This window comes from Netta rufina (assembly GCF_964035555.1).
Source record: "Netta rufina genome assembly, chromosome: 3".
NCBI classification, from domain to species: Eukaryota; Metazoa; Chordata; class Aves; order Anseriformes; family Anatidae; genus Netta; species Netta rufina.
In genome coordinates, this window is record NC_140125.1 from 101,304,843 (window position 1) to 101,816,191 (window position 511,349).

At 37.3% G+C, this 511,349-nt stretch overlaps 1 protein-coding gene across 1 annotated transcript; it reads left to right on the forward strand.

Moving 5' to 3' along the window:
• Window positions 1-185,927: 185,927 nt before the first annotated feature.
• Window positions 185,928-481,976, forward strand: SNTG2 (syntrophin gamma 2; the record flags this gene model as incomplete). The annotated part of the gene is made up of 17 exons (XM_084284773.1): window positions 185,928-185,999; window positions 318,082-318,219; window positions 342,001-342,057; window positions 342,154-342,211; window positions 353,740-353,783; window positions 353,902-353,943; window positions 373,731-373,818; window positions 378,968-379,059; window positions 392,906-393,033; window positions 406,615-406,744; window positions 414,465-414,503; window positions 430,088-430,204; window positions 440,255-440,326; window positions 444,285-444,494; window positions 461,345-461,437; window positions 467,219-467,329; window positions 481,845-481,976. 17 exons carry the CDS (start codon window positions 185,928-185,930, stop codon window positions 481,974-481,976), a joined length of 1,623 nt encoding a protein of 540 aa, XP_084140899.1.
• Between the last annotated feature and the right edge of the window lie 29,373 nt (window positions 481,977-511,349).

Here is a 511,349-nt window from a genome sequence, read left to right on the forward strand (position 1 = left end):
ACACATTTGGATCATGGATGGATCCATTGAAACGGAAGGATCCATTTGTGGATCCTTCGAGTAGCTGTCATGGCCCCTCTGTCCTTCTAGCACACTTGCCTGTATCACAGGCCCCCTTGCCTCCTTCATGGGTCTCCTGCCCTCACCTCACTCAACACTGGTTCCTTTACCCCAGTAGCTATTTTGGGAACACTAAAGGCCCTCACCTGCATCATTAGCTGACACCACAGACTGAGGGTACCCACACCCCCCAGTCTGACTCCAGTAGCTGGCATTCAGTTCACTGACAGTGGTCCCCAGTAGCTGGCACTCCAGGCACAAAGTCTGTAGGACATTTGTAGATGAAGACAGCAATCCCTTCCCCTTCTCCCCCCAACTACTGATGCCAAGACCCCCACTTGCTCCAGTAACAGGCACCACGTCCCACAGGCCTACACCCCCAGACATGACCGCAGTTGCAGAGGACAATTTTGCTCATGCACACAGGTCTCGCCAGTAAGCAAGCATGTTGTCCTTGCCATGCACATACACACAGGAGAAAGTGCAAATAAAAGGAGGGAGAAGTAAGAAAAAGTTTAAGGAGGAAATGCAAGGACTGACTGCAGTGATCAGGAGCTGGGCTCAGCCAGTCGAGCATACTGACCAGTCCTGTTTTACACACAAACAGTCCTTTTCTACCATTTTCTACTTATTCTCCATTTTGTTCCTCCTGCTTCCCTTTCCCCCTGCACACCTGCAGCAGAGCTCTGCGTTTTCTTCAGCCTCCCAGTCCAGAAACCCCTGGTTCTTGATCTTATCAGCTATAAAGTCCATGTTGATCGTACTGAAAACAGTGCCTGTAGTTTCATAGCCCACAAATTAGCGAGACCAGGGGTCTGGTCGTTGTCTCTCATCTTAGAAGTCCTCAACCAGATAACCCTGCTGTAGTGGAAACTCCTACATTCTCACATGCACTCATAAATTATTGTGACTGACCAGACTCAGTTCACATCACTGCCTCCCGTGTGGCCTTGGAAAAGGTCCTGGACCTTATACCCTTAAAAGAGCATACACTCTCCTTTTACATACTGTTATATCAAATACAACATATCATTTATGATCATTTAGAAACATTGCCAAACAGAGGTGAAAAAATGTCACTGAAGGTGATCTCATTAAAATGCATTGTGGTTTTTTGAGTGGCTAATCCTGATTACAATGAAAAGGTATTCTTCCTTATTGCTCATCTTAATTTGTCTTATTTCTTTTTCCAGTGATTGGCTCTTACTGTAATTTTCCTTCTTCCACTTCTTAATATGTATTCTACATAGAGTTTTTTTGATAAATTTAATGAACTGTGCTCCAAGAATGTAGAGTCTGCTTTTCAACAAGTACATACATAGCTTTTCTCTAAAACCTTATTTGGATTACCTGGTAATCCAAATAAGATTTCAGTGCTCATGAGTCCTCAAACCAGATGCAATATTCCAGAATAAACAATTTTCTCTTTTTTTTTTTTTTTTTTTTTGAGTTTTGTATATCATAAGATACTTCACAGAATCCTTTATAGATGGAAAAGACATCTTTTTTTTTTTAGTAAAATTACCTGAATAAATATATTTGAAACAATTGTTTAATGGGAAAAAAAAAGACTGATTTCCAATCTTAGTATAAATCTTGTAGGCCTTTAGAAATTAAATTCTTAGAGAATATGGCAGATTCCTGATTTTATATTTTATGTTTATTTTATGAAGAACATTCCTTACAGAAGAAAGGAAACAATATAAAAAAATCACTTAATATAAAAAAGCATGAGAAAATGTGCTGATTTTTTCTACTATTTTTTTTTCTAAATCATGTTTGAGAAGAAAATCATGGAGCTACACACCCAGGAGAAGAAACAGCTTCGTAGATAAAGCATATTTCAGGAATGCCTAATTTCTTATCTTGAAGCATTTGACATAATTTTATTTGGTTTAATAAATAGAACTAATTTATTTCTTCCAAGAGTTTTCAGGTAAGAAGCAACATGTATGGTTCCCTCAAATTTATAAGCTCTTTATTGTAGAACCAACATGGAGAGATTTGGACGTTGATTATCACAGAACAAGATGTTTTAACCAAGTATTTGTTAGTACAATTGATACTGCAAAGCTTCATCCTCATCGCGAAGAGCAACCATTGCTCAATGTTTCTGGTCTGTCCAGGCCTCCAGGCTTTTAATGAGTGAACAGCTTGCACTGCAGTCCAATTTAGTTAAATTCTTGTGTCTCAGATATTTTCCGTTGGGGGAACTAAGAACTTGATTATATGCTCAAAATAATTAATACCAGAATCCTCATGAGTGTCATTTTCTTTTTATTTCCTTTCCTAAAGTTGAGGTGACCCAGCTTTTTTGCCTTACTTGCAGTATTTTCAAGCTAAATAGTACCTAGGCAGGGTATGTAGGACCTTGAGTTACTGCATATCTAGAATTTCTGCCATAGTGTCATGACTAAAAGCTGAGGAGGCAAGGTGAGCATTTGCCACTTCCCCCTCAAGTTCAAAGTTGGATCACTAGAAAAACTATAATTACTCCTTTGGGTTTTGGTTGGTTGGTTGGTTGGTTTTTAAGTTCAGTCTTATAGAACACTACAACTGTGCAACAAGAACAAACCAGTTCTACGCTTTAAAACTTCTTATTGCTAAAATCATATAAGCATGCTAGCAATACCAAGCTTACTTTTTACTCCTTTTTCTTACTCCTACTTTTAATCTTTTAATTCCTTCAGTACAGAAGGTAAATGGTGGATAACAGCTATCAGATTCAGGGACAACAGCCTTTTTCTTTTTTATCCCTTGGAAGCAGCCTTTCTTATTACTCATGACCTGTGTATATAGTTACATAACATATCTAGTATGCTGGAATACCTTACTTGGTTAGTCATATTTATATTGCTTCAGCATTAACAGATACATAGCAATAACCTAATGTGCAGTTTTCAGAGCCTAATCTGGCAAGCATCTTAAAATCTTTAGTGTTTACTCCATCATCTCATCTAATGTTCAGTTATTGATTGCATCTCAATCAGTAATCTATTGCAATCTTCCTGCTATCGGCAGCAGGAAGATGTAATTTCCAAAGCCTTACTTCTCATTCTGTGTGTTATAACTTCCAATTAATTAGGTCTTTCAAGAGGTTAGTTACTTCCTGCTTTTGTGAAAATTGCAATATAGGCAAAACAATCTAAAACAAAAAAGTTCCCAATTAAAATGTTATGAAATCTCCTGCACTACACATCAATATGAACAGCCATTAGTTGTTTTCCTGTTTGTTTTCAGTGATCTACAATACCCATTTTATCCACTCTTTTTTTTTTTTTTTTCAGCTTTGTATGGCACCAGTTCATCTAGAAGAACAATTTTAAACCATTTTAAACATTGCAGACCTTTTAAACAGTACTAGTTGCCATATACCAGGTTTCTAAACTGCTTCTCTCACAGACACTCCTCGCTTACCCTTCACCAGGCCCAGCTTAGCTCATATATTCAAAATGACTTTCCTAATCTATTTCTGCCTTTAATTTCTCTTTCCTTCAACAGAAAACCTAAGATCATTCTTTCTCAATCCTCATCTTTTCCCCAGCCTTTCAGAGATCCATACAGGGCCTGCTTTCCTATCGACTCTTTGCCATTGTGAAGCGAAAAAATACACGCCTTTTACCAAACGGTTGTTTGGTAAAAATGCTATTCTTTTGTTGTTTGTGGCAATTTTCATATTAGCTAGGAAGAATGAAGCTACGGTTGTAGTTTTAGTGAAAATACATTTGATTCAGCAAAACCTGCAAAAGAAAAAAACAAGCATTGACTTGAGAATTTGCAAGAACTGTAAAATTTAAAAATTAGAGTTGTAGGTGATGCTTAATTTGAAACTATTGTTTGAAAATGTTGAACTCTATTTCCAGTCATTTTTATTTTATTATTCCATTTGCTTTTTCCAACTCTCTGTTCATACTCCTGATCTTTTGGTTCTGATCATGTTCTTTGATTTTTCTGCTTTTACTGTCCTCCCACCATAGCATTATCTGGTTGCTTCTCTACAGAGAATCATTAGCTCAGCTAAAAGCTGCCAAATAGTTCAGGAAATTATTGTGGTTTTTTTTGTTTGTTTGTTTGTTTGTTTTTGTTTGTTTGTTTTGTTTCATTTTGTTTATTTCTTTGTTTGGTTTTGGTCATAGTTATTGAAGGATCTCATAGAGTATATAAAAAGTAAATTTTAGCCTTGATTATCTTAATAGCTCTACAAAGGTAGTTATTTATCTGAAGGTGGACCATAATGAATGACAACACTGATGTTTTCAAATGTAGTTTTTCCTTCAATATCACAAGCGAGTTTATGCTTTTTGTAGTATGAGCACTTTATGTGTGGATTATACAGTTAAAAGGAAAAGCGCTAAGCAGGAGGAAATTGGTAATGTACATCATTTTTATGCTTATTGTCATAGAAGCAAGTTAGAAACTAAACAGAATGAAAAACCTAAGGCAAGATACAGCAACATTTGACTCATCCTGGAAGCCTGTATCAAGAGTTTAAAACATATTTGTAGAGCAAGATCTAGTTTAATGTTCTGTTTTGTGTGAAAATATCTTAGATTGTTGGGTGAATATGATCACAAACAACAAAATAACATTTTTTTCAAAGAACCTTAGGCTGTTGACATTGCTGTTGTTTTGTTTTATTATTTTTTTCCCCCAGAATTGCAGCATGAGAACTAGGGTATCAGAATGATGCAAATAAAAGACTTACTGTAAAGGAACTATTCAAGCTTTCCAGGAAGATCAGTCACAAATAATATCTTTTGAACACATTAAATGATTAAAAAATGATCTCCAGCGCTGTGCCATAGTTCTTAGATACATAATCTGATATGACAACTTTTTTTTTTTTAATGCGAAAAAATGATCTAGTAGATCTAGAGGCTTTGATCATTTGGCACTACTTTACCATATTCCAAAGCCAGAGAGCTTTTTCAGCTGTTGCTAGTCAGTCTAGACAGTCAGATGACCACAGGTCAGTGCATGACATTGCTTTGTCATTGTGGATTCAAATGAAAGCAGGAATACAAGCTGAACCTCAGAAAGACTAATTGTGTCCTAAAAGCTCTTTTTTGTAGAAGGCTACATAGATTTCATATTTTGAGTATGGTGATTGGTCATAAGAATTACTTCAAATTTACATATCAGGATTAGGATTTAAAGTAAAAGCTATTTTCATCCAACTGAATCTCAGAATTGGCTATCAGCTCTGTATTTAAATGGAAGCATAATTCACAGCAAGAAGTTGTTTGCTGGTATGTATTGTAAAGCAGTAATTTTTCTTGTCATACCTTTTATTCCTGAGATAATAAAGCACTTATGAACGTATTCAATTTACTGATATGGAAGTTAGTCCGTTATAGAGTTGATTTTAATGAAAAATACATTCCTTTCTGATTGATAGTCTTCTCAGAGAGAAGACCTTGTTTCAAACCATTGATTTAATCGATGTGAATTGCCCTGTTGTGTGGCCTTTCTCTCTTCACTGACTACAGAGGGGGACTACCTAACGATGTTCCTCTAACTGAGGTGTTTCAGCTAGGCAGCTTAATTAGAGAAGTAAATCCACGTGAAAATGTTCTCCACAACAGCTCTCTGAAGATGATTAATGCTTGTTTTGATTAGCACTTCCAGGTTGACACAAAGATTCAATCTTCATTCCGTTAAATGAACATACCACTGGATAACTATATTTCAGGCCTTACTAGTGAGGAACACAAAGAGGTTAAGAAAAATAAATTGGAGGTTAATCCACATAAGGGGAGTTAATGAAATTCAAGTAAAGGATTCGAAGTGGCAGCCTTATTGCTTCCATTCAGCTGTCATTTAACTGTAGAGACACATATAAGCACTAGGTGCTCCATTTTTTTTATTTTTCTTTTCAAAATAAATGGACATGTTACTGTTTTGCTCCTAGATACACATGGAAACACGTCAAGCTTCTCATGAATAACCAATGCAGTGCTTGCTTGTCTATCTCATTTTAGCACTTCAGCCTGGTGGATGAACAAATGCAGGCTATTAAACTCAGCTCAAAAGGCAACAGTAATTAGTATGTGACTCCTTGTACAATTAAATACTGTACAAACCTAAAGTGGTAGGTGGTCTCGTCTGTACACTACATACGCTACACAAAGTGGACAGAAAATGGAAGAAACAAGTAAAGTGAAAGTAAATACAGTAAATATTGTGTGAATTAAATGCTTTTATTTCAGTGCAAAGTATCTATAAGATGCAGGATAATGTCCAGTCAGGATATAAATTGTCTGTGTTTTATTTTCCTTTATTTCTGAATAGCAATCTAAAAACAAAAAAAAAAAAACATCTGTTTTACTTGTCTCTTCTTTGTATCACATGTAATGCAATATTCATTACAGAAAATGCACTCTTGGGAAGAGTTTCGTTATGTTTATTTTACCATTTGGGTGATACAGCTTACCTACTGCAATATTCCCTTTGGGAGATCTCATGTTACTAGAGCAAAATCACATGATACTCTAGCTGTAGTATATCTCATGTCTATTTTAATAACAGATGACAAAAAAAAAAAAAAAGGAGAAAAAAGAGTAGACAGATACTCCTTTAATTTTTATGGATTTAGACAAATTATATTATGCGGGGTGGTATAAATCCTATTTCCTGATCATTTTACAAGATACCCATCAGAACTTCCGTAGAGATGTCTTCCTCTTTCCCATTCTGCTGGGTTTCAGAAACAGTAATGTCACTGTTAGACAATGAGTTGCAAGTCAGTTTATGAAAAAAATAAAAGATTGTGCATGTAAGATGGGAGAAATTAAAAGGTATTGAAAAAGAAAGAAGATCTAAGTATCATCTAAGGTTTATCCCATTACTATGGTGGGGAGAGTGAGGATAAGGTTTGGCTCTAAATCCATCAGAATCAACACAAACTTTTTATTCATTTAAACTCAACTTTCGAATAGACCTGAAATAGACCTCTGGACAGTCTACTCATTTCACAACGTCTGGACTTGTAAATCTGTAAAATAGGAAGGCTTTGGTAATTATTATATTAATGCCATTTAGAGGTGATCAAATTAACCCAAATACAGTAACTTCCTATATTGTCTAAACAGCTGAAAATCATAGTGAAATACTTGAAACCAAAATTAGAATAAAGGATTATTTTGGTCTGATATCTTGATTAAAAACACTTAGTAAACAAAGCATGTTTCAGTAGGTTAACATAAGACTACAGCAAACCTCAATTCAGAGAACCTGAAGAATAATCAAAGGTTACAAGAAGATCTCAAATTAAAAAGGAGTTGGAGGATTGTTTTTCTCTTTCCTCCACATACTCTAAATGAGCATGGATGTCAATTACAAAGTTATTGCTGTGATGTTTAAGGTTGAAAGGGTTTTTCTAATACATACTGCTCAAAGCATTATTCTCTAGAAAACAAATTCTTATGTACTCACTGTGTAAAACTCAATCAAGCGCTTCCTGACAAGGTGCAAAGAGACAGTGTTTTGATGTTTCTTCCCCTGAAATATAGTTTTAAAAGATTTTTTCCCTGTTTCTTGTTTCTGGCTTTCTTAGGTTTTATGCTTTATCCTTTCAGAAACGTTCCTGCCTTTCCAATTTCTTTTAAATCCTACAGTTATTCCGTAAGTTTGAAATATTTTCTTTTAATCCTTCTTTTATTGTCAATCATACCATGTGGCTTTGATGTCAAAAATACTCATAAGTCACTTAAAACATAGTCCAATTAGTATGTTTACTGGCCATGTTTTTGTTTATGTATGAGCCAGCTTTGGTTCCCTTAGATGTGTTCAGCCTTTCTTTCCAAATTTTTACTTTTCCTAATAGCGTTACAATTTCCCCTAACAATGACATTTTTTCTTCATTGCTGTGAAGTCTTTGTGACTATTTGTGAAATACATTTATCTGCCAAAATAACAGCAGACACCTGAATGCATCAAGGGATATATAATAGGATACATGGAACTTTCAACTTTTGGACATTGCCTAGGTCAGGACTGAACAATTTTTGTGACATCTTTTCATATCCTGAATTCATTTCTTAGGCCACATCTGAGACAGCATTGTGATACACGTAGTGGTAAGTTCAGCTGAAAAGAGTTGTGTCACCAGTGATATAAATAGGAAGTGTTGCTCACCAGTATTGTACAAAGCCACAGTGGCTTCATATCTGAATACTATGTCTGGTTTTGGACTCGTAACCTCAATACAAGTGTCTATGTGTGGTGTAAAAGTTCAGTACAGTAAAAAACTCTCTTGCAACTGAGTCAAAAACATTCTGTGCATAGATAAACCATTGAAAAGCAGACACAAAAGGTAAAGGTAAAAATCATGAGTATAAGACTGAACGCATACATTAGCTTATGCTTAACAGATAGTACAAATCATTTTTGTTCTGTGGAAGAGCGGGATTCTTCCCAGGAGGATTTATGGTTCATTTGAGTCCCTGTGCAAAGTACCCTAGAATGTTCATGAAGCCAAAGCCATAATGATTTAAATTTGAAAGCACAGAGAATCATTTTAATAAGATAACTAATAAGGAAATATCTACCTATTATGCCTGCGGGGTCAAAACAAAAAATCACTTGTCTTAACATGGTACCATGAGAATTCCTGGTATTTTAGTTTCTACTCTCTTTTTCTTCCGAAAAGTGAAGATTTACTTTGCTGGCTGTACACTAGTTTGCCGTATGACAGACTTTTCCTACTGAATGTATAATAGATAGAAATAACCTCAGCTACCCTTAGGTATTATTCAAAAGTGAAACATCTGAATCTCAGCTAGGCACCGTTGGATCCCTTTAAAGTCAATAGAAGAAATAAGCATTTCTGAAGCACAATTCGTGCTGCATAATCTAGACACATGTTAGGATGAGATGAATAACCCTATGAAGATGCCCATTTTTCTCTACTGACGACAAAGTCTTCAATGTCTAACTTTTAGATGTATAAATTAGAAAAGTTGAATTCCACCCTAACTCATTAGTGTTTGTTGTTTGTTGCCATTTTGATAGCTCATTAGTGGACTTTGCTTTGTGAAGCTTATTCTGCAGCTAAATAAATCAAAACAAATGATGATAAAACTGCATTGAATGTTGTAAGGTATCTGGTAATTGCCATTTTTTTTTTCTGTAGTTTACATAATTTTCTGTCCTCAGGTTACTTTGTCATCATGGGGAGAAAAAAAAATCTCCTAATATGATGGCAGTATTTAGATATGACAACCATTTAGCAAGCCATGAGAACAATACTGCTAAGAAAGGAACATAATTTACAGTAACTATCACTCATTCCTCCTTTCTCTTTCCCCCATTCTCCCTTCAGGGTTTCCATTTAAAGTGCCTTTTCATAAACATTTTTCAAAGTTTTCTTTATTCAAAGGAAAATTAATGTATTTTTTAAGTCTCAGAAACAACATACACTTGTTTTGGTGTACGTTCCCATTCTTCCTTCTTTCTATATTTGTTAATATTACAGTGTTCTCTGAAATGATTGCCTAACACTCCACTACAATAAACATTATGCATGAGGTAAAAAGTTATCTCTATGTTACAGTCCAAAACGAAATGAGATAAAATTATATCATTTTCTTTATCATATAATATTTAAAATGTACTTTGAAAGATTGTCATTTGCATTGTGAGGGACACAGGAGGCATGAAGCTTTTGAAATAAGTAGCTGGATTTTTCCTTCTATAAAATACTATGATTTGACTCATTTCTTACAGGGAAAGCAACTGCTTGAATTAGTTGTGTGCCTGGCAGACCCAGTAAATCTGCTACTGAACTGTTACTTTGCTTGCAAAGACAGTGTACCCTAATGTCAAAATTCAAAAGCTTCAGTATGACTTTTGCATAGAAGAATCTCCTGTTTACTCAAAATCTGAATTGAGGAGCCTGAGATCTCTGGCTTTTGGAAAATATTGAAGCTGCAAGGTCTCGTGTCCCCTTCTGGTCTCAGGAGTGTGGTGGTTTTACATTCAAAATTACCAGTCTCCTGACCGCTTCCAAAGCTCTGCAGATTTTCTTTAAAGTTCTCTCCGTACTTACTTGACATTTATGTTCTTTTCTGCCCATTTCTCAGCTATGAATAAAACCTTCTCATGTCCCGGACAAGACACTATACTATGATTTAAAACAAGCAGAAGGTTACTGTTTAGCTCATTGTCACCAATATAATTCTGGTGAAAACAGATATTATGAAGGCCATACTTCTGACTTCCGTAGGATGCGAAGTCTATATTGCAACAGTTTATACTTTACTGTTTATGTCTTACTATTTATTGACCTTTCTAAGTAGTAAACACACAGTGAAGGACTATATAGATGTTATTGTACACAGGGTTGAAATGCTATCTTTTCTAAAATATATCTTTTGTCAAACTGCAAATGATGCCTTTTCATTACTTTTTAAAAATGGTTATGTATAAACCTCTACTGATGTTTATGACTGCCTGACAACTTCACATATTCCCTCTCAATCGCTCTGTAATTTATACTTTCCTGCCATTTCCTATGTGTATTGTGTGACAGGTTATTTATAAACATCATGTTTATATTACCAGCCTTTTCTGATGAAATAAGACTCCCTGGAAGTGCACATGAGAGCTAGCTGCACGCTTCTGACACCATCACTGGAAGAGCTTGCAGTTTCTTCTGCAGGTAAGCAGAGCTGCAAATACCTTCAGCATTTCATTTTTATTCTCTTGCCCCCTCCTGCCTATTTATCACATGAACAGTATCAGGCTTTGTGCTACATCACCTACATCCAAACAAATGCATGAACTTTTATATGAAGGAATCATTTACTTAAAAGGGTATTTGTATAGAGGAAAGATGGACTCTGATAGTACAGTTTCACCTATATGTAGGAAACTTCTTTTAAAAAGTAATATCTGAATACAGTAGTGACTGTTCTGGCAGTAACTGCCCCAGGGCACCACCAGACTTGTGCAGCTGTGGCTCAGGGTCCCAGAGGCTCCTTAGCATCGTACCAGTAGAGATGCTGTGGGAAAGGAAGGACTGGCAAAGGCTTACGCTCACACACACCCTTCACTCACGCATGCTCACATACCATTTGTGCTTGTTCTCTTGCTGTCCTGTGCACCCAGTCTTTCTAGGAGCTAGTCTTCCTCTAGAGGTTAGAAATGGACTCTTGTTGGGGCAGGGGCCAGGAGTTTAAAATGTTTGGTTCGTTTTAACATCTGCAAGCAGAGTTTCTGATGTTGAGAAGTAACAAGTAGTTTTCTACTGACTGGAAGCAGCTTGTGGTGGGGTCTAGGGACCTTACGATTGAACTCATTGATCTCCAGGGGTTGCCTTTCCCCCTGGTCTAAACCACATATCCATGCAGTCTGTGTGTTGCTCTAGCGGTGGCAGTGTTTAATAGCTCCTGACTGATGGCAGAAGAAGCCATCTTCAGGGATGAAAAGCAGGTCACAAATGTCCTGATTTTCGGAGGAGAATAGTATTGCAGTGCCTACTGAATTCAAAGTAAGATTAATCTTCATGGGCAGCAGGTTGTTGTTATCGTGACATAATGGTAGCCTGTATGTAAGACCTGCGGACTGGTACTTTGGAGATCCAGAGTTCTTCCTCTGATTGTGCTTTTCACGGTTTTTCTTTTAGACATGCCTTTGCCAAAGAAAGATGGTAGAAGACTGCTGAGACTCCTGGCAAGAGAGACAGGCAGCAAAAGTTCAGACAAATCTGTTAGTTTTAAGTCATTTAATCTCTTTATTGTCAACTTGTTATGCATTACTGCACAACACACAGACTGTGAAGCTTGCGTCTTTTTTCTTCAGGTTGGAGTCTGTGGTTTTGAACCCTTGCACATTCTCTGCCAGAAAAGCAGCTCCTTCCTGGTTTGGATATCTTTGAGAATGTTTTTGATTCCTGTGGATTTCATTGATTGCTTTAATTCTGGAAGCCACAGAACTGATTTTCTTTTTGGGCTGTCTCAGTGGCTCCCTCATCTGCAGCTCCGTAGGCTTAGGGAGCATCTGAATAGATTTCACCTTTTTGATGCTTTGGATTTTCTCCTTCAAAGACATATGGAACTGGCAGCCCAGCAACTCCTTGGTGATGTGGCCGTCTTACATAATGTGCATGGTTCTTGATGATTGCATTAATGGCTCTAATTTTGGAAGCAGTAGACGGCATGGTGCTTTTGGCCTCGCGTAGTGCTTCCTTCCTCTGTGCCCTTGGAATTGTCTGGTCCGGATAGCACTCACCTTTTGGACACTTGTCTTCAGTTTCCCTCAAGTTGAGAGTTTCTGTGCATCTCTGAGAAACTGGTGACAGAAAATGTAGACTTTTAGAGACTGAAAACAAGGAAAGAAGAGGCTGCCTTCAGCAGAGAAGGAAAGGAAAAGAAGCAGCGTTTGAGTTCTACTTTCAGTCGTGTTTGTGACATAGTGGAATTACTTGTTGAATTTAGTACAGGCTGTACTAAATACTGCGTTGTGTACCCCTGATCGCTAAGGTCCGTATATTCCAACCACTTTCACAGGTTCCATTTTTAATCGCAACTACATAATAGAAATTCAGACTATATTGGATGGACTGATGTCTAATCTTACAGACTTCTGATTTACACAGGAAGATACCTTAAACTAAAAGCACAGACCTTGCCATCATTATATGTCACTGAGAAGAGCCTGGCTCCGTCACCCTCTACATTCACCCTTTACATATTTGTAAACATTAGTAAGGTCACCCCTCAGTCTCCTCTAACTAAAGAGACCTAGCTCCCTCAGCCTTTCCTTGAAAGGGAGATGCTCCACTCTCTTATTCATCCTCGTGGCTCTGCACTGGACTCTCTCAAGCAGTTCCCCCTTCTTGAACTGGGGGGCCAAGAACTGGATGCAGTATTGCAGATGTGGTCTTACTAGGGCAGAGTAGAGGGGGAGTAGAACCTCTCTCGACCACACCCCTGCTAATACACCCCCAGTTGCCATTGGCCTTCTTGGCCACAAGGGCACAATGCTGGCTCATGGTCATCTGGCTCTCCACCAGGACCACTATGTCACTTCCCCTTTGCTGCAGTCCAGCAGGGCAGTCCCCAACTTATCCTGGTGTATGGGGTCGTTCTTGCCCCGATGCAGGTCTCTACACTTGCCCTCGTTATATTTCATTAAATTTCACCCCACCCGATCGTCCAACCTGTCAAGGTCCGAGAGACGGGCAACAAAAGTTCAGACAAGTCTGTTAGTTTTGAGTCATTTCATCTCATTATTGTCAACTTGTTGAGCATTACTGCACAACACATAGACTGTGAAGCTGGCGTTTTCATTCACAGAATCACAGAATTTCTAGGTTGGAAGAGACCTCAAGATCATCGAGTCCAACCTCTGACCTAACACTAACAGTCCTCACTAAACCATATCCCTAAGCTCTACATCTAAACGTCTTTTGAAGACTTCCAGGGATGGTGACTCCACCACTTCCCTGGGCAGCCTGTTCCAATGTCTAACAAAATTCTTTAGGTTGGAGTCTGTGGTGTTGAACCCTTGCACATACTCTGCCAGAGAAGTAGCTCCTTCCTGGTTTGGACGCCTTTGAGAATGTTTTTGATTCCTGTGGATTTCATTGATAGCCTTAATTCTGGAAGCTGCACAAGTGCTTTTGCTTTTGGGCGCTCTCAGTGGCTCCCTCATCTGCGGCTCCTGAGGCTTACTGAGCCTCTCCTCTAAACAGATGTTGCCTCTTTGAACCTTTGGGTTTTCTTGTTCACACCTTGAACTGGCAGCCCAGCAGCTCCTTGGTGATGTGGTCATCTTACAGAATGTTCATGGCTCTTGATAATTTCGTTCATGGCTCTCATTCTGGCAGCAGAAGACAGCATGGCGCTTTTGGGCTGGCATAGTGCTTCCCTCGGCTGTACCAGTGGAATTGTCTGGTCTGGATAGCACTCACCTTTTGGACATTTGTCTTCAGTTTCCCTCAAGTTGAGAGTTTCTGTGCATCTGAGAATCTGGTGACAGAAAACATAGCCTTTTAGAGACTGAAAACAGTGAAAGAAGAGGCTGCCTTCAGCAGAGAAGGAAAGGAAAAGCAGCAGCGTTTGAGTTCTACTTTCAGTTGTGTTTGTCACATAGTAGAAGTACTCGCTGAATTACAGGCTATACTAAATACTACTTTGTGTGCCCCTGCTTGCTAAGGTCTGTATATTCCCACCACTTTCACAGGTTGCATTTTTAATTGCAACTACATCGTAAAAATAGAAATTCAGACTATATTAGACAAACCGATGTCTAATCTTACACACTTCAATAAAAGGCACAGACCTTGCCATCTTGTGCAGATGTTGCAGTCTCTCTGTTTTTGGGAACAGCATTTTCTTCTGTTGTCCTTTCCATCTGATGGTCACAGACCTCTATGGAAGTCTTTGGGACCTCCTCGTTCATAAATGCATCTATTACTGCAATCAAAAAAAAAAAAAAAAAGTGAATGAACAATGAACTACGTGAAGAGAAGAAATATGAAGGAAATGGATGGAAGAAGTGTTGAGAGACATATTTTCTATCACCTACTGTTTAACTGTACCTGAATTGCCTGAATGTCAGGGCTCACAGAGCACTGAGGTCTTTGTGTTAACCGAATGTGTGAATTCTAATGGCAGGACTAGACTGCAGAAGCAGCACCTCAACACCATGCTCATGGTCTCCAGGCCTGTTCAGCTTGGCTATAAATTGAGCCTTTATCATCCACAGTTTTGTCTATACAGGGGCAAGCATCTGTGTGTGTCTTCAGACAACTCTTAAAATGCCCTGCTCTTTCCAGCAGCTCAGCACATATTTGAAGGTACCTCCTTCTGCCAAACTCCTACCTGTGTGCCAACACGTAAACCCATTTCTTAGGTCCCGCTGAGACCAATGATTGTGCTTAGCTGAGGAACGAGGCACAGAACAACTTGGAACAATGGCCTGTATCTGTATTCTAAGAGCAGTCCCACATTTGTTCAAGACAGTTGCCAAGAATTTGGTCTGTCGTGGTCCTTTGTGAGCCTTTACTCTCAAGCCACTTCTTACCTGCTTCATCAGTATGCTGGGTCAGTGTAGAAACCCCATTTGTCTCTGGAGTCACTTGCTCCCTGAGAGAAACCTGTGCACAAAACCTTCACGTTACTGTGGGATTTAGTGCAACATGGAAGAATATTCCATATTTCTGTCACTGTCTTTGAAACATCACAGAGAAGTCTAAATGGGAAGCCCCATTCATTACCACATCCAAACAACCCTGTCGAGGACACCGTTCTAAAACCGTTGTTATGCCCTGCCAAAGGAGGGTGGCAATCAGCACAACATCAAGCTCTTGCTGTACCAAGTAGTGCTGGATGAAGACGCAAAGCAAATAAGGATCAGCATCTCGGTATAACTGCCGAATGATGTAATTGTTAATTGATAAAGTTACCTCTTGGCTTTGAAAGGCTTCCAGTGGGGCTTCTTTGGTGGCCGTTGCACTGCACTCAGCTTCCCTTGTGCTGCTTGATAGTGGGAGCTGAGTGGTACTCGAGGTCTCCTGAACACAAATACAAAGAATTGGAGAATTAACAGTAATACGGATTTTTGTTTCTGCCTGTGAAGGACTGTCACAAAACAGTTCTGCTGTAAGAAGTGTTAACCCCAAATGGTTCCTTTATGGCGGTGTACCTTGATGATTTAGGGGGTTACGAGCACCACAAGGAACACATGTGGCGAGAAGTTTGAACTGTCAAAGTTAGGTGAAGCTCAAGGAGGGCAAGTTGAAAAGAAAATGGGGTGCAAATTTTTCCATGTCTTCTCTGTTTAAGGAAGATCATGGAGGATTATAGAATCAACAAGGTTGGAAGAGACCTCCAAGATCATCTGGTCCAACCATCACCCTACCACCAATGTCACCTGCTAAACCATGTCACTAGGCACCATGTCCAACCTTTCCTTGAACACCCCCAGGAACAGTGAAACCCAGAATAAAGCAAATAATGGTATTTTTCCCTCGAGCTTTTAACAGAACAGACCTCATTTGTATTTGTATAGTATTCAAAATGCCATTGTTACCTCTGCAGATCTGTGCTAGTGCTGGGAGCGAGCAAATGTGGTCCTTGAAGGGATCATCTGCCCATTCTCAAAGTGTTTCCTCACTCCATCCAGGCCCCCAGGCACAGTGCAGGACTTGATTTCCTCTGAAGTCTAGAGTGATCAGATAAGGCCAGGTGTTTTGCATTGGTAGTAAGAACATACCGTCCATTTCAACAAGAAAGGACAAGGGGTTCTAGAGCCTAAAAGGAGCGGTTTCTATGTTCTCAACATGGTTCAGTTGGGTCAGGCTTCCTACAGTTCTTCCTTTTGGGGAGAGAGAGCTAACGGCACCATTGTTGGCAGTGTTGGGACAAGGGAATAGGAACTTTCTTGGCCCAAAGAACTGCAGGAATCTGCTCTGAATACACAAGGGCAATTCGTAAATCAAGAAGCCAGTAGGCAGGAATTACATGGTTTGAAACCACCTAGACTCTGAAGGTGAGTGTTGCTGGTGGCTGATTCCCCTGGGTGGCTTCTGGGCTACCTGAGCACCCACACCTGAGCTATTTTATAATGCGGTAATTTCAAATTCTTCAGTTTGAGCAGCAAGAGCTCTAAAGTCACAGCACTCCTGAATATGATTTTATTATTTGGCAATAGAGAATAGTTGTTGTGATAAAGAAACTGCCTTGTTTTTTCATCATGAGCAAATAGGATAACCATGTTGCTGATTTCTCTCATGCCGATGGTCCTCATACATGAAGTTAGGCAAAGGTGGACTAAAAGGAAGAGCACTTCCATGAAATAATGGGGATTGTCCAAAAGACCAAAGACATACAGCATGACAACTCTCATTTGGTAGAGACAGAGACTGATGGATGACTGTTTGCTATGTAGGTTTCCTAATTTGGGATTTAAATTTTGATCCACCCTGTGATCCATCTGATAGCTTGCTTGTAGAAATAAAGATGGTTGCAATCTGTCCCTGGGCAAAGCAGACGTAGAATTAAGAAGATAATGAGACATTGGTATCTTACATTGGCAAAGCGGTTGCTGCTCTCTGCCTTGGACACTGCAGCCTGATAGAGAGCCATTTTGTCTTTCAAGGAGACATTCTCCTGAAGTCCATCAGTGTGTTTCCAGTGTTGGGAGGGTTCTCTTCTGGAAGTCCGCCTACAAAGTCGTGCTTTGCAAGCACCCACTGCAATGACAAAGAGACGTCATAGTTGGGGAGAGGGAGATGGGTGCATGTGTTTCAAATCTTGAAAGAAAAGCAGTAAGCAAAACAAACTATTGCCAACATTTTACCAACTGTGTCTTAGTTTTTAGAGCACATCAAGTATGGAGCATTTGATTTGTGGAAACCAGAAAGCCACAAATAAAAGTTAACACGTTGTTACCAAAGCAACACGTTGCCAAATCCAAACTATCTTCACCAAATGAGAAAATGAAGATGTCACTTTTTCATAATTTATGAATGCTGCCCATATTTTTGATATCATACTTGTAATTTGGGCTGTCTTCATCAAAAGTTATCTTCTCAAAACATAAGACATCATTCTGTTGTATTTTGTTCAAAAAGTATTTAATGGGCATCAGGCACTCCTCCATAATACAAAAGACAAAATGGAGAAGGCTGGAAAGCTTGTTTTGCATTGAGAAAGAACACCAGGTTCTCTCACTGGGCAGCCTGGGGGCTGCCCTGATGAGGTGAGTGTGCTTGTCCCTTGTCATGTCAGAGATGGACTGCGTTGAACTAAAGGGAGAAATCAGATCAAAGTTGTAAGGCTAACCTTCAGCGTTGATGGTCTTTCCATTGCTTGAGGACATCTTCTCAAAGATTGCCCTCCCCTGTTCCACGCTGGACATTTCCATCAGAGAAATGTCTGTCTAGCTCCCAGGCTGAGTAGTCAGCGCTGGTGGCAGTGAGCTTCTGCCACTTTCCTGTTGGAAGACGTGGAGGGTGTGTGAGTTAGAAGCTACTGGTAGGAGCCAGGTAGGGTTTTCAGGGGGCAGAAAAGATATGGAAAGGCAGCAGATTGGAAGGGCGTGCTGTTCTGGCAGTAGGGTTTTCCAAGTCCTCAGTGAGAGTGCGGGAATCATTTTCAGCTGCAGAACCTGCATGCACTCACCTTCCTGCCACTGAGGCTCTCAAACTGGCTCTGCAGCTCCTTGACAGAGGTGGGGAAGGTCTCAGTCTGGCAAGGGCCGCCCAGGGGCTCTGCCTTGGTCACGTCTGCCCTCACGCTTTCCACCAAGACTTCCTCCATGGTGTTGCCACTGCTGGTTTTCTCTGGTGTCAGGAACCATGGGGCTGGCAGGCACTGGAAGGCCAGGCTGAGTGTCAGAGCGCTGGTGGACTCCCATCTCTTCATGAGGAGCTTCACAGAGCCCTTGTGCACGGGCAGCTCCATCACACCCTGCCAGTACAACAGGAACCTCATGACATAGCTTGTACTTCAGACTGAGCTTCCGTCTGCGTTGCTGACTTGTTAGGACTTGTTTATTTGCTTTATTTGTTTTGGGACAAATCTTTCATAAGGATTTGAGTGGTCTGCAGTATTTCATGGGGGAGGAAGAAGCACAGGAGAAGCGCTAGGTTTCTGCAACCCAAAGGTTCTCATGAAGGAAATTCCCGTGTGACGTGCACTTCTCAGCATAGACTTTGACTTCAGGTCTCAACCCGACGTTAAGCCACTTTCCCAACCTGCTCGCTTAATGGTCATTTAAATCACTACAGAATGCTGATGGCAATTCATTCTTAAGTCAAATACTTGGTGAAGACTTCACGTCTGACATTGTCAGGGACTTGAATTGTTTCCTGGGCTTCTAAGCCTTTGTGAAAGTGCAGGAAGAAAATCAGGGGTATAAGAAAACCCAAAGAGATTTGGAGTTGGGCTTTAATGGCCTTTAACATTTCATACTGCCTTTGCTGACTGTACTTCTTAACTTTGTCTGGCCACTTGTAAAGTTACCATGCTTAAATCGTGCCAGAGGAAGGCACAAACTAAGGGTTTGTCTGCTTTTTGTTTGGTTGTTCCCTGTTTCTGATGACTAATATTCACTGGCCACGTTACTAGAGGATCTCTTCTCCACTAAAGACTCCCTGAAAGTGCACGTGAGAACTAGCTGCACGCTTCTGACTGGAAAAGCTTGCAGTTTTTCTTCTGCAGTAAGCACAGCCACAAGTATCTGCAGCATTTCATTTTTTTCTTTTGCTCCCTGTTGCCTATTTATCACATGAACAGTACCAGGCTTTGCGCTAGGCCACCTATGTCCAAAAAATTGCATGAACTTGTGTATTCATAAGGAGCTAATCTTACCACTTGGCTCTTCTCAGTTGAATTTTCCTCTTGTGACACTGCTGCACACATTGCATGCCTGTTTAAAGGAAGGCAAATTTAAACATTCTCTTATTCAATGGTCTCATTTGACTAATGAACATGAAGCTAGATCGACAGTTCACAGTATGCATTGGAGAAAAGCCTCATCCTACTTCATCTGTCACAATCTCACTTCCAAGAAGTGATGACCGCAGGAAGAGGTGCCACCTTTTACCCTGCCTATCTGTATTGTGAGCACACGATCAGTCCACAGTGTCCAAGTTACTGCCTCTACGTGTGGGCATATGGAAACCAAGGCAACCAAGACAGCATCCTGGCTTTCCTTACCCAAGAAGACCGGCCAGAGACTCCCCAGGGCAGAATCTGTTGTTGGTGCACAACTTCTTTCAGAAAGAGCTTGGTGTTCTTAGGGACAAGTTCTTGGGTGGACCATTATGGTAGATAACAAAAACGCTGCAACAAAGAGAGCGTTGTTCTTTTTTTTTTCATTTTTATTCTCCACTACTCATCTAACTCCAAATTTTGTCTTAGAGCTAGCTGGCAGAAGTGTTTGACCAGCTCTGGCATGCCGTTCTTGGTTTTCTTTCACTTATGCATGTTGGTGGTTTTGTGTGTGTTTGTGTGAATGGTGCAGAATGTGAATGAATGTGCATGGTTCTTGATGATCACATTAATGGCTCTCACTTGGGAAGCAGCAGACAGCATTGTGCTTTGGGGCTGGCGTGCTTCCCTCATGTGTGCCAGTGGAATTGTCTGCTCCGGATAGCCCTCACCTTTTGGACACTTGTCTTCATTTCTCAAGCTGACAGTTTGGACAGTCTGGAAAATTTTTATCCAGAAATAGTCCATTTTATCACTCTTGGTGTAGATATGTTTACATTAATTCTAAAAACTTTAGAAAGGTCCCAATTATTGTATTATGAAGATGTGTGTTTTATCCTTTTCTTATCCTTTTTTTTTTTATTTTGAAAAATAATAATAACACATTACAATAAAAATAAATAAATAAAAAATCAATAAAACCCTGTATGAAATGTAATCCAAGTTGTCATTATTTTTATATTGTAGTACCCTATGTCATAAGAATCAATTATGATAAATGAGGTAAATATATATTAAAAACAAACAAAAAGAACAATACAACTAAACCTAAAGATCTTAAAATCTGAACAGCTGCATCTAGAGGTCCCTTCAGAAACAACTATTATTTTAATTGCTCAGAAACATAATCTAGGTACCAGCTTTAAAATATTTTGGTAACTGACTCTTTTTATTTCGTGCATCTACTGTAACCCAAGGTATAACTGGACCATTTCAGAAGAATTTTAAAAAATGCTGAGTGTTTGTATACATATATATATATATTTCTGTGTGCGTGTGAAGAAAAAGTTGCATGGAATAATACCCTGACTTTCAGGCAGCTATGCACAGTATTTCTGTGCTGGAAGATAAAAACATCTTTGTGAGATTTTCTACATTTACTTTCCCTGCAAATTGTAGTTATTTCATACAATTGAATGCAGGCATACAGATACTTCCAGTCTTAGGTGCATATTCCTTGTGTGAAAAGTTCAGAAAAGGGGTTACTTAGCCTTGAAGTAACACTTCAGTGATTCTTTTTATGGCTTTCAGAAGAAAAAGAAATCAGTGCGACCAGCTCATTATACTCACTCATTATTGAACATAGTAAATAAATAATTTAGGTGTTACATTTCTTCATATTCCATTTTCTTTCTTCTCAATATTCTATGCCATGCGTTATGCAGAAGATGAGAATTAACACTGGGAAAAGGATAACAGCGATTTCACTTGGTATTAGCATATTTACAACAATGTATTTCAGATGTAACTGTAATAGAATTTCAGATATAGATAATTTCATACCAAAAGAACACCAAATGCACGTGTTAAGAATTCTTTTTTTTCCTCGATCAAGTTAAAATCCTAATTATGTTAAAACTGTGAAGTTGTCTTAGTGTGCTATAAAAGGAAAACAATGTATCGTTATGTGGCTTTAGTTTCATGCACATTTGACAGTGAAAACAGTGGAATATCAGCAGGATTATTTTCCAGTAACAAATAAATGTTCTAGAATATGAAACAGATAAGACTAATAAGTGGAAGCCACAAAATTCAGTAAGATTTTGAATTTACATTTCCTTGAACATGACTACTTTTCACATATACATGCATAACTTTATTTTCTTTCAGAGGACTAGCAGTCTGACTGTCAGTCATCATGAGAAATCATCTAGATTTGAACTTCTACATAGCATTTTTTTAACATCTTTGAAAGTAAACTTAGAGACTTAGTCTTAAGTCAGCCTATTCTACAGTGAAGTCTTTTTAGATAGGAATATTAAGAAAATTTTATCACATATACTACTGTAACTTCCTGAAGTGTAGAAGTAACTGGCACTTTTCTTAACTGTTTGGTTCTTTATATAGTAATTCAGACACTGATTTTCTATTTCAGACTGTGCATTATTATTTTAAGTAAGTGAGTTTGACATACTTTAGTTGAAAGTGAAAATACCTATCCATCATATTAATATATTTATATATTATTTTATATATGTAATTGTATGTTTTCCTTCTGTGAAAGATAAACAACTTATAAGTAATGTGTTGCACACTCTGGCCATGAAGGCACAGAAGTAGATTGGGTGAAACATCAATAAATGCATACCAGCAAGGTGGCAACAAGACCGTGTTATCCAAAAAGCCAATACTTCAACAGAGAAACAATTTGATGTTATAGCAGCCTCGCCCCTTCCTCCTCTGCCCCCCCCCCAAAAAAATAAAAAATAAATAATAATAATAATAAAAAAGCTACATTAAGCTTGTCCATCTTTCTCACCATAACTGCTTAACTGTTATGCAAAAGTTTTTCTGGAGGTAAAACATGTTTTTACATTGCATCAGTGTAATATCATTTAATTTATTCCAATATGTAGCAACATATAGGTGGTACCTTTTAGGAGTATCAGTCCAATTGTACTCCACAAGAGCAGAACCAGGAAAAAATAAAATAAAATAAATAAAGCCATGCACTACTTTTCTCTTCTAGGTGAGCAGCATGTCTTACAGAAGCTTCTGGATTCAAATACAGACTCTTCTGGCCTTTAAAACAGTACAAAGCAGGAAGGTGAGATACACACGATCTCCCTTCAATCTATCTCAGTAGTGTACAAAAAGACCAGGCACAGCAAATTAGTGTTACAGTCAGCTAATGAAAGGAGTGTGACTTCTGAACCTCTCACTTCTCTTCCTTTAGGAACAGAAGGAATCTTCAACATCTGTAATTAACCACTAGCATCTGCCACTCAGCCTGCCTTTCAGAATACTAAAATTTCTAATGAAGCTTATCTGTAGGAATAATTCTTTCTGTGCCTTTTACAAAGTAAATAATTAGGGCCATTGGAGGTTTTTTTGTACAATCTCTGAGCAATTCAGTGTTCACAGTTCCACACTGCTTTTATTTTAAAGCATCTCAGACATTTTTAAGACTGGTAAGGCTTTTTGAAAAGATTCTTGAATTTTACTGATGAGAAGTAATGCTTACAAATGCAGTTTTTTTCAATAGATCAAACTGGTGAAAGAAAGCAGTTGTGCTCTAATGAAAACAATGAAGGAAATATATACCAGTGTTATGAAGGTCACTCTTAACACTGTGAGTCTTGTGATAGCAGCTGAAGTACTCAGTTCCTCTCTTCCAGGAGCAGAAATTGAAATCCCTCAAAGCTCTTTTAGTGTCTTTAGCATGGACAAGTTCAGCAGGTTCTAGAGATCTACTGTATTCTCCACATCACCGTGGGGCTGAGGGACTAAGCTGGCAAAAGAAAGAGAATTTACCTAATATGTAATTAAAATAGTAATTTAGGCTTATCTTTTGGATAATTTGTAATTTTCTCATTTGCAAATGTCTGTAGACGTTTTTAAATGTCATTTTATTATGTAAGGAACAGAAAAGCCTTTTCTTAGACTGAGTAAGTACCTTGTGCCTCTACAGCCAGAATGCAACTGTTATGCTTGCAGGTACAGTTCTTCCAGAAAGCGTGTCCTACATTGTTAATGGATGTATCCAAATCTTGCATACAAAAGTGCTTTTCCTCTGCTTTTATACTAAATTAAGAAGCAATTAAGTGATTTTTATTTAATCAGGGCTGGAACAATAGGATCCTCTTCCCAAGGAGCAGACCACTGTGGCAATGTCTGAATAGAAGCTCAGCCGTGTAGTCTGAAAGGTTTCCTCTGGGACTTTTTGCAATTGTTAAAGCTTTGGCATTGTTTTGATTACAGTTAACTATCTGAGTATACGTGGGAGGAACCAGAAAGCAAGCTAACAGTAAGATAAGCAGCGTGAGTTTGGTCTTGGGAGAAATAAGGTTCTTTTAAGCACAGGACTGTATGGAAAGAATTTTAATTTCTAAACAAGGAAACTTTGGCATTTTCTTTTTCCCTGTATAAAGTATGACTTATGATCTCCCTAGTCATGCTAAAAAGCTTTTCTGCTTATGCTTGCTATTAGAAGACACTTCTTCCTCCCAAAACACTCTGTCAATGGCTCTCTAGGCACATTATTTGGTTAAGTGGAAAGGCACAGATTTTCCCACTGGATGCCTTGAAAATTATGCATGTGGATCCTAGCCACTGGAAAAGTGCTCCAAAAGCTTGCTTAGAACAAGGTTATCGGTTGTATGAAATCCAGCCTGCTGGATGTTTGCCCACAGGTACATTGCACGTTTTTAGAAGTCAGGTTGAAATAAAACCAAATGAAAGCATTTATTCACAAAATATATAACAGGGATTAATTACAAGGATGTTGCGAAGCATGGACGAAAGCACGACAGACACCAGCAGAGTCAGATCATGCTTCACCCTTTTATTGCCCGAATAGCCCAACTTTTATAGTGAATTTTACAGGGGTGAACAGTGTTTCACACAAGATTATTGGTCAAAAGCACTCAGACAAACTGTTAAGAAAATAACACCACCTGCAAGAAAAGAACCCCCCTTTTGATTAGAAGTTAGGAAAACAACCCCCTTTGTGCTTAACGGCCACGTAGACCTAGTCCTTGAGGCCAGCTGCTGATAACAATATTATCTGAGTTCCTTAATTGGGTGATGTGGGAGTCATTGCAGTGGGAGCTTCTCACAGTTACTCTGGCAGCTTGGTTTGCTCAGCTACAGCAGGCCCTGAGATTTCTAAGGCCTACCCCTGGTTGCTTAAAGCAAGCTTAGACCGAACAATTATGCCAATTCCCAACACAAGGACATGAGTGACAAGGAAGAGTAACCATACTAAATTTACTTTATGCAAGATCAGTTCCAAAAGGCCTTCCCCTGCCCCCAATTTTCTGACAACTAGTAACAATATCCCATGCATTCAACAGCTCAGACCCTAGTTCATCTTCCACATGTGCACTGCAAAGAATCTTCAGCTAAAGAAGAACATTACCTTTTTGGTGATTTTCAAAAGCCACCTGGACATGGTTCTGGGCAACCTACTCTAGGTTTGCGTCCAGCAGGGCAGTTGTACCAGACAACCTCAAGAGGTCCCTTTCAACCTTAACCATTCTGTGATTCTGTGATCACCCCTCTTTTTTTCCTAAGGTTCATTAAAATTCAATTCATTCATTCAACTGGCAAATCATGAGCCATAAATAGTAAAATTGTGGAAGAGTAGAATGCCTATTCCAAGTCATTAAGATAAAGTGTAAATAATAATGTAAAATCTTCAACATAAAATTGTAAATTGAGAACTGTGATTTATGTAAGGCTACAGAGGGATGACTTCCTGTGACCTTTACGTTCATTTTGGAATGAGAATATACTTTGATTGATTGATGTAATCCCCAACTATACCTTAAGGTCTGTCACAACTATCAGGAAAAGAGAACTCTTCGAATCAATTCTATTTAAATAACTGTTGTTGAATCAAATAAATACTTGATTCTGCCAATAGATTCTTCTTCGATAGAAAATGATGTGGCAAGACCTTGTAAGAGTTAAGGGATAGAGTGCCCTGGATCTGCATCTGTGATTGATCCTCTGTATTTACAGAATAAAGAACATTAGTAAACATTAGTAAAGCAGTTAAAAATGTTTCTAATCAGCTGGTTGGGAAAAAAAAAAATAAGCCAGATTAAAAGTGAGTTTTAAAAGTGCCATTTTCTTTCACTTAGGCATTATCTCTGTGCCATTCTGCCCTACAACTGCTTTTCATCCAACTCACACATCCCAGTCACTGCCAAATCATCCTTTTATTTAAATAGCAGATTACTTAGAGATTTTAATTCTTAAGGAAGTGCTTTTAGATTTATAAGATACTTGGGTTTTATTTCAGAATTCTAAAGTGGCTGATCTATTTGCATAAGTGACATGATCTTTTAATTGTATTTTTCACTAAAAGAAAACAAAAGGCTCAGAATGATTTCTTCTGTCTCACAAGCAAACATCTGCTGCTTTAGGACAGGGATCTTGTTGCAATCATTTGTACCCAGATGGAAGACATGAAACAAAGAACTGTGAATCACTATGAATTACTGTAAGTATGCAGGGCTCAGCATAAGAAATTTCTGTAAGACCCTCTTTCTACATGCTGATTGCTTATGTATTATGTTGCACCAGAAACATCTGCTACTGTTTAATACCTATTGCTCGTGTATGCACCAGCGATGTGGTTCATATTTATAACATTAGCTCAGCTAATGGAAGGAGGCACTAATCGGGTTTGTAAATTTAAATAGGGAAGGTAGAACTTCAGGTTAGCTGTGACACTTGGTAAGAGGCATCAGGTTTGTGAAATTGCTTGGAATAAGGTAACTAACAATTTTTTTGTTTGGATTTAATGATTGACTCATTCACTTTTATATGTTTCGGTTGTCCATTTTCACTGTGAGGGCTTGAGATATTCATCACGTTCCAGGTGGAACTCATCTTCACTAATATTAGCTTTATAAAATATAAATGGGCGGTTGAAAATAATTGTTTAGGCCTCTGTTGTAAATAGAAGGAGACAGATGCCTTTAGAGGGTGATTTTGTCCACTCCAAGAACAAGTGTATCTTGGAATGGCGTGAAGTTTCCTCAGAATATGTCTCTGTCTCTCCATCAATTAGAAAGGTAGTGTGGTGCACCAACTTCATTGTCTAATGTGTAGATGGTACATCTGGATAAGATAAATACCAAATAAATGTTTGTCTACGACCAATAGTTGTGAAACACTCTTCCTGCTGATATAGATCATTTCTGATCAGTTATTGGGGTACAGGTGCAAGATAATGTTTCCTTTTTTTTTTTTTTTTCCTGCTTTTTCCTTCTGACACTTCTTGCTTTCATTCAGTGTATGATCCAAGCAGATGAAAATTTCTTCCAGGAAAATAACTTGACGTGTCTGGTTAAGAAGGCAAGGCTTATGTTTTGCCTCAGGATCTGCTATCAGCTCACGAATTGCTTCTCCTTCCTCATTGAATTTCATGTCTGTAGTTACAGGCTTATTTTAAATGTCATGCCTTAGAAACCATTAGTATACAAATATATAAATAAGAATCCAGATAAATAATTCAAAATACTTTGGATAAAATATTTTTTGTACAGTTTCCCAGGCTAATCTGCAGATTTCTATTGCCCTAGCCATCGTATGTCTCTCGGGTATTTGCTCTGATAGGAATAAGACACTTAGTATTTTGAAAGCAATCTGTATTCAAAAGAGTAGTTTAGTTAGAAGTTCACCAAAATAACATTTTGTTTTGTCATTTATGTTTTTTATATAATTATTATTTTCCATTTATACTTTTTTTTCCAAGGAAAACCATATATAAATATTTAAGAACTAGATCTTTAGTAGGAGAATAAATATCATGTTTCTTCTTAGTTGATAGGAACTTTTAAGCATGATATTGTATCCTGATTAATAATAAAATAATGAAATAAATCAAGAAGCTGTACATCCAAAGTATGCATTCTATTTCTAGATACATAGTTGAATCATAATTTGAGTATTTTCATAACTCTTGAGGGATTGATTGTTAACCTATCAATTTTTAATATAAAATTATAGTCGTAGAAACTTAATGTTTATTCCATGTAGTCTGCTAGAATAATGCATAGTTTATTAAATTATAGATATTTGTGAAAAGAATCATTTTTATCTAAGTTAGACTACTTACTGACTTTGCTATTAATTTAACAAGCAGTTCAGAAACTTTATATAAATGCATAATTAATTCTGATAATGCAATGTAGAGAATCTACTTTGGGGAATTTTACATGCTTAGCAGAAAAGGATGAATGTTAAGAATAGTTAACTGAAAAAATATTTTTATGCAGTATGGAATGAAATTACAAAAATCAAGTATGTTCAGTGTAATGATTGCAAATTTTTCAGCTTACGACTGGAGAAAAAAAAAGTTAAAGCTATTAGTGGATCTTTCTGGAAAAGAACAACTCTCTTTTGAAATAAACCTAGAACTGACATCTAGTCTTGTGTTGTTTTGAACTAATGGACTCCATAACCATGACATTTGGGTCATTGTCCAGCAATGAATACAAGAGTTTCATCTGGCAAGGTTGTTTCTAGAAGCATTTTGGAATGTTTAGCCAAAAGTTTGGAAACATGGAAATAAATCAGCTCTGCTGAGTGATCCTGGTCCTTTCTAAAAAGGACTAGGGGTTATGTCTTTGTCAACTTATACTGTCTAGGTTTGTGTGGCATTGTGTGACTTCTGTTCAGTGGCAGCAAACACATAAAGTGAAATGTATGTGTGGAAAGTCTCAGGAGTGTACTCAAGGACTTGACAGCATTAAATAGCTCCCATATGCCTTGCCTTCAAATAAATAGGCTGTATTTACAGAAACATATTTGGCTGTATTTACAGAAACATATTTGGAGAGAAATTTGGAATATTTCTCTTCCCATTCCCCATCTCTGTGAGTACTTGAACATGGGCTTTGCATTTTTCTGCTGTAGACAATTTGAGTAAAGGGAAAGAGAGAGACTACGTAAAGGACAGATGCTGTAAAAACAAGGGGAAAAATCATCATTTACAAAGCCACAAGCTGGAATCTAGAGGTAAATAGAGGCTTTTCCTTACCCCAGAATGTTAACAAAATCTGATGGGCTGCAGGAGAGATACTGCTGATTGGAAAAGTTACCAAAAATAAATTAAAAAATAAATTAAAAAAGTTTAAATTTAAAAATAAATTTTAAAAGTTACCAAAAATAAATTACAGCAAGGCCTAAAGGGCATTGCTTCAGGTACCTCAGTGGTAACCATATGACAACAAATATGCAGTTTGGTCCTTCCACTACTTCTGCTTCTTCTTGGAGCCATCTATATATAGATCTACATATAGATGGGTCCAAGAAAGTTGAAAAAAATTTACCTGAAAAGTACCTCTTGTACCACATAAGAGTGAGATTCCTTTTGGAAATGGGTGAGATGGCTTTACCTTTAAACTATGTATAAGAGCACAGACCAAAAGCCTTAGGTTCCTCATGTGGGATATGTTCATCAAAGATATGTTCATCACAAGAACCAAATGACAAGGAAGACTAGAATGGGATTCAGCCAATATTGTAGTAATATATGCACATACATATATATGATAGAAAATAGGTATATTAAAGGAAAACAGTGTTAGTTCTTTGCAAGAAGTTCACTTTTTAACTCTCTTTTTTTTTTTTTTTTTGAATCTGGTATCATAAGAAAAATAGTGAATAGCATAACTTTTGTTTGGAAAAGATGCTTGATAACCTGTCTCAGGGAATTAAAATACAAATATTGTCATTAAAATACAAATATGTCATTCAAGAGCTTTATATAAGTTTCTCATTATTACTTTTTCTTTTCACATTCAAAAATTTCACTATCAAAACTGCATGTTCATAACTGCTGATTTATAATATGTACAAAATCACAGTGTGTAGTTAGAGAACAGCTGCTTGAATTATAGGTTAAAATCTATTTATCTTGGATACTTTGTGTCAATATATTGCCTTCAAAAACATTTTCCCATTACATGAGATTCAGTAGTGTCTGTTCTCTGCCTAAATGTATTATATACATAAAATAAGGGGGGGGGGGGGGGAAGTGTTTATGACACTAACGCAACACATTCAAGAATATAAAGCAAATAGTGGCAAAAAGGATGGTTACTCAGAAGAATGTAAATCAGATGAAGATTGTACATAGAAAATAAGCAAACAGAAAACTGCAGATTGTGTGTTATTCTCATGTACTAATCCTTCCAGCTTTAATCACCCAGAGCAATTATAGGTGGCAGATGAAGGTGTAGTGTAGTGAAATTTATATATAGCTTTATATATAGTATAGTTTTCTCATTGATCCTGGTTGATATGGTATGTCTGTCCAGGATTTCTAAATGCCAAATAACCCATTTACAGTAGGAATAGTTTTGAATGTGCTACATGGCTCCCAGAAATCGTAGGCAAATGTTCATTGCATGTACAAGCTGATCTGCATATCTGCAGTATATTTGATCTGTTCCTCTTCCACCCACTGTGAATTCTCTACAAATTTATAGTAGACAATCTCTGCACACTATCTACCTGTGCAGTATTTATCAGTGAACTGGAAATATGCCTGTATTTTTGCCCAGGTTTTCCCAGACTGTGGTGGTTTTACTCGGGTGGGTGGCTGAGCTCCACCACAACTGCTCTCTCTCTCCCCCTCCTCAAAGAGAAACGGGGATAAAATACGAGGAAAAGGGCTCAAGGGTTGAGATAAGGATGAGGAGATCGTGCAGTAATTATCACGATGGGCAAAACAGACTCAGCGTAGGGAGATAGTAAGATTTATTGCCTATTACTAACAAGCTAGAGAAGTGAGAAACAAAGGAAAGAAACCAAAAGCACCTTCCCCCCCCCCATCAACCCTCTTCCACCTCCTCCCCCTGAGCAGCACAGGGGAACGGGGGAATGGGAGTTATGGTCAGCCTATAGCGCTTCTCTGCCTCTCCTTCTTGGTCACTCTCGTCCCCTGTGCTGTGGGGTCCCACCCACGGGATGCAGTCCTTGATGAACTGATCTGGCGTGGGCTTCCCACAGGCAGCAGCTCTTTCAGAACTGCTCCAGATATGGGTCCGTACCATGGGGTCCATCCCTCAGGAGAAAACTGCTCCAACCTGGGTCCCCCATGGGCAGCAGCTCCTGCCAGGTCACCTGCTCCTGCGTGGTCTCCTCTCCACGGGCTACAGGTCCGGCCCAGAATCTGCTCCAGCAGGGGTCTTCCACAGGCGGCAGCCTCCGTCGGTGCAGGGCCACCTGCTCCACCGTGGACTCCTCCACGGGCTGCAGCATGGAACCCTGCTCCACCGTGGTACTCCATGGGCTGCAGGGGGACATCCTGCTTCACCATGGTCCTCACCACAGGCTGCAGGGGACTTCTGCTCCGGCGCCTGAAGCACCTCTCCCCTCTCCTTCTTCACTGACCTTGGCGCCTGCAAGGCTGTTTCTCACTCTCACTCTCCCAGCTGTGTGGCACAGTGTTTTTTTTTTTTTTTTTTTTTTTTTTTTCCCTGTCTTAAATATACTCTCACAGAGGGGCAAAACAGCGTCAGTTATTGTCTCGGCTCTGGTCAGCAGTGGAGCCCTTACCAAACATGGGGCAGCTTCTAGATCCTTCTCACAGAAGCAACCCCTTTGGCCCCCTGATATCAAAACCTTGCCACTACTAAACCCACTACACAGACATACAGATAGACATCTTAAAACATTCTTCCATGCCATGTGCTCCAGTCTCTAGGTAAGGATCAAGGCACACGTGTTCTGCATAGCTAGTGCACCTACTTAACCGTAAGAATCAAGAGAATTTGTTTTGTTCAGACTTAAGAAGAGAAGAGGCTAGTTTATTGCTGTCTTCAACTACTTAATAGGAGGGAACAGAAAATGGATCTAGACTTTTCTCAAAGACAAACAGTAACAGGAGAAAAGGCAAAAACACAACTTGGAACATGGACAGTTCCTACCAGATATAAGAAAAGACTTCACCACGCAAATTATCAAGTATTTCAATGGTCAAATATTGGTTCAAGTTTCCAAGAGTGGTAGTGAAATTTCCATCACTGGAAATGCTCAAAATTCAGCTGCATGATGCCCTGGGCAGCATCACCCATTAAGCCTGCTTCCAGCAGGAGGCTGGATTAGGTAGCTTCCAGAGGTCCCTACATGATTCTGTAATTCTATAAACTGAAAAAGATTGAAATTGGACTCTGTTGCTAAAGGTCTGAAAGTCACACTGTATCACTTTGTCATTTATATGGCGTTGCTATTGTTTAGCATAAAGTAAATGTAAATGTAATAGAAAGCTTTTGTTGATTTCTGTCCCTTCCAACAAGACAGTAATTTATTCCAGAGACTCAATTTGTCCTGATAACTATCCCATGCTGTTTTCTGTTCTTTCTGTGGTTATTTCAAATAAAATAAATTTCCAGAAACCTTGTCAGATTCCCTTGTTAGATTTCAGGTTGATTATCTAAATAAATGTTTGGTATTAGAATTACTGTGATCTGCAGTTCTATTTTTTTCAATCAATTTGTGTTTAATTGATTTTTTATTTTTTTATTATTTTTTTTTTGCAAATTAACATTGAAATAATCAATTGAATCAGAAATTTTAGAAAAGCTTTTTTTGAAAAAAAAAAATAGTATCTGGAATTGCCTACCAGATTTTTTTTACCCAAATCTTCACTTCATCAAGCAATTATTAATACATATATATATATTAAGTACATGTTACTACTAGCAGAACTTAACTCATTTGTTTGCCTTCAGTGATAGAAGTTCTTCACCCTCTTTAAATTGTGTAGAATAATCTTGGACTCTCAAAACATAATTAAGCAGTAGGATTTAGATTCTAAGAACATTTTTAGGCATATAGCACCTAGTGAATTTCTATAGGAAATTAGACTTTTATGCTTCTGATTAAATGAACAGCAGCATTTAGAATCAGGATTTGGATGAAAAAACAGAGATCAGTTAATCTAAAATGTATTCTTTATGATTATTCCCCAATAAACTTTTTCTTTTCCATAACACAAGGATTCATTCAGTAAAGTGTTAGTGATAACTAAACATAGAAAATACCTCTTTTTGTACTCATGGAACTATTTTTCACATCTGTATGAAATTTCTGTGAGCAACAGTTGATGATGCTAACTTACATTCCTTTCCCAAGATATTCAGAATAGATTCAGATCTTTTGTTTCAGCTCCTGACATTTGGGAAATTAATCTTGTGTCAACATTGCTAGATTAAAAAGTATGTATGATGTATGTATATATGTATATATGTACTATGTATGTATATATGTACTACTTTCTTAATTATCTTTCCTCTCAGAAAATACACCACAGTAAAGAAAAGGAAAATGCCAGAAAGGACATGCTCTCTGTTCTCAGGGAATATTCTGCTGCTCTAGGACAGAAACAAATATAGTTAGGAGTCTACACCTGCACAGATAACAGCAGAGGACATTATTCACTATATGTGTGTGGTCCTCCAGGCATAAGTTGCTACATAATAATCACATCTCATCAGGTGCTTTTTTGAGAATCTTTGTCACATGTTCTTCACTGATGTATTTAAAAAGAAGACTTCAAAATTACAAATGACCACTAACATAGTCTGTAGTCAGTCTTACAAGTATAATCCTTTATTGGTGTATCTGTACTAACATCTGATTTGGGTAGTTATGAACTACCTAATTTGGTTCCTTTTACAAAACTCTGAGTCTGGATATTTTTGTTGGTGTTGTTAGCACTTCAATTACCAAGCAAGCTAGACTTTGCCAGAATATTAAGGCAAAAAAACTAACATTTGTTAGAGACGTATAAAACCTTTGTCAATGTTGTGCTATTATCTCATAGTTACAGTTGTGGTAGCCACAAATATCACACAGATATGAAATATCACACAGAATTTCTAGGTTGGAAGAGACCTCAAGATCATCGAGTCCAACCTCTGACCTAACGCTAGCAGTCCCCACTAAACCATATGCCTAAGCTCTACATCTAAATGCCTTTTGAAGACTTCCAGGGATGTGACTCCACCACTTCCCTGGGCAGCCTGTTCCAATGCCTAACAACCCTTTCGGTAAAGAAGTTCTTCCTAACACCTAACCTAAAACTCCCCTGGCTCAACTTAAGCCCATTCCCCCTCGTCCTGTCACCAGGCACGTGGGAGAACAGACCAACCCCCACCTCGCTACAGCCTCCCTTGAGGTACCTAAAAAGAGCGATAAGGTCGCCCCTGAGCCTCCTCTTCTCCAGGAAATATGTACAAGCAATAACTCCAAGTGCCAGAGGAAAACTCATTGAGAGAACTCAGTAGCCGTGCTTTTGCTTTCACTTTAATTTTGAGCTTATACTAAAATCTGGGTGGTTGTTTTTTTACATTTGGCTGTTTTTCTTTTGTTTGTTTGTTTGTTTTGTTTGGGGGCGGAAGCTGTGTACATATTAGCAGCTGCACTCTATCTGGTGCAAAGCCCACCTCAGGATGTGTCCATAGATATTCTAGGTTTGGAACTGAAGTACCTGGAAAAGTTCCAGCAGTAAATAATCAAGCTGGCCTCATGTCCATCAGATCTGGACCATAAGATCTTTCTGACCACGGCCTTCCTCCGCTGTGGCCTCATCCTGGGACAAGAACCCATTCTCAGCCCTGTGTGAAGTTTAACAGCTGCTGGGCCTGTGCAAATATGCCTGGGCGCATTCAGATATTTGGCCATAGACATTTGGCCATGACCACATGACAGGAAGAGCACATTATGTTTTTGTGTGTTCTCTGGAAAGGTGCCCTAACATTTTCTGTGCCAGACTTGGCACTGAAAAGCTCAGGCTTCAGCTGGTCATGTAGTTTAGCAGCACTGCTCTGCAACTAATTTATTTCTAGTTGAGGGGACTCAATGCCTACTAGAATCAGAAGCCTTGTGGAAGCACAAATGCTCAGTTCAATAGCTATTAAAATGCTTCTTGGATATCTTTTATATATATATATATATAAATACTTTATTATTAATAGAGAGCATGATGTGATTTATTCTGAATTTGTACAGCCAGAACACCTATGAACCAGGGCAGTGTTGCCAAGCCATGTTGTGTTAGTTCATATACAAAAGTCAGGGAAGACAAAAGAAAACAAACCAACAAAAAACACATGGGTTCTGCTCCAGCTACTTGCAATCTAAGGACAAGGACAGTTGCAATCTGAGGACAAAACAGAGTATAGAGAAACAGCAGAAAAGAGTACAAAGAAAAAGAAAAAATAAAAAAAAAAAAAAAAAAAAAAAAAAAAGCAAGGAGTTGATAAGACAGAAAAACAAAACAAAACAAAACAAAAACTCTGTGCATTTCTTAGATCCACTCAGGAATTCAGCATATCACATTCTATGTAAGAAACATGCCCAGCCTTTTAGAGCTTGTTCATTAGCAAAGTCCTGTACTTACTGGCTAAATATCCTAAGACTGCCTGACACACAGTCAGCTTTGAATCAGGAATTTACTTGTACTTCTTTATACTGTCCATAAAAGATATTTCTATTTAAAATGAGAGGCTGTAATCTCAGCAGGCCAGCAGCCTGATTATCTAAAAGCAGATCAGAACAGTACTTAAGCAAGATGACCAAGTAACTTTGCAGATATCTAGAAGAGTTTACAAAAATCAAACAAGCCTGTTTGGGGGAGGCTGGCATAAGATATTGGCTAAGGGCAGCAAATGACCATTTGGTACAAACTGGAGGGCTAATTTGCTGAGCAGCAAAAAGGATCAGGAAAACAAAGAAAAATAGTTCATCTCTGGAACACAAGGCAGCTGGCAGAGGCATGAATGGAGAGGGGATATATGGTCAAAGCAATAGGCTTTGCAGTATAGGTCAAAAGTGCAGAAAGTCAAGACAAGTGAAAAAAGTTGTTTCAGTAGCAGAGAGGGAAGATGTTAGGAGCTTGGCTGAAGATTTATAGATGAGCATCTCAACAGGAAGGATAATTTTTATTAGCCTGGCAGAAAACTCTTAGCTAGTTTCAACTATATAAATTCCCTAGTCTTACTGAGTTGCTGCCAAGACAGAACATTTAATCACTGCAGGGGGTTGCAAAGTCAGATGTAGTAGCTATCACAGTATTTTCAGATTTTCCTCTAACATATGTAGCCAGTTTGATGGTTTGACTGCCAAGGCTTGAGCCTCCATTTGCTATCTACTGGCTGCACATGCAAGAATTATCTCATCTGTTAGCATGTCCTCTGCCCTATGGCAGAGGCACTCGGGGATAAACTTGCTCGGCAAAACAATGGATGAAGTGGAGATTCATTTACACGCAACCAGGACAGTAGCACCAATTGCCTTGTCAGGCAAAGTTATTGGCAACATGCAAGGCAGAGGATGATTCAGTATGATTCCTAGTAGCAACACCGTCTCACTTCTGAGGAAAAATGGAAAACATTAAGAAAAAAAAAAAAAAAGAAATTTAAAAAAAAATCAACATCAGCCAAACAAAAGAACCCCTGCAAAACCCCAAACAATTTACCAGAGTTCTTGAATGGTAAAGGGGAAAAAAATGATTTCCTGACATTTTATTTGCCTTCCCGGGGCTACTTCTATATGATTGAGTGACTAATTCTGCAACCAGTATAAATAAATTATTTTTTAATATTTAAGTAAATATTAATGTAATGATGGGAGATGTGATATACAGAGTAATAATTCATGTCAAGAAGATGGTTGATGTTAATAAAGAAGGGGGAGATGTGGGAGTGTGGCTATGGGGATTGACAAGCCCCATGGTTGGCGGGATTGCTCGGCACCTGGCAAACAGTCTCTGAGGCCTTAAAAAGCCATGTGGGGCCACAGTCAGAAATGTGTGGTTTGCCAGATAGTGAGGGAGCTGCGGGCTCTGATCCTTCTGCTACACCATCGCCCTCCCCCGCTGCTACTGCTATCGCAGGCCTTTGTTGTTCTATTTGTTATATTTGCCAAATAACATAAAAAATATGTATTTGTTATATTTGTCCCCTGGTGACCTGAACATGCCTTTTGACCCAGGCTCTATTGGCCTTGAAAAGGAGCCAGATCTGTTACCTTTCAGTCCAGGAAGAATAGGATGTGTAAGGCCCAAAGGCCGAGTTGCTTAACAACTTAAAGCAAGGCATATTGTTCCCACAACTAGCCCTGGAATTCTCTGGTGTTTGTAATCAAGAAAAGGAATGGAAAATGGAGACTGTTATATGACCTGAGAAATATTAATGAAGTCATGGAATATATGGGAGCACTTCAACCAGGATTACCAACTCCAACTATGCTCCCCCAGTCATGGACATTAATAGTAAACACTTGCCAGAATTATTGTTTGTTAAACACTTGCCAGAATTTGGAAAACTTTGCTATGTATGTGTTTCAATTGATACTTTTTCTGATTGTACATATGTATAGGCGGGTTTTGTATGAATAATTAAAAACAATGTTCTGTACTTGTATATTTAGAAAGTTCGATGTTAGTGCATGCATGTTGGTAGAGTGTAGACTCCCCACGCACCCAGTGCTGTTTACTTGCCTTTTATAAATATTACTAAATTTAGATTGAGTTGTATCTTTATTTATAACAGAGAATTGAATATTTAGAGTTTACTTTGAGTGTCTTTTTGCTCATCTATTACATCTTCAAATTTCACCTTCAATCTTTACTTCCCTTTAATGTTAAATCAGGCAGTATAAGTGAGAGTTTATAGTCTCTACTACTGTTTTCTAGTCACAAATAAAACACATTCATAGCTTAAGCCAAATAACTTAAATACGTGAAAATTAATTAAAAAGCATTACTTCTTTCCAGAGTGTATAGCATAACAAACTTTGATGTGAAGTCTAGAAGTCTTGCTGTAATACAAATTAATATTAGCAAGCTGTAATGCTAGTAGTAGCAACAGCAACAATAATAATAATGGCACCCAACACTGGCATTAAAAAGCTGTAAGTGGTGAGGGTATTGAGAACAAAATATAGTATCCATAAAATGTATTGATAACATGACATATACTCTAGAAAATTCAACAAGCAGTTCTGTAGCTCAGAGACTCAAGTTTTCAGAAGAAATTTCTACTCCATTCCCTTGATACCATTTCCTGATAAGCCCTGTTATAAATGAAGTCTCAACTCAATCTGAATTTAGTAATATTTATAAAAGAATATTTATAAAAGGGATAAAAGGCAAGTAAACAGCGCTGGTTGTGCGGGGAGTCTATGCTCCACCAACAGTTCCATGACTTACTAACTCAAGTACGCCTATACATATGTACAATCAGAAAAGGTAACAAACAGTCCTTTAAGTTCCATGACTTAACAGTCTCCATTTTCCATTCCTTTTCTTAATTACAAACAAGTCTCCATTTTCCATTCCTTTTGAACAATATGTCTTGCTTTAAGTTGTCAAGCAACTCGGCGTTCGGGCCTTATGTATCCCGTTCTCCCCGGATCGAAGAAAAGCACATCCATCCCCTTTTCAAGGCCAATAGGGCCTGGGTCAAAAGGCATGTTCAGGTCGCCAGGGGGAGTAACAGCAAAAGCCTTCGATGGCAGTAGCGGTGGGGGGGCCGATGGCGTAGCAGTCGGATCAGTAAAGGAGCCCACAGCTCCCTCACTGTCTGGCAAACCACACGTTTCTGACTGTGGCCCCACATGGGTCTTTAAGGCCTCAGAGATTGCTTGCCAGGTGCCGAGCAATCCCACTGCAACCTTGTCATTTTCGGTTGCAGAGTCCCACACCTTGACCTCAATTTGGTCCCATGTTTCAGGATCATAAACTGTCTGATTGTTAATAAGGAGAATAAGCTGTAAGGTTACCAGGACAGTCTTTGTTTCTAAGGACTTATGATTCCCCGTAATGCACAGCTGCTTACCAGTGAGGGGCAGTTGTGTGCACAGGTCCCCTTCTCTCAGCTTGAGCTTCTTTCCAGCTCCAGTGCGCCTACTTCCAGCGACTTTCAGTACGAGCTTCTCTGAGCAGTTTGCTGAGTTTGGCCGAAGCTATCTTCATGAGTTGATCAATGTGCCTGTTCCCGTCCTGGTCTCCATTCTGCTAGCCTGTTCCTTTTCATTCCTTCTTTCTGCTTCTTTATTGATGACATAACTTCATTATATCGTGTTGCCTTTTTTTATCTTGAGGGCAGGCTCCCCTCTTACACCCTTCTCCCCACATCATTCTGTTCTTTTCAAAACAACTTTTCATTGGTCAAACAACTTTGCAAATAACAGCAACAGCAAACACCCAGAAACTTCCATGCCTTAACGGCTGGAGAACAAGCAACCCGGGACTGCATGGAGTCTCCTGAATCACCCTTCTTTGTTCCCTCTAAACTCCTTTACATTCCTGATGGCCTCATCGTTAAGAGTCTGATGTTACCATCAAGATGGGGCTTGCCGACCCTCATGGCCACACTCCCAAATCTCCCCCTTCTTTATTAATATCAACCATTTTCTCGACATGTATTACCACTCCATATGTAACAGCTCCATACCTGTGATTAAGGAGGTATTGGGGAGGCATTGGGGAGGCAAGGACAATCCCCAGACATGGACTGTATATCTCGAAACAAGACACTGGAACTCATGATAAGGAAGCGGCAGACGGACAGAGAAACAAACGTAAGGACTATAAATCTCAAAACTGGACATTGGAATTCATTATAAAGATACAACAAACGGAAGAATTAGCAACAACCAGCTCTTGCAATTAAGAAACCTGCCAATTCAGCAGATTCCTGACCAAAGGTGAAAAGTACACTGTGAGGAAGACTCGGGGTCTTCTTCCCAAAGACCCCTGCCCACGTCCCAAAGACCCCTGCCCACAATTCTTGGAAGGCTCTGCGCAGGCGCAAGGTGCCAAAAGGCTAATTAGCATGAGAAACGAGGGAAGGCGGGGATAGGTAATGCATATGTATAGGTGCTTGTAGAATATTGATAGATTGATTGTATAAATTCAAGACTGCTTTCCGCTTTGGGTATGCACGATAGGTGGAGAGATCCCCCGTGCATTCAGCGCTGCAATAAAGAATATACCACTTAAAGGAATTTCGGCTTCGATCTTTGAATCACCTGAGAGGTTCACACAGTTTAATTCCCTTAGTAAATTTACTCTGTATTTCAACTTAACTGCATAACAGCTAAGTAAAGACAATACATAAACTATTCTTTCTCCTTTTTTTTTTTTCTTTTTCATAACAACCTTTCAAATAGAGCATTATTGTGTGGGGATCTGTAATCGTTTAATCAACAGGCTATAAAAGAGACAGGTTTAAAAAAAAAAAAAGTAACAATTTTTTTCTAATCTCCTATTTGTGGTTCTATATTTGAAGAATCCTGTAGATATTTCCAAAATGCTCAATTGCAGAGAATTGTTTGGATGACAAACGTTATTCTCCTTTTACATGAGAAAAGTACAAAAGGTCTACACACCATTTAGCTCCCACTCCAGCTGAAGAAAACACACCATTAACATGACTTCAGTGATGCATAGACTTGTGCAAGTCCTCCACAGAGGGTGAATTTCACCCTGAGGGAAGGCTGGGTAGTACTTTGTGTAATGCTATGAATGGCCCTGTAGTTTGAAAATTCTCAGAATAGCAACACTACAGGGCACTCTGCTCAGGGACATGAAAATGTTTATCCAAGAACTGACTCTCTGATAATGAATACCTGCCAGATTTGCATTTTCTTATAATCACCAAGCCATTCCTCGGTGGTAAATGGAATACCAATTCTAGCCCTCTTTCAAAATCTGCTTCAAATAATGCATTTTATACACTAGTAGAATTTATACAGAATGGATAAACAGGATTACTTCAGTTTTGCAGTGAGGGATCCCAAACCTGTTGCCTGTGACTTCTTCAAGTTATATGTATAACTCCTTGTTTACATCGATACCTCTGTCTTGACTATTGGATACACTCCTGTAAGTGTATACAGTGTACAAAATAACAAAAATGGAAGTCTTAGCCTTTCTGATGCCAGGCCAGGATCTGTTTGCACGCTTATACTGCAACTATTATTTCAGCTGTTTCATTCCTTATATCAATCTGGCAACACAGAAGAAGGATACAGCATGAATCAGACAGAGAAAAATAAGTAGGAATACTTTGATGCATTCAACTGTTATTACTGTCCTTTTTATTCTTCTGCATTGTCTTCTGTGTGATTTTATTACTTGCACATGAAAATGAGAGTGCATCTAGCTTTGGTTGCTGTCTGTCCTCATCTGCATTTCATTGTCTTGATTGTGCACAAATACAACTTAAAGCAAGTTTCAGTATGAATTTGAAATAGATTCTGCTTCTCAGAAGTTCATAATGTGAATTTCATTCTTTCGGTGTCAAATATAATGTATTTTCCAGTGAAGAAAAAAAAAAAAAAGTTATATTTTACTGTTCTTCTTTTTTTTTCTTTCTCCAGACCAGAAAAAGAAAAAAAAAAAAAAAAAAACTTTCCCGTTTTCCCATTTTCTCATTCACAGTGTAGTGGGTTTACGTGGCAAGGTTTTGGTAGCAGGGAGCCATAGGGGTGGTTTCTGTGAGAAAGATCTAGAAGCTGCCCCATGTTTGGGAAGGGCCCCATTGTTTTCCAGATCTGAGCCAATAAGCGATGTTGTTTGCGCCTCTGTGAGAGCATATTTAAGACAGGGAAAAAAACGCTGCACCACACAGCAGCCGGGAGAGTCAAGGGAGTGAGAGAACAGCCTTGCAGGTGCCAAGGTCAGTGTAGAGGGAGGGGGAGAGGTGCTCCAGGCGCTGGAGCAGAAGTCCCCTGCGGCCTGTGGTGAGGACCATGGTGAAGCAGGATGTCCCCCTGCAGCCCATGGAGTACCACGGTGGAGCAGGGTTCCACGCTGCAGCCCGTGGAAGAGTCCACGGTGGAGCAGGTGGCCCTGCACCGACGGAGGCTGCCGCCTGTGGAAGACCCCTGCCGGAGCAGATTCCGGGCCGGACCTGTAGCCCGTGGAGAGGAGCCCACGCAGGAGCAGGTGACCCAGCAGGAGCTGCTGCCCGTAGGGGAGCCAGGTTGGAGCAGTTTTCTCCTGAGGGATGGACCCCGTGGTACGGACCCATATCTGGAGCAGTTCTGAAAGAGCTGCTGCCTGTGGGAAGCCCACGCTGGATCAGTTCATCAAGGACTGCATCCCGTGGGTGGGACCCCACAGCACAGGGGACAAGAGTGACCGAGAAGACGCGGCAGAGAAGAAGTGCTGTAGACTGACCATAACCCCCATTCCCCCGTTCCCCTGCGCTGCTCAGGGGGAGGAGGTGGAAGAGGGTGGATGGCGGGGAAGGTGCTTTTGTTTTTTTTTCCCTTTGTTTTCTCACTTCTCTCGCTTGTTAGTAATAGGCAATAAATCTTACTGTCTCCTTATGCCGAGTCTGTTTTGCCCATTACAATAATTATTGCGTGATTTTCTCGTCCTTATCTCAATCCTTGAGCCCTTTTCACATATTTTCTCCCCATTCCTCTTTGAGGAGGGGGAGTGAGAGAGCGGCTGTGGTGGAGCTCGGCTGCCCACTCGAGCGGAACCACGACACACAGGTAAATAGGAATGCTCTTTCATGGCAATCTTTGATTTCAAGAAACTACAATGATACTGACAAACTCATTTTCATGTGATGTCCTCAAACGGGAATCTCTCTCTCCTAAACTAATGAATGGTATTTCTGATTAAGAACAGGTGACTGTGAGCAGTAAAAAACTATTGTGATTGTCTACATTTTAGCTCTGAATTAAACATGGAGAGGGTGACCATTTAATCAATCATCTTGGGGAACAGATTCCTTAGTACTGTTGCACCTCTATGGGAGTATTTCAGCCTTTTCTATTACTTCCCCCTTCAGACCATGGAAGACAGTAATTAAATCCCTTTTTACCATAATCTTCTCAAGGTTAAATAAACCAAGTTCCCTCAGTCTCTTCTCATGTGTAATATGCTCCTCCTATGTAACATGCTCCAGCCTCCTAACAGTTTTGGTGGCACTTTGCTTCTTGCTCCACTCCACTTCATCATTATCTCTTCTACCGGATCAAAGCTATTCACAGAATCCCAAATGCAGCCTTACAAAAGCTGAAGAGAGGGTTAAAATCCCTTGCCTTAACCTGCTGGTTGTACTTATGAAATTTGACGGCAAGGAAGTTGTTCACAGACTGCATCAACATAGAGAGAGCTATTCTGTCCCAAGTCAAAGACTTCATATGTACATGTACCTTCACAAGTTTTTTCTTGGCAACTGTTCCTCCAGTTGTTTAGGTCATCTGAGTGGCAGTGCTGGCCTCCAGTGTACCAACCATTCCCTCCAGCTTGGAGCTATCCACAAACGCAACTTGGAAATGCTCTTGGATAGCATGCTTCTGAAATGTTTCTGAGCATGTTCAGGTACATGCATGTATTTAGGGATTTTTAGTATGGGTGGGCACCTGATTCCATATGAATCATTCTCATGCACGACCATTTAATTCTGCCTCATTCATAACCTAGCAGCTTTTGTGCTTAACCTCTCTGTGCCTCTCTTCCTTATAAGACGTGACAGAAATAATGGCTTGCAGTAAAGACAATTATCTTTGTTCTGCCAAATGATGTTTCCAAAACATCAAAATTATCATCAAATGAGAAATAACAATATCTGTCTTTGACAAGCTCTCATCTGAATGAGCAATTGAACTAAACTGGGCACCTGCCTTGTTCTAAAGGCATTGCAACAAAAAAAAAAAGACACATTGAATGTAGCAAAAAGTAGTGGACTAATTTGAGAAGGCATTTTATTACATAGGTAGCATGACAGACATTGCAAGGAATGTGATGAAATTCTGCAACAAACTCGGCTTTGCCTGGGAAAGCATTTATATTATTACCCGTTTGCTTTCTCCAGTAACATACAGAATCACAGAATTTCTAGGTTGGAAGAGACCTCAAGATCATCAAGTCCAACCTCTGACCTAACGCTAACAGTCCCCACTAAACCATATGCCTAAGCTCTACATCTAAACGTCTTTTGAAGACTTCCAGGGATGGTGACTCCACCACTTCCCTGGGCAGCCTGTTCCAATGCCTCACAACCCTTTCGGTAAAGAAGTTCTTCCTAACATCTAACCTAAAACTCCCCTGGCTCAACTTAAGCCCATTCCCCCTCGTCCTGTCACCAGGCACGTGGGAGAACAGGCCAACCCCCACCTCACTACAGCCTCCTTTAAGGTATCTGTAAAGAGCAATAAGGTCGCCCCTGAGCCTCCTCTTCTCCAGGCTGAACAAGCCCAGCTCCCTCAGCCGCTCCTCGTAGGACTCCAGGCCCCTCACCAGCTTCGTCACACTTCTCTGCACCCGCTCAAGCACCTCGATGTCCTTCTTGTAGCGAGGGGCCCAAAACTGAACACAGTACTCGAGGTGCGGCCTCACCAGAGCTGAGTACAGGGGGATGATCACCTCCCTAGCCCTGCTGGTCACACTGTTCCTGATACAAGCCAGGATGCCGTTGGCCTTCTTGGCCACCTGAGCACACTGCTGGCTCATATTCAGCCGACTATCCACCATCACTCCCAGGTCCTTCTCTGCCTGGCAGCTCTCCAACCATTCCTCTCCCAGCCTGTAGCTCTGCTTGGGGTTATTGCGCCCCAGGTGCAGGACCCGGCACTTGGCCTTGTTGAACTTCATGCAGTTGACCTCAGCCCATCGGTGCAGCCTATCCAGATCCTCCTGCAGAGCCTTCCTACCCTCAAGCAGATCGACACACGCACCTAACTTGGTGTCATCTGCAAACTTACTGAGGGTGCACTCAATGCCCTCGTCCAGATCATCGATGAAGTCAATGAATACACAGAATAAACAGAGAGGCCCAGCAGAGTAAGAGCAGCACTGACTGCTGGTATTCCTGGAGTGTGGCACTCCGGTGTGCTAGGTGGCACTCCAGGATCTCTGTGCTAGGCTTGTTGCTATTTCTCCTTCATCATATTCTCCATTCTTCATCTCCATTCATAAATATATACAAAATACAGCCCCTACACAACCACAAAACAAATCAAAGCAAAGAAAAACAATACAAAAACAACAACAAAAACAACTTTGACTTAATTATTTATCTCTAAAAGATAATAACCAACCTGGAAAATGTAGTTTCTGCTGACAAGTTGTGCATATACATAAAATAGCTTATACGTTAGCATGAAAGTAGAGCACAGCTGTTTTCTTTTTTCCATTTTGGCTGACATTTCTGTCTCTTCTGATGTTACAATTTCAATTATTTCAATTCTCCTGCAATAAGTCTTTTTAAATTGAAAATCTGCTTTGCTGATATGAATTAACATGGAAACTAAAGCTACAACATTACAAATGGTTGTGATTTCATTTATTAAACTGTATAATTTTAGAGCCAGGTGAATCATTCATATTAAAAAAAAATCAATTAACCTTCCCATTTTGGTTGTACTTGTATTGTCTACCCATCAATTAAAACCTTCTCTACATTTTACTTATTCAAAATTATTTTTCAGAATAAATTTAGTAATTAGTTCTTGGTTTTTGGATTATTCATAAGTAATTCAAACAGAATATTGTGTATTCATACAATGTTAAATATTGGTTAGTTCTGAATGAAAACTGTCAGCTCCAACAGTAATCTAAGAATTTAATGAAAACTTAAAAATTCCCTGATATAGCTAATTTAATAAAAATAAAACCTTCTGAGTGTTCATCTCTTTTTTTCCTAAGACCATTTAATACATGTGTGTCACTCACCTAGACGTTTCCTTTTCTGGAAATTAGCTGCACAATATTGGACAATTAAAAATATAAATTCTTATGCTCTTTCTATGACATGACTTCAGTGAAAGAAAAGAAAAACGTTCAGAGGTATGCTTGTATTTATAGGCTATGTGTTTTTGCTGTATGGTAAAAGAAAATCTGAGAGCAGTTTTGTTATTCACAACCACTGCTTCAAGCTATACCTAAAATGAGGAAATGACAGGGGATTTTAGGAAAAGATGAATTTAATGTAAGCTTGTTGCGTTCTTGCAAGAAAGTTTAATAAGAAAAGACACTTTTTATTTTATGTTAACCAATCTCAGGTTTTATCCAGCACAAGCATATAAACTTGCTGGTTTAGGAAATCTTTTCAGATTCCCTCTGCTGGTCTTGTAATATTTGCTAAATTGATAAAGGCCATTCAAGGAGCTTTTAATCAGTCTTGAAGTCTTCTAGCAGAATGTAAGTCTAGTAAGCTCAGACTTGCATCCTAAATCAAAATTTTCCTATACAGTTGCAAAATCTCTAAGGAAAGTTTTCAGCACAATCAGTTCTAAGTAAATTATGAGACACCTGGATGTCTAATGAGAAAATAAAAACATAAGATGAAAAATATGTAATTTTGCATGTATTAAAATGATAACATCAGTGTTGTAGGTTGCAGGAAGTAAAAATGTGCAATCCAGGAAGGTAATTATAAAGAGATTATTATATATATATTAATTTCAGGCTTATTATACTACTTAAACCACATAATTTTTACAGCACCTTTATGTATTACTTTTTTTTTTTTTAATTCCAGAGAAAATTTCTGACAAATTTTCAGAATTTTTCTGAAAATCTTTATTAATACTTATTTTTAGGGTTATTGTTCATATCCACTTGCCACTAACATCACTCAAAGAAAATTTGGTCTGTAAATATAAATATAATGAAACCTTAACAGGTTGGATATAATTTTTCAAGAGATGTACTTTAAATGGGCTGTGAACTTTCCAGAAAAAAAGTGTTAATTAGAACAGGGAACTATGCAGATGAGAGTGATGGATCTGATTGTGTAATTAAAGAAATGATCTCTGCACTTGGTTAAAGAAACATCCTAGATACTGTGAAAACACTGGATATTACTGCATATTCACTAAGATATTGACAGCAGAATAGGTAAGAGACTGGATATGTTTTTGTTTGTTTGTTTGTTTGTTTGTTTCTGCATTTTGGTAATTTCCATTAAAAAATAATAATAATAATGCTGGAACAGCTCAAAAATGTCAAATTTTATTCTAAAAAGCAAGGTTTATTGAAATTTAGTGTCAAGGTTGAAAATCCATTACTGGAGTTCTCTCCAAAACTTTATGGTCATATAATGTATTATGAAGACAGCAATAACCTTTGCTACAGATGCCTAGGAAAGTTCTCTGGTTTGCGGTGGTATTTGGAAATCTTATTTTTGAACTATCTCTCAATTAAGCCAAATTCTACAATCTCTTACTCCCCCACTCCCTCCCTGTTTTTTTTTAACCTTCTTCCCTCAGGTACAGAGATCATTTCCATCATTTCTTTTTTTTAACAGTCACATCCAACACTCCCTCTAAAATCCACAATATTTGGCTAATAACTTCAAAGACACAATCTCAGAAGCTGTTCTTAAAATGGAACTGAAAGCTTCACTCTCTGACTTTCTAGCAAGAAATCTGGCCTCCTCCAGATAGGCATAACCTACTGTATTGCCTACTAACTCAATAGTCCTCACCCCAAGAACAGGAAACTACAAGATAGACAGGAAAAAAAAATAGTTTTATTGCTTCCAGTGAAGCTTTTTCTGATATGAAAAGGTTCTGGACATCAATATAAATAGATAAATAATACATATTTAGATGATTTATTCGCTCCAGAATCACGTCTAATTTTCTACCACAGTCAGCCAAATATTGGAAGGAGTTTTATATTGACCTGAGTCTCATACTTAGGTTATAAGGGTGGAATTTTGTCTTTGGGTGTAAAGGGTGCTCAGGAAATTTGATATAACTATTAGATATTTTTGGATTACTTTCATTGTACTTTGAAATGGTAGCTTAAGTTTAGCTATAAAATTAATAAAGTGAGCAGGGGAGTTAACTTAATGAACCCCTGGGGTCCCTTTCAATCTGAAATAGTTTAGGATTTTGAGATTTTACAAAAGTGATGGATGGAAAGAAAAGAGATCATAGATCACATCTGTAAGGCTTATAAGTGATGCAGCTTGTCAAGTATGTGAATTTTGAATGTGAAAGCCATCTGCAGAGGTTTATGATACCACCAGTTCTTTATAGTTTGATGGTGAAGGGATTTTGAAACTAGACTTTGGAAAAGGTTTAGAGAACAAATCCAGAGTAACCTCTTGAGTGATGGCCTAATCTCTTTTTGTTCCTTGCTATTGATGGTACTTTAACAGTTCTTACTGTGGGCAAGACAATGCCATCAATTTTTAAGCACAAGTCCTCATTAATATAAATGTGTTTTTTTTCTACTTAGCAACAGATAAGATCCTGAGTCTTCACTCTCCCTTAGCACTCCCTTAGCACAAATTTTTCCTTTTTCTTCCTTAAAAAATAAAATAAAATAAAATAAAATAAAATAAAATAAAATAAAATAAAATAAAATAAAATAAAATAAAATAAAATAAAATAAAAATCCAAAATTCCCTAACTAGTTACTTGACTCATCTCAAATCTATGATCTTGATAGTTGTAACTGTCCTCCATGGAGCCAGATTATACTACAGTCTGTACTTCTCATGATTATTCTGTAAAAATCATCAGATAATTTGAATTCTGGTGGCATTCAACCACTGGCTGCAATGCTTATGTAAATAAAGATTGTTCAGATGCTTACAACTGGAGTAAATATTAACACATTTACACCAATGCAGATACCTCTGACATCCAGGCAAACACTTGTCAAAATGTCAAGTCCTGCTTCCAAAGCAGGGGAGCTGCTGTCTTCTCATTCAAAAGGTTGCAGAAGGGATTTTGGATTACACTTGCTCTAAAAACTTGCAGGACCTTGAGGAGCAATGCACATTTAGGGAGGAAGACCTCACAAATATAGCTCACTGGGTGACCTTGACTCTATTTTTTATCAATCCCATGTGTTGTGGGATAGGAAGGCTATGCGATCCCACACACTAACAATCTACCCTCAATGAGCAAGTGGGAATTACAGTGAGGGTTGTTCTTTAGCACTTCTAGAAGTGGTGAGATGAGACCATACTTTCATTTTCTAAGCAGAAATCTTCATTGATATAAATGGGCATTTCTGATTACTAATCAAAAGAAACATCTGGCCCTCAGTCTTCTCTGTGTTCTCACAATATTTAATTTTTGTTTCTATGGCAGATACAGACTTGTTTTCTAACCTGCCACTGTTATCCTGCTTTGACCACATCACCAGTTTCCTTCTACATCTAACTTTTCCCTCATTTGTCTTTATTTTTTAATCCTAAATTACCAGTTGGATATCCCTTGCTGAAGGATAATGTCAAATATACACACAAGCCTCTTAATTTCAACCACTAGGGTCCAGAACTGGCATAGTCAATGAGTACAGCTGTTTTACGGTGTTCTGTTTTTTTTTTGTGAACTTGTCTTAGTTTTCCCAGAACTAATTAAAAATCCGAGTTGAATAGATTGTAATTGAACATGTTCAGTTTAGCAAGTTACTTCCACAAATTTCGTTTCTTTTTTTTTTTTTTTTTGTAAAATATTTACTGTCGTCAAAGCTGTAATACAGTTTTTCCATCTTTTTTTTTTTTTTAATTTCACTTTTAATAACAAATTTATGCATAAACTGAACGTTTTTTCCATGATATGTTCATAAAGAGGAGATCAAAGCAAAAGTAAAATAAAATAATCCTTGGTGATGGCCTGATGCATTTTTTTGATTGCTAAACTGAAGAATAGAAGTATTAGTGAGTTCTGTCCTTTGGTTTTCTTGAAAATGGGATTGAGAATCACAGATTTTACTCAGTGCCTGGAACTCAGATCAGATCTGAAAATTGATTTATTGCATTTAGTGCAGCAGGATGTCTGGAGTTCCCAGAGAACAAGTGGAGTCATTACATCTGGCAGAGGATAGGGACAAACCCCTAGTTCTGTGCTTGGGCAATAACTATTCGAGAATGGCAAGAATCCTGATGAGCAACTTCCAGGTAAAAATGTGGACTATGTTTGTAACTTTTGGTTATTCAAGCCAATTAACATGGGTGGAATTTTATATTTGATCGTAGGACCCACCAAATAATTTCTCTACACACCAAATCTGCTTCTAAAATGTTGTTTCTTTCTTCCCTATTTGCTCTTGGGGATGGAGAGTCACTCAGCTAAAATCTGATTGGCATTACCAGAGTTCATATGGGTTACGACATTTTACCACATATCATTGATAAATACATAGCCATATTTTCATTTTTCTCTCACATTCGTTAAAAGATATAATATACATTGCTGACCAGCATGTAACAAAAATACTTTTTTTTTTTTTTAAGAGAAAACTCATTAAATAATTTAAAATATAAGAACAAGATTAAATGCACAGGGGTAGTGAGCATATAAATCAAGAATGATCTAGAATCCAAAGGTGATATCATACTCAGACTCCCATGCAGCTGATGAAAAAGTTAGTAGTATAAAAGCTGAAGAATGTGGTTGGACATATGCTCAAAGGAATAATAAAAATAAAAAACTAATAATAAACTAATAATAATAATAATAATAACAGTAATAATAATAGTTAACTTTATCTTAAAATAGTACTTCAGGGCAATAGGGATTGTCCAGCTGTAAAATATTAGTGCTTATAAAAGCAGATGATCAGTGTGACATACCAAATTCCAGTCTGATATCCAAATTGCTTCATAAAGTATTGATTGACAGAAGATGGCCAAGGTGTACTGAATGGTAAAGGTAATTGTTGAAAAGAAAACTGAAGAAGCAGGTCATGTCCAAAACTGATCTACTTGTAATTTTGTCTCAGTATTCATCCTATCTGAACTGGGAATCTAATTACCTAGTACACCCTATATCATGACTCCTAGGGAAAATTCAGCTTTTTCCTTTCCTTGAATCTAGGGAGAGCTGAAGCAAGTAACTTACCTTCTAACTTTGATGACTCAATGTCTTTAAAAAACCTGTCAGACGTAATTATATTCCATTTCTATTCGCTGTCTACAGTGATATCACAAATTACTCTTAACTCTGAATAGAACTGAACAGACAGTTTCCACCTGTCTTTCAATGGTCACAAGAGCTTGATAATGTATGTGATTTACATACTGATAAATCACAAAAGAATTTTTCATATATGTGTATTTTTTGTCAAGATGATGATTTTGGTGGAACTAATGTGAATAGTAAAAGAACATGATAGAAGTAGATTGCAGATAGTGTTAAAAATATACAGATTTTTCAACTGCCACAGTTTAATCTGGATCCCCAAACCAGTTTTTAATCAATAAAATATTATTTCTAGTACAATTTTTCAGCCTGCAACCAAATATCTTTTATACATTAAACAAACAAACAAACTACTACAACAAAGAAAGACATTTTTTTTCAAGAAATAATATATTTTACCAGCCACTGAGAAAATATCCAAGTAGAACTAGTCACTTTTTGTCACAACTATCTTATGACAGAGGGGTTTTGTTTTATTTTGTTTTTAAGATAGAGAAAATATCTATAGTTTGGGAAAAAAAATTAAAAAATCCTTTAATAAGGATAAAAACAAAATAAAACAATCCCTCTGTGCTTCTATCCTGTAGAATAATTCTCTTTTAAAGCATGACAACAGTCTGAGAATTAAGCCTTCAGTCACTAACAAGTACTATTCTAGCATAAGAATAAAAGGGAAGAGTACTCTGTACCATGAGTTGTCTTTGGCCATAAGACTAACCCTAAGAAGGGAAAGCATGCATGAGACATCAGTCTGAAGCTCTCAGAAATGCTTTGACAGTCTTTCAGATTTATTTTCTTTGTGTCAGAAGTATTTGTGCTCGTTACTTAATCAAATCATTGATTTCATCTGTAGCTCCACGACATCTCTGGGCAACCTGTGCCAGTGCTCTGTCACCCTCAGAGCAGTGCTTCCAGATGTTCAGATAGGCAGTTTGTGCAGGTTGACTCCTGCCCTGTCCCTGAGTCCCACTGAAATGAACCTGGCTCCATTTTCTTTTCACCCTTCCTTTAAAAATTTATATACATTGATGCGATCCCCCCAAGCCTTCTCTTCTCCTGGCTGAGCAGTCCCAGCAGGCAGAATTCATACAAGGAGATTGATGGTTCCTTGAGAGATGAGATGTGAGAAGTTTCTGGAGAGCTCCAGTGCAATACCTCCAGAGGGAACTTGTTGAGCAAGCTTCCCAACTGTGAAATGCTGCAGAAGGGCCAAGAGCCTATACAAAGTCAGTCCTTAAAGGAAAAATAACCACTGTTCTTACATACTTTGGCAGAGGTTTTGTAGATTCTGCTGAAAACAACAGCTACAACAAAAATATAAAAATCTGAATTGAAATTAGAAGAAGGGATTCTTCAAGGTTTTGTAGAATCAATAAAAGTCTCTCTATAAATTAATCTAAAATAGACTGAATAGATGTGAGTGTTTCAGAGGACTTTAATTTACCCGAACTGGTTCTTCATTCATTACTGTCAACAGACAATGCCTAAGAGCCTAGGTAAAGGATGTGGACACTCATCTGCCTTATTCTTTACTGTGCTGCATTTCTTCTCTTTTTCTCTTTTTAAGTTTTACATTTTTGTATGTTATGCCCATGATTCTTCCATGATTTTTTTTTCTGGTCAGATAAGTTAAAAGGAATCAATAATGGAAAAATTGAAAATAAAAAAAAAAAAAAAAAAGGCAAGGAAATTTTATATAAAATATAAAAAGTTGTATTTAAATATATAAAAAGCAAAGAGGTCTGTCAGGGATTACTTGAGCCATTAAGGGAAGAGTGGGAATTTAGTGACAGATACTGTAGGTGACAGCGTGAAAGAATTCTTTGCTTCATTATTCATACAAATAAACTGAGGGTCAAATCCCAGAGAGTAAGGAACAGTAAATTTTCCTGTGCAGTGAATTAAAAACGGTGGAACAGGAGAAGTTTAGAGGCTTTATGTCTGCACCAGAGCAGATAGTTCAAAATAGTCTAGTAAAGGTAGTAAAGGCATTGAGCCTATCTTATAGCTGTGAATGATGATGGAAATAGCAGGGGATCCAGGAAAGGTACCATACAGGCTTTGGGAAGTATTTAAACAGCTAGTGAAAGTAATATCACAGAATTGCCAATTGTCCCTGCGAAGAGCAGGATGAAGGGGAGAGCTGGGAATAGTGAAGAAAATTTTCTGTTCTTACTGGGAACTCTGAGAAGAGCTTAAAATATGTCCTATCACTCCCACTTGCTAGGGACCGAAACTGGGTTGTTGTAGAGCAAACAGAAATAGATTTGAAGGAAGTTAAATCCAGAATAGTGTCATCAGGGAAAGAGAAGCTCCCTGCACCATCCAGAGCACCCCTGCATCTGTGGTACCCAAAGGCCTGCCTGTATCTTTCTTTCTTCCCTCTTTAATTCAACCACTAGTGAAACCCCACTATTGCTATGAATTTCTGTGCTGACATAAAGGAAATTTCCAAGAGTTTTGTTTTGTCCGGTATTCTCTCCCTTTCAGCTCAACAGAGGACTAAAAATATAAATAAATAACTTGAAGAAAAAAAAAAGAAAAAAAAAAAGGATGAGAAGAGTGACTGACTCCCTGGTATGGACTAAAAGAGTATAGGAGGTGTGATGGAAAGTGCCTTTCATTTGTGCTCTGTAGTCCCATAGACCTTATTGGTTAGTGTGTAGCTCATTATACTGCTTTTTGCCTACCCATTTTTTTCAGCTATAGCAGCTCAAAAGGATAGCTGAAAAAATGGTCAGTAGTATCCAGTTCTACCAATGAACATGAGATATGGGTATGAAGTATGTAGAAACTACATTGTTCATTTCTGGTTATTTTTGTTTGTTTGTTTTGTTTGTTTGTTTGTTTGTTTGTTTTCCTACTTCATACTGTTTCTTTAGGCAAACAGTCTTTGAAATCACAGGAAACTGTATTTGAATGGAGCATTCCAAATTGAGTTATTTTCAATCCTTGCTGCAACTGAAACAATAAAAATAGGCTTTCTTTTTCATGTGATAGTCTTAGAGTAATGACTCAAGGCTCAAATGTTCTAATAATTGGGAAGTAATATTATTGTCTAAAGGTCTCTAGTTTAATATGCAACTTCTGAATAAAACATTGTCTCTTGTTAAAAATAACTGAAAACACATTGGGGACCTTTAAAAGGAATTGTCTTAATTAAGAAATTAGACATGACAGTGCATTTATGTTAATTTATTTTCCACTTCCTAGATTATAAAAGTCATTTCGTCTTCAGTTTGAGAATATTACACTGAACCTAAAACAAAAAGGCAGAATGCATAGTCAGTATTGATTGACTTATTAATGAAAATAGTTTCATCCCCTGAGAAGAAGTCTAGCTAGCCTTGTCTTTATTCCCATACTTTTCCTGGTCCCATCTTTATTCCTGGTCTCTGATGGTTTTAGATCAATAAACTGTTTCCACGTAACTTGCATTTTTAGACATTCTGTCTTCCTATCCTAAGTGAATAGAAAGAAAGTCATTTGAGGAATATATATTGACCAAAACTTTCAGCTAGAGCAAATAACTGATGTCAGATGTGCAATAACAATGATGTAATCCACTCCAGCTACTGTTCAGAAAGCACTAAAACTGGGGGAGGTGAGTAAACTCAAAATTCTTTCTGGGAAAATTGGAACAACTTTTCTTTCTGCTAACGGAACATGTCTCATTTCTCTTTCACTGGTGTCTAAAAAGCAAAGCAAAGCAATGATATATACATAAAATGGAACAGTTGCTCATAAAGGTACAGTATGAAAGAGCTGGTGAGTTATTTGCATCTGTTTGGCTGGGAGGAGGTAGATTTTTTTTCCTTCAATCAATACATTCTTTGGGGAAGACAGAGGTGCAAATTCTTATTAAACAGGAACATAAGCAATTATTTCTGAAGAGAAGGAGAAATTCTCTTACTGTGAGGGTGACTGAACATAAATTGTCCAGAGAGATTGTGGAGTCTCCATCCTTGGAATTATTTAAAAACCATCTGGACATGGTTCTGTGCAATTAGCTTGACCAGTGGTAGCCAGGAGGAAATGACTTCCAAAGGTTCCTTCCAACCTATTCTGTGTTTCTGTGAAATGTTTATGGCCTGAAACTTTAATAGTCTTTTATGTTCTGATTTATAATGGGTAATTTTAAAATTATTTGATTTATAATCCTATGTGGGTATGTATTTATTTATTTATTTTGTCCAAACTAAATTTGTATATGACATACCTTTCTTTAAAACAAAGTGAATTAAAATATCTTCCATATTAATTTTATTCGAAGTGAAGGAAGTCAATAATTGCTGTAAGTCCCTCTGAGTACTGTAAACTGGATTTTTTTTTATTTTTTTCCTCAGTAACTAGAGTCTGTGCAAGATTGCAAGCAGCAAATACTGGTCTGTTCAGCATAGCCTTCATTAGCAAATATGTTATTCAAAATCAGCAGTTCTCTGTGTATCCAAATATATATGTATATATAAACAAACTGTGAGTTCTGAAATGTCTTAAATGGGATGAAATTATTAATCAGTGTATAGCTGTTCTAATGACTTTGTCTGAGAAAACTGAAAATATTTCCTCTGTGTAGTTTACAGCTACGGGAATCTTCTTTTAGCTTTTTGTTAGACATTAAGAAGTTAGTAGCTGAAGAGCCATGAAGATAAATTTTTCATCACTCCCTGATGCTAGGAAAGGATGTGTAACTTGCTGGGAACTTCTGTTCTCAGTGGACTGAGAATGCTAGTTCCTCAAATCTGGCTAAGTGGTGCAAATTAGGTAAAGGACATCTTGTTCATTTTCAGATGAAAATGTCTTAAATATAAGTTAAACTAAAATTAATCTACATTTTAAAGACATTTAATGTGTCTCAGTACCATCAAAGGAGAAAATCCCCCTGCAATCTCAAAAGTTGCTCTTAGTAATGATGCTGTTAGGAAAATATATTTAAGAAAATATCCTGTTTTTTGGTGATCCTCCAGGACCACTCAGAATCAGTAGGAGCATCTGAGACTGATTATCATGCTTTGATTTTGTTACAATTATTCAAGGCAAGTAAAAGACAAAGCAAGACTTGAGTGGGGAGGAATGAGTAACAATGAAATGAAGAAAATAGGGAGAACTTATCATGCCAATTGCTTTAATTCATTCCACCACAACTGCAGTGGAGATTATTCATAGATGCCAGTTGGAATCCATTTATGAAGGCTTTTGAGTACTCCTCTAAATCATAAACAACTTAATACTTTACATATGGTTCATTGCTTAAAATCTAAATACTTTAAAAAATCCTGAATTCCTTTTTGTAAATCCCATATCTCCTTAAGTCTTAGTATGACACATACATATTAAATGTCATTCAAATGTTTTACATCAAACTTCATATTTAGGTATTAAAGTGCTTCCCAGAAATGATGGTAATTAATGTCACCAAAATAACAATCTTTTTAGTCATTCTCAGTAACAGGTACAAACATTATAGAATGTCTGAGGCTAATTGCTGACATAATTCAAAAACAATATAAAAGTTTTGTACAGGTAACATTTTCCAGAATTTTCAGGAACAGTGCATTCATATTTGGTTCTTTTGAAAAGACAGCTAAAAAAATCTGTAATGTATCCTTGCTTAAAAAGGATGTTGTTTATTCCAGAGATTATTCCTGCCTTATCAGAAGAAAGAAGGTGACAAATAAAGTTCTTTTATCATAAAATACCTTTATACTTCCCATCTACCTTTTAAAAGTAGTGAATTGAGATAAGGCAATAAAGTCAATCTGATAAAACACCAAGTTGTGATCCACTTGCTTCTGATACTGTCTTTCATGGCATATAGTTTTCAATATTCTATGCCCTCTGCAGCAATAAGACATTCAGAATTATGCATCAAACAAGGTTGTGCTCTGTCTCAGTGAATAGCTGTAAAATGTGCCAAGATTCAGTGTCATGTTTTGATGCTTATAAATCAGACTTTCTTCAGAGGTATCACCACAATACATCATACATATAGGGATCTATAGAACAAATTATGAAAGTCTGAAAAGTCTTTTCTTCATCACAACGACACTAAGACACATCCGTTCCTGTATTTAGCAGACTTTAAGAGTTTTGAATCAGCAGTTAATCTGAGTTCCATCTACTTAAAACGTGATGTGGTCACTTGCAAAAAAATATAAAAGATGCCTATCAGCCATAAACAGGCAAATAGTAAAACACTTTTGTATAAACAGGATAGTGACCAAAGAACAAGACTAAACTGCTGCTATGTGGACTGCTGGTTCTAATTTAGTAGGTTTTAACATGGAAGCTATCCTTTAATAGGAAAACTGACCATTGCATTTGACACAGAAAAGATTTTTCAATTTATTAATATAAGTCACATACTGGGATTCATCTCACTGTGATATGCCACGTGTTTATAGTCTATGAAACAACTTTGTTCTTAACAGAAAGAGCTAAAGAAGAAAATGTCATAGACACATGAAAAATACCACAAGCATAGTAGTATATCCAACAAATAATTCGTCTGTCATCAGCGATGATGAACTTCTGGTGGTTGAAAACTTCACTGTCTCTACAAATGTGGTAATTCAGTCACAACTGTTACAGTTACTTGCCCTTAATAGCAGAACACTTGAAAGTTCAGCAAGCCTTATTGGTATAGCATAAACAGTGAGAAGAGCTGAAAACATTCTCACAAATTCAACAATTAGCAAACCTGAAAATGTGTAGGCAGATAAAAGCAGTCTCAAATTGGTAGAATCTGTAGGTAATTCCACCCAATGCAATCAGCATCTTTTGTAACGCTTATAAATTGATTTCAGTGTTTAAAAATAAAATAATTAAAAAAAAATCAATACTTATGCAGATATCAAAATGCTTGTTTATGGTTTTCCTATTTGTGAATCTGTGGAGCTAATGTAATTATGTTTCATCAACAAGTATACAGTGCACACACCATGTGTAAAATCCACAATGTCATATGATGCTACAAAAGTGGCACTGTGGACTTTATTTAGATATTAGAAATACTCCTGACATGCATATGGATTTATATGTTCATTTTACATGAAAACACACAAACAAAAAAAACTTCGTGGTTGCAATTGAAATCGTATATGCAAGCACATACATTATTATAATAATTATTTTCTATGGAAGAAATCCTCAGACTTAGACGTATAATTGTATAATCAGAATGCCATTTTGTGTTATACTAAAAGGGTTATATTAAATCTAATAAGGCATGTGACTATGATATTTGAAGTTTCATAATTTTAACATCAAACCTATTTAATCCTGACATAAATCTTCAGTGCTTTGTGGAGCTGGAGGAATGTTCTCAAAATGTATTTACAAGATAACATGGAAATTAAAATTGATTTCATTTCAGTCCATCTACTGAGTAGGAAGAAGACTCCAAAAACAGATGTAAAATAAAATTAAATACTAATACTACTAATAATAATAATTTTGACTTCTGTTTTTGTCTTAGTTTTGTTTGTTTGTTTGTTTTTGATCTGGGGAGTAAATCCAGCGTTGCCAACTTTAAGACTTCAAAAATGAGTTCAAAAGGTATTCAAAACACCAATTATGTCTTAAGAAAATCACAAATTTTGTCTTGAATTTAGGATTACTTTATTTACCTCTAGCTCTCTCTTCCTGCTGCTATCATTTCTCTGTTTCTCTTCACCCTTTAACAAATAAACTGTCAAAGAGCAACCTTATTAAGAAGGGATATTTAATTTTTTACATATATATTTTGGTACAGGATGGGAAGTGAATATTTCACAGAAAGATATTGACATCATGAATTATATCCAAAAAAACGTTCTTGTATTTTCTTCCTAAAGGACTGATAACCATCTAAGCAGTGCACATAAAAATACCCAAGCAGGTCCCACACTGTGTGAAAAACATACATGCTACGTGTGTATTGAGAGTGAAGAATATTTATAATTTCACAATTTGATGTAAATAGAACATCCAAATTGCAACTTTTCTGTAGATATTTCACAATACGTTCTATCAAAACAGTAGGAGTAAATAGGTAGAAATAATCTAGGGAGAACAGGAGGACAGAAAAATGCTATGGAATAAAATGAAGTTAGCAGAATGGAAATTAGGAGTTGGAGACAGACTGTTGGTCTTCCCTTCACAGAAAAAAAAAAGCACTTCCAGTTGCTAATGAGCTGTGTCATCACTTTCTTGATGTAAAAGAATAGAAATGTCAGTAGTGTCAACTGTATGAGACACTGCCTTTTGTGTTTCACAGCCAGGTGGTCAGATGCTACTTGTACTTGGAAGGAGTCTGCCACTGTCCTAGACCTATAGCAAACAAACAAACAAACAAACACACCACTCTGAGAAGAAGCTAGTAGAAAAACAGCAAATAGACTTCTAGGGATCCTTCAATAAAATGTGACTCCCCACTCATTGATCATTGGCATACATTTCAATAAAGATAATTAAGATTATAGTACGAGTGGCACAAGGTAATTCAAGTGGCAGGCAATTCAGAGAAAGAAATGTGACTGGATCAGAGCTGCATCTTGGCTATAGCAATGAAAAGTCAGTTGCAGAAAGGGAGAAAGAATTAATCTAGTCTCTTTCATGGAGATCAGTCAGATGGATCATACAGCCACTTCTTTTCCTGCAGAGATGCATTCAGACTAGGAAGCAAAGCCTACCCCATAATTAATATATCATTGGTTTTGTTCAATTCAGTTACAAATTTTATTTTAAATATACAAACAAAACAAAACAAGCAAACAAAAACAAACAAAAAAACCAGTTTGGTCTCAATCTTTACAGTGCCTTTGTAGAATGCTAAATGAGTAAAAAAAATTTAATCAAACTAAAAACGTTATCTACAATATTTAGCAAGTAATTAATTATCCTTTACATAAGGATAATGTAAAAGGATATAATGTAAAGGATATAATGTAAAGGATAATGTTCTCTGCGGGTGCAGAGAAGGGCGACGAAGCTGGTGAGGGGCCTGGAGAACAAGTCCTACGAGGAGCGGCTGAGGGAGCTGGGCTTGTTCAGCCTGGAGAAGAGGAGGCTCAGGGGTGACCTTATCGCTCTCTATAGGTACCTCAAGGGAGGCTGTAGCGAGGTGGGGGTTGGCCTGTTCTCCCACGTGCCTGGTGACAGGACGAGGGGGAATGGGCTTAAGTTGAGCCAGGGGAGTTTTAGGTTAGATGTTAGGAAGAACTTCTTCACTGAAAGGGTTGTGAGGCACTGGAACAGGCTGCCCAGGGAAGTGGTGGAGTCACCATCCCTGGAAGTCTTCAAAAGACGTTTAGATGTAGAGCTTAGGGATATGGTTTAGTGGGGACTGTTAGCGTTAGGTTGGAGGTTGGACTCGATGACCTTGAGGTCTCTTCCAACCTAGAAAATTCTGTGTGATTCTGTGTGATTCTGTGTGATAAGACTGTTTATGCCCATTTCCATGCACAGTCTCTATCTTACAGAATGCTGTATTTGAATGCATATCAGAAATTCCATAAATTTACCTGGTCTCTCCTCTAATGTAATTCTATAATGTAATCTGTTACATTATAGAAGTTATATTCGCTATAACAAACACAAAATTCATCAATACCTTAATATCTCATTGAAATCTGAACACAATCCCAGTTTCTGAAGTACTTTGGGGCTTTTGACAACTCAGGTGTTCTTAAGTATCCCGTGAAAGTAATTAGCATTACCCACAGCCATTTGTTTGACAGTTTTATCTTGATTCCTGAAAAGAACACTTTGCATTCCTTCATAAAGAACATTTATAAAAATACTGGCGTACTGTTTGTATGAAGAAAAATTCCAGAATATTTTGGTCAATGGGGTTTAGACACAAAGTGAACGCTTTTGAAATACCTGTGCCTGCCACCACAAAACCCCTGCAGCAATACCACTTAAGTCATTGACTACTAAAAAGACTACAGCTATGGATTTAGAGCATGGCTTGACTACTATGTATCAAAAGCAATGCAAATAAGGAGGACATCTGTTCAGCTTCACATGGATCTCTTAAGATTTTTAGATTCTTGGAGCAGTTCTTAATAGTTATTATATCCCCTCCCCTCCCTTCCCCTCCCCTCCCCTCCCCTCTCCTCTCCTCCCCTCTCCTCTCCTCTTTTTTCCACCATGGACATTTCCAAGGCTGCCTTCAAATTCTTTTTCTCTTTTTACTTTCTCCTAGTCTGTTCAGAGCTGCCTTCTTTCTCCAGGAGGAATATATCCATGGATGTAATATTGAATTACTGCAGCTCTCACAATGATACCTGAGTAAACTCCACATGGGTGGAAATCTTCTGCCTAGAGCACCACTGACTTCATGGGAGTGAAACTGTTATATGCTAAGCAAAAGAGAAGCATTGCCAATGTGCAACATTTCCTTAGGCTTCCTGAAAAATGAGGACAAAACCTGGTGTCTGGGCATCATTTGTAGTATATGAGCTTTATTTACTGGGTCTGTCATAATGGTGGATAAGACACATAGAATCACCCCAGTATTTCTTTATGGCATGGCATTTCTAGCTCCTGGCAGCCATAATTTTATACAAGGTTGTATGAAATAGTTACTTTCAGTACTTTTAAGTTCTGAGAACCAAATAAAGTAAACTTCATGGTGGCTCAAAGACACCCAGATTCTTCAGAAGGTGTCACTGTATGGCATAGAATAACATTTTTAACTGTGCTATTTTTTTTTATCAAATGTGACAAGCTGTCTTACATTGTTTGATGTTTTTAAAGCAAACTTACTACCTTGCAAAAATGTACTATTACAATTAATTATTTCAGAATTAATTTGCAAAGCACCTACTAGTAGATATATTTGCGTTCTAGACATTCTTACACAGCTGTAATTATCAGTTGTCTATAGAGAGTACTATAACATGACTTTTTTCTTGCATTTTTTCGAGAATTGAATTTGATATTAAATCTCATACAAAGAAACACTAGATCTTAAATTAGTTTCTTAAAAGTTGGAAAGGGATATATGCAGTTATTTTCTAATGAATATGCAGAAGTCATAACAGGGCACATCACTAAGAAAATTACTATTTTTTCAAAAAAAAATTAAAAAAATATATTAAAAAAAAAATGATAGAATCACATTTTAGGCCACTTGCTGTGTTCCTGTGGTGTAGCACAAACTTTTCTATACAATGAAACCTCTAATAAAGAGCTTTAAATATCAGAAAAGGAAAGCTCCAATTGAAATAGAAAAATGGCTTAATAGCTTTCCTGGTTATAATTAAAAGGAGTTTTGTTCAACTCACTGTCCACAGTCTGTGTAATCATTACCTGAAACAACATTTCAATAGAGTTGAACTACATAATGAAGCCTCTTTTACCCTGGTAATTAACAAGGTTAAATGTCATTTCTGTAGCACAGAAAAAAAAAGTATTGTTTAAATACATCCCTAGTCTGATTGAATCAAGAGAAATAATCAGCAATAAAAGCATTTACTTTATATTTTTTGATTCCCATGTAAAGTGAAAAACTTCTAAATATCCCATAGGGATTTTTATAATCACATGCATCCAAAATAACAAAAACAAACAAGCAAATAAAAAAAATATTATAAGAAAAATGAAAACAAACCACATTTTTCAATAACAATTCTCCCTCTTAGTACTGCATTTAAGACTATACAAATTACTTTAGCATAAAAATGAAAAATTTTGATGCTATATATAGCAGATAAACTGTGATGTGTTTGCATTTCATCTTACAGTTTGAAGATGTGGTATTACATTATCAAAAAACTTTGTGTCATTCTTTTTAATTCTGATCTTGAAATTCTTTGATGACTCTTGTTAGAGTACTTTCAGACACTTCCATTTTGAGGGAGAACTATTTTCCAACAGTTAAAATTCTGTTTCTGTAACATGGATGCTTTCTCATTCCCATGTCCAAATATTAACTATTTATCTGTTTTTCAGAATCTGGGTCAAAGAGCATTTGTGATATTTCATGAGGGTTATCTTTAATTAGTTAAATATAAAAAAAAATTGTTAAATTATGTAACAATTTGGCAGACAAAAATAAGGTTGGATTTTGCTATCGTAGTATGATTCTATGTAGTGTTCAAAATACAGACAAATGAATAGTCACGTATATTTGACTGGCTTTATTTGTATAGGAGTAAGTATACCCATAGGATCTTAACCGGATCAAGGTCCTCAATACTACTTAATAGTTTACCAATTTAAATGCAAGTTTCTAGATCAAAGTTTTTAAAATGTAATATCTAAAACGTTAAATAAACTGCAGGACGCTAGGTATGTTTTCAGGCATTTTGGGATGTCTATTTATCAACTACAAACAGGGTTTTCCAAAATATTTTTGGATCAAATGCCTTATTTCCTGAATGTCTTCTATTTCAGTCAAGCCTTATAGTCAAACTTATGTATCATACACCTATGTATTGTAGCAGCAACTGGCCACCTTGAAAAGCAACTATAACAGAACTGATCTTTGAACTTTATTGTTAATGGAGATTGTTTTTCCCTTTCTCATACTGTCTGCAAACAAAATTTATATGGTACTGCTTCAAGTGTAATGTACTGAATTTCAGATCAGCACTGAAACACCTACATTTCTGAACTACTCCTGACCAGAAGAGAACTTACCAAAATATGAATAAAAAAAAAAATAATAAAAATAAATAATAAAAAGGCTAGCTAAAAAAGTAGATTATAAAATTGAAATCCTTAAATTTATGTATATGTAGTCTCTTCCTGTCATAGTATAAAAGAAAAATAATGAGATAAGGAGTTCAACAGTAGGGAGCAATAAAAGATACACTTTTTAGATGTTATGATTATTTCTTTACTCTTATTATCACATTCTTTTTCATATTCTTTACTCTCTTAGTCCACTTAAAATTGTATTCTTTATCTCAGATCCTAGTAGTTGGCAGATGGCAAGTGGACTACGCCTAGAGTTCAGAGCTGCTGAAGGCTGATTATAGCTGCACAGAGATGGTGAGTTACATGTCTGCCACGTGGTTCTGGTTATTTTTGCAAAGTTCAAATGTCACTCTGATTTTTAGCTGGTAAAGTGGAATTAGATTCCATTACTAAGATGAAAGTAATGATACTTTTCCAGAAAGTATTAATAAATATAAATTTTTAGTTTTTAAAAGATTTTAAATAATATTTTATCCTTTTGTCTGGGTATACCATATTCTATTTTCTTTAGTTCAGAGTTATAAAATTAAGTATATGTGTGATTGAACTGTAACTGGGGTTCAGGGATGCTATAAAATGTGGGGAAACATGAGAAGAACTGAAATATTCAGTCTGGAAGAAGAGAGACAGAAGAGAGGTAAATAACTACCTGCAAACAAAGAAAAGGGTGACACAGGGATTCTTTGACAATGTTCGGACACTTTTGACAATGAACTGCCAATAACATAACAGTGAGACAAAGCAATAAACAACTACATTTGGGTTACATATTATCAGGAAACAAAAATAAATATTAGTGTGTCAGGCAGGGAAAACAGGTGAAAAAAAAGATAATTTAGAAACAATTTCACGCACATGAAAGTGAGATCCAGTCACACATTTGACAGATGTGTTCCAAAACAAATCAAGTCCTTTCTTCAAGAGGAAGAACAAAGCACTTATCTCTGATCTCTGTTATTGTCTCCCAGATCCTGACTTCCTGTACTCTGCTGGCTTGCAGCGTGTGAGTACAGTTCCCTGCAGTTTTGGGCAGAAGTGCTAGAGAAGGAGAGCATGAAATACCTACTCAATAGTAGGAATACTTCTGATATGATTCCAAAGGCTTTTTTCCAAAGCCTAGATTGGAAGGCAAAGTCCTGAGTGAGTGTCTCTAATAGGAAACCTAAGATCCCAACCTAAATGAGTGAGCTGATCTAAGTCATTGTGTTACTGAAATTTTAGAAAGGACTCTTTCAGTATGTCAAATTATTGAAAAGTGAGGATTCCTCTATCCAGTCTACGTATCAACTCATCGAGGAGAGTGATAATAAAAATTGCCTTTTTGATTTGAAAAACTCCATGCTGGATGGGTGATCTTTTCAACAATGAAAAAGTGATCTAGCTCAAAACTGATGCCAGTATTGAAAAGATGCCAGCCTTTCTCTTGCTTTCTCTTCCATGAAGGCTATGAAAGTGACTCCAATCTTGATTTGCAGATATTTGAGATTCTGAGTTTACTCAGAACATAAAAACATAAAGCTCATCTGCCTTCCAGCAAAAGAAGAAAATGTCTGGCTGCTAGAGATATGGAAGAAAGTCATTTATCTTTAGAGCAGTTTAAATTGAAAGCCATTTTGCATTTGTGGAGGGAGAGATGGGCTTCCTGAAAAGTGGAAGCATATTTTTAGCAATTTCCATTTGTTAATAGCTGTCAAGGGGACACATAATAATACACAGGTATTCTTAGTCGTTATAATACTCTATCTACACTTAGGGTCCCAAGGAGAATAAAAAATATGTATATCCTTGAGTATGCAGAGTTCAATGCAACAATAAAATGGGAAACAGAATGGGAAACTCAGTGACAAAATAAGCACTATTTCTTCAAGTCAGCCAAAAAAAAAAAAAAGACTCTTCCTCTCCTTTTAGCTATGGAAGTAGTTGTCATTTTAGGGACTCAGCCTGCAAGGTGCTGTGTGTTATGAGCTTGGTGATTCTGCCTGGTCAGAGGCAGAAAAGTGAAGGAGTTGTGTACTCAGACTCCATCTTCTAGAGTGTGATTGTCAGAATTAATGAAAGCAAATAGCAGTATAGGAATGAATTGAGAAGTCAGAGCTTCTGCCTTCTGATAATTACAATAAGACTGTTAAAAAAGCATGTCTGTGTTTAAAACAATTCTCCTTACAATCTTTTCAAATTTAATTTGCAATACTAGGCAGGTAACCATGTAAATGTTATATATAATTGGAATGAAAATGGTAAATAATGCAAAATAAAATTTAGTAAGCTTGGGGAAAAGTCTATTTATTTCAGACGTCAATAACAGTCTGGTGTACTGTTTTATCAATATTCTCAGAAAAATGAAAAAAATGACATAATGTCTTTTGCATGTGTACTTTCATAAGGATAGTGGAAGCTGGGATTTATGAAGTGTGTATTACCATTTATAACAATAACAACAATTTACATATACTGTCTAACAACTATGTATACTAGACTAAAATAAGTTGTACCTTAGGTAATTTTAGAAAAGTTAAGGATTTTAATTTGACATCATATTTATCAAACTAATGCGAAAGTATTCTTTGTTAAAAAAAAAAAAAAAAGTATTCTTAATTGAAATCTACACATCTCTGTCTCACAGCAACCCATGTACCAGGCAACATTTGTGCTGTCAGGAAGTGCTCTGAAGAATTAAATAACAACATCAACATTATGAATAGAAAATGGGCTAAGCTTTACAAAAATGTGACTCCTTGTACTATTTGTTTATTTTTTTTTTAATAGAGAGTTTTACTAACAAAATCCGTGCCCCGTTTCATTCTCTAGGGGTATCTGTGGTATCTTTTTCTACTTTTTTTGCTAGATTTTTGACAAGAACAGAATCAAAATTGTCTCACATGTTGTTTTCTGTTTTGTTTTGTTTTGTTTTGTTGTTTGTGTGTGTGTGTTTTCTTTCAGCTTTGCTAGACTGAGCTGAACTAGCTCTGACTACTAACAAGAGTTTAAGCTATTTGTTGTTTATCACACACATTATTTATAAGGCACTCTATTGCATAGATACAGAAGCGGACATGTCTCACATCTTGTCAAAATGCTGCAATTGCTCTCAATTTCACGAGCACTCACACCTCTTGTGAAGAAGTGGATCAGATACCTGAAAATGGGACATCCTGATCCTGACAGTTCAGCTGGGAAACGTTTATATTCACTGAGTGTTGCTATCACACTGTCTGCTTTGAACACATGCACATACGCACACACAGATGAAGTTGTAAGACTAACCTACAGGCATGATCTTAGCCATGTGGTGACATGCCTGCTTCTAGAGCTAATGGCCTGATCTGAAATATCAATCAAAAAATACATGTATTTGTCTCATGTAGCTCATAAAAGGTCCTAAAAATGTTCTGTATCTTTAGTTTGTGTAATTGATCAGGCATTTACAGTTTTGGCAACACTGAGCATTTGAAAATCAGGAGTCACTCCTGAAAATATCAAATGTTTAGTTCATTTTAAACAAAACAGCCTTTTTGTCATATGACACTTCAGGATATCCTGAGCTCTTCAAGTTTCCCTTGTACAGCCACAAGGGAATGAGAAATTTGCTTTATCTAAATATTTTTAAGTGAGAGCTGAGATTATGGCATCATTATCTGATTCCAGGAGTGAGAGATTAAAATTAATTTTGAAATTCTGGGAAAAAAAATAATATTGAACAGCTATCAGAATGGAGAGACAGCCAAAAAGATGAATAAAGAAAATGATATATTTTCACTATTATTAGGACCAGTTGAGAAAATTAAACAGAGGATGAATCTTTCTGCTCTCTAATTGGAGGAAGAAGAAGAAGGTATGAATTCAAGCTAAGAGGGTAGTGCCAAGGAAAAGCTGAATACACTTGTTACAGATAAATCAGGATGTAATCCCTTTCATGCAAAATCCTGATGGAGAATCCTAATATAGGTGCTCAGGGGAACATTTTCCAGGGGAAAAAGGTAGCAGTAATGTCTCTCCCTGTGATAATGTTACTGAACAGAGCCACCCTGTATGTCAGGGGATGGATGGAAAAGCATTGTGGCAGAACACTGCTTTTCAGGCCCTTCACTGCCACCACCACATCATCATCCAGGCTTTCCAAAGCCATGCACACTGTCCCCAGCTAGCCATGGTTTCTTGGAAGACCTCACAGGCACATTCAAATAATTGACTGCCCAGCTATAAGTAATCTTTTGTGAACCTCTGTGTCCTTCAGAGGGTGACAAGTGGAGAGAGAGGCCGAAGAGTGCTTGTGACCTGTACAGGCACATACACAAGTATGCAAAGTTACCAGCCTCTGAGGTGCATTTGAGAAACAAATGCAGTGCACTTATAATTTATTATAAACAAAAGCACAAGTAAGAGGTTCCTATTAGCTAAAGTCTTTGGTCAACCAGCTAGCCTTGGAAAAAATAGGGAGCACTTGTAATTATGTCCTGATTTTAAGACCCTGTGTGAGAGCACATGTGGCAGTAACTTCCAGCCCAGATGCAGAAAGGACACCAGAATTTCACCCAGTCAGGCTTTCTCTGCTCAGTCCCATCAGTGATGACATTTGAGGTTGCTGAGGGGACCTGGCACAGACCCCACAGAAAGCAGCCTTACTGCTCAAGGGCTCACTGCAGGGGCCCAGGAGGCCACAGACCAGCCTTGGGCCAAGACTATCGTGTTGACTCTACTGGTGCACCCTCTGGGCTGCCATGGGGCAGGAAGGTTGTGTGAGGAACCACGGTGCTGACTCCTTTCCTGAAGTGGACGTCTCCCCAGAGTGGGACCTGGATGTTGAGTCCCACATCAACATTAAATCAGTGACTAAACATGCTTTAGTACCTATGCCCATCTAGTCCCCACACTGTCAACTCACTGTCAAACCATGACAGACACCAATGTCACAAGGGCTGGAATAGGCACTGTCATGGTGACGTCAGGATGCTTGCCATGCCAGGAGTGCCCTTTCTGCAGATAAGCACCCCATTTCCTATATATTCATTCTCTTTTTCATCACATTTGTACCTCCCTTTCACTGCATCAGACCCCTCCTAAAGTAACAATCTGCTCCCAAAATACCTTTTCTCTATTGGTACCATGTTTGCCAATTCTGTACAAAAAAAAAAAAAAATAATAATAATTAATATACCATCACACAAATATTCTTAGTTTTATATATATACATACATATAGCATTACTGTTACAATTATCTAAGTAGTACTATCCTCTTAAGGATACTGCTCTGAAGGTCCTCAGTACTCACCTTCGACCACCTGGGAAGTACACCTGTTTTTCCTATAATTCCCTTGGAACCACCTTTGAAATCCAGCTGTCCCTCATGGCACTGTCTTTAACTTCTGCCTGCCATTTGTATTGTTATCTGCCATGACTGGCAATTTCTCATTCCCTATCATCTCTTATGTCCTCTTCAGTTAGCTTAACCTTAGAATAAAGACAAGTGAGTCTCTTAGTCACCTTCCTGAAGCCCTAACAGGGCATATCACCCAGTTTTTGCATCAGAAAAGTAAACATGACATTGAATTACACTGGATGTTCAAGAAGACTCTAGACTATCAAGGTATGAATTTCTGTATGTAACATATATATATATAAATTCATATAACTTATGTATGTAAGTATATGTATAGTTGTATATTTCAATCTCAAAAAGTAAAATTAAGCAAATAATTATTTTGTCCACTGCACTTGACTGAATGTATGAAAATGATATTTATATGACAAATAGATAACGGAGTGCAGTTTTAGAAATTCATCTGTTTATTTAAGATGCATTCTCTCATACATAGATTCTGAATCTTGAGGTACAGGCAGAACTTTTCTTAATCTATACCATTAAAACTGCCTTTCTTTAATATTTTTAATGTTATTATTAAATATTCACTTTAATAGTCAAGTATAATTGTTGGCCTGCTGCTTTTTATAAAAGCACTTACCATGTATTGAACTTTCACTTTTATTTCTTCAGCGTGGGCAGACTGACAAAGGTGAGCTGTTCTCCATCAAAGATTTTTTTATACTGGGGCAAAATAGTCTTTCATTTTGATGTTGCATTTTCTGTATTTTTTCTTTATCAACAGTTTTTTTGCTTTGCCTGCCCTTCATTAATCTAACCCCCGATCACTCATCTGTTTGAATGTATATAATTCTGTGTTACATACAGTTGGGTATACTTTATTTCTTTATTTAAATGGATCAAATAATGGATGTTTTCTAAAGTAAATGTGTGGTGTTTTTTTTTTTTAAAGTGGTGAGTTAAAAAAAAATCTACAAAATTATTCTAAAGCCAATGTTTCCATACTAAAAAGAAATGTCAAAAAGAATGTGTACTATGTTTTTAAAACACTTCAGTTCATTGAATTGAGTGGGAAGGGATTTACTGACATGGATAGAAACTGGTAATTAGAGTAGAAACATGTTCTAGAAAAAAAAAAAGTGCCCAGTTTCTTAAAAGAATATGAGATTTTTTTTGTAAATGTACTGTGAGGTTCACATTGCCCTATAGGTAAATGGTCTATTTAAACATTAATTCAGACAAAACATTGAGCTATAGGGCCTTGGCAAGTTAGCACACTTATAAAATGAGTTACAGTGACTCTAAAGTCATCCAAGAGTCAATAATTGTGTGAGCACTCTTATCCTGTCCAATAGATATGATTGCCCTTCACCACAAAATTTGACTTGCTGACACATAAAGTTGATGACACTAGTACTTTCTCACAGCCTTTTTTATCAGAATTAAGACTCCACCAGGACTAATACTTTTGAATTAAAAAGTCACTCATGTTGTTATTAACTGTTTGCTGAGCAGAACTAGATGATAATGGAGAAAGCAGAAAGACCTTTCTAAGCTGATTTTGCAAATTCGTACAGAGGCTGGTCTGCCTCTGATCCTGAATAGTCCTAGGAGACTTTGCCTTCTGTTTATTTCCACTTTTTATAAAAATAAAATAAGAGTTTCCTTATTGATCTCACCAGGGAGTAGATTATGGGTCACAGGCTACCCAGAGGTGAGTAACAACTGGAATTCTTCAGGGGTCTACCCTGGGACCTGTCTTATTTAACGTCATTAGTGACATAACAATAACGTGGGCAATGGGCACTGCAGTGGGCTCTCAGGAGGGCAGATGACACCAAACTAAGGTATGCAATCAATATTCTTGAGAACAGGGCTGCCATCAAGCCAGACATGGAGAGGCTGGAGGTATGGGGCAACAGGAACTTTATGAAATTCACCAATGACAAACGCCAAGTCACAAACCTTAACAAGAAAAGCCTGGGGACTGGCTCTGCTGAAGAGGCCCTGGAGCTGGGGTGCTCAACTTGGTGGGCAGCAGGTTTAGCATGTGGCAGCAGAGCCCTGGCAGGCAGGATGGCCAACAACATCCTAAGTTGTGCTAGCAGTAGTTTGAGACCATGTCATTAATGGTACATCCAGTTTGGGCCCCCTAATACAAGAAAGATATTGATAAACTGAAGCGAGTTTGGTACAGGACCACCAGGTTGGTCAGATGCTGGAGCACTTTCCCTGTGAGAAGAGGCTGAGGGATCTGGGCTCATTCAGCCTGAAGAAGAGAGAGCTCTGGTCGGGACCAAACAGCAGCTCCCCAGTACCTGTAAAAAGGTCGCCAGGAAGACAGAGCCAGATTCTTCACAGTGGTGCATTGCCAGTGAACATAAATTGTTATAGGGGAGTTTCTGACAGGACATAAAAAGAAACATTTTCTCCATGATGACAGTCTGCAGTAGAGCAGATTGCTTAGAGAGGCTGTGCAATTTCTGTCCCTGGAGGTTTTCAAAATAAGACTGGATAAACCCAGTTTGATCTCATAGCTAGCCCTGCTTTGAGCAGGACTGCCTGAAATCCCTTTCGCCCTGAATTATTCTATGATTCTGTGAAAAGGTTTTCAATGAAACAAAATCCCTTAAAGTTGCCAAAAGTAAAAATTAAGATGGCACATACCTAGTATAAGTGCAGTTCTGTGTTAATCATATGCATCCCTTGGAGTATATTTTATTTTACTTATCCAGGTAGCATTCTTTCTGGATATCATCCTTGGTGGCTGCATTTGAAATACCCTAAAATCCCTAACTGGGAAAATATACCATTTATATTTAGGATTATATTATATATATATAAAATATATATATTTCTTGTTGCTTGTATGTTCCCCTGCTATTGTCTCGTGCTGAATACAGCACTTAGCCCAATTTTGACTTTGTGTAGCTCAGAGACCACCCACATAACCAGAGAACACCTCATTATGCCAATCTTGATGGTTGAAACAGACATGAAGGGCATCAGTCTGTTTCTACAACAAGAAATACTAAACTCAGTGAGACCAGTTCATCTTTCTGATTACTTTGCTACTTCCAATGAGCTGAATAAGGTTCAATAGTCTTAGCATTATGAAAAATAAAAATAAAGGGGGTTGGCGGGGGAGAGAGGAGGGTGTCATTAAGCAAAGGATACATCTACTTGCAGAGGTAGCCAAAACACCTGTTACACACAGATAGAAAAAAATACCTTTTGACCATACATTCCTTTAATACAAAAACACAAACTGTTTTGCTATATCCAGCGATTACCATACTCACAAAAAATGTACTACTTAAATATTATTAGTGCTTAAATATTATTCCTTTTTGGAAGAAGAAAGAAAGATATCCACTAATCCAAAATGCAATGTGTTGGAAAAACATGTCATTTTTCTAAGATTGCAAAATGAATCCTGAAAGGACTTATTCCACATGTGAATTATTGGACAGAGCAAGTCTTTTCTTCCTTAAATTTTCCTAGCGATTTTAAAAATTACATTTAAAAAGCACAGAATTTTAAAGTAAATTCTCCATAAATGTAGTGCAAAGCTCCATACAAGCACAGTCTTTGTGGGACTGAGATCTAAAGACATAGTAATTGCATCAAACTACAACCTGAAGAACTGAAGCATTGTGTATAAAGGTAAGGAAAAGAAAGGTACTTGCCAATGCATGCCAACCAGCTAATTCCGATTTGTATTTTTCCTGGGTATGGGACAATCATATTATGTCACTGTTCAAAAACAATACTCTTTCCTGGGTAATGACTGAAAAAATATTCTGTGCCACAAACTTCTCTTAGAGTCATAAGAGAGATATGGCAAAATGCAGGCATTGGTGCATTCTATATTGTGTAGGTAAGGGAACAGACCAACACCTCTTTTTTTAAATCTTTCCCGAATTTTAACAGCACAAATCTGCATGCTTTCTGCAAGGTATGAAATCTTAATGCTGCCCATTTTATTTTCATCATCCATAAAATCCCTTTTATAAAAACAAAATAAAATTAAAACAGATAAATTATTGCTTTGTATTTGTATTATGCCTTTTGTCTGTCAACAGACAGTAAATGCATCTCAAGAAAATTAAAGATGTAATTTTGCCTAGTGATATTGTTAATGCCAGAGGGAGTTTAAGCAACATAAAATTAATAGTGTATTTATTCAAGCAATACAAACATTATTTTTTTTCCTTCCCTCCCCAAAACAACGGTGTGTAACAACTCAAATTTTTCAGATTTAATAAAATGCATATTTAGGCTAACTATTTTTAAACATATATGTATAAAAAGTGAGTGTTCTTAATAAAATAAATATACACAGCTTTATTTTAGATTTATTTTCACCTTGCTTTCTTTTTTTTCTTTTGAATAATAGTTAGAAATTAACATCAGTTTCTCATAAAATAATTGCAGAAATTTTTGCAAGCAATATAATCTATATATTTTGCCAGGAAAAATAAAAGAATTTTTAAAAGACTATTAAGAAGACAAAAGCATTTTTGAAGTATTGAACTTTAGCGACACACGAAAGTACAAATCTGGAGACAGGAAATATGGCTAGGGGCTGAACTGAACAGTGAAGATTCCCTTGGAGATAAAGAGGTTAATTTAAAATTTCTGCATGTAAATAGATTTCCTATTAGATTTTTCAACATAAAACAAATGGAGTGGGGGTGGTGGGAAGAAAGAAAAGAAAGAAAAGAAAGAAAAGAAAGAAAAGAAAGAAAGAAAGAGAAAGAAAGAAAACAAAACTCTGTTATTTGGCACAAACTAAATAAACAGTATCTGTTGAAAAATTTTGCTGAGAATTAAAATGTCATATAATGTAAATAATAGCAAATGACTTTTTTTTAAGTATCTTGGACAGTCAGTAAAAGAATAATATCACAAATTGTATAGAAATCATGCTATTATGATCATCTGTTAACTGTTGTTAATGTATGCTAACCAGAAGGGCTTTTGAGCTTTTACCCTAAAGGTTAAATGTTTGTCCTTCTCCAGGATCTCTCAATTATCAATACCCTTTCAGTTTTTCAACGACAGTGTAAAAATGAAAAACATCGTATTGATTGCATTCATCTTTTTCTTCCTCTGTACACTTAAGTAAATACACTTAAGTAAATACAAGTAAATACAAGATCAGCAGTCATATGGAGATGGAAAACGTGTGTTCATATTTTGAGAGATCTCAGTTCAAGTGTTCATCCAATGCAAGAAGTAATCAGAAACAAAATGAGTTTTGGCAGGTAAACTCTTCAAAGTCCTGATTTTTTGTAGACATAGTGGGATTGAGCCATGTTTCTAGTTAAAACTACAGGAGTAGGATAAAGGAACACTGGCTTTAAAGTTTATATAAGCAAGAAAAAACAAAAGGTGAAGAAAGTCAATAAAGGAAATCAACATGTTCAATTGACTTTGTCTCTATTGCTCACAAACTTTTTCATTAATGATATGTCAGTATGTTAGCACTCTTTAGCTGGACTAAATTCATTTAGGTTTTCATCTATCTTCAAAAACTACTAGTACAGTTATTTATAAAGAAGAATATTCTCTTTTTCATCATAAATGTTTTTTTCTCTCATTTTACTCATAAATTGTAAAAGATAGGGCTTAAGATATGCATTGTTGGTTTCTTGTGTACAAAACTATTATCACTCAAAGATCTCTACAACAGCATGTCTTAAGCTTCCATATTAACAGTTAAAGTTTCTGGCATACTGCAGGCAGAACCATTCATATTGTATTTTATCCTCAGAGACAATCCTAGCAACTGCTAGGATACATATATACTATTTTAGATTAAATGAGCTGGGGTACTGGACTGCTGTGTTTTAATTTAAGAAATGCACACAGGAGTCACCAGCCAGAGCTTGTCCACTGGCATCTCTGTCTCCTCTCTTATCTCATGCAGTTGTGACAAATTAAAGAACACCATTGGCAGGAACAGCTATATGGTATTCAGGTTTTTAATACAAGTCTGACTTCATCTGGTTTCAAGTGTTTTAACTTTAAATCATTCTTAGACTAAACAGGTATAAAACACACAGTCCGTATCAGGAATGATGTACTTTAATTCATTCTTAAAACTTTCTTAAATGTTCTTAGATAAACTGAAGGAGACTTTGTTTTGTTTTGATTTGTTTTGTTTTTGTTTGTTTGTTTGTTAAAAGTGAAAATATTTACTTTTTCGAAGCACAGACTTACTAGCGGACTGAAAGACTAGGGGGAGGGTATGTTAAGGTGGCTTAGTCTCTTTTTTTTTAATCGTTGATGGTAACAGAGAATGATGAACTGAGACTGCTCATGCTACTCTACAGTCTTCACATTAATATCAAACATCTCCATTCTACACACAAGGATTTATGTTAAGTGTATTATGTAAAATGTTCCTAGTGGAGAGGTCTGAGAAGACGTTATCTCTGACATTCTGCCTTCCCCTGACATTTTTAAAACACTGTCATCCACCCCTTGACTTTTTCAGGAGGAAAGACACCATGCAGAATTCCCCACCGCAGGAAAGTGGCGGGTTCAGTCTCTTTCCTTTTTAAAGCAAATGGCTCCTGCATGGCAATTCCCAGTTTGTTCTGAATTCAGCAGGAGCTGTAAGAGCTCAGGGAGACAGTCAGAGAGTTCAAAACTCAGCAGGAGTCTTGGACTCTCACAGAGTCAAATAAACTCTTCAAAATGCAGCCCTTCCTGATTTCCAGCTCCTGCTGAGTGCTGTGAAAGCCCACCTCTTGCTAAGCTGGAAGCCATTACCCCATCTTTTTGTTATCTCTAGCTTCAGTACTTGCCTTCACTTTAGCCACAGCACATTTCTTATGGATACATTTCTTCATATAGGCACGGGAAGAAAACTAGCAAAATATTGCATTCCTTGCTCCTCGTACTCGTTTAAAAACAGCTTTCTAAATTATACAGCTCTAAAATTAGTAACTTACCCAAAGTATGAATTGTAATATAATTACACTTAAAATTGAGAGGGAAAAATGAAAATTTTTTAAAAGAAATTTAAAAAGAAATCTTAATGTGCACCTTTCATTCTCCTATTCTCAGCAGAATTTGTGTTTTACTGTTTATACCTCCCAATCATAGTCTTAATGCAACTGTGTACATGTTTTGGTGGTGGATCTAATGTAATATTCTAATCTCAACAGGAAATAAATTTAAGTAAAAGAACAGATCTCTGGGAATTTCAAAATTAGTTTTACTATTATGTCACCACTGTTGGGACAAATCATGTGGCACCACAGCAGTTGCTCCCAGCTATTTGTTAGCATGTGTGTAGCCTCAAAAATAAATGTTTATAGGAGTTGAAGGAAAAGGGTGTATTTTTATGTAATTTTGAAGTAACACATGGTAGGATGGCATCTCTTGTTCTAGACAGCTTAGAGATACTTTAAAATGTGCAACAATATCCTAGTCTTCTCATGAAAGGCATGCAAATTCACAAGGAAATTCACTCAGATGAATAATCCATTTCCTGCTGATGTCACTTTGACAGAATCAGTAAATAGTTTCACCAAACTGTATTGTATGTACTGTTCAAAGAGATCAGAGACATTGAAATGCTAAGTGTTATTTGTGAATCAAAACCAGATGGCATGATGGGATGATACAAATGTGTTTTTTCTATGCTGAAATTCTATAGTGCCTTCTACAATCCATTTGGCAAACAAGTGTTTGATAATTGAATTTGATGCCAGGTATTGAAGATCAGACCAAGCTCCAAGTTCTGTACATGGATCCATTTTATTCTTTCCAGGTCTCTGTGGAATTCCATTTCAATAGGTGGTTTATGGAGAAACACTGGAAATTATTGTCTATGCTATTCTTAAAGACATCCAGAAATATATCTATCACACTGATACTGTGCTGAAAGAGAATTAGGCTATAAACTGAGCACTAGGTAACCTGAGAGCCCTGAGAGCTCTCCAATTCTCATATCAAAGGTGCCTTCTTATACCAATAGAGAGTGATATAAGAGCAGAACCTCCAAATGTGATTTATAACAGCTGTGAAAAGTATTTTCTGCCAAGTAAAAGCAAGTCTTATGTATTAGATAGGGACATACAACCACCCTTTTTAGAGAACCTAATTCAAGATCATTGTTGAATTTTTATCCTACCCTGTCAAAACCTCTCTCCCAAGTTGTTTTTGTTTGTTTTTCTTTTTGTTTGTTTATTTGTTTGTTTTTCTCCCTTTCGAAGAGCTTATCTATTTTACTTTTTTCAATTATCAGAAGTTTATGGTTTCTGAGAACTCTGTACTTCCAATAACTGCAAGGTAAAAAACTGCTTGCTTCTACGTGTCATCAGTTGCTTTCATACAAGTCTTTCAGTTTCAGTGCACAATCCACATACACATTTGCTCAAAGGGATTCTAAAGTCCATAATTAATTCTGCATTAAGAAGTTGCAAATTGGGCCGTTCTTCTTGCAAGATTGTATTGGCATTAGAAACATAAACTTGTGTGTTAGTACCTAACAGATAAGGTTTCCAGATCATATCAGTAAGAACAGAGGACATTATGTCTTCTGAAACAAATGTGTAGGAAGATTATTAAAAATTTCCATACAAAACTTCAATCTAAACGTAGGCATAGGACAATCTAAAAAGTAGCACTGTACTGGGTTGGCTAATTTCACCATAAAATGACTTAATGTTACTCAAAGCTTTTCTTTCAGAACTTAAAATGTTTAATAATTCTGGGAAATTCAAATCATACTGGCAATAAAACACAAGTGTCTTGTTATAAGCTCCTTTTTGTTATGAGATTAAATTAAAGAGAAAATCCATTGCTCTGTGATTTAAAAAAAAAAAAAAAAAAAAAAAAAAAGTCTCTTCTTTCATTAATGCACTGAGGACTAACATATAATTCAAATGAAGAGAGATTTGGATAAATCCTTGTGTATCTACAGGAAGTCATTTCCTACAGCCTTGATCCTGCAAATAACTCAGCATAATTTTATTTCAGGTATGTGAAAAGTTTCACAGGCCATGATGCAAGATCAGGAACTATGTAACAAATAGACAAAGATAAATTCATGTTTGATTGCAACAACTAAAATGAATTATTAAAGTAAAATATTTTTCTGTCAAGTAAAATGTGTAGGAAAGACTAATTTCATCTCATTCTTATTTACTTACTATGAAATATAACTTGGTTGCCATCACGGAGACGTGGTGGGACCAGTCTCATGACTGGAGTACTGCAATGCCTGGCTATAAGCTCTTTAGAAGGGACAGGCAGCACAGAAGGGGTGGTGGTGTGGCTCTCTATATTAGAGAGTCTTTCGAGGTTGTAGAACTCGAGACTGGGAATGACAAGGTCGAGTCCCTTTGGGTTAGGATCGGCAGGGACAACAAGGCTAGTGTCCTGGTCGGGGTCTGCTATAGACCACCGAACCAGGATGAGGAGACGGATGAGGAACTCTACAGGCAGCTGACAGAAGTTGCAAAATCGTCAGCTCTTGTACTCGTGGGGGACTTCAACTTCCCTGACATATCCTGGAAGCACAACACAGCCCTGAGAAAGCAGTCTAGGAGGTTTCTGGAGAGCGTGGAAGATAGCTTCCTGACGCAGCTGGTTAGTGAACCTACCAGGGGTGGTGCCCCGCTAGACCTTCTCTTCACAAACAGAGAAGGACTGGTGGAGGACATGATTGTCGGGAGCTGTCTTGGGCAGAGTGACCACGAAATGGTGGAGTTCACTATTCTTGGCGAGGCCAGGAAGGGGACCAGTAAAACCGCTGTACTGGACTTTCGGAGGGCTGACTTTGAGCTGCTCAGGACACTGGTTGGTGGAGTCCCTTGGGAGGCGGTTCTGAAGGGCAGAGGGGTCCAGGAAGGCTGGGCGCTCTTCAAGAGGGAAGTCTTAATGGCGCAGGAACGGTCTGTCCCCACGTGCCCAAAGACGAGCTGGCGGGGAAGAAGACCGGCCTGGCTCAACAGAGAATTGTGGCTTGATCTTAGGAGGAAAAAGAGGGTTTATAAGCTTTGGAAAAGTGGGCAGGCCACTAGGGAGGACTTTAAGGATGTAGCGAGGCTGTGCAGGGACAAAATTAGGAAGGCCAAAGCTCATCTGGAGCTCAATCTGGCTACTGCCGTTACAGAAACAAAAAACGTTTCTATAAATACATCAACACAAAAAGGAGGACTAAGGAGAATCTCCATCCTTTACTGGATGCAGGGGGAAACTTAGTTACAAGAGATGAGGAAAAGGCGGAGGTGCTCAATGCCTTCTTTGCCTCAGTCTTTAGCGGCAATACCGGTTGTTCTCTGGATACTCAATACCCTGAGCTGGTGGAAGGGGATGGGGAGCAGGATGTGGCCCTCACTATCCATGAAGAACTGGTTGGTGACCTGCTACGGCACTTAGATGTGCACAAGTCGATGGGGCCGGATGGGATCCACCCAAGGGTACTGAGAGAACTGGCAGAGGAGCTGGCCAAGCCACTGTCCATCATTTATCAGCAGTCCTGGCGATCGGGGGAGGTCCCAGTTGACTGGCGGCTAGCAAATGTGACGCCCATCTACAAGAAGGGCCGGAGGGCAGACCCGGGAAACTACAGGCCTGTCAGTTTGACCTCAGTGCCAGGGAAGCTCATGGAGCAGATCCTCCTGAGAGTCATCACGCAGCACTTGCAGGGCAAGCAGGCGATCAGGCCCAGTCAGCATGGGTTTATGAAAGGCAGGTCCTGCTTGACAAACCTGATCTCCTTCTATGACAAAGTGACGCGCTGGGTGGATGAGGGAAAGGCTGTGGATGTGGTCTACCTTGACTTCAGCAAGGCTTTTGACACCGTCTCCCACAGCATTCTCCTCAAGAAACTGGCTGCTCTTGGCTTGGACTGGCGCACGCTTCGTTGGGTTAGAAACTGGCTGGATAGCCGGGCCCAAAGAGTCGTGGTGAATGGAGCCAAGTCCAGTTGGAGGCCAGTCACTAGTGGAGTCCCCCAGGGCTCGGTGCTGGGGCCAGTCCTCTTTAATATCTTCATCGATGATCTGGACGAGGGCATTGAGTGCACCCTCAGTAAGTTCACAGATGACACCAAGTTAGGTGCGTGTGTCGATCTGCTTGAGGGTAGGAAAGCTCTGCAGGAGGATCTGGATAGGCTGCACCGATGGGCTGAGGTCAACTGCATGAAGTTCAACAAGGCCAAGTGCCGGTCCTGCACCTGGGGCGCAATAACCCCAAGCAGAGCTACAGGCTGGGAGAGGAATGGTTGGAGAGCTGCCAGGCAGAGAAGGACCTGGGAGTGATGGCGGATAGTCAGCTGAATATGAGCCAGCAGTGTGCTCAGGTGGCCAAGAAGGCCAACAGCATCCTGGCTTGTATCAGGAACAATGTGACCAGCAGGGCTAGGGAGGTGATCGTCCCCCTGTACTCAGCTCTGGTGAGGCCGCACCTCGAGTACTGTGTTCAGTTTTGGGCCCCTTGCTACAAGAAGGACATCGAGGTGCTTGAGCGGGTGCAGAGAAGTGCGACAAAGCTGGTGAGGGGCCTGGAGAACAAGTCCTACGAGGGGCGGCTGAGGGAGCTGGATTTGTTCAGCCTGGAGAAGAGGAGGCTCAGGGGCGACCTTATCGCTCTCTATAGGTACCTCAAGGGAGGCTGTAGCGAGGTGGGGGTTGGTTTGTTCTCCCACGTGCCTGGTGACAGGACGAGGGGGAATGGGCTTAAGTTGAGCCAGGGGAGTTTTAGGTTAGATGTTAGGAAGAACTTCTTTACTGAAAGGGTTGTGAGGCATTGGAACAGGCTGCCCAGGGAAGTGGTGGAGTCACCATCCCTGGAAGTCTTTAAGAGACGTTTAGATGTAGAGCTCAGGGATATGGTTTAGTGGGGACTGTTAGCGTTAGGTCAGAAGTTGGACTCAGTGATCTTGAGGTCTATTCCAACCTAGAAATTCTGTGATTCTGTGATAAAACATCAAAGATCAGGGTTAAAATACAAGTTGAAATACCCATTATAAACATTATAAAGTATTCATTAAAGAGCACAGTAGCAGTAGCACAATAGCAATTAGATTACTTCATATTGAATTATTTTAGGAAACTATTTTAACGAAAGATCATTCTTAGCTCCGAGCTGTATTCTTTTAGTAGGCTAATCCCTAATTTCATACTTTAAACAGCCAGTGAGAAAACTTTACTTTTAAATGTTGATTTACATTAATGTTTATGGCATGTCTTTAATTAAATATTTTCTTTAATGTTTGAAAAATTTGTGCTACTATCTGGCTATATTTCTGAAGAAAAGAAAAAGCGTCTCTAAAAACAAAATATCAATAATCGGTTTGTATCTCACTGTGAATATAACTTCACTATTGCTTGAAAAGCAATAAAATGTTTCTGTATTTTGTAAAAGAACTACAAATAGACTAACACAAATCTACTTGAAAGATTGAATCCAACATGTTTTTTTGTATTGACTTATTTATATAAATCTTAGTGTCACTTGATTTTTATAATCAAAGTATCAATTCATAAAATTTAGTGGACATTAAACACTCTTTCCTGAAAATTTATTTCTACTTCAGGCTGGTAAAATATCTACCAAAATATATAAAGAACTGATGAATATTTGTCAAGTACACTCTACTCGCTTGCAGGGCAGCATGAAAATCCAAAAGTCCTTGATTCAGCATAAGCACTGCTCAGCAACACTAAAATATTGGTGTGATACGAATATTACTTCTATCTTAAATGCTAAACACAGCACCATACCATGTCAATAAAATTTGTACAAGTGCTGTGTAGTTTCTAATTTGTGAATGTGGTTTGCACTAAAAGATCTTGAAGACTTACAGAGGGTATATCATTGGTTATAGAAACATAGAATATCCTGAGTTGGAAGCGACCCACAAGGTTCACTGAGTCCAACTCCTGGCGCCACACAGAACCACTAAAAATCAGATCCCATGGCACTGTCTAGATACTTCCTGAACTCTGGGTGCTGTGAGTACTGCACTGAGCAGCCTGTCCCAGTGCCCTCTGGGTTCAGAACTTTTCCCTAACACCCAGCCTGACCCTTCCCTGTCCCAGCTCCATGCCGTCCCCTCGGGTCCTGTTGCTGTCCCCAGAGAGAAGAGCTCAGCACCTGCCCCTCTGCTCCCCTCGTGAGGGAGCTGCAGGCTGCCATGAAGCCTCCCCTCAGCCTGCTCTGCTCTGGGCTGGACAAACCAAGGGACCTTAGCTGTTCGTCCTAAGTCTTGCCCTCCAGACCCTTCGTATTATTGTCTGTTCAGTATAATTTTATGGTCCTATATGAGTTGAAGGCTTTCCTTTTAAATTTAATAATATTAAAATATAATATTTTCAGCTATGAATTTTAAAATCCAAAATTTCTATCTATTTTTAAAGTATCATAAACCAATGGTAAGGACAATTTTTTAATTTCGGGGGGGGGGGGAATAAATAAATAAATAAATAAATAAATAAATCACATTATTCTCATTCCCTCTAGCTAAAATGTAGGTAACATGTCTTATAAAACTTCACCAACTCTTCTGTTTCCTTCTAGAAGGAACACAGAGTCTGTGACATCTGGAACTATCTGCTGTCATGCCATGTGCTATACAACACCATGATACAGTAGAACATTCTCTAATGGCCTTATTGAGAAATACACATTACAAAACTCCATTGCCTACTAAGGAAAGCAGTGTCTGGATTTTAATTACTTCAATACACAGTATTCAATGTGGAAAATAAATCTTAAAGAATTGGCTTTTTAAGGACACAATTGTACTGACACTTACTAATGGAAATACTTACACATTTTAACAATCATCCATCTCATGAGATTAGTGCAGTGGCCTCTGGTTTTTGGAAAACTGAATAGCAATCACAGGTAAAAATAGGTTTGGTTCCATACATTTGCTAGTACTTTTACTTACTTAAGCAAGCCACTGTTGGACTGTATCCCGAGAGCACTATCACTTTTAATACCATTGACAGTACTGATTAGGGAGCGCCTATAGCTTTTGTTTGCAGATGACTGCTGATAAGGCAGTCTCAAGCACACATTCATCTGCTGCAATGGGGATGGTAAGGTAGGATTGTGTAGGATGGGATAGTGAAGGAGCAGCTCAGGCTTATGCACCTCTTGTATGGAACAAGCTGAGTGAGAGCTTGTGGGTCATATCAGAGAGACCAATGAGGGCGTTGTCCTGAAGGAGTGTATTACAGACCACCTGATCATTGTGGGAAAGTGGATTCAGTATTCTTTAAACAACTCAGCCTGGAGAAGAGAAGGTTTCAGGAGGTCTTTATAGCAGCCTCACAGTACCTACAAGTAGGTCATTAGTAAGACAAAGTCAAACTCTTCACAGAGACTGTTGTGTGTGCTGGAATGATGAGTGATAATGAACAAAAGTTGAAACAAGATGTTCAAACTGAATATAAGAAGAAACTTATTTCCTGGAAGAACAGACAACCAGTAGGGCAGGTTGCTCAGAGAGGTTGAGCTGCATCCATCTTGGAGGTTTTCAAGATCTGCCCTGAGCAATTTGCTCTGATCTGACAGCTGGCCTCACTTTGAGCAGGAGATTGGACTAGAAACCTCCTGAGGTTTCTTCCACCCTGAATAGCCCTTTAGTCCTTTGAAAATGGTCTGTTTATACAGCTCCATATACTTCACAATTATGAAAACCTTTTTAGTAATGCTCACTAGGAATATGACACATACAATACTTGTTGCCTACTGTATCATACTTGCTGACAGAGGAAACTAGGTAATAGAAAATAGAGCAGCTCCAAAGATAAAAATATTACAGATTTTATTACCCTGGAGGCCAGAATAGTCTTCTCAGAATACAGAAAATAAATATGAAAGATATACGGTGGTTCAGAGCTCCAGGGTTTGCAGTGTGTGCAAATGAACTGTTGTGGTCTTCTGTGATCCCAGTGAACCTGGAAGACCTTCACAAACAGGGAACTGAAAATGAGTGTGAAGTTCATCCAGAACCCAGAGGTACAGAGATTATACAGGCCAATATATTATAGTGAGGAAAGCCTTTGACCATTCATGCCAACAGCAGAAGTAGACTTTCAAATCTGATTCAAAGGTCACTGGTGTTAATTGGAGTCTGATATTCACAGCTGTTGTTAGTTGGAGTCTGATTTCCATAGACACAGATTCAATTCCAGCACTTTTACCCTTCTAAAGGAAGGCATAGGCGATGAAGTAACAAATTTTATATAAACTACCTAAAATTCAAAGTATTTTTAAATAGTGTCATTTTTCCATCTAACTAAAAATATGGTACAAGCACTTAAATATAGAAATAGAAAAAGACCAAAACCAAAACAAAACACAGTGGAATCCAGATCTGTTTGCAAGATCTCAGGAAACCGCTGCAACACAGAGGAAAAACAAGTTCATGTTTATGTACTTCAATATATAATACCTTTTAAAAATAAATACATGTGTGTGTTAGGCACTTAGGGCTATAATTTTAAATTGCATTTATATATAATAATAGAGTAGATGCTGTTCATTGACCCTAAACCAGAAAACTATACTGGAAAAGTAAAGAAGGAAAAGCATTCAAAGCACTAGGATACATGGCCAGGATTATCTTGGGAAATAATAACAAACGTGAAGACCTGTAGTTTTCTCAGGAACACCTCAGATATTTTTAATGTCTGAGATAGCAAGTGCCTGAACCTCCAGGCACTGGACCTCATCTGGACCTGGACCTCACCATGCTTCATGTTTTCCTTGGGCCCTTGCCATCCCAAAGAGCTTAGGTGATAAGAGAACATGGATGGAAGAGGTGTGACGGAGGAGTGGGAAAGGTCAATGCTGATTGTTACATGTGGTCCTTAACATGCTGATGTGATTTCTAAGAATTAGATTGTGTGATCTTTGTTTGCATACTGATTGCAAGATCTGGCCCTGAGTGGACTATTTTTTAAAGCCTATGCACCAAATGACTGGAAACATGAGTAAACATTGCACTTGTTGATAATCCTTTGGCATTTTTGCAAAACACTTTGAAAAAATGCTAGTCTTAATGCTGTGCAGTGTTATGCCTTGCCATAAGGTATCAATGTGTTTACTGAAAGGCACTCAACCCTTTTTATTGGAACAGAAAGATCAAAATCTTTTGTGGGAATGTAGAAACTGCAAAACAAATCAAAGTCATTGCTTTTTCTTTTTCCTTTTCTTTTTCCTTTTCTTTTTCTTTTTCTTTTTCTTTTTCTTTTTCTTTTTCTTTTTCTCTTTCTTTTTCTTTTTCTTTTTCTTTTTCTTTTTCTTTTTCTTTTTCTTTTTCTTTTTCTTTTTCTTTTTCTTTTTCTTTTTCTTTTTCTTTTTCTTTTTCTTTTTCTTTTTCTTTTTCTTTTTCTTCTTCTTCTTCTTTTTCTTTTTCTATTTCTTCTTCTTTTTCTTTTTCTTCTTCTTTTCCTTCTTTTTCTTTTCCTTTTCCTTTTCCTTTTTTTTTTTTTTTTTTTTTTTTACTTTCTCCACATTTACAATTTGTCTGCATGTGAAGAAAATGCAACTCAGAAGTATAAAAAAAAAAATCTTCTGTTCCCATAGAGAGTTTCAAAACAAAACTTGCTTTTAAAATGTAAATCAACCAGTGCATTGATATGAGGAGGAAAAAAAAAAAAAAAAAAAGTGGAAGGAGGCAAACACCTCCAAGAAGGAAAGGAAAGGAAAGGAAAGGAAAGGAAAGGAAAGGAAAGGAAAGGAAAGGAAAGGAAAGGAAAGGAAAGGAAAGGAAAGGAAAGGAAAGGAAAGGAAAGGAAAGGAAAGGAAAGGAAAGGAAAGGAAAGGAAAGGAAAGGAAAGGAAAGGAAAGGAAAAAGGAAATCTAAGACAAGAAATTTAAGAAATAGAAAATAATAATATAATAAAATAAAAATAAAATATAATAAAATAAATAAATAATAGACAATTTGCTAAGGTAGAATGCAAAGGAATCAGTAGATATGCAAATATACAGTATACAAATTCTCCAGCAGGCTCCGATCCTCTGGTGAATAGAAAAATATGTTTGGTATTTCTGAAAAGAGTATGAATAAATCAAATGTCTCAAGTTATGTAAAACTAATTTGTGAATCTGGTAACCTGTCAATTAATACACTAACAATATATGCAGTAAAATAATTCATTTATTATTTATGGCTGTAATTGGGGACAGAAACAGGGAAGAAATGTTTATTCAGACTACAACACAAAAGCAGTTCTGGGTAATGAACCCTAAAAGTACATATGGCTGTGATTTTCAGAACTGAATGAAATAGAGACATAACTACCATTAATTTTAATGAGTACTGACTGTGTTAATGATCCTAGACAGCTTTTAAGATCTTACGTATCTTTTTTTCCTGTCATCTCTGATGGTCCAAAACAAGGCCGTGGAGGTAATTTGAAGTGATTGCAAGTAAGAAAATATCTTCAGTGAAATTGTTTTCATATTTCCTTTCCTTCTCTAGTTTTTTATAGACATAAGTGATATGCGGTGCTTTAAGAATTTAGGAGATTCTCCTACTTAACAGTGTGAAAAGGATTGTGACAGGCAATGAGAATCTCTAAAAGGAAGTGAAGTCATGTTGACTGAGGCATCAACAGAAATCTTAAAAACTGTTTATTTATTGGCTAATACTAATTTGTCAGCATAGCTGTAAGTGCCTTCAAGTCCATGACCAGAACAAGCCTTGTTCTAATGTTGCAAATGATTAAGCAAAGCCTGTTTGAACACTTGGAGTGCCCACAGAAAACAGAATCACAGAATCACAGACCTAATATTCCCAGCACTCCACAGCCTAGACCCACAATCCATACAAATTATTACAACTCTACCAAATCCAAGAGATTTGCCCCAGTTTAGCCAGCAAAACGGCCTCGATACAAAAATGGGAGTTGGTAACCAGGAAGGCCATGTTATCCACAAGACCCACAACTAACCTGTGCTTGTAGCATAGGACACAAAGACATAGAATAGAGTCCACATAGGCTTTTAAACAATAATTGTGATGACTGTCATTCATCATCTAACCTTTGTGCCAAATGCCATTCTCTTTTTGTAGCTAGCAGAGAACAATATGCTTCTGTAGAAGGCCATTGAGATAGCATAAAAGATCTTCTGCCCAAAATTGAGCTCTGGATACACATCCTCCTCCTCTGAGTGGCTACCCAGAAATGTTCCTGTAAAAATCCTCTTGCCCTGAATTCTCATAGTTAGATCTTGTGACTCCCTGCCTTGCCTTGCCAGAGAGCAGAGATGTTGTAAAAGCAGGAAACAGTTGCCCAATACAGTTCCCCTAAACTTATCAGCTATTCACCCTAATCCTTCATAGCACTACTGCACAGTATTCGGCTGAGAAAATTCCACTGTCAGCAACATTCTTTTCTCCTTCCTCCCACAGATTTTAAGCCACATTAACAGGTCTTTCCTAGTTTTTTATATCATATAAAAAGCCAAAGCAGACTAAATTCACACAAAGTTTCTCAAATAAGGATGTGAGTTTTACATTTGAAATAACATTAAAAAAAAAAAAAAAAAAAAAAAGTTGAAGAAGAGTAAGTGGAAAGTATGTATGGGAGGGATAAAGAAGACGGAGAACTATTTAAAGGTTTAGAGAAATCTGAATGAGTATTTGAATCTATTGATGCTAATTCAAATAGAACTGCCTGAAGTTTGTCCCAGCACAGCTGGGACAGAATGTGGTCGGTGTCAGCAAATTCCCCATCAGAATGTTACAAACTACTTCAAATGACAAAGCAGAGAGAGGGGACAATAAGAAGATAATCCAAAATGTAGCATGGGTTAAAACATGCAGCTGAAAAGAGAATAAATGGCTAGTCACTTGAAATCTATGACATAAATGTTTTCCTTATTGCTGTCATTATTCAGCTGACAGATCTACTTATTTTTTTCCAAATATAAAAGATACTAATGTTTCAGAAGAATCACTATGTTCAGTGGTGTATATTGTAAATACTTGCCAGCTTGTTTATTAATTCCATGTGCAGCTAGAGGAACGTGCCAACTTATTTAAATTACAAGATTTTGGAGAATCAAAGAATCTTAGGGATACAAGGCAAATATACATACATATATATACATATATATATATATATATATATATATTTAAGTAGTGGCATTACTACAGTTCCCACTAAAATTATCATATTTTTGAAAACGACCCTCTCTCCCTAATTGTGCAGGCAAGACGCAAGTATTGCTTACAAAAATACCTCCAACCACTCATACTTTATATAATCAATTGATTTGCTAATGAGATATTTTTCCAACACCCACGCTTTTTTTTTCCAGATCCTTACACTTTTTTTTCCCTTTTGTTCTTGCTTCATATAAAGCAGAAGATTTTTATTTTTTTTTCCAAACAGCCAAAGACATAAACCCTAAATTTCCATTAAGTAAGTTGTAATTTATTCTCACATTCTGCAAATATGAACTACTTCTGAACACAATAAACAGCTGATCCCTGTGTCATTGCGGATATATTTATGTTAGTTTTCAGTTTAGATCATGAGAATTATGTTGTTATCTGTAGTTAAAGGAAATTCTTCATAGCAAGTCATCCAAGAAACACCACTCTCTTGTCCTTGATAAGTCTCAAGGTCAGTATGACCGAGTAGGTTTTCTATTAAACCATGCAATTAATTTCATATGAACAATTCTCATTGTTCCTGTATAAAAACAACTTTCATGCATAGCTAAAGATCTTTCGCTGCTTTGATGTATTATATCAAACATTCATACTCAGATTTTAGTAAGATATTGTCCCAGATTACTACAAAGCATGATTTGGCATACTTATTTATGCCAGGCTTCACTTCAGATATTGTCAGGGATATTCAAAGTCAGTCTCTATGGTATAGAAAAATTAACCTACTCACAATTCCTACCATCCACATTATGTATGATGCTCTGAGCTTAAAAAAACTCAATGACAGATTTCATGTAGGTTTTCTTGTACTTTTCATTACAGTAAGAACAATAGGAACACCAAAAGAAGGCCTTAATACTGCGAGTAGGTGTAGTTAGAGCAGGAAGGAAAGCAATAGGTTTCTGTAACAGAAATAAATAAATATACATAAATATATACATATCCTCTGTCAGGTTATGGAAAGGAACAGGACAAGGAAAAAAGACAAAATCTAGGTATATGGCTTCTTTGTAGGTGAAGTCTTTTCTGGGACCTTTACATTCAGAATTTCAATATTGTAATAGATCGTCATCAAAATGTCAGAATAGTCATCTAATTCTACCAAAAGAAGTGTCTGTCAGTGGACTCGGTAATCTTTGCTCAGGTATTTCAGTAATCATAGCCCCACAGATCCTTCCTAATCAATCAAAACAAAAGTGGCAATTCACATTTTTGGTAACATATGAATTCAGGCTTTATACCTAGTGTTGTTTACTGCCTGAGGCACTTATCAGGTGTTGGATTTCTCTTAAATTCCATCATGTCTTAGAATCTGTCAGAAGTCATTCTGTCTCTGAAGGCTAAGTAAATATTTTGTGTAAAATTAATTAAACAAATAACATTCTTTAGAATAATAATTACGAACATATATTTCCCTTTAAAAGACAAAAAATAAAAAGCATTATTTGAAACCTATGGGTCTTTTCCATTTTTGGCACTTTGGAGATAAGGAGAGCTTTCTATATAGAAAAGCTTTGGCTCTTTCTGTGCCAAAGTCCACCAAGCAGAGATATGAAGTGTATATTAATTTGTGAATATTAATTTTCACATGGCTGGTAAAGAAAATTTTTAGATTCTCTAGGACATTTCTGAAGTTCATTTCACTACCCTAATCTGAATATTTGTCAATATAACATCCCTGGTCTGATATATGCTGATATATTGCATGAATTTCATCCTGATTTCATTGACTGTCTCCTTACTTTCTTTTTTTTTTTTCATCTTTCTAGCCTGCAGGTTTTGAAGTGTCATTAATATACTGCTAACTGTGCAATAGTCTTAACTTAAGATAGCCACCCATAACAGACATTATAAGCTGCCACAGTAGATCAATGTTAACCTCGTAGACTGAAAGAGGGGCAACTTTGAAACTCATTTTTCTTGGATGGCAACATGATAATAACAGAAGCACTAAATGCCTTCCTCCTTTTCCTATAGTTTTTGATCATTTGTAAACAAAAAGAGACCACCTTTGTACATTATTTCTTTTTGCTTTACAGCTGACTGCCTCTGCATCTTCTGATGTTCTTAAAGAGAACAGTCTTTTATGAATTCTCAAAGATCTCATAAAACCATTGAGCTGTGTGGTTGCAAAGAAGCATTGTCAATTTTTCTAACTTTCTAGAAATAGATGCTTTTGCAAATGGAAGCGAAGTGCTGATAGCTTTTCTCTCACTGTTATCTTCATTTCCTTGGAGCACTTGAATGAACCCATCTCACCTGCAATATATGTTAGGTACTAAAAGTTTCACATATAGTCTAAACTAAGCTGTCTGGGGGTCTCTCAGCAACCAAGGCTTTTATTTTATTTTATTTTATTTTATTTTATTTTATTTGGTGCAATTAATTACCCACTGGAGCAACCTGTTTCTACAGCGAGCATAGGAAGTATGATTCAGTATGACTAGGTTAGGCAAGATGCTTAACTTTAGATGCTGAAGTTAATCTCACCATCATCCCAATAACAGAGTCAGAGAGTGTGTCCTGAATATTAAATATTGTCATTGGAGCATTATGTTCTATAGCACCTTGGAAACAGAATCAACTAATACAGATGTGTCTCAGAAGGAATTTCTAGAATCCAGACCCTGAGAAAGCATGACCACGACAGATATCTGTAGTGGTTCAGAAAACAGCACAAGTCACCAACTTGAATTTGACTAGAAACTCCGGAGTAAATGGGACCTTACAACAGTACAATACCTACTAAGCCAAGAAGCTACTGAAGCCTGCTGCCCTATAATGAGGCCAAAAAAAGCATGAGGTGAGGTACTATAACTACCTTGATGATACAGAAAATTAACTAGACTAAATTAGGAATCCTAGCAGAAAGGTTCATTTGTCCTCCACCCAAAGTGAATCTTTCTGCTGATATAGCTGCTGCAGAATGTTTAGGGAACTCCATTATCTTTTTTCTGGGAAATGAACCTGATTCTTTTCCATTTTAAATTACAAGGCTCAGGCTGAACTGTGATGAGAATTTCCAAAATGTTTTACTGTTTTGAGAATATTTTTCATTGTCATTTTTGGGGAATTCTGCATAAAATATGATGTACGTGTTTATATACAAGATTATAGATAATATTATTTAAATACAAGCATTTTCAAGGCTACATAGCCTGTGTAGTAGACAAACAAGTGCTTCATGACTGATAATGCTTGGTTATGACAATAGATGGCAAATGGGGATTTAAACGTGCAGCTTCTGCTGTTGTCACAGGGAACTATATATAAAATTCTAACACACTGTGCTGAAGGATAATCTCCAAGAATCAGATGTTCTCTCTCAAGATTAGTTTATAATAGAAATGACTTTCATACCTAGCTCAAATAAAAACAGACCAGTTGGCAACAGGAACAATTGCATAAAAATGATTAGCAGTGTCATTCGGGTTAATTAGATCATGTTTCTTATCCAACTTGTTTTCTAGTGGTCATTTTTGCTTTTCATTTCAATCCCTCCACTACACTTCCCAGTCTTCTGTTGTTTAAGTCTACAATGGATGTTTTTACCATCTATTTATGTGCAACAGGTAATATGTGAAAAATAATTGTTCTCCCTTAGCATCTGTCTGAAAAGTATGTATAGAAAAAGATTCAGAGAAAGTCAGGGAAAGCTCTTAGGAAGTCTAAGTAGCAGATCTGATAATGAATAATGAAAAAGAGGGAATGCAGACAAAAAAAAACCAAGAGTATTATCCACAAAAATTTGAAAGCATAAACAACCACATAATAGAAGAAACATTTAAGGTATTTGACGATGATGAACCACATTAGCTTCTGATAGGCAATAAATTCGATATCTTAAGTCTTTTTATTTATATCTTCTAAGTAATGAAAAGAGACAGCTGAGCCAATAGACTCAAAACACACTAGATGTTATTAGTGTAAATGTATAATCTTCTCTACTTTGAATTTCTTCAATATTAAAGCCCTATAATAGACTGCTAACACATTATTCACTACTACCACATTTCCTTAAAGAGGGATAATAAATACTTATCAGAAATTTTAGACCAGTTAGGACTACTTTTGCCATGTTCTGATCCTATTTTTGTCCTCAACATTGTGTAAATAATTTTTTTTGAATCCTACAACTTTTCTGTTTTTCTTATAGTAGACTCTCCTGTCTTTGAAGTCTATCCATCTATGAAATGTAGAGAAACATACTATTCATGGAAATATACTTTATTAATACTATATTTTAAATATAGTTGTTAGCTGCCAACTGAACCACTGTACCTCTGTTGCAACATTTCCGATTTGTATTTAATTCTTTGGTTTGACTTTAGCAAATTATGTTAGCAGTGCTAGACACTGCTGCATGTGGATGGAAGCTGGGGAGAGGAAGAACAGGAACAGTGCTTTGAGTCAGCTGGAATTGATAGTATGTAGAGCTATCAGGACTTTCCCAGTGTCTACAGATGTGCAGCAAACCAAATCACCAGGTAACAAAGCACTTTTTGTCAGCTGGTTTAGTTTATCTATCCTAGTGAATGTGTATGCAAACTCAAACTCAACAAGAAAAAAAAAAAAAAAAAAAAGACAAATCTGAAAGCAAAATGAGAAGATAAATTAATTTCATTAAGGTTATTAAAGCCAATTAAATTTAATTTGAGATAATTATAGGCAAAAACTTCTAGCATGCTGTAAAACTGATTCATCAGTTACAAGAAACATAAAACTGAGTTTAGACAAAAGGTTAGTGCAGTAAATTAACAAGGTGAATGTGAAGCAACAATGAGATATATGTATCAGGGCCCTCAGGGCACCACCAGCCCTGACTGTCCCTGCTCAGCCTCTCCGGGGCCTCTCACATAGCCCAGGACCCCACGTCATCCCCAGGACCATCATCCCCTTCTCCAGTGAGGACAGCATGGACAGTCTCTGGTTCTCCCCAGTCCTGCTCTGCCCAGACATGGGCTGTGCTGAGCCAGGCTTGCCCATGGGCCTACACCCTGGGCCAGCCTTGGCCCAGCCTGGTTCCCAAGGAAGTACACGATGGACGGGGCTGGAGCTGCCCCAGTGCTCCTGGCTGTCCTGCTCCTGCCTGGGGGTGATGGGATGGACATTGGTGCCAGCCCCTGACCCTGTGGAGATGCCGACCTTCAAAGCTCCCTGTAATATACACAGGGAGAAAACTGCAGCATAAAACTTTAGAACCAAATAAATAGTGTGGGAGCTTCATTGTCCTGCATTATAACTTTGTACAAACTTTATTGAGTCAACACCAAGGATTGATTAGGTGTCTGTACTCAAAGGTGATTATACTATTACAATGCCCAAACACTTTGTTTATTACAGCAGTACTTTTGTCAATACATTGCTTATGTTTAAAGTTAGAAACACTATCATGTGTTTCTAATCAGTCTTTTAAATATGTTTTAATACACCGAAGGACTTCTGCTGGTTGCTTGTCAAGACTGAACCAACTTCACTGAAAATCTCTTCACATTGGAAATAGTGATAAATAGCAACCTACTACAATCACTTATTCATGTGGGTGGACATTCAGGTGCTTTTCATCTAGCCTATCTTTAGCACTCTGCTGCAGAGATACCTACCTACCTGTGACCTTTCCCCCTTTATAATTAGTAGAAAGAAATAGATACTCTAGGACATGATTCATATGACCTACTTTAACATCTACTTCGGGATGAGATGAATTGCACCCTAGAGGTGTCAATCTCTCCTTTGATTATAAATAGAGTTTCAGATCACTAGCCACATGTATAAAGACATATCTAGATGTGGCCAGATGAATCTCACCCTCAGTGACATGACTGAATAGGGTTTCAGCCAGGCAAGCTTTCTCTGAACATAGCATAGAACTGGCAGCAATGGAACTGTAAACCATCAATGACCTTGAGAAATCCTGTTATTTTATTCCAGTGTAAAAGGAGAATTTTCATACCTTTGCAGTATTGACTACATTTTAAACTTTTTCTGTCAGGTTAAAAAATGTATATGAAATTTATTGCAGAGTATAATCCACCTTTTTTCTTTGATCATATTCTCAAGAGAGCTGCACTCATAAATCATATAGAAGTTGTATTATGTACTGGTTTAATATAGTAACTATTTTTATTCTTGTCAACTTACTTTTTTTTCTTTATAATGAGTGTTGTAAAGTTTTTTGATGTTGTTTATGGTGGCTTGAGGCTCTACATATCATTTCACAGATTACAAACTTTCCACTGCCTAATACTCTGTTGAATGCAAAACACATTTTATCCTGTACAATTGCAGTTTGTGCTGAATACATATTACAACCAATTATTCCTCATTACAGTGTAGCTGTCTACTTATGTCATACCTCATTATTGTGTCTTAGAGTCTGAATTCTGGTACACAGGAGTTTAAAATATTTGAATACAAAATAAGATGCATACAGATCAACAATCTTATGTTTATTTTTAGCAAGACATTTTTATCAGATTGACATTTTAAAAGACCTTGACTTTAGGACCTTGACTTCCTTGCTCTTGGATACCAGTGTCATGAAATAAAGTATCATGTTTACTTTACTCAGTTAGCTTTGTGTGTCAGGAAAATCATTTGTCAGATTAAGTCAAACGAAACTTCTATAGACTGTGGAAAAAGAATTGCACTAGTCCTGACCATATTAAAAATACTATTTAGTGTCTTAAACTTTTTATCTAAACTACAGTAAAAAGAAATTTCACTGAATTATTCCTGAAAGTATATTCACAGTGGGGATCCAAACAACATCTAGGTGCTCGTGTAACTAACAGGCCAGGGAACCAAGTATAAAAATGCTATCTTCAAAACTCCCTTTTAACCTAACAAAGGTTCTCAGAGGTTCCTGAGATCTCTCGGTGTCCCAGTTTTCAACATGTTTCCAAAATAACTCAAAGCCTGCTTCTGCCCCAAAAGTATCTCAGTCAGAGCTTGTACCCCAAACTACGTAATTAGTCAACTGGGGAAGGACCCAAGACATGAGTATCAGCAGTAACACTTAAGAGTGACTTTAGACACCACATAACATACCAACTTTTAGTTGACCTTCACATATCTTGATTGCAAGAGGGGTCATTTTAGTTTTAGGCACAACCCTGTGTTGATTAAATTAACATTGCTTTAAAAGCTTCCTTTTTCTTTTCAGCTATGGAGTTCATATGTCAGAAAGAATGCTAGTCACTGCTTTCTCTGCTGAAAATCAAACTGTAGTTTCAAAGCCTTCTTACTGAATACGCTACTTACACAAATGGAATTGCAATGTTTAACTTCTAAGTCTGATGAAACAAAGCAAAAACAAAAAAAATGGGCAATGATAATGGTTTTATTGTTCCTGAAATGCTGTGCTGTCATGGAAATTCAGTATGGATTGTGAGACCCCATGAAATTTTGTTGTTGATGGTGGTGGTGGTAGGGGGAGGAAGGGGTGAGGAAGGAGAGGAAAGAACTGTAATGCTAATGAATGATGAATGATCTTTCTTAACTTTTTTTAATTATTATTTTTTAACGGAATATGATTATTTTTGTCCTATCCGAGTTTATCATTTGAGAAAACAAAGGAGAAGAACAGAAATGTTAAGGTAACTATGGAACATAAGCAAATACTTTTACTCAAAGCAGATTTAGCCTCACTTCTAACTATCCAAGTATGACTTCCCACTGGGCTTTCTCATTGCTCCTGCTGTATACTTCAAAGGTCCATTTGAAAATTCAGCTCTTTTAACAAATTAAAGCATTCTGGCAATCCAGCCATGAGTCAAAGTTTTCTTACTCAAATCTTCTTTGAGTTGTTATACAAAACTGTTGCTGACAGATCTGTTTTGTTTAAATACAGGATGCATTTTTGCCAATGAATTCCATAAAAGAAACTTGAAGAAAAAATGTAGATATTTAATAACTCACTCCTTGATTATTCACAGTCATACCCAAGTGCCTTGAGCAGTCTAAACACGATCTGTTCCACTATTAATAGTAATCAAGATTATCTTCTATTTCACTTTTTTCTAATATAGAATGACTTTAATGTGCTCTTTCATTTTTACTTCTAACTTCTCTGTTCAGCTTTTGAGTTGTTGTTGTTAATATTTATAAAGAAAACAGGCAAAATAGTTTTCAATTTGAATATAATTGCCTAATAGATTAATTACTGTATCTATATGAATGTTTAATTATAGTTTACTGCTCTCTTCTGAATGCAAATGATAACTTTGTAAAATAATTGTTATAGATAAATAAGCACGAATTAATAAATAATCTCTTTTAATATAACACAACTATTAAGACATATATTAATTCTATTATTTGTTTCCTGTATGTCACTGAAAATAAGTATGAATTAGTATATTTATCATTTTCAGGACAACTCAGAGCAAAGATGCATAGTTATACTTTAGACCACTAGCTATCTAGATATATAGCACTACCAAACTTACTACAAAACAAAATTTATTTAAGCTTTCTGGATATTTTCTTTTTCACTTGAACTTGCAGTCATTGAAAAAGAAATAGCTTGCTTCAATTGCTTTTGGGGAGAGCATAAGGTCAAAAAGACAAAGCAAAACAAAGATGCCAAGACTTTGGCATATGCATTGAGCTAAAGCTACAAATATGTTTTGAAGGTTAAATATAGTAACCACTCATGCTTATGAGAATGTGTGTATACATGTATGTAGATGTATAAACACATGTATATATAATTAATATAAGTATTGCATACATAGAAATAAATTGAGGAAGAAATTCATGCCTGTGGAGATGTAAAATAAAGAATCTCAATGCAGTTGCTGTGCATTGATTAGCTTGCTATTGATTACTACATTTTGCCAGAGTGATCCTGGCCATGTTCCAGGAAAAAATGTTCCTCCACATTGTTCACTCGTGGAAGGGAGGAGATGTTTACTTCATTAACTACCCTGTGAAAACAAAACAAAACAAAACAAAACAAAACAAAACAAACAAACAAAAAACACTAATGTAAATATATTAGCTCTTTACATGTTTTTTCAACAAATTATTTGTTTAAAGGTCACAGTTTTAACACCTAAGATCATCAGCTCATGGTGCTGAAAGGTGAAAAATTCAGATTAAAAACAACAACAACAACAAAATAATACTCACAAGCTGCACAACAAGGACTTGTAACTTTCTGACCTTTGTTTGGAGTTCATGGGACAATGCTCCCTTCCCTCCTGTGCAGGGCAGGAGCTCTGTAGCTGTAGAGGTACCTCAGCAAAAGAGAAGCTAAGTGAAACAATAGCTACTCACCTCAAAATACTTGAAATAGTGTTTTTAAGTGTCAAAAGAAAAAGAAGCTGCAGACGAAGACAAGATACAAACACTGAACATATTGGTCACAGCATACAGTCAAGATTACATGTGTGTTCAGAGAACCACTTTGAATGGAAAGCAAGGATGTAATTGTATACTGCATTACTGTTACTGAGCTGGATGTCCTACATGTATTTACAGATATCCGTAACATACCTGATTTCTTCATGTCTGTGATGCCTTCCTTTCTCCCTTTATTTTTCCTTTTAAGTTTGTTCTTTCACAGTTGATTTAATTTTCACAATCTGTATTACATTTCTGATTCTATGTTCATCTGCAGATTTTTCCCGGTCTATCCTAGTTAATTTTTCAGATGTTCTGCATTCAGCTATCTTAGGAAAGAATGGAGAAGATGCATCTCCCATGAGCCAGTAAACAGAACACTAATAGCTGTCTCAGGCAAAACTGCATGTTCCATATTTTCACCCAGAATAACAATTTTACACTCACTGCTCCACTTACAGCTATATCACTGAGACAGATCTGACATCTCTCCAGCAAAAAAAGCCCAAATTTATAACAACAAGAAGACGCATAGCACAACTTTCCTTAATATTAATAAGTTTAGCATCCTAGGAGTGCACAAACCACCTGTCTCTGGGCATATGGTTACAGTGTACTGTTACCCTGGAGTGCAACGATGAGTGGGTAGGGAGGAAAGCCAGAGAAAGCTCTGGGCAAAAGACCTAGAATAAAGTATAAATAAAGACAGGGGGTGGGGAACTGTAAAAATGCTTGTTCTGTTAAACTCCTTGCTTCAGATTCAGGAAATAAATGAACACTTCAGTGGTGATGTGTTCATACAAACCTTGTGGAATCATTGCCCAAATAACTTGTTTCCCTTGTACTTAGTTCTGTCTCCTTTACTAAAAATGAGGATGTTACTTTGGGTGTGCCATTTTTGTAGGGCTACAAAAGAACTAAAAAAAAAAAAACAAAAAAAAAACACAAACAAACAACTGAAAACTATTGCTGATATATACTTACTTTCAGTAAAGCTTCTTTGTTTAATGGCTTCACATTTCAAAACCAAAAAGAAAAATGTTCTTCACTTAGCCATATAAATATTAATTCTGTCAGTTCAATATCTTGAAGAATTCAAAATATAAGCTGAAAATTCAAAATTTGAATCACTGTTAATATACTTGATATTTTTGATAAAATACAGGTAAAAACTTAAATCCTCATGCTTTTAAAATACTTGTAATATATATAGAATGATTCAACCAACTTGACCAAATTGATCTTGACCAAAATGATCAACCAAATGATCTTGACCAATTCAACCAAATGATCTTGAAGGCTCCTAATCAGGAAAAATAGAGCTATGGGTATAACTTTTCAACAATATAATAGAAATAGTATTCTAGAAAACCAGAAGCCATTTATTTTCAAGGCTGGATCATGCAAAGACCTTCAGTTTGCACAGAAATTGTTATCAACACAATTGATAATTTCCAGGGGCTCTTAACACAAGACAGGATGTTAACATATAAACTCTATATTAAGAAGTCGTAAACATGTTGGTTTATTTAGAACTTTTTACTTTGAAATAGCTCCAGATGAATTGAAAAATTATGTTTGAAAACAGTTTGGGAAACAAAAAGAATGTGAGAAGTGTTAAAGAATTATGACTTTCAATGTTGCAACAACCACAAAGACTCTTCTACTTCCACATATTTTAAAGAGATAATGTTGACATCATTTTGTATGGAAACTGAAGTTTCTGATGTTTCAGAGACATGTATAGTGCAGTCACATGCCTAGCTTAAAGAAAAGTCATCTTCATTCTCCACTGCAAGAGAAGCATATTTATCATGTCGTAGAGTAGCCTAACATGACAAGAAAGGTAAAAATAAATAAATGCATATAATGGCAATGGTCATCACAAATTATGCTAATCTGTCACAACAAAAAAATAGTACACTGAATTTATAATTTAGAATATTATATTTTGTAAAGCTTATCAGGTACTTGTAATTATAACAGACAATAAGAACAAAATCAATAACATTTTCATAGCACATTCACTGAGTGTAATGAATCTACCTTTGCAGTGAGACGTGATAAATACAAACTAAGTAAACCTCAGTGACTCTGCTTTTACAGTTTCCATGATACATCATAAAATGCTTCATGATATGTCAGAAAAATAGTCTCCAATCACTGTTTGAACAAAAAGTGAAATAATACTACAGTATGAGAAGTATAATCTTCCAGGGAACTTTGGTTAAAATAAATCTCTTAAAGAAACTATTTCAAATAAGATGACACTGTTCCAGCATTTAATTTTAAAGATCACGTGTATGCATTAAATTAGTATTACAGGTAGGATGGAAGGAAAATGAGCACAGATATTTCAAGGGAGCTATTTCTACAAATAACATATAAATAAGTATTCTCTAAAACTACCTTATGGAATAATGTATATATAGTTTTTATTCAAAACAGTCCATCTACTTAGTAAAGAATTCTAGGTGGTCTACTACCACTATTACTGTTGCTACTTGAGTTAACAATGTAGTGAGAAGAAATGAAGTTTAAGATAGTAAGGAGGATTGCTAGATGATATAAAGACACTATGATTAACTAAAATATGAGAAACCAAAGTGATCTTGTCAGGAACATTTGGGAAGATTTATGCAAGAACAGTTTGGAGAAGCACGTAAGTAGGCAACGAGTGAAATACTCAAGGCTCAGATTTAATTTCAGTAATGAAAAGAACAACCATATCCTAGAGACCTAACATTTATAAATTGAGCTATACCACAAAGCTAATCAAAGAAAATGCATAAACACAAAGCTAAATCAAGAATTTTGAATTTAAGGTCAGGACAGCATTATTTATGCTGACAGGATATATAATAGAATTTTTGAGGGAAAGAACAAGAATTCAGTAATAGTCGATACGAATTTCACTATGGACTTCACTAGATTAAACCCAGTTTATGCACAAATTACAAACTAATTACATTGTTTTACATTGAAATTTTATTTTCAAATGTTATTTTCTATTTTATAGCTTTTATTTTAATGTTATGGTTTGATCAAGTTCAGATCTTGTGGGTCTATTAAATACAAATAAACTCTTCTATATCACAAAAAATAAATCTGTTATAATTAAATTTTAATCTGAATATGATTAAATCTTAAATTTTAAATTTACAAAATGCAAAAGTCAGTTATTTTTTAAATTCTGGATATTAAAATGACTACAGAACTAAATAATTTTTAATATTTCCTAGCATATTCTCTAAGGGTCTATTTCATTCAAGTGAATATGGAGAGTGGTAAAACAAGCCCACACAAGTGCTCTAAATTTTCACTTGAAAATTTAAAAAGGGTTTATTTTCAAAGTTCATTTTATTTAATTTGCTTTCTTCATATGGAAGAGAATCCTAGTTTTGTCAGATTCATTTAAATCTGTGTAAAAGTTAGTTAGCTTTCAAATGAAAATATGTTTTGGTTGAAATAGACAAAGTTAAATTTCTGAAGATTTGATAAGGTTATAGAATTTGAAAAATCAGAAAAGTGAAAAATTAAAAAAAAAAAAAAAAAAAAAAAAGTGATGCTTTTGCTGTCTTTAGCACTTGTATTTCTCTCTACCTGTTGCAGGTTTCCCCAGATATAAACTAACAAGTTGCTGTTTGTTCAATAGCACTCTGACCTCATAGTGCTTGAGCATCCTTGACTCTAGAGCAGCTAAGGTTTGGGGAGCTTTTCCTTATCTTGTAACTACTACTTTCTCCAAGGGAGAATTCTTCCTATCTTCAATATTACCCTCTAGGTCTCTTTGTAATAGATTAATGTAGCTTCAATAACATAGAGCTCTTAACATTTATAACTGACAGTTCTTCCCTCCCTCATTCTTCATTCTTAGCTAGTGTGTCAGAAACTGATAATTTAGCAAATAGAACTCTCATCCTTCCTGTGGGCTTCTGAAGGTGTACTTTCCTGTTGTGTCCAGTAACTACTGCTTTCCTTTCAACTTTAATGAGCATGAGATTTGATCTCTGTGCATCTCTCTTTCCAAAATCATAGTTTTTGGCTTACTTTGAGACTTTTACAAAGACCACAAATTATATGTTAATAAGAAACTCATGCACTGCGTGTATTCTTTCCAATTCTACTTCCTACCTTTTGATAATTCTAGGAATTCCTGCTACCAGGCTTATCTACATAAAATGAATCAATGGATAACTCAAACTCCAGGCTTATCAGTTCTTGTTAGGCTAAGTGATATCGCTTAATGGATAAAAAAAAAAAAAATAAAAATAAAAATCTTGTTTTTTAGAATAAAAAATCTTTTCCTTTTTACACTTCAAAATATTTATAATATTAATACTGGTATTTATAATTAGAATTAATGAGAATTAGTAATAATAAATTTTAAAATGGGGTACATTTTAAATCATTTTTCGTTTATTCCACTATTTGACCTACAAAACCTTCCCTAACTTTCCAACTGAGACATTATGAAACTCAGAAAACTGAAGCAGGAACTAGAATAACTAGAAAAAAAGCTAAAAACAGGGTGAGGATTTTTTATTTCTGGCTGCTCTGTTGTTCCAGAGAGCAACAGTAGAAAATCACATACTATTACAATAAAACATTAGGTGGCTCTAATGAAGACTATAGATCTCTTTTTTTTTTTTTTTTTTTTTTTTTTTAATGAAGCGCTCATTAAAATTAAGAGGACAAAAGAGATATCCTTTGCACCCAAGCTCTTACATTTGTCCAAGAAGGTGCAGAACAAACAGCTCACCTTGATACAGAAGTGTCAGCAGAACAACATGCACTCTGCGAGAGCTCTTAGGCAAAGAAGCTGTAAAAGCAGGCTTGTTTCCAGGGGGCCCAGCATCAGTAATTTTAAAAATTCCCTTGAATGAAAAAGTTATTCTTTATATGCTAATTGATTCAGTTCAAAGAACAACTGAGTTGTTAAAAGTATGAACACAAAGGGAAAACTAGGGGGTAAGGGGGATCATAAGTGGCTTTGTGGAAGAAAGTAAAATTTAGCTGCCAAGAAGGAAAACGCCACCCAATTCTCATTAGAAAACTTCTGTCTCAGCTACTCTGGCTTGAGGGAGGGTATCCAATGGAAGAAAAGAAGATTAGTTTTTGTCACCTCACTGATCATGTCTGACAAACTAGTTTGTCAACTCAAAATGTGAAAAAGCAAACATTTTAAGGCTTATAAACAACATGTAAACAGCTGCTGCAAACAATCTTTCACTCTGAGGGAGCTGGGAGTTTAATTTCTTGTTGTGCCTATATTCCTATTTTCATTCAACACCAGAAGTTAGGTTTACCTACACCTTATCTGTTGCTGTGGCAAATAAATCAGTCCAGGATTGGGCAGCCTATCAAGCGTAAGCACATTGAAGTTCAATTTTATGGACCTCGTGAGAACTAATACACCATGGATCTGGCTAGATTTCTCATCCCAAGGAATACTGAAAGAATTCCCCTCATGGGAGTAGCAGTTTGGTTACTCCTCTGGGATCTGGGAGACCCCAGATCAAATCCTCTCTCTGTCACCTCTCCAGCAGCATGGTGGGATGCACTCATCATCATTAGCATGGTGGGATGCACTCATCATCATTAGTGGCTGGTGTCACCACCACAGGTTTCTCACATGGCAGTTTCTTTGTTCTCCAATAAAATTTTAAAGGAGGCGGGGATGTACTCTTACATACCATCACTTTCAGCAGAGCAGAATGAACTTCTGTTAGCAACTAAATATCAAATTTTTATATTTACATAACAGAACATTTCCAAAACCTAGAAATGTTGTAGTAATGAGAGAGGGAGTTACTAACTCATCATAAATAATGTGGTCATTTATTTGGACTTGTGCAAAGCATTTAACAATGTCCCATATGACATCCTTGTATCCAAATTGGAGACATTCAAATAGGACAGACAACAGGATGGGGACACATTCCTGAATCGCTTGGAATAGGTATATGATATACATGTAAGCACAAGGCTTATTTTCTGCTGTGGGAAAGTAGTATCTAGTCTATGTACTATCAACCTTTTGTTATGAAATTGGACCTTAAAAGAGTTGGGCAGAATGAAATCTTTTAACTAATATTCCCCAAATCCAGACAAAACAAGTTTCCTTTCATTACTGCCAGCATGCATAAAGGAATTGCAAAAAGAACAATACATATAATCCCAGATCCCTGAAATCAGAGATGGCTCAAAAAAAAAAAAATAAATAAATAAAATTGAAACTTCCTTTCCTTTAGGCCTTTAACAGAGGTTAAACAAAAGACATTGAAAGTGAATTATAAATTAAAATCTAAAGATCCTCAAGAAAATCTCATATCTTAAAAGATGTAGTTCATGGTTTTTACTGGAACCAGTATTTACTACTTCTATACTTTAAAAACTCTGAAAAAAAAACCACCCCTGTCATGGTAAATTATTATTTGCTTTTCATAAAAAGATTTCATTTATTACCAAGACATTTCTTACAGGGGGAGAGCTGCAAAAATACATCAGATCATTAACTTCTGCCTAATTATAATTAATTATTGCATTACAGTAAAGTAGATATGCAAAAACACCTTGATGCTCCATTGTATTGGGCATTCAATCCACACATACACATTACAAAAAAAAAGCTCTTGTCAGGAAGAGATTATGATCTGAACAACACAGGGTAACAGAGGGTCAGAGAGATGAAGAGTTTATACAAAGTCACATAGCAGATAGAAACTGGACCTGAATCCCAGAGTAATTCCTCTTCTGTAAACATGCTGTCTTACCATATTTGTGAAAATACTTTTAAGGACCCTCTTCTGGGTGTGAAACATTTCCTTCAGAATAGACCACTAAAAACTGTTCTGTTAATATAAATGATTAATGGGGAATAAAAAAAAAAAAAAAAAAAAAAAAGGCAAAGCAATTAAGATATTTTTTTCACTTACACCATTTGCTACATTCAAGTTACCAGTTTAGAGGACAGGAAATGATGTTGCAGCAAGCAAAGTCGAGCAAAGTCATTGTTACAGTTTTGTATAGTGTCCTGCTAAAAAGATATATCAATGATTTTCATTGAGGCTTATACAATACAGCTTTGAACTGTATTGTAAAATCAGACCTATCAGGGAACAATATCAGGAAAAAAAAAAAAAGTGGTATTCTATTAAAAGAAACTGAAATACTGACTTGATGTAGTTTTCAAGGGGAAAATATTTCATATACAGAGAGTCTCGAAGCTTTTGTGTGAAAGAATTTATTCGAGAGAGTCCTCCAATTTTGCTATCAAAATGTAGCACCTTTCTTGCAAAGAAAATCTGAAACATTTATCATTTGCCTTAATGTTACATTGATGTAAATTCCAGGAGGACCATCAGTCTCTAGAGTAAAGGAGCCAGTTTTATCAGGTGGGAAATAATAAATGTCAACACACACACACAAAAAAATAAATAACAAGGCAATTATATTTAACAGTCTGCTGACACTGATTGGCAGATATAGTGACAGAGATTCGTATTTCATAATGACCTAAGGGTTCATTTATGAAAGCATCATTTCAAAATACCAGTGTTGTTTTGTTATTGTTGTTTGGTTGTTTGTTTGTTTTTGTCTCATCAATTTATAGCAGCAGGAATAATGAAGTACGTGTTCCTTGTAATAGAAATACATTGAATCTATGTTCAATGACGCGTGGACACTGTATCTTTCCCCTTGGAGAAAGGTAATTGCAGCACTGATGTGAAAACTTCTATTTGTTGCTTTCTCACAACAAAGAGCATTTTGTGTGTCTTTATGACAAGGTTTTTGGGTCCAAGGTGATCATCAATAACTGTTCTTTTTACTTAGTGATTTTTAACTGGTAATTATAAGAGACTAATTATTTGATATGATAGAGCCACAGAGAGGAGCAATACTGAAAAATATGCTAAAAATATTATTCATTTTGTATAAATAAATATATAAATAAATAAATAAATAAATAAGAGACCTTTTATAGAAGCATTAAATGAAGAATTGTACAGGAAAAAAAAAAAAAAAAAAAAAAAAAACAGCTGGGAAAAGGTTACTCAAGAGCTTCCCATAAGAAAAACTGTGTCCTAGATTTGGATTCTGACACACCTGTTGTGTTCAAAATCCACAGCATAATCATTACCTTTATTATATTTTATTATATAATTATTATATTATATTTTCTATTTAAGGTTGCTTGGGTAAGTGTCTTCGTTTTGTGAGACAAAAAGTAAATACAATTACTACACTTCAAAAAGCAGATGAATTTTCACTTCCCCTCAAATATCTAGATATCTCACAGCAAGGCTGGTTACAGGATGGGTATCAGACATCAACATCTGTAAAGAAATTGCTATGTTCTACTTAGTTCAAAGGAAGCAAAAAATAAAAACTAAACTAAACTAAACTAAACTAAACTAAACTAAAATGTAGCCCTTATAGAAATTTCACAAAAAACCTCTACATGATTTTTGATATCTGTTTGTCATATTGCATGTGTCAAATTAATGGTTTATTCATTACATAGTTTTATTCATGTTTCTGATGATTGCAAAATATTTTTTCAATTATTTCTTCCCTCTGGAAATTTTTGAGAAAATTTTCATTGCAACCGGTGGTTAAGAAATAAACTATTATATAATAAGTTTAGAGTGATATTATTCGTGATACATATGTATGCATATTTTGTTGGATTTTTAATAAACTTTTTTTTTTCTTTGAAGGGATTGCATATTTTGGCCCAAAAAAAGTATAATGAAATTCTTTCTGAAACAACTTTCAGTGAAATTTTTCGAAGTCCTTAATTTGAACATTAAATTTGTATATTGCAAACATTAATTACATGGTCTTGTTTTTTTCTTTATTTATTTTTTTTCTCAGAAATTAGTTGAGAACCATCTGTTAGAGTGGAAATAGCTTATGAACAAATGACAAATGGTAAAAGATTAGAATTCTCTTCTTTTCCTTTTAAGAAGAAATGTAAGCAAGTGCTGTAGTATTTCTCAATGGAAATCCTAAAATAGATGGATTTTAAAAAACCTGAAATCCATCCATCTATCAGCAGAAAGAGTATCAAAATACCATCTTTGGAGCTGTCATATGAACTTCAAAGTTTGAGGCCTTTTACTGAGAGATATAAAACATTATTATTCACTGACCAATTTGAAAACTTATTATTTTGCTTCAAACTTTATTTGCATTTCAAATGGCTGGAACAGGTAAGCACATGTCTACTGAAATAAATGTTCCTCATGAACCTCCTTTTTCTTTGTCAGACAGTTCTGCACTATAGCATGAAGAAAATCCTATCAAGATACCGCTGCATCTGACAAATGGGAACATCATGTTTTTCAAAGCTCGGTGTTCTACATTCTAAACTTGATCTGGAAACAATTTCTTTTGCTTAAAATCTGAAAGAAGACATTGCAAAATACACTTAAAAAGGCTGTTACTTAGGCTGTCACTATTCCAGAGTAGGGACATGTTGGCATTTCCTGAAAAGGAGTCTTCTGGGCAGATCTGATGGAGAGCAGCTCTGCAGCGAGGGACCCAGGAGTCCTGGTGGACAGCAGGCTGACCATGAGTGATCAATGTGCCCTTGTGGACAAGAAGGCCAATGGTATCCCAGGCTGCATTCAGAGGGTCAAGGGAGGTGATCCTCCCCCTCTACTCAGTCCTGGTGAGGCCACACCTGGAGTATTGTGTCCAGTTCTGTGCTCCCCAGAACAAGAAAGACATACAAGTACTGGAGCAAGTCCAGAGGAGGGCTATGAAGATGATTAGAGTACTGGAGCACCTGTTGTACGGTGACAGGCTGAGAGAACTGGGCCTGTTTAGCCTGGAAAAGAGAGGACTGAGGGGAGACCTCATCAATATGTATAAATATCTGAGGGGAACATGTTAAGAGGATGGAGCCAGTCTCTTTTCAGTTGTGCTCAGTGACAGAACGAGAGGCAATGGGCACAAACTGAAGCACAGGAGGTTCCAGCTGAGTATGAGAGGGCACTTCTTTACTGTGAGGGTGACAGAGCACTGGAACAGATTGCCCAGAGAGGTTGTGGAGTCTCCTTCTCTGGAGATATTCAAAATCCGCCTGGATGCCATCCTGCACAATGTGCTCTATGTGATCCTGCTCAGCAGGGGGGTTGGGCCAGATGGTCTTCAGAGGTCCCTTCCAGCCTCGGCCATTCTGTGATTTTGTGATTCCTTCCTATCTCCATATCTGTGAGAAAAACAAACAAACAAACAAACAACAAAAACAAACAAACAAACAAACAAACAAAAAAACAGAATAAGACCCAAATTACTTCTGTGATCAGGAGACTATTGTGCTCAAAGCACAAAATAAGCTGCATAACCTGCTTTGGGGAATTTACAGAATTTATCTTAGAGGTAAGCTAGACAGAAAATGAGTCTCCAGAGAGACCTGGAGCACACAAGGCCAGGCAGCAGGCTGGTGGCAGGGAGAAATTTCTTGCATTCGTGCTCCATTTCACTGGATGTCTTGTTTTCCTATTGTATCTCAGTAGATGGCTGTCTCCCTGTAGACCTCCTGCACTGTTCCTTACTGCTCCTGCACAACATCACCAGCTGCTGCTGTCTCATCCTCACTTCCAGCACCTACCCAACACCACCAAAGCATTGCCCAGAATAGTTTATTTGGCTTGACGCACTGGTATGCCATGTGGTATGCCCCATTAATAATGCCATTTGCCGAGGCGATCGGCTCCGGGGCAGATGCGTTCTGCAGCGGAGCGGGGGATCGGGCCAGGCAGGGCTAATTTTTCCGGCATCGAACCTACTTGAGGGAGCCGCCAGGACCCAGCAGCCCTCGTGAGGGAGGCTGACGAGGCGAAGGCGGAGCCAGCAGCACCCCCTCCCCAGGTGTTCAAAAGCTGCCCCTAGGGAGCGCGAGCGACCAGGAGCGCGGCGACCAGGGCGTGGCGCGTCAGAAGGGAGTGGCACGGCAGTTAGCGCGGCAGTTCGCGCAGGAAGGGCAGAGCGCTCCCTCTACACACAAACAACACCTCCTTAACAACAGCCATAGCTAGGTGATTATGGTCTCCACCAGGCACGGTGTGCTCTCCAGGAAGTCGGGACACACCCAAACCGACTACCCGTTAAAAAATGCCACAGTTCAGGTCACCGGATGCAGGGAGTGTCTGAGCCTGTTGCTGCCATCGGCGGGAGGCAGAGAAACTGCGTGCGTGAGGTGCGAGCAGGTGGATGACCTGGTCCGCATGGTGGCAGAGCTCAAGGAGGAGGTGGAGAGGTTGAGGGCCATCAGGGAGTGTGAGCGGGAGATAGACTTCTGGAGTAACTCCCTGCAGGGCCTCAAGGGGAGGTATCGAGGTGAGACTCCTCAAATGGGGGTGGACCCCCTGCCCTGTAGCCGACGGGCAGAGGGAGGGGATCTGGGAGCTGAGGAGGAATGGAAACAGGTCCCTGCTCGACATCGCAGGCGATGCCCTCCCCTTCCGTCCCCGCATTCCCAGGTGCCCTTACACAACAGGTTTGAGGCCCTGGAGCTCGACAGACCAGTAGCTGAGGAAGAGGTAGCAATTGTTCCCAGGAGGATGCCTAGGGCGAGGAGGTCAACTCCACGCCTCAGGACTGCCTCCACCAAGAAAGACAGGAGGGTTATTGTTGTTGGAGACTCTATTCTTAGGGGAACAGAGGGCCCTATTTGTCGGCCTGACCCTACCCGTAGGGAAGTCTGCTGTCTCCCTGGGGCCAGGGTCAGGGACATTGCCAGGAAGCTTCCCAACCTGGTACGCCCCTCTGACTATTACCCTCTTTTGATAGTCCAGGCGGGCAGTGACAACATCGAAGAGAGAAGCCTCAAGGCTATCAAAAGAGACTTTAGGGGACTGGGTCGGTTAGTGGATGGAGCGGGAGTGCAGGTGGTGTTTTCATCCATCCCTACGGTGGCAGGGAGGGGTTCAGAGAGGACACGGAAAGCCCACCTGTTAAACACGTGGCTCCGGGGCTGGTGCCAACACAGAAATCTTGGGTTTTTTGATCATGGGGCACTTTACTCAGCACCTGGCCTGATGGCCACAGACAGGTCCATATCTTTTAGGGGAAAAAGGATCCTGGGCCAGGAGCTGGCAGGGCTCATTGAGAGGGCTTTGAACTAGGTAGGAAGGGGGATGGGGCTGAGGCTAGGATTGTTGGGGCTGAGCCAGGGGGAATGATGGCAAGGCCAGAGGATAAGGCAATGGCCCAGCTGAAGTGCATCTACACCAATGCACACAGCATGGGTAACAAACAGGAGGAGCTGGAAGCCATCATGCAGCAGGCAGGCTACAACTTGGTTGCCATCATGGAGACGTGGTGGGACCAGTCTCATGACTGGAGTGCTGCAATGCCTGGCTATAAGCTCTTTAGAAGGGACAGGCAGCACAGAAGGGGTGGTGGTGTGGCTCTCTGTATTAGAGAGTCTTTCGAGGTTGTAGAACTCGAGGCTGGGAATGACAAGGTCGAGTCCCTTTGGGTTAGGATCGGCAGGGACAACAAGGCTAGTGTCCTGGTTGGGGTCTGCTATAGACCGCCAAACCAGGATGAGGAGACGGATGAGGAACTCTACAGGCAGCTGACAGAAGTTGCAAAATCGTCAGCTCTTGTACTCGTGGGGGACTTCAACTTCCCTGACATATCCTGGAAGCACAACACAGCCCTGAGAAAGCAGTCTAGGAGGTTTCTGGAGAGCGTGGAAGATAGCTTCCTGACGCAGCTGGTTAGTGAACCTACCAGGGGTGGTGCCCTGCTAGACCTTCTCTTCACAAACAGAGAAGGACTGGTGGAGGACATGATTGTCGGGAGCTGTCTTGGGCAGAGTGACCACGAAATGGTGGAGTTCACTATTCTTGGCGAGGCCAGGAAGGGGACCAGTAAAACCGCTGTACTGGACTTTCGGAGGGCTGACTTTGAGCTGCTCAGGACACTGGTTGGTGGAGTCCCTTGGGAGGCGGTTCTGAAGGGCAGAGGGGTCCAGGAAGGCTGGGCGCTCTTCAAGAGGGAAGTCTTAATGGCGCAGGAACGGTCTGTCCCCACGTGCCCAAAGACGAGCTGGCGGGGAAGAAGACCGGCCTGGCTCAACAGAGAATTGTGGCTTGATCTTAGGAGGAAAAAGAGGGTTTATAAGCTTTGGAAAAGTGGGCAGGCCACTAGGGAGGACTTTAAGGATGTAGCGAGGCTGTGCAGGGACAAAATTAGGAAGGCCAAAGCTCATCTGGAGCTCAATCTGGCTACTGCCGTTACAGAAACAAAAAACGTTTCTATAAATACATCAACACAAAAAGGAGGACTAAGGAGAATCTCCATCCTTTACTGGATGCAGGGGGAAACTTAGTTACAAGAGATGAGGAAAAGGCGGAGGTGCTCAATGCCTTCTTCGCCTCAGTCTTTAGCGGCAATACCGGTTGTTCTCTGGATACTCAGTACCCTGAGCTGGTGGAAGGGGATGGGGAGCAGGATGTGGCCCTCACTATCCATGAAGAACTGGTTGGTGACCTGCTACGGCACTTAGATGTGCACAAGTCGATGGGGACGGATGGGATCCACCCAAGGGTACTGAGAGAACTGGCAGAGGAGCTGGCCAAGCCGCTTACCATCATTTATCAGCAGTCCTAGCGATCAGGGGAGGTCCCAGTTGACTGGCGGCTAGCAAATGTGACGCCCATCTACAAGAAGGGCCGGAGGGCAGACCCGGGAAACTACAGGCCTGTCAGTTTGACCTCAGTGCCAGGGAAGCTCATGGAGCAGATCCTCCTGAGAGTCATCACGCAGCACTTGCAGGGCAAGCAGGCGATCAGGCCCAGTCAGCATGGGTTTATGAAAGGCAGGTCCTGCTTGACAAACCTGATCTCCTTCTATGACAAAGTGACGCGCTGGGTGGATGAGGGAAAGGCTGTGGATGTGGTCTACCTTGACTTCAGCAAGGCTTTTGACACCGTCTCCCACAGCATTCTCCTCAAGAAACTGGCTGCTCTTGGCTTGGACTGGCGCACGCTTCGTTGGGTTAGAAACTGGCTGGATAGCCGGGCCCAAAGAGTCGTGGTGAATGGAGCCAAGTCCAGTTGGAGGCCAGTCACTAGTGGAGTCCCCCAGGGCTCGGTGCTGGGGCCGGTCCTCTTTAATGTCTTCATTGATGGTCTGGACGAGGGCATTGAGTGCACCCTCAGTAAGTTCACAGATGACACCTAGTTAGGTGCGTGTGCCGATCTGCTTGAGGGTAGGAAAGCTCTGCAGGAGGATCTGGATAGGCTGCACCGATGGGCTGAGGTCAACTGCATGAAGTTCAACAAGGCCAAGTGCCGGTCCTGCACCTGGGGCGCAATAACCCCAAGCAGAGCTACAGGCTGGGAGAGGGGTGGTTGGAGAGCTGCCAGGCAGAGAAGGACCTGGGAGTGATGGTGGATAGTCGGCTGAATATGAGCCAGCAGTGTGCTCAGGTGGCCAAGAAGGCCAACGGCATCCTGGCTTGTATCAGGAACAGTGTGACCAGCAGGGCTAGGGAGGTGATCGTCCCCCTGTACTCAGCTCTGGTGAGGCCGCACCTCGAGTACTGTGTTCAGTTTTGGGCCCCTCGCTACAAGAAGGACATCGAGGTGCTTGAGCGGGTGCAGAGAAGGGCGACGAAGCTGGTGAGGGGCCTGGAGAACAAGTCCTATGAGGAGCGGCTGAGGGAGCTGGGCTTGTTCAGCCTGGAGAAGAGGAGGCTCAGGGGCGACCTTATCGCTCTTTACAGATACCTTAAAGGAGGCTGTAGTGAGGTGGGGGTTGGTTTGTTCTCCCACGTGTCTGGTGACAGGACGAGGGGGAATGGGCTTAAGTTGAGCCAGGGGAGTTTTAGGTTAGATGTTAGGAAGAACTTCTTCACTGAAAGGGTTGTGAGGCATTGGAACAGGCTGCCCAGGGAAGTGGTGGAGTCACCATCCCTGGAAGTCTTTAAGAGACGTTTAGATGTAGAGCTTAGGGATATGGTTTAGTGGGGACTGCTAGCGTTAGGTCAGAGGTTGGACTCGATGATCTTGAGGTCTCTTCCAACCTAGAAATTCTGTGTGATTCTGTGATTATCCAAGTTGATTTGCTTCATCAGAAGAGAATTCCTGAAATATTTTTCCAGCCATACTTGTACACGTGTTATTCGTCAATAGCATGTTTGCTAACTCTTTCTGGAAGATCCAGATGCACTACCTGTCTACCTTTGTAATTTTCTTAGTCTATGAAACAGTTTAAATATTTGGTAAGAATCCTTCAGAAGTAACAGAAGTAGGCTTGCTATTTTTAAAACTATATGCAGCTATACCATACTGTAGGCCTTGAAAGAACAATTTTCAATTAGAAAGATCAAAGGTCATATACAAACTACAAATGCTTGAAACAGTTCATTTCTAGTATTTTGTACAAGCAGTTTTATTTTTTGAGGCAGAACTGAGTAACTGCTGTCACTTTTCTTTCTGCACCCCAGGCTACTAGATATTATAAGGAAAGTTAACCAGATTTTTTTAAGAAAGATATTTCTTTTCAGTCTACATTACAATTTGCAGTACTCAGAAATAAATTGCATAGTGGTAGAACACGTTTCTCAGTTCCTCCTGTGACTCTCCTCCCCCTCCTCCTTCTTTTGATTTACTATACCAGAATTTTTTTATTTTTTTTTCTGAAAGCCCTTGATCTTACAGAGTATTAAACCAAATAATGCTTCCTGAAAATCAGTTCACCAGGTTTGTCTTCATCCCTCACCTTTCAGAATTGATTCTTTCCTTTCCAACATGTTCATAGCCAAGAGAAATATAAAAAGACACATGCAGTTCATTATTTTTCATCATATTTTGAATAATATCAATATAATTCTTTAACTACCTGAAAAGAGAGAATTCCTTGGTGTTGGTAGCTAGGCTCCACACAGGCACTTGCTCAGTCACCCCTACCTCAATGAGGGAGAGAACCAGAAAGGTAAAAGTGTAAAAACTTGTGCAAGCTCCTGGATTCACAGAATATTATGTGACAACTTCTTAACTCACAATGGCTTTGAGATTCCTTCAACATTACTTGTAATTATTGTTTTTAATAATTGTTGCAGTCATTACATTTAATCTAGAGAAGACGTTTCTGGAGGTTTCCTAGACCTACTTAAGTGTCTAGGACTCATTTCCCTGGTGACCTGAATTTAAAAGTGTTGTACACAGAGTCTATCTGAATGACACAAAATTAGAGAATGTATGTAATAACAGTTTTCTCCTCCAACTGATCCTGCAAAGGCTGTAAATATCCATGGGAAGAGTTTGAACAGGAAAGAAAGCCATGTAAGCTAATTCTTTCAGATAATCTAATGGTTAAATAGCATTATGAAAGACTTTTTTTTTTCAGTCTCTATGTTCCTGTGGGAAGCTACACAAACTCCTGTTGGCAGTTCTTGCATTTTAAAATTTGTATGGCAGGAACAGGAGTGTCTAGATTTTCCAATCTGTGTCTCCCTTATAAGATTTTAAACTAACAGAATTCACATCTTCATGGACAGGTCACTATTACAACACAAAAGTCTATTTTAGATAACAACAGAATTTTTTTATCTCTAACCTTGACATCACATTTACAGTGCTGATCTGTCTGCTATTGTTTCTATTGCCTTTAAAGCTTATAATATTACTGCAGAACAATTCCACATAAAACAATTTATTATTTTTTTTAACTTGTATACAGCAAATATTTTCAAAAGCCTTTCTTCTGCAAGTCTTTATACCTAAGCTTCTTATCAGAGAGGTATTCAACAAACATAAAGGTTACTCAGGTATAGCGTTTTGACTGTAATTTTTATAAGAGCTGAGTCTTCAATTTGCTCTGCTGTAGTTCAGGGCTCATTAACATTTTCATTATAAACCCTGATTACTAAGGATAAGAATATCAGCTGTCACTAGCCACGTATCTGAAAATAAAGCAGGTTTTCAGCCTTGAATATATTTTAATGCATTATTAAGAAATTCTGAATGGCTGGTTGGTGAGAAAAAGTACTTTATCCAAGAACAATATGCACTTATTCAGGTACAATGAAATGTCTAACCCATTAAAAGGTTTCCCAGAATTTTGTTATGCTAAAGGTTTGTTCATTGTATAAAAACATTCCTTTGAATTATTTCTAACTAAGCAGACTTGAACTGTGTCAATAATTTTGAATGAACACTATGAGGAAAATATTCAGTGGCCCTTAAAACATATAACTGGAGAAAGTCTAGCACAAGGCTACAAAAATGATAAAGTGACCTGAACATCTTACATGTTAGGAGAGGCCTAGAGAGCTGGGACTGGTCAGCCTGGAGAAGAGAAGGAGAAGAGAAGGCTTAGGGGCATCCTATCAACATGTATGAATATCTGATGGGAGTAAATGAAGAGGGACACAGACTCTTTTCAGTGGTACCCACTAGCAGGACAAGAGGCAATGGAGACAAATGAAAACACATTGAATTCCATCTGAACACAAGAAAACATATTTTTACTCTGAGGGTAGTCAAACACTAGAATGGTTACTAAGAGTATTAGACTCTCTACTTCATTTAATATATCTGTAATTTCTGATATTAAAAAAAAAAAAAAAAAAGAAAAAAAGAAAAAAGATAATTTCTATCTGGGGAATAGCTGAAATAGAAGTATTGATTAAGATGCCACAATAGCCAGAATGAGTGTGTGCTGGGGCTGGCTGGGATAGAGTTAACTTTCCCTGGAGCAGCCCATACAGTGCTGTGCTCTGCACTTGTAGCTAGAATAGCACCGGTATCACACCAGTGTTGTGTCTGCTGCTGAGCAGTGCTGACACAGCATCAGGACTCCCTCCAAACCCCCCAGAGCCAGCAGACTGGGGTGGGCAGGTGATGGAGAGGGGACATCATCAGGGCAGCTGACCTAAACCAACCAAAGGGATATTCCATGCCACATAGCGTCACACTCAGCAATAAAAGGTGGGAAAGAGGAAGGAGAGGGGAGGCTCTTGTTATGAAAACGTCTATCCTCCCAAAAAAAAGCTATGTTTATTGAGGCCCTGCTTCCCAGGATGGGGCTGAACATCACTAATTGATGAGAAGTAGAGACTAACTGCTTTTCTCTCTCTGTGCTTCTGCACAGCCTTTGCTTGTTTTTGTTTGTTTGTTTGTTTTGTCTTTGTTTGGTTGGTTTTTTTTGTTTGTTTGTTTGTTTGTTTTTTTCCCTCTTCCCATTCCCTTTAATTAAATCATCCTTATCTCAACCCATGAGTTATTTTTTTCTTTCCACTATACTTTCTTCTTCCCCTCTTCTTGAGGAGAGGGAGTGAGAAAGCAGTTGTGGTGGAGCTCAGCTGCCCACTCAACTAAAACCACCACAGAGTGTAGTCAACAGACTAGTTTGTGAGAATACTGGAGACCTAAGTCAGGCCTATATAACAAAGATTTGAACCGCAGCTTCCCAGTATTACATGGAAAATTCCGTTATCAAGTACATATTTATGTGTGTGGTAAGCTTGCCTACAGTATCTCCCCAAACAGGAGTAGAAATAACTACTCTGAGAATCTCTCTTCATTGTGATTATAATACCTATGGCATCTAGGCAACTATCTACCTAACAAACAGAGACCTACACACCTTTGTTAATCTGGGTATATATTTGTTAGTGGATGGTGGTCTATGAAGCTTTAGAGGTCAGAATTTTCAGAAGTTTCTGAATTTGCCAAAATGAGTTTTATGATTTTAATATTAAAGCAATTTCAGCTATTTACTGAGGTCTGGACCAGCAATTTTAATCAAGCAGCTGGCCTGTGGGATGATTGTGATGTGGGTATTAGTCCTTAGAGTGCATTAAAGCTGCAATGTAGATAGAGATTTTCTTTTTTTTTTTTTTTTTTTAAAGTTTTGTGTCTCAGCATGTACCCTCTTTAATATTGTAATGCTTAAAAATTAAAACTCCCAATTCTTTGCCAGTGTTTCCAAGTCAGCAAATTAGCAAATTAGCAACAGAACACATTATATAGGGAATACCTCATCAAGACAATCAAAATTCCTCAGCATCCTTCTTTTTTAGATTTATTCTGGTTTAGTGTGCAGGGTGTGAACTGAATGACACATCATACCTGTTAGAGATTCTTTTGCAGCTTCTTCTTGGACTGGAGAATTCCATCGATTCTATTAAATATCATTAACAACGGTGAAAGTATTCCATACAGTTTTTGTTAAATCTAAAACCCCAAGTTATTACCCTAATATGTATTTTTTTCCCCACATTTAACCTGAACAGCTTTAATCAGCAATTGGCTCATTAAAATATATGAGGAGTATTCTGCACATTCAACTGATGGTGAAAGGTACATGATGTTGTAACAATGAATTGTCTTTGGCATCACAATATGACTTGCTATGTACTGCATTTTGAAGAAAGAAATATATCCTATGAGGGGAAAAGCAGAAGGAGACCATATAAATTGTGTCTTTAACTAGCAAACCTATCCTCAGAGCATCTATAATCACATATTATTATAATTATTTACAACTGTAAGACCTGAACATAAAAAAGTTCATCTTCTTTTTTCTGAATAATGTGTCCCCACTTCTTCTACTATCCCAAGCTACATTCTCCAATGAGCTCCATGCCATCTTCAATTTGCAGAAACACCACTTTTCACATGGAAGTTGCATAAATTTTTTAAATATACATGTATGGTAAGTTAATATATTTCAGATGATTTGATACTATTACCTGAATACGGTGTTGTCAACAGTTTACCATCTCAAAACTGGAAGATTTAGTCTTTAAAGCTCTAACAGTATCTATGTTCCCTCTTAATGATAAAACTGAAATCTAAAAATCTATGGACTCACTCCTTTAGAATATTTTAAACAACTTAGCCAACTTAGTCATTGTCTAGCCAAGGATCTTCCTTGCCAGTAGTAGTACCCATCTGTTAAGACTCTGAACATACAAGAGGAATTCCCAGAAGCAAGGATAAGGTGTATTATGCTGTTTATGCACACCACATAGTTTATGTTAAGCAAGTTAGTGATTTATCATTTTATTTCTTTGTCAAGTAAGCATGCATCTTTCCCCATGTTATCTTACAAATGGTGTAAATTCAACATTTTAAAAATACTTGAATCATTTTACTTCAGAGTAAATTAGGGCAGAATAATTAGAATTATCAGTTCAGTTACAATCAATTTACCGATAAAAATTATAAATTCATTATGTGTTTTTCATATTATTTAACTTCGAAATAGGCCATAAATCAGCAAATATCAGAAGTCTGTTTAAATAATAAATAAATTTTAAATTTTAACTTTTAAATAAAACTTTTAAATAAAAGTCTGTCCAAATAATTCTATCCACGTCTGTGGAGTAAGTAATACATGGGATTGCAGTTAAATGTCTTACCTTTCTCATCCTCAGAAACCACCAAGAACAAATTAGTGAGTATGACTGTTCTGAAAGGATAACAAATGTATAAAAATATTGACTTTCTTTTGTTGTTGTTATACTGAGAGCTGTCAACTTCTTTTTCAGTGATGATGGGTTCATAAGATTTTTAAAAGGAGGGGGAGAGGGGAAGGCTTTTAGGAAGCACATAACATCAAACACCTGTGAATGGACTTTTTTTCACAGAATCACAGACAGGTTGAAGTTGGAAGGGACCTCTGGAGGTCATTTGGTCCTACCCCCTGCTCAAGTAGGGCCACCCAAAGCAGGTTTCCCAGGACCATGTCAAGGTAGCTTTCAGAGATCTTCAAGGAAAATGCTCCACAGCAACCTGTGCAACCTGTGCAAGTGATCCTTCACCCACACAGTAAAGTGGGCTTCCTGATGACACACACATCTTGCGTTCCTGTTTGTTCCCATTGCTTCTTGTCCTGGCATGGAAAACCACTGAGAAGAGAGAGAAGACTTGTAAAATACAATCAAGAGAGCCAAGGGACTAGGAGACAAGCTTGATAGATTTTGCTCTCCAGTTCCTGAGAGAAGGAATAACATCTTCACTAGTTGAGTTGCTTTGAGGTGATTTCTGTATTTCTTAGCTCCTTTCCTTTGGTTAGCAAATCATATGCAAACCACTTAAACCAGGCTTGATTGTCTTTGATTGTATCCATTATTCATGGATATTCACTAAAAAGTCTTGATAAACACTTTTCAGAGATGGCTTCAGGGCTTTCGATATTTGCTGTTAGTCATATGTGGTATTCTTTCAGTCACATGTGAAATGTTTCTGCTCTTTGAATGGATAACTATTCTGTTAAGAAAATCACACAAAGCATTCCTAGACAGTGATGTTAATGACAGTCATTTGTACTAAAATGGGTTTGCATTTCAGATTCTCTGTCCTCCATTGCCCAGACAGTTGAATAATGATTAATGAAAATGAATATAGATGGTCTTAGAAAGTAAAGTACGCTTACTGACCAATCAAGTAAGCTGGTTTATTATTAAAACTTCATGCAAAACTTTAAAATCTTCCTAGGTTAGCTTTTCACACAGGCCAGGAAATATGAAATAAGTAAAATATGTTCTCATGCATATTCCTAAAAAATCTGTTAGGTTTAAATTTATTGGTGCATTTTAGGTTCTCCTCTTTTTGACTTACAAATATGAGTTCTGACAGGTGTAGCAATATGTACCAAAACCACAAGTGTAACTTCATTTGTAATTGTAAGTCTAGCTGACATCAGTAACAGGTGCATTTGTGTAGATGAAAACATTTTCCAATGGGCCTCTTACAAGTCTGAAACTGAACACATTGGCCATTGCCTCTGTAAGTCTGAAATCTTCTCACTACCTGTGTTTGTTGGATAGCATTTAAAGCTTATAACAACCCTTAAATTCTTACAGTAATTTCTGCTGCTTTTCAAGTTGGTGGCTCATGTAAGTTTTAACTTTACATTATCCTCTCATTTAAACAGCTATGGATGTCCTCTAAAGTAATAATAACATTTGACAGACTTGTGTCTGTCACCATCATCTATATTTATTATAGTGAAATAGTATTTCAGTAATTATGAACATCTCATAAATGACTGTTGCATTTTCTTACCTGGAGACTTTTGTTCATCCTTAGCCAAGATTCATGAATTTTTCAAAGTTCAAGAAATAATCTATCCAACAAAAAAGCCATAAATTCTGTCATGGTTTTGGCTGAGGATATAGTTTGTTTTCATCAAAGAGGCTAACACAATGTTGTGTTTTGGATTTCTGGTGAGAATAACACACCAATGTTTTAGTTTTTGTTGAGCAGTGCTCACACAGAGCCAAGAACTTTTCTGCTCTTGGTGGTGCCCTGCAAGGCTGGGGGTGCACCAGGAGCTGGAAGGGGGCACAGCCAGGACAGCTGGCCCAGGCTGGCCAAAGGGATGATGCATGTGGTGTCATGCTCAGCAATAAAACTGGGAGAAAGAAGGGGGAAAGAGGGATGTCGGGAGTGATGCCATTTATCTTCCCAAGAAACCATTCTGCATGATGAGCCCTACTTGCCTGAGAGTGGCTGAACACCTGCCTGCTGATGGGAAGCAGCAAATGGAATAAGCAACCTTGTCTGGCTTTGTTTTTATATGTCTTTTGCTTTCCTTACTAAACTGTCCTTATCTCAACCCATTAGTTATGACATTTTTTTCTCTGGGAAACCTGTTACAGTGCTCTGTTACCCTCACAATAAAGTGCCCCCTCATATTCAGCTGGAACCTGCTGTGCTTCAGTTTGTGCCCGTTGCCTCTCGTCTTCTTGCTGGGCACAACTGAAAAGAGACTGGCTCCACCTTCTTGATACCTTCCCCTCATATATTTATACACATTGATGAGGTCTCCCTTCAGTTTTCTCTTTACTTCTAAGAATATTTATGAATCTATGGTAAGAATGTTTATTATCTAAAAATGTATATGAATAAGCACATTGATTTGTTTCCAAAATCATAAATTAGAAGGTGACCATAACACAGGCACTTTTTTAACAGACTAGTCTTTGTTATGTTCAGAGGAAGCCATTCATCATCGTTTTATCACATAACTTTTTTTTTTTTTCTTATTTTTAAAAATACATATTCATTAACTAAGAGGCAGAATATATCTTGTGCATAGTTTGAAATATTACTAAGAATAAAAAGTAAATGATCAAAAGAAAAGTAAATAAACTTCAAATTATCTAGAGTCTGTTCTTTGTTCCAGTAAATACATGTTAAACACAAAGATATTCACAGAAAGCAGGACTGATTAATTAACTATTCACATGAAAAGAAAATCTTGGTTTATTTAGTCTCAATTAATTCCACTGCTATTGAAAGTAAGATTTATAATCACAGTTGTTTCAAATACAATTGCTTGAATTGTAGTGGCTTCACTTTTAAAGAGGATAATGAACATTTGAAAGAAAATGTTAAAATTTTTAAAACTAATTCATTTCTGTAATACCATGCTTAAAATTGAAAAGCATTTGAAAAACTCTTGCTTAACTGAAGATGTACTGATGAGTAGCAATTCTGTTAGGATAAGGTTGTCCATTGAAAGACCACAATTATTGTTATGCAAGATATCTGTAAATGCACTTTTTAGTGCAGCATTTTGCCAATAAATAAATGCTGTCCTTATTCTATATTCATCTAACATATGCACAGGCACATTTTATATATTATTTTTATGATCCTTCTCTCTCTTCCTTGGAGACAATTTAAGTGACAGATGAACCTAAAGACTTGCAAGCTAATATGCAAAATTTGGTAGGTTTGTCATATCAGTGTTTATAATTAGTGAGCTAAGAGTCTCGTCCCTCTGCTGTAAGGGGTACTGGAAATTCATTGGGAATATCCTTTACATTGTTTCTGCCCAGGTGCTGTGACTCCAGAATACCCTGCATCCAGTTTGCGAGAAACACACCCAGAGCTCCCGCTGCGCACAGCCCCAGCTCTGCTACTTATGCTGCAGTGGGAAATTCTGTGAGCAGAGTTTTACTGGACTCCTCAGAAGCTACACCCATGTTAGTAATCTTCACAGGTCCAGGATATGATTCAATTTTTGTTAAGCTCTTGTCCATGATGAGTGAACAAAGTGCTTTGTGGATACAATAAAAGCTTTGGTGGAAAAAAGCATTTACAGATATTCCATAAACTCTCCTGACCATGCCAGGCCTATTTTACTTACTGTTTCAGGCTCATGTTATTTTCAAATAGAGCACAGCAATGTTTGTGGTGTAGGCTCATTACCTGGTCCAACTCTGCTGATGCTCTCTTTGCCCTGGCATTGCAGGGGCAGATTGGGAAACAGTACTGCTTAAGAGCTGTACTGTTTGGGCCACCAGTCACACTGTCAAACCTCTCCCAGAGCCATAAATCCTGAGGTGCCATCAATACATGTACTTCCAGTGCAAGGCCAAGGTGGGTTTTAGGGTGCTTTGTCTTCATACACTCAAACCTGGAGCCAGACAACTTTGTCAGAAGCCAGTCAGCCTCTATGATGAAGTGTGTCAAATCTCAAGAGCTCAAAGACGTCTGACATTCCTAAGACAAAATTTATCTTTTCTGGAGTTTTTTCAGTCATTTTTTTTGGCAGGATGATTCTGCTGCAGGGATCATTTTCTAATTTTCTACAAGACCACTGACCATTGCAGCCCACAGCTCCTAATCAAGAAGAGAGAATGCCTGAAGGCATCCATCATTCCAGTGGGATTCCTTTTGCTGTCCCACTGATACTTTCTGTCCCTTGGTGAGACAAGATGCTCCCATGCATGCCGAGTGATGGCCCAGTCCCATTGCACAGGATAGCCAGTTGCAAACAAGATAGAACAGAGCAAGACATAGTAACTCAAAACAGATTTTGTTTTCAGTCTCTGTTATGAATAAAGTGGCTTGAATATCAGCTTAAAGGTGAGTATAGTTTGTGGTTTAATTGATTAAAAAGAATGGTGCTTTTCGGCTTTCAAAGAAATAAAACATTCAAAGATCCAGTGGTCAATATGATTAGTTTTATTTTCCTAGTTTTATGATCTACTTAGAAAACAATATGTTATGATATTGAGATTATTTGTGATACTGTGCAGACACAGCCTACATTCACTTGATATAAAATTGACAATGCTCACTGCTTCAGATATAAAGTAAATAAACCTGTGGGGCCATGTCAGCTTTTGATTTTCAGTCATGTTGAGGAATGTATGCAGATCAGCTCTTCATTAATTAACTAAACTGAAATGTTTACTGTGGAAAAAATAAATTATATATTTTTAAAATTCTTTTGTCACACTGAATTACGAAGAAAATTAACCACAAACAATAAATAGTGTGAATCATAAAACAACTCTAACAAAAATAATATTTGATTAAAATTACTAAAACCTCACAACTTGATCCAATTGAATGCCTGATGATCATTCATAATATTGAGGAAGAAAAAAGGCTACAAAAATAGTTCAACATACATGCAAAGCTTTATGAATTCCTGATCTATAAAACATTAGTCATTAAATAAGAATGACTTATTCCAAGTGGGAATAGGAACTCATAAACTTTAAATAAACAAACTAGTTTGATATAATCATTTCCAATGGTCACCATTGGAACTAGCCAGTGATGTGTGATTGCAACCCAGTAATAATACAAGCAGATAAAGTAACTAAAGTAATCATGACCAAAATCTCAGCTCACAGCTGTTCCTTTCTCCTATGGATCTCAAAGAACTTGCTCAGAGTGGATTCAGTTTTACACACTGTGAAAGACAAGAGTTCAGCATTCAAAATTTCTGTGAATTCTTTTATCTTGCTTATGTCTGTATTATTTAGGCAAAAATAATAATAATAAAAAATCTCCTATTTACTTCAGTAGCATGTCTATTAAAAGGAACACTTCAGAACTGTTTCCCTAGCTAAAGACAGAATAAGGCAAAGCACCTGACCACAACAGAACTGACAATGCTGATCACTCTTCTAATAAATACAAGCTAGTGCAGGTAACAGATACATTTTTAAGATTTTGGACACTCATTTTATTCTGCAACTAAAGATACCTACTGAAGACACCTTAGTATTTGAGCTAGTTATTATCACAGGCCACATTACTGTTATCACTTATAATTTATATCAATTATAATAGTTGTACTATTAGTGTGTATTAGTAATGAATAATAAAATTTGTGGTCTGTATCTATCATGCAAAAGGATAGTTCAAGAACTAAAATCTCATTAAAATGGGGATCTTTTAGGAGACACATGACATTTCCTGGTGAAAATTCCCACCTTGTACACACTCCTTACTGTATACCAGAATTGTTTACGCTGAAAGGGACCCCTTGAGATCATCTAGTCTAGCTTTCCCTGCTCCAGAAGTCACCTAGAAAAGGTTTTCCAGAACCATGCTTTAAATATCTCCACTCTACAACCTCTCTGAGCAACTTGTGCCAGTACTTGGTCACTCTGACAAGGAAAAAATGTGTTTTCTTGTGTTAAGATGGAATTTCATAAGTTTTTATTTTTGCCCATTTCCTCTTGTCTTACCAGTGGGTACTACTGGGAAGAGTCTGGTTTCCTCTTCATTCCCTCCTATCAGGTACACATTAATGAGATTCTCCCTGACCCCTCTTTTCTTCAGGCTGAACAGTCCCAGAGCAGCCTCCCTTCATATGAAGATGTTCTGGTCCATTTATCATTTGTGTCCCTGTGTTTCTTGTACTAGCACCTAGAACTGGACACAACACTTTGGATGTGAAGGGAAAGTGGTGGCTGTCTGTGCATGTACCAATTCAGGTTTTTAACATCTCACTGGAAACTGGATCACCTTTATAGTGGTATATCACTACATTTTGTCCATGTTGCATGTGCATCAATTTGTATAGTCAGGATTGACATTACTTTTCAGTACAAAACATACCCTTTGATGAAGTTATTTCTGACAATCTGTTAATGTAATGTGCTATAACATGGATCATAGAGTGAGCTCTCTAAAAACAATACAAGACTCTATTACACAATAGTGCTTCACACCCAAGATATATTACATACTCACTGATTTCATTGACACATTCATCAGTTCTGCTAATTAGTTTGTTTCTATATATATTGACTCTTTTCATTGACCTTAGCAGAATGCTACAAACTCAATTAGTGTCTTAATAGACCATATATGCAATAGCTTGGTAAACTGTTCAACCTGTAAGGCATTGATCCTTGACATTATTGCCCAGTTTATGCATTCCACATAACAAATTCTCTTTACTTATAACAAACACTAATCAAATGGCAAAGGTATTCTGGCAGTGTGCTTCAAATATTAAAGATTTATGTCAACAAGATTAACTTTTATAATCGCTGCTTGTGTGGTATTTAGACGTTGTGTAGATTAATGGATCTCACTTCTACTGTTGTAGATCTTTGAAGTTCGTTCACATTGAACTTTATTTCCCTTTGGCTTTAAGTAATTGAAGATAACTGCTCTACATAACTACTCATCGCATTAACAGAGAAAGCTCCTGAACCAGAGAAGAGGAGAGCCCTTGTTTGTCAGGGTTTTGTGTGATTTAGCTCAGTGATGTAATTGGTGGATATGAACTAAACCCACAACTTTATGAAAACACAATACAAAGTTGAAATGTATTGTCAGGACAAACACAAAACAAAGCAGTACTTTCCCAGATTTACTGCAACACTTAACAGCAAGAGCATCTATCACTAAGGTCATTCATTGCTAAAGATACATGACATGATTACAAAGGCTATTATAGAGCTGAATGAAAATAGCTTTAAACAGAAAGTACTCTTTTTAAAAATGGAGGTTCCTTTCCTTAATAGTAAGGATTAAACAAACTGGGAGAAAGCACATTTTTCCAACACATTTCTTATCCTATTCAAATTAATATTTTCTCTTATCCTATTTAATCTAGTATTAGTTCCTTATATGCTTCATCAAAGATATCCAAATCTCATTAACGACAAAATGACTATAGTTCTACTTTTTTAAAGCTCAAAAACAGAAATAGGTAGAGGATATTTCATTTCATTTGCCACAACCTAAAGCAATACACGCTAATTTTTACCATAGTTATTTTAACGAAATATCTTTGTAACCATTGTAACCGGGTAGGTTACAGTTTTCATAGATTCATTCAGGACTTGTTACCCCTGTAAAATGAATCTCTGTGAAATCTCCCATTAGGTCAGGATGTGTTTATTATGTGTAATATTGGAAAATATGTCTTATTTTCTTAGTATCCTCTTGTTTTATCATTGTAGTGTTATACCTTGTGGAAGATTTTTTTTTTTTTTCAGATTAAAGAACAAGTAAACACAAAAAAAGTCCTACTGCCTTACACTGGCTGTCCTTCCATCACTGTAGTGTGTCCCTGGAAGAGGCAATAGGAGATATCACTTAGGAAGTGCTGCCTGATGTTCAGACAGAAACTCCCATGTTTCTCTTTGTGTCCATTGCCTGTTGTCCTGGCACTGGGCACCACTGAAAAGATCCTGGCTCTTTGCACCCTCCCCTTAGGTACTTGTAGACATTGATGAGCTTTCTCTCATCTTTTCCTCACAGGAGAGATGCTCCAGTCTCTTAATCATTGTAGTGACCCTCTGTTGAAATCTCTGTACTTGCCCCATGTGTCTCTTGTACTGGGGAGCCCAGAACTGGGCACAGCATGCCAGGCATGGACTCACCAGAGCTGAATAGAGGAAAGGATCACCTCCCTCAACCTGCTGGCAATGCCACTAATGCAGCCAGTACTATTATCTGTCTTAGCAGTGAGGGCACATTGCTGACTCATGCTGACAACTTGGTGTTCAACAGGAACCCCAGATCCTTTTCTATAAATCTGTTTTCCAGCTGGGAGTCCCCCAGCATGTATTGATGCATGGATTTGTTCCTCCCCAGTTGCAGGACTTAAATAAGTTGATTTAAAAATGGACAGACATGCTGAGGCAGGGATTAAGAGAATGCAGACATCCTAGATAAAAGTAGCAATTACTGGATTATTGAATATTGTATTATTGCTTTCCTTAGTCTAATAAAATTCCTTTCAGTGCTAAAATTGACTGTTACTGAAATCTTCTCTCTGTCAGCTCATAATCTTATAAACTCTCCTAACTGTGTTATTTAGATGTGACCTTCTCACTGGTTTTATACTACCTACCATATTGCTTTCAATTGTCCAATCTTCAATACAAGCTTTGCACATTGCCTTCACCCGTTTTCTACCACTTCCCAACTGTCTTTATTCACTATATGAAAGGACCCTTCAGCATCCCACACTTAGCACTAGTGACTTTTACTTGCTAGTCCTTCTCTAAATAGCTCTCCTTTTCCTGCCATGCCCAATAAGAAGGAAAGCAGTACCGTAGGAACATGCAGTGGATCAGAGGTGTTTAAAGTTCTGACAAGAAACAGATCCAGCAGATTTTGTGAGTGTCCAGGGAATGTTGGGAAATAGCCTCATTTGATATCTTCAGCTTGAGAAATTCTTCCCTCAGCAACTTTCCACTAGTTGCCTGGAAGTGTTATGAGACAGGCTCGATGCCTGAATCAAACAAGACTAGTCCCCTCCATTTTCATCATGATTTCCCCTGTGGCTGTAAGCGGGAGAAATGCTTGAAAGGACACAGCTGATGAAAGGAGCTGTCAGCCTCCAGGTGCCAAAGGGCAGCCTTCCATCTCCTGTTTCCTCTATGTCTCCCCTAGGTGTACAGTGGAAAGAGGAGATTATGGCAGAGGAAACAGTAGCAGTGATCACTTTTGTAGGGGTGTATTTCTGTCCCTTCCTGTCCATGACCAGAAGGTTCTATGGTTTAGCAGAAGGCTGCTATGGCTTTTATTTTTTTTTCCTTTCTGCTTTTAACCAGTGGTATAAAACATTTTATAATTAGTACTACTACATGCTTAATGTTCTGTTTTGTCTTAATGGAAGTAGTGGTAGAATGAAATCTCTGTAAAAATTTATCACGGCAGATTTGCCCTTTCTGTCCTGTAAAAGATCCTGTAAACATCAGTATCAACTGCCGGCTTCTGACTCTGACTTAAAGTCCTTATCCACCTGCCCTATAGAGAAGAAATTTACATTCCTACTCTCTAGTTGTTGTTGTGTGTGTTACTTGTTGTTGTTGTTGTTGTTTTCTTTAAAAAGGCAAATAAATGATTTCTTGTTTATAACCCCTATCACATATTCCTCACTTCCCCAAAGACAGAAAGATCTACAATAGCCCCTCTGTAAATAGGAGCAACATAAGTCAATGTGTAGTATTTTTAAACACTATAGTGGTTGTATATACTTCCTATCCCACCTACTTATTTTCATCAATCAGCTGCTCTTCCTTTCTCCCTCTTACAAGCTCTCTATAGTATGTGAATTTGATATAGAGAAAGTTCTCCCTCTCTGGTGAAGATAATTCTATTGAGATATAAAACACTTAATGTTGTGCAGCAAGAGTGGCTCTTATATCAAGGATGTCATTTCTGTCTAACCTGTTTTTTAATTCTAGTAAGATTCTATAGATAGTTGAATCAGACAAACATGACGTGCTGAATTTAAGGAATATATACTTACATTTAGGGTTTTTTTGGTCACCAAATTCAAATTTTCACAAGCCACAACAAACTCACGCATTGCACAGCACTAACTGAAATGGTAATTAGGGTGCCAAAAATACCGAAGAGAGAGCCATACTCTTTCAGTTGTATAACAGTGCAGTAGAATGTCTTTATAAGAAAGTGTTGATTTCACTACATTGTTTTAAAAGGGAGCTATTAAAATATTAATTGTCTGGTCAACAAGGTTTTTGAAAAGAAAAAAATGAAAAATTTTTCATATCTATGTGACAAATGCAGAAATTGTCAATCATGGAGAAACATCATAGGATCATCTTTGGTCTTATACTTTAACTGCAAGCTATTCAGGGAAGTCATTTTTAGTATATATTCACTATTTAGTTGAGAATATATATGTTTATAACTATTTAGTTGAGAATATATTGTTTATAATCTTTTAAACAGGATCCTAGACTTTAAGCAAACTGTGGAAGCTAGGCATTGCTTCCTCAAAGGGGTGAAGTGCCATCTCCTCTCATTTTAGATCAGATGTATAAGGGTTGTGTTCCCTGGCTCTGCACTTTTCTACAGTGTGCCTTTGAAAGAAACATTGCCTTTGAAGGAAACATTGCCTTTGTAACTACAACAATATAACCAGAAGTGATTTGCAGTAGAACAGATAAGGGTTTCCCAGAGAAACATTTATTGTTCCCTTGATCAGTTTGCCTAAGTCAAGCAAAGGGAAAATAACTCTCAGAAAAGGTAGGCAGCCGTATGTTACTGTAGTCCTTATTGCCTATATTATCCATTTCCTCTTCTACTTTTTTTTTTTTTTTTCTTTTCCCTATCTATCTCTCTTGCTTCCTAATCTCACTCACTATTGAAGGTAGGAGACTAATCCCAGTGACTGGAAGTCGTCACATGTTGCTACAAGAGGCAGCCTCACCACAGAGTCTCACCTCCAGCCTCTCATATTGTTCTGGGTTAGCCCTAGTAGTCAGCTCAGCACCACCCAGACACTCACTTACTCTCCCTAGGTGCAATGAGGAAGAGAACTGGAAAGATAAAAGTGCAAGAACTCCTGGGTTGAGATAAAGACAGTTTACTAGGGAAAGCAAAAGCTATGCATGCAAACAAAGCAAACCAAGGAATTAATTCACTCCTTCCCATCAACAGGGGCAGACAGGTGTTCAGCCACTCCCAGGAAAGCAGGGCTCATCAAACAGAATGGTTTCTTGGGAAGACAAACACCATCACTCCCAGCGTCCCCCCCCTTCCTCCTTCTTTCCCCCAGCTGTTACTGCTGACTCCACAAGACATCCCTTTGGCCAGCCTGGGCCAGCTGTCATGGCTGTGGCCCCATCCAGCTCCTGGTGCACCCTCAGATTCTGCACTGGCAGGGCACCACGAGGAGCAGAAAAGCCCTTGACTCCATGTGAGCACTGCTCTGAAGCATCAGTGTGTTTTCACCACTATTTCCATCAAAAATCCAAAACACAGCATTGTGTGAACCTCTACAAAAAATAAAAATAAAAATGAACTCTGATAAAACCAAAACCATGACAAGTATACAGAAAGCAGGAAAAGCGCCATGTGTCCAGATAGCATAAAATTATACACACCATTACCACTTACCAAAATAAACAGCAATGCTTGAGAGTATTAAAAAAAAAAAAAAAGTTCCCTTAAGAAGTATCACTTATGAATTTTAAGACCGATGATAGTGAGAGAACAAGAGAACACTTCTCAGCATGGTTTGGCTGTAGAAGAGCTCTGAGATCTTGGAAAGTATGTGACTGGGGCAAAGAGGTACTTGTGGTTCAGAAAAGGGACCAGAGGTGAGATCCTGATCTATCCTCCACAGGACTTTACTCTGCAGGGATTTAAGATGTTGAAACACTGTGTAGTCTACCTGTTAGAAGATCCCCTTAAATAATCCACTTTTAATCTCGTATTCACTGCAGGCAGTAATTGCAATCATCCTGGAAGAAATGTGGAAGAAGTTATAACTACTTAGTTTGTCTTCACTTGTTGTCTGTGCAGGGTAAGACTTTGAAAATTTCTGCTCATTAGCAGTACTGAAAGTGAAGAAAATGTTCGTCTTTCAACATAGACCAAAAAACAATTAAAATAAAATAACAGCAAAGTTTTGGTAATTATAGGAGTTTTTAATTCTATATTCAGAAAAAAAAAAAAGTTGCTTTTAAATCTCACAGCAACAATGAATTTAATTTTGATGTATACATTGCTTTTGTCAATACAGCTGATACTTTTTTCTTTAAAAAACAGATGGAAAAAATAAAACCATACCACGCACACCATCATAATAAATGTACTATCTTTCTGTACACACTTCTTCATTAGCTTTTACCTTCATAATCTCATAAAAGACAAAATACTACCAGATTTGAACTGAGTGTGGGCACTGGACATTCTTAAAATTCATATTATCAATATGAATTTTTCACTGAATTGAGAACATTCATACATTTTTGCATATATTTGTCACATTTGCACTATCACTGTCCCTGATAGTCAAGCTAGACTGCATATTAGTACGTATTATCTATTTGCTATGAAAATAGTACAAAATTCTTTGAATTGAAGTAGAAATGTAGCATTTTCCTGTTTCTGCATGATGAGAATATACTTTTGAGACTGTAATGCACTATTTATTTTTGAAAGTTAAAAATAAAATCTTCCATTACTTCCTTGAAAGTATTAATGTTGTACTGTCAGGAAAGATTACTGTCCAGAACTGAACTGTTGTGTGATTTATTCTCTGCAGATATACCATAACATTTGATTATTAAAGAAAGACACAGCTTCTGGAGATGGAGCATTAGCTTTGCTTTAAACTTGTTTCATCATTGATATTTTTTCTTCAGGTTTATTTTTCCTTGAGAAAAATAGAAACAAAAGTAAACCTTTTTAGACTTTGCTCATACAGAACATTGTTATAAGAATGTTTATTAATAATTTAATCAATTTCTATGAAAAGATATCAAATTTAAAAAATTGGTTTTATTATTCCAGACAGAAATATATTCCAGTTTATCTGGTATATCACATGTGAAAAAGTATGCCATGAAAGCTATTTTACTGTATCAAGTAAGCAGAGTTAATCTCATATCAAATGAAACTAGTACCTTTACATGGCAATGAAATTCAGAATTGAAATATTTAAATGTATTCACTACATGTACTGAAATCATTCATAGAATCTAAATCACCTGAAAAGTTAATAAATATGAATTATCTTTTTTCCCTTTGGTTTGTTTGACTTTTGTCTTTGAAGATGGTAACAAAAAAAATGAATCATGAGATTAAAGTTCTATTACTAGAAAATATTATTAACAATTAATTTTAATTGAAAATGGATAATATTATTAACAATTAAATTTAGTTCTTATAATTCTAGTGGTAAAGAGTACATAGCATACTTAATACCTTTTCAAAACAATCTAGACTACTTATTTAGATGTGATACTCCACTTGAAAGCTGTTTGAAGATGCTTCAAGTGAAATTCTGCAGAATTAATTTCAGTACAATTTTCTAAATTCACAATCTTGGTAAAGTCTTCTGATTGGAGAAAAACATCAGAAAAGTTATTCAAACCAATTTAAAAGTTTGGGGCAGAAGTTCCATACAAGGTGTCTATCAGATGTCTTGTATGTATTTCATTTGAATTGCAAAATGACACATTTCATGAAATTACTAAAATATCAGTTATTTTATTAGTAGATGAAAAAGGCAGGTAGACCCTATTATTTTGGAGGAATAATGTTGGAATAATATTGAAATTATTAATATGAAATGTTAGAGGGCGTTGCAGGAAGCACGGCCGAAAGCATGACAGACATCAGTAGTCAGATCATGCTCCATTTTATTGCCCGAATAGCCTAACTTTTATAGTGAACTTAAGAGGGGCGGACAGTGTTTCACACAAGATTATTGATCAAAAGCACTCAGACAAACAGCTACAAGAAAACAACCCCACCTGCAAGAAAACAACCCCCCTTGTGATTAGCAGTCACGTAGATCTTGTCCTTGAAGCCAGTTGTGGGTAACAATATTTTTCTGAATTCCTCAATTGGGCAATGTGGGAACTCTCATAGTTGCCCTGGTAGCTTGGTTTGCTCAGCTACAGCAGGCCATGGGATTTGCTAAGGCCTACTCCTGGTTGCTTAAAGCAAGCTCAGATCGAACAATTGTTCCACGGACTCATGTCCACGTCCTTTGTGCCAATTCCCAACAATGAAATATAAAGTTATTTTAATAAGTTTCAACAATGGCTTCAAAGCAGCAACTTAATACATATCACTATACAGAACTGTTTCTTTATTTTCTATTTATGACAGTTTCATGAAGAAGTCAAAAGTGGAAGTCACTTCCCAGATTTACCATCTTTTCTAAGAAGAAAACGATTTTTATATATGCTGCAGAATGTGTAAGGCACAGGTTACATTTCTTTGCTGAAACTCAGCTTCAGAGAAAGTCTCTTTTGGTAATTCTCATTTCTCCAAGGTTTCAGAGAATACCTTTGAAGCTGAGAAGAACATTCTTCCTAACATCAATGTCACCATGGAACAATTCCTGGAGCTGACCCTAGCACCCTCTTCTCTCATAACCTATTCAGTGGAAAAGGAGGCAAAGATCTTCTGAGCGTCATGGGATGACACTGGAATCATGACCCTTAGGTATTCCATCAGAGATTTAAAGACGAATCCTTTGAATTTCCCCCCAAAAAAACATCTGAGGAAGTAGACCGGATGTAAGTTTAAAGTAAATCAAAGATCTAAAAGCATTCAAAAGGGAGAGGTTTTTGTTAAACTGCAAAAGAAATTTCTTTTTTCCTTTACTTTCTAAGCAGATGGGACAAATGACTAAAAAATAAAATAAAATAAAATAAAATAAAATAAAAAGGAGAAAGCATACCTGAAGTATATTTGTGTAAAACAAAGTTCCCAGAAGAGAGAATAGCCAAAAGAGGACCTCAAACTTACAGTTATGTGCAGAGAATCATGGAATAGAGGCTTGATTTGCAACATTTGAAACTGTTTACAATTAATTTTATCAGTAAAAATTCTTGCTGCATTATTTCCTATAAAGACTATTTTCTTCCAGCAGTGATGTAATACAATGCTCATAATGCTAGGTTTCACAATACATCTATAACATATATCAAACGGGAGCAGGTCTTACATAAACTTACATAGTTTGGGTAGGATCACAGAATGATTGAGATTGGAAGAGATCTCCAATCTCATGAAAAAAAAAAAAAAGCAGAGTCAGCTACAGCTGGTTGCTAAGGGCTTTGTTCATTTGGATTTCGGGTATCTCCAAGAATGGAGAATACATATGCTAACATTATCATTTTGTCTTACACATACACACTAAATAAATAAATGACAAAACTGGGTGCATTCAATTGGCTCAATCATTAATATTTGTACATGTTAGATACAGCTGTAAAGTACTCTTTTTTTTTTTTTTTTTTTTTTTTTTTTTTTTTTCACCAGAAATTTCATTCTGGGACAGGGAGAGGCCTGTCATGATGGAGGATCCCATTAATGTTGGTCATTAACAGGTAATTGCTGATGGGAGGAACACACTTTCTGCAGTTCTACATGGCGATGAAGGGTTTCCCTGGGTCCTCACAGCACAGGCTTTAGGAGCTAGAGAGAATGTGAAATACTAGACTCTGAGCACTGAAGAACCATAGATAGAATTAGTGGATTTGCGAGAAAAGTGATGTGAAAATCCTCACTAGTCCAGTTAAATCTAACTCTTCAAAAAAGCCTGTAGCAGAATGGAAAATGAATACATTAGGTATTTTGTCAAAGTGGCAGAGTAAATCAACAGAAGAGAGCCACTAGAACTCCATAACCCCACACCTAAATCCAGAGCTTAATTTATAACAAATTTTGATCATCTTTTCTTAAAGATACCCTACTCCTTTGCACATTCTTTTACTAAAACCACTTTGAATAAAAGGTTGAAATTTGTGTTTCTTTTACTAGGAATCAGTTTCTCAGGTAAATAAAGCACTTAATTCAGAAAGTCAATATTTACCAAAAGATTTCACCATGTGCTCACAATTGAAATGACATAGCTCTTTAACTTTAATGTCCAACCAATAATAAAAAAATAGCTTAATCATAAATTCAAGTAGTTTACAAAGAAAATACCTTTATACCTTGCTACAGGAACTTTAGCTTCTCCCACAGTGTGTAGGGGTTTTGTTTTGGCAGGACCAGCATGGCTGTCAGATCCCCTGTTGTTAACTAGCCAAGTGGCCTCTGGTAGATTTATATCCCAGTGTTTCCACGTCCCAGCACTCAATGCTCGTGACATAGTCTTTAACAGTTCGTTGTACCTCTCAACCTTCCCAGAGGCTCGTAGGTGATAAGGGATGTGATACACCCACTCAATGCCATGTCTCTTGGCCCAGGAAGTGACCAAATTGTTTCAGAAATGACTCCCATTGTCATACTCAATTCTTTCTGGTGTACCATGTCGCCACAGCACTTGTCTTTCCAGGCCCAAGATAGTGTTTCGGGCCGTGGCATGGTTTACTGGATATGTTTCCAGCCACCCAGCAGTTGCTTCTACTATGGTATGTACTTTTTGCCTTGGCGGGTTTGTGGGAGTGGTCCGATGTAGTCAATCTGCCCGGCCTCACCATATCAAAATCCAAGCCGTCTCCCCCTATGCCAGGGAGACTTTACCCTCATGGCTCGTTTGATTGCAGCACAGATCTCACACTGATGGGTATCCTGTGTAACAGCCTCAATGGTCAGGTCCACCCCTTGATCACGAGCCCATCTGTATGTGGCACCCCTCCCCAGATGTCCTGATGTTTCATGGGTCCATCGAGCTACAAACAGCTCACCCTTACGTCCCCAGTCTAGGTCCACCTGAACTACTTCAATTTTCGAAGCTCAATCTACTTCTTCGTTGTTCTGATGTTCTTCGGTGGCACGATTCTTAGGCATATGGGCATCTATACGACATACCTTTACAGCCAGCTTTTCTATCCGGGCAGCAATATATTGCCACAGGGTAGCGGCCCAGATAGGTTTACCTCTGCGCTGCCAGTTGTTCTGTTTCCATTGTCGCAGCCACCCCCACAGAGCATTTGCCACCATCCATGAGTCAGTGCAGAGATTCAGTACCGGCCATTTTTCTCTTTCAGCAAGTTCTAGGGCCAGTTGTATGGCTTTCACTTCTGCATACTGACTCGACTCACCTTGCCCTTCCATGGCCTCCACAACTCGTTGTGTGGGACTCCACACAGCAGCTTTCCATTTCCGATGGCTCCCTACCACACGGCAGGATCCATCAGTAAACAACACATACTGCTTTCTGTCTTCTGGCAACTCATTGTATGGTGGTGCCTCTTCAGCACGGGTTACTTCTTCTGTCGGTGCTGTGATGATGTTATGTTTATTTTGGTGTGCTGAATTCTTTTTCTTTTTGATGTAAGTGAAGTTTGTGAAGGTTGTGATAATTGTAAAGTAAGAGTATATTGTGATTAATCTTAAATATGCTTTTAACAGAGGTGAGGGGTGGAATGTAGTGGGTTTATGTGGCAAGGTTTTGGTAGCAGGGTGGTTTCTGTGAGAAGGATCTAGAAGCTGCCCCATGTTTGGTAATGGGCCCCACTGCTGACCAGAGCCGAGCCGAGCCAATAAGCAATGTTGTTTTGCGCCTCTGTGAGAGCATATTTAAGACAGGGAAAAAAACGCTGCACCACACAGCAGCTGGGAGAGTGAGAGTGAGGAACAGCCTTGCAGGCACCAAGGTCGGTGCAGAAGCAGGGGGAGAGGTGCTCCAGGCGCCGGAGCAGAAGTCCCCTGCGGCCTGTGGTGAGGACCATGGTGAAGCAGGATGTCCCCCTGCAGCCCATGGAGTACCACGGTGGAGCAGGGTTCCACGCTGCAGCCCGTGGAGGAGTCCACGGTGGAGCAGGTGGCCCTGCACCGACGGAGGCTGTGCAAGACCCCTGGCCGCCTGTGGAAGACCCCTGCCGGAGCAGATTCTGGGCCGGACCTGTAGCCCGTGGAGAGGAGACCACGCAGGAGCAGGTGACCTGGCAGGAGCTGCTGCCCATGGGGGACCCAGGTTGGAGCAGTTTTCTCCTGAGAGATGGATGCCGTGGTACGGACCCATATCTGGAGCAGCTCTGGAAGAGCTGCTGCCTGTGGGAAGCCCACGCCGGCTCAGTTCATCAAGGACTGCATCCTGTGGGAGGGACCCCACAGCACAGGGGATGAGAGTGATTGAGAAGGAGCGGCAGAGAAGAAGTGCTGTAGACTGACCATAACCCCCATTCCCCTCTTCCCCTGCGCCGCTCATGGGGAGGAGGTAGAAGAGGGTGGACTGGGGGGGAAAGGTGCTTTTGGTTTCTTTCCTTTGTTTCTCACTTGTCTAGCTTGCTAGTAATAAGCAATAAATCTTACTATCTCCCTATGCAGAGTTTGTTTTGCCCATTACAATAATTAAAGCATGATCTTCTTGTCCTTATCAAAACCTTTGAACCCTTTTCATCGTATTTTCTCCCCATTCCTCTTTGAGGAGGGGGAGTGAGAGAGCGGCAGTGGTGGAGCTCGGCTGCCCACTCAAGTGGAACCATGACACTTATCCATAGTCTTGTTCCAATATTTAAATATTTAGTTTAAGAAGTGTTGGGATTGTGCTCTTAGTCATATGGTCTGAATTTTCAGGTAGACCTGTGTGGTGCCAGGAGTTGGACTCAGTGATCCTTACAACTTGGGATATTCTATGATTCTATGATTCTGTAAATATTACAAACTGGTAACTGCTGGTAAGCTTTAGTGTGCTAAGTTCTTTGTATCACTCTAGATCTGCTTGTACAGATGCTAATATTCAAATGTAAATGTAGTTAATATTTTAACTCCCAATCTATCTTTCCATCCCATAAACCTAAATTCCTAAGGAAAAAATATATATTAATATTTAATTTAGTATGACCCTACTGCAAACATGAAATAAAAAGTCATGGAAAATTGTTTTACCATCTGCTCAGCATGGTCTTAGACCTTAAGAATTTAGATAAACTGGACAGGTATCCAGAATTTTAAGTGCTCATTTCACCTGATCTTTAGGGGCCTTCAACATTATGCATGTGTTTTTTTTTTTTTTTGTTTTTGTTTTTGTTTTTGTTTTTGTTTGTTGTTGTTTGTTTGTTTGTTTGTTTTGTTTTGTTTTGTTTTGTTTTGTTTTTTTCCCCTTCTTTGAATCTTGCATGTCTCATTGCATATTTTATTTTCATAAAGTCTTGCTGGTTCTTTGAACATAAAAAAATACATTATTTTTCACAAAACTCTATAACATTTATCCCAGCTATTCTATGGTAAAGCAGTTGCTGTTTGTGGTATGAAAATGTATTAAAGAACTTTAGGCCTTTTCTCTTATCTGAACTACAGCAAAATTTGGAATGACTCCATGAAGTCACTCTGATTTTACTGGTGTAAAATGTAATGGGAACAAAACTACATTCACCTGAGGGCCATTTTTTTCTCTATGTTTATTTAAAGTATTTTAACATAATTAGGCTTACCATGCTTTAGCTACTTGTGTTTGTAATGTCAGTTTTAGAAGGTGAAAAACAGCACAGGATCTTTGTCCTTATTAACTTTTCAAATCCATTAAAATAGAATTTCCTATTTTATTAACTTGCATTAGTTAAGTGATAGGTGATACACTCTAGGGAACCACAAAATCATGAAGCAGAGAAGCAGAGGGAAATCGAGGTGTTTCCATCATGAATGTGCAGGTGCTGTGATATATACCCTCCTGAAAGTACTTTTTCCCTCCTCTTTGCAAAATTTGTCTTACAGCTTAAATCTAATGATTCTGTATCTTGAAGCTAAAAACATCAAATCATAGACTACCCTGAGATAGTGTATTGTCATTTTTTTAGAGTAACCTATGAGATTATGTTTGATTAAAATTCACTTGCTCTGTTTTTGCTGGTGACAGATTAATTTTCTGCATTTAATTTGCTAGAATCTATAAAGTGTCATCAGTTTGCTTCTGGTACTTTTTGATTTTCAAGGGCCTAGAAACTAAGAAATAAGCAAAACTACAACAACTGCTTAATCCCAGTGAATGGGAAAAAACAAACAAACAAACAAACAAACAAACAAAAAAACAACGCTACATTCTAAAGCAGGATTTCTCATCTTTGTGAAACGTGAAACATTTTCTGATAGTTTGGGTTTTGCAGAACTTGTTGCTCATTTATCAAAATTACTTTCTTCATGTCTTTTTAAAAGGTGCGTCCAGAAGAGCACTTTATAAAAATCTATTTCAAGCCAGTACCCCTGTCCACACTTTAAGTTCTTTATCTCCAAAATACTGTAGTGCATCTGTTCTATATTGTCACTTATCCTTCAAATTCTTATTGCAGCCCAAGAAGCCCTAATAAGCTCTCCAACTAACCCCATATGCTCCAGTTAGAACTGCCAATCAACGTGACCATACAGCATCACCACAGATATCTCTACATCAGCATAACCACTGGAAAAAGATAACATTTACGTGCAGTTTACGTGCAAAGCAATGATTCCAGTGCCCTGCTCCTCTCAGAGACCGTGTCACAACAGGGACCAGATACAGACTTTAGTGTCAACATCCACAAACTTTAGGCCTTTAATATCCAATATATTATTGGACAAATTGATGGAATGAAAACCTACAGAGTTCAGCTCCTCTGCCTTACAAATCTCTAGACCCCATGTCAACAGATGCTAGAAAAATGTTTCAGGGTATTGTGGGTTAACCACCAGCAGGCACTAAGCCCCACACAGCTGCTTGCTCATTCCCCCTCAGTGGGATGGGGGAGAGAATTGGAAGGACAAAAGCAAAGAAAACTCATGGGTTGAGATGAAGACAGTTTAATACATAAAGCAAATGCTGTGCACACAAGCAAAACAAAATAAGGAATTCATTCACTACTTTCCATCCACAAGCAGATGTTCAGCCATTTCCAAGAAAGCGGGGCTCATCGTGCACTAACAGTTGCTTGGGAAGACAATCACCATCATTACAAATGTCCTCCCCCATCTCCTCCACTTCATTCCTCCTTCTTTCTTTACCCCAGCTTTTATTGCTGAGCATGCTGTGGGACATCCCTTTGGTCAGCAAGAGGAGCAGAAAAGTCCTTGGCTCTATTTAAGCATTGTTCTGCAACAGCTAAAACATCAACATTTTATTTTATCATAAATCCAAAACATAGCACCATATGAGGTACTATGAAGAAAAATAACTCTATCCCAGACAAAACCAGCACATGGATAAATGTTGCTTTATGCTTTTATCATTCTTACACCCCTCCATACGTGTTTGCAGCTGGACACTCTGAAAGGTTGTATAGGTGGACTTCTATCTGATTCAACATTGCTATATTTAATGATGTCTTGTGATAGTTTTAGACTTTCACTATCGATATTTTTTATAGAACCAAAAATTCGCAACAGATCGTATCCAGTTTTCATATGAGTAACACCCTGGATCTATACCAAGATCTGCCACCAAATCTAGAGGTAGTATGTTCTTTTCAGGACCACTTTATTATCCAGACAGATTTTAAGAATCCTGCAGGTTGTAAAAGTCAGAATCTTATAGTTTGAAAGGGTCATCATGCACTTTCCAAAGAAAGTTCTTTGTTTTACTAAACCTCTTAATTTGTATTAAAGAACTGAAAGTCTGGCTAAATTCATCTGCATATTAAAGCAGCACAATATAAATATATGTTTCCTGTCAGATTTTATCCTGGCATGTGAACATAGACTGTGCCTTTGAATTTGTATATAAGAGGATTTTTTTATTATTTTTTTTAATATTTAGTGATACAGACAAAGAGGGATATTTCTAAAAATGTTAATACTTGCTACAGGGTTTGGATTGCTTTTCACACTTCATGCATTGAGAAAGAATTGCTTATAAAAAGAGAAAGAAGAAAATTAAGACTAACTTTAGTACAGAAGTTGGTGTTACAACCAAAATATTGATATAAAATTGTGTCTTAAACCCATTTTAACAAAGCAGTTTGACATATATTTGGAATTACTAAAGACACATCTAAGCACCTTACAAGTTCAGATTCATATTAAAAAATGATCTGAGAAGTTCACATCAGATAAATACCTATTCAATGTACTTGACACTTCTCATGTAATTTGTTCCATAACATGTTCTATACTATTGTAACTTCGGTATCATTCTACAACATAAACCAGTCAAAAGCTGTCTTATTAGAATAAACATTAGAATATATCAGCATAGTAGAAGCTGATATGTCTGATTTGTGTCTAAATAACTCTTATTCTTTTTTAAAAAAAAACTTCTCTCTTGGAAGGAGTTGAAACATTCTTTTACTTGTAATTTTTCTTTACTTGTGTAGCAATTTTTCTTCAGCAAGCCTAGATTGAATTTTAGGACACTATTCCCCAACCAAAAGCATACTTTTCATGATTCATTTTTTCCAAGAATAAACAAGCAAATAAATAAATAAATAAACTGGGAAAAAAAGTGAAAAAAACATATGGAGAGAGTTATAAGGTGATTATTATCTGAACTAAAGTACTCCTTTAATAGGAGTAATAGACTAATCCCCATTTTCCCAATTTACCTTATTAGTAATAAGATACCACTGCCTGTTCAATTTTACATATTTATTCTATAAATTTATAGCAAAACCATGTTTTGGTTGTATTTATCAGAATAATATGTCAAGTAGCATTGCACACAAAATGAGATGCAAGTCAAATTCAACACATTTTTCTTCCAAAGGATCCAAGATTACACCTCATTACACTGAACTGTCTTTATGCATATGCATTTCTTCTTTGATCCTGGCAAATAAAATTTATATGCTGACTATATCAAATAAAAAATCTGGAATTTTACAAATACTATTTTTATGTTTGCAAAATTTAGATATCTTCTGTATATAATCCTTGTAGTTTGCTTATGACATTTTTAATTTAACTGTTCTCTTCTTTCATGAGCACTTTTTCATCAAATTTAAATTTGTGAAGTCTTCCAAGGACAGTGACAAGGAAAAGACAATTTATATATACAAATAGAATGAATATACAAAAGGAAAACCCATAAACTACCAATTGCAAGGTCGTCTGTCTTAGATCTGACACTATTTCTATTATTATCCACACTGTATCTAATAGCTCTGTTCTCACCTATATCAAGAAATATGATTCCTGTCTGTTTACACTGTTCTCATTTTCCTCTGAAAAGACATAAGTAAAGCACCAGTTCAACAAATCTACTATTCTTTTATCATTTCTATCCTTATTCATCTATAATTTCAGCAATTTTTTTATCTTCAGTCTCCTGTAAATATAGTTGAAGAACAATTTACTATTAGCTGAAATGCACTTTGCAATTCAATGATTAGTGTATTTTTGTGTTCCTGATTCTTTTAGTGTTTTTCTGATCTATTATGTCTATTTAGCAGATATCTGTAGTTTGAAAAACATGCATTAATATTTTGTTCTGAGGTCAAAATGCTCTGCTAACCTGAATTCAAGATTAGAAAACTATCCTTACAAATCTGCAATACTCAGAAGAGAATGTGGTAGTGTTATTGCTAAAGAGAAAAAAAAAATGCACATACTGAAAAAAAACAACACAACAGTTCTTTATCATGCACATTAAAGTATCATTTATTTATCTGTGTAAGCATTCATGTAACTGTCATCATCTCAGTATTTAACTGCTTCCCAACTATTTAAGCAGAGTAATATATTTAATTGCATTTCTCTTGTCCCCTTTCTGAAGGAGACACAGCTGGATAGCTGTGACAGGAAGTTACAAAGGGAAAATAAGTATAAGAAGTAGAAGTTGTTTTTATTATAGTACATGTTACAATGTGAGTGATTCTTATCTGCCACATCAGTGGACGATAGCTTGCATCCTCTATAAGAGCTTCATCGTCAGAAGCTCATGAACGTCCCAGGGCTGGCTGACCTCTCCACCCATGCTAGCAGCTACAGCTGAATGGCAAGAGAATTGATCTCTACAGTTGTGAGGGACCTGTCCATGGAGAGGTCCTTTGAACTCATTCTTTGAACTGAATTGCACAAATGCACACTTTTCTTTCTTTGCTACTTTCATTCCATCTTTGGAAGCAGTGCTATTTTTGGATCCAGAAATTCATTTATAGCTATGAGTTATCATCCTATGTAGTCCAACATTCAAAAGAAAGACACAATGTCCAGCAATTCACATTCAAAAGGAAACAAACAAACAAACAAAAACACCAACCAATGAATGAAAAACAAACAAACAAACAGAAAAACAACAACCCAAAACATAAGAAACAGCCAACATACCAAAGCAATTGTGTTGTAAACTTTTTAATGGCAATTTTAAGATGGACAGATGTATCATTTAAAGGTATCCCGGAAAATCTTGTATTGTGCTGTAAACTTCCAATATGAAGTCTTGAAATTTTAAAAATTATACTATCTGAAATACAAAAAATATACACTTTTTTTTTTTTTTTTTTTTTTTTTTTTTGTCGTGCTAAACTTTCCACAGAAAACCCAGTTGCAACAATTTTAATAGTTATTGCCTAACGGTTAACGGTTTCGGATTTTAAATGTCATTCTGTGTGTAGACTGGATTGGTCAAATGCAGAAAGAATTAATTTGCTAATATTATATTAAAGAAACATTTTATTGCTATATGTTAGGTCATATTACTTGCCATTTATAACTAGTTACTTATTCATGAAAATATTCATAAATCTTTAAAGCATTACCAAATTAAGCATAAATAGGAATGTATCAAACATTTGCCCTAGCTGTGTTTTGTTTTCATTCACTACTTGCCATTTATTATTTGCTAGTTTTAAAAAGTTTCAGTCATCCAATTAAAGAGAATAAAAATAAAATTTGATTTATGAGTTATGTCACACTTACCAAGTAGTCAGTGTAAATAGTTTGCAAAGAATACATAGCTGGAAAATTTTTGAGAAATCATTTATCTTGTGTGTGTGAATAATGAATACATCAGCCAGAAAGAGAAGATAGTTTTGCATAATCTTTATAAACAGGAACAAAAAATAAAACTAAATTCAGCTAAGAATTTGTTTCTAGAGAAGAATTTAATGAGCAGCACTAATGACACTTGAATAAACTTAGCATATGGTAATTCAGTGAAGTGCATTCCCCTCGGTATTACATTTGTCTGTTCAAAAACTTTCAAAACAGATATGAATGTATGTATGTACATATGTGTATGTCTATATACATTCAGAATATAGACATGAAATATATACATGTTCAGCTTTTATTATTTTCATTTCATATTTTCATTTTTCTTGTTGCCTACTCACATCTGCAGCAGCAATTTCCATCCTAGAGGTCCTACCTGAGCTCTGGTTACAAAAGATTGTTCCTAAAGTACACCATTAGCAAAATTCTTGAATATATGTGAGCATATTTTTACACACACATATATACAGAGAGCGTAAGTCTGCAAGGGCAGACAAAATGCCATAAATAGTTGATGAGGAGTAGCAGGTGTGCAGAAGGCAAGTTGACTTACCTTCAGTTCCTCGTTGTTTTCTGATGGAAATTACCATGAAAAATATTAACTGTCTACTCAAAGCAGAACTGAGATTACCTCAGCCTGGTTTCAAGAGCTGTTGTATACGCTAAAGTTTCTTTATTCACCTCCACTGTGCATTTTTCTTCTACCTTCATTGATCGTTGATCTTTTTTATTCTTATTTTTTCCCCTTTAGTTATCTCTTAAATTCTCTGTCCATGAAAAATGTTAGAAGACAGCAGAAAACCATGCATGAAGCTGGGACGGGGGGGGTGAGTCTGGGTGTTAGGAAAAGGTTCTTGCACATCTTGTCATCACGCAGCACTTGCAGGGCAACCAGGTGATCAGGCCCAGTCAGCATGGGTTTATGAAAGGCAGGTCCTGCTTGACGAACCTGATCTCCTTCTATGACAAAGTGACGCGCTGGGTGGATGAGGGAAAGGCTGTGGATGTGGTCTACCTGGACTTCAGCAAGGCTTTTGACACCGTCTCCCACAGCATTCTCCTCAAGAAACTGGCTGCTTGTGGTTTGGACTGGCACACGCTTCGTTGGGTTAGAAACTGGCTGGATAGCCGGGCCCAAAGAGTCGTGGTGAATGGAGTCAAATCCAGTTGGAGGCCAGTCACTAGTGGCGTTCCCCAGGGCTTGGTACTGGGGCCAGTCCTGTTTAATATCTTTATTAAATCTGTTTGAGGGTAGGAAAGCTCTGCAGGAGGATCTGGATAGGCTGCACCGATGGGCTGAGGTCAACTGTATGAAGTTCAACAAGGCCAAGTGCCGGGTCCTGCACCTGGGGCGCAATAACCGCAAGCAGAGCTACAGGCTGGGAGATGAGTGGTTGGAGAGCTGCCAGGCAGAGAAGGACCTGGAAGTATTGGTTGATAGTCAGCTGAATATGAGCCAGAAGTGTGCTCAGGTGGCCAAGAAGGCCAACAGCATCCTGGCTTGTATAAGAAGCAGTGTGGCCAGCAGGTCCAGGGAAGTGATCGTCCCCCTGTACTCGGCTCTGGTGAGGCCGCACCTCGAGTACTGTGTTCAGTTTTGGGCCCCTTGCTACAAGAAGAACATCGAGGTGCTTGAGCGAGTCCAGAGAAGGGCAGCGAAGCTGGTGAGGGGCCTGGAGAACAAGTCCTGTGAGGAGCGGCTGCGGGAGCTGGGCTTGTTCAGCCTGGAGAAAAGGAGGCTCAGGGGTGACCTTATCGCTCTTTGTAAGTACAATAAAAGAGGCTGTAGTGAGGTGGGGGTTGGTCTATTCTCCCATGTGCCTGGTGACAGGACAAGGAGGAATGGGCTAAAGTTGCGCCAGGGGTGTTTTAGGTTGGATATTAGGAAGAACTTCTTTAGTGAGAGGGTTGTGAGGCATTGGAATGGGCTGCCCAGGAAAGTGGTGGAGTCACCATCCCTGGAGGTCTTAGAAAGACATTTAGATATTGAACTTTGCAATATGGTTTAGTTGAGGACTTGTTAATGTTAGGTCAGAGGTTGAACTCGATGATCTTGAGGTCTCTTTCAACCTAGACAATTCTGTGATTCATCAAGAGGGTAGTCAGGCACTAGGACAGCCTCCCCAGGGTAGTGGTCACAGCACTGAGCTTGCCAGAGTTCAAGTGTTTGGACAATGCTCTCAGAAACATGATCTGTTTTTTGGGTGGTCCTGTGTGGAGCCAGGAGTTGGACTTGATGAACCTTGTGGATCCTTTCAACCCTGGATATTCTCTTTCTGTGATTCTATGAATATAAAAGCATCTCACTGCTTTACTGCACTGAATATGCCATTTCCTGTTTTCTTTTCCCCATCCCTTCAACAAATCCTGAAACATGATATTTTAAAACCCCAATGAATTTCCAGTTCAGTGTCGCTGTCATTCTAATATTAATCTCATATAGTGCTTATCTTTGAAAGCATGAAAAAAAAAGATGAAAGAGAAAAAGACATTAGAATTCTTTTTAATATATTATGCTTTGCCATACCAGCATACGGCTTATAGTTTTACTTCTGTCCTTACTGATGAAACAGAATCATGTCTTCAACTCTCCTTGTTTCATGAAAGTTTCCACAGTTATCTGCCTTAGGGATTTTGTTCTATTTTATTTTAAAAAATGTTAAGCTTTCATTAACGATTTTTCAATTTCTAAGTTGTCTCTGTCAGCTGCAGCAGCAATATCAACTCCTGGAAAGTTCCCTGTTAAGATCTGCCAAAGACTGGGCTCCTGTTGGTTTGCTGTTATGTGACCCCAATTCAGCAAAATACTTAAATATAGTTAGTAACTTCCTCCATAAACACTGACATACTAACTAAGACTAACTATATGTCTGAAATTAAAGGTCTAAATAAATCCCAGCATGAATTTAGGTCTGTATGTGCAATATTGTTCCAGAAATAGTACTGCATTTGCAAAGAACATGGAAATTTCAACATGAAGCACATCTTCAGGAATGACTTTTTTTTTCTCCTTTGAGAAAATTTTCAAAGCAGAAGTACAAACTTTGTAGATTTACTATGTGAATATTTATGGAAGGATTAGGGCTTGCAACTGCACTGATAGAGAATCTGTTCTTGACAAACACATGAGGCTGGCTCACTTTTTCCTTCAAGATATTACTGAAATATTTTACTTAATTTTTTACAGCAAGCAATGTACCAGACTTGCTTATTCCCGTATTTCTCAAATAAAGACATGCAAATTTTTGAGGAATTCATAATATATTATTCTTTTGTGTTATTTATGGCAATTAAGATCAAAAGATTTTATCCAGAAATGGCTTTTCACAGAATCACAGGCTGATTGACAGACCTCTGGAGGCATTTGGTCCAACCCCTCCTCAAGCAGGGCTACCCCGAGCAGATTGCCCAGGACCATGTCCAGGTAGCTTTGGAAGATCTCCAATGAGGGAGACTTCGCAGCTTCTCTAGACAACCTGTGCCAGTGCTCCATCACCCAAACAGTAACGACGGGCTTCCTGGTGTTTAGACAGAACCTTCCATGTTCCTGTTCATGCCCATTGCCTATTGTCCTGCTTGTCAAAGAGCCTGGCTCCATCTTCATTGCATGTTCCCTTCAGGTATTTATATACACTGATAAGATTCCCCCTGAACCTCCTTTTCTCCAGGATGAACACTCCCAACTCACTCAGCCTCTCCTAAGAAAGGTGCTCTAGTCTCTTAATTATCTTAATGGTCCTTCGTTGGACTCTCTCCATTATGTCAATGTCTATCTCATACCAAGGAACCTAGAACTGAATGCAGTACTCCAGATGTGACCTCACCAATGCTGAAAAGAGTGGAAAGATCACCTCTCTTGACCTGCTCGCTATAGACTACCTAATGAAGGACAGGACATCACTAGCCTTCTTTGCTGCAAGGACACATTGCTGGCTCGTGTTCAACTTGCTGTCCACTAGGACCCAGGACACAAGGACTTATCTAGATATCTTTATTTTTTTACAGACTGTAAAATAGATCTTTATTTTTGAACAATTTTTAAGCAGTTATAAAACATTTAAGTATAGCAGATTTAAATCACGCTGACCTTCTTAAGCAGTTAAAAATTATATGCTACAATTTCTGAAAAAACAAATACAGAGACAAAAAATAGAGACAACAAATAGAGACAGCAGCAGGAAAAACATACTTTAAAGAAAGTCAGAAACACCCGTAACACCATGTGACCTAATCTGTGACATGGATGAATGTTATAAATATAATAACTGACTTAATAAAACAAAATTTAGCATGTAGTGATCTCACCTTGTTCAGCCCCCGGGGCCATCTTACAGGATACTGTTCGTCGTTAGATTAATGACCTTTACTCAAGTGCTGCTTCAGTGAGTAAACTCATTTTTATTAATAGTTTTATTTCTTTTTTTTTTCCCATTTTCTTCTTGTTTTCTCACTTTTCAGCAAGCCAATTTCCACTATAAAAAAAAATATTTTTTCTATGTGTAATGAATACTGGCCAGTTATTTTCATAATAGATACATAAGATCGTCCTATTAGAACAGAAAAACATATTTATATTGTTCTCATTCATCTATAAAAGTGTCTCTTTCTGAAATCTAAAATTCATTAACCTTCAGGATGATACTATCTCTTGACAGTTTTTTTTAACTTCATCAATACTGTCAAATTAAATGCTATATCTGTAGAATACTGCATCAAAATTATAAGCAAACCTTCAGGGCAAGGTGTCAGGCCAAACAAAAGCAATAGAATGTTAAGACTTATAAACAGAACCAATATATATTTCCTTTTAATTATAATAATAATAATATATAGCAGTACTAGGTATTTGATTAGTTTTCCATGCCCAGTTCTGACTTAAGGAACCCGCACAATTAGTTGCTTTCCCTTCTGTAGTTGCTGTTTTTCCTTACAGCCTTTAAGAGGTGAGTTGCTGATGACATGAATAATGTTAGATTAGCCCATTTTAATCATACATACATCCTTGCTTAAGGGTCACAGAATATCTCACCTCACAAACATAGAGGACCATTAGAGGATATAGGTACATAATACTTTAGTAAGCACTTGTCATTAATCACTGTAAGTTACAAAAATATGACTGGCACGTTACCAGAATTAATTCCCAACACAAGCAAGTTGCCATGATGGGAAGTCAAGATTCTGACTGAATGAATATGAAAATATAATCTGTATAAACTGAGCTCATAAAATTCTTGCAATTACAAAAAAGAGTTAGTCAAACGTGGCATTAGTATGTGAGCCTCATGGGCAAAATATATCTTAAGGAATAAGGAATATTGGAGGAACATTTGTACCGGATAACCATATGAAAGAATCAAGAAAAATGAACTGGATCATTAATTAATGATAGATCATTTACACTGGGAAAAATACACCAGCTCTGTGTTTCTGATTCACTTTTAATTTTTCAGAATACATGGGCTGGGATTGTAAATGGTACATTTAGAGACTGCAGAAAATAAGTATATTGTGTGGCCAGAGTTCTCCATTGATAGAGCATGCAGGTTACCAAGACTTGTGTGTTTGCACATAGTTGCTTATTTATACAGCATGAGTGTTAGCTCCTATTTTACCAACTGAACATTATAGGCTGAGTTCATCTGCCTAAAGGTAGGCATCTAGTACCATTTGAGATGCTCCAACATACTGGAAAAATCTGCATGACACTGAAGAACTGATATTTAACCTACAAGAGGTCCTTGACCTTTTAAAGCAGCATCTGAAATCTATACGGGCATCACAAGTGGAACCGGATGCATTTAATACACTGAATTGAATGTCTATGTTTAATCACCTGAGTCGAGCCAGTATACAGTAACCAGTTTACACTGCAAATATTCTCACTGGTCACCAAGTGTCTTCTTTAGACAGTAACTTGAATTATTCTCAAGGCTCCATTGCCTGGATTGACTAGAACTCTGCTCGCTAAAATAGGTTCTCAGACACAGGGATTGATTTGGGTATCCAGAAAGAAGCATCTAGTGCCAAGTGATACAGCATTAGAATATCTGAGTCATACACAATGTGGTTAGTAGATATGACACAGGCACTAGGGTAGATGTAAACCTTTTTGAGCTGCACAACAAACAGAAGGTTCCAGGTCACCTCAAGTAGCACTAAAAGTTTTTATCACTCGGAGGGTGAGTCAAGCACCCAGCTTACATGTCCATGTACATGTGGACACATTAAGATCAAAATTAATCTCTTCCCTTTCTATGCAATACTCCAAGATTGCCACTAATGTGGAAATTAGATGCTATAGTACCAGCTTTTTTTTATACATGTACTACTACTATTATTTATCACGTAACCTCAATAGATTTGGAAACAGTTTAACATAACACAGGTTTGTTTGAAGCATACGTGGTGGAAGTAGGAACCAAGCTCTGAAGTAGAAGGTGCAAATAGACATTCTCATAAGCAAGCACAGAAGATGTGTAAAGTTCAAAGAGCTTCAATAAGCCTAAATACAAAAGTCATGTCATTTCAGGACTTAATGGATTTTTTTATTTATTTATTTTTTTTTTTTTGGTAAGGGTTTTCAAGATCTATGATTCCATTTAAGTTCTGTACTTGATTAGATCATGGTTGATCCAAGATACCTCAGGCTATATATAACTGGAACAGCATATTCACAGTGAAAAGTTTTTGAGTCCTTCATTTGCCTTAACAGAGGAAAAACAAAACCTTTGAAGAAACTAGGTAGGTCGGACTTATACAAATACTTAAGTGAGAAATGTCACAATCAAGAGGATAGTTGGCACGGTCCATTCATTGTCATTTTGTGATTTTGACAGCAGAAGCATACATAGTATCAGTCACAGGGCTAAACAAATGCAGTTCAGTGGACTCTGGTTTGTAACTAGTTCAGACTGCGAGACCAGATGCTCATTTACCTTTAAAGTACTGTGCTGTTGTACACTGTAATTCAGTTCTTAAGTGACTCTCAAAGAGTTATCTGAACGTCTTTCAAAAAAAGCATTGTATACTTGCATTGCTATTTGTGCATTCAAAGTTTAGATGACAAATACAATATTGCACACAACTGTGAGACTGGCAGCTCAGACTTTGAATGTTCAGAGATAGAAAATGCTGAATAGCAAGAACTGTGATCACTAAACCAAATATATCACTCTTGTGATCTAGATGTGGTAACAAAGACTGACTTCAAAGTGCGACCTTTGAATCTAAAAAGTTATTAATCAAAAGCAGATCTAAGTGGATTTAAACTTTGGAAGAACACAAGAATACTATCATCTATAATTACAAAGGGACATTTACTGTCTATCAGAACAACATAATGATGGACAGTAATGCCAAAAAGTAACACATTGCAGAAATATAGTTGACAGAAACCAAATCACAGCTTTCCAAACAGTTTTGAGATGACATTAAGTATAAAATGTGAAATGAGCTGTGGCTTCCTCAACCCTAAAAATTCAATCAAATTTCACTGTCTATGTCTGCTTCAATCATCTATTTTACTCCACACAGCGTTAGCAGTATTCACTAAGGGACATCTCACCATTTTCTGGAAAAACACTAATAGACAACTTGAATTTACTGGGATGTTCAATACAGTGAAATATCTTGGTCAGTAGTTATCTGACACAGCCCTTTGCCTTCAGAAATTAGGCTCAGGTAAACAACAAGGTGTTGAACATCACCAAAATGTTCATTTTCACTTCTATACCATTTTAGCACAATACAATGTTGACCTGGTGCATTAAAAACACTGCAGTTCATAGTGGGGACAGTTGTTCAGCCTCCCCAAAAATGATAAGCAATTCAAAAAAGTCCTTATTGAACCTTACAGTGAATAAGTAGGGCAAAATCAATGTTATATAATTGTCGATGCCAGACCACAGGTTCAGTTTCATGTCTTCCGGTGTTACAGAGGTAGAAGATTTTTCCATGACTCTAGTGCAGAGAACAAGAAAGAAACCCCCCTTATTTTCAGTCAAAACATTACAGAATCGGGGTGATTAGCTTTCTGGCCAAGGCAGGATCCCATCTATTGCCAACTTCTCCACAAAATAAATGTCCACATAGGTGGTTGTAGTTATCCTTACCTGAAGACCTTGTGCATTGAAGATATAGTGATCCACATAGCAGGTAAACTGAGTGGGTCCAGGCCTGTACTGTGCTGCACCATGCTCTGCATACAGCCTGGTCTTCAAGTTGTGCACAGATCCTTTGGCTGCAGGATAACCTCAGCCAGCTCGTTCTAAAAGAGGAGTCCCCAGGCTCTCAGTACCAACCACTCAGTACCAGCAATTATACCACCTGCATGGGATTGCCTGTATCTAAAAGTACAGCAAGAAGTTCTTGTGAGAACGTCCTTTATGGATGGAATTGTTTTCTTACAATAAAATTATATAATACCTCAAATGATCAAAAAGAATGAACCTTCCTCCATGTATGGATGGAGGGGAGCTGTGCAGTGTGTCTGCACAGGGAAGATCCATCTGGGGCTCATCTGAAGCTGTACAAATGAAGGGTACCCAGCATCTGAAGGAATATAATGCTTACTCACTATCTATCTATCTATCTATCTATCTATCTATCTATCTACCTACCTACCTACCTACCTACCTACCTACCTATATATTTTTTTAATCTCTCCAATTAACTTGCTGTAATACTAAGCCATTTGTTGTTGGGCCTTTCTTACTGTGATCCAGAAAGAACCCTGCACCAACTCTGTTCCCTATGCCCCATCCCAGTACAAAGCAGTGGCATGATGTGCAGTGCTAAAGGCACTAACATTAGTAGGCATAATTTGTTCATTTGATAAAGTTCCTTATATTAAGGCAGCACAAGTACTACATGGGAGTACTACAATGTTTTTCAAATAGTTAGATTGAGTGAACTTCAAGTATTTTTCCATCTTCTCCCTGCTCCAGGGAAATGTTTCCAAGATGCGGGTTTCTCAGTGTTATGTGTAGCATCTGGGAACATTACGCAAGGATCTGTCTAAAGGTTAATGGAAGAATATTCTCACAGCCCCGCAGTCAGGCTCTACAAAGTTCAATACAAGCTAGTTCTTAGATTAACATAGAATTATTTTTTTCCATGGGATAATTAGACTGCTGATGTTACTCACTTTGAAGTGGCACTTAAATAATTGTGATGGCATCTGCTAAGTGCATTTTGAGACAGTCTTTTATAATTAATTACTCATTTTCATGAATCATACATCTGTCTGAAGTATACCTGTTACCAGTAAGATGGCTGTAATGGAAATTTAATAGTATTTTCTTAGTCTTTAGCGCATTGTGGGTTTTACACTTTTGTCCATCTGTGGTGGACATTATATCTGAGTGATTTCAGTTAGATACCATGACAGCCTTGATTCACTGGGCTATATCTATACCTGTTAAATCACTGAATGTTCAGTCACTGGCAACAGGCTCAAGTTGACAAAAATGCACAGTCTGCAAAGCTATAACAACTTCTCTTCTGGGGAAGAGATATCTTGTGTGCAAAATCCCTCCTGAATATATGTGGAAGAGGACAAGAATCATGGCACACTCTACTAGTTCTTCTAATGCAGTTTCAAATATCATCTTAATTTCATAGTGCAATATGTTTAGTCTATATATGTTCATATATTTATGTTTGTTTGATTTCTTATTTTTGGTAAGAATTTATTTTAATCCATGGATATATAAAATGCCTCAAAGTGCATGCAAAGCTTGTCTAACCACACTATAATTATGTTTTTTTTTTTTTTTTCTGATAGATGCATGTTTCACTAACAGAATTATTACTAGTAATGTATCAATACTGAGTAATAGTATTACATATAGAAAGTTATCATATCTAAATAAAGTTCTTAGCTATATACATCTTCAAGAAACATTGTTAGAACTTCCTGCCTTAGGGAAATCAATAGGAGAAATTTCTGGTTGTGTCTGACAAAGTAATAGCTATGTTTGGTGAGGTGACACTTCTCTTTTTCATTTTTTGTGAGATCCAGATCTCCCATATTTCTCCCTTATCCTCTAGTCTAACACTTTCTAGATGTAGCCTTCCAGAGCAGACTACTTACTATTTTTTGGCTTGCTGAATGCACATTAACCAAAGTGATAATGTACTGTTCAGAAGTCCTACCCCCTTTAAAAATCATTGGTTGCTGAGAAGGAATTTGACAGATTATTTTCCTTTCACTGCTTATAGGCTGCGTGATGTCTGAACAGCAAATTCCATAATAATTGGGGCTTAGACACAAGTATTCCAACAAAGGCTAAAGAGCTACCTTAAAAATATAAAATAAAAATCTCAGGAGTTGCAGATAACGCAGTACAACAATGAATAAATATCTGTGCAATCAGGGTTATCTTATGTGGTCTTCATCTGCCTAATGGGAGGATGCAAAGCAAAGAGCCAGGTGCTTCTTGGAAGCTTGTAGGAATATGACAGGAAGCAATGGACACAACTTGCAACAGGAAATTTTGACTAGATCCACCCCACTGAGTGGTTAAATGTCACAGGTTGCCCTGTAGTGTGGGATCTCCAACCTTGGAGATAACTCTAGTTATAGTTGACATCAGGCAGGATGCTGTGCTAGATGATCCTCAGAGATCCCTTCCAAACTAAATTATTCTACGGTTCTATGAAACACTCCCTGTCCTTTTCCTTCACCATGAGTAAGTTTGGCCTGTGATTCAGTCAGCTTTCCTAAAAGCTACACACTCTCACAATTCAATTTTAATGGAAATGATTAGTCTGTAAAATATGTGAAAGACATGCAGCATTTTAAATTATTTTATAGCTTTAAGGGCCTCACCCTGACACTTTTACTGTGGTAAAGCTGTCAGTGGTTTAAGAGTACAGTAGAAGTTATTTGTATTATTTTAATCACCATGTCCTAAAGACCTCAATATAAATATCCTGTTACTCTATAATGAATTATGATATTTGTATAGACGGTAGCACAGTACAGCTTTTACACTCCTGAAATTCTACTTTAAATGAAATCTAATCATCTGGAGATGTCACTCAATTTGGCAGCACATTGCAGAAGATGTAATGCCATGCTCAAGCAAGTTGTAATTGAACTGCCCAGAAATTTAATTCAGTTACTTGAAAAGGGATAGTAGACAGATTTTGTATTCATACCTCCTATAATAAAATTCACGTTCATTCCTTTACTGTGTTGCAATTATCTTCAGTAGCTAATAAGAGTTTATCAACAGATCATAAGTAACTCAACATTACACATATTTTTAGTATGTATAAGAATGAAAGTTTCATGGTGAATAAAAATTTAGTTAACAAAGGAGGTTGCACTGCCAACTGCTATGCAAATTAAAGTCACTGAAGCATTGTTCAAAGCTCTTGTGCAGATCTATTTAGTGCTGCAAATATTTAGTATTTCTCCTTTTAATTAATTAACTAGTGTAGCTTTTTGTATGATTTGTTATACATTTCTGATGTGCACCAGAACAGAAATCCTGGCACAGCTGATAACTGTTGGAAGATCTCCTCTGGGACATAGTACCACTTTGGATTGAATGCAAAATAACAGATGCCTTGATAGTGATAATATTACATTGCCCAATTACAGTTACTTAAATAACTATACAAATGTTATGAATCCACAGGAATTATGTGGGTAATATATTCATTTTATATCTAACCAGAGAACGAGCAGATAAAATAAAACAGTTAAAAATGATTATGACTATTAAGAGAATTCCTGCTGGTGTGCAAAAATAACCTCAAGCAGGAAGTTTGTCTTCTGCAGCATAGGGTAAAACTTCTGAAAGCAAGTGGAAGGATCTTTGGCACTGGCCTGTAATGACATCTGGATTCCAACTTCCTCTTAGCCAAGTGTTTATATGAACATGTAAGTACTTAGCAGTAACTCATCGACATCCAGCCTAGAAATTATGTACTTTCCAAGAAGAAACTTCGGTTCCTCTACCTTTGCTTCTGTTCTAACTCCTCATCATCATCTTTGAATCATGTATTTCCACCATCCATTTTTTCTTGGTTCTTCCACTACAACTGATGGATGACACTTTCAGCAATCAGAAATTAAGAGTTGTGCCTAGTGCAAGCAATATTAGGCAAATGAACTTTAATTAACTTCAAGGAATTCCATCAATTAGGAACTAGGACTGTATTCACTGTAGGCAATATTACCCAAATGAAAATTATTGAGCTTCTGAAATCTGAAGCTACTTCTGTGAAGATACTATCAGCAAGGGTTGTCAGTGCAGCTTCTGTGTGGGGAAGGACCAAACATGAAGTAGAAATCTCCGCATGGAAAGTTCTATCAAGCCCTAAAATTTGCATGGTTCTTAATGGTTCTTATACTCTTTCCCTAAACATCTGCTGCTCTCTAGTATCTGAGGTAGGATGCTGAGTTATTCTATACTAGACATTTAATCTACATGTATAGATCAAAGGCTGTATCTTGAGAGTACAAGAAAGCTTGAACCATACAGATTTTATTTCAGTGCCACAGATCCATAATTTAAACCTGTAACCCCAGGATCTAACAAAAACAGTTACTTTTTAATATTGTTCTTAAAATAGACATAAGTATTTTCGTAAACACTGGAATCAGCGGTGTCTGATCTCCTTTAGATTTGTGCTAGTTAACTTTGAATGGAGGTAAAAATATTTACCTTGTTTGTAGCATTATAAGGCCACACTGATGTCTAATAAACTGATTCAGATCATTGACGTCTAATAAATGAAAAGGAATCCTTCAGTTATATCAGTAGCACAGTCTCTTTTCTTTGTTCCATGCTAGATCCATTAATTTGTTATTTTAACTGTGGTATAGCCATGTATTAAAAAAAAAATGTAGGAAGAAACATAGAGAAATACTTATGTATGTGCACCATCTTTGTATAAAGCTTGCTTTTTCAGAAAATGAGACTGTGGCAGTCTGTTTAATCTCCTCTGCTCTTGCTTTCTACAGTTAACTGCAGCAGCTGCTCAGTAACACCTTTCTAGTAGATTATTCTTCTTTTGACTGTTCACGACCACTACCTATTCTAGACATTATGACCCAAGAAATTTCAAATATTATGAGACTATTCTACCCAGATAATATAGAAAATGTAACCCTATCAAGCTTAAGATAAAATAATTCAGTATTAAATGATAGTCATTTAAAACAGATTTTTATGTTCCGTTTCATCAATTTGAAATATGCTTTTAAATGATTCACAACAGTAAGCAATTATGCAGTTTTGATTAAATCAAACTATATACATAAACAATACTGGCAATGAATCTGTCACCATTTGTTTTCAGTTAGCACACTGCTAAGATGAATACAGGAGCACCCTCACTTTCAGTTATTTGTTTATTCTTATTGAAAACTCAAAATGTTTAATTCTATCACACAAAAATCTAAACAACATGTTGGGAGAAAGAAAGAAAAAAGGAATTTTATTCTCAATGCACCATCAGACGGATTTGGCTCACAGATTTTCATCCTGCAGTGATGTCACTTCTAGCATTTTTCCCTGCCATGATGCATCTAAACCAACATCTAAAGAAGATATACTTATAAATGCAATTTACTTTACTCCTATATTGAAACTAAGATGGGATTGAAAGACAGCCAACATCTTACTGAAATTACTGGTTTTGGTAGCAAATGACTATTGCAGATAGTTCTACTTGTGAATACATGCTCAGCTAGTTTTGAACATTTCTGACATGAATGTATACATTTCCATAGGTACACAAACAAGGTCAATAACAACCACATGGATAAATAAGAAAAAAAAAAAAAAAGAGAGAGAGAGAGAGAGAGAAAAGATTCTGAACAAAATCCTCTTTCAAAGCTGATCTATTTCATTGTTTACTATGTAATCTTTAATAATCAGTTTTCCCCATCTATATTATGTTTTTGTTTAGTCTGTTTGACTCTTCATGCTCTCCTGCTGGTCCAAAGAAGAACTTCCTAGATATTTGACTTGTTTTAACAAGGCATTTGGGGTACTTTCCATGGTATGAAGTAAGTGAATTTGGGAAAAGAGCAGTAGAAAATGGGCTTATTTTATCTTAGGTCCATCTAGCTATACATGAACAAGAACTGAAGCAGCTTACTTAGGTCTCAGGGTAAGAACAAGAATTTTCCTCAGAAGAATTTTTAAATCCATATGTTTTCAGTGCCCTCTGAGTGTCTGCAGTGCACTTGTTATGCTATTAATCATTCAAGACTCATGTAAACCCACATATCCCAGCTAATGAATTAATTTGTGGTAAAGCTACAGTGAGACTCAGCTGGCATTGATGTCTGCTCACCTCTCAGCTGCTCTCTGCTCACTAGAGAACAAAGCAGAGAGACAACTTCCTTCCCACTTGCTCAGAACAGCTATGGTACAACCCTGCTTATGGGACTCCGGGTAATATAATCAGGTCTCATACACATCACTGAGGTTGCTTGCTCCTTTCTAGTGATCTCTGAGGGAAAGATATTTGTCAGGGAATGGACACAAGGTGCCTCAGTAACCAGCAGCCATCCTTGCCCAGCCAAACTGCTTTCTCCTCCAGCTTTGCACCAACAGTATTACCCTTATTCCCTGAATCCCCTGATTCAGTCCCAGCACTGACCAATGAGGTAAACATTCTCCAAAGAAAAATACAAAAGTTTGTATCTATTCAGTGAAGAGGTCTGAGGTATGCCTCATTCCATTAACATGAATGTAGAGAGCCTTTTCAGACTCCAGATGAGAATTTGAAGCCCTTTCCCACCCCAGTTCTTTCCAGCACTGTTTTACTGCTTCTACCCTGATGGCAGCTGAGCAGGTCAAGGCACCTAAGCACCCAGAGGAAGCTGAAAGGAGACAAGGTCAAGCCTTAATTTCCCCAGACCTTTCGGTTACTCTGATGTTACTGAGCCTTTGATACTCTCTGCCATCATGGTGCTCCAGAAGAGATATCAAGATCAAAATAAACAAATAAACCTTAAAAATCTCTCTCTCTCTCTCTCTAATAAATAAATAAATAAAAATAACATTAAAATTTAAAAAGATAATCATTTTATTGTACTGAAAGATCACTGGAAAATGACATGTGAACATGCACCATGGTGCTATAATTTACATTAAAGAAATTCTCTGTAAATACAATGCCGTTTTGATTTTTTTCCACTCATAGTCTCTGTTTTTGGTGATGTAACTATTTCCATACTTAACCTCTGTTTAACATTCTTCATAAGAGTTGGTAAAACAAACAAATAAACAAACAAACAAAAACAACAACAACAAAAGGGAAAATGTTCTGAAAAATACACAGACAGTATATTTTGCAATTTCTTCATTAATATTCTCCAGTTTTTAATTATTTTGTATTAGCTTGTTTGTAGGGTAGCTACAGTGTTCAGAATCTACCACAGAATATAAATGCCATTATTAGACCAACTGATACAGCTGGAAAAAGTGAGGTTTAACAACCAATTTCATGTTCAAGTCTGAAGCTAAAGGTTGAAAAATGGGTCCAAGTTCACATTTGTTTGGTGAATGAATTAATTGCTGAGCATGCAACGACATTTAACTGTTATTGCAGTCACTGACATATTTGGGAACTATTTCTTTCTGTAAGAAATCAAAACTACTTTGACATAATTTAGCAGGGCAGCCAGAAAATCGCAAAGCTTGTGAAAAGCCAGAATTTATGAAAGCTGCTATGATCTTGAAAAGTCAGGTAGGTACTTCCTTGTACTTCATTCTGCCATTCTGTACCTAATTCTGTGTAAATGGAGAAGCTGTCCACAACTCTCTTCATTCCTTATCACAAGTGTTGGACCAAATGTAACAGGTGAAGGCTATTGTGCATTCTGGTGCATGTTCCCTGCATTCATAGTGCTAGCTTGGGAACACCTATAGCTCCCTGTCTTACATATCCAACAGTGTTTTGGAATAGGAGAAGTTATTCTGTTCTACGAAACTTAGGTGACTGCTTTGCTTCATAAGAGCTTGTTATGCAACATTGAGTGATTTTTTTTCCCTTTTTTTTTTTTTTTTTTTTTTTTTTTTTTTTTTGCATTCAGACTTTGGCTTTGCTCTGTACTAATCCTTCACAAAGCACTGATACAGCTAATTAATTCCTGTTTCAGTTGAGGCAATGTTGTCATTTTCCCTGTTTCTCACCATGATGAAGAGGAGGACTGCATAAGCAATAAGATAGGAGCTTATTTATTTCTCTCTAAAAGATGTCAACAAATTACAAAATACTGACATGTCTGGGGTACATTTATGGATTATATTATAGCCTAATAGCATAAAATCAGGCTTGCTTTTAAAAAGGTGACCAAATAGGCCTGTCAAACTTTTTATGGAACATGAGAATGTCTTAAAATGTGACCTAAAATTTCAGTTCCCCTTCTTCACTTTTTGTATTTGGCTTACTATATTGCAATAATTTAGGGGAAAAATCTAGAAAATATAGCTAAACCATAAAATCATTTCATACAAATGTCATGCTAATAATCTGAATTTAGTGTGACAGTTTCACATAAAATATCGAAGTGAATAGATGTGTCAGCTAGAGAGAGAGCGAGACAGCAATGACAGTGGTGCAGGCAAGGAAACGAAGGGGCAAAACACGTAGTGTGGGAGAAATTTGAAAGTATCAAAGAGGAGAGGAGAAGCAAACATTAGGTGTCAGAGAGGCAGAAAGATCACAAACACTCATGAGCAATAAAGCATTTACAACTTCTGTTAAGTTTTCCTGAATCTTTCCATGTATTTGCCATTTTCTTGCATTTCTTCTGCTTAAGAAACTGTGCATAAGTATGTTTGTGTGCTTTATTTTTAGAGAAATAGCTGTAGGTAAGAACCTCCTTACACCCATATTTCTGAGTTGCTGCTTTGGGTTTAAGTGTTCAGTTGTGAACTCTATAATTTGAAAATCTGTTACTTTCACATTGTTCTAGTATAGAAAAATCCATTGTTGAGAATAAAGATGCTCACAAAAATTAGCCAGAGCTATTAATGGAAAGTTGTTAATAGTTAGAAAATCATAGAATATCTTGAGTTAGAAGGGACCCCCACAAGGCTCATCAGGTCCAACTCCTGGCTCCATGCAAGACCAACCAAAAATCAGATGTTATGTCTGCCAGTGTTGTCCAAATGCTTCTTGAAATCTGATAGGCTTGGTGCTACAACCACTTCCCTGTGGAGCCTGTTCTAGTGCCTGGCCATCCTCTCAGTGAAGAACATTTTCCTAACATCCAGCCTGAACCTGTGTATTGGGTTTACATGGCAAGGTTTTGGCAGTGGGGGGCTGCAGGGCTGGCCTCCGTGAGCAGAGCCCAGCAGCTGCGTCCATGTTAGGTAAGAGACAGTTTCAGCCAGCTGCAAAGGGACCTGCCACTGCAGAGTCAAGCCAATAAGTGGTGTTGCTTGCACCTCTGTGAGATCAGGTTTAAGAAAGGAAAAAAACCTGCAGCTGGAAGAACGAGTGAGAACCAGGCCTGCAGCCCTCAAGGTCAGTGCAGAAGCAGGGCAGGAGGTGCTCCAGGCATGCAGCACAAGTTCCCCTGTGGCCTGTGGAGAGGCCCCTGGTGGAGCAGGCTGTCCCCCTGCAGCCCATGGGTCCCACATGAAGCAGATCTCCACGCTGCAGCCCCCTCATGGGTGGAGGAGCCCCCGGTGGAGCAGGTGGATGTGGCCTGGAGGAGGCTGCAGCCCATGGAGAGCCCCCGCAGGAACAGGCCCCGGGCCGGAGCTGCAGCCCGTGGAGAGGAGCCCACACAGGAGCAGGAGGTCTGGGGGGAGCTGCTGCCCACCCGTGGGAGACCCGTGCTGGAGCAGTTTGCTCCTGGGGGATGGACCCCGTGGTACAGAGCCATATGGGAGCAGTTCTTGAAGAGCTGCTGCCTGTGGGCAGCCCCTGCAGGCTCAGTTGGGGAAGGACGGCATCCCGTGGGAGAGACCCCATATGGAGCAGGGTCAGAGAGTGACCATGAGGGAGTGGCAGAGACGAAGCGTCAGGGACTGACTGCAGCCCCCATTCCCCATTCCCCTGCATTGCTTGGGGGGAGGAGGTGTTTGTAGTTTGCTTCTACTTTCTCTCTGCTCTAGCTTGTTAATAATAGGTAATAAATGACATGAATCTCCCTATGCTGAATCTGTTTTGCCCAAGACAATAATTCTTGAGTGATCTCCCAGTCCTTATCTTAACCCTTAAGCCCTTTTCATCATATTTTCTCTCTCTTTTCCTTCGGGGAGGGAGAGTGAGAGAGTGTTTGTAGTGGAGCTCAGCTGCTCAGCTGGGTTAAAATACTATTCCCTCCCCTGCCATCCATGCCATTCCCTCAGGTCCTGTCGCTGTCCCCAGAGAGCAGAGCTCAGTGCCTGCCCCTCCACTCCCCTCGTGAGGGAGCTGCAGGCCGCCATGAGGCCTCCCCTCAGCCTGCTCTGCTCTGGGCTGAACAAACCAAGTGACTTCAGCCACTTCTCATGTGTCTTCCATTCCAGACACTTCCCTATCTTTGTTTCCCTCCTTTGGACATTCTCTTTATCTTTTTTATACTGTGGTGGCCCAAACTGCACACAGCACTCGAGGTGAGGCTGCACCAGCACAGAGCAGAGCAGGACAATCCCTTCCCTTGACCAGCTAGCAATGCTGTGCCAGACACAGGACACAGTAGGGCCTCCTGGCTGCCAGGGCACACTGTTAATTTTGTAATTTATTTGAACTGTTCCCAGAGCTGTTTCTCAGTACTTTCCCCTACTTCCAGAACTCATTATCACTAATAATAGTGAGGTGACATCAGGAAGAAAAAGATAGCCCAAGAGCATTGTTTAATTTGTTCCATAAGTGTAACTAGTTGTATGTGTTCACATAAAACGTTGCATTTCACTTGAACCTGCACATCTGTTTTTCTGAAATCAGGTGCAGGGGCAGTTCTTATCTGGGCAGCAGCGGGAACTCCATGGGAACTTCATAATCCTCATTAAAATCTTACTGAGTTTTATTTCCCCCTCTTTCTAAGCATGGATAGCACTCTCATCCCAGTACAATGCCCTGCAACACAATATACCAGGACAACTACATGCTGCCAGAAGTAGATAGCATTGCACAGTGGTAATCCCCAACAGCTAAAAAGTACCAAAGCCACAGTTTCAGTGTTATTTACTGTACTATGACTGGAATTATTTTATTCTTTCTATTTAAATCCCTATTTTTAGAGCTTTTAATATAAAACTTGCTTCTGACAACTACTGACATCTGACTGCAACATTTGAGCGCCTACTTCCTCCAGCTAAACCAGTGTTGCATGTATGTAGAATTGTTGCTTACATCAGAGATTTCTAAAAATAGATGCTATCATGCCATCTATAGCTTCTTCAGAAAGCTTGTAACTGTCAAAGTGTCCTCCTATTAGGAAGGATCAGAAGAATTCTGGAAAAGTCAAGTAGAATCTCTGAAAAAAAAAGAAAAAGATTCAGTCACAGGAAAATAATTTGTGTGTTACACATGTAGGTAGCAAGCTATAGGTTACAGACAAATGAAAAGACTAATATAAATAATTACTTAAAGCCAGAAAATAACTCAAATAATTTACAACAGAATTAATTCCTGATTCAGTATTCAGAGGTCACAACTGTACTAGCACCAGTAAATATTCCAGGTCACCAGATCTCCATATAGAGTCAGTAGAAAACAACCTGCCAAAATTTGGCATGGTTATGGTGCAGGTTGAGTAACATATCTCTCATAGAATTCATGGTATTTTTAATGTAGTATACCTCCCACATTTTCCCTCCCCATTTGGAGGCTACAGAATTTTAATTGCTGCTTCCTAACAGCCTCTGTGCCTGTAAATCGTTCCTGGCATGTTTAATTTGCTAGTACAGATATAGCCAGACCATTTATTGAGTCCTGTTAGAAGTATAGCAGATTTCAGATGCCATCTGAACTACTGTGATTCTATAAGCTTATAGGGATTGCATTATATACAGGAATTAAATGTAAGACAACTTGAAATATGGCTTGAGAGCATTCTACTGATTTATTTAAAAATCTATATATGTTGATAAGAAACCAGAGGAATATCACAAACACAACCTTAACGTAAAACAAAATAAAGCAGAGTAATTTTGCAGAGAGATATTTTGTAGCATTCTAAGTACATATCCCATGTATCATGCTCGGATTCTTAAAAATAAGATTTTAATTGTCCTTTAGCCAATGAATTATTTCCAACATGAACACAAAGCAATAACAAAAACAGCAATAGGCTTCCCAATACTTACAACTTTAATTTTCTGGTAAAGGAATATAAGACCATTAGTGAGCTCAGAACATTGTCCCTCTAGGGTAAAATAAAATGGCTTAATATTTCTGGAGCTGCTTAAAACACACAGCTACTGTATGTTGCCAAATTAAAGTATCTTCATTTCATTGTGCTGAAGAAATAATCCCTCAAGCATTTAGAACATATAGATATATAACAATCGGTATTTTTGTTTAATAGTGCATAGAAAATAAGGATAATGTATTTTAGAAAAGTAAGCTTCTAGATTCTCAGGGACCCGAGGATGAGATATATAGCCAAAATGTTAGAGTGGCCTGTTAAAATAAGTTTCCTAGTTTACACAAGATGTAATATGTGAAAACATGGTCCACAGATCTCTCTCTGTTTTAAAATCTTTCTATCTGTGTTGGTATCTCAACTGTTTGTACATTAGAGTCCTCTTAAACACCACCAAAAAACGGAGCAACTCTGTCATTAGAGTAAAAGTGGAAAGGGAAAAAAAAAATAAAGAAACAAAAAAAAAGCATCTTGAAATGAGAGCAGAAACAAAAGAAAGTATCTTCAAATGTTGGCATAGAGGAAAAAGCAATTACAGTGTGGAAGCAACATAAAATTAAATATAGCACTGGGAATGTAGCTGAAATAAAGATCTGAAAAGAAAAAAAAAATCTCTTCATGAAGGTGAGAGGAGTCACAAAAAGCAACAACATAAATATATTTTTAAAAAATAAACTGCTGTCTCTCAGTCATTTAACTACCTTCAGTTAAGAAGGGAAGAACAAGTTGCCAGACTGTGCCACAAAAGTTTGCAGATCATTGCATTCCTAGCAAGAAAAAAAGCTTTTGAAACATCTTACTTTCATTTCATAAAGCAGGAAAAGGTAAGAAATATTTGAATTATTTAATAAAGATTTTTGTGTTCTTGAGCTGAATATTCAATTTTGATGAATTTACAGACCCCCATATGAGATCAGATATTAATGGACCTCAGTAGCCTAAGAGAGGGAGTGACATTAGGAGAGGTTGACTTAAGTTTACTACACCATAGAGAATTAAAAAGCAGAACATTCACTCAGATCAGCTTGCATGTTCTGGCGAGGCAAAAAGGAGTCTGTTGCAGAAGAGAAAATCAGGCGCCCACACAGACATTTATTCCAGTAAATGCACAAAATACTAGCAGCTTAGCCTTTTCAGCAAGAGACAATTAATACACTAGATGTGGAATGAAACACAGCTTCAGCATCCTGCTTTTAAATTGAACTGCTGTAACAAAGACTGTTAAAATGTTGAGACTGGAACAGCATACAAAGAAGGAAAGCCTAAGTTTTTGGCACAGAGGAAGCAACACTGCCCAGAACAACAGCAAGCTGTGTAAAGATGGCAGCAGCTGCAAGCAAGGGAACTTCTGAACACTGGGAATGATTTTAGATGCATCAACTTCAATAGCACTTCTTCACAGAATTTGTTCAGGAAACTCTCGAGTGTTGGATATATCTCATTAAATTTTAGATGTGTACTTGCTAGACATCTGAGATGGTCCCCCAAGTTACTCATGTAGGTAGTGTTGGAGAAATAGCCAATCTTAGAATTTGACTCATCCTAAATACCTGTTTTAAGAAGAGATGAACCCCTCTTAAAAAGACTATTTGCTTCCATCAGCTTCCAAAGACGTCAATATGAATATGTTCAATTTAGTTTAGGTAGCGCGTATAATGTTAGTCAAATGTGTCTAATGTGCCACAAGAGCTCATGGAGACAGAAAGAAAAAGGTATACACAGAGAAAACATTAGGACAGGAAAAAAAAAAAAAAAAAAAAAAAAAAAAGAGAACAAACCAAATAAAAGTAAATTAAAAAAAAAAATCTTGAAATTAGCAAGAGACAATCAAATAAGTGAGATCAAGAACATAGATTTGAAAACTGTGGTATCATCAAAAAGTATGGACTGAAGATGCACTAAAGCACACAACAAATAAGAAATATCAGAATCTTAAACTTTCTGTGAAAATGTATTCAAGAAATGTTAGATATATGCTGCAAGATTTGCATAGGTTTGTTTATGCTGAAGAAATAATTGCACCCTGCTTCTGGATTATTATTCACAGTATCTCACGTTAGTTTGTTTTAGGGACCTGAAAAAGCAGCTGTTCAAGTAATCCAGCATTGATATCTGCTAGACATGGATTCCAACTTTGATAATGACAGAAAATAAATCCTGATTATATTGTTAAGAATTTAAATATTTTGTACATTTTTAAACACAGCACAATGATTGTGTCCAGATCACCGGGGGGGAAGATACATAGGGAAAACCTGTTGGTGCTCAGGATCCTGAAGCCATGCTATAACACTTCCAAAGCTGAAAGCATTATAACTGCTACATAGGTTTTGGAGGAAAAATGAATTTGGGCCAGCTGATACAGTGTACGGTTGCTGGATCACTAATCTTCCATTGTATAATATTGACTGTGAAAGATACCATCATACATCTAGCTGTGATCAGGCATTTGTCTTGGTAATAGATGGCAGTACACATATACACTGCATATATGAATAGGAAAGTGTAGGCTTCCATCTTTCTTTCATGAGAGATAACTTTATGATTGAGAGGTGATTTTGCATTACTAAGGCTGTTTTCTAGTATCTGCTACAGAAAAACTTAACTCTGTGCTTCTGAGCAAAAAGCTGGGGCTGCTGTCTCAGCCGTGCACCAGCAGGCTGCTGAGAGCATGTCTAAGTGTGCCAGCGACCTGCCCAAGTGAAGAAGCACAGGTATTGTGTGAGTATCTGCCTGCTACTAATCAGAATGGCTTGATTTTATTAATAACAGCTTAATGACTGAAAGATGCTGAGGAAAGGAAAGGAAGAAATGTTATTAAAGGCTAGTCCTACTGTCATCAGTTAACACTCTAAAATTAGAAATCCTAAGCACTCCAGACTCCTTAGTTGTACCTAATTCACAGTGAATGAGTCAATTTAGAGAATAACATTTCAGTCATGTATATTTTTAAAAAATGACAGCATCTCTGGATTTTAAAAGTCTTGCAACTAATAAGAGGTACAAAACAACCATGAGCATAATCAAAAATATCAAGTGAAACATCCACATAGGGTTATACTCGGCTTTGAATTTTCAACAGGCTTTGAACTTTCAAACATTTTACACTGATGTTGACATTTGCATCTCTTAGTAGTTTCGGTGCAACACAAAATTAAAAGATGTCATTGAATTGTATAGGTCTACAACCTGCATATCATGGATTTTATAAACTGTCCCTTGGTTCTTCTGTTTAAGATCTAATAATGCATATTTTAACTAAGTGGTACTTGTATTTTTTTACCCAGTAGTTGTAATCTGATATTTAAACTGAATTTATGAGATTTTTCTTTTTCCACCATCATGAGGAGCAATAAGAGATTAGAGCAATCTTGGGGACAGAGAAGGCAGAGGACAGCTCAGCAGTTTGAAAGGACTTGAGAGATAGTGCCTGTGTACTTCCTTCAAGCCTATCAAGCTTGCTGTCATTTTCAAAATTACATTTTTTAAAAAAATAAAACTGCCTATGTGGTTTTATTTACTATAGCAGAAGGAAACTGAATTCAATGACTGATGGGTCTGCTGCAGTCTTAAGAACCCTCATAAACAGCCAAAAATCTTCATGTAATCTCTGATGGGTGCTTCTTTTCGTTGTTGTTGACATATTTAAGAGTTCTTGAATTACAAACATTTAAATGGATTACCTCAAAAATATTTTTCATTTCCTAGTCATGTCCAAAGTAATAGCAAAGGATTTAATTTAGAATCTCGGTGTTCTTAAACTCCTTACACTTCTCCGTCTGCTGTTTGTGTGTTCCATTAGCTGCTTTCCCAAAAGGTCACCTACAAACCTGTTTACTTTCACAGGATTACAAATATAGTCTGGTCAGAGAGCAGCAGTAATTACATCTCATCTTTCCTAATTCATTCTGTTTTCCTCTTCTTGCATATTCTCTGGGGATTTCATGATTCTTCTTGCTGCATTACTGTTATAAAACTAAAACAGGAAGGTTCTTCACGGTGCTAATCTCACTTTCCTCATTTTTTTTTTATATCTTAAACCTTGTAGTATGCTGAACATTATGATAGCCTGCCCAAGTCTGACTGTAAGCCAGTGTGACAAAGAGCAATAATCTCTTACATGGCACCTTTCTCATTATAAGTAAAAATATCCCTTTGCTGAGATACTGAAGTTAAAATCAATTCGTATTGATAGTGCTTCGTGTTTACTCTTTATAGGTTATTTTGGTGATTTTTATTGTTTCTGCTTCTGTATTTCTTGTATTTATGATGATTATCTCTACATGAAAACACTTCTCTACATGAGACTCATTGAAATATTTGACCCTATTATCTTGTATTAAAACTGACAGTGTATTTAAATCACTTCTTCAAATAAAAATTTATATTAGTTTCAGATCATAATATTCTCCTTATCTATTGAAATGTTCTGTTACAATAGGCTTTATCAAGAACTTCTAATCACAGACTTTTACAAGTTATGGATGCTACTTAATCCTTTAAGAATGATTTTGTTAGCTTTCTGATGTATTTTACACAGGGAGGAGCTGATACTTCCAAGATTTAGTTTCATCTTTGCCTTAAGCACTCTGGAGCTAATTTTGTAGACGGTTCCCTCTGAGAAGCAGCCCTCAGTATATTAGTATGGATGCCTCAAATGGTTGCTGCTTGCAGTCACCTCAGTTCAATAGCTGATTTGTATAAAAACATAACATTTGTATAAATATTATGTGTGTTATGATAGAAGAAGCAATACTACGACAATGCAAAACCTTTGGATTGCTGGTTTATTCTTTCCAGTGGCTAAAAGAACTGCAGAGAGCCCCTCATTGTTTGGTACAGAGTTGGATTATAGGTCAGAAATATGGAAACTGCTTTATCTATTCCCACTCCAGGTGCACAAAGCTGCCATAATCCCAGATGAATTTATGTTGAATGATTATCTAGGAATACTGTCTTCTAGTAGCTTATACACAAGATCTTTGTGACTTTGTAGGTCATGTGGACAAGAAAGATGGAGATAAGGATAGCTAATGTCATACCAATGACGTATTATGTGAACTATTTGAATAGTTTTCTAGTCAAGTCATCACAGTAATGGCTATTAGAAGGCTTGGGTACTCTTCACAACTCTTTTATCCCTCTGTGTAACCTTAGGGAAATTGCCACATGTGTAATTTCCAGAAACGCATAAGCTTTTCAGTGTTAATGGACTTTTTATCCTAAGTCAATTATGAGCTTATTGAAAGTTCTGTCTGCTAAGACTTTTCCTAGCAAGTCTATGCCCTTTATAAGAGCAGCATTTTCCCATGCCATGTGTATTAAAACATATTTGTGTAGAGAATCATAAGCATCAATACACTACCATAATACAAATAATAAAAAACATCAAAATATCCAGATTGGTCTAAATTACATTGTTGAAAGTCTCTGTACTTTGAACTGCATGAAAGCTCGAATTACAAAAGATTACTCCAATTACAAAAGTTAAAATTCAGATCCTACACTTTTAATGATGAAGTGTTTACAAGTGTTTCATTCCTTTCCTGTAAATGCTGCACCTAATGGGACTTTCAAAATTAGAATGATCAAACAGATCCTGGCAATTAATGGCCTGTCAGTCTCACTTCAGTGCCTGGTAAAATTATGGAGAAGATTATTCTGAGAGTTGTTTAAAAACACTTAAAAGATAATGCAGGCATTGGTCAGAGTCAACATGGGTTCACTAGGGGAAGGTCAGGTCTAACAAACTTCATTTCCTTCTATGACGAGATCACCCAGCTAGTTGACCAAGGAAGCTTTTCGGTGTAATCACTATGGATTTTAGTAAAGCTTTCAATACAGTCTCTCACAGTATCCTTCTGGGCAAAATGACCAGAATAAAGTTAGATAAAAGCATAATAAGATGAGTGAACAATTGGCTGATGGGTTGGGCCCAGAGGGTTCTTGTGAATGGAGTTACATCAGTCTGGCAACCTGTCACTAGTGGGGTTCCCCAGGGCTCCCTTTTAGGATCAATCCTCATTTTCAGAAATGATTTGGATGAAGGTTTTGTGAGCAAGTTTGTGGACAATACCAAATTGGGTGGAGCTGTTGACTCTGTTGAAGGTGGTGAGGCCTTGCAGAGAGATCTGGACAAATTAGAGAGCTGGGCAATCACCAACAATATGAAGTTTAACAACAGCAAGTGCTGGATTCTGCACTTGGAAAGGGGCTTATGAAAAGCTATTTCACTGAGGGTGGTTGGGCACTGGGACAGGCTCATAGGACTGAGGCCACAGGACCGAGCCTGCTGGAGTTCTAGAAGTATTGGGACACCACCCTCAGACATATGGTCTGATTATTTTTTTTTTGGTGGTCCTTCCTTCGGGGACCCAGGAGTTGTACTCAATGATCCTTGTGGGTCCCTTCCTACTCAGATATTCTATGAAACATAATTTTATGATTTAGTCAAAAATATCAGCATATTGTTTATAATTTACATGCAGCATTTTTCATTGAGAAATGGTCAATGGATTCTACATTTAAAATTTTCCATTCTTCTGATATATTCCATGTATGTTCTTATTCTTTCTAAACCTCATTCTTTAAACGCTTCCTGTCATTGAAAGAATAGTACGAGCACATCTAAAACTGTTTTAACAAGACACACATTCAAACAGCTGCTTGAAATTTTTGTATGTGTTTTTGCAGAAATTTTTCAACTGTCTTGCAATACCACAGAGAGGTAAGAAATTAATTCCAGTCAAGGTGTGTCAAAAAAATGAAAAGTTTTGATATAGAAATCTTGCCACACGAACTGTTGAGAAGAATCCCAAATGACTGGAAGACTCTCATTAGTACTGTGATTTCTGCATTATTTTCTGCCCCCGGTGCATCAGATATTACTGCAATATACATTGAATATCGTCTCAGAAACATACTTGGTATCACAGAATGCACATAAGTTTTGAAGGACGCCTATATTTAGGCAGATATTTCTATTTATCTGAAATAGGTGCCCAGCCTTGGCCTGTGAGGGCATCCTTGCAGGCCGCTGTCAAGCTGGGAGGCATCTTCTTGAAGGGCCCATGCTCTCGTGCAGTAAGAACAGAAGCTATTTCCATTGAGCAAAGAGTCACCAGAAGAGTTCTCTTCCACAGGACTCCCAAACTACACAAGAGTAGGGAGCAGAATGAGAGCTCTGCAAGTTTTGATGTTTCCTGGAAAGAAGGAAAAAGGAAGCTTTTGACTCAGTTGCTGCAGACCTCACAGTCTGCATTGCAGTAACTGGATTTTCTCTGTCGTATGCTACCCACAGCAGGACTCCTGCTGAAGTTTTTTCTCAGATCTGTGCACCTGCAGGATACATTTCATTCTGCAGTATAGGAGATTAACTCCACGTATTACAAATTTAGCAAACATATAGAAAGTAAACCTCTTGCACGTAACCAGCATGTTATTTGTAAACTCTCACAACTTGGTCAACTCAAAACAAATGCTTGCAAGAACATTCAGAGGCTCTTCTTAAGGGCAAGAGGTCTTTCCATGCCAAGTTTCAGCAGTTGAAACAGCAACAGTGACAGTGGTGCTGGTAAAAAAAAAAAAAAATGCAACTTTTTTTTTTTCTTTTACTGTGAGAGAAGCATATTTCACTCTCCTTTTTCATGGTGTTCTGAAAAATGGTGAATTTGTGTTTAAAGAGAAAGAACAAACCTGTGGGAAGAGATTAGGTCTAAAAAACTGTTCTGCAAAGTTTGAAGTGATGGACAACTGAAATATGTACTTTGAGACTATATTGCAGTTACTGCTTTCTGCAATGAGAAATTGATTTTGAGCAGACCTTTCTGAAATATACTACGAATTCTGAAAGTGTAAGAAAAATCCATGGATTTTACTTCTATTGTTTAATTTTCAAATCAACAGATTTTATTTAAATATTTTGATCTTGAGTGCCTTACAGCATATCCCTGTACGTCGAGGGATCGAAATACAAAAGGCTTGGATTTTTCTGTTTGTTCAGGGCACACTGGGAAATCCGTGCACAGAAGGTCAGATATTACAGATGCTGTTTACTTGAGCCTCTGTGTACCAAAGGGGAAAAATAAACTCCCTGCAAATCTTCTCAGACAAAATATATATATATATATACTTTTTGCTACACTGGAGAGCATGTTGAAGGTAGAGAAAAACAGAAATGGTTTTTAGTTTGGGTTACTGCTTTTACAAGATTTTAACTAATTCTAAATCCACCAAATTAGTTAGATTTAATATGACTGCAAGCCTACAGATACAGAGGCCTAAAATTCTTGTCACTGCCAGATACTATGTTCATCGTTAAGCATCTCTGCTTGTTATAACACTGAGAGAAATGTTATTATGCTGCCAGAAAGATGAAGTATTATCGGCAGTAGCAGAAGCAGAGGCAACCTCCTATGTAAAAAGAAAAAGAAAAAAGAAAGAAGAAAACAACTAAAAACCAACTGATGCTTTCCACTTCCTTTCTCCCCTACAAAAGCGATAGTGCTTTTTAAAGGCATTCTGCCATAGTGAAAGATCACAAGGCTCAGAAATTGCGTATATATATATATATATAATTTTTATTTTTTTTCAACTAGTTTATCATATAGATAAAATCACGGTTATTCTACCTGCATATGTCAAGGTGCCATGTCTGCCCCCAGGACAGACCCCTTGGAGGGGCAGCATTTCTGTTGTCAACACTAGGCAATGGAAGCTAGTTGGATAGTGCCTCTATACAAATCACCCAACTAAATAACAGAAGTGATCTTGTTAAGGGCTATTATTCAGCTATGCTAGCTAATACAATAACAAATCTTGCTTTATATATATATACATATATATATATACAAATTGTTTTAATCCTATACAATTTGGTTCCAGATTTTAAATTTCTGTAAGGCACCTTTGTTTTTTTCAGTTTATACTAGTTAATACACCATTTACACTAAGGCAGAATGTAGAGAACAGAATAACAATGACTGGTCATTACATTTTAGATCTAAATTATAACTCTATTATAACACAATGAACTGCAATAATGTCAGCAAATGAGCACAGAAGCCCCAAAGTATTTTTCATAAATAACACTGGAATTTCAAGGGAGGAGCAGTCTTTTGGTACTTTATTTATTTATTTTTTATTTTTTTTAATCAGGGCAGGTCTACTTCAAGATAATAGTGCAGCAATCATAAGAAATGCTCTACTGTTAATGTACAATGTATCATCTATAACATTATACCTACACTGGCTTTCCAATCACAGCTCCTGACATATTTTTGAGGACCAAGATTAGGCACTTATTCAAAACACTAATAGCACAAATTAGAGACAACAGTTCACAGTTCAAAACATAATTTGCAGATTCAAACAGAGATGCTATCAATGGTACACATAAAACTGGGCTTGCAAATTAGAAGCAACCTGAAAATTTGGCCCTTTTCAAAACCTGATTGTAGTGCATGAGCTTGAATATTTCAGTGAAATGGCTTAATATTACTTGTTTCTAATATTGAAGGAAAATATCTGATTCCCCTGAACATTTTAAAGTAATGAGAGCATCATCTGATCGTTGTCCTTGAATTTTATTTTTTTACTTCTTACTGATCTCAGTGAGGCACAAGTTGGGTCCTTTGACAAATGGGAACAGTTTCAAATACAAAGAAGAGAGTTATGGAAACAAAACATTTTTGTTTTGAAGCTCTTCAATTTAAATGACACCAGAAAACAAGTGGGGCAAAACCTCATAAGCCAGTTTACCATACTTTATGTGTGGGGTTGACCTGTTATGATAAGATACAATGTAGAAGTTAACTTAATAATGCTATTTGCTTTTATAGTAAAGTGTTGTGATTTTTGTTTGTTTGTTTTAAACACAATCACTTGACCTCTGTGGAAGAGGAACGTCTTGATGTTGCGTCTTAAACTTCTTATAAGGATGCAGAGTCCCACTGTTATGCTATAAAGAACAAACTTCAGATCAAAGATGTACAAAGTATTTTGTAGTTCTCCATATTTTAAAATGAAACAAATGCTTTTTGAGCATATCAAATCATTTGGCATAGGTGACATCAACTCTTTTGGATAAAATATTTACCTAATAGATTAATTATGAAACCACTAATTATTCTTCATTTCTGTAAGGCAAACTGTTCCTTTCTGCAAAGGCTGCAAAATTCTGACCTAGTGAGGCATTTCTGTCAGGCACTAAAAATTAACATATGAATTTACTGAAACACTAGCAAACTTTGATGTTTTAATTCTTTCTGCTATGAAATGGGATGATCTTTTATTTCAGGAGTAATCTTTGATGTTGGCAGTTACACAAATATATTAGGAAAATCCCACTGACAGGAAAAAGTGTTGATGAATTACTGCATTGCATGAATAAATTCTTTAAAGTGCAGATGACTGACTCACTGCAAATAGACATGTGGTTCATGTAAATTCCAGCTAAATCAAACTGGACAGATATGTTGCTTAATCAGTACCCTATGCCAACTGCATAGATACACGGAGAAGAGATTATATAGACATAGTTCTTTACAAGGTGGCTTATCACTTGTCCGGAGTGATAATGTGTACTTCATTCGGTGTGATATCATATTTTTAAACCTGTATATAATGAAACACATTGCACATACATGTTAGAGAACAGAGTGGCAAGATTATTCAAGACATTTTTTCAAGATCTTTTTCTATTAGGTGGTTAAAAGTCATAGCCCAAACAAATTGACCTGGCCTCTCAAGCATTTCCATCAAATTGCCAAATGTTTATAACCTTTGGGTAGCACAATCAGTCCATCTCACTCTTTCTATGAAAGTCACTGCAAGACTATGGCCTGTGGTCAAAAATCACGTTAAGTGGACAGAAGGCAGCCCCTCCACCTTTGAATTCTCTTCCTACTCAAGAGCAGAGCAGAAACTTGGTTTTCAGGTCATAATTCATATTCAGACATGCCTTGAGTTTTACTAATGTATTCTATATTTATCAAAGGTCTTTGTATTGAGGTTATACTGAGCATGAACTGTTGTCACTGGTATGCTGTTCATCACCCTGATTTGTTCTTGTGGATCTTCCTTCCAACCTTAGAGGAAAGCTCTAAGCAAACTATGCAATCTTTTGATAATTTCTCAGGAGAGAGTTGGAAGTGAAAAAAAGAAAAAAAAAAAAAAAGAGTTTTAGTTTGGATTCACTTTTAAAGTAAATCTTCTGATTTACCATCCTTGGGTCTGCACTGACGAGTGCTTGAACTACTTTGTGTATTCATCCAAGATGATGATGTGTTGGCTGGAACTAAATCGAAAGGTGCTCTTGAGTGCACCTGAACTGCTGGAGTGTTCAGCTTAGAAGACCAGACAAGAATTACTCTCCTTGAAACATGCATTATGCAGGCATAAGGTCTTCACACCTGTTCTCTACTTCTGCACCGTATTTTTGGACCACAGTAATTACATTACTGATTGTTTATTCATAGCTGTTAAATTCAAGGAGTGACGGAGTATTAGGAGATGTTTGTTTGTTTGTTTACAACACTTAAATCTTCTGTTCCTGAGACATGCTCAAATAATCTGTCTGAAGTTTCAATTTATGAGGGTTTTACTACCAATACTAAGTCTGGAGAGTATCTACTCTATCTGCCCCCCTAGCAGCTCATTCCCTTTTAATAGGTGCTTTTAACATTGATTTGGTCAGGGATACAGTCTACAGAGATACAAACAAAATTTCTTTGGCACAAGCCAAAGGGTTGCACACACAGGATGGATGTGGAAGTTTCTCAGTCAAGTGCTATCACCAGATTACGCTCATTGTAGAACTCCGGACTCATATAATGACTATTAAAATGGAAAGGTGTTTCTCACCTTTCAAAACTTTTTTTTTTTTCTTCCCCATATCAGGTACATATACATGATATGTGCCCAAAATAAATAGATGGATCCTTTGCTTCTGGGTGAAGTATATGATTTACTCAGTATTTCATCATATTTAGCAGTTTGTTTTTTTTTCTCCATATTTTTATACAGACTATGCTAATGTCTTTTCTCTTTACATAACCTATTATTTTTCCTATTCTACTACAAACGTAAAATGGCAAGCACTATCTGCCTCAGAATTAATTAATTTTTGTACTAATTAATATAACAAATGTCTTGACCTAATTCTGTTAGCTATGTCCTGATGCTAGTTTTATTCCTGAGAATTCCTATCTTATTTATCACACTAATACTCCTCTAATGAAACAAAAAACAAACAAACAAAAAGCCCCACATCTATCCTCATTGTATAGATGGAAAATAGGGAAACAGAGGAAAATGAGTGCTTCTCCCAATAGCACCTTAGAGTCAATGACACTTTCCTAAGTGAAAAAATTTCTTCATTACTCTTTTTAGTTCTCTGTATTGCAACATTTTCTCCTCAATACAGCTTTGCAATTTTAGAATCACATTTAAATACGTCATCATAGATTTAATCAGAAACTTTGTTGTGACTGCAGGTGTCCTACAAAATAATAATAATTAGAAAAAGCATTTATTTTTTCTTTTTTTCCCTAAAAAATCAAAAGGAAAAAAAATATTTCTATTTCTTACCACCTATCGAGTTTTCTATTTTTCTGTAGGGGAATTCTGCTGTAAATGATTGCTGTCCATGAATGACAAATGACAGACACTGAAGTCTCATACCTGACAGACAAAAAATTTCAGTTCCAAATGAAATTTGATTACTCTTTTATAACTGTGTATTACTACCTGAACTGGAGCCTCTGTTGTTATTCTTTGTGAAGGCATAGAACTGAACTTCACTGTGGCACTCTGAAAAAAGTCCAAACTATGTACAGTGTGAGTCTCTGTGTAGATCTTCTTGAACTACTTAGTATCCCAGACTGTTTCCAGACATCTATAGTTCTTTAAAAAAAATAATACTGACAGTTCATTTTTAATTCAGATTCGTCTTTCTTGATACTGCTTTTCTGTGGGCACAATCAACAGTAATATAATTGAGGCCAAGAACATACCCAAGCTTTTGAAAAAATGTTTTCTGTTTCCATCACAATGTTAATGCAAGTAAACATATCACTTCATTCTTTACTTTTTTATACTTTGAAATAGAAGACTAAAGCAGTTCCTTAATTTATAGAACCAAAAATAAAATAATTGGCTTTCATAGCAGAAGAAAAAAATAAATAGAACAGAGACTGATAAGAGCACATAAACAAAAGAAAAATAAAAGTGCTGTCAACTTTTCTACAGCGGTTTGTTTACTATACAATTGGCAAACCATATGATCCCCTTTCACTCTTCAGTAAATAAATTCTAAGTAAAAATGAACATTATTTATATTAATTTCCTCTTGCCCAAATGATGCTCTTACATGAAACATTCACAATGGCTTTTGTGTTATATCCTTGGTGAGTAGAGAATTCTTCAGCTCTCTAGTTTTCTGTTTATTGCATATTGCTTATCCATATATATCAAATTGGATTGAATTTCAGATCTGCCTAATTCCACAAATTCCAATTGGTTTGAAAAATAAGAGACCACAGAAGTGGACGATAATTGCAAAAAGAATCAGAAGAACTTATTGTCCTGAATGATCAATTAAAATTTATATAAAACATCAGATTATAATTATATGCAGGTTACTTTATTTTACCTAAATAATTGTCTCTTACTTAATAAAAATTACAACTGAGTCTATGAAAAAGAGACCACTGACTTGATCAGAATAATAACACTTTTACACAAAATATGACAATTACAGCTGGATCTTCGTCTCACCGAAGCTCACTGCACACTGCCTTGAACATAAATGTTAATAAGAATTCAGAGTAAACAGCTCACCTCTGACAGAAAGAGTAGAAATTGAATCAGTTGCTAGTTTTATCTGTTGTCTCTCAGTACATTAAAAAATTGCTAAGAAAAGATGAAGGAACTGAATGGAACAAATCTTTTATTGAATATGCCAGTTTTGTAAAGGAAACCATGGAAAGGTGGTGGTGGGGAAACAAGTAACAGGATTATAGACGTGGTTCTTTACATTGATTGAATTTAAACTTCTGCTGTGATACCAGATGCACTCAAAATTGTATCTAAGCCCTACGTCTACTATTTAGATCCCAACTGGGATCTACAAAACCCACATGGTTTTACACTCATTATACAGGATATCCGTGTAGTTGCAGCATACTGGATACAGGTCTTGTACCTGAAATGGTCAGTCTGAGAACAACATCTTATACAAAGTACTGTGAATTTGAGAAGGCTCTCTCTTCCTGGTATTTTATAAAAGTTGCATGCAAAATTATTCTGGTAGCTCCACACGTTACTATTAATACAAGACATTTTAGTGTCTTCAGTGGGAGACCAGTGGGTTTGTTAGAGTAGATTAAGAGGATAGCTGCTAAACTCATGGAATATATATTTGGACAAAATGAAGACATCACATTTAGACTAGAGGCTAGAGAGAGGTGGGGATCAATCTCTTCTCCTAAGCACCAAGTGGTAAGTCAAGAGGAAATGGCCTTAAGTAGCATCAGGAGTTGTTCGGGTTGGATATCAAGAACAATTTCTTCACTGAAAGGGTTGTGAAGCATTGGAACAGGCTGCCCAGGGCAGTAGTTGAGTCACCATCCCTGGAGGTCTTCAAAAAGTGTAGTTGTGACATGGTTTAATAGTGGACTTGGCAGTGTTATGCTAAAGGTTGGACTAGATGATCATAGAAGTCTTTTCCAACCTAAATGATTCTATGATTCTATGACTACCACTAGTTGCATTTTGCAAGAAGCACTTGATGGAGAACCAGGTGTTGTGGGTCTTTCAGCTGTCTACCAATACTAGAAGTATTATTCTGAAACAAAAAGCAAACCCACACACAAACAAAAAAAAATGCAGGGTTTTAGTCCCTCTTCTGTAAAGTGGTAAGGCTGGTTATCCCTTTGACCTTTATTCACCCTTTTGTACATCTTATTCCCTCAAGAGAGCCATAGGGTTTTGTTTAGCCCTTTGCTCTTTGTTGACTTCTATATAAATTTAAAGCTTGTCTCCTCTAATGAGGAGGCAGAGGACTCTGCTCCTTGGCCAATGGATACTTCAAAGAGGTTCTTCTGATTATTTCTCCTAATCAGTGAAACAGAGACTTCCCAAAGTTCTCTTTCAGCAATCGCTCTCTCAGATATTCAGCAAATCCTTAAAGGTTTGCCTACGTTGCCATCATATTCCACCACTTTGTTGCATTAAACCACATGCAATTAATTTTGGCTTAACAGAACACCCGTCATATGCAGAACCATGAATTTATTAGTAGTCTAATTAGTGTCTTCGCAGTCTAGTACAACAAAGACATATCATTAATCCAGTTACAATGATACTAACATGTGTATTCAAAATTATCCAATTACTGCTAATCCCCATTAATCTTATAATTTGAGTTGTTACATACTGACTTTCTGCAACCTTACCTTACCTCAGTGTTAAACTTAACCACCCATGACCTCCTGCATCCTAAAATTGATCCTGACAGCCTCACTTTGTAAGGGGAAATGTTTGGACCAAGTCACCCATGACCTGAGTTCTCTGCTGGGAGTCTTATCTTGCTTTTTTTTTTTTTCCCCTTGATCTTAGGGTTCTACTTAGGGTTCTTTTCATGCATTTTTGTACAGTATTTTTGACCACCCTGCCTATTCTCATTGTTCCTTAGGTTAGTTACACCATCGTCACTTTTTTTTTTTTTTTTTTTTTAAATGATTATTTAGACCATACAGTTGCAGAGTCAGTGCTAAGCTAAGGCAAAAGCAAGATGAGCAATAGCTCCCTAACTCTTAGGCAACTTTGCCGGTGCAGTTAAATAGAACACATGATCCTCCAAGGCAATTCCTGAAAAGTCCTTGTTATTTGTTAAGTTTATTTGAAAGCCTCTGATCAGCTGCTCACAGAGTGTATAAAAATCCTAGTTGCCTTTGTTTACATTCACTTAATCTTTGTGTTTAATTACTGTGCAATCACAGGAAATAGGCTTACCAAACATTTTATTTGTCCATTCAATGAGTATGATTGAACAATGTAATAACAAAAAAAAAAAAAAAATATATTTGATAAAGGTAGCTAAATGTCTTTGGAAACATTTATTTGGTATGAATGTTTGACATTTTTCCCCAATATCTTAAATATAAATACGACTGCAAACCTTAGAGAAAAATTGGATTAGGAAAAAAAAAAAAGAGTATTTTGTGGTGCCAGAACACATGTAGCAAATTTTTGTTGTAGAAAGATGAGCAGAAAATGGAAATTATCGCTGCAATGAATGTTTTCTTTCATTTCCTACTCCATTTTGCATGGGAACTATTAAATACAGACTCTTCTGGTATTTTTCAGGCAATAAAACCAGCACTAAAATTCTTAACTTTCTTCTAATTGTCCACTTCCACCATTTTATTTATTTATTTTTTAACAAAGCACATCTGTCTCAAAAGAAGCTGCATCTGTGTCTCAGAAAATGAGCTGAAAATTGATTCACAAAGGTATAGTGTAGTCATGCAGCTACATGAACAATTCAAGAAATGTATTGCACTCTTAATTCTGTTTATGAATTGGCCACGAACAAATCAACAAATCCGTAAAAATAATTTCCATCAGTACCAAAATTATCCAATGTACAACGCTATAGGATTTTTGGCAGAAGTAGCCCATGAATTATCTACTCAGAAGTTTCTATTTGGTTTATTTATTGGTCACGCAAACCACATAAATCTATTCATTGATTATAACTTACCTGTGCCTCTACCTACAATCAAATTTATTTTCTTTGCAAAACACATTTTCTTTCTTAATTAAATGAGTCTCAGCTATTTGCATACACTCATGTGATTCACTGGTCAAATACTGTTGAAACATAAATAATTAATATAAGCAAACAAGCTACATCAAATAGCTTGCAATTAGGGTTATACATTTGCTGCCAAATGTAATGAGCAGAAATCAGAACAAAAGGGAAAGCTGGAAGGAGCATCACATGCTATCCCAGTGATACAGACACTTTCCAAGACGGAGGGATTTCTGTATCCTAGTGCCTTTTCTCAGAACCGTGCCAAGTAATCACTGGATAAAACTGCGTACTGAAAGTAGGTTTCCAGAACTCAAGTCGTTGCCTTTTCACAAGCTTGTGAGCACAAACTTGTTTGTGCTTTCTTTGGCCACGATATTGTATTTCTTTTTTGCACATTGGCACAGTTTTAAAAGAACTTCTTGACATGATGATATCTGCAGAGAATGAGTACACATAAAATACTAGTTTGCAGAACATCAGCTCCTCCGTTTGGTAATACGAGGCAGATTTCAAGGACACGCAAATGAAAATAAGTGCTTAAGAACAGATTCAAGAAATAGTACCGAAATCCCACTTGGTTCTGCAGCACCCAAAACATTTGCCATTTGTCCACCTGCTTGCCACTTACTCCTTGCTGCTATTCCACTGCTGGCAATGAATGATAGAAGTATACATGGATGTTTTCAGAGGTATCAAAATTGTCTGATTCTGAAGTAAGAATACATACTGATCACTCCAATATCTCTCTATGAACACCTGCTGGGAATACATCTTTCAGATACCCAGTGGTTCAGATACCTATTTTTGATCATCGTTTGTAACAACCTGCTCAGGGCAGCAATGATGAATTCCTCTTTTGAACAGCCTGAGATGCTGAACTCCTGATTGATGCAGTCAATATTCATCCCTTCATCAGGAACAGACACAATCGTACCAGTTTGCCTTAGCAGGGTGCCCTGCTAAGGTCTACTGCCCCTGAACAAGGGAGTCAGTCAGCAGCAGGGCAGGATGGTTTGGAAAATCTTCCTGCTGTCTCTCCCATCCATGGCTCAATCTAACTGCTGTAAAAATATGAGGTGTTTATTTCATCCACCTTTAATCAGTGAATGCTTGCTTGTTCAAGGGAAGTTTTTGTTTGCTTGTAGTACAGCAGTGTCTTGCTTTCACTGGATGCTATGCTATTTTACTGCCTCTTTACATTTTGCTGCTCTTGTATGTACAATTACAGTTTCTTCCCCACTCAGCAAACTGAGGAAATTTCTGGGACAGCAAGTTACAGGGCATTTGGTGCACATTATAGATTGGTGAGAACAAGGAAGTGTTTGTCTTTTGAAGCAAAATAACATACCTGTGAAATTTTAGTGATTTATCATTGTATATTTTAAGCAGTATCTGGCATGTTACTGTGCTGTGATGGGTTGCCAAGATGTAATGCCCTGTAATTTGTCCTTTAAACAAGAGCTGAATAATTATAAAAAAAAAAAAAAAAAAAAAAAGCAAGTGGAGAGTACATCAAGATAGGGGTCTAATGCTGATTTTCAGTGTACTAGGGTCTTCCTTCCTCCTTCTCCTAAGCTGGGGCATACTGGTGGCTAAATGGCAACTTCTCCATGAAAGGCTGTAGTTTCCTTGAGACATGTGGCATTTTTACCTTCCTTTACATGTGATTTTTAAGTGAGAAACTTCTAACTGGAATTCCTTAGAAAAGTGTGGTCTACTTCCTCATAGCTTTGATCTCTCTCCACAAAATTAAATGAATGAGCATTTATTTTGTTAGTACAATATTCAGTATAATGATGCTCAGAAAGCAATTAAGTTTTACAGAAAGGCCTTTTTTTTTTTTTTTCCTGAAGAACACAGCAAATATTAATGTCTAAAACTGGAACATCTGCAAGTTTTCATATTTATATTAAGACAACAACCTGACTTCAATAGCCGTGTGGATGTTTATGTATAGACAGAGAAATGTTTGTAATGTCTTTTTTAAGACTTAGCAACATTTCATGGAAAAATATAATTACACAGTTTCATCCACTTTCCTTTAAAAAGCCTTTAACCTTGACATCTATTTGGCATAATAAAATAAATTATTAATTGTTTTAATGGAAATAGTCTTAATTTTTCATTCTGTAAGCCAAGCGTCTGTGTGCATGCACTTTTATGTATGAATGCAAGTATATGTATGAAAACAGAAGGAAATAAAGACAGATGTGTAACATGGTATTTTCTGAATTCACCGGTTTGCATCCATTTTCATGAATTCTGAACTTATTCAAACTTCACATACAATTGGAAATCTTGCTATCAACCAGGTTAAATCTTAATGAAACTTTTTAGGCATTATCTAACATAAAACATCGGGAGTTTGACTTACATTCATGGTATTTTACTGAAATCCCATTTTGCATTCTCTTGACTTACTCTCTCTTTTTGTAACATTACTTTATTACTATTTTTTAAAATAAAATCTCCATGACTAGGAATTTCTAAATATTTGCCCTATTCCAAATTAAAGGGTATATTGTAACGCAGGAAAAAAAAAAAAGTTAAAACTGTCATCACTGCAAAAGCTACCTGACAGTTAGCTTTCAGTAGGTGTATTTCAGGAATGCCAAAAGCAAGGATCAGGTATGCAGTGAAATTGAAAAGTTATGTACAGAGGAAAGAGAAAAACACATAAAAGCTTTTCACTAGTAACAAACTGAGCGATGCATGAACTCCTGAAAAGCTTATAGGTTTCATAAACTATTAAACCTTATTGTCCCTTGAAAATGAATTTATTATTTCAAATTAATTAGTTTTGCAGACTATCACAAATTGGCTTAGCTTACATAACATTAAAAACCATTTTTTTTCTTAGTTGTCAATCAAATCATGTATTCCCACTTGCTTTCAGTACAGCAATACTGCAGGAGAATATAATTTTGTGAAATGCATTCATTAAATAAATAAATAAATAATGGTATTAGTAGTTCCTTAGCTGTCTGATGTTATCCAATATTCAGTGCATTACACAAATAATTTATGCAATTGTCAGTTTTCAGATAAGCTTCCCAGGAAGTTGTATTTTGTGCAACGGTTGTTATATCCAATTGACAAAGAGTTTAAAATTTAAAGAGTACAGTTTATAGATAAATAGAAACATTCTGAAAAGGACAGACTTATCTCTGTAAGTAATTTTCCATATTTTCCATATTTCCTGTACACTACGATACTACTATGCCATGTACTTTGTATTTACCTGCATCTCAATTTTTTAAACCCCACTTATGCACCACATTTATGTAAGAACATAAATAACCATGAAAAATGTGGGCAGGATAACAAGGTTTTAACTAGAGCAAAACTAGTATCCATACTAGCAAATACCCGTATCTCTTCACAGAAGCCAAACTTCAGTAATTCCCATCCTTCCTAAATGGTCTAAGCAAATTTTCATTAATAACCAATACCCTACTTGCACATTATTAGAGGTGTGTACATGCCAACAAAACATGCTGGGTGCATGGGAATTGCCTGTGACTTCTGCAAAGCACAACCACAAAGGGGCTAGGTGTGATGTTTCTCGAGTTAATCAGGACAGCCACTGTTACTTGCTGCTTCCTCTCAATCCCCAGCCCTGGGAGCCTGGAGCAATCCATCTGCAAACAGGCTGCAGCTCTTCTGCGTGGCTGTTCTTTTTCCTTATTCTTTCACCATAAGCAGAAAGACTCACACCTCTCAATGTCAGCACACTCTGCATGCACACAGGTTTATATGGTTGCATTAGGTTCCGGCCTGGACTCCCTAACGTTTCACACTGCCAGCTTGTTGTCACACATTTTTCTTCAGGCATGGAGTGCGATAAATGACTTTTTTTTTTTTTTTTTTTTTTTTTTACCCACAGGGTAGATTGGGACAGATCGGCTTGAGTATGAGCACTACCTGTTTAGGAGAATCACAGCAACTACTTGCTGCATGGCAAACTCCAAGGCTCTGGGCATGGCAAAGAAAACCACTCAGGCACAGGCAGAGAGCCCTGAGCACATCTGGAGAACACCCAAAACACCATAACCTCTCAGAGCAAGCTGCCCTCTTGTCCATCTCTCCACATCTTCTGTGGGGCTCTGGTATGTGCAAAGGTGAATCAGTAAACAGAAATGGCATGCAGCACAGCATGCAGTACTTGTTTGAGATAGTATGTGGTTCCAAGAAGTTTGGGATTTGGAAAGAGAATTTTCTCGATAGAGTAAAGCACAGCAGTGTTTTGTACAGTTACCTCTGAGGTGCATTTTTCATTCCTGCTCTAACTACTGTGCTGCTTTTACAAAAACAAGCAAAAAAAACAACACTACTTTTGCAAAGAATAGAGAGAACATCCTTAAAATTAACTTTAGAAAAAAACATGGCTTGCTCCACTCATCCTTTTTTCTTTTTTTTTTTTTTTTTTTTTTTAAATGTTATTTGTGCATGATTGATTCTCATGCTTGCAGGGAAGTCTTTTCAAACTTTAGTCAGGTAAGAGAGCAAAAAGTTGCATGTGTGAAACTGCAACCTTGTTAAATAAACCAAGGGAAAAAAATAAGAGCAAAGCTTTTCCCTGTGTCCTTTCAGAGACCCTACTAACAGTTACTGCATCAGGGATCACACTGCACCTCTTTTCCTTAATTCCAGTTCCAGTGTTGCAACACAGGCCTACAAAATTTTCCCAGAACTGATGGCCCAGGCTACCCAGGTTAGGAACTTAGGTGCTGGTAACACCGGAGTTAAAACCGAAGATCAACAGAAGAACAAAACCCTACGGTAACGTTTGGAGGTGCAAATGTTCCTCTCTTGAGTCACACCACGATTAGCAGAGGGATGTCAAACCCCTCCTGATCATGATTTGGAGATGACTTCAGCAGGGTGTGCACCTTGCGGGATGGCCCTGTGTCACTGGGGCTTGCACACTGACACCAGCATGACAACACCCCCTAACCCTGGCTCCTGCAGCCGCCCAGTGTCCCCCTTAGAATCACAAAATCATTAAGGTTGGAAAAGACCTCCAAGATCATCTGGTCCAACCATCACCCTACTGTCATCATCACCCACTAAACCATGTCCCTAAGGACCACGTCCAACCTTTCCTTAAACACCCCCAGGGATGGTGACTCCACCGTCTCCCTGGGCAACCCGTTCCAATGCCTGACTCCTCTTTCTGAGAAGAAACATCTCCTCGTTTCTTACCTAAATCTCCCCTAGCACAAGTTGAGGCCATTCCCTCTAGTCCTATCACTAGTTATTTGTGAGAAGAGGCCGACCCCCAGCTCCTCACAACTCCCTTTCAGGTAGCTGTAGAGAGCAATGAGGTCTCCCCCGAGCCTCCTCTTCCCCAGACTAAACAACCCCAGTGCCCTCAGCTGGTCCTCACAGGACTTGTGTTCCAGGCCTTTCACCAGCTTCGTAACCCTTCTCTGGGCATGCTCCAGGGCCTCAATGCCCTTCTTGTACTGAGAGGTCCAAAGCTGAACACAGTACTCAAGGTGCAGCCTCACCAGAGCTGAGTACAGGGAGATGATCACCTCCCTGATCCTGCTGGCTACACTATTCCAGGATGCCATTGGCCTTCTTGGCCACCTGGGCACACTGCTGGCTCATGTTCAGGCGAGCATCAACCAGCACCCCCAAATCCTTTTCCTCTGCACAGCTTTCCAGCCACTCTGCCCCAAGCCAGTAGCGCTGCATGGGGTTGTTGTGACCAATGTGCAGGACCCAGCACTTAGCCACGCTGAACCTCATCCCATTGCCCTCTGCCCATCGACCCATCCTGTCCAGGTCCCTCTGCAGGACCTTCCTACCCTCGGGCAGATAAACACTTCCCCCCAACTTGGTGTCGTCTGCAAACTTACTGAGGGTGTACTCAATTCCCTCATCCCAGTCATCAATAAAGATACTAAGGAGGTTAAGCCCTTCCCCGGGCACAAGCTCCCCGGGCAGGAGCTGCCCATCGCGCCGGTGCCGTGCCGGGGAGGAGCAGAGCCGCCCTCCCGGCTGCACCCAGAGCCCCGTCTGTCGGGATGCGGCCGCAGAGGGGAGGGGAGCCCGAGCGGCGGCGCCTTCCCCCCGGAGAAGAGCGAAGTTAAATAGGCAGCGCTCCTCCGCCGCCTTCCTCTCTCCCCTCCCGGCTCGCAGCCTCCGGCGAGCCCCCCGCTCCCCGCCCACCGTGCCGGGGCCGCGGTGCGGAGCCGGGACACGCCGCTCGCCTCTCGGTGCCTGCAGGCGCCGCGTCCCGCCGAGCCGCCCGCCTGAGAGGAGCCAAGCCAGCTGCATGGGAGGAGATGAGCGTGGCGGGGAAGCAGCCGCCTCCAGCACCGCTTGAGCGCCCCGGCAGCCTCCTCGTCCCCACCTGGGCAAGTAGCCGAGCTCCCCGCCGCCTTGTCCCGGCACCAACTCCCGCCGCGCTGCCCGGAGGGAGGCGCCTGCCTGCGGGGAGAGCGGGGGAGAGCGGGGGGCAGCGGGGTGGGGAGCGGGGCGAGAAGGCAGCCCGGCCGCTGCAAGGCTGCCCCTCTCACTGGGGACTGCGGGCAGCACCCTCCTGCAGCCCCCCGGGAAGTTTTGGGGGCCCCGAGGGGAGGGAGGTGGCGGTGGGGGAAGCTGCCTCGGGCCGGGGGGCTCGGTGCGGTGATGGGGGGGGGGGGGGGGGGGGAGTTTGGAAATACTCGCGACTTTGGTGGCAGCGCCTTTGAGAAATCATTTATAAACGATGCCCTCTGATGGTGGTTCTCAGCTGTCCTTGATTTATTAAATTAACGTCATCTAGTGTGCCCTCCGTACCTTTTAAAATAATGACGGGCTTCGTGGTTTAGTACGGCGCTCGTCTTGGCATTGCAGGGTTGTTCTGTGGGAGTGTAATTGCAGTGTTTTTCAGCCACTGTCTAAAAAGTTGCATCCGTTATAAAATAGTTTACCGGTGCTAAAATAAACAGCTGATTCATTTTTTTGCCCTGTCCTTCAAGCTATTTCAGTGACCACAGCCTTGTGATTTATGAAGAAAAACTGTTATCTTCCTAGTGTTTTACCTACCGCATTATTTAGGAGTCACCTGCTTTCAGCCGTGTTCTCCTTCGCAGTAATTTCGTAACTTCTTTGAGTCTCTGTAAGCTTAGGACAGAGGGTAGGTATTTGGAAGACACAGGTGGAGAAGCAAAGATACAGGTTTTGTAGATACCTGGAATCACAAGCAAGTACAACTGTCTGCAGATCTGTGGAAATAAATTTCATCGTGTCCTAGCCCACTTTTGCACTGTATACGTTTGCATTCCTCTTTTGGCAGTGTAGGAAGAGATGCAAGCATTTCTTTTTGGGGGTCTAGAATTTTTTTTAATTAAAAAGAAAATAATCAAATTATTATGCTGTAGGATCCTCTGTGTTGCAAAGCTGTTGCACAGCTCTTGATCTGCAAGACCTGTTCCTGAACTGTAAAAATAATTTGTGCAGCAATTACCTAAAATGTTAACAGCTGAGTAGGTTGTATGGCAGTTCAGAATATTTCAGCGTTAAAGGTGAGGAATAATCACTATCATTAGGTGAAATTTATGACTGGTATTCTTGTAGTGGTGTTAAATGCATACATCTAAGGCCAATAGGACATGCTGTTCCTTCTGATACTTGTGGGACTTATGCCTGTGATACTGCCTGGAGCAAAGCTAGTTCCCAAATGAAGGTGAGCTGGCCCCTTGGGCAAGTGTGGTAAGAACTAAAGGCTCGTGGGCATATAGTTTACCTGGACCCTCAATGAGAAATAGGAACATGAATCAAAATCTTTGGCAAGCTGTTTCAAATAAATGCAGAACAACTTTGCCTCACTTTCCAGAGTATTTAAAATATGATTGAAAGAATGCCTATATACATAGTATTTAAAAAAAAAAAAAAAAAAAAAAAAAGTCTTATAGACCTTAAGTTCAACAGGGACATCTTATGGCAGATATTCAGATTCTTATTTATATGAGTTCATAACTGCATAGCTTCCCAGAGATGTAACGTACTTGTGCAGAGAAGTATACTCTTAATATCTTAAAAAATAAGGCCTTCTTTTATGATTAATAGTGTGATAGGTGCTTGATTAATTGAGTGGCTTTAACACTACTGGAATCTGAGTCTGTTTACCTTGCTAAAATAAAAATCTCACACATATTAGTATCAGTGAATGGATTGTTTGTGCAAGTTTTCTCAGAAATAAGATATGACAACACCAGTTACCATTTAACTATTAAATATTGCATGCTGAGTCCAATTCATTGGGATTGTAGTAGCTAGGCAGTCTTAATTTTTAAGGGTACCCTTATTTTATTTTTTTTTTTCTTCTTCAGAAGGATGACAGTTAACACTAGTCCTTGGAAAGTAGCTCAGCTTACTTCTAAATTGAAGATAGCATTATTTGAAACATAATCCCCATTTATTTTATGTGTTTTATGTGAGCCTTTTAACACTAAGGGCTCTGTTAAGGCTTTTATTTTTGCTATGGGTCTATTAACTTCTTAAAGTTTAATTGCTGATGCTCTGTTCTGTAGAACTGAAGTTTCAGTTAGACTTTGTCTCTAACATTTCGATACTCGTCATTCTGGATCAGACACATGCTCGTATTGAGCCGATTTCAGAAAGCTGTGTGTTTCCTTCATCTATAGTGAGCTTTTTATTTGGATTTCTAGTATAATTCTTCCCCTCTTTGCCCCTCAGAAAATACCAAGAGGTCAAATCCTTTAGGGATTGTTACCCACTATGTCAGCATGTATCTGCCACAGTTTTATGTGAATTTTTTCAGTCTCATTGTTCTTAATGTGTTAAATATTGTGGCTTTCATTGTATTACTAGAAGCATGAAAGAGAAAGATAGCCTTACAGTCATTCATACTACTGATATGCTAGTTTTTCAGAATGAAGAAATAAAAGTATATAGCTCATTGTTATGTAGGAATATCTTGTCAGTAGTTTTTTGGAATAGGGAATATTCTCTTAAAATTCTATTGTTTAAATTACATGTCATCAACTAGTAGACTATTTTCTAATAGCTTTTCTTGTGACTCTGTATGGAAGTTGTCAGCAGACTTTTTATTTATTTATTTTTTTATTTATCTGTTTGTTAATTTATTTATTTATTAATTCAGCAGAAACCCAAAGGAAAAAAGGGATTGGGAACTTTTTTGGATGGTGTTCTTATCAGGAGTTACCCAAATTGGGATCTTGATAAGAGGACAAAGTGCAACACATGCAGATTTTCTGTTTCTTTTCCCCTCTTTTTTTTTCACTATATCTGTGTAATTCAGATACTTGGATAGAGGCGCAAATACAAATATTTATTTACTTTTGTGTGTGTATGTTTGTTTTTGTTTGGCACCCACCAGCACAGAAACTTCCCGAAGGTGAACACTAGGTGTCATGTTACCACAAACATCGCTGCAGCTTGCCTTTTCCCTAGTCACCTTTTCAGGATCATCAACATTCAAGCTTGCCATTTTCCTAAAATAGATGGCCACCACTGATGTTCCACATCAGTATTTTGGTAGGCTTGGACCACATTCAGCCATACCATATGTGACCGTAAGAAACACTGCTTGCTTCAACTTTCTTTTGTTTTATTATTAAAAGTTACACCAGCACTTAGCATGGATTTCAAGTTTATTTCCATGGTCTGTCTACACCACAAAATGAATCAATAGGATATACTTACTAATTGAAGCTTTTGCTACTGCACAGTCATTTTTGGTTATAATTTATTGCTGAGCAAAGGCTGATCTCAGATTTTTCTGTTAGCAATTGAGCTAATTTGACTCCTAATGTGGGGATGGAAAGCACAAGAAGACAGATAGTAGAGCTTTATGATATGGAGGGGGTGTCCTGGTGTTCCATTGTATGAATCCAAATGATTACTTATCAGTGCAACTCTTGTTGATTTCACACCAATTTGGGAAGAATGTGGTTTTTTATTATTATTTTTTCATTTTTTTCCCCCACTAAAAATCTGGAAAATAATAGTTTCAAGATCCTATTAAAAATTTACCAAGCTTTTACTAAACATCAGACAGTGCAAGTTTTCATGTTTCTTTACTCTTCAACCCTCCTCTCAAAAACAAAATCTGACTCCTGCTTCTATCTGTATGTATCTCCATGAAAACAGTTATCAAACCTATAAAAATAAGATTCGAGCTTCTGGTTTTAACAACTTAATGGAAATAAGCCTTGCGCCCACCTGCTGCTCTGAAAAACAATGTCTGATCTCAGACAAAGAACAGCGTTGGTATTCTCTTTACACCTCAGATCTGTGTTTCATATTGTAAGCATTTTTTTTCCTGATGTTTTAAACATTTTATGAGATGAATATAAATAGAATGACTTGCGCTTGGGCGCGCAAAGACTGCTGAGAATAGAAGTGGTAGCAGAGCTCAGCAGAAGGAATAGTGCATGACCGTGTTCCTACAACGTGGACAGCTAATACTGCTTGTCCGTGACACTGTGGTAATAGAGACAGCATGCAAAAATCAGACTGACTTGAGTTGGAAGGGACCTTGGGTGGTCAGTGAGTCTAACCTGTGGTAAGCAGCGACAGTGTTGAGCTATGACTTAGCTGCTTGAGGCTTTTCACATTGCATCTTGAAAATCTCCAAGGATGGGGACTGTCAAACCTCCCTGGGCAACCTGCTCCACTGCTCAGCCATTCCCATGGTGAACTGGGGGGCTGCTGCTAGGACCCCTGAAGCCATCTCTTCTCCAGGTTTGACAAGCCCAGCCTCTCACAGGGCTCCAGCTCTGCTCTGGCTCCCTTGGTGGGCATCCATTGCCACTGGTCCAGTTTCTCAATATGTTTCTGGTCCTGGGGGAGAGAAAACTGGATGCAGTGTTCTGGAGGTGCTCTAATGAGCCTTAAGTAAAAGGAAGTGTTCAGGGTGATCTCGCCTCTGATGATGCTGGTGCTTCTAGCCTTTGTGGCTGATTTTTTTTCCTTGCTTTTGGAAAAAAAAAAAATACTGATGTTGACTTTCATCTGAAGTTAAGATTCATTTACTATAAAAAAACTTCCTGCATGTTAAAGTAAAATACTTGGAACGATTTGCTCATCCTTCATATTACCGACGAAGCTGACAGTTAAAGCCAACAGAGGCCCAAGATGGTGCTACATTCCAGACACCATTTATCAGCTTCACTCATTTAATCCAGAGGTGATCTAAATTTTTTTTTTTTGGTCTGTTTTCTTTTAAAAAGGGCAGGCTGATTCTCATGTTTTGAACTCCTCTGTACCCGTCTGTCTGAACTTTCTGTCTGAAGAACAGAGTGACTCCAGTGAGATCTGTCATGCAGGAATCCTTCTGCCACTCCTTATTTATGTTTGTCAGCAGGCAGATTTCTGTAATGAGATTAACAAACTCTCTAAAGGATATAACCTTGAAAGCTGGAACCCTTTAGCACAGCCTAATCAATATTATCTCATTTATTATCTCCTTGTGAAGTTCAGATTGTAGTAGGCACAAAATACGTTTGTAGTATTCAGAGACGATCTGGGTAGGAAAATCAATGCAGAACCTCAGTTGTTCTGTATTGTGTTTGAAGAGGTGTGGTGCGTGGTCGCACCACATATGCCACTTTAAAGCCATTAGCCTTACAATGCTTTCCTCTGCCATCCTGAACTTGCACAACTGTTTGTTGCTTTGGGATTTTTGTCTTAGCACAGTTTGTATAAGATGTCCAAGTCAACAGATGAATAAAATCTGAGGAGAAACTCATCCTGTGACTAGACACACTCTGTGTAACACAATCTGCTGGGGAAAGTGAAGCCAGGATAGCTTTCTTCACAGGCAGTTCTTAGCCATGCTGTAGCTGCGTTTCCCAGACTTTGAGTAGCCCAATTTCATAGCACCTTGAAGGTTTAAAGCAGTGCTTACTTCCCCATTTTTGTGATGGAGCTGTAGGGTTAATTAATGTGGTGAGGACCACAGAAGCAATCTTATCCAAAGAGGGATGAAACCAAAGCCTGTTAGTATCAAATCTTTATTGTCATTTCACAATCATTGCTCCCTGCCATAAAAGGGAATTCTAGTTGTTGCACCTTTTGATGGGGATTCCCTTTTTATGCCCAGTTTTGCTGGAGGACTAACAACAAGTGGACAGGGTTCAAATGGGGCTCGGAGAAGCTCATTGTTGTGATGAACTAGAAGTAGAAGCCTGTAGAGAAATGGTTATGTAGGCTACACTGTGTGCTCTGGTGGACAAGAGCTTCTTCAGTTATATTGTTCAGATTTGTACTATCAGTTACTAATATCTGCCTGTAAATTGGAAAAAATTAGAAACAGTAATACACCACTGCGAGTTGCCAATTATGCTGCCAAGGGGGTGGGCATTATTATTCCTACTTTACCAGTGGAGAAGCTAAAGAAGTTATAGTTAAGGTGTTGGGTTAATTTGTTTGTTTGTATTAAAATTCTGATTGAGTGAATTGTTTTTGAGTAATTTATATGTCTTGAATACATGCAGAAACTTTTCTGAAGATTATATGGAGAATGTTTTTCAGCTTTAATGGTTTCTTCCATATCTCAATTAGATACGTTTTTGGGGGGCTTGAATAAGTCACGCATTATCCTGTCCCATCCAGTAATGGACATGGACCTCTGTGGAGAACACTAATTCATCAAACTGAAGTGCATAAACATACTTGCTTCTGCTGCTCACGTAAATCAGGAGTGATATTTTTGTCGTCACTGAAAATGTCAATTTGTAATATAATTTATATAATAGTTAATATGTAACATAAAATGTTAAACAGAAGAACAAGCAAGCACATTAAAAGCTGTCTTAAATAACATGGGAGACAGCAATTAGTATTTATTTTATTTCCTCTATGGAAACTGTCTTTAGCTTCTAAATGTATGTAAGACTATTCAGTTTATTGGAGTAAAGCATCTAAATTGTTCTCATATTGAATATAAGGAGGATGCATTCACATTTGAAAACTTTTCATTGCAAGCATGTATTGCCATCTTCCTCTCCAGCAAAAGCTGTTTATTCAACAGGCAAAGAAAGAGATTATTTATTTGTTTGTTTGTTTGTTTTTTCCACTGGCTGCAGCTAAGAGCTAGATACTGCAAGAAAATTTATGGGCACATATCTTTCCATGCAAATCCCATTTAACAGTATTAAGTCAATTTTTTAGAAAGGCTTAAGGACTTATTTACAAGTCTGGTTGTATTAATAAAATGCAAGTTTCTTTTGTACCAATAAAATATTCTACTCTCTTCCAAGCAGGAATTAGAATCTAGTTTTATGTGCTTTGTCGTTTCCTTTATTTTTTTTTTTTATGATATCCTTCTGTCTTAGGCAGTGTTTTAGTAAACATAACATTAGTCATCATTCTGCTACCCTCCGTGAGCCCCAAGTGAATGGCAATATAAGGATGTACAGCAATCCACAATATTCTAATTTTTAGAGTATAGTTGAAGCACAAGGTATGTTGCCAGATGAGTCTGCCATTCTTCTTTTGTGATGTAGCTATCGCTTTTTATAAAATCCTTTCTTTTTCTAGTCTTGAATTGTCAGCGTATTTATCAGTTGCATCAACACACTGTTTTATACAAGTATTTATTGTACTTTTCATTTAAAAGATGGATTAATTACTAAGGCATCTGGTGCGTCATATGGTGTATATGCTGGATGTGCTAAACAGAATAGTCTTTTTTAAGTAAGAGAAAAGTGACATTGCATAAAAGGATTAGACTTTTAAGTGTGCTTTGAAGAGTTACTTTACAGTACTAAAATCTCCAAGTCTGTTCCGGATTTTGTGATCATTAAAGGAATCTTTGATTCTACTGGAAAAAATATGCATGCCTGTATGCATCTATACTTGTAATATATTCAAAACATTAAAAAAAAATACACTTTTCTGACAAGAACTTTATTATATACAGGAAAGTTATATGATACTTCTTCCTGATGAACTTCACAGAACTGCTGCTACAAATACTTCCGTTTACAATTTGTAAGGCAAGGAGTTTTTACTGTCTATAGAAATTATGTCCTCCACGGTTATCATGCACTAAATGAAGAACTTCTCAGTGTTCAGTCTATAGGTAATAGATACACGCTTAATACAAACTCCAGGCTTATTTTTACATTAGAAATTACTGAATTCTACTGTAGCCAAAATTACTAAATGACACCAGTTTAAAGTTGAATTACTAATTTATTGCGTTGTGGCATCACCAGTGGAAGGGTGACAGAAATTGAATATGGATCAATTTATTCACTGTTTGCAGTTTTACATCTCTGCTCCCAATTGACTGAAATTAGGTATGTATTACCCTTTTTACTTCAGAAGTTTCAGAAGATGAAGCTTAAATTTACCTAGTGTACCTTCCCTTTTCAAAAATTAATTTCTTAATTGAAGTTAGACTTCCCGCAGTTTAATAGCTTTGTCTATATGTGCACATATTTATATTATCTTTTGTTAAATGTGGCATTGACAAAAACATGGCACTATCACAACTCAGTTTCAGCAGTCAGAACTGGAAATGTGGGATGTGGTGGTCTCAATGGAATTTCAAAAGGAAAGTGATCTTTTCCGAAAAAATACTGATTCAAAAAAGAAAGCAATCTTCTTTGAGTGGGTCCTCCTGAGAATCTGTTTAATATCTTTATTAATGATATAGACAGTGGGATTGAGCGCACCCTCAGTAAGTTTGGGGATGATGACACTAAGTTGAGGGACGCAGTTGACACAACAGAAGGAAGGGTAGCCATCCGGAGAGACCTGGACAGGCTTGCAAAGTGGGCCTGTGCAAACCTCATGAAGTTAAACAAGGCCAAGTGCAAGGTCTGCATCTGGGCTGGGACACTAGCTTGAGAGCAGCCCCCTACAGCAGGACTTTGAGGTACCAGTGGATGAAAAATGCGGCACGAGCTGGCAATTCGTGCTTACAGCAGAGAAAGCTGCCTATATCCTGGGCTGCATCAAAAGAAATGTGGCCAGCAGGTAGAGGGACTCCAACCTCAACTTTCAGCCTTGTGGGACCCCACTTAGAGTACTACATTCAGCTTTGGGGCCCCCAGCACAAGAAGGACATGGACCTGTTGGAGCTAGTCCAGAGGAAGGCCATGAGGCTCATCAAGGACTGGAGCACCTCTCTTACAAAGAAAAACTGAGAGAGATGGGGTTATTTGGCCAAGAAAAGAGGGGCTCCAAAGATACCTTATAAAGAGCTACCCTTAGACCTTCCAGTACCTAAAGGGGGCCTACCGGAAAGCTAAGGAGGAACTCTTTGTCAAGGACTGTAGTGATAGGACAAGGGGTAATAGCTTTAAACTAAAAAAGGGTAAGTTTACATTAGATAAACTGATTTTAAAAGGGAGGTGTTCTGGGAAATGAGCCTGAAATTTGAATTGTCAAAATGGTACCACAACAAGTCTGCTGATGTGGATTAGTGAAATGAAATTATTTAGATCTGCTTTACATACACAACCCAGAAGAGCTTTCTCTCGATCTTGACAGTCAGACAATAGAAATTGTAGGTTGGAAGAGTGCTTCCTTCTCCTGTCTTTTACCACCTGTAATTCAACCTTTACAGAAAGAAAACAAAAATCAGAGTTACGATTGTTACCAAGAGCAAACTTGGAGCTGTTGGAGTCATCGGTGACTAATACCCTCAAGAATATTTCTTTCAGATGTCAGGAAGTAGGAAAGAATGGGTAATCTTGTACTGACTCCAAGTCAAAACCAAATCAAACCAAAATCCACAATCATTAATAATCAGACTCGACTTTATCACCTCTTCTTTTTTTAAGTTTATTGTGTGACTAATTCAGAAGTGGTGGCAAGGGGCAGGGCAAACAAACTGCTTATATACCCCTCTATTTCTGTATTTCACTCATTTCTGCTCCTTTCCTCTTTATAATCATTGTGTTGTATCTCAAACGAGGAGTTTCTGGCTTTCTCATTAACATCTACTTTTCAGAGACGTTCTGTGTAACTGTCACATTGGTTGACAAGAAGTAAACACAAATGGAGAGAGGATAAATATATATTATATATATAAAGAACAGAATCATTACTGGAGGAATGACTCCAGGGTAGTTATTCAAGGGAGTGGATGTGAAAGAAGGAGTGAGAAGGCAGCCAGGAGTTACCTAGACCTCAGGGATTGCCTGGTGTTTTTTTTCCATGTGACTTGTATCAGTGTGTAAAAAGGAGAGTCCATACTTCAGTCTGATAGCTGTGTTTCTTCTTTTCAGCTTTCAGTAGTTTGACAGACTTTCAGAAATGTCAGTAAGGTTAACTTAATGTCTATTGGATGTAGGTTTCATAGCTGAATATAATTAAATGTAGTAAACCTGCTTGAATTGACTCTGTAATTCTTATAATTCTAGTGTCATTTTAATCTGTCCAGGGTCAATCTAATTCTGTTCCGCAAAAACAACTTGCTTCATCAATTTATAGCATAAATTGAAGACTTCATCATTTAAATTTTATAAAATTTCCCTTCCATTAATCTAACATGTGATTCACTGCCAAGTGCCACAAAAAAGTGCAAAGAGTGCTTCACGTATATTTTTTAAGCAATTAGTGCTAGTGCTGTCTGCTCTGGGAGAACTATAAAAATATTTTTTCTTTGAAAATTAGCTTCAGACTATGCAGCTCTACAAAAGTTATGACTTAGTGCAGAATGTCTAGCAGAAGAAAGATAAATAAAAGTAAAACAAACCCACCAGCATACTGCCATGGTTTATGGCACTGAGGTGTGAGATGAACATAATGTAGTTCTATAAATTTTTTTTGGTTGGAATTTATAAGTGGTAAAAAGTAGACTGTTTTCTAGAGCATCATTATTTTTCAAGAATTTCTGTGAAACTTTGGCAAACTGGCTCCCGTCCAAGAGAATATTGCCAACATAAATGTAAAAGTCTTGTCCTGAGGAGGAGGGATCTTTCCCATTTAAATTAAGTAATGAAAACATTCTCTAAAATGGAAGATGAGGGAACATGATTTAGGGATAAGGACAGTTTCCCTCTAACTTACTTGTCTGACTATAATTTTTGCTTTTATTTGTGGTGATGATGTTTCATGAGGAAGAGTTCTGCTCACTGAGAGCTAATGTTCTATCTTATATTTAATTGGAAGTTGTTTAAAATAACAATCTAAGCAGAGTCTGTGTGCTCTTTATATGATCTGCAAGAAATCTGAGAAGTCCTCTCTTTAATATCATGGAAAATTGTTGTCTTGAACGTTATTCCACAGGATAAAAAATTAGATATGCTAATTGTAAATTGCAGTCTAAATAGTCACTTACCAGCTTGCTTGATATTTACAGATCAAATATCTCATGGAACTAATTTCATGTTCTTATGTGAAATTAGGTATTTTCACTAATGAGCTCTTACAGATAGTTTTTATGAGTGTTTCAGTTATCTGGAACTTAACAACTTGTCATGGTTTTTCAAGACATAATGGTCTCCTAATCTTTCCATGAGTGATATTTAGATGTATAGCTACACTTCAAAGTTTTGTAGCTCTAGGCCCTCAGCTGCTTTATTTGCTAGTATAGATTTTACCACTTGGACTTGCCCTTCTCGCTGTGGCTGTCCTGTTCGTCAGTGATGTTAACCTGATGTGCTCAGAAGTCTCTTTGTCTTGCTGACCCTTTTGTTCAAGGAAGTAAACAAGCATTGAGCTGAGTAAAGAGCGAAGAAGGAAACTGTTTTCAAAACAAACATATATTTATACACTCTGTGGCTTGCAGAACAAAGCACAGAACTGCAGTGGAAAATACTCCCTTCCAAAGAGTCTTTATTTCATCCTAAGAAACGTGCATCCATATTTTACCTTGGATTAGGGATATGCTTTTCAAGTGAATCTCATTATTGCCCATATTTACTGCCCTGCAGTCTGCATTGTAAAGTGGTTTGGAGTGCACCAAAGGTACGTTAGGCATTGGTAAGTAGTGCTGAATATGTTTAGGTTTGTGGAGTAAGGCAGAGGCACTGAACTACATGAATGTCTGAGGTTTTATTTCAGATTAGCTATAGCCTTATCCTGTGGACTGTCTACCTGTTAGGGGAGCTCACGTGCCCTAAGGCCATGCTGCCACACAAACCGCAGCACGGTAAGTGGGAACGACTAGGAGAGATTTACTTCAGAAAATGTACTTCAGATGTGAACTAACATGCTAGTACCTAGCAGAGCTTCTTTCATCCTGAAAGATATTTCAGGAAGGCACCTGATTAATAGCAGCCACTAATGAGGGTTTGGTCCAAGGGACTATGCAAGTCCAAAATAGAACCTTCCCAAAATGCTGATGGTAGAAAGGCTGGGTGCTTGACAAAGAACAGTATTGCTCTGCAGATCTACTTCTCTTCATTAGTAGTCTGTCTGGACATAGTCTCAGTAAATTTCATTCTATGTTCATATTCCATCTGATTAAAAGAGGCAGCCTTCTTATTATATCCTTTTTGTTGTCTCTCGTTTTTTACCCATTAGTGTACAAATGAGGAGAGTGCCTGTCTCTTCCTCGCCTTTGCCTGCTAAACTCCCACTTTCCTTAGAACCTGCAAGCTCTAATACAGCATATTTAAGCTTCAAGCATACATAGCATTAGAGATCAGGCTGAATGAATAAATGTTGACAGCGCTTTCTCTTACTCCTTATTCCTACTCCTTTCCAATTTTCTTATGTTTGAGAAGGCCAGATTTTGAGTATTATCCTTAAACATGCTGAGATGTATGACAGAAAATATTTCCTCAGTTTGTGAATTCCATTAGTTGCGCAAATTGAGGAGCTTTGTAAAGCACAGAGCTTCTGCTTCTTGAGGTGGCAGAGCAGATTGTTAAAGAATATTCCAGGCAGTAGACATGGCTTATCTCTGAGGCATGCAAAAACAACTTCTTTTTGCTAGGGGAAATTATTCCTGTTATTAATTAACCAGGAGAAGTTAGGAAATACATTACAAATTGAGTGGGGATTAGACTTTTAAAAAAATGTTTTGAAAGGAATGTGCAGGCTCTTTAAATCTGGTTCAGAGCATCTTTGCACGGGAGATAGCACCCAAAATCTATCAGTAAGGTAGGGCTTTTTCTCTCTGCAAAAAGGAATATATAAAGATGACTGCCACCCCCAGTGCCCTAATGACTGAATTCACAGTTATTCTTAATTCCTGTTGCAGGTTGCCGAGTCTAACTAATATCTTGACTTTTAGTCTGCCAGTCACTACTCTGATTATAGTGATAGTGAAGGGAAGTGAAAATATGGCACAGCTGTTGGTTTTGTTTGTTTGTTTTTCATTATGAACAGGCAGACTTTCTTCTGAACTGGCAAAACTTTCTGATTTGGTCAAGCTTAAGGGGAATAGGCATGCATGTCTCTGATTCGTGAATTACCTGTGTCTATTTGTAAACATTTCTCACCTGTTTGTATGTTTTGATCTTGCACTTTGGCTAGTGCTGTACACTGCTTTTCTTGCTTGTTCCCTCTGGGATGTGCTTCTGGTTGGTAAGGCCTCTGCCCCTGCCTGCTGCATGGCCACCCTGGGCTCCCACTTTCCTGCTGGAGCAGCCCCCTCTCGCTGCTCCATGGCATCCGGACCTCCAAATTGATCACTGCCAGATTAAGATTATTAATCTGCATTTCTTCATTCCTTTGGTTTAACTCTTTTTATGTGTGGGGGTTTTTTTTTGTTCGTTTGTTTTTCCCCTGCATTTGAGGCTTTCTCTTATTTTGTTTAGTCTTTGAAGTAGGATATTGTTCTTTGCAGCAGCTTTTTGTGTATCTGAAGACTATTAATAACTGAACAATAATTGAGACTATTAATTTTACAGTATAAGCAGCATCTGTCTCCTGACTCCTTTAGTCATGCCTTTTCTTTGCACTTTCTTCAGTTGGTCTATATCTGTCTATAAAAATACATCATTGATTTATGTTCAGCTTGTGATTTTCCTTAATCATCCTATTTCTTTTCTGGTAAAAGGGTACCAATGGTTTTTGTAGCTGTTCCTTTGTGTTAGAATGTGGTTTTGTCTCCCTGACTCTGTTAGGTTGTTCTTTAGCATCTGTATTTCTAGCTTTTGGAGGGCAAAATGCCTTTATATGATTGCAAAGTGAATGCTGTTCTTTTTTTATAGCAGTGATACCAGGTTCAATAATTGAACTACTTGTGTGGTTTCTGTATAGCATGTCCCATAAAGAGTATTCAGAACCATACACACCAACCGAGTCCACAGATCCAAACTACGTGTTTGCTTGGTGCATGTGGGAGGAACAGGGTTATTAATTGCTGCTCAGTTTACATCATGAATTGTGGGGGAGAATCATTCTGCTTAATTTTTCTTCAGCAAACTAAACGGGAATTTGTGATTCAGGAATCGGGAAGCCTTTCAGGAATGGAATGCTATATAGAATGCCACTGTCACCCACGTGCATGTATGTGCATATATTTTGCATTTTTCTACTTTGCCAAGGTAGATCTAAGTTTCAGAGCTAGGACAGTCTGCCTCTTTAATGTATCAGAAATACCTACCTTGTGAGGTCATAATCCCGTGATCCCTTAGATGTGGTGGCCCAGGGCTTTCTCCAGTTAAATTGTGGAATCCCTCTCCTTAGACACGCACAGTCATCTGAGCAATCTGTTCTCATGCAGTTTCATGGTGAAGTGCAAGTTTGAATTCTAATAATTGTTTCTAAAAAGAAGAAAATGAAGAAACACAAGGAAATGAAGTTGACTCATCAAAAGTTGCGTTGTTTTACCAACAGCAGTCTTTTCCTATAAAGGGGATATGTAGAAGAGTTCAGTTTTGGGGGTTATGAAATGTTCTTCATTCTCTCCCATCTTTTCTGAAGATTTTTTATTACTGGAATTATTTTATGAAGGAGAATGAAGGAAGCCTCAATTTTCAGAGTAAAATAAATAAAGATTTGGCTGTGACACCTATCTTTAAGATCTTAACGTATCTTTATACTAGTAAACAATGATAATGATACTGTTTTGCTTTGGCTTTTTTGCCATATGAGATTGCTTTTGTAATGGTGAATTCTGTAGCTAATGAGGTCCAATTCTATAGGTCCAATCTCTCCAGCCAGAGTGGAGACTGGAAAGTTTAAATCTTGGTCTTACTTGCGTGAAGGATCTTGTGGACACACATTGTGTATGTGTTTTAGCTGCTGACAGCCTGATACTTAAAGGGTTGCAAAAGACGACTTACCCACAAAATGCAGAGCTGGTGTTATATATTGCTTTTGTGTATGAGTATGAAATAGAGAATGAAATGAGAAGTTTCTCTTGTTTTGTGCTACTTCATTTTTTTGGCTAGTTTCGCTACACTTTATGATAAAACATAAGCTTAAATACAATCTCGAAATTTGTCTGAGCTGCAAAATTCTGTAAGAAAGGATTGTTATGATCCCTGTTCATCCAAGGGTGAAGGAACCATCTAACTGAGGGAAGAGCTTATTCATATGGTAATTGTTAGGGCAGAGATACTACTTGTGCCAGATCTCATTTTCTTAAATAAACCCCTGCTTTGGTACATGAACTCTAATCTACTGTCAGATCAGAAAGGATTGTGCTAGAATTCTTATCAGAAGGCTGTGACATTAACTTTTCTAAGTTAGAAGTTAATCGATAATTTTTGCTCAAATGTTCAAGTATTTATTTCTTGAAAATACAAAGCTTGGTTTTGAATATGCTGTTTACTACTTTTCAAAACTGCTCTTAGAATATTTTTTCTCCAATTATCTTAAAAGTGAGAACCTGTTTATATAAGGCCCCAGTGACTAGTGAGGGGCTGGAGGTTTTGTTCCTTCAACAGGCAAGATAAAAACAGTATAGAAAATTTACTTAATTATAACTATGAATCTGTGTGAGGTATATCGGGAAATTCTTTTTTTTTTTTTTTTTTTCCTATTTAGAGTAACATAGGAACCAGAAAATATTCTCAGCTCAAAAATAAAATAAATAACCTCTGTACTACACCCCTAACTCATCTATTTAGTAGATTCGAAGGAATCCTTGTAGTTTCCTGATCCACTGCAGCAATTACCTGCTGAACTGCTGGAGAAAATTCTTTCCCATAGGTAAAATGCAGCAATGCTGCTATATTTGTGCATCTCCGCTCAAATACTAAAACTATTGCCATTGCTATAAATGAAGGTGCTGGAACAAGATCTGTGTGCATAGTTACAGAACAACCATGAGGTGGAACAGTTTGCACAAGTGGAGCACTGGAGAGGGTGGATACCAGCTCTTCAGGAGGGGCAGATGGGTCAGTTAATGTGTCGGGGAAGATGGAGAAGGAAGAGTTAGCTTGTGTATGAAGGAGCAGCTTAGATGTATGAAGCTTCTGCATGGGATGGAAAACAGGCTGGATTAGAATTTTTGGATCAGGAGAGGCCAATGAGGATGACCCTGTGGTAGGAGTGTGTTACAGACTACCTGATCAAGTGAGCACACTTCAGTTTCCAGGGAATTTATATCCTAGAAATCCCAGCTACAACACTGAAAGGTAAAGGTATTCAGGAAAGCCAGCAGGTCTATAAGCAGTAATATCCATTGCAATACTCAGGATAAGTAGACTTAGCTGGATAAGAGCTTGGCTCAACAGAGAACTCATGGCTAAGCTTCAGTGCAAAAATACAGCAAAGATGATAAAGGAGGAATTTGTAAAAAGTTGCATGGTTGTGTGAGAATGGTATTGGGACAGCGGAAGCTCAGCTAGAGTTCAGACTTGCAAGGGACGTGGAGGGTAACATGAGTTTCTACCACTGCACTAGTAATAAAAGGCTAAGCGAGGAAAATGGGGGACTGTTGCTGATTGGGGCAGGTGACAGCGGACATGGACAAAGCTGAGGCACCTGATGCCTTCTTTGTCTCAGTTTTCATCTGTCAGGTATCCCAGACCTCTGTGCTTTTCAGGATAGTTTGAGGAAAACTACCTGCAGTGGGTGAGGGGCAAGGCTGAGTTTTCTTGCAAGAAATCATCCTGTACAACTCCCTGGGACCTGATACGCTACATCCTGAAAAACCATACTGAAAACACTGGTTGATGACTGTGCAAGGCCACTCGCTATCATCTTTGAAAGATCACAAACATCAAGAGAGCTCCTGGATGAGCAGAGAAATGCAGCTGTTGTAACCACCTTAAGAATAGGCCTAGTGGGCCTACAGGCTTTTAGTCTTGCTTTGTGCCCAGCCAAAATCATGGATGAGTCCTCTTGGAACATGTGAAAGAAATGTCATGAACATGAAGATGAAGAAGGTGATTGTGAACAGTCAGTGTGTATTTATCAAGGCTAAATCATGCCTGACCAACCTCATTGACTTCTATGATAAAATAACTGGATTTGCAGGCAAGGGGAGAGAGTAACAGATGTCATTCACCTGGACTCTAGCAAGGCTTTTGAAATTGTCTTCTGCAATATTCTTGTATCAAGGATGCAGGCACATTATGGTCTGGATGGATGGACAACAGTGTGGGTAAGAAACAAACTGGATGGCTGGACTCTTGGGGTGGTGGTTACTAAACCCTACCAGTCCTGGGTGACCTGCGTTGAGTAGGAGGTTGCACTGGAGATCCCTTCAGCCCTCACTGATTCTGTGATCCAAACAGTCTGTGTGGTGCCTCTAACAAGTAAAATATAAGTAATACAACTTGGATAGAATTACAAAATTAAAATCTAGCACTTTTGTTACAGATATTGTGCTAATAGTATAATAATGTTTGATTGTGTTAGTGAAAAAGAAAGTCATGTTACATTGCAGAGTCTCCTTCTCTGAAGATACTCAAAACCCACCTGGATGCCCTTCTCCTCAGTGTGCTCTAGGTGATCCTGCTCAGCAGGGGATTTTGACTAGATGATCTTCAGAGGTGCCTTCCAATCTCAGACACTCTGTGATTCTGTGATTAAGGCTCTTGCTCCTTCAGAACTGCTGGAAATAAAATAGGACAAAATGAAACTTAATCCCCAGACAAAACATGAAAAAGCTGCACAATAAAGTGGCTGTTACTCTGGAAATGCCTCATCAGATGCTTTTTTTTTTGTATTGAAAAGTAACTAAGAATATTTTATTTTTTAATACAAAGATTTAACTTTTTTTGGTATATATCAGTGGTATAGAAGAAAGTAATTTTGCAGGCTAATGTTATGCTTTCATTTTCTTTTTCTATAATGTGAACTGTTTGGTGCTTTTCTGCAGCAATTCATTTATTAAAACCTTGAAAATGCCAGCATTCAGTAATGAATATTTGTTTTCATATTAACAATTAGAGTAGACAAAATTTATTAAGGATGTATTGTTGGGGATAGACAAAACTACATTTCAAATTCAAACCCAACGTTACAGTTTTGTTATTACAGTTTTTAATTACTTATTATCAGATCTTTTAAAATAGTATCTGAGTAAATCTGTCGTGCAGTCCAGGATTTTAATTTTCACGGAAGTACTCAAATCATGAAGCAGCTGAACAGAATTTGGAAACTCTTTTTGGAAACTCTTTTAATTTTTTATTGTTTTTGTTTCAAACCAGGACACAAAACCAGGAAACCTGGTTCATGACCATGGATGAAAAACTACTAATACAAGATGTAAAAGGAAAGAAATGGATGGACTAAAATGTAGACAAGAAATAGTAGGGGGAAAAAAAAAAAAAAGTGTGGCATTATTTTCAGCAAAACTTTTTTGGTTTTCCTTTTGAAACTGTGGTTGTCTTAGTTTTCTAGATATAACTGAATTATTTATTTCAAGCAGTAAAAGGCAAAGCATATCTCTTCTGTGTGTAATGCAGGATGGATATCTGAGAAAATAAATCTGCAGTTACTGCACAGCTTACATTAACAACTAAAGCTGCACTGAGAATAGATTTTGAACTGGTTGAGCATGGTCAGCGATCACCGATGTCTTTATTAATAGTCCCTTCCTCTGGGAACCTTTACCTTACTAGGGATATATATAATGTTGCATGTAAAGCTTGTCTCTAAATAGCTTCATACTCTTCAGTATTAGATGAAGTCCTTCTGTGTTAGGCGCCAGAAAATGGAGCTTTACACAAATGCACATAATTGTCCTGCATTCTCGGAAGTCTTTCTAGCCAGTTTCCAAGAGTGCCTGTTTACTGGTGTCAAAATTGCCTTCCAAACTGTGTTAAAAGCTGGTTTTAGTGTCACGTTCTAGATTCAGTATACACTTTGACTCTTGCTTTTGAAAATTTTGAGTTCCAAGAGTCTCATACTCTTTCAGATATATGTTATGAGAAGTCAAAGCAAATTTTGTTGTTTTATTTGTTTGCTTGCTTTACCTTTTCATTAATGTTCTATAGACTATGTCAAAAATCTTTTTAATTTTGGTTATTGCATGGACCTACTTCTGCAACGCAATGTATAGTAATTGGATTATTGAGTGACTATAGTAGTTATCAAGAATTGAAGTAATAGATATAGGCAGAGTAATTTCATGCTTTTCAGATGAGATTATATTACATTGAGGATAGGTCACAAATGACTCCATAACTTCGCCAATTTTAATTAACTTTAATATCTAAGAAGAAGAACCTTCCTAAAATTGTCAATCTTTGTAACTTCGGTTGTTACTTTACAGCTAGCAGTTTTCTGTGCAAAAGATTTTATCTTGTAATTTTTTTTGACATATTTCCTTTTCATGGTCTTTTCAAAATGTTTTCTCTCTTAAACTGAGCTGTCCTTGAAACTGAAGTGGGTGATCTGCGAGACTGAGGTTGATTGTTCGCCAACCTGCCAGTCACTTTTCTGTTTGTGAGGGGACTGTTATTGAAGCTTTGATGCAGGCATCTCGATGTTTTGTCTGTGAAAGCCATTTAATGTGAGGCTTGAGATCTCTTATAATAAGATTGATGAATTTTAGGGTTAAATATCACGCCTCATACTCCTTCTAAACCATGGAAATTTGCTCAAAGGCAGTGCTTGTGAAGTAGGCAATGCAGTGCTTGTTGCTGCCTTAGTAATCTCCTTGCCAGTTACACCCCTTGCTAATTTCTTTCCCTTTAAATTATCATATGCACACCACTAAATTTAATATCTTCACAGTTCTAACTTGGGTTCTTGTAGACTCCCGTATCATTTACATAAATCACTAAGGCATGCAAGAAGCCTTGTCCCAGCATGGCACAAATCTGCAGAGGAACTCATTTTAATCACGACATGGCTCTGTGCTGTGCTGGCTGCATCATGCTGACAGAGGTTAGCCTGGCTGTGGTGAAACTGCTTAATTTTCACAATTCGGAAGTCATAAACAGAGCTTACTTCAAAGCTGAGATAAAACACTGTAAAATCTCAGTCATAGGGTGACATTTTGCAGAGTTCTCGTGCCTTTGGAAGCAGAAGAGAGGCATTTTGGCAGCAGTTGAGTGGCAGAGCCCTGAGTCGCCAGCAGGACCTGGTGCCTCTGACCAGCCTCCCCTGGGGCCTCCTCTGCCCGTGTCCCAGGAGCCCCATTTCAGCCTGGACCTGCTCCCACTGCCCCTGCATGAGCCATGTCGTCACTGCTTGGCACCAACTCTCTTCCTGCGTTGTTGTTTGGGCTTTCTGCCTTGGCATTGGCGTGTCCCCATGCCTGATGTTCGGAGGTCTGTCTCCAAGACGACCCTCACTGCCAGCTCGTCTCCCCCTGGGGTGCACCCCTTCCTCCTGCAGCTCCCCGACATCAGGTTCCCTCTGTGCAGGAGCTGACTGTGGCAGCTGGCTGGCTGCCACTGCTTTAGTAGTTGCCTGAGGCTGCATTTATTCCTGTACCAGCTGGTGTTTTTTTCCTCAGATAAGGTATAGAGTGGGATAAATGGCAAGCAAGCAGTATTGATTTTGTTTACATGTATAGAAAATATATGCAAAAAATACAACTGAATTAATGTCATTTTCTGCCCCCAATCATATTATATTCTCTGAATTTATGAATTTCAAAACAGTACGACAAGGAGGGAAGGTTTATAATGAAAAGCTTTATTAAGTACATTGCCAGTCTAGTAATCTTTGAGGAGGCTGTTTACAATAGCATTTCTCCTGCACATTATTACTAACTAAATGAAATAATTCAGATTTGTAATAACAAGTAATTTCTGTAATCTAATCAAACCATTTCACTTTTGGAATGTGTTTCTTCTGGAATGTATGGACAACCCATTACCAATTTGGCAAGACAGATTTATTACTTCTGGCTTCTCTGATAGGTGTCATGTTTCAAGCGATAATGAGTCTGTAACTTCACTTGGCAGATTGTTTAATGATGTAACTATAATTTTTTCCTCTGGTAGGGATGCTAATGGTATAGTACTGCAGCTTGAAGTGTTGCCTCTTGTTCTGTCATTAAGAACAAATGAAATTAATTGTTTCTGATTCACTTTCAAATGTATAACAGGACATTATAAAATAGTTGTCAACTTTATCATCAGAATTTACTTCGAAATGTGTCTGTGCTATGCAGTAAAGGTCTGATAAAATTACAACAGTGGTTGGAGATAGGAAGTCAAGTGAGGAATACTTTGTGTTTCCACACAGATGCAATGCTTCTGGTTGCAAATCTCCTGTAGCCTGGAGGAAGCTTGACCAAAACACAGAGAAAAGCAAAGTTTATGTTTTATATCATTTAAATAATGGAATTTCTACTCTATGAAATTTGTGAATAATACAGTGTATCTGTTTTAATAATTTCAAGTTGTTTCTGTAGACATAATGCTTTGAATTGAAGATTCACAAATTCGTCATAAAACAGGTTGGGAGATGGCAAATGAATATGGGAAAGGTGGGGTTTGTGTTTGTTTTTTGTGGGAGCCCAAAGGTAGCATCACAATGTAATCTTACTGGTTTCAGCAGGAAATTCATTCCGAAACCTAGTTAGCATCAGTGATAATGTTGTATTGCTAATTGCATCCCACTGAGATGAACTGTGAATGCAGTTCATCCTCTTTTCAGACTTCTTTTTTAAGCTGTTTTGTCATTCAGAGTGTCCATGTTTGCACTGTGCTGCCATATGTTCCCTAGCACCATACACAAGTCTTGAATCTTAACCCACGGCCATTCTGTGTTCAGGCACTGCAGTGTCAGACTGTCAGCTAGCAGCGTGGAGATACTGGAAATGACAGTGCAGATGAATTCAGAAAGTTGCATTCACTGGATAATAAAATAATCAGTTATTTTACTTGGTATGGAAAAACTATGTAGTCCTCATTTTAAAGGTAATTATATTGTGAAAACAGTTATTCTTAAGTATGAATACTGTTCCCTGTGATTGATAATGCTTCATTTTGTGCCAAGCATGCAAACTTTTCATAAGCTCCTATGATCAATGACGCTTGGTTGAATGCTCAACAAAGATATATTTCTGTCTTCCTCTTGTCAGGCTTATAAGACTTTCATATTAAAATAAGAGAAGAATTTAGGAAACTAGCTACAGATGAGGAAAGCCTGAAGCTACTCCTCAGCACTTTTTGCAATAAGTAACAAATAAGAAAGGGATTATGTCTCATTTTTGTAGGGCATACTCTGTGTTAGCATGGCTCTGCAGTCATGGTATGATTAAAGCTAAAGACCACAGCAAGTGCTGAGCATGTAAGGCATCTGTAGCACAAATAAGTGTCAACTGGTAGCTGTGTGAAGACACTAAATCAAGGATTTCAGGATTACTGTCCCACATGTTGCATGTAAAAGAGATTAAACGGCATGGAATACGGTTAAGTAGGTGCAGGTATATAAAATGCAAGAGAGAGAAATTTTGTGATACTCATCCAGTGAATGAGATTAAAATACTGAGGAAACATGCTGAGCTAGGTGTTTGTGTAGACCCTCCTCTCTTTTCTTCTAAACTTTTTACTAATTTATTGCATTATAGGATCCTGCTGTCTATAATAAGATTCAAATCAGATAGACACTTCTATAATATTTCTGTTGAGCAGAATAAGGCTGTAGAATCAGTCTCCTTGCTTGATGGAGGAGGGTGGCTTTTCTTGAGTTCCTGACTCCAGGAGGGGGTTAGCAGCTCTGCGTTCTCAGCTCAGTGTGTGTGTGTCCACCCGTCCTCTTGGAAAGACCTTCAGTATTCCTGTATTCCTCAGTATTCCTGTTTGCTCTTTGGGGCATATCTGATGCTTAGTTTGCAGGTGCCTGGCAAAGTCTAACTTGGTTGCTTGCCTCCTTCTTGTACTAAAGAGGACCTTGGCATCCCTGAGGTGCAAGAGTTGAGTCATGCTAAGACACTGAGCTAGGCTTACCTTTCTTATTAGGGTTATTTGCAGACTTTATCATAGTCTCTGTAAATCCAGGTGCCTTCTTTGAACCTGCAAAGTGTGTGTTTAAATACACGAGCCTCTCTATTACGACAGTCTTGTCATTTCGAAGAAGTCATGTGATGTTACCAAAATATCAGGAACTATTGTACAAGTGTCCTTTTCATCTATTTTTTAAACTCAGATTTGTCTGGTTTAATCATTTAAAAAGGTGTATGCATATGTGTGTTGGGTTGGGGTTGGAGGGAGCTGGGACATAACCGTGGAAGTGGAAAGGGTGAAGGAATCTATTTCCTTTTGGAAATAATGTAGAGATTATCAGGCAACCATTACATAAAGAAAAAGATCACTAAAACTTATATTTTAGCTATCAGCTACAGTGGAATTTTCTACATTTATGTGAAATGCACTGGTGCAGTTTTGAAATACTGCTCTTTTTTTATCTGTGAGTTAAGTTCTAAGGGCAAACCCAAAATTCAGTCATGTGAATAGTTGTGTACTTTTCAGTGTCTATTGACTTCAGTAAGAATTGAAATTGCTTCCATTTGAGTATGTTACAGTACACGAGGTTTTTATATCCAAATGTTACAAAAACATATTTTCTGGGACAAATGTTTCTTAGGATTTATTTCTCTTCACAAATGGCATATTTGGAGACTAATCAGTTAGCCAGTGTCATCTTAAAATGCCTGATTCATTTGAAATGTGAATCAGTCCTTCAGTTTGAGTCTTAATTCAGATTACCTGTGGGTTTGAGGATATACGCTTGAGTCTCTCATTTAAAGTTTTAAAGATCAAAGAGTTGCTGTCTAGCTTCAAAGTATATTGCTAAAACCCTCCATAAACAATTAAAGCTGACTCAGTGTCTCAGGAGTAAGACTCCTTAATATATGTACAACATAGTAGTTAACAAAATTAGAAGTATCTTAAGGGATGGTCGCAGTGCTTATGTTGTGCAATTATGTGGAGCATAGTTGCCAGTCTTACTAACACAATTAGGTAAAAACTACCGGAGGAGACAAAGTAAAGGTTGGTTTGTCAAAATAATTTCTTAAGAATGCAGTCAGGAAACTGAAGCAAGATTTATCTTTCTCCTGTTTGTTTGCTCTCCCTCATGAGTTGCTGGGTGATTGCATATGCTGTAGACTATCTGAAAGAAGCAGGGCATTTTTTTTAAACTGTTTCCCTGGAGCCATTTTCATTTCATAATGCATATAGCTACATTTGACTTGATTAAATTGAGTAAATGTATATCCGTAGATTAACTTTATTATTCATGTCATGGAATAGGGATGGTTTGACACTCACATAATCATTTGGGAACTATAGTGCTTGGAGGGTGGGTTAAGACAACATGATTTTTATGAAAATGATACAATCTGTTAAAGCAGCATCTATATAAGCTGTACACGTACTTTCTATTTAAATTTATTGAGACACAATTATGACACTTTATTCATTTCTGTCTCAGACATGTAATCCTAATTTCAACAAAATTAAATCTACCTTAACACAATATGCAACAAGCTTCTGTTTTACTGCCTGATACACTCCTCTGTTGCTGGTGCTATTGAAAACTTCCGTGGCAGCTGCTTCATCCAGTCTTTGCAGGACTCCTCATGTATCATCATGTCTTCACTGTTCTCTCTCACCTTGGTCACGTAGTGCTGCAGCTTTTTCACCTGTTAGGTAAGAAATGTCCTGTAGACTGTGGCTGCGTTAGGTATCAGAGCATGGTTCCATGAGTTGCAGGCTCATTTGCACCAACATGGGGAGGTCCTGCTCGTGACCACATGAACAGCTTATTTTGTCTATGTCTTTTTGTTACGCTTAGACAGTAAAAAAGCAACAAGCACACAAGTTGCAGATGTCTCCAGAAAAGGCTTTTCTTGGAGGAACTGGGGCCAAAGTTCAAGTTGGTGAAATGCATGCATACTTTAAACATCTTGTAAACTACAGTTATTTTAAAGCAAATAAAATGTTCAAAATGGTGTAAAAGAATTGAATTTCAACATAAAATGTATTTTTGACTACATCTGTTGATGTAAACCAGAGTTACTAAATATCTGGAAAATGCGATGTCACTGACAGTAGTCATGATGCCTTTTCCTAAACAGTCATTCACTAAATTTGTAGTGCAATCATCAATAATAATAATGAGAAAAAATAGTAAGATTATACATGCAATTTTTAATGTCAATGAAAACTTTTTTCTTCTTTTTCATGGGAAATTGAAGGCCAGTCAGAATCTGTGTGAGGGAACATCAGGCTTAGGCTTTATATTTAGTTATGATGTGATATGATAAACTGTGGCTGTTTGTCTTATCTTAGTGTATCATGTCTGTAACAGATCTTACAGTTACCTCTTAACTGGATTGTTGTATTGAGAGGAGGGAAAGATACAAATACTCTCATTTTCCTGAAATAAACTGTCCCTGCAAGATTCCAGGGAAGGGATAGATGGAACATGACCTTACACAAGAGTCTCAAGAATAAACATAATACAAGCCACCAAAGGGTTAAGGAAGAGCCAGTTAAGCCCATTTAGGTTGTCATATAAAACAGTGAGTAGGTAGTTTTAGTTTTTCTTTTTAAAAAGTCTGCCGATTGTAACTCTAAAATTGTGTCATGTGCCTGAAACTCTAAGCAGTAAAATTTTTGTTACCTGGAGAAAGAGAAAGCTCAGACCTACAGCTGCAGTGAGATTCAGGCATAGGAGCACTTCCATGTTTTTCACTGGTGCTACTTGGGTGTCCAAGTGTTTGCTAATTTGAGGTTATGGTTGTCAATTGCTGTGTCTGTCTTTCAAGTCTAATATAGAGAAAGAGCAACTGTCAAAAACTTCCTGCTTGTCATGTCACAGATTGGTACTATTTCCACCTGTGTCAAGTTTTAGAAAATGCTTTTTTTTTTTTTTTTTTCTGAGTACTGTAGAGAGTATTGAAAACTAAGATTTATGTGTGCTTAATAAAAGACTCAAGGATGAGAATTGCTACCAGTGGACAAGGATCAAGTCTGGCATTGCTTTGGAGAACCTGGCCCACACAAATCTTTGGCACATGATGGGCTGTATCCAGGAGCACTGAGAAAATTGGCTAATATCCTTGGATATCATTCATACATGTCAACCATGATACCCTCCCCCCTTATGCCCCCCATGTTCTGTCATCTTCAAAAGGCTGTGGAGTTCAAGGGAGGTTCCCAACGACTGGAGGAAGGTAATGGTGCACTAGTTAAAAAAGACTAAAGAAAATATGGGGAACTTCAGACTGGTCAGCCTTGTTTTGTTGCCTGGGAAATGATGGAACAAGTTCTCGTGGAACCTATTTCTGGGAACGTGAAGGAGAATGGTTGGAAACAGTCATCGAGCATCATATCACAGAGCAGTGGACATCACTCACATCAGCTTTAGACAAGCATTTGATACTGTCTTCCAAAATACTGTATCTAAGGATGCAGATCTGTTATGGTTCAGATGGACAACTAGATGTGTGCAAAACTATTCGGGATTAGAGCTTAAAGGGTCTACATTACATGGAGGTTGGTAACAACTGCAGTTCCTCCGGAGTCTGTCCTGAGACCTGTCTTGTTTGATGTGTGTATTAGTGACCTGGAGGAGATGACAATGACAGTGCTTTCACATGACACAAACCTGGATGGATTTATGGCTATTTTTGAGGACAGGGCCGGCAGCCAGAGCAGCCTAAACAAGCTGGAGGAGTGGAACAGGAAATTTTATGAAATTTTGTGGTGACAAAGCCAAGTTGTGCACCTGGGAAGGAGGAGCCCCTGGAAGCAGCACTCAGCACACAGAGCCTGAGCCAGCAGTGAGCACTAGCAGCAATGGCCACCAGCATCCTGGGCTGTGCTAACAGGAGTACAGCCAGGAGGTTGAGGGAAGGGGTTATCCTCATCAATACCAGAAATACCAGAAATAAATTGATAAACTGAATGAGTTCAGTGGGGGTCACCGAGATGTTCAGTGGTTGGTGCACTTGCCTTAGGAGGAGCTGAGGGAGCTGGGCATGCACAGACTGGAAAGAAAAAGGCTCTAGGGTGACCTAGCAGCATCCACCAGTTCCTGTGAGGATGTTATCAAGAAGGTGGAACCAGGAAAGACAACAGGCACAAGCTGCAATGAGATTTTTCTGACTGCATGGCAAAAGCAAAGCAAAACCTTCCAAACACAGAGGCATCCAAGCAATGGAGTAAGTTGGCCAGAGAGACTTTGCAGTTTTTATTCTTGGTAGTTGTCAAGACCAAGGAAGATGAAGCCCTGACCAACCTGGTCTGACCTCATAACTGACCCCACTTTGAGCAGGGAAGTTGGACCAGGTGACCTACTGAGATCCTTTATAACCTTTTTTTTTTTTTTTTTTTTTTAATAGTTTACATGAATGTTTTGGTAAAATGTAATTATGTCATAAAATTTAGATTAATGGTGTGCCAGTGACTAGAATGATGCATTATCTGTGCATTGTAGAGAATAATGTACAGTTAAAATCAACCTAATTCCAACAGCAAATACCTGTACAAGCTGTGCTAGCTGGAAAAAGTGATATAGTTGAAGACATGAGTCAGTGGGGTTAAGGTACGCCACATGCTGTGTCCACCTGTAATCTATAAAGCTTTTGTACCTGTTCTGTGAAAATGCTTTGTAAATTGTAGAGATTTTATGCAGAGGAAAAATATTTATCTGTCAGTATTGTGGCAGTTAACCTACGTGGCTGTTCTTGCCATGCTGGAACCCAAATCTTCAGAGCCCTTTTCTTGCTGTCAGTCAAGACAAGGAGATCTCTGCACTTAAGCATGCCAGATCTCACAGTCTCTCTCCTGACCCCTCAAAAACTATGCAAACATAGTTTTAGGGCTGGTACTTTTGAATATTTTTATAAACGATTTGGATGTAGGAATAGAAGGTATTTTGAGCAAGTTTGCTGATGACACCAAACTTGGAGGAGTTGTGGACTCGAATGGGGGTGGAAAGGCCTTGCAGAGGGATCTGGATAGGTTGGAGAGCTGGGCGATCACCAACCGCATGAAGTTCAATAAGAACAAGTGCCGGGTCCTGCACCTGGGACGGGGAAACCCTGGCTGCACGTACGGACTGGGCGATGAGACGCTGGAGAGCAGCCTAGAAGAGAGGGATCTGGGGGTCGTGGTAGACAGCAAGTGGAATATGAGCCAGCAGTGTGCCCTGGCAGCCAGGAGGGCCAACCGTGTCCTGGGGTGCATCAAGCACGGCATCGCTAGTAGGTCAAGGGAGGTGATTGTCCCGCTCTACTCTGCGCTGGTGCAGCCTCACCTCGAGTACTGTGTGCAGTTCTGGGCACCACAGTATAAAAAGGACATGAAACTGTTGGAAAGTGTCCAGAGGAGGGCTACGAAGATAGTGAAAGGCCTGGAGGGGAAGACGTACGAAGAACGGCTGAGGTCACTGGGCCTGTTCAGCCTGGAGAAGAGGAGGCTGAGGGGAGACCTCATCACAGTCTACAACTTCCTCGTAAGGGGGTGTCGAGAGGCAGGAGACCTTTTCTCCATTAACACCAGTGACAGGACCCGCGGGAACGGGGTTAAGCTGAGGCAGGGGAAATTTAGACTGGACGTCAGGAGGGGGTTCTTCACAGAGAGGGTGGTTGCACACTGGAACAGGCTCCCCAGGGAAGTGGTCACTGCACCGAGCCTGTCTGAATTTAAGAAGAGATTGGACTGTGAACTTAGTCACATGGTCTGAACTTTTGGGTAGACCTGTGCGGTGTCAAGAGTTGGACTTGATGATCCTTAAGGGTCCCTTCCAACTCAGGATATTCTATGATTCTATGATTCTATGAAACAACCCCCATTAGGAAAGCAAACCCTTCTTACCCTGCACAGCAGCTGAGTGGCGCTATGTTTTTCTAAGGGCCCTGTGACTATCCTGAACGATAAGAAAGGAGATACCAGATGTGTTACACTGCTCATCCCCAGGGCTCTGTGGTAGAGGTGCATCATATGATGCCCATCTGAAATCCTGAAATACGTGTTAACTCATTGCTTTGAGAAAACATTGTGAATATAGGTATAGTGCTGATTCGTATAATTGCTATGAAAAACAGTATTTTTTCTGATACTGTAATGCTATAAAATTACCCCAATTCAGATGTGGATGGGGTGGATCCCAAGAAGTTCTTTATTTGCTGCATCTCGTGTGCCATGACAGCCCTCCACTAACGTGTATGCTGCGTGTTTAAGGCAGCATCACTTACAGCCTTACTGGTATGGGGTCAGGGCAGCAGAGTGCTGGGCCTGCTGGGCTTCTCTTGTCTATAGAAGAGGCAGCAGGAGAGGGTGGCTGTGCAAGGAGCCCAGGGGGTGTTTCTAACTCGTTGGGAACATGTACACTTTCTGTAATGGGGGATAAAATGATGCATAATGTTTTTGCATTTTTTTTATGTTCCTCTGAACTATCGATTAATAGGTGTAGGCTATACTGATACCTGCACTGTTACATTTATGTGCAGTGTTATCCTCTGAGTTCAGACAGTTCCCTTCGTTTGAGTTCTGAGGGGCAGACTGATAATTGCTTCAGGTTCAAGAAGGAAAAAACGGAATGGCAAGAAAGTTCAATGTCTATTTTCTCCTGCTGTGAGACAGCACAAGAAAAGCTTACAGTTCTGGAGCGAATATTTTCTTCAACCTCTAGAGATTATATGATCACTGTTACAGAAGTATGTCCCTCACAAAAAGTGCAAATAAAATTAATTGTGAATTGCTAAGCAATTAAGCAGCTAGTTGTGAAAGCCAATTATTGATTGATTTATTTATTTTTTAATTTATTTTTTATTGCTTCAAGCCTCTGCACATGTTTGGAAACAGGATTTCCACCGTGTCAAGATTACAGACTAAGATATGGTCAACGAGAAAAAGTTGATAGCTAAAGCTCTTATATGTAAAATACCATGCAGCTAGCTTGAAACGAAGCTTCAAACAGATAAAGCTGTGCACTGTCACACCAGTGCCTTCTGAAGAGAAACTCATATATCACATTTTTTCAGGTCAGCCTGTTGCTAAATCAATTAGCCACACCACTGAATTCTGACTTCCTTTTTTTGGCTGTCTCAGTTGCCCTTGTTTGGATATGCTGCAGATCTGCAAGACTTCTGCAGGGCTTCATCCAACTGTGCAGATCAGAAAACCACACCTAAGCCTGTGGTACTGCAAGAATGCATAGCAGAAAATAACATCTCTTCTGTCTCCATTCAAAAAATGTAATCATTTCAGTTTGTTTCTCTGGTGTTGAAAAAGGAGGTGGCAATGAAGAAGCCAAGCTGCAGGTACTACTGATACGTTGAAAGACAGGGCTGTTTAAAGACAGATGAGAAATTTTGCCTGGATGTGCAAGACCACAGAATGTATTAAGGAAGAAAATCAACTCTCTTTGCTATTAAAAATAATACTAAGCAAGTTTCTGAGCCAAATACGCTGCTTAAATAAAAATGTTTAGGAATGCCATATTTACCATGGTCAGGTGCAATCGGTTAATAATATATTATTTATTTGGGCATTGTTTAGTTCTAAGGTTGTACGATATGGATAACTGAGATCTTGTATGCTTGCTCTTGGAAAATAACACAAGTGAGGTTACTGTAGCTCAGTTTCTTTCTTAACTTCAGGTAACCTGTAAATACCCTTATGGTCAGGTGGGGATTTGCTTCTCCTCATCTTCCATACTTTTTCTGGAAAGCTGCTGTATCATTTGATTAGAAATAGTAGTATTTTTAGACTTGACTATTCTACACCTATTAGTTTTGTGCTGATAGTGACTTTAGGAGAAATAAAAATCATCAGACACAGAGCAGATCTTTCTCGTGTATTTGTGGAGAGCAACCATATCCTTGGTTTTCATTTCCTTGGTAATCTTTTTTTTTTTTTCTTTCCCAGATTTATGTGAAACATAGTCCCTTCCTCTGATTTTTCTCCTTGCCAGCTTCTGTATCTGTAATAATGTTACTTCATTTTCCTCAGATATAGCCAAAATTTTGGACATGCATATAACATTTTAGCAGTGTTTACTCATCCGTCTTTCATCCTGGTCTGATAGTACAGATTTTTTTTTCTATTTTTTTCTTTTATTTTTCAGCGTCCATTCACATGTTACAGGTTGCAGTTCTGTTTTGACTGTCACAACAGAGTCTTTCTTATCCTCTAACTTCAATGTATAAACCTAGGGAAGAAATTCTTTCTTTGTCCTTTCTGTGTGGCTCTGCATTATGTCCTAACTAATTGTATATCCTACCTTTTATACCAATAGTCAAGGCTTTACCTTCTTTCTGGAAGGTCCTAACTGGTGGTAACCATCCATTTTACATGATCGGTAGATTCTGTTAGTGGTTTTAGCTTCTCTGCTATTAACCTACTTCTTTCCTTTCTAAAACTGGAGACAATTGTATGCAGAGAGTGAAAAAAGAAAGTAAGTGAAAGTAGGGATTTGGAATAAAAAGGTTTTATTCTCTAGGATATCCTCTTTATCCTCTCTACAGTGATGTTAACATGAGAGATTTTAACAGCATTATTTTTCCCCTCAAATTAAAAACAGAATAAGAATTAAACATAGTATCTTGTATGTAAGAAAATTATACTTGCAAAATTGGATTTGTAGCCCTCTGGAACTTGAAATCAAGATGAATGTGGAGAATAGTTGCCATTACAGATACCAAAAAAGATTTATATAGTTAACTGTTGGTGCCTTCCTCTCAAGGAGTCTGTATATTTTATCAGAACATGTGACTGAGATACAGTAGCAATAAACATCTGATTAAAAGAGATGAGAAGGGGGGAAAGTTGATACACAGTCTGTGCAATCTTGATGTAAGTGGAATTGAGTGAACTGATGTATAAAAGGTGAATCAAAACATCAGTATCTTGTACTATTGAAAATTCCAGTATTCGTTGTGTATGTTTTCTGTCAAGGTATTTGGGATAATGCACACCCAGTTTCCCATATTGAATAATTTTATCACTTAGCTGCTTAATGATCTTATCTGTTTGAAAATCATGCAAAGTCTTATTAATAATCAAATCTTGTAATAGTTGTCAAAGTGAATCTTTCTACTTACAGGGAAGTGAAAGTGTTGTCTTCCTGGTAAAGGTGCAGCCTCAATATTTAAGAGAATTGTGAATTTGTTTCTTCATTCAGCCTATTTTTTGTTCATTTGTTTTCTCATAAAAGGTAAATTTTGACTTAGAATGCTTGCTCTGAACCACAGTTACTTTCTACTTCTGAGATTTGTGAACATGTCTCAGCAAACTACATCTGTACCATTTCTTGCTAGGATTTTTCTTGTAGATCATTTTGGTAGCAAGGTAGAGAAAGCTTGTTCCAGACTTCTCTGTAGCAGGCATTCAAGCCCATCGTTACCTTTTTTCTCTAGGCGTCTGCACGGCAAGCAAATAATGCTTTGCCTCACAAGTCTATTGCATGAAATGCTCTCAAGGCTCTAAAACAATTAGTCATTGTGTGAAAGGGATTTATAAATTACATTACACGAATGATTGCTAGCATGTAATGTGTTTGTACTTCCTTCACATATTCAGGGAGACAGTATCTTTCTTACAGACTTTTATTTCTCTTTCGTCTTTTTTTTTTTTTTTTTTTTTTTTTTTAATTAGTGAACTGTCCTTCTGTTGCATAAACAGAGAAATAACAGAGTGTTCCAGGTATGGAAGTCTTAATCAGCTTAAAATAGAAAAGTTTAAATTAATTTTTGATGGGTAAGTCTTACTTTTCCAAGAAGATGAAACATATGAATGCCTCACTTTCTGTAATGCTATAGTATTGTGGCTGTCACTCAGGCTTTTCTTGCTAATCCAATGAAAGTCTAATGTGTTATGATTAAGTAAAATACTTCTGGCAATCCTTTAAGGCGATATTATGACTAAAAGTAAATTAGTTATGAAAATACTCTGTTTTGTTTTAATAAAAAAAGTTGTTTCATTTAGAAACAAATACTAAAATCTTTGTAGTGAAGAGTGCTTTAAAGAGACTTTCAAAAACTAATTTTTTATATAAAATAAAATGAACATCACAATAGTTTTTGGAAGAACAGAGCAATGATATCTTAGTGAAACTGGATGTTTAGTTAATACGAATCTGAAAGGCTTATGAGTTATACTCCAGATGCTTGTAATAAACAGCATGTTTATATTGTTAAATAGTGATAAAATAGCAAAATGCACATATTAGAGAAGAAAAATATATTCATGCTATCAATGTATTTCATAAAGACATATTTTGGTATAGTTGGCTTTTCACTAAATAGGCTGTTAAAGAGCTTCATAAACTAATGTATTGCTCTTCTGTTCTTTCATCAACACAGTTTTTGCAGTTGTGGAAGAAAGGCAGGGTATATGAAATCACTATTGGTTCTTAATTGGCAGAGGTACTCAATGGCTACTCAAAATCTAAAAGGAAAAGAAAAAAGAATCATTCAGACAGTTAATGTGTTTCAAAGAAAAGCTGGTATGTCTGTGAGTGGTATGCCTGGGAGAGATCTTAGTTTCACTTGTGCTGGTGAAGTTCCTCTTAATGAAGATGCTTTCTGTTCATCTCTGTTAGCACACCACTGGCACAATGCTGCAAAATGGGTATAAATGCTCTCACTTTCTCATAATCACTTCCAAGTTTTTGGTTTGTGGTCTTTCAAGTTTTTAAACAGGGCTATTTAATTCAAGTCAAAAAGTCTTGTATTTTACCATTTATTCTAGCTGTTGGCTGTTTGCCAGAGAATGTCCTAAATGCACACCAGAGTATGTTCTGAATGTCAAGAAAAGCTTCTAATTATATTTTTCGTATAGAAACCTGTGCTTCTACACTTACTTATTGGGTTTTCTATTGCTGAACCTGTTGTAATAGCTGCTAACAAATAGGTTTTGAAAGTTTTTTTTTGTTTGTTTGTTTGTTTTTTTTCTGTCACTTCCTGTCAGATTTACTCCTTTTATTTCCTGCAGAGGAATTCAATTCTCAGTTCAGGAAGGGTTGCTCTCAATTTTTCTTTCTTTACTGGTGAAGTAAAATTTGCAAAGGTAGCTCCTGTGTTAGGTCAATAAAACTACATGAAAATACTAAGCTTTGAGCTAGAAGAAAAGGTTTTGTTTGTTCTGTTCCGTGTGACAGATGTATGAGTGACAACTCTATTTCTCTCATACAGAGGCTTCAGTAAAGCCATTTGTGAATCATTACACATTACTTGTAAAGATCCTTGTGACTTTATCAAATTATCTAAATATAATATGCTCTGAAATAGAGTTCCTTTACTTAAGAACACCGTAGTATAAATGTGTTTTGTTTTGTTTTGTTTTGTTTTTTTTCCTGATTGATGCTATCAGACAAATTTGAATACTATTTGAATGCTAGTGGTACTTGATACCTAAAGCACTTGTGGTCCATGCATAAGTCCTCTAAAAACCAAGAAATAGTCTTGGTATACATGCATGTGTGCAGTGTCTAGCAGTAACTAACACGAAACTAGAGCCAGGAGTTGGAACTTAATGATCCTTGTAGCTCCCTTCCAACCTGGAATATTCTATGATTCTGTAACTGTTTGGGTCTTTTTTGTATATTATACTGAAATGATACTGTCGTGGTTTAACCCGACCGGCAGCTAAACACCACGCAGCCGTTCGCTCACCCTCCCCCCTCCCTCTCTGGGACGGGGGAGAGAAATGGAAAGTGAAGCCCGTGAGTTGAGATAAAGACAGTTTAATAAGACAGGAAAAAAAAAATTAACAAAAATAATAATAACAATAATAATAATGATGATACAATGGGGATAATACGAAAGTAATAATAGTATGTACAAACAAGTGATGCACAATGCAATTGCTCACCACCCGCTGACCGATGCCCAGCCTAACCCCGAGCAGTCCGGCCCCCTCCCCCCGGCTAGCCACCCCTATATATTGTTTAGCATGACGTCAGATGGTATGGAATACCCCTTTGGCTAGTTTGGGTCACCTGTCCTGGGTCTGTCCCCTCCCAGCTCTTACTGCACCCCCCAGCCTGCCCGTTGGCAGGACAGAGCAAAGGCTGAGATGTCCTTGGCTTAGTATAAGCACTGCTCTGCAACAATTAAAGCATCGGGGTGTTATCAGCACTCTTCTCATTCTAAGCCAAAACACAGCATTCCACCAGCTACTAGGAAGAAAATTAATTCTGTGCTAACTGAAACCAGGACATCTATCCACCCCTTATTCCATACCATTTATGTCATGCTCAGGTTACACTCTTTTCCATACATTCTAATTAGTCACCTATAGTAATCATGGTAGTGATAACATACAGTATAATATACTATTTAACATGGTGCAATTCAGTTCATGGGCTATTCTCACCCATTATTAAATTTCCTTGAGGTACACACCGGACCTCTCCGTTCTTTTGCATCACCCACCAAGTATATCCAGGTCCCTGAGCGAAAACAATTCCACGAATAGGTTTGCCTTTTCCTGAGGCAGGAGTAGCCCAGACTGTTTTACCCAGCATATTTTTTACATGCACTACAGGAACTTTATCCCCATCTACAGTACGTAACAGGTTTGATTGGGCAGGTCCAGCTCGGTTGGTAGATCCCCTAGTATTGACTAACCAGGTGGCCTTTGCCAAATGCGTATCCCAGTTTTTGAATGTCCCAGCGCCCATTGCTTTCAAGGTAGTCTTTAACAGGCCATTGTATCGTTCAACTTTCCCGGAGGCTGGTGCATGATAGGGGATGTGATACACCCATTCAATACCATGTTCTTTGGCCCAAGTGTCTATAAGGTTGTTTCGGAAGTGAGTCCCATTATCTGATTCTATTCTTTCTGGGGTGCCATGTCGCCATAGGACTTGCTTTTCAAGGCCCAGGATGGTGTTCCGGGCGGTAGCATGAGGCACAGGATATGTTTCCAGCCATCCGGTGGTTGCTTCCACCATTGTAAGTACGTGGCGCTTGCCATTGCGAGTTTGAGGGAGTGTGATGTAATCAATCTGCCAGGCCTCTCCATATTTATATTTCAGCCATCGTCCTCCATACCAAAGAGGCTTTGACCGTTTGGCTTGCTTGATTGCAGCACATGTTTCACAGTCATGAATAACCTGTGCTATAGCGTCCATGGTCAAGTCCACCCCTCGATCACGAGCCCATCTGTATGTTGCATCTCTACCTTGATGGCCTGAGGTGTCATGGGCCCATCGGGCTATAAATAATTCACCTTTATGCTGCCAATCCAGGTCCACCTGAGCTACTTCAATCTTAGCAGCCTGATCCACCTGCTGGTTGTTTTGATGTTCTTCAGTAGCCCGATTCTTGGGCACATGAGCATCTACGTGGCGTACTTTCACAGCCAGGTTCTCTACCCGAGCAGCAATATCTTGCCACAATGCAGCAGCCCAGATAGGTTTGCCCCTACGCTGCCAGTTGTTTTGCTTCCATTGCTGTAACCATCCCCACAGGGCATTTGCTACCATCCATGAATCGGTGTAGAGATAGAGAACTGGCCATTTTTCTCGTTCAGCAATGTCTAAAGCCAGCTGAATGGCTTTCACTTCTGCAAACTGACTCGATTCACCTTCTCCCTCAGCAGCTTCTGCAACTTGTCGCGTAGGACTCCATACAGCAGCCTTCCATCTCCGATGCTTCCCCACAATACGACAGGACCCATCAGTGAACAGGGCATATTTCTTTTCATTCTCTGGCAACTGGTTGTACAGTGGGGCTTCTTCAGCACGACCCACCTCCTCCTCTGATGATATCCCAAAGTATTTGCCTTCTGGCCAGTCCATGATCACTTCCAATATTCCTGGGCGACTGGGGTTTCCTATTCGAGCCCGCTGAGTAATCAGTGCAACCCACTTGCTCCATGTAGCATCAGTTGCATGATGCGTAGAGGGGACCCTTCCCTTGAACATCCAGCCTAGTACCGGTAATCGGGGTGCTAGGAGGAGCTGCGCTTCAGTACCGACCACCTCCGAAGCAGATCGAACTCCTTCATATGCTGCCAATATCTCCTTTTCAGTTGGAGTATAGCGGGCCTCAGATCCTCTGTATCCCCGACTCCAAAACCCCAGAGGCCGACCTCGAGTTTCCCCAGGTTCTTTCTGCCAGAGGCTCCAGGTGGGGCCGTTCTCCCCGGCTGCAGTGTAGAGCACATTCTTTACATCTGGTCCTGTTCGAACTGGCCCAAGGGCTACTGCATGGACTATTTCCTGCTTGATTTGTTCAAAGGCTTGTCGTTGTTCAGGGCCCCATTCAAACTCATTCTTCTTGCGAGTTACTTGGTAGAGTGGGTTTACAATCAGACTGTAATTTGGGATGTGCATTCTCCAAAACCCCACAACACCTAGGAAAGTCTGTGTTTCTTTTTTGTTAGTTGGTGGAGACATAGCTGTTATTTTGTTGATCACATCCATTGGGATTTGACGACGTCCATCTTGCCATTTTATTCCTAAAAACTGGATCTCCCGTGCAGGTCCTTTGACTTTATTTTGTTTTATGGCAAAACCGGCTTTCAGAAGGATTTGGACTATTTTCTTCCCTTTCTCGAAAACTTCCTCTGCTGTGTCACCCCACACAATAATGTCATCGATGTACTGCAGGTGTTCAGGAGCTTCCCCCTGCTCTAGTGCAGACTGGATCAGCCCATGGCAAATGGTAGGGCTGTGTTTCCACCCCTGGGGCAGCCTATTCCAAGTATATTGGACTCCCCTCCAAGTGAAGGCAAATTGTGGCCTGCACTCTGCTGCTAGAGGGATGGAGAAAAATGCATTAGCGATATCAATTGTGGCGTACCACTTGGCTGCCTTCGATTCAAGTTCATACTGAAGTTCCAGCATGTCCGGCACTGCAGCACTCAGTGGTGGCGTGACTTCGTTCAAGCCGCGATAGTCCACTGTTAGTCTCCACTCGCCATTAGACTTTCGCACTGGCCATATGGGACTATTGAAAGGTGAATGAGTCTTGCTGATCACTCCTTGGCTCTCCAATTGACGAATTAGCTTATGGATGGGAATCAGGGAGTCTCGGTTGGTGCGATATTGCCGCCGGTGCACAGTTGTGGTAGCAATTGGCACTTGCTGTTCTTCGACCCTCAGCAACCCCACAACAGAGGGGTCCTCTGAGAGACCAGGCAAGGTAGATAATTGTTTAATGCCCTCTGTCTCTAAGGCAGCAATACCAAAAGCCCACCGGAACCCTTTTGGGTCCTTGCAGTATCCTCTTCTAAGATAGTCTATGCCAAGGATACATGGAGCATCCGGACCAGTCACAATGCGGTGCTTTTCCCACTCATTCCCAGTCAGACTCACTTCAGCCTCCAATACAGTCAACTGCTGAGATCCCCCTGTCACTCCACAAATATAGATGGGCTCTGGTCCTTTATAGCTCGATGGCATTATAGTACATTGTGCACCGGTGTCTACTAAAGCCTTATACTTCTGTGCGCGTGATGTGCCAGGCCATCGAATCCACACAGTCCAATAAACTCGATTGTCCCTTTCCTCCCCCTGGCTGGAGGCAGGGCCCCCCTAATCCTGGTCAGAATCTTCCTCGTTTCTGTGTTTGAAGGACTGTCTGCTGGAAGTTGGAGCAGCAAACTTTTCGGAGAATCCCTTTTTCCTGATTGTTTTCTTTTGCAACTCACGTACCCGTGCCTCTAGGGTCGCGGTAGATTTTCCATCCCACTTTCTCATGTCCTCTCCATGGTCTCGTAAGTAAAACCACAGGGTGGCACGGGGTGAGTACCCACCATATCGTCTTCCTTGTGTGGGTGAACGCCTACCCCTGACAGCTGAGACACTGCTTTGTACAGGTGCGAAGGAGAATAATCTCTCTTCAAGTTGGTGAACCTTTTCAGAAAGTTTCTCCCAAGTGTTCTCCTTTGGTCGGTGGGCACTGGTTGGTTCAGGTGGGGAGGACAATAGATTCTCTTCAAGTTGGTGAACCTTTTCAGAAAGTTTCTCCACAGCTGAGACGCAGGCCTGTAAGGAAGAGGAGAGACTTTCTTCGTACTGCCGGAGTTGTTTAGCCGCTTCACCCACTGTGGGTTCCTCATCCTCTTTCCAGGCCATTATTGCCAATGAGCTGGCATATGATGATGGTGCACTCCGTACAAACTTCCGCCACATGGGTCGTGTACACTTGACTTCATCTGGATCTGTGGATGTTTGTTTGAGGTCTGGATCCTCATAAATCACTTCCCGTACGGCTAATTCCCTCAGGTACTGGATTCCCTTCTCCATAGTGGTCCACTTGCCTGGTAGACATAAAATATCTTCCTTGAAGGGATACCTTTCCCTCACAGCTGAGAGGAGACGCCTCCAGAGGCTGGTGGGTCGTGCTCCATCTGCAATTGCTTTGTCAATGCCGGCGTCTCGAGCAAGGGATCCCAGCCGCTTGGCTTCCCTGCCGTCTAATTCCACACAATTGGCTCCAGAGTCCCAGCACCGGAGCAGCCAGGTGACAAGCTGCTCACCTATACAGCGACCAAAATCTTTTCGCACATCTCGTAGCTCGCGCTCGTTTAGGCTTCGGGTAGTTACTGTTGCTCTTTCGGCATCCTCATCTTCCTCCTCCTGAATCCTTGACGGCCCAGCGTCGTCATCATCTTCGTCATCTCTATACTTAGTTTTGGCAGAAGCCTTACCTGGATTGGCAGAAGACTCTCTGCGTTCTAAACGACTTGAATTTCTGTACCATATTTTCACCTTCTCTACAGGGGCAGCTTGCACTGCTACTGCTCGTTTCTCTGACTTTGTTACAGGGTCTGCCACAGGGGTTGGAATGCCCTCTGCAGGGTCAACTTGCACTGCTACAGCTCGTTTCTCTGACACGGCCACAGGAGCTGGAGCGGCTACAGGAGCTGGAGCAGTTGCAGGAACCGGAGCTGTAGCGGCTACAGGAGCTGGAGCTGGAGCTGGAGCAGTTGCAGGAGCTGGGACTGGAGCAGCAGTAGGAGCTGGAGCTGGAGCGGCTTCAGGAGCTGGAGCTGGAGCGGCTTCAGAAGCTGGGACTGGAGCAGTTGCAGGAACTGGGACTGGAGTAGCGGCCGGAGCTGGAACTGGAGCGACTGCAGGAACTGGGACTGGAGCAGCTGCAGGAGCTGGAGCTGGAGCGGCTTCAGGAGCTGGAGCTGGAGCAGTTGCAGGAACTGGGACTGGAGTAGCGGCCGGAGCTGGAACTGGAGCGACTGCAGGAACTGGGACTGGAGCAGCTGCAGGAGCTGGGACTGGAGCGGCTGCAGGAGCTGGGACTGGAGCGGCTGCAGGAGCTGGGACTGGAGCGGCTGCAGAATCCACCGTAGGGGTCACAGTGGCCGTTGGATCTGTCACAGGGTTTGGAGTGGCCGCAGGGTCTGTCACTAAGTTGACAGCAGTATCAATGGCAGCTCGATAGGCATGAGCCAGGCCCCAGCACGTTACAATGATTTGTGTTACTTTGGAACTGCCAGAATCATTACACCTTTTTTTCAAGCATTCTGCCAGTTTTTGAGGATTTTGCCATTGTTCAGGGGTGAATTTCCAACACGCTGGGGGTGCCAACTGCTCTAGATGCCTGCCCATATCCACCCATACTCCCTGCCACCCACAACTATACTGCCTCCGGGCAGATCTCCGGATGAGCTTCATAAGTAGTTGTTTAACTTTAAGCAGAATCTGAAGTGCATTCATGAGGCAGAACAACAAGACTATGGTATTCTGAGTATTCCAGAAATACTCAATATCTTGGAGAGCTATTGTGACAAGCTCAGGGGATAAGAGGGTGGTGAAGGAGGAAGGCAGAGTGACCCAGGAGGATACAGGGGTGGTGAAGGAGAAAGGGAGAGTAAGCAAGTAAGGAAAAATATCCTCCCCTTTCCCCTCCACAGATTGACTCTCTAATGGAGAAAAACAATAGGTATAATTGCTAATAGTTCCCAAGATGCTGTTTCCAAAGTACAGAGTCCACGATGTTACTGAGTATAAATACCAAGTTAGAGTCATGACCAGATATCTTATCGTCTCATAAGCCATTGCTATAACACTTAGTACCATAATGGTCTGAAACCAGGGCCCGGAGAGGAGAAACAACACTACAGAGAGCAAATACGGAAAATAATGTACTATAATACTCAATTTGGAAAACAGGCGCAGCAGAGTTGTGATTAAAGCAATCAGCATCATGACAAGTGACTATTAAGCAGGTCTAATCCTTACACCAATTTTAGTTTAACACACTCTGATCAGATCTGCCGTTATCTCAACCTTTCGGGCCCCACGTTGGGCGCCAAAAAGACTGTCGTGGTTTAACCCGACCGGCAGCTAAACACCACGCAGCCGTTCGCTCACCCTCCCCCCTCCCTCTCTGGGACGGGGGAGAGAAATGGAAAGTGAAGCCCGTGAGTTGAGATAAAGACAGTTTAATAAGACAGGAAAAAAAAAAATAACAAAAATAATAATAACAATAATAATAATGATGATACAATGGGGATAATACGAAAGTAATAATAGTATGTACAAACAAGTGATGCACAATGCAATTGCTCACCACCCGCTGACCGATGCCCAGCCTAACCCCGAGCAGTCCGGCCCCCTCCCCCCGGCTAGCCACCCCTATATATTGTTTAGCATGACGTCAGATGGTATGGAATACCCCTTTGGCTAGTTTGGGTCACCTGTCCTGGGTCTGTCCCCTCCCAGCTCTTACTGCACCCCCCAGCCTGCCCGTTGGCAGGACAGAGCAAAGGCTGAGATGTCCTTGGCTTAGTATAAGCACTGCTCTGCAACAATTAAAGCATCGGGGTGTTATCAGCACTCTTCTCATTCTAAGCCAAAACACAGCATTCCACCAGCTACTAGGAAGAAAATTAATTCTGTGCTAACTGAAACCAGGACAGATACGTTCAGTATTCAATCGAGCCACTTATGCTCTCAAATTTTATTTAAAGTTTTGCATTTTACAATGCCAATTTAACATGTCTAAAATTCAGCAAGAAGTAAAATGCAATCAGGAAAAAAAATCTCTCTTTAGTGTTGGGGAGAGCATGTGTTCTTTGTTTAATTTGTTAAATGATGAAAATTTATGCATGCAGCGGAAACTTGCTAATTTGCACTTATCATGTGCCCACTCTAATTCAGACTCAATGTTCGACATCTTCATTCTTTGTAAGAAAAGATTTTGCAACTGTGCTTTGCTTTTAGGTCTTCTGTTACCAAGTTTCAAACATTCTGTAAACTAGATCATTATATATGTTTGACTTCAGAATATAATTTTAAATAATTTAGAAGTAAATAACCAACAAGTACATTTTCACACATTACCATGCCATTTTCAGAGTTTTCGGTTCAATCTGTAGCTAGTTCAGTTTGCATTGGGAAATTTCAACAATTATTCAAATGTATGCAGATTACACAAATTAATTGTCCTAAAAGTGAAACTAGGCCAGATTTCTGGCAACTCCACACATAAGACTGAGTGACTTTTAATTTCTTTAAATTTTTATTTATATTTATATTTAAATAAAGCATTTCCTTTAAACAAACAAAGAGACAAAAAAAGAAAACAAAAACAAAACAAAAAAAACAGAACCAGAATGAAAGATTCTGAAATATTCTAGATAATTGTTCTTTAATTGAACAAAAAAAAATACATAATGCGTATCTATAAATAATGTTCTTCTTTTAGTTTGAGGCAGCTTCCACCTATTCAAATGGTTAATTTAATTGCATTCATCAAATTTATCATCCTGCGAAATACCTATTTGAAGGCACTAAATGGCCTTTAGGTTATTAGGCAATGTGTGCTTAATGTATTGGATCCGTTGAAGACAAAGCTTTCTGAGGTCTAGCTCACAAATTCACTTTGAGTCAGATGTCAGGTTTTTAATTTTGGCTGCACATTGCAGAACCAGCCCGATGTTGAGACAGCGGTGATGGACTGGGCCTCCTCATGGCCTGGATCAATGTCGGCAGCTTAGAAGGCCAATAACTCAGCCCGAGGAGTCAGACAACTTCATGTTCTGGTTGTGATTGCTTTCATGCTGCTGAAGCCTCTGTTTTCTGAATTCCTGTGTGTCTTTTTCTCTCTTTTTTTTTCCCTCCTCTCTACAGGGTAGAGCAATGGGAATTGGGCAGGCCTGTGTCTCTGCAGGGCTTTCTGGCCCTGTCAGCAGGGCTCCCCATTCTTAGACTAATAAACGGGAATGAATGTGCGAGTGTAATAGAGGATTACTTTAGACTATGAAAGTGTTCATGGTGTGATGTGGTGGGCTTGTAGTTTTGTTACGAGAGTGATCATTTGATAGATTTTCATTGTGTTCCTGGCCATAATGAAAATGACCTGACCGCCTGTTGTCAGAGTTGGAACATGGTGACTTCAGCAGGTGATGATAGCTCAAAAAAAAAAATACGCTGATACTTGATGTCCACCCTCATATGTAAGTCCTGTAATTGCTTCTGGTCTTTGCAGTTGTATGGCATGATCTGATCCTGCTGGTCACTCTTGCCCCAAGTCTCCAAAATGATTGGTGTAGGTGACAGGGGGGCTTGTCGCCAGTGCAGTGGTAGACATGCTCTGCCATGTCCAGATGCCTCCACACAGCGTTGGCTTACCTGACACTGTTCAGGATGACAAGGTTGTAGCCATCAGGAAGATGATGCAGACCTCTCAAGTAGAAGAGCAAACAATAAGTGCTGTGGTGCCAGCTATGTAAGTAGCAGGGGTGCCACTTTTTTTGTGGAGAAAAAAATAATAAATTGTGGCATTTTTCCAGCTCACGTGGGAGGAGGGAGGGCCTTTGAACTGAACTTTTGCTGTCATATGGATATGTGTATCTGGTAGCTTACTGTTGGGTATGGCTTGGATATTGTATCAGAGGTGTGCTGGGTAGGGGCTATCTCATGAACTAGTGCTTGCTCCTGGTGCTGAGAAGTGAAAACTTAAGTTTTCTACTCAAGCATACATCAGAATACTACTGGGTTATTCACTTGCTTTCTGTTGTACATGCATAAGTATCTAGTATTACTAAGATGCCTCTAAGTGCCTTTCAGAGACCTGCTCTTTGCTGCCACACTGCAGGACACAGGTCTCCTGTAGGTCTGGCTTTATCCCCTGGTTCTATCCATCTTCCCCCAGAGGGCCTTGAGTGACATTGGATACATATGGGTAGGCACCTAAATCAAGCCCCCAGCTTCAACTGTTTATTGAACAGGGTTTTTACCTTTTTTTTTTTTTTTTTTTTACACTTTTTTTTTTTTTACTTCAGCTCTTTATTTTAGTGATTTTGTCTCAGTATCGATTGTCCTGGCAAACACTTTTAATGAGAAATAAGTCAGTTTGAGACGTAGATTGCAGCAACTAGTATGAAAATGGGATTTGGCAATTAACAATTAAGTCTAATGCAAACAGCAGGACAGACATTCTAGATTTTGTTGGATTGATGAAGATTGAAAGTTGAATTTATTTGTAAGACAGTTTTTACTGTGCTTTATTTGTATACACAACTAGACTTACGGTCAGATGTCAGATGTCATGACAGGAAACTAGACCTTTTGTTTCTGTGCAATAAAACTGTCACTGAAATAGGTGAGCTGTTGCAATTGCATTTCAGAATTTCTCTAAAAACAAATCTTGTAATGAAACCCTAACCATTTATTTGCCAAGAGGTGTATGAAGATCCTTCATAATTCTGCATGAAGTTTTTGAGGTTGATGAACATAATTGCCTTAAATAGTCCTTTGAATCCCTGAATTTTTTGCATCCAGATATAAAACGAATGCTTATTCCTAGCTATTCATTTTCTTATAGTACTTCTGTTATATATCAACATCTTCATTTTGGTTGTTGAGCCATTTTTGTTTGTTTATTTTGTCTTGGTGCCTTTTACATTTTTTTATATGTATAGTTTCTTCATCTGCAAAATGTAAACGTCTGATCTTCAATATCATATTACATATTCACAGTAGAACACAAATTTTAGTATGGAAAGGGAAAATGCTGATAATAATGGAAGTAGTTGTTTTCTGGTGGCCTATAAACCAAACATTTGAAGAAGACAAAAGAAAATAGGATGCTACAGAGTCTAAGGAATTAGAAGTGCTGTAGGAATCAAAAAGAGGCATCGCAGGAGCTCATCATTGACATTTGAACTGAAGCCCATTGAAACCAGTGGGGAAACATCCCAGTGAGGTCTTTTAGTCAGGACTTAGATGAGATTGTGTCAGCTCTTAGAGCTGCATAACCACTGGGGTGGGAAGGCACCTCTGGAGATCATCCAGTCCAACTCCTTGCTCAGCCCAGGGTCAACTGGAGCAGATTGCTCAGGGCCATGTCCAGTTGGGTCTTGAGTATCCCAAAGGCTGGACAGTCCACAGCCACCCTGCTTAAGCTGTTCCAGGGTTTGACCACCCTCACACTATCAAACCTCTTCATAGTACATCTCAGTATTACCAAAAGTAGGGCCAGAGCAATTTATGGCTGTGGTTGCTACTTATCCTGATACACAGTAAGACTAAAATCAGTCAAATATTCTTGGTCATTGACAGCAGTGTTGCTCAGAAACACCTTTTTGTGCTTTTTGAGTAGTATAGAGAGATGTGTCAAGACTGCTTTGTGCTGTTGGACACAAGCAGGATATTGGTGGTGGTGCTTTGGCAGAACAGAGTGGAGAGGAAGGCTGTACAGAGATCTAAGCGACTAAGTTTGTGGAAGAAAAAAAATACGACTGTAAAGAATAAGGACAAAATGCTTATATATCTCCAATGAGAAAGGAGTTTGGAGAGCTTTAATGTTATTTGGGAGTAAGAATGAAAGAAAAGTAAGAACATTTGAACAGAGCACTTGTAACGTGCTTGAGGGAAAGAATTTGGGTGCCAAGAACCTCAAAAGAAGGAGGACTGCTCTAATTACTGTGGTTCAGGTGGAAGAGGAATAGACAGAAATTTACATGCTATTTTTGTATGTTTTCCAAGTGTTTTTTGTGTCCCCGGGGTCTCCTATAAAATCATATCCTCCTCTGCAGAAGGAAGGATAATGGAAGGTGTTTGACAAAATGGTGATTCTTTTTATTTTATTTTTACTTCATAGCTTTTACACTGTAAGCAACCTTCCAAAAGTATTGGTATTAAAAGCTCCATTATTTTTAAAGAGCAGCTAATCACAAAGGCAAGTGGCATAAGAAAGAACATACCTGTTATGTACCTACTTGTAAGCCTGCTGCCTGAACAGAAAAAAGGTTGACATACAGGTTAGGGTGAAATTCAGCTCACCTTACTCATACAAACATTCTGTATATCTTTGGGGTTTTGGGCTGTGGGTTTTTTTGAAAATCAGATCAGAAAACCTTTTTTTTTTTTTTTTTCCCAGCATGGGGAAATCTTTGTGTTAAGAGCGTAGCGATGGAGGTGGGCAAACCCATTATCTTTTAGCTTTCAGCGCTGTTGTGAGTGTATGTAGTATTGAAGTAGCTCAGAGAGCAGCGTAAAAGTGTCAGTGAGAATGACTGCAAGGAAAGTACATTCTTGATCTGGTTTTGGGATTTGAATATGAATCTCTGAGGATCGTCTGTCTTGTGTGTAAAATGTAATTACAGCTTGACTTTGAAAGAGCGAGGAGATTGAATAAAGATTTTTAGTGTCAGTTGTTGAATGATATTGTCCAAGTAATTAGTGTTTTTGATTGACAATTTTTAGATTTTATGTAAAACACATTCTCAGTAAGAAAGCTTGTTTCATATTTTCTTCCATCACTTTTATGCTGAATGAAAATTCTATTATAATCCTAAGTTCATGACTCTTACCCTGTGTACAGTATTTTCAAGGTATGAGCAAGTTGTGTGTGTTTTACCCTGCAGCCATAAAATGGATGACGACAGTGAGCTGGAAAGGTTAGCCTTTTATCCTGAAGTGTTTCATTTTCTTCTTTTTCAGCCTTAAAACAATACTAATAAAACCTGTCTATATAAAATACTAATGTTATGTCTCTATACAATGCTAATAAAAACATAAATCTTGTTTTAATTTACACTTCTGTAGTGAAAACAGTCAAACCTGTTGAAAGAAGAGCAAATTTATATTGGTTTATTAATAGTCTAGGATTCCTTAATACAGTAAACCAAATGAAATACAGCAGTGTGATAATTCCTTCAACTGTTGTCTGCGGAGTAAGTCTGAGAATGCATAACTGGGTGAATTTAATACTGCATTGTTGAACATACGAGGAATCTGTAGTTAATGAGAGAAAGAATATACAGAGAGAATAGCATCGATATAAATACATAGATAAGCAGAATGTTACAAAAAAAAAAAAAAAAAGCTGTTTCCTTTCCAAGCAAAGAATTTTTACTCTCTTGCATTGCAGATTTTCTTTCCTTATTTATATATATAAAGGGCATTGAAGAACATATACAAGAATAATAATATGCATTTAAAAAAGGAAATCTAAATGTGAACTTCAGTGTGCATTATATACCACACAAAATAAATGGAACAGAGAATACTAACTCCCAGAATTCTCGAAGATATGTATTAGCTGTCATATATAAAATTGGAAGTGAAGGGGATGAATGCACCATAAACGGGTGCATCATTTCACAATGACTGGATGAAGTTGTTATTCAGTACAGAAGTTTTAGAAAAGTAGAAAAATGCGCATGGCTTGTATGACATGGTTGAGGGTAGATACGATAATGAACTTAGTGACGTTACTAAATGAGAAATGATAAAAAACAACATTGCAAATTTGATAGTAAGCATACAGTTACTCTACACACAGGAAGAGGGTAGAGAAGATTTTGTCCAGCAGAGAGGTTAGTAATTCAGCAGATAAGATCATCATCACTGATTCTGGGGAAAGTTGTTGTTTGGATTTTCAGCTGGATGTCTAATAAAAATACAAATATGAGCATGGGTAAATGTGGAGAGAAAGAAAAATGGTAGGGGAAGATGAGAGGTGACTGGAGAGAGATAAAGATATCACTTGTTAAATAGAAAAATGTGTACCGTTTGTGTCGTGGTTGCTCCCAGGAGAAAAAAATGCTTTATCTAAATAACTCGTACTATGAGTTCTGTGTGAGAATATCTTGCATGTCCTTGTATTTAAGGTTAACTTTATTGCTTCCAACAGTGCAGAATAGTATATTTGCTATGTTACAGACTGAAGTCTTTCTTTTTGAATTAAAAGACTCAGTGCAATTGAAGGTAGGAAAATTAATACTTAAGATTTTAATTGACAAGGCTTTAGTTATGGGGTAATCTTTCACATTTACAATAAAACAATAACATTTTCTAGCATCTTACTGTTGCTGACAGAGCTGTTCTGGATTCCACTTCTGAAGACTTTTTGATGGTAGGGAAGATGATTTACTGAAGAGATACCTGGTCCAGCTCCCATTGAGGTTTTTCAGTGCCGAAGCAGTAGAGATGTATTAGCGTCCTTCAACCAATTATCATTACTGAGAAGCATAGTACTTCAGACATTTTGGGTCTACTCCCATAACATAATGCTGCTTCTCAGAGCCAAGCTAACTCAAGTACCTCTCTCTAATTCTACTGAGACCCTAAACATTGACTTCTGTTCTTTCCAAGCCATAAGGCAGCCTTTTTGGCTGCAATGTCAAATACCTGTTTTTAAGGTGTCTAATTCAAAATCAGGCCTTTGAGACTTTAATAGCGTGTTTTTGGGGAAATTTCTCTTCTTAATTAAGCACCTACTTTATTCTCCATAATTACTAAATTAAATGGATTCCCTGGGATGCATTCCCACAGAGCAGTTCATAAAATCAAATCCTGCTTGAGTGTTATGTAGAGCTTCAGCTGTTTTCTGATCTTTATGAAGGTACTCAAGAAATTTGTGCATGAGGACTTTTGCAGTAATATGTTATCCTGTCATAATAGGTGATTTTTTTCCATATGTACCAGGATTACATATGAAGTGTGGTTTTAGGGTTGATCATAGAATCACAGAACGGCTTGGGTTGGAACGGACTACCAAGATTCCATCACGCAGTTCCACCCCCTCCTGCCATGGTCAGAGACACCTCCCACCAGACCAGGTTGCCCAAAGCCCCATCCAGCCTGGCCTTGAACACCTCCAGGGATGGGGCATCCACAGCTTCTCTGGGCAGCCTGTGCCAGTGCCTCACCACCCTCAGAGTGAAGAATTTTGTCTTAATACCTAATCTAAATCTACCCTATTTTAGTTTAAAACTATTCCCCCTTGTCCTATGGCAAAAAAACAAAAAACAAACAAACAAACAAAAAAACACACTTTTTTTTTGTAAGCCTCCTTTAAGTACTGAAAGGCTATAAAAAGGTCTCCCCAGAGGCTTTTTTTCTTCAGGTTGAACAACCCCAACTCTCAGCTTGTCTTCATAGGAGAGGTGCTCCAGCCCTCTGATCATCTTTGTGGCCCTCCTCTGGACCCACTTTCAGAATGCACCTGCACTGGAGCTGATTGCCTTGGCGAGTCAAAACTTGACTTTTGATGTCAAAACTGAAACATTTCAGAAAAGGAAAAATGTAAAGAAAAGGTTTTTATTTAAGTATTTAATTTGTCTTCTATTCCCTTTATCTCCAAACAACTGTTTTCATGTAAGGACACCCAAAGACCTCATCTGTCTCAAGTGGACCCATTTTTTGTTGTTTTTAACACGCTGGTATGATAAACTGATGGTTTTGAAGAACCATAGAATGGCTGAGGTTGGCAGGACCTCTGGAGCCCACCTTGTCCAACCTGTGCTCAAGCAGGGCCACCCAGAGCAGGCTGCCTAAAATCATGTCCAGGTGGCTTCTGAAGATCTCCAGGGAGGAGACTCCACAACCCCTCTGGGCAGCCTGTGCCAGTGCTCCATCACCTGCACAGCACAGAAGTGTGCCTGGTGTTCTGGTGGAACCTCCTGTGTTCCTGTTTGTGCCCATTGCCTTTGTCCTGGCAGCCTGTCAATGTCTTCTCTGGACCCTCTGTTCAGGTATTAAAGGGATGTTTTAAAGGGATGAACAAGATATGTCTGCTCAGGTGTTGACAAAGGTATGGCCAAAGCTGTTTTCATGACATTTTTCAGACAGTGAAACGTGTCAGCATATGAGGCTGTTGTTAAAGTATATGTTTTGCCTTATACTGTTTATTTTATTGACTATCTATTATGATTACTATTTAAAAAAATACTCTGTAATGAAGACTGTAACTTTTTATTTCTATCTAAATTGTGAATAAATTATTCTTCATGGTAATTTGGAATTGTTCCCCAGTTATGTTTATTCCAAAATAATGCAAATCATTCAGAATCATCAAACCATTTCTGTGTCTGTACATATGACAATATCCCTTCCTGGAGCACCAAATAAGTGTTAGCTCAAAAAAAAAAAATTGTCACTTGTTTTAAAACAGCACCTGAGATCTCAAACTTAGATCAGGTGTTTGCACAAATGTGTATGAAAACATTGTCAATGGAAACATTTCTACTTGCAATGAGACTAAGAAGGGAATGGATTTTAACTGGGTGTGATTCAGAATAAGCTGTTGTTAATTATAGCTTGACAGTGCTAGAAATTAACATGCCCTCTGTCACAGTACTATAAATTATGTTCAGCCTCTGCCTCTCTTAAATCATATAGCTTCAGAAAGAAATTCTAATGTTTCATTAAAAAGGGAACTATTTTGTAACATGATCACTTGTTTTTTCTAAAACCTTGGCTTTTTAGTTATGACATCTTAAGGAAAATAGATAGAGATGGCATTTCAGCTGATTCCAAATATAATTGACTAAAATTCACTAAAAATACATATATTTATAAAGTATATTTAAAGTCAGATTTAAGATAAATCAGATTTTTGTTTGCACATTTGTTCAGTTTCATTACATAAAACAAGATTCATCAGTGTATCACAGTTTAACTTCCTTGTTTTGAATGTTGTTGCCTGTTTGCCAAAAAAAAATATATTTTTTAAATATATACCCTTGATTATTTTTTTTATTTTTTTTTGTCATGAAAAATTGAATTTCATTGCAAAGTCTATCTGGCCTATCCCCACTCCTGACTAATTCAACAACTCTGTTTAATAATAAGTTCATGTAGGGATGTTACTTACAAATAATAATAATAATAATAAAAAAATCCAGTGCTGCAACTAACTGCTCTTCTGTGCAAAACATGAACAAAGTTTTTACATTGCTGTAATATATGAGGTTATTTGCTGATGTGAAACTCAGATGTGTGGATGTTACATGAAATTATGGCTACTCTTTGGATAAATTTGAACTGTCTCAATCTTGCATACTCAATTTGTGATAGACTGAATATGTAGTCTGAAATACAGTTTTGCTGTCCCACATAAGGATGCTCTCTTACACATGGGTGGACTCTGATGCTACAGTGAGGGTCTTGTTTGTTCCTTCTGCAGTTTCACGAGCTCTCAGTGCCATGGGCTGAGGCAGGAGAACAAAGCTGTTTACCTGGTGATGCCACCATACCTGGATGTGGAGTATCCTTCCTTCCAAAGCCCTTTGTGCAAGGGCTTGAAAAGGGCTGACTTTTGTATTTATTTACTTTTATTTTTAACACTGACTTGCTAGTAAAGGTGCCATAACAAAAGCACCAAATAGAATGAAAAGCAGAGGTAACACTCTAAGTTAGGAACTATTTCAAATAAGGTGCACTTATTATAGGCTTTTTCTTTATATAGTATTAATAGTGTGCGCAGAGGCAGTGTCTTGATGTCTTGCCAAGTCACATGCACCCGTCTCCTTGCTTGGGTACAAAGACACAGCATCTTGCTATACTGCTAACTCTTCCAGGGCATTGCAGCTTGCTAGTTAACAGCACGAAGCCTGGCAGTGTTTGACCCAAACAGCTGGCGCTGGCCCAAATGCTTCACAGACAGTCAGAAGTTAGCAGGAGGTGGAGGAGTTTGGGTGAGGTCCCCACGGGGAGGGACACGGGAAGAACTAAACAGTAAGGACACAGCTGTGTCAGCGGGGCTTCAGGCCAGAGAACAGTCCTTGGCACATCCAGTTCATGAGTCTAGACATAGTTTTTGGGCTGCAGCCATGCTCAGGGCAGCAGCCAAGCAGAGTAGACAGCGAGCGCACAGACCATGGACCTCTACAATGTCACTCCTGGCTTGAGTGAGAGCTGACTGTGCTCTTCTTCACCTTGCAAAGTTCTTTGCTGTGAAAACGGAACAAGTAAGCCCCTGTTTGCTGAACAGGCAGAGCATCTGCTCTGGGCAGTGGTGTGCAGAAGGCAGCAAGCTGGGAAACCACACTCTGGCCTTGGCACGGTGAGTTTCTCTGCACTATGTCCTAGTGGTGCGCTCATCACTCTGGCATCTTTCAAGGGCTGGGCTGTGCTTGGATAGAGGTGCTAAGGCACCTTTCTAGTGCCATAATCCTGCTCTGGTCTCCCCCTCCTTGAAATCTCCATGAAGAGGCAGGGCTGCTGACAGTGTGAGCTGCTCTTTTAATGTCACCTCTTGCTCATCCCAGATAAGGGAGGAAAAGGGTTGGGCAAGATAAATATATAAGGCCTGATTAGGAAAAAGTTAACTTTTTTTCAGCTGGAAGTCTGGTTTTCCTGCAGGTTGGGGTCTCAGGCCATTTGGTGAGGTGATGCAGAGCTGCTGGCAGTGCAGGGAAGTGAGGACAGATGATGGTGCAAACTGAAGGTGGGACCAAGACGGACCGAGAGCAGAGGCTGGAAAGGATGGCATTGCTCTGAGGTGATCCATCAGCTGTGACTTAGCTGGATCAGTCACCATGTCTTCTGGCCCAGCCTGGCCAGGCACCCAAGACAGGTGCAGTTTTGTATGAGTGAGCGTTTTCCCTTGAATTCTGCATATTTCTCTTGTTTTTCAGTCAGCCATATCAATAAAGCTCTACTGAATGTAGATTATTTCTTGACTAATTACTTCTTCTGGTAACATGCTCCTTAAGCTGATGTAAAGTACAGGTAGCTGTAGGATATTCTTAGAAATCTTTAGCAATGTTCTTGAAAATTATTTTCTGAGTCTTTGCACTAGCAACAGAAATAACAAATCTCTAGGTTTTGCAGTCCCTTTGACAGTAGATAAGGCTATTTTATCTTTTACTGATACTGTAGGTTTAAGATACTGGAGAGGTCTTTAAAGTGCCATTATATTCGGAGAGCTGAAAATTAAGCTATATCAGGTGATAATGGAGTCCTGTAGAATTAGATAACAGCATACAGTTGGGCCATATAAAATGGTGATGGGAGAATGACATGTTAGAATGGCAACCCTTTCTGTGCCTCTATAATATTACATAAACCTGCAGTGCTAGTTACACACAGGAGTGGAATTACAGTAAATTAAATAATCTGCATATGTCTTAGTTTAATGGATGTTTAATTAGGTTTGTTGTTTTTCAGTAGGTATCATCTGCTTTATTCATTTTGTTTAATCTTGAAACCATAATGCCTGTGCCATATGTTGTGCTGTCTTTTTCAGATAGTATGTGGATAAGGTAAACTTTTATATTTTGCTTCAAATCACAAGCTCCACTTTTTTTTTTCTTTCTTTTTTTTTTTTTTTTAATAAGAAGCAAAAATTAATTTGAAGAGACTTCTTTGAAAGTCTAAGACTTGGGGAATTGGTAAAATGGCTTGGGCGGATGAGTGGAGTTCTTAATTCCTTTCAAATGAACAATTCTAGAATCGTATAGACTTAATAAAGAGATGTTAATAATTTTTTGTAAGGACTACATGAAAAGGTCTACGGAGTCAGACTGAAGGATGACAGAATCTAGAGCTTAGTTGGCAAAGGGACACTGTAAATAAACCTTTCATAGCTATTTGGCAAGCTGAATATCTTTCTTGTCAATATATGCCCATATTGCTTTCTTTGAGAACAAAAAAGTAATCTTTGCTTACAAACTGTTCTTAAAATTAAATGAAAAACAGAGGCTGGAATTGTCCATAAAAAGGCATTTGTTGCAGATGAAGCCAATGCATTTTCTACCCTCATTCTTAGATGCAATTTTGAGCAATGCTTTTGCTAATTGAGTATGTAAAATGCTTAGCAGTATAGTGACTGTAGAACTTCTGGCATATATTAACTAGTAGGATTTTGTGAAGAAAATTTTTGAAGCCATTAAAATGCAAATGGACTCTGCTTTGACTAGTATTCATTTTGACTGTGCTTGTTTTGTTTGCTTGGTTTTTAGACTTGAGATCTTCTTAAACTTTTCAAGGAAACTTGTTCACATTGATACTTTAAAATTGATAGGTAAAAACTTGATTGACATTTTTATAAGGTCAAAGCATGTTATACTTCCTTAATATGTTGTAATAAATTTTTATATTTTCTGATGTGATTGTTATTTACCAAGGAGTTCTTGTTTATAAGGAGCATAATCTCGGTAAGCATTTAATGCAAATGCTAAAATACAAATATTTAGTGAGTTATATATCATAGTAGAGGTTGTAATTCCAATTTATTTCAAATACTTCCCCGTGGAAGGGCAGTGTTCCAGGTGTCTCATAGCTTTTTTCTTTGTTTTTTTGAATAGCATGTAATTCATAAAATATTTGGAAGAAGTGTAGATACTGTGCAATTTAGCAAATAGCACACACTTTAAGTTAAAATTTCAATTAAAAAGGAAGAATATGTTCTGTATTGTACTTAAAGTTGATGCAGTTGCTGAACTTTACAGGATTGCAAGGTGCAGGTGAGTAAATACTGAGAAAAGAAGGGATGGAGAGTGGATGTTGTGATGAAACTACCTCGGGATGAGTGTGGATGAATGACAGCTCACTTAGAAGCAACTAGTCTCTTTTCTGCTCATAAGTGCCCATGTGTACTGCCCATTAGACCTCGTGTCCTTGGTCAGTGCTGTCACCTGAGCTGGACTGGGGCACTTGCTGGGAGAATGCTAATTAGCACAGGCTGAACTGTACCGAGGAGTAGACTAACATTTAATTAGTATGGGTGACTTCTGTGCATGTTCTGTCCCTGGTGCTGTGAGAATGGTTGTGCTTTGGGAGAAGTCATAAATTTTCTGCACAATTTGTCATCAGTTTTAGCATATGTCTGACTCAAATTGCTTCAGCTTGTAATCACTGGTTGACAGTAAATCCTTCTTCATTTAAAATGACAGGCTTTCTCTAACATCTTCATTTTTTGTCACTTTAAACATGCTGCTATTACATTTTATGCTAAAATTTATTTGCTTGAACTCCTACCAAATCTGTAAGAATTGTTTTGCGAGGGGTTTCCTGGGGTTTGTTTTTTTTGCAACTCAAATTACGTTTCTAATATTGTACGTGGTAAATGCTGTTCAACACGAAAAAAATCTGACAGTTATTTCCTCGTTGTTTATAGCTAGAATAGTGATACTTGATAAGAAATTTATAAACAAGCCATTTATTCATTTTTTTGGTTCATAGATGTGTATCCTTATTGTTTCCAGCAGATTTGCATTTAGAAGTGGTTATATGTGAAGAGCAAACTCTTTACATATCAGAACTCTCTGAGAGTCCCACCTTTGTGTGCCTAATCATGTCAGATGCTCTCGTCCTTGATCTTCATGGGCCTTTCCAGCACTTGCTCCAGTATGTCCATGTCTCTCTTGTCTGGGAAGCCTCATACTAGCGCTAGCACTCGAGATGGCTTGCCAGTGCTGAGTGGAGAGATAGACTCACCTCCCTTGACCTGCTGGATAGTCTTCATCGTGCAGTCCATTGCTGCCAGCATTCTTTGCCACAAGGGCACATTGTTCACTCAAGGTCATGGATTATGCTCAACTTGGTGTCCATCAGGATCCCCAGGCCTTTTTTCTGTAAAAGGGCTTTTAATAGCCAGTTGCCCCTATGCTGTGTTGGTGCATGAGGTTATTCCTTCCCATATGCCAGACTTTGTGCTTCCCTTTGTGTTTCATTAGATTTGTATTCGTTATATTTGTATTTCTTCTGCCTCTCAAGGTCCACCTGAATGGCCTACAAACATCTTGTATGCCACCATTCCTACTTGTAGTCTGCAGATTTGCTCTGGGTGCGGTATGACATATTTTAAGGCCATAAATGATTGTGTTAAACTGTATTTGCCCTCATATCTGCCTCCCATGTACTGCTGGCTTGCTTCCAGTTTGACATCCTGCTGCTCACCACCACCCTTGAAGCCCAGAAGTTCAACTGTTTATCAGTACACTTCACAGGAAACTTTGTCTGCATTCTTGCCTGGTTTTCCTTTTTGCTGCTTATATACACACAGAAATCATTTTTGTTGCCCTTCAGGTTTTTTTGTTGCCCTCACCAGATTCAACTGTCAGGTGGGCTTTAGCTTTCCTTACCTCATCTCTGCACACTTGGATGGTGTCTCTATAAGTCCTCCCAGGTCACTTGTCCCTGAGAACAAGTATCCATTTTTTTTTTCCAGTTGCAGTCCAGTCATTCACCCATGCAGCCTCCTTCCACCTCTGACTTCTTGTTTGTCAAGATGGACCATTCTTGAGCTTGGAGGAGGTGATCCTTGAAAATCAGCCACACCTCCTGGACTCTATCTCCAGGACCCTATCCCATGGGATTCTTTCATGCTGGGCACTGAACAGGCCAGAGTCTGCTCTCCTTAAATCCAAGGTTAGCATCCTTCTTTTTGCTTTCTTCCAGATCCTGAAGTGCACCATCTCATGGTCACTGCATCTAATTCTGGCTGTGGCTTGCACATTGCCAAACAGAGCATGTTTTTTTATGTGAAAGTTGTGAATAGAGCTATACAAGAAGTCTGTCTGAGATAAAGTTTACACTTACAAGGCAACAGAAAAGGAGAAAAGTTTCTGTATGGCATGCTCTGAACTAATTATAAATTCCCTATGTTTGAAGAGATTTTATTAAGTTGTAGTTAGGTGGAGATTTCATTAATTCTAGATACTTTTTGATTGAATCTTTTGTGCCAGACACTTGTAAAAATAATACAAGTACTGTCAGAGTTACTTCAACTGTTAAATATCTCATATCTTGTGAGCTATTTCATTTTGGTAGCACAAATGCAATTTGCAGATAATAGTCATGTCACAAACTTTTTGACACTGAGGACAGCAAGTATGCCTTACAGAAAAGAGAACAATCTTTCCTTCACTTTATGTATTTGTTTGTTAATAACCAGTTAGAGCAGGGACCGCTAGAATAAATGGACAACAATGTGTTTTTATCAGATCGAAGTTGTTTTTTTTTCCCCCAAACCAGAAGCTGTCAAGTCCTGAAGCTTTTGAATCCTGCTGGAAGCTAAATTCTACTCTTACTGCTGCCAATTAAAATGAAAAATTACAAAAGGTGCTGGCTGTTAGTGTTTTGTGCTTCACACTGTATTTTTAAACTGAACAGAATTCAATATTTGGAGTATATTTTGGTTTAATCTTCAGGTAGGTAATGGCATTATTGTAGCCTTTTCCTTTCTGACACTTTTAGTGTTTCTTGAAGAAATGTGTATTCCTGTATGCACTTTTTTTTTTTTTTTTTTTTTTTTTTTTCAGGGAACAGAGAACATAAAAAAATTGTACTGCCTTTTCTGCCTATGCCTGATACAACCTGAAAAATGAAAAGTTGTTGTCGTGGTTTAACCCCAGTATTCAGCTAAGCACCACACAGCTGACTCCACAGGGGAATGGGGAACAGAATCAGAAATGTAAAAGTGAGATAAGTGAGTGTGGGTTAAGCTAAAATACACTTTAATATATAAGCAAATGCTATGTACGTAAGCAAAACAAAACAAGGAATTCATTTGCTATATCTCATCAGCAGTTCAACTACTTCCAGGAAAGCAGTGCTTATCAGAGATAATGCTTACTTGGGTAGACAGATGCCATCACTCTCAAATGTCCCCCCTTCTCTGTTGTTTCCCCCAGCTGTTACTGGTGAGTGTGATGCCACATGGTAAGGGACATCCTTCTGGCCATCCTGGGCCAGCTGTCCTGGCTGTGTCCCCTCTCAGCTCCTGGTACACCCCCAGCCTCCTCTCTGGCAGGGCAGCACAAGGAGCAGAAAAGTCCTTGGCTCTGTGTGAGCACTGCTCTGCAACAACTAAAATGTTGGTGTGTTATCAACACTTTTTCATCACAAAACAAAGCACCATATGAGCTTCTGTGAAGAAAATAAGCTGTTAGACAAAACCAGTGCAGGAGTTCTTATTTATTTTTTTTTTCTTACCGTATCTGTTGGATGCACTTCGATGTCCTGGTCATAAAAAAAGTCCTTGAAAAGGATTAGTTCTATTTTATTTACTCTAGAGATAACCTAATTTCAGTAGGTGTTCCTTCAGGAATCATAGTTTTTGCTGGAAAAAAAATAAGGTTTTGTTGATTTATTAAGGAAAGTGATTGCATGTAGGTATAAGCAGAGGAGACTGTGAAGCATTTAGGAGGAGCAATTCCATGGGAGAGCTGAAAAATCAAGGATGCAGAAAGAAAAGAATGAGATCGTGTACTGAAGCTTGTTGCGTTTTCATCAGTGAAGTCAAACGCTGGGAATAAACGAGAACTTGGCATATTTTTGCAGGGAATGGTATTTGGTTATTGGCTGATGTCTTACACTAACACTTTGGACTTCCATTTACAAAGGAAGAGGTTTCTCCTTGTTAAGGTGAAAAGTGAAAGTTTTGAAGGATTTTTATTTTTTTTTAATATTTAAAGGATAGGCCTAGGCTTGGTGCTTGCTTTGACGTTGCTTCACCTTCTGTGTGATGCCAAAGTCTAATTCAGTTAGATTGGCTGTGGAAGGAAAATTATTTTTAATAGTTCCAAGGTAAATAAAATAAAGAAGCAAACATGGGGAAAAATAGAAGCACATATGATTTAATTGCGACTAAGCTAATTTTTGTAAGGGTGAGGGTGTTTCGCTAATGACTGATGGATAAGCAAATGCAGAGATCTTGCACTGAGAGAAGGTAGACTGGTCTCAATAGTGACAGTGCTTTTTGCTTCTAGTTGAAGAAAGAAGGAAGAGGAGAGGGTGAAAGAGCTGCATTAGAATGAGATGACTTGCTTTAACAGGTTTGATAAGTATTTATAAATTTTCAGTTGATGTTTTCTGTATCATGTGGTTTCATAACAGTATACTTGATTATTGATATTTCATCAAGAGGGTGGTCAGATACTGGAACAGGCTCCCCCAAGAAGTGGTCATGACACCGAGTCTGCCAGAGTTCAAGAAGTGTTTGGACAACACTCTCAGGCACATGTTCCAATTTTTTGGTTGGTGCTGTGTGGAGGCAGCAACTGAACCTTGGCTTTTGATGAACTCCGTGATTTCCTTCAAATTCAGGATATTCTATGATTTTATGATATTTCTTCACATGTCTGTCTTAAACTACGTGCCATTACATCTTTGTGTATACATTTGATGACCTGGAGGCAGAATGTAGGCATGTGCATTAGAGAATTTGTCTTTATTCCTCCACCTTTTTCTCTTCAGTTTTAATAGTTTGAAGATTATTGAATTTATCATTATAATTAATCTAGGACGTGTTCAGGTCCCCTGGGAAGACTTATTTGGTAAGCAAATACTGATATTATTACAGCTTAGTTTGAGATTTGATGCACCTTTTTAATAGGAAATTGCTGTAAATGAAATTAAGAAATATTTAGGTATTTAGTCTTGAACTTATTTTAAGCAGAAAACAAGGGGGAAAAGAAGAAAACTATATTGAGGAAAGGCTAAAAATTCCAATTTCTAACAGTTTTGAACTAAGATTTTTTGTAAACTTTAATTTGTGCATAACTTCTGCAGAATGGAAATAAATTCTACCCAATCTGTTTCTTGTTTCTGTGTCAAGGTTAAGGTACAATTTACTGTACTTCGATGTAAGCAAAACCAGACTAGCTTTATTCCCTCCCCCTGGAGCTGGTTGCATGTAGATTGTAATATATGGTAGAAATGACCTGTGAATTGACAAATAGAAAGCAAACTAAAAGAGCAATAAGGAAAAATAATGTAAATGGTGGAAGTTATTGCAAATAACTGCCAACCAAACTGCTGGAATGCCATGCAGGTTCTGCCAGGTATCATCTTTCTGCATCATGTGTGCTGCAGTACAGCAAGCCAGCCCAGGCAGTGTTTCTGGGCATTCAGTTCAGCTGCCTGCTCTTGCAGCTTGCTAGCGTGATCTTGGGTTTGTTTTGGCATGGGCTACGTGGTGTTCTCCCATCTGCCATCCTAGGCATGCAGTGGGAACTAACTCCATGATAGGGGCTGTAGGCAACAAGTGTCTCATCTTCTTAGTCAGGAGGGCAAACAGCCTGGACCTGATCTATTCTGTGCTATTTGGCCTTGGTGATGGAGGACAGTCCTTGCTCCATTGAATTTATTGTTTTTTATCCTATTGCGTGAATGTTATCTTCAGTGGGAATAGTCAGAAGATCCCTGATAGCTTTTACTCTTTCTGCTGAGGGAAATGTCAGGATGATAGTATTTATATTAAACGACTTCATGTTTTGTATGATATCCCCGATGAGTATAACAAATCTTAATAGTATAATAGAAATAGAATTTTCCAATCATTACATAGTTTGTGTTCCTGAACAGGAGACTTGTGATATGAGAGGGTGCATGAGAGCAATACAAATTCAAATTATTGGCTTGTGATAACTGTTGTATCCAACTGAAGAATCTGATTACACTGTTGAAATAATATTTGTTTTCCCAGTAGGTTCTAAATTGATCTTTAGTCATATTGTTTATTGAAAATGCCTGCAGACTGTTAAAGGCCTAACTTTGTGCTAAGCAGATTTTTGTTGTGGTGTAATGTATGATGTGTTTCTGATCACATTAAGATTGTCAAAAATTAATAGCTAGAAAACTAAACCAGTCTGAAATACTTGTGATTTTTTTTATAATAATTATTTATTTCCAAAAACAAAGTTGTACCCTACAACAAGAATGCTGTTGACTACCTGACAGCAGCCTTTCTCTCTGGGAGAGAAGTTTAGAGGATTTACATTAACTGGTAGGGGATTAGTGGGTTCAAATAGAAATAGATTTGTGTGCTTTATTTTATTCCAGTCTTGATGTTCACCTAGAATATTAAATCCTGTGGTGTCTGCAGCGCAGCAGTAGAGGGATAATGTCTGCCCCACTAGAGGCATTTACCTTGAGCTCATGGGCTGTTCTGTGCTCAAGTCAGGGTGCCTGGGTCCTGAAGTTATCTGGGTTTCTGGAGAAGCAGGCAAGCAACTTGGACCTGAGTTAATTCTCTGCTTCCGTGAAGCAAAAAGTGTAATGGAAGTCATAAGATGATGCTATTTAGGAAATAGTAGTATTAAAATATCGTAACTCATATTTTGACTTTCACAGATGGCTGAATGCATTTAAGAACATAAAATACTAAATTCAAGTACCCATAAAATGCTGGGTTTGGTTTTGTGCTTTTAAGGAAAAGTGATGTTTGATTAGAGAGGTTTTGACTGAATAACTCAATGTATCAGCTAACCACCATGATTAATGCAGTACTTGGTGGTGTTTGTCTATGTAGGCTTTATGTAGAACTTTGTAGTAAACAAGAAAATGCAAAATGAAACCGTGAAGGGGAAGAGTAGCATATGTCCTCTAAAAGACAGTTATTTTGACAATAGGGTTTGTTTCAGATGTAAACAGCAGGGAGGTGTCCATTATGATGTTCTCAGGTCTGAGTTATCATACAAATATTGTTGGACAACACTTCAGGCAGTTAATTCAATTTAATAATGTATTTGACGATTTACCCAATAGCTTATTTTCCCATAGACAATGTCTTTTTAATCTTCAGAGATCTTGTAATTCTAGTGATCTGAACTTTTTTATTTCAGTATTACACTTCAGTCAGTAAAATACATTGATATAAAAGAGTAAAAATAATTCTTACTATTCTTCTAATTATATATCATGTAAACAATTTTATCATTGTTGTGATCACTGTCAACTTTTAACATATTTTGATTCTCAAAGATGCATTAGGAATACTTCAGGTAGTATGCCTGAATCTTACTTCTCCTTGTTAACTTCAGTTCCGTATCTATATGTTAGAAACTTATGATCAGCAAGAAGGAAGTGAAAGATTAATAAATTAATGCTCATTTTATGCAGAGGAATTGACAGGTCGTACTGCAGAAGATAAGAACAAAAACAGCCATAATTGCCTGCTAATTTTTATTTCCCAGCTCCATTGGAAAGTTTCTTAGCATAGAGGAAGTGGCTGGAGGGTTGCCTCCCACGAGGAGAGGCAAACATGTCTTGTATTTAAAATAGGAAATATGGGAATCTCATGTGCACAGGCCAGTTTTGCTTGGTATTTCTAGATTTAGTAACAAGTTGTTCTTTGCCACGTGAATAACTTTTTCATGAAATAGAACCACCACTAAAGAAACACAGGAAAAGGAAAACCCCTTTTCCCAAGCACGTTTGTGCATGCTACATAGTTAATCCCCATATTAATTTGAAGTATATTCAGCGAAGATTTGGAGTTTTTAATTGACAAAATATTTTCAACAGAAGTGATCATTTGGCACTAAGTTTATAGAACGTTAATTATATTACAGTAATTAATTCTACCTCACTTTGAGACAAAGGCTGCGAAGTATGTGCCAGCATAACAACACGTGCAGAGTCTTCGGTTTATGCCTTGGCAGAAGTTACAGTTCTGCTTTTGCTACTTCTACAACACCTGCTTAAATTACGTGCTCTTATGCTCTTAGCTAAGTTTCTCTACAAAGTTTGTAGTGTTTTTATATTCTTCTAAAGACTGTTTATCCAAAAACCTTTTTTTTCCCCACTCCTCTTTACTTCAGCAAAGCTACCAGTGACTCCTGTGGATATCAGACTGCCCGAAGGCTTCACGGTGCCTGTTACAGCCTTACTGTGGCAGCAAAGAGATGCATCTTTGCAGAGGGTCTCGGGAGAGACTCTTTGCAGTGTAGCAGAAATCAGCAAAACTTTCTCCAGGGTCTAGAGAGAGCTCACCAATAGAGAGATGCCTCTGTGGCTCCGGAATGTTGTTCTGATAATATATTCAGTATAATCAGTTCAGCTGTCCCGATATGTATAACCATCTGCTGTCATGGCTCACTTATAGCCCCCAGTTACTCTGCTGTTTTTCCTCATGTTTTCAAATAGTTCTAGCACAGATATCTTTAAAGACTGAAGCCTCACCAGGAGAGTTGCATACAGCCATTTTTCTGATGACTCTGGCTACTATGCTGTGTGAATGCTTACATATCTTTTTAGACAACTTAGGTTTCCAGGATGGGTAGCAGGCTAGTATGCAGTTCAGCTTTTAAAGGGTCCAAATGCAGATTCCTGGAAGATGTTTGTTGTGTTAAGCACTTGCAAGTGGAGGTGAAAGTCACGCAAAAAGTGTTCTGGCAGCTACCTTGAACTGTTGGAGGTGCAGTTACAAATCTAGTGGAGCCACAATGATTCGGTTACTGCTGGGTAGTGGAATAAGGGCACCAAATGCAACTTCTGTGGTTTGGGTTGAGGGTAGAAAAAAAAAAGATTTCCTCTAGAAGATGGGGTAGTACAGCACTGGAGAAGTTTACTTAAAGGCTATTAAACCTCTTTTCAAGGAAGATTTTCAGGATCCTCTCAGACAGCAGCAGCTGAACTGGTGACATAATGGTGGATGTAGTTCTGCTTAAAGCTCAGGGTTGGACAGGAGACCTCTAAAGGTCTTTATTGTTGGCATGATCCTGTAACTCATAATACCGAAGTGGATCAGCCAGACCTCAAACATGTATTCCCTCAATTAAGCCACTTGCTCAGTGAACTTTCAGGCATTTTTAATTCTCCTTCTGATCCAGGTATTCCCAAGTCTTCCTATATCAGGCCTGACCTTTGAAGACAGTGTTTCCAGTGAAAAGCAGTTTTAACTATACTTTTTCCATCTTTCTGGCACTCTCATAAAACTTCCCCTGCAGTCATTTTGTTGCTAATGCCAAAGCAGTAACAGGAATGTACGGGAAAAGCAATACTGGACTTCAGATGGGGAGAGGCTACTTAAGGAAATGCAACGCAGTTCGAAGGGGAAGTAAATACAATCTTTTAATACGACTCTTAGTCTCTTGGCCTCAGGCAGTTCAGATTCTGAGCCAAATATCCTTCACTTGTTTTTAAAACTACAGGTGTTGGAAGAATCCATTTATCTAACCAGAAGCATACAGGCATAAAGGGAAGACAGGTTAAGCAGAGGGCATCAGGGAAAGAGTCATGTTTATTTTATGGTTGGATGGTGCATGGACAGCAATATCGAATTATAGCTCCAGATTACATGAGCAAAATCCCTGAATTAAGTAGAAAGCAAGATGAAAAATAAATCTAGTTGGATGAATAAACAGTGTTGTCTTCTGATAGGAAACTGTTTTGGGGGACCAGCAGGTTTTAATTAGTCTTTATATCTGAGGAACTAACTATATATACTTTTCTGGAAGCTGTTAGCATACAGTACTTGTGGATAGATACCACAAATTTAAGACTGTCTGCCCCCATTTTCAATTTCTGTCTAAATACTACTGGAAATAATCTTATAAGGGGATGGAGCTTAAATGATTTGAAATCTGGTAAGGGTGACACCTGGAGGAAAAGTTGTATTTGCTTTCCTGTGGAGTAATGCACAATTTTGACTAAGCTTAATATCTCTAAGTGTCTGTTGTTGGTGATCATTCTAATGTTGGGCATGGGTATTGAGAGTGGGAAGTCTTTTCTGTGCTTCTGTACCGTTTAATACAACATAGACAAACGTAGTGGATCGAGTGCAGCAAATTTGCAGATGACACCCAGCTGAGTGGTGCGGTTGATACTAAAGAAGGAAGGAAGGAAGGGATGCCATCCAAAAGGCCCTGGACAAGCTTGAGAAGTGGGCCCACATGAACTGCATGAGGTTCAACAAGTCCAAGTGCAAGGTGCTGCACCTGGGTTGGGGCAATCCCAGGCAGGAGTACAGACTCACCCTCCAGAGAAGGACTTGGGGGTTCTGGTGGATGAAAAGCTCGACACGAGCCAGCAGTGTGTGCTTGCAGCCCAGAAGGCCAACTGCAACCTGGGCTGCACCAACAGGGGAGTGGCCCGCAGGTCGAGGGCGGGGATTGTGCCCCACAATCACTTCATTGTGAGGCACCACCTGGAGTACTGCATCCAGGTCTGGGGCCCCCAGCACAAGAAGAATGTGGGGCTGGCAGGTCCAGAGGAGAGACATGAAGATCATCAGAGGGCTGGAGCACCTCTCCTGTGAAGAAAGGCTGAGAGAGCTGGGGATGTTCAGCCTCCGAGAGAAGGCTCCGGGGACACCTCATTGCAGCTTTTCAATACTTCGAATTACTTACTACTTTCAATACATAGGATTACAAAATACTAATTACTGATTACTTTAGGTTAAAGATCAGGAGGAAATTCATCATGCAGAGGGTGTGGATGCACTGGAACAGGTTGCCCAGAGGAGCTGTGGATGCCCCATCCCTGGAGGTATTCAAGGCCAGGTTGGATGGGGTTCTGAGCAAGCCAGTCTAGTGGCTAGCATCCCTGCCTATGGCATGGGGTGTGGAACTAGATGATGTCTTTAAAGTCCCTTCCAACCTGAGCCATTCTATGGTTCTGTGTTTCTATGATTCTATAAGAGAAGTTTATACAGTCATTCCATCATCTCTTTGAGGGAATGTACTGAACAACATCATTTTCTCTAAGGAACATAATATTTTTCAGACTTTATGCCTTTTCTTATCCAAATTCATGAACCTTCTCAGAACCCACTTTTGTCTCACGTATGTGATGGAGCAGACCACCAACTACTAAACAGCGACTTCTCTGAGTAACAGATAAATATAGAAAGGCTTCAGGCATTCAGCGAACCACCCCAAAACACATTTCATCTTATGCTGAAGGAAAGAACTTAATCCTTAGCAAGTTGCATGGTTCTAACAGATAAAATTAGGTTACTTAAATACCACTTTGCTTGTGAAAACCTGCTTTATTAAAAGCAGACTTTAAAAATAACTTTCTTGAACATTATTTCACATGGGAATTTGATCCATTTAGCAGCTACTCATGTGTGATTATTGACCTAGTAGCTGTTCACTTAAGCCATAGGTTTATAAATATGCATATGTTTTAGTTTTGTAATTGTATTATCTGCCTTTTTTGAATACTTAAAGTATTTTTAAACTATGTGGAACCAGATACTTTCATTATTATTATTATTATTATTATTATTACTTTTATTTGAAGATAAAACATGACCTGCTTTAAAAATGGACTGTGGATATTTAAATGATTCAGAACAATAATCTCTTTTGAAATGGATGATTTTGCATTCCTTGCAGATTGACCTATTAGTGAACTAATGGCAGATCTGTTATGTGGAGAACTAGGTTTCTGATTAATGCCTTGTTACTAGTTCAAATGAGTAGTCTTAATGGGGGCGGGCAGGAGTATGTATACATATACATAAATTATTCTTTAAAGCAAATGATTAAAAAAAAAAAAAAGACCCAAACACATCATACAGCAAACACTAATGGTATTCAGCAGAGGTGGATTCAGCAGAGGTGGTGTGGGGGAATTTCAGATCTGGATTTAGAAGAATATGTAGGTGTCTATCTTCACTTGAAATTTGCCGTTTTCCTTGTCTACTGTTAGCTGCAAAATATGTATTTAATTAACTTTTCCCACAAGTAGTTGAAGGCAGAAAAAATAAAAATAATCTTACATTGCTTTATTATTTTCTTTTGGATAGCTAGAAATGTTCATCTTCCATAACCAAACTTTTTTTTTTTTTTTTCCAGAAGTCTTTTCTTATTGGAAAGTTGTAACAGAATAGGGAGTGGATTAGTACTAGTAGTAAGGAAATGGAATATTTTCTGTTTGACAAGCAGTGTTTTACCTCCTTCTGATTGCACTTGATCTGCTAGTTTGCTCACAGCCATACAGATACTTGGATGAAAGGTTAATGAATCTAGAAGACAGCAGTCATGCAAGCAGCACAGGAAGGGACCCTTAATTTTGGAAGACTTCACATGGTAATCATAAGACCCCAAAGTAGACCTGCTTTGTAATTTATAACTCTGGCTGCTTCTGGAGACTCAAGCTGGTAGTAGCTGCTGGGAGCACTTTGGGTTTTGTTTTGCAAGCTATTTTTTCAGCTGTCTAACTTTGAATGTTTTAGTTTAACTGTCTGAAAAAGTGTATGTGTACCCAGTAGCTAGGGATTGGTACACATTCAGGTACTTCTGCGTTAAAAGTTTATAGGATTGCTTTTGGCCAAACAGTATGATTGGAAATATTTGTAGTTAACTGTATTTGCATGGCTTGCAGACCAACCATTCTTAACAGCAGAGCACCTGGTTCCAAATCAGGAGTCTTGCTAGGGTAGAAAATGCACACCAGTATCACAGTAAATGTTTTCATTGCCTGTGACAGGCCACAGGTTTGTCTTTCTTCACTTTGCTTCCTGACAGTGGCTTGTCAGGCTTGCTTCATTAGACCTTAAGCTTGCCTGGAGCTCTGTTACAGCTTGCTCAACTGTAATTGCAATCATGTTTTAAAAACAAACAAACATCATGTTTAAAAACAAACAAAAACAGGTAATTGTTATCTTATTGCTGTGGTTTAACTGGGCAGGCAGCTTAGCACCACATACTAAGTTTGCTCACTTCCAATTCCAAGTGCAACAGGGAAGAGAATTGGGGAGGGGGGAGGGAGGGAGGTAAAAACTTGTGGGTTGAGATAAAGACAGTTTAATAAGATGGAAAGGGAAGGTGGAATAATAATGATAAAAATCTGCAGATCAGCTCTTCAAGAACTGCTCCCATACAGCTCTGTACCACAGGGTCCATCCCCCAGGAGCAAACTGCTCCAGCATGGGTCCCCCATGGGCAGCAGCTCCCCCAGACCCCCTGCTCCTGCGTGGCCTCCTCTCCACGGGCTGCAGCTCCGGCCTGGGGCCTGCTCCTGCGGGGGCTCTCCATGGGCCACAGCCTCCTCCAGGCCACATCCACCTGCTCCACCGGGGGCTCCTCCACCCATGAGGGGGCTGCAGCGTGGAGATCTGCTCCATGTGGGACCCATGGGCTGCAGGGGGACAGCCCGCTCCACCAGGGGCCTCTCCACAGGCCGCAGGGGAACTTCTGCTCTGTGCCTGGAGCACCTCCTGCCCTCCTTCTGCACTGACCTTGGGGGCTGCAGGGCTGCTTCTCCTCCTCATTCTCCCAGCTGCTGTGGAAGCATATATATATATATATATTTTTTTTTATTATTATTATTATTATTTTTTTTTCTTATATCTGCTCTCAGAGAGGCACAACTACTGCCTCTCCCTGACTCGGCTCTGGCCAGCAGCAGGTCCCTGTTGGAGCTGGCTGGAGCTGGCTCTGATCGGACGTGGGGCAGCTGCTGGGCTCTGCTCACAAAGGCCACCCCTGCAGCCCTCTGCTACCAAAGCCACTACAGGTGCAACCCCAGCTGCCTTGCTGGCAGGGCAGCACAAGAAGCAGAAAAGTCCCTGGTTCTGTGCAAACAGTGCTGAGCAACAACTGAAACATTGGTGAGTTATCACCAGTGTTTTCATCCAAAATACAAAACACAGCACCGTACCATATACTAGGAAGAAGATTAGCTCTTTCCCACCTGAAACCAGGACACCTATCCATTTTAGGTTTAGCCTAGTTTTGTAGAATTATCTAGTGAAAAAAAAATCATTTTTGTGTGTGTAATTTCATACATTTTTGTGACTAATAATGCAGTAGGAACAAGCTGTTACTCTGCATAGGATGAACCGTCTCCATAGGAGAAACGTGTATCTTGGAGGAATAGAGGCATGCAATGACAGCAAGGAAATTAAAATTACAAGCACAGAGAATGATGTGCAGACCCCAGGGCGATGAACAATTCACCAGTGTTCAATTACTGATCGCAGAGGGAATGAACTCTTTGGAATAAAGAATAATTGGTTTTAGGAATTAAAAAATAATAATCCAACATAGAAAACATAGTAAAGCAGATTAAATTGTGTGGTATTGCAGGTCAAAGAAGAACATACTCTGTTTTCTCACGTACAACACTTCGTGTTCTTAATTTTCTTCTGAGTTATTTTGGTTGTAGTTAATGAGAATTTTTCTACCTATCATCTACTATTCGACTACACTATTTAATATATTATACCATATGCTATTTAATGCATTTGTTGTGAAGGGTAAGAGTAAGAAAGGTGGGTTGTGCAATGAGATCTCTGAGCAGAGTTCCAGGGCAGCAGCTCAGTTGTGTCTTAAGTTCAGTGGGACTATGTCAATACAAAGATACAAAACCTGTAGGATCTGAGCATAAGAGTGTAGTTCTCTCATTTCGTTTTCTTTGGCAAGAAGATGAAATTTAGTTTTTGCTGACTAGTTATTTACACAAATGTAATTTACAGCCCATCCCTGTAAAGAATTGTATTGAAATAACTGAGGAGGTTGCAAATTGGGGGATAGGAGAGTTGGTTTGGATTCTTATATTTCTTATGCTACTAAACGAATTACAATTAAATGTAGGAGTCCTTCTTACCTAAAAATGTTCCACTGCAGTGCTTAGAGTGCTTTTAAGATGAGTATGTATTCCTGTTACTTTTTTTTTTTTTTTTTTTTTTTACCATCTTGCATTTGTATAGGGCACAACCATATTTTTTTCCAAGTTTCTTTTTCTAATAATCTACCTGTATTGCATTTGTCTGCATTATGTGGTAACGTTAAGAATGCTTAGCGAATTTATGAATGTTATAATTCCAGTGAATAATCACAAAACATAACTTTTACTTATCAGTTACCTAAAGCTTACTGCAAGACTTGTTAACATAGCTCTTACCTCAAGCCTTCCCTTTTCTTCCCAGATCCCTGTAAGCATCTTTGTCAAAGGCTGAGAAACAACATATTCTTAGCAAATGAGAAAGTATTTATGAAGAAATAAATTTGACAGGAAAATGTTTCAGCCTTCTCTTAAACAAAAATATGTTAACTGCTTATTGGGTTCGGTCCTTGTTGTGGTTTTACCATTCTAGGCAGCTAAACATCACAACCACTCTTACACCCTCTCATTAGATGAGGAGGGAAAGAAGTAAAGTAAAGAACAACTCACAGGTTGAGATAAGGATAATTTAATTAAAGAAAAAAGAAAGTAATTATTAATGAAAGATCATTATTAACTAAACAATTTAACTAAAGGGGAAAAAAAAGGAAGGGGGAAAAGGGAGGGGGAAAGGGAAAAAAACAAAACAAATGAAGGCTGTGTGGAAGTGCAGAGGAAAGAAATTACTCTCTACTTCTCACAAAGGAGCGATGCTTGACCACATCCTTGAAGCAGGGCCTCAATGCACGTAGCCGGTGTTCGGGAAGAGGACCGACGTTTTCTCAACGAGAGCCCACCCCTCCCCTCTTCTTCCTGTTTCCACCTTTTATTGCTGAGTGTGACACCACATGGTATGGAACATTCCTTTGGTTGGTTTAGGTCAGCTGCCCCGGTGATGTTTCTCTTCTCGCTTTTGCCCACCCCCTAGGAGGGTTAGAGAGAGTCCTGATGCTGTGCCACTGCTGCTCAGCAGTAGACACAACACTGGTGTGATACCACTGCTGTTCTGGCTACAAGTGCAGAGCACAGCACTGTATGGGCTGCTGTAGGGAAAGTTAACTTCCCAGACAGACGCAATACAACCTCCACCCCTTATTCCATAACATTTGCGTCACTCTCAGATCCCGCATACTTTAACATATAAGTATTCTCATCACCATTATTCCTTGTCCTTTAACAGATTAATAGGGAAATATATCTTTTCATTCCATAGGTCTTTCTTGGAAAATGTTCATAAGAACTGTTGACGATTTGGTCTTCATCTGCCAAAGTGGTCACTCAGGGCAGGTGGAGTTGGATGTCTGGACGCCAGCACCAGCTTAGCTCAAGTCCTTGTTGTACTTGCCCGGTTCCTTGCAAAGTTGACTTGTCGTTGATCCTGCAGCGTTGTCCTACAACATATAACTTAGATTACAGATTAGTTTTCTCTCAAGGTTAAATCTCCTTGAGGCACGCACTTGATATTCCCATTCCTTTGCATGACCCACCAGGTATACCCCGGTCCTTGGGTGAAGACAATCCCACGAGTGGGTTTGCCTTTACCCAAGGCAGGAACAATCCACACTGCCTTCCCCATCCACTTTCCTACATGCACTACAGGGACTTTAGCTCCTTTCACTGTGTGCAGGGGTTTTGTTTTGGCAGGACCAGCATGGCTGTCAGATCCCCTATTGTTAACTAGCCAAGTGGCATGTGGTAGGTTTATGTCCCATTTTGTCCATGTCCCAGCACCCAATGCTCGTGACACAGTCTTTAACAGTCCATTGTACCTCTCAACCTTCCCAGAGGCTTTCGGGTGATAAGGGATGTGGTACACCCACTCAGTGCCATGCCTCTTGGCCCAGGAGGTGACAAGATTGTTTTGGAAATGACTCCCATTGTCAGACTCAATTCTCTCTGGTGTACTATGACACCATAGCACTTGCCTTTCTAGGTGAAAGGTAGTGTTTCAGGCCATGGCATGGTTTACAGGGTATGTTTCCAGCCACCCAGTAGTTGCTTCCACCATGGTATGTACTTTTTGCCTTGGCGGGTTTGTGGGAGTGGTCCAATGTAGTCAATCTGCGAGGCCTCACCATATTGAAACCCTAGCCACCTCCCCCTGTTCCAGGGAGATTTTACCTTCACGGCTTTCTTGATTGCAGCACAGGTCTCACAGTGATGGGTAACCTGTGTGATGGCCTCAATGGTCAGGTCCACCTCTCAATCACGAGCCTATATGTATGTGGCATCCCTTCTCAGACGTCTTGATGTTTCATGGGCCCATTGAGCTACAAACAGCTCACCCTTATGTTCCCAGTCTAGGTCCACCTGAGCCACTTCAATTTTCGAAGCTCGATCCACTTCTTCGTTGTTCTGATGTTCTTCAGGAGCACGACTCTTGGGCATATGGGCATCTACATGACGTACTTTTACATCCAGGTTTTCTACCTGGGCAGCAATATATTGCCACAGGGTAGCGGCCCAGATAGGTTTACCTCTGTGCTGCCAGTTGCTCTGTGTCCATTGCTGCAGCCACCCCCACAGTGCATTTGCCACCGTCCATGAGTCGGTGTAGAGATACAGTACTGGCCATTTTTGTCTTTTGGCAATCTCTAGGACTAGTTGTATGGCTTTCACTTCTGCATACTGACTTGACTCACCTTCCCCTTCCATAGCCTCCACAACTCGTTGTGTGGGACTCCACACAGCAGCTTTCCATTTCCGATGGCTCCCTACCACACAGCAGGGTCCATCAGTGAACAACACATGCTGCTTTCTGTCTTCTGGCAACTCATTATATGGTGGTGCTTCTTCAGCACGGGTTACCTCTTCTGTCGGCACTCCGAAATCTCTGCCTTCTGGCCAGTCCATAATCTCTTCCAGGATTCCTGGGCAATTAGGTTTTCCCATTCGAGCCCGCTGTGTAATTAACGCTATCCACTTACTCCATGTAGCATCAGTCGCATGGTGTGTAGTGGGAATTTTCTCTTTGAACATCCAGTGTAACAAAGGTAGCCGTGGTGCCAAGAGGAGCTGTGCTACTGTACCCACCGCTTCTGAAGCAGCTGGAACACCCTCATATGCCATGAGTATCTCTTTTTCAGTTGGGGTATAATTGACTTTTGATCCTTGATAGCCCCAGCTCCAGAAAGCCAGAGATCGACCTCGAGTTTCTTCTGGGGTTTTCTGCCAGAGGCTCCAGGTGAGGCCATGCTTCCCAGCTGCAGTGTAAAGTATGTTTTGCACAGCTGGTCCAGTACGGACAGGCCCAAGGGCTACTGCACGAGTTATTTCTTGTTTGATTTGTTGTTGCTCAGGGCCCCACTCGAAAGAATTTCTCTTTCGAGTCACTCGATATAGAGGGCTCACAAGCTTACTACAGCCTGGAACATGCATTCTCCAGAATCCCACAAGGCCTAGGAAAGCTTGCGTTTCCTTTTTGCTAGTTGGCGGAGACATTGCTGTTATTTTATTGATCACATCCATTGGAATATGGTGATGTCCATCCTGCCATTTTACCCCCAAGAACTGGATTTCCTGTGCAGGTCCCTTGACCTTACTCTGTTTAATGGCAAAATCAGCTCTCAGTAGAATTTGGATTACTTTCTTCCCTTTCTCAAAAATGTCTGCTGTGTTGCCCCACATGAGGATGTCGTCAATGTACTGCAGGTGTTCAGGAGCTCCCCCTTGTTCCAGTGCAGACTGGATCAGGCAAATGGTAGAGCTGTGTTTCCACCCCTGGGGCAGTCGATTCCAAGTGTATTGGATGCTCCTCCAAGTGAAAGCAAACTGCAGCCTGTATGCTGCTGCCAAAGGGATGGAGAAAAATGCATTAGCAATATCAACTGTGGCGTACCACTTGGCTGCCTTTGACTCTAGTTTGTACTGAAGTTCCAGCATGTCCGGCACTGCAGCACTCAGTGGTGGCGTGACTTTGTTCGTGCTGCGATAGTCCACTGTTAGCCTCCACTCACCGTTAAACTTTCGCACTGGCCATATAGGACTATTAAAGGGTGAGCGAGTCTTGCTTATCACTCCTTGACTCTCCAGCTGGTGAACCAACTCATGGATGGGAATCAGGGAGTCTCCGTTGGTGTGATATTGCCGTCGGTGCACTGTTGTGGTAGCAATTGGTACCTGCTGGTCAACCTTCAGCAATCCTACAATGGAAGGGTCTTCTGAAAGGCCAGGCAGGGTAGACAGCTGCCTAATCTTCTCTGTGCTCAAAGCAGCTGTGCCAAAAGCACACTGGTACCTGTTTGGATCCTTGAAGTACCCTCTCTTGAGATAGTCTATGCCAAGGATGCACGGAGCCTCTGGGCCAGTCACAATGGGATGCTTTTGCCACTCATTCCCAGTTAGACTCACTTCAGCTTCCAGTACAGATAGTTGTTGGGATCCCCCTGTCACTCCAGAGATACAGATGAGTTCTGTCCCTTGGTAGCCTGATGGCATTAAGGTACATTGTGCGCCAGTGTCCACTAAAGCTTTGTATTCTTGTGGTTCCGATGTGCCAGGCCATCGGATCCACACAGTCCAATAAGTCCGGTTATCCCTCTCCTCTACCTGGCCAGAGGCAGGGCCCCTCTAGTCCTGGTTGGAGTGCCTGCCACTTAATTCTTGCAAATGAGAAGCAGACGTCCCTTCATCAGGGTCAAGAATAATATCTCTTCTACTGCCTCTGGGGAACTGCCCAACAGAAACTGGAGCAGCATTTTTCTTAGGAGCCCCTCTTCTTGCTGCTGTATTTCCTTTCAGTTCACGCACCCGAGCAGCTAGGGTTGAAGTAGGTACACCATCCCATTTCCTCATATCTTCCCCATGGTCACGCAGATAAAACCACAAGGTGCCATGTGGTGTGCGTCTTGGGTACTCTCTCTCTTGAGCAGGAAAATGCTGATTCTTAGTGGCTGAAATACCACTCTGTCTGGATGAGGAGGGATATGCTTGTTCTATGGGGTGATCAAGTCTTTCAGACAGTTTGTCCACAGCTGAGACACAGGCCCGTAGCGGAACAGAGAGATTGTCCTCATATTTTTGAAGCTGGCAGGACAGATTATACACTGTTGGTCCCATCCCCTCAGCCCACTGAATTACTGCCATCGTATTGGCATGTGCTGATGGTGCACTCTGCACCAATTTACGCCACATGGATGTTGTGCACTGGACTTCATCGGGATCTTGAGGTGTCTGGGTATTGTCCAAATCACTATAAATCATCTCCCGCACAGCTAATTCCCGCAGATGCTGGAGACCTTTATCCATAGTGGTCCACTTGCCTACTTGATATACAATATCTTCCTTATGGGGATATCTTTCTTTCACAGCTGCCAGAAGTCGCCTCCAGAGGCTGAGAATCTGTGTCCCTCTCCCAATTACTTTGTCAATTACCATTTCTCTAGAGAGGGATCCCAGCTGCTTGGCTTCATTGCCTTCTAATTGTAGGCTATTGGCCCCAGCATCCCAGCATCGAAGCAGCCAGGTGAGGATGTGTTCACCTGGGCGTCGACCATAATTCTTTCGTATTTCTCGCAACTCACTCAGGGATAGGGATCGAGAGTATCGAGTGGTTTCTGATTCCTTTATGATTTCCATCTCTTCTTCCTGCTGTTTTTGTGATAGCTCTGCTTTAGAGGTGCCTGCCTTTTCCCCTTCTCCCTCCTTCATAGGAGAGGCTTCTTCCCTTACTAAATGAGCTGACTTCCATTTCCATTGTTTTGACTTGACTCTGGGGGTGACTGATACCATAGTCGGTTGGTCCTCTGGGTCAGCCACAGCATGTGTTATCTGGTCATCAGACTCAGAAACTTCCTCCTTCTCTTCAAGGTGCTGGATGATGTTAAACAGTGTTTGATAGGAGTAAGCCAGGACCCAGCACAATGCTGCAAGCTGTCGTTCTCTGGCATTATCAGGGTCAGGACATACAGCTCTCAAACATTCTACCAGGTTTTGAGGATTTTGCACTTGCTCAGGGGTGAAGTTCAAAACTATTGGAGGAGACACCCGTGACAGGTACCTGCCTATATCCTCCCACAAACCTTGCCACTCGCCACAAGACTGTTTCGAGGCAGATTCATGGGTAAGCTTTCTAAACAATCGACTAATCTTAGAGAGAAGAGGAAACCCGTAATTCAGAATTAGAAATAGTAATATATGGGTTACACATGGATATTCAAAATACTCAAAAACTGTTGTAATTAGCCCACTGTGAAAGAAGGAGGAGGTACCATTCCTGAAAATATTCATAAACTGACATCCAGATGAGGAAAGGAAGGCAGTGTAGTTCTGAATATTCTCTAAAAGATAGTTTCCAGGAGACCCAAGTGATAACAGTGCAGAACCTGAATGCCAGATTAAACTCAAGGCCAGTGCTTGGCAGTACAGCGATTTGAAAAAAACGAACACATGTTGTAGCACATTCTCAGATGGGATATAGAGGAGAAAGGAGAACATGACACGGATTGTATGACATATGATCAAACAAGCCAATATTAACAGGAAACTGAACATGGTGACTAGCAAGTAAGCGTGTTAGTTGTATGCGTTTTAATCAATTCTATTGTTATCTCAACCCTTCGAGCCCCACGTTGGGCACCAAAAAGGGCTGTGGTGGTTTTACTGTGCTAGGCAGCTAAACACCACAACCACTCTCTCACTCCCTCTCCTTAGATGAGGAGGGGAAGAAGTAAAGTAAAGGAACAACTCATGGGTTGAGATAAGGATAATTTAATTAAAGGAAAAATAATAATAATTAAGGAAACATCATTATTAACTAAACAATTTAACTAAAGGGAAAAAAAAAAAAAGAAGAAAGGAGAAAGGGGAGGGAGAAAGGGAAAAAAAACAACAAAACACAACAAACAAACAAAGGAAGGCTATGTGGAAGTGCAGAGGAAAGAAATTACTCTCTACTTCCCACAAATGAGCGATGCTTGACAACGTCCTTGAAGCAGGGCCTCAACGCACGTAGCCGGTGTTCGGGAAGAGGACTGATGTTTTCACAACGAGAGCCCACCCCTCCCCTCTTCTTCCTGTTTCCACCTTTTATTGCTGAGTTTGACACCACGTGGTATAGAACATCCCTTTGGTTGGTTTAGGTCAGCTGCCCTGGTGATGGTTCTTTTCTCACTTTTTTGCCCACCCCCTAGGAGGGTTAGAGAGAGTCCTGGTGCTGTGCCAGCACTGCTCAGCAGCAGACACAGCACTGGTGTGATACCACTGCTGTTCGGCTACAAGTGCAGAGCACAGCACTGTATGGGCTGCTGTAGGGAAAGTTAACATCCAAGCCAGACCCAGTACACTTGTACAAGTCTAACGTATTAACCACTACGTACATGATTTAAAAGAACTACGTACATGATTTAGGGTTCTCTATAATTACCATTACTTTCTGGCTGTATAACTAATCATTCTTAAATTTCCATCATGTTTTTTGCTATATAGTAACTGAGTAAAAAGTAGTGTTGATTTTGTGCATACTTACATGGGCAAAGCAAATTTAAAGTTGGATAGAGTTAGTTTTGAGAAATCAGACTTAATTGCTAGAGTACTAGAAAATGCTTTGGTAAACAATTGATCTTAGTATTATGGATGTATATTAATATTTACTTTCACTACATTTGTAGATGTGGGTTGCAAGGGTCTTCATCACATGTACTCTAGCATGGTCTTCTATGTATTCTTTATGAAATTACTATTACAATATTACACTTTACGATCTTGCATTAGTAACTGCGTGGGGCATGGCAATCAGTTTTCTGCTTACCACTCTTTACTTCATCTTTAGGTTTAATACCTGCTTCATTCTTACTGACCTTTATCATAGCTGTTAAGTCAGTGAGGGAATGCAAAATCATTTCCTGGTAATACAGATTGAGTGCTAATGTAAGTAAAACGCCTTGTACCATAAGTATTTTATGGCTACTCTTACGCATGTTGCACATAGCGTGCTTCACGGTAATGAGAAAAGGATAATGGATTTGGTGTGTCATTGTGAGTTACTGATACCATAAACACTCTTCTAGGAGGATAACATACCTAGTATGCAGAATACATAGTATGCAACTTGTCAGTGCAAACTTCAGGGAGAATATAATGACTGTGTAACATCTTTATCTTTTAAATGGAAAAGGTAGGGATGTGAACGGTATCCTGCAGGGATGGCATATTCTTTGAGGAAGGAAAGTAATCTGTGCTCTGAACACTTTCAAGAATCTGAATTTAATTTTAGAAAAAAAAAAATAAAAATTGATCTTCCTTTGTCACAACCTGCAGTTACTGTGGATACATTGTGAAATGGACTACAAATAGGAACATTGTGAAATGGACTACAAGTAGGAACAGTCTAAGTAGTAATATTACTGTTAGCTGGAAAAAATATTGGGAGTTTTGGCACTGCAGTGGACTTTTGATAGGTAGCAAATTCTTATTTATTGATTGTTACACAACAGTACTAAAACAATAATACATTATCATAAACTAGCTTTAATAAACATTTTCACTATTGATCGGTCTTTATCTGATGTCATGCAAAAGTTCAGGTACCTTTCTTGTTTAGTCATTTTAATCTGCCTGTATGTACTTCACAAGGTGTTTACAGCAGAAAACTGTATACCTCACAGATTTTATCTAGCATACTAATAATGGCTTGAAAAATGTTCTTCACCACTGAGGATAGTTTTAAATATTTGTATTGCTCTCACATTTTTGTTTATTTTTCAAAGGTGTCTTTGGATTGCTTTTTAGGCTAGTCAGCTCTTAGTTATACTTGGCTTTTCCAGAATAATCAATATGAAGTTAGATGTTTTTAATGGAGCTGTTTTCCATACCAAGTACTCTAAAGCAGAGCAAATACTATTTAATATTTATTCCAAAATTTTAAATATATCATAGGCAAAATACTTATATTTTTTCCATTTATTCTAAGTTGAATCTATTATATATTGTGCTTTATTTATAATTAGCATTTTGTTCTTTTTCTTTTATTTTGTCTTGTATTTTTAGGGGTTTTTATGCTTGAAAAGAAATTGAATTAGATTCACATAAAGCAATGACTTGGATTTTTGGGTATTTCCCCTTTTCTCTCTAAAAGATCTTAGCAAGGGAAGCTTTTAATGATTGTTCTCATCTAGCTTAATTAACTTAAAGTGCTGAGGCTTCTTTTTTTCTCCTGTAGACAGAAATGATGTAGGCTCAGCAGACAGCAGTTGCCAATGGAAGTGTGGCAGTTCTAGTGTAAATGTACCTCTGCATACATACCCTCCTGCTCTATGTCTCTGAGCAGACATTGATATCTCTACCAGCTTCCCTGTCATTTGATAATGCATGTTCATATGTTATAAACAGAGGTACCATGAATATTTAGAGTGTGTGTATATATGTTCTTGTATGTATGCCTACATGTATATGCTTATGGCTGAACAGAGGAAGAAAATTTTATCCTTCTTTTTACGTGTTGAAGCAATAGTCCTAATTTTTCAGATTACAGCAGATACTTATACATGTGATATGAAAGCACAGGTATTTGATCAGTTCTGATGAAAGTACCTATGGATTTGCTCCTTTTGTCTTGTTAAAAGAGTAATCTGAATTTATTTCTTACCTTTTAAGTTGGCAAATACTTTTACACTTAGTGTGTCTCATAGAATTGCATTCTGTGTTTTAGCAGACAAATATAGAGATTTCTTATGGTCAAGTTGCATAACAGGCCCTTTTAATTTAGGGTTACTTTTTGTGTTTTTTTAAAGTAAGAAGGTTTGCTAGTGGATGGTTGTTTGTATTTTGTTTTTTTTTTTCTTTGTAAACAAACATTTCCCAGTAATGTGTATCAGTGACTGACTGAATTAATTTTAACTTATCCGTGAAAAAAAAAAGGGGGGAGGGGGGAGTTGAAATTTGAAGGATTTGGTTTTATGTGATACAAAATTTCAATAGAGAATTAAATTCTAGAAGGTGGAGCAATATGTTCCCCTGTCTGAGCAAGGTAAGACTATGATGGCATAGATTTTTTAATTTTTTTTTTATTTTATCAAAAATGTCTTAATGCTTTCAGGTGATTTTTCTTTGACTTCTCTTGACATAATTTTTCACAAGAAAAAATCTATATTGTTCCTCATTTGTACATTTGATATTCCACTTCTTACATTTCCTGTTCTGCTGGGGGGGCGAGTCTGGAAGTTTATTTTGAAATCTGAAAGATAATGAAGTTTTTACAGGGTTAGTGAGGATTAGTGATTGGTAAAGAAGGACAGGGCAAGTAAAGTTGGTCTCTTTCTGGGAAGGCAGGAAGACCTTCATGCTGCTTGAGGAAAGCTGGCAGAGCAATACACCTGTATTTTCCAAACCATCTTTTAACTTAAGTAGAACGACAGATGGTGAAGGTAAGGTGAGAGGTAGTGAAGTAATAATGGAGGAACTGGTCTTCAGGAGAGCGAACGCTGGCCTGCTCTGGGACCTGTTGCTGAAGTCAGAGATCAGCATGGGATGATGGCTTCTGTTGCATGCTGTCCTGGAAAGAAGAGAGGTCCAGGAGAGCTGGTTGATTTATTTTATTTTTCTAGGGTTAAGAATGGTTTCCAGTTTCCAAATCCCAACAAGCAAGGAATCAAGCAGAGATCCTCATCTGACAGAGGAGCTTCTCACTGAACTCAAACCTAAATAGGAAGTGTACAGAAGATGCTGACAGGGACAGGTGACCTCAGGAGTATAAAAACACTTTGTTTAGGGACAGAATTAGGAAAACCAAAGCTCATCAGGAGTTGAATGCAACAAGGGTTTTTAAGGGCAGCAAAGTGGGCTTCTACAGCTACCTCAGCTGCCAAAAAGAAGACTAGGGGAAACGTGGGCCTATGGCTGAATATGGTGGTGAACTTAGTGATGTATCTTTTTGTCGTGGTTCCGCTCGAGTGGGCAGCTGAGCTCCACCACAGCCACTCTCTCACTCCCCCTCCTCAAAGAGGAATGGGAGAAAATATGTGAAAAGGGTTCAAAGGTTGAGATAAGGACGAGAAAATCATGCAGTAGTTATTGTAACAGGCAAAACAGACTCTGCATAGGGAGATAGTAAGATTTATTGCTTATTACTAACAAGCTAGACAAGTGAGAAACAAAGGAAAGAAACCAAAAGAACCTTCCCCCCCATCCACCCTCTTCCACCTCCTCCCCCTGAGTGGCGCAGGGGTTATGGTCAGTCTACAGCACTTCTTCTCTGCCGCTCCTTCTCAATCACTCTCATCCCCTGTGCTGTGGGGTCCCACCCACGGGATACAGTCCTTGATGAACTGATCTGACGTGGTCTTCCCACAGGCAGCAGCTCTTCCAGAGCTGCTCCAGATATGGGTCCGTACCACGGGGTCCATCCCTCAGGAGAAAACTGCTCCAACCTGGCTCCCCTACGGGCAGCAGCTCCTGCCAGGTCACCTGCTCCTGCGTGGTCTCCTCTCCACGGGCTACAGGTCCGGCCCGGAATCTGCTCCGGCAGGGGTCTTCCACAGGCAGCAGCCTCCGTCGGTGCAGGGCCACCTGCTCCACCGTGGTCTCCTCCACGGGCTGCAGCGTGGAACCCTGCTCCACCGTGGTACTCCATGGGCTGCAGGGGGACATCCTGCTTCACCATGGTCCTCACCACAGGCCGCAGGGGACTTCTGCTCCGGCGCCTGGAGCACCTCTCCCCCTCCTTCTTCACTGACCTTGGTGCCTGCAAGGCCGTTCCTTTGCTGAAGGTTGGGCCTTCAGCAATCCAAGGTCCCTGAAATGAGAGGAAAAGTCTGGAGCAAAGATGACATTCCCTTGGTGGAAGAGGATCGGGTTAGGGAAAACTTAAACAAATCAGACATAGACAAGTGCATGGGACCAGATCGGATGTACCCAATTGTTACCATTAGCAATTTGGCCAGTGTCATTGTTGGGTCACTCCTGAACTTGGAAAAGTCAGTTAGTAGGGGAGGTTCTTGTAAAGGAGAGGAAAGCAAATATCACTGCTATTTTCAGGAAGGGCAAGAAGGTGAATCTGGGGAACTGCAGGATAGTCAAGGTCACTTCCTTTTCTGGGAAGGCGGTGAAGTAAAAAAAAAATAAAAAAATAAAAAAAAAAGTCTGGAACCATTTCCAAATGCATGATGGACAAGGAGGTGATCAGGACTAGTCAGCATCAATTTACAAAGGGGGAATCAGACCTGATGAACCTCATGGCCTTCCACAAGTGCCTGTCACTCAGTTGTGAGGGGTTGGGAGTGGATGTTGTTATTTTGGCTTTAGGAAGGCTATATGCTGTCTCCCCATTGTCATACCCAAACTGATGATTATGCATTAAATAAGTGCCCAGTGAGGTATGTTGAAAACTGAATTAACTAAATGCTGGGCTTATGGAGTTGAAATGAGTCAAAAGTCCAGCTGGGGACTGATCACTGATCGTGTTCCCAGTGTTTGATACTAGAGCCATTACTATTCAAGACCTTCATTAATGACCTAGACGATGCAACAGCTTGCATAGTCAGCAAGTCTCCAGATATAAAACAGATAGTGGCTGATACACCAGATGGCTGCATAGAGGCATTTACTGGCTGGAAAAATGTGAAGAGAGGAACCTCATGAAGCTTGAGAAAGAGTAAATGATAAGTCCTGCATCTGGGGAGGAATATCCCCAGGCAACAATACAGGCTGGAGGCTAGCCAGCTGGAAAGCAACTTTGTAGAAAAGGACTCTGTGGACACAGAGTTGAGTATGAGCCAGCAACACACCCTTGCAGCAAAAAAGGCTAATCGCAACTGTTGGCTGCATTAGGAGCAGTGTTACCAGCAGGTCAAGGGAAGTGGTGCTTCCCCTCTAGTCAGCACTGGTGAGGCCACACCGGGAGTGCTGTGTCCAGTTCTGAGCTCTCCAGTACAAGAGAGACATAGATGTACTGGAGCAAGTCTAGTAAAGGACCATGGAGATGCTGAAGGGTATGGAGCAACTTTCATATGACGAAAGGCTGAGAGCTGCAACTCATCAGCCTGGAGGAGAGCAGACGGACAAGGGAAATGTTCTTGTCAATATGTGTAGAAACTTGATGAGGGGGGTAAAGACAGAGCCATACACTCTTTGGTGTTGCCTGCTGACAGGCAATGGGCACAAACTGGAATATGGAAAATTCTGTTTATATTTAAAAAAATAAAGTTTTTACTGTGAGGTTGATCAGACACTGGAGCAGTTCAGGCAGAGGTTGTGGAATCTCTTGGAAATATTAATAAAAGCCAAAACAACACGTATATGCACACACAGATTGACTGAACACAGTCCTGTCCAGCCTGCTCTGGTTTTCCCACTTGTGAGCAGGGGTGGAACTAGATGATCTTTACAGTTCTCCAGCCTTTTGTCTACCATGACTGTTGTGGTGGAGTAGAATTATGTATTATATGTCCACCTAAGTAACCATGCTTTGTGAACTCTGTTCAGGTTTTCATTTTTTCCTTTTTTCTTAACAAGCCCCAAAGCCTCTTTCAATCCCATCCTGAAGTGCCTTGTTCTTTTTGCCTGCTTTCTCAGCAGTTTTCTACATCCCTTTAAATCATATGCCCTGAGTCTGCAATACATCTGTGCACTTTGCCGCTTGGAAAAGTGGGCAAAAACCGCTGTGAGCCACTTGATGGTAACTCCCACAGTCTCCAAATGCTAGTTAAGATTTAAGAAATGCTGCTGAAATACAAAGAGAACAGAAGCTATTCTAGCAGGATTTTAGTAGTGTATTCTTTTGTCACTATGTGAGAGGAAATCAGTGCTAATTTTTTTTGTAAGTGAAAAAGGCAATACATGGCTTGATACAGTTAATGTCTCAATATGTCGCAATCCACTTAGCCTGTATGTACTTTATTTTCTTGTCAGTTAAGCTTTCATTTTCAAAAATAACTTCCAAAATTACCTACAGGTGTTGACTCTAATGTCACTATAGTGTTGCATTGTTCTGTTTGGCAATAACTTACACAAAGAAAATACTTTTTTCCCTACAAAAAAAGAGCAAAAGTATAGATTTTATTGCAGGAAGAAATGGTGTAAATTTGTCTGTCATCCTTTCAAGCTTAGTAGTTATGAAAATTTTGACCTTTTAAATTACAGTTGCTTCAACAGCAACTCTATTGTCTTCTCTTAAGTTTTTTATTTTTAGCATTTCAAGCTGGCATCAGGCACTCAGTCCTATTATCTCCAGTTTGGAAACCACAGCAAAAATAAACATTTTCACAGATTTTTTTTTTTAATTATTTTTATTATTTTTCATATCAATTTAGTAGTGTGTCTCCTAGCAAAGGAGAAATGTAAAACTATTTTTTTGTGGAACAATGAATGTTATTCTTTGTAATTATTAGTAGTAAATTCTAATTTCATATGCACAAGTTTAATGGTGGACTGCGTGCTTTTAAAGTAGATTTATTTTTAATAGGAAAGGAATCACCTTAGAATTTTTAATGACATTGAATTGCTCTAAAAGCATTTTTAGGTTCTTGAACAAGACCATAGTTCAGCTGATAAAGAGAATTTTCTTTCATTCCTTTGACTTTATTCTAATATTGTCATTTTTTTTAGTTTGAGTATATAGCTGTTCAGAGTATACTTGCATAAGAAGCAAGTAAGATGCCTTTGTCATTTTAAACATGATGTTTTTCTCAAGAAGAGAGCAAGAGGCACAGTGCATTGTTGTATGCTTTCTATTTTCTTTTATTGACACATAGGCAAATTAATTCTATCAAATATTTCTCATCTAGAATGATAAGATACCAAGTTTGGCTGCGTAATGTAGCTTTTGTTATATATATATATGTAATATTTTCTGTTTACCCAGTTCTTTAATTATTGCCTTTACAAATTATACTGAGCTCTTTCATGATCAGTGAGGTCAGAATATGATGCCATCCTTGCCCAGATCACTTTCTCCCTTCCTCCCAAATGTAAAAATGTAATGTAGGCACTTCATATACACAGTAGTCTTTTCCAAATCTTTATAAAGGAGATATATATACCAATATATATTGGTAACATTTCTGCCCTGTACAAGCAAAGCGGGGTATAAAAGATTACTTACAAAGTAACATGACTTGTGTTGGTCATAAGTTTGGTGGTTTTTTTTTTGTTGTTTTTTTTTTGTAACTGAAACAATGCAAGCTCACGTGTCTAAAATATTGTTAATCATCAGTTATCTAGCATTGGGTGCTAACAGTCAGATACTTCGTGACTTGGTTGTTAGTTTGCATTATGTTATCCTGTATGAGCAAGTAAAACTAGAAAAAACTCATCACTTTTGCTTATTAACACTGCCATATATATATATGCACACGTTATTAGGTTTGTGTGTGTCTGTGTAAATATATATATAGGTACATATGCATAATAGATACAGATAAAAACAATGTGAATGCAATTACCTCCTTTTTTTCCTAACTCTCCCCTTAAACTTACCAGGAAAACAAACAAGCAAAAGCCTTTTACTACCCTGGAGAGGAATATCCTCTAGAACTATGCCTTTAGAAAACAAAAAGGATGTGCATAAAGATCCACTGCAAGATTCAGAAAGCGCCATACCATTATGCTAAGTAGGAACAGAAACCAATGTCCAACAGAGTTGCTCTTCTGTGGTGTCCACAGCCCAGTTCATCATCTTCAGGGCTCAGAGTCTCATTGGAGTAAGTAACAGGATGAAGCACAGAGTCCGATAAACTTTATAGGAAAAAGCTTTTCTCTACACATGTACAGGGAAGGAGGCATTAGAATAAAAGCAGTCATATTTTTCTCTAAGTATATTTTATACTTTTATCTTCCTGGTTGTGTGTCGTGAATGCTAAATATGTACTGTGAATGCAAAAGTTGAAGGACTTCTGTACGGTTTTTTACCTAATGCTTTTTATTTTTTTAATGAACTTTCTGTAGCTATTTGAGCAGGTTACAATATATATGCAATATAAGCTGTGAGTTTTGTTTAACTTAGCAATATCTTATTCTCCCTCATTCAGAACATTGTCAAGGATAAAAAGTCAGGAGAGAGTATGTAGGTTGGGCTTCATTAGAGTGCATGCATGAAAAATAAATAAAACTGAAAGGTGACACAAGTTAAAATCAAGCTCTCCAAACCACTTACTGTAAACACAGGCCAGTATTTTTCTTTCTTATAGTAACGTTTAGCAGATGGGTATAAATGTAAGTTGCTATTATCCATAGTCTGTGCCAGCAGGAGACCGTCTTCAATGTGGAAGCAGTACCATTTCATCAGCAAAGACTGTTTTCCAGTTTGCTGAAGGTTTTGAGTTACAGCACTTCACTGAAGTAGCCAGATGCCCCATTGTGGTTGAACCCAGCAGGCAGCTGAGCACCACTCAGCTGTCTGCTCACTCTGTCCCCCTTCTCCTCACCCAGTGGCATGGGGAAGAGAATCCAGGAGGGAGGAGGTGAAACTCACGGGTTGAGGTAAGGATGGATTAATAGGACAGAAAACAAGATGATAATAAAAGGATATAAAAAGCAATCGATGCACAATACAGTTGCTCATCACCTGCTAACCAGTGTCTGGCCAGACCCTGAGCAGTGTCTGTCCCTGCCCTCAGACATCTCCTCCCAGTTGTTATTGCTGAGCACGACACCACACAGTGTGGGACATCCCTTTGGTCAGCCTGGGCCAGCTATCCTGGCTGTGTCCCCTCCCAGCTCCTGGTGCACCCCCAAGCCCTCGCTGGCAGGGCAGCACGAGGAGCAGAAAAGTCCTTGGCTCTGTACGAGCACTGCTCTGCAACAACTGAAACATCAGTGTGTTATCACCACTGTTTTCACCCAAAATCCAAAACACAGCACCATACCAGCTACTATGAAGAAAATTAACTCTGTCCCAGCTGAAACAATGACTCCCTTCAACCACGATTGTTTTTTTTTGTCTGGCTATCTTGGAAAACGAGCAGAAAATCACTGCTTTCTGTAGAAAAATCCTAACTGTCTTAAGTGTAGTTAGAGGGAACACTGAGTCTGGAACAAAAAGTGCTTCATCAATTATGATACTGTTGTAATAAAGGCCATTTCTTTTATCGCTTCTGTAGCAATAGAGTAGACATTTACATTGATTCAGAAATGTGGGTAATGACTCCTTAACGTGAAATACTAGCTTCCTTTAACAGGAGTTTGATTTGCATTCACAAATACCTGGTACTCTGCAGAACTGCTAGTCATTAAAGATCCTTCCCTACAGATGAGGGAGTAATTTAGAAGTATATCATATATTGATTTACCATGCAGCTTCTGTCTATGAACATAGTAGTTGATGTATAATATGGTTGTTAGTGATGTAATTATAGCAAGTGGATATCCTTATAACAGTGTTGAAAAACTATTTTGTGGATTTTTATGATAATATGATTGAAAGCTGGGTTTGATAACTTATGTAAGGAAATTTGTAAGATGGGGTAGGAATGTTAGGCAAGAAATTGGAAACAGATAAAGAGTGCTTAGACTGTGACTCAAGGTATTTTATATTAAAAGAACTGTAAATGAGAAAGCAAGGATCATAAACAGATCAAAGATATTAATTAACTATGTTCATTTACTTCATTTTTATTCATCATTTTAATTGAATTTAAGAAGTATTGAGCAGAATTTGAGTAAAGTATCCGGGGTCTCTTAGGTGAAGCATTAAGTGATTAATTATCTTTGAGTATTTCTGTATAGGTCTAATTGTACAAGATGCTTTAAGAGTTGAAGACTGATCCCGCACTGAATTTGGGATTGTAAAACCAGACTTTTTAAGTATAGTTTTCATATTCATTTGCATAATATATATGTATCATTGTAATTATATACGTGAGTATTTATATCGGTATAAGGTACAGGTGTAGGTATTAATCACAAGTATGTATAACTTGCATAATTACTAGGCAGGAGTTTGAGTTTTGAAATCAGCGTATATACTCTGGTGTTTTGTTTAATAGATTTTTTTTGTAAGTACACTTAGGAAGAAAGTTTATTAGGGTAGAGTACATGTACTTTTAAAATGAATTATTTATATTGAGTCATTCCTGCTGAAAGTGTATATCTAGTAGAGAAATATTGCATGTCCAACAGGAATAATGAGTTGCTTGCAGTCCTTCATTATGTTAAAGAACTATTTCCGTGAGTTTTCTAAGCGTATTGCGGAATTGTATAGATTTATTTACTTAGAGAGCACTGCTTGGAGATAAATAATCAAAATGAGAGGCACTACTGGGTAATTTTGTTTTTAAAAATAGAGAAAGACTATTGTTGTGTTATTGTCTGTACTTAGTGTAAACTGAACCAACATAATGTTCATTCTTAAAGGAAGAAATACTTCAAAATAGAATACTTTGAATAGCTAATTACTAATGCCACAAGAAAACGATCCATTAAAAACAGCTGTCAGTGTTTTGAGAAGTTTTCTTACTGATTCATTTGAAGATGATGCTCTTGAACTGAAAACCCTTCACATCAAACATGAAATAGAAGTACCAGTTTTCTGTTCAGTGTCCTTTGGGACAATTTTGTGGGATTAAACAGGGAAAAAATAGTGTCTAATTTTGCTGCAGATAAATTGGTGTTCTTAATCCTAATTTAGAGATCTAAGTGCTCTTTACCTAAACCTAAACAAACCATCCTGCATCTTTCTGGAGGATGGATGATCATCTGTTTACAAAAACAAACAAAAAAAAAACAAAGAAACCAACAAACAAAGGTGATCTGCCATCTCTTCCTACAGTAGGAAGGTGAATTGCATTTTGTATTTGTTGCATTAGCAGTTACAGATGCGGAGATGTTATGCTTTCCTGACCTGTGTAAGCTCACTTAATTTTTATTTAACTTTAATTTCTTAAAATAATTAGAATTGATTAAAAGATGTAAACAAAACAAAAGAAAACCACAATTTTAAAACTCTAATCTAGACGATTTCTTACGTCTCATTCAATTAAGTTAATCCCCGTTTCCAAAGACTACTAATGCAGTGAAGTTTTACAACTTTCTGGAGAGCATTCATCGTGCCCAATCCAGGACATTCATCTGATAGAAATTTAATCCTAGAAAAATTTGGAAGTGTTCTTTCATCAGTCTGATGCTGAGGGAATAGTATTAGTACAAAGAGGCAGAAAACGGAGGGAAAGAAAATGGTCATACCTCTTTCTCAACAGCATTTATGCTGTTGTAAAGACAGGTATTTTGAGGTGCTATTCTAAATAATGCAGTCACAAGACTAGTTTTAAGGAAGTTCTTCATTTGTAGAACATTGGGAAACTGGAGGTGGCCAATGTGGCTAGCTCAAATTCAGAGGGAGGTTTCAGCTTCTGCAGGAAGTTACTAGGGCAGAAGAAAGGAAGGGCATCTTCTGGCTGAACTCCTGCCGTCCTAGCTGACAACTGATTGGGGTGCCTTAGGCTGTCCTATGAGTGGTTCATAGGGTAAGAACCTAATTTATGAAACACGTTTAGTAAGCCTCATGGTCAAGGCTTGCATGAATCCATTGCCACTGTGGTTCGTTGGCACTCTGGCTCTTGTCTGCCTCACAGCTTTTAAAAACTTTGAGGCTTTTGTGCTAGTGGAAATTACAGGAAAACATGTATTGTATGAAGCCACATAATTCTTTATTCTTTCTGTATTCAAAAGTAAAATTATAAGCTGCATGCAATTTGATTATTTACAGTTCATGCTCTTACCTCTTTCGCCATAGTTGAGCAGTTGCCATGGTTCCTATTATGCTGTCTGCTTTGAGACAAACTTCATAAAGAGGCATTAAATGGAGCTGGGCTTCTGCAGTGTACTGCTACGTTTGTAGTGCTCTCAGCGGCATCTGGAATTTATCTGTATTTTCCATAGTCTCCCCTCAATAGGGTGGAATCGTAGGTCAGGGCTCAGAAGAATTGACTCAGAAGGATTGAGAAGAATTGAATAATACAGTGCAGGGCCTACTCTTCATTTCAAAGGGTTGTGAATGGGGATAGACAGTAAACACGGTTTGGTTTTGCAAGGATGAGAAGTTTGGTGCAATTTGAAAAATACCAGCTTCGAGGTGTGAGAGGATTAAACCTTGGAAAAGGAGTAGGTCTGTATGCCCTGTTACTGTGCTCACATCCTGTGTAGATGGTGGAGATATCTGCATCCAGTAACTTCTCATGGTTAAATGAATAGAAACGCACTATTCCTTGTAAGTTGTGGACCACTACACGTCAGGACCAGCTATGACTTGATTTTAGAAGTTACTCTGCAAAGACAACAGGCACATTCAATTCATGGTCAAAGACCAGAATTCAGCATAGGTTTTGTGTCTAGTGTAACAGTTACTTTTGTTTTTTGGTGATTTACTTCTATATTAACTGCAATGATTTATTTTATGTTCTGATACAGTTCTCTTATAAGGGGAAATTGTTGGCTCCAGTTAACTTAATTAGCTCTCTGTTTCTGCCTAGAGAATATTGCTGATAATTTGATTGTTGGATTTTTTTTATCAAAATGACTTAGATGCTGAAACAAAATGAATTTAAATACAATTTACAAATAGTTTATTTGCTCTACTTTGCATGAAAAGGGTTAATGATGACTAGCTCACTTTTATTTGTTATATCTTTCAGCATTTTTAAACTCAACTTAGTTTTCTTCATATAGAATGCTTCAAAAATTTGCTTAAAGATGTCGCTGATTTTTATAAAAGGCTGCTTTTCAAAAAAACTGTGTACACCTGGATATATTTTGGAATGAAATTGTATGGTTTGTATTATTCAGAAAAAAAAAAAAAAAAAAAAAAAAAAGTAGACTGTAATGGCTTTGTTTTGCATCTGTAAGAATTCATGAAGAGCACTGTGCTATTTTTGGCTATCATATGCTTGATATTTGCCTGCCTGTTTCTTTGTAAAGAGTGAAAGAAGATGGAGTCAGTGTTTGAAACGAGCAGTTATAAACAGGATTAAATATGACTGCTACAATCCAGAAATCACCAACGGGCTTGAGAAAACAGCGGAGTAGTAGCGGATATGGGAATACTGCTGGCCTTGCTCCAGTAAGGCTGGCAAAGCCTGTTCTCTCTCTAGGTTTCTTCTAGGACCAAAGAGGACAATAAAACTTTTAATGTTGGTGCTACAAAAGTGGGATGGAACAGTGTGTTGCTGTGAGGGGAAACTAAGAAAGACATGGAAGTGCTCAGTAGAACAGTGTTACTATAAAACTGGAGATCGGATGCCAGAGATGGATGTAGCTAGGATGAGTAACGTTTTTTTCTTGAATATATTCATTTTATTAAGATCTGGTGAAGAACATCATATGGGTATTAAGAGCATCTGGGGCTGTTGTGTTTACACAGTTAACTTGTTCCTAGAGTTTGTCTGATTTTATGCTCCTGCCCCTCTTCTCTCTCCCATCACTTGGGAGTCAGACAACCAGACTGGTTACCTTAGGGATGCGCTTAATAAGAGACTAGTTTAAGCTTACTTTACTAATTAAAATATAATTGCTGTCTCAGTTTCACAAGTGCAGTAATTAAATAGCCACAGAGGTATCTGGCACAACACTGCTGAGACCATTAGAGGAACAATCTTTATACCGAAAGACTGAGTTTCTTTGAGATGACTGTATAACTGTCAGTGGGTGAAGTACATCAGTTACTTTGTAGGATACATATATGCCTTTGTGTTGGTATTCTCCTTTGTAATTTGAGTTTATGGTGATGCCTTGTGATACCCATAATTTTTTTAGTGTTTTGTTTGTAATTTGTATTTTTTTGTATTCATACTGAGTTGCTGCAGGATAAAAAGCACCCTAGGTTTCTGAACTGCTTGTTCGTAGTACTGGTTGCTACATTCAATAGTGTGTGTTTATATAAAAAAAACATACAATCTTAAGTCACAGAGACTGATTTTTTTTAGAGATACAAAAATCAGAAGGTGGGCTGGGGCAGTAAAAATCACTTTGCTTAGAGAAGTTGAGTGAATTTCAGCATATAATGAAAAGCAAATTCCTATTTTTAGAATAAGGCTTATTCCATATGATACCAAGTAGCGAAGAAACTGTTTTGCTAATTTCACTAAGGTATTTAATGCTGGACCAATTATTTTAAATACTTTCACAATCCGCTTTTGTATGCCACCTATTTTCTAGACTTCTCATGACTCGGTAGTTTTAAATATCCTACCAAGGGGAAGATAACTTAAGAGTGAGGAAGTGGCTGCAATGCTTAATAGTCTCAATTAAAACACTGAGAAAAAAATGTTTTAATAACTAGTTGATTTACACATTCAAACTATTAGTGAAATCTTAAAAACATTAATCTATTTATAGGCTTTTCTGAAAATGTTGACAATATCATTGCATTTCTATTAATTATCCATTCGCTGATTTTCATGTTGGGGTAAATTAATGTGTCACACAAGTTCAGATGCTGAATCTGTTACCTTTTTACAGGTGCCATTTGAAATAATGTAATTACAGTTGCAAAACAAGTTCTCTTCATCACATTGTTTAGCGAATCATTAACCTTTGAATTACAAATGTTATAATTATGTTGTAGTTTATATTACTGTCTGTGATATTTGGGAATATCAGCATTACCTTTAGCTGCTTTGGGAACCGTGGACTGGAGCAAATCTGCAAATGTTGACTAGAAATCAGAAGTTAGATTTCTGATTTTAGCCACACAGACTGGCCTCTTTTTAGCCACACAGACTTTGTTCCCTGTGCATGTATGATAAAAATCTGGAGTAATTTTGACTTCCCAGTTAATGAATTGATATAAAGGCGTTCAAATGAAGTAGGCTGGGGATAAAACAGAAAACTTAGGAAATGTCACTGTTTGCTGCTGTTATGATTCTGTTTTTCTTCCCTTTTATCTATTGCCTTTCATTACAGATGGGACACTTCTGAGGAATGTGTTGTTTCCATGAGAATTGGGTAGCATGTCTTGTGTTCTGCAAGTCCTGACCTAGCCTCTGCATCAACACTTAATGTTAATTAGAACAACCCTCAAGTTGTTCTGAGTAGGCTATTAAGGCCAAAATATTTCCTGCCAGGAAAGAAGATGAGAGGTTAAGAGAGAAGTGGAGAGGTAATCTGGAAACGCTTAAGTCCACTTCTGGCTTGTGAGAACTACCATCTCATTGCACCCAAGAATCTGCCCTTTCAGTGAGCTATGGGAGATGTGGCAGGAAAACATATACGAACTGCGCTCAGTATTGCCAAGTGCTTATAAAACATCATAAATAATTCCTACTTTCTTCCTGTACTTTTAGCCAGACAGTCCTCTGAGCAGTGTCTATCTCTCTTCTAATCCCACTGCAAGCACACACTTCAGAACACAGCTGAAAAGCTGAACTATGCGGAGCTGCCTGTTGCTGGAGTGAAAAAGAAGTGGCAATTCTTTAGCAGAAGTGTAGCAAAAATCAATTTGTGCATGAAGAATGATTCTATATGCAAAGGATGAGGTGGAGAAAAGAGTTACTTAGCTGAGTTGTTCTCCCATAGTTAAATACACCGCGAAAAAAATGATTTTTTTTGCCAACCCTAGAAGATCTGCAGATAGTCAATAACCCTTATGTGAAATGGATTAAGAGGGAAAACAAAAGGACTAATGACAGGTTAAGTTGATATTCAGAAATTTTGAACTGGTCCCAAAATAGTTTCTGCTATCTGCATTGATGGGGGTGTATTTTCCATCATACAGACTACTTTTGCTTCAGTAGTGTGAAAATATTCAGGGAGCTTATGCTTTTATCACTGACTTTTTGTATGTATGAAGATAAGCATTGAATAAAATTGGTGTGAGTGGAGTAATTAAAACTTAATTGTAAAAATGCTAGAGACTAGCTGTGCAGGAGGTACCAGTGGGCTTAAAAGTTAAGTACTTTGCTAGTGAAAAGTAACTGAAGTATTCATCTTCAACATGTTTTCGTGAATGACCTCAAAAGGAGAACTTTGGAATCAGCTGATTAATCAACAAAGCTACTGATGATTAAAAATAAAATACATACCTAGTAAGATAACAATACCATAAACAGCCTCGATGACAAAGTCATTAAATGAAATGGGGTGAAGATTAATACTAAAAAGTATGAGCTCGTTCATGATTTTTTTTTTTAAAAGTGTATTTTTGTTGCTGTTAACTATGAAACTCAAAATTGCCAAAGGAGAGGTGAAGTGGGGTTAGTTTATGTTAGCAGTTGTAGGATGTTTGAGATGCACTATTAGATTTTTGTCAGGGAAAAAACAAATATGATTCTTGACTATATCAAATAAATTATGTCCAATAGTGATGAGAGAACAAATACTGTTCTGGGAATCACATACAGTGCTGTTTCAATCATGTTTTGGAAAGACTGCTTCAAATCAGAACAGGTATAAGATGAGCTCCTGCAGTTGCTCAGGTAAAGAAAACTCATCTCATGAAAGATGTCTGAGTTTCATGTTGCTTTTTTGCTCAGCCAAAGAAGGTCTGAGGCAGAAGGTAGTAGTTCTCTATAATTAGCTGCTGGGTTGGATAAAAAAAAGGTTTTTCAGAGTGGCTCTTCAGAAATGCAAAGCTGCTGGAGTGGTTGGGGTGAGCTGTTTGTATCGCTGTTGGAATGAGCATGTCCTGTGGTGACTCAGGGTAGTCTGAATTTCAACAAAGAGCTGGATCGCAGGTGGGTACTTGCAGCTGGACAGTGCTTTGTGCTTGCTTCCTACAGGATTTTAGGAAAATAACATGAACGGAGTGAAAAACTTTTTTTCAAAATAGTGGGACTAATTGCAAAGGAGTGTGTACTGAGTCGGGATTTTTGAAGGCCCTGAAAAATTACTTAGATGACTGTTTGCTCTGGTAAATTAACCATGCTTCTGTGAAATGCCATAGTCTGAAGGCAAACACTTTTTGAGCAGCTTTGTTTGTTAAGCAGCCATATATTTTCTTCATATGCCACAGATCCAGTGAGGCCACTGAGACTTCAGGTAAATGCGAAGCATGCTTTGAACCTCGCTCTGGAGGCAGTAGGAGAACGGGGAGGACGGGGTGACACAACAGGCTTACCAATGATGTACCAGTGTTGTGCAAACATGGTTGTACACTTACCATGGCAGAGGATAACAAAGCAGTGCTTTGCTTTCGCAGGGGTTTCTGCTTTTGGGGTTCTGCATGTTCATCACTTGTCACCCACACATGACTTGTGTGAAGCACCAGTGCTTTCACACTACCCAGGCCAACTTGGTAGAGCTGAAAATCTGGTTGCGTGCAGCTGGACAGTTGCTCCTGTTGCTAGTATGTGGTTGCAGAAAAACTGCAGGTAAGTAAGGGTACCTGTGTCTGCTAAACTGTGAAGAGCTTGTTGCAGAAAAGTTATGCTATGCTAATTCGCGTTCCAAGAAAAATGCCAAAGTTGTGTATGCCAAAGTTACCAAATTTCTAGTAGGTTAGGTTCAGGATACATAGGTAAAATAACTCTTCAGAACAGAAATATAAAATACTCAACAGGCTTTGCAGGTCACTTGAACATTAAACAGGTTTCTTTTCATTGTTTTTTTTTTAGCATATTTTTACAGAAATATCTAGGTGAGTGCTTTCTCAAAAATTTTGGAGGTTGGTAAGATAGTTCAAGTTGAAGGGATCTCAGGAAGAGTGTAGTCCAACCCCCTGCCAGAAACAGGGGCAGGTGTGAGATTAGACCAGATTGTTCAGGGCTTTCTTCAGTCAGGTCTTAAAAACCTCCTATGATGGAGATTGCACATCTGTGGGCAACTTGCTCCACTGCTGGACCACTCCCAGGGGGAACGTGCTGTTTTGTCCTGTCTTTTCCCAGTTTACACCCATTTCTTCTCATCCTTCTGCCATGCCCTGCTGAAAAGCCTGGCTCAGTAATCTCCCTGCAGGCACTGTGGGCTGCTTTTAGGTCCCAGGGGAGCTGCAGCTGCTCCAGGCTGCTCGAGTCCAACTCCATCGCCTCTCCCCACAGGGTCTTTCATCTCCTGCAACACAGTGAAGTAAAAAGGCAGTTTCCACAAAGAGTAAGTGTCTATTCATGAAATAGCATTTTAAAATCAAAAGTAGCTACAAGAAGTGTTTGAAGAAAAAAAAAAAAAGTCCTTTAATAAAAACAAAACCCACAAACCCGAGTTCCTTGCAGGTCATGAGAATGCAGCTGAAGCTCAAATCACTGCCTAGTGCCACAATCTGCCATGTACATTAGTCAGACATTATAGCAAAAAAAACTGTCAAAACAACTCTTTCCTCTTTTCTCAATGGAAAATTTGACAGGCTTTTTTAAGCAAATGGCACAATTTTGCACAAAGTGCTAGCTATAGATATATAATAAAGAATTGCTTTTTCTTCAGAAAATAGTAAAAGCTACTGAGTTCTTTGGGAGACCCAACATGAACTTGTAAATTTAAGAAGAAAAAAAAAAAAAAAGGAAGAAAAACAAAATCTAAATCACACATGCTACTTAATTACCCCTTCACTGTCTTTCCTTAATTAAGAAGCATCACTTTTTTGGCATTTTCCATGCTGGCACTATCTGACTATATATGCTACACTGTAAAAGTCCACAATTATTTCAAAACAAGGACTAGAGGAATAGGTTCTAAAAATTCTACTTTTTTTTTTTTTTTTTTTAGTCATTTCACTTTAGGTAGTCCCATACTATATACTGTCCTATTCACTTCATAATTTTTTTTTCTAGTTGGTTTTCTCTTCTTGAGAAAATCTTCCTGAGGAAGATGGCTAAAAAGTGACATAACTAAAAAACAGGTATGTTGAAGTCACCAAGGAGCTGCACTATGTACAGTGTGTTTCCTTTTGTTTAATAGCTTGTGGAGAAGTTAATAGTGCATCGGAAAAATTAATTGCATCAGAAAGTAAGTCATGTTCAGCTTAAAAATAAGTAAGAGGGAGAAAAGTTGTGACGTAGACTTTTCCAAGGTTATTTTTTAGATACAATCTTCTACTTGGGTTCCTTTAAAATCCCTTTAAAACAGTTCCTCACACCAATTCTGTTCAACATTTCCTTGTGAAAATGAAAAATCAGGATTTTATTGTCTGCAGTTTGCAGATAAGGCTAATGACTAATACTTCCAATGGAAGTGCCTGCTGTGAAACAGCAAAAGGAGGGGTGGGAGCAAACAAGAAACAGAGCAAGGCAAAAGATAGGAAAAGTGATGTGCTGAAGCAAAATAGGTTGAAAATCTGACATATAATTCAGAAGAAGGAATCCTATAAGAGCATGAAAACTGAGAAGCAGTAGAAATACAGAATATTATGAGTAAAAGACAAGACAACCAAAAGGATCCCATGAAAAGGCATGGATGAAATTCACCTTTAGCAGCTTGTTCATCTTGCTCTGCCCAATGGGGGCAATACAAGCAAGCAAACAGAAGTGTGAAATGACAACAAAACAGGACCACCATAAGTCGGATCAGGGCTACTGTGAAGGAAAACAGAATGCAAAAAGAAAAGTGCTTTCTTGATGCAGTGCTTTTGTCATAGCAGCTATTCACAATTTTCAGAAGACTTAGCTTCCTAAAAAGTGCATTCCACCAGAGCTTCTCTTTGACCTCCCTGCTGTATCTGTATTTAGAAGTAAACATGTTCTGAAGCTCAAAAGGTGAAAACGTCTGCTGTACGTAAGCATGTAGAAAAATCACACTCCAGTCTAAAGGTTTTCGTTAATTCACTTTGACTTCTTGAGAAGAGATAACTCGGTTGTGGGTATGCGTGCATACATGCAGCTTGCAGGATCCTCAGGACCCACTGTACACTCAACAGAGTTTTTCTACGTTATTTCCTTCAAGGATTGTTTAAAAAAATGTTAGTGAACTAGTGAATGCAAAGTATCTTGAGATTGTTCTTTACGGTTTAATTTCATTTTTTTTATTATGCTGTTTTTCTTACTGAGGCTCTGCTATAGTCTGTTACCAGAAATAAGATTATAGCTGCTACTTCTCCATCAGTCAGACTGTTGTTGCTTCTTACTGATGCTAATTGGGGTGATGGCGCCTCACATTATTAGGAAAACTTGCTGACACTTTCATTGAATAACACATTCCTGTCTGGAATGGTGTTGGAGGTTGTATGAACATGTATGGTAGGACTTCTGCTGAGTGCTTACACCTGCATGCACACCTATGTCAAAGAAACCCTCTTAATTATGGTTTTCAGTGATGGCAGATATAAACAGGGAGGTGCCTTATTCATAAATTATTTTAAAATGATTCATAGTGCATGTATGCATTGGTACTTTTACTATTGATAATTATGGCTGGAATGGTAAAAGGTTCAAATGATATTTGATGAAACCAGAATCACTCGCTATTTCTGCTATATAACTGTGAACTCAAATTCTGTTTTCAATACTATTTCCTCCTTAAGTATGAAGTGTTATACAACCAACTGCTCACAGTTGAATATGCTTTTTTCTCTCGAAGGTGCAAACAGTACGTGAATTTAAAATAGATTGTTTATTCCACAGTAACTCTCCCTGCTCATCCTTCTGCACAATGATGAATGTATGGCTTATCACTTTTCATAATGTATCTCTGTTTACTTGAGGATAATGGTATACCAGGGGCAAACTGCCACAGAGGAATTGCTAAACTGTAGACTCCTGTTTAGACTTTTTCTTGTTTTCGCATGCTGAGAATAGAAGCCCTCAGATCATGACTGGGAGGGGATGATTTTATTTTAATTTTACTTTTTTTTTTTTTCTTTTTTTCTTTTTTTTTTTCCATTTAAATGTAAAGCAGTAGAGATGGAGGGGATATGTAATGGGTTAGCGGCAGAGCAAGACTTTATAATGAGTTGCAATTTTTAATCCTTCAGTCCTGTAGAACAAGATTTTTGAAGGCTGTGGATGAACTTTGTCTCAGGCTCTCTGGCCATTCTCACCCTACTATTGCTTTGGTAGGAGTGCAGTATATTTATATTATGCTTTCTGATTCAGGAGGTTTTAATTTGGCTATAGGCAGAAAAATGTTGTCTTTTGCTACGGTAAACAGCAATCATGTTACAGTCTTTCCTGTATTTGCAGCATTATATTACTGTATTTGTTTATTAGTAGTGCTGCTGCTAGGTTCTTAAGTTTTGGTGGTATATTTCTGAAATGCAAACTTTTTCATACAATTGATATAATTGGTATTTCTCACCTTATTGTGAAGAATGAGACATTAATTACACTTAGAAAAAAACATGTTGGACTATAGAAATTATTAGAATATGAAGTTAGTGAAACATTTTCAGTGTAAAGTCTGCTGGTATCTATTTTTCACTCTGTATACTGTTGTGATACAGCACATAGCTTTATTTTGCAGACTGAAGTACACAGTCCTCTTTGCAGTATATATCTTAACATTTTATTACAATTCCTTCTTACACCATTAATGAAACATTTATATGAAAATGTTTTTCTTAAATATTTGAATCTCTTTGATAATTTAATCGTGGGGGTACTCCAGACCAGCATATTAGGAATAGCATAGGTGTGCTTTTCCGTATGTACTCATGTGACAAAATACATGTAATTTTAACTAATTAATTTATTTTAAACAATCAGGTAGGTATTTGTGCACTCTGCTATCATGGTAGTGCAGTTTTATCAGACATTAATCCTGTAAAAAGGGAGCGTGCTGAATTTCTTGTACACTGGTACAGTGGATGGTTAAGAAATGTAAAGCCTTGTGCTCTGGTGCTGTCGTGGTCTTTTGTGTCTAGTCAGATAGGGGATCATGAATGTGTATTGCCTTAAGTGTCTTCAACTGACAACTGGATCAGACAAATAAATACGGTAAGGTGATTCACATTGATTCTTGGGAAATTTTAATAGCTAACAAGTTCCTTTGTCGTGTTCCTGCCTCCTCCACACATGCACAGCTGTGTGGATTTACAGTATAAAAAGGAAGTAAAGCAAGCACAAAATGATGAGATGACAATGTCATGTGCCCAAACAATGTGACAGCTAGTCTGTAGTTACACTTTCATTAAATAACTTGATTATAACTTTTTAATACAACTTTTAAACAAAGTGCAAATGGGTGGAAGACAGGCAGCCAGGCACAGGGATTTCACGGAGCTGCTGCCATGCACAGTATAAAATGGGAATCCAAGTGTTTAATTTTGGAAGGAAGAAGATTAATGAAGAGAAGAATGCTGATAATTATAGTGCTGATACAGCTTTCTTTTTCCTGCTCTAATGCCTTCATTATGTTTTGCGGATGACTTTTTCATTCAGTGTGGTGTTTTACAAATTGATCCAGTGACAGAAATATGAAATCCAGTTACTTTACACTGTATTACAGATCAAGTTATTTCTTGACCATATTATTATTAATATTCCAGTATGACAGCAATTGGAAACTGTTACATTACTAATATTTTTTGCATGCATAAAGGTAGAGCAGAGCTAAGAACAGCCCCAGCGTGCACTGGTTTGCTATCCTCCTTTTTCTTTAAATGATTCACTGTAAGTATGTCAATGTCAATATTCATTGTCAGAAGCCAACATTCATCTATAACACAAATGCTTCCAGATTAAATGCCTTCAATGCAAAAAGCCTCTTACTGTTTCTTTTAGTAACAGCTGGATTTCTGATTTGTCTCTCCTGCATGTACTTGCAAGCTACTTGGCTAACCCAGCTGTTGTGGTGTAACACTGGTGGGCAGCTCAGCATGGCCATGCTGCTCTCTCACTCCCTGTCCTCCTCCATAGGGGACAGCCTGATCCACCAGGGGCCTCTCCACAGGCCACAGGGGAACTGCTGCTGCCTGCCTGGAGCACCTCCTGCCCTCCTGCACTCACCTTGGGGGCTGCAGGGCTCGTTCTCTCACATTTTCTCACTCGTCACTCTCCCAGTTGCTATTGTGCATCAACTTTTTCCCTTTCTTCAGTCTGTTCTCCCAGAGGCCCACCCAGTGTCTTTCCCTGGCTCAGCTCTGGCCAGCAGCGGGTCCCTTTGGAGCCAGTTGGAGCTGGCTCTTACCTGACATGGGGCAGCTGCTGGGCTCTCCTCACAGAGGCCACCCCTGCAGCCCCCTGTTACCAGGCCCTTGCCACATAAACCCAATATACCAGCAAATACTGTGAGAATAAAAATACTAGTTAAGTAGATCTAAAAAGAGAACAAATAAAGTCCAAAGCTCTTAGTTCAGTGTTGGGTTTTGTTTTTATTTTTTAATCTCTTGGCGCTGATGGACTTCAGATTATGATAGTCTATGTGTTGGTGAAAAAATGACGTCTTTAAAACTGCAGAGGTTGAAGCCCCATGAAGGGATTGCATGTGATCTGGGAACACCTGCAAATAAACCCTGGTTAGCGTGCTTTCTGTCACTGTGCAGACTTCAGAAGTACAGGGAATGGTGACATACTGCATTGGTTTTTGTGCCCTTACTCCTTTTGCACTTAAAGCATCTCTAGGCCTGTGAGAAAAGCCTTGTTTTTTGATGTTCGTGACTGGAATAGCAGCCAGCAGCCAGGTCGAGCATGACTGAGTAATAACAGATAAGCAAGAACTGCGCAGAAGTCTTCAGGGGATTTGGAGAATGAGAAGAGGGCTTGATTTTTGTACTTCCATGGCAAATTGATCTTTTCAGTTTCAGATATGGATTCTTGCCATCTGCACAAGGACATCCTGGAGATCTTGAGTAGAGAATGTCAGTGTTGTATATGCAGTGTCAAAAATTATTAGTCAAAGGAATTTCCTTTTTCCTGCCATCACAGAATAATACTATTTGTGTCACTGAAATAATAGAAAAGAGCAACCTCATCCATTATATATATACATTTTATTATCCTGCTCAGTTTTTTCTTCTGCCCTGGGTTTTTTAGTCCATGTTCATGATAATGCACCTTTCGGAATTAACATAGCATCTATGAAATGTACAGAACTGGCTAGTCAATTTGGTTTTGGTGGGATTTTAGCATATTTTATCTGTGCTGTAAAAGCATAATAACCAGAAATATGTGTTTTTCATCTTCTTTTCAGACTATATTGGACTAGATGATCTTACAGTTCTTTTCCAACCAGAATGATTCTATGATTCTATATAGAAATATATGGGTACAAATCATGATGACACTGCTTTGTCAAAGAACCTTACTTTTTCTTCTTAACACCAGATCTTCAGTAAAAGTTTATATGTCTATAAAGAACAAATAATTTTCCAAGAGATTTCAGCAATGGTAAAATACTATGACAGCCATATTTTTTTTCCTATCTGTCTTGCAAATAATAATGGTAGGCAGGAATTTTAGAAAGCGTGTCTGTCCCCTTCAGTTGCCATTTTTCTTTACTTCCTGACTGTATTTTGGCTGCAGTACTGCACTTTAGCTGTCACTTTACTTCAGATTTAGTTTCTAAAAATGCAGCTTATATTTTCAGTACCTTGTACAGATAATATACATTTCAAATGCGTTTTACTGAAAATGACACTTGTCCATCTTGTCAAAGTTTGACTTGTATTATAATTGATTGGTGCTGGTAGGGAATATTCTCCAAACTGGGCATGTACTCAGTTTGAAAGTTCACCCATAAAGTTTAGTCTTGATTCCTCAGCTGGACAGATAAGAATAATTGAAATTTAAAAGACTTTTCAAACATCAAGTTGTCTTTTGTTATTGTAGAAACAATAAAGTTAAACAGAAACAAAAGGTAAAGATAGTTCCAAAATAAAGCAAAATTCATGATGAATATGATTTATTTGATGTTTGTGTAAGGAATTCACAAAATATAAAATGTAGCAATGATAAATCACTTCATATGCATGTTTATGGACAATCTTAAGTTTGCTTTTTGTTGTTGTTGTTCATGGATATCCCTTTCCAGAGCATTTTTGGTTGTTTTGTTTGTTTGTTCATTTGTTTTTAACTCTGTCATCCTTGTTATGTAATACTTGTCAACATGGTTTCCCAAGTCTCTATCATTGCATCTCTGCAGATGTGATACAAAGAATGCTGCTACAAAATCTTCATTAAGAAAACCAATTTCATTGCCTGTGTTACAGGAGAAGAGCACAAATTTCCTAAAGAAGGCTGTTGTATCAGCTCAATTCAGGTTGTTTCTACTTTTCCTTTTAAATGTTTGGGTTTGTTTAGATCTTAAAGAAGACATTTACTTTCCTTTTGTTCATTAAATGGGATACACAAGACATAAGGGTATCTATTTTCGATCTCTAATCCACTTAAAGTAACAAGGTGTTTATGAACATTTAAAGTCAATGTCTGCACTCACCACAGTGTAAACCCAGTGAAAGAGCATACAAACTTTATGAACTCAAATCAAACTGGACTCTGAAAAGGGAAGTAACAATCCTGCTTCATCAGCATTATTAAAGACAGAACTGAGCTCATGAAATCATACTGAATTAATCCTTGATGGATGACTGCACAGTTAGAAACAGAGCTAGCAAGTAAGTGGAAGGGGGCAATTAAGGCTTTCTAGCCTTGCTTCTCAACAGTTTATTTTGGAAAGCTATGTTCTGATATAATAGTAATTAAAAAAATAATAACAATCCCTACAACTTCTTTTTTAAAAAAATCTTGATAGTGAATTAATTAAAGTTTTAGAACTTGGATATAACACCAACATTTATGTTGGGGCAATCCATGTAGTAATATGTAATTTCAAAACATGTAGAAGTAAAGCAAAGAAACTTCAGTGTATGCAGTTTTTTCTAAGGCGTAGGTTATTTTTTATTGTTGTTAGTGCTGTATTTAAGCAGAAACTGCTTGCAATGGTGATTTAGGACTTCATATGAAATTCCATTTTTCTTAATATTTTTAATCTTTTGCATAAGATTATAATTTTTATAAGGATACATATGTTCCTCATCAATTGGAATCAATTATGTATATATATATATGTACTGCTGTTTATTACACCTGCTTGTGCATGGTCCTTTCAGGTGCAGAGTGATTGCTATATAAATTAATATATATATATATTTATAAAATAAATTCAGGCTGAAACCACCTTCATTATTGTTCTTCGACAGATTTATGAACTTTTGTGGTGTTTCTTTCTTGGAGAAGCAATCTGGTTTTGATTGTACCTTTCATTCCTTGAGTTAGTTTGGATAGCTAGATGAAGAAAAAAACTTGCAGAGTTTTAGAAGGTAGAAGATGCAAAAAGGATAAAAGAAATTAGCAGATTCTGAAAATTTTCTGGTCATGAAATCAGATGTTTGCCATTAAAATGGGTGTCAGGACTGAGGAAACACAGAAATAAATACAGAAGCAAGTAAGGGACCTGCATTTTAAAAGTTAAGTTCTATCCATTTATCTTAGTCTCTTGATGGGAGTGTATGTCTTTGACCAGATAACCTTTAATCTTGCTTTCTTCATTATGTTAACCTTTTATGAATCTGCCCTCATTCATTTCTGATGTTGTAGTAAAGGGCTTTAAGGGCTGTTCTTCAGGCTTCATTTTGACCTTAGTGTCCTCAAGTATTTCTGCCTAACTTGGGAATGTGTGCTGTTGCCTTTTCATGTCGTGATTATCTTCTTTTAGATTAAGGAGTATCTTGAATAGCGGTTAGTGATAGGTTGGCCCTGGCCAGCAGCTGAGCCCCATGTAGTGAGGTGAGGGAGAGAACTGGAAGAGAAGAGTGAGAGAATTAATTAGTTCTGATTAAGTCAGTACTAAGAGAAGGAAAGGAGCAGCAGGAGAGAAATGATGTAAAGGCATCACAACCTCCCACAATTAGACTGATGCCCAGCCAGTCTCCATGCAACGGCTACCTCCCCCAAATCCTCTGCCCTCAACTGTTACTGCTACATGTGGAATTCTTCTTGGGCGAGTTGGGGGCAAGTCCACTCCAAGCCTCTTGAATACCCACAGGCTACTCAATGGAGGGCAGAATGAGAACAAGATAAAGCCTCGATGCCATGCAAGAAAAATTGCTGCTGAGCAGTGGGTCAGCAATAGCTGAAACGTTGATCAACACTGTTTTAGTCACAGATCCAAAACACAGCACCATATGGGCTGCTAGGTAGAAAACCCTGAAGTTCCATAAAGTGCAAATTTACAGAACAGGAGCTCTAAACACCCTGATGTACTCTATTGTCAATTAACTTGCTCATATAAAGATTGCTCTTTCATAAATGTAGTTTGCTAGTGAGTGTTTGAGTGAAGAAATAAGGTCTTTTCTTTTTTTTTTTTTTGTTTGTTTGTTTGTCCTTATCCTTTCGATATGAGTATGTTTGAGTATAGGTAGAAGCTGTCTTTTTTTTCCCTTTCCTTGGAGAGGCATTGCAGAGAAAAAGCTCAATTACATTGTTTAAATCAAACCAAGAATGAAGCTGCTTGTTTATTTAGAAACTGTAGATAATTAACTGATGATACTGCCTGTTCAGGATCAGTATCAGCAATATAGCAGATAAAATACAGTACTGGATACTTCCCAAAATGTTAGGACACCCATGTATTTATGAGCAGTCCCTGTTTAGGCACCACACATTTACATCTCGTGCCGGAGCTTTGGGTGCTCCAGCTCCGTGCCCCTGCTGCTCCCCACAGCCCACTGGGGCTCATACCAGTGCCAGAGCCCCTGCAGGGTCCCATGAACACACCAACATGTGGGTCCCCTCTCGTGGCATCACCAGCTGGGCATGAGTGGCTCACAGTAGCCTGCAGTATTCTTCTGACTTCAGTCTTAGGACCGTACCTCAGCAGTGTTCTGGTTAAATCCTGAATACGCACTGCAGTGGTTCGCTAAATCGAGCCCTGACCAAAGCTTTGTCATTGACTTTGCTCACTTTTTTTTTTTTTTGCAAAACTTGGGCATGCGTAATGGTTTTATTTTCCCTTTCACTATAAACACACATGAATTGTATTTCTTCAGGACAGTGTCAGCTCTGCATTTTAGCCATTATGTAGCTGCAGATTCTCATTAGATCTGAATTAATTAGGGTGATTAGCATTTGACAAATTTGCCTATCTGTGATGAATATGGAAAGATTTCTACTTTATTGTGAAACCTAGTCTTACTGAGGTTAGTCTTATATAATATTTATAATGTTCACTTTGTTTTTAAATGAATATCCTAAAATGGTTCAAAATACATTTGTCAGCACGCACTCGGTCTGACCTCCAGTCTGACCCACCCCAGTAAGCTACTGTTAGGTTATAATTAAGCTATTGAAATAAATCCCTGAGAGTGCTGGGCAAAATTCAGCTATCCAGGCAGCCAGTGTGCAGAGTCTTCATATTCCTTTTGCACATCAGATCTGTGCTTTGGTCCAATACCTCACAAAGACCTGTAAAGTTTCATCCCAAGAGTGAGGCATTGATGTGAGCATATCAATTACAGTGATGTGCTTTACATGGTGTGGAAGTGATAATATAGGGGCAAAGAAGGAATGGAGGGGCTTTTGAGGGATTTATCATATAGGTGATCTCTGGTGGCTTTTGTTTCCCCATTCTAAAACCATTTTTGGATTCATGTGCAGCATCTATCCTGTGTTCACTTCTTTGCCAGAATAAAAAAGTTGCAGTGTGTGAACAAGTGAGTTTTTAGCTTGGCGCTACTAGCTATCCTGTTGGCTACCGAAATGCAGTGTAAAAGTAATTATGAAGGTGTTGACAGACAGTGGGATTAAATGTAGAAATTGCATGTTGGAGTGTAATTCAAATTCCCTGCATTTCACTCAAAGTCCAAACCAAAGTGAAAGGTATACTGAAATGTTAGAAACTATCCTTTACTTGTTTTTTCTGTGTTTCTGTCCAGGTTACCTGTTTCCCCTTTCAAATAAAATGAATAGCATCTTTTATAATCTCCCCTGGTTCTTTTAACAATTGCTATATGCATACATAAAATCTTTTTTATCAATAGCTTGTATTTTTGAAGGCAAAGAGGAAATATTGAAAGGTCCCTTCTATGTAGGTAGGCATCATTCACTGATGCAAGGGAGTTTTGCTCACATTTACACAGTGATGATAATGATTAATTTTTAAGCACTGTGTTGTTGGAACACTGAAAAGAGGAATAATGTCCAATTTATATAGTGTACAAGAACAGCTCACAACTTGTTTCTTTTTTTTTTCCCTCCCATTAAGTAATTTGTCCATCCTACTATATTTTAACATATTTTTAACTAAAAACTAAGCAATATGTTAAGTGCATTTTAATAATAAAATTGTTTCTTAATAATGAACTTTTGCAATAACTTTAGATATGTGCAGTAAATAATCTGTTGGAAACCTGAAACATCTTAGGAAAAATAAGCTTGCTGAATTTTTTAATGTGCATAAAGTCTTTCAATTATAGCAAATTTGGGGTGGAGAAAATGTTCATTGTGTGTATAATTATAAACTTAGGAATTAAAAAGATGAACATTTAATAATATTTAAATGTTACTATACAAAAAAAGAGGTAGTATGTCTTATAGAGTAATAGTTCAGAATCAGTTCCTTACTGCTATACATTTCTGCCATAGATACTACTGCAATGTAACTAGCACAGTGGATCCAGACAGAACAAACAGAGTAAGTGATTAATGAAAGCAGTTGAGATCTGTCAGCCAAAATTCATGAAAATGAAGCTGTAATGCTTGCAGACATTAGTATTGCAATGTTTCTCATCTGCTGTTGGCCATCATATCAGATAGGAATGAAGTGTTATGCATAATAGTACATCTGAGAAGTCATTAAGCTAAGCAGCCAGTCTACCTGTTTCATCAAATACTGTTCCTCATATCTCATTTTGGAAAACACTGTTATCCTAGAGCAGAAAATATGAAGGTAACGCAGATGTAGAGGGCCAAATCCTGTTGCTGATCATCCACAACCTTTTTAAAACCTGAGAACAGACTGTAGAATGCACAGAGTGTTTTTCATCATTCTAAATCTATTTTTTTCCAATATCATATTTAGGAAGTGTTGTCGCACTAATGAAATTCACATTCAAATTCATGTAGTCTAAGAGGACACGATTCATATCTGTGTGGATGTGGTTTAGTTAATACTAGAATGGTGTTTAATGCACGTCAGAGAATGAATCATACATCCAGCCCAATGCTTTCTTCCTGTCCACTTTGTATTGAGCAACAGTTGTACAAATGTGAAAGTGAGCTGTGAGAATTAACAGAACATATCCCACACCTACTGTTGCAGACCTGTGCTTGGTATGCCTAACTATTTTCTACCTTTTGTCAGAAAGGAAAAAAAAGTTAAGTTGGATTTTTAGTTCCATACAGATTGTTTCTGTCTGTCTCCTTGTCTGTCAAGAAACAAATCTCCTCTGTTTACAGGCTGTGTTACTGTTTCAACAGGGATTTAATTCTCTCTTTTCTCTGTCTCTTTGCTTATCTGTTTTCTTACCAAACTACTTACTACCTCAAGATGTATGAGAACAAGGCTATAGGAAGATAAAAAGACACAAAAATATATTGTTTTCCATGGAAGAAACAAAGAAACAACAAACTGTTAGAAATATTCAACTTGAGGCAGTGTGAGTGCAGCAGAGAGAAAGATGCCAGAAGCTCAGCATTACAGTGGAAAAAAAAAAGTATTATGTCTGTTTATATTCTAATTTGGCACCCCTGTTTTAGCATTCAGTGCCAGTTATATGAATAACACATAAACTGTAATAGGAAGGCTTATAACTAAATTCAAACATTCAAAAATTTAAATATTCAGAAGAATGCTCATAGTTTTATTTCTGTCTGTAAAATAGTTTGGGATCCTTTTTTCAGGTGTAAACAAGACACAATTTCTGAAACTAATGTCCTGATTTAAAATAATAATAAAATCCTTTAACTTTTTGCATTTCTGAAATTTGAATTAGTGTGGGGAAGTCTAATTGAGAGACGCTGGTATGCTGAAAGGCAAGTACCTGTAATATTTCTTAAACAATTTTGCTTTTACTGACTGGAAATAAGTCTACCAAAAAAAGGAAACCCACCCTATGTAATAGGACAGTTAATTTTGTGATTTGGGGAGCAGGTATAGCAGAAACCTCTTTTTTTTTTTTTTTTTTTAATAGAAGAAGGGCTATGTTAGATGTTAGGAAAATCAGGAAAGAATATATTATTGGAGATTGCCAAGATGGAAGCCTACGGCTGTTCTGAGTATAAACAAACAAAACTTAATTTAACTGAAAATGTGTCTTTTGGGGAATGCTTATTTTTATTTAGGACAGCTTATGGTATCTGGCTTTATCATTTCTCCATCTTTGGGTAGGGATGTTGTGTAATTTATTGTAGTTGCAGTTGATTCAGTATCAAAATTAGAATTACAAAATGTTTTATAAGTATCTAATTTATTTCAAGCAATACAAACAGGTGCTAGCAGCAGAGCATCAAGATGTATGTAAAGCTGCAGTTCATGAATTAACATCTGATTAGCAGGGCTTTATATAATTTAATAGTTTCCTGAATCAGTTGTTTGAGGAGGAGGAGGATTACTATATTTTTCCCCTCCTTTGTATGTTAAGATTTCTAGTTTGTGAACCATCAGTTAATGCCAAAGTGTAGGTCTACAACATATACTGTCTTCTAGATAGGGCAATATAACTGTTTTAAACTTCACCGTTCAATGAATTATTAAGTTGGGTTTAAGAAATCACTCTGTAAGCAACCGTAGTGAAGGGACAAGAAGCATTGCCAAATATGAGAATTTCTGAATTCCATTTAGTTAACAGAACTGAATACCCTGTTCACTAACCTAGTCTAGCTCTCAAAGTAATGTTCTGAAGTAGAAGCTTATAAACAGTAATTATAAAATAATAGTAAGAGTTAAATAGTGAAACTGTATTTTGCATTATAAAAGTAGTGGTTTTGAAGATAATACATATTATATATTTTTCTAAAGAACATAAATTTGCTAGGTTTGACAGCTTTTCCCCTGCTGTAGTTAATTCCAGGCTAGTTTAGATGAAACTCTTCAGACACCTACACTTCAAATGTACTTTACTGTTAAGAATTTAAGCTACTTTTCTAGCTACTAGTATCTAGTTATATGTGTACATGTATATAACTTACTAAAGATCTATGGTTTCCTCACTAATTTTCAGAGTTAAATAAATAAATAAAAGATGTGTGGATGTGGTAGAACTGTACATTTATTACATTTAGTTATGGCATAGATGTTATAGGCAGGACAGTACTGGGTCTTCAAATATTCACTTGCATTTCACCTCCTGCAGCCTCAAGATAAAGTTTTTCACTTTTCCTGAATGATGATAAAGTTATCACTGATTAAATAGGTGAAAAAATGTACTGCTGGTGGAACTGGTGTAGTTGTGGTGGTTTAAATGAAGTTACAATAGGGTTAGCTGCTCATCCTCATCACTCTGTGAAGATTCCACTACATATTAAGTATGACTTAAAAGGACTGAAAAGAGGGAAAACCATTTGTTTTAATCTTTACCCGCTCTTCACAATTAGAAGTGTTTAGCCTTGATGGACCCATGTTAGATGGATGTTAAGTGAAAAGGACACAAATTGGTGTTTCTGGTTGCGCAAAGGAGGCCTGTGATTTATGAATAGGCCGCAAGATTCTGTTGCTTTCTTCTTTCCTTTTGTATTCTTTGTTGATTTTGCCTCTTTTGCAGTGTATCAAACACAGAGCACTTTCCTTTTTTTCAGTACCTGTTCTTGCCATACCTGTTTCCTCTTGCTTGATAATGAGACCAGCCTTTGCTAATCAACAAATCATAATGCCAGTTTTTGTTTTCTTCACAAATATGTTTTCAAGTTACATTTTCTAAAGTTTTATTTTCGAAAGGCCTCATTTAAAAAACAAACAAAACAAAAACAAAAAAACCACCCTTCCCTAAAATTCAACTCACGTTTGGAAAGAGTTTTTTATTACAGTTTATTTTTAGTAAACTGTTAAAAATATAATAGATTAATAAACAGTTTAATAAACAGTTTAATACACAGTTAGAGACAGTTATTTTTAATACAGAATTTTTATTACAGTGTTTCTCTGTTGGTTTACTGGTTTGTGATCTGTCTTAATCTCTAGGAGTCCTTTGGAGATTGCTGTCTTCATTCATTAAAATCACAAGGAGGTTAGTGTAAATGTGTACTTATCTTAGGGATTTCAGAAATGTACCCAAAAAATAATGGGGATGACTTTGGGCTATGCTATCGTGGTACCTTCAGTAAAGACAGAACGAGGGCCTTTAGTCCATAATTAAGGTACCAGTTACTACATACAATGTACAGATAGTAAATCTACATGGCTGGATAATTAGTTATCTCTTTCCTACTTTCATGTTTTCTAAAGATTTCTGCTAGTATTATTTTGATGTTTTAAAGGCACTGAAGATGATTGGAAACAGTTAACTATTCCAGTCCTAAGATATGTTGAACGTACATAATGGGAAATTAAAAACTAATATTGAAACTGAAATTCCAATAATGTTTAATTTAACTAAGAACAGCATTTTATAAGGTACATACTTAAAAAATGTTCCTAGATCTTTTTAATCATTTCTAGGTCTTATCACAGTACCTACGTTCAATCAAATACACCCATAGATGCTAAAAACCCTTTTAAAAAAAGTAAATAAATATCTGTCAGGCAGATAGTTCATCAGGTAGATGACACTGATATCTTGAATACCACTTTAGTGCTGCTAAGGTTCTCTTTGTAGCCTGGGAACCTACAATTTCATCCACTAGTTGTTGCTGTTTAATGGTAAATAAGCTGTTTTGATTCTGTTTTGAGGAATAATTTATAGTTTCCAAAATAAAATTTCTATTGAGTGAGAAAATATCCTTATGTCACAGGTCTCATTTCCATGCATGCTGCACTCAAACTTTGTAAAGGAACACCTGGCTGAAAATTTGAGAATAGACTTCCCTGTTTTTGGTAGTGCATTAGAGAAACTAGGCTATGTTGAGTCTTTCATCTACCTAGCAGATTTTTTTCAGAATTTTACCCTGTTATCTTGAATGATTTTCTCTTACCCGAGTCCCAAAAGTCCTATTTTATTCACTTACTTAATTGCATATTTTATATGAAAAATCTGTGTTTAGTCTAGAGTGTTGTCTTTCTGCCTATGAAGCAGGTCAACAGGAGCTAGTCTGTTTAGCAGAATTCAAGATGCCATCTGGATCTTTCAGAATTTAACTGTTGGGTCTAATCTACTTAGCTGAGTAATATCTTGTTCTCAGTTGCTGTTTTCTTCATCTTACGTGACAGCCCTAACTATTGCTTAGTGTAAAAGACACTTCAGGCAGCTGTTTTGCCAGTTGGTTTCTTCTTCAGCTCATAGGAGCATAGATGGAGCTATCTCAGAACAAGCAAATTGTATCCATTATCTTCTGGATAGCAGATTTTATAACTATCAGAAGAAAACAAGAATTAGGTAGAATTATGAAGCACTATAACGTGAAAGAAAACTTCACTCCACTTACAAATTTATAGTCAGTTTATGAACTTAGAAGAACTTAGAACGTAGATTTTTGGAAAGTTTTTAAGTAATCTCAATATAATTTAGAACAATTCTCTAAAGCATATGTCATCTTCTCATAAAAACATGGAAGCTGAAACATAAAGCTTGAGAAGACAACAAAGTCTCCAAGAAGACTGATTTCAGGCATGGGAATTCTTGTCCTATGTGAAAATCTGAAGTGACTGACCTAGTCTAATCAGTATGGTGCTGTCATAAAACAAAATTTTCAACAAGCTAAATTGGTGTGTGCAACTCGTAACAGCTAGTTTTTTCTCATTATCCAAACAAGGCCATGTAAAGCTTAGCTACATATATCCCATGTATGCTTGCTTTTGCGTGGAAAAAAATACACACACACATGCATGGATTGTAAACATTGTATTTTTATTGAAACAGTAGGACTATTCATCAGTATGTTCATTGTCCTTTTCCTGAAGGAGAATAGAAAGAGCTGGTGCTTAGTTTGATTTTGTAGATACTGGTATTTCAAAATTATAGTGTAGGCAAACTGGTTAGGAACTGCTTATAGGCTTACTCAAGGAAAGGAATTAATTCTACATTTTTGTCCTTTCTTTCTTTTTGTAGCCAGAACTTTGGTATGCCTGGTTTCTCTTCCATAATTATTTGAATGATATGATAAGAAGAACTCTGAAGTAATGTGTTTTCATAGCTCCTACAATTGTAACATTCTCCCAGTTTGATTTTATATGACTTGCTTGTTCTTACGTAGCTCGTGGAAAATACACGTCCCTACAATATTCTTAAATTTTGACCAGAGTGAAAACCAAAATATTTGCACAGAACATTTTGGGAAGTATCTCCCCCCCCGTCCCTCCCCCCGATGGAAATATGCATTAAGTATGAGATCAGATACCAAAACATTATATTTTATTATCCACTTTATTCTCTACACATATATTTGCATACCAGTGTTACATTTCAGGGTATTCTTTAAAATACATTGTTAAACTTGTAAGAATTTTTTTTTTTTTTTTTTTTTCCCCCTACAGCCATGTGACTATTTCAATTTGGTATATTGTCTTGGGTTTGTTAATTCACTTTCACCATTTCACTTCATTTACTCTTTAAGGCTCAGCAGTGAATAATACACATACGTAAGTTTAAATAAGTATAAATGAAAAAAATACTGGATCATAGTTCTTCCAAATGCAAGAACAGTCAATTCTTCATCTACTGTCTGTTTCCAGATGAGAACCGATATTTACCTTTAAGATAGTTTTAAGAAACATTTACAGTCCTTGTATGTCCATTTATTTTTGCCTTACTTAACCATGGGATATTGTAAGTTTAAGATCCTCAAAGGAAGGAAAAACACAAAAAGCATGATCCTAACACCAGACTTGAGGCAGGCAGACCTTGGCCTGTACAGGGATCAACTTGGAAGAACCTCATGGGTTATAGTCTTGGGGAAAAGAAGGATCCAGGAGAGACTCCTCATTCATTTTCGAGGATTACCTCTTCGATGCTCAAGATTGGTGGTCCATCCTGACAAGCAGGATATCAAGCAAAGGTGTAAGGAGGCCTGCATGAATGAGCAAGGTGCTCCTCATTGACCTCCACCATAAAAATTAAGGATGGAAGAGGTGTATACAGGGAAATGCAACCTGGTAGAAATGGAGAAACTGTCCAGTCCTGCAGGGATGGGGTAACAAAAGCCAAAGACCTCCTGGAGCTGAATCTGATGAAGGTGTGAAAGGCAACAAGAAAGAGTTCTACAAAATACATCAACAGCAAAAGGAAGTCTAATGAAAATGTTGTCTTGCTAGTGGATGAGTCAGGGAACCTGTTCATGTAGGACATGGAAAAGGCAAAGGTACTCAGTGCTTTGATCCTTGGAAAGGTGAAAGAGCACATTCTTCTGCAATCCATTTCCAAGCACATAATGGACAAGAAGGTGACAGACAGCATTGGTAAGTAGATTTGGTTTATGAGGCAAGGGTTTGTCAACAGAGGTGTCTGCAGAGGTGGCCTCTGTGAGGAGAGCCCAGCAGCTGCCCCAAGTCAGATAAGAGTCAGCTCCAGCTGGCTCCAAAAGGGATCTGCTGCTGGCCAGAGCTGAGCCAGGGAGAGACACTGGGTGGGCCTCTGGGAGAACAGACTGAAGAAAGGGGGGAGAGTCTGCTGCGCATCTACGCTGGGAGAGAGGAGAGAGAAATGTGAGAGAAGCAGCCCTGCAGCCCCCAAGGTCAGTGCAGAAGGGCAGAAGGTGCTCCAGGCATGGAGCACAAGTTCCCCTGTGGCCTGTGGAGAGGTCCCTGGTGGAGCAGGCTGTCCCCCTGCAGCCCATGGGTCCCACACGGAGCAGATCTCCACACTGCACCCCATGGAGAGCCCCCGCAGGAGCAGGCCCCGGGCCAGAGCTGCAGCCTGTGGAGGGGAGCCCATACAGGAGCAGGGGTCTGGGGGGAGCTGTCGCCCACCTGTGGGGGACCCGTGCTGGAGCAGTTTGCTCCTGGGGGATGGACCCCGTGGTACAGAGCCGTGTGGGAGCAGTTCTTGAAGAGCTGCTGCCTGTGGGCAGCTCCCACAGGCTCAGTTCAGGAAGGATGGCATCCCGTGGGAGGGACCCCAAGGGGAGCAGGGGCAGAGAGTGACTGTGAAGGAGTGGTGGAGACGAGGCATCAGGGACTGACCACAGCCCCCATTCCCTGTTCCCTTGTGTTGCTTGGGGGGAGGATGTGGTTTTAGTTTCTTTCCTTTGTTTCTCACTGTTCTAGCTTGTTAGTAATAGGTAATAAATTACATTAATTTTAATGTATGCTGAGTCTGTTTTGCCTGTCATGATAATTGTTGAGCATAACTGTAACTTCTAGACAGGTTTCCTAGCGGTCTCGTAAAGTTTTTATTTTTATGTTTAATTTTCACCTTTTTAACATGATTTTATGTTGCTTTTGTGTGATTGTTTCTTTGTTTTTTTTTTAGTAAATATTTTGATAGTTATCTAAAGTATTAGTATTTAATTAGGCCCATGATATTATGAGATTGATTTGAAACAGTCAAATTCAAAATATTACATCTTAGATTCTTTTTAACGTCATATTCACATCTTGAATGAAGAAATTGCATATGTTTATGGTATGATAACCTACCCCTTATTTGTTTAGTAACTGGAAGGAATCGTTAATGAGTTATGAAAAACAGCATACGTTGTGGAGTCTTGATATCTGTTAACAAAGGAGTTCATACTGATTCATCTAAAAAAACAAACTTTGAAGAATCCTGAAAGATGTCCTTCTGCATGAATTTTTATAGTTACAGTAGTAACTGTGCTATGGATTTTGCAATTTGAAAAGCTGTCAACGTTTCTGACAATTTACACTAAATATCTTTCCGATGAAAGCCTGACTTGACTGGGAACTTTCAATTAACTTCAACTTCAGTGAGACGAAAGTTAAATCCATGGTGTTTTGTGGTCCATTTGTGTTAGGATGCTGTTTCTTTTCGTATAAGAGGAAAGCAATAGCTTGATTTCAGGTGTGAGGAGAGGAGATAGATTATTTAATATTTACTCCCAGGATTTTTAATGGCCTAGTAAAATCTGTGCTGATCATCTTGTAGTGGGTTTACGTGGCAAGGTTTTGGTAGCAGGGAGCCATAGGGGTGGTTTCTGTGAGAAAGATCTAGAAGCTGCCCCATGTTTGGGAAGGGCCCCATTGTTTTCCAGATCCGAGCCAATAAGCGATGTTGTTTTGCGCCTCTGTGAGAGCATATTTAAGACAGGGAAAAAACGCTGCGCCACACAGCAGCCGGGAGAGTGAGAGGAGTGAGGAACAGCCTTGCACCAAGGTCAGTGTAGAAGGAGGGGGAGAGGTGCTCCAGGCGCCGGAGCAGAAGTCCCCTGCGGCCTGTGGTGAGGACCACGGTGAAGCAGGATGTCCCCCTGCAGCCCATGGAGTACCACGGTGGAGCAGGGTTCCACGCTGCAGCCCGTGGAGGAGACCACGGTGGAGCAGGTGGCCCTGCACCGATGGAGGCTGCCGCCTGTGGAAGACCCCTGCCGGAGCAGATTCTGGGCCGGACCTGTAGCCCGTGGAGAGGAGCCCACGCAGGAGCAGGTGATCTGGCAGGAGCTGCTGCCCGTAGGGGAGCCAGGTTGGAGCAGTTTTCTCCTGAGGGATGGACCCCGTGGTACGGACCCATATCTGGAGCAGTTCTGGAAGAGCTGCTGCCTGTGGGAAGCCCACGCCGGATCAGTTCATCAAGGACTGCATCCCGTGGGTGGGACCCCACAGCACAGGGGACGAGAGTGACCGAGAAGGAGCGGCAGAGAAGAAGTGCTGTAGACTGACCATAACCCCCATTCCCCGTTCCCCTGCGCCGCTCGGGGGGAGGAGGTGGAAGAGGGTGGATGGGGGGAAGGTGCTTTTGTTTTTTTTTCCTTTGTTTTCTCACTTCTCTCGCTTGTTAGTTGTAGGCAATAAATCTTACTATCTCCTTATGCCGAGTCTGTTTTGCCCGTTACAATAATTATTGCGTGATTTTCTCGTCCTTATCTCAATCCTTGAGCCCTTTTCACATATTTTCTCCCCATTCCTCTTTGAGGAGGGGGAGTGAGAGAGCGGCTGTGGTGGAGCTCGGCTGCCCACTCGAGCGGAACCACGACACATCTGAGTACAGAAAATGTGCATCCCTGTAACACAAAAATCCAAGGAAGGTAATAAAGGCTGAAGTAAGCCTTTGACATTTATGAGATGGAGAAAACCTAAGTAGGAACAGGGCAGTGCCATGCACTGACCCTTCTGATCAGAAGATCCTCAGTGCCTCACAGGCATAGGTTTTGTGAAACATGTAGGAGTAGTTAGATCTAAAACCAAAAAGTCAAAATGAAAATAACTGTACAGAAAGGCTGAAAGAGTAATATCTGTTCCATCTCTAACGTTTGTCTCTCTATATAATTTAGAAAGCATATTGTTTTTCTTCTTTGTAGAATAAGGATAATAGAAAGTACCACGGTATGTAAAAAGAATGTAAAACACACATACGTAAAAATACAGTCATGGCAGTGTTAAATGGGGTTAAATAATCAGTGATTAAGTGTAACAGTGATCCTTAGGGTGGCTGGTGCATCTGTGTACTGGCACACATAAGGAAGGAAGTTGTAGAAAGTGGTGGCACAGTTTCTCTTGGCAGTAACCCCAGCGAGCCTTCTGACAGTGATCTGGTGCACCTCAGGCAGAATCCTACTTAGTGCCAGCTGTGTTTTGTGGGCTTGGTTTTAGTTTGGCTTTCAGTTGTTTTGGTTAGCACTACTGCAGAGTACATCTTGTAAATTCTGTTTCCATTTCTCACACAGATTTTGAATATCAACCTTGAGTTGAGTTAACATTCTCCTATGGACTAGTAACCTGGACTGCACAGTCTTGCAAAAGATAAAGACGTATTTGTTGATGGACAACTACTCTGTGTGAAGCATGCAATTTTTAAAAATTTGCCTTTTTTTCATTTTTTTGTATATTCCTTTTTTATTTTTTCTCTCTTTCCTTGTTATTACTGTTAATTCCTCCTGATGCTCTTCCTTTTATTCTATTCTTATTCAAAGTATTCTGTATTCTCTTACTTTCTCACAATATTTTGTCATGCGAAGAACAGCTCCCCTGTCTTTCTACACCTGTGCTCGTTCTCTTCTAGATTCCTTCACAAATTACAAACACTCTTGTCTCTCACCCTGAAAATCTCACTTTTAGACTTGTATAAAAACATGAAAATGTCAGTGGTTTAGGAGTTTATACCTTTTTCCAGCCAAAGTATTTCACAACTTGTTTTCAAATGTGTATAACACAGGAGTTTGTATTCAGGCTATCACATCACCAAAATACTTGTGGATACATGAACATTGTCACCTTCATGTTTCCACTGTGAAATATCGTTAGGATAATCAGGCAACAGTTCTGTTACAGCACTGGCATGATTATATGGTGCTGCTGATGCTGTTACCAAAACCACTTTAATTGAGCTACGTGGGAAAACTGGCACTCACTTTGTCTGTATCCTTACCTGGCAGGATATGCGTTATTTCCAACTGTGTAATGCTTTAAAAGAGGATCACCTGAGGTAAATTGCTGGCTAAATGAATTTTTGTTTTTCAAATTTTTGTCTGTTTTGAGGTAGTGGAGAAAAAAAGTAGAACATGCAAGAAGCATTGTTGATTTTTGTTGTTGTTTTTGTTTGTATGATTGTTTTTGGTCTATTACCTTTGTTAGGAAAAAAAAGAAAAGACGGTAACTCAAGAACAAACTCACATTTTATATGCTGTGCACTTTTGTGCTTGCATGCCTTGAATACTGGGCAATGCTTGTGGTTGTGACCTGTTTTATGGGAGGTGTGTTTTTGAAATTAATTCCCATGGGTTTCTAGACCAAGTACACACTTCTCTTGTTCAGTGAAATCTGTCAGCTAGATAGATGGACTATCTTTATGCTGAATGGTGCTGAGTACTTTTGTGTTGACACACTATAATTTCTTTTTCATCGTGTCTTTGCTGTGATAGCTTTTCTTGGAATGACTAGGAGCCTAATTTTTCTGTTATCTGTCACTTTTTTTTTTTGGTGACATTGTTGAAAAGTAAAGCAAACAACTACCACAACAACAACAAAAAAAGTGTTACCGCATTTATAATGACTTTTATAATATCTAAACATTGAAAATGCTTTCTGTAAATGTTATTATTTGACTCATACAAATATGAAAAGAAAATAAAGAAGATAGGTGGACTTTCTCACAAGTAGCAAGAATGCAAATAGGATTTAAATTCTGTGGGATTTGACATTTTGTGGGCTTTTTTTCCTCCCAAAAATTAATCTCAAAATGCTTAAGCCACATACTCTGAGGAGAGGTAAGATCTGGCATTTGAGGAGAAACTTTATTATAAATGAGGTTCTGCATAAGATATTTACAAAACAGTTTGAACTTAAGTAGTGTTCTTGTCATGGTACAGTTGTTTTCTGTTCTGAGACATATTAAGCCAAATTCAACACAGAAGAAGCACATTCATTTCACTGGTTTTATTACCTGCATTTATACAGAGTTGAATTTCACAAGTGGCACTAGTTCTGGATTTCCATGATACTTCAGAACACTGTTTTCAGTTCTCAGGTTGTTATCTCTGGCTTCAGATGCATTTTCATAAAGGAATATTCTTTTTAGAATCAGGCTCTTCACTACTTTATCAACAATGATCTAAAATAATCTATTGAAGTTTTCAAATTGTTTTTCTTTGGTTAAGTGCACTCAAGTTACAAAGTTACTCAAGTTACATTACTCTGATGTAATAAATCTGCAATTGGTTAATCTGATGTAGATACGCTATGACTTGAAACTTGCGTGTTAATTTCTGAACTCATCTTTCTCCTTGTCCTTTTCTTTAGTTATCTTTACATATGTATATAATATATGTATGTATACGTGCATTTTTAAAGACTTTTTTCATCTAAGTAGCTTTCTACAACAGTATGAAAGTTTATTTAGGAAGATTAAAGTAAGAACACGGAAAGGACAGATAAAATACCAGCTTTCTCTCCATCTGATTGTAGCTTTTCTTGTTTTTGGCTCTGTTAAAGTTCTTTTGCTTCCATGTTCTGAAATTAAAATAAATCCTCTTGATCCTTTCTTTTTGTCCCTGCCATTTGTCAATAAAGCGAGTTTGCTCGTTACTATTTATACTGTCACCTGATGGACATCTTTTCCCTAACAGCAAGATTAACGTAAAGTTTCCTAAAAATCTTGAGTTAAAAATTCTCATACTACTTGGCTGTCCAACTTCCCTTTCCTACTCCGCCATGCTAAGCACCAATTCATGCTTAATTTTATGCAGGGGCCCTGTTTTCCTGGCTTGCTGCTGTTTCGATAAGTGTTTAGTAAAGCTGTTACCCCTCTCCCTCTGTAGTCTGCTTTCTTCATGCTATGCTGCATGCAGGCACAGCTGAGTGACTGCCTCCATGCTGCTTAGGGTCTGCTCAGAGCTAATTCAGCTGCCTCTGCGCTGCTCTGCAGCACGCAGTGTGCACTATTGGCAAGCAGTAGTGAATGACAGATGACACTGGAGGGACAATTATGGATAAAAAGCAAATTCTGTAAATTTCTTATACTCTGAAGCATATCTGTTTTGGTAAGAATTCTGCCAAAAGCCTTGAAATTTCCAGCTCTATCAACCTGCTTATTTTGAAGTGCTTTTTACTTAATTGTAGTCGCATCTTTTTAGATTTTCTAGCAGTTTTATTTTTCTGCCGTGTTAAATGGGTATGGATGTGTAAATGCAAATGATTAGGCATAAACCAAATGGTTTTAGTTCCTGTGTTTCAAAATCAGTTGTATACACTGGCCATAAATCCATGGATTCTTCAAATCGAGAAAGATGGGAAATAAGTTTTATGGGAAACAGCCAGTTATATATATATATATATATATATATATATATATATATATATATAAAATCTTCTTGCTTGATTATTTTTATGCTAATGAGACTGTGTGTGCTTTGAAAATAGAAGTTGCTTTGAATTCTGGCCGAACATTTATTCATCTTGGACCCTTTGTTATTTTTTTAAAATGCAGGTGAAAATTCATTCCTACTTGACACCTCTGCCTACGTTTTTTGTTGCCTTTGAAGGGTTGTTTAGAATAGGTACTCTTCATTTTAATAAATCTTACTCATCATGAAGAAGTCTGATTCAGGGAAATCACATAGTTTTCAATACTTAGATTGCCTATAAATTTTTTGTTACTATCGAGAAGTCCAGAAAACATTCAGTTGCTCCCATGTTTCCTCTTTGTTTGTTATTTTCTTTTTTAAAATGCCACTTTAAAGGATGCCTGTCAAACACCTTGAATCTGTTACTGATTTATTTATTTAGTCCCCTTCAGTAAGCTTAATACTTTATTTCCCTACTTGGAGTTGATTTGTCCTTTCCTATCTCTGATATTTTCAGGTAATTTTCCATCTTCTGCATTTTGTGAACATCTCTTTGTTTATTTATTCATTTATTTTTAGTTTATTTTCAGTTTATTTTTGGTTCATGCTTGATTCTAAAATAATACTGAACTGATGTATATTAACCCACTGTTAAAAGTAACCATTGCTTGTGTAAGGACTATCTTGTTGCAGAAGATCTATCTGAAACCAGTCCATCTCTGTGTGCTTACCATTGATGAAATGATTTAATAAATGCAATAAACACTGTGGAGCAGTCCCAGCAAGCTCAGAAACTAATTGCTTAAAATCTTGTTTACCTTATCCATTTGAGAACATCTATTCCTTGAAAAGTTTACAAAATAGTAATCACCTGTATACAAATGGTGTAGGTACCTTTGGATTTTTTTTCTATTCCTTATTCCTAAGAAATTCTCAAAATCGGAATGAAACTGTAGGGTTTTGTTGGTAGTGTACTCTTGCTGTGGGAAATCATGATGTTCCATGACTTAGGTATAAACAGACTGTTTCTTATCTTTTTTCATGGCATGAAATGCCATCAGTTTATAAATGAGAGTCTTCTCCACCTTTAAATAATGACTCTCCAGGTTCCGCTGTCATTTTTTGCTCTTGTATATGAAATTTCTATCAAAGGGTAATTTCTTATCTTCCTGCCTGGCTTCCATCTTAGTCATTCTCTGCCAATTCCATTACTTTTCACAGAGACTTATAAACTTGTTACAGAGTTTTATTTTTCATATCATTTATTTTGTTCTTTTCTCCTTGACATGTCCCTAAATTCTGTTGTGTTTTTTTTTTTTCATAAATTTCAGTAATTAAACTGTTGTATTCTATTGATGTTATCACCCATATTCTGTAATTCATCCAGTTTGTTGTACTTTGTTAGTGTTCTGTCTGCTAAATATTAGAAGTATTAAAAAGTTACTGCACATCACAGTTCCGTTTGAGAATTGCAGCCAAGAAGAAGAAGGCAATGTAGCAGAGGATAAACATAAACATGCCATTAAGTCTTTGGATTAAATTGAACTGTCTCATTACTTTCCAAGCTAGCAGCCAAATGCATGGCTAAAAAGATTTTCATTTCCAATAACTGGGTTTACCTGAGCAACTGGACTGTAAAAACAATAATTACAGAGGAAAGTAAATGTTTTTACTTGGACTTACTCTAATGGGAATCTTTAAATCGTATTGCATTCTTGTGATTAATCTTTACCTAAATCTTGCTATGCCCAGTAGCAGTAGAAGCCAATATAGTATGAGAAGTTCATGAAGTTCTGAAGTGGTGATTTTTTTTTCTTTTCTGTAGTAGAAGTCACAGTAGCATGAAGAAACAGACTTTAATTTTACCATCTCAAATTTAGAAAGAAGCTAGAATTTCCCATCTTATTCAGAAATTAAGCAGTTAGACGTAGTTTTGCCTAGTTTGTCTTGGTAGAAAAAATCAGCATAGTTTAATCTTGGTTATGTTTTGGTTATGGTTACATAATGTTAGTTACAGTTATTGTTTATTGGCTGGATGGTTGCACTCAAAGAGTTGTGGTCAATGGCTCATTGTCCAGGATGTTGGTAATGGGTGGTATTCCTCAGGGGTCAGTATTGGAACCAGTGCTGCTGCTGACATGGACAGCGGGATTGAGTGCACCCTCAGCAAGTTTGCTGATGACACTGATCTGTGTGGTGCGGTTGACACGCTGGAGGGAGGGGATGCCATCCAGAAGGACCTGTACAGGCTTGAGAGGTGGGCCTGTGCAAACCTCATGAGATTCAACAAGGCGAAGTGCAAGGTACTGCACTTGGGCTGGGGCAATCCCCAGCACAAATACAGGCTGTGTAGAGAATGGATTGAGCAGCCCTGGAGAGAAGGATCTGGAGGTGTTGGTTGAGAAGCTCAACATGAACCAGCAATGTGTGCTCACAGTCTAGAAAGCCAACTGTATCCTGGGCTGCATGAAAAGCAACGTGGTGAACAGGTCAAGAAAGGTGATTCTCCCTCTCTGTTCTGCTTTTCTAAGACCCCACGTAGAGTGCTGTGTTCAGCTCTGGGGCCCCCAGCACAAGAAGGACACAGAAGTACCAGAAGGAGTCCAAAAGAGGGCCACAAAGCTAGCAGCCAAATGCAAGGCTAAAAAGATTTTAATTTTCAATGACTGGGTTTACCCAGATGATAAACACATTAGAGCACTTCTCCTATGAAGACAGGCTGAGGGAGTTGGGGTTGTTCGGCTTGGAGAAAAGAAGGGTCTGGGAGACCTTATAGCAGCCTGCCAGTACCTGAAGGGACCTACCGGAAAGCTGGGGAGGGACTGAGGGACTCTTCGTCAGGGGGTATAGTGATAGGAGAAGGGGTAATGGCTTTAAACTAAAAGAGGGTAGGTTTAGATTAGATGTTAGGAGGAAATTCTTAACTCAGAGGGTGGTGAGGCACTGGAAAAGGCTGACCAGAGATGTTACAGATTCCCCATCCCTGGAGGTGTTCAAGGCCAGGCTGGATGGGGCTTTGAGCAATCTGGTCAAGTGGAAGGTGTCCCTGCCCATGGGGGGGGGGGGGGGGGGGGGCGGGGTTGGAGCTAGATGATCTTTAAAGTCTCTTCCAGTCCAAACCATTCTTTGATTCTGTGATAATAGAATAGAAATATATATATATATTATATAATGGTAGAACTTGTGGAATGAATGTTGTAGAGCTGTATCAATGTTAAAGGGAAGGAAAGACAAATGAATCAGTAACCATACTTAATCTAGAATAAGGAAATAGAGTGAGTCACTTTGAATTATACTCCCAGTAGAGTTTATTAAGGTGAGATTCTTCATTTACCTTTTGATCCTTAAACAAGTGTGTCTATAAGTCCTACTAGAGTAGGCTGATCGGTACCACTAATAGAAATGATGACACTGATTTTCTGAGAATCTCTTAGCTGTTTCTTAAGTAATTTCCAAAGACTATGTTCTTGTGGTCTTTTAGGTCTATTACTAAATCATTTAATCTGAAGTGTGAAAGTTATGCTTTCTTACCTGACCGGTATGAACATGCTGTAAGTATAGGAGCAGTTTTATATTCTTACACTACCTAATTTGTTGCCTGAAAAATGAGGCTTAGTATCTTCAATTTCCTTGAAGATATTATCTACATCAAAATAAAATGAGGCATCTTTTCTAATACTTATTGCTTTGGCTATTTTCTGGGGTAGAAACTGAATTCTAACATAATCAACTGTGTAACATTATTATTTAGCATTGATTAGAATTTTTATTTTTAAACAGGCAATTTTAATTCAACATGACATTCTGAAAGTTAATTTTCCAAACATGCATTACAGGATTCAAATATTTGTGTCAGATGTTTTGAGAGGTGCATGAAGATGACAATAATCAATCATATCTAATTAGGTGGTGACACACTGTGCTTGCAGTAATTAAGCAAGACATTACTGCTTTACTTTCTAATGATTAAGATCACACAGATTGAGAGCCAGCTGTTAATCACTTTTCTTGCAAGGCTAATGTCGTTAACAGAAAATCCCAACAATCTGCCCTTAAAGCTATTTTTAACAGAGCTCTTCTGTTAGATAAGCTGTGATGTAAGCAACAAAATTATTATTTTATTTTTTTTTAAAGTTTGTGTTTTGAGCATCTTTTCCAACTGTTGTTGTCTTGAGTTAATACTCATCCTTGTAGATTTCCGTATGCCACAGATATTTAGGAAAAACTTTATTGTGAATTGCTAGAAATTACTGTGATGCTGCTGGTAAAATTTACTACAATTTTATAATGCAAATATATATTTTGCAACTGTATGTAGTGAAACATAATAATGTCATTAATAAATGCAGGCATAAAAAATAAGATTTATGAAATCTTTATAAAAAAGGTAATTTTCAAGATAGATATTTCAGTTTTGAACTGTGCTTTGGGGGAAAATGTACTGAAATTTTTAAATATTTGTTGCTGACAATTTTTATTTCTGATTCTTATTTGTATCATGTATCACCTCACACTGAAAACTTATACCATAGTGTAATTCAATTTGTTTAGCCTTAATTGACCTACCCTAGCATTGTTAATGTCCATCAGATCTATTCCACTGGATTTTGTGTGTATATAAATCACCTATCTAAAAGGGATCATCAGGAATTTGTGACATTCTCCGTTAACTGGCAGTAAGTAGTACTTGTGGGCACTATGAAGTATGATAGGGTGTTACAGCTCTAGTAAAAATGTAAAATCTAAGGTCATACTTGAAATGCTCTTACTAGCTACTTATTGAGGCTATGGAGCAGGTTTGTTTGCTTGTTTTTTGCATAGTTTTTGGTGAGTTTGACTTGATGCTTTGTTTATTTTAACCAGGAGCTGAAAGAAAATTGTCTATGTTCTGAATACATCTTAAGTTAGGCAGCTGTAAAGTTAGCTTGGATGTTTGTATGTTCTAGATACCTTTTTTTGTTGTTGAAATGTTGTGAAATTAAAAGTAATCTACTGTCAAGCATTCACATTAGCAGTTGCTTTCCAACTAGAATGAAATTCAGATTTAGTGTAGTTTCGCTTTTTTTCAAAATATTTCCTTTCAAATTGATTTAAGATATTTCTCTTCAAATCCGGATGGAAGCTGATGGGCCAGACCCCTGGGACAGGCACAAGTTTCTTGTGCAAGGGGTCCTCTGAGCTGTTAGTGCTGTGGCCCCCACTGCAGCTCTTGTGCTTGTTTGGAAGGGAGATAGAAGCACCTGGTGGTGAGTTACATGTGCACGTGGAGGGCGAAATGGGGGCTGTAGACTGTTCCTGAAGCACAGTGTGGAAGGCATAGGTGCGTCCGATGTAGTCCTGGCCTTTGGACTCTGAAATGGGTTGAGCTAGAGCATCTCCTGGCAGTGCCTTGGGGCCTAACAGGTGTAATGACACTGCCACGTCCTTCTGTATTTGGAATCTGTATGTTTGTGTCACTGGTGATGGTGAGCAATAGTAATTTAGAGCAGCAAGGTGTCTGGAAATGTGTGTTTCTTCTTATTTCCCCTCTCTGCAATATTTTGTGTTAGGAAGCCAGAAGTTCTTGACTAGGAGGAGGGGGGAAACTACCAAAACCACCAGCAGAACCTTTTGGTGCTCTCTGATAGAACATCCGTATTTTGAAACAACTTTGGATATTAGTGTCACGTGTTTAATTTCGTAACAAATGTTGTGATAACTAGGCAATTTGGAATTTTTCATATAGCTCATATTCAGTGAGTCTCACAGGTCCCTGAACTGTTGTAATTTTTTTTTTTTTATTTTTTTTTTTTTCACTTATTCAATTAAAAACAGCAGTCTTAAACTACTTTTTCAGATATGGGGTAAATGCATACTGTTTAGACATCCATAGCATTTTTATGTATTTTTTTTTTTTTTTTTTAACTTAGAAGGCATGCACACTCTGCCCCCCAGTATTAGGGAATCCTAATGTATCTGAACAATCTGTTTAAGGGATTCACTATCATTACAGTCAGAATTTCTTAAACGAAAGAGGATTACGGTCTTGGCAGTTGTGAAGGGGTGTTGTTAGGCCTAAGAGCTATAATATGCTAAAGCTGAGAAAAAGCACAAGTCCATGTGTATTAAGAGGAGAAACATATTCTGTAAAGGCACTCTCTGTAACTAATTTCAGAAAGATATAATTAATCTCTGTCTTGTATCTACTTTTAGTTTTACCGCATGTTTCTTTTGTGTGCTTACAGTACTAATGGAATCATTAATTTTCTGCATTCCACAGCTGCATTATCGCTCACCCTACATATCTGCTCTTCTTATCCATTCATCCCACGTTGGTCTATTGAAAAGCCTGCTTGTGTTCTCACTCAAGGCCTCTTAAGCCTAGAATTAACTTCTGATCATGAAAGGCAAAGGTACAGTTCTTTTTAGGTTACAATCCTCCTTCAGATTATTTGTTATAAGAATTATTAGACAATTTTATTTTAAATGTCATTCATCCACTGAGAAGGCCCGTAGAAGATAAACTTCAGGTCTTCTAGTTTTATATTTCATCCCTTTTATATCAGTTGCAAGTTGTTCAGTGCAGGTGCTCTCCTAAAGCCAGTCAACCTTTCTCCTGGATGCAGAGGTTCAATCATATGCAAGAATGTAATTCTGAATGTTAGTCTCAGAGACAAACAGATGAGAAAGAAATCATCTTCAGGATTTTGCCCTGTGAGAGGATTAGCACCTGTGCCATTTAGGCAGAGTAGTTAAAACATCTTAAAAGAAAGAGATTTCTGAATTATCTTCTTACCTGATTGTTCCATTTGTCTTTGCAATATATATTAAAGTACTTAAAACTGTCATTATGTCCTTTTGTTTTCTGCCTTTAAACTAAACAACCTTAATCAGTGTAGAATTACTTATGGGTTCTATTTTCCAGGTTTCTGATCACTTTTAATTTTTTTGTGTTTCTAAGGACTCTTTTTCAGTTCATTATCTCTTTTCTATAGTGTAGTCATGAATCAACAATGTCATAATACTGTTTGGAAGGAAACGATATACTGTGATGTATTAAATGCAACACTGATGATGGATTACTTCATGGACTTATTCCTCCCTCATTCAGTAGTGTTGAGGAATGTTTTGTACTACACAGCTGAAGAAGAACCGTGTTTACGTTTGGGTGCTGTTTTCACAGAGTGAGAAAAAGCAAATCTGTAGGAAAGAACCCCAAGGAGAGCAATCAAAATACCTATGCAGTATGATATTGATGACAATATTTTGCTGTTGATCCTCAGTGCTACATTTCCTTTCCTGCAGAAATTGCACAAGCTTTTCTTCTGTGCAACTGGCTGTTCCTTCTAGAGTGTAGCACCTTGCACCTTTTACCTGTTATGCTTCATCCTGTTTCTTTTTCTTTATTTTATTTTTTTCATCAGTCAAGTTCATTTTAAATTCAAATTCCGCCCTGTGCTGATAAAATGTCTGTATCTTTTGATCACAACAGTAGATATAGTCTATAAAATGTATCAAAGGAGTTACGAGAGAAAGTAAATTTGAGTCTGTTGTAATTTATTGGTCAGAGCACAGACTCTGTGGGACAGCCCAAAGTGTTCTTGCTGCCTAATTTGAAATAAGGTAGGATAAAAATAAGTGACTCCTCTTTTCACATGCCTTCAGCAGACGTCCCAGCCATAGGTATGCTATAGATAGGAAATTTCAATGGAGTGTTTTTATGGAAACAAAAAAAATAAATTGGATTAGAGAATTTGTTCACTAGACTTCTGAGGTGTAAATATTGCTTGTAAAATATTTACATGTGGAATTTGGAAAAGTTTAGGTTCAAATATGATGCTTAAAGATTTGTCCTTAAAATGTTGTAAGTGTATAAATCTGTAAATGCATTTTATCATTAAAAATCAAACTACCATGTCACTGAAGTAATAAATATAAAACTAAGGATGAGAATCGGCAAATTCTGATTTCTGCTGGAGGACCAGTGTAACTAAATGGACAGGTGAAAATGATGAATTAAAGTAGGGGAAACTCCAGAGGAACTGTTTTCATAAGGGAAAATGGAGTATGTTAACATACTGCATTTAGTTTGTAACAGATCACATGCAGTAAAATACATAGACAGAGGGAAGGGAGGTTTGGATTTACTGAGAACCTCACAGTCTAATTCAAAATAATATCACTGCAACGCATGCATTCTGACATTCCCTCTACATGCATACAAATACATAGTGATTTTTTTTTTTTTATGACTCATATGAATTTTCTGATGATCTGGGTAAGAGCTTTGAACATGTTCCCCCAGTCTTCAATTACAAGGATGAAAAGCGTGACAAATACTGCTGTGTCCACCTGAGAAACAAATGGCCATAAACAAATCAATAGTGTCTACAGAAAACCCAGTTTTCAAAAAAAAAAAAAAAAAAAAAAGCAAAAAAGCTTTTTCAAAATAAAACTTAGAGCAGGGAAGACAAGTGTTTTATGTCAGTTAGACCAAAGTTTGGCTTAGAGATGTCTACTTGGAAACAGGATTTGCAGCTCTGAGATTTAGTCTTTAGTGCTCTAAAAGAACTGGGGTATTTTGAGTAGGGTATCAAAACATTATTGCAAACAGGAGTGCTTTAAAGCAAATACACTGGCTGGGGATATGCCTGAAGCAGACAAGATTAAAATCGACAAAAGTATTCACCTGCCATTTTAGCTCCCTCTAGAGAGTGCTGATTTCTTCTGTGTGGTATTTAGAGGTTTGGGGCTTGCCTGAGCAAGTAAGTTTCAGTAATTTTTCTTTCAAAAACAGGATGGTGACTAAGCTTTCTTACAAGTCACGTCTGGTGTGACAATTATGCTACTGTTCTCCTTTTCTCCCCCCTTCTACCCTCCATGTGCGTGTGCACACACATGGACACAGGCACATATCCTCCTGCTCCATTTCCTGAGTCCAGTGTCTAGAAAACCCCTCAGTGGTATAGAAACCAACATTTAATTTCCTCATTTGCCAATTGAGTTTTAATTTATATTCCCATATCTCTCATTGTAAGCACTTAAATCTTATGCAACTCCATGCTCTTTTACGTGTTGTTTTTTTTTCTTTTTTTCTTCTAAAAAAAAAACACATGCAAATCTGACATATTAACTCTAAAATTACTACGTCTGTTTGGAGAGTTATTTTACTTTTCAATCCTCTTTCTGGTACCAGTTTTTGGAAGAGGCACTGTACAGAGAGTGTTTTTTAAATGAGAATTCAGGACAAACCTAACGTAGTTAAATTGGTGGATATACAAGTACATGCAAAGACTAAATTCCCATTAAAACCTCTTTCTTTGAAGATGTACTTCGGACTGAAGTTTGCACGATAGAGTTGCATGTATCATCTTTTCAACAAAAGAATGAACAGGGGAATGTTTGAACTCTGATTCACAGTCATTTATAATGGTCTAAAAAAAGCAGACTTGAAAGGCTGAGAGAAATCTAGATTAATCTTATTGATTCTGAAAGCAAATAAGGTATTGTTGCATGTCACTGTAGATCACATCAGGAGTTAGATGAAGTGCGAGGTAGGTATTGGATTTTAATAGGAATAGATGAGCTTCAATGAGACTTACAGTTTAAATAATGTGATAGAAAATGCTAACATATTTAATCAGTTACTCTGCATATTTCATTCGTTACTTGATTGTCTGTTATAATGAAAGTTCATGTTTTTTTCCAAGGTGCTATTCTAAACCTATGTAACAATTACTAGCCAGAGAGAGGTTTGCTTTTAGACTGTGTAAAGTGCTAATGTAGGGTTTTGCTCCCTCAAGATGTGTCTGTAAAGCACAGCCTGGTCTGTCAGCAATAGTAACAGCAATTGCCAATCCGAGTGGAATAGCCATGCAGAACCTGTGAACAGCAGAATGGTGAGGGAAAGGTGGTTTTGCCAGGTAGTTCTTCTGCTCCAAAATACCTGCTGTTGCATGGCATAGCTTATAAGCAGAAAGCATTGACACAAATTCTGTACATTTTCATTTATAAATAATATTGATATATCATTCACAGATGTTGGAAGTTTAAAAAATGTGAAAACCTTGGAAATACTGATACACATCGGTTTCCCAACAAGCAAGAATAATTAAAGGTTATACCCTCGCTGGTATCCTTTAAGCATTCCCAGAGAACACCGTGGGCAGGATTTATCTGTTCCGAATGAGAGACCTGTGTCTGAGTTGTCATTTATATTTATTTATTTTTAAGTCACAGTAGAAAGCTATGATGCAATTTGTTCCCTTCTAGACGAATGTAGAGAAGGGATCAGGTAAATGATGTTTCAGAAATGTCTATTGCTCACCACTGGCTTTTCAGAATCTACATGACCGTCTTAGATGTGAATTTCTACATTGTAAAACCTTTGAGATTCTTTTCAAGCTTAAGATATCCATGTGTGGATGTCTGCTGGCATGGTCAGTGTCTGCAGCCTCTTATAATCACGGAGGTCTGCCCTCATCTCCAGCTAGAAGGACCCCGATCTCCCCTAACACCTGCTCAGCCTTACATTTGTGGATATCTTAGATATCCTAAGGTGTCTTAAATGGCAGCTGTGGCCATGAGTGTGTGCTGTGTATGTCCTTTGGGGGAAATGTAATTGCTGCACTTTTCATTTCCACCAACTGTAAGGGAGGCTTTGACGTTAGTTGATGCTTAGAGCTACACCACATCTAAATTTAAGTATTTAAGTGTCTTAAGTTTAAACTGCCTTTAAAGATCAAAAGTTTTTATTAACAGACACCACAGACCTTTCTCCTTGGTTCTGTGGAAATTAAAATAGTATTATAAAGATAATGTTCCGTGTTTGATTTTACTTTTAAATCAAAGGACTTAAAAGTGCACAGGGCATGTTTCTTCTTTAATTCATTACTCTGTTCTTTATGTAATCTACTATTTAATGAAATTTAGAGCAGTCTTTTGAAAACAAATGCTACTGCTAAACCTTAAATTAGGCATGATTATTCTTCATTTGCATAGAGGAAAGTGCAGTGATCTGATAATATTGTTATATACATTATAAACTAATAAATATTATTCTTAAACGTGATCATCTGTTTCAGAAAAGATCTGTTGTTTTTCCTCTTCCATGAAAAGACTATAAAGCTATGAAATTGCACTACTCTTCTTATTTTAACAAATAGCTGTAAGCAGTCCTAAATCCCCATTTTTTGTTTAAGGAAATAGCTGACTGAATATCAATGGTAAATTTGCACATAAATGAATAAACCAAAAATTAAAACAGGTATTATTTACAACTACTTATGGAGAAATCCTTGTTAATACCAAAATACTTGACTATCCAGAGGAGTTTACTTGTTAATAGTCCAGTAGTGACTTTGGAAATATAAAATTGAAGCCCTGTAGCACCTGTATTTATATGTGGTTACAGTGTGTATATTTGTGTGTTTCACAGTATGAAAACCTAATTTCAAACCATAATAAAACTTCAAGGCAACTTTTATAAAGGATACAGAACTTTTTCTCACACAATGGAAGGAACATATCTGAGTCAGAAGTGGTATTGCACATCTCTACTTCATTATGGAACAGGAAAATGCATTCACGTACATTTATACATATGTACTATGTACCTATCTGCTTATAATACTGTTTCTCAGTAAGTCATAGAATTAAAAACAGATAGAACGTGCTTCAACAACATTGCTTTGTGGAACAGTACAGATGTACTGTTTTATGTATTAATGCCTATTTCAAAGGCAATTTAGCCCACTTTTTACAGAACAGAAGAGGCTTTTTATGTCTAATCCATTTGGAGCTTGAATAGCAGACCAGTTTTCCACTTTCTGTAAACAGTGCTTCTTTATATGTGTTTTATGTATTGAATGGGATAGAGGTTATTATTTATCATTAAGAAATGTTTATATACTTAAATTTTTGTTTCTGTGCCTTGCTTTCACAGACTAAAACTGGTATTGCTTTGTTGTATGATGAAGTATCTGAAAATGCTTACGACATCCGACTGAAGCTCACAAAAGAGGTATTAACAATTCAAAAACAAGATGTCGTCTGTGTTAGTGGAAGTGATCACAGTGCAAATGTAAGTGCTTCTATATCTCTGTGCTTTCGACTGCACTTTAATGTCTTCTACAGAGATCAGATTATGGTATTGGAGTGCAAGACATTCTATTGGGTAATAGAAATATTTAATGATGAGTTGGGTTTTGTGCATACTTGCATTCCTGTGTACACAAACTTATTTGTTTATTTTTTTTCTACCAGTGGTGTATGTGCTTTATTCTGACAAATATAACTTTAACAGTGGAGAAGATATCTAAAAATAATGAGAATACAGCATTCTTCCACCAAATATTGTTAGGCTATTAAATGGAAAAAAAAAAAAAAAGGAGGGAGGAGGGGAAGGGGGGGAAGCTCTATTTCCTATAGAAAACATTTTAAGAGAAACTAATACACCAAAGCTTTTTTGTTTTGTTTTGTGTGTTGTTTTTTTTTAATCAGAGTATCAGGTATGGGCAGTTATCTGTTTAAGACATGTCTGTTATCTGTTCACAGATAAGGGCACAGAGGTGGCTTAGAAAATACTTGACAGACACTTAGTTCAATTTTTTAAGCAGAGATTGGGCTTAATTGGTGTCAGTATTTATATATGTATGTCTTTCTGTTTTTACTTCCAAATTTAATTATTCAAACTCAGGTGATTTTTCAAAAACATTTTGCACTCCTAACCTACAGAGGAGTCTTCTGTATCACCATTTAATAATGTCACTAGAAAAACTAGTAGCAGTTTGCATAAGACATACAGCAATGCTCTCTAGATTATGGGCATTCCCAAACACTGCATTTTATTTCCTCATATAAATAGTGTTCCTCTTAAAACTAAGTATAGGTATCCCAAATGTTATTGAGTGAAATAAATTTCATGAACTGTAATGGTATTTGCTAGGATGAGCAACGAATGGCAATGCACCTCCTTGGAGAGGGCCAAGAGGGAATCTTCTGTCTGCTTGCTGTATTGCACATTTCAAATAAGCAAAAAATCTGGCACCGGGAGACAGGAAGTGAGTTTGTGATACCCTGCTGAAAATTAGGAGCCAAAAAGTAGATAGGGAGTATAAGTATATACACATGTGTATGTATTATTATGTGAGAGAGTCTGCTTATATACCACAAAAACACATTTCATTTCTGTCAAAGTAAATATGTATATATAGTTTAATGTCACACCAAAAATTAATTTGAAACAAACAGCTTTTAGTGGTTGGAAGCATTTTGTGCTGATTTCAAAACTTGCCTGTGGAACTCAATGGAACATGACATGCTCTTAAATAATAATAAAAAAAAAAAGGTTGCATCAGTTGGCAGCTAGTGGGAGACCACTCAGTGAAGTGAGAGACATGTCACATGCTGGTTGGTTTGCTGAAATAAATATAAACCTAAGCCAAAAATAATCAGCATGCATATACTTTGTGCTTCAATGGGAAATGTGAAATACTGCAGCTTTTAACTGCAGACATTGTTGATAGTGTTGATAAATTTTATACTAATTGTGGTTACAATAATTATAGTAATATGTGAATGGCTGCAATATGTTGTATTTTGTGCAATATATTGTATCTGTGCATATAAGGGTATATGATTGCACCAGACTTGGTGGTATTTAAATGCCTTGTGTATAAACTTCCTTTCATAGGAAAAGATTTGAAATTCTGTCCTACCTAGTCTTATGCTGAATCGTGAATGAATCAGCACAGGCTGACTGGATCTGAGGAAAAGTCGTATCCAAACTATATTTCTATTAAGCAGCACTCATTGATCTCTCATAAAAAATAAGGAATGGTTAACCCAGATACTGACATAAAAGTGTCAAAATTTGTGTTGATTATGATTCTGATACTCTTTACCTCTACATTTTATGGATACCCTAAATAGTATTTCCTGAAGGAAGACAGAATAGAAGGACAGGCTCTGGAAGTGTTATATTAAATCCATGTGGGATTCCTTTGTCAAAGTTTAGTGAGAAAAAATGGATTAAGTCATGGCTTCAAGGCAATATTTGCTTTTTCTATATTATACTTTAACAAAATAAAAACTTTCGGAGAATTAGTATATAAAATAAAGGCCATTTAATATGAACCCTGTGTATTTTAACAGGGTATGAATTACTAGTATATAGGAGCTCAAAAGAAGAATTTGAAATCAGGCTGAAATAGCTGGTTGTTCTCTAGGGCTATTTTTGGTAATTCTGAAGTCTTAAATTTATAGCTACACAAGCTAAATTCAGAAGAGATAAATGCTTTACTTTTCAAGTGGTTCAAGAAAATAATTTTCATCCCTCGTCTGTATGATTCAAAATATTAATAGAAAACTGTAACTTGAAAGTCAGTTCTGTGGTAGTCATGAACAATCACTTTGTCTGACTGATTTATTCTCCTTTCTATGCTTTTCTTTCTTAGTTACTCATAGTTAATCTGTATTTGCACATGGCCATTCATCAAACTAGTTCCTTTGCAACAAAAATAGAAATAACACGTTTGTTTTCTCTCTGTAGTCTTCTCAAACTCATAGAAGGAATTTAGGAAGATTTTGCTTTTAGAGTAACTTTTCTTCTTAGGCGGGATATATGTGAATAGAGAAATTGAAAAATAGACCTCTGTGTCTACTTGTGATACTACTTTGGTCTGCAGCCAGTTCTGTAGGACAGCATTCATACGATACATTTGCTTCCAGCCCCAGTTTAGCTTACAGGTTCAGTGAGCCTGAGGACAGGATTTGCAGATGCTTAACTCAGATCTCAGCTGGTCCCACGCAGCAATGAATGCTGAGGAGTGGCAGACATCAGCAATCACAGGTACTGCAGTGGTTTGGGCTTTCAGCAGTACAGATTATTCCCAACAATCTCATATTGATTGTACAGATAAAAGGCTGTCACTGTAAAATACCTGTCTTTTACTAGCATCATCTTGATCTTAACTTATTTCAGACTATGCCACCCTGCATTCATTCAGGTGCTATTTTTATGCACAGAGAAAGCTTCACCTCTGATGAGAAATTGTAGAGCTGTCTTTCTATCATTTGACTTGGATGTACAGTAATGAGAAAGAAGAACATGGTTTCTGGAATTCAAGATGTTTGTAGAAGCAAATGGTGTAAAAGTAACTGTTTATTTTCCTTAGTTTTCAAGTTTTTCCAAAGTAGACAAGATGGCATTTAAATGTCTGTAAAAATCCTTCTGGAAGTGGAACAATTGTGGGAAATAGTATTTTTCAGTGTTTGATTATGTATTATTACATTTATGAATCATAAAACAGATTGTATGTAATATTTAAATGATTTATATCTTTATTATTAAACATCTGATCTTTCCACCAAAATGTATTTCAGGAATTCAAGTTTGGAAAATCCAAACATTTGAAGCAAATCTTCGTGACTATTGTGTTTGGGGGTGTTCAGACTTTTAGGAGGAGATAGAAGTGTGTAAGGGTGCATCAGCATCGGTGTGCAAACAAAGCATGGAGATACTGATGGAACTGGTATATAGAAAAAACTAGAAATTTTAATTAACTTCTAAGTATTTTTTGACAGATTTTTTTTCCCTGACATGTAGTTCAATAATACTCACAGAAAGGAATCAATTATATGAAATCCAGGGAAAGATCCATTGTAAGTTAAAGAAGAAACAGAATTCCTTTTTTTTTTTTTTTTTTTTTTTTACTTTTCATAATATCCTTTTTCTGTATAGTGTGATCTTTCTATAACTTTTTGTCATTTACCATGTTAAAACTAATTTCTTACATATTCACAATGCCTCACTCCCTTCCTTAGTACTCTGTTTTTCTTCCATGTGTATTGCTACCATCCTTTTCATCTTATCAGCCCACAGTTTTAAGCCTTTCTTCTTTTCATAAACATTTTTTTCTTTTAATTTGTATTCTATTTCTGCATCCCTTTTTTTCCATGACAATTCTACTTGCAATGTAAGAAAAATAAAAGAAATATATCTGGCTTTTTACCATGATTCCCTCTCACAGAGCTGAAACGCTTCAGACTTGGTCAGTGGACCTGCAGGTTTCTGAGGCAGGCTCCTGGTTTCTTGATGGGAAGAGGAGTCTTCAGAGGCTTGTGTGAGACTAATAGAATTAGAATGACAAAAACCTTTGCATCCTGGGTACCCAATTGTCCAGCTTCACAAGTCCTGTCTTAGTTTGACAGAATAAAGTGAGGTAGGTGAATAAGGTACCTTTCAACTGAACTATTCGATTTGATTTGATTCTAAATGGAGAGGAAAAAAAAGAAGGACTGGGAGTTTTTTTAATTCAAAAAATAGAAACGGTGCCATAAAGTACTATTTCAATCCCTGATGAGATGGCTGTCTTATTTTCTTTATAACTTAGATGCTAATAAGGACACAGAAGAATGTTATTTTAGCATACCTCTAGAGAACAGGGCTAAAGTTTATTTTTTAACCCATGTAAATTTTGCTCCTTTCTAGATAACTATTGTTATTACTGTATTTTCCCAGAGCCTGTTCTGCCATCACTGATATGGTATTTTAGTCTGAAATAATTTTTAAAAGAGCTTTTAAAAACAGCTGTAAAATAAAAACTTCTCTATATTTTGAAACGTCAAATGGGCGATTAAAGGAAGACTCTTCCTTTTGAAACTAAAATTATTTGTACGGAGAAATTGTATTATTTAACCATTTGTTATTTGTTTTAGTAAGTTGGAAAACTGACCTAGATACCTAAATAGTTGATTAGGATCTTTATTATGAAAGCTCACAAACTTCTGTCGTTTTGAGAACAGTTAAGACTTTGGATAACAAAATAAATAATAAATATGAGTATTCATCAGCATGATGAAAAAAAACAAACTTTAATAATAAAGATAAAAAGAGTAAGTAGCTTAAATAAAAAGAAAAATAACTGTAACAAAACAGAGGAATGCAAAGTAGGCTATGGATATCCCTGAAAAATCATCTTTCGAAGGAGAGTCCAGCTGAGGATGAGCATTCATACCAGCAAGATAGAGAGGAATGGCAGCACACTGATGTTACTACGTGGTAAACTAGGCATACATACAAGTATGTATCCTTTATTAAAGTTTCAGTTCATGTGTTGTACATGGAGACAGGCAGGTTGTCAAGATCAGTAAATTACAATCGTATATATTGTGAGAGGTTGTATGGCAGTTTAAAGTCTTTAAAAGCTAGAAGCAGAATACCTGCAGTGGAAATGAGCATTTCCAGTGATGGTATGTTGGATAATGATGGATGCAAGCTCTGCTGTTCATCTTCGTCAAAACAGCAGTCATCATATGAAATGTTGCACAAAGTGAATGCAGATGACATTATTCAAATAAAGAACAGGTGTTCTGGCAGGAGTCAGCTATAATTCATGTTACAGAATGCCTTTTGATTTGAAGGAAATCAGCATTTTTAAAAAAAAATTATTATTTTTTTTTTTTTGGTGGGAAAAAGAGTCATTATCATATCTTGCCACAGGTTTCTGTGTATGTTACTAGTAACTCTGGAAATCCAGATCCATAGGCAATGGTCCTCTGTATTGTCAGTTGCAGTCTAGGTCCTTCATACTGCTTACCGAAGGAAATTCTTCTCCCAAATAAAGAATTTTACAACTCAGTGGAGATGTACCTGAGGATTCTTGTGAACTCATACTGACATTGACTGTTTCATTCAGACACGTTTAATATGATCACTACACTGTTCAGAATAAACTGTGGTGGGGTTTGTCACAGTCATCTTTACTATAATAGATCCCAGAATAATTTGGATTGAAGGGCACCTCTCAGAGCCACTTAATTCAACCCACTGCTCAGAGCAGGACAACTGCCCAGGCAAGTTGCTGAGGGTTTTGTCCAGTCAAGTTCAGAATATTTCTGAAGATGGAGATTTCATCACTTCCCTAGGCAGCCTCTTCTCATGCGTAATCATTTTTACTGTGAAATTCTTTACAATTATGTTCAATTGGAATTTTCTTAACTGCAAGTAGAAACTTGTCTCTCATCTTTTTGCTAGGCAACTCTGAGAACAATCTGATTCTTTTTTTCTGAATAATCCTCCTATAGGTTGGCAGGCTAAAATAAAATGAGTGACTTCGTTTTACTCTCTTAAAAAAAAAAAAAAAAAAGCAGAGAGACTTTGATATACAGTAATAGAAACAGTTAAATAAGATAAACCAATAAAATATCTTACTATACCATACTTATTAAGGATTCTCTGCAGCTGTCCCAGATCTCAGCTAGCATGTGAAAAGATCTGCTTTGTCTCTATACTACAAAACTTGACAGCTACTGGCATGCCTCAGTCAGTTGTTATAGATGCACTCGATCTTCATGTTCCTTTGGGGAAAAGATTGCATCCTGTGCACTGCAAAATGTTGAAAGTTTAAACTCTCTTTTCCATTCATAGTAATCTTTTGCTTTCTGTCTACTTGTTCCCTAGTATAGCCTGCCTCCTCTTCATGGAATTGTGGAGTGAGGCATTACATGATGCCATGGAGGATTAATTCATGTCTTTTTTGAGATTTTTTTACTTGTATTTCCACTGTCATCATAATTCCACTGTCCAAGACATTAGACTTTCATTTTAATACTAGTATAATTTTTTCTAAGACTATAAAGACACTTAAAATGACACAGACTTGGGACTAAAGTTTATACAAACACTGTTTTTGAATTTTATCATTTATTTATTTATTAGCAAAAAGCTTTTCCTACAGGCTAGGCATGTTATAACCAACAGTATAGAAAATACTCTTTGTAGCAAAGTTCTTCGATTGACATCCCACCCTAAATATTGTTTTATGAAAAAGCTGTTACATTAGTTTTCAATGCATCATTTGATTGTTCATCTGATCAATTATAAGATGCTGGTGTTTATACTTCCTAAGAGGGCAGTATTGACAACTTGTGAAAATGCACAGATGTCTGGCCAAAGTGGCTAACCTAAATTTACATTTTCCTCATGCTCCACTGATTCCATCAGATTTTGTTGTTCTTGTGGTCTTTAATAAAGACTATGGACCATATGGTAACACAAATAGTAACAGCGGTGGCTAACGAAGCAATTAAAAATCAGTACTTTCTGGATAAGTTGTGTTCATTCGACAGTTGGTTTCAAAGTGTAGTGCAAAAATCTCTGTATGCCAGTCCTAGATGATGGCACTGTAATTCTTCTGACATGCTGCATGATATGCTGTAAGATACCTTTACGTGCCAGTATAAAGCTGCATGGTTCTAGCTGTATCATGTAGATAGATGCCTAAACTGTTGGACAAGGTGATTAACCATAACCTGTAACCTTCTCTTGTAAGGGCTGCTGAGTGCACTCTCCTAGGCATGGTGTTTCTTCTGAATTGTGCGTGGAAAGAATCTCGCCAAGAGCAGCCCCTGCTGTAGTCTAAAATCCACATTTCTAGGAAGAGAGACAGACAAAAGGTTGCCTGCAGCTTGCAACCACTGGGAAGGTGGAAATGCTCTGCCAATCAGTGTGAAGTGGGGTTTGTGTGAGCAGAAGTGTCAATCTCAGCACGTGGCAGAACGCCAAATGCATGTACCTGAAGTTGTTGAAGCTCTGGGAATGGAGAGGCAGAGAGTGCGAGCTGAGAAAATCCATAGCCATGCTCTATCCTCATCTTTGTTGAGGAGACAACTTCCTGGGGGATTTCAAATATCCCTCTCCATGCACCATCTTTCATTCCTTTCGAATATACAGCAACTGGCAGGATGTCTGCATTTTATTGTACATTTCACCGGGTCTCACGTTCTCGCAGGATCTGTTTCTTCGATCATTTCTTATCTCCTAACTTCCTTGTGGTAGCTTGAAGAGTTGCTGAAAAAAGATAAGATATGGCTGTTATTTTAAGTACTTATCTTCTTTTTCCTTCTTGTATCAGGCTTTTTCTTCCCTTGCATCCATGTTTGCAGACTTCTCTTTTAACTCTTAATATTGAACTGTTTTGTTCTTCCTTTTCCCTATGTTTCCCAAGGGCTTGGATGGCAAACTGCTGTTACTGTCACTGTTGACCAAGACTGGCTTTTATTTTCTATTGTGGATAGAAAATATTGTGGATCCATCTATGGATGGAACATCTTCCAAATATATACATTTATGTCAATGCATGTGGCATGCTTCAAGCACATTCTCCTTCTTAAATCCCTTTAGTACATTGTTCATTGGGGTAATAATATTTTTCCTAATGAAAGATCTTTTTCTGCAAGTGCTGGTCTTGTACGTTAACAACTTGGTAATAATGACAAAATGGGCAGGCATTACAGGGGATATAAAAGCTTGCTAAAAACCTAACTAACAAAAATAAGGGCTGTAATTGAATTCTCACACTGCCCATTAAGCTCCAGTCATGCCACATCATATGAATGAATGGAGACATAAAAGACCTTTCTAAAGAGAAACTTTTCTGTCAAGTCATTGTGCTCTGTAAGAGTCTAGAAAGCTTTTTTTTTTTTTTTTAAAATGTCAGGAGCTATTTCATACCTAAAAGACAAGTACTTGATCATATAATTTTCCAAAGTGCATTTAAAAGTATCTATTATTTTTGAAATTTTATTAAAACTATAGGATTGTTTTCAGCTACCTTTCAGTAGATAGGCATATATAATAAGATGTTTTTGTTTGTTTTAGGGCAATATGCTTAAAATGAGGGTGGCCATTCATCTTTTTTCCCAAGGGCAAAAGATTTCAAAAAAATAATTTTAAACCTGTTGGAAATAAATCTCTTATTAAAAGTTTTGAATTTCAGTAGCTGTTAAAAGCAGCATTACATCTCTGGACACTAGCTAATCTATATAGTTTATATACTATAATCTATACAAGTATTGACATGTTGTTCTTTTATATGGTGCCTGCATTTGTTATGTTTGAAAGTTTATACCAGATCTGTTTTTCAACCTATTATTGTCTAGAATCGTTCTTGGAGTTCCTGAAAGCTTCTGCCTCACTGGTCTTTATTTCAGTAGTGATTACTGAGACCTTTTAAGACCCTCCTCCCCCCATGTATAGCTAGCTACATGTTCTTTTTCTGCACAGATGCATCTGCATCTTAGGCTGGAGCAAAAGTATTTCTGCTTCTTTGTATCGTTAACAACTTCTTCTGCAGTGCAGTTGTTTGCCTCAGTGCACAGAACATGATACTGTTCCAAAATAAAGACATAAAGCCCCTGTCCCCGAGCTGCATATGCTGATGAGGTATAAAGTTGGTGGTCACGGTCTGGCTCTCCTGCAGAGTAAATGCTACTCCATGAGAGGGGTGGTGACTGAGACAGTCGAATCAAGCACCTAAATATTGCTTCTAACCAAAAATTTAAATTCTGTCCTTCCGCTGTTGCAGCTATTGGAGTTTAATCCGTAGAAATCTCCTTTTGTACCTAGCTAGCAGTCTTGGTGGTTGTAAATATTAGTCTTTCACAGAAGGAAAGTAGGCTGCTTTTTTAAATGCAGTTCAGTTGTCTTTGAATGTCAGCACCTGTATTCTTCTATGTTTTTGTTCATTGGAACAAGACAAAACTTCTACTTGGGCATGTGTGATTAGGCATTATGGATTGCCTTTATTACTGTTTTTTAAATTCTGTATAATGGAGAAGAGTTGAGACCTTTGACAAGGTAAGAGTTAGAACAGTTGATTGAAGTAATTCAGTCTGAACCATGACACCCATGCAGGTATGCCATTAAGGACAATGAGATAAGTTTTCTGTGGTAAAAGGAATGCTGACTAATTTGGAAGTTGTTTTCATAGATCTGAAGATAACACAGCTGAAGCTATGACTGGATAACATCACTTAGGGATAAATGAAAGGGAGCTATTTAAACAAATCATTTTTTATAATAAAAATAATACTTGAACAACAGGAACAAATTTGTGAAAAATTAAAAGAAGAATCTTCTACCTTGGAAGCAAGGAAATAATCTTCTATATGGGAACTGTTGTTAGCTCCAGAGCATCAACAAAAAAGCCTCACTAGTTTCATTTTTTTTTATTTTATTTTTGTTGTTGTTTTTTTGTAAGGAACATTTTCATTTAAAAATGGAAATAACCAAAATAGCATGAACATAGAACAAGCTTTTTGTTTTTTAAAGATATTTTTACCTGTTTGCTTAAATTTCAAGCACCGTATAATGCAACATTTTTATGAAATAGATTGGTTATCAATCCATGTCCTTGAAACACGTATTATTGTAGTGCTGTATTAATTGTTTAAAGTATAAATCCTATTACTCCTATATTTAGAAAAATTGTAGTCCTAGTTGGACTTCAGCAGTGAGTATTTCTGTGTTTCCTTCTAAAAGATTCCTTTATTGCAAGTTTTATTAGAAAATGTATGTGTTATAAAATTTGGACTACACATTGACAGTAGAACATTTAAGCATTACAAAAATGAAAATGGCCTTTTCAGTTTTGCAATTTGTCATTCAAAGAGAAAATAATTTTCTAAACTTCATATTCTTCCACAATAAATTAAGTCAAAATGAAACAGCCAGCTTACCCAATCAAAGATCTGCTGGCCATGCAAGCAGGTAAAACCTCCTGTCGAACACTTAGTGGGTAAATCTGCCTTCTCTTCCTGTCGCTGGTACTTTACGAAAGCCTGATGCTAGAGCTGTCATACCCAAGTTGTTCATCCAATTCTTGAACTTAATATAGGTATAACAGAGCCAGTATCACTTTGAGGAAAATATAATAGAATCCTCAACAACTTGCAACAATAAAAGGTCCCAGAAAAACAGTAATAGTTCATGTTGGTATCCTGATCGGTTTTAGTAATTACATTGTCTGTTCAAGTGCATCCTGAAGTTCCATGTAGGGCACTTACGCTTTCTCTTGTTGCCTAGAAGCAAAATGAAACAAAAATCCCTACTATGCACTGTGCTATAGGAGGTACATAATTGTTGAAGGAGTTGATCATTACAGTGTACACACTTAGTACTTTGGAAACCTTTAAAATGAAGGATTAAATAAATTCTAGATTGTATTAAAGTGTATAATTAGCAAAACAAAATGCTAGTTAAGAAGCATAGAAGTATTAATTTTCAGCTTTTCATCAAAATAATCATCAGACTGATGATTATTAACGCTTTCTAATGATTTTTTTCTTGCCTATAATGAAATAAAATGACACAGCTATTGTACAGTCAAGTGTAGCTTTTTTCTTTTTTTTTTTTAACTGATAATGATGGTTGCCTTACTTTAGCCCCAAGTTACAAATAAATGTCTGAAAATAAAAAAGATGCATAACATCTGCAGACAACTAAAAAATGAAAAAAAAAATGTTTGTCTGTTTGAGGCACAAACACTGTGTTTTAATCTGCTTATGTTCATGAAATTATCAGTAATATCACAAATAAAACTTTACTTTCCTGACAAATACTGCAATTCAGTTTTGGCATGAAGTTCCAGGGTAGAATTTTCTTTCATAATTGCTTGCAAAGCTGATATGGGTTTCTGTCCAAATTTTGCTGTCATGAAATTTTTAATTTATAAAAAATGAGTTCTGAGTTCAGAACTGAGTCAGACCTAACATCTACTGAGTACAGTATCTTTTCTCCAACAGTAGCTGTTGGTGATAGCTTGGAAAGCTGATAAGGCAAGAATATGTGGTACTTCTTTTAGAAGTTGTCCTGCCTCAAGTTATTCCTGTGCAGAATATGGTTTTGCATATTTCTCTAATTTCTCCATGAATATGTGTAGACTTGGAACATCCAGATTTCTTTTTTCCCACCAAACATTGCACAAAGAATCACATTTGTTTGTTTTGTTTTAAACCTTGTTCCTCTTAATATCATTTGATGATGTTTTAGCAAACTATTTGATACCATTTCCCACAGCATTCTCAGTACAGATACACTGTTCACTGGGTAAATTTTGTCTGGGTGGCCAGTCCAAAAGGGTCATCGTGAATGGTGTTAAATCCTGTTGGTGGCTGGTCACAGCTGGTGTTCCATCAACCTTACTGGCCTTCTCTGAACCTTTTTGAGCAGTTTTAGGTATGAGGGGACCAGAATAGTCCAATGTGGACTATATCCACGTAGATATGGACTATATGTGGACTAGTCCAATAGTTCAATGTGGGGTGAACTTCAGATTTTTACATTGCTGTAATAATGTTCTTTGCTTGGTCTGTGTTCTTTTGCTAAGACTTCCAAAAAAATAAAATTAATTTGTGCTTTTGACCACTACTGAACAATAAACTGATGATGTCTTACAGTCATGGAATGGTTTGGGTTGGAAGGGACCTTAAGGATCATCTAATTGCAACCCCTCTGCCATGGGCAGGGACACCTCCCACCAGACCAGGTTGCCCAAAGCCCCATCCAGCCTGGCCTTGAACACTTCCAGGGATGGGGCATCCACAGCTTCTCTGGGCAACCCATTCCAGTGCCTCACCACACTTACAGTAAAGGATTTCTTCCTTATATCTGATCTAAGTCTACCCTCTTTTAGTGTAAAACCACTCACCCTTGTCCTATTGCTACACTCCCTGATAAAGAGTCTCTCCCTTGCACTTTAACGATAAGGTCTTGTTAGACCTTAGTGGTCTCTGTATTAGAAACAGCTCATTCAGAATCAATTGTAATTTATTTGCATTACATTATGTAATAATGTACATGGGAAATGTACTTAATAATGTATATGGGAAAATTAATTTCTCTCTAGCATTTATCTACTATAGTATTGTACTGCTGTCTTGTTGCCTGATGACTGTTTAATAAGATCTGCAAATATTTTCAGTTCACTCATCCTTCCTACCTCAGTAAGCAGTGAAGATAATCTCATTGCTCATACCTTTAATTAATTATATATATATATATATATGTATATATCTTTGTGAGTAATTTAAATACGACAGGTTACAATATAGACTGCAGTGGAACTTCACCAGTGACCTTCCTCCATTGTGAGAATTACTCATTTAATCCATCTATTTGTTTTCTGTCTACTTTTTAACTAATTTTAGTTAGCAGTATATCTTTGCAAGGCTTTTCACTCATGGTTCCTTTGTTTCCTTAAAAGTAGTCTTTGTCAAAAGTCTTTGAATAATTTAAGCTTATTTTATATTTTCAATAAAAAATCTGTCATGCTTGTTGACCACGTCAGAGATTCCTGGTAGATTCGGAAGGCATTGTTCTTTAAAAAAAGTGCTTTCTCTTTTTCAAGGTAGATTCAAGTGTCTAGCAATTCTGTTCTTTGTTACATTTTCCTCTTACTGTCTGTAGATACATACACTTCTTTTCCTACAGTTCTAATTTGTATAGTGCAGGCCTTAAGTTTAAACCTTAATTGAAACATATTATGAAAAAAAAAAATAAAGGAATTTTACTTGTAGTGTTGTAGTCTTTGAATATCAAGGCTTTCTTGAGAAGTAACTCAAGTTAGCACTCCAGTGCTATTACTTCGTTTCATCCTTGAGTTCCTTTAAGATCAGGGTGAATGCTATCTGACCCTGGTGATTTGCTACTGTTATTTAGTCAATTTGCTTCTAAAGTGATTTCAAATTAAGACAGATCCATACATCCTTTGTGCTACAAAAAATGTTGGAGGAACATTTCTAGTTTCTTTCACAGTGAAACCTAATGAAAAGTGTTTATTTATCTTCCCTTCAATACCCTTCTTTCCTCTGAGTATGCCTTGATCATAAATTGTTCCTGTGGTTTCTTTGGCAGACCTCCTGCTCCTGATAGATTTGAAGATTTATTAGTAATTGTGGTTCTTGTCGGCAGTTGTTGAAACTCTCTTTACTGTTGCTGCCCAATTCAGTTTTTAAATTTATTTGCTTATGTTCCTTTTTCTCATTTTCTTTTTAAACATGATGTCCGCCACTCTTTACATCTAATGACCTCCTGTTTAGCCAAGTTGTTTTCCTTTTTTTCTTAGCTAAGCCTTTCTAATAAGTGGCATTCAGTGGATCTGTGCTTTCAGTGTGGTAGCCTTAAAAACTCCTCACGCTGCCTATGGAGTTTTAATTTTCTTAGCTGGCTCCCCTTTATTCTTCCTTTCAACAACCTTCCTGACTTTTGAATAGTTCATTTTTGGGGATCACAGTGGTATAAATGTTGAATAAAAAGTGCATAGCAGTTACCATTACAGAGTACCTTTTCATATGTAAAGGTTTTAACTAATTCCCAGCTAATGCATTCTCAAGGCAGCCAAACTGCATGTAATTTCCTTTGCCTTCTTGCTTTCCAGCAGCTGGTGGACATTGACATTCTCACTGATTTCTGTTCCTTTGTGAAAATTTCAGGTTAGTTTCATTGCATGTCCCTGGAATCAAAGATCTGATGGAAACATTATTCTACCACCTCTATACGTGAACGTCAATTATTTTGTTTAGATTACATTTGTTATACAATATGTGTGCAGACAGTTCTGTTTTCATACAGATCTTCTTAACCATACTGAAACATGTCAGTTGGATATGTAATCCACATTTGTGTAACAGATTAGGGTGTAATACAAACGAGTATTGATAATGTCATCAGTTAGTCTTGTCCTTCCCAGTTCTGCACGGCTGACAGCTTGAGGGGAAAAGCAGAGGTAAACAGGTAGAATTACCTGTATGGTAATCCATATTCAGGAGTTCTGCTACCAGTAGTCAATCAAGAGCACAGCCAGCACAATCTGCTTTGGCAGATAGTGTTGTTAGCTGGCAGCAGAGATGCGTCATCATTTAGAACATATTAAGAGAAAAATCTTTCATGTTATTTGGACCAAGGACTTTGCTCATTCTGTAACAGCTGCCAGAATTTCATATACTTTTCTGTCAGAATTTAAATAACATATAATACTCACTAATATGAATTTTATCTTACATGTATGTTTTTTGCTGTACATGACTACCAATTTTGTAGGGGTATGTTAGAAATACTTTAATTTAAATCTGTGCATGTAGTTCATGTACATTGATAACTTTTTTTTTTTTCCTCCCTGTTTATTTACTGTAAATGAGTTTCATAATAGAGAGGGGTGCTGTTTGGTTTGAATTAAAAGTGGAAAAAAAGCTTCCAGAATTTTGAGTTACGAGGTGGGGAAGAACAAAAGCAAAGAAGGGTCCTGAGAAGGGAACAGAACCACAACAGAAGTGAGAGGGGGCAGGGAGAAGGGGTCAAATGGAAAATAATAATTACTCTAACATGTTTGCCTACAAAACATGATAATTAATTTGATAGTGTCTTGCTTTCTGCAGGTATCTAAAGGTGAATCCCTCCTAATTTACTTACAGATTTTTTTTCTTAAGCAGTGGGCATCTACACTATGAATTTAAGGGTCCAAACAACTGACTGAATGGAAACCAACCTGTAGTGAACCATGTGAATTTGTGGGCTTTCCCCACCACCCCCACCCCCTTTTTTTTTTAATTTTAATTTCTGCCTTTAAAACAAAGTTGCAAAGTCAAGTATTAGAAAATTACAATTATATAAGCAGCTGTCTTTTGAGCCTTGGCCCTGTGTTGGTTTTTTAATATTGGAAGACATGCAGTGAAGAGTAGTCCCAACACCTCATGAATGATTCTTCTCTGGAAATAAAGGTGCCGTGTGGTCCTAGCTGTGTCATATACATCATACTTCACACTGCTGATCAGGAATTAGGTGCTTCTCATCTGATATAAAACTAAAATGTTCTCAAGTGCTGAACATTCAAAGCTGAGATTGCAGTTTATCCACAAGACATTTCAAACAGATAAAGTTCATACGAAAATTAAATACTTAAAAAAGGATTCAGGCATTTCAAATCAGTAAAACAATTCATTGACCCTAAATCTTTGTGTGTCTGCATTACTTCTCTGTAGAAAGAGCATACTTGTGGCAGGCTGTGAAACTAATTTCACTGATGTGGAAAAAACTAAACACTGTTCTGGTTACTGCCATAAAAAATCCCATCGGGTATTTTAGTAATCCTACAACTAGAGCTAATTTAAATCTTTGTTCGTGAAATAATGTGACAAATTATGCTTTAAATAGAGATAAAAGAAGAAATATCTGTGCATTGGAGTCTCAAGATCATACTACTATTTTAAAGTGTTTTCATTGTTGTTTTTGTTTGTTTGGTTGGTTGTTTTTTAAATCCAGTTAAGATGCATCATGCCACAAAAGTTTAAAATCATGTCTTGTGTCTGTAGCCTGAATGTGTCTGTTTTGAACTTCAAGTCATTTAAATTTTTATTGTGTCAGTCTGTGTGATTTGGTCATCTTCTGCCAAGGAAGATGCTTTAAGCCTGTGCTTGATCATCCCTGAAAAGTGCTTTGAAAAGCTAAATATATTTCACTCCTGGTATTTGTTGCATTTCTAGATGAATGTCTCAAAGTACTGGTGGCTCTTGCCTGCTACCACTGCAATTTATTTGGATTATTTTGAAAATGAACGTATCGGCACTGGCTGTATTATTTCAACTGTGTGGATATCTTGACAGAGAAATAATTTATAGTCTCTCTACTCCTACTTAATAGTCTTTTGATGATATAAAATTATGCTAGTGCTTTTGGCCATAGCTTTATGCAGGGAAGTTGTTTTTTCGTGTACTGAGCATGACAGTTGAATGCTTTTCCCTATTTGTTTGAACTGTTTTCCAACTTACCAGAATGACCTTGAATTGCTGTATACTCAGGCTCTGTTCTGTTCATAATTACTTTCTCACAACTGTTGTGTCACTTACAAGCATCATTGTAATTAATTGAGGTTTTCTTCAGATCATTGATTTTTTATATATATATATATATTTAAAACAAGTACTGTCATTACTTCACCAGATGTCAATAAATAGTAACTTTATCTTAATTACATTTTGATTTGAAATATTTTTGTCAACTTAAATATGTAAATAAAAAAAATAAAAATATAATAATAGAGTAAAAATATAGCATACTATTTCATATATTTTATGTTTTTAATCAAGTTTTTATGTGTTATCAGATTTCTTCATTTTAAGGGTTGTTACAACACTGGTACTCTGTCATCAGTTTCATTTGAAAATATATTTTCCACATTATTCCCCCTTAAAATTACTTACCTTTAATTTTTTATGAAGTAGGTTACATTTTTTAGTAGGTTTGATTTTTGCTGAGGCGATCAGCTCCGGGGCAGACGTGTTCTGCAGCGGAGCAGGGGACTGAGGCGGGCAGGGCTTTTTGTCCGGCATCGAGGCCACTCGGGGGAGCCGCCGGGACCCAGCTGTCCTCGTGAGGGAGGCTGACGAGGCGAGGGCGGAGCCAGCAGCGCCCCCTCCCAGGCTGTTTAAAAGTTGCCCCTAGGGAGCGCGAGCGACCAGGAGTGCGGCGAACAGGACAGGCAAACAGGGCGTGGCACGTCGAAGGGCGTGGCAGTTTGCGCGGGCAGGGTGAGCGGGGGGCCCATCGTCGCTCTGTTGCAGCTGCCTCTCCCTTCGGTGCTTGTAACCTGCTTGCGTAGAACCTGACCATGGTGTCGACCAGGCAGAAAACCGTGGCCTCCGCATCTCGTGCGGCATCTCCAGCCACGGTCGCCAGTGTGGCTACTCAGATGGAGGGCTCGGGGAAACACGCAGCCGTCCAGGTCCTGGGCTGCAGAGTGTGCTCCAGCCTTCTGTCGGTCTCCGACAGCAGTGGTGGGTATGCCTGTGGGAGGTGTGCCCAGGTTGAAGAACTGCTCAGCCAGGTAGCGGAGCTCCGGGAGGAGGTGAACAGGCTCAGGAGCATCAGGGAATCAGAGAGGGAAATTGACTGGTGGAGGTGCGCTCTACCCTCTCTGAGGCAGGCTCACGAGACTGCCACAGCACAGACGTCTCCTATTACGCAGAAGACGGAGGTTCCCTCCTCCTGCCAGGCAGCGGGAGGAGACCTAGATCAAGGGGGGGAATGGAGGCAGGTGCCTATTCGGGGTGGTAGGCGAGCCCTCTCTCTGCCCACCTCACCTTCTCATCTACCCTTAAATAATCGATATGAAGGACTAGAGCAAGACAATCTAAATGACAAAGTAGACAAAAACCCGTCCCAGTTGGAGGGGGCGCCTAAGACAATGCGACCTACACGTCGCATTGCCACATCATCCTTCAAAAAAGAAAGAAGGGCTATTGTTATGGGGGGCTCCCTCCTGAAAGGGACAGAGGGACCGATATGCCGACCAGACCCAACCCGCAGAGAAGTCTGTTGCCTCCCTGGGGCTCGGGTGAGAGACTTTGCCAAGAAAGTCAAGCGCCTGGTACGGCCCACTGACTACTACCCGCTACTGGTCTTTCAGGCTGGTAGCGATGAAGTAGCAATGAGAAGTCCGAAGGCGATCAAAAGAGACTTTAGGGATTTGGGGCGACTACTTAGAGGATCAGGGGCGCAGGTGGTGTTTGCCTCTGTCCTTCCGATAGGGGGGATCGAAGCTGAAAGACGTGCTGTTCACATAAACTCATGGCTTCGAGACTGGTGTGACCAGCAGAATTTCGGTTTCTTTGATCACGGGAAGGTCTACGCTACACTGGGCCTGATGGCACCGGATGGGATGCGCCTCTCTCGGAGAGGGGTAAGGATCTTTGGTCAGGAGTTGGCAGGGCTGATAGATAGGGCTTTAAACTAGAGTCAAAGGGGGAAGGGGCTAAAACCAGGCACGCCGGTGAAGACCTAAGGGATGGTACGCTAGAATCAGAGGGGCTGTGTGCCAGTGAGGTCCTTCGGTCAGATCCACAAGGTGCTGAGTGTAAGGAGACGCACTTGAAATGCTTTTACACGAACGCACGCAGTATGAGGAATAAAATAGATGAGCTAGAAGTCCTGGCCCAGTCCCGCAACTACGACATCATCGGCATAAGCGAAACCTGGTGGGATGAGTCCTGTGACTGGGGTGTTGCGATAGATGGTTACAGGCTCTTCAGGAGGGACAGGCAAGGTAGGCGAGGTGGTGGGGTGGCGATGTATGTGAAGCAGGGGCTGGACTGTGTGGAACTTCAGGTTGGCGATGGCAAAGTTGAGAGCCTCTGGGTAAGGATCAAGGGACGAACGAATAAAGGGGATGTCGTTGTGGGAGTCTATTACAGACCGCCTGGCCAGGACGATAGCGCCGATAAATTATTCTTTACAGAACTAAGAGAGGCCTCGAGATTAACTCCCCTTGTCCTTATGGGGGACTTCGACTTGCCGGACGTTAACTGGGAGTGCCACACGGCTCACACAAGCAAGTCCAGGAGGTTCATGAAGCACCTAGATGATAACTTCTTGGTGCAGGTGCTAACGGAGCCAACTAGGAAAGGTGCCCTCCTAGACCTGTTGCTAGAAAACAGAGAGGGTCTGGTGGGAGATGTGGTGATTGGTGGCCGCCTCGGTCATAGCGACCATGAAGTGGTTGAGTTCAAAATTTATGGTGACAGAAGGAAAAGTGCCACCAAAACCTCATCCCTAGATATGGGGAAAGCGGACTTCAGGCTGCTCAGGGAACTAGTCAGCAAGGTCCCCTGGGAAACTGCTCTTGAAGGCCTCGATGTCCACCAGTGCTGGTCACTCTTTAAGCGATGCCTCCTAGAAGCACAAGATCAGGCAATTCCAAAATATCGCAAGTCAGGCAGGCGGGGCAGGAGGCCGGCGTGGCTGACCAGGAATGTTCTAATGGAGATTAGGCGGAAACAGAGTGTTTCGCTACTGGAAGGAGGGCCAGGCGTCATGGAAAGAATACAGGGATGCCGTTCGTGTTTGTAGGGAGAAAGTTCGTGTGGCCAAAGCACACCTAGAGTTGAAGCTGGCTGTGTCTGTGAGAGAAAATAAAAAGGGGTTTTTTTAGATATGTAAATGGAAAAAGGAGAACTAAAGAATACATAGGGCCGCTCCTTGATAGGGAAGGTGTCCTCACAGACGATGACATAGGCAAAGCAGAGACGCTTAACGCCTTCTTTGCCTCTGTCTTCAATGCCGATGATGGGCTTCGGGACCCAGGGTGCCCTGAGCTGGAGGGCCGGGACGGTGGGGATGACAAACTCCCAACTGACCCTGAACGTGTGCGGGATTTGCTACTCCACCTGGATCCCTACAAGTCCATGGGTCCGGATGGGATTCATCCCCGGGTGCTGAAAGAGCTGGCGGACGTCATCGCGGAACCTCTTTCAATTATTTTTCAACGATCCTGGGAATTTGGAGAGGTCCCGGTAGACTGGAAGCTGGCAAATGTTGTGCCAATTTTCAAGAAGGGTCAGAAAGAAGACCCTAGCAATTACAGGCCTGTCAGTCTCACGTCAGTGCCTGGTAAAATCATGGAGAAGTTGGTTCTCGGACTTATTGAGGCGCACCTGGGGGACAAAGCAGTCATTGGTCCCAGCCAGCATGGGTTTGTGAAGGGTAGGTCCTGCCTAACTAACCTGATTTCCTTTTATGATAAGATCATCCGTATGGTGGACCAAGGGAAACCAGCTGATGTGATTTTTTTGGACTTCAGCAAGGCTTTTGACACGGTTTCCCATAGGATCCTACTGGACAAAATGTCCACCATACAGCTAAATAAAAACATCATACGATGGGTGAGCAATTGGCTAACGGCCAGGGCCCAACGGGTTATGGTAAATGGGGCTGTGTCAGGCTGGCTGGTCACCAGTGGGGTCCCTCAAGGCTCCATTTTAGGGCCGGTACTTTTCAATATTTTTATAAACGATCTGGATGTAGGAATAGAGGGTATTTTGAGCAAGTTTGCTGATGACACCAAACTTGGAGGAGTTGTGGACTCAAATGAGGGCGTAAAGGCCTTACAGAGGGATCTGGGTAGGTTGGAGAGCTGGGCGATCACCAACCGCATGAAGTTCAATAAGAGAAGTGCCGGGTCCTGCACCTGGGACGGGGAAACCCTGGCTGCACGTACAGACTGGGCGATGAGACGCTGGAGAGCAGCCTAGAAGAGAGGGATCTGGGGGTCGTGGTAGACAGCAAGTGGAATATGAGCCAGCAGTGTGCCCTGGCAGCCAGGAGGGCCAACCGTGTCCTGGGGTGCATCAAGCACGGCATCGCTAGTAGGTCAAGGGAGGTGATTGTCCCGCTCTACTCTGCGCTGGTGCGGCCTCACCTCGAGTACTGTGTGCAGTTCTGGGCACCACAGTATAAAAAGGACATGAAACTGTTGGAAAGTGTCCAGAGGAGGGCTACGAAGATGGTGAAAGGCCTGGAGGGGAAGACGTACGAGGAACGGCTGAGGTCACTGGGCCTGTTCAGCCTGGAGAAGAGGAGGCTGAGGGGAGACCTCATCACAGTCTACAACTTCCTCGTAAGGGGGTGTCGAGAGGCAGGAGACCTTTTCTCCATTAACACTAGTGACAGGACCCGCGGGAACGGGGTTAAGCTGAGGCAGGGGAAATTTAGGCTGGACGTCAGGAGGGGGTTCTTCACAGAGAGGGTGGTTGCACACTGGAACAGGCTCCCCAGGGAAGTGGTCACTGCACCGAGCCTGTCTGAATTTAAGAAGAGATTGGACTGTGCACTTAGTCACATGGTCTGAACTTTTGGGTAGACCTGTGCGGTGTCAAGAGTTGGACTTGATGATCCTTAAGGGTCCCTTCCAACTCAGGATATTCTATGATTCTATGATTCTATGATTTATTCCATAATGGAATGGGTTATTTATTGTCAGATCTAGTATTATCTGACCTTTAAGCATTGGGATATAGTGAAGATCCACAGCTGTATTTATAATTTTTCAGTATTGGTCCAATATTATATTTCTTCTAATTTTCTGGAATTGGACACTATTACATTTTTAAAAATTCAAAATTGGTAACAAAAATCTATATATAGAAAACGGAATGTGGTGTTTGGTCTTATATAACTATTGGTTGCAATCATAGTGAACTATATGTGATCATAGGATTGAATAAATTTGTGTAAATGGTCTTGGTTATGATACTGCTCAGCTTACGACATTTTAATTTGCAATACGAACATCTTCAAATGTAGGAGATTTTTGCGTTTTTGCAAGTAGCTCTAATTTTAAAAGCTGTTTTGTAAGAAACTTTTAGGTACATACTTAATAATTTCTCTGAAAGCGTTCTTCAACAGGAATATTTGAAGCTCTGTAATGAGCTATGCTATGATCTATGAAAACACAAATGCCAAACTTATAAAAATATATTATGCAAGTAGAGTGCTTTGTAGAGCTATAAACTAATTTATAGAATCAGTATTATCATGTGAAATATATCTACTGTATAAAAATAGGAATGTTAGTTATAGTTGAGTGGACACAATAGCATTACGTAGTACCTTGTTTGTCTTTTATAAAAAGGCCAAGGCTATCTATGTAGTGTACGTGTATTTCAAGCCCAATAATGCTCAAGCAATCAAGCCATTAAAGCATTTATTCCATCATTCTTATGTGATGGGATAGATTGTGATAATTAGTTTACAGGTTGTGAGTATAAGTGGAGAGAAACACAGTAATTAAACAGGATTTATGTCATAGAAAATGACTGTTCTGACCATGAAGGCAGAAACATGTATTCTAATTCAGATTGGATCTGAACTTTCTTAGTGCATTTGAATATTTTGATTGAAAGTTTTGAGTCAGTTCAAAATGAAGAAGTGTACCAATAAAGCAATTTAAAGTAGTGCAGATTTCAATAAAGCTGTATTATATGGTCTGAGATTGAAACATACACAACTTTTGATTTAAATCAGATACTATATGTCAACACTTAAATTAGTTGTCCATTTTTAGCACAGACTGCTGTGGTATAATGTTCATGGTAACAGAAGAAAAAAATTTTGGAAATGTGTGAAAGTTATCTTTTTTTTTTCTTTTTTTTTTTTTTTTCCCTTCCCATATGCTTTTGTTTTACCTTCCTAAAATGAGACTGAAATCAATGATGCATTGTATTCCCTCTTTCCCTGAGTTAGCATAAATCTAAGTATGGCAAGGTGGGTTTTAGAAAAAAGAAAAAGCTAAAAATACCTTGTTAATATGCGTTTATCGGCTTCAGTATTAAAATCAAAAAATCCATTTATCAGAATTAGAGAAATCATAAAATATCTGATCAGTAGGTATCCATATAATGTAATCTTGTCATTCTGTACATCAGAAATCATATACAAAAAAAAAAAACAAACAAACATTTAATCTTACATGTTCACGAATTACAGTTCCAGTTCTTGAACAGTGGCATTATATACACTATTGTTCAGCATGTTGCAAAACAGTTCTCACCAACTCTGTGATTAGTGTCAATGAATGAATTGATATCATTGTGTTGTCAGGCACCAAGATTTGCACATTAAAGCAATGCCAAATTCAGTGTACTATTAAACATATGATAGGTTGATACGGAAAAGTATTGATAAATGTTTATCTTCTTTATGCAGTTAAACATGAAACGCAAGAAAATAACCATTTGAAGTGGACAATCATAAAAAGTCTTTTAGCATATGCTGCAAAAAAAATGGCATATGGCTGAAGATATGGATTAGAAGACATTGGTATTTGCGATTGAAATATGAAAATAAATATAATGTGTATACCCGATAGCAACTAAAGAAGATAAATCAGCTATGAAAATGTGCAACCCAAAGCTGTTCATATAGTTTTCTTGTGAAAACATTTGTCAAAACAAAGAAAAAGCGTGTAAAAGTTTGTTTTTAGGAAGAGTATCACATCAGTGGTAATAAATAATAATAAGTCTGCATGCAGAATTCATACAAAAGTTCTGTTCTCTGTGTTAAGGAGAGTGCCTATATGTAAGTGCCTATAAATCAGTGTTGAATGATACTTCAAAACAGAACTTGAATGTTTAGTTTCCAGGGTACCTTTGAAAATCATAATTTTTTTGAGTAGAATGAACTCTAAAGCATCTTCTGTACTTATTCAGATATTGTGTTTTCACCTAAATGTATTTTTTCTACAATTTTTTAAAGCACAGAACTGTTACACTTCGTAGACAACCAGTTGGTGGCTTGGGCTTAAGCATAAAGGTATCAATAACTTCTTATTTCTTCTTTTAATTTTCAGTATGACTGGTTCACTTCAGCCTTAATTGAGATCTCATGATTATTATGCATCTTTTACAGGGTGGTGCTGAGCACAAAGTGCCTGTCGTCATATCAAAAATGTTTAAAGACCAAGCAGGTAAAATATATATTTATGTTATTTAAATATATAGTACTGTATTGTACATGATTTAAAAAAAAAATTAAATGTTCTTTAAACTCAGAATTAATTCTAGTTAATTCTTTCAGTATCACACGGTCTTTAAGCCTTTCTGTAAATGTCCAAGTGATCCACGTGCCTTTGTATTGAATTTAAAATCTATAATCTTTTAAAGTCTTTAGGACCTTCACTTGAAGTTTTACTGTTAAGTAATAGTTTCACAAAAAAAAAATTTACTACAGTAAGACAGTTGTGTTTTAAACAAAGCCCTGAACATTACTTGTGAAAACAAAACTATGATACAAGATACCTATTGATGCACTTAAGTTCAATAACGCAAAGGATAAAAAAATATATAAACGGATATATAAACCAAACATATCTTTTCCTTGCACAGTAATTCATCATACAGCATGACTGACTTTGCCTAGTTGCAGAGAGTGATTCGTAATGTTTGTTACAATAACATTAGATCTAAATCAGTGTAGCCCAACACAGTTAAGTATTACATTGACATTTATCTATCAAAAATAACCTTTTGGGGACAATGATAGACTGATCTTGGAAAACTGCTCTGGAAAATAAAGGGGACAATCAGTAAAGTAGAACCATTGCATGGGAGTGGGCAGTGCCTTGTAAGATGGCCTAAGGGTCATTTAGTAGTAGTTTCATTTCGGGTGGACATGGACACAGGGACTAGTTTGTTCTTTGCTGAGGCAATCTTTACATAGATGTGGAAGTATTGTGTTCCTATGATAAATCTTCTATGCATTTCCTCTTCCCTAGAATAAATCTACCTGTTTCATGTAACCTTTTATGCAAGAAAAGGCAGAGCGCTATGTTATGATACTTGGTGCATGCCCTGCTCCATAAAGGACTCAGAACCACTGACACCATCTATTTACTCATCAGCCCCTCTTCTTGCTGTGCCTCAGTGTAAATTGTGAATATTTGCTTTTACTTGGCAATGTGTCCAGCCTCATGCTTTAGTAGATCTCAGACAGTACTTTTTCTTCTCTGCATTTTCTTTTGTGGGCCCATGTTTTGCTTGAAGTATAATAGCTGAAGTTGGTAATCTAGTTTCAGATGATATCTAGTGAACACTGAATAGATTGTCTATGCCGGTATCCAATTAGAAAGACTCCTTCAAGTTTCCTATGTTACGGCACTTAGATATATTTCAACATGATGATTCTCTTTTATGATATTGTTTCTGCAGAAGAAAGTGAATAGATGTTTTTATGCCAGTTGTGTTATTGTAGATGGAACATTAATAGGTTCCATGAATACACAGCATAATAAACCATATGAAGAAAGTAAATACATAATAATAATAATAAAAAAATACTAATATAACCACTGAGGTCTAAGGAATGTAGTTTATGCAGTTAATCACCAACAAGATATCTACTGCCCTTTTTAGGACAGTGCTTTGAATCAAAGTTAGCTGTGGTTTTATAAATCAAATACTTGTATGCACAGTTTTGTATCTAGGCAGTTTTTCATGAACTAACTGTGTTTATTTGTAGAGTAATGAATGCAACAACAACTTAAGGTGTCAGTGGTATACCACAGATTTGAAAATCTGTCCTCGAAAGATATTTGCAACATCTTGTAGCCTTTTGCCGAAGGAAGCTCTAAAGTGAGTAATAGTTATAACCAGAGACAATGCTGTATCACAGTAAGTTCCTAGACAGTGTTCATGGCTGAATCAGTGAATGGTATAAAGACACTGGCACACCTGACAAAGTATGAAGAAAGCTGTATAGATACTTCATCAGTTGCACCTCTGTCATGAAGATGAGAACCTTGGCCCTGCTTTCACTGTGGGGGGTCTGGAGTAGGTCAGCTCCTGAGGTGTCCTTCAGCATAAGTGATTCAATGATTCATTGAGCACTGCCAACTCCTATTCTTATGATGTGTGTAGCTGAGTATCCTGAACTTTGAAAGGAATCAGTTCATTCAGGCTTACTTGATGTACAGTGAACCTGTAAGAAAATATGTCAGATCCATTAAATGTATTTAAAGGAATCCTCGTAAACAATATAGAGATAAATGATACAAGCTTTTCTGTGATTATATCTTTCCATCTAGTGTCTGTTATTCCCATCTGTAATTACTAAAATATTTTTTGTGAACTTTGATTGTAGGTACAAGTGACTTTTATTGCATACAGTGCTGTATGTGTTAATTGTAAAAACTTCATGTTCCTCTGGTCAAGGAACTGAATTTCTGTTTCATGTTGCAGGGTTATGAAGTTAGCAGTCACATTTGGTTACCTTGATGCAGCTTTCCATTTCTGTGAGCATTGCTGTAATAATCTGACTACTGCTGTGAGCTCTGCTCATATCTCACATAACATGTGGAGTCAGACAAGCAGCAGTGATGAAACAGAACAGTGGGTTCAGATCAATGAGGCATGACAAAAATAGTTAAATAAAATTGAATAAAAGCTGGTGTAATAGGGATAGTTTGCATTTTGCCAGTTTTGCAAAGGAGAGCCAAAACTGGTTAAAACTTTAATTTGAAAGCATTTTCCCACCTCCTGCGATAAAGGGTGACTTGTTATTTTATGAGTTTAGCCCATTTCTGAGGGGAGATGCCATATAACCTGGCAGGATTGGAACAAACTCAGGACATTCAGCCATTGAAACATTTTTGGCTTGAAACTCTGCGCTCTCCAAACACGGACTGTGTCCAAGTACCACATCCTGGCAGCCTCCATTTGGGACCATCTGTTTGGAGGACACAGTGCCAGTTTGATGAGGGCTTACAGCAGTTTCACTTACACATATATGCCAGACAAAGCTGGTTTGATATGGAAGCATATGTGATAATGCCCGCAGAAGTCTTTTTTCCTATGCTGACTCCAGTCATCCACGAAGGTGGTGCAACTAGAGTAACCAAGCCTAGTATGGATAAATCATTGGGCATAGTGTGAGATTACAAGCAAGATGCACAGCACATTTGCATTTGTAATTTATATTCTTCATCACCTTGGCTTCATCAGCCTTAGCGCTTCACTTCAGCAAGGTCAAGATTAAGGAAGAGATAAGCCAAGATGGAGATATTTATGTTCATAAGGAGTTCAAAATGAATCCAAAACTTTCATTATATGTTATGAAAGTGAAGGCTAATACAAGGCTATCTTTAAACATAAGAAAGACCTGATTTGAAGATATTTTTTTTGAAGTTAGATGGTATTTTATCTATGTACACTATTTCCTAGTATCACCTACATATTAAATACACATACACTTTTGATGGCTTATTCATATTTTCTATGTGTCATTCTAAATTATATTTGTCAGTGTTATTTTTCTTTATTACTGAGTAGCTGATTATATTTAAAGGTAACATTGACTCATCATTATCTCTATTGAATCCATGCCTGCAGCATTAAATGTAGTTTCACAGGACAGAGAAGAATATTCTTTGCATTTTTGATTTATTTATTTATTATTATATTGCATCCTTGAGACCAGCAGTGCATACGGTAGAAAGGATATCCTAATGAACTGTTAAAGAGCAGTTAACAAGCAAAGTGCAGATACTCTGGTCCATGATTCAGAAAAGTATTTTTGTTCAATAGAATAGTTAAAAGCATACTTAAGGTCCAATTATATGAATTGGAGTCAGGAGTCATCAAATATATAACAAGATGCATATAGATAGGTAAATTAGTGAACAGAACACTTCATACTATTCAGGTTTGTATCAGGATTTAAATGCTGAAGCATGGGACATAAGTTATTGACCTAAACCTTAAGAATTCTTTGGTTAGAAGGATGCAAATGGTCAAATTTATGTGTTTAACTGAGCAGGTATATAGGTTAAATCTAATCTGTGGAATATGTTTACAATGATGATGTCTTCATTATTACAGTGAAATATGTATTTTTATGCATTTAAATTATTTCTAAAAAACATGATGAAATATTTGTATTTTTGTTTTGTTATAGAATTTGACTTATTTTTCTTTTTATAGCAATTAAGATTGTGATAAATCTAAACCACATTTTTATGGAGAAAATTAAAGCATTGCCATGGGTTAATTTGAATTTGTTTTCATTCCATTCATGGCTAAAAATCAGAAACAGTGAATTTAGTGTCCAACTCTAGATTTAAACAGTCACTTACATACTTTCCCAATGTGAGGTTCTCTCTCTAGATATATTTATGTATACACGCCTGTTGATGTATATAAAAATTTGTGCATTAAGTTCCTGATAAAGAATAATGCTTTTTTTTAAGTTTTTGTTTGAAATTGTATTCATAGGGTAAATAATAGGGTAAATAATAAAATTATTCTTAACAGATGTGAAGATTGACTTTTGATTTAAAAAAAAATTATTTTTTGCTTGACAGCTGTGTTAAAATGTTAAATGTTTCTGGGAGTATTATTTCAGTTCCTTAGGTATTTATGGTGAGTATTCTCTTTGAAAGGTGCATTTTGCAGTTTCTGAAACAAAAAGGTTGATAAAATCTGAAAAACGATATCTGTAATTTCAGTGGACCTCTAATGTTATGGTTATTATGTGTGTACTCCAAATTTCATAGAAAAAGGTACAAAATATTGCATTAGTTATCTGTTGCAGTTGGGTGAAAAAAATGCGACCCAAAGATGCCCTTTAAATGTACAACTTCTTTTTTTCTGCTCACCTACTGATCTTAAAGGTCTTTTTCAACTTTAATGATTCTGTGATTCCATAATTATGAATGGCTGACAATGTAATTCCCTTATGAAACGTAGAAATCTAATGAAACACATTTAAAATTACTTTTTGAATTTGTTGCCACTGCAGTCCAGACTGAAGACAAAGGTTGATGATAATTTTTTCATGTAGGAAAATTAGAGAACTATATTGTACATGTTCTCTCAGGTAAATTTTTTCAGGAAAGAACTGCTTGAAGTCCTTCTGAAGATGAATGGTGTTTTGGACTTTGGACTTGAAACTTTCTTTTTACCATAGAAAGTAGTTTAGTATAGAAGTTTTAGTATAGTAGTTTTAGTATAGAAGCTGGAGAAGCAAGCAACTAGGCAGAAACAATCTAAAAAGTAGCAAAGATGCCTACTGCACTGAAAAATACAAATTAAAGTCAGAGTAAAACTCATTCAGATTATTTGGGCTGAAGCACAGTCAAGAATCATACAGAATATTTGATGGAAGGAACAAATGTGACAACCCTTCTGCTTGGAGATACTGTCATATGGAATAATATGAAAGATTTAAAAACATCCTTCGGCGACTTCATAAAAGTTCTACTTTTGATCTTTTCAGTGTTCTTATCTTTCCATTACTAGTTTCTGAAATAAAGACTTTCTAGGCTATTTTAGAAAATGTATCTCTTCTTTCATTGTGTCTCATTTAATGCATGTATTTCCATTATTTCAGGCATCCCCCCTTAGTCTGCAAGTTTGTCTTCCCCTCTACAGCATTTAAAACTTTCTTGCATTCTGTAATAGTATTTAATGGAAGCTGTTACACATTTGTGAAAAAAAATGAAGATGCCAGATTTGCCTTTAATTTATATCCTAATATAATGTTACATATTCATAACTTGTCTGACTATGTTATTCAGCTCAGCAAGCCTTTTAGATGTGATATTAATCATATGTCTATTAGAGCTAACCTTATGCCTTAGAGTATTGCAATTGTATGATCAGATTAATTTTCCTTTACATTTCAGTACATTTTTCTATCAGTGAATTATTTATTTCTATTTATTTATTTCTATTAGTGATTTATTTTTTTGTAATGCACACAACTATTTTACTTGAAAAAACCTGTAGTAAATCTGGAAATACCTGATTTAGATTGATTATATGTATAGAGTACCTAGAGCTTTTAATACTACTAACCATATGAAAGACCACAATTTTGTCATTTTAAATAGGTTTTCAGTGACTCTTAATGGAGTGTTAGCTATACCTGGCTATTATAACTTTTTTTTTTTTTTTTTTAATGACAAAAAATAGCTTTCTTGTAGGTATAAGTATTGCTTTTGCCTCTTAACTATTGCTACTTAATTCTGTATGTATACAATGCATAAATATTTTTACTTTTATTTTCAAAGGCAAGAAACTTCCTAGCTAAGGTTAAGCGTGTATCCCCAGTGGTAAATAACAGTGGCAATTAGTATCTTCAAATTTTCTGAAGATTATAGAATCATAGAATGGTTTTAGTCAAAAGGGACCTCTAAAGATCATTTAGTCCTATCCCCCTGCCGTTGGCAGCGACATCTTTCACTGGATCAGGTTACTCAAAGCCCCATCCAACCCAGCCCTGAAATCTTGCAGAACACTTCTTTGGGCAACTGTTCCAGTGTCTCACCAACTCAATGTAAAATAAATAAATCCTTATGTCCAATCTAAATCACAGAATGTTAGTGATTGGAAGAGACCTTGAAAGATCATCTAGTCCAATCCCCCAAATATCTACCCTCTTTCAGATAAAAAATGTTTTCTGTGCCTTGCCACAACAGGCCCTGGTAAACAGTCTTTCTCCATCTTTCTTATAAGCCCCCTTCATATACTGAAAGTCCAGAATTAAAAATAAAATAAAATTACTCTGCTTTTCTTGTTGCCCCAACTCAGTTGCCATGCCTTTCCTTAGAATAAATAAATAAGAAGATATTTAAAGTGTTTATATAAATAAAATAAGGTGTGAGTGGTTGAGAGTACAGCCCGCAAGGGTGATACACTGAAAATTAAAAGAAAGTGAGACGGAAAATCACAGAATCGTCTAGGTTGGAAGAGACCTCCAAGATCACCTAGTCCAACCTCTGACCTAACACTAACAAATCCTCCACTAAACCATATCCCTAAGCTCTACATCTAAACGTCTTTTAAAGACCTCCAGGGATGGTGACTCAAACACTTACTTGGGCAGCCCATTCCAATGCCTAACAACCCTTTCGGTAAAGAATTTTTTCCTAATATCCAACCTAAACCTCCCCTGGTGCAACTTAAGCCCATTCCCCCTCATCCTGTCACCAGGCACGTGGGAGAATTAAAAATCAGTGCCTTGGTTTCTCTCAGCAAAAGTTGTCAAGAAACCAAGATGGGTTGCATAGAGTACAAAGGATAATTCTGAGAAGAATTAACATCTGAGAATCAACCTATCAAACTAAATTCTGTTTTCATTCCAAATATCCTTATTTACAACAAGTACTTCCTTAATAGGTTAATTGTTGCATTTTGAACAAATATGTTAAAATATATAAAGGTATTCAATATAGTCTTGTGTGCAGCTTTGCAAATCACAGAATTTTTGAGGTTGGAAGAGACCTCTTAAGATTATGTAGTCCACCATTCTGCTCAAGCACCATTAGCTAGAGCAGTGTGCCCAGGACTGTCCAGTTGAGTTTTCTTTATTTCCAAGGATGGAGACTTGACAACCACTTTGCATGACCTCTCTCAGTTTTTGGCTCAAGTCCTCTAAAGAGCATGTTAATATTTTAAATCTTCTTAACAAGGTTGTATTTCATACCTGAGTTAATATAGTTCTGTTTTAAAGTATTGATTACAAATGCAGGTACAAGACTGCTTGTTTTCAAGAAAATATAAAAGTGAATTGCACCAGTGGTGTCTTTACAATCACAACTGTAACTATGTCCAAGAGAGAAGGGAAAAACACTTGAAAATAACTTTATGAAACCTCTTGCATTCTAAATACCAATTTCTCCAATCTTCTCTTTTTAATTTGTATACTTGCTTAACTTGTCATTTAAATTCTTGTTATGGAGCACTTCTTGAGCACTTTTACATATATTTAAGGTTAAGCTTAAGAATCGAGAGGTCATGAAGTCAATGAACTTACCTGTATGCCTAAAACAGCGTGTTTTTGTGTATCATAAATACAATGTTAGAGGACTTAGCACCCAGTACATGTCTCATAGTATTCAGGAATTCAGCAAAAATTTATTGAAAGTATGTATTGTTATAAGTCTTGAAAAATACAAGCACATCGTATTACTTACAGACTCAAACCTGCATAGATCTGTGCATCACTACCATGTGGTAAGTCAGAGTTTCCCAAGAATCTGGTGAATTAACCATTTCACTGTCTTGTAAATTTTGAAAACTTCAATACAGCTAATGGATATGAAGAGGAAATAAAACAGAGTTCAGAAGAATTACTTGTTCTTTTTTCCTTTCAAAGGGTGCAAATATCTTTCATAGTCCATGTTTCTGTCTGATTGTCTATTTATTTATTTATTTATTTTTAATAGCTAGTATGATAGGTCATTTACTCTGGGGAAAGTTTTTCCAAGTCTAATGTATTCTTAAGAATAGGATTTTTTTTAATTTATTTTTTTTCTTTTATGGTTTATTTTGTATCACTTCCTCTATAGAAGCCCCTTTGGGTTTCCCTGATGCTTTCCTCCAACTGCAGTAACACTTGTGAATTTAATGAATGTACAAAAGATAATTGAAATGGAGAGTTGTTATCAGTGACAAATACTAATTGTTGCAGCACACACCTGATTTTCTTTTAAACCCTGGTACATTTCTGCTTATTACTACTTTGTGCATGTTTTCTTTTGAACATGTTTTTCTGGCCATGTTCAGTTCATTACTTATAAAATATTATTTCAAGTTAAGCTTCAAGAGATATCCTGAATTCCAGAAAAGTTATATTTACTGTTTCTCTGAATAAGATTATATGCTACTTGGTATCTCAAAACACTTTCTCAAGTGGTCTGTTTTTAGTGCTGATTAATTCTATGCAGCGTGACTCATAATTGCAGAGCAACCTTTCATAGACATCTTTGTATGTGAGGATGCTACCAGTGAGAGACAAAGTTCCACATAAAGTGGAACATAGCACTTGAAATTAACAATGTTTTTTTTCATTCAGAGAAGGTATAACTTAATGAAAGCATAAGTAGAGTTTGAAATGATACACTACTTGTCTTCAGATTTAAAATGAGAGAGAACAAGACTGTCTTTTTGTCTCTTTCCAAGGAGTTTTTCAGGTCACTTTAGTTCTAAGACACTTCCTTACTATATTGTGTCTTCTGCTTCGCAGTGACATTTCCTCTACAATTTGACTTCTGGAAAATATTTGTCTTAGAAATCATCATTGATTTTAAGCTATAGAGGATATATATATAAAGCAAAGTGTTTCATCACAGACTTGTAAGCATCATTTGCCAGAGTACCATCACTGGCCATAATGACAGCAGCCATGGAGGTGTCCACATTATTGTGTTAGTTTGCTGTATAATGCACTTTTGAAGTGAATGTCCTGATTCTGCCTATTTTCCATGTTTTATTTCCGTTCATAGAGCATTTGGCATCAGCTGTGTAACTCTCCCCCTCTCATTCACTTTATCTGGAGAACTTCAATTGTGTGTAAAGATTCTGCAAGCAGAATATAATTGCTTTGTGCACTTAAACTATAATATTTATTGGCTAATGCACACAATTGGTAGCTAGGGGCATTGCAGTACTCATCACTGTGGGACAGCCTTTGCTGTCTTGGCAGTCAGCAATCAGGTGGGGAACGTTCAGCCTCTGTTGCTCCCTGGATGGGATTTACCTCCAGTGCTGCTGAGTTACCATCCTCCAGCTACCTGTTTTTGTCCCTTGAGATTTTTTTTATAATTTTTTTTTTTCATGTCAGTGTTTTTCCTCCTCAGTCCCTGAATTGTTTACTAACCCTATCTCAAGAACTTTGTGTTGGTAATTTTCCCTTTCCTGTTTTTATGGAACTGTTACACAAAACTTATGTGGGCCCCCAAGTAGCCCATCCTGAAGCACAGCAGCCTCACACAGTGATGCACTCCTTCTACCAACAGTCACTGTAAAGAGCCACAGAAGCTGACCTTACTTAAAAGCAATACAGCAGCCCCTGAAACTTTTACCTCCTCATAATACAGTGCTTGAACATCTGTTGAACCAGAAATACACTAGGGAGGGGTCATGGAGGTATGGGTGGGTCTCAACCTGCTACAGGAGGACACCCCTAATGAACCAGACTTGGGCTATTACTGGGCTATAATCCATCTCTGTTCTGCCTTATCACCTGCTATTACAGATGTAGTAAATATTTCTCAGCTTTGTTCCTAGTCATTAACACAAGTGGGCATAAATGAATAAAAAAATGGATCAGATTACTTTCACTATTGGTGTATGTATTGCTAACGTCTTGACCAGAAGTTTAATACTGAGATGCCCAACGTAGCATCTGTCTCCCCTAGCAATACAGGTACCTCTACAGGCTACACGGAATTGCTTGTGTTTTTTTCAGTGCTTTAAATCAGTTGCGGTTCTGTGCAACTGAATTATGCTATTACAAATTGTGTGCATATTTTTAAAATATAAACTGGGATTAAATGTAGGGTAAAGACCTTCAATACAACTTTTAACATGGTATTTAAAATAAATCACAAAATCTTTCCTAAGTACTGATAAAAGTACTAATAAAATGTATCTTTTATCTGCCAAAAGAATGATGAAAAATCTATTAGAAATACAAATTTAATAGAAAGAAGCTGTTTTTTTTTTTTTAAACCAAAAGTGGGACATTTTCAGTGGCAAAAGCTTTATTGTAGAAATGGTAAGAATATTTTTAGTTCATTCTTTTTTTCCTTCCTTCCTTCCTTCCTTCCTTCCTTCCTTCCTTCCTTCCTTCCTTCCTTCCTTCCTTCCTTCCTTCCTTCCTTCCTCTGTCTGTCTCTCTCTCTCTTTCCTTCTTTCCTCTGTTTACATATCTCAAAATACTATCTTGGTTAACATTCTTCAGTGTCTCAAACTGTGACTATAAGATCACATATAAGACTATTCATATGCTTAATTTAATCATATCAGTCTGCAGGATTGGAGACTTTCTTTCAATTAAGTGCTAAATTTCAAGAGGTAAACATCCTTGAATTCTGCTAAAAATTAAATAAATTTAAAAGCTGATGAATACACCTCAAAAATGTCATTGTGTCTGTGTAGAATTTTCTTTGCAGTTTCATTATATCATTCCCATTGATTTTGTAAGGCAGGAAACATGCAAATTACCAACTGAAATAATGTATTATGTTATTCTCAGGAACAAAGATAAGTCAAACTTCATGTTAAAGAGTTGTATTAAATTCTAGGCACAACCTCTTTAATTATAGCAGTCCCTGTAAATTTGTTCAGGGGGAAAGGAATTGCTAAGTAGTTTCAGAAATTCCTATTTCCCTTTTGTAGAATAATAATGAAAAGTGTGAATCATGCTTTCCACATAATTTAATGAAATCCTTCATTAGTGAGAAATGACATTTGTATTCCATGTTAAATACGTTCTTTGTGCAAGGGAAGTAACTCTCTTAATTTGTTTAAAATTGCTAGGAATCTATTACCTTTTTGGAATGAACACTGATTGCTATGCCATTGGTATTTTCACAAGCAAATCAGTTTCAAATGATGCTTACAAACAGCATGCTAAACCAAATGCTGAAAGATAATATACATTGTTTTTTAGTACTGCTTTGAATTAAATTATCCTCTTCCTGTTATCCCACAGCTGACCAAACCGGAATGTTATTTATAGGAGATGCTATAATGCAGGTCAGTAAATGTTTGCTTTTTTCTACAGACATTTGTTTCATACTTGCCTTTGTGTTTGTTTCATTAACTCACTTACATATTGGAAATCATTCTGTTCCTATTGCATCTCTGTTTTTAGGTTAATGGTATTAATGTAGAAAGTGCTACCCACGAAGAAGTGGTAAGTCCTTCCACTTTGGTTTTTTGATAGCATACAGAATATCCATAGTATTTTGTCTCTAACCTTTCACCATATGAGGTTGTTCATATTGAAGCATTTCACAAAATAAATAGAAGCACAATGTGAAATGTGAATACATATCTACTGGTTTTTGTTTGTTTGTTTGTTTTTAAGCTGCAGCTCATTAGCAGTGATTTTCAGGAAATGTTAACAGTATTTAAGTTTTGTTAAGTTTAGACAAATCTCTAGGTTAGAGCGGAATCAGGTTAAATACTACTAGCACAATATGTTGAATCTTGAAAGTGATTCATTTTCATGGTGCTATTCTAGAAGTGGACCAAGGTCTTCCAGTGTGTTCTAGGGAGTTATTAGTACTGTATAATAAAAGATTATGGCTTACAACGATCAGAAGATTATCTGATATTTTTTAGGCCAAGAACTCTGGAAAGCATTTTATTTTCTTAAAAGGAAAATTATTAAAATGTTTTCTACATTCCTTTGTAGAATTAATATGGCAAGGACTTCTCAAAATAACATGGTAGCTTTTCAAACTCCTTTATCCCCCTTTTAAAAGGTGATAGATTTCAGTGGGGGTGACTCTGTTCTTGGGGGAAAAATAAAGTAGGGGAACTATTTTATTTGTCTAAAATATGTTATTTTTGTATGTAGCATTAAGTGCTTAGATGTTTGCAGCCAAACCTCAAAAGAGAAAACACTTATCAGTTGCTGTATATTACCTGTCAGAGTTTTTATGAAAGGTAAGCCAAAGGTTGGTAGCTGAATTTGCAGAACATTTTTACCATCACATCACATATAGTAGGCCTAAGATGAATATTTGATGCCAGTGTTCTGGCCTAATTTCTTGAAGTTTCTTCTCCACTTCATATTCTATCTCAGTTTGAGAATAATTTCCACCTCAACCCTCAGACTAATATATTGGCAAGCACAGAAGAAAGGAAGTGTTTGAGTACCTGTTGATTTTAGAAGCCACTAAACCATTATTGACAGTATTGGCCAATCCACTGTTGAATGTTTCTGCATTCATTCTCCAACTGAATGCATAGCAAATCCCACTCCTAAATTCCATTCAGGTGTCAAAGAACACAAACCTAAAACTTTGAGATTTGCACACAGTGCAGTATTTTTGAGCACCTAGAAAGGCCACTGGAGAAGTCAGTGTTGCAAGTTGTTTTAATTACTATTAATATAGCAATTTAGTGATTAGGGATACTTTTCCAGAAAGCAGGAGGCTAGGGCTGGAGGATTCATCTAACTTTTGGCAAAGTATACCTGCATTCTGTCTCTGTAAAGAGTCTCCTACTTTCTAACTGTGTCAGTCAAATTAGTTGAGAGGCATCGAGCAATTCTGTTCCGAAGGCACTCAGCAATGAGGCTTATCTAGTGTCAGTTCACACTGGGTTACATTTTACAATTAATCTTGTTACCATCCTACAAAGTATTTAATTGATGGGAGTATGCTTGTCAAAGGTTATTCAGCAATTATTTTTCTTTCTTTCTTTCTTGCACCACGGTCTCATATATTCAGTGATCTACCCCAAAATAGGACTTGTGAAAGGTCATCCTGTGATATAGTTTGAACATACTTCTTTTCTTGCTGCTTCCATTCTGGGTGATGAAGACCTCATTTGCAAACACCTTATTCAAGATTACAAATTGCACTGTGTGATCCAAAGGAGTGGTGCTTGGTAGAATGGAATTAATTTTTTTCATGCAGCTTGTATGGTGCTGTTTTGGATTTGTGACTAAAACAGTGTTAACTAACACATCGGTATTACAGTTGCTGCTGAGCAGTGCTTGCACAGCAGCAAGGCTTTCTCTTTTTCCCACCTCTCCCCACTCTCAGCAAGTAGGCTGGGGGTGGACAAGAAGTTATTAGGGGACACAAGCTGGGCAGCAGACCTGAACTGAACAGAGGGATTTTCTGTGCCACATAACATCATGTTCAGCAATAAAAACTGGGGACAGTTTTTTTTGGGGGGAGATAGCCATTTTTTTGAGACTGCTTGGGCATCATTCTGCATGTGAGGAAGTTCACTGAATAAGCATAATTTTAGATAACCTGTCTTTTATTAAATGTAGGATTATGTATAATTATGTACCAGTTCAGCTCACAGATTTTAAAGACTTAAAACCCACAGGGGTAAATACAGGGGTGAGAAGGCTACAAGATCTGGGAATAGTAGTCAAGGAGGCCAATTTGTTGTGTTTACTACCTACCATCTTCACAGCTGACACTCGAGACTGTTATGTATGCAGCTGATCCTGATTGCACCAAATACCTGTGTTGTTTGTTTTTTTTTTTTCTCTTGAGCAAGGTTGAAAGGTGCTTACTTCTGTGCAAGCCAAACAACTGGCTTTCCTGGTTTTAACTTCCAATTACTCAAATTTGCTTTTCTTAGTAACTCTTCAAGCTGCTACTGACTTGTAATCTCACAGCTTAGTTCTGGCTAATGGTATGAATAGATACATGAAAAAATGGAAATTGGGTTTGAGGAAAATCCGTCTTTTACAGTAGGTAATACAATAGACTGTGGAGAACTGAAAATAATTTATATTTTTTGAAAAATAAGTTTATTTTCATAAATAGTATATTAGTGTGGAGAGACTGTGAGTGCAGAGAATGTTAATATGGAGATTAATATAGTTTCTGTATTGATTATATGCAAGGGAAATGTATTTTATTTCCCTGGTGGCTAATCAGATTATCACCCTGTACAACACAAATGGAACAGTCAGTTCTCCTGATAAAATGTCATTTTACTGTTCACCCTAAAGTACACTTTCAGGATGAAAAATTATATTTCATCTGCATCAATCTCATCCCTTGTGTTGGACTAAAAACTGCATATATATGTTTTTTGGTTTTTTTTACTCCTTTCAAAATTTAAAATTAAAATCTTTGATTCACTTTTTCTTTTTTTTTCTTTTCTTTTCTTTTTTTTTTTTTTTTTTTTTTTAATAGCAGTGTTTCAGTACTTAACAGAAATCAAAACTAACTATCATTTTAATGGTTCTGGATCAGGAGTTACGGTAACTGTGCTGTTTAAGATTTTTTTTTTTTTTTTTTTCTGTTGTCTTAGAGATATACCTCTCTAAGTAGCCTGTTTCAACTGAAAAATATTTCTGCAACGTAGAACCTATTCCTCCAGTGTTACTGAGGATTCATTAGGGCATGGGGAAGAGATGTCTGCCAAACTATAAAATTTATTTGACAAACTCCCAGTATATTAATTTATATTTAATTTTTCGGAAACTGTCAAGGAGAGTTATGTCCATAGCAATGCACTGGAGATCCTGTTTTTCTGAGCTATTCTACACTGCTGTAGGGTATACTACTATTAAATATTCCTGTATTGTCTGCGGTAGGCAGGTGATACATATGATCAAATAGTAGTAGTAAGCATTTGCTGGAACGTTTGATCAGATTATTACGAAATAAAATACATTTTCTATGATACTGATAGTAAAGCATATCTAATAGCAGGGAATAAATGCCTCCTTGTGAGGGTGAGCTATACAGAGATGTGCTTGCTGGCCCTTTGCAACCACAGGGAAAGCAGCCTTGAATTTCTTCATTTACTTCTTTTAAGCAGCAATAAGAAATACTCTAAGCAAAGACATTTTTTTGCCAATTAAAGAGTATTATACGTGGAGAAAACCTCAGCAATTCCTGTTGTGAATGTCTGGAGATTTGTAATTTTGGACATCATTGGTTTCTCTTCTTTCTCTCTGTCACACGGTGAGATGAAGCAGACAGAGAGGGTGCAACAGAGGAGGCTCCTTTCTGCTGGCTGAGTGAACGTTGGTTGGAGGAGAACTAGTTACTGCCTCTCTGGGCAGGGAGATGGAATTGACTGACTGTGTCCAAACATTTAGGAAAGAGTGTGAAGATTTTAATTTCAGATTTTTGTTGATAGGAAGGTTTGCAGGTGCTCATACTGAAGACTTTTGGTGGTAGTTTAATGAGTTGAAGTCAGTGTGATGCATTAGCTGGGCACTGCACACTACATCATTTCCTATCCAGTCGCTTTGAGGTTGCCTGGTACAGCATGACATATGTCCATGTAACTAAACTCCCTCACCTCTCCTGAAACAGGGAGCCTGTCTGCAAAATACTTATTGATAATGGCCCTTGGCCCAGGCTAACCCAGTCCATGCTAGGACAGGATTTAGAAGAGTGTGAAGTAGTTCATGTCTAAATCATACCGTGCTCTGTTCTGACAATTTAACTATATGGAATTTAACTAATTATGTTTCAGTGTTTGAATTTGTGTTCTGATCATGTTTAATTTGCTCATTTAAATGTCACCATAGGGATCATTTACTTGATAAATGATGACACGACACTTAACTATTCAATTAAAAATGAATATAAAGCAAGGTAAAAAGTAATATAAACATGAAAATATAATTAAAATTAATTATTTCTTATAAAAATGTAAATTTATATAAAGTATTTGTATTAGAAGAGGTGATGGAGTAAAATCATAAAACCATCATAATGGTCATAAACCATCATTTGGTTTAAATATAATTGTTTTAAATTAAAAGACATTGTCTAAGGTATGTTGATGTGTGGGGACTGAGAGGTGAAAAGTACATACCAGTGAAAGGTACAAAAGGTGATCTGTAGAACCACAGTCTGGTAAGCCTGGTTGTCTGTTCTAGTGAAATAATTAACAATCATAATTAAAAAAAATACCATTGACAAATATATAGATAAAACATTTTCTGGCAAAGAGTTGCTGTGTGTCAGAAACCTGCCTGTACTTTGTGAAGAATCAATAATCAATAATACGGATAAAGTATTGATATAGTTTGCTTGAGTTTTAAAAAGACTCCCAACAAAATCCTTGTTTCATACGTGCCTTAAAAGAAACATAATAACAATGGTTCTTGTTTGGATAAATAACTGTTTAAAAGATAGAAACAGGGGGGAAGAGTAATTGGGTTGAAGTTCACAATGAAGGGATATCCCACACAATCCCATTTTGCTGGGACTTCTGTTTTCAAGATATTCACAACAAACTGTGAAATGGAATGAAACACGAGGTGACTGTTTGCTCATTCAGTACTGGGTCTGGCTGGGACGTTAACTTTCCCTGCAGCAGCACATACAATGCTGCGCTCTGCACTTGTAGCCAGAACAGCAGTGTTATCACACCAGTGTTGTGTCTGCTGCTGAGCAGTGCTGGCACAGCACCAGGACTCTCTCCAACCCTCCTAGGGGGTGGGCAAAAAAGTGAGAAAAGAAACATCACCAGGCCAGCTGACCTAAACCAACCAAAGGGATGTTCCATACCACGTGGTGTCACACTCAGCAATAAAAGGTGGAAACAGGAAGAAGAGGGGAGGGGTGGGCTCTCGTTGTGAAAACTTTGGTCCTCTTCCCGAACACCGGCTACGTGCATTGAGGCCCTGCTTCAAGGACGTGGTCAATCATAGTTCATTTGTGGGAAGCAGAGAGCAATTTCTTTCCTCTGCACTTCCACATAGCCTTCATTCATGTTTTTTTTTTTTTTTTTTTTTCCCTTTCCCCCTCCCTTTTCCCCTTTCTTTTTGTTTTTCCCTTTAGTTAAATTGTTTAGTTAATAATGATCTTTCCTTAATCATTATTTTTTTTTCTTGTTCCCTTTAATTAAATTATCCTTATCTCAACCTGTGAGTTGTTCTTTACTTTACTTCTTCCCCTCCTCATCTAAGGAGGGGGAATGAGAGAGAGGTTGTGGTGTTTAGCTGCCCAGCACAGTAAAACCACCACACATTCAACAGAACTGTTTAGACTGGGAAGGGTAAGGGACAGCTCTGAAGAATGACAACAGGACTCACTGATTAAGTGACAATACAATAGAAGGTGAAGTCTTAGGATCATAGAACCATCTAGGTTGGAAAAGACCTTCAAGATCATCAAGTCCAAGCATCAACCTGGCCTACCAAGTCCCGTTACTAAACCTTAGTGCAATGTCCACACTTAAATACCTCTGGGGATAGGACACCCCAGCTTTCCTGAGCTGCCCATTCCAATGCTTGACCACCCTCTCCATGAATAAATTCTTCATAATGTCCAACCTGAACATCCCTTGGTGCAACTTCAGACCTTTTCCTCTCATCCTATCACTTGTCACCTGAGGGAAGAGACAAAGACCCTTCTTGCCACAACCTCCTTTTCATATAAAAGCAAAGTTGTAAACATGGGAGGGAAGAGTCCTTGCTCCACGTAAAGAATGATGGGCTCTGAACTGATCCCTGCAGCTGTGAAATAAAATCTCAGGCTTTAAGAATTCATAAAAGCTAACCAAATGTTGGAGGTGTTTGGTGGTTTTTTTTTAGAAAAGGAGTAGAAAGCAGAACTGAAAACATCCCTGTATGCATCTAAGGTGGCTTTGTATCTTCAGTACTGACAGTATTTCTGGTCCTTTCACTTCAAAGGATGCAGAAAAAAAACACAGGAAAAGGTTCAGAGAAAGCAACAAGGCAGCAAGCAGCATGATCAAAGATGTGCAACAGCTTCTAAATGGTGAATAGCTAAAAGGCAGGTAGAGCTTTACTCTGAAAATGGGATAATTGAGATGAGATATTGTGGAGACTTGTAAAGTTGATTGGCATGAAAGGGATAGTAAAGGACAGATTGTTCACTGTCTCTGCCAGTAGAGAAGCCAGAACTACGAGTTATGAAATGAAATTGAGATCTTTTTGTTTGTGAGACCTGAATAGAGAGGAAAATGATGGAGATTTGTCTGAAAGAACTTGACAGGGCTATGCTGTAAAATAATTTGTTGGGGGGGCCATACCGACGGATATCTCTGAGTCTCCTTTCATTTTTACCAAAGTATTTTTCTGTGAAATGGTTTTAATCTTTTGAAGATTAAAGATTGAAGATTGAGCATTTTCTGAATGTTCTCCTTAGATTGTTTCAGAATTGTTTCCTGAAATAATAATGAAGATAATAATAATAATAATTTAAAAAAAAAAAGCCAAAACCTTTAGCAGATGGTACTTTTCTTACTCAAGTTGATTTCTAACACTACTCTAAATCGTTTGAAGAAGAAATGTAGAGCTTTTTTCCTATTGACTTTTCTATGACTAGTTTCTGTATATGATAGGTAATTTCATTAGTTTGTGATTAGGTGTATTGTTGTCGTGGTTTAACCCGGCTGGCAGCTAAACACCACGCAGCCGTTCACTCACCCTCCCCCCTCCCTCTCTGGGACGGGGGAGAGAAATGGAAAGTGAAGCCCGTGAGTTGAGATAAAGACAGTTTAATAAGACAGGAAAATAATAATAACAAAAATAATAATAACAATAATAATAATAATAATAATACAATGGTGATAATAGGAAAGTAATAAAAATATGTACAAACAAGTGATGCACAATGCAATTGCTCACCACCCGCTGACCGATGCCCAGCCTAACCCCGAGCAGTCTGGCCCCCTCCCCCCAGCTAGCCACCCCTATATATTGTTTAGCATGACGTCAGATGGTATGGAATACCCCTTTGGCTACTTTGGGTCACCTGTCCTGGGTCTGTCCCCTCCCAGCTCTTACTGCACCCCCAGCCTGCCCGTTGGCAGGACAGAGCAAAAGGCTGAGATGTCCTTGGCTTGGTATAAGCACTGCTCTGCAACAATTAAAACATCGGGGTGTTATCAGCACTCTTCTCATCCTAAGCCAAAACACAGCATTCCACCAGCTACTAGGAAGAAAATTAATTCTGTTCTAACTGAAACCAGGACAATTGTTTTCCCAATGTATTGTTGTTATTATTTCTTTAAATGGGAAGATTGGGGCACTAAGTAAAAGGGTCATATCTTGACTGACAGAAGCTTTTGATGTGTTCCAGGCTAAGAGGCTATCTCCAGTTACACACAGACACGTGAACAGAAACAACAGTCAATCAGCTGTGAAGATTTTAATGAAAGAGAATTAGTTGAAATGATCCCAAACTCTTCTTGTGCTCCCCATTATTGGGAGATTTACATTTGGGGTCAGCCAAAGCAGGAGTATAGGTTTGAAAGCATTTGTAAATCTTTTTCAAACAGAATGTTTTTTCCAGATACAGATAAACAAAAAATTACAGTTTTTCTGTGAAAAAGAAAAATCTTTGTTTTTTAAAGAGGAGGACCTCTTCAACTGTGAAGCGTACCAAAAAACTCAGTTTAGTTAAAACTTTTAAATATATTTTTTTGATTAGAGGGGAAAAAAAAAAAGAGAGAGAGAGAAAAGATACCAAGCTTTAGAAGATTTTGCTTTCTTAATTTCATCTTGGTAGTTCTCACAGGTTTCCTTTGTCATTGCCTAGCCCAGTCCCATATATTACATGGACGGCAAATACCTGTTGCAGTGAGCATATAGCTACAGAATGGCTGCATTTATAAAAGAGCTTGAGCAGGAGCTGAAAGAAGAGAAAGAACCTTTTATTAGGAAGCAGGTAATGCATAGTTGCTTTCATTAATTGGGACTTAACATGCATTTTTAGAAAATTAGCTGTTGCTATGTAGGTGGGCAGTAACAGAAAAGAAAAATTGGACAATTATAAAAAGAATGCAAATTTGTGTCATTAGACTGCAGAATGAAGTTCATAGTTTTCCTGTTCTTTTAGTTGCCCTATAGAATTTTTCTGAGCTGTTTTTCTGGGGATTTGGTTGTTGTAGAAAAGCAGCCCTGTTACTTGACGGTGATACAAATAATTTTTAAATGTTCTTAGGTTAAAAAGATCTGAATTTAGTTTTATTTCTCCAACTGCTGATTTGCCATAAGTATTCTGTATCCCAACACAACATAAAAATAAAAACGCATAAAAGCAGCAAATTGTGGTACTACAGTCAAATGTTGAGGGATATACAATTCAACCTCAGTTTGCCAGATGCCCTAAGAAATGTGATTATTTTATAACTGAATGCATCTGGCTGCATTCCTCATTAAGAAGCAAGTTATAATGAACATTTAATATCCAATATCTTTTACATGCAAATGTTAAAACTCACATACACATTTTTATGAGTTAAATTTGTACCTTTTTGCACCTTTATATTTCTTTTGTAAAGGATTACAAGATTGCAGGGGAAAAAAAAGTTTAAAAAATAGAGTATGTTTTATGGTATCTGTATTAGGTGTGTACTTATAAATATTACATAGTTTCTATAATGTACTCTTGGAAACTGACATATTTTCAAAATGTAAGCATGTTAAGAAAGCATCCACAATTAAGGAGTTCTAGGTTTCAATACCCCTATCTTAGTTTACCCCTATCTATTTCACAATCATTAATTCCCTGGGTTAGAAAAGCAGTGAGTTCTCTGGCATTATGAACATTTATAGTGCACATATTCTTTGAGCACGAAAGCAGAATTACTATAATTAAAACCTATAGAAAAAATCAGCTACCTGCCACAAAGGAGCAATAGGTAGAATTTAAAAGCTTTTTATACTGTGGGCACAAAATGTAGCACTTCTTAGATAAAGCACACAGAGAGTGTGGCAGGACAACCACTATTCAAAGCAATGCTTCCTAAATGTAAAAAGTTTTAAAGTTTTTGCTTGTTCATTTGTTTTTCATTTAGTTCCTGACTGCGGCATCTTTTTTATTCCTTCTGATTTTAAAAATGTGGAAAGACTTAAAACAAATTCTACTGGCCTCTTCAATAATAAAATAAAATAATCAAAAATGGGATCACTATATGGGAATGTGTAAACCATGGAAAATACAAGTGCAGTTCAGAAACTGAAAGTAACTTTGTTTTATAAAATAAAAAAAAAAAATAATGCTGGAGGAGACACAGGATAACTAATGGCTGGTTAGGAATGAAAATATAAAAGCAGACTTTATATCTTTGAAGTGGGATCACAATTTACATATTTTATTATTGGTAAAATAGGGGAGTCCCTGTCTTAGAATACAGAAAAAAAAAATGGCACATAACATTGCAGATTCTTCTACAAAATTGAACAAATTAATCAGAGTTGTACAAATACCAGGAGAAAGCAAATATAGTATATTTAACAAAGTTCTGTCTTTTATGGAATAGGGATAAGCTTGATTTAAGCAGCTTGCTTTTAATAAGATGCAAAATAATTTTGGTCTTAATCCACTGCTTGGAAAGTATACCAGACAAATAGAGGTTGGGTCAAACAATACAGGTTTACAAGTAGGTCATGTCAAATTAGCCATTTTTCTACCTGATTTATGATTATCCAATGTTTCTGCCACAGAAAAGAAGTGAAAGGGGCATCCAGGAGTTTTTCAGGCATATGAAATAAGAGAACTGGTACGAGACAGGGCAATTTTAGAATCTACATAATGTGCTCAGGATAGCTATACTGAGTCCATCTCCTCTGTATCATTTTTATATGGAGAAGGAGAGAAAGAAAGGGTCAGCCAGCAGTCTGACTGACTGGGGCAGGAGTTCCTGCCCTCTTCATGCAACGAGCCAACCTTTACTTTTCCCTAAACGCAGACAAGGTGACCACCACCAACTACACCTGCATCCACACTGCTGTTGGCATTGCTGCCAGCACCTCCTCTGTGCACCCTTAGCACCTGGACCCCTGTGCAATGACAACCAAAGACCCTGGAGGTCAGAACCCTGTGCTGGTCACCCTCCACACTTATTGCTCCTCACTACTTCACTTCTTTTTCCACACTTCTTTTTTTACCTGCATGAAACTGAGCACCATGGAGGGAGACCAAATATTGCTAAAGGAGAATGTTAGAATAAGAACAAAAGGGTATAAAACATCCATGAATAAATCTGGAGTGTCTTCTAAAAAGCTGATAGGAAAATAAATCATCACTCTCTCTTTCTTTCTTTTTTTTTCTTTTTTTTTTTTTTTTAATACATAAATAAATAAATAAGGACCGTATAATGTCCCTTGTTTTTCCTGACAATTGCTGGGAAAACCTTTCCACTCTTGCTTCCTTTGATCCTTTCATCATGTGCAACATCTAATTTGTGTTTTAATTTTTGGTCACTTCTGTGGGTTGCAGTTACAGTTGACATAGTTTCTCTGAAGCAATATCCTTTCCTTCCCCTTTCGGACTTCCTTGCCCAGCCTTTTCTACCTAAGCAATGTTCTTTTGTTTAGTCTTTTGAAACAGAAATTAGTCTTTTGACTAATTCACTACCTTATATTGGATGAGCCTCAGCTTTTCATTAGGGTAGAGAGAACTATGGAGCCCTATATAATCTAGGCTGATTAAGAGGACTCAGCAGAAAGTTAAAAAAGACTTAGTGTACACTCTTGTGATGTTGGATTGGTTAATTAAATAAATGTGTTTGTAAAAGATTAGACTTAATCTGTTTATATAAGAGAAGCTCAGTTATTTAGCATTTGGTAAATTTCCTCAAATTGGAAGGAAAATGCAAGTTATACAGAGTACTTACACCCACATAAAATCAACTTATTAATAAAATTACTGTATTTCTGATGACAGGTGAGATGAATAAACTCATTTTGTATTGTGGTTAGAAAAGATCGCTTTTTTAGTTGTACGTAAGTACACGCATTGGAATGAGTTGCCCAGGAAATGGGGGGAGTCCCCACCCCGAAGGTATTTAAGAGACATATATACGTGTCACTAAGGGACATGGTTTAGTGATGGGCTAGGGAGGTGAGGTTGATGGCTGGCTTGGCGATACTGAAGGACTTTTCCAACCTAGGTGGTTCTATGATTCTGTGATTCTATTGTTTCTCTTCATAAAGTCATTCACTTTAATGGGAGCGTGATCTAAACAAGTGAATAGGTATCATGAATATCATTAGTATTTCAAGCACATTTGTTTAGCCACTGAATGGTGGCTAGATTCTGGCACTTGTTCCTTTTTGTAGATACCAGACAAAACACTTGCTCATAGAATGTGAGTCTGTTCATGCACTTTAGATAGCAAACAAGCTAACTCATTGAATCAAAACTATTAAAGAACTGGATCAGGAAATCAGAAAGTTTTTTGTTTGTTTGTTTGTTTTTCCTATTCGATGGAATCATAGAATGGTTTGGGTTGGAAGGGACCTTAAGGACCACCTAATTCCAACCCCTATGCCATGGGAAGCCTCCCACTAGAAACCTCCCACTAGACCAGGTTGGTCAAAGCCCCATCCAACCTGGTCTTGAGCAATTCCTCCTTTAGGTACTGGGAGGCCACTGTAAGGTATCCCAGGAGCCTTCTCTTCTCCAGGCTGAACTCAGCCTGCCTTCAAAGGAGAGGAGAAATTGTGTATTTCTACAGATTTTGATTCCAGTTAAATATACGCATTTCCAATCTCAGTCAGATATGGGTATCTGTAAGAACAGATACACAGTGGCACTTTGATACTGTGTTTCTTACATACCGTATATATCAGTAATGATATGATTAAGTTTCCATCTAAGAATTATGTTTTGTTTTCTGGTTATTTGGCCATTTCTGTCTACTGTGATTTTTTTTTTTTTATTCTTGAGGTTTCTTTTTTTCTTTTTACAAGTAATACATAATAGTAGTTGAGCAATAAAACATATTGTTTCTTGTAAAATTATGAGTTCCATGGCTTTGAACTCTGTTCAGTTATAGCACATTAATGACAGTTGAGACAGACCTGAAGTTCCAGAGAGAAGTCACTGTGGTGCACTGTTATTCTTGGAGTTATTGAAGGATAGCAGTGTTACTTTCTGAGGGATGGGTCTTTAGGCTTCAGTTAAAAGTTAGCCTTAAGCAAATTTATTTAAACTTCCATTGCTTCAGGGAACAGCTGACTTAGCTTAGAATATATTTTCCAATCCACAGTTTGTAGCATTATTTTTCATATCCCAGACATTTGTGTAAGCATTGTTTTGAAGTGAAACACAGACTGAAATGTGTGACTAAGTAGATAAATCAATATACAAAATCATCAAAATAGTAACAATTTCTTGTTATTCTCTATAATTCCTAGTAATTATAGCATATGGGAGCAGTATTATGTTTTAAAATGAATAGTGAAGCTTTGTGGTTCAAAACATCTACTGAATTTGTTGATGGAAGTAAGAGAAAAGTATCAATTGAATAAACTAAGAGAATTGGTGGTTTAATTTAAATCTGTGAAAATTTCTGTATGTTGCATTGCCTTGATAGGTAGGTAATAGACATGAGAAATTTTTAAAGTGGTAGTAAATATGACTTAGTTTCTCTCAGAACAGTATGTTTTATTTTTGGAGTTGGTGACCAGTGATCAGTCTATGGAAGGAATGATGGCATCTTGCCCTTATTAAGTTAGAAACACAGCTCTGCAAGGGAGAAGCAAGAGCTTGATGAGGCCAAACCACATAACTGGGAGTCCAATTAGATCACAGAGCTTGGGGAACAGTGGTCCAGAACAAACATGCAGGGAATCATACAACAGTAGAATTTTCTTCTCTAGGCCAAATAGCTCTCTCAGACTTTCTTCATAGGAGAGGTGCTCCAGCCCTATGATTATCTTTGTGGCCCGCCTCTGGACCTGCTCTAAAAGGTCTATGCTTTTCTTATGCTCTGGGCACCAGGGTTCAGTGCAGCACTCCAGGTGGGGTCTCAGGAGAGGACTGCAGAGGGGGAATAATACCTCCTTTGACCTGCTAGCTACATTTTTTTGGATGCAGCTCAGGATACGATTTGCTTTCTGAGCTGCAAGCTTGCACTGCTGGCTCATACTCAGCTTTTCAGCCACCAGTACCCCCAAGTCCTTCTCTGCAGGGCTGCTCTCAGTCCACTCATTGTGTAGACTGTATTCAAGCGTGGTATAGCCCCAGCCCAGGTGCAGGACCTTGCAATTGGCCTTGTTGAACTTCATGAGGGCCTACTTCTCAAACCTGTCCAGGTCCCTCTGGATGTCATCCCTTCCCTCCACTGTTCTGACTGCACCACTCAGCTTGATATCACCCTCAAACTTGCTGAGGGTGCATTTGATCCCACTGTCTATGTCATTAATAAAGATATTAAACAGTCCCAGGCCCAGTACAAACCCTGAGGGACACCACTTGTCACTGATCTCCACCTGAACATTAAGCTGTTGACTGCCACTGCGGATCCGGATGCAGCCATCCAGCCAATTCCTTATCCACTGAATAGTACATCCATCAAATCTTTGTCTGTCCAGTTTGGAGACAAGGATGCTGTGTGGTGTCCAGCATGCTTTGGGACAAATATAAAATGCTTTACACAAGTCCAGGTAGATGATGGGTAGAAATGGGTAAAAGAAAGTGAAAGTGAAAGCAGAAGTGAGAAAAAGGAAGAAGGAAGAAAAAGAGAAAAGAAGAAAAGGAAATAAAAAAGCGAGAGGAAGAGGAAAAAAAAGAAAATAAAACAGGAGAAAGAAAAGTAATAATAATAATAAACTAAAGAAAAAAAGAAAAGAAAAAGAAAGTGGAAAGACCTACTATTAAGTTCCATGTAAAGGACTTGCATTTCCTTTTAAGCTCAGTTCTTTTTTGCTGGTGGCCAGAATCTTCCTTCCTCCAGGGCTCCACTTCCCTGCTCTTCTTGCTCCCTTTGCTCTCTCTCCCCCCGCCCCTTGCCCCAATTCAATCTACACTTAAATTACACTTTACTTATTTCCTGTAACATCTGCAAACGTGATGTATTACTTCTGAAGAGCCAAATTTGGTAGGTAGCTATGCAAATTATGTCCTACTGTTAAAAGATTGCTATTAGTTTATCTGCAGACCATTACAAATATGTGTAATGTGTATTTCTTATATATAATAAAAAGTCTATTTTATAGATATTTCTTATTTAATCTATATTAAAATAATTATATATATACAAATACACATACATATTCATATATATATACACAAATATTTTAGTCCAGATTCCGCTATGGCATTATTTTTAAATACTTCTGAAATTCTTCAGTAACTGGATGTTTTCTTTTAAATTTAGTCTGATTTAAAGATTCAGAATGTTTACATTACCTTTAAGTGAGATGAAGCTCAATAGTTTAAATTTAATTCAATAAATTAAATTGATATAATATTTGTTTCATTGATTTAGACAAGCTACTTAGCACAAAATGCTCAGAAATTCATAAAGCTATGTCAACTAATATAAAAATTGCCTAGAAAGTAATATTAGGGTATTTATACAGATCTATTATCACATAATATTTGGATGCACCAGCAAGATTAGAAATCAATATTCCAAAATGTAGTTCTGTTTTGGAAAACATCCTTGATTAATTCAATGGGAGCTAAAAATATAGTACTTACCTTACAGACTTTCACTATCATTCTGTCACATATAGCTGAGCTACATACATATATATACTTATACAGATTTTGCTTGTTTTGTTCAAAAGCTGTGATAGAATTATAATAGTCTGTCGAACAATATGACTCATATTGAACCATATGCGAAAACATAGTACAAACAGAATTATGTACACACATTTATATACTTTTCATATATGTGTAAATCTTTCTGTATATGTATATATGAACTGTCACATGAAAAATACTTGTGTTAAAAATTGAAGAAACTGTTGGTATAGCCTTATATATGTTTAAATTAGACTGCAGTTACTTACCACTCTCCAGCTGATGAATTTGTCTTCCTAAACTGCATTAATATCCACATTAGGAGCTGCAAAGAGTTTATGTTCTCTTTCTAGCCCTGTCACACCAATTAATGACTTTGCACCAGGTACACTAATCTGCATTGCTATGGAGCCTTCAGAACTAGACTGAATGTTTTTATGTTTGATCAAAGCATGTATAAGAGAAAATCAAATTTTTGCCACACTGATAGAATCATGGAATTTCTGAGTCATTGACCAACAAAGCTTAATTGGAAATATTTCCTACGTGTCCAAGTATAAAGTTAACAGATAATGAATTCTCTATTACCATTCAAAAAGTTAGTATAAGGGAAACAGGAGGTCAGAGTTTGTCAACTGCAAATTCATGTCACAAAATGTTCCTGTATCTTGTAATATCATTCTACTTATCATTATGTGGTACCTATAACACTGTTTACCTTACACTCAGTATAGAAACATCAGTATTTTGTAAAATCCAATAGATAATTTCAAAAATCACAAATTTATAACGTAGTCACAATGCTGTGCTGAAATATCTATTGGGAAGAAACATAAACCAAATAAAATAGATACAGAGAACTCACTCTATTATTTATAACAGTTTTTAAAGAAAAGCTCCAAATGTTGACCTTTTTAGTTCTTTATATTTGGAATAACGAGGAAGAGTTTCAACCTAATGGACAGAAAAATTTTGAAGTAGACTTTCAAAAAAAAGCACAAGAACTGTGTTTCCTCTTTATTGATTCAAAGAATGTTTACACATTATGGTATTTATCAAGGGGGAAGAAAATACCATTCTGTGATTCTATGAGACTGCATGATCAACATACTGCCTAGTGTACTTTTAGAAGGTCTTAATCAAATATTACAAAGATAAATCCAATCGAAGTTAGTGTATGGAACAAAACATTAGCTTAAAAACCATTGCAGAGAATTAAATTTGATTTTTATTTCAAATGATATGAAGAGACCTCATAATATTAATGTTTTCATTTAAAATTACCAAACCTATGCCTTAGGAAATATGGTATCGTATCACACTTTCCTGGAGCCACTTTATATTGTTAATGCCTGAAGAGATGGGATTATCGAGCCGCATATACTAAGAACAAAAATAAGATTCAATTTCAGTGCTCACAAGAAGCCATTAATGGTGCAGAAAGTCACTAAATAATGTATTTCTCTGTGGTACTGAAGCTTTTGCACAAGTCCAGTAAGTCCAGCAAGACAAATCTAGCACCTTTAAAGTTACATGAGCTGTTGCACTATTGCCTTTCTGTAGCAGTAGAGGGAGAATTTAAAAAGTGACTGATTGTTTTTTTATGGTTGATCAAGTAGACTGGCTGCATCTAAATTTGTGTGTGTATACACGTACTTGTGTGTTCATATGTACAAAAGAAAAAGGGCATCAAAGGAAATGCTTACTTTTCATGCTGGCTCTAATTTGTGGAATTTGCATAACTCAGTTAAGTGCATTTATCAACTCAAGTTTTATTATGCTTCTCTTTTTCACATCTATTTCTCAAGAATATAACAGAGAGAATGTAAAAAAGTATAAACAGGAGCTCCTAGATCTCACTTACCTAATTACACTCAAGAGTCTGTGGAGCAAAATATGACTGATATTTTAGCGAAACCAAATTATATTTGTTGCCTCATTTTTACTGTTAATGCCCACTTTAGGTAAATCCTATATGCCTAATTCAGGAAGGAAAGTCAATGGCACAATTCATAGATGATATGCATTCTTTTTAAGTTCTGGTGCCTTGTGCTTACCATTGCTTACTCTAAACTTTCAAACGTACATGATCATTAATATTCGAATTGCTCAGAGATTTAGATGGGGTTTTGGTTGTTTGAATTGGGTTCTGTCTTAATATAGATCAAAACTGTATCAGCAATTAAAATTGAAAAGGAGCATCTCTTTGAAGAATGAGTTCATCCATATGGCCCCTTAGCTAAGATACAATTCCAAAGTGGTTGTCAATATTTTCCCTAGAAATCTGCAGAGATCTTAGAATAAAAAGTATTCATCACCTGTGAGTGTTTATCTCTGAATAAAGAGCCTAGTTAATAAACTTATACTTTAAACATATGAAGTTCAGTGAAATCAATCAAATCTCTCATCTATAGATGAAAACACAAGACTAAACACTTAATACAGGCTTAAAGTCTGAAGCAAAAGTCATAAAGTAAAAGGAAGTGACTCTCATGATGATTGTCTGATCTTGAAGTACATTTCAGAAATAAAACACCTGAAATATTCATGAAGTACAAGTCCTAGACTTGAAAATTACCTCGGTGGAAGATTATGAAGGCAAATGACCAAAAAGTTGTAGTCAAGGGACTTATAAAAAAGATGGGAAGCAACTCTTTGCTCAGTTGAATACTGTCAGGATGAGTGGGAAAGGTTTTAAACTAAAAGAGCTGAGATTTAGATTAGATGTTAAGAGGAAATTTTTCACTCAGAGGGTGGTGAGGCACATGGCTGACCAGAGAAGCTGTGGGTGCCCCATCCCTGGAAGTGTTGATGGCCAGGTTGGATGGGGTCCTGATCCAGTGGGTGGCATCACTGCCTATGGCAGGGGGGTTAGAACTAAATGACCTTTGTGTTCCCTTCCAACCCAGGCCATTCTATGATTCTAAGAGAGTTAGACCATAGAATATAAGAGTAAACAAAACAAAATGAAACTGTGAAATCTAGAGAAAACAAAATTTAGGGTTGTTTTTGTTGTTGTTTAACCTTAATTCTCCAGTGACTTGGAACTCTCTCAGTCATTCTATTTTCATGTTGGTATCTTATAATATAAACTAAAATTATTTTTACATAAATCAATCACAGATATCTTGCGTAACTATCTACCTCAAATTTAATTTTTCCTTATACTTCTCTATATTATCTCTTTTCAGAAATTTTTGTATGTGCCTGAAAAGATTTGTAGCTTTCATAGCCATTGAGCAAATCACAAAATGAATAATACAACTGTCTATAATATTGCTAATAAATCGATACTCTCCATTTTAAAAAATCTGTCCACGTGACATTATATGGTGTATGATGTTAAAGGCTGAGAATATTGATTTTATTGCAGATCCCTATTGCAGTGTCCTGAATTTACTCCTCCCTTCTTTCTCATCTGGAAACAGCCTTACAATATTGTAATTCCAGAAAGCCATTAGTAGCCTGCAAAATACTCGTATATGCCCAAACAGATAGATACACATCAGAAAAGGTATAAAGTAAGTAATCCCTACTGTGATTAATTTGTTGGTTGTAATCCTGCACCTTGTGATGTTAAGTCAATGTGGCAGTGTGCTGAGGTCTGAAGCTATACAAGCACCTGCTTCCTTCAAGCACATTAGATCAGTAAATACGTTTATAGGAGTTACTGTTTGCTGTTGTTACATTTCTGCTCGATGCATTCAAGCTCTGGTTGTGCTCACCTGAGAAGCCACAGAACTTGGTATCTGTTTCTGACAAAGGGACTGTGGTTGCAAACCTTACGTGCAGGCCACTTACCGACCAAATGCAATACCTATTTCGTGGGTGTCAAGGATATGAAACAAGGGAATAACTCTGACCGCAAAAGGAACAAAGTTCCATCAAAGATGTTATTCGAAGCTCTCATTTTTTTAAAGTTCCTTATGTAGTAGTGTGTTATGCCTTCAGTTAAATTCTAATGTTTTAATACATGTATGTCTGTATGCATACATGTGTATATGCATAATGAGTGTGTATGTGTGTTCTCTTCTGGTTAGCAGATATTTACAGATAATGAAGATAGTCACAAAAACTATATTTGAAACAAAAAAAATGTGTCTAATGTAACACCTGAATCAACCCAAATATAAATCAGATATGAAATACGTGTTGTTATTAATTTATATTTATATAACGTGTCTATATATGTGTGCATACACACAATTAATATGTTATATTTACAAAACACAAATTTCCCTACTACTCTATGGCAATTTTATAAAATGTGTTTCTTTGTAGAAGTTACCTTCAGCTTATATAAAAACAAGTTACTCACCAGGTTATTTCTTCAGGTTGTTCCATTGGTCCTGCCTACTCTTACCCTATTTTGGTGTGGCTTGATACTCTCCATTCCCAGTCAGCAGTATTCATGCTGTTTCTTACAGATCAACAGAGATGCTGATTTCATTGTAACTAATATGCTTTCCATGACTCGTGGCTCTATGGTTTAAAGTAGCTGTTATTTGTACACTGACAGGTACACCTACTGCGAAATGCTGGCGATGAAGTTACCATCACTGTTCAGTACCTCAGGGAAGCTCCATCATTTTTAAAGCTCCCATTAGGTAAGAGGAAATTAACTGATAGGAGTAATTTGTTTTCCCCTTTGAAGTATTCTCATAATAATATGACATTGACAGAAATAAGAATTCAATCCTTGAGCGTTTTACAGCAAGAAATGAAAAATTAGTTATGTACTCTTCTGATAAACTTATAAGAATCTAATGCATACTGCATGATTGTGTCTGTATAGTTTATTCAAAATAAAAGTGTAAAATCCACTAAATTGCAGTACAGTCATGGGTGATAGCTGGAAGTTTTTCTAAAGAAGCTTTGACTGAATGCAATAAAATAGTGTTTACAAACGTTTGAGTCATGCATTCATTCTGAAAGGTATGTTGTTCTTTTCAGAAAAATCAAAAGCAGAACATTTACAGAGCAAATGGATAACATTAATTGTGTATAGTTTATAAACTACTTTGATATTTTAATCATTTTTGTCAAAGAACAAAATTATGGTGTGACAACTGAGTAGTTTACCGATTGTTTATGGACAATACAGATGAGGGAAATTTTTGGTTCTTGTGGTTAGCAAATACTCTCCCTCATTTTTCTCTGACCTCGGTGTTCATGGGGCTGTTTCTCACACTTTTTCCTCACTCCTCTCTCTGTTGTGTAGGATTTTTCCCTTACTTAAACACACTTTTTCAGAGGTGCCACCAGCTTTGCCTAGTGGTGGGTCTGTTTTGGCTGGAGCTGGCTCTGTCCATCACGGGGCGGCCCCTGGCTTTTTCTCACAGAGGCCACACCTGGAGCCCCGCTGCCTTTCCACCTATACTCAGTACACATCCCGTGTGAGACAACTGCCACCTTCACATGGTAGTGCATGCAGGTCCAGGAACAAGAATTAGTGAAAAATATAACAACCTAAGTATCATTTCTACTATACAACTACATGCATCCCAACTCACATTGCAGGCAAGATTAAAGTGCATATATACATAAATCTGAAGTATCTGAGGCTTTCCTGGCATCCCAGAAGGTTCACGCACATGGTCCCCTACCTCCAAGGATTCAGTCAGACCAGCTGCTACCCTAGCAGTTTTAGTATTATGGTGTGTTCGCTTCAAATGCAACTGTACTGTCTCTTCCCATTAACCAGTGTTATTACTATTTCTTATAAGCACATAATCAGGAGCAGCATCTGCCTCCCTTGCTTCCTTTTCATAGCTCTTCCTTCCCTGCACTGTCTCCCACTGTGGGTACTAAAGACATAAGATGTCACAACAGTTGTGCCTGCAGTTCTCACCACATTTGCTGGTTTCTTCACTCTTTCAGAGATTGTGAACAACTAGTATAGGTTTTGACATACTCCAGGAGCACCTGACTTAGCTTCTTCAGGGTGTACAGCTGTGTGCCTTTGAGGGCACACCCCTGTAGAGTCTGGACACTGTGATTCAGAGTCCTCTGCAGAATGAGGGTGGGCCAGCTAAGGAGTGGTGGGCTGAGGGTAGTCCACCAGTCAGGTATCATCTTCTTGGAGCTGCATTGCATGATCAGTAACTGTCTACTCATTGCGTTGTCTGCCCCCCATGGGATGATTCCACATCCCATGACCTGTGATCTGCTCTGAGGTGTCTTCCAGCTAGAAAGAAAACAAATACATGTTTCTGGAAACCAAAATAAGAAATTTCGTTTTTTGGAGCTGTGTCAGGAGGTTAAAATTGGATATGAGTGTTATTTCTTAGCCTGCTACAGAACATTACAGCTACAGCCTGTTGGTACCATCATTGAGGATTCTCTAAGACTAAGTCCATTACCCATCCCAGAGCTGAGCAAGACATAAGGTGTTTACCCTTTTAGATAAGATACACTCCTGCTGGAAAGAGTCTTCAGGGCATTTTGTGGTAAATCAGGCTCTCTTAAGAATTTTTTGATTTTGGTGGTTATACCAAATTATCAGAATATCCGAAGGCTACAAAGCCTCTGTTTCTATTGACTTTAATTTGGCGGTTGTTCTAGAATAGTCTTTTTGTCTATTGGAGGCTGTCTGTGACAAATTTAGCAAGTCAGATAAATGAGCTTGTTTATTTTTTTATACAGGACATCTCTAGTATCATTCAGCAATGTTAATCATAAGAAAAATTGTAGTGTTTTAGAGGATAAAGTCTTTCTGACTGCCTTACGTTGATATGCTCATTTTGAGGTTTTTGCTTGTTGTTTAGAGGTTCAGTGTAATTCACTGACTGAAATACATTAAAAAGATAAAACTGTTGATGAACTTTAAAATAGACTTTTCCAGGTCTACTAAGTTTAAGACTTTTAAGGTGTAATATATATATATATATATTTATATATACATACACATGTATATATATCCAGGCTTTATTCATTTTATTTATTTATTAAGCAGAACACCTGACTTTTTAAATTGAAAAATCTCAGTGATTCTGTCAAAAAGAATTAAAAGGTTTTATAAACAACTCCTACCTTTTCCACTGCAAATATTTTATTGCTTTAGGTTTAGTGTCAGATAACTTGGTGATTTTCCTGAGTTACTGCTAGATCTGCAAAAATCCCCTCTGGTCTTTAAGAAGTTTCTTTCACTCACCTCTGAGTTCTGGCTTTTTCTTGCCACCCTCAGGAGTATCTCAGTCTCTTTTGTGGACTGAAAAATCCTATATACTGGATATCTCTCTCTTTCTCTGGCCCTTTCACACATCACAGGGGAGGTTTTTTTCCTCTGAGCATAGTCATCTGTTGCTCAGGTAAAAATCTTTCTTTCCCATACTCACAGAATCCTTTATGAACTAGCATTCTTAAGATAACAAAAATGACACAGCTAAGAAAAAAATAATAAAAATAAACAGATAAGACCTGTCATAGTACAAGTTTTCATTTCTCATAGCTTGACTGCCTAACTACAATTTGGGTGGAATAAGAAGAAAGCTAGGTGATAATAATGGTTGCTGAAAGTCTCACAATATACCATGTACCTAGCTTCTGGTATCAGTCCCCACTAGTCATGGAGAGGGGAATTGTCTATACCTGATGCTTTATTTTGAAAAAGCGCTTTGTTTAGATGATTATGAACTAATGTTCCAGAGATTGAACTGGTACCCAGCACTTGATTTGGAGTCGCATCTATTTGGGCAAGAGCTATAGTAGCAAATAATATAAGATTGCTTTTTGTTAGTGTAATTTTTTGGATCGTGTATTTGCTGTGGATGTATATCCTATGTTTTGTTCAGCCCACCTGATTGCTTTGGGACTGCCATGCCAGGAGGCAGGCAGAGCTCCTTGGAGAGATGAGAGGACTGCACCTTCCATGAAAGCAGTTGAATATAAACAGAAGCTTCCAAAATACAGAACGAGGCCATGAAGGAATAGTCCATGAGTGCATGAGGCCGAATAAGCAGGGAGCAGACTAAACAGCTCGTGAACTTCCCTGCAATCAAGTGGTGAAGGTGACATAGACTGAGGGAGGCTGAATAGTTTGTTGTGACTCAGAAAACCAAAGAAAGCTACTAAACTGAAAAGCAAGTCTGGAGTGATATGTTGGGAGGAGGAAAATATGTTACTTCACCTTTTATTCTAAGCTTTCCCATGCAGCAGATGTGAGTTTTACATACTTAAAAACACTAATATAATATTTTGTATTATAGTAAATCCTTCATTCAGAGTTTTGGAAATAATTATATTTGTCTATTTTGATATGCTGAAACTGCAGAAGATGTGGGATTGGTCCACATTAAGAATCTGATCAACTCATGGACCTGTCATACATGTCTGTTATGGGAGATAATGAAGTTCCAACAGACTCTTCCACAAGGAATTTAATGTGAAGTTTTTTATTTAAACATTTTTTTTTTTAATAAAAAATTAGATATCATTTTCTGTTACAATAATTCCCTGTGGCCACCTACAACTCTGAACATCGATTTTTGTGGTGCACTGTAGGTTTATAGTAGGTACAAAATGTACCTGGCTACTAAGTTGGCACGTGGGTTAGACCTGTATCAGCGAAGCATAGCAGTGCCTCCTGCTGACATCGTCTGAAACTATACAGAAAAGACTATGAATGAAAACATGCTGAAACTTCAGAATGCAGAGTATAATTTTGAGATCTCAATACTGGACTGACAGAGAGTTGTTATGGAGAAAACGAGCCTTTGTTGAATTAACTTCCATTTTGCTAAATCTTTCAGATATGTGGAATAGATACATACAAAAATATATGACTTGGAATGACATTTTGACTCTTGTGATGTTAGATTTGACAGACCTATTAATGTGAAATGATTTAAAGGCAATTTCAGGTGACTTCTTCAGACAGAAAAATGAGGTTTCAGTAATGATGAATATAATGCTGTGAAACTGATTTTATATGTTTTATTGGTAAGGCCAAGTGTATTCTGACAGTAATTGGGTATTATTGGTGCTATATGTTATAATTTTATATTTAAACAAAAATTACACAATGATGTGGCTTTGTATTGTTTCTGTTATATTAAACGAGTTATTACATACAAATGCATTAAGCTTTCCTAGAGTTCCATTAACTGCTAAAGTAGGATCATGAATAGCTGTTTAAAGGAACAGATATCTCAAAGAATATAGCTGTGTTATATTAGAATATTAACACAGTATCAACATTGCAAGATGACTATTTGCTTTTAATTTCTTAGTTTGAGAAGGTGCATCATTCTTGAAAGTAATTGCCACTTTATGAAAAATATATATCCATTAGTAAAATGTAAGTATGTGTACTGTTAATACTTGCTTGAGAGTTTCTTATTAGCTTTGTGTATAGATACACTCTCCATAATTATACTCAAAGATGAGACTTTCAACACTGAGTAGGAAATTTATTCATTAAATTAATGGGATTTGTGTAACTGAATTTGTTACTTGATTTTGAATGTCTCACTCTCAGTGAAAAAAAAAAAAAGGCTTAATCCTGCAAACAATTAAGCATCTAAGGTCCCATGAGCACAGCTTTTACAGAATGACAGCCTCCATAAAATGACATCCAGCTACTTTTTTCTTCTTAGACATATATTATATGATTGACACATTTTATTGTCTATCCTCCTAAAATGCAGTTTTGGTTTGGTGATATGTATTAGAAATTCTTAACATGTTTTACAGCCGGAATAGATATATACATATATTTTTAATATAAGCAATTATCTTTCATGATCTGATTTCCAGGTTCCCCTGGACCATCTAGTGATCACAGCAGTGGAGCTTCATCACCTCTCTTTGACAGTGGCTTACATTTAAATGGAAACTCAATTAACACTGTAAGTAAATTAATACTAAAAGCATAAGTTATATAAGTTTTTGCTCCATTTTGAGCTTCAGAATGCTAATGTAACACCATAAGACTAGCCTAATTTTTTTTTTAGTGTTTGGTTGGTTAAGCATTTTTTGTTTTGATTTTGTTTTTATTTTTTTTATTATTATTTTTTTATTTGTTTTGTTGGATTTTTTTTAAGTGCCTATGCTGTAAAATTCTATATACTTGTGAAGTAGCCAACATGGTTGCTATTCTCAGTTGCTATGAGGCAACACTGATAAGCTTCTCAGAATGATCACAAGGTTGGATCATTGTGTGGAGATGAACTCATGTCAATTTTTAACATATTTTGTTGAATTATAGCATTGTGCTATTAAATTTAGTAAAGATGCTGAAATGCAAATGGAATTCAAACGAGAATGTTAAGGTTGAATTATTGAAGCAAACTTTGATGAAAAGGAAAAAAGGAGGAAAAAAATAAAATGAGAAAGCAGACTTAAAACAAGTCTATTTCTTCAATCCAGAGGATGGTTCTTTCTTACTTTTTTTCAGCAGCAAACATCTATGACTGAATTAAGTGCAGCATTGTGGGAAAAAATACATTATTTTCTCTGGGAAAGATAGAAATTGTCAAAACCAAGGAAGATAAGATGTTTTAGTAGGTGACAATGTTGCTGTCTTCTTAAAATGAAGATTGAAGATGTAAATAATAGCTGTATAAGAACAGCGGTTCATGCTGAAAACTTGATTAGCTCAACTAATTGCAGCTGTATTCTTTTCAGTTGGATATTACATTGTAAAGAACGAATGCCCTGTGAATGGAGTACAGGCTTCTGCTGACCTCTGTTGCTTTTTTTTTTCCAGTCATGTGTCTGCTGCTTCTGTCAAGTTTTGAACATTTGACCACTACCTCTCTAAATTAATCCTTAAAGCTATTTTTCATCAGATAAATATATATATATGGTAATATAAATGGTAATATAAATAGGCAAATATTTATACGATAAGTAATAAAGCATTCAGTTCTGTTTTAATATCTGTACTTTAGTGCTTGGGGTCCAAACTGAGTATAGATACTGAAGATATCATGTTTATTTGCTTGCAATTATCCAGATAATTTTTACCTTTGGTTACCTTGCACTGTTGTCTTAGCAAAAAAACAAACAAACAAAGACATCTGCCATAAGGGTCCATTATTCTGCAATGCCTGTCTACCGGCTGCTATGCAGCCAAACAAGTCTTTTCTTCAAAGTGCTTGCATTATATGAAGAGGGCTATGGTCAGGTGATTTCCTCTGATTGCATTAGCATGCTTTAGCAAATTAATGCCTACTAACTGCTAAAATGTGTGCCATAATAACTTTCAATCATCATTACGACTATACAATGGGGATTGCACGCTTGGAATTCTACACATTACAAAAGTAAGTGGCTGGAGTTTTATGGACTTGTAACACAAAGTAATTCAGAGTTAGTTTCCAAGGTAGCACACAAAAGACTGTATGTAAGCTTCTGTAAAAACAGAACGGGGAATATCGAGGTACTAACTTGTTTATATACAGCAGTTTTCTGTCTTTTTCTGAAGCTGGACAAAAAGTCATGAGAGGAACTCACACCAGACACAATGACCTAGAAGTGAAGCTAAGCAAAACAATTTACATTGTAGCCAGTAAAAGTGTCACAATCTCACTTCATAGGAAATAAAACCAAAAATTGCCAGATTCTTATAATGTACAAAAGGAAGGTTCTATGTATTCTATGCTGATACGGCTGGCTTTTGAGGTAGTCCATCTTTTGGACTGACATCTATCCAGCTAAGATATAGATAAGCTGTGATTAGATCTTCAGAACTGCATGTTTTTCAGGTACCAAGTAGTGGATGCTTCTAATTTGAATTAGGTATTTTCATTTTTTCAGTAAAGGAAGAGCTGGACTGACATTCCCACTGACTGTATTGCCCAGTAGGAATATTTAAACCCCATCTTGGTAAGGGAGATCTGACTCACTCTGAATGATCTGTTACATCATGTTGTATGTACCTTCCTAACCACAGTCAGATCCTTGCTATATTAATGACAATGCACATGTATTTATGGATGCTACTTCAAAAATCATACATATTAAAGGAAAGGACAGGAGGTAGAGAATGATTATTATGGTAGTTTTACCAGACTGTCATTCAGCATGTCTGTTCTGAAAACCAGTAATACAGAGACACCAGAGCTAATGCTATCTCAGGCAGTAACATTTGCATGACACCAGAATATATTGTGGTGTTACTAGTTTGTATCATATAGGAAGTAGTTTAGCCGTGTTAACATCAAGCTGTCTCTGCCTAATACGATTACACCATTTTCAGTTCTCATGCTAGCTTGCCTCTGTTAGATATATCTTTATTATATCTTCTGTGAAGCATCTGTTATATGTGATTTGATATCATCTTCAGGATTTATAGAAATATTTCCTATATATTTGAATAGTTTGCAGTAGAGTGCTTCAGAGGGCTTGCCCTGAACATAGAGAAATGAGATGAAGTGCTCTCTTCACACCTAGTTGGTTTGTGCTTGAGCAGTGTGACAAACGCTGTAGAGACTGGTAGTATCAGATACATTCATCTGTATCTGATACATGGTTTATTAATCATACTCTGAAATTTCAGGGAACATAGGTTTAGAAGAGCTACTCTCTAGGCCAGTGATTATAGTACATGTAGATGAAGGATTCTAACTACAAAACAATGGAGAAAATACTGTAGGGATATTCTCCTAGCTGGATTTCCAAGTCAGCCCTCTGGACAAATAAACAAAGAAGACATCTGAAATAAAACCAATTGCTAAGACACTATTAAATAGTATGAAAGTTGCCATTCAAAGAGAAACCGTAGTAATTTTTCACTTCTTTGAATATCCAACTTCCCTGAATTGTCTAAAAGTGATATTCTGATAAATGGACTAAGACTAGAATAGATCATGTAATTTAAGAATTCTAATTTAATTTTGATAGTGTATGCTAAGTTTAGTTGGTTAAATGAAATGAAACAAGCATTTAGAATTTTCTAAGTTGCTTACGTGTTTATTTGTTTGTTTTTTTTTGTTGTTTTTGTTTTTTCCTTTACTGTCTTTGTTTCATCTGTTCAATTAAAAAGTTTTGATTTAAGAAAGATGCCTACTTTAGCACCACATACAGTTTATAAAAAGGAAAAATACAGATGCCCAACATCTGGTGGGACCTGTAGGTCCTATGTCTTTAACATATATGGTAGTCCTGATTTCAGAGTGAGAGAATGATACAGCTCAGTCCCAAACCAGTAGTCCCAAACCAAACCTCCCCAAAAAGGGAAGAGAGTGCATGCAAGGTGTTGGAGACCCTTGTACTGAGGGTAAAAGCTATGCTGATGGATACTTCAATGCAGTAAGTAACCAGACCATTGAGCTGAAATGAAATGGCTGCACCACATCTAAAAGCTTCAATAATTTTATTTTTTCTGTAGTGCCTTCCAATTCAGTATAAACATGCTATTTATCATTCTTAATTTGTATTTTATTCTTCATTTTTGTCATTCTGTAGCTCACTTTAAAGAAGTTTCAAGATTTCAGATCAATATCTTTTATGTTATAGTGATTCAGTGTGTGATACCAGTAGACTCTGCCAACTCCTGATCTGAAAATCCATGATTTTCTCACTGTGTATGAAAGAATTATAACTTTAAATTGACTTGTGATTCATAGCGTATCATTTGGTAATGTATTTGCATAAGAGATAATAAATCTACTAAATACAAAAAGTAGCTTAGAGAGACAGTGCTGGTTACCTTTATGAAAATAGTCATCACCACGTCTTCCTTTTCCTGAACAGAAAAGAAAATACTTAAAACAGACATAGCTAGCTACACTTGAACTGAATACCTTGAACTGCTTCTGTGGTGAGATCCTATATGAAAAGAGATAAAACGCACTGCAGATAAGCACACTCCTTTTTCTCCACTATAAAATATGAAACAATTTCCTTTCTACATACAGAGAAAAATAATCCAAATTTTCTGTTTCTGATAACACCTCTCAGAAGTCATATCAGTAGAAAATAAAGCTATTTGATAATAACTTCCTACTCTACTACTCTAGATCTGCTTTTGATAAAAATGCTTTTGATATTGAGTAAGGAAATCGTTTATCTGAGATTTAGAGGTTAAAAAGTGCTATGTTTCTCTAACTCTGAGTTGATTAGGACTTTTGCTATGATATTAATGAAGTGAATAAAAGGTGTTTTTAAAAGTCTCATCTTTTATTGATTCCTATTGTCATTGTTAGTCTTGTTAATCCTTTCCATGGGTTTATTTCTTCTTCTATTTAATATGTGATTCATCAGGATAGCCATTTCTTCTGCACAGAAATTGAACACTTGTTTAATTTCCCAATCTTAATTTAAGTCATATTTTGTTCGTCACATTTTGTTTTTGTTTTTTAAGGTTTTTGTTTTGTTTATTAAACTTAGAGACTTAAAAATGGTGGTGAAAGAACTTACGGCGTTGAATTAAAAGGAATTCTTACTAGATACTAAATAAATGAACACTGAGCCATATGTCAGCTTCGTGACATCTAATACTAGTTTCAAAAGTACTCACTTAAGCACTGAAAGTTAAGCTGATATTCACACACAGCCCAAGAAGAAGTTTTACAGTTTTTTAAGTGGGGACTATCCACAGTAAAAGAAATCAAAGACCAAGAAAGGTCAAATAGAAGGTTCTGGCTTTTTTGTTTATCTTTGAGAAAAAACGTGCAGCACAATCACAATATAAATAATGTGTCAAGTAAAAAAACAAACAAACAAACAAAAAACTGTTTTTGTAACGTATCTGTTTTCATTTTTTGATTCTACCTGTTTTCCCATATACAGTCTCTTGTGAATGCATTTTTCCTATTTCTTATGAACTTGTTCATTGTAGTTTTCAGCAGCAGTGAAAAGAAAATGGCTTAGGAGATAAAGCCTAAGTTGTTTATTTTTATCAGTGCTGGTAGAAATGCGGTGATTACACAGTTTCTTTTTAATTACACTTGTAATTAGAGTATTTGGAGTACCTTGCTTATTTGATTGTAGGGAGCAGTTATCTGACCAGTCACCAGGAATCCATTTTGCGGAGAGTTGTATTGCTCTGTAGATTGCACTGAGTGCATTGAGTACCATTCATTTGCACATACAGACAAAGAAGTTTGTGGGAATGTTGTTTATTATTAATGACCAATGCTCTTATGTTTGGCTTATGATGTTCAGGAATGCAGAATGAGAGCTGGGGATGAATTAAATTCGCATTTGATTTTTGTACAAATGCATCTCTCTTTTCCCTCATTATCTGTTCTCCTGCTTATGACTACAAAGGCACAAAGTGGACTGCTTCAGGGCAGAGCTAGATTATAAAGAGAAGTTATACATGTAAAACTCCATTGCATGACTAAACAAAATTATGATCCTTTATCAACTTTTGGCAACAGAAAGAGCAGCAATCTTTCAGGTATGTTAGCAGGGAGTAGCAGAAGTCCTAGGTTAGAAAGAAAAAATATGTGGGAGCATCCATGAGATTGAAGACTGCATGTGTTAGAAGATGAAATGTTAGAAATGAAAGCAAGCATTACTAGTATTACTATAAAAGATCCTTTTACCGTTGCCATAGTTAATGTTAGATTAGTGTTTCAAATACTAGGCCCAGGTAATGAGCAGCAGGGAAACAGAGGTGAATAGTGATGACCCATATCTAGATGTGATGTTAGCATAGATGAACTCCAGTGGTTCAGATATACATAAAAGGTTTATAATAATAAACAACAGTGAAATCAAGGCAACAGGTCCTCCCTCAAAGTTGCATCCATTGTCATTCCACAAGTTTCTGCAACAAATTGACACTGAGTTGCCAGTCAGTGATAGGAGCAGGAGACAAACCTCAAATTTGTCCCAAGGAATTTGCAGTGTGTGAAGGCCAAAAAATTTCTCTAACCTTGAGCTAATTCTTCTCAGCAAGGACAGAACACCCCATCTGGGGATATGAAAGGCTGCCAAAAGCGGTCTGTAACACTGAAGTTTCAGTACAGTTGCATTTATGAAGTGACTATAATAATTTCAACACTGTGTTCTGTTCTGTATTTTTCCTTATATACTTTTAACATAGTGTTTTGTTTCCTGACTTCTGTTATAATTTGAGAAGAGTCACAATTACTTTCTACTTTTGTGCTGAGATTTATTAAAAACCACTTTATCCCCTTTTCCAACCCCCCTCATCCTCCAAAGAAAGAATATGCCTGGGAAAGGTGTTGCAGGCAAGGTTGTTGAGGTTACTCAGGAACCAATTACATTTAGCCTAAGGGAAACAAATTAAGAAAAAGGTGCAGTAGTCCATACATTTTCTTTAAAAATATCTTAGTCAGGCTTGTACCTTATTGGTTCGTTTAAAAAAGAAAAAAAAAAAAAAAGGTACAGCACCTAGCAGCACAGCTGTAATGAAATATTCATTATTTTTTTCCATTGTAAATCATTTCTAGAAAAAATTATATAATTGAAAGATTTTTAATTTGTTCCTCACCGGCAGAATAGCAATCTCATTGACTTAAATGCGTATCTACTGCAGTGAATAGGGCAGCAGAGAACCCTAACACGTATACAGACTCCATGTAACCACATATAGGTGCTCAGTGTCTGCAAAACTATCCATTAATTCAAATGCACTACATGTCTTCAAGAGCAGGCATTAAATTTCAGAAGCCTACACGTGATGCAGCACTGGAATTAAATCATTTTTTCTGTAATAGAAATGGAGGGGCAGTATCCTTGTTTCACATGCTGTTTCACCTTCTTCCCATTTAATTAAACAATGTGTGTCGATTAAAATAGTGTAGAATAGACCTGTATAATTAAAAGTTACTTCTTTCATCGAATTTTAAAGACATCAAATTACTTGTCCAAATTGTTACTTCATCTGGAAGAGCTTGTTTCCCGTATAAAAGCCTTTATTAAATGATTTGGTGATGCATACTTTACCACATAATTACTGTCTTCTTAAAGCCGTCACAGAACTGCGCACCTGCCTCTAAGCATTCCATTAAAAATAAATAAACACAGACCCTCTTCTGAACTGATGCTACATCAAAGAAATGCACAGGTATTTTGATATCATCATTACATCCCTCTGAGTTCTGAGACAAGCTGAACACTCTAATTGACTCCTCTTTACAATAGATACCTCAATAAAGTGTTTCTTTAGCTGGGCACTGCAAGAATTTCAGTCATGTCTCTACTGAACACTTGTAATTGTGTTGTTCCATGATTAATATCAGCTAACATAAGACCCTTTTACTGCTAAATAGAGCGGTCTTGTTTTCTTCCCCAGTTAGTCAGCAGCCTCTGTTTCCTGTCTCTCCCTAGAATAAGTGTTAGCAAATGCTCAGCTATACATCGATCAGATTAGTTCATTGATCCCCTGAAAACTAATCCTACATATACATTTATTTATTCATTTGTATATTGCATATACATATGCAATATACAAATGAATAATACATATGCAATATACATACAGATATCAGTCGCTGACCTGACTGAAACGTGTAGAGAGAGCACCACCAACACACTGTGAGCTGAGAGGTTTCCAGTGCTGCTGCAGGAAAAGATATAATTCTAATTCCCTTCCTCCAAAATAACAGTAAGACAAATATGCCTACTTTGAAAAGCATATCATATTGAGGGCTTTCTTTTGAGTGTGCTGCAATATCTTCAGTAATAGAGTTTTGACAAGATGCTTTCCAGCTTGTAAAAAAAAAAAAAAAAAAAGCGATTAAGTTAGTATTAACTACACTGAGTTGTTTTGGTTTTCTACCAAAGTCCATAAAAATGTATTAGCCATTTTTTTCAGTTACAGCTTAAAGAAATTAAGCTATGCTATACCATGTTTTAGCACTTCAATGTCAGAGTTGTTTTTCCTAGGAAAATATTTCAATATATGAAGATAAAATGTTGTAATAATATTGCTAGCATTTTCATACACATATCTTCAGAGAAATATCTGATACTCTTTTCAGAAACTCTCAGCAACACTCAATAAAGAGGAAATAGCAACAACAACAGCTCAAAAGATAAATAATAGCATCTGAAATTGAACCAGTGTTCATCACAAGCAGTAATCTAAAATAAGTCATGTCTGTTACATACACATGCGCTTGGTAGAAGTACCAGTTTATGGAACAGCCTCAAGAGTTTAATGATAGACTTTGAAAGAATAAATCTTCTAAAGCAAAAAGTGGATGAATTGTCAGTAAAAGTCTTACAGGATGAAATACAAGATCGCAGAATTTAAGCTAAAAATTTTCCTAATGCATATCACAATTGCTTATTTATTTTCTTTTATATTCTTTTATATTTTAGGTTTTGCCAAAACTGTCATTAATTAGATTTATTAATTAATTTAAATTAAATTAACTGAAAGTTAATTTTCCAGTGAACATCTTGCCAGTCTTCTGAAACCCTCAAGCATAATTTAGCAAAAAAGTGCAAAAATTAAGGGGTTTTCATAGAAAATGAAAGTCATATAGAACACAAGCCTTTTGTGGAATCCTTTGTGCTAGCTGCACTTACAGTTGAAATTTCAGATATTGATAAGGAGTCCTGTCTTCTCTTTATTTCTTAAGGCCGCTGGCAGCAGCAAGGTAGCATGGTAATAAAGAAAGTAGCTTCTTTCAAGGGAACAAATCATTGATGCCAATTAGTTTAGTCCTTTAAGAAAAAACACTATCAATTATTATTACCTCTGCTTAATTGTGATATGAGAGCGTGTTTGATAGATACATTTCTGTTCCAGGTGTAGTCCTTCATCCACTATGAAGACTTTGCAAGACTTGCCTTTCTGCGAACCAGGCAGTGTTTATACTATGAATTGACAAGTATATTTAAAAGCAAGATTAAGCTTGCTGAGCAACATGACTGTAAGTATTTCTGAGTCCAGAACTGATTTAACCCAGCTTCAGCCTGCCTAAAGCCCGTGTTTAAAGAAGCAGCAGCATGTCATTCATCCTAAAATATCACTGTGGCTGCTTTCAAGGTGCAGGCCTAACAGAAACGACAAATTAAATTACTAGTGTGGATTCAGAAATGCTTCCTTTTGAGGACATGACATTTTTCTTGCAGAGGTTTTAGAATCAATGACAGTTTAAAATTAAAATTAAAAAGGTAAAATAATTGAGTTGCCCAAGTTCAGCAAATAATATGTCACAAAAAGATAAAAAGTTGACAATCACAGTGAACTATGATCTATTTATGTCTTTTCTATATTCTTAGTGGAAGCTTAATTATAGAGACATGTCTGATTAGGTCTCCCACTTAACGGAGGCCTTTTCATTCTACTTATGGTATGACTTCATGGTTGTCCCATAATGAGTAGTTACAGAATATGTTTTTAAAAGCAACAAAGCACTAGCCCACGTTGTCCTTCATAGGTCAGTGATTGCTAATGGGATATAGGATCATTCCCTCCTCCAGGTCAACAGCACACAGCTGTCCCAGGTGGATAGTGATTATGTGTCATTACAAACTGATCCTCATTCAGTGTTCTGTCAAAAATGAGATTTTTGTACTCAATCCATTCCTTAATGGACAGGTGTTGCAAGCAAATTGGCATTAATTGGCAACATTGTTGGTGATCTCAGCAGAAAGCCAAAGGTGTGAGATGAACCAGAGGATAAAAGCTGCAATTGAAGAGATTATCTCTAAACAGTCATTTTTTTTTTTTTAGTCCTTTGGAGGAATGGTGTGCAGAGCATGAGCAGCAGCTGTTTAGTAGACAGAAGGCTTGAAGTTCAAGCCAGCTCTGTACACTGGGTCAGACCAAAGGATCATCTAGCCAAAAAGCTCGTCCCCAACAGATGCCCTCAAGACAATCCAAGAATAGAAGAAATATGTAGAATTATTTATGGGGTATGTTCTCTGCACCTCCAGTGATGTTTTGGATAGGTGCTTCCTGAACTAGAGTTTCTTATATACAGAAATGCATTCTTTCATTGTTTTTATCCTTCTGTATTTTAGGATCTTACTATATTTTTAGGGAAAGTGAGCCATTATATCCTAGTCCCTTTCTCTGTGTTCTTATATACACTTGTCATACAATCATGTCAGTTACTTCTTTTCCCGTCTAATTAGTCTTTGTTTACTTAATCGTTATTTGCTTGAAAGTCATTCCATACATCTGCTTTTTCTGCAACAGCAAGATGTTATTTTGAGTATTTATCATCTGTTCATAACCCATTACAGTCCAGGAAAAGTTAATATATTCTTACCTCATATGCATTAACATACATTTATCTATAATATTTTTAGCAGTCCTTTTAGCAGTCATTCAGTATCATGAGGTGCTTCTGCTGCAGTTTGATCTCCTTTTTATTGTTTTTCATTACTTGTTTCACATTGTTGACTTCATCAGTTTATTGCTTACCATCTTGTCCACATCATCAATTGGTACGCTGAATAGCATGTATATCTGGGAGTCCACTGATAGTACACTCCGCTGCAAAAACTGTTTACTAACAAGTATTTTGCTTGCTCTATTAACCTAATTATTAATTTGTTTGAGGGCTTTGCCTTACTTCATAGCAAATCAGTTAAGAATCTTTTGTGAGGACAAGTGGTTTTTGGAAACCAAAGTACATCGTAGCAATTGGTCCTCTCATTAACTAACTGCGTGGACAACTCTAAAAGATTTCTGAAGCATGACCTCTGTTTGCAAAGATTATATTGGCTTGCTTCTTCACCATGTTGTTTATCCCCATTTATTCACATTTTGAAGGGATGTAGTGAAGGATCTGTCTCTGATTGAAGTATTAGTATTATAGGGCAAACTGAATAAAATGGGCTGCTGGGCCTATGATAGTATTTAATTTTTATGCAATGGCCTTGTGGCCATGTGTATGCCCTCTTTTGTCTGTAACAAGATAAGAAGGGTTCTAATTTCCGTTCTACCATAAACAGGTTAGTATAATATGGCTTAGTAAGAAACAGAAATTTGAGACTTGAGCCAGATTGACCTCTTTATATCATTTCCCTATTCTTGGTCATTACTGGCTGGATCATGAGGTATGGATTCTACATGTATAACCCAGAACTAGGGTGGTGAAACACATAACCATCTGAAAAACACTTTCTCATATGTTTATCAAACACCAAAACTTTGAAATAGTCTACAGAAGCCAAATTTCCTTAGGAGTTTACACAAGTTATAACAGTTTAGCATTTAGAATCATAACTTTGAGATTAATAAATTTTGACCAAGGGTTTTCCCCCCTTTAATTAACAAATCTAGTGGATAATTGTGATGTAGATTTTCTAAAATTTTTATCTTTACTTACAAGGAGATATTTCTTCTTTACGCTGTTATCCTACTAAAGCATTTGACTGAAGTGTAAGGGACCACACTGAAATATCAAATTGCTAGTGACCCTTTCTTTTTCTTTTTTTTTTTTTTTTTTTTTCTGTAAAATACTCTTAAATTGAATATTACATAATAGACAGAGTAGACCCTACTAAAAGAAATACAGGGTATGTTAGACTCTGTTATCATTTTCAACTTTAGGTTGCCTGTCATTCTGTCAATGATTTTCATTTGTACAGAATGCTAAAATATGCATCAGTTTCCTCACTATGATATTACCAAGTTTAAACTAAGCTTTCAAGCCATCTTTTTGTAGATAATTCTATGAAATAGAATTAATCAATGGACTTGATTATGAAATATTCATACTGAACATCAGGTGATCTCAGTCAAAAGAAAGCTGGATTGTCTAGGGATTGCAAATACTCTAAATGAAACTCTATGATTCTTTTCCTTAAAGAGTTTGCAGTGTACAAGATACTTTACTGTTAACCAACTCTGCCAATTTCACTACATTTTTTTTTTATTTACTAGAGAAGTGTTCCTCAATCACTAACTCTCAGTTATCCTGTTAGAATCTGAAAGTCAGTATTTTGATTTATTTAAAGAAATAGAGAGATCAGTTGCTGCTGACTATAAGAAAGAACTTCAGGAAAAAGAAAGAAGCAAACAAAAACCTAAAAGATTTATGAGCAGGAAGAAAAAAATAGAAATGGAGCAATTCCCAGAATGCTCTCTATTTTGGGTAGGTTTTATTTTTTTTAATACCTGGGCATGAGAGAGCTGATGCTGGTCCATCATTTGGTTTATTTGCTTTTGTTCTACTTGGTGCATGTTTATGGCTCGTATAAAAATAACCATCTTTAAACTCACTCCTCTACTGGTAAGTCCTCTGGGACAGGTAATTTCGGTCCAGATACAGATAGCTTAGATGCCTAACTTTGACCTAAAATTCTTTTTTTTTTTTTGCCTGTCTGTACATAGTAATGGCTCTCTTTATAGAAAAGTGAGATATGCAGATGTCATGGTAGTGCAGAGATATAAATACCAATTTAAAATTTCAAGTGCATTGTTTACATGTGTTCTGTAAGAAAATCCTAGCTCATTCTGGTGTTCATTTAATAAGCCTTTTATATGCTCATAATCATGATTATAAATCTGAATTGGTATGCTAAGCATTGGTTTCCATCATTTTCTAATCAGTTCATAATTTAATTGATATTTACCTGTAAACACTATTTTCAAATCATTTGCAAAGAAAACCAGTTACCACCTTTGTCTTTTTTTCCTTTATTTTTCTTCACAGTTTAGACATAGTTTTGTACTTTCAGTCAGTGATACAATAGTGTAAACCTCTGGATATTATTTCTCAAGGAAGAAACTGAATATTCTGCAACTGTATTAAGATGTGTATTTCTTTGAAGTTCCCTGAAAGTTTTAGTGTCAGTAGTTCTTTGACAACTTTTAAAATTTCATAAGTATTTTATTTTAATCAGGTTTCATACTGTGTTGCTTTCATGAATTAATTAAATATTGAGTTGCAATACATAAGATGCTACACGTATGGCTAGACTGAACAATCTATATAACCTCTACTTCAGGTTTGACTAATAGCTATATATTCAGGCTAATTCCCTTAGCTTAATTTGCACTGGCATTTGCACACATTTGTTTTAACATCATTTTCTTATGTACGCTGTAATGAGTAGATGATAAAAGTATGTCTTTTCACTGTTGTGAGATCTGGACATCCTCTACTGCTTGGAGAGTATCAGCAACCTTGTCTTTCCAATAGAGGCACTTGAAGGAAAACTTCTAAGATGAAATTTCCAAAATTCATCATTTCATATATAGGTAGTGATAACAAAGAAAACAGAGTTTTAAATCAACTATTAAATAATACTATGGATAAAAGTCTGTTGCATAAATAAGAAACCAGTCTTCTCAATGACTCCTGTAGTACTTACATTAGGATACTGTGTCTTTTTCTTTGATAATTGAGGCATGTCAAAGAGTTTCATGGACCAGATTAGTTTAAGTCAAAAATGTAATTCACGTTGCATTTAGATAAAATTCAGGACATTTATGATTAAAACAAAACAAATTGCCTTCTTATTTTCAGTTATTTTTATAAAAATATATGTATTGTTAGTATTCAGGCAATATATATTATTTAGTATTAAGGCAATACTAAAATTAAGTCAAAATAGTATCAAATTATATCACATATATTGTCAAGATGGACAGCATTGCTTTCTTCGTGAATGCTTTTATTTCTCTACTAAATTCCTGAGTTATTAAATCTACAGAGTTTAAGAAACTAAAGTTTCTTGAATAGTTTTATCACTATATATTATTCCTTTCTGAGACAAGCAGAGCCAGAGATGAATATTCATGTTTTTTGCACTATGTTGTTTTGTAAACTGTACTTACTAATTCTCATTTATTCTGCACAGGCTCCATCATCACCTTCTTCACCCATAGCTAATGAACCAAAATATGAGAAGCGCTGGCTAGACACCTTATCAGTTCCTCTGTCAATGGCTCGAATCTCGAGGTACAAAGCTGGAACAGATAAATTAAGGTTTGTAATCTAAAAGGAGAAGCACTGTTTTAGTTAGCTGTACCTAATATTTTACTGTGGAGTGTTGGCTATATAAGGATTCTTTGAGTGGAGATATGAAAGTCTTGTTATTAAAATCTATGTAGTCCATCTTCTCTTGAGATTAATACCATGCATTATGATTATGAGACAAAGTAAAAAGACTGTAAATATAGCTCCTATAAACATGTTTTTGTAATCTGATGTACCTTGGGAATTCAGTTAGCATCAGCAGCTAGCACAGAGGTTAAGCTTGGCATTACTTGAATTAATTTTTAAGGTATTACATTTCACTCCATATCTCTGTAATAGAGTAAGTTCAGATATTGTCAGTAAACACTCCTTTTTCTTTAAAAATGATAACATTCTGCAAAATGTTATGTGCCTATCATTGTCATATAGGAACTCATACTGACAACAGATTTTCTCAAAGTAGAGGGTACAAAGTGTTTTATTTTTCATCATAGAATCTTGCCACATCTCAGATACTTAGGCAATAGTTCATAAAGCAACAGTGGAGTAGGATAGCAAAGGTGATTGTTGTGGGCTTCAGGAAATAAGTAAAAGCAAAAGTGAAGGCTGTTGAAGCCTCAGTAAATAATATGCTTGAGAAAGTTCTAACATTTTGCAGCATGCATATTTTTTTTCTTCAATCCTTTAAGCGTGGTAGGACGGCCACAAGTCTGTCACTAATTGTGGTTCAAGTAGTCCACTGTTCTCCATATTTATGAGAACAGCAGTTCGTTCACTGTTGTTAGTTTCCATTTTCTTTATGGGTTGCCCTATATTTATATATTTCTGATTTTTGAAAATGAGAGAATTGGAATCCTTCTTGAAGCATCAACTGTTAAGGTCACCTGCTACCAGGAAGTATCAGAAATTAACGTGTTTGTTTTTCTTTATCTACACCAGATTTGTTACCTGTTTCCAAAAAAAAATGATGTGAATTATCATTTATTTTATTTTATTTTTTTGTAGGACAGTTATCCTGCTTTTAGCTTAGAGCAATTGGTCCCCTAAATCTGTTGGCGTCTCTTCTCCCAGACTTTGTGATGAAGTGTCACAGCTCAATAATAATAAATTGCACAGAAAACTTCTAAGTTGTTCCACACCCTCTTCTGATCTCTTAATTCCATTTTAAAAAGTCTCTCATAACTTCCTCCACCACTTTCTTCCTTCCTCCTTCAGCTGACCTGTTCATTTGATCCAACACTTCCCAGTCTATCACAGACCTCCAATCCATTCAGGTCGTAGAGGTTCTCCTGTGGATTAATTTAATTTATCTATGCGTGCACATTTAAGCATCAGCTCATCATCAGCTCATCATCAGTGTTTGTGAATTTAAAGGATAAGTGGAAGAAGACAGAACATTTAAACCTTAGAATTCAGTTATCACCTTGGTAGTTTGGAGCTGTTTAACTCCTGTTCTATGCACTCTATGCATTAGATGAAGCAATCCCAAGAGATTCCACTTCTGAAAATAGCTGCTGTACGTTTTGAAAATGCCTTGAAATAACATATCTTCTGATACTGTACTGTCTGGCTGGGGTGGAGTAAATATTCTACATAGCAGCCTGCATGGTGCCATGTTTTGGATTTTTGACTAAAATAATATTAATAACACACCAGTATTTTTGTTGTTGCTGAGCATCTCTTTTTCCCACCCCCAACAAGTAGGCTAAGGGTGGACCGGAAGTTGGTAGGGGACACAATGTGGACAGCTGACCCAAATTGATCAAATGATTATTCCATGCCATGTAACATCATGGTCAGCAACAAAAACTACGGGGAAGGAGGTCTGGAAGGGTCTATATGATCGGTAAGGAGAATTCCTGCTTTTTCAATATAAAGGGAGACTGTGAATCTGTATGTAATCCTTGTCTTGAGAAGGCACTCTGGCACTGGTACAGCCCCGTCTCATTTTTAAGTCTGTATCGTTGAACAACTGAAACTATTTTCTACGGTGTCATATACACAGCTGTGCGCCTTCTCTTCTAGGTGGACAAAAAGGACATTTCCCATACTCTTTCCCTGAATTAAATTCTGAAAGAGAGGTCTATATAATTCTTCTACCAAAATGATCTGTCTTTTTAGCTTTTGACATTCTCTTGAAACTTTGTAAAATATTACAGCTTGAGAAAGGATATTAAAGCCTGTATGATTATTTGGCCATTTATTCACTCACAGGTAACACTGAAAGCACTGCTTTTTCACCTCTGAAATTCTTCCAGATGGTCACAGAACACATAGCATACTCTTCTACTAAAATCAATCACTAACCGATTGTTTTAATATATAGCATTGTGTGTGCTAAGTATAGTATCTGTGAGTCCAACTACTCTTGCTGTTCTGATGTAATATACTGCTGTCAGACAGACTAGAAAGCCCCTCTGACCTCATTATCACTTTTGCTTTCATATTTAAGATATGTGTATGTATTCCTAGTGTTTTAATAATCTAATTTTCAGACAACCTCAGGAACAAGGTCGAGCAGAGTCTGATTTATTACTGAAAGGCAACTTTTTGATGCCTTTGCTTTGTAAAAGGCAGAGTATAACAATGTATAAACTGTTAGCATCTTCCTCAATATTTTTGACTATTTTTCTGTTAGAAACAGGTTATATAGTTAGAGCTTTCAGATAGGCTATGGCATATTTTTTAGTGTGGTTTAGATCAGATCTAGCCTAATCTAATCAGATTGGGCCATATTATTTCCTTTGTGGTTAAAGTATGTTGTAGTATTTCATTGGAGTCTTCCAGTAACTTTGGCAAGAAAATACATACTTCTAGCTTTTGTGTCATAAGATGGTCAGGAGCACCTCTATCTGACAAGTATTCTTTTTTCATGGTGTAAGAAAAAGGAGTCATATTTTGACTTTCATTACACTGGATTTTTCATTTGACTTTTCCCACAAAGTCTGAAGATTAGTGACTTAATGACACAAGTATATCTTTCATATATTTTAGATTTTGCACTGTAGGTATTAACAGAAAAAAAAAAAAAGAAGAAAAAAAAAAAAAAAGAGAATGGGATAGGTGGTTTTCCTTCCTTATACATGAAGAGGAATGGAAAAAAAAATACTGCAAAGAGTCTGAAGTCTCTTTTCCACATAACTAAACAAAATTTTAAAAATTCCCAACCGTAGAATATTTTAAAGGAAATATGAACATCGTAGTTGATGTTTCTCATCTTCTCAATGCAGGATCTTTCCAGTTATATCTTCAGAAAGTATGAACATCAAGATAAACATTATCTTAACTGCACAAATCACTTGTAATTAGTGCAGTTCATATTGATGGTATAATTGAAATATATTTGAATATTTCTTTGTAGCGTATAGGTTAGTCTGCTCTTTTTGATTACTTACTAGTTCATTGGCTTTTAAATGTCCTTGCTTTTATTATATAGCACCACTACTTTTATAATTTTACAGTTCTCGCCAGTCCATTTGTGCTATTTTTCTCTGTAACTATTAAGGTAGTATGGACAGTGAGAATTCTGCTCCTGTGAGTACACGCAATTGCTAGGAATGGAAACATTTTTTGACTGTTAAAGACAGAGTTGGTCACTAAATGTGATGCAAGTTTAACAGTGGAATAAGTAAGCCTTGCTTACCCAAAATAATTTTTTGTTCCTGATGTCGTTTGCAGACTTTTTGTTTTTAAGATAGAAAGGTAAAGACCAGTAGTCACATAGAAGATGAAGAACATAGTTCTAGTCATTTATAATCTTTCATATTTTCTAACAGAATATATAGAACCTTATTTGGAACTATGTGTAGGTATTTCTAGTCCTTACAATGGGCACTGACAGCCCTAGGTAATCATTTTTGTTTGCTGTATTGACTGATGCTTTAAGTGAAGGTAGTATAGCTATAACCTCTTGAACACTGTAAGTTTAGAGACTGAAAAAAAATATGTATTTGGAAGATGGAAACTGAACAGAAGAAATGGGTGAGCTGGAAGTAACTCTGGTCCAGCACCTATAAGCCCTTGTAGCTGTGATCCCAATTACAAAAACAACTTAATTAAATTCTGGTATTATTTTCGATTTGCTAAGGAGTGAAAGAGAATAACATCTGATAAAAAGTAAGTAGAAAAAGAAAGCAAAGGTTTTGATGGATGTTATTATCTCTTAAGGACTATCTGACTGATGATACAGAAAATAAAATTATACTAATTAAAATCATTAGTGACAGAATCAGCATCCACTACACAGAAGAAGAGCACAATATGTTATGAAAGGATAGAACAATTGGAAATGGAATACAACATAATAGTGCCAAGTGTAGGGGAATGGCATTAAGGATTCTTACTAGAACAAAAATCTAGAACAAATAAATTCATTTTCCATAGGAGCCTAATGGAGCCTTTTGGTGGACAGCAGCAGAGGAAGGAATGGATTAGGTCCATACCATAGTTAGGCAGAAAATAACCCTGGGACATCACTGTTCTGCAGACTTATGAAGGAAAAACAGATATTTTAGAATATAGCAGGAGAAACAATTTCTAGAAATGAGAAGCATAAAAACCATTGTACAAACATTGCTAAAACCCGATCTAGAATCTGTGTACAATTCTGGTTATTCGAATTAAAACATAAAATTTGAATGGATACAGTACTTAAGTGTACAGTGTTTTTAGTTAATCATATAGAAATATATCCTATTATTTTGATTTCTTAGGGTGTTGGGTTAACAGGAAGGATAAATCAGGATAAAAATCAGCCAATGGTTTCTAACCACTGGAATGGTGGTATTCTAGAGCCGTCTCTGTAGTAGTGGAACTTGTCCTGTCTAACTGGTTAGCAAAATAGGATTTAATAGCAATGAGATTTAATAGTAATGAGCATTGAGCAATATATGATTTATTTACTTTTTTTTAACTTGCAAATGGCAAAGCATTGGGCGTGATACCTATACATGACTTTTTCCTCCTGTGCTTCTATGATATGTTTTACTATTCTGTTAAATGTAGCAGCTTCTTATTCAAAAATTCGGTATGTATATAATCCATTTAAAATATGACATGATTTTGAAGAAGAGTTATTTTTTTCTCTTCAGGTACATTTCCTCCTTTTAGCTCTAGTGTTTTAACATTTGTCAACTGGAGGGTTTTTTTGGCACTTAAGGAATTTAAACTTCTTTTTCTTTCCATTCAGCATAGGTATGGAAAGTGAAAGCAATTTTCAATGACTTTTAGACCTGGTAGCCTTGTAATAAATGTGACATATTGCTGTGGGCAATGTTTTGTGATTTTTACCATGCCTATTGATTTTTGAGTGTAGTTATAAAGTACTAAAGAGCTTGGTACCTGCCTGTAAGGAAGTCTATTCTGTAACCTTTGTTCTGAATTTCTTGAGCTTTTTAGCACTACATAAAGTACTTTTTTTCTGTGTTTAGGAATATGATGTATAGGACAATTTATTGCTTTTTGCTACATTGTTAAGTTGATAAGTGAAAAAGTCATGAAACCTGAGATTTTCTTTTTAAAATTGTGCTACCCACCAATTTTTATTAGCTGCCTGACCACTGCCATGTGTGTTTTTTATTAAAAAAAAAATGTTGAAATAAGTATTTCTAATACTACTTTTACAATTTAACTTAAGCAGCAAGATGTTCTGGAAGTCAGTTGCTAGGGGTCAGGTAAATACAGGCTACAGGATAAGCTCTTCTCAACAGACTGTTAACAGAGAGATGCCCAAGAAGTGAATAGTTATTCTGTAGATCTCTCCACAATGAGAGACTGACACACCCTAATATAAAATAAGGGCTAACTCAGAGAAAAGTCAAGCAGGAAAAAGGAGCTAGACAGGAGCTATGCCATGCAGTTAGAATAAAGATCAGCACTGAATACTGATTCTTAAAGTTAGGGACCAATTTAGTACCTGTTCCTTATGTTTTGGCCAGAATTTAGACATTCTGGATGCAAGATATTTGCAGTCTAAAAGTGCATCAAAAATCAATGGCATCAAAATTAAGGGAATTGCTGCTGCTTTGCAGTCTAGGGCAATATAGTCACATGCTCAAACACATCGCTTTAATTCTGTTCAGTTGCAGGAAGCCAACTTATGGAGAGTGAGGTGGTTTATTTTTTTTATTCTTCATCCTCACAATATTTAGCATCTAGTTTTAAAATCTGTACTGCAGCTAAGCACACGAATGTACGCGGGAACCATTCGCCCTTTCCCCCGAAGTTGTGTTGCTCTGGAAAATTCATGTGGCACCTCTTCATTCTTAGTTCTAGTAAATAACCTCCTTTAGAAGACAGAACAGTGGAAAAGGAAATGTAAAATAAATCCTTCTCCTCCCTCCCTTCCCCACCACCCCCCAAAAAACAAAAACAAAACAACAACAACAACAAAAAAAGAATATATATATACATAACAAATAACAAATTATTACTCCGGGGGATTGTGTATATTAATATTACCACAGAGTTCAAAGAATTATTACCTTTTTTTTCTGTTTCTGGAGGAAGTGAGACATAAGTTATCTTTTCTTCTGCTGACAAAATACTAAATTCTAATCCACCAGGGTTAGCTCAGCAAGACTCTGTCCCCACTAAATGCCTCAGGATAAATAGCCTTGAGGTTCTGTGGCAGGTCAGCTTTCTTCCCACTAACTTTGACACCAAAATAGCAATAAAGAATTCTGGAGCTAGCTGAATGTGTTGAAGCATGTAGCCTGTGGTGCTCATTATTTAGCTTTATCACTGTTGTTTTTCACAGTATCTTTTTGTTCCAGAAATGCATTTTTTTCAGAGGCATAGACGGGTGTTATGGGAAAGAACCTGGTTTGCATTGTATTATCAATAATAGTAATAATAAAAATACGATAAAGGTATATTGTTCTTTCTTCTGAAAGCAGACAGGTTTTAGATTTCAAAGTAAACCTGCCACAGTGCTAAGTGAAAATCAAGCATATGGCCATGTATTTTTCTCTAACAAATGTGTTTGAATTCCTTATACAGTATAAACAGTATATTCAAATCAGCTGGAGAACTGAAAATGTTCAAGAAGTAATCTTTTGCATATAATTTAAACATAATGACCCTGATGAACTCTGTAGTCATGACAAAGGGTTGTTGTCATGACCTATAGACTCCCCTTATGTCAAAAGACATATAGTTCTTGAAACTGAAACTTAGCTGGCATTAAAATGGGAGGCAGTCCAGTAAAAATTGTCCGTGTATTGTGTTAGCCATCTTATATGTGCCAGAAAGAAAAAATCGTGTATTATATTTGAGATTTACGCTACTGACCTATTAAGTCAGCTCTGAAGACATCATTAAGATAAATTTGATCTTCCTATAATGAATAATATGAAATACAGTTTGGTGGTTTATTATTTAAAATTTTAACCTCTCCAGCATGTTTCCATTGTGACAAAGGAACACAAAGGAGAATCTAAAAATTTGTCTGCATGCTGATAACTTAAGGTAAAATGACGATCGCATAGGTTCTTTGGGACTATTCACATGCTCAAAATCTATGTGAGGTTCGAATTTAATGGATGAGATTCATTTCATCTGACTGTAGATATCTGGTAGTTATTTGCCTACAAATACACTAAATCCCTGGACTCACCTTGGAGTCAGTGGATGGAAATAAGGATGTCTTGTGTTTCTTCTGTCTCGCACAGTCCCTTACGCTAAACCAAAATAGTTCCTGTGTTCAGCATGTCTCACTTCTAGAATCATAGAATAAGTCAGGCTGGAAGGGATGCCAGCGGTCACACAGTCCTGTTCCCTGCTCAAAGCATGTCTAATGAAATCACATCGCACAGGGCCATCTCCTGAACACCTTCCAGGATGGAGATTCTACAAACTTGGTGGGCAACTTGTGCCGGTATTTGATCATCCTCATGGGAAAAACAAAAGAAAAAAAAATGAAAAAATGAAAAACCTGATGTCAAATTGGAATTTGCCATGTTACAAATTGTGTCCGTTGCCTCTCACCTACTTAGGCAACAGAATTTTGTTTGCCTGCATGGGGTGAAATTGAAATTCTCTCCCTTGAATTATCAAAAACCAATGATTGTGCTGAAATTATAAAACGCATATTGATAAAGATACATATATTCCATTCTCCACCCCACCACAGTGACCCATACTACTACCGTTCTGCACTCAAGACAGGACAGTAGCACGGTGATACTTCATATGTCTTTCAGTCATTCAGGCTGCTTCTGTTCTCCAGCAAGGCTCCTCAACCTCTTTCTTTGTTCTGCAACAAGTAAAGCACGCTGAGTCTGGCAGACTGTAATTCCACAGATTTTTCTCTCTGCAACAAAGCCAAGTATCTCACACCTGCATACTACTCTCTTTTCAGCTGGTGACAGTACCGCTGTTAGTTCCCATCAGCAGTACTACGGTAACTTTTTGTGTGACTTCATGGGGTACAGGATAAGACACCTAATCAATGCTAGAACCATCCCATCTCCCACAATCCTTTTTTTTTTTTTTCTTCTACGTGAGTTATTACAAATTTAATGGGATACAGCTGGGAGCTGTTAGTGGCGCATCAGTTAGATAGTATCTGTAGAAGCAAAATGTCTGTGTCACTTCAAATTATCTTAAATCATTACTCTGAGTTTAATACAAAATAAAGCAAAGTTACAATACTGGAAGCAAAATGTTCACTAAAAAAAAGAAACAAACTCGACATGCAATCCAAGCATGTGTTTAATACCTCGATAGCTTTTTAGCTCAATAGTTTCTGTTAGCAGTCTAATTATATAAGCAACTTTGCCCATTTTTTGAGGCTGTATTTCATTTACACCCCATTATTTTTTAACACAATTTCAAAGAGATTAAATAATTTAGACAATTCTTTTTTGGGGGTGAATTTTCATTCCATAATCCACAATACTTCAGGCTAATTAGAAATAGAAATTCTGGCAAGAGAGTCATACAGAAATGTAAACAAGCCATTAGAAAACTCTGTAAGAAAAGCAATAAAAATTGAATTCAGACATAAGGAGGAAGAAAGACTGAATGACTGAAATCCTTAACCTCCAATAACACAAAAATTCAGCTTTTTGCAGTCCAGCTGGCATTGAAAATAGATTTTCTCTTAGAAAAGTCTTTTGACGTAACACCTCTTTATTTACCAACTGCTCTGTATCACGAAACTCCCAGTTGCCATTTTTTGTTTTATTAATATTAATTGATGAAAAGTGTCAATGTCAGGAAGAGAACTAAGTCTACCAATGCCCATCTATTATTTAAACTAACATTACTCTTGCTAAGACAGCATTTATTTTATTAAAATAAGTTAATGTAATAAAAAGAAAAAAAAAGACATTTCACAGTAAAAGTGAGATAAAAATAGGCTGAGTAGAGAAACCAGTGCTTCATGCTATTTAGTGGAAATGCTTGTGGGAAAGAAAGTTTCAGATTGGGATACAAATATGAAAATAATAGAAAATGTGAGGGTAATTCATCCCAAATTTGTAGAATTGAAGAAAAACAAATATTCTAGGTGTTACCATTCACACTCATGTGTAGAGTTAAAGATAGTATGGCCATATTTGGTAGAAATGGTAGAGAAACAGGAAGCTTTAGAAACTAATATATTTTAATATGAAATATTAAAAGGAAAATATTTCCATCTTCAAAGAGCTTTTTCTGTATCTGCAGCATTTGTGTATTTCCCCATAGAAGACACATCAGCAGAAAGGATCTTTAACATTAGACACTGAAACATATTCTTGGCAATTAATCTTTGCTAGTGGAATGCTTCATCCACACCTGACAGAGCGATGATATTCAGATGCTGGCAAACAATGTCTGGTTGTGACTTCACAGCAAGTGTGATATTTGTCTCTGACCAGACTGCACTGGAAACCACTGTGAAATTCCAGTCTTTCAAGATGAGTAAAAGGCCTTCAGTTTTCTCAGCCTTGGAGTTCAAACAATTCTCGCAACAGTAAGACTATTTTTATGTGATAGATTCAGTGATTGCTACTTTGTGATGAAGAATGCTTCCAATCATATGGAAGAAGGGGAAATTCCATATGACTGATGAATCTATTGAAGTGGAAACTGGAAGGATTTTGTCTTGTGTTTCATTCAGAGAAGAGTTTAATGAGCTTTGGTAGTGACTTAAAATAATTATGTAAAATTCTTGATAGTGTCATCAGGTGTGTATTTCAAGTGACAGTCAGTGTAAAGGAACAGAGAAGTTACTGCCTACGTTTCTGTTTCCTGTTTTGTGCTTTTTTCTCCTTTTTTTGGTGGTAGGTGGCATTTGCAGTCTTAGAAAGATTTGAAGCCTGTTAACCCCATATATAGTTGTGTATAGGTTATAAGTTGCAGTCAGTATTCATTTTCTGCTGTTTCAAACTATCAGAACTCCACTCCATTTACTTCTGGTTCTCGTTGCAATAATATAATAACAGCAGGAATAAAAGACAAGAATCTCCTCTAGCTGTGTCTTAAAATGGTCTTTAAGCCTTCCCCCTTCTTCCCTCTTCTAAGCCTCCACCTCCCCTCTTCCCCCCCCAAAAAAACAAAACAAAACAAAACAAAAAAAAAGCCATGTCATCTTATTTTGTGGTGATGTGACTTCATAGCATCTTGAAACCTCTCAAAACTCTTATGTGATATTAAAGCTCATCCTTGTCAGCGAGCAGGAGTAGGTGCTTAGAGGTCCCTCTATTTTTTTTTATTTTCTGTGTTTTGATGAAATGGAGAAAAGTGTGGTATTTAAGCCTCTAGGATTTATTTTCACCTAAATTTCAGTGCTGTCTTGGTGCTTGCATCATGTACTGGTTGTTTCACTTAAAGTGGAAAAAAAAAGTTCAACATTTCATTTAGCTTTTGGTTTTAGTTTGGATAATTGTTTTCACGTCTTGCCTTATATACATTATATTTTACAGACCACAGTGTGATACATACAACAATACATTATGGAATTTGTAGAGGGAAACAATCGTAATTGAAAGCAAAGCAAGAAATAATATAGTAACATTGAGCAAGGTTGAGAACAAACCTTGGTTAGTATGTGGAACATGAGTCAGCTGTATGCACTTTCAGGGAAGAAGGGTAGCCACAAATGGGACAGTGTTAGTAATAACAGAGTCAGCAGGTCAAAGGAAGCGATTATTTTCCTCTGCTTTGCATTTGTGAGGCGACATCTGAAATACCTACATCTTAAATACTGCATCCATTTTTGGCCTGGACTTTTAGGATCCCTCACATCCTACATTTTGATTCTGTGCAAATATCGTGTCAGTGAATCGTTCAGATATCTAGCTGCCTTTGTTTGAATTTCTTAACTGTCTTTTATAACCGATCACAATATTTTAATAAGGTAAAGGACAGCAGAAGCTTTAGTGTCATCTGCAGTATTGCCAGAACCATGTTTCAAATTAGAAAAGATTGGTTAATTTTTATAACAAAACTTGTAGAGGCCTTTGTTTAAACAAAAACAAAACCAAACAACAACAACAAAAAACATGATTGTGTGTTAGCTGTATTAGCTGTTACCCTAAGAGTTCATTTCTGTGATCTCTCATCAGCCAATTGTGTAACTTTGTGCCACTTAGATAAGGAATTCATGTTGCATATATTTATGTATCTTCCAAACCTGAGTTATTATGTAGGCACCCTATGTGGTGACAGTGAAGTGCACCATTTTTCTGTCTTAAATGCTCTGGATTGTCCTCTCTCACTTGTGTAAGGATTCTAGTATCTTAACTTCGATATTTTAATTTTCCGTCTAAATTATGCATTGTGAATGGATTCTCTTCAAGGCAGCAGTTTGATTGTTTCCATGTTCCACTGTATATCAATGCATAGTCAATAATAGATGTTCCCTGTGTCAGAGGGATGTTGAAGAGATCATACCATAAGTCATTCCATTACAGCACTGCAGGGATGTTTATGAGAGCCTTAGATAAAAGGAACCGTATGCTCGAGGGGTGATTATTTCACTCAGTTTACTTGAAGATAATATAACATGTTTTCTTTTGGTTTGTTTGTTTTGTTGTTGTGTTTTTTTGTTTGTTTGTTTGTTTGTTTGTTTACCTTTCCTTTCTTTCTAAAGAGATGAAACAGAGATCTGAAACGGAAGTGACACAGAATTTTGACATTGTTTTTAGGTTTTAGTAGGTAACATGATAATTCAATCGTGAAAGGAAATCAAGGAAATCTACTGATAACATTTAAGTCTTCAGACCAAGAATGTTATTTTTGTTAGCAGCAAGTATAACACTTAACAACTCATTTAACAGTAAAGGGTATCAGCTATGTGTACATATATATAAGAATATTGCATCTTGCTAATATTGCATATGATGGGTATTTTATATTACCTTTTTAGTATGTAGATTTAAGTCTTCATGTTTACTATCAAACTCCCTACAAATTACAATTGTTAAGTTAATAACTTTTTCAGTAAGGGTCAGAGTGACTCACGTAACCTTTGTGTGTCATTTTGAATGCTCATATTGACATATATCATAAATTAAACAGTAGAAAATTTCACCTTAGATAAGAGATTCCTAGATAACAACCCAACCCAGCAACTTCACAGAACAGTATTCTGGATTCAATAGAAAGCAATACAGCATTAAAGTATAAATATAGCAACTATGTAAACATAACAGAGAGTGGTGATATTCTCCAAGTTATAAAAAAGATACAAACAAAATAGTATATAAGTAAAATCTAATTCTCATGACACGCATGGACACCTAAGAAGTAATCTATGTAACTCTCTGAAATTTAGTTGAAACTATTGCATGTCATATGTTTTAAATATATATAACCAGTGTACTTCCATGCCACTGCTGAATAGACTTCTGTTATTCCTACTGAAAAATTTAATAGTTGAAAAAGTGTATCCCACCATCATCCAGATGTGTGGGATTTTAGAGCACAGAGTTCAGCTTCCTACATCTGTTAAGGAAACATTGGCATTTGTAGAACAAAGTTGCTTTAAAGATATAAACGAAGCATAAAAATTGAATAAAATTCAGTTGAATATTAGCACATGTAGATGCTGTTATGAGAAAGGGCCTTACATTCAAAAATATTATAAATGAACTTTCAAGTACATTTTTCACATTCCTATGTCATAAAAGAACTTAAAGGAAACTTTGGTTAGAGTTTTGTATAGAAAGTATAGGAATTTAATAAATTAAAACTAGGGAAGGCAATTTGTTGCAACATTTACATTCCTAGCAAATGAAACCAACAATGCAGTAAAGAAAAAAGTCATTTTGGTTTCAAAAATATTAATATTTATTCAAAAAGATCTAATTCATATTTCCTGAGTACACTACCCTAAGTTTAGTAATTATAAACAGTTGGTATGCTTAAGGGAAGTAAACGATCAGCACATATAGATGCTGGTACAGAGAAAGTATTTATTGTATGTGTTGCTGCTGATACTGTCCATTATTATCCTTCTTTTTGTTGCCTTTCTTTTTATTTGTAAATTCAACCCCCAAAACTTTTCAAAAGTTGTAAGGATCACTTAAACACTAAGAGATATTGGACAGTTTCAGAAAACTGATATATCTTCCTTTACGGATATATTTCTTCTTACTGCAGATCTAATGCATTTGAAGTGCTGGCACTCGATGGAGTTAGTACTGGGATACTTCAGTTTTATACAGCCCAGGAGAGTGCTGACTGGCTGAGAGCAATATCAACTAACATCAGTGATTTGACACTTCAAAATGTATGTTACTTTCTGCATATTTTCTTGTCTGTGCTGTTGTAAAACTATTTCTAATTTTCCAAGGGCAGAAAATAATTCACATTTAAGATACCATATATATAAAATGTGTGTTTTGGGGGAGGAAAAGGAGGAAGGGAAAAACAGGAACAGCATGTCTGATCAATCAAAAGTATCAAGTTCTCAAGAGTTGCAGTGTTATAAATCAGAGAGTAGTACAACTTCAGATTGCATTTATTATTTTAAAGACTTCTTAAGGAAAAGTATTGATCCTTCTTGGTTCACACAGAGCTTTAGATATGACCAAATATTTGTTTTTACATTTTTGTAATTAAATTGTGCTTGAAATTAGCACTTACTGATTTTGAAATTCGAAATTCTGTAGCTAGTGAAGTGTGACTTACAGGGTCTTAGTAGGAGACAGTATTTTTACCTAAGTTCTCTAGGAGTTGTTTTATTTAAATTCACATTATTTCATCTTTCTCTATGGAAGTGGAAGGGTGTTTATTGTATAAATGATTCCTGCTAATTCATAAGTAGCATTTGCTGTTGCAAGCAGAAGCATTAAATAATCCTTGGAGAAAAAGAAATCATTTGGACAGCACATTATTATTCCAAGAAAGAACAACAGAAAATTTGAAGATCCTGGAATGAATCATAAAGTTAATAGGCAACTTGAACATGTAGTATATTGAAAATATATTTCAGTCTCTGAGATGTTAGAAAGCAGTGATGAAAAAACTATTGGACAGTTGTCTTTGGAATAAGTCTTTGTGCAAGTTTTTAATCTTTTTTCCTTAGATGTGTTAGACTGTAATTTCATTTCATGACTGTAATCATGATCTGGTGGCATCTCTAACTTTATCTCTATCTTTAACTTGCACTTCATACTCCTGGTTAATTACTGCTTAGTTCTTTAGATTATAATGTGTAGAATTTGTGTTAGATTTCAATGTAAATTTTTGGTCAAAACAGATTATAATTTATTTTTCTGGTCTTCAAAAGTTACTTGGAATCAGATTTGATCAAAATAGCTTTTTAAATAAATTAATTGTTATTTAATATTCAATTACTTTAAACAGTATATTTGACAAAATCAAATATTTTTGCTTATGATGCATTCTGTATAAATATAGGTCTTGCTATTTGAGAATTCTAAGAAAGCTATGTAAATTATTCATGAAATTTCATAATTCCTGCACTGTTAGTAGTAAAAAGAAGTGAATGGAAATATTATTAGAGCTTTTCCAGTTCGTGGTTCCCAACCCAATTCTTTTGCTTTTGAAAAATTCCATGAATAAATGTCACTTTAAGAATATGGATGAATAAGCCAATAAAAAGTGGCTATAGGTACAAGCAGATTTTATCAGAGGTAGGGTTCTAGTCTGTTGTTTCTCAAAATACACTGTATGCAGTAGCATGTGTTCTGATGTAGTATCTTCACTCTATTGTGACTGGTCTGCATAAATATTTTATTTTATACAGAGTTTTTTTCTTGGTCTTCTCAGTTATTTATCACAATAGTGAATTCTGTAAACCAAGTGAACCACCTGGTGTTCATCTAAGTGGCTGTTTGGGGGAAGGATCTGATAGGGGGAAAAAAAAAAAAAGTGCTGTGAAAAACTCCTGTATTCAGTGCTCTTGGTCAGATACAGAGTAAAGTCTATACAGAGAATTAAGAAGAGAATAAACTTTTTCTTTCAAATCAGTGCTTTACAGGCTCTGTCAGATATGCTGCCTATAGAACAACTAGACAGGTCTGACCACAGTGCTGTTTTAATTACTAATGATCAGAATAGGAGATATACCAGCCAGTGACTATTCCTTTCACCACAAACTACTTTTTTTTTGTTTGTTTGTTCTTGTTTTTAAAGACCAAGAATGTGAGATTGGAGTGTAACTTACGTGTACAGTAAAAGAAAGCTAGGGACTGCCCCCTGTCTCTGAGGGGAAAAGGGATATACATGCTGTTTAGGACAAGGCCTTCAAATTAGATTTATTGAAAATCCATTCTGGATGCTTTTTATTACCTCACTATTACCATTTCACAAAATGTTGTTATTGTATTTTTTCTGCACCTCTTGTGGAGTTCCTGAAGATAATCTCTACTGGTTCAGAGATTAATTGCTAGATACACAGTAACAATTGACCTTCCTAGTGATACTGTTGGCATAAAGAATGTCAGCATTCCTACCTGCCACAATACTATGTATTTAAGCAATATTTTCCATTGTTCAGTTTTACCTCTTCACAGTTTTAGATTTTGATTCTGCCAATATTTATCTCTTGATTTTATTTACTCTTCCTGCAGTTTAATCATTCCTAATTCAGCTGTGCATATTTGTGCTACTCTTTTATATACAACTTTTGTCATATACTTCTGCATACCATTTTGAATATTTCTCTTTGAATTTTAATTTGTAAAGTGCTCCTGATGCAGATGAATTGTTTTCTTGCAGTGCACCCTCTCTTTCATACATCACTTTACCTTAATATATTTTATTTTGCCACTGTACAATCTCATCCAGCAACTGGCAGCTCTGTCAGATCTCCTGCTGATGCCAGAAGATAATCCTAATGTAGGCAGTATAAAAATAACTCTGCCATAATGTGACACTTCTGCTAATGTCAGACTACTTTTTTGAAGTACTGAAACATCTAACTTCTTTGCGAAGGCAAGCTCTCTGGGGATCAAGCGTAAAGGAGGAGTTGTCTTTCAATAGTGAAGATGTGAGGAGTCATCACTGCATAAGAATGCTACCCCTGGATGCTAGCATATCTAGAAAGTGTTACTCAGTAAATGAGAAATAGTGATTCTGGTACCAGCCTGCAGAGTGATAATTCTTACAAGACAGAGGAGTATAGGGAATATTGCAACATGGAGAAAGATGTAAGGGTGTCTTTTTAACCCTCTGTACTGATACATGTCCTACATGCATATGTTTACCTAGGAAAATCTTCCTGTAATTGTGAGTTGTAGAAGCAGTATGGATTACATTTTTCTAAGGACTCTTGCCAGAATTTATTCACAGCTCCATTCATATTCTTGTATTTCACATACTTTTCTGACAGTGTGAAATTTCCCCATCTTCTTTCTTTGGGATATTATTTTCCAATCTTCTCAGTGTTCTCCAAGCTCTTCACATTTACCTTTGGCAGAAGAAAATAATAGAGGTGAATCAGGACCTCACATTTACTTTTTTGTGCACCTTTTTTCCCACAGAAGGAAGTGCAGCTGAAGAAGCTGAGGGGAGAGAGGGAACAGAAACTGCCAGTGAAGCTGCCATGATGAATTGAAAAGCACAGGGACAACTCAGTCTGAATGTGCATCTGCATTGCACTGCTCCTGTTCCTATTCGCTTAGTTAGAAGGTTTTTTTTTTGTTTGTTTTTGTTTTGTTTTGTTTTTGTAGTGTGCAGCAGCAATGCTGTGCTGGGAAAGTTCATCACAATTTGGAATAATTGATATTTTTCTGTTTTGTGCCATTCAAGTACAAACTATTAAATATATGAAGCTTTTCTCACTGATCTTAATTGTTTTCTTTCAAATATAACACTGAACATTAATATAGTAATGATATGCAGAAACACATAAACTTAATGCTGCCAGTTCATTTCCATTATTTCCATTACTGAGACTTATTTCTTGTATTTATAACTTTTTCAAGTTTTTCTTTTTTTTTTTTTTTTTTGGTACATTTTAAAGGTGTCGTTTTTCAGAACTTTAATCACAAATAGATGAATAAATCATAAGTAGGTAAGAAAATTAGTTAAGATACAGTTGTTCCACTTAAAGTATCATTTAATTTTTTTTTTTAAATCATTCTAGCAGCTTCCAGAGAATTCCATTACACAGAGTGGTAGAAACTTAAAATTTGGTTTCAAAACAGGGATATTTGTTTTTGACAGCTGTTTCAATTGTACATGTTGTAGTATTAAACATTTTCTGTTATGCCTTCATGTACAGGTATATCTAAGTAATACCGTATATCAAAGTGGAGTGAAATTTCGGTTTGGCTAGTGAGAGACTTACAAATTAGGAGTTTTGAACTTGCATATAAAAAAGAAAGAAGAGGGAAGGAGTCTTGCTGCTTTCTTTACATAGCAATATGTGGGGTACCTGTAGATAGATGGAAACATCATCCTTGGGTGCCTACAATACGTAGGGAACAAATATGACTACCTCAGTGATTACAAAAAAAAAAAAAAAAAAAAAAAAAAAAAAAACAGTTCTACTGGTGGTATAAAAACATGGTATTTCTTTGCTGCCTTTTTTTTTTTTTTTTAACTCATAAATTCCCATCTGAAAGTATCACAAATGAAGCCATCGAGGTTGTAAAGAAGGTTGTGTCAGTAAGGCTAGGAACCACATCACCTAAATTTAGCCAAACAATAAGCAGTTGCTTATAACCCTCTGTTACCTAGAAAAGAAAAAAAAAAAAAAGTACCTGTCAAAATCTTTCTTTTTCTCTCTGCTCACTATAAATGGAGTATAGGTATATTAGATGTAAAACTTCTTCTTTTTCTTTAGATTGTCAAAGTTATCTCCAGCCTAGGAGATATTTGAGTTTAAGCATGTGGTTCTGAATGATATTATCCCTATTCTGTTTCTGCCCTGTATGTATTTATTTAAAACGGTGTAGTAATTACAGTTGCTTTATGCTTCCTTTTCCAAACTGCCTGCAGTCTTTGCAGATCCAGGATTTTGGTTTTATCTCTCTTGTTGTCTCCAGCTCCCATTATTTTACTGCAGTGCTGAATATTAATGCAGTCCCAACAAGGTGTAGCCTATTCCATTTGTATGCCTGTCTCAATGCACCAGCTGTGGAGGAATGTAGAGAGCACGTGGTACTGGGCAAAGTGCGGAGTGCATACTTCTCTCTTCAGGATGTAACATGGTGCAGAAGGAGTTCTTTCCTCTCCCCACAGTCCCACATTAGGACAGCAGCGATCCCTGCTTTGAGTGAACTAGGTCTGTACAGTGAAAAGCTGCAGAGTCCAAAACATTCTTTCCTATTGCCTGTACCAACAGGAAGCTGAACTGATGGTGAAGATGCTCCTCATGGTACTCTTCCCTCATTCTCCAGAAAAACTGCATGGCCAGTTTCACACTCAATTTTCCAGGCACATCTGAACACAATAAAAAAAAAGTAAGATAAGAAAAATTATTCCTATTATATAAGGAGCTTAAGTGGTTTGGACTGAGCCAGAGAGGCAGGTGAAGCAGACAGGATCACTGCTAGCCCTGCTTATTTGCGCTGTTTTATATTATCATAGTCGTAGCATGTCTGTGGTCACCTGCATGGAAATAATATATTACATTTATATTGCTTGGCTTCTGTGTAGTTACTTTGTGTGTGTATTTGTCTCTGAAGCACTGGAGATAGTCTGTAGCTGAAGCTGGGCAGTGTGTGATGGCATTCCTCCTGATGTTACAGGTTTCCATGTGCCTTTTCATCGTGTCCTGCACAAATGCTCAGGATTAGGCCAATAGGATCAGGCCACTCGCTAAACCAGACCAGTGAGGTCTGCTTCCTTCAGCAACACTGGGCATGTCACCAGTTTGTTTTATCCACATTACAGTGTAGGATTCTTGAGTTCTCACTGGCTTGTTATTGTCAGTGCCCCAAGAAAAAGGAGCTCTGCCGCCTCTCCTCTCTTCAGGCCACATGTGGCTATGCAGCCTGGGGTCAGGCTGCTGTGGGCAGAGCTGTGTGCGGGAGCTGTGAGGAGCCATGTTAGTAGCCCCCACTTTGCTTGGTGGCTGCCTGTCAGCTCCAGTCCCCTCTTTTCGTCCTTGTCTGTGCTATGGTACATGTGCCCGCACCTGTAGGCTGTGACCTGTCTCTGTTGTGGTTGTCCCTGTTCCTCCTCTAGGGTGGTGGGGAGGTGGTGCAGAGCATGGCAGGATCCCTCCGAGGGCCCGTGATGGGTTAGGGCTGACTGATGACTTCATATAGGCCTGGGCCTTTGTATCTGCCTGTGTCCGTAAAGTGAAGGCTCCTGCTGTCATCTTAAACTCCTCTACGTCACATTGTGTTTTAAGGCTGTTTTGTTTGCAGTCATGGGTAACTCTATACAGAATAACAACTTGTTATTGCCATCTATTAATTACAAGTGTATATATACACATATATATCATTACATCCTACAATTGTACTTTGCTAAAACAAAATAGACAATAGTCTATTATATAGCTCATTATATTGTTATTTTATCGCTAAACAAGGTGTAAAATAGCTTCAGACAGCCCAAGACAAGTCAAGACAAATCCTTACACATATTGAGGCCTCTGTCATTCGCATTACACAAAGCCTGTTGGCCGTTCACAGGTGTGCTTGGTCTGGCTGGGATGGAATTAACATTCTTCATAGCAGCTGTTGTGGTGCTTTGCATTTGTGGCTAAAACAGCATTGATACCTTAAAAGTGTTTTTTTCTGTTGCTGAGCAGTGCTTGTAGGGCATCAAGAATTTCTCTTTTTCTTATTCTAACCCCCTCTGCCCCTCAGTGAGGGATGGGTAAGAAATTTGGAAGGGAAACAGCTGAGATACCAGACTCGAATTGGCCAAAAAGGTATTCCCTATCATCATCATTGTGTTCAGCAGTAAAGCTGGGGGAGCATTTGTCTTCCCTGGTGCCTGTTGCTGGCAGACTGGCTGGGCATTGGTCTTTTTGTAGGAGGTGGTGAGGGATTGCCTTTACATCACTTTTTTTTTTTTTTTTTCTTCACTTATTAAATATGCTTTATCTTGACCCACAAGTCTTCTTGCTTTTCCTGTTCCTATTCTCTCCCTGTTCCTGCTGGAAAGGGGAAGAAAGAGGGCAGCTGTGTGGGCCCTCAGCTGTTGTCCAGAACTGACTCACCATAACAGGTAATGGTGTCACTGTATTTACTAAGCTACATGACTACAGACATGCTCTGCTTTTCTGCAGATTTGATCTTAAAAATCTGCTCTTGCCAGGATACAAGAGCGAGCCCTGGATTTCTTCTGCTCTTTTTCTGTTGAAATTGTAACTTCTCCTGTTCATAATTGTAGCTTTTGGTATTTATCACAAACCTTTCATTTGTTACAAAATAGGTTGTGTAATGACAAGATCCTTTGGAAGTGTTTATCAGCTGCCTGACTCTTTGCAGTTTATAACCCTGCATGTAAAGGAGACTATATATACAGTCACTTAGTCTTATTCCATTTCATTACTGCACTTACTAATACTTCACTTTAAAGAAGGGAATATTTGTCAGGATTTGTCCACCACTCATCTGTGGAAACTATGGCTGCCAAAGAAAATCTAAAATCAGCAGGACTCTTATTTGAACAGTGAGAAGAAAGATATGTAACTTTATACTGACAATAAACTAAAGGATATTCTAAGCAATATTCCTTTTATTTTTAAACATGTCATATACACTATGGTATTTGTTTTCTTAGGTGAGGTGTCTACAGGACAGTATAATATTTTTACCCAGAGTGGAAAAGTTAAATTCATAAATGCAAATTTTTGTGAAGGATTTCATGAAAACTTACATAAAAGGTTTCCAGTCTTTTTTGTTTTGTAAACTTACTATAATAGTATAAATCCAGTATTTGTGGATGGAACTATATATTTTCTTATAATTTGAAAGTGTTAATACAGTCTTCAGTAACTACCTCAGTACTAATTGAGAAACTCCTCATATCAGCGTATTAATAACTCTGAGTATTATTCCATCTCTGTTTCATAGATGAAAATGGCAAATAAATGCTGTTCTCCCTCAGACCAGGTAAGACTTTCATTATTTTACCTGATTTTTCTAATTATTGTTTAGCTGCAAAATTTAAGAGCTTACATGCACACATTTAGCCCGTTTGCAAATTATAAAACAATGTTTTCTGTGTTTTTAAGTTCTGAACTGTCCTTTTTAGTACATAATGTATATACATGAAAGAGGGGTCAACATAAATTACAACCATATTGTGGAAAGCACAGTGTGTTTGCATGCAGTATCATTGCAGTGAGTCTGACAAGTTAACTCTGTATTTATATTGCATATCATGCACAGATAGCCAAGCAGTGCATTAAGAAACCAATCTGGTTTGGATATGTCAAGCTGTTCAGATTACGTTTGCCATGAGCATTTTTCTGGGATTTACGGAGCTCAGCCTGGTGAGATATTGCTTCTGCTCCAGCTAGCCAAATGTCCCAAAGACCCAAGGTGAATTTACCATACTGGGAAGCCTTCTTACTTTTTATAGCATTGTAAAGAGGTTTTTTTTCTTTTACTTTGTAAAACATAATTGTAGCATTTTCCAGGCTAATCCTGTAATTCTGGGAAGCACTTTGAATATGTTATTAGAAAACTTCACTTTATATGTGCTTTCATAGCATCAATTTGGCATTGTACCATTACTCAGGAAGAAAGTGTCCAATCCTTGCTGTTTCCAAAAATGTTGGCTTTGTTGATTAAAGAAGCGAAAATTAGGCAAGCTGTCTTTAATATTTAACATTTTCTCCTGTAGAAATTTATTTATGAAGTTTTATTACAGACATCAAAAGATGAGTTAAAATGCTTCATATCAGAAAGAAAGAAATATCTGTTACTAGTTTGACAGCTTGTACACTTTCTGTATGTCACTGTTTTGTCATCGTATTTGGAAAAGGTACTTGGAAATTTATAGACTTTTCAAGAAGTTATTAAAATATTTAACCGTTAACATTTTCTCCTGTGTTAAATTATTTTCTTATATTTAGGTCAGTATTTTGAAATAAAAATGAACTTGAAAAAAAAAAACACAAAAACAATTCTGTATATGGCAGATGATCAGAAGTTACTCCCAGTCCAAAACAAATACCTCTTCTGTATAAGAAGGAATCATTTAATTGATCTCTCTGCCGTGGTTTTTAATTATTAATAAAACCCATAAGAAAAACTGGTGATTATGAAAGCTAGGGGAAAAGGTATTAAATCTGAATGTCTGTTGTTGGGTAAACTGTCTACTACAAGTTACTTAGAAACTATTTAAAGTTTACTTATATCAATTTTGGTATACGTAATGTGTAATTTTACAGTTTTAAAAAGACATTCTCCTTTTTTTTTTTTCTTTTTTTTTTTTTTTTTTTTTTTTTTTAAATACTGAGGGCAATCATGCAATCCAACCCTAACTATCTAGGTTGATTTCCTAATGTTCTGGTTTAGCCCCAGCAGGCAGCTCAGCACCACCCAGCCACTTGCTCACTTTCCCCAGGTGGAATGGAGAAGAGAATTGGAAAGGTGCAAGAGCTCGTGGGTTGAGATAAAGACACTGTACTAGTGATGTGTGCAATCAAAGCAAACTAAGGAATTCATTCACGGCTTCCCATTGGCAGTTTCTCATTCCCCAGGGAAACAGGACTCATCATGCCACATGGTTTCTTGGGAAGACAAACACCATCACTCCCAACGTACCCCCCTTCCTCCTTCTGTCCCCCAGCTGTTACTGCTGAGCATGACACGACATGGTGTGGAACACCCTTTTGGCCAGCCTGGCTTTGTCCCCTCCCAGCTCCTGGTGCACCCCCAGCCTCTTCTCTGGCAGGGCAGCACAAGGAGGAGAAAAGTCCTTGGCTCTGTGTAAGCACTGCTCAGCAATGACTAAGACATCAGTGTATTATTGCCATTATTTTTCATAAAAGAATCCAAAACATAGCATCATACAAGCCTCTACAAAGAGAAGTAACTCTGTCCCAGCCAAAACCATGACACCTAAATTAACAGGTTAATGTCCATAAACTATCCACATAATTAGTGCAGAAAATTATTCTTTTTCTGAGAGTTGAAATATAGCACTTGGTGCTTTAAATTATTCTTTGTAGGAGCCTTTTCTCTGTCTTTGCTCTACTGGAGTCGTAAGAGTAGCTTCTTAGCTTATCATCTAAGGTAGGTGCCTAAAGTTAGGAAGCACTTATCCTGCTTTTTCCATGCAGAATATGGAAGCAAAAGAAGATACAATTAGAAACTTAATTTCAGGAACTGAAAATTTAAGGCAGGGTTGACAGCAGCAAAAAAATGTATTATCCTCTTGTGTTAGTTATCCTAAGCCATGCTTTACTAGTTAGTTAGGGACTAAAAGGATTTAACAAATATACAGAAATTACAAGAAATTAAAAGGTGTTCAGTAAATACCACTGATAAAGCTGTGGCTCTCTGTATATATAACCTGTGTAGATCTCAGATAACATCTAGGCATTGGATACTTTTAGAGAATTTTGGTGCTCCACAAGGATAGAGGGGTATTGAGCCAGTTTGTACATTATTTTATTGAGTACAAAGGCTGTTGAGTCACCACTCTCCAAATACTACGTTTTGATTCTGCCTGATATAATTTATTACAATGCTCTACAGACTTGAAAGCACTTGATTCAGTGTTATTAGCAGGCATAGATTGGGGACTCAATTTTTAAAAAGACACACACTGTTGGATTTCTGTATATTTTTTATAAAACGGTAAATTAGGTGATTATCTGTACAGAAACACCACTTTCAAGGTGTTTTTATATTTCATTTACTGTTTCTAATTCTTTTGAGAATAATAAAAAACATTTCCTGTCCTGTCCTGCACTAAAATAATATGATTTATTCTTGGTAGAGATAGGAAAGTATTGATTAAATATTAATTAAAACTATATATTTTATTCTTATGCTATAAAACAGGTTTTTGCTGCTTCCTGTGATGTCTCCTTTCTTTGTTTTGATTCTTTTGTAGTTGAAAGAAAAGGTGAACTCCCTATCTACGTATGCATCTGTATATTTAATTTTTCTTCTGTAGTGATTGTGAGGATTTCAGTATTTATAAAAATCAGTAATTTAGAGCATTGTGAGGTCCCTTAAGTTTGGAGTCTTGTTCAAACACTTGTGTTTTTTAGCAGGTTTGTGTGTGGTGGTGTCTCAGAGACAATGCGTTCTGCATCTGCAGCCCTGTAGTTGTGAAACTCCCACTAAATTATACCAAAATTTCACATCTGTATCTCTGCTAACCCATAAAATGATTGTGAATCTGTTTTCACTGCAGAGATACTTCACCAGAATTATTCATTGGCCTTCACAGCCATAGTCAAGGCTTGCAAAGACTTCAGTAATTGAATTAACTGGGGTTTGAATCATTTTATTTTGTTGTTTCTGACATATCTCTTCCATAAAGAAAGAGTCAGATGCCTAAATCATGAGTTCTTCATTGACCTCTGGAGGAAATCATACAGAAGATGAAATCTGGAAATAATGATTATAAAAGCATAGCATATGACTACCTGGAAGGCTAGGACAGATTAAGATGCACCAGCAAGGAATAAATAGGTAACAAAAATTACCCTCTAAGTGCATTAATTGGAAGAAGACAAAGAAAATTGTTTGTCTTCTACTCAGCATATCAGAAGTCAGCCTTCAGTAAAAAAGGTCAACTGCAACAGGTTTTTCTTGCAATTAGTAATAGCAAAAATGGTAAAATCTCAGATTATAATATGGAAGAAAGTTTTGGTGGTATTTTTGGCTGGTGGTATTTGAAAGACTGGTCAAAGTAATCTCAGAGCTACAATCAAGAAATTTCAAGAAATTTAGAATAGAATAGTTCAGTTGGAAGGGACCTTCAAAGATCATCTAGTCCTGACCTCTTCAGAGCTAATCAAAAGTTAAAGCATATAGCGAGGGCATTGTTCCAAAGCCTATTGAACACTGCAGGCCTGGGACATCAACCACATTGCTAGGAAGCCTGGTCCAATGTTGGACCACCCTTTACAGTAAGGAAATTTTTCCTAACGTCCAGTCTGAACCTCTGCTGGCACAGCTTTGTGCCGTTCCAGCATGTTCTGTCATTGGTTACCAGGAAGAAGAGATGGGTGCTTCCCTCTCCACTTCACTTCCCCTCCTCAGAGAGCAGTGAGGTCACCTCTCAGACTTCTTTTCTCCAGACTGGTCAACCAAAGTGTCCTCAGCTTCTCCTCGCAGGACATGCCTTCCAGCCATTTACCAGCTTTGTTGCCCTCCTCTGGATGCTTTCAAGGACGTTAGCATCTTTTTTATATTGTAGAGACCAGAACTGCACACAATACTCAAGGTGAAGCCACACCAACAATAAATACAGTAGAAGAATCACCTCTTTAGACTGGCTTTTTATGCTGTGTTTAATGCACACCAAAATGTAGTTTACTCCCTTGGTTGCCAGGGCCCACTGCTGGCTCATGTTCAGCTTGCTGTCAGCCAGAACCCCCAGATCCCTTTCTGCTGAGCTGCTCTCCAGCCACTTGTCTCCCAGTCTGTGCCTGTGTCCAGCATTACTCCATCCCAGGTGCAGAACCTGGCATTTTGCTTTGTTGAACTTCATGCTGTTTTAGATCTCTGAATGCTTCAGTCCAGATCCCTCTCCAAGTCTCCTCGTCCTGCCAGAGTCAAGAGCACTTCCCAGTCCGATGTCATCTGCAGCCTTGCTGAGGACGCATTCCAATCCTGCATCCAGCTTAGTCATAAAAATGTTGAACAGGACCAGCCCTAGAATTGAGTCCTGGGGAGCACTGCTAGTGACCTACTGCTAGCCAGATGTAGCCCCATTCACTACTGTACCTTGGGCCCTACTGTAGAGCCAGTTCATCACCTTCTGTAGCACGAACCTGTTTATCTCGCAGCAGGATAATTTTTCCAGAAGGATTCCGTGAGGCATGGTATCAAAGGCCTTACTGAAATCTAGAAAGATTACATCTGCTACCTTCCCTTCATCCCCCAAGCAGATATACTGACCTTATAGAAGATTGAATTTACTAAAGTAGGACTTCCCCTTAATGAACCCACATTGACTATGCTTGATAATTGCTTTGTTATTTAAATGTCTTTCAATAGCCCCCAGGACAATCTTCTCCATAACTTTTCAAGGGACTGAGGTTAAACTAACAGGTCAGCAGTGTCCTGGATCTTTTCTCATGCCCTTTTTGTAGATGGGTATAACACTGGCTAGCTTCTAGTCAGCAGGGACCTCACTGGACTTTACAACCTTTGGTAAGTGCTTGAGAGGGGTCCAGCTATAACTATCACCAATTCCATCAGCACTCTGAGGTGAATCCTGCCAGACACCATGGATGTGAATGTTACACTGATACAAATGATCCCTTACAATTTCAGTGACCACAGATGGAAAGTTATTGCTCCCCTAGTCATGGTCCTCCAACTCTGAGGTCTGGGCAGCCCAAGATCTGTCATTACTGTTAAATATAGAGGGGAAAAAAAAAAAAAAGGCATTAAATGCCTCCGCCATTTCCCCTTCCTTACTTGTAAGGTGACCATCCAGTCTGAGTTCAATGTTTTCACCCAGTCTGAGTCCAATGTTTTCCTTTGACCTCCTTTTGTGGTTAACATACTTGAAAAAAGTATGTTTGTAGGATGACATACCAGACTAGCAAGGGTCAAGCATCATGGTGTTAATGGAAAAGAAAGAAAAGCAATAGAATTATAGACTAGTCAATTTAACATCAATCACTAGAAAGAAATTTGAAATAAATAAGCAAAATATTTGTATGCATCTGAGAGAACAGATGAGTGACTGCCCTGAAGGATTTGTCAAGAATAAATAGTGACAACCAATCTAATTTCCTCGTGTGGATGGGTGACATGGGTGACAGGTGTTTGCTGCAACATATCTTGATTTCAGTAAGGCTTATGACATTTCTTGACACAACAATATTTTAAATAAGTGTTATCAAGATTTGGTTATACAAACTTTGTTAGATAATCCAATAATAGGTATAAATGGTTCACTTTCAAAACTGAATGATGTATTGACTAGAAGTCCTGAAAAGACCTGTCCTGGATCCAGTTCTCTTGAATATTTTCTTTATGGTGTATTAACAAAAGTAAGCCTATTAATTTTGCAGACATGAGGCTTTAAAGAATAGCACTAGACATAAGAATGATCTTGACATATTGAAAAATGAGTCTGAAAAACAGGGCGGAAGTCAATTAGAGTACAGCATGTAAGCAAGTATAATCAGCAAATGTATGTCAGAGGCCACAGGAACAACTGAAAAGGTGTTTACTGGAAAATACTTGAAAAGTATATGGAGAAAAAAATTCTGTTAGTGAGCTTTGGTCCATCTTCCATTGCATTGCATTTGCAGGTAGGGTGGAGGGGACACTTCAGTGATTCCCAACTGCAGAAGCCAGTCAGATATATGGTCAACAAGTCAACAGATTTATTATTATGGTTTATTTTTACATCAGCCTGTTGTAATCAAGTACAGGGCTTGTCAGTCAGACCCTGCAGAAGCCCCAACCACGTAGATTATCTGCCTCTTTTTTAAATTTTTTCTTTTTGTTTGCCTATTACCCCCCCTCCCAAGAAAAGTAACCCAGCCAAATTATAATATTTCTGCTTCTCCTTTTTTATGATTTTTACATGCTTATTTGAGTATTTCAGCTTTTGGCTGTGATACTAGCAACAACCAGTAAACCAGCCCCCTTATTGTCTCTATCTTTTGACATTCTTCTCTCAAATTGAGTTCCTGTATTTCCTGTCCATATATTTCACCTGCTAGTTTACACCATTATTTAATTAGTTTACCCTTGGGTTTGAGCTGGCCAACCACTTCTTGCTTTGCACTGTACACAATGTCCAGCAGTTTCTCACATTACTTCATCAGTTTAATGTCAGGCCAGGGTAAAAACTCTTACACGGTAATGGTGATTCATGTTAGACATGAGGAATAGATTTCCTCATTACTTGTTAAGCTAATAAACTTATGGGAGATTATGGGAGAAATTTTGAGGGCACTTTTACTTGAGATCCTTAGACCAATAAGGAAGTATCTGTTAGAAACAAAATAGGTATCATTAGGCCTGCATTGCAGAGACATAATTTACTAAATTTCTCAGAAGACTCTTTTCCTCTCTGTTTTTGATGATTGTATGAATCCGAATTCTGAAATAAGGGACTTTTCAGATATGGAGGGTTTGTTCCTTATAGCAGAACTGCTGCCCTGGGTGTACCATGAACACCTTCTCTTGGCTTCATGCTGCAGATGAAAAGAAGCTGTCCTGTAAGATCAAATTTCCTTCTTTATTAAAAAAATAAATAAAATAAAATTAAGATTACATTATATGCCATTTTTTTTTCTCCTATTTGTTAATATGGAGAAATTCAATTCTTGCAAACAACAGCTTTACACCAGTAGAAAAGGAACAGGACTAAATTTCTTCAAGCATAAAGTAACAATGTAAAGGTTATTTCCCTGGTAATTGTTTTAAATTTATTTGTATGGGAGGTCAGTTACACAATTCCTAATGAAATTCTCTTGATCTGCTTCAGAGATTTTTCTTGGACCTCTGCTCTTTCACTGAAAACACAACTTGTTCTAAGCACCACTTCAAAGCACTTGAACTTTTCAACCTATAGTCTATTAGCTAATATGTAGTGCCTCTGTGAGGTAAATAATTATTACTACTATACTGATTTTAGAGAGGAGGAGGATGCAGATAAAAAAAAAAAAATCAAGAGATTTGCCAAACTTTCTGGAAAAAAACAGTCCTTAATATTGAATACCAATTTTGAACACCATGGTTGTGTTTCTGAACATATTGTTCTCTAAAACACGTTTCTCAGTGTCCACGCTTCATATATGTTCCATATTTGTATGTTAATTAAATAGTTTATCTTAGATTTCTCTTCAAAGTTGTAAGACTTGTAAACATTGGATTCTAGAAACTCTAGAATAGGTCAGATGAAAGAAACTTACTCCCTTTTAAGTTAACATATACAGAGGAGTGTATTTAAGTAGTGTCCCTTACCCTAATATGTTGACTGCATCTTCTAGCATTCAGCTGGATTTACAGTGTATCTGGCAGTACATGGAACAATGTAATTCTGTCTTCAGTGAAAAATCATGTTCTCTGCTTAAGCTGTCTTCTTTAGATGTTAGAATACATCTAAAAACCAAATATAACAATTGTTCTTTATTCTCCTTTTCACTCTATATTTCTGCCTTGCGGATTGTTAGAAATAATTTAGAGTATGCTCTTAACAGCTTTTAAAACACGTTTCTTTTCCACTCAGTATTATAGAAATGCTATTTCGCTGGATTAACACTATGAGACCAGTCCTTCTCCTTCAGGATGATTCTTCAACTAAAATTATTTTAACACAATTTTAAGCAGAACTGTTATGTGATTGTTTGGGGGATCACAGGAAGAAGGAAGCTGAAACTCATTTTCAGACTGAATTTTCTTCTCTGAGGACTCCTTTGCAACAGATGTAGTTTGAAAGATTTTTATTTTTTTATTTTTTCCAAAATGGCAGAAGAAACAAATTGAGTATTTGGTGAGGAAGAGAATAGCTTTCTAGGTATACTTTAATGTTGTTGTAGTATCACTAAAATATAGAGTAGGCATGTAAAACAACAAAGCAAATATGAAGGACCTGAGCTTTCAATTTTTAGTTAGTTTGGACAGTTTCTGCTGAACAAATAGTTCTACCGATTTAGTATAATATGAGAATCATAACAGAACTGTGCATCTGCTAGTGTAGGAGAATAAGAATCACAATAGTTAAATAAGACATATCACAACAGACGAACTGTTGTGATATGAATATTGCTTTTGGAGAGAGAAAATGAACAAATGTACAGCATGGATAAAGAATTAAATCTAATTAGGCAAAATTAAATTCAGATTCAGGTGCAATTAATTCTCATTAATTCTACATTCTTGCACGACATAAGCTGTGGAATGATTTCCATGAAAATGACAGAGAAACACAGTAACTGGAAGAACTAGCATGAAAAAATAGGAGAAAAAACACAAATGAGGAGGCTAAGAAGTCAAGGCAAAACTACTTGGCTTTGATATGAGAAACATTGAACTGTTTCAAAACAAAAGCAAAAGGATTTAAAACTAGATTTAAAACATTTACAGAATATGAGTCTTGTTTGGTGATAGCCATTTTTCATGATCTCCAGATTCAGTGAGGGAACTTGACCATCTTCCTATCCAGCTCACTAACTTAGACACAAATATGGTCTCCCAGGAAGAGAAGATGCAAATGTGTTCAAGTACTGAAACTTGTTAATCTTATCAAACACCAGGTCAGGTTGCTCAGAGAGACTATGGAATCTTCATCTTTGATATTCAAAACAAACAAACAAACAAAAAAACCCCACCTGCTATTATGTTAACTGTGTTATGTCATCTGTTATATGTTTTTTATGTTGATACTTAAAAGTCATTTGGACAGATCGTTGAGCAAACTAACTTACATTGGCTTTATGCATGGTGTTGGACTAGATGACCTCCAGAGGCCTCTATCAGCATATGACTCTGTGTGGAACTTCTTTCCAGAAAGACTCTTAGATATCATCATATCATCAAAGAGAACAATGTCGGCTGCTTGTTAAACCAAGCGAAGAGGCAAAACAATTTTCACTAACCAAAGTACTCCGAATTCATATTTTGCATCAGCAGCTAACTCCTGGGAAGCTTCATGAATTCACATACATATCAGTCTTCATAGTTTCCTTTCGCTTAGTACAGACATGTTGCTATTTGTGGTGTTCAAGCTGTGCCTAGCTGGAGCTTAGAAAGTCTGCTTTGAAGATGAAGCATGTAAAACACTGAGTGTCATCATTTCTAAGTTCCTCTGTGGTTTCATCTCTATAACATTATGTTTTGAATAGCAAACATTCTGTAACCATTAATCAAAACTTCTAGCATTCCTTTTTTGGAGGGGGGGGGGGATCATTGTATATGTGAAAGGCACACAAATACAAAAGGTGATAGAGAAAACCTGTAAGATTTTTTTTCTTCCCAATATGTAAAATTTTAAAACAAGTCTACCCACTTGTTTTTTGAAAGACCAAAAGCATCTACTTATGTTACCTCAAGATGTACTTCTCTTTGCTTTCTTAATTTTGTATTGTTCCACGATGCTTCATGGTACACTTGTTCTTGACTTGCAGACCAAGCTGGCATCTGTTGTAGATTCATATCCCACTTTGATTACATGAGTGTACCCATCTGTTCTGACTTTTCATACATCAGAGATCTACTTGATTTTCTTCATTTCCCTCTTGAGTGTTATGCTTCATTTACTTTTCTTAACCATTTAACTAAAAGTACTATACACAAAACGTACCAATTGCTTTATTAAATGTAACACATGTTAAATTTCTAGTCATTGCAGCATCAAGATGCTTTATTGCTGTAGGAAAACAATAAGTGCAAATAAGAACTTTCATTTATCTGCAATGATTGGATTACATTTTGTTACTGACTTGTTTTATCTCCTCATAATGAGTGCCATTGCTCATTTTGTTCATACAGGAACTTTTGCAAAGTATGTTAGAACACACTAGAAACTTAATAATACATTGATGATGTATGGGTAATTTTCCATGCAGTTTCAAATGGTAGTTTCAAATTGGTTATGCAGTATGGGAATAGAGTGGTGAAAGCAGTGCTGAGAATGGGACAGTTTGTAGTGTTATGCCTTATTACTCAGTAAGAAATAAAATGGCAGGTTTCAATCCAAGTAACAGAACAATTTTTATCCCACCCACGTACTGAGACTCAATTATAATCTCACTTACATACCAAAGAAACACAAATAGCTTGATACTGGGTACCAGCATTTGGTTGCTTTTGTTCCATACAAACTTTTTTTGAAGTGAATAATTATTCTTTGTCCACTCATATGGTCAAAATAACCATGAAATAAACCTGTCAGTAAGAAAGACATGGGGAGTGAAAGTAAAAAATATATTAGATTTTTTTTGCATCCATAAAAAAGATGCACTTATACATAATATATGTATGCATATATGCAAAATTTAAGCAAACCTTCTGAAGAAGGAAATTATATTTTCCTTCTTTACTTCTTCAGTGTTTTATGTTTTTGAAGTATACATTTGGAACTCTTTTTTCTTTATGTTTTTTTTTTTGCTTCCAAATATTCTTGTATTTATGTTTCTCACTTTCTACACCTGTATAGTGTCCTTTCTCTTTTAATTTTATATTTTCTTCCTGTCTTAACAAATTAGTTTATTTCTCCTTTTTGAGCATCTTTTCCTTTATCTTTTTGGTTTACGTTTGCTTTTCTTCTTTTTCATAGTCATTAGTGCTTAATTTCTAGTTTGCCTTCCTCTTATCCCAAATAACAGTAATACAGTTCTAAATCCACTGAGCTCACTACAAATCTTTCAATAGTAATCATTCTTCTGCTACCTAGCTTGACTGACTTTCTTCCCCTAGAGAGTATCTCATTCAATCTTCCATATCTGGTGCAGCGGTCTGCATATAAATCAACTCAAGCCCTGGTTTTCTCCTAAATACACAAAAACTCTAAAACAAGCAAGCAAACAAACAAACAAAAAAAAGCTTTTATGCCTTCTAGTTGTACTATAATTCTCTTCCTAAATATATATATGTACTGAGACTTCAGTTAATATTCTTCAGGGATACTCTTCTCTGACTTCAGAATTGATCTACAAATTGATTCTATTTGTTGAATTTTTTCACATCTGTGTTAAAAAAAATGGACAAAGTTGATATAGACATTCATTTTTTCAGTGTTTTTTAGGAAGATCATGAATAGTAGACATTTTGTCTACTAACACCTTTAACACTTAGGTAAGTATTTTATGGTGGTAATATATAAACTATAATCTTGTGATTTAAAAGACTGCAGAGTGTGTTGTTTTTTTTTTTTTTCTGGTGTTGTTTTTCATTTGTATTAGTTTTGGTTTTGTTTTCAAATTACACTGAATTATAACATACCGTCTAGTTTTTGTGCATAATTTTTTATTTTCTTTTGTAAGACAAAAATCATCAGGCCATTTCATCCTTATTTTTGCTGCGAGGCATATAATTGTTTTTTACTTCCACAAACTATTTTGATGAGGTGCAGTTAAGTAAAGGTTTTAAAGAAAATGTAAACTGAAGAACTGTTGATCAATGTCTGATATTTCTTGGTAATTATAATCAAATTTTGAAACAAAAAGGGTCTTCTCATGTTTTTAATAGTTCTAAGACTCTCTTTGCTGTAATGATACGTTATTCAGGCTTTTTTTTGATTAGAGTTCTTGATTCCTGGAACTGGAGTTTTTGTTGGTTGTTTCAGTCAAGCAGACTAATATTCAGAGCAATGTATTTGAAAAGTGACTTAAGTACTGATGTTTGTTTTTTGTGTTGACTTTGATAAAGTACAACGAATAGGTGAAGTTATTCCATATCCATGTATTTTTTTTCCATAAAAAATTAAATGAATAAGAAAATAAATGAGAGATGTTACAATGTTGCAATAATTCAATGAACCACTGAATGTACCATTCCCTCAAGAAGTACCATTCTCTCAAAATGGGGTTCACATTCCCCCAAAAGCTAATCCAATGAATGTGGTTTTTAATCATTCTTTTTCTTTGGTCTAAGGTTGAAAAAGATTCTGAAAGATTCTGTAGAACAGGTTACCAGCTTACTATTGAGTTTATAGATGCTAATAGTTATAAAAATCTGTTTGCAGTGTGGAGAATCAAATTTAAAGCTGATTCTGGTCTACCACAGGTAGGCTGGTCACAGTATGGTATGACTACAATAAAAATAAATAATCAGTTCCATCGCAGCAAAAAAACTTTGAACACATGCCAAAAAGTATCTCTGCAGCTAATCAGAAAATATGGTCTGTGATTGTAGCTCAGTACATTCTCAAGAGAATAATCTAAAAGATAAGTGCTACACTAAATCAGGGCTGTAATATTTGCTACTCCTACTGCATCTTGCAGTCATAGGTAAGAATACAACAGCGACAGTCTCGCACACATTCTATAAAACAAGTAAAGACCATTTTACAGATGGAAGAGGTTGGCATAAGGCACATTTTCATTGCAAAGAAATCTCATTTTATTTCAAGTTAGAGAAATTCAATACCCTTTCTCTAAATGGAAAATGTTCACCAAAAGAAGGTTATTGTTGTCTTCTGCGCTACTGTTGGTACTTAAAACCAATGCTTACTGGCCAACCTGTGTTTTTTGTCAACTACTGTCAGCAAAATAAAATCAAGTTTATTTGGAAGTGAAAACACACTTGTATGGAATTGCAGTCCTCTGATATCATCCTGCCCTGAGTTTCAGATAAGAACTTGTTTTAATGTACTAAGTAAATATCTTTGATTTGCAACAAGATATATAGTTATGTTTCTTGGGATGTGTCATGTTTGTTTTAATATATGATGTTTGATGAATGGCCTGGACAAGCTGAAGACTATCTGTGACAGTTTTGCCATCTGACATTGTGAGCAATTCCAAAATTCTTTGGTGAATGCTCCTTTAAGAGTAAGTGGTGATGGTGGTGACGGTGGTGATGTCAATGATGGTAATGAAAAACATAATAGTGAGATAAATCCTTTGCTTATCAATTTAATCAGTAATTTATTTTTTTAGAAAAAAAGTAATACTGTTACAAGTTAGTTAATTGTGTACATTTGCACGTCAGCAAACACGACTTCATGAATGTAAAGGAGAATAATGTTTAGGTCCTGTGTTTTGGATATGGTTGTTTTCTGAGTTATTTGGTATTATACTACCATGCTGATAAAAGCAATATATGATACAATTTGTCGTAGATTATCAGCAATACTATGGTATATTTTGTTAGAATTATGATGCGTCTGAACATTTTGCTTCTAAACTGTTGTTGACTAGTATAGATGCAAAGTTTTGGTGAGACATATTGGATTTATAAAACAGCAAAGTGAGAATTGAAAAGGCTACTGTATTTATTGTGCTGTTTACTCTTTAGAATGATAATACTGGACCTCAGTAGAAGCGTATAGCAGAAGCAGTGTCTGGCTCAACATATTAATCTATATAATTATTTCTAAACAAATAGATTAGTAAGAGACATAAGCTTCATATAATAAAAAACTAGAGAACAATGTGTGAAATCCTCATGATACAAGAGTATGAACGTACTATTAGCTTATCCTTATCCATTTTTTCCACCTTTGTGCTCTGTAGTAGTAGCAACGACACATAAACATACCAAGGTTTCAGTAGAAAAGTATTTGTTGTTTTTTTTTTTTAGTTTTTCTATTTTTGTGTGTGTGTGTGGTTTTTGTTTGTTTTTCCCAAAATCTATCCATAGCACAAATGCTAAAGTTTTCATACAATGTAACGAATGCTTTCTTCAGTCTGTGTGTTTACTGACTTCCAGCAGAAGTGGGCTCAAAATATTCGCAAGTGTTATGACATTTCAATCCCTATGTAATTCAGTATTTTTCATAAGTGTAGCCTTAAATGAAAATGAGAACGCAATAGCTTTATATTCAGATTGGTGGAGCATTCTAGAGTCCAATTCTTGTTTCAAGGGCAATATGCTCTTTTTAAAAACTTTAAAATATGAAAACATTTTTAATACATTTAGGTTATTTTTGATGGGCAACTACTTTTGTGATATCCTACTACCACACTATGGGATTATTCCTTTACAAATTTGCAGATACCTCAGAAAGGAAGCATGTTAATGCTTAATTTTATATTATCTTAAAATTAATTTATCTGAAATATATTTTTAAAGTATTGTAATACTGTTGGAGCAGAGTTCTGTAACAAATGATGTTGGCATTTAATTCTACCAGAACATAAATCATGGTCATGAGATAAAATATACCTAAAAAAAGTATATAAATTCTGTAAGACAATTAGCATGACAAAGACAATTTCTTAACAATGGCAAACGTGAGCATACAGAAAGCTATTTGATTTCAGGTAAATCTAGTGACTTACTCAGATGTATTTCTTTAGAGGTGTAAGCAACTGAAGGTTTGTTTAGTATTTCCAGGTTTTGACTGTGCAATAGGAAGGGTAGGATCATGTTGCATATAAACTGCTGGCTATAATATTTATGTAATATAATATTTAGGTTTTCTGCTGGCTCAAGTGAGAGTCTGCTGTGACGCAAGCAATGATTTCTCAAATGGTGATTACTAATGGAACCTTCTAACTTTGCTAGATTCACTGTCTTGGTACATCTGCTTTTATAATAATTACTTAATTTTTACATATTAAATTCCACCTATTCTCTGCGACTGAGATAGACACACAGTGTATGCAAATCTATGCAAAACTTTTGCTGACTGGGATCGGAGCAAAATTCAGGCAGCCTGTATTGTAAAGGTACTTCGAAGGACTTTTACACACCAGCATGATTAAAGGCTTCAACAGTAAGGTAGTTGTGGGAAAGCAAACATAAAGAAGATGATGCATCCTAATCTAAGATGACCACTCTTCCTTGTGGAAAGACTTAATCTATTCAGATATATTTTTGACCCACTGAAAAATAGAGCTTTCATTTTAAATTATTTTCTTTTGCAGGTCATACATATGGGATGGGTACATGAGAGACTTGAAGGAACTGATTCATCTCAGCTCTACAAATTCAAGTTTCTGGCATTGAAGGGTTCATCCTTCTACATTTTCAGTACTCCACCGGTAAAAAAAAAAATATATATATATATTTTTTTTACAGTTCCATTGTATATGGAAACCTGTTTGTTATGTCTGGGTTTATTTTTCCTTACTAAGAGAAGTTGTCAGCTGAGATTTCAAAAGCAGTTAGAGCCATAAGTGCCACTGAATTTCACTAAGCTTTAGATATTTAACATCTTTCAATGTCCTCTGAAAATCATACCAGATCTGGTTAGCTAAAAGAATTCCTTATAGGGAATATACTGTTTTTACTTTTTAAAGTTTTTAAGTTCATATTTTTCACTGGTTACTTACAGCCAAATTTTTTTATCTTACAAATTCAAAGACGTTTTTGGAGATGTAATGAGTTGCTAGTAACTCCTTCTTCTTAAAGACAAGACGTGTCATGAAATGCACCGTCCATACTGATAGTAGATGTGGATGTTGCGTACAAACAAGGGATTGAACTGTTAGAGAGAATCCAATGCTAAGTGTACAGTTTGAACAAATGACAGCATCTTGCTTTGATAGTTTCTTATTATATAGTTAGTAAAGAGAATTCTATTTCACAACAGATGACTTACCTAATATTTCTGGGAAAAAAAAAAAAAAAAAAAAATCACCGTAAGAAAATTAATTTACAAGAATGGAACAGAAATGAGTTGTAGAATTCTAAACTCTTAAAAAAGTACCCATACTTATCACATTGTATTTTTTTATCCTTTCTTTTCTCTCCAGAAAGCCTTTGCTTTTTTAGCTAATCAAAAAGAACAATATGTGGAATTGGAATGCAATTTCAATTAAACAGCTCTGTACCATTATTACTCAGAAGGTGGTCAATCTCCCAATTTCTTCAGCTGATCCAAAAAAAATCTCATCCTTTACATGTATGCCGTCTACTTTACCTTACTGAAGTACAAACTTCAAACCATATTTATGAACCTTAAGACAAACCAACAGGCAACATTTTATCTTTCTCTAGATTGTAATTCTAAAACCAGGGATTCCTATTAACTTCAAACATTATTTTTAAGTGGCCAAGTAATAGTAATTTAGCACATCTGGGAAAAGGTTTTGTGTTTTTTTTCCCCTGCAAAAAAATGATTACTCTATATGTTAAGTCAATAAACTGAATTTTGATTCAATTACAGAATCACAGAATTTCTAGGTTGGAAGAGACCTCAAGATCATCGAGTCCAAACTCTGACCTAATGCTAGCAGTCCCCACTAAACCATATCCCTAAGCTCTACATCTAAACGTCTTTTGAAGACTTCCAGGGATGGTGACTCCACCACTTCCCTGGGCAGCCTGTCCCAATGCCTCACAACCCTTTCAGTGAAGAAGTTCTTCCTAACATCTAACCTAAAACTCCCCTGGCTCAACTTAAGCCCATTCCCCCTTGTCCTGTCACCAGGCACGTGGGAGAACAGACCAACCCCCACCTCGCTACAGCCTCCCTTGAGGTACCTATAGAGAGCGATAAGGTCGCCCCTGAGCCTCCTCTTCTCCAGGCTGAACAAGCCCAGCTCCCTCAGCCGCTCCTCGTAGGACTTGTTCTCCAGGCCCCTCACCAGCTTCGTCGCCCTTCTCTGCACCCGCTCAAGCACCTCAATGTCCTTCTTGTAGCGAGGGGCCCAAAACTGAACACAGTACTCGAGGTGCGGCCTCACCAGAGCTGAGTACAGGGGGACGATCACCTCCCTAGCCCTGCTGGCCACACTGTTCCTGATACAAGCCAGGATGCCGTTGGCCTTTTTGGCCACCTGAGCACACTGCTGGCTCATATTCAGCCGACTATCCACCATCACTCCCAGGTCCTTCTCTGCCTGGCAGCTCTCCAACCATTCCTCTCCCAGCCTATAGCTCTGCTTGGGGTTATTGCGCCCCAGGTGCAGGACCCGGCACTTGGCCTTGTTGAACTTCATGCAGTTGACCTCAGCCCATCGGTGCAGCCTATCCAGATCCTCCTGCAGAGCCTTCCTACCCTCAAGCAGATCGACACACGCACCTAACTTGGTGTCATCTGCGAACTTACTGAGGGTGCACTCAATGCCCTCGTCCAGATCATTGATGAAGATATTAAAGAGGACCGGTCCCAGCACCGAGCCCTGGGGGACGCCACTAGTGACTGGCCTCCAACTGGACTTGGCTCCATTCATCACGACTCTTTGGGCCCGGCTATCCAGCCAGTTTCTAACCCAACGAAGCGTGCGCCAGTCCAAGCCTAGGGCAGCCAGTTTCTTGAGGAGAATGCTGTGGGAGACGGTGTCAAAAGTCTTGCTGAAGTCAAGGTAGACCACATCCACAGCCTTTCCCTCATCCACCCAGCGTGTCACTTTGTCATAGTTTTACTGCAATCCAATTAAAATGCAAAAACAAACCAAAAATATTAAACAAATAAATAACACACCACATAAATGCTTTTCCTTTATAATTTTTTGTTATTGCTTTTAGTCTTGTTTTTGAAGAAACATTATCAATATAATTAAAACTATCCATCTACATGATACTAATTGGGCATAAACTGCTTCATTTATCATGTTCAGCACTTTACAAAAGAACAGACAAATGAGGATGAATGTTTAATAGTATTTTACCATGTTATTTGACAGTATCTACTACATCCTATTTTGTTTCTGTGCAAAATTTTTGTAGAAACAATGGCTTTTCAGAAAAATGCACAAAGGTGACCCTTTAGTCATTGTGTTATGTCACATCAGTAATCAGATACACTAGTGAGTGTAAAATATTAATGACAGAGCCTATTAATAATAAAAAATCTGTAGACCATTGGCCTTGTTATTTAATCATGCCACTGATTTATTGTATCGGGGCAAACCAGGAAATTAGAAGTTTCCAGCAACCACACAAGTTGAGAATTCAAAGCTGAATCTAAGGTGTGTTCAACTTCACACTTTGAAGTTGATTATCAGGGTCCTGAGGGCACCTCCAGCCCTGACTGTCCATGACAGCCAGGACTCCATGTCAACACCTAGGGCTGTCAGACAATGAGGCTGCAGCAGGGCCAGTCTCCAGCTCCCCAAAGCCCTGCCATGCCCAGCGATGGCCCCACCAGGCCAGTTCCACCCATAGGCCTGACCTCTGCCATCTTGGCCTGGCCTCTGCCCCATCCCCAGCCCAGTGACCTGCGGCTTCTACAGTGTCCCCAGCTGCCTGGCTTCTGCCTGGGCCTGGTTGGAAGGGACTTTCCCCATAGCATCCCCTACGGTGCTGTGTTCTGTATCTGTGGCTAAATTAGAGCTGATAACACACCCATGTTTTGGCTGTCGATGAGCGGTACTTGTATACCATCAAGGCTTCCTCTGTTTCTCACATTGCCTCCTCAGCATGTAGGATGGAGGTGGGCAAGAGTTTGGAAAGGGACACAGCTGGGACAGCTGACCCAAATTGGACAGAAGAGATACTCCATACTATATAACTCAGCAATGAAAAATAGAGATTTTGTCTTTAAAAGAATAAGTTGCTTGGACACTGAGCATCGGTCTACTTGGGCAGGTGTGGTGTGTGTGGTGTATGATTGTATTGTTTTTTTTTTTATGTGTGCGTGTGTTTTTCTTTTGCACTTGTTTTTTCTCTCTTTCCACCAATTATTGAACTGCCTTTGTCTTAATCTGTGAGCTTTCTTGCTTTTGCTCTATTCTCCCCCTTCTCCTGCTGGAGGTGGGGGTGAGTGAGTGAGCAGTTGGATGGATGCTTAGCTGTTGACCGGGGTCAATCCACTACAGGTGTCATATACCCTGTCTTGAGAGACCCTGCCCTGCCAAACCCCAGGGGGAGTTCCCACAGCCCAGACGCTGGTGATATGTCATGTCCCAGCTTTGTAGCTGGAAACATCGGTTGTCAACAAAGCCATGCAGTGAGCTGCTTTACTATTTTCAGACATTTTTAATGGTGCTGATCTTATTGTTACTTCTACTGACCTCTTTTTTTAAATATTGGATTGTTCTACCACAAAAATAAAAATGTTTTAACATTAACATGGTAGATAAGATTTTTCCACTATGTTTTATTTTGAGATGTATCTATGGTGGTATTGCTATTTGCGTACTAAACCACACAAAGTAGATGTCGTACACGTCATCTTTAATTGTAATTACCTTACTTGCAACTTTACAACTGCTTATAAAAGGATCTAGTGCAATTTTTATTCTTTTTCTGTTTCTTTGTGTGTAAAAGATCATGAATGTAAATACAGCTGCTAACTTTCATAAGAATGAAAAGCTATGGTTAACCATGCACAAGAACCAAGAAAAATGTAGAGCAAATGTTAATTTTATAATATGAAAGAATCTATGTAAAGTAGTCTATTTTTACTCTGTTTCAACAGTATCTTAGATGCTGTTTCTAAAAATGTAGAATCTTCAGAATAAAAGTAAATGTCAGCAATGTTGCTCACTAGAGAAAGGTCTTCATGCACCCCTGAAGTGGCTCATCTAACAGTATTTAAGAAATTTGAAGATTTAATTTATAGATTGTATCTGGATTATGGCACATTTCTGAAAACTACGCGTATGAAAAACACCACAGCACGAATAGAATTTATTATTTTAGATATGTTAATATACAAGCAGTATTTTAGTACATTCTAAAAGCATCTGATACATTTCTGTCAATTTTCAGGTCTTGAAAGTGTTCTGAATTCATATCCTAGAAGAAATTGTGGAGACATCATTCAGAATTATCATTTAAAAACAAACTTTTTTGTTTCTTTAATTGAAACTTTACAGAAAAATGAAATGTTTTCTTTTTATTGAATATGTGCTATATGTTTGGGAAGATGGTACTGAGTGATTTTTTTGTCATACTCACAGATCAATATTGTTTTTCAATTCAGGTCTTAAAGTAGCCATGCCTTTGGAGTTGTTATGTTGCTCTTAATTACAAAACTGTCTTTTTCATTGTGATTAAATAGTACTGAAGTGATTTATGTGAAGGTAGTTAAGTAATTACTGCATATCCTGCGTTTTAAGTTTAAAGAAAAGGAATAAATGCAACAGTACTGTGTAAGTAACAGAAATAATTATGAAACTAATATAGAGTATTTTATCAGTGTTTCATCTTTGAAAAACATTGCAGAGAAGCATTCATAATTTAATTAGCATGACTGTTATCCGTAGGTTCATGCCAGTGCTTTGTATGTGCATATAACAACAGAAAAGAGGTGGCAATGAGTTGTAGGGCATAGACTTGACCATGGATGCTTGACCATGGATGCTTTTGGTGAACTTTCTAACTTTATGTACAAATTCTTTCTTTATTTTTTTATTTATTTCTTCACGTCTTTATTAGGATCTGATTGCTCTTTAGTGTGTGTTTTGTAGCATCTAGTTTGACTTGGTTTACAGATCCTTAGGCTTCTTATACTGCTATATCACAATTTGTCTCAAGAACATTTCTCAATATATTTTTTCCATTTTATTATCTTTTTTATAATTTTTTAGAATTAGACTTGGCTCATTTTTTTGATTGGTGAAAAGGCTAGTGAAAAGAGCTGCTATTGACCAGAAAATGTTCAATCTTTTGTCTCTATCATTTTGGTATTTCTAGGTGAATTGGATGCTTTGAAGTGTGATACTCCTTTAAATGCAGCCGTTTATTTGCCACATGCGTAGTACAATCGTTTAGTGCTGATCTCTGAATAAGCATGCAAATCTTTTGTGATTGGTTTCATTACATAATTCTCTTTTAAGGAATAGCTGTTCTTCAGTTTGTTGCTTGCTATATGTATATTGCAAAATGAATTTAACTTTTTTTTCTATATCCTATTTTAAATTGTAACTTTTTATAGATCACTTGGTCTAAGAAGAATTGAGTAGCTTCCTTTAGTTTCTTGAATCCTTTGTGATGTCTGTTTTGAAAACATGATATGCTTACAGAAACTCACACTGAAGTTAAAAGTCCTTCTTGAATACTTAACATTTTTGTAACTCTTAAGTGCTTATTTCAGTCTCTCATTATGGATTTAAGACTGTAAGTTCAGATTACAATTTTATTTTTTTTCATTTCTGTTATCTCTTTGGTCTTCTGAGCACTTATGCTCCCTTTCATCTCTGCTTAGTGTTATTTGTGAGTTTACAAATGTGTTATTTTTTGATCTTTCTGAAAGAGTTAATTAGCAAAATACCTACAAACCCAAATTTTCTACGGCCTTTGCAATTTTTCATCATGTAATGCATGAGTTAGCTGGGGAGTTGGATATTCACTGATTATCCAATGTTGTAAATAACAGCATTCAGCTACTCACGGTCATAAATTTATGTGTTAGACAAACAAGAATTAAAGTGACAGCTAGCTGAATTCTACTTGGTATTATCATGTATTTTTTACTTTTTTGGACACATTGCCAGAACTAAATTGTTTGAATTAAAGTATATCTCCTTAAGCCATTCTGAATATACATTTTTAGAAATGTCTGGGAATATGTTTCAATATTACATTTATCTTAGTTACCTACATTTTCCTATCAGGAAAAGGTTCTTCACCAAGAGAGTGGTCAGGCACTGGAACAGGCTCCCCAGGGAAGTGTTTATAGCACTGAGTTCAAGTGTTTAGACAGTGCTCTCAAACATATGACAATGTTTCTTTGGGTGATCCTTTGGGGACCCAGGAGTTGAACTCAGTGATTTTTGTGGGTCTTTTCCAACTTGGAATATTCTATAATTCTGTAATTCAACATATGATTATTCGACATGTCATTTAAACCCACGTTTAAATGGGTGATGATGGATAAACCTTTAATAAATGGAAATGTCCCTTAAAACAAATTTAGATATATTGCACTTCTTGTGATTTTTTTTTTCTGATCCTTTCCAGCTTTTCTCATTAACTAGAATTATAAGATAATTTGTGATGATATGCAACTGTTAACAACTACATTTTAAACTTAAACATACTATGATTATTCTGGGGTGAAAACTGTAATAATGTCAACTGTCTCTTTGGATTCCAGTATCCCTTTGTATTATGTTTGTTTCCTTTCCTTAAGGGGAACCTCCTCAAAATGTCATTCATGTTCTCCTGGTGACCTTGCACACTATGATATTCAGACAGTTTCACTCATCTTTACGTATTGTAGTATTTCTCTGATATACACAGTAGAAGAAAATCTTGACTTATATAGGTGCTGGTAGTGATCTGTGATCATTAGCTATCTCTGCTGAAAAAGTCATAAGAGGTTACAGAGAAACAAAAGATGAAAGAAATACACAGGATAATGGGGAGAAGGCAGTAGTCAGGATAATGGGGGTATTCAGAGTGGATTTAACAGCAGTATAACCATTGTCCATGGTAGCATCATTAGTAACAGAAAAGAACTCCAACAGTTTAAATTAATCTTCAGGAATCAAAACAAAAGATGTGAGGAAATGTAAGTTGAGTCTTGTCTCAACAGTTTTTAGGTTATAGCCCATGTCACTAAATTCAGTTTCACAACAGCAGATGAAGAGGTGCTTACGCTTTTATGTTTTGCCTAACCACTAACAGGAATGAAGGATTCTCCTGTTTTTAACTGAGATTGGAAAGAATCTTTCCTTTTCAGAAATTCAAGACCAAATAATGAACTAGGCCACCATTCTAGCCTGTAAACCTTAATTTGCAAAAAACATGAAGATCCCCTTTGAGGATCAACAAAAATCGTCCAAAACCTGTAATACTTAATTATTTTATTTTAAAAACAGCCATCAAGTTAAAAAATATATATATATATCCTGTAGAAAGGATCAAGCAAAAACCTTCAGTACTTGCTGTATGTGAGCATGTTTAAAACTATATTTCTTTATGAATCAGTTTTATAATTTCTCAGTTTCAGTTGTTTCTAATCTTTTGTGATTGCTTACTTTTAGCAATAATTAAAAAGCAAAACTCAAAATAGTGAATGGAACTTGAATGAAATGATTAATGGAAATCTAAAAATTAGAACTGTGTGACTAAAAATGCCTATACTTCATGAGGTGATGGGACTACAAATCTACTATCTAAAATTGCTTTAATTTTCTAGTCTGAAAAAAACTTTCTGTAAGGAAATTGCTAACCTTGAAAGTTAGCATTAAGTAATGGTTTAAGTTTTAATTTGTAATGAGAAATTGCTCATAATATAACAGAAAGATTAAGTATACGACTTTTATATACTTTTACTTATTTTACTGCATGCATTGTATTCAAGTGATGTTTCTCACTTGACTGCTAAAATATAAAAAGTTTCAAATAGTGAACCCTAGATTTTGAGTCCCTTTATACCCTGAAAAGAAGTGGTGATAGAACTTTCTCTCCTAGAAATCTTCAGTCCCTTTTGCAGTAGGTGATTCATCTCATCCAAATTCAATCATGTAGAGTGTAAAGATCTGATCTAAACTTATCAAATTCTACATTCAGTGACTGAAGATAAAAAGAATTCCCGAAGTCTGTTCATCAGTCTCATGGAAAGGAGCTAAGAGAGCTGTGAGGAAACTTTTTTTTTTTTTCTTCCCCAATATACAGAAGTTAAAACTAAATTAACAATCGGATTCAGTTATTAAAATTAGATCTTTCTGATGCCTAAATTTAGGTAAGGTGATTGCCTTCTTCAGAATTCAGGTAAATTCTGAAACACTGCTTTGAAACACACAGAAAGAAAGGGCTGTTTGATAATAATGTTCACTGGTTCCAATTGGTGCAGATAAAAAGCATATATGATTAGACAGAAACTAAAACCAAGTTCACTTTATTCCTCTGGCAGCACTCAATGAAATAACTTCATAACTAGTAAATGTCCCAATAATCTGCTCCCAAGTGTTGTACTGGTTTGGATGTTCACCATTTTATTACGACTCACAGTTTTCTAAACTCCTATGGTTTAGAATTCATGAAGACCTGGTAATCCAATGTAAAAGTTATATTAAAAAAAAAAAAAAAAAAGCAGTTCTTCGTACAAAACAACAGGAGCAAGATTCAAATACTATAGGTGAGCTTTGTGCTATTATCAATACAGAAAAATATAATGCATTATTACACCATTCTTTCCTGATTATGTTTCTTCCACAGAAGTCGGATGTTTTGTAGCCAAATTTTGCTTTTGCTAATAATTTAAGTGACATTTTCTGCTTTCTTCCTTTGAGGGGCAAGGCAGGAGAAGAAAACAAAGCTGCATCTTGCCTCGTATTTTAAAGCATCCAAGCATCTATTGCAGTCACCAAAATACTTACTTCCATGTGCTAAAAGCTTCAGTTTAGTCACATTTTTCATATATTTATACAGACCTTCCTATACATTCACCAAGAGCTAGTATTTTGCTCTAAAATATGTAATCAAAATAATGTGTATTCCCTTGGTATTTTTCATACTCATAGGTTCTCTTTTTCTTAACCTATGTAGGTTAGATACTGTTTTTAAAAGAAAACAGATTATCACATTGTGTCATGACCTAGACTTTAGGAAAAATATTCAACTATCATTCCAACTCTTAACTTCTAACAGCCTGTAATATGAACAAAATAATGTAACAAAAAACACATGTAGTAACATCTTCTATCATTATGAAGCACACAGCTGACAAGATTTTAAATTCAAATTTTGTAAACACATAGTCCTTTTCAGTTTGTAATATAGATATAAAGATATTGATGGCCTACTGTATATAAACTCAAATCTGAATTTAGGAACAGATCTTGGGTCTGTTGGTTCTAAGAGTTTTATTAAATTGAGATGTGCTGCTGAATGCCTCTGGGTTTAAGAAGGTTTTGTGTGTTAGCATATTTTAAAATAAATATGCTTATGTACCTCACCACAGAGATTACAAAGAGGTTTCCATCATGCGGTAGTAATAATGGAAAAAAAATCAATGTAAGTATATAATACCTTTTAATTATAGCAAAAGTCATGTAGATGCTGTTTCTGGAAAAACTGAATACTATTTGACAGACTTTTCTAGATGTTGGATATTAAATGTAGTTAACGCTTGCTTATACTTAAAGCATCTGATAGAATAATGATTGGTGAAATCTTTATAATATTTTCATCTTTATATGATTTTAGAATAAAGAAGAATTTGTTCTTAATACTGTATTTTGATATTATAGGTAAGCACACTAGACTGGGTACGAGCTGAAAAAATCTATAACCTCTGTGAGGTTCTATTTAAAATTCACAAGGTAGGTTTCCTAACAATTACATTATATAGTAAAAAAACCTTGCCTCTTCCTGTTAATTATGAGCTCAATTCAATCACATCTAGGAGTAGCTAGCATATAAATATCTTCTATGTTGTTATAAAACCTTTTTGCGTGGCCATTGCATTACCTGTATAAGACACTGGAAAATGGATTAAGCTCCAAGTGAGCCAGTTCATAAAATTCTTCTAAATTGGAGACTTTTATTTTTTTTTCTGTGTGAGAACCAGTCAAATGCAATAACAGTTAATCATAATGACTGTGGATATTGTATATTTTTAGTAGCTTAGCTTTTTAAGTGAATGTAATGAAGAATGCTTTCAGTGTAATTCCTGATGTACATAAAAATGCTTTTATTCGAGTCTGAGTAATAAGAAGTAGACAATTCTGTCATTCTTAGATCATGGCTAATTTGATAACATTATAGTTGGTTTTACCTTAAAAAGGGCAAAATGTTCCATTTGTGCACTATAGAATTATTTTTTCTACCATCTAGAGATGTTGTCATGTTTTCTGTTTAGCTTGTCCCAAGGAAGGATTTAGGGCAAACCTTTAGCGGTCTGTTTAAATAATTCCCTGGGGTGACAGGGAGTTTTCATGTCCTGACTGCTCAAACTACTTGTACTAATCTGACTTTCCACAACAAGGGCATATGTCCTACACCAATTCTGTGAATTGTGATTTTAAAATAAATAAATTGGAAACCTGATGGAGTTAAAAACAGGGCCATAAGCACACGGAACTGAAACAACAAAACAAAATAAAAAGGAAGATTGCTCTCAATTATGAGCTGATAGCTGCATTTTCCAGAGGTGTCAATGCCATTAACTGGCTGCTAGCAGAGCCTGATGTCAGTTGCCAGTTTTGCAGTTGTAACAGTTCAGCAGTTCCAGCCCATCACTGTCTGTCTTCATTTTGTTATAAGCCTGCTTTCACTGGGCAGGGGGTCATGATTTTAGCAGAAGTGGGAGAAGGAAGAGTCCTGGCCAGTGCCATGACAAGAATCTGGCAATCCTCAAATTCAGGACTAGAGCTGAGCTCCAGAGCACAGGCTGCAGGAGTTCAACCCTATTTCTGTGTGAATAGTATTATTTTAATGTGACCTTATCTCCAACTGGATATCTATGGGTAACTTCAGATTCTGAATAGCACTGAGACAGCTGCAAAAAGCAGAGAATTTAACCCTGCTTATTGATTCTGTCTCCTTAAATTTTCTTAAAATTCACATTTTTCCAGATAAATAAGTTGGGCAGCAATAAAGCAAACATTCATTATGTTTTTTTAAAAGGTTTTACGCTGTCATGGGTTTTGTTTTTTCTTTTTTTTCTCCTTGAAATATTAGTGATTTGAAACTCACTCCTTCCTTGAATATTCTGGTAATTTCAAGGACAATGTAAAATTGTCTTTAAAGTAAATTCTATGATATTTTTTCATTATGAAAAAGAAGTAGGAAATAAACTACCAAAGATTAAACTTTTTAATGTTCTTGACATTTTAATAAATGAATGCTTAATTACTGGTCTTCATGAATACATTAACTAAAGTGCAAAAGCTCAAATTCAACACTTTAACCTCTTTTCTGTAGATTCTTTGATATAAATGACAGCGAGGCCAACTGAGCAAATCCAAGATGGAAATAATCTCAAGAAATTAAAGTTTCTATATTGCAGACTGAAAGGTGGAGCTTATGTTGTAAAAACTGCAGTTTGGGAGAGTGTTTTTAAGGATTTTGGGGAGCTTGTAAGATCTAGTGCAAAGCTGTGATGTAGAGTGTTTTTGTATTTTCTTAAGAAAGCTGGTTATAAGGAAGATGCCCTTGTTACTCACTTAAATGAAAGCTTCTTACCTATCTTCATTATGCCATAAGAGTTGAAAATGGAAAATAAGAATATAAAATGCCATATAGGAATGGCATTTTAAAATCAACGTTTGCTGTATTTTAGGGTTATGTGTGTATGCATATGTGTATGTGTATTCACATACGTATGCAAATATGTGAATTCAAATTTATATATCACATACTTGCACATACATGGGCATTTAGTGGTAACAACCAGGAGTTTTAAATGTTTCTCATTTATCACGTGTTTCCTCCTAAGCTTGCTTCACACTCTATATTTACTGGAACTGTTACTGAAAACCTGTATTTTTCAGAGGCAAGAACATTATATATATTTTTAAAAACAGCCTGTCTTAAAAAACATTTTATCTTTTTTATTTACTTATTTATTGCATAGTATTTTCACACATCACATTTCTAAATATAAAATATAAAATATAAATGCATTAGTCTAATTGCTAGGAGTCTAATTGAAGTACTGAGTCTTGAAGCAGGCGTAGGCTTCATAACTGTTACTCCAGATAATGTGCAGTTATCCTTTTGTTCAGTTTTGTTTTGTTCAGTTTCCTTTTTACCAGTCCAAAGAAGTGGCAAAAAATAGCTTTGAAGTGCCTCAAGACCTCTCTGCTAGGCTAGCTGTAGGGCCTTTTGTGACAACACAGCATCATGTGCCCTGGTGGCATTATGTGCTGCCTCTGAGATATTCCCCAATGCATCCATAACTTAACAGAGTAAATTGCGTAGAGTTACATATGCTAGCTTTATGTTATTCAATAATTCACTAGCACAATCAACGTTTTCAGTTCCCATGTGAGTATATCCTGTTTGCTGAATCCATATTAATGGAAGCAGTACACATGCACCGGTAGATGATTTGTTACCTCTGTTTTTTATTACTTAAAAGTCGATCTTCACTGCTGTCCTGTAAGGGTGGTTGTGCGTGCATCTAGGGCTGGAGGGTTGCAAGACCCTGAACTTTTAAACATTTATCTTACATAAACCAAAATATTTCAGGTTACATTTTCTTGTACAAGTCCCAGTTGATTTTTTTTTATGTGCATAGAGTTTCAGCTTCAGGCTTTGGTAGCCTATAATAGACTGTTAGAGGCCCTAGGAAAATAAGATTCTTCAAAAGGTTTATCCTTACTACAAGATTCTAGGACTTGTGTACCAGTAGAGAGCTGTGTTCTGGTCTTTTCAAAGCCACCTAAGTCCAGTCCAGCACTATTGCTTTTATCTCAGATCTGTTTGACTCAAGTTCCTAAACCTAACGTGAAGTACTGGAGAAATAAAATTGTTTGCAGCTAAATCTTGAAAATAAGAAATAAGATTCTATTTGTAAATTCCTTCATTATTTTCGATATTCTCTGCCCCATGTCATCATAGGGAAATAGAAATAGAATTTTGTTTTTCTCTATGTTTATGTTAGTCAGTGAACACTTGAAAGATTAGGGAAACTTCTTTTAAAAATTTATTTTCATTTACAAAACCTTCTGTTAGGGGGGATACTTTATATTATGAAAGACTAACATGAAATTTCTCATCCTTTTCATCCTGAAGGTGATGACAGGAACTCACTTCATTCCACTTGTAGTTGCAAAGCAGCACTGGCAGCTATTAGGGAATATTTGAAAGCTGGCATCATTATTTCCAGAATTAGCCCATATGCTTGATAAATTACTGCATCTCTGGGTGTTCAGTTTGGAACCCAATTAAAATGGCGTAGTTATATTCTGCTAGAAGGCTGATAAACAGCTCTTGAACTGTATTCAAACAATTTAGGAATTCCCTTCCTCTTCAGTGTAAAGAACATATTGCTACAAATTCCTTTTAAATTATGTATGCATTGCTTGTACAACTTTGACAGTAATTCTGAACTACAGAAGTAGCTTAGATTACATGATACAAGGTAAGGTGAATAAGAAGCAGTGAGAGAAATTGACTTTGCCAGTGTTGCTTAATTCTCAGAATATTTCTTCAAGATAATTATTAACGTAATGATGTAACATATCCAAGTACCCATCACTTACAGAAGACAATGTTGCTTTAACTGTTTGTTTTTGCTAGATGAAGAATCACATACTGAAACATGTCTTTCAGCTCTGGCTTGCTGATGATTGCTGGCTACAAGCAAACTTGTATTTAGGTATTCATCAGGACTTTGATCTTGAAGACCACAGGCCATATTGTTTCAGTGTTATGGTTGGACATGGCAAGAGTCATTATTTCAATGTAGAGCTATGCAGCGAGTTGGCAGTGTGGGAGAAATCATTTCAAAGAGCAATTTTCTTGGAAGTTCAAAGAACTGGGGTAAGTAATGAATAATTTAAATCCTGGAGCCATTTCATCAGTAAAAGAAGTATAACAAATCTTTAGATAGTGTGCCTAGTATGCCTGTGTAATAACAATCTGTGAGTATAGTTGACCTTGATTACATAAAACTGGAAATTGATACATTTTGTCACTGAAAAACATTTTCGTGGAGATTTTGTAGACTACATTGAACATTTTCATAAACCTCACATAAGGTACATTTGTTTTACATTATGGTTCTATTTTCAAAAACAGAAATATTTTGCTTTTACATTGTTAATTGAAAACTGGGGCTGACTATGTTAACACTGGAAGAATTGGAAGAATCAGAGTAAAAGAGGAAAGTTTGTTGTATTAAATCTTAAATTCTGTATATTAAACAACAGGTTACCAGTTTCTCCTGGTTAGTAAAATTCTCTCAAGCCAATTATTTCATTAGACCTGAGGATGCACTTCCCATTAAATGGTTTGGTGTTTAAGGTTAGGGTCTCTAGTATAGATGTCTAAATATGTGTCTGTTAACATTGTGGTGTCTAAGTTCCCATTAGAATCAGCGTGATTAGATCAGTGAGATCAGAGAATGAATGTAATCATCCTAAAGTAACTATGTTGTTCTAAAGAAGATATTTTGTGACATGAGGACAGAGAACATCTATGGATTTTTAGTTAAGTTGTAGACTAAAGCAACTCTGTATTGTTACATAAAAAAGTTGTTTGCTGTACATGTGGATCCAAGTGAACTGGTTCAGTGGTATGGGAATATATGGATTAAAAGTATAGGCCTTCTCTAATGATAAACATATTTCCATAGTGCAAATGCAAGCTTGATCTGGCATGTGCTGATTGACAAGGACCTCCTAAAGATGTTTGCACTAGCAGGAGCAATGGATCACAGCACTGCATTAACACAACATGCGAGGAACAGGAGTCTTAGAGTAGCTGTTGAATCAGCTCTTCTAAATTTCCAGGTCTCTGGGATACTAAGGAGGTTTGCAGGCGCTTGCATAGAACAATTCTAGTTGTCTCTTTGAACTGACGGGGTGACAAAAATGATTTTGTAATGGTGATGCTGTTGCTCCTGCACCTCTGAGAAGGAATGCAGTTCTTCAGAAAAAATAAAAATAAATAAATAAATAAAAGGATTCTTCCTGAAAAATCGTGCATGTCAGGGAGGGAATCATAATGCTAACTGAGTATACATAAAATATTTTCTCACATAAATTCTTCAAGAAATTATGGTGCATCTGTTTGACCAACCATTCAATTATCCTATTTATCATATAAAAAGCAGATAATATTTCTTTAGAATTAATGCAATAAGGGTGGATATCAACTTGTTCTGTAACTGATTTTTTCTGAAGAGTTTATTGCTGAAACTCAAAACTTCTTGTTATGTTGCACGCTAACAAACTTTAAATTAAGAGATGTTCTTTTGCTTATGCAATGACCTTTTGTCTTTTCAATCCAACAAACTGCTAGACCAATATCCATAAACACCATTAATATTTCTTCCATCATTGGTTTAACCTATCTGAAACCTCCAGGAGAGGCATTCTATTAAAATCCTGATTTCAATGCTTAAGTCTCCATGTCTATTATCGTTTTAATTTTCAGTTGTATGCATAAAAGTTTGCTGAAAACTGCTGTGTCACTAGGCTGAAAAGTGGTGTGGTCATTCTTAAGCAGTGCAAAGTCTTCCTTCAAAACATGAATACTGCTTGCATGCCCTGGTTTCCAGATAGATATCAAGGGCAGCATGAATGATATGCATTCTTAAATTGCATATATATTTATGCAATTTAATGTTGCATAGATTATTCCAAGCCATAGAAAAAGAATTAACTTTTCAGTACTCAGAAGATTAAAAGCTGTAACCTATAGGTTAGATTGTCCATAAAAAAAAAAAAAAAAAAAAAAAAAGAATAAAAAACATAATTGCAGCGGGAAATTCATTTTTATTCATAAGTGTTTGGGGTGGGGTTGGATATCATTTCAGCCATTTCAGCTACGGGGTTGTGTCATTTCAGCCATTCGTATTTAAACTTGGCTTCCTTCTATTTGCTTTCAATGGCCATTAGAGTCTTGTCTTTGTCAGAGCTGTTGTTAACCATATCCTGTACCTGTTCTTTGGCTATGGTATTTTTATAAGAATAGTAATTCTGAGAAAATTCTGTCCTTACACAGTCTAAGAGAAACAATGTTAAGGTGCAATGGTATGTTCAAAATTGTGATTTGTTATACATTTCTTCTGAAAATGTTACCAGTTTTAAATGATGGGAAGAATGTGATAGGGCAGGAAGAAATTCCCCTCACAACATCATTTACATTTCAGGTATCCTAAAGCCCTATTTCAAGCTGCAAATGTTTACAGACATGATCCTACCACAAAACTCTAAATTACTCTTACTTTTATTCTTACTAATTCTTTGACCCTTAGTACTGGCTTGCTAAAGGTAAAATTATCCACTGCAGCATCTCTGAAAAACCTGCAGTTGATTTATAGTGAGGAGGCACAGTTACATACTCTCATCATTTATCTAGAAACTTTAAACATGAAAGTAAATTTTCCCTTCCAGCTGTGTTGCAGATGCTGCAAGTGCTGTCCCATAGTGCTGGCTAACCTAGTTTCGTGAAAGCATTTACTTTTCTTGGACAAAAAAAAAAATTAAAATCGGTCAGATGTTGATCTCTAACCATTCATAATAGAATAGTTGAGAGGTTTTGCTGAATGCGTACTTTCTGTGCAAAAAGGTAATTACTTCTAGACAATTTCTTTCCATTGACAGACAAATTCTGGAAGTCAAAATAAAATAGGTATTTGTTGAGGACAGGGATATGAATGAGATAAGAGACACACGAGGAGTGAAATTCAGTTTCTGGAATGAAATAAATTCTTCCTGTCAGGAAAATACTTTAAAAATAACAAGACACCAATCATTTTTCATGAACAATGTAATCATATTTCACTTAAATTCATGTCATGTGAATCATGATTGGAAATCCAAAAACTGTGTGAGCATGAATGTACAAAACAAGTATCCTTTTTTTTTCACCCTTTGTATTCTCATTAACATTTAATTATTAACAACTTCCCTGGCTGTTTTATCTTTTTTGTATGCATTTTTAACATTTATTTATTTTCCTAAGAGTTAGCAACAAACAATTCTTCATAATGAGATTCTTGATGCTGAACATGTAAGCCAGACTGGCTCATTGCGATGCAGAATTGGTTGCTGATTATGTCTGTTCCTGACTAACTGCAACAATGATTATTAGGAATAATTGTGCATTCAAGCCCAGGGCATTATTTCTATAGGATTCCCATATGAAGCTTTCATTTTATTTTCAAAACTGGTTTTCTGTTAATACACCATGATTAATATTCCTAAAAAAAATAAAGCAATATTTAAAACAAATGCGGTTAGTTAATTCCTTTTCTGTTTTGTAAGCAACAGTAAATTTCTTCTCAATATTACTCTGTCCTGCCAATCTGTGAACATGAGCAGTGTTGCACAGTTATGAAAGATGACAGGCATGAAAGTAACATATATCACAGCATCCTTAGTTTGTGAGCTTCCTATGTCAGATTTTAAAATTTTTCTCTATACACTGTACATGTATGTTATTCAAGACGATCTACATGAAATGCCTGACAAGTCTAAAACCACTTTATTGATGATTAAAGCAAGAGGAAACCAACCAAACGACAAAATCCTGTAATTATTTTAAAGAAATTGTTTCCACAATTATTTTCTTCAGCTTTGTTTATCTTCGCTTTTTTGCTTGATGGCCTACCTCTGATTTTGTTGCTGGTTGTGGGTACTTTTTGTTATCCTCTCTTCTTTTCAAATTTCCTTGTATTAACTTTTCTTAAATTTCATCCGTTCTGCAGTTTTAATTCATTTCTAATCCAAGTTGTCTTCCATGAAACAGATACTGTTTATTGTATAAAAGTAATATTGTTTATTGCATAAAAGTAAAGAAATTAGTCTGTGCAGTCTCATCATTCCTGCAAACTACATGCTGTTTGTTCTGGACTATTACTTAATTTTTCATGCGTATTTGTGTTAAAAATGCTCTGAAAGGGTTCACTAGAACTAATTGAAAATATACAGAACTGATTTCAGTAATCTTTTCAGGAAAGCAGTATCTCTCAGAATTTACCTTCAGGTGCATATATAGTCAACTGACTATATTGTATTTAATATCAATATAATAGTGACTATATGAATATATTCACTGTAGGAAGACACTACTTCCTAACCTTCTGGATGTGCTAATTTTCTGAAAAGTTAATAAATAAATAAATAAATAACTACACTGACATTTTAAAAAACTACATTTTCATCAAATTAAATGAATTAATAATGAAGTAAAGGAATAAAGTATATTCCATATTTGGAGCAGCTCCAGAAGGACACAAAATTGATTTATATATTTGGGGGGTTATTCTCAGCCTACTGGAGATAACAGTAAACTCCCATTGAAATTCCTTTAAGTCAAAGGCTTCTAAGCAACTTCTAAACATTTTTTTTTTCTACTGAACAGCAATACAGTCTTGCACCTAGTTTTGTTTTATTATGATATATATATCTTAGCCTATACATATATTTTCAATTTTGTTGTTGTTGTTGTTTAGGTCTTATTATTTCTATTCAAAATAAAAATCTCACAGGACCATCACCTGGGTCAGAATGTAATAAGTATATTATTAGTATATTATATAATAACTACTCTGTTATTAAACCAGGACAATATTTTTAGTCTGAAGTAATATAACTGAAGATGTATTAGAATGCCAGTTGACATTATTTTATGGACAAAAGATTTTATTCCAAAAGCCCAAGATCCAGGTGAGATTATATGTTGCACAACAAGAATAGTAGAAAAGTATACACATAGATTTCTATAATACATTTTACCAAGTAGACTGATAGTTTCATAAGAAAAGAAAACAACTGAAATTCACTATGCATGCCAAGTGTTTTTAAAAAATACCTAAAATGTGGACCCTTAAAATGTGGTCAGCACCACATTTAGTACACATGTGCTTCAAGTTGGGTTCTGCAATAATCTTTTGTTGCTTCTAAGGCAAATAATATTTTAGCAACCTAGCATTATAAAGCAGTTTATACATAGAGGTGAACATTAAGGAAGCAACTACAAGTGTGAACAGTGGAGTGCACTGGTCAGTGATTTGGAGTCCTCTCATTTCTGCTGTATAGTGACCAAGCTGCACAGAAGTGTGAAAACAGCCCCATCTGAAGGTATTTAGTAGAGTAAAATGTACAAGTCTGATGATTGACAATTTTGGATTTAGAGAAAAATGAAGAAAAGGAAATTTGTGGTGTTTGGATCCAAGCATCCTAAAAGAAGTTTAGTTCCTGGGTCTTTCTTTGTCATTCTTAAATGGTGTTTTAATTTGATCTTATTACAACACAAGTTAGATGTAATCAGAATAGATCTTAGAGACTGTGTTCCCACTGGGACTTGGGCACAGGTGAAGTATCTTTCTACTCATCCTTGTATCACAACTAATCTGGCTCTTCTGACTACCTAATTTCTGAGATGCTTAGAAAACTGGATGTCTCAGAAACTTTGTGGTCAAAACACACACTGATTGTATCTAGGAAAATTTGGGAATTAGGATAGTCTAGATCATCTTCTGAGACTGGGCGGGCGGTCACCAGTGGGGTCCCTCAAGGCTCCATTTTAGGGCCGGTACTTTTCAATATTTTTATAAACGATCTGGATGTAGGAATAGAGGGTATTTTGAGCAAGTTTGCTGATGACACCAAACTTGGAGGAGTTGTGGACTCAAATGAGGGCGTAAAGGCCTTACAGAGGGATCTGGGTAGGTTGGAGAGCTGGGCGATCACCAACCGCATGAAGTTCAATAAGAGCAAGTGCCGGGTCCTGCACCTGGGATGGGGAAACCCTGGCTGCACGTACAGACTGGGCGATGAGACGCTGGAGAGCAGCCTAGAAGAGAGGGATCTGGGGGTCGTGGTAGACAGCAAGTTGAATATGAGCCAGCAGTGTGCCCTGGCAGCCAGGAGGGCCAACCGTGTCCTGGGGTGCATCAAGCACGGCATCGCTAGTAGGTCAAGGGAGGTGATTGTCCCGCTCTACTCTGCGCTGGTGCAGCCTCACCTCGAGTACTGTGTGCAGTTCTGGGCACCACAGTATGAAAAGGACATGAAACTGTTGGAAAGTGTCCAGAGGAGGGCTACGAAGATAGTGAAAGGCCTGGAGGGGAAGACGTACGAGGAACGGCTGAGGTCACTGGGCCTGTTCAGCCTGGAGAAGAGGAGGCTGAGGGGAGACCTCATCACAGCCTACAACTTCCTCGTAAGGGGGTGTCGAGAGGCAGGAGACCTTTTCTCCATTAACACTAGTGACAGGACCCGCGGGAACGGGGTTAAGCTGAGGCAGGGGAAATTTAGGCTGGACGTCAGGAGGGGGTTCTTCACAGAGAGGGTGATTGCACACTGGAACAGGCTCCCCAGGGAAGTGGTCACTGCACCGAGCCTGTCTGAATTTAAGAAGAGATTGGACTGTGAACTTAGGCACATGGTCTGAACTTTTGGGTAGACCTGTGCGGTGTCAAGAGTTGGACTTGATGATCCTTAAGGGTCCCTTCCAACTCAGGATATTCTATGATTCTATGATTCTATGAAGAGAAGTCCACTTCAATGGGGGAAAAAAAAAAAAAAAAGCAGAAATTAGGCAGCCTGAAAATAAATAATTGTCATTTCCAGCTTGTGAATGTATTAATTATTTATGGTCAACTGAGAGGATGAGTAAAACAAGATTGTTTACAATGTAATACTTCTAAGCTCCAAATAACTTATTTTAAATACAAAAATGTTAAATACAGCTGGCAATGCTATCTCAATTTTATATTCTGATGACAAAGCATCAGACATATATAGGAATACCTTAAATACAGGAAATGCCACCATATTAATAATTTCAGAAGATACCTCATTCTTATTTTTGAAACAAACTAAAAAATAAACTGAATATCCTTCTTAAATTTAGGTAAGATAATAAAAAGCAGTTAGATTAGGTTAGATTTATAGGATCATTAAAAGATACTTATGAGTTTGTTACAAGAAGCACTCAGTAAACTGAGTGCTTTAATTATACAATTAAGTTTTAGATTGTTTTCATTATGTACAGAAAGCTTTTAATTGGTCATCTTTAGAAATGCTATTAGTTTCAAATTCATTTTCACACTAATGAAACACACAAACAATTCTCCAACCCCCAAAGAAATATGCTGAGAACTATACGGATTAATTGTAAATATATTTATAAAAATGATTAATAATTGAGCAATTCAGACAGCGGATAAATTCTCTTGCATTTTTTCCAATAAGAATTTAGTAATTTACAATGATTGTGAAAAAAATCTTGTTAACATATTCTGTATTTTAAACATGATTAATATGAAATGTTGATTTTCATGAAGATACACCAACATTTCTGAAAATAATATGTTCTTAAAATTACAGATATGGAAAGACTAAATCCAAAGTCTTGCTTGTATTTTAACATATTTATATTTATTTATAAATGCAAAGATTTAGATAACAATGATGTGTTTTGAGTCTAATTTTGTTACTGTTTTCCAGATTGTGTTATAGACTTGAATAAGGATGAAAGAATTCAAAGTGTAAAGTTACTCTAATGGAATTTCAAATTTATAGAGAAATGTAACCTTAGCATTTTGATATCTTACTTTCTGTTTTCAAAAGTTGGTGTTCTCTATTGTTCTCTACCTATGATTTCTTTGTTAGAATCAGGTGAAAAAAAAAATCCCTATCTAAGCATCATTGATCTGAATATTGTTCTGGTAATGAACACTTGAACTGCTTAGTTGTTCTGGTATTGAATTGGTAATGTCTCTTGTTGATACTTCTAATTAAAATCTTTTCTGAACAGCAAAATCAGTAGCATTTTATAAATTCAGATGTTTATAAATCACCAGAAAAATACTTTATTATGTAATAAAGAACTGTCTCAAAAACAAGTCAGTGCCTTTGCTGAAGTAGATTTCCACTGAAATGAATGGTGCCAGCCTGATTACTATGACTGTGAATGTGCTTCAGGTATGTAAAAATATATGTGGGACAATTTATGGGTATTTAATTCATAGTTGTATTTTTTTTTCTTGTGGAAAAATCAGTTACTACAAAACCAGAAAATGGTTCTTCCTCAGATGAGGAAGCACAATCTGTTCTGACATAAGCCAAGGTTTAAGAACACATTTTGAAATCTCACTGCTAGAAGAGGATAACCAATAAGCCACTGGGCTCTGATTTTGTCCTCCTACCCACATTTCTCACACTGCCTCTCCCTACAACCAATATAAGCCACAACCTGCCTGCTCAGCAGAGGATGTAGCAAGTCTTCTTTTGTCTTTTGCTTCTTTCTCCTGTCCAATGAGAGTTCCAGTAAAAAATGTGAATGTATTAAACATAGGTGTTTTCTTTTTGTTGTTGTTGTTTGTTTGTTTCTAAAGCACTGCTTCTACTAAAATCAACAGAAGCTTTATTTGAAGTTTGTTGAAAGTATAATAAGCCATTATCTGAGTCCTTAGAAAAATCTTGCTATTAGTGCTAGTGTGTCTTGCATACATATATGCTAAACCACATGTATGCATCTGTGTTTAAAACAACAACCAAAAAAGGTATAATGTCTTCTTGAAATCATCAGATCAGAACGCTGTCTTTTACAAGACACTGTACTCATTTCTACTAATACGCAGCAAACCAAGAAAAAAAGTTTAAAGTCATGCTAAGGCATTTGATGCAGTTACTCCCATAGCATTAATTCCAGAAATTGTAGGAACGTTTTTGTTTTACAAGAATGCTTTTAACCAGGTTTATATTTTAATAAAGAGGTTTTAAATTTATCTATCAATAATTATCACATTTCTGTAAATTTTAATTGTGACATGATAAATTCCTTAAAGGCATGGCCAAATGAGTGGATCTGACACATTTTTAAATCAGGATAGTGCTCATTCATGCACACAAATAAATTATTGCATTGATCCTTTTGCGAAGTTATGTAGGGCAAGAATACACCCAAGCTTCAAAGGTCTGTTATACATGAAATTTCTGAAAACTTTTGTGCTTTTGATGAATTTCAGATTTCATTGTCATTTTATTTTCTCATGTCTTGTGGATTCAGAGTGAGAATATTTTCAATGTATTTCATATTTTAAATGTACTGTATATTTTATCTTTTAAATTTTTGGCTTTTTTTCTTTTAATTATTATTTTTTTTCTCTTTCCAAATGGAGTATCAGAGGTTTTCTAGAAAGCCAAATTACATATATTTTAAATTAAACTACTTTGGGAATTTCAGAGTTTAAATAGCATTTCTGTTCATCACAGGTACTGCTGTACAAAAATGCTGTTGATGATTTTTCACTCTGTCTTCAGAATTAAGGGTTTTAATTCTCTGTCTCCTAATACACTTTCTGTATGTGGCCTGTGATTTATTTCTCAGTACAACGATAATAACTGTTTGCTTTTATGCTCTCTCCAGATATCCATACTGACAGAAAGACTAAAGAAAATGTTAAATGTAATATAAATTGGTATTTGCTCTCATATACAGGGAAAAACAAATACCAGTGATATTTGGAAGATATTAAAATGTTATCAGTTCAAATTGGTAACACAGGAGTCTTCTGTTAATAAGATTGATATGTTGGCCAGTAATTGATTTCTAGGGAAATCTCTTTACAATTAAATTCAATTACTACCTTACTCTCCAATTTAATACAGTATGACAAAGAAATCACTTCAGGCTGTTAGAATTTGGCCCTCCTCAACATCTGTACACAGCTCACTTCCTAGTCTGTATGAGATGATGGGCTTTGCTGAAAAGTCAACACCTTTAGTATGGAAAACTTCTTAGTTTGATTATGGCTGATCATTAATACTCTGTGGGTTTTTTGGACATTTAATAACAGACAAGTACTGAGTAGCTAAAAAGAATTTTTCCATTAAATCTGTCAGATTTTGGATCATCACTAAATAAACCATGCTAAATGCATAAATTCTTGTTATTGTTTTCTATATATATCAGCTGGCATTTAATTATAAAAAATGAAAAAGATCAGAACCAGGTGATGATAGTTGTTTTATAGTATCTGGAGTTTTAACTGAATGTGATAAAACTGTTCTCATCAATTGTATTGTTTATTCTACATTCTATTCTATATTGTAATTGGGATGGCTTGTCTCTGGAAAACAATAGATGTTGATAATATAAAAAATAATTAGATTAATAAAATAATGCTAATTTAATTTGAATGCAAATACTACCTAGCTCTAAGCAAAGTAAAAATTTTATTAATATTTTCACAGTTACTGATAATGTTTTATTTCTACACAGAAGCATAGCACATTTTAAACTTTAAATGAATAATAAGAAATGTATGCAATATGTATACTCTATGCATATGGATATGGTTCTTGCCCAGATCTTTGCTGTCTGGTTATTTTTGTTATTTATTTTTATAAAATAAGTATGTTTTGAACTGTACAACATGACTATACTGAGAAACGGTGTCTGTGTTCCCACTCACATGTAATGAACATTTACAGACCATCTTAGTGCAAATTCTTATATACATCTATAAAGTAGTTGACAGAACAGTAGGGGAAATACAAAATTTAAGCAATAAAGTGTAATGATATTGTCTACTTTCCAATTGTTTTTTTTTTTGGAAAATAAGCAAAATAACATACATGCCAAATTTGTATGCAATTATAATAGAAGACTGTGTAGTTTTTTCATGTATTTTGGCTGATAAAGAACACCAGAATTCCTGCTTAATTGAACATAACTTAGTCCAGAATGAGTGAATATATTGAGTATGAATGAATGGTATAGCAAACAACAGTAGTTAATGCAGAACTGAGCTTCTCTTCATTCAAGACAAAAAATAACCAAAATATAGCCAGGTTTCAGCTGAAATTTTGAAATTGTAAACTTGATTGGGCGTTAGAAACAACAACACTAAAGTCATAAAAATAAACTCCATTGAAAGGAATATATGATATATAATTTTTCTTACCCTTGTCCTTACATGAGCATTGTCACTGAATCTCAGTTGTTTGTAGGAAATTTTATTTGCCAAGGAAATAAGTGAAATCTTAGGAAAAGGAATGCTGTCTGAACTGATCACCCTGATTCTTTAGAAAATTATATGAATTTATTTTTTTTTTACTATGAAACATTTCTGATGATCTACGAACACAGCATCCCAACCAGCAGTCGTTATTAGTAGTTGTTATTTTAAAGACACAAACAAATGGAACCCCTATGTCACTTGGGCAATCTGGGAACAGAATCCAGTCCCAAGTCAGACAAATATTAAAAGGTTGAATGTTATGGAAATGTCCAGAGGTGTTACACTGGACACCTATGACAGAATGTAGACAGATTAGGGCATTTCAAAGGCATTAGGGCATTCAGCAAAGGCATTTTAATAAGCACATATTCCAGCAACCACAAAAATATTTTGCATGTACAGATTTATTTACAAGCATTTGGACTGTAGTCCCCGAAGCAACCCAAATGACCTATGGCTTCAGGTTAGGCAGGAGAGCCAAATGCTTGTGCTGAAATTAGATGGCCTCAGATCTGGCAGGTATACTTACTTCCTTCTTGCTTTATACTATGGCTCTGTGTGGTCAAGGACCCCTTTACACAGAAGACAACTCAAGAAGAGGAGAGTTCCTTGCTTCTTCCTTGCTTCTTCCTTGCTTCTTCCTTGCTTCTCCTTCACAAACAGCTATGGCTCAGCTGCAATGGTGCCTATTACCTGCCAAGTCTCTAATTCACAGAATCACAGAATGGATGAGGTTGGAAAGGACCTCTGGAGACCATCTAGTTCAACCCCCCCTGCCAAGCAGAATCACCTAGAGCACATTGCACGGGATGGCGTCCAGGCGGGTTTTGAATATCTCCAGAGAAGAAGACTCCACAACCTCTCTGGGCAACCTGTCCCAGTGCTCTGTCACTCTCACAGTAAAGAAGTGCCCTCTCATATTCAGCCAGGAACTCCTGTGCTTCAGTTTGTGCCTGTTGCCTCTTGTTCTGTCACTGAGCACAACTGAAAAGAGACTGGCTCCATCCTCTCGACACCCTCCCCTTAGATATTTATACACATGGATGAGATCTCCCTTCAGTCTTCTGTTTTCCAGGCTAAACAGGTCCAGTGCTGTACAACAGTGCTGTCACCGTACAACAGGTGCTCCAGTCCTCTCATCATCTTCATAGCCCTCCTCTGGATTTGCTCCAATACTTCTATCCTTCTTGTACTGGGGAGCACAGAACTGGATGCAGTACTCCAATGTGGCCTCATTCCAACCATATCATAGGCCAGTGCCTACACACAAACTGATCCCTCATTCTGTTTGTGTCCCCATCTCTGTGTCTCACTGTACAGAAATTTGAGTCATATTCCTCTGCACCCTTGTCTGAGTGGAAATAAGAACGACCATCTTGTCTTTTCCTCTGAATTTGTTCTCTGTTTTTAGCACTTCCTTACCTTTTTACTTAGGAACCTGACACATATGAATGGAATTTAAAGCCCGTCGTGTTGAGTTACCAGATCTGTTCACAAACACATTCCCTCTTTCCAAGGGAAACAGTCATTGTGACTGTTTATCATAATAGCCAGCTTTGAAATGAATTGGCCCATCCTTGAATGTATTTTAAAAGTCTCTGCTCATTGTTACACAGAATGCTACACCAGTCTTTGTTTTGGAGTACTGGAGCAACTTGTCCTCTGTTCTCTCCGTGCTTTAAAAACTGATGGAAGATAAGCATTAGAGAAGTTTTTCTGTTTTTCCTATTAAGAGATAATTGACCCAAGCCTTCAGTGCTAATTACCTCCTGCAGATTCCAGGATGTGTGTGTAGTCGTGGAAGATACTAATTGACTCTCTGGTGATGTGGACAGAAAAAAATAAATAAAAATAATAAAAAAAAAAAAAGGAAAAAAAAGTGCTAAGCTTCCCAAGCATCAGAAAATTAGTTAACTGTACTGTCATGCAGTGGGGTGTATGTGTGAAAAGTTTTGTAGCTGGGAGATGAAAGATGAACAGCTGTCCAGATGCGACCTCCTTACAGGGCTGGAGTCTTGCCCTGGGATAAACATAGGGACTTCATTTTGTTCTGACGGCTGCATTAGAAGGGTACTTACTCTCTCTGACACCTCCTGCCCCTAAGCACAGGATCTCTTTTCCCATCATTTAGCTTCCAGGACTGTCTGATCAGGACTACCTCCCACAGAAACACTACCCACTCTTCTTACTCCCCTCTAAGAATCTCACTTGCAGTTTATGTAAAGGCAAGGGCTTGGCTTTATATTAGTGATTTGCTGAGGACAAGTGGGAATTCCATCATCTAGAAGGAAAAGCTTTTAGCCTTCCCCTACTGCTGCTGGAACAGAGAGGCTTGCTCATTTCCACATGAGCTGCTGGTGAAGAGGACCCAGTCTGAAGGCATGGACAAGATGTAGGCAGAGAGCATGTGTGTTCAGGACTGCTCAAACCTGGTAATACCAGCATGTGAGATAATGCTAATTAGTGCATAATAATGTTAGTATTGCTTGATGTTGCCTACATTTACAGTGTGTTGTTACCATGATGCTGTCACACTTTCACCCAGTTTCTGAGTAGGCACAGGGAGTCTAACAAATTCCTTTGGCAAATGGGTCATAAACACCATTCTTCCCTTATTTGGACAGTCGTATTGTCAACTTAATGATCTTTTCATGAGTTACACGTATATGCATTATGATATTGATACCTGGGGGAAAAAGAAAAAAAAAAAAAAGGAAAAAAAAAAGATACAGAGTTTTGTAATTGTCTTCCATTACAAATGATTATTCCACATATCACTTCACCTGTGCTTGGAAGAGATTAAGTAATTGATCTGGGATATATACTACAGTTTTCTGACCCAGTGCAGTTCAGATGTGATGCCTTGTTTTTAATAGCTTAATTCTTTTTACTAAAGAAAGTTCATCAGGCTTAAACTCCCAGTCTCTGTAACCATTGGCTTTTATGATAATCAGTTACCATCAGAGATACCAAGATTACAGCTGGAAAACTTTACACCTACTCTGGAGCAGTGTAAGCCAAATGTTGTCACTATGCCACATTTGCTACAGTTTCGAACTTTCATATATACATGAACTGTGTAAATTAATGAAAATTAATGTGACTATTTGAGTATAGCTTAATGATAGGAAAATATTGTAATGCAAAATTTAAATTGATACCTTGTAAGTTCTCAGCTATTTACAATTCCTAAGTGCTCTGTGATAAACCAGTATTAGACCTAAGCTAAGAAAAATCTCATTTCCAATTGGTAAGGAAGACTGCTTAAAATAACCTATATTTTTCCTCACTGGTGCTTAAACTGTGAATTCTCAAGTTGAACACCTGCAGAGAGCTGGCTGATATGTCCTAAGATGTTTTTTTGGAAAATTACATTGAAGACAGCTAAGATCAGATTTCTATTGTTAAACCTCTATGTAAACAACTTCTGTAGATAAACAAGGGTGATCACATAATTGCAAGTATATGGGAAGCTTATTCCAAAGACAAGAATTAGAAAGGATAGTGCTCTGTACTAGTGTGAATAAGTGGGGATAGGGGTCCTTATTAGAGCTATCTGAGAACCTGTTCAGAGTCACTGAGCAAATGCCAGAGGCAGGTTTTTAAATTTAATACCTGCCGTTATCTCTCTTATATGGCAAAACTCAAACTACTTCTGTTATAAAGAAAACGTTATTTTATTTTTTTATTATTATTATTTTTTGGTTAAGTACAAACCTTATTTGTAATGGTTATCACACTGAAAATGCAGCATAATCTGTTTGCCTTTAGTGTTTGCCTGCAAATCATTTCTAAACCAGTTCCATTATTTGCAAATATTTAATATTTGTAAAATAGTTTGGGCTAATTATTTGTAAATAGTTCATTTTAATAATCACCATGTGTGACAGAGCAATTAGATGTTTACTCACGGGGGGAATCTAATTTAATACATTTTCAAAACTGCATTAGTGAGTCAGAGCCCAGCTTTTTAACTATTTAAATTGGATAATAAAAGAGAATAAGTTAAGACTGATGCTTAATACCACTTTACAATTACTGAATAAAATGTGGGAATATTTAAGTTAAATATATTAAATGCATATACATAAATATTTGAATTAAAAAGTGTTCTGATTGATTATCAATCACTGAAATCTTTTTAATACCAAATAATATGATCTTTGAACACTAATGAGCAGAATAGTTTATTCAGAAATAATTTACATCTGTCATTGTTCAGTTGATTATAATACTAGTCTGTACTAATAAATGAAATTCATTCCCAGCCCTTTCAAAATCCTTTACAAAATGTCATGTCTGTAACTCAGAAATTCTTACTCTAGTGTAACTCTAAATATTTCTTTAAGTAGTGGAATAAGGAAAACTTCACAGTTACTAAAAACAGAAGTTTTAGATTATGCAAAAAAAAAAAAAAAAGAAGAAGAACAACTTCATGGGACAATTTTCAACTTAAGCAATTTCATTACTTCCTGCAATCTCCTTTAGGCAATTCTTGTGTTAATACCATGTTTCTGCATTTAAAGAAACTATCCAGTTAAAAAAATAAATAAATTCCAGCAAACAAATGTCTAAGGGTAAAGCAACAATGTGATTTATGAAATATCAATGAGAGCAAAATAATGCTCCCTTGGGGGAAAAAAAAAATCATAAAGACTGAGGGTATTTATATATCATGAAATGGCTGATAAGGTGAGGTGAGGAAAGGCTCAAGGCACATTCTGACCTCTATTCATGATGAAGGCAGTGGGCTTTTTGCCATTTACTTTAATGTGAATATCATTAAGTTCTGTCATATTACATCAGCAGCATACTTTGTCATACATTCAGAATCTAGGAGAGACCAAAGCCTTTAAAAATGCACACAAAGAGCATTAATTGATTTTTTGATGTAAATTTTTTTCAGAAGTTAAAACAAAAACTTCTTGGTGTGTTGGTTCTTTGGCTGGTTGTTTTTTTTAATAAAACAGAATTTTTGTACTCCCTCTTAAGGGAGATTGAAGATTGAAAGGAGATTGAAGAATTGGCATATATATAGCACTGGCTATGTATCTAACAAGTAGCAGTGCTAAATAATGAGTACTAGTTATTTATTGTAATTGCTAAATTGTTTTAAACAATATGAACCATCATGGTGTGTCACTGACATGTGAGCCAAGTTTACAACCGAAGACGTTGCAAAGTAAAAGACTGTCTTCAAACTTTACATCAAGCAGAGAGATCAAGTAGACAGACAGTTCTTTTATAATTAGACTGCAATCATTAAACATTTAGGCAGTGTTACCCCCGTATTTACTGAAGAAGACGTGAGAAGTCATTAATAGGTGCGGTCCATGCAGTTCTCCAATAGCTTTAAAATAGTCAGATTGTACTTTGTTTTCTGTTGCATTTGGTAAGGAATGGCTTTCAAGAACATTGTCTTTATTTTGCAGAAGAGTGATTTGATATAAAGAAGATCTCCAGTTCATCTCTAGCTTACAGATCTCATACAAACTTAGTCAGAAATTTTTGACAATTTTAAGATACGATAAGGCAAGTACCAGTGCTACTAGATGAGTGTCTTCTCACACACACAAAATCATATGAAGTATTATTTTTATGTGATAAATTGAGATGATGGTTGCTCTCCTAAAATTCATGTGTGGTTGTTTTTGTTTTTGTTTTGTTTTGTTTTGTTTTTTCCCAGTCTAAAACATATATGTGCAGTTGGCAAGGCGATACCCTATGTTTCACTGTCGACTTTGCTCTGGGATTTACCTGTTTTGACAGTAAAACAAAGGTAAGATGAAAAAAAAAGAAACAAAACACAAAGAAAACGTAACTGCTTTATTCTACTGTTCTTGAAGTTATCAGTAACCATATATTTATATTGATGTGGAGTATTTTTTCCTCAAATATAATGTACTTTTTATTTTTAAAGCACCTCCAAAATGCTTTTCTAGTCTCTAATTTGAGACTAGAAAAGGATTATCTACTTGTGCCATAGCATGTAAAGATAGATATTGGAGAAAGATATAAAAAAAAGTAATTTCCTTTCCAAGCAATAAAAAAGAAGGTTATATATAGCAGAGAACTTGGTTTCTTAGTAACAGAGAAACTTCAAGATTTTGAAAAGATTACCAGCTATGAAAAATATTGAACTTTCACCTGGTTCTATTTGTTTTGAAGCTACAGATATAAAATAGAATGAATTATTCTTCCATCATAAGATATTTAGGCTATATCTAAACTAAACAGAACAAGGGCAAATGCATTTTAAAGCCAATCTATATGATTAAATTCACTTACCTTGAAAAATTGAGTGGCTATATAAAGTGACTATAGGGAATGCTTTATGGCACGTTCCAATTTCAAAACCATATCTATAATTCTACTATTTTAAATATAATTTGAAGTGATTCTAACTAAATTTATAAATTTATTTGCCAGTAAAAGCAAACTTACATAAAGAAAAATGTTTCCACCTTAATAGAGCTGTACAGTAGAAAATCTGTCCTGTAAAATATGATCAAATCCAAACCGAAATGATTTTTATAATATATGCTAATCAGTTATTCTAAATTAAGATGAAAGATACTGCATTTTGAAACATTGATACCTTACCTAGTTTTCATGTGTTGGCTTTTTTGGTATTTTGGCAAAAATGTACAAGTTTATTGAGATCCCTATGCAGTGAAATAATGACCAAGATGATTATTTGAAAATTTAGACTAGTTGCCTTACATGTCCTATGAGTAGCGTAATAATTCAGAAAATATGTTTCCATATTCTACTTTGTCTTTGGTGATACTGCATTCTGAAATTAGGCTCTGCATAGCACATTTTGCATGTAGCCACAGGGGAAGTAGAGATGGTAATCATCTCATTAGTTTAGACTATGGAAGATGTTTCTTTTAAATGTGAAGGTTGATTTAGTGTACTCCCACCTTTAAAAAAATAAAGAATAAAATCTATTGACACTCCTTTTCAAAAGATCAGTAAATGTGTCATAACTAAAATCTCATTCCTACTGCGTTCAGTAGAACCAAGGTATTACCTATAGAAAGGGTAGGACTTCAACCCAATGTCAAAGGTATACATTTATAGGTGTGTGTGTGTATATATATATATATATATATACTATACTATATATACTGTATAGGTGTATATAGGTGTGTATATATATATATATATATATATAGTGAGGAGGATTTTGATTAACCTTTGATGCTTACCTAAAAGGGGAAAAAGATAACATTAGATATATTAATTCTGTTGTTAAACTGTGTAAATTCTGGAGAGTTCATGCATGTTTCTTGTTCATGCCTATGAGAGATGGACCTGCTCTGTATCCTCAAGCCTGTGTGAGGCAGTAATGGGCAGCTTCCACTGTTCATTCATACTGCCCATAATGGTCGTCTGAAGTTGACGGTGTTGCTACACAATCAGTCTTTTTAGAATATTTCTTACCAAGACTGACTAATTTGTTGAAGTGGTCAAGTAATTAGCAGTTCATTAGGGACACAAAAATTTTGCTGAAAATAAATATTTTCTCGTCTAGACAATGAACTTCAAATTAAGGTCATCTATTGATGCAAAATAAAAAAAATCCACTTAAAGCACAGCAGGTACTCATACAGGCTTATTAAGATGAAGCACATTCATCTGGTCTGACCTACAGCTCTAAGGTGGATCTCAAATTTGGGGCAAACAGTTCATGCACTCATTAAAAAGTGTTATTTACTACAGTCTTTAAAGGGATTTAAAGAGGCCTTCCACATTACAAATGACAAAATAGAAAGGGCAAGAACTTTTCCTTAGGAGTTTATGCATCTTTTAGAAAACTCTTCATTAGAACAGTTTTGGGGGATTCTCAAACATGTTTGAAATAATTGCTTCATTACATACATGGTCTATTCTATGGTCATCATGGACTTAACTCATTCAGATATACCGTTTGGGGCCCATCACAGAGATACCATTGCATCCTGCTACTGCTTTGTCATAGAGATTTTCTTTATCTGTTGGCTTAGTTGGTTCATCTTCCCTATCCCATGCCTCCAGCCGCTTATCCAAAATAAAGGGATCCCCAAGTGTGCATTTTCTTCTTTCCAGAGCCATCTATTTCTCTTTTCCACTCAGTGTCAACTGTTGACTTCAGCAATGCCTATTATTGCTAAATTGTTTGTGTTTCATCCCCATCTAAGCAATTATAGTATATAGTGAACATTGCTCCATCCTATTTAGATCCAAACCTATTTAAGAATACCTTTCAGATGGTCTAATTAGGCCCTCTGGACCCAGTTAAAATTTGTTCATGAATTTTAAGCACCAGCAGAATGCCATAGCATTGTTGGTGGGGTGAGTTTTTTTCATCCTTTATATTGAGAAATCTAAGAAGTCAATGATGTTTGTGTCTGCAGGGAACCAGGAGATGAAATAAGGCTTTTCATACCTTTTTATTTGTATAAACAAATGCATAAACACATTTTGTTTTGTTTGTGCATAGGGTATTCCTTCTCAAACCATGAGTAGGGTTCTAAAGATCACACAGACAAAAAAATAATTGAAATTCGTGAGGCTTTCATCATTCAATGTATAGATTATCACGCTTACCAGTTGTCATTAATTCAAGTGTTGCCATATCCACTAAAAAAGGAAAATCATTGACTAATGACACAAATACAAAACCTCTACTTTTCCTTTATCATTCTAATCATCTCTCAGGCTGGTATTTCTTCTTTTCTGTGTTCTGGTAGCACCCAGAAGAGTGGGGATTTAGTCACAACAAGGATATATCAAGTTGAATGTAATTATTACCATTAAAGGCATCAAGGCATAATAACGTAGTAGCTGGCAACAATGTGAATAAATAATTTACCAAAGTGCTAATCTGAAGGAAGCAGGTCTCCTGCTCTGTTCCAAATTACATATTCTAAATTAGGAATAATCCAACACTTCCCTTGAATTTACTAACTATGTTGCAGGACTCGAATTGACTGGCGGCTAGCAAACGTGACGCCCATCTACAAGAAGGGCCGGAGGGCAGACCCGGGAAACTACAGGCCTGTCAGTTTGACCTCAGTGCCAGGGAAGCTCATGGAGCAGATCCTCTTGAGAGTCATCACGCAGCACTTGCAGGGCAAGCAGGCGATCAGGCCCAGTCAGCATGGGTTTATGAAAGGCAGGTCCTGCTTGACGAACCTGATCTCCTTCTATGACAAAGTGACGCGCTGGGTGGATGAGGGAAAGGCTGTGGATGTGGTCTACCTTGACTTCAGCAAGGCTTTTGACACCGTCTCCCACAGCATTCTCCTCAAGAAACTGGCTGCCCTAGGATTGGACTGGCGTACGCTTCGTTGGGTTAGAAACTGGCTGTATAGCCGGGCCCAAAGAGTCATGGTAAATGGAGTCAAATCCAGTTGGAGGCCAGTCACTAGTGGCATCCCCCAGGGCTCAGTGCTGGGGCCGGTCCTCTTTAATATCTTCATCAATGATCTGGACGAGGGCATTGAGTGCACCCTCAGTAAGTTTGCAGATGACACCAAGCTATGCGCGTGTGTCGATCTGCTCGAGGGTAGGAAGGCGCTGCAGGAGGATCTGGATAGGCTGCACCGATGGGCTGAGGTCAACTGCATGAAGTTTAACAAGGCCAAGTGCCGGGTCCTGCACCTGGGGCGCAATAACCCCAAGCAGAGCTACAGGCTGGGAGATGAGTGGTTGGAGAGCTGCCAGGCAGAGAAGGACCTGGGAGTGATGGTTGATAGTCGGCTGAATATGAGCCAGCAGTGTGCTCAGGTGGCCAAGAAGGCCAACGGCATCCTGGCTTGTATCAGGAACAGTGTGACCAGCAGGGCTAGGGAAGTGATTGTCCCCCTTTACTCAGCTCTGGTGAGGCCGCACCTCGAGTACTGTGTTCAGTTTTGGGCCCCTCGCTACAAGAAGGACATTGAGGTGCTTGAGCGGGTCCAGAGAAGGGTGACGAAGCTGGTGAGAGGCCTGGAGAACAAGTGCTACGAGGAGCGGCTGAGGGAGCTGGGCTTGTTCAGCCTGGAGAAAAGGAGGCTCAGGGGCGACCTTATTGCTTTTTACAGGTACCTTAAAGGAGGCTGTAGCGAGGTGGGGGTTGGTCTATTCTCCCACGTGCCTGGTGACAGGACGAGGGGGAATGGGCTTAAGTTGCGCCAGGGGAGTTTTAGGCTGGATGTTAGAAAGAACTTCTTTACCGAAAGGGTTGTGAGGCAATGGAACAGGCTGCCCAGGGAAGTGGTGGAGTCACCATCCCTTGAAGTCTTCAAAAGACGTTTAGATGTAGAGCTTAGGGATATGGTTTAGTGGGGACTGCTAGCGTTAGGTCAGAAGTTGGACTTGATCTTGAGGTCTCTTCCAACCTAGAAATTCTGTGATTCTGTGAATATGTAGAAATAGTTTAATATTTAGTGTATGTAGAAATAGTTAAAAACTTAGCAGAATAACTCTCCTCTCAGACAGTGAAAAAAGTCTGAACTTACATAGAAGGGACTTCTTCTGTAACTGCATCTGACTCACTGAGCAGCTATTCCACTTCAAATCCAGTCAGTGTTATCTACAGGATATTGCAAAAATTCACAGAGAAAAAGTCAGAAAATTTATAAGTGAAGGTATAGCGTTGGTCTATATGAAGAAAATATTTTACAGGCAGGTATATTGAAAAATGAAACATAGCAAACTTTTCCCTGATTATGTTTGCTTTTGAAAGAGCCTTTAAAGCATTTAAATCGTGTTTTCTTAACAGTGTCCAGGGACTGAATCACATTTCAACATGTACGTGAAATTTTCATTAATGCTATAGGTATAAGGAAACATCAGCAGAAGGTCTGGATGCAATCTAATAGTTGTTTGTTTTGTTTTGTTTTGTTTTGAAAAGTATCTCTATACATATTAAAATACTCCTGTGAATCCGTGATATGCCAGCAGTAGTAAGATCCCATGAATAAACCTGCATAAAATAGACCAAGAGTCCTAGATTTCCTATGTATTTTAGAAAACAGCTGTGTAACACAGAACATATTTTTTGTACTTCACAAGACCACATTCAATAATAAAGTTTTTGCATCTCTATTTCATATTTATCTTTGGTTTTCAAATCACTTTACACATTTTTTGGCCAAGGTGAATTCAGCTTTGCATCATTCATGTAAGACATTTATCTACATTATGCAGATGAGCCAGCTGAAATATGACAGATCAAGATATGGTGCAGAATTGTGTTCATACTGAAACTGATACAAATATCCTAACGGATCTTTTTAAAACTAAGCTTTTGTCAAGGATATTGATATTATATCATGTAGGCAATGGAAAAATTTACATTTCAGATAATTTCTATGTAAATTTTTAATTAGTGAGTATTATTATTGTATCCTTTGTTCCCACATGTGATACAGAGCTGTTAATTTTATTTGCTCTGCAACCAGCCTGTTATCATGCACTGTGTTTACTGCCCTAATGCTTCATCATAATACAAAAACATTAATCATTTATCTGTAGTTCTAGGTAACAGTGTGTAACAGAGTCCTTAATCAAATTTCTTTCTCTTTAGAACGTGCTGTGGAGGTTTAAATTCTCTCAGCTCAAAGGCTCTTCAGATGATGGGAAAACGAAAGTAAAGCTGCTTTTTCAGAATCTAGACACCAAACAAATTGAGACAAAGGTAAGTGACATATTCCTTCTCAGTTTAGTAAGAAATGAAATGGAATTATCAATTTCATTTACTGCTGCACTTGCAAATGGTGAACTGCAAATCACAGTTTATCTTTTTTTCTCCTATTCTGTAGAAACTCCACAATAAATAAAGTGATATAACATCTATAAATTTATTGCAGTATTTGTACAAGTCTGTTACTGAGCTGTGTTTTGATGGTGTTTCACTATATCAGAAAGATGATTTCTTTAGTGCAGTTGTTTAGCCTACCTGTAGTCATACGGTACCTTAAAATTGCTTTTGACAAGGATAAAGGAAAAATAAAACTATTTAATGACTAAATACATTTTAAGCTGCTGCATAGTAGACAAATTCAAGCAAATATGTTTAAGATATGCAGAAAATAAAATATTGTGTAACTTTTACTAGGAAATAGTAAAAAAGAGGCCAGGCACTTCCTGAAACCTATTGGTTCTACTGTGACTTAGGAGCTTTGCGGGATCTGGCATCAAGTTGTGGTGACAGCCAGTCACTACTATAGATGAGATACTGCTGGTGTCTGTTTCTGCTTCTGGCAATATGATATGGTTGTGAAACTTAGAATTCAGATTCCCAACTGAACTTCAGCAGTTTCTAATTCAGGGTTGTACTTTGAATTATCATTGTGAGGTGTAGCTGTAATGCCTGAATCTGGCCTCAGCTTCTCCTCTGTGATCCTAAGCTTCTTGCAGTTGTACACACAACTTAAGGGACTGGATGAAAATTGGAGAAATGGAATACTAAGGTAGAGATCATTGATGAATAAACAGAGTGAAGAATAATTCAATAAAACATAAATAAGTGAAGACAGAATTATTCAATCATGACGTTCTGAAAGGAATGAGAACTTTGATTTGATATGACAAAGAAGAGGAAGGCAAGAGTGAGGTTCAGCTGGGATTTGGTGGACAAAAGTCAAAGAAAAATCAAAAAACAAACAAATGAACAACAAAACAAACAAACAAAAAAACAACCATGAAGATCTATGAAAGCTCTCAAATACTATTACCTGGAGTTATACTGATTAAAATGACCTATAAAGTGAAAATTTGCTGCAATGACCATATCACAAAGGTAGAACAGATAATATCTTTACCTATCCTTTAAGATTTTCTATTCTCATTAAGATTTCACATTAAATGGGACTGTGCTAGAACTATGCAGCCTCCCTGCTCCAGATACTTGGTTCATATGTTTTCACAGAATCACAGAATCATCTAGGTTGGAAGAGACCACCAAGATCACTGAGTCCAACTTCTGACCTAACATTAACAAGTCCTCCACTAAACCATATCCCGAAGCTCTACATCTAAACATCTTTTAAAGACCTCCAGGGATGGTGATTCAACCACTTCCCTGGGCAGCCCGTTCCAATGCCTAACAACCCTTTCAGTAAAGAAGTTCTTCCTAACATCCAACCTAAATCTCCCATGGTGCAACTTAAGCCCATTCCCCCTCGTCCTGTCACCAGGCACGTGGGAGAACAGACCAACCCTCCCCTCGCTACAGCCTCCTTTAAGGTACCTGTAGAGTGCAATAAGGTAGCCACCTCTTCTCCAGGCTGAACAAGCCCAGCTCCCTCAGCCGCTCCTCGTAGGACTTGTTCTCCAGGCCCCTCACCAGCTTCGTCGCCCTTCTCTGGACCCGCTCAAGCACCTCCATGTCCTTCTTGTAGCAAGAGGCCCAAAACTGAACACAGTACTCGAGGTGCGGCTTCACCAGAGCTGAGTAAAGGGGGACAATCACTTCCCTAGCCCTGCTGGCCACACTGTTTCTGATACAAGCCAGGATGCCGTTGGCTTTCTTGGCCACCTGAGCACACTGCTGGCTCATATTCAGCTGACTATCAACCAATACTCCCAGGTCCTTCTCTGCCAGGCAGCTTTCTAACCACTCATCTCCCAGCCTGTATCTCTGCTTGGGGTCAAGTATATGTCCCTACACTTCTAAATGGTATTATTTCTTAGACTTTGGAATTAGAGAGTAATCATGAAATAATACCCATAATACATCTCTAATACCCATAGTACATACTGCAGTAACTGCCTCAGCTTAGTGTACTGAAAAAGCCAGATGTTGCTGTATGGTGAAATGCAGCCAATAATCAGGAATAGAAAATGTCATCAAATACTAGAAATTTCATTTCCACTACATGTGAAATAAAGCTTGATACAGATGACTTATGTTCACTTGGCAGTAATCAGTAGCATTAAGGTTGCAAAAAATTTTTCCAGATTACATTGAGTTCTATATGCTTATAAAATCTTTGGGAAAAAAAATCACATTTGGAAATTCCATTTTTGCATCTTGGTTACTAGCTAGAGATGGTATTTTTTCTCCTACAAATTTTGAGCAAAGTGCTTCTTCCTGTGCACTTCAGTTTTATGTGAAGAACAATATATTTTTCCATTATTATTTTTTTTTTCAATTCAAAGGCACTAGTAAGTCCTAGATTCCTGTCAGTTGTTTCTTCTTCAGGTCCTTCATATTCCCTACAACTTCCCCTTGTACTTTCCCATTTCAATACTTCTCTGTACTTACTCTTCCTTTAATACTTCCAATAATACCACTTCAAATCCTTGAAACCCCTGCAAAGTCAGCAGAATGCCTGATAATGGGAAAAAAAGCAGTTGTTGCAGATAGTTTGCAGGTATGTGTCTATTAACTATTTAGACAACCCATATTCAATGGGTGGCCAAGTGACCCCTACCCCAGTTGTTGGTCAGGGCAGGAAAGGACAGTGATCCTCCTGCCTTCACTTCAGCATGGGGTGGTGCCAGGACCTCCCAATGTGTCACATCAGCAACTTGTAACACAATTCTAGAAATTCAGCTCCTTTGAGGTATCCACCACTTCAACAAATGTGAAAATTGCACAAGTGTGTACCTATGTAATTTCGGCATGTTATTTGTTTAGGAAATCAGATATTTTTTTTTAAAGCTCTTAAAAAATCTGTTTGCAGCATAGCATGTAAATGTTTTTCTATGAAGGAGTAGCTTTGCAGCTGTTTTGAAAGGAGGGGGAGGAAGACTAGTTATGAAGTGTTCCTGGACCATGGCATTAATATATAGTTTATATGTCTGTGTGCTCTTCCTTGAATCAAAAGTTTGTAATTATTTGAGCTGCAGATGCCCTTTCATGTCCCTTTGGCAAGGGGCTCTTAAACCTCTTCAGCCAAATGGAACATATTCATTACACACAGATTCACAGAATGACTTAGGTTGGAAGGGAACTTAAAGATCATCTAATTCCAATCCCCCTGCCATAGGCAGAAACACCTTGCACTTGACCACATTGCTCAGAACCTCTTCCAAGCCGGCCTTGAACACTTCCAGGGATGGGGCAACCACAGCTTCTGTGGGCAGCCTGTGCCAGTGCCTCACCACCCCGAGTGAAGAATTTCTTCCTTGTATCTAATCTAAATCTTCTGTCTTTAAAGCCATTACTCCTTGTACTATCACTACAATCCCTGACAAAGAGTTTCCCCCCAGCTTTCCTGTAGGTACTGGAAGGCTGCTACATTTTAGGTACTGGAAGGCTGCTGTAATGACTCCCTGGAACGTTCTCTTGTCTAGGCCAAATAACCCCAGTTCCATCAGCTGTTCTTTGTAGAAGTGCTCTAGCCCTCTGATCATCTTCATGCCCCCCCCCCTCCCCCCCCGGACCTGCTCTAACAGATCTATGCCTTTCTTATGCTGTGGGCCCCAGAGGTGAATGCAGCGCTCCAGGTGGAGTCACAGAAGAGAAAGCAGAGGGGGAGAGTCACCTCCCTCGACCTGCTGGCCACACTTCTTTTGATGCAGCCCAGGATACGGTTGCCTTTCTGGGCGGCAAGCACACGTTAATGGCTTGTGTTGAGCTTCTTATCAACCAACACATCCCCAGGTCCTTCTCCTCTGGGCTGCTCTCAATCCATTTTCCACCCAGTCTGTATTTGTGCTTGGGATTGCCCCAGACTATATGTAGACCTTGCACTTTGCCTAAGAAGAAGAAGAATCTGTGAATATTTTAGTAGCGGGGAGAGCTGAAGTCATGAAAGCAAATAATAATTCATAGCTTACTGCGTAAACTGAGCAAATAGCAGACGAGAAGGGTACATTCTGTGCTTTTTTTGTTTGCTTCAGTTATCAAAAAAAAAAAAAAAAAAGGAAAAAAATTACATCCCACATTACAAGATCAAGGGGTTATAAAGAAAAGCCAGAATATGGAGGGAAAATGGTTGGAGTATTTTTAAATAATAGTTTTCACACTAGGAGGCAGTGGAAGTTGTGTTTGAGAAGTCCAGGTAAATAAGTAAAATTACAGAAAGATAATTTTTTTTCTTTAAAGGACCAAGGGGAGATGTAGAAACATATAGACCAGTCAGCCTCAATTTGATAGTAGAAAAATACAACATTATTAAATAAACACAAAGATTATTGAATAAACAATTTGTAATTACATAATTATAGAGAAAATAACAGAATTGTAGGAAGCAAGGTAGATTTTTGAAATGAGATTCTGTTAAAGTTGCCTCATTTCCATTTTTTGACAGGATAACTGCTGTGGGAGGAAACAATAGTCATGATTTGTCTCGATTTTATTCAAGTTTTATGTGATATTCTCATAAGTAATTTTGGTAAATAGAACCTAAGTTACCATAAAATCAATTGAGTAATTGAAAAAGCAATTTAAAAAGTAGGTTCCATCAGTTGCTTGAAAAATTAGAAGAATATAAAATACCCAAATTTTCCTGATCAAGAGTCACACTCCTTTAATTTCCTGTCTGGTGAAGGTTTGAAGCTGGAACATGCTCAGCAAAAATAATATCTTGACAAGTAAATTTTCCAGTTAACAAATTTGGATAGATTACACAGGAATAATAAAAAACAACCTCTGATGCAAATCTTGTCTTCCTGCCAAATTTTAAAGTCTCAGGAATTTTGCCTAAAGTTTTCTTTTGAAGAGTAATTTTGTTGCTGGCATAGTAAATATCGGCGAAAACATTTTATATTTGGCAAAGTTGTATATAACTTACATACCTGAACACATGGTCCAGTACAGACAAAGTTCCAAGTAATGTCAATAACGTTAGATATTCTGAGTCTACATGGCAAGTACACTTGCTTTAAAAAAAAAAAAAAAAAGAGTTACTAATATTTCTAAGATTGTATTCATGTTTTAACTCTAGCTACCTGGAAGATAAGATCTTTTTTTTTTTTTTCCAGGCATATTTTAATTGAGCCATATAAGCATTTTTTTCTCATCTTGTTTTGTTTCTATCCTCTGTTGAAAAGAAAAATGGAATTATATTTTAGCAATTCATTCACACTGAGAAAGGAAAGAGACCTTATTTATCTTTCTTCACTGCATTTCCTCTTTTACCAACTTGGTCACAAATATTTAATTGAAGAAAGAATACAAAAATAAATCATATTTTCACTAGTCTGTTGTGAGCCATATTCAAGCATTCAAGTAAATGTTGCTTTTCTCATGCACTTCCTGTCTGTTATGCATATAGCGTAAGAACCCTGCATATTTATCAGAGTGCATACAGTATTTTTTCTTCACTGACTTCAAGCCTCAACATAGTTGTACAAGAGCACACTGTGATATGCTTTTGCAATTAGACTGTGCAGCACAGTTTGCAACAAATCCTTTTTTATTTAAAACAGGAGAATTTCAGAAGAGTGATCAAGGACAAGTCAGCAACTGTGCTTCTGTCTTTAGATTTACTATATGCACCTGAGAGGAAATGTATTCCACATTAGTTGAGAGATATGGGATATTAAAGAGAGTCCAAGTAAAGCTCTCTCTTTATAGCAACATTAATCTCTAGCATCAATAAACCATAATCTAGCACTCAAGCCCTTCTGTTTTTTTATTAATATGGGTCTTTTCTTGCTGAAGTCTGGTAGTTTACTACTGAACATCTTGAGAGCTTGAAAAACATTTGCAAGATTATGATGGATATCAGTTAAGACTTTACCCATTTGACAGTATTGGACAGTCTGATTGCTGTTGGAAATTAATTTTAATATTTTCTGGAAGGGGTGAATTTAGTTGCCTGCTCCTAGACAAGCATCTTCAGAACAACTTTTCAGATGCCTTTCTTATGCATTAGTAAAGTTTGCATCTGCCAATGCCACATTTAAACGTATTCCAGATTTGACAGTAGACAGTGGCAGTCGGAATCACTGAAGCTGACACTGAAAAGTCATCTGATTCTTCTTGGTCCCTGTAGAACACTTAAAAAACTTAAGTACGATTCATAGATAGAGTTGCAATTTATCTGGCATTGATTTTTGGCACCATGGATCTAGTTCTTATGCTTACAAGGTAAGAGCACCATTTTAATTTGCATGTGTGTGTGTGTAAATAATAGTCACAAATATTCACAAAGAGTTTTAAATAAAAATTTACAGCTGAGCAAGCTTTCATACCTCATTCCATAGCCAACAATTTATTTTTGCCTGTTTATAACAGTTTTAAGCTGCACAGTACTAACACATTTGTTCTTTTCAACCATTATATGGCAACCAAGCTGTGGTATACTTTCTAAAATTTAGAACTGAATTTAGAATTTCTTGTTCTGTTTTGACTCCCATGAGGACTACAGTTTAAACCTAGATATTATTTGTTTTTGTTGTTGTTGTTTTTGTTTTGTTTTGTTTTACTTTCCAAAAAAAGAATGGTTAGCATTTCAATCAAAAAGAATGAAATAACATGCTGAAGAATGCAGTGGTAACAGTTGTACTCATGTCAACAATTAATAAACACTAAGACTCACCAATGTCCTTAAAGAAGTCATGAAATGCACAGGTGCAGAAAATGTAGACGCTGACAGATAGAGCCTTTACACAATACAGGCTCATATCTTGTTCAAATAGTGATTCAACATCTCTCAGAAGTAATCAATAAACTTAAGTGTGTGTGTGGTAGTGGTGCAACAGGCCTGTTAAAGTCTTTATGATATATCATATATCCAACTGTTATAGGTGGGTGGGCAAAGCAAAAACATACATTTTTCTTACTTGGCTGTGCACGTACAATGATCAAGGTCAGTGCAGTGTGCACATATTTTATATTCTCAGTACCAGCAGGCAGTTTTGTAGTCTTGTCTTCCCACTGCTTTAATCCAATCTTTTATGCTCTTCCTTGCTTGCTGTCTTCCTTCTAGTGCCTTTGCTGTACTTAACTGCTTATTAGGATGCATATAGAAAACTGAAATAGCCTTGATTATTGAAATATTAGACATGCAGAGATTCTTCTAAATACACATAAAATAGACAATTGTAATTAAGGGAAAAAAAAAAAACAAAACACAATACAGCAGTCACAGATGAGGCAAGCAAGCAGATAGGTGGAGTTAGATGATGCAGGGCAGATAACTCAGTTATCTGCCTGGCTGGGTATGTTACTTTAAAAAATAGAGATTGGAGTGATTCTTTTCTTAGAAAGAAGTATCATTGGTGTTATTTTCTACAAAAACAAAACAAAAACAAAACAAAACAAAACTAAACTAAAAATCACATTACATTCTAAACCTGAAAAAGAAAAATTTGCACCCTATAAACCATACTCCAGATGGTCACTTGTTAGCAGACGTTGTCTCCATGTCCTCTGACAATGCAGTATCTACATTTCCCCTGTCCCTCATGCCATCCCTATCTTTCACCAAATCCATATTTCCAAATTAAACCCCTAATCCTCTTCCCCTTTCCCTGTTGTAATCTTCATCCAAGAATATATTCACCACCAGAACACCAGTTCTCTGATCTAACTCCATCCTCAAATTGGGGCACAGGCCTGTACCCCAACATCTGTTCTGGATATACACGACTGCCCCTTGCTAGACAGCTTCAAGGTTGTGAAGGCAGCCAGTGCAGACATCAAGTGTCTCTCAGGGACAAAGCACCACATCCCCACCCGCATTTATGTCCTACTGTGTCAAATACTCTTGTGATTAATTGGATTTCTCAGGCCTCAGGGTGAACATTACTTCTCTGATGACCATATCTAACACAGTCTATCGCAGTTGACCATATCAGAGCCCTGCAACAGAATACTTTCAGAGTTCTTCTCTCTTTGTATGATCTCACCCTAATAGAAAACAATATAAAATAGTGAAGATGTTAGAGAACATAAGGGAAGTGAGCTAACTGTTAAATTACATGTATAAAGCTAATTATGCTACCTGTTTGGCTACCTTGTTCTATAACAATTTCCGAAAACAGTACCGCTCTTAAAAGTAATCCCTCTGAGGGACCTGCAGCGTTATCTGGAGAAAACAGAGTGCTGTCTTCACTTAAAACACAGGTTTGGCAATGCTTTTCCTCTTTCAACTGCATGTAAATTATATTATATAGAAATAAGATCATATTGTAAGTATCCAAAAGATTAATTTTAACAGATTAGACAAAATTCTGAGGTACATGGGAGGAACTGCCGCAGTTTGGTCTGTACTCTGATAGAATCAATGAGCACTGTGCAGTAGGGGAATTGGATTGACTCCCACTGATGACACATTCCTATCTCTCCTCTTTTCTTATCCAAAAACTCTTCACATAATATTGTTAGAGCAGTCTGAAATCCTGCCTACAGTCTGTGTTAGCTATCTCTAATTGTTTTTCTTGATAAATATGTACAGCTTAGAAGTGAATATATTTGCAGAAAGGAAATGAAAAGCTTTGTAAAAGGCTCTGAGCTCTTTTAGCTTCAGACACTCAATATGTTGAATGTCAGAATGAATCAGTCAGAACCTAAGGTGAAATTGTTGGATGAGTTCCGTTAATTTTGGAGCAAATCTAAGACTAATGTGAGTGCTTTTGTATTTTATAATTTATTGTTTTTAAATATTATAATTCAAGAGATTTAAACTTTGACTTAAGCTGAGAACACATACATTATTCTATAGTATTTTATACAGAGTAGCATTTATTAAAAGTCCTGTGTGTATGCTAGATTTTAGTTGTGTAAAACTTAATACAAAGGGAGTTAAATAATGGCACTACTTTTTTTCTGAATGTTTACATTAATTTTATATTAATGTTTATGATAGACATATATTGTCAATAAAATACAAATAAAATAACAATAAAATGTTTTAAGAAACGTTTTCTTATGACCATATCTATCAATCAAAATAGAAGTTGTTTCTTTATGCCTCCAAAAAATCAGAATAAAGATTACATGGTCTAAATTGCTCAAAGGATTTTAACCAACACTTACGCTTCATTTTTCTTCTACAATGAGATCTAATGTTGAGTATGAGGCCCAAATGAATACTTCAGCAACTGAATGCCAATTATTACACATTACTGAAGTGCTTGGTTTGATATTAGTTCTCAAGAGATTTTTCTTCTTTTAGGGCAATTATTTCTTAACCTATTAACTAGCAAGTACACAAAAACAGAAGTTTGAGAGAGTTTTGCTACTTCCCTTGATGTTATCTTATTTTTTTTATTATTATTTAACTAGATATGAATCATAATAAATTGCACAGCCTGTTCATTGGTTGTGTTGGCTTATGCCTCTATTGTTTTCATAAGATTATAGGGTGTTTTGTGTTTGTTATTATTTAGAATCTTGGAAGTGTCCAAGATTTCCATATAAATGGAAATTTATGGAAATTTACTTTCCAAGTGTCCATAATTTCCATATAATTTCCATTTAATTTAATTTCAGTTTAATTTCCATTAAGTACAGGGGGGTCCATAGTTGTTTAACACAATTAAGAGAACTTCTATAATTGACAGATTGTTTTACTCCAGTTAAGGTATATTTATCTGCTCACACAGAAGCAACCAAGTGCAGCATTTAAAGGCATAAGGGTTTATGAACTTTTTTGCAATTAGATGTTGCAGGTAGCAACATTTTCCAGAATACATTTTGATAAACTTGTGCTGGTTGACTAGAGATTGGAAGTAGTGGGAAGTCACCTAGCAGTTTGCATTGCGTTTCAAATCCATTGAATTATACACTCAGAAAGCAGAATTTTGTAGTAAAGAGCAATGAAAAATGAATAACAGCACACCTCCCTAAACCTTGATTTAATCAAGATGCAATGTTTAAGATTCCTTAATTTTTGTCACGCATCTCTAACTTATTCTCCTTTGTTAGCTGCTTTCAGATAAAAGAATATCTGACTTTTATTGCAATACATATTTCTTTAAAATCTACTCATAAAAACTAAAACGTTCTCCCATTGCATGGAAGGAAAATAAGCAAGGAAATGTTGCAGAGGCACATTGTATAAGAGATCCAATTATAGTAATCTGTTTATAATGGCTTATTAATTCAAATGAAAAATGGCCTGTGCATAGTGTCTGAATTCACCTATTTTTACTTTAAAAGCTGTAGGAAAACTTCAAAAATTTTTGAAGGGACAGGGGAGTCATTTCATTTATGTTAACAAATTCTCAAAGCTGTAGAATTACAAAATTCTTATGATTCAAGATTCTGGAAAGTTAAAATTTATTTGTCTGGTAATGAACCACTAAACACAAATTATTATATACATCCAAATACCTCTGCTTACATATTCTGTGTAGGATTTAGGGGATGAAAGCATTGTTCTCCCAGGCTTATGTGTGCACTGAGAGAACAATCTCTGAGTGCTTGCTTCCAAAACGTACTCTGTCCAAAGGTTACTGTGTCTGAGGAGGACTTTTCTGTAGCTTTCTTGGATGTTTCATTGAGCATGAAGGCATTTGTAAGGCCTTTATAGTGCAAAAGGCACTTGTAAGGCCATGATGCCATGGGTATCATGGTGTTATGAGCATATCCTGGAAGCATGCTGAATATGATCCCATTACTCTTGTTGTACGGTAATATTGCTTATTGCCACAATATGCTGGAAAAGTAGACAGTAAAAGAAGATTACATTTGTCTGAGAATAATAGATTTGTTTAGTGGAAAATAAAATCCCTGAGACAATAAACTATATGTGCCTGAGCTTGTAAGGAAACAGTGCACAATTGTTTGAAAAAATATATATACTCATCTTCATCATGAACTAGAGTCTTCAAATATTGGAAGTCTGTTGCCACCTTCTTCTTCCACCTTTTTATTTTTCATGTGTCTGATCCTGTTTGCTTCATAATTCCACCAGAATCCCTGGCTATTTCCTGAATGAAACAGTAAAAAGGCAAATACCAACTTTGTTCTATTCTGCAGAATGTGAGGTAGAATAAGAGTCTACAATTTGTGTTCTCCTGCTTGTAGCCTAGTCAGTATTGAAAAATGAACAATGAACCTCTATTTTTGATCATTTTATTTAAAAAAAAAAAAAAGTGTTGGTTTGTTTGTTTTTTAAATAATTTGAAATCCCCAATGAGTTAATTTCATTCAGGCTCTTGGAGACCACATTTGTCCTATGAAAACTCTTATTAGCATTTGTCTTAGAGGGAAATCAAGCAGTTTTTCCTGTATTTAGATTGAACATTGTGTCCTGTATCACACCAGACTATTTATTTGCTTTATTTATTTATTTATTTATTTATTTATTTATTTATTTATTATTTACTTAAAACATCCGGATTGGTTTTATTTCTACTGAGCCAAGTACAACTGTTTTTTAAAAACAAAGTATAGTACACTTAAACTGGGGAATCTACCAAGCAGAAGCAAAGAAATATGGCTAAACTAAATCACATATTTTATGTGAACATAGTTAGTCTGGCTTATGAATCTTGCCAAATGCTTACAGGTTGCTTTCCCGTAATGAAATCACAGTATTACTTGTTGTGTATCAGCACCTGAGTTAGTCATTATCTGCCTTCTGTGGAGATGTACAAAATGACCTCGTATTCTGGTAATACTTTACTGCCACAGAAGAGGAGACAGTATGATTACGATCATATAACAAAGAGACATAAAATATTTATTAAAAATAATAAAGGTATCTATCACTATGGCTGTTACTTACTTAACAGTATGTTCATACACCAAATGTTCATATACCAGATGTTTACAAGGACACCTGTCCCATTATCTTTAGCTTCTGAAGGAATCGACTACCTCAAAATAAAAAGTCAGTAAAATAAAGATGTTGAAAAGGAGAATAAAGAAGAAGGTATATAAAAGTTATATATTTCAGGGAAGTGCTTAATCACAACAATATTGGAAGTAGGGTAGTAAGGAATACTGGAAAAATAAAAATTCCATGATGAAAAAATAAATCTCTCAAAATCTCTCAAATGCCAAACATCTTACAATGAACACTGCACATCTGGACAAGCAGAAAAACAGTTTCTGACTACCTGTAGTATTTTTTTAAAAATATTGTAGTACAGACAGATGAGATTCATCATAGTGGTCCATTTTCTGGTATATTCTTGTTAACTCCTTTGGTTCCTTGAACACTCAAAGTTGTTGCAGAAGTGTGGTTAATGCAGGTGTCTTCAGAATGTCCTCTTTAGCAAGGTTGGGCAGATCCTGAAGCTATTACTCATGTAAGTAACTCTTCATTCTCAGGAGTACTTCCAGTAGTTTCAGTTAGGAGGTCCCTGAGTATGGACAGTGCCTGCGGTGGGCTGTCCCCCCCCAGCAGCTGACCACCCACTCAGCTACTTGCCCCACCATCAGTGCAAGGGAAGAGCAGAAATGAGCACATTTGTGGGTCAGAAGTAATAATAATAATAATAATAATAATAATCGTCATCATCATCATCATCATCATCTGCAATATATCTTGCAAAATTTAACTTAAATTAAGACATTTAATTACTGGTTCAGGTGCTGGGAAAGAAAGATCACATTTAAACACTTAGGAAAAACACCTTTCATCCCTTTTCCCCAGTTCAGAGACCTCTGCTCCCAGTTTCCCCCCATCTTTGCTATAAGATATACTCAGGCCTTCTGGTGAGGTGGCACATGAAGTTGGGGTTAAGATGCAATGGTTTCTTTCTGACACTTCTCGATTCTCATTTTATTCCTTTGTTGCTCCTTCCTTCCTTCTCATTTCCTCTGCTCCAACACGGGTCCCCAATGGGCTGCAGTCTTTTTGAGGGTGTTTACCATGGAGCACTTTCTGCTGCACTGTCCCACTTTCTGCTGCACTGTCCTTGTTGCTTTTTTTTTTTTTTTTTTTTTTTTTTTTTAATTTGCTGCCCTTTCTTAAGTGTATTTTTAATCACGACCATCTTGAGTGCTGGGCCTGGCCGTGCCCTGCAGTGGGGCCTTTGGAGTCAGCTGGAACCAGCTGTGTCCGGCATGGGGCATCCCCAGCCTCTCATAGAATCACAAAATCATCAAGGTTTGAAAAGACCTCCAAGATCGTTTGGTCCAACCTCTACCACCAATATTACCCACTAAACTATGTCCCTAAGCACCAGGTCCAACCTTTCCTTAAACACCCCCAGGGACGGTGACTCCACCACCTCCTTGGGCAACCTGTTCCAATGTCTGACCGCTCTTTCTGAGAAGAAATATCTCCTCTCCTAATTTCCAACCTAAACCTTTCCTGGAACAACTTGCTCTCCTTACAGAGGCTGCCTATGCAGTCTTCCCACTACCAAAAATTTGCCAGCAATGGCCAATACAAAGTTGCCTTTGATAGCAAAATGGTTTCCTGAACAGGAATACATTCCAAATGTTCTGTCTAAGGCAATTATGTTTAGGAGATACTGTAAAATACTGTAATAGGAAAATCAGAAGTTCAGTGCTTTAATTTTCATTTAAAAATAAGCAGATAGGTTATTCCCTGATAAGCTACTATGTAACCAGTACCTTTAAATGCATATCCTGTTGAAATCAAATGTGTTCTCCCCAAACCAAAAACTATACCCAGTGTCCAGCTGCAGATTTTACAAAGAGTAACATCATATAAATTTAACATGCTTTTTATACTATATTTTTTGTTATTATGTTAGAATATCGGTCCATTTCTGTCTGTTGAGATTGGGAAAGAGAAATGTTGTCCATTGTGCACAGGTGAAATATTTTATAAAAAGTCAAGGGAATCTGAGACCTGGTTAAGAGTATTTTTCTTGCTGAATTGGGGCATATGAATTTCAAATAGCCCTATTTTTATGTGCAAGCTGTGGTATGAGTTTATCTTTGCTTCCACCTGGCCTCTGTCCTTCTAGCTTCCTTCCTTTAGAGGCTGCCAAGGTATGTGTCCTCATCAGCCTCCCCTGGCTGAGACTTGAAACCACATCATTCCCAAACACCTTTAACTTTTCAAATAATTTAAAACATGGGGTGATATTTAAATGTTCTTGCAAGTTGAATGCTTTCATTGCCTAAGCTGAGTGAAATGTAAACAATGAAGCAGCAGAGGGTGAAAATTAAATTGACATACTGCACTTCCAGTGAATGAGGTATGGATATCCATCTTATATTCTTAGCACTTTTAAATTTACAGTTCCCTTTAAAGGTTCAAATTTTCATTTAAAGTCCATTGCCGTTTGCTGATTAGTCTTTTCTGTATTTATGTAAAAAATTTATAGACCTGAATATGAAATCATGTTTTCTCTCTTTTTTCTCTTGCTTCCTCTTTCAGGAACTTGAATTTCAGGATTTGACGGCAGTATTACACTGTATTCACTCCTTTATAGCAGCAAAAGTGGCATCTGTGGATCCAGTATTCATAGACAGCCAGAGCATTGCAAGAAAATATATGTACAGTAACTGATATAAGATTATATGTAGTGATTATGGAAAATAAATTATTTTCTTAAAGAAAGTAGTTATTTCATGCACAATATTGCAACTTTGTGATTTTCTAAGAAGTCTGTAGTTGTGTTATCTGTAATGTTAACAGTTTTCACAATCTGTTCAATATTTTGAATCTATGAGTTAACAAATATTAAGTCAAACTGAATCAGTTTGTTGTCTTCAGCATTAATGTAAAATTCTGAGCAAATATTCATTCAATAACATTTGTGGTGTCATTTTGATTTCTGTTCTTATGGTCACACATATCCCCCATATCAGATAAAAACATGGACTAACGTTTGAAAAGTGTGTGTCCAAAGATTGGCCTCTTAAGTGCATTTTGAAAATTGCTGCAGCCCTCACTGTAGAAAAAAACAAACAAACAAACAAACAAACAAAAAAACTAATTATTCTAGAAAACTGCAATAAGAATTGATCTTAAAACACAATGTACTCTATTTGAGACTGAGGAAAAGGCATAAGCACGCATTTGACATAACTATAAGCACCGACCTGTAGGGTTTTCTTATATATTATTGAAGTTTCCATGAATCAGTCATCTAATCATTCATAGATTGCCTTGACATTAGCCTCAGATGTGATGCTGTGCAGACATTCTTCAGTGACTTCTTTGCTTGGCAGAGGATGTTGTCAGTATGGTGATAGCTGGACATAAAGATTTTTCTAGCTCACTTAACTTTTTATTTTCCTTTACCTCTAATCCTGATTTACATACATGCTTAAATAGAAATGAAAAGAGTTTCTCCTTGCTAAGAAAATAATGTAGGTCTACTTTTAGCATATCCCTAACATTCCTTTTGAAATCACTTTTTTACTTGCACAGCTAATGAAAACATCCTGATACTGAAAGATTATAAAAGGAAGACATTTTAATCTTAGTGGTAAGTAATACCAAGTATTCCAGGCTTCTGTAATAGAAGTCTCATTTGTTCTTAAGTGCAGTTTTGAGTCAACATCAGGCAATATCTTTGTGTGTGTGTGTGTTTTGTTTTTTTTTGTGTGTGTGTGTGTTTTTTATTTATTTATTTTGTTTTTGTTTTGCTTGTTTTGTTTTTCCCTGAGAAATTAAAAAAAAAAAGAAAGCACACAATCAAGAAATCAAGCAAGAAGAATATCCTAAATATATACAATGAGTATGGATCAACATAATCAAAGCCCTGCCTATATTTTAGGAGCACAAGAAAATGTCTTGATAAAGTAAAAGCCTAAAATCACTGTATGCTAAGAAAAGAAGGTATGTACCTTTAGAAGAGCTCAGATAAGGAGTCTTTACATAGCTTCAGTGCTCAAATTTAGTCAGAGAGGTTCCTCCTCTATCATAAGTCAGATAGAGCAGATTGCAGTGGGCCTTAGGCACCTACTTTAAAGGGATGCTTATCTGTCCACTTAAACCTCATGCACAAATAAAGTGTCTGAAGTAGGTGATTTGATCCTACCATAACGATTGCCTACTGCAAAGTGGTATCTTGAGAGAAATTAATTTCAATGTTAGGGATGCTGGTAGCAATTCTAGTGCTGTTTACAGATCTAATGTTTGCAAGGAGGCATAATAGAAGAGCTAACTACTGTCAAAACACTATATAGCAAAACAGAGAAATATTTTTATTGACTGTAAATATGTACTTATAATCATTATGATATTTTAAACAAATAGCATCCAAATTTTATATTACTTTTTTTTTCAAAGATGTATTTCTCAAACATGCTTTTATTGAAAATATTTCATATAACTTTCAGCTTTCCTTTTACTTTTCAGCTTTTTGTGTTTAATGAGATTTTAACATTCACAAATGATAGCTTATGATAGATACATGATATGATAGATACAATGATAGATACAGTCAATTCTCAGTTATTAGCATAAACAGTTATAGATGGCAGAGTGACTGTAGTTTGAAGAATGATGGAATTCTTCCTCTGTTTTACTGCTATTCCCTTACATGCAAAGTTCAGCACTAGGAAAAAGAAAAGGAAAAAGAAAAGGAAAAAGAAAAAGAAAAAGAAAAAGAAAAGAAAAAGAAAAAGAAAAAGAAGAAAAGGAATACATCTCCATATACTGTAGTTAAAACCTTAAAAGAATTTAAGTTAAATTTATTAAATAATCTTTCATTTCTCCTAAGAAGTTCCTAAGTTTCATCCTAAGATGAAACAAGTCAATATCAAACTAATTGCAAATACAAGATGCAGTTAGGACTATATTCATGAATTTTAATAATATTAACATTAGAGGTCAATACAATAAACTTCCTGGTAAAGAACAATTTCTTGGAACTATAAGGATGCCTCTAGTATTTCATTTTGACAATTTATTCCCATGCCCCTTCCACTTGGAGGTTACTGATTATTCTCAACAACACACATTTGCTTGCAAATTATTTCTCAATTTCTCGTTTCAAAATTTCTGATTGTCTGTTATATTTTTCAAAACAATTCTATTTATTTCCCTGTTAAGGATTTGTCTTTCTCCATCAGAATCCTGCATTTATTTTCCTTAGAGCAGTTTTGTAAAATAATTAATTAATTTATGTTTGTCAAGAGCATATATTATAGAGGATATTGCATATCCTTATGCAATCCTATCTCATATTATAAGAGGATATTGCATATTTTCATTAGCCACCTTCAGAATTATTATATGAAGTTGCTTATATTCATTTGAAGTAACTTTCTTACTTGTTTGGGGGAATTCCTGACATTCTCTACCATTTTTGCAAGATAGGATTTTTCTTCTGATATGTGCAAATCAATCCCTAGAAAGATAAGAGAAAAAGTTCTTAGCAATTCACCACTTGGACTTTAGGGCTGTATTTTAGAAATAATTCTCCAAAGATGTTTTTAAAGAGACACTTGAAATTTCTTGTTAGCTCACTCTCTTTTTCCTTTCTTTCGCATTCTGCAACAATCCCAAAGCAGAGACTAAAGGCCAGCCTTCAGAGGAAGTTGGCAGAGCCTGGGAAAAGCTAACACAGAGCTTGTTACGCAGCTCTGATATGGGTTTTATAGGACTTCCCCAGGATCTTGTATTTCTTTGTAGTTCTCTTAACAGGGCAACATACATGTATGTCATATGGGAAAATGTTAGACTACCAATTTGTTTGGTGTCTTATGTTTATTTGTTACATTTTTTTAATGTCAGTAAAATATATTGTTTTGTCATCACCTTCACAGCGTATGTAATATAGCATGCTGGGTATCATCACTATTGTCACTACTTTTCAGCTCGCTGAAGACCCCAAAACAGTAGGATCCCCAAATGGTAAATAGATCTACCGGTGGCTAGGTAACCTCCACAGTCATCCCAAAAGACTCAATCACTGAAGCAGAGGACAGTTGTTTTGTGGTATCTGGGCAGCTGGAATGTCAAATATTTGCTTAATAATCAAAACTGAAAACAGAATTTAATATACTTTCTTATGTGCTTGTGATATATTAAGCTTTAGTTTTGCTACTTCATTATTCATTTGTATACAGTTTCATCTTATTTTTTTCCAGTGATCAAAGTGATACCAGAGTGATCAAAGTGATACCAGAGTTGAGTAAGGGGTAGGAGGAGAGAGGCATTTGCTACAGCAAAGCTCTAAACAGAAGGCCAAGTAAAGACACACAGAAACGCTAGAAAATTGTGCAACATCACAAAATCAAGATAGCCACTCATGATTAGAAATGTAGTAAAACCAAGGTATTTTCTATATGTCCTGGTTATGTCTTTAATTTAAGCTCAAAACTTCAAACTGCTAAATAGGACTCCACTTGAAAACACGATATTGAGTTGTTACTCACTTGAACATGATATATGACTTGTGCCATGGATTTAATGTCAGTGATATATATTCTAACTAAGGAGTGCTATGGGAACTGGACTTGGGAACTGGACTTGAACTGTACTGTAGATTTATTAAAATAACTCCTGGCATTCTTTGATCAATGTTAATTGAAATCTGCAGAAAAGTTCTGTGCACAGTCATGAGCTGAGTGAGCTAAGGTCTGTTCCCAGTAAATGTCTTGGTTGTGCTACCCTGTTTAAGGGAGACTTTAATAGAGGTGCTGTGTTCAGACCATGCCGGATGGCCTCAGGGATAGAAAATGAGCACTGACAATTTTAGTTATAAATTTAGATGTTGCTATAGATTCACACTGACTTCAGTTGAGGCAGGGCCTCACCCAGTGCAGCTCACCTATATTATTTATATTTATTTGTTGCAGGAAGAATGGCCGAAAATACGACAAACACTAGTATGGTCAGATCATGCTCCCTTTTATTACCCGAATAGCCTGACTTTTACAGCAAACTTAACAGGGGCGGATGGTGTCTCACACAAGATTATTGGTCAAAAGCACTCAGACAAACAACTGCAAGAAAACAACCCCACCTGCAAGAAAACAACCCCCTTGATTAGCAGTCATGTAGGTCCCATCCGTGAAGCCAGCTACTGGCAACAATATTTTTCTAAATTCCTCAATTGGGCGATGTGGGAACACTGTCATGGGAACTTCTCATAGACATCCTGGTAGCCTGGTTTGCTCAGCTGCAGCAACTCATGGGATCTTTGCTGGTTCAAAAATCCCTCAACATTTATTTTTGATCATAGACGTAAAGCATAGAATTATAATATTGAAGCTGTGCTGATCCAGCCAGAGCTTAAGTTCTGGATATCTGACCTAAATCTTTTCACACTAGGATCTTAAAAAAAAAATTGAAAGTATTTCAGAGTAATAGCCACTCTTGTGCTAGTAAGCTTGAAGCATAAACAAGATTTTATTTTATTTTATTATTTAGGGGTGGGTGGGAGAGGATAGACTCTGACAGATGTTGCAATTGTAAATCTAACACCTGTTTTCTTTCTGAACTACATTCATTCATAGGTAACTTCCAGCAAGGCATGCTTTTCCACAAAACCTTTAATATATAGTCTGATCTTTGTAGTGGCATAAGCATTATTTACAAATGCCTGAAGTTCTTTTTAAGTAGATTTCCATAAATGCTTCTAGTGTTGGCATTTTGCAACACCTCCCTACCCACCTGAATATCACCTCTACTGCTATTGCATCAAAGTGCATCAAAGAGAATGGACATTCAGAAGGAATCCCTTTCCTCCATGCCTACGTGAGAGGTCAAGAGAAGACAGTGGTGATTTCTGTCCCTCTTTCCAATGTATAGGAAGTGGATCAAAGCACTACAAAAATGGAGGCAGGGAAAGGATGGACAGACTGTGCAGTCTTAAATAGACTCCTTTACATAAACATACAAGCTGAAAGTATCTATCACTCTTGACAATTTCATAGAGAAATTCTTTCATGTAGTCCTCTTACTTTAAGTTGATTGCCATTGAGTTATAGCTGCTTAATAGGGAGCTATTTCAAAGAAAATAATGCAAAATATATCATGTAATCATCTATTTAATTTCTTAATGTATGCTTCAAGGATGTTTACATACTTTTTTTGTTGAAGCATGTAGAGAAGAGATTATCTGATGTGAAGTAAAAGACCTTGTAGTAAATTTATTAGAAAGCACAAAAAGGATTTATGTTGCATGCAAGATGAAATTGAAGATGTATTTTAATCTGGTTCAACCAGAAGAACTCTACAAGTAAAATCTTTTCATTAAATTTGAAGTTATTAAGTCCTATGGACTGGAGCCAAAATCCACTGCTGTTGATGAACAGACTCCAAGTGACTTACATAGGACTTAAGCTGAAAAAGATAAAAAGATAAACAATTTTAAATTATACAGGCAGGGAGAAAACCTGTTTTCTTTTCTAATATTGCCTTGGTGCACAGCTGCTTTCATTGTCAGTACATGGGTTTATTCCTGCAGGGAAAAACAAAACAAAACAAAACAACAACAACAAAAAACTGACTTTTCAGTGAAAAATCAAAGCCAGACTACTTGGACAGAAAACTATAATATTTTATTTGGAAAGACTGCTATGATGCCCTATAGGAACTACAGTTATGCAGGTGTTCATACCTTCAGTCTAGATGCATCACAGACTTTTTTTTTTTTTTTTCCTCTGGAAAAAACATGATATATTGTGTATCACTACATTGGGAATTGAGAGTGGCAGAAAGGTCTAAGCTACACAGGAAAGTAGGCTGCACAAGAGTCTTCTGCTCTTGTAAACACTGAAGTGCTAATTTCTAGGGAAAGCATTGCTCTTTCTTTTTATTTTGTTTTTCCCAAAGGCAAAAGCTTTTAATTTTGAGTAGGTGAGTGGGGGCTGGAGAGAAATTATGTTAGAGAGGGTTTTGTTGCTGTTATTGTTGTTTGGTTTGGTTTTAATACAGAATTTATTTATTTACTTTAATGCTGAAATCATCTTTTTTACTAGAAATAAGACATATTTACAAGAACTCTTAACTGAAAATATATTTAATGTTCATGTATTTAATATTTTTATTACAGTTAGAGCTGTGAGAGTACTTCATTCTTTCTTTCTGTAACACTAACTTGATCATGACTGTCATAGTCGTGACAGTCTGACATAGTCTGTAGGATTGCCAGAATAGGAAAAAGGGAAAGGAAGTTAAATGTGAGGAGGATTTTATTTTTCTTTCCTAGTTAAAAGTTATTATTGGAACATTATTTCTGTTATATTTCTAGGTTAGGAAGCTGCCAGGTTTTTACATGTCCTCAAATTTTCAAATATGATAGAAATATGATACATGCTTATTAATGAATTCATGTAGAAATTAGTTGTCCAGTCTCTGTTAGTTAGCTTTCTCAACTCATAATAAGTGAAAAGACACTGGCAGTTGAGGAGTGTGCTTTAATCCCACCTGTTATAGATGCCTAAAACCAGTGGACTGAATCATGTTCTGAAAAGATATTCATGCTTCTCCACTGACTGTCCTACACTAAACAATGTTGGCAGATTATGAAAATAAAGTAGAACAATCCTGGAATGAACGGAGTATAAACCAGTTTGTCATCCCCTTAAACAAGTATGGGGCGAGGGTGAGGAAAGAGAGAAAAAACTTAGCCTACTTTTTCAGCCAGCAGTTACTACCTAGTGCTTAGTAGAAAATATTTCTAAAATGAGGCAGTAGAAATTGTATTAATTTGTAGACTGGTTCTATGTCTCAGGGGATACACTGACTCTTATAACATCAAGCTACTCATAACAAAAATATTAGAGACCTTTTACTGTGTCTTTAAGCAGTTTGTTCAATTAAAATTCAGAGCTGAGCTAAACTACAGCCCTTTAGTACACCCTAAAACATCCATAAGCAGAGTACATAATCAGCTCGCTCTTTTCTTATTGCACAGAAGCTGGACAAATATTCCCCAGCTGATTTAATATGAATATTTAATTTGCTTTAGGGATAAACTTACCCTGTGTTTTAGAGCATAAATCTTTTACTGAACCAATGTGTTTAGTTAGATTATTTTGCTGTTGGATAAAACAGGAAGAAAAAAAAAAAAGTTTCTTAAATGTTTCATACCAAGATGAGACTTTGGGAAATTCTATGGTTTGCATTTGCCTTGTGTTCTAGCTTTATTCAGTACTGCAGAGAAGAGTTTTTGTAGTAAAGGTCGTGTTTTTTTCCCACCTGTCTGCTACTAAAAACATATTGGTTACCACCAAAGCCCTAGCGCTTGCCTGCTTGCTTAGTATTCTGTATGTACTTGTAAATACATGCAGTCAGAGAGAAGTAGGAAACATTAAAGAGCTGCAGGGTTTAAGCCCTGCAGTATCAGAACCACTTCTGGGCTTTAGTTCTTCCTGGAAGCCAATGGTGTTTTTATCATCATTTTTAGAATTATCACAGATATATTTCTCCCAATCACCAGAATATTCATAGCAGGATGAGAGGATAAGGAATTAAATTCAAAACTAAAGTTCTACTTCTTTTGCCCTTCACCTTTCTTTGGATCAAAGCACTGTGGAGTTTCAAATGTTAATATATATATATACTACTGTATATATATATACTACTGTATACTGTAGGTGAGAATACTATCATTCTGTGCCATGAGAATACCTCATTCTGTGCCATGAACTGAGCCAAATTCTGAGTTTGTGGTCATTTGTACAACTTGTACTGAATTAACTTCTTACCAGTTCTGCCTGTCACTTCATTTTGCATTTTAAATTTTTCATTTTAAAGAGATCTCAAAATACTCTTAAATGTGGTGTGTTTTTTTTATTATTACAGTAATTTTGATTGTAATAATTTCCTATAAAATATATGCCAAATCATTCTAATGCTTTCTGTTGCCACATTAACCATTTCTATTCTCTGAACTCTCAATATTTTTTGCATTTCCTTTTACTTTCTTAATACATTTCTCAAACACCCTTTTTATATCCTGTAGAAAAAGTTCTGCAATAAGTCATAAAACAACCCTGTAATCTTTAGTTTTTGAATGTTTATATAAAAATGGTGTATACAAAGCTTTTCTCTTCCTTTTATGGACATTTTCCTTTTATGAATCTTTTTTAAAATATTCTTTCATGTTTTTATTTTTTTTATTCCCCTTGGAAAATCTTGCACCATACTCCTTTCTTGTCTGGTGGATTCTAGACATGGTAGTACCATACATCTTTTCCTGTGCTAAGTAGCATGCATTCCTCAATAGGTGCGTTTTCATCAGTATTATATACATTTACATGTCTTCTTATGATTTTACTTAATCTAGCTAAGAGGCATAAAACAGGTTTAGATAGAGAAAGGTTTCCCCTTTCTCTATCTAAATAGATTTGCCAGCCATCAAGTGGTTCCTTGCAGTCAGAATTAGTTCGCTCTCTTGCCTTCAGAGGAATTGTTCTCCTAGTTTGACATGACTGATATTTTTTTTCCTAACAATACAAGCAAGCAGACAAGGTACAGGTGTTTTTTTGTTTGCTTGTTTTGTTTGTTTGCTTGTTTTGTTGTTTTGTGGTGGTTGTTTGTTTTTGTTTTTAATAATCACAATATTTTTTCTCCCATCCACAGCTGTACAAATTTTCTGATACTGCTTGCAAAAGTGTGTTGGCTGAAAGTGTATGTATGTTAAACTTTGAGTAATAACGGGCCATGTTTTTCCTTAATGCTATTCAGCTGCTTCAATTTTGTTGGTGCATTTTAATCTGCAATATACATTGTCCTTTGATTTATCACAGCATTTCACTTTTTTTTTTTTTAATTTTTCTGAAGAGTATATGTTGTGTTCATTTGTCACAGGTCTTTCCAAAATCAATCTTTATTCTTTTATAGTTGCTTTCTGATCTCTTGTCCTGAAAAAAAAATTCAACAGCCTGAAAAAAAAACCTCTTTGTAGTTGTTCTAAAACAACTTTTTTTTTTTTTTTAATGGTATTTTTATTTCTCTTCATTTTTGGTTTGCTGATAAAAAGATAAGAAATAAAATTAATATTTTGATTTTTTTAATGGTATGCTCCATCCTTCTCTTCATTTACCTACATTCCTTATTGATTTCCAAAGCAAAAACAGCATTTTTTAAAAGATAAATTGGACCAGTTGTTTGTCATGAAAACATCTGCTCCAAACGAAAATGCCTGGAATTCAAACTGTATGGGAAAAAAGAAAAAAAAAAAAAAAAAAAAAAAAACGGTTTAAAAAAAAAGGTCAGTGGTTCACTATTCTTTGCCATCTCAGACTGAAAATTGCCAGGAGTGTGTGCAGAGGTACTTTAATGAGTTTGAACTCCAAGTAAAAATTAAAGTGAGGGAATGGGTATTTCGTCAAGTATTGCAAATACAAGGAACATTTGTCTAGCATAATGAAGACAAAATATCCCAATATTGGACATATAATGGTTTCATTACCTTAAAATCTTATCCAAAGCAAAAGAACTACCATTTTGGGTTCAACTAAGATTTCCCAAACCTCTTCTTGTTTTAAAGTACTGTATGCAAGATCTTAAAAAGCCTAATTCATTCACTGTGTTCTGTTTGCAGACTGCCTGTAGGGGAGGTGATATTTTGAAAATACTCACAAAAAGGATAAATAGCTAGGACCCAGAGCAAGACAAAGACAAAACTGTAGTGCCTTTATGAGCCATAGTTTGTGACACTGGAGACCAGGCTACGAAACATCCACAGGGGTTCATTCAGAGACAGCTTGGAAGCCAGCAATCCTAACCAGCTCCATACCTAACCATCTAACTAGCTCCTAACTAACTAGCATCTAACTAACCATCTAACCAGCTCCTAACCATAACCTTTGCTATTCCTGCAGTGGAAAAAAAAAAAAAAAGGACAGCCTTTCTATTCAGATGTGATTATTTAGATCTTCCCACCCCTCCCCCCCCATGGGCCTAATAATTAAAATTGCTGAGTACTCAGCCATCTACTCAGACTCACTTTGAATTCCTAGACCTTTGCAGTTGTTTACTGAATGTGTTTCACTTGATATCTGCAATGAGCTGGGAATATGCTTCCAGATGATTGCCATGCCTCAGCTGATGAGTGGAAGTCATTAAGGTGTAATCGGCTGTTTACTTATGGTTATTTATCTGTGAATATATCCTGTGATTTTGGGGTCAAATAGATTAGCCCCACTAGATGTGTGCTTCACTGTTGGATTTGAAACAAATTAAGAATATAGTAATATAGAATATAGAAAATTTTCTGCAAAATATTCTTAGCGTGCCAAGAGCAAATATACATAGATATATCTACAAATATTACAAGCAGAAGAAAATAAGCACATATGATGCACTTGAAAAGTCTATTGTATTGAAAATTCATCCCTTTTTTTCCTAACTTCTAATTTCTAATCATATCAAATTAGATCATATTTTGTACTCATTGCAACATATTCATACAGAGTAGGAAAGACAGCCTTTAAACTGTAATGCTGTAACATTTTCAAATATGAGAGGTCATTTGGTGCATCTGACTACCAGTTGCATCACCATTTAACGCTTATTTCTTTAAATACTTCTTTCTTTTCTGCCCATATGCAGAATAATCACCATTCTTAGTCCTAGAGGCCCTGAATCCTACAAATACACTCTGCCACATTAGAAAGCAAAGGTTCACCATTTCTTATAAACATATTTTGTCTCAGATTTTTGTTTGAAAGTAAAGGACAGTTTTATGTTCAGACCAAGAATCACACAGAATCACAGAATCACAGAATTTCTAGGTTGGAAGAGACCTCAAGATCATCGAGAAAAATACTTTCTTTGCTTGAACCAAAAATGAAACAAAACAGGGCAAACATTCTGAAAGCATTCCATCAGCAAGGTGTTAGCAAGCAAGTGTGGTCTCAGCTCCAGTTTTCTACACACACAGAGACATTTCACCTCCCAGCAATAAAATGTGTTCAGCAGACTGCTAGGTCCCTTGTTCTCTGTCATAAAATGAATCACTTCAGTAAATACTGGTCTGCTGAAACTCAGTGAGGAATAGGAAACTTGGTGTCACTGTAATAGCTCTAAAGGGCAAATTCAATTGTCCCTGCACAAATGCAAGTAGTGGAAGGCTGAGCTTGGGCTGAACAGAAAATGATTTGATTAACAGATCATTTGAAGTGGAAAAGGCACAGTGACTTATTCAGTGCTTTGTGTACACAAACAAGATTGCCAAGGGGCAGAAATATTGGTGGCAATGAAAGTGTTACAATAAAGCACAGACTTTCTGCAGGAGAGACCCTGTGTCTGATACATTTTTCTATAGCATCTCGTTTCTAAATGTATTCAGCAAAGCCTAGAATTTGTCAAAAACGCATTACAGTCTTCCTGGAGAAGGAGTGCAAGACAAAAAAAGCAATGGAAACCAGGAATTGTATTTAAATCTCTGAAACAAATGTATGTTTCTCAACTGTTAGAAGGAAAAGGGGAAACGACCTTGATAGGGGAAAGTGGACAGCAGAGACTGGAATCCAGCACATGGGTTCACTGATGGGTCTCAACCCATCAGTTTTCCTGTTAGCTGCCATGCTTCATCTCTGAAAACAGGCCCTGGATTTTAAAGATGTTTCCAAGTTCTTCTGTTTCAATAACGGCACAGGTTGCAAGGAGAAAGGCATGGAGAAGTGTCTTCTCATTACAATTTCCAGCACTGCAGATGGCAGAAATTAATTCACTGTCAGGATGTACTTAAAGTGAGAGATGTCCAGTTCTCCTCTTTCTGTTCGCTAATTGTCTTGCTTTGGTATTATTCCACAATTTGAGCTATGCTTCCGCAGCTTGTTTATCACTGTTATGACTGCGCTCACAAGTTTTCTCCACATTGAAAATGGTGTCTAATCATGCAGAGGAGTTAAAAAATTATGGAGTATCTTGAACTAATTCACTGCCTAAAATTTGCAGTTTTCTCTTGTCAAAAGTGTTCAAGCAAAAATAGACTACTTTGATATTTACCGTGACAGACAAGTGTATTTCATCTAGAAAGACTTGCTATTTAGTTTCAAACATTAAATATTTGTGCTCTTTTGTGTGTGCATGTGTGTGTGAAAACAATATCCATGATACAACATGTAATTACAGACAAAAAGACAAAATTTAAGTAAAACCTTCAGGTAAATAGGATAACTGCATTTGCAAGGCACTTTTCTGTAGACCACAAAGCTTCACGAAAGCATACATAAATACTTCTAACCTCCTCTTATACACAGGGTAATATATTTCTGATGAGTCACTTTTCTTTGTGCCATAGATGTGTGCAATGTTCATAATAAAGAGCAGGACACCGTAGTCTGCTCCATGAACAGTCAATTAGATCACTGATGCTTAGAAGTCATTTCAAATATGAATTCAATGGTGGGAAAGAAGATGATATTTGAACTGTAGAAGAACTCTCTTAAATGAAAAAAAAAAAAAAAAAAAAGGGATATGAACAGAAAAAAATGCAAGCTAGTAATCTCTGCTGGAACTGATGCAGTCAGGTACTTGGGAATGTGCTGAGCATGTCCTGAGGAACTGCTAAACTGGCTAGAGTAGGCAGGGTAAGTGATCACAAAAATGTTAAGAGAATTACAGAGCATTTCCTTACATTGCATAAAAAGAAATACTGCTCAATTATTAAATAACAGCAGACCTATCAGAGAAAGTGAAATCTTTTGCGCTTTTTTATGCTTTTTGTTCTAGTAAGAGATATTGCAAGCGCAAGTACTTTCTGTATCTCTTCTTGAAGCATGTAAATGTATACCTCATTACTCTGCTACCCAGATTATAATGTCATCCATGCATTTGGGGGGACATTATTAGCATTCACTGAGCAAAATTACGATCTCCAGAGGTCAAATCCCTGATGGTCACTGCAAGTTGTTGTAATATGTTCTAACATGTCCTTTGCATGTGCTTGCTCTGCAGCAGTTGCCCATTCACTATTCCTATTTCTTCTATTGACTGCAGTTGTTCACCTCTATCAGCATCCTTGCTTTTCTGTTAGTGATGGTGGTGTTTAGTTGCAGTTTGTGCTCTCTCTCTCTCTTTTCTTAATCTGGTGTAGTGCATTCATTCGTTTTATAAACCATTCATTTGTTTTATAAACCAAAAATTACATTCCATTAAACAATTTCTTCAGAATTTCTCATTTCCAGCCCATATTTTGGAGTACTTACATCTCTCAGAGATAGAGGAATCTAGCCTCATTTAGAGCTGATAGCCCGTTGTATTTGTATACAAAATGTCTTTTATTTTAAAGTTTTCCTTTGACCTGACACCATCCAGTGGTGATATTAATAATTTTTTATGGTTATGTCAATATATTTATCCCATTGCATTAAAAAAATGGAATACTTGTAATACGATTATTAAAAAAAAAATTAAAAAAGGAATAAAAATTCTTGACTTTAGATTCTGAAATCTGTATTTGTCTTTATCATCACTAGAAAATTCAACAAAATGAATGAAATGCTATGCAATGAGATTGGTAGGTTTTTATTTTAATTCAACTTTTTGGGGCATATTTCTTATATTATTATATTATATATAATATTAGAAAATTTATCCAATACTACTCCAGTTTCCACAGAAATATGACTAATGTCTTGGGCTGGTAAAGATAAAATTTTATAAATAACTGATTATTTCAAACTAAGGGGATTTAAAGTTCTCACAATGTTCTCAGGTTTCACTTAGATGTTAAAAAAATGGAGAAAATACATTATTCTTCATGAAAGTGGTAAATAAAAGCAAGGGAAAACTAACTGACTTCTTGTGTTTGAGAGAGGTAGTTATTATATGTGTCTCTAAAATTTATATTAATAGCGTTCCCGCATGTACTTTTATATCAACATTTGCAGGAGTTTCTATCTCAAGCACTGCAGTAAATTTTGCCACTATGGGTGGAAAACACCATTTGTAACAGAATCAAGTACTACATACAGCAGTGGGAATTTCCTTCCCAGAATGATCAGTGTGAAATATGTGGCCACTGCTCCCCCTCCTCCCCATCATGTGATCTTTTTTTGCAAAGTAAAAAGTGATTTCTGTTTCTTGGTGAAAACCTACAAAAACACATTATGGAAGTGAAATGTAGATTTATTTATTTATTTTTTTAATCATGAAATTAATGCTTTTCTACAGTGTGTGGCAACAGTGCTGTCTAGAGTTTGTTCACACTGATCAGAAGCTCATAGTACAGGATAAAAAAAGTGTTTCTTCAACAGGCTGATAGCTGCTTACTCTTATTCAATGAAAAATGTGTATATTATTTTTAATATCTTCTTTTTTTCAGCCAAAGAAGAGAAGGAGATATTAATATTTCAGATACTTTATAGGAAATGTTTTAAACCATTTCCAGACTCATGCCTTTGAAAATCAATGGACATTGTTGGAATTCCCTAAGAATGAAGGGCATCTAGGATTAAATCATCAGTGGTGCCATTAACACTCAGGTTTCCTCACCACCTGCCATTCATTCTCATTTATAGCCTGTAAATCTTTCTTTGTTGAAAAGGAAAAATCATCTTCTCTCCAGAAATTGACATACATTTTAAAATATCAAGTCTATTGAAGTCTCTGGCACAGGGAAAAAAAAAAAAAAAAAAGATGAAGTGAGCTACACCTGATAATTAGCACAAAATTTTCAGCTTTAAACTTTACACAATATGAATGCAGTTCTTTAAAAAAAAAAAAAAAAAAAAAAAACACAACATTTTAATTAGTATACTCTATTGCAGCCAATAGCCATGTATTATTAAGCATTTCCTGACAGTCTACCATATTTGTCCAAAAAAAATACACTAAAATGTTCAACACATCATAATAGAGCCAAACCTAATGGATATTAAAATCCTATACAGTCACATAGGGACTGTTTGAATGTTATTGTTCTTGGTCATATGGCAATTAAATGATTGTTATTTTTTTTAATGAGTTTTTGCATATTGCAGATTTCTTTCCAGTTTAGTGGAAGGCAAAATATTGTGCAACAAAATGATGCAGTAAATATTATCACCTCAACAGACAGCATAGGGAACAGCTTACAAGTAACCTCTTAATTGTCAAAGAAAAATTAACAAGATTTTTTCACATTCATAATTTTTCACATCTAAAGTTATATTCATGATGTTTTATGTATTTTAGTTAGCAAATTAAAAAAAAAAAAAAATCTGAAATGCAGTATTTTTGTGTATGAAGCTTTGCTTTTTTTCCTTTCCTTTTTTTTTTTTTTTTTTTTTCCAAACTTGCAACATGTGCATGGTTGTAGTAAATAGTGTAAAATTACTGTAATTTTAGCTGCTCAGTTCAGGAAGTCAGAAAAGGATTTAAAAGGTAGTAAAGATTAAAAAAGGAAGTAATATAAAGGCAGAGTGTGTATATTTTACACTTTTAAATATTTTTTTATAATAAGAGGACCTATTATCATATGGTATACTGTAATTCCACTTTCTAGTGATACTCTTGCTATTGTCACAGTGTTGTCTTTACATCTGAATATTACTAGTTTGTATATGTACACACTTTGAAAGTGATTTCTATAATGGAATATGTGCTCCCTGTCACTGAACATCCAACTCAAAAAATATTCACCAATTATTATTTTTTTTTATAAATTATGAATGTACAGTGTAAATTAGTAAATCAAATATTGTAGCAATGAAGAGATGAACTTTAAAAATGTAAAAGTGTTTATCTCCAATAGTGTTATTTTGTATAGATGTTTTTGAATAAATAATTTATTGCTCATTAGTGTTTTTTTTTCTCATTTATAAAATAAATATAAGGGATTTGTTACCAGTTATTTGAGGTTTATCTATCATTAGTTATTTGGTGGGCTTCATGAAAAAAGGGGAAAGTTTTCTAATTGGACTTAATTTCACCTTTAATTCAGTAATCCATCATTGGCTTGACCTAATTTCTGTGATAAAGCCTAGGTATGATACATGATTCACCCAGAAGTCCTGATGTCCTGAGAAAGGACATCAGCTTCCTCCAGCCACATAGACCGGTTTTGGCAATAGAAATCAAGGTATGGAGGGAGGGGTACATAACAAGGTAGAGTCACATTTTGGCCTTGTTGATAACCTAAAATAAGGGATTAGAAACATTCCCACTTCTCAATGTTTAAATACAGCCAGCTGAGATTTGCTGAGACATAATGACCACAATACATATTATTTGTTTCGGTGAAAGATCAGTGCTGAAATCCTGAATTCAAAGGTGCAACGCAGCAAAAAGTCCACAGCCTTCAAATCTTGGCAGAATTCATTTGTAACTTGAGATTGTTGTATGCTTGTTCCTTGCTTCACTAACAGATGAAAAATGTAGCATCCTTCCACCTCCAAACAACTGTGCTTGAATTATTCAAAGCAATCTTTGGAAGAAGGGACTTCAGATTTTTTTTATTTTTTTTTTCCCAAATCTTCTCATATATCTAGTTTCTACAAAGACGTCATCTACATTTACCCCCATAAAGGTAATATTCATATTGTTAACCATGGAATCTTTGATGGGTAGTGGTGGTTAATTGTAGAAGGAAATTCTTCATAAAGCAAACAACAGCATTTCAAGAGGATAATATATTCTGAATGAATAACAAATCCTAAATTTAAACCTAAAATAAAAAGGATGTGCTTGTAATGGAGCTGAGCATTCTTTCTTTGTTAATGCTAGCACAGCGTGACCAAAAACAACCTACAAGTAATTTAAATGTTTCAAAATCACCTCATCTCTTAGTCATTGTATTGAGGTATCCTAGTATTCCTATTCACCCTCTCTGCTACCTTCTGAGAAGAGGCTGCAGACCAGAATACTTGCCTACCTTGTGGCTAACAGTCTGGCGCTTCAACTCCAGTGGTCCCTAGAAGAGGGCTTGTTCAGCGTGCCAGGCTTTGAGCAGTGTTGCTGCCAGAAGGCTGCACGTTTTTAAGCAAACACTCTTTGCTTCAGCATGTTCCTGAGCCCTTAGGTGCAATGTCATAGATGCCTTCTTCAACTCAAGAGGTACACTTTTCAGCCTCCTGCTGAGGCACATTTGCTGGGAAGGGAGAGTAAGCACAGCTGAAGTTGCATGCTTTTGCAACCCAGCAGGCAGAATACTCATCTGGGGAGGAGTAATCCTGAGCAATTGTCCCCTATCTAAAGAAATCATCTGTGCTTCACCCAGTGGCTCTGTGACGCAAAATGCAGAGCAATAAGGAAAGTTGCATCATGTGCAGATTATCTTGTATTTTACTGTGACATATTGACATCCTGAACTTTTTCACTTCCCTGTAGTAGTAAATTGTGCTTCTCATGGCAATACATGTATTTGCTTTGCACTAAATTATATTAACTATTTCATCTGCTTTGTTTTATTTCATGCTTGGAACTACACAGCTGAATTATTTCCTGCTGTACACAGTTCAAAAGAGAAGAAAATTCGTACTGATTGGGAAAAATGTTTTTATTTCAACTGCAGCCAAAGTGTTTAGACAGTGGTTAATTTTAAAGTTATTGCATTGATTTTGTTCCTAGGATTTTTAATTCTGGTTGTTGCTAGTTGTAAGCTTCCTGATTTATTTATTTATTTTCCCCAAATGGGAACTGTTTTCTGCACAGCTCACTTCTATTAAAGTAGGTCATAGTCAATCTGTTTTTGTAGCCTATGAACTCAGAACTGGTAGCATCACACCTGACAAAGAAATGGGGTAGGTTAATTTTTAACTAATTAAAGAGAAGAGACAGTCTTACTTTTCTATATTCTTAAAGCTGGACTTTGTTGTTCCCATGTAGCCTTGTTTAATGATTTAGGTGCTGCTTTAATGCATCCAAGGGGGGATCTTGATTACATCAAAAGTAAAGCAAGAAGAGCTTAAGACTGTTTGTTTGGTATCTGTGAAACTGCCGTTGCATTAAATACTTATTACCTACCCAGCTAGCTGGTCTAAGAGACCACCCTTTCTTACCTAAGGAGCTGCAACAAGCTCAGATTTGCAGAACAATCATTTTGTGGTCTCAGACTGCATAGTTCCCAACCCAGCAGCAGCCCCAAATCCTTTGTGCAAACCTATACCAGCCTAGAAAGCACTACCAAATCCAAGGATTTTACCAAAAAATATTTTGTCTAACTAGCACAAAGTATTACCTCTTTGTGTTTTTTAAAGCACCCTCCCTACTGAATCCAAATTGTAGTGGAAATCAGGAGAATGGTTAACTGTCAACTAAATGAGACCCAGGATGGAAGAAGTAGGATAAGGACAAAGAATATGGTGGAAATAGAGAGAAAGGGATAGAGAAAGGGGTAGAAAATGTAGGGTGGGAGCATGGGAAAGCATTGGAAAATGAAAACTAGAAATATGGGGTCAGCAAGAGGGGTCTGTATGAAGACAGTAAGAGATAAAAATGAACGGGGACATGGAGAGTGGGTGTCCTGCACTAGAAAAGTGGCAAATGTCTGTACCTTTGACTGAGAATCAGAGTGGTGTCTCCTTTCAAATATTAACATTGAGCATTTTAAGGTGTGCAGTGTGGGTGAGTGAGCATGAAGCAGGATGGAAAAAATAGTGAATAAAGCTGGGGCAAAAGTGAGTTGGAAGGAAAGACATTTCCAGCTGATGCAGGGGAGTTGGTATAGCTAAAGATTAAAAGTACGTTAAGTTGCTAGAAGATTAGGACTGGAGGAATGAACTCAGAAGGGTTGGGCTTTCATGTCTTGCCCTGGATATTTAAATCTTATCTATTCTCAGAGCTACTTTGTTGTAGATGTAATTGGGACTCCGGTCCAACTCACTTTAGAAATTAGGTGCACTCACTTTAAGGAGACAGTTGTACCTCAAAGTTTTGGCCAATGTGGGGAACATGGAGACAAAGCAAAACTTTGGGTGATAAACAAGGTAGAGGTAACATACAGCTAAGAAGAAAAGAGGAGAAAGTAGTTGGAGGTTTGAATGGAAAATAGTGAGGAAAAGCAAAGAGTCAGAGCAGTCTGTCACAGGTGTGGGAACAGCTGAGCCACCTGAGCAAAATGACTTACACATGGGACAAGTTAACACTGACACATGAAGCAGATTTAAATGGCAGGCCACAATATAATTTTAACACCAGAATTGTATTTAAGCATACCAAAAGCCTCATGAGCAACTGGCCTTTGCCAATTCTTATCTGTTTGTTCACTGAGCAAGCTTGTTATTCTTAAAAGCTATTGGAGTTAACTGATAGAAATACTCTGAAAGATGCCAAAACTATTACTGGACATATTTACTACTAATATTTTTGATGCAGGACTCTTCAAATTTCTTCAAGTGGTCCCATATAACTAACCTTGGATTGTCCCTGTGCCTGTTCAGCCTTCCAGCATCTTGGATCCAAATTCTCCAGCCTAATAACTGAGCAAACTATGCAGTTCACTGTATAACGGGAGCCATGAAGCATCAGATCTTGTGGAAAAAGATGAGAGCAGTTTCTTCCAGATCTTCCCCCTCCTTAAACATGTGCAATGAATCTACAGGCCCCTGGCATACCCAGGGCTAAAGAAGTGTATATATATGTACACCTACACAATACTGTACATACTGGAACATGCATAACTTCATGAATGTCTCCTTCCTGGCTCTCAGAGAAAGTTTCCTGCATCTGCTGTCCTGAAACCAATATGAAGCATCTGCTAAACCATTACTCAGACCTGGCACATGCTTTATTTTAAAAAGAATGTTATGGCATAAGCAGCGGAGTGCAAAAGTCATCACAAACTCAGGTTCCCATGGGGTTCATGCCATCTGCTTGCTAATACCACAGCCTGGTTGTTGCACAGAAAACAAACAGCACTGCTGGCAGCTTCCTCCTGCCATATAATTACTGCTACTGGCACAGGCAGACTTCCAGGAACATTATGCCTTTTCCTGCCCATTACTGTTGCCACTTTTTACATGTTCCCTCTTCAAAAGATAGACCTGCTGTCTCTGCCACCTTCCACCTCCCTTTAACCTGCTTGCATCTGCCTTTCCTGGCCTGTGCTAATGTCTCTGTGCCAGTGAAAGTACAGGCTTCCTGTGCTGCAAGAACTTTGTACTGAGCTAATGCTGATGTAGCAATGGAGCATTTCACATCTACCAAGATCCTGGTAGTCTTGCACAAAAATCCCCTTCTTACGGCAGATGTATTCACTGTCTTGGCAAATAAAGCGTTTTTTTTTTTGTTTCAGATGAGATCTCAAGAGATGACAGTTAATTCAGGACAATCAGGGCACCCTCCTCTGGTGACCAGTTCTCTGGGAAATAAAGATCTGTGCACATCAGCATCTTCTTTCCAGTTTTCCCCTGTGTATGGATAGCTCTCTCCTGTGCCTAAAGAGCTGTCCAATGGCGGCCACGAGTCCACTGTGTTTATCTGTTACAGACAGACTTGAGAATTAATAACCAGTTAATAACCTGGAAGGCAAGCATTGCCTCCCCACAGCTATTAAGGCCCTGTATAATCATGGTGGTTTTGCACAGGTATGCAAATGTGATGATGTTTTACTGATGCAAATTCAGGTGGTTAGATGCTATCACAGTTATGGAGTAACAATACTCAATGACTGAACAGAAGCAGAGGATCTAAACTCTGTGCTTTAAGGGGAAGAGAATATGAACATCACTTCTAGATTTATATATATTAAGAAAAGCTACCTAGTGTCATAACATTATTTGTTCTTAAATGATGTATGAAGATTGTAAACACAGGACTCCAGACTATGCTTAATAATTTCTCATCTGCCTGCAGAGGGGTTATTTTTTATTCATGCTCCTTCAAAGGTATTACATTATCTTTGTCACATCCCAAACCTTCAACTGGTCCTGTCATGTAGTGTGTTCTTATTTATGGATGAATACCCAAACCAAACTGATTAATCATGTACTCCTGTTAGAGCTCTGGGAAGCTTATTTTGTCTTAGAGAGTGGCTATCAAGAGAGCTTGGGCATGTTATTTGGTGGAATACCACCACACAGGGAAGAGTCTCAGATACTTCCATCTTTCATGTCAACAATATCCAATTGTACTGAAAAAATGAACAGAAACTTTATTTCTCTAGCTGTTTCTCTAGTGAAGACCCTTTTGTTACTTCAGTGCTAGTAAATTAAAACATATCAGGAAATCTTCGGGGGATCTGAGATATGATTATCTCTGTGGTAAAATTGTGAAAATGGTTCCTGGCATGATTTTGCCCAAAGCCAGCCAATTTGTCTGTTAAACAACCTGTAGGCATGTCTGATGAATTAGAAAGGAGCAGTTTGTTACTGGCAGTTTAGCTACACTCATCCTGATTGGAAATATAGGAGATTTCCAATAGTGCAGATGAAAGCTATAGCGTCTCAGGTCTTTAATTTACTGTTCAGCAGCAGCTTTCCATTCAGAGACTTCAGTGTCCGTATATAATCTCAGCCACACAACATTGGTACCACGTACCAATGAAAGGCACCCATGTCTTGTATGTTTGTTTTTTGGATGATAAGAAGCTCTTTCATCCTTGATGACATTACTGAAAACTAGAAAAAAAAAAGCTGGGTATCAAGATGCTGAAAGATAATACAGGACAAAACATGCTGTAGACTTATAAAGGTTATAGTCTAGTAATGTAAACACTTATGTTAGTATGAGTGCATTTAGCAGTGCAATGAACCATAGGGCCAAAGCCCTTTTGGAGGGCATATGGTACAACTATGCTACCAAAAAAGCATCTATAAATGCTGCTTCCCACAAATTGACATTTCTGCAAAGTGTTTTTTTCTCATTAAAACAAATTTCATTATTTCTGAAGGGAACTATGATCCTCTCCGCAGGCAAAAAAAATGGTTGTTAAATACCAATGAGCTGACTAGTGCACAGATTTGTTTTTCTATCAGCTGAGAAAGGGCTACATTTTGCTTCAAGGATCAACTGCAAAAGTAAAGAAATTTCAGATACCTTCTCAGAAAAAAATAATACTCAGATATTTTCCAGTGATGGTATACATAGCAGTATGCAAAAAAATCCCAGTGGTTTACAGCAATATACACATGAGCAGATATCAGCTGATCTGCCAGCTTGTCTCAGTTGCCCATAATAAATAACTGCCCACCTACTATTATGTACCTTGCACCAAGGTGATGGTTAAAATATCAGCCAGCTGGGTGGTTAATGACTGGGGACTGCCCAGCCTGAGCTCACTGCCTCCAGCTGGGAGGTCGGGCAGAAGCAGATGTTCGGGAGGGGATGGGCACTGGGCATTTAATCTGCAGGTTAAAGTGAGGAGAATATAGGGGGAAGAGTGGGGTCTTCCCACTGCTGTATGCAGTTCTTGCATTTGTGCTTCTTCTTGCACAGAACAGGTGCCACAGGACCAGTCACCGCTACTCAAAGAAATCATATGTGAGGGTGCTGAATTAAGGCACGCCTGGGGGCTGTATGAAAAGCTTTCCTTCTCTTTTTTTCCTCACTGTTCATCCATGAACTCTTTCAACTTTTAATTGCTTTTGATACTTTGAAGTTATATTTTATTTAATAGATGAGGTTGCTTAACTCCAGGACAGCTCACAGGTATTGTATCTTATCTTTTTCTGCAGAATTGAAAATTGCTCCCTGTAGGCTCTTTTTTCCAAGTGTAAATATTCAACCGCATCAAATGTCATTCTCATCATTTTCTCACCAAACCAAGCCCCTTTAAGTCTCACTTTTGTTAAAGCTTGCTCACAACATCCAGACCTCAGAAGTGAATATGATGAACTTATAGAAGTGTTACCCATTCCATACATTGACATCAGAACAATGATTTTTATGAATTCTCTTTCTACATCTCAGGGGCACACATTAGTTTCTCTTGGTGAAGTCCTATCTTGAAAAACTATGGAAAAACTTACTTGTGATAATTCTTTGCTGTGGTTTAGCCCCAGCAGGCAGCTCAGCACCAACCAGCCATTTGCTCGCTCTCCCCAGGTGGGATGGAGGTAAAAGTGTGAGAACTCATGGGTTGAGTTTGGGACAGTTTACTAGGGAAAGCAAAGGCCATGCATGCAAGCAAAGCAGACCAAGGAATCTGTTCACTGCTTCCCATCGGCAGGCAGGTGTCAGCCCCACCCTGGGAAGCCATGTGATGTGATTCCACGTGATGAGCCCTGCTCATCACATGGAATGGTTTCTTAGGAAGGCAAACACCATCTCTCCCAACATCCCCCCTTTCTTCATTCTTTCCCCCAGCTGTTACTGCTGAGCATGACACCACATGGTGTGGGACATCCCTTTGGTCAGCCTGGGCCAGCTGTCCTGGCTGTGTCCCCTCCCAGCTCCTGGTGCACCCCCAGCCTCCTCTCTGGCAGGGCAGCACAAGCAACAGAAAAGTCCTTGGCTTTGTGTGAGCACTGCTCTGCAACAACTGAAACATCCATGTGTTATCAGCATTGATTTCATCAAAAATCCAAAACACAACATCATATGAGTGCCTGCAAAGAAAATTAACTCTATCACAGTCAGAAACATGACATCCCATTATATCTTTTCCATTATATATATATATTTTTTTCCGAGTCACAGGTTTTCGAGAATATCCCATCATGTCTACATTACCCACACAATTAATTTTCAAATACATTATCTTTTATTTGGCTGCATTAAAAACGTTCTTTTTTTTTGGATTTTTCAGTATACCATTGCATATATTATTATTTTTCTTCAATTTACATATGAAGAAATTAGTGAAAAATGAGTTATTTTGTTGTGAGTATCTATATATGCTTTTTTATGTACACCTACATACAACTACCCACACAGACATGGACTGTCTTGTGACTTCAGCTATTTGAACTATTCTCTGCTTAATCTTTCACAAAGTGTTGATTTATGTTAATATTCCTTTAAATATGTTGGGTTTCATTCTTGTCATTAGTTACTATTTAATGCTACAAGCCAGGTAATTCTCATGTTCTTTATTCATGTGTATGTTTAAACACAAAAATAAGAAAGCTGTAACATCTCCTGTGTTTTTTGTTTGTTTGTTTGTGTTTTTGTTTTTTTATTTGTTTGTTTGTTGTTGTTTTAAGCCTGAGAGTTTATTTATTAAGCTGCAGAATGCTTCAGACTCACCAGGGCATTAACAATAACAGCTCACGTTCTGTGGAACCTTGACGTGACATCAGTTAGCCAAGATGTTTCTATTATGCAGTCATAAGGCTCACTTGAACACTAAATATCCCAGAGTGGTGCTGTGTGACCTCTGAATATTGGTGCTTGTGAAGAATGTTTCATTTAACTTCTTCAGACCATTTACTTTCCTGATTTGAGACAGACTAATGAAAATTTGAAGATGAATTCAGAAGCGTACGCATTTGCTTGAGTGAATATAAACTTGGCTGAAAAAAGTTTGAGTATCTCATTAGTTTTAAAATGTGTTTTTCAATTAACAAAATGTGTTTATAGTGTAGGATGTGTTACTGAATAGTCCATCTAATGATCTGGTGGCCATATTGAGATATTCTTTTATTGCTTGATTTACTAAATAGAAGTCTAATTTTTCAGTAGGTGTTTCCCTTTATTAACTCTTTCTCCAAACTGTTTCACAATTCCATCTCTGTAATGATTTCTTACCGTGTGAATGTTTAATGTTGCCTAAATCTTAGAATCGATCAAAAAATATTAATTTCAAAATAAATAATACATTTTGGAATGTTGATGTCATGCTTGGGAAGCCTATCAGGCGATTCACTGAAGCAGACCAGTAGAAAACATTTAAGTGTAAGCATGAATTCAACCACTGCTACTACAAGTTATTGGAACATTTTTGTCCATGGAGACACTTGCACATCACAACCTTGAAAAATGTAATCTCTGATTTTGGGAAAAATATCCAGCCTAACAAAACTCAAGCCTTTTAGACAGTGTGGATAGAGAATAAGTCTCTTCAAAACAGGGCGTACCAATGCTGTCATACTGAGACACGTGAACTGGGTAATAAAAACAGCTGAGAACATACATATACCAAAAAATGTGTGTCAGGGTATATAGCATTTTCACTTTTCACTGTAAGGCCAGTTTCTGTCCAGTCAGGATTCTCTGATCCTCTCCTTTTATAGCTATCTATCTATGTCCTTTTCCTGAGCACTACTACTCTTTCTGTTCTTTAGCATGATGGGCACAAAATGGAAATGTGTTGCCACTGCTTGAATTTTCACAATAACTCAGTGCTGGGAGGCAGGAGGTGGAAGTTCTTACTGGACCAATGGAGCTTCTCACATGAGAAATCCATGTGTCATGGTTCCTGCCAGGGTTTCTGTAAATAATTCACTCATTGCAAAACACTACAAAAAGTAGTAGACAGGAACACCGCCCATCTGTGGGCACTCTGAATATGGCAACAAATAACTCTCCTGCACCTCCCGGTTTTCCTTCGGGGATCTTAAATCCTCTTGTATGTTTGTCAGTAGTCACACTGAGAGCCTCATTCACAGGCTAAAATTGGTCTACCATAATTGTATTATGTGGTCATTATTTTTATTTACTAAATCAAATTCTGTTTACTGTTAAGTTACAAAAGATCGCATTTTTTACCTTGTAAGTACTTGATCAGCCTAATGACTTCATGATATGTGATGTATCTACACACCATCCTTAAATCCAAGACATCATCTTCATTATATGATACCTCTGTGGTCTCTGCAAGAAGGGCATGCATTGTAAGAAGTCAGGAATCTTGCCATTAAACTTTCCATTAAAATGATATGTCTGAAAAAGAATTTGGGCTGAAATCGAGATGGAAAATTGTTTTTGTCTCATTTTAAAAATAAGTTTTGTTTTGTTAATCAAGACATTGAATTTCAGACCTATATATTAAAAATTGTTAATCTGTTCAACATTCTTCTGCATAAATCATAATTTGCTCTTTAGTTATGGCAGAGTTTTCAAACAGTGATTTGCAAGCTTGTCATGAATTAAGATGCAAGGAATACAGTGGACTCTCCTTTGCAGCTGAATTTACCTTTAGAGCCGAATTTACTTTTACAGCCTCTTAAAGTCCTTAAAGTGACTAAACTCATTAAGCCCTAGTAAACTCTCCTTGTGAACTACTTTTCTTTAACCTTTTTCTTATTTATTTATTTTTTTGACTTGGCAGCACTTTGCTAACTAACTAGAAAGAGACTAATTGCTGTTATTTGTACAATGTTAAGCTGGAACTTCAGCAAAATTACTTTAATTAGAGTACTGTATAGTTACATGCACTTTTTGCTTCTCCTCTGCAAAAGTGTTCATGGAATTTTAATAGCCAGAGGAGATCAGAGACTACTTTTTCTACAACAAGTTATACACCCGTGATAACAGAGTGTCCTTCACACCAGGCTAGAGCCCAGGATTGCCACTAAATGCTGCAAAATAATATAATCTATTATCAAAAATAGCTTCTGCAGCTGCACAGATATATCTTGGAGGTCTCTCACTCTAATCCAATGTTTGTAAGAACTGAATATAAGAGTGATAATGCCTCAGAGAGTTTGGTGAGGCTGCAGGCTGTTACAGTGCAAATGCAAGAGTATTTCCGAATTTAGAGAAATATGTCTGTTCCCTTTATCAAACAACAGCTGAAAATTGCATAATATTTTAAGTAAGATATTTTCTCTGAATACTCTAGTAAGTTCAATGACAGGATTCTGAATGAGCTCCAGTAAGAATAAGAATACAACTGCATTTCTCTACACTGGTCCAGTGTAACCTAGACTTCCCCCATGTTCTAAGTAAAACTGTGCTTGAGGCTCAGTGGGCAGTTTAACATTTACACTCATATTAAAAGCACGAGTTGTGATACAAAATATACTTATATCATCAGATAAAAGAAATAAAATAGATGTTGCCTTTCAATTTTTTCATCACAGGTTGATTTACTGCATCTAGCAACTTACATTCCACTGTTGAAAAATACTTCAAGCATGACTATTGAGCAGAGGTTAGGATTCTTTAATAAAAATTGTTGTAAGCAAGCTCTTTTTGAACTATATGGGAATGTTTTGATTTTGGACTGTGAAACTGCAGAAAAAGCAGACCCATTTTGACACTTTAAGAAAGTCTCTCAAGTGAGATCTAAGATACTTGTGAAGCACGTGAAATGCTCCTTTTTCTATTAGGAGTTGAAAGTTCCTTATTCTATTAGGTGTTTGAAATGGATCTGCTTTTCTCAATGATTTGCTGTGCCATATATTTATGTTTTCTCGTGTAAGGAGAAAGCCTTAAAAGATTTGCAATTTGGAATGGGGTTAAAGAGTTTGACTTCTTGTCTACAATCTTAAAGCCCCCATCTAAGTGGCATAGACCTACTTATCCAATGAGGGTCTGTTTCTCTTTACTCTCTGCTTACTTTTCACCCAAGTTCCCTCATCCTTGCAGGGAACAGAATTATGGTGGTATTCCTTAACTGAAATTTACTGTAAGCCTTGAGTTTTACCTCCAATTTGTTCACATGTTCATAGTTGTGGGGTTTGTTTGTTTGTTTTTTTTGTTTGTTTGTTTTGCTTTGGGTTTTGTTTTTCACCACCATATGCTATGTACACAAGCTCCAGGATGCTCCCGGCTACCCAACCCCTACCTAACACTCATGGCAGAGATGAAAGCACTGATCTTTGGCTCCACCTTGTGATTTCCCTCTCAAGATCAACAAAAATAAAATGAGGGAAATCTCAATTCTGATTCCAGGGCTGAAATCGTCTTTCCCTTTTCCCCCTACGTAGGAAACAAAACAAAACAAAACAAACAAACAAACAAAACAAAACAAAACAAAACAAAACAAAAACAGACAAGTAGATTCCTTATGTCTAAATACTGACTTAAGAAGAAGCAATGGGGTTGAAAAAGTATAACTACAGGTAGTCTTAGAAGCGTAAAATGAATTATCTAAAAGAACAAAACTAAACAAAAAGCCCTGCAGGAAAGTTGGTAGGCAAACTGGGGACTATCAGCAGAGTTTATAAAGATTATTTTGATAAAGCATTGATACTAGAACACAGAAAATGGAGCACGGAGTTGCCTTCTCTTCCAAACTTATTGGCAAAATTAAAAGTGTGCCTAGAAAGTACTTCTGTAAGTAACATAGCGATATAATTTTATTTAATCCAAACACTTTTCTCTTGCATATCCTTGAAAAAAAAATCTGGTATTAGAAATGGCTACAAAGGTAGTTCTTGGTTCATTAAGAGGACAAAAATAAACAAGTTAAGCATTAACGTCAATTTCTGCAGTGTGAACAGACTGTTGCCAAAAAAGATTTTTGAAATCATTTGCACTTTTAAAGCTTGAGTGAGTAGCACTGCATCAAGGTGATATTGTAGGCTGGGCCCCTGGAAAGTACTTCACTTTCATATTTCTGAAGAGTTACTGCCATCAATAAAGTACAGAACTGTGGAAGATCAGATCCTCAGCAGACAAAAGGTCAGACTGTGAAACTTTTGCTTGCCATTTTCCAGAACAAATTCATCATATTAACTTGTGAAATATAAAAAGAAGGAGTGCTTTCACATTGATTTCCTTTGGGTAATATTACTTCCCTGAATTTTTAGTTGATTTATTTATTTATTTATTTATTTTTATATTGATGGAAAAGAGTGCTAAAAATATTTTAAATCTTTCAAACTCTGATCACAATATAGCCTACGAATAATATTACTTCTTGGATAGATTATATATGTATTTGCACTGCTGTAATATCTACCAGCCAACCAGTGCACCGAAATGGAGAATGTATCTCATATTTGCAATATGTGCAGCTTTGATACCATGATTATACATGGGTAGGACTATAAACAGTTCTGATAAATTTTGGCTTTAGTTTTTCCATTTTCACTGTCTTATATGCAAAACAAAAGTTACAATCAAACCATGTTAATACACAGAGCAGTTCAAAATGCTTGGTAAAATATTGCTGAATTTCTAACATATAGGCTAAGTGCTAATGTTAGCAGAACATTTTAAGATATTAAATAAACAAAAAACGGTGATGTAATTCCTTGTGCTAAAAGTTTT